This window comes from Ovis aries, chromosome 22 (assembly GCF_016772045.2).
Source record: "Ovis aries strain OAR_USU_Benz2616 breed Rambouillet chromosome 22, ARS-UI_Ramb_v3.0, whole genome shotgun sequence".
NCBI classification, from domain to species: Eukaryota; Metazoa; Chordata; class Mammalia; order Artiodactyla; family Bovidae; genus Ovis; species Ovis aries.
Window position 1 is genome coordinate 20,832,935 of NC_056075.1, and position 467,874 is coordinate 21,300,808.

General features: G+C 43.1%; 10 protein-coding genes, 2 long non-coding RNA genes and 1 other non-coding gene across 32 annotated transcripts; 5 read left to right on the forward strand and 8 right to left on the reverse strand.

The window, feature by feature from the left end:
* Positions 1-2,630: 2,630 nt before the first annotated feature.
* Positions 2,631-40,867, reverse strand: ERLIN1 (ER lipid raft associated 1). The gene is made up of 12 exons (XM_012102776.4): positions 40,742-40,867; positions 40,385-40,508; positions 38,315-38,396; positions 33,429-33,475; positions 31,919-31,980; positions 28,202-28,327; positions 26,096-26,169; positions 18,635-18,693; positions 16,229-16,320; positions 7,330-7,419; positions 6,367-6,446; positions 2,631-4,897 (listed from the first exon to the last, which is right to left on the reverse strand). The coding sequence occupies exons 2-12, from the start codon at positions 40,495-40,497 to the stop codon at positions 4,676-4,678; spliced, it is 1,047 nt and encodes a 348-aa protein (XP_011958166.1). The 5' UTR covers positions 40,498-40,508; positions 40,742-40,867; the 3' UTR covers positions 2,631-4,675.
* Positions 40,868-40,921: 54 nt separating this feature from the next.
* Positions 40,922-52,290, forward strand: LOC114110324 (uncharacterized). Its single transcript, XR_003586620.3, has 3 exons — positions 40,922-40,998; positions 41,904-41,986; positions 45,679-52,290. It is a non-coding gene; the product is annotated as an uncharacterized LOC114110324 (long non-coding RNA).
* On the reverse strand, positions 43,588-84,356 carry CHUK (component of inhibitor of nuclear factor kappa B kinase complex). Of its 3 annotated transcripts, none has more exons than XM_027960581.2 (21): positions 84,199-84,356; positions 79,816-79,910; positions 78,144-78,258; positions 77,231-77,300; positions 76,317-76,405; positions 74,573-74,662; positions 74,304-74,428; positions 74,032-74,139; positions 73,273-73,408; positions 68,566-68,760; positions 67,501-67,603; positions 64,780-64,903; positions 64,238-64,389; positions 62,587-62,648; positions 61,225-61,334; positions 60,350-60,399; positions 48,895-48,991; positions 48,456-48,603; positions 47,816-47,934; positions 45,525-45,624; positions 43,588-44,779 (listed from the first exon to the last, which is right to left on the reverse strand). In XM_027960581.2, exons 1-21 carry the CDS (start codon positions 84,301-84,303, stop codon positions 44,750-44,752), a joined length of 2,223 nt encoding a protein of 740 aa, XP_027816382.1. In that variant the 5' UTR covers positions 84,304-84,356; the 3' UTR covers positions 43,588-44,749. The 3 variants fall into 3 exon arrangements, with proteins under 3 accessions (XP_027816382.1, XP_060261104.1, XP_027816383.1); XM_060405121.1 differs by having other exon boundaries at positions 84,171-84,356; XM_027960582.2 differs by having other exon boundaries at positions 44,756-44,779; positions 47,833-47,934.
* A 2,873-nt stretch (positions 84,357-87,229) lies between these two features.
* CWF19L1 (CWF19 like cell cycle control factor 1) lies at positions 87,230-111,777 on the reverse strand. 5 transcript variants are annotated; one of them, XM_027960177.2, is made up of 14 exons: positions 111,669-111,777; positions 109,058-109,142; positions 107,688-107,750; positions 106,927-107,028; positions 105,264-105,478; positions 103,266-103,384; positions 101,816-101,900; positions 99,562-99,702; positions 97,597-97,711; positions 96,816-96,895; positions 92,827-93,036; positions 91,392-91,511; positions 90,630-90,727; positions 87,230-87,668 (listed from the first exon to the last, which is right to left on the reverse strand). In XM_027960177.2, exons 5-14 carry the CDS (start codon positions 105,351-105,353, stop codon positions 87,521-87,523), a joined length of 1,206 nt encoding a protein of 401 aa, XP_027815978.1. In that variant the 5' UTR covers positions 105,354-105,478; positions 106,927-107,028; positions 107,688-107,750; positions 109,058-109,142; positions 111,669-111,777; the 3' UTR covers positions 87,230-87,520. The 5 variants fall into 5 exon arrangements, with proteins under 5 accessions (XP_027815978.1, XP_027815977.2, XP_042095018.1 ...); XM_027960176.2 differs by having other exon boundaries at positions 107,688-107,766; XM_042239084.1 differs by lacking the exon at positions 111,669-111,777 and adding an exon at positions 111,550-111,578 and having other exon boundaries at positions 107,688-107,766.
* LOC114110368 (small nucleolar RNA SNORA12) lies at positions 91,725-91,872 on the reverse strand. The gene has a single exon (XR_003586644.1). It is a non-coding gene; the product is annotated as a small nucleolar RNA SNORA12 (small nucleolar RNA).
* A 4,350-nt stretch (positions 111,778-116,127) lies between the features above and the next one.
* Positions 116,128-124,811, reverse strand: BLOC1S2 (biogenesis of lysosomal organelles complex 1 subunit 2). The gene is made up of 5 exons (XM_004020110.5): positions 124,741-124,811; positions 124,247-124,363; positions 118,995-119,114; positions 118,192-118,296; positions 116,128-116,611 (listed from the first exon to the last, which is right to left on the reverse strand). The coding sequence occupies exons 1-5, from the start codon at positions 124,793-124,795 to the stop codon at positions 116,580-116,582; spliced, it is 429 nt and encodes a 142-aa protein (XP_004020159.3). The 5' UTR covers positions 124,796-124,811; the 3' UTR covers positions 116,128-116,579.
* Positions 124,812-126,429: 1,618 nt separating this feature from the next.
* On the reverse strand, positions 126,430-186,091 carry PKD2L1 (polycystin 2 like 1, transient receptor potential cation channel). 2 transcript variants are annotated; one of them, XM_060405122.1, is made up of 18 exons: positions 185,990-186,091; positions 175,854-175,985; positions 173,089-173,189; positions 170,469-170,748; positions 169,955-170,068; positions 135,861-135,988; positions 135,143-135,396; positions 133,977-134,201; positions 133,584-133,812; positions 132,745-132,915; positions 132,381-132,562; positions 131,974-132,094; positions 131,013-131,111; positions 130,711-130,832; positions 129,208-129,334; positions 127,956-128,077; positions 127,583-127,706; positions 126,430-127,272 (listed from the first exon to the last, which is right to left on the reverse strand). In XM_060405122.1, exons 4-18 carry the CDS (start codon positions 170,701-170,703, stop codon positions 127,204-127,206), a joined length of 2,322 nt encoding a protein of 773 aa, XP_060261105.1. In that variant the 5' UTR covers positions 170,704-170,748; positions 173,089-173,189; positions 175,854-175,985; positions 185,990-186,091; the 3' UTR covers positions 126,430-127,203. The 2 variants fall into 2 exon arrangements, with proteins under 2 accessions (XP_060261105.1, XP_014958865.3); XM_015103379.4 differs by lacking the exon at positions 173,089-173,189.
* A 7,022-nt stretch (positions 186,092-193,113) lies between these two features.
* Positions 193,114-205,124, forward strand: SCD (stearoyl-CoA desaturase). Its single transcript, NM_001009254.1, is given in 6 exon segments — positions 193,114-193,337; positions 193,846-194,128; positions 197,999-198,129; positions 199,566-199,771; positions 201,328-201,560; positions 204,241-205,124. Coding segments are annotated over 6 exon segments (1,080 nt in total). The 5' UTR covers positions 193,114-193,310; the 3' UTR covers positions 204,441-205,124.
* Positions 205,125-213,016: 7,892 nt separating this feature from the next.
* LOC106991766 (uncharacterized) lies at positions 213,017-257,592 on the forward strand. Its single transcript, XR_001436509.4, has 3 exons — positions 213,017-213,081; positions 233,460-233,586; positions 253,459-257,592. It is a non-coding gene; the product is annotated as an uncharacterized LOC106991766 (long non-coding RNA).
* A 15,999-nt stretch (positions 257,593-273,591) lies between these two features.
* Positions 273,592-306,598, forward strand: WNT8B (Wnt family member 8B). 2 transcript variants are annotated; one of them, XM_042239074.2, is made up of 7 exons: positions 273,741-273,804; positions 295,214-295,271; positions 300,064-300,097; positions 301,048-301,186; positions 302,032-302,157; positions 303,461-303,603; positions 303,815-306,598. In XM_042239074.2, coding segments are annotated over exons 2-7 (990 nt in total). In that variant the 5' UTR covers positions 273,741-273,804; positions 295,214-295,269; the 3' UTR covers positions 304,361-306,598. The 2 variants fall into 2 exon arrangements, with proteins under 2 accessions (XP_042095007.1, XP_042095008.1); XM_042239073.2 differs by lacking the exon at positions 295,214-295,271 and having other exon boundaries at positions 273,592-273,804.
* A 1,877-nt stretch (positions 306,599-308,475) lies between these two features.
* SEC31B (SEC31 homolog B, COPII coat complex component) lies at positions 308,476-339,021 on the reverse strand. 12 transcript variants are annotated; one of them, XM_012102792.4, is made up of 26 exons: positions 338,933-339,021; positions 336,241-336,327; positions 335,766-335,889; positions 330,262-330,457; positions 329,957-330,052; positions 328,832-328,972; positions 328,320-328,462; positions 327,336-327,435; positions 327,056-327,217; positions 326,372-326,506; positions 323,173-323,403; positions 322,114-322,188; positions 321,754-321,852; positions 320,244-320,343; positions 319,566-319,744; positions 319,176-319,302; positions 318,683-318,828; positions 317,835-318,008; positions 316,920-317,081; positions 312,442-312,619; positions 311,486-311,794; positions 311,200-311,258; positions 310,798-310,899; positions 310,344-310,460; positions 309,813-309,884; positions 308,476-309,578 (listed from the first exon to the last, which is right to left on the reverse strand). In XM_012102792.4, the coding sequence occupies exons 2-26, from the start codon at positions 336,317-336,319 to the stop codon at positions 309,399-309,401; spliced, it is 3,486 nt and encodes a 1,161-aa protein (XP_011958182.3). In that variant the 5' UTR covers positions 336,320-336,327; positions 338,933-339,021; the 3' UTR covers positions 308,476-309,398. The 12 variants fall into 12 exon arrangements, with proteins under 12 accessions (XP_011958182.3, XP_011958181.3, XP_060261107.1 ...); XM_012102791.4 differs by having other exon boundaries at positions 328,832-328,975; XM_060405124.1 differs by having other exon boundaries at positions 328,832-328,975; positions 338,562-339,021.
* Positions 339,022-342,390: 3,369 nt separating this feature from the next.
* NDUFB8 (NADH:ubiquinone oxidoreductase subunit B8) lies at positions 342,391-347,602 on the reverse strand. The gene is given in 5 exon segments (NM_001177679.1): positions 342,391-342,483; positions 344,750-344,905; positions 345,508-345,607; positions 347,132-347,258; positions 347,518-347,602. Coding segments are annotated over 5 exon segments (561 nt in total).
* A 5,585-nt stretch (positions 347,603-353,187) lies between these two features.
* HIF1AN (hypoxia inducible factor 1 subunit alpha inhibitor) lies at positions 353,188-367,713 on the forward strand. Its single transcript, XM_004020112.5, has 8 exons — positions 353,188-353,389; positions 353,653-353,903; positions 356,855-357,003; positions 359,509-359,654; positions 360,436-360,542; positions 360,939-361,002; positions 361,229-361,339; positions 362,167-367,713. Exons 1-8 carry the CDS (start codon positions 353,213-353,215, stop codon positions 362,209-362,211), a joined length of 1,050 nt encoding a protein of 349 aa, XP_004020161.1. The 5' UTR covers positions 353,188-353,212; the 3' UTR covers positions 362,212-367,713.
* Positions 367,714-467,874: the final 100,161 nt, after the last annotated feature.

The following is a 467,874-nucleotide window of genomic DNA, read 5'->3' on the forward strand; positions in this document are numbered from 1 at the left end:
TTATTCCCTGACCTTTAACTGGCTAGCTACATTTTCGAATTCTTTATCTCCTCCTCCTTTTTCATACTCCTAGTACTACATTTCTCCCACTTATATAAACTTATCATAGTTGGAATTCTTTGATTAAAATCTACCTTTCCATGAGTCTGTTGATTCTAAGAGAACAAAGATTATATGTCTTATTCACTACTGTTTTGTTCACTGTTGTCTAATACTTAACACATTTAGTTTTTGAGTGCACATACCAGGCACTCAAACATTTGCTCTATTTCATTTGAAGCTTACACTGTTTCTCCTGTTGTGTCAGGAGGGTTGCTGTCTCCATCGAAAAGGTTTCAGGGGTCACCTCCTCTCTGAGCATTTGTGCTCCTCTCTTCCATTGGTTGAGGGTTATCCCTCAGGGTATGAATTCTTGTGCATATCTGAGTTATGTGCAGAATGGCTGCACCTTCCAAAGTGTGGGAGGAACCCTGCAGTGAAAACCATGGTAACTGTATGCACGGCACTGCTGAAGCTTGGGGACCCAGGGAATTGAATTTTAAGATAAAATAGCATCTGGTGCTCCTAATACCTGGAACACATCCTTCTCTTCAGTTGGCTGGCTGCCTCCTGTGTATCCTTAAAATATCTGGCTCAGACCTGACATTTCCTCCTAGAAACCATCAGGCTGTACTGACCCTCACCTTGCCTCCAGTGACTAGCCTGCTATGGTACTCACCACACTATTACAACTTGCCTATTAATTTGCTGAATCACCCTAATAGCCACTATAACAAAATACCAAAAACTGGTGGCTTAGACAAACAACATTCATTTCTCACAGCTCTAGATACAGGGAAGTCCAAATCCAAAGTGGTAGCAGATCTGCTGTCTGGTGAGAGCTCTCTTCCTGCCTTGCAGATGGCCTTCTGGCTGTGTCCTCACATGGCCCAGCAAGACATCTTTCTCATGTCTCTTCTTATAAAAGTACTAATTCATAAACAGAGTATCACCCTTTACAACTTAATTACCTTTCAAAGGTCCCACCTCCAAACACCATCACATGAGGCATTAGAACTTCAACATGACTTTTAGGGGGACATATTCAGCCCATGGCAGATGGAAGACAGAAAAATGGATAGGAGATAATAGGAAAAAAAATGAAAGGCATTAATTCCAAAGAAATATGGTTAGGAAAATAAGTAAAATGTCATTCTGAGTTATAGAGGAATGGGCATTTAGGGGGGTGAGCAATGAATTAACAATAAACTAACTTTAAATGCTTACACAAAGACAACAGACCAGAGGAAAGGTGAGAAGCTGGCCCAGCTTGCTGAGATGTTCCTGGAGGGCTGTGGTTGAGGTTAAAATCCAGCTATCACTTAGGTCACTGATGCTGAAGACATAATTCAATCTTGAGTTTTCTGATACACCTGTATCAGCACTGTGCTCTCTGTCCATCACAGGAACTTACAGTCTACTCAGAGAGAGAAACATATATTGACTCCAAAAGGCTGGGTGAAGTAGTGCACCCCAACAAACAGCACTGCAAATCACTATTCCAAGTGCATACACAGATCTTGCTCAACCTACTGACAAGCTCCATAAGGACATGTCAACAAGCTGGAACATTATGTAATTTCCCATCATTACATGCTATGTCCTGTCATGGACACTCTAGCCTAACTTTTGTGTCCTTGTTTTCTCCCCCACTACTCGTTTACCTGCCTTTCACACTCATCCTTTCGTTTGTGCCACTCATATGTGCCAAGCACTGTGCAAGGTATTAGCAACAGATATTATCCCAGGAAGAGCGTGGCCACAGTCTCTACACCCAGAGAGCTAAACATCTGTGAGAACAGGTAATGCGAGGTTATGTGGTTAAAAACAGGGCAATGCGGGGTCTGACCTGAGCAGGCAGTTCCAGGAGCTCTCTCTGAAGAAGTGAAGATGCTATAGGAGTTAACAAGGTTAGAGCTATAGGGAGAAAAAGTAGACCAGGTGGATGGAATAATACATGCAAAGAGACAGAAGGTACAAGCACCTGGGCTGGAGAGCTCAGTGAGAGCAAATCCCAAAGAACCTTGCATGAAAACATCAGGGACTTAATCCCAAGGCAAGGAGAAGCCACAGCATCTCATTCACAAAATTCCTCCCCCACAGAGAGAGGAAGAAATCACTTATATCTAAATCACTTCATTCTAAGACTTACCAAAAGCCTACAGGATAATCAATTTGGATTCAATTTCCCTGGTTTGTAGCCACAGATGTGGGATAGCACGGGGTGGATCCCATAGTTATGATGCACAGTCTGTCTTTCCTCCACCTTCAGGATAATGCCCCTCCCCTCCTTAGCTCTTGGGCCGTCCCTGAGGGGCATGATGTGCCATCCTCCCCCACCCCTCCTCTGCTGCTGGCTGCATCTCACAAAGAATTGGAACATCCCTTGTTAAATTCCATGAGTCAGCAAAGAATGGAAACCCTGCTTTCAAAATTCTTACATGAGGTTTCTGGGAAGAGTGTAAGAAGAGAGTCTACAGTAAGATAAACTAATAAATAAACTGGCCCCTGAGCTGAAACAGGCAGGACAGCTTGAGGAGCAAGATAAGCAACAGAGAAGAATGGAGACACACGGGAAAAACACAAATCACTGATAGTAAAATAATTTTATTTAGTGTCTTTTTTTAAAAAGGTAGCATTTCACATAAAAATTTAGACTTCAAGATTACCAAAAGGAACATCCCTGAAGGGAGGACAGACTGAGAGCTCCAGTGAGCACAGGGAAGCACACTCCACGACGAGTTTAAACAAAAGTCCTTTCTCGAAAACTTCACAGTGCTACTTCCCTGTTCCTCAACTTTGCCACCAGGGCTTGTGACTTGTAAGAAAACCCACATCCACCACTTTGGGGCAACAGCTTTTAGCTCACAGGAATAGGAAACATCTCTAGGAATGAAAGCACAAAGGTCAATGATCCAGACTTCCCACAGCAATCATTATTTATACGTAGCAACATATGACAGTTTATTATATAGTTCCAAAGACCTTTTAAAGAGGGCTAGAGAACACAAAACTCATTCATAAAGAGAATGTATATAATTAGATGAGCAAAAACCAAAATCCTTTCCATATTACGAATGCCTTTATAGGATAAGGCCTAGGGAAAAGACCCTGAATCTGGATTCCTTTCCCACATTAAGTGTTTGGCACAACCCACAGGCTGTCGTGAGACTGATAGTTAGCTTAAAGGTTTCTGGAAGTGGTCCCATGAATTTTCTGTCTGGCTTGAATGTAGCGTACATAAAAGGTGTCTTAAAACTGCATAAACTCTGGCCTAATTACAGGGCACACTGATTCAGGAAACTTAATCTTAAGGTAAAAAAGGTCCAGATGAAACAGATCTCCCATAGCCACAGGCTAACTCTTACCAGCATCCCATGGAAATTTAAATCCACTGGCTGCCCAGGAAGTCACTGGAATAATCCTGATCTCCTAGGTGAGGTAAAAGCTGGGGAACGACTTCGATTTTAGCATCTCTGGGCCAGGAGGGACGGAGACAAAGATGACCAAGGATGCTTTCTAGGTTACTCCTTGTTCCACCCTATGTGGAGTCCTAAACAACTTCAGAAGGAGAATCTGTGGGCTAGTAACCATGGCAGCCCCAGGATTTGACCTTTAGGCAGAGGTACTGGGGCAAATGAAAGGACCCCAAATCCAGTTTTAAAAATAAAAACTTCCTGCAGTTATGATACAATACTGTGCAGTGAACAGCTAGGAACTGGATACTGCTCCTATTTCTGGTTAAAGTCTTTGTTCCACTCTTGGTCAGAGCTGAGAGGTGACATATAAGGAGTTGTCTGTGGCTAAAAACCAGGCACCTTGTCACATATGGCCTGAGACAGTGACACAGACATCCATCACCTAATGGAGGAGAATGCATATCTCCCAGAGCTTTGGTTCAAAGCAAAGGTTTCATCTCACCCCAAACTTCAAACCAAGCTCTATCTCTGAGCTTACTAAAGCAATAAACTAATGATTAGGAATCTCTCTGAAGAATCTCTGATTGGGTGGCATGGTGCACGACCCAGCAGGCCACCATCTTGACTACAGGAAATCAAACAGGTGAGAATCTTATCAAGTAAATGGTTGCTCAAGCAGAAGATCATTTCCTGAAGAACTTCTGTGGACTAGATGCTAATCACAGGGATGAATGCCAGGACTGGACCCCAAAGAGAGAGCCTGGGTCCCGAAGCAATCAGTCTTCATTACACTTACCACATTATGGCCATCTTCTCTCTGGCCTCCAATCTCTTGAATGGCTGAACACACATTTCCCCAGGGACCAATGTAAACATTATTCAATAGATTTCAGCTTAGTAAAACACAGCTTATTATATATCTAGTGTTTAACATTCCAGTGCAGGCAGTATCTTAGCATCAGACTTTCTCTCATTCATGAGTACCAGTTTAGAAAGGAACACACTCAGGATAGTTGATAAAACCGCAGCTGAAAAGACCATCTGGGTGCAGACAGCTAGTTCTATCCTGCAATCAGCTGATAAATCAGGACGACCGCAGGAGAGGCAGAGCAGACAGAGCATGAGTTCTCTGTAAGTCTGAAGAGTTGTATAACCATTGTTCCCACTTAACCCCTTGGGCCAGATCTTGATACTGGAGAACATTTCCGTCTGTTGCATCAACCTGTATTCTCCTTGTTTTGGATGGGGCTCTCTCCAGAGGGTTCAAGAGCCTCCTTAGAGGGGAGAGAACCTTTTCTTTCAGTCCTAACATCTGAATATTTCCAAGCACAAGAGGAGTCCACGAACATGCTAGGGATGCTGTTGCCAAAGTAGATCTTACTGTTAGAAGCAATGGCCTGGTACCTTTTGAGCTCCAGATATTCCGGGGTCAGTTTGTGCTGTGAGAGGCAAAAAGAGCACAGGCATCAGGACACTCTGGTGCAATATTCCTCTCTCTCTTTCCTAACACAGATTTTCCCGATTGCTCTCCTGAATATCATTCCTCAACTCTGCATCATTACCAATGACCCTTTCTCATTTTGAAGTGTGGCTATCACATCAACAGCATTTTTCACAATGACACAAACTACTGCCCCTTTCAGCCTAAGGCTGACCTCAACGACAAAGTCTTGATACTTGTGTCTGGCCAGCTCTTCCCAAGACAGATTTGGATCACTGGTTTGGAAACTGAAATTTCTCATCTTGCCTTCATCTTGACCAAATTCTATTCTGTTTCTATAGAGCTGCAACCTCCAATCCAATATATTAAGTTTATTTCTAAATTTATATGTATTTCAAAGTACTAACAACTCTGTTCTGACAACCTATCATATCTTAAAATTTCTTCTGAACAGAGACTATGTTGTTCCTTTCTAAAGAGAAAAAGTTGAAGCCCTGTCTACACTTTAAATCTTGATTCTAACCCTTCAAACTGCATCGTACACTTTAACAACCCCCTTCTCAGCTTTTTCTCTGTTCCACTCTACTGTATAATTAATACTTTCTAGACCTTGGTCATATTCTTTCCTTTTGAGACTACTAGCAGTTCTAGCTGACTTTTAATTAAATAAATCCTACTAACAGGTCTGTCCTTTCTAGATATAAACTCACCCCAGTCTCTATACAAAAACTGTTTAACCCATATATCACCAACCTCCCTTCTCAAGATACACATATGAAATTTCTCATGACTATAGCATTTTTTAAATCCAACAAACAAGCATTACTCAATTAGGGGGATTTGGAAATATGTGTATGTGTGTGTGTGTGTGTGTGTGTGTGTGTGCGCACGCGCACTGTGTGTATTGTTAAAATAATTGGTGAGCAAAAGTGATAGTTTAGTAGGAAAGGGCCAGCAAAGCAAAATATACCATAATGTATAAGACAAGTCTTCAACAATGAAAAAGCATCTCACCCCAAAATGCTAAGAATTCGTCTGATGAGAAATGCTGCTTTGAACAAGCTCAGCATTTACCCCCCAGGGCTACCTTATCAGAGGGCAATTTTAAATGAACTTTACTCTTCTCCTGTCACTCTTGTCATTTCAGGAGAAGACCTTTAACTTTCCTGATTACTGAGCTCTTATTCAGCAGTACAAATGAATGAATTTATGGCACTTAACCTGGGTTTATATATCTGCTTGCCTTTTTCCTAGTTCCTCACTTTTATAAGGAACCATACAAAGTTCTCTTCTCATAGAATGTGCATTATATGCCTTTGGAAGTGAATGGCTGATTCTAGAGGCTGTGGTAGTAACCATCCTTTCTTGACACTGGATAAAATCGCCTCTATCATGTTAGAACTCTCCACAAGGGAACGGAAATACCCAAACTCTATTACTAGGACAGTGGCACAGAGAGCCAGTCACCTTGTTTGAGGTGGCGTATTTGTGTGCGGCATAATACTCAGCATCTGCTTTCGCCTTCTCTCGGGCCAGAAATGCAGCATCTAGTAAGCAAAACAGTCAGGGTGTTTAAAACAAAGCAAAGATGCAACCCATTTCCTCAGCTCTGGGCGAGAGTTCAGACTCTATCTGAAGCATAAACCCATTTATCCACTGCCTGACATTACAATCATTTACTTTACTTCTAAGGCATGTAACAGTGTTGGCAGTTTTCAAATCCCAGTCCCCAGACAGCTCCTTCTCAAAGGTGGGATACTCTTGACAATGTCAAGTTAAATAACTCAGTTCATCTGAACCCACTTCATTTTCAACTTGAAGCTGTTCCTTCTTTCCACCACCCCTCATCACTCAAAGCCTCATACCCCACCCAGGCTCTAGGCGTTAACTAAATAAGTTCAGACATGAGCACCTGGCTCTATTTATTGCACTGTCTCCATCCCCTTCAAACTGGATCCAGAATCAGTTAATGCAGAATGATAGGAAGCAGCATCATATAAGCAAAAGAGGCTGAATATTTCACCTTTAAGACTGTGAACTAAGAACATCGATTTCTCACTATGTGTAATCAAGAGTTTAGAAGATAAAAACTGGGGCTTCTTTTTTTCCCAACTAATTGTCTGGTTATTTTTTTGGTTGACAAGCCAAAGAAAAGAAACTGGTGGTATATTCTTTAAAACTGATTACTTTACCTGAGAACAAATAAATCCTAATTTAACAATGGAAAATAAAAGGTTGAGTTTACCATAGTTACAAACCAAAGAACTAAATATGCAATGGCAATTTAAAAAATATTTGTCTAGACTATTAAACTAGCTACTTCCTCCAGACCAGATTATTCTCTCTATGGCCCACCCATCATAACCCAGACCCAGTCCCTGAGACAGCGAAGCAGTTCAGGATGGTCAGTTTCTTTTCTCCCTGTGGTACCTTCAATTTCAGAAATGCGCTTTTCGGTTTCTTTCTCCATCACCTTCTGCTGAAACCGAATTTTTGCCACTTGTGCAATCTTCTCTGCTTCTATAATTATATACAAAACAAGATACCTTCAAAAACATTTCTCTAGTTCCAGAGCTACTTAGAAAACAGCAGCACATAGCTTACATTGAATTATATAACACTTTATAGCCTAATTGTTTCACTGTTTTATCTATCCAAACTATAAACAACTCATCAGAAAAAAGGAAATTTATTTCCTACTTCACTGTTTTATTTGGACAGTGTTTGTTTTGTGGGAAGAAGGAATACAAAACGTAACAGTTTCAGTCCTTCATGGGATTAAATGGCAGTGATCCACAAGTTAATGGGGAAAACAAGATACTTCATGAAAGTACTCAAAACAAAAACAGAGCAACACAAGTGTATGGCAACACAGGACATTTATATATTGTGGCAGGAGAAAGAACGAATGTGGAAGATAAGCCAAGGAAGGTCATCTAGAAGAAATCTTAAAAGAAAATAATACAGAGAACTTAAGAGGACCTGGCAGAAAGTGTAAATGAAAACAAGAAGAAACGAATTAGCAAGTCACAGTGAAGAGGTGATAAAAGAGCCAGTTGACAAGAGAAGATAACACAAAGACTACAGAGAGGGCTAAGAGACCCCTGTTTTGAGTGAAAGGCTAAGGACTTTAGCTTTAATATATACTCAAGATCAACTGTTAAGTAACTATCAGGGAAATGATGTCATGAAGAGTTACCAGAGAAGTATTCTGACTGCTATAGACATAAAGAGAAAAAGCAGGGTAATTCATCTGAGCATGTGAAAATGTGCTGGCAGTGAACAAGGTAGCTGCAGCAGGCAATTACAGGCAGGGAAAACAAAACATCCTTAGGAACTCTCTGGTCTAACTAAAGGATCCAGAACCAGGGAAGAAAGACTCTAATTTTATACTTTCAATATAACCACTACAATTCTTGAAGAACATTCTCATTTCTCCTTTTCAGTCAAAGAAGTTGAGTATTTTAACATATCTTCTCTTTGGCCTCTGGAGGAAGCGCATAATGGCAAGAACACTTCCAAGTGGTTTCTTCTTTCCAAAAGGCAGGATCCTTTATGAACTACTTCAAGGCATACTTTCCTATATCCCCAACAGCATAAACTCAATCTATCATTATACCATCCTAAAAACAGACTATGTTCAGCTGGGCTAAAAATTTAGCAATAAGCAGAAACTCAATAAAATTCAAATAAAAGGTGAGGAGTCTACAGCCTGCAGCCAGAACCCAGAGAATGGGGTCTTAACATGGGGAAATGATGCAGTAATTCCATTTCACACTGTTCTCTGACATGTGGGCATGAACCACCAAACAGCATGACCAGACCCCTAGTTAAGAAAACTGGCGGATCAGGCTAATGAGAAACCCTTCAGCTATCAACATCTTAAAATGCGAGATAAAACAGAACAAAATTGTTTCCTAATGTGTAACTGAGATCTTCAAGAGACACAAGGAAAGGGAGCGCTCACAGCCTGTATGAGCGCAGCCCTGGGAGTGGATATTAGACAAGCAAGAGGGTGGGCCTTGGGTTACTGCCCATGCAGGGCTGGGAGATGACATCTTGAGATGGTAAAACTAAAATCCCCATATAAAACCCAAGACCTTCTAAAGGGCTCCAACTCCAGTGAAACTATAACACTCTACCTTCCGTCCCAGTGACGTATCACAGTGAAATTAGAGACAACCCCAAGATAGAAAATTCTTAAAAGTAAAGCAAGGAGAAGAGGCCAAACAAAACCAAAATATTACTGCCAAAGTTACATAGAAAAGGAAGCTGAGTTGGGCTTAGAACTATAGGTTAAATTACCATTCAAGAATGAAGTAAAACTATTTCAGACCACGGAAGACTGAGTAAGTTTTCCATTTCTCAGCTTTCACTGAAAAAAAGCTAGCAGAAAAAAAGAAATGAATTGCCAGAAGCAATGGAGAGGAAAAAAATTACATAATACATTTAAATAAAAATAAAATATTTTACTGTAAGAATCGATGATAATAATTAATGGGGGAATGAAAACAACACAAACTAAAATATCAGGCAACAATAATATGTAAAATTGGAGGACAGTGATAGAGCTAAAGCATCCTAAGGTATTATTCAAGAAGAGTATGAAAAGAATGATTAAATCTAGAGTCTCTCAAGTCAGGTCTGCTTGTAGCATTTTACAGGCAATGCCTAGTTATACATTCAAGAAATAGAACATAAAACTTCCAATCAAGTCAAAGGAGGAAAAGAATAAAGAAAAGATAATCAATTCAATATCAGTCAAAAAAGGGGGGGGAAAGAAGCATGGTAAATGGCACAAAATTAAATGATAAAACAAGTCCAAATATAGCAGTAACCACAATAAATATAAAAAGACTAAACTCACCAGTTAAAAGACAGATTCTCACATTGGATAAGATAACAAAATCCAGCTATATGCTGTTTACAAGAGACACACCTAAAACATAATGACATAGAAAAGTTGAAAGTAAAAGGATGTGAAAATATACATCAAGAAAATAGCTAACCAAGAAAAATCTGTCATATTATCATCAGACAAAATAGACCTTAAGCCAACAAGCATGGCTGGTTATAAAGGAGGGTTATTACATAACAGCGCCAATTCTCCAGAGATGTAATAATGCAGTTCTGAAACTGAACACTTTTAAAGATATAGCCCTAGGTTACATAAAGAAAAAATTACAAGTCAACAAATGCATGGTCATAGTGGGAGATTTTAACACACCATCTCAGTAACTGATAGCTCAAGAGGACAAAAGCTAGAAGAGCACACAAGATGCGAACAATGCAGTTCATAATCCTGACATGATGCATATACAGAGAAACCTGCACCCAACAAACAGCAAACAGACATTCAGTCTCTTCGAGCACACACAGAACATCTACCAAAAAGGGACCATGTACTTGATAGTCCACAAAACAAACTTCAACAAATACTTAGGAATCCATATAACAGGTCATGTTTTCTGATTACAATGCAGAAATCAACAATAAAAAAAGTAGCCTCCGGAGAATTCACTCAATTAGAAATTGAAAATATACTATTAATAATTCATGAGTCAAAGCAGAAATAATGGAAATTAAAAACAAAGCAAAAACCAAACACAAATAAATTAAATTACATTCAAAACTGGTGAGATGTACCTAAAAGCAGAACTTGGAAGAAAATGTCTAATTTTACACTTTTCCATTAGAAAAGATGAAAACCTAAAGAATTAAGTCACTCAAGAAATTAGAAAAGAACCAATAAGTAAACTCTAGGTAGAAAATTTTAAAAATAAGTGTAAATAATAATTTAAAAGAAAGTAACAAAAGAATCAACCAAATCAACATCTAGTTCTCTGAAAAGAGAAAAAAAGCCAATCTCTGATCCAGCAAAACAGAAGGCACAAATAAACAATACCAGGAAATGACAAGGGGCAAACAGACTTAGTAGAGGGTTTATTTTTAAAAAATCATGAGAACTTTACAGATTTATGCCCTCAAATTTGAAATAGCAGATAAAAACATAACTACCAAAATTGACTTAAAAAAGAAACAAACACCTTATACAATACAGAAATTAAATCTGCAGATTAAATGCTGCAATAAAAATCAAATGAGCATACAAAAAAGCACAAACTCCACTTTACCAAGATGGTTTTTCTAACTGAGTTCCAGCAAATCTACAAAGAGGAGATAATATATATTTTATACAAAATGCTCAGAACATGGAAAAAAGAATGCCCTCTAACTCATTTTGAGGCTAGTGTAACCAGGATACAACAAACATACAAACACAAACAACACCCCCCAAAATCCTAAGAATAAGAAAATAAGAAAAAAAAAAGCAGCTGACCATTTATGAAAATAAAAGTAAAAAAATAAAAGAAATTAAAGCAAGTCATATAAAATGTATTAGAGTAAATTAACCGCCTACTTTATGAGCAAATGAATTTATCCCATGAAGACAAAATAACTTTTAAGAGAAAATATATTAATATAATCATCATATTAACTGCTTTAAAAAGAAAAACTATATGGTCATCTTAACAGATTTAGAAAAAAACTAAAAGTTTTAGCAGTCGTTCATGATAAAAACCCTTGGCAAGCAAGAAACAGAAGGAAACTTCATCAACCAATACAAGTTAAGTATAGCAAACATCACTGGGACTGTGTTTTTAAAGTTAGAACAAGACAAGAATACCTGTTTACCATCTTTCTTTTCAGCACTGTACTGCAAGTCATAGCCTAAAGTAGTTAAGAACTAAAAAGTGCAGAGTACAGCGAAAAAACCAGAACTGTCCTGATCTGAAGACAATATGATTACCTGAGAAATCCAAGAGAATATTACAAACAACAGCATTTTCAGGAAGACTGCTAAATGAAAAAATCAACAGCATACCAACAGAAGTAAAAAGTTAAACAATGTGTCTTAAAAAAAAAAGCCTATCTGTACTAGCAAAGTATTTGAGGAATATATAGAAATAAGTCTCTAACAAAGAGTGTGTAGGAACTATGAAGAGAAGATTATGATACCTTTTTCTGAAAGGTCATTCTTTCATTTTTCATTCTCATAAATGGAGAAATGCAATAGATTTATAAAGTTCAATATCATATATACTATGATTCTCTTCAAACTGATATACCATATACAAGTAATGTGACTACAATAAAAACTCAACAGTATTTTACAGAACTTGAGCTGGTTCTAAAATTTACATGGAGGAATTAGGGCTTAGAATAGTCCAATACAATTTTAGAAATAGGAACAGTTAAGAGGAATAGTGAAGAAACAGACTTGCTCTATCAGATAGCAAGACTTAAAAGCTATAGTAATTAAAGCAAGGTATTACTGGAAAACGAAAGACAAAGAAATTGAAAGAAAACAGAAACCCAAGCAACAAAACAAATTATACATAGGATCATCTTATATGACAGATGTGGCATTAGAAATAAATAAAGGGAATAAGGAACTACTCAGTAGTCTAAGATAGTTTGCCATTTGGAAAAGGTTAAACGGATTAGATTTGATAGTGCCTGAAGAACTAGGGACAGAGGTTTGTGACGTTGTACAGGAGGCAGTGATCAAGACCATCCCTAAGAAAAAGAAATGCAAAAAGGACAAATGGTTGTCTGAGGAGGCCTTACAAATAGCTGAGAAAAGAAGAGAAGTTAAAGACAAAGGAGAAAATGAAAGATAACCCATTTGAATGCAGAGTTCCAAAGAACAGCAGGGAGAGATAAGAAAGTCTTCCTCAGTGATCAATGCAAAGAAATAGAGGAAAACAATAGGATGGGAAACACTAGAGATCTCTTCAAGAAAATTAGAGATACCAAAGGAACACTTCATGCAAAGATGGGTACAATAAAGGACAGAAATGGTATGGACCTAACAGAAGCAGAAGATATTAAGAAGAGACTATACAAAAGATATACAGAAGAACTATACAAAAAAGATCTTCATGACCCAGATAATCACGATGGTGTGATCACTCACCTAGTCCTAAGTCAAGCGGGCCTTGGGGAAGCATCACTACGAACAAAGCTAGCGGAGGTGATGGAATTTCAGTTGAACTATTTCAAATCCTAAAAGATGATGCTGTTAAAGTGTCACACTCAATATGCCAACAAATTTGGAAAACTCAGCAGTGGCCAGAGGACTGGAAAAGGTCAGTTTTCATTCCAATCCCAAAGAAAGGTAATGCCAAAGAATGTTCGAACTACTGCACAATTGCACTCATCTCACATGCTAGCAAAGGAATGCTCAAAATTCTCCAAGTGAGGCTCCAACAGTACGTGAACCGAGAATTTTCAGATGTTAAAGCTCGATTTTGAAAAGGCAGAGGAACCAGAGATCAAATTGCCAACATCCACTGGATCATCAAAAAAGCAAAAGAGTTTTAGAAAAACATCTACTTCTGCTTTATTGACTATGCTAGAGCCTTTGACTGTGTGGATCACAACCAACTGTGGGAAAAAAGAGACAGAACTACCAGACCACCTACCTGCCTCCTGAGAAATCTGTATGCAGGTCAAGAAGCAACAATTAGAACTGGACATGGAACAAAGGACTGGTTCCAAATTGGGAAAGGAGTACGTCAAGGCTGTATATTGTCACCCTGCTTATTTAACTCATATGCAGAGTACATCATGTAAAATGCTGGGCTTGGATGAAGCACAAGCTGGAATCAATATTGCCAGGAGAAATATCAATAACCTCAGATATGCAGATGACACCACCATTATGGCTGAAAGCAAAGAGGAACTGAAGAGCCTCTTGATGAAAGTGAAAGAGGAGAGTGAAAAAGTTGGCTTAAAACTCAACATTCAAAAAACGAAGATCATGGCATCTGGTCCCATCACTTCATGGCAAATAGATGGGAAAACAATGGAAACAGTGACAGACTTTATTTTCTTGGACTCCAAAATCACTGGAGATGATGACTGCAGCCATGAAATCAAAAGACTTGGAAGAAAAGTTATTTTCTTGCTTGCTCCTTGGAAGAAAGTTATTACCTAGGCAGCATATTAAAAAGCAGAGACATTACTTTGCTAACAAAGGTCTGTCTAATCAAAGCTATGGTTCTTCCAGTAGTTGTGTATGGATATGAGAGTTGGACCATAAAGAAAGCTGAGTGCCAAAGAATTGACGCTTTTGAACTGTGGTGTTGGAGAAGACGTTTGAGAGTTCGTTGGAACTCTAAATTCTAAAGGAAATCAGTCCTGAATATTTATTCGAAGGACTGATGCTGAAGTTCCAATACTTTGGTCACCTGATGCGAAGAACTGACTCCTGAGAAAAGACCCTGATGCTGGGAAACAGTGAAGGCAGGAGAAGGGGACAACAGAGGATGAGATGGTTGGATAGCATCACTGACTTGATGGACATGAGTCTGATCAATCGCTGGGAGCTGGTGATGGACAGGGAAGCCTCTCTTGCTGCAGTTCATTGGGTTGCAAAGGGGCAGATTCACTGAGTGACTGAACTGAACTAAAACTGAATTTCTATATCACACTAAACATTAAAATACATTGCAGATGAGCTCAAGATCTATATATGAGAAGAAAAACTTTATAACTTTTAGAACAAAATTATTATTTGGGGTTGGGGAAAGAATTCTTAAACAAGAGAGGAAAAGCACAAACTGGAAAGGAAAAGATCGATGACTCTGATTACATGAAAATGAAATACATACGTATGTCAAAGACATCATAAAGTTCAAAGACAGGCCATAAATTGAGAGAAGATATTTGCAACGTATAAACCTGGGAAGGGACTAGTATCTAGAAGATACAAACAATTTTTACAAATCAGTTTTGAAAAGTAATCAAATAATGGCCAAAGACTTTAATAGGCAATTACACATTAAAAAAAGGGAAAGGTGAATGTCCCATAAAGCAATACTCAACTTCACCAGTAACCGAGGAAACTCATCAAAACTGTGTGGTTTCATGTCTATCATCAAAATGGCATAAATTTTTAAAAATCTGGTAACTCCATGGGTAGAGGAGGATGTGTGGAAATAAGAACTGAATGAGGCAGCAAAGAAACGGAAACTCAAACACTACTGAAGAAAGGGTATAACAGAGGAGTCATTTTGAAGAGCAACTTGGCAGTGTTTTTGTAACCTGAAGATGTGTGTACCCTATGACTCAGCAATTCTACTTTGAGATACGTATTCTAGAGCAGTGCTTCTCAAACCAGCTGTGGGAAAGAATTTTTTGTATTTTAATATTAATAAAATGTAATAGGGCACTGACCCACACCACATGTTAAGTAGCACTCCTCTAAAAAACTCTTGCATGTGTGCACAGAGAGATATGGATAATGGTATTGCTGCAGAACAGTCTGTAATAAGGAAAAACAAAATCTAGCTCTTCATTAGTAATCCATCAAATGAGGATCACTCACAGAATGAAATGTATACACGGCAATTAAAAAAGAATCTAGATCTATATGTATCAATATGAATAAATCTTAGTGTTGGTAAAAAAAAAAAAAAGGAAGTTGTAAATAAAAGGTGGAGTTTGATACCACTTCTGTAGTAAAACAATTCTGCAAATTGTTACATACATAAAGTAATATGGACAGAAAAGATTTATGTCAACTTCAGAACAGAAGGTACTCTGAGAAGACAGGTCAAGAAATAAGACCAGGGAGTGGTACAAAGGGAGGCTTCATATAACATTTTCCTAAAAGAAAATGCAATCTGAAAGAAACATGGCAAAACGTCAAGCCTTCATTATATTGTTCTCTGTATATTCCTATATATCCGAACTATTTTAATTTAAAATAAACTTTCAGCAAACCAAGGAATAAACAAGTGAGAACCTAAGGCAGCAGGTGACTAACAGTCTGCTGGGGTTTTAGGGAAGCCCCTGTGACTTAAAATTAGCTATAAGCAACCCTGGTGTACTTCCAGAGATGGCAATATCGATCCATGCAGATAAAACTAGGTTGCATGTCAACAGTAAAGATGCATACTATAATCCTGAGCTTTGGCAAAAAAAAAAACCCTTATTCTGAATCTGTGTACACAAAACCCCTATTCCACCAGAGGCTATAACTGTTCCCAAACCCTATCCACTGTCCCTGTCCTCGAAAGACAACAGAGGGGGTCAACAACACAGTGGAGAGCCAAAGCACTTCATCAAGTACTGGCCTCATCTACGTTTAAAGGCTTTAGGACATCTGAACATACACAGGAATTTCCAGGATTCTCCATCATGTATGATGCAATCTTATTTGAGTCCCATCAATATCCAACATGAGGCTGACAAAGAACAGGACAAACTCACAGCACATGTACTTAGAGACTTCCATTTCAGAAAGAAATCCAAGTACCTATAACAGCCTTTTTCCTCTCTGTCTCAGCTTCTTTCTCCACAACCTTTTGTTTCTGTGCAGCTATAAGAAGTTTTGTCTTCTCAGCCTCCCTGTGGGGAAAAAAAATTATAAAAAATTAGTAATGATCTATAGTCATAGATAGTAATTCTGACACTACAGTGGTTCAGAGCATCATTTTCAATAAGAATTTTCTGACTCACTAAGGTAGGCAAGAGAGGTGTTATCTTATTTTACTGATTAATAAACCTGAGGTTGAAAGGTTAAATGATTTGTCCAAAGTCACCCGGAAATAGGAATCAAATTTAATATATTTCAGTCTGACATGTTCAGTTGCTCAGTCATGTCCAACACTTTCTGACCTCATGGACTGTAGCCTGCCAGACTCCTCTGTCCATGAAATTATCCTGGCAAGATTACTAGAATGGGTTGCCATTTCCTACTCTAGGGGATCTTCCCAACTCAGGGATTGAATCTATGCTTCCTGTGTCTCCTGCAATGGCAGGCAGACTCTCTACCACTGAACCACCTGGGAAACCTGTAGGCTGACCTTTTCCACTAACTGTATCAAGAAAAGCCCTGTGATCTGGAAGTGTCTGGAGTATATAAATGCTTTCTTTGCTATTAGGCCTCCAGCTAAACTGGACCAACCAGCAAAAGGCACTAGCCTCTGGGAAGATGCAGCCCCTCAGGTGCATGGTTTGGCAAGCAGAAGGGGGCTGGATTTCAGGCCCTCTTCCAGCAGACACTCTCGTGTAGTGGCCCTACTTGTTGTACTGAAAATAGAACTAGATGGCAGTTCTTAATTAGGTGGTGAACTGGGGCTCAATATATGAAAGAACATTCTAAGAATTTGAGCTTCCTAATAATGGAAATAGGTGGTCCATCACTAAGCATGGACAAATGGCTACTAGGGGACTACATGGAAGGAAGGGTATTAAAAAAAAGATACCTATTAGGTGGGAGGTTAGACAGCATTATTCCAAGGTAGCCTTTAATTGTGGAATTCCAGCAGTCTTTAAACTTAGGAAAGATCCAGAATCCAAACATTCCAATAGATTCCCCAAACATCACCCTTGCCAACCTCTCTCCTTTCCTCCTGTTAATACTGATAAAAGATATAAAATAATATTCTAGATACTATGAGTTATTTGAGGGCAGAGAACACATAGTATTCATCTTTCCATCACCAGAAGCTATTATATTTAAAGTCTAAGACATCCTGAGCCTTCAAGAAATTTTTTTCTTCTATAAATGGATCAGACCCATGATCTACTCAGTCTAGCACTCTGTGCTTTATAGTTTTAAAGGAGTTCTTTTTCTACAATAAAAAAGGGAAAACAAAATTATGCATAATGGAAGGTACAGACTTGGGAACAATAAGGACTCAGAAGTATATCACTCTATAAAGTACTATTATTACTTTTTGGATGCCCTGTATTTAACCATCTTTCGTATTCTTGACTTTTGCAAAGTTAGTTTTCTAGCATGTCATATTTTGCCTCTTAACCTATCTTCGAAGTTTCCTAAAGACTTTTAGGAAGACAGAATAATAATACCTTAGTTTCCTAAAGACTTCAGTTTCCTCTTTTCAGTACCTGTCATGATACCCATTGTCAGAATCTGGCTTTCTGGGCTGCGGACGTAAGCCCTTACATGGTTATATTTACTTGGGAAATCCAGATTCCGAAGGCTGACTTTTCTGTATCAAGGACTGTATCTCTCAGAAGTGTCTGATTTTACTAGTGAAACATCCTGTATACCACCCTACACTTGACTACACACACACAAAAACATTTTGACTACAATAGGTAGTCCTTTAAAAGGAATCTTCTAAAGCACTCAGAAACTAATTTCATGTCAAGCAAGTAATTTCTTCATTCCCAGTCAGCCCTGGACACATAAAAGAGAAGACTACCAGGAGTCAAGGCAGGCAAATTATAAAGATCAGATCTAATTTTAGATACACAATCACATACAATGGAAAAGCAAACTTGATACCAATGTGTTTATTCTTACCATTTATAACACAGTAACAAAATATAGGCACTCTCTTCAACCTTAACAGCTAGGACTCTTTCTCTCCTCTATTAATATTTAATTCAAGGTATTATTCACATCCAAATTATAGCTCCTTAGGCTTCCAACAACAGTTCTACAGCAAACTGCATCTTTAGCCACTGAAGTTGCTCCTGAAATGTCCATATATAAAGAGAAAACTAATAAGAGTCTAGTGGGAATTAAGACACCAGAATAGATAGTATTATTAGAATTAAAGTACAGAAGATAGACATATACTCCTCCCCAGTGTAATTATCTCAAACATAACTTTTTTCTCTAGACTGGCAAGATAAATATGTAGACAACCCAAAATAAAAATATTGAGATCCCATGCATATTACTCACATTAACTCAAAATTTCTTCTTATGGCTTCTGGGATTTTAGGTTTTGTAACACGCACAGCCTAAAAAATAAAAGTGAAAAAGCCAAAGTATATCTGAAAAATAAAATTAAAATCTTATACAAAAGAGTGCCTCAAATGAAACTAATATTAAATAGCTGTGACATAGCTGCCTACAAACACATGTAGGGATCCAGTAGAAAACCTATTTTTCCTGTCACCACACCAAAGTCAAAGATAAGCTGCTTCTTGTTTCCTTAAAAAAATGCTTGGCTAATGGATTTCAATCTGCCTCTTGAGAAACCTATATGCAGGTCAGAAAGCAACAAACTGGACATGGAACAACAGACTGGTTCCAAATAGGAAAAGGAGTACATCGAGGCTGTATATTGTCACCCTGCTTATTTAACTTATATGCAGAGTACATCATGAGAAACACTGGGCTGGAAGAAGCACAAGCTGGAATCAAGATTGCCAGGAGAAATATCAATAACCTCAGATATGCAGATGACACCACCCTTATGGCAGAAAGTGAAGAGGAACTAAAAGCCTCTTGATGAAAGTGAAAGAGGAGAGTGAAAAAGTTGGCTTCAAGCTCAACATTCAGAAAACGAAGATTATGGCATCCGGTCCCATCACTTCATGGGAAATAGATGGGGAAACAGAGCAAACAGTGTTAGACTTTGTTTTTTTGGGCTCCAAGATCACTGCAGATGGTGACTGCAGCCATGAAACTGAAAGACGCTTACTCCTTGGAAGAAAAGTTATGACCAACCTAGATAGCATATTCAAAAGCAGAGACATTACTTTGCCAACAAAGGTCCATCTAGTTAAGGCTATGGTTTTTCCTGTGGTCATGTATGGATGTGGGAGTTGGACTGTGAAGAAAGCTGAGCGCCAAAGAATTGATGCTTTCGGACTGTGGTGTTGGAGAAGACTCTTGAGAGTCCCTTGGACTGCAAGGAGATCCAACCAGTCCATCCTAAAGGAGATCAGCCCTGGGTGTTCTTTGGAAGGAATGATGCTAAAGCGAAAACTCTAGTACTTTGGCCACCTCATGCGAAGAGTTGACTCATTGGAAAAGACTCTGATGCTGGGAGGGATTGGGGGCAGGAAGAGAAGGGGACAACAGAGGATGAGATGGCTGGATGGCATCACCGACTCAATGGACGTGAGTTTGAGTGACCTCCGGGAGTTGGTGATGGACAGGGAGGCCTGGCGTGCTGCGATTCATGGGGTCACAAAGAGTCGGACACGACTGAGCAACTGAACTGAACTGAACTGAATGGATTTCCTCTATCCATTGAAGAAATAAATTTTTAGGGAAAAGATTCTTCCTTAAAAGACCTTTCACAAAGCTCTTAAATGGAATACTTTTGTTTCCTTTCAAACCTGAAAGTCAAAGAAACAGAAGAAAGGCAAAATTTCAAGATGTAAATTGTAACGTAAGAAATAGTCAAAACCAAAAACAAACCCCGGTGGGTATATGCAACTTAATATAGTGGAAAGTAAATGAATTTATCACTTCCTTAAACTGCAATCACTCAGTACTGATTACAAATAAATAGCTCAACACTGAGGAAAAACAAACACCAATTAATAATTAACAAACACCAATTAGCAGGTCACATTCCTTCTTCCTAGAATCTTCCTTAGAACAAAGTCTATGTGTCTCTGCAAACATTGTTTATTACAGAGTTTCCCTAATCACAGTGTACCTTGGCATAATTATCTATGAAACAGGATAATTCTGGGGTACAAGAGCCAGGTACAAAAGCCCCTCTGTGTTCCTTGTTTCTTTTTTGTACAAAAAGGCTTTAGTCTCCTGGGCCTTTCCTGAGTTTCAAAGAACAAACTCAAGCAGTCAAGAAACAATAATTTGTAAAACAGGGTCAAGGAATATATATAACAACCTGATGCATATCTCTGACTCATTCTGCAGGAACTAAGGCCCTCACCCAGGTGGAGAATGGTGACTACATGCTAAGCATGAGCACACAGACCCCAGATTGGTTGGCACAAGAAGATTGATGATTAATATTTCTGGAATATTAACCAGAAGAAAGTCATGCCTCCTAGAACCCTCACCTCAAATGTTGCCTTTAAAAACTTCCCTTAAAGCTATTGAGGAGTTTGGGTCCTCTGAGCATCAGCTGCCCACTCTCCTAGCTGGATCCTGCAACTAAACTTTTATTTTGCTGCAAACAACAATTGTCAGAGTTTGGCTTTCTGTGCTGTTGACATATAAGCGCTTACACGGCTACATCTATGTGGGAAATCCAGGTTCCGAAGGCTGATTTTTCTGTATTAAGGACCTGACCTCTCAGAAGTATTTGATTTTACTAGCTAAACGTCCTGTACCACCCTCCACCTGACTGCATGTGCGCACACACACATACACACATACCACCTTGCTGATCTGAAGTAACTTTTCCCTCTGAAAATTGGTTGAACTTTTAAGCAACAAGGCTTTTAGGCATGAAGTCTTCATTTAGGGCTTTTGAAAGAAAGCTTTTAAAACTTCTAAGCAACACAGCCTCCCCTCCATAAAAAAGCTAGATCTGTGCATAACTGAGGATGATCATAACTAAATATAAGAATTAGAGTGAAATGGAATAAGAAGCTGGGGACCATGGTAAAAAAAACCTCAGTTTTCAGGCTGAAGGTTGAAGCATGCGAGGTTATGAAGAAGAACTCAAGGACATATCCAGAAGACACAGAAAAATTCAGAACCAGAATTGGTTAGAGATGCCCGATTTCCCTATGTGAGTACCAGAAAGAGAGGTGACCTCCAGTATGATTCAGAGGGAAGCAATGGCCACGTGTTTTCCTAGTCTTAAAAAGTAGCATGAAATAGAACAGTCTTTTGAAGACTTCTGTCTTACTGTGTGAGGCTGAAGAATACACTACACAGATGTCAATCTTGAGAAATCTCATAATTTTCAAATATGTGAAATATAAGCACCTATTGATATAGAGACCATGAATAATTTGCTTCATAAAGAGATTTAAGAAATAAAATGTACCCTAAAACAATGGTCAAATACACACACACAGTAAGTGAAGGGAAAAAGGCTGATGAAATGAGTGTGTCTATTGAAACTGAACCCTGGGTCATAAGCACATACTTTAAACCAAAAGCCAGCATATAATATAATTATCGCCTTAAATAGCATAGGAAAAAAAAAAATCAAGAATTTTTTCACCACTTCAATTTGCCACAGTAGTTGTTGAAGAAGAAAAACTGCAGGGTTTCCCTAGTGGCTCAGTGGTGAAGAATCTGCCTGACAATGCAGGAGACATGTGAAATCTTCAACTAAGTCCGTGAGCCACAACTACTGAGCCTGTGCTCTAGAGCCTGGAGCCCCAGCTACTGAGCCCTCACGCTGCAACGCTGAAGCCTGCATGCTCTAGATCCCTTAATCCACAACAACAGAGGCCATGGCAATGAGAAGCCTGTGCACTACAACTAGAGAGAAGCCTCTGCTTGCCACAGCTAGACAAAGGTGCTCACAGCAATGAAGACCTAGCAAAGTCAAAAAAATAAAATTTTTAAAAAAGAAAAGAAAAAATGGGGTACAAATATAGAGAAGGGAAAAAATTAAAACACTGAATGTTACAGAGAAGGTTCACTCAACAAGTATTAATTGGGTGCCTAGTCGAACCAAGTACTGTTTGTTTCAACCACTGTGGATACAGCAGTAAACAAGGCAAGACTGTGCTCGCGGACTCTAAAGCTTTAAAAGGTCAAAAAGACAGTAAATAACAACAAAAAGCATATAAATAAACAAAATTTCAGATAGTTATTAGTGTTATGTAGAAAATTAAAATACTTGATTAGGAGGAAAGTCAACATTTTTATTTTGGCATAATTACATAGCTAAAAAAATTCTAGAGAAATTCATAAAGTTTTCATCAAGTAAAATAAATAGCTCCAGAGATCTACTGTACAGCATTGTACCTACAGTCAAAAAATGTACACTAAAAATTCTTTTTGCACACTTAAAATTTTAAGAGGGTAGATCTCAAGTTAAGTATTTTTACCACACATACACACACACACAGAAATCTAAGGAAATTAACCGAAAAAATTACTAAAGATAGTTTATTCAGCAAATCTGTGGATATACAATAAAGTCATCAAGAATTGTTTGCATTCCTCAATGTTTAGACTACATATTTAATAGCATTCAGTTCAGTTCAGCAGCTCAGTTGTGTCCGACTCTTTGAGACCCCATGAATCGAGCACGCCAGGCCTCCCTGTCCATCACCAACTCCCGGAGTTTACCCAAACTCATGTCCATCGAGTCGGTGATGCCATCCAGCCATCTCATCCTCTGTTGTCCCCTTCTCCTCCTGCCCCCAATCCCTCCCAGCATCAGAGTCTTTTCCAATGAGTCAGCTCTTCGCATGAGGTGGCCAAAGTACTGGAGTAAAGATAGGACTTGGTTTAAAGAGGCGGCAGAGATGTTGTAGGTGGATTTGGTAGAATCAGCAGGATCCAGGGACTAGATGTTAAGGGCAAGAGGGTTGTCAAAGATGCCTCCCATACATTTAGACTGGCCTGAGGCTAAGAGAGAACCATTTACTAACTAGAAGAAAAAAACAGGAGAGAAGCAGATTGGATGGGAAAAGATGAAAGACTCAGTAACTAATGAAAGAACAGGAAACAGAAAAAGCAATGGAACAGAACAATGTCCAAAAAACGACTTTACCATATAACAAAATTTAGCATACGATACAAACAAGGAAGACAGAAGGGCATAAATTATTCAATAATTACTGTTGTTAATAACTGGGCGAGGGACTGGAGTCCAACCTCACAACTAAAAATGAATTCCAGATGAATTAAAATTTTAAACCTAAAAGTACAACTATAAAAGTAGAGAAAAAAATTAATTTCTGATTTTATTTAGATTTTTATATTTTAAAATTGGTGAAAAGCTCTTAAAAGCATGCTGCTGCTGCTAAGTTGCTTCAGTCGTGTCTGACTCTGCACGACCCCATAGACGGCAGCCCACCAGGCTCCGCCATCCCTGGGATTCTCCAGGCAAGAACACTGGAGTGGGTTGCCATTTCCTTCTCCAATGCATGAAAGTGAGTATTTAAGAGTTGCCACAATTAACGTATCAAAAATAGTTTAAGTCAATGAGAAAAACAGATAAAAACCAAAAAGTGAGCAAACACACATCTGAGTATATTCAATAACTAACACAAAATACCATACACATTTTCTCCAACAGGATTTAGAGACATGTATCTGTTAATTATTTGGGTACAGTCACACAATCGAATGTATAGAAAACAACAGCTGATGAACACTGCTGATGAAAGAACGCAAGATGCTAAAATTTTTCCGAAATGCAGTTTGGCAATATATACCAAAACGTCCCCATACAGGGCATACACTTTGACTCATCAATCCTACAATTAAAAATTTATCCTGGACTTTCCTGGTGGCACAGTGGGAAAGAATCCGCCTGTCAATGCAGGGAACACTGGTTGGATCCCTGGTCTGGGAAGATTCCCCATGCTGCAGAGCAATTAGGCCTGGGGGCCACAGCTATTGAGCCGGCAAGCCCTAGAGCCTGTGCTCCACAACAAGAGAAGCCACTGCAATGAGAAGCCCACACACCGCAACCAAGAGCAGTCCCGGCTCACTGCAACTTGAGAAAGTCCTTGCAAAGAAATGAAGACCCAGCACAGCTTAGTCATCACAACATGTACATAACAGTAAAAACTGAAAGCCACAGGGATTAAATTAAAAGGTTAAAAGTGATGATGCAGCGAATCTTACTTCTGACTTGAAAAGATGCTTACATATTGTTGGTGAAAAAAATGGTTAGGGTATGGTTCCATTTTAGTCCAACACTGGGGCAAAGAATATGAATAGGCAATGGACAGAGAAGTGCAAATGGACAAAAATTAAATAAAAAGATGTCAACCTCATTAACAACTAATGAAATGCAAATCAAAGAGTGATATTCAATAACTTCACATGTATCCATGCATCAAAAATCAGCATGTCTGACTGCTTCACATGTTGACGAGGTTGTGGAGAAACAAGTACTCACAAATACTGCTGGTAAGAATGCAGATTTATATAGCCACTTTGAAAGATAAATTGTACATACAAGGAGATGTGTCAGGAATATTCACTACACTATTGTTTATTAAAGGCAAATTGGAAACAATAGGGAAATAGTTATGTAATATAAGGCAAGGAACTATAAGGGGTTGTAAAGAAGAATGAGCTAGATCTCCTAGTAACAACTTGAGCAGAATGTAGGAATCTGTGACATTCACATTACCTTTAAAATTGAAAAGCTACTCCAGAACAACCAAAAGGGTTTTACAAAGTTAGCTTGGACATTTCAAGAGACCCTGTAACTTGGGCAGCTTCCCCTCAGGCAGCCAGCAGAGAGAACGACACAGCAAGGGGGAGAACAAGGGAGATAATACCCTCGGACTTGTTTATGAGATTGCGCCTGACCACTCAGAGTGAATGCACACTTCTCAGAAGCAGTATCATCTAGAAACCGAGGAGGCATATTACAGAAGTCCTATTCACCACTTCTCTGATAATCCAGATCCAGAGTCACTGCTTTCCAATGTTACTGAGCATTTCTACAGCAGAAAAGCCATCTTACAATGACACCCACAATAAAACCTACCGCACACACTTACATCAAACAAGTTTCACAGGATGATACTTAAAACTTACTACAAGCCATGTGCCTGGGTTTCTTTTCCTTCAATTCCATTTTAAATAAGGCTAGTCATAACCCACTAAAAGTGATTTTAGAACCTAATAATGGATTTCAACCCACTCTGAAAAAATACTGACCCCCAAAAGCAGTTTTTCTCACTATTCTATCTCCCAATGCCACTTCCACCATCACACCACCACTAAATTCATCTGTTACCTTGCTTTTACTCAGGTCAGTCCATCCACTTGAAATACCTTCCTTATTCCTTTCCCTCATATAAATCCTATTAATTCTTCTAAATCTATCAAAATTCCAAGCCAGTTATTTCCAGGCAGACTTTCTTGAAATGTTCTTTTAACTCTTAGAGCAACAGTCATCCAGTCAATTCATCTGTCAATGAATACTTTGGGATATCTACTTTGTCTGGAATTATTGTTCAAAATTTATACTTGAAATTCTTTTTCATAATCTTACTGACGGCAAGCATCAGTCTTACACTGACTTAATACTATTACTGTATCTTAATAATGCCTCACACATAGCAGTATACAGATTTTATTTCCTGTAAGAACCTCAGCTTATCTGTTCCAAGAGTTCAGAAAAAAATGCTACCCATAACTTAAACTGAGAAAGATAGACTATAAATTACCAAAGCACTTCAGTTAAATAACTATTGAATAAACAGCCCTATTCAAGGACAATTAAATTCAAAGCTCTCAAAATTCCCAAAGAATTTCCCTAGGAGAAGGGCTTACCTGTATGGTGAGGCCTGGGGCCATGACGTTTAAGTCTTTCTGCAGAGCTTGCTTGAGGTTTTCATCTATTTGATCTGTTTTTGAAGCCAAGAACAAGAGCTCTCATGACACTCAAAAAAAACAGTCTTAACACTATGCTAGCAATAAAACAAAACTAATCATTATTAGATCTAAAGTTTCCATGGTATTATTCTTTCATAGAGCTTGAACCATGTCACACACATATGAAAACAAATAAATATATATACAAATGAGAAAAAGTGTGAGGAATTACTGGACAAAGAAATTGAGGAAAGACAACAAGCAGCCATTGATGTTTATCTAATAAATGGAGGATCTAGGTTTCTAATGTCTTAATTCAGTATTGTGACTTAATATGTGTCTTGGTTCTCTGAAAAAAAAAAAAAATTTCTATCTTTAGTCAATCTGTATCCAAATTCTCAAATAACTAAATTTCATTTCTATGGAACTCAGCTGATTATTTTAGATTTAGAGAGAGGGAGGGAGGGGGAAAGCCTCACGAGAAAGTTCTTCAAGCATACAAGAATAAAGATGTCACTTCATTTGACTTTATAATTCACAAATTTTTCTATCCACCTCATCAGTACTTTCCCCATTACTAAACAACCAGTAGTGTGACAAGAAAAGGCAAAATTTTCTCAAACATCATTCCAATAGTTTGTAATCATCAACGAGGAATCAACTGATAGATTTCTACACTGATAAACCATTTCTATATCTGCCTCTAAGAAATTCACTAATAATTCCAGGAGAGAGAAGTAGGCAGCCAATAGCAGCAACCCAACCCCTGGCCAGAACTTTCACTATCACAAATGAAAAGTAACTTGTACATAAGAGAATTAGCATAGCAAGCCTGAAAACTACTATCCTAGCAAGGCCTATTTGCAGTTTGGTCTCTGACTGTCACCTGGGGTTGTGGATGTGGAGAGCATTTCATTTCCACAATCCCCAGAACTGGGAAGAATGACTTCACTGTGCCTAAATTGTTTATTCAAACAATGTATTTTATGCTGAGCATCTACTTTCCTTCTGGAAATATGGGATATTGGTATTGATACATGCTAGGCAGAGGGTACCTACATGAACAACTTCCAGAAAAAATTCTGGGCAGAAAGTCTCTAATGAGCTTCTCCAGTAGACAACATCTCACATGTGTTGCCACATTTCAAGGCTGGAGTAATCAAGTGTATCCTCCATGACTCCACTGGAGAAGACTCTTGCAAGCTTGTGCCTGATTTTCTTCAGACTTCACCATGTGCCTTTTCCTTTTGCGATTTTGCTCTGTATCTTTTTGCTGTAGTACATCTCAGCTGTGAGTATAATTATATGGAGTCCTGCTAGTCCTCATCAAATGTGGAGGTGAGTCTTGGGAAACTGCAAGACCCAGGTTCTAAATTCCCCAAATTATCTATTAAAAGAGCAACAAAGCTGGGCTTCCCTGGTAGCTCAGCTGGTAAACAATCCACCTGCAACGCAGGAGACCCTGTTTTGATTTCTGGGTCAGGAAGATCCTCTGGCGAAGGGACAGGCTACCCACAGTATTCTTAGGCTTCCCTGGTGGTTCAGACGGTAAAGAATCTGCTTGCACTGCAGGAAGCACAAGTTTGATCCCGGGTTGGGAAGATCCCCTGGAGGAGGGCATGGCAACCCACTCCAGTATTCTTGCCTGGAGAATTCCATGGACAGAGAAGCCTGCTGGGCTACAGTCCATGGGGTCCCATAGAGTCAGACGCAACTGAAGAGACTGAGAGCGCACAAGCAAAGCTAATTTTTAGTAAATTATCATGGCATAAATAGAATATTGTAAGAAATAAATCTTTTTCCAATCTGTACCAAGTTATACACTATACATTTCAGAAAATGGTTATCATTTTTAAAGTATCTTAAGTAACAATTTGCTTAATTTAAGCAATTTTAAGCAAAGAAATTTTCAACTTAAGATAAAGAATGTTTTAAACACAACTGCTTTATTATAAATTCAGAAGAAATGCACAAATAACACATTACTAATATTATAGCCTTCACAAACAAGTTGAACAAGATTTCTAATTGGTTATTCATATATTTAAAACAAATAAGACTCACCAAACAGTTCAATGTAAACTTCTTGAAGTGTATGGGCACTGCAAAACTGGTTCAGTTCATGGTGGATTTTATTGAAGATTAAGGTCTTGTCATAATCTGCAGTGTAGTTCTTCACGATATCAAACACTGGAAGAAAGGTACAATTCATGTTTACCTGTGTATCCTCTAATTCAGCCAAGGTAAAAGTTAGTTATAAAATATACACAAGAAGTGCCAATGAAACTGCGAAAACATGGAACACAACTCTAAGCCTTGATGTGTTCCTTAATGTGCTTAATATTCCACATATTATTGCATTTGCAATTCTAGTAAGCAAACTTTGAGTTCCATACTAAGGAGAGTGTATATTATCTTGAAGGTAATAAGGAACTGTCAAAGTTTTTGAATAAGGGCATGACACTATCAGACTGTACTTTGGCAGCAGAGTGAAAAATGAACTGTAAGGCATAGAAATCAGAGGCAGGGCAAGTATAAAGAAGCAATGATTGAAAAGCAAAAGTTTAGATAAATAGAACCTGAACTAATTGAAGAACAGTGGAAATGAAAGAGGGAAGTAGCTCCAAAAGGCCATTTTCAAAAAGGCAGTTTTCAAAGGTTGAGGGAAAAAAAAAGATGCTAGGCTAGAAGGGAAGGATGCTAACATTTCTGGGCCAGGCTTTATGTCCGGCAATTTATATACTTCCTTAACATACAATTCTCACAAAAAATCTCCTAATTTTGCATAATATGAAACTGAGAAACAGAAATTTCAGAAATGTGCCTAAGGGTATCATACTATACCGTGCCAGAACCTATGCCCTACTTATTAAAACATGCTGCTTTCTCCCTTCAAATCCAAGACGTGCTCTACTGGCCTTCCTATGGAGAAAACTAGAACTAGACTGCAGATCACAAACCAGTCATCAAATAACACTCAGTGGCTAATTAACTCTCTTGGTCATTTACAAATGAGTCAGTGATGCAACAGTTTCCTCTTTATCTCTTGCCAACAGTTTCCTCTTTATCTCTCGCCAGAAAACAAGCAATATCTCCCCTTCTTCTGTTTTTTCCAATCATAGTCCATTCCACTGATCTGTGACCAGGACAAGTGAGAAAGTGAAGTCAAGTGAACGTGTTAAGTTGCTTAGTCACGTCTGACTTTTTGCGACCCCATGGACTATAGCCCTCCAGACTCCTCTGTTCATGGAATTTTCCAAGCAAGAATACTGGAGTGGGGTGCCATTCCCTTCTACAGGGGATATTTCCGACCCAGGAATTGAACCTGAGTCTCCTGCACTGCAGGCAGATTCTTTACCATCTGAGCCTCCAGGAACACCCCTGTGACCAGGGAAACTAGATTATAAAAGACAGGAAAATACTTAGTTGCTGAAAAATATAATCCAAATCCACTTGATAGTAACAGAGCTTGCTCTCTGTTCTGAAATTCTTTTGCTATTTGTGCCTGTACCAGTGACATGAAATTCAGCAAGACCTTACATTCCTCTCTCTCTCTCTCTCTCTCTCTCTCTCTATATATATATATATATATATATTTTTTTTTTTTAGGTCAGTATCATGCCTTCTCAAGTGAAGGAAAAAAAAAACAAAACCCTTAAGGCAAAGGTCTAACTTCATGTTTTTTAATTATTTTTGCTGAACACAGTATCCTGACATTGTATGTGTGCAAATTTTAGTAAGGATAATTATTAATAAGTAATACTTAATAAGGAAAAGTATTACTACTTAGTAATAGGTAATAAGGATAATGACAGATTTTTAAAAAAAATTTATTACAGTATAGTTGATTTATAATGTATTAATTTCTACTCTACAGCAAAGTGATTCAGTTATACATAAATACACATTCTTTTTCATCTTTTCTTTATGATTTATCACATGATAGTGAATATAGTTCCCTGCGCTGTACAGTGGGGTCATGCTGCTTATCCATCCTTTATATAACAGTTTGCATCTAATTCCAAACTCCCAACCCACCCTCCCCCAAGGCAACCATAAATCTGTTGTTTCATAATTTGTGTCATATTTTAGATTTCACATGTAATTGGTATCATACCATTATTTGTCTTTCTGACTTTACTTACTATGATATTCTCTAATCCATCCATGCTGCTGCAAACTGGCATTATATCATTCTTTCTTACGCTGCATAGTGTTCTATTATATGTATGCACCACATCTTTTTTAATCCATTCATCTGTTGATGGACATTTAGGTTGTTTCCATGTCTTGGCTATAGTCAATGGTGCTACAATGAACACTGGGGTGCGTATCTTTTCAAATTATAATTTGTCTACGTACATGCCCAGGAGTAGGATTGCTGGATCATATGACAGCTTTATTTCTGGTCTTTTGAGGAATCTCCGTATTGTTTTCCATAGGGGCTGCACAGAGTTACATTCCTACCAACAGCATAGGAGGGTTTCCTTTTCTCTACACCCTCTGCAGCATGTTATTTATAAGACTTTTAAACGATGGCCATTCTGATCAGTGTGAGGTGGTACCTCATTGTAGTTTTGATTTGCAGTTCTCTAATAATTAGTGATGTTGAGCATCTTTTCACGTGCCTATTGCGCATCTGCATGCCTTTTTTTTGGAGAAATAACTTATATGTTTTCTGAAAGCAGCAGATCTTTTGATTCAAAGTAAAGTCTCAAAGACACCCATGTATACCCATGGTCATAGCAGCATTATTCATAATAGCTAAAACATGGAAGTAACCTAACTGTCCATCAACGGATGAATGGATATAGTGGAATATTATTCAGCCTTAAAAGAAAGGAAATTCTGACATGCTGCTACACAGATGAACCCTGAGGACATTATGTTAAGTGTTAAATAAGCCAGTACAAAAAGACAAACACTGCATGATTCCATTTATGAGGTACCTAAGAGCAGTCAAACTCATAGAGACAGAAAGCACACAGAAATGTTAGAAAGACAGAAACAGTGGTTGCCAGGGGCTGGGAGAGGGGGCGGATGAGAATCACTGTTTACTGGGAAGACAGTTTCCGTTTCACAAGATGAAAATGAGTTACAGAGATGGATGTTGGTGATGACTGCGTAACAGTGTGAATGTATTTAATGCCCACTGAAGATTTAAAAGTGATAAAGATGGCAAATTCTGTTATATTTTATCAAAATTTAAAAAAAAATTGGGGAAAAAAAAAATCAAACATTAAAAAGAAGGCCAATCTTACTTCAGAAACTCGCATTCAGTTTTTTTTATTTGAACAGTACTCCATCTCTGGGGGTTTTCATCTATTACCAAGAAAATGTTTTCCCCACACTGAGGACTTTCAGATTGCAAGTTATAGCAAATCTCAGCTAAAAAAGATTTTTTGGTGGTCACAAATCAATGTGGTCAAGGAACTGATCAGTTATAGACTTTAAATGTGTAAGGAAATTATTTTTCATCCTGATTGGGTGAAATGCCACTTTCTAGGAATTCTATTAATAATCAATGACTATCTTGCTAAATACACTCAATTCAGAGTATCCCATACAGTTGCAGAAAGTTAACTCTGTCCAGGATTTGTGATCTATCACTATCACCATTCCCTAAGAATGGAAAATATTCCAATGATTATTTTATATAGAGAGAGATAAAAAATGAATGAAGTCATAAAACTTTCCTTAGGGAATCTTTTATTCTTCAGGGACTCTCTCAGTTACAGAATACTCTGATTATAACTCTAACAGAATAGATGGGTACCATACCTGCACAAGGGGCCAACATATTAACCACTTCTATTCGGTCAATATAGATCATGACCCCACCACTAAAAACAGAGAAATGGAAAAATGTGAGCCAAATACAAACTATTAGAGTCCCAGATTAATCCCACATCATCCAACAAACCCCACATGATAGAAATTTAGAAGTAAAATCTAAAGATATATTACTGATTAAAACGACCTCATTAATCACTACTCAAATGACCCCTATACACACTCACCCGGTTCCTCTCATAACCAAAGGCTCTCCTTTGTAAATGCTGTTATCAGATGAGCTCACAGGAAGACTGGACCTAAAACCTAGAGCTGCTTAGCACTCTGCCCTTATTAACTGAAGCCAACAGCTAAAGCAGTGCATTCCTCAAACTTCTCCAACAAGGAACCAGATAAAATGGTTTCCCAAGAGGTACAGAGGTCAGCCATGAACTAAAATTCTTTTGATTTCCTGCCCTATCTTAATCTACTTTTCATCTGTATTTACTCTAATATGAAAAAAAAAACTTCCCCCCAAAATGTGAAGTAAAATTGACACTCCAGAAAGATAGCTCTTGTTAATTAATGGTTTCCTACACTTCCTGGCCTACCAGCACACATCCTGAAGGACATGTGAACCTCAGTTTAAGAAACCTGAAGTTAAGGGATTTTGAAACTATACAATTAAGCCCTTCTATCAACTTACAATAATATTTTTTTCTGATAAAAAAGCATAATACCTGCTCACAGGCAAAAAATCTGACAAACATAGAAAAGCATGAAGATAAAAATAAAATTTACCCAATATCTCATCAGCTGTCAATTTTGAGTCATCTCTGAAGGGAATCCATAAAAGAGAGTTGCAGCTAGACCTAGAGAGAACTTGGCATCAAATGCCTCAACTTAAAACAGAGAGAATCTGCTCCCTCTTTAAAAGCATTCCTGTCCTTCCATAGATGTCAACGCCTCTTTTATAGGCTTTAAAAGTGATATATTAATCATTTAAAATACAGAATTTAAAACATACTTTGAGTTTTATACTCTTCCTTTGATACAATGCAATGTACTGATTATCCTCTTTGGGCCCTGCCTGTCTTTCCTGCCCCAAAATTCTTTAGGGCAGTGATTTTCTAAACATGGTCTTTGGACCAGCAGTATTAGCATCACCTGGGAACTTCTGCTAGCAATGCAAATTCTTGGGTCTCATTACAGACCTACTAAATCAGAAACTCTAAATTAGATGGCATTTAATACTATACTTGATATGGTGAGCTAATTCCATTTTATTTATTTATTTATTTTTTGCTAATTCCATTTTAAACTGTTACTATCAGTTTAAAATGACTCCTAAGATAGAAAGCTCCTATTTGGAGGCAGGGCTTTTCTCAAATAACGCTCAGAAGAGAAATTTCCCTGGGTTACTATCACGCCTATCTGAAAGATGTTTAAGTGACTACGGCTTATGAACAGAAACTACATCTGAATCAAAGGGACCCTGGTAAGCAAGGGGAACGCTTACCTTGTTCCACAAGGCACATTTTTAACTTCATCAGTTTGTAGTGTTGTCTGGGGAGGAAAAAATATCTCATCAATACTCAGCACACATATCATCAAGAACAACCCACTCCAGTGTTACTGCCTGGAGAATCCCAGGGACGGGGGAGCCTGGTGGGCTGCCGTCTATGGGGTCGCACAGAGTCGGACAGGACTGAAGTGACTTAGCAGGAGCAGCAGTGTTAAAGGAAAATCTCTATAGAACTGCTAAGAGATAAGTACAAGAGAACTCCATTACAATTTTAGTCCCCTAAATTTCTTTTTGTATCCTCATTGTTCAGTCGCTAAGTTGTGTCTGACTCGTTGCAACCCCATGGACCTCAGCATGCAAGGCTTCCCTGTTCTACACTATCTCTCGGAGTTTGCTCAAACTCATGTCCATTGAGTCAGTGATGCCATCCAACCGTTTCCTCCTGTCATCCCCTTCTCCACCTGCCCTCAATCGTTCCCAGCATCAGGGTCTTTTTCAATGAGTCAGCTCTTTGTATCAGGTGGCCAAAGTATTGGAGCTTCAGCATCAGTCCTTCCAATGAATATTCAGGGTTTTCTTACAGGAGTGGTTTGATCTCCTTGCTGTCCAAGGACTCTCAAGAATCTTTTCCAGCACCACAGTTCAAAACCATCAATTCTTCAGCACTCAGCCTTCTTTATGGTCCAACTCTCACATCCATATGTGACTAGAAAAACCGTAACTTTGACTATACGGATCTTTGCTGGCAAAGTGATGTCTCTTGCTTTCTAACATGCTGCCTAGGTTTGTCATAGATTTTTGCATCCAAACAGACACAAAAGACCAGAAACAAAATATTTGATAGTTAATGTTTGAGTCAAGACTCACCAGGGAAAGTTTCAATGTTCAATCTCTCAATCAGAGTCCTTTATTTGCCTTGCCTATACATTATTTGCCTGGGGTTGGCCTGGGATTACAAACTACATGGAATACCCACAAGGATACTATTGCTAGGCCTTGTGTTTTGAACTCTGATTCCACTGCTAATTATTAATGTTTACAATGAAGGTAAAAGATAACTATTATATGCATACAAGTAGGCCTTTGAACTCAACAGCAACCTCTTCCTCTGAAGCTGTAAGCAGTATTCTAGGTCAGGTCCTAGTGACCTCTCAGATGGTCTCTTCAATTTCCTTTTTAATAGAACTGCCACCATCAGCAGTGCTTCCTCCTAGTGAACCAACAATATGGTACTTTATTACCCTACCCCTGTCATAACTTGATTTGGATTTGGAATGACTCCCTATTGCACTGGAAGGCATCCAACAGGTGAGCACATAATGAGTGTATCCTGGACACAATGCACTGTATTAAGCCCACAGCAACAGAGCACTTGACAGAATACAAAGGAGAAAGGAAGCATGGCCCCTGTTTCCAAAGAGCTCACAATCCAACACAGGAGAGAAAATCCTTACATAGCAATCCATAACAGATACAAATTAGGTATTAACTGGCAGAATTAAGTAACCAGTCACACAAACTGTGTGTATAGGTTTCAGGAAGCAGTTGGCTTCTCTGGAGTAGGAAGGGCAATATAGATGAGGTGAGGCTCTGAGAAGAGAACATGATGATGTTAGGGAGAGGGCCGTGAATATTGGCTGGGGGCGGGGGGTGGCTTGTGCTTTCTCTAATCCATCCTATAAACAGCCACAAAATGAACCTTTCAAAGATATGACTTTTTCTTCATTCCTTTGCTTATGTGTGATGTGGTTCTCACTACCTATCACATCCGCAGGCAAGAACACCAGCTGGGAAGCTAAAGTAGTAATTTATTTAGATTAACGTAGAAAAAAAGCCATGGAAACTGAAAGCTGTCAACCCAGGAGACTTAACAGAGGAGTTTGATAACTAGTTGCATATAAAATTCCAGGAGAGGAAAGAATAGACTATGAATTTTGGGGTTAAAAGGGTGATAATAAACATTAGTGACAGGTTCTGAGTAGAGAGTGAAGCTGATAAGACGAGCTCAGTTTATTCCCTTCAAAACATTAACCAAATTAGACTTCCATATCAACTTTACATATACATTTCTATCTAAATCTAAAGGATAGTCTTCAATTTTCAAACCAGGAACCAGCAAAGAGTTCAAAGGTTAAATCTTCAATTTAACATCCTATTTTCATGTACTTTTTTACTTCTTTTATATTATCTCAAAAACCATTTTCCCAGTATAAATATTTCAAAAGTCTTTGGTTTTGTTATATATATTTTAAAGGCTAAAAGTCTTCATATTTTTCTAAACATTTTTTTTTCTTACATCATATATGGGGATATCATATTTCCCCAAGATGGTTCTTAAATATTCCTATCAAATGCCAAATCTGTTAAGCCATTTGTTTATATAACCTATGTCCTCTAATGTGTTCCAAAAATTCCTAAAAATGTTTCTACATCTCATTCCTATGAAAACAACTTCTTAAGAGGGTTTTATTAATATAATTCTTTCCTAGAACACTGCTGTTTCACATATAAAGACCATTTCCATTTAGTCAAACTGACTCCAACATTTAATATTTTGTAGATACAAAGTAATTAGTTCACAAAAATCTTTTTATAAATTTCATTTTCATTTCTTATGATAGTTTATCACTCTATATGTGAATGTCTGTATATATAAATATTTATATGTAAATATATACACACATCCTGTATTTATCTCTTTTATATAAAAGTCATCAGTATGACTCAACATACTAATCTCCAAGAAGGCAGAGACAGACATGCCTGGCACTGAACAAAATCTAAAAAAAAGCCCCTGATCTCTAAGCATCTGATGAAGCCATTGACAACATCACTATAGACCATTTAGGCTGTTGACTCTGGCTGTTGTTCAATCGCTAAGTCATATCTGACTCTTTCGACTCCATGGACTGCAGCATGCCAGGATTCCCTGTCCTTTACTGTCTCCTGGGGTTTGCTCAAATTGAGTCAGTAATGTTCAATTACATCTCCTCCTGTTGCCCTCTTCTTGTGTGGCCTTCGATGTTTCCCAGCATCAGGGTCTTTTCAAACGAGTTGTCTCTTCACATCACGTGGCCCATGTATTAAAGTTTCAGCATCAGTCCTTCCAATGAATATTCAGGATTGATTTCTTTTAGGATTGACTGGTTTGATCTCCTTACAGTCCAAGGAACTCTCAAGAGTCTTCCCCAGCACCACAATTCGAAAGCATCAATTCTTTAGCACTCAGCCTTCCATATGGTCCAATTCTCACATCCACACATGATTAACGGAAAAACCACAGCTTTGACTATATAAACATTTGTTGGCCAAATGAGGTCTTTGCTTTTTAGCATACTGTCTAGGTTTGTCAGCTTTCCTTTCAAACAGCAAGTGTCTTTTAACTTCACGGCTGCAGTCACTATCTACAGTGATTCTGGAGCCCAAGAAAATAAAATCTGTCACACTTCCACTTTTTCCCCTTCTATTTGCCACGAAGTGATGGGACCAGATGCTATGATCTTAGTTTTTCAAATGTTGAGCTTTAAGCTGTTGGTAGGTTCAAAAACCTCTTGATTCAGAGAACTAACTGGAGTCTAGAATGGTTAGGTAATTTCTGCAAAGTCACGTAACCAACTGGTGGAGGAGCCAGGGTCAGAACCTCTTCTCCAGGTTTCTGGCCCCATGTTCACTACACCAGACCGCTTCCTGAGAAATCACTTCAATTTAACAACTTTCACCAAAAGTAGAAAGGCCAGAAATATAAACTGTGTTACAACCCCTGCCTTCAAGAAGTTATGAGACTTTCTGGGAAAAAATTCATACAAAAACTTAAGAGACTAATAACAAGACAACATTACTAAAGGAAACAAGACCAAGGGCCAAAATTTACAATACAGACTTAAAGAGCTATAGAACAAGAGTAGAATTTGTGATGAGCTCTAAAAAGGCTGGCAAGATTTAGACAGGAAATAAGGAATAAAGAGAGATGGTGAGACGGCATCAGCCAAGGCAAGAGTGAATAAAGTATGGGAAAACAGTATGGAATTCAGTCTGACTAGGAGAACCCTATATTTCATTTCAATAGACACGATTCTTACCCCAAGCCATCTAAAAGGAAATTGGAAGGAAATCTGGAGGATTTAAGCATTCATAATGAAAATCTCATTTAGCAGAAAGCCTAGACTTTAAATTACAAGACTAAACACATTAAACTTCCCTAAGTCCTGAAAAATCAGCAGCAGATAGTAGACAAACTTCTGAATCCAAAGATTTATAATCACACAGTGCTTGCAAAAGTAGTTAACTATCTAATCCTGCTTTGTCATCTTGTCATGTCAAAAGATATTTACTAAGTGTCTCCTACAGCCAAGACAGTATTCTCAAGAACCAGATGCTTATTTCAGATATTCTGGGATGTTGTCAAACTAGAACATTCAGTATGGTTCCACATAAAATTGTGCTTAATGTTCCAGGCAAAAATATGAGGCAGAGAAACTGTGTATAAAAATTGAGATCCTCCATGTTAACAGTAGCCCAGGAGATTGCCTCTATGGAAACCAAACACCATTCTAAACCAAGTAATCACTGGTTTATGTCTCTAGTTGTGTTTCAAAATCTTGCTTTTACTCTGATAGCAAAACAGAAAACCTGCTGTATTCCACTATATAGATGGGAGAAGTCAGTCCTTAAAAGCTGCCTAGCTCATACTTCCAGAGAGTGATGTCGTTCAAAGTCATAACTTATGCTGTGACAACTGTACTCTGAACTTTAGCTTCTACATTGGTAGCATACTATCATTTGCTTAAGCAATAAGGAAATCTATCTCTACCCATGAATGTGGTAACTGTTCCTGTCACACTTGTCTTTCTAGTGTCAGGGCTTCCCTAGGAATCACTCACCTGCACAGATCTGAAGGTAGTAATGAAAGGCAACATGATATGATAGCCCGGTCCACTGGGGCTAGTTAGTAAAGCTCCTCCCCTGCAAAAAGATGTTTTAATTTGATAAGATTATAAAAAGAGAAATTCTCTTTCCAAATCTAAAATGCTACAATAAACATTCACTCTTACTCATTCTATTGATTTACTAAAGCCTCACTAGTATAAGTTACTTGTGATGAACAATTGCTGGTCTCTACAGTATCTGTCATACCTACAAAAGTGAAAAGATAAAATTAAACTGTTAACATTACACCTTGTTTCACAAGCTCTAACAACCACATCTCTGGGTCTCCACCATACTTTCAGGTATAAAGATTCTCTTTGGTCTTTAATCTTTTGAGAAGTACTTGTGGAAAAAAAATTCAGCTGGCTCTCAGTTGATGTACTTTAACTGTACATAACACAAGCCAGATCAAAACATAATACATTTAATCACTGGGCTGGAAAAAAAAAAAGAGATAACACAAACTTCCAAGTAAGGAGAAAATTTCTGATGCTCACGATTCTTTTACTCTACATAGAAAGCAATTACAATATTGGGGGCAATTAACATATACACAACACTATATATAAAATAGGTAAACAAGGACCTACTGTATAGTACAAGGAACTATATTCAGTATCTTGTAATAATCTATAACATAAAAGAATCTGAAAAATATATAAACATATATAAATCACTTTGCTAAACACTTAAAACACAACATTGCAAATTAACTATATTTCAAAAATTTTTTAAAAAATACTTGGACTATAAAGCCTCTATAAAATCAACAAAAAATTAGCATATAAAGATGAAGAATAAAGAGATAAAACTATAAATCAATGTTATAAGCATAGATGTGAATAGAAGTTCACCAAATTCTGAAATGTAAGAAACATGACACCATACTCTGGAAGTTATAAAAAGGAGGCAATTTGGAGGCAACAATAAAAATGAAATTCTGTTTTATATAGTGAATAGTAAATTCATAGAACTTAGCTTTCTATCTTGAAAATATAAACAGATTTGCAAAGAATTCATAACAAATAACTAAGAAAAGATTAATTGTTTTAGGTCCATCCCTAACTCTTTGAAACCCACACCTTGAAATGTTCTTTCTTTGCCTTTACTATCACTTTTTTCCATTATTCCAAAAAAATTTTTTTTCCAAAAATTTTTAAAATTTCAAATTCATTGAAAGAAAGTTATATGCTGAACTAGATGGAAATACAGACTAATCTGTCATTTTTAAAATGCCAGACTCCCACCCCTACTTGCTAAGACTATTCCTAAGACTCAAGGTGGATCTAAAAGTGGAAACATCAGTTTTAGGGGAGGATGGGCGGAAGCCAGCAAAAAGTTGAAGCTCTTTCAAATACACCACTTCAAATTTCTCCAAACTATCATCTGTCTACATAAAAAAAAAAAAAAAAAACTGGTGGAAACTACGTTGAAGGAACAGCTATTCATCTCAGCTAGAGAGCAACTAACAAACTTCACACCATTCCTTTCCACGTGAAAAGAAAGAGAAAGGTTGGGAGGATGTGTCTGTCACAATCCTGTGCTTGTCTCCCAAGGTCCAGGAATTTAACTGTAATGGTCTTCATGGCCTTACAAGCCCAAGCCAGATGCCATAATCTTTTAAAGAAAACAAAAAGCTAAGAAACCACCACAAACAGGACTCAAGTTTCTAAATAGCATCTACAGCTGCAAACAGAAAGTCAGTAAAGCTGTATGCAATTTAACAATGATTTATCCACCTCCTCAGCTACAGATGGAGTGACCACTGCCTTCCACCTTTCATTTTTTCCTACAAATAAGTGGGTTTACTATTAGGAACAACTGTAGGGAGTCTTAATCTCTGCACAGCACTGAAACTGTCCAGCTGTCTACAAAAGCCTGCCACCACCCCCAAACCCCCTAGGGATGCGACGAAAATCACCTTCTAGGACTAGAAAAAGTTCCCCGAGAACAATTTCCTAGACTCGAATAAAAGTCTCCCTCTCCCTGCTCTAGAACCTGAGCTGACTGCACGTGCTGCTCACCTGTAGTACACGGCCAGGTGTCCTTCCTCGATCTTGTGGATGGAGGCGTAGAGGAGGACCACCACCAGACCCACCACTCCAGCCACCAGAACTCGGGCTTGAGTCATATTCATCTTAATTCCTCCTGCATGCGGATGGAACGCAGCCCCAGCCCCTTGAGTGACAGGCCCACCACCTCTGGTTTCCACCTTCCCCCTCGCGACCCGGCGCCGTCCCGCAGGCCGAGCTGAGGAGTCCTATGCCCCCTTTTCCTCCTCGCCAACCCGCTCCGCCAGAGCTGGCCCGTGAGTCGACACGGCTCGGCCTGACAGCCCCCTCCCGACGACCACTCCTCCCCGCCCAGCAGAAGGCACTAACTGAGAAGGGAGCCAGCCGCAGACTCCGGACGGAGGCCGACCCCTCGGCCGGGCCTCACTAATCAGTGACGCATCGTCCCCGCCCGCACGTGGAGCCGCCACCAAGGCCGGGCCAACCGCCGCCAACAGCCGGCCCCGCCCACCCGCGGGGCAATGCGGCTGCGCGGACACGCACGCCGACGCCGCGCCCTGCGACTAGAGACGGGGAGCGAATGGGACAAAATTCTCCAAGCCGCCCGCCAAGAGATTCGCGCGAAGGTGCGTAGGGTCTTCTCTGTGTGCTTTTGGTTTCCTGCTCCGGAAGAAAAGGGAAGTGGGGTATTGGAAGTAAGCAAAGGGGCAGAGGAAAGAAGGCATCTGAGACATCCCTTAGTGGTCAGTTTGTCCTTGTGCAAAGACATCTATTAACGTGCTAGAATGCTGATCCAGTGAGGGCTTTATGAAGGCCATCCAAGCAGTAAGAACCGAATGAACTAATAAGCACGCAAACGTGGGTGTGTGTTGGGAGGGTCCTTCAGGAAGACTACGAACAGTGAGCGTTTGAACTTCCTTGAAGCCTCTGTGTTGGAAAGGAGTGGGATATTAGGCTAGGCCCTGATTTTGAAAGGCCCTAAAACAGTGCTTTTCTGCAGGGAGGGGAAATTGGATGGCTAGAGAATAAACCCGGAGAAAGCAATGGCACCCCACTCCAGTACTCTTGCCTGGAAAATCCCATGGATGGAGGAGCCTGGAAGGCTGCAGTCCATGGGGTCGCTGAGGGTCAGACACGGCTGAGCGACTTCACTTTCACTTTTCACTTTCATGCATTGGAGAAGGGAATGGCAACCCACTTCAGTGTTCTTGCCTGGAGAATCCCAGGGACGGGGGAGCCTGGTGGGCTGCCGTCTATGGGGTCGCACAGAGTTGGACACGACTGAAGCGACTTAGCAGCAGAGAATAAAGACATACTTTCTTTTCACTAAATACTTTTCTGCCCTTTTAAGTTATTCATTGTTATTTAGTCACTAAGTAGTGTCTGACTCTGCGACCCCATGGACTGGATGCCAGACTTCCCTGTCTTCACTATCCCCCGGAGCTTGCTCAAACTCTTATTCATTGAGTCTGATACTATCCAGCCATCTAATCCTCCGTCTCCCCCTTCTCCTACCCTCCATCTTTCCCAGCATCAGGGTCTTTTCCAATGAGCCAGTTCTTCACATCAGGTGGCCAAAGTATTGGAGCTTCACCTTCAGCATCAGTCCTTCCAGTAAGTATTCAGGGTTGATTTCCTTTAGGACTAGACTGGTTTGCTCTCCTTGTTGTCCAAGGGACTCTCAAGAGTGTCCTCCAGTACCGTAATTGAGAGCATCAGTTCTTTGATGCTCATCTTCATGGTCCAATTCTCACATTGGTACAAGACTACTGAAAAACCATAGCTTTGACTACATGGACCTTTGTCAGCAAAGTGATGTCTCTGCTTTTAGTGAAAGAGTAAAGATAGGAGTGAGATAGATGAATATAAGGGAAATTAGGGCAGCATATTAGAAGAGGTTGGGCATTAGTCACACAAGCTTTGAAAGACTAGCAGTGGGACCACAAATAGACTAAAGTTGGAGAGCTCTGTAATCTCTTAGGTAGGGAAGTATGAGAAAGCAGTGCTTCTGGGTCAGTAAGTCTACAGAATAGCTCGGAGTGGAGACAGGAGACAGGGAAGCCAAGTGGTTAGTAAACTGCAGGCCCAAAGTTTCAGTAGTTGTAACTGGTGGAAATGGAAAGAGGTAATAGAATCAATTCAAATCTTCATTAAAGCAAGCCCTCCCAAACAACTTTACCTTTTCCCTTCAATAAATGCACTTACCTGGATCATCCCTTTGACTTTTACACCTAAGAATATATGGGACCTTGTCTGTACTAGATAAATGTTTGTTGCAGAGCTTAGCTATTTTGACCTACAAAAAGCAAAACGAATGAAAAATAACTCGTTTACTTCTGTTTTCTGGATGAATTATTTTAGTTTTTCATAGTATTGCTTGAATGAAATAGATATAATCCACAATTGAAATTCAACTCTGAAAACTGTCAACAAATAACAAATAGAGTGGTCAACTCATGTATCAAAAGCATATCTGAGGTGATCTCACTGTAATAGGCTGTTCTGACTCATACCACTTGCCTATATCATACAGATCAGGCTCTCCTGAGGTGGTATCAGCCACAAACCATAAAAATAGTCCCACCCTATACCAGGTCTTTTATCAGTTATTATAATGATATTTAGAAAATGCTCATTTCAAAAAGCCTTTAACAATAATTTCATTCCAAATAAACACTCTTATTGTACTGCCTGTGTTAATTTTTCTGATCTTCCCATTTTGCTCAGTTTCTTCCAAGCAACAGGCACCCAATAAATGTTTACTGATTAAAACCTTCTAGAACTGGAAGAAGCAAGAGAGAGACAGCCAGTTTTAATGGCTGGTAGCCAGAATGTCCATATTCAGAGAAACAGTAGTAGCAGTTGACTAAAAAGTTAGGCGAAGACAATCCCAAGGTCTCAAACTGAGATGACTGGAAAAATGACACTATTAGCAAAAATGGGGATGGTGTAACTAAGACAGCAGTTTTTAGGACATGGTATAAGCATAGTTTTTAGAAACAGATAGTGATGACAGGCCATCTCAGGAGAAAAGACTATATTAAAGAAGCTACCCAATACTGCCTTTACCGTAAGTCTGTTTCATTCCTAAGTACACTAAAAGCCTGTTATGTTACTCTGTGCTCCAACTTTGCTTCATGGAACCTTCACATTTTCTCAAAGCATATTCAATTATTCTGCTACAGTCTGGTTTTAATGAATAGAGATTCAGAAAGTAATTTAAAAATTGTTTAATATACAAAGTGAAAAACTGTCTAGAATACAAAAGCATTTCACATTTTTAAAACAAGTAATACCTTCTAAATTATTTAATAGACAATAGATCCACAATCCTTTATCTGAAACCCTGTCTGCGGCCATACCATCTTGAAGGCAACCCAATCTAGTCTTGAAACCCTTGGGGACAGATGCTTCAGAATTATGAAATTTTCAGATTTTAGAAAGGTAATTCAGTGCATATACCATACTACATAAACCTCAGGCAGGGTCTGTGCCAGCACCCTTCCCCCTAATAATCAAATACAGTAATATTTCTGCAGCAAAAGAAAAGAATATTCACACTAAATGGGATAAGTAGACTCACTGTCAATTCTTGTTGGATGTGCAAGCAGATGAATTTTGTCATCAATTTTATGAAAAATCTTGTTTTCAAAGATTTTTGGATTTTGGAATTATAGATAAAGAATGCAGATCTTTATAAATTTGTATGACAAGACATGAAAGATTCCTGAAAAGACCCATTTTTACAAATGAAAACAGATAAGCTTTCAAATACATTATAAATTAACAGGTATCTTCTCTTTGATATTATTAAATGTACATCTTAAATACATATACATATAGCACACTTAACATTTGGAAGAATCAATTGGTATTAAAGGCACAAATGCACAATCCCTTTCATAGGAAAGGGATACAATCAAATGTACAGTAAAATGGAAAATGGGATTAAACTCTCTTATGAGGCTGGGAAGAGCACTGTTAAGTGCAACACAAGTACAACACAAGCAGTCTCTTCCACAGAAACATAGGCAAACACTTTTTACTTAGAATACATGTTGAGATTTTCTTCTCTGTATACATTATTTTGGCCTTATGCCCAAAAGTTAAATGTTGAAAGAATCAGTTAAATAAGTAATGTTTTACCAAGTTTGAAGACAAATGGATTTAAGTCCACCGACTCATAAAATTCTATCTGTTCAGAAGTTAAAATTACCCAGAATCAAAATATTATGCTGTAAAATCATGTGGAGTTTCTGATCATAGTCATTTCTTCCATTGACTGGTATTTGAAGAATGGCTTCATAGGAGAAAAACAAATGTCTAACATGTGCAGCAACAACTTCATAGGTTTCAGGAGAGTCACTAAGTGGCAAGTCATTCTGTTAACCAACTCCAATCAAGACTCTAAAACCAGGCATGAAAAAGTTACCATTAGATGTTGACTCTAAGCAGTAGGTATATGGGTGTTCATTTTTGCAAGTTTTCTGTTTATTTGGAGATTTTATAATCAAAAGTTGAAAAACCAAAAATACAAATAAGTTACAATTAAAGAGTCTAGTTTACCTTAATTTCTACTAACAAAAAAAAATTTTCAAAGAGTTTTCAGATATTTGAAGCAAATAATGAAAGAGGAATAAACAAAGAATTAATATCAAGACTAAACATAGTAAAAGTTAATTCAGTAAATATTTTATTGTAGTTTCGCCAAGTTTTAACAAATCAGTAATTCATAGCAATCAAATCTTCATAAAAACACTTCTGTTAATAACCATATTAACATTATTCATTTTGCACACAACAGTTACTATATTTGAAGTACAGTACAAATTATGCCCCATCTTACTGGGGAAAACTGACTGCAGAAGCAAAAAAGTACAGACCATTTGATTTCAGTGGTCACACTGCAAAGAAAGCTCACCAATCATTTAACTTGACCAAAAATGCTATTAAAGATTACTGATGGTATAATCCTAGTATATCCATGAGTAAGAGAAGATGGGGAGTTGAGGTTAAGCATTCCTCAAATGCTGTTTGCTCTGAGTTCTATTCCCCAACTGAATCCCAAACACCAGATAAGTCCAGCATGGAAAGTTAAGCCCTTTGCACCCAACACACTTAAAACACACATCCATATTCATATAAAACTTACCATCATACTGTTGCCCTGTTTTTCATTTGCTTCATGAATAATAGTGCTTAAATGGCCAAGACAGTTCAAATTTTCTTCTATCATTTGTGCTAAAGTCTCCCTGTCGAATGAAAGCAAAAGGGCATATGAATTTCCTCTACTTTCTGATTTTCAGGGTCAGGATGATACTGCTCTTGCTACAACACCACAACCCAGCAACCCAACACAGCTGATTCCTGTTGTCTTCAGTTTGCTCATCCCTCCCACCCAGAGGCAGAGTCCTGTTTGTTACTCCAGGCTGCTGCCTCTGCCCAGCTCTAATGATAAGGAGTCCACTATAACGCCAATCTGATTTTCCTCTGAAATATAAGTAGCACTTATATACAACTTTTCCCCCCTGAAAATGCTCACTCGGGGAAAAAGAGATCCTGTGGCACAGCCAGATGAAAGATCTCTTTTTGTTTCTGGAACATTTCCTTTTCCTTACAAGTAGTAAAAACATCAGCATGCTTACTTCTGAGACACAAATGTAGGGGAAGAGACAGAAAAGATAAGCTATCTTTTCTGCAAAGATTAGGGAAGGTGAAAAAAACTGTGGAAAATATAGATAACAGCAATGAAAAAGAAAAGCAAGCTGATTCCTGACGACAGCAGAAGAAAACTATGACGGGGAGCTGCAAAGAACAAAGAAGTATCCTTGGAAATTTGAAGACAATCCTGAATCTGATTTCTATCTTCTATACTTTCCTCTTCCATATGGCCTCCATCCTTACCTTTTACTAACCCTCAGTCCCTACCCCAGTAGAACCAATTCCAGGCCATGGAAGATGGTCACTGTTAGCTTAGAACTAAATTCTCATTCAGCTTATTCAACAGATAGAAAAATTGAGGTCAACAGTCCCCAGTCCTTGGTGGTTAAGTACCACAGGTATATTATTACTGAAACCAGTTTTCCTTTTGGAAAATATATTTTTAAATTCCTGGTGAATATATTTTTGCAAACAATCATAACCTCACACTGAAAATCACTTGTATAGAGGTAACATTTGCAACCATTTGCATTCTCTAATAAACCCAAGTGTCTCTAATGAAAGCAAAAAGATATTAAAGTTTATTTGTATCAATTCTGATTAATGAAATATTTCCTAAAGTCCATATAACTAATTATAGTCTATGCTCTAGCTGTGGATGTATTACATTGGGCCAAATGTATAATGACCCTAAAATATACCCTAGAACTTGCTTTCTTTAAGAAGATAGAATACCTGGTATCAGCTTGCCTTCCTGCCATGTGCTTTTCTCTTATAAAAGCAGAGTACAGAATGTGCAGCTCTGACCTCCTGAGCAGTGATGTTACACGGCTGCACCTCTGGAAAACTAGTTATGGGCAGAGCTTCCAGGAAATAAGCGATAATACACAAGCTAGCAAAGAGCCACTGGCTCTGGATATGGCACATCTCATGCTGAGAAAAATAACAGAAATGGATAGTCATTCAGCTTTTAGCAGAAGAGTAGGAATTAAAGGAAAGTATAGGACTTCAAACTTGAGTTGTTTCCAAAAACGATTTAAGGCACTGAAAAAAGTCTGAAGTTATAAAATGAGTACTGCTGCTAAGTCACTTCAGTCGTGTCTGACTCTGTGCGACCCCATAGACAGCGGCCCACCAGGCTCCCCTGTCCCTGGGATTCTCCAGGCAAGAACACTGGAGTGGGTTGCCATTTCCTTCTCCAATGCATGAAAGTGAAAAGTGAAAGTGAAGTCGCTCAGTCATGTCTGACTAGTAGCGACCCCATGGACTGCAGCCTACCAGGCTCCTCTGTCCATGGGATTTTCCAGGCAAGAGTACTGGAGTGGGGTGCCATTGCTTTCTCCAAAAATGAGTAAATTAAACTCAATTCCATTGGGGGGTGAAAGGCCCTAAAATGACAACTGCAAAAAGACAGCATAAATTCTTAGAGATAAATGATAAATTTAGGAATAAAGTATGGCTAAAATGTTTAATAAGTCAATAATAGAAAAAGAACTTAGAACTTGGATTGAGCTAAGAAGAAGTAACATTTGCTGAAGATTCACTTCCCAAGCATTTTATATATACTGTCTAGCTGAATTTTCATAGCATTTCCCATTTTACAGGTGAGGAAATGTGAACATTGAAACAGACAAGTTAACTGTGTGGGGTTATTACAAAGGGACAATCAGGATTCAATTCTGGTCTATAAGGCAGTGAAGACTACATCTTAACCACTTTACTGTCTTATTCCCACCACTGCTCTTGAGCACACAACTATCTATTGTAACAAAGTGAACCCACCCATCTTGAGGAGTTACCACGCATGACAGAGGATGTTCACGTTCTGCTGAAGTTGGGGGCAGCTGAGGGGTTACACCTTCTAGACTGGATCCTACAAGGGACCGAGCAGAACTCTGTGTCTGAAGGAAAAAAAAAAAATTACAGGCAAGCACCTTCATGCATTCATATTCCTAAGACACATTTCTATCACTACTTTTAGGCACAACCAGAGTATTTCTGTACAAAACTATCTCCACACCCTACTAATTATCCTGTCCTGGACCTCTTTCTTCACTGACTAAAATCAGATGTCCATCCTTCCATTCTACGTTAGTTGGAGAAAAAAACTCCAGTTGAACAAAGGGGTGGTTTTTCAATTAGCCAGGCACATCTATCCCCAAGTTTGGTTGGGTGACCACAGTGGTCTAGGGTTGGGAGGAGTATAAAAACAGGAAACTAGAAAGGAGAGAGAATGAAGGATGATCATGAAGTCCTACATCCGAATCACTAGTGAGACACCAAGCAAAGAATATGAGCATCAACCCAACATAAAATACATATGTCTTCAAGAGGACAGAAATCATGCTGATAAAAAACCCTTTTGTAGAGAATAACAGCAAATTAGTGTCATATTAAATAATTCATATTAAAAATTACTTACACATGCAATTTTAAGGAGATGCCATATTTCTTTCTGCCTCTTTCCCTGCATAAACATGACAGTATTGTCAGCTTCTTTGATGTTACTGAGGGCCATTTCCACCTTGGGCAGTAGATCAATAATCTTCTGCTTACAGCCCAACAACTTGCTGGAGAGGTAAAATCTGTGTCAGACACTTACATATTCCCCAAGACTGTACCCCATACTCCCAAACCCAGCTGGGGGAATGAGTCACAATCAGCACAGATTTAGTGACTGATCTGCAAAGCAGTGCACACAGAGAGGACACTAAATGCATGCAGCTGTGGCTAAGCTCTGCAGCATAGTGCCAGTACTTTCCCTGGGTCTGGTATATTTACCAGAAACGGGTATTACGTTTTAAAAGGAACCTGGCAAAAGTTCCCTGGCTTTTCAGTAGGAAATAAAACAAAATTTCTACCTCAGATGACCAAACAGCTCCTTGAGGACCCGGTCCTGACTCTGCACAGTATGCACAATGATTTTCACCATCTCCGTGCTGTCACTGTAGGAGTGATCTATAAAAGAACTCAGTCAGTAGGTATAACCTCTCTTCTGCATGAAACAAACCAGCCCTAAACAAAAAATTCCTAAAAATCTGAAATTAGTTTTAAATAATTAACATCTCCATTTAATTTCAAAACTAAATTGGTATAAAAAATTTTAAGATTATGTATCTGTAAATAATCATATAACTAAAAACAAAGTCTGTCTTTGTGTGTATGTAATGTATACATGAAAGTGAAAGTGTTAGTTGCTCAGTCCTGTCTGACTCTGCAACCCCATGGACCGTAGGCCGCCAGGATCATCTGTCCATGGATTTTCCAGGCAAGAACACTGGAGTGGGTAGCCATTCCCTTCTCCAGGGATCAAACTCAGATGTCCTGCATTACAGGCAGATTCTTTACCATCTGAGTCATCAGGGAAGCCCCAGGTGGCAAGAATACACAGAATGACTATACAAAAAAGGTCTTCATGACCCAGAAAACCATGATATATGGTCACTCACCTAGAACATCCTGGAGTGTGAAGTCAAATGGCCTTAGGAAGCATTACCAACAAGGCTAGTGGAGGTGATGGAATTCCAGCTGAGCTATTTAAAATCCTGAAAGATGCTGCTGCTAAAGTGCTGCATCAATATGCTAGCAAATTTGGAAAGCTCAGCAGTGGCTGCAGAACTGGAATAGGTCAGTTTTCATTCCAATCCCAAAGAAAGGCAATGCCTCACACTAATGTATAATTTTGCTCATTTCACATGTTAGCAAGGTAATACTCAAAATCCTTCAAGCTAGGCTTCAACAATACATGAACTGAGAACTTCCAGATATAAAAGTTGAATTTAGAAATGGCAGACAGAACCAGAGATCAAATGGCAATATCCACTCATTCACAGAAAAAGCAATTCCCCCCAAAAATCTGCTTCGTTGACTATGCTAAAGCCTTTGACTGTGTGGATCACAACTGTGGAAAATTCTTCAAGAAATGGGAATATCAGACCATTACCTGTCTCCAGGCCAAGAAGCAACAGTTAGAACCGGACATGGAACAATGGACTGGTTCCAAATTGGGAAAGGAGTCACGGCTGTATATTGTCACCCTGCTTATTTAAATTATATGGAGAGCACATCATACGAAATGCCAGGATGGATGACTCACAAGCTGGAATCAAGATTGCCAGGAGAAATATCAACAATCTCAAACATGCAGATGATGCCACTCTAATGACAAAGCAAAGAGGAATTAAAGAATTAGAGAGGATGAGGGCGAAAGAGGGAAGTGAAAAAGCTGACTTAAAACTCAATATTCAAAAAACTAAGATCATGGCATCCAGTACCATCACTTCATGGCAAATAGATGGAGAAACAATAGAAACAGCGACAGATTTTATTTTCATGGGCTCCAAAATCACTGTGGATGGTGACTGGACCCACGAAATTAAAAGATGCTTGCTCCTTGGAAGAAAAGCTATGACAAACCTAGACAAGAGTATTAAAAATCAGAGACATCACTTTTGCCAACAAAGGTCGATTACAGTCAAAGCTATGGTTTTTCCAGGAGTCATGTATGGATGTGAGAGTTAGACCACAAAGGCTGAGAGCTGAAGAATTGATGGTTTCGAATTGTAGTGCTAGAGAAGACTCTTGAGAATCCTTTGGACAGCAGGGAAATGAAACCAGGCAATCCTAAAGGAAATCAACCCTGAATATTCATTGGAAGGACTAATGTTGGAGCTCCAATACTTTGGTCATCTGACGCAAAGAACTGACTCATTGGAAAAGACCCTGATGCTGGGAAAGATTGAAGGCAGCAGAAAAAGGGCGACAGAGGATGAGATGGTTGGATGGCATCACCGACTCAATGGAGATGAGTTTGAGCAAAATCCGGGAGATAGTGAAAGACAGGAAAGCCTGGTGTGAGGCACTCCGTGGGGGTCACAAAGAGTCGGACAGGGCTTACAGACTGAACAACGACAATGTGTACATAGGTTTATCACTGTGTATTCAAAGACATTGCATCTTCTCTGTTTTGAGAAGAATTATCTTGGCTAATTCAAGCCCCAGACATATATGCAGCTTTCTGGACATGAGATCAATTTTTCTTAGATGACTAACATAATTTATTTAGAATAAGAACGACAATTCATCAAACTTTCACTGACTCAAAGGAGTTCCAGCTAGGTTGCTTGAAATTTCATGTTTATACATCTGTTTATACCCATGAAAGCACTGAAAAAAGCTGATCAACTTAAGCCAAATCTGATGCATAAAAGGACCTGCAGACATCCTGAATGTTCAGTTTGAGGGCAGTATGACATCTCAAAGTAAACTGGCAGCTGACAAAGATCCTCAAATGGGATGGTGGTCACAGTGAGTTCTACCATTACAGGAGATGCCAGCCACCTTTTTAAAAAAGCAAACCCAAATACTAGCATTAACTGTTATGTTTCAAAAAGTGGCTATTTAAGTTTTAAAAAATTGGAAGTTTGGTCATGGATCATGCTGGCATTTCCCCAGACAATAATTAATCTTGAATGTAAAAATAATATTATTATTATTATATGCTATTATCTACTTACAGTTTTCTCATTTTAATACTCACAGGAGTCCCAAGAAATGGCTACTGATGCTACCCACATTTTACTATGAAAGGAATATCAAAAGAGATTTTTGAAAAGTTGTGTCCTGTGTTAGCACTGTGAAGACCTCCTCAAGTACTCAGCTTTAGTCCCCACACATCTTTTTCTGTCTCTTCCTCAAAAACAACCAAAGACAGAGTCTCCCAAAAGGCTTCTCTCCAAACAGCACTTATTAGTAAATCCCACAGATCAAGCCCAACAGCTTTGCCACATAACTATAAGGCATATAGCTCTTTTAGATGGCCAACAACCTCAGAACTCTAACCTACTCCAACATGGGGAAAGCTGGCTTTCACCATTTGCAGCTGAACAAGAATCTCAAGTCATCTTTGAACTGGAAAAGGCACCAAAGACCATATACCTCAAGTGTGATTATATTAGCCCCAACAATAGACAAAACTTCTTGTCACAACTTGTTTGTCAGTTGAGCTGACTATCAGTTCTTTGGATAACTCTGGATAGCAAATTTATTTCTAGGCCCTGTGATATGCTGATACCTGTGACTACTGCAAAGATTTTGTAAGAATAACCCAAACAAATTTTATCAATGACTGTGGAAAGTTAATTTGACTGAGTCAATGGATGGAATTTTATATACCTTCATCTACAATATCTGATTCATTGGTCAGGAGATGGAGAGTAATGAATACTGATTAAAGGAAAAAAGTTATCCTTGCTCTATTTGAAATCTTAAATTTCAGTATTTTACTCTAACTTCTATCATTTTTTTGGTCATTATTTTCAACTTTTCTGTCCTCTAATTGTTAGCAACATCCTAACCCTAGATCAGTCTAACCACCTGCTCTATCAGTTTTCTGTATCCAAGCTACTAAACATTACCATCAAAACAATTATACTTTCATTCTTTCTGCTGTCCTAACTAATTCACAGGTTTTCACTTCTGCTCTGGATTCTTAATAAATGTCCTGGACCAGCAACATCTGCCACTGCACACACCAGCTTTCAAAAGCATACTCATTTAGCATACTCCTTAAATCTATGATGTCACATCTCTTCTGTCACAGTTAACCCAACATCTTACTTTGGGATAGGAGGCTGTAAAGCAGTAAGAGTTTCACCTTTCAGTCCCTATACCCACAGAAGTATCTATATCCACACACATCTCCCTCCCTAAGATAAGGAGCAACAAGCCCAACCCCTCCCACTATTCTCTGGAGTCAGCCCCTCAAAGTTGTTCAGAGACTTCCCTCTCCACAGGCTTTTGGCCCCAAGCGCATAGACAAGCTTAAGCCTTTCTTCTAAAAATTTACTTCCCTTCATTCTTCAACCTCTCTGAGCTGCTCATCTCTCTTCCTTCCTTAACAGCCAAGCTTCAGGAAACAATAGCTTAGATAACCAGGTTTCAAACTTACGGGTCTCAGGACACCTACACTCAAAAATCCTTAAGAACCCCAAAGTTTTTTAGGAATTAAACTGATAAATATAAAAATATTCATTTATTCATTAAAAATAACATAAATTCATTATCAAAACATTTTAATCCAAAATAACTATATTTTCCTCAAAAAATTTAGTGAGAGTATTGGCATTATTTTACATTTTTGCAAATCTTTTTAATAACCCCACCAACTTGTCAGAAAAGTATTTAAGTATTGAGAAGCTGACAAATTTTGGATGATGGACAGAAGTTTTCCTACATTCTAATTTTTTGCTTGAAACATGGAATTTTATCATTGACAACTAGTATTGTTTTTTTTTAATCCTTCAAGTGATAGTCATGCTCCATTAATTTTTAGAAAATATCTGCCACATACGCAAATCTGAAGAACCACAGTTTATCTGATGATCATTGTTCCAAGTAAAAATGGTGTTCTGTTAAATAGGCTGGTCCACAAGCAATGTCAACAACTGCTGATGTGGTTTTCCTTAGGACAACCGTCATACCTCAGCAGGGCTTCCCTCATAGCTCAGTTGGTAAAGAATCCACTTGCAATGCAGGAGACCCCGATTCGATTCCTGGGTCAGGGAGATGCCCTGGAGAAGGGATAGGCTACCCACTCCAGTATTCTTGGGCTTTCCTTGTGGCTCAGCTGGTGAAGAATCCGCCTGCAGTGTGCAAGACCTGTGTTTGATCCCTGGGTTAGGAAGATCCCCTGGGGAAGGGAAAGGCTACCCACTCCAGTGTTCTGGCCTGGAGAATTCCATGGACTGTAAAGTCCATGGGGTCACAAGCAGTCAGATACAACTGAGTGACTTTCACTTTCATACCTCAGCATGTAACAGAGCACTTTATGAGTACTTTCCATTTTGTCACAGAGAATATTAAAAAGACATATACCCAAGGGTTGAGATTTCTTTAGAATTTTTATTGCCTTATCAAGGACACTTTTAAATGAAACTGGCTTTTTTTTTTTAAACTATGAACCCACATTGGTGAAAATCAGTGACTACTAGCATACTTTGGTGCTAGTGCCTTCATTCACGCTAAGCAAGGTGCAAGCTGTTTACCCATCAATGTTTTTGCAGCATCACTGAAAATGTCAACACAGTACAAGAGGCAAATAACATTCTAGCATTGTGAAAACAGTTTTGACTTCACTGACTCCTCTTAAAAGGATCCTTTGCAGATCCTCAGGGGTTCATGAGCTACACTTTTGAGAACTGCTGATCTAGACTGACTTCTCCATTTCCTCCTATCCCACTCCGTCTTCAGCCCACTACAATCTAGTTCTGTTCCCAAAAGGCCATTCTTTTACCAAGATCACCAATCATGTCCAAATAACCAAGTCCAATGGACATTTTCATTATCATTTTTATTACCTACATCTCTAGCATTTCACCCTGATCATGTTCTTCTTGAAACTCTCTGTCCTATTCCCATCGTATCATTCCTGCTACACATTCAAGTCATTCCTCTATCTTTTTGTACACTCTTCTGCTTCTAGCCATTTCTTGAATGTTGGTATTCTCTAGGTCCATCCTTGGTTTTCTTATTCAACATATTTATACAAGATGATCGCTTTATTCCTATGGCTAATTACTCTCAAACCAGCTAAATATCTAGTCTGGACTTCTCCACTAAATCCACATGTTCAATACATTCATACATATGTACGTACAATACACATGTATGTATGTATATATATGTGTGTTTATATATACATACACACATATATACTATTGCCCATCTTATTTAAATGTTCCACTGACACCTTAACATCAACATGTACAAAAATGAACCCACATTCTTTTCCCATTAAGCCTGTCATCTTTCCTATACTTCCTATCATGGTGAGTGGTCCTCACCCACTAGAACTGGGTGCTAAGAGCATCTAATTGCTCTAGCCAGAAACTTGGCAGGCATCCATGACCCTCTAGGCCATCTCCTTCCACCCATATACAATCCATTACCCAATATTATCAGTTCTACTTCCTAAATACCTCTCTTGCCTTTATCTTCCTTTTCTTCACTGGCACTCCCCACTGCCACAGTTCAGGCTCTCTGCTTTAGTTCATGTCCTACCTTATCCTGTGCCACAATTACTCAACAACCTCATAACTGATGAATGTCTCTAACCCAGCCACACTTTAATCCATTATCCACAATGTTACCAATGCAGTATTTCTAAAATGCTAATCTGATCATGCCATTCTCCTGATTATATCTTTTTAGGGTTTCTCTTTGCCATCATGATGAAATCCAAAACTGTTACTGTGACGTGCCAGATCCTTTGTGATCCAGTCACATTTCTCCTTCTGATACTCTATAATCCAGTCACAATACATTTCCTCAAACACACTAACTGCTACATGTATGTGTCTTTATCTATTATACTTGCATATATAAGAATATATATACTCTTTCATATATACCTTCTTTCACCAAGCTACTGCTACTTATCCTTTAAGGCTCATCTCAGATGTCATCTCCTGCAGGAAACCTCCTCTAACCAACCATGACTAACCAATCAGGGTTAGATGCCTATTGTATATATATCTCATACATGTTTGTGGAAATTAACTGAACAAATTCCACTACAATAAAAACTAATGTAGAGGAGATTGTGTTATTTGTTACATACTATTTAAGATTTGCATGTGTTTGTAATTTTAAGGTGTAAAAGTTACAGTTTTGTTTATTTGTTTACAATTTCAGTATCTAACATATCAGGGCACAGAAGTCACCTTTTACTTCTTCCCTAATCCTTCAAAACAGATCAGTTTTTAACTGAAGGATAATATCTTGCACATACATAATACTCTATAGTTTTCAAGCACTTTCACAAACATCCTGTCATATATAATGCCATATATAGTCACTGAGTTAGGAAAGTTAGATTCCTACCCCATTTTGCAGAAGAGGGAAATGAGATACCAGGAAAAAAAGTTATTTGCTCAATAAAGTGCCCAATTTAGAATTAAAGCCTTCTAATTCTCAATCCAGGTGCTTCCCTGGTGGCTGAGCTGTAAAGAATTCTCCAGTAATGCAGGAGACTTAGGAGACATGGGTTCAGTCCCTGGGTTGGAAGATCCCCTGGAAGAGGAAATGGAAACCCAGTCCAGTATTCATTCTGGAAAAATCCCATGAACCAAAGGATCATGGTGGGCTATAGTCTGTGGGGTCAAAAAGAGTTGGACACGACTGAACATGCATGCAATCCTCAATCCAGTGCACTTACCATGAGAACATGCTCTGTATTCAGCAGATGTTCAACAGAAATGAACAGTTTTGTCATGAAATAAGCAACCAGTGACCAGGTGCAGAGGAAGGCATTATCTTCAAAGTATACTGTTTTGGCCTAGCATATGGGCATCCCTCTGACGATTCCACATCTGAACCCACAGCCTCAAATTATTTCCAATCTCTTTAACTTTAAGCAGCATTTCTTTCTTTTTTTTTTTTACTTTACATCTTTCCACACATTTTCTTGCTTCCTCTTTTCCTTATTCTGAGTTCCTTTTTTCTCTTTCATTCCTTCCTTTCACTTTCCTTTAAAATTTTCTCTATTTCAAAATAAACAACTGGGACCTAATTAAACTTAAAAGCTTTTGCACAGCAAAAAACATAAACTATAAACATAAACGAGGTGAAACTATAAACAAGGTGAAAAGACAACCCTCAGAATGGGAAAAAGTAATAGCAAATGAAACAACTGACGAAAGACTAATTTCAAAAATATATAGGCAGCTCATACAAATCAATACTAGAACCTAATCAAAAAATGGGCAAAAGACCTAAAGAGGCATTTCTCCAAAGAAGACATATAGATGGCTAATAAACACATGAAAAGATGCTCAACATCTCTCATTATTCAGTTCAGTTGCTCAGTCGTGTCCGACTCTGTGACCATATGAATCGCAGCACACGAGGCCTCCCTGTCCATCACCAACTCCCGGAGTTCACTCAAACTCATGTCCATCGAGTTGGTGATGCCATCCAGCCATCTCATCCTCTGTCGTCCCCTTCTCCTCCTGCCCCCAATCCCTCCCAGCATCAGAGTCTTTTCCAACGAGTCAACTCTTCGCATGAGGTGGCCAAAGTACTGGAGTTTCAGCTTTAGCATCAGTCCTTCCAATGAACACCCAGGACTGATCTCCTTTAGGATGGACTGGTTGAATCTCCTTGCGGTCAAAGGGACTCTCTCAAGAGTCTTCTCCAACACCACAGTTCAAAAGCATCAATACTTTGGCGCTCAGCTTTCTTCACAGTCCAACTCTCACATCCATACATGACCACTGGAAAAATCATAGCCTTGACTAGATGGACCTTTGTTGGCAAAGTAATATCTCTGCTTTTCAATATGCTATCTAGGTTGGTCATAATTCTTCTTCCAAGGAGTAAGCATCTTTTAATTTCATTGCTGCAATCACCATCTGCAGTGATTTTGGAGCCCAGAAAAATAAAGTCTGACACTGTTTCCCCATCTATTTCCCATGAAGTGATGGAACCAGATGCCATGATCTTTGTTTTCTGAATGTTGAGCTTTAAGCCAACTTTTTCACTCTCCTCTTTCACTTTCATCAAGAGGATTTTAAGTTCCTCTTCACTTTCTGCCATAAGGGGACTTTTCATTATAGGGGACTGAAATACAAAAGTAGGAAGTCAAGAAACACCTGGAGTAACAGGCAAGTTTGGCCTTGGAGTATGGAATGAAGCAGGGCAAAGGCTAATAGAGTTTTGCCAAGAGCACGCATTCGTCATAGCAAACACTCTCTTCCAACAACACAAGAGAAGACTCTACACATGGACATCACCAGATGGTCAACACCGAAATCAGATTGACTATATTCTTTGCACCCAAAGCTGGAGAAGTTCTATACAGTCAGCAAAAACAAGACCGGGAGCTGACTGTGGCTCAGATCATGAACTCCTTATTGCCAAATTCAGACTTAAATTGAAATATCGCTCATTATTAGGGAAATGCAAATCAAAACTTCAATGAGATATCACCTTACTCTGGTCAGAATGGCCATCATCAAAAAATTGAGAAACAATAAATGCTGGAGAGGGTATGGAGAAAAGGGAACCCCCTTGCACTGCTGGTGGGAATGCAAATTGATACTGCTACCATGGAGAACAGTATGGAGATTCCTTATAAAACGAGGAGTAAAACCACCATATGACCCAGCAATTCCACTACTAGGCATGTACCCTGAGGAAATCAAAATGAAAAGGACATATGTAACCCATGTTCACTGCAGCTATTTATAATAGCTAGGACATGGAAGCAACCCAACATCCATTGACAGATGAATGGATAAAGAAGCTGTGGTGTATATACACAATGGAATATTACTCAGCCATAAAAAGGAACACATTTGAGTCAGTCCCAATGAGGTAGATGAACCTAGAGCCCATTATACAGAGTGAATTAAGTCAGAAAGAGAAAACAATTAACATACACTAACACATATATCTACTTCTGCTTTACTGACTATGCTAAAGCCTTTGACTGTGTGGATCACACAAACTGTGGAAAATTCTTTAAGATGGGAATACTAGACCACCTGACCTGCCTCTTGAGAAATCTGTATGCAGGTCAAGAAGCAACAGTTAGAACTGGATACAGAACAGACTGGTTCAAAACTGGGAAAGGAGTACATAACGGCTGTATATTGTCACCCTACTTATTTAACTTATGTGCAGAGTACATCATAAGAAATGCTAGAATTAAGACTGCCAGGAGAAATATCAATAACCTCAGATATACAGATGACACCACCCTTATGGCAGAAAGTGAAGAAGAACTAAAGAACCTCTTGATGAAAGTGAAAGAGGAGAGTGAAAAAGTTGGCTTAAAACTCAACATTCAGGAAATTAAGATCATGGCATCTGGTCCCACCACTTCATGGCAAATAGATGGGGAAACAATGGAAACAGTGACAGACTTTATTTTGGGGGGCTCCAAAGTCACTGCAGATGGTGACTGCAGCCATATTAAAAGATGCTTGCTCCCTGGAAGAAAAGTTATGACCAACCTAGACAGCTTATTAAAAAGCAGAGACATTATGTCAACAAAGGTCCATCTAGTCAAAGCTCTGGTTTTTCCAGTAGTCATGTACAGATGTGAGAGTTGGACTATAAAGAAGGCTGAGCACCAAAGAATTGATGCTTTTGAACTGTGGTGCTGGAGAAGATGAGATCCAACCAGTCTATCCTAAAGGAAATCAGTTCTGAATATTCATTGGAAGGACTGATGCTGAAGCTGAAACTCTAATACTTTGGCCACCTGATGTGAAGAGCTGACTCATCTGAAAAGACCCTGATGCTGGGAAAGATCGAAGGCACAAGGAGAAGGGGACGACAGAGGATGAGATGGTGGGATGGCATCACCAACTCAATGGACCTGAGTCTGAGTAAACTCTAGGAGTTGGTGATGGACAGGGAGGCCTGGCGTGCTGCAGTCCATGTTGCACAGAGTCAGACATGACTGAGCAACTGAACTGAAATGAACACATATATATGGAATATAGAAAGATGGTACTACAAAACCTATTTGCAAAGCAGCAATGGAGACACAGACATTATGAACAGACTTATGGACATGGCTAGGGTGGCAGGGGGGATGCGGAGAAGGAGTGGGTGGAGGGTATGGAGAGAGTAACATGGAAATATACATTACCATATGTAAAATAGATAACCAATGGGAATTTGCTGTATGACTCAGGAACTCAAACCAAAGCTCAGTAACAACCTAGAGAGGTTGGATGGGGAGGGAGGTGGGAGGGATGTTCAAGTGGGAGGGGACATGGGTAAGCCTATGGCTGTTTCATTTTAATGTCTGGTAGAAACCAATGCAATACTGTAAAGCAATTATCCTTCAATTAAAAATAAATATATTAAAAACTTTTCTATTTCAAACTTTATTACTTTGCCTTCCTAATTTCTTAAATTCTCACAGACTTAAATGCTGTTGTACTATAAACATCTCAATGTGAAGCTGAAGTGTTAGTCGCTCAATCATGTCTGACTCTTTGCCACCCCATGGACTGTAGCCTGCCAGGTTCCTCTGTCCATGGAATTCTCCAGGCAAGAATACTAGAGTAGTTTGCCATTCCCTTCTCCAGGGGAACTTCGTGACCCAGGGACTGAACCCAGGTCTCCTGCATTGCAAGCAGATTCTTTACCAACTGAGCCACTAGGGAAGCCCCTAAACATCTCAATGGCAATACCAAAACTGGAATTGATTCTGCAGCTTGCTTAAAATCCAGTTTCACAGATTTGTTAAGCTAGTGATGGTTTCCTAAAACACCTTTGTGTACTGTGAAAGTGTCTTACCTGAAGGTCTGTGCTTTAACTGCTTATATAGATCAATTGCACGCTGTTCCCTATGAAAGAGAAAACATGTTCTAAACATGAAGATAGTTTAACGACTTTTTATTTCCAACTTGAAATGAACAATATTATTTGAATAGAGTAACGACCCTATTTTCAAGTAATTATATATTGCCAACGAATATTTTACAGGGTGTTTCGCTGGGTAATAAGCAAGATCTTAAGATGCAAAGTTTAATATACTAAGTATCTGCTCTGATCTACCATCACTTATATAGTATCTCTGCACCAGAAACACTTAAATGGGAAAAAAATTATGTCCTGTGATTAAAGAAAAAAAAATCTGAAGTTTCTAATCCAAACACTTAGGACGTTAACCTTATTTAGGGAATTTAATAAATGATACCTTCCTTAAACCAGAAGTGTGGTAAGTAGGGAAATAGTTTGAACTTAAAATACTTGAAAAATTAGTAACACTCACATGAAAAGATGCTTCGGTTTAAAAAGCAAAGGTCATGGAAAAGAATTTGAAAAAGAATAGGTGTATATATATATATATATATATATATATATATATATGGGTGAGTCCCTTTGCTATATACTTGAAACTAATCACAACACTGTTAATCAACTATAATATAACCCCAATATAAAATAAAAAGTTTTTTTAAAATAAATAGTAAACATCAACCCAAAGAGTTATTGCCAAAATTTCCTGTGATTAGGAAAAAACTTCCTTTTTAAATATGATGCCAATGTATTTGTGGAAAGAAAACTATAGAAAAGAACCACATATAATCTTCCAGAAATACAATGAAAGAATAATCTGCTACCAAAAATTACAGACACCAACACTAACAACATGACTTCACCCTTACAGAGATTCCATCAAGTCTCCCTGACGTCGTCCGTAGGGGCTCTTCTGTAGCTCCATGATTTCAGTGTGCAGGGACATGATTTGATCCTCCAGGTATCCAATGACACCCACCTAAAATATGATGAAACACAAAAGAAATGACAGGCTCACCACCACACAATATGAGGAACTCAGAGAATAACTTCTTACAGTAACAGAACAAAGTGATTTAATGTAAAACACTGATTTTGTTCAAGTCTGTTTGTCTCTCAGATTATGGCATGTAACTTTCATATGAGAACCAACTTATTTCAGGCTTCTCTCCTGACAACAGTAGACTACTAGCATTTTCTTTCTCCTCCTGAGAAGGAAAAAGACAGAAGTGTCACTAATAAGTAAAAGTGACTATCAATACCACTGCATCTTGGTTCTACAATTTTCAGTGTCTCTTGTTCCCAACTTGAATAAGGATGCAGAAAGATAAAGACACTGGATTTCCCAACCCAGGATACCAACTGCCACACTCATTCCTCAGGAAGTGCTGGCATCAAGGAGAGCAACAATTTAACGGGACCACAGACAGATGTACCAGGTAAAGAAGGAATCTGCCACCTATAGTGTGACCATAAAAAATTTATTGTCCAAACCAGCAAAATTTTGAGAGTATTATTGATAATAAAGGCTTCCCTGATAGCTCAGTTGGTAAAGAATCTGCCTGCAATGCAGGAGACCCTGGTTCAATTCCTGGTGGGAAAATCCCCTGGAGAAGGGATAGGTTATCCACTCCAGTATTCTTGGGCTTCCCTTGTGGCTCAGCTGGTAAAGAATCCTCCTGCAGTGTGGGAGACCTGGGTTCAATCCCTGGGTTGGGAAGATCCCCTGGAGAAGGGAAAGGCTACCCACCCCAGTATTCTGGCCTGGAGAATTCCATGGACTGTATAGTCCAGGAGTCACAAAGAGTCGGACACGACTGAGCGTTTTTCACTTAACTAACTTAACTAATTGATAATTAAGGCAAGAGAGGTAAACGAAAACTGTCCCGAGTAAACCAGGATGTGTCCAGCCATCCTATCAAAACCAGTCTTAAAAATAACAGTGATAACTACCATTTATTAGTCACTCCCACTTAAATCTGTATAACCCCACTAAAAAAGGTCCCCATAATATAACATGGAAACTGAGGCTCAGTGAGGCTTCATTTTAGTCTCATTTACCCAAAGCTCTTGTTTTTATCCACTGTGGTACTTCCCTCTACATACACATACTAGGTATCTGTCTGATATTCAGGAATGATATGAGAAATACTCTACAAACCAAAACCAAAGAATTTCTAAGGGAGACCTCAGGAGTTAATAAGCACACAGAATGAGCTCAGTGATTTTACCTCAGCATAGTGGATAGCCTTTTCTTCCATTTCTTTCCAAGCTTTTAACATTTTTTCTGAGGCTAAAAAAAAAAGTCTTAATTGGTTATCTCAGAAATAGCCATAGGTTTAATTACTGACCTACCCATCTCCTTGCCATATTAACATCAAAAACAGAGTTATGAGTTGAATTGTTCCCCCAAAAGATGGTGAAGCCCTAACCTTGTACTTCAGAATTTGACCTTATTTGGAAATAGCATCAGGTGCAATTAGCTAAATTAAGGTTGAGTCTTAACCTAGTATGACTAGTGTCCTTTTAAGAAAAGAAGAAGAAACACAGCAACAGACATATGAACGGGAAAGCGCCATTTCACAACAGAGGCAGAGACTAAAGTGCCACAGCTGCAAGCCAAGGAATGCCAGAAGAATCTAAGGAAGGATTCTTCTCCATAGGTTTCAGAGAGAGCATGGCCCTGACAACACATCGATTTTAGACTTTAAGCCTCTGAAACTGTGAGATAATAAATTTATATTGTTTTAAGTCACCCAGTTCATCGCAATTTGTTATGGCAACCCTGGGAAACTAATACAGATGACTTTCTCTTAATAAAAAATAAAAAAATTTTAAAGTAATACATGAACATGGTATTTTTAAAAAATCAAACACTATATAGAGATATAGAAGTCTCCTCCCCTCCACTCTCCACTTTCTGCGATCCCAGTGTTAATCATTTCTTACAGCGACACATCTCCTTTTCTCCCATAAATAGAATCATCTCTATATACTTTTCCTTCCTTGCTTTTTCCTCCAGCTTAAAGCACTGCTGCCTTAAAGATCAAGTGATCTTTTAATATCAGCACACAGAGGTCTACCTCACTCTTTTTAAACAGTAGTCTAAGATATACAACTTAGTAAGATAAGTCAAAGAAAATCTGATGAAATAACTATGTTTTGCTATTCATCAGAATGCCTATAATACACAAACAGAAATAAAATATCAATCATAGAACCAGCTTTGGTAAGAAAACTTATTTACCCAGCTGGACACTGTTGATCATTTAATTCTGAAATATACACACCTTGCTCAAGATAAGTATACAAACAGAAATGCTGAAGGCAACTCTTTTGGTTTATTATTTGAATTTTAACTCTGCTTTTTACATTTCCTTAGTACATCTGAAGGGAGATAAGCTTAGAATTAAATACCAAAACATTGGAGGCTATGTACAATAAAAAACAATGGGACTCCACAGTAGGTTGTTTAGAAACTTTAAAAAAAAACCCTGAAATTGCATGTATTATTATTTATAGAAGGGTAAGTAATTTAAGACATCCCAGGCTAAGAAGTCACCCTAATACAGACTTTGTATCTATTTTTTAAATGAGGTTTGACAATCAAATTCTTAAATCATTTTGCATTTTTCTAAAGGCGAGCAATTTTAGTCCAATTGTGGGGGTGAGGGGTGGGCAGAGTAAAGCTGCTCAACTAAATGTTAAAAAAAAAAAACAACTAATATTCAAACCAAATACAGTTTACAATAATATGAGATGTCCTATCTTTTGTTCTAATATGAATGCAAGTGAAACAACTGGCTAACAGGTAAGAAGGTAACATAGCAGATGGCTTCAAGAGACAAGACACTTGTTTCAAATACATTATCCAACACTTACATATCCCGTACGTCATCTGCTCACTATATCTTTCCAAGTCAAGCTGAATGCTTTTGTGAAAAAACTCCAATTTTGCTTTCAGTTGCTGAGATGCTGAGATCAAAGTGTTTTTCATTTTTGTCAAGTTAGTATTGTATCTAAGAAGGCTTAACCTAAACCACAGCAAGAAAAAAACAAGATATAAGCATTTTACAAAAGTTTAAAAACTCGAACTGCCATAAGCCCAAAGCCTATGTTCCTATTATCAATCTATGAGAAACAGCTTATCTCTAGAATCTCATCTCTAAAGAATTTCTGCTTGTGATACTCTATGATAAAACAATCTTCTTATACTAGGACCATTCAGGAACTACTGTTAGTCTACTGCAATTGGATGGTTTCAGACTGTTAATAAGAATTCTACATGCCTCATCAGAATATTACATTACAAACCGGCCCAGTAATATATTTTTGCATGGGATATTGACTAGGGAAAAGTAGCAAAATTTAATTGAGCATGAATGCACATGACACTGTGCCTATAAACAAGACAATTCACTTACATGGCTGCTCTCTGTCCCTGAAAGAGCCTGCTGTAGTCTTCTTTCAGCCCAGACACATAGTGTACTGCTTCAGCCCAAACTTTACGCAACTGGATAATTGGAAGCTGTATTTTGCTGTCCTGTACTATGTGTAAGAAGATGGAGGAAAGGAGACGGGAATTACTTTTTAAGATTCTAGTGTTCATTTATTATTCTTTGTGATTTTCTGTCCATACAAATATTCCTATAGATGCTAGAAACCAGATGCTAGAAAGAACCACTTGTTACAGTTCCATTCAGTCAGTGTAACTTTATTGAACACCTGCACATTACTTGAGTCCTGTTCCAGATACAAGGGGAAATAAAAATGAAGACATAATTACTACATAATCACAAAGCTTACAATTATTCCTGTATCTGTCTTTTTCTTCCTTGTTTCTCTCCAATCCGGAATCCTCTTTTTTTTTCCCTCTCCAATAATCCAAATTATTTATTCTTTTGAAGTGCTAAACTAAGTCCCAAGTACTCTACAATCTGCTATAGTCTTTTTTGCTTCTGAATAACAAATTTCATCTCTTGAACTACCAACCCAGCTTCAGAAAAACACACTGGGTAAATATGCCTTTAACAATATGCCTTTAAAAATATGCCTTAAAAGATATGCCTTTCTCAATGCAAGACTTATGAAATTATCTATTTATGATAATCTCTTGTGTTTTCTTAGGTAAAGGGGATGTTTCTTTCTAAAACCATGGCAGGTAGATAATAAGTTCAATGAAATTTCATTTTAACATTATAAAATTCTCCAAGATTGAAGAGAGATTCATCTCGTACTTTAAGGTGGTGATTATATTCTGTTATTCTTTTCCAATGAAAATCTTCAGAGACAGGGCACTACAATAGGTTTCACATTGAGAAAACACATTATCTGAAACAGATGTCAAACAAATAAAGCTGTGTATATGGAAAAATCTTTGCCTCCCCTAATAATGATAAATAGCCTCAACTAACTTCTCTTCTATTTTTACATACCCACACTTAATCCTGAGGCTTCCTCTGACAGACCAAACAAACAAAACAAAATAAAAACTCACACACTTAAAAAAAGATAGTCTAGGGGAAGAGAGTCTAGAAAAAAATTATATATTAAAAAAAAAAGTCTGAAAGTGCCCAGAAATGATACCCCAGTAGCAAGAAGCATACCAAGTATCCAAATTTTGATTTCTAATGCTGTTCTCAATTAAAGGAACCAGGGCTCCTTGGAGAAATGGCCAATTCTAGGACTATGGTAGAAAATTTAAAAGATGCGCCTGGAATACTACATGGTACCAGAAAGTAAGGAAATGCTTAAAAAAACAAAAGCAAAAACAAAAACACCCTCACTGATGGGTCAAGTAGAAGAGGCATAGGAAGTCAAGTGAAAGAGCTTCTAAGGTAAGCTGCAACAATTTAAATAACAAAATAAACTAGTATTGGATTATAATCTATAATATAAAATAAATATCCATGAATTCAAATTTATATCATAAATGATTAAATAAATTAATAAATGGGAGAGAAGAGATAATTCATGTAAGCAGAAGCATTTTCAATAAATTATATAGACATTCTACCCTAAAGGAGGAGGCATGTAACTCCTACTCCTTAAGTGTGGATTCTTGCACAGTGATTTCCTTCCACAGAGTATTGAAAGGAGGAGAGGGTAAGACTAAACTTTACAGTGAAGAAAGCTGACTACTTCAAGGTAGTGAGCAAGGTAACACTAACAGTCGTTAATCATGTTTATAGTATGTACCGTTTATATAATGTTTTCAAAATGGCACTTGAATTCTTTGATCTTTCTCTCAAAAACCCATTATCCTAGCCTAATCATGAGAAAAAAATCAGGCAAATTGCAACAGAGGGGCATCCTACAACATATGTGATCAGCACTTTCAAGGTCATCAAAAATAAGGAAAATCTGAAAAACTATCACATCCAAGAAGAGCCTAAGCAGACAGGACAACTAAACGTAACATGGTATTCTGGATGGGATTCTAGAACAGAAAAAGGACACCAGATAAAAACTAAAAGAAATCTGAATAAAGTATGAACTTTAGTTAATAACAATATATTGGTTCATTAGTTGTAACAAAGTACCATAATAACGTAAGATGTTAACAACAGGGGAAACTATATGTGCAGGGGAATAACATAAGAACTCTGTCCTATCTGCTCAATTTTTCTATAAATCTAGAACTTTTTTTAAAACTAATGAAAAGGAAAGATTACATCATTTCAGCCCTTGTGACCAATTTTGTCCTTGATTTTATAATATGCTTGTTTTTAGTTTTGGGTAGATAGAAATTAACCACTTACTTCTTTAGTAGAAAACATTAATTCTCTGAGGAAAAATGAAATCATTTGAACATTAAGTAGTATTCATAGGATAAAATGAAGTATTTGAACATGCTTAAGTAGTGAAGAAACTAAAAAGTGGGCTTAATTAATAGTGAAGATTCAGTTTTTCACGTGAAAGTCATATTCATAGGAAAGTCGTCTTCTGCCAAATGAGGGGTCTGGTGGTGATTTAAAATCTACCTCTTCACCTTCCAAACCATACATACCCATCTTTTAGCACATATAGAATCCTGAAGTATGACACAGAACAGAAACACCAAAGAACCATTTCTACTAATCATGTCGTGTCAAAATTATATTACTTCAGGTTTAAAGCTCAGTCAGTAAATGAACTATACTTACCAATATAATTTACACAGTCAGATAAACTTCTGGAAGCAAATGGTCCTTCATATACAGTCTTACTTTTATCAAACAAATAAACCATATAGCTATCACAGCCCCTCTGAAAAAAAAAACCAACAATTAAGAAGAAAAGATTCTTGAAAATTCTAGGTTCTCTAAGCACCTAACCACCAAATTTCCTACTTTGAAATGCCAACTGTGAAGTCAAGTTCATTAGCAAACATCTCACAGACTTAAGGTCTAAATTTTTATTTAAGGAAAATAAGTAACAGTAGTATGGACTAAAGTGAAAACAGTCAACAGACCCAAAAGGGCAAAAGCAAAAAGTTACAACAACATACAATGGGAATACTTTTTCAGTAATCAAAAGGAATGAAGTAATGATATATGCTATGGCATGAATCGATCTCAAAAACATAACGGTAAGTGAAAGAAATGAGACACAAGGGATTAAGATTCCACTTGTATGAAATGTTCAGAAAAAGCAAATCTATATAGGCAGTAAGTAAATTAGTGATTTTCTGGGGTGGGCAGAATGGATACTAGTAGTTAAAGAACATAAAGACATGGAAATGTTTTAAAACTGATTTATGATGATGGCTGTGCAATTAGGGTGGTTTGCTAAAAAAAAAAACAAACTGAATTGTACACTTGAAATGGTTAAATTATATGATATATAAAATATGCTCAACAAAGTCAAAAAAGGAAAATGAAATGAGTCATGATCAGAATCATTTATTACCATCCATCCATCCTCTGACAGGACCTATGAGACTGCTGGTCTGATTTCAAGGTTATAAGCTTCAGGAGAAAAAGAGGAAAAAAAAGGATGGAAGTGGCACCAAAGAGAATGTCATATACAGTTTAAAATAACCAATGTTTCATTTCTATCTTTTCACCTTGCAAAGCAATAAGCATAATGAGTAGGATAAAACTAAAAGAAGAATTATAAGATGTGGACCACTCCCCAGATGATTCCAAACAGACATCAAAAATGCAGGGCATGCAATCCCTGTATGCAAAGAGATTTCTTATACTCTAGGTATATTAGAATTGTCTTACAACTCCATCCAGAACACACTGAGAGGCTGGTTTCCGAGGATCCAGAGAAATTCCCATCTCTGAAAGAAGCTCTTGAGAACCAGTATTTATTCCAGTTTCCCGCTCAATACGAGACTGTAGTGAATGAAGACTTTCATCAGGTGGTAACAGAAAAGAAATTATCTTTGCAGAAGTCATATTTAGGATATGTACTATCTGTTTAAATAAGAAAAAAGAGAAATAACTTTGATTATTTGCTACATAAATGATTCAGTGCTAGTTACTTAAGGGCATTATCTCTGCATTAAATAAGATTCAATCATTTTCCAAAATGAAATCGGTAATTATGACATTCTGAAAACTAAAGAGTAGAATTTACTTTTCTACTGCAACAGATGTTAGTTCCCAGGAATTAAGTGTGAAAATTCTAGGGATGTATAAAATCAAGAAAGAAAAACTCCAATTTAAATAAGCAACACTTACTTTTCAGAAAGGTATCACTGACCTAGAAGGAAACGTTTATGAACTGCCTAACAGATGCCAGCCACAAGCTAACTGCTTTCACATAACATCTTGTTAATCAGCTCTTCTACTCTCCTTTTTGGCAAAACAGAAACCAGAGCTCTGAGCACTTCTCACTTAAAAGTCCCACTGAAAGTAGCCAGATACAGGCCAACTAAGTGTAAGACTGAGTCAGGCAGGGCTCTACTGAGGTAACCAAGGATAGTTACAGAGTTAGAGGTCAGTCTTCTGAACAGAATCTAATTTTAAATCTTTGTCCTTCTACTGCCCTTGGATAAGCCATACAAAATTAATACCTATGTTTTCCCAATGCCTTACACTGACTAGTGGATGCAAATGATTAGAAGTATTGATGACACAAATGTTTATCACAGAGGTAAAGAACTAACTTCCCTTTAGTATATAATAACTTCTAAGTAAGGCAATGGCACCCCACTCCAGTACTCTTGCCTGGAAAATCCCATGGATGGAGGAGCCTGGCGGGCTGCAGTCCATGGGGTCACTGAGGGTCGGACACGACTGAGTGACTTCACTTTCACTTTTCACTTTCATGCATTGGAGAAGGAGATGGCAACCCACTCCAGTGTTCTTGCCTGGAGAATCCCAGGGACGGGGGAGCCTGGTGGGCTGCCGTCTATGGGGTCGCCGAGTCAGACACGACTGAAGCGACTTAGCAGCAGCAAGTTTAAAAAAGGTGAGAGGAAGAGAAGGGAATCTTTCAAGTTGACGTGGATTACAATACAAGCATACCAGCTGAGACCTGCCATTCCTTCCCAGCCTCAGCAGATTTTACCCTGTGACAGTGGCCACTAAGATCAATAGCAGAAACGTAGTATGAAAATCCTAAAGTGGACATTTACTTTTACAGAGGGCATATTTCAAACTATTACGGGGTTCTCACAGCATCCCACTACCAAAGCCAAGACAGAAGGGAGCAAAACAAAGGGAGAGGAAATACAACCTAAATGAATTCTTTTGTTCATTTAAATATCTGGTAAGTATCTGCTATGGTACAAACTATTAAGTGTGTTGTGCTAGTAGTGGATATGCAAGCTGAATAACTTAATGATCCTTGCCCTCTATAGGATAACAGTCAAATAAAAGATATTAAGACACAATAAAAGAACTAAAAGACAAGGCAAAATGCAATAGGTACTGTAATGATATAAAATATTATGCAGATTTCAAAGAAGATTCTTTGGTGGGAGGAAAGGGGTGCTTTATAAGGAGGTACTATTTGAGCTGAACTTTGAAAAGAATGACTAGAACAAGAAAAGACCGAAAGAAGAAAAGTTCTAGGCAAAAAACAACAAAGTAGGCAGAGAAGTAGAAAGGGATGAGCATAATCAAATGTACCTAAAATGATGCCCCCTTAGGGGAAAACAGGAGTTAAGACTAAAAGCGTAGGATGAAATGAGACCAAGACCGATTCTGAATGCCAATGTAAGCATTTGGAATTTATTCAGTAAGCAAAAATGAACTGTGGAAAGCTTTCTAAATTGACAACCTAACAAGTTTAAAATTGGTAAAACACTCAAAAAATAAACTGTACAAAATAAATGGATATGCAGATTGAGGGAGATGGAATAGTCAGACAGCCAAAGTGATGGAAGGGTGATGGGGCAAGCAAGCAGCAGAGGAAAAGCTGTAGAAGCAGTTAATAGAGCAAACATGCTCAGTTTTTCATGAATTATGTCTTGCCAGTGGGACCACCAAGTGTAGTTACAAATACCCGGCAGAGAGCTGTACAATCACAACTAAGGAGATAAACTTGGAAGTTATCCATATTCAGTTTATAGTTAAAGTTATATAACTGAAGAAATCGTCAAAAAAAGGAAAAAAAGAAAGCTAAGTAAAGACTCTTGGGATATAGTTATACTTACAGGCATGAAAGAAGTAGCAAAGAATGTTCAGTATACTTTTTTTGACTTTTTTGCATATTTAAAGTTTTTCATAATAAATATTTAGAAAAAATGTAATCAGAATTTACAAACTTTTCTTAAGGAAAGGAAATAATTCAGTAACTGTTTTACTGATTTCTTCTTTCTTTTTCCCCCCAGAAATATGGGATGAGCTTACTTTTTAAATTCATTTTTACCTGGAAGAGAATTGCTTTAGCATGCTGTGTTGGTTTCTGCTGTATAACAATGTGAATCGGCTATAAGGACACATATATCCTGTCCCTCTTCAGTTTCCCTCCCACCCCACCCCTCTAGGTCGTCACAGAGCATCAAGCTGAGCTCCCTGTGTTACACAGCAGTTTCCCACTAGCTATGCTGATTTCTTCTTTAAATGAAAATAAAACAGATGTCATTCCCTCCTTTAACAATATAATAAACACCTTAGAAAAATGTCCTATAATAATAGCAATCTATTCTGCAGTTCATGCTTCTGTGCTCATGACATTCCTCTGCTTGCAAATCTTTCCCCCTGCCCATTCTCCAGATTAACACTTCCTTATCCTTCAAAACTCAGTCCTATTATTATGTCTGGGAAGCAACCCTGAACTACTATGACTAGTACCCTACACACCCCTTATTCTGAAACCTCACACTAATACTGATCCTTTAAAGAAGATATTACTGTACCTAAACTGCTTCTCGGCCTTTTGGCTGAGATTGCAGATGGTAAAGCGTCTGTTTACGATGTGGGAGACTCGGGTTCGATCCCTGGGTTGGGAAGATTCCTTGGAGAAGGAAATGGCAATCCACTCCAGTACTATTGCCTGGAAAATCCCATGAACAGAGGAGCCTGGTAGGCTACAGTCCATAGGGTCGCAAAGAGTCAGACACAACTGAGCGACTTCACGTTCACGTACCTAAACTACAAATAAATATAAATATATATATATATATATATTTTGCCTAGATTCACAGATATACAGTTCAGTGCTACAAACTGAACTAAAGTCTATAGAACACAAAACACATAAGGAGTCGTCCTTACTCGTGCTCTGTAAAACAAGCACATGCTCACAGACTCCTTACAAGTAGAAATGATGTTATGGTTACCATGAAAAGACTGAAAACTAGGAGAAAAAAAACAAAAATTTTTGAAACCAACAAAGAACTAAAAGCTGTCACCAAGTCCTGCTTGTCTAACATGCTGGGGGATGATTTACTCCTTGGCACAGTAGAAGAAAACCAAATCACGACACAAGCTGTCTTTTCAATGTGAGCCAAGAAGGACATCAACACCAAGTTCCTATTTAATGAAGTATATCAAGGTAAGAGTAAAACCTGACATTACTACTACTTTCTCATTTACATTTTAGAAACACTATCTACCACAAGTAATCAACAAATATGAAAAGATCACAGATGAGTTGTTTCTACATATACAGCATAATAGAACCTCTCGTTCATATCAATGGATATTTACTGAGAATCTGGTATGTGTCCAGCTTTGTACAGAATGCCAGCATAGGAACACTGTGATGGTCGGATAGATGACTGTTACTAAAAGTAAGAAAAACAATCTCAGCATTAAAGAAGACAATCTATGTGGAGAGGCATGAATGGAAGATGAGAAACAACTAGAGAATATAATAAAAATGGTTAAATGACACACTGTCAGGTAGACACAGTTTGGAGAAAAGGAGAGTTGAATATGTGCCAGTATAGGTGAGGGGATATAGAGAGATAGATATCAGCCTGGGCAGAAGAACAGCATCTGTCAACACAAAAATGGATAATGGGCTTGATGGCATAAGGTGCAATGACAAGCTGGTCCTAAGCGAAGTAAAGGGTAAGAGAAATGAAACAAGCACTTGGATGAGGTAGACCTAAATGAAGAAAACCCCCACAAACCCAGTAGACTTGATTTGGTAGGCAAGAAAAAACTGTTAGTTTCTTGGACTGGAGAATCAAAAAGCCTTTTCAAAAAATAAAATAGGCAGTTCATGCAATACGGACTGTAGGATGGAAAGGAAGTATAGAGGCAAAAAGCCAGGTAGGAACCTTCCTCACCAAAACAAATCCAATATGATTAGACCTAAATGAATGAGGTGAAATGGTACCAATATGAGAGAGGGGGAAAATCCAAAAGATACTTCAAAGGAGTGATCAATAAGACCACTTAGAAGTAAAACTGAGAAAGCTTACTAAAGAAATAGAAATGCACTATGAAGATATATTTATGTCCATTCTCCAATCAGTTTGTTAACTTCAATGCAAGTCTTATGAAGTAGACCCCATTCAAACTAACCTTCAAATTCAGAATGTGATCCATTAATACAAAACATCTTGGCTGCTTCAAAGTAAGATCAACAGGTCCTCCTCTCTGCTGAGGATCCCAGTTTAGCATCAACTGCAGCCAGTTTTCCATGGGTTCTACTATTAAACTAGAAAACATACAAAAATAGGATGAAAATAATTATATTCCAATTTTCTTTTAGTTTTGTAAAAAAAAAAAAAAAAAGAAAAGTGGTTGTATAGGTTGTCCATATCCTTTGTCATTATTTGTATGATATTTTATCTTATTTCCAAATAACTGATGAAATGACAGGTGACAAACTTTTTTCCACTAAAAAAAAAAAAATCCCAAACCCATATGTGCAAGTTAGTTATGGGCAACTCCAATGGGTGAATTCAGTCCCATTTCCTAAGGAACCCATTCATCACAGTATTCTAAGAGTGTTCTTAGCACCTAAGCCAATCAGTTGAATGGCAGTTCTTATTTCCACTAGACTGGTGCTGTCCATACGGATGCCACTAGTCACAAGTGGCTATTTGCATTTATACTTAAGTTAATTAAAATTAAATAAATTTGAAATTCAGTTCTTCAGTCTTACCACCCACCTTTCAAGTGCTCAGAAAGACTCATGTGGCCAGCATTCATATAAAACATTTCCATCATTACAGAAAGTTCCAGTGGATAATGCTACTTGAAGCAGACAACAACTTTACTGTTCTTCGACATCCCTGAAGAAAATGAGACAAACTTCCTCAACTAAAGTATACATACCTACAAAGGCTATTTGGTTGAGGTAAATGGCTACTAAACCGAACTTCTCCTGTCATTTCTTCACATGCAAATATACACTTTGGATCCTTCTTCTTAATCTTCTCATGCCTATAAAAACAAAAGCTACTTCAGCTGACAACCTGAGACATTTTGCCTTTTAATTTTATTCAGTTGTGTTAAAAAGTAATTATACCATTTAAAGAAAGGTGGCCAGAAGGGTACTGAAAATTTCACTCCCGTTAAGCATACCAAAGTTCCCTCTCATTTCTTACCAGGTAAATGGCTGCAGATGATGCAAAAAAGGCCTATATCCAGCAATACATTCAAACACCATGGTCCCAAAGCTCCAATAATCAACAGTGGCTGTATAAGGCTTATTCTCAAAGAGCTCTGGGGCCTTAAAAAGAAAAAAAAAAAAAATGCTTTAAACATCAACACTGTAAGAGAAAAGCTACTTGAGTTTTGAACTATTACATTTACAACCTTAAGAAATAAGAACAATCCTGTACACTTAAATTCAAAGAAACAATATGTGTCTTACCAGATACTGCAAAGTTCCCACAAAAGATGTACAAAGACTTCCTTGATCAACATCTTTGGCATATCCCAAATCAATTATTTTATGCATAATCTGCAAAACAGTAAGTGTTAAATGGCTGAGAAACTTGAAAAGGAAAGGGAACAAAGTCCTTGTAATGCTCTGGAGAGGGAGGTGGTGAAGAACATGGCTCTGGAATAGGACAAACATGTTTCAAGCCTAAGCTCCACCACGTAGATAAATAGTTATGTGACCTTGATCAAGTTATTCCTCTGTTTCCTATATAATGATATTCCTAACAATCCCCACTTCACAGGATTGCTATTAGGATTCAATGATAATGAAAATAATTTAACAGTGTCTGACATATAGTAAAAAACTAAATCAGTTCAGTTTAGTCGCTCAGTCATGTCCAACACTTTGTGACCCCATGGACTACAGCACACCAGCCTTCCCTGTCCATCACCAACTCCCGGAGCTTGCTCAAACTCATGTCTGATAGACATGAGTTGGGATGCCATCCAATCATCTCATCCTCTGTCATCTCCTTCTCTTCCTGCCTTCAATCTTTCCCAGCATCAGGGTCTTTTCCAATGAGTTAGTCCTTCGCATCAGGTGGCCAAAGGATTGGAGGTACAACATCAGTCCTTCCAATGAATATTCAGGATTGATTTCCTTTAGGATTGACTGGTTTGATCTTGCAATCCAAAGGACTCTCAAGAGACTTCTCCAACACCACCATTCAAAAGGCATCAATTCTTTGATACTCAGTTTTCTTTATAGTCCAACTCTCACATCCATACATTACTACTGGAAAAACCATAGCTTAGACTAGACAGACTTTTATTGTCAAAGTAATGTCTCTGCTTTTTAATATGCTGATATAGACTGGCTATTAATTTCAGAATAAGCTTGATCCATTAAACTGGAAGGCACAGGCAGGGTAACTTCCAAACTTATAAGAAGCATCATACTGTCTTAGAGTGGATCAACGTGAGTAAACACCCATCTAACTTCAAGAACATCCTGAAGTCTCAGGATACACACACAAACAAAAAGTGAGTAGCCGCCGCAAAGCATACACAAAAGGTTCCTAAGAGAAGAAGCACCAAGGTTTCATCACTTTCAACTGATCATTATCTTCACTACCTAAGGCCATACAATCCAATTCAAAGTTCACATTCCTGGCTTTATGTCTTTATTGGAATGGAATTTGGGTACTAAAAGCAAGAAAACTGCTCAAATCACTTTGATAAAAATAAATATTCCAAGAATTAATTCACAGTTTCTAGTTCTTCTCAAGATGACTCTTTCAGGAATCTGAGAAATCAAGGTTTTGAATTTTAATTAATAATAAACTTAGGACTTTTGGGGAGGAGAATGACTTTGTTTTGTTTTTCTCAAATATGAAAACATACTTTGAACATATTTTTTTTTTCTTAAAGAAGACCAAGGATGTTTTTTGGATGTACTTCATAACATCCAAATCAACAAATTCCTTACTGCCTACTAGCTCTGCTAGATACTGTGCTGGAAAAATGAAATGAACAAGACAGATGTAGCTCCTTCTCTAATGGAACTATTATGTTAGCAGAGGAGACAGACAAACAAAAAACCACAGTTCAGTATAGTGAGGGCTGGGATAAAGAAGTACAGAATGCTATGATGGGCACCAAACCTGAAAGACTAACGACATCATGGAGACTCTATTCAATTAGCACAGAACATTTCTTCAAGTTTTACCTACCTTTCCACCAACATCCTGAAGAACTATGTTTTCAGGTTTTAGATCACGATGTATAATTTTGTTTTCATGCAAATATCGGATCCCAGATCCTAAATAAAGTTTAAAATGTATTTTGAGGTAATAAAAAAACACTGAAATAAAAAAAAATTCAACTCACATTTTGTACAGATCTGGTCTAATGCTCAGTTTTATATGGACCATCATAACTACATGATTGATGATTTCATAGACACTCAAATTTTCTCCACAAAAATAGGGTAACATTAATCAGACAGCAGAATTACAATATGTTCCCATTTAACATATGAAAATTAGTATTAAAAAGAAATGGAACAAGCAATTGAAAAAAATCCCTGTATTATCATTGGAGCCTTTCCTTCTGACCTAACTCAACCTCTTCAACTAGACTTTGGCCTCCATAACCTAAGAAAAGAAACAAAATCAAAATATATAGAGAAACATAATCTGGCCTTCTGAGCTCTCTCCAAGGGCCTATGTCCTGGTTATTTTAAAATTTTTTCAGGAGTAATTCTGATTAAAAAGAGATTTCACCTTGAGACTACTTACGCCTATGAGAAGCAATGTCCCTGGTAAATAAATTTACTATGTTAATCAGGGAGGAAGGAATGAATAAGATCATTTCACACCCTTTTTTTTTTTGGCAACTAGAATATCTATTAGTCAAATGGACACAGACAACACAAAAAATAAAAAACAAAAATACTAGTTTTAAATTAGCATCAACAGTAATACTTAAATTTTTCTGATAATTTCTTAAAGATAAAAAATTCCTTATACTTAAAAACCTATGCTTTATATAGTTTATCAACAATTCTAATTTCCAAGCAGTATACAGGCTCTTATAGACTAAATGTGCATTAAATTATGATGGAATTTTCATACTGATTACATACCTATATCACTCAGTAAAGAAAGTATCTGGCTTTCTTTAAGTCCACAGCAATTTTCTGGTTTGTTGAGTAGCTAAAGGAAAAAAAAAATCTAAAAATGTATATTGCCAATATTGCTGGGCAGTAATACTGATACATTAACCATTATACTTTGAGAGAATAAGAAAATTAGTCATGATTAAGAAAATATAAGGGGGAAAAATCACCAAATCCACACAGAGGACATGTAAATTTCATGGCAAAATTTATACAAGTAAAAATAATGGGAGAAGGTATTTGAAATTTTACAAGGTTGAAAAATCTCACAGATAAATATATAAAAATAGTCATATGATATTTAAAATAATAGCCATTTTAAATATATAAAAAGAGCTTCCAAGGTGGCACAGCAGGAGCCATGGGTTTGATTATGATTACTGGATGGGGATGACCTCCTGGAGAAGGAAATGGCAACTTATTCTAGTATTCTTGCCTGGGTAAATCCTATGGACAGCCCATGGGGTCACAAAAGAGTTGGACATGACTTAGCAACTGAACAACAACAACTGGTAGATTTTAAATGAGATGGGAAAGAAAGATTTGCCATAAACACTTTAAACATTGATATTGTGATCTAAAACCATCAATATAGTCCCATCCTGAAACACCACTGCCACCAACAAAAATATTCATGTTCTAAAGCAGGGGTCAGCAAACATTACCTGTAAAGGGCCAGAGAGTGAGTTCTTTAGGCTTTGCAAGTCATGCAATCTCTGGCACCACTACTCAACTCTGCTACTATTTTAAGAAAGCAGCCACAAAAACAGATAACAAGCCATAGTTTACTGACTCTTACTCTAGATTATTGTACTGAGTGGGATTCAAAGACTGCTAGAGTTCATGTTACTATCTCATCATCTCAAAACATCCACACTACCTTCCGGAGATCTCCTCCAGAACAATATTCCATTGCTAGAAGAGGCACATCGTTAATCAAAAAATTCAATTCCTCAGGAACGTCACAGGCCTTTACAACATTGGCGTGGTTCAACCTAACAAGGGGAAAGCATTATAATAAAAGATTTGTTTCCAGTGAAAAGGGACTCAGTTTGAAATAGTAGTTAATTGGGGGCAGTGAGACGAAAGACTGACTTTATTTATAATATTCTAATTTCTCATTTGTATAATTAAAAATTGATACTTGTTTAAAAATTTTTAATTTGTGTACAAATACATGTTTTTCAATAAATATTGAATCACATTATATATTGTTTCCTAACATCTTTTTTTAAACTTAGTAATATATCAAATCACCATCATCATCACACAATGGTCTCTAAACTAGAATAGATTCCCAGGGCCCAAGGACCTAAAGAAACAGAATTTCCATGTGTAGAGCCTGAGGATTTGTATTGTTAAAAAGTTTTTCTAGTGATTCTGCCACACAGCCAAGTTTGAGAACCATTAAAATGCATTGAGAACACTGAAGTCAGAAAGTGCTTATTTCAACTCCAGACTCTATTACCTATCAGTTGTATGACTCTATAAGCTTCAACTTTTTCTTTAGTAATGAGACACAGGGTTGCTGTGACAACTAGAACATGGGTAAGCCCTTATTAGCACTCTACCTGTGGAGGTTTTAAAACATAGCCACTTCTCCCTTCAAAAGCTTAATTCTCTTTCCCTGAAGTAGAGGCTGTATTTAGTGACTGATTTCTAATAAATAGAAATTATTTGGAAAGGATAGAGCATAGCTTCTGAAGGAAGATCATAAAAATATGTCTGCCTGCTCTCTCTCTCTCTCTCAGATCACTGACTTTGGGGAAAGTTAGCTGCTATGTTATGAAGACATTCAAATTTCCCTATGGAGAGAGAGGCACATGTGGTGGGGAACCGATGCCTCTAACCAACAGACACTAAATGAGCTTTGGAGTGGATACTCCAGCCCCACTCAAGCCTTTGGATAACTGCAGCCCCAGTCAACATTTTGAGATGTTTCAGGAGGCATCTCTTAAGTCAAAACCACCTAAGTCACTCCCAAATTCCTAAACCACAGAAAGTGTGAGACACCAAACTTCTGTTGTTTTAACCCACTAAGCTTAAGGATAATTTTTTACAAAGCAATAGATACAATGTTTAACAAAAGTAGGTGAGAGTAAAAATATTTTTTTAATGAAAGTAGTGATTGCTATTTAACTATAAAGTATAACAGATAAGCACTGCCTGATACCCAAAAGAAACAGATTCTGCCCTCAGAAAGCTGAGTCTGATAATACCTAACTGACATTTTGTGTTTTTAGAGCAGAGAAAGGTTTACAGCAGGGCCATGCAAGGAAATGGTGGCTCATGCTCTAAAAAACCCCAAGTTCCCTGAAGGGCTTTTTGTTTTTCTTCAATATTATACTATCATTACCTAGATAACTATTTAAACAAAACCTACTTAAGCATGATGTGATGTTATTATTTGAAATAAAACACACAAATTTAATGAGAAAGAGAAAAATATGTTCCTCAAAAGATCCTAAGAATGGATTCCTAGCCACCTTCCCTATGATGACATCTGGCTGGGATGCAAAACTGGGGAAATTTAAGTCATCAAGTACACTTACTTCTTCATGATCTGGATTTCATGGCACCACCGTTCTCTATTTTTGGTACTTAGCTCTAGGCGACAAGACTTAATTGCTATTTTGAGATCAAGTTCCTGCCAAAATAGAAAATCAACAGAAGATTATAAATTAGGTTCTTGTGCAGATTTACTTGCTATCAAAGAGATGCCAACTTGGGAAAACAAAACTCTTTTAGCTTTACTAATTAAACATATTTATCCACAGTTCTCTTGAGTCAATGCTTCTGCCAAGTAAGCCATGAGACTAAACTAACGTTTTTAAACTGAACTTCAAACACCAAAGCACACAAGCAAAAAGTTACTGAGGCTGATCCTGTAACAAATGTCTTCAGAACACCATCTTATACATGCTGCTAGAATATAAAAAGACTGTCTCCCCAACAACCCCTTTCTGAATTTAGTCAAGGTAGCTAAAAAGGGTCCCAGGTTCCAGCATAACTAGAATGCAGAGAATGATTCAGGGCTCCCTGCCTCAACAGTAAGAAATAGTTTTAATATGACCAAATCTAATACAAAAAACTCCAAAACTATTTCCTAATTTTTGCATTTCAAATGACATTAAAAAACTCCTAACAATGGTTGTATGTTTCCATGTCTAGAAAACAGACCTAACAGAACTTGCCTCTATGACTAGTAATTTAGCCAATTCTAAGTGAAATTAAACCCAACCTGATGCACATTACAGGAAGTAGCCGGACCTCATCACATTCTGGCAACAGTAATAATGCAGCCCACGAACAGGAAGCAAGACACAACTTTTATAGGATGGTCTGAAATGGGGGACAGCAAGAAATAAGATAACTGACATAAAGAGAGAGAGTGAGGAATGAGGCCAGACTACAATCCAACCTAACCAGGGTCCTCCCTCCCTTCAACCTCTCGTTATGAGCAGATACTGAGCTGCTGCTAGGTCCCGTGTACGTTATCACTATGGAGTCAATCTGGTACAACCATGAACAACATTAAGTCCTAAATTCTCATATGAGTAAGGCAGAAAACTATCTATTTCAAAAAGATTTCATCCTAAAGGATCCTTCAACCTCTCGGTTTATATTTCAGCTACTCTCTGAAGGCCTTCCTCACTTTTCACAGAGAATGCTCTGTGGAAAGTTTATACATGTCCAGCAAAACAAAAAAAGAAGAGTTCGGTGCTTAAAAAAAAAAGGTAATAGTAATATGCAGGAGATGAATGGTGGTGATGGCTGCACAAAATGTGAATGTACTTAATGCCACAGAACTGTACACCTACAGGTAGCTAAATGCAAATGTTATGCACATTTTACCACAATAAAAAATGGGAACATACTAAGCTGAATTAGTTTCTATTAGTTCTTTACTATAGGACTTCACAGAGCTTTTAATACGCTATTGTGGGTTATGACTTTGCAAATGATGAAATATTATATGCAGCATTTATAAAATGTACTGACCACAGTATCCTTTTTTCAAAGCATTTTACAAGATTAGTTTTTCCAAACACATTGTGAGAACTGCCACCCTATGTCCTAGGAAGAGTTCTTGGTTATTTCACCATGCTTCGACCTCACTTGACAAATACCTTCACTATACAGGTCACCACATTGTACTTAAGGTGTTTCTGTGTCTACTTCTCTCACTAGACTTGAAATTCTTTGAGCGCAGAAAATACTGTTTTTGTTGATTCTGGTACCATCAGCTGTCAGCTACCCAATAATCAGTTAAATAAACCATCTCACATCCTTTTCTCTTTCTCGTTGTGATTTAAGAGGGGTAGATGAAATATTGAGATGTGGCTTCCACCAAAACACAAGGATTTGAAAGCCAAACTCAAAGCTCTAATTGGAAAAGTAATGATACTGTTTCCAAGTCTTACCACACAGTATTCTCTTCTCACTACAGACTCAGTTATCAAACGTCCCAGTTCTGGGGAAGGGCCACTGTAAACATCTGGAAAGTTCCCAAGAGATTTCTAAGATTCCAGAGGAAGCTAAATCTCTTCCATTTAAACAGTGATGAATTCCAAAGACACATCTCTGGTTTTGGGGAGGAGAAAATTAGGGAGGAATTATTGTTTAAAGACCAATGCCCTGGAGGCTCAGATGGTAAAGAATTTGCCTGTAATGTAGGAGACGCAAGTTCAATCCCTGGGTTGGGAAGATCCCCTGGAGAAGGGAATGGCAATCCACTCCAGTATTCTTGCCTGGAGAATTCCATGGACAGAGGAGCCTGGCAAGCTACAGTCCGTGGGATCACAATGAGTCAGACAGGACTGAGCAACTAACACTTGCTCTTTCTTTCATTGTTTAAAGGGTACAGAGTTTCAATTTGGGAAGATGAAAAAATTCTGGAAATAGATGGTGATGGCTGTTGCACAACAATGTAAACACACAATGTCACTAAACAGTACACTTTAAAATGATTAAAATGTCAAGTTTTATGTTATATATACTCCATCACAATTTTTTTTTTAATTTGATGTATTCATTCATCCCCAGCCAGGGACCAAGCAAAGCAGTCACATAAGCATGTGAGCATGCAAACTTCTTTTTCTTATGACCAGACTGATGGGCAGGCTGATTGATAACAAAGCAACAGGCAACATTCTGCTGGAAGTACTTGGCCCCTTCTCTTTACTCTTTGAATTCCTTGTGTCTGATGGTGAAAATTATTAAATTTACTACTTGTCTGGCTGTCAAAGTACTTAATGCCTGGTCCTTCACCTTCCTTTCTCCCTCTCTCCAAGACTCCCTCCTATGCTCTACTAGAAACATGCTTCACAAAATTTCCTGTTATATCAGTGACGTTTGTCATTGTAACTGCCACACAAACAAACCTAATCCTCCCAGGTAGACTCCCTCTACCTTACCTCCCTCCCTATGCTGTGAGCACTCTACTCACATCTATACTTCTTAGGACAGCAAATCATGATTCCCCGTCTTGAATTCTTAGGTCATAGGCCAATACATTTTAGTAACAGCTTAACTGTTCATCTTGTCTTATATGTTTTTCCACAAAGATTTACCTTTTACAAAAAATCTTTGAGAACACCACTTTTATCTTGACATTTCCTTTTTTTAACATCAGTTAATGATGATGAAGATGATGACAACAGCAACAACATAGCAGCAACAGCAGGAGCTAACTTCTGAGAGCTTACCATGGGTGTGGCACTTATAAACATCTTATTTAACTCTCAGACTCATGATGTATATACACTATTGTAACTATTTTACATGTGATAAAATAAAAGCTATACTGCAGGGAATATTGTTCCAGGGTCTATAAAGCTAATGGGTCTGAGAATGTCCTTCAGGAGAGCATGTGCTGTGCTAAGTCTCTTCAGTTGTGCCCAACTCTTTGCCACCCTATGGACTGTAGCCCACTAGGCTCCTCTGTCCATGGGATTCTCCAGGCAAGAACACTGGAGTGGGTTGCCATTTCCTCCTCCAGGGATTTTTCCGACCCAGTGGTCAAAGCTTGTCTCTTCTGTCTCCTGCATTGGCAGGCACATTCGTTACCACCAGCACCACCTGGGAAGCCCTCAAGAGAGCATGGACCCCCTCAAATGGCAATGCATAAGGCTGTATGTGTGTGCATCTGTCTGGGGAAAAGGTTCATAGCTTTTATTGGTATATGAAAAGATTGGCTCACACATGATCTTTAGATGCTACTACAATGGTTAAATTTTAGTTATTTTCAGTTAAATTGAAGCACAATTTCCGAGGCTAATGTTAACTGTCTTCCACCTGCTTGAGGACCTCACCCTCATTCTATCTCCTCCTCTTGTGAATTCACGATCATTTTCACCAGCTGTTCCCTACTTAGAACTCATCCCCAATTCCAAAGCCTACCCAATGAAACCAAAAGCTTGACTGCTGACCCACTATGACACCGTCCTTGTCTACTCCAGGCCCTACAGACATCACAAGGCCTGCAAGCACACACAAAAAACACACACATTCCAACAAGCAGCCCCTCCTCAGCCCCATCTTCTCACTCACTTGTGCTCACAATACACACTCTGACATGTGTGTACCTCCCACACCCTGACTCTATATTCAGAGGGACACGTACGTAACAGCACGCTCGGTAAACACATCTTGACAGTCATAACAAAAGTTCTCCCTAATAGCTCTCTCTCACACACTGCCCAGGACCTCAGATAAACCTCGGACTCAATCGCCAGGCTCACAAATACAATCCGTCCTCTTTCCTCTCTCTCTCTCTCTCTCTCTCTCACACACACACACACACACACTGAGGCTCACTGGCCCACGACCCTGCCCAAGGTCTCACCGACAATCTCTCACGTACTGACAGGCACTGTGTTCCACAGGCGCCCTGACAAACACCCACCGGCGCTCCCTCGCGCGCCCCGCCTCACCCGATGTTGATACAGGCAGACGTTCCCGAAGCCGCCGGTGCCCAGCCGCTCCCGCATCTCCCAGGGCCCGCCCGCGCCCGGCCGCAGCCCCGGGGGCCGCTCCATGGGGCGGGAGGGCGAGCGGCCTGAAGCTCCGCCACTGTTTCGAGGCCGGTTCCGGGCCGCAGAGGCTCGTGCGTCTTTCTTCTCGCGAGAGGCAAGCGTCATTTCCGGTAAGCGAGGCAGCAAAAAAGCCCGCCCCGAGCCCCGCCGGCGAGACGGGGAGGATCAGTTCAGTTCAGTTCAGTCGCTCAGTCGTGTCCGACTCTTTGCGACCCCGTGAATCGCAGCACGCCAGGGATGGGTACTTTCAATCCCCTCTCTCGAAAAGTTCCCTAGGCCTTTTCGTAGCTGAGAAAACCCACGTGTTTTCCCAATCTTCAAAAATATAAGCTCGCCAAACCATTCCCTTAAAATCACTTTCCAAACTTCGCCGTATTCGTCTTTTCTAAACTTAAGGTTGTCCCCACCCCTGTCTACGCTTCACCTTATTTCAGACCTTTCTTCCAGCCGCACCACCCACTGAGGTGCCACTGGTAAAGGCCACCGAGGATTTAAATATTGCGAAATCCGAAGAACTAGAAAGAATTCTGCGCTAACAGGCCCGTTGATGCATTAGGCTTCATAATTCACTTTTCTTCTCTTAAATGACTTTGTATGCACCTGTTCTAGGATCTCGCCTAGAACCCCAAACAACTCAAGGATGTGACGCTGTTCCGGAGTGAAGAATGCGCCGCCTGACTTCGGGAGCTTTTCCCTAAAATCCTCACGGAGCTTGCTGTCAGGCGTACCTGCAGTTGTGGGTATGCCAGCACGGTAGTTCCTCATTGTGGGGACTGTTTCCGACACTCAAGGCAGAGCTGCAGAGGCAAGCTTCCGATAGCTATTGGTGCAAAAGTAAGTGCGTCCGAGGGGCAGACTGCCTTAGGATAGGGGCGCCAACTCCCCATTTTCCCTTTGAGTGTTGTACGCTTCATGGAAGTTGAGGATCTCATCAGTCACTCCAAGGTACATCAGCATGGAATTAAATTCTCTAAGTGAGAGTTTCCTTAGGCCTGGTCATTTGACCCTCCTTTGAGATTATGTGCACTTGGACCATCATTTGTGCAGCCTGGGTTGTAAACTTAGAATTCAGCTAACGTTTTGTGACATGACTGCCACTAGAGATGTAGCACGTTGAGACTTCTAAGGTGGATACAGTAGGTGCACCACAGTAGTGTTGCTGTTTTGAAAGCACTGAATGGACATTGTTATAGTAAATGTCTGTTGTCCCCCAAATCCCTGAATATTGCAACCAGGATGCTGAACATTGTAAGATACAAACCATGTTGTATGGTAGTTTACCAGTAACCTGTGTGTAGTATCCAAAATTCTGACTTCCCATATATGCTTGCTAGCCATGAGCTGGAGCATCAGACTTGAAGGTGGCACACAGTACCGCCAAAAGCATGTCCCTTCTAGCTGGGCAGACTACACAGATTGTGGCAGACTGTTCAAACGGAATGAAGTCCTCATTTGCTAAGTGGGCAGCATCTAGCTCTGGAGTGTATCTGATAGCAATAGGTAGGGCCAAAGTCCCGTAGTTCTTACTTGGAAGAGCTACAAAGGGATGCTGAAGACCATTAAGTGGCCATCTTTGCAGGAACTGGGTTGTTTCCCATAGTTCACTTTTTGAGGTTTTTCTGAATTAAAAAAAAAAAATCCTGACTGGTTACCTTCAGGCTCTATCATCTTGAAGCTTGACAGCTTGTTTTTTCATGTGTAAAACAGAGGTAATAATACCTACCTCATAGCTATCTTATGAGGATTAAGTAGAGTGTCTGGGCCGTAAGTGCTCAGAGTATGAAGAGGTGAAGTGAAGTAGCTCAGTCATGTCTGACTCTTTGCGACCCCATGGACTGTAGCCTACCAGGCTTCTCCGTCCATGGGATTCTCCAGGCAAGAATACTGGAGTGGGTTACCATTTCCTTCTCCAGGGGATTTTCCCGACCCAGGGATCGAACCCGAGTCTCCCGCATTGGAGGGAGACACTTTAACCTCTGAGCCACCAGGGAAGACGCCCAGTGTATAGAAGCAGTTATTTTTCTTTGGCTTCTAAGATAAGGCATTCTCTTGTGATCACTCTCTCTCTGCTTTTTCCATGTACTTCTTGGATGACTCGAGGCACTCCTTAAATACTGATATTTCTCAGGTAGTCTTCTTCAGCTTACAATTGTATTCATCCTGTCTGCTTTCATCTACTATCTTAGCTTCACCTGTGGCCTATATCCTGATGAGCCCCCAAACTCTATCAGCAATCCAGAGCGCCTTGAATTTGTAACTATCAAACAGCAACTAAAGCTCACTTCTCAGTAAAGGAGAACTCATCTTTTTAAAAATCTTGCTCTTTCTCTTCCCAATTAGACTGCAAACACTGGGACGACAGGAAATCATGTTGGGACGTGGCTATACTGCTATAGTCTAGAAAAATGTCTAGTACAGAGGAGTTAAGTATTTGCTGAAGGACTGAATGAGCTCTTTTCTATCAGTAAGATGAATTCTATAAGGGAAAAATGGCAAAGGCCTTGGGTCCCTTCTCCATCCTGGACTGCTCAGTAAGAAGCCACCTGTGAGATCCTGGGATAACAGCTGGACCTAAAGCCCTGGCCCCTCCTACTATACATACACACACACTGCTGCTGCTGCTGCTAAGTCGCTTCAGTCGTGTCCAGCTCTGTGCGACCCCATAGATGGAAGCCTACCAGGCTCCCCCGTCCCCGGGATTCTCCAGGCAAGAACACTGGAGTGGGTTGCCATTTCCTTCTCCAATGCATGAAAGTGAGAAGTGAAAGGGAAGTCGCTCGGTCGTGTCTGACTCTTTGCGACCCCATGGACTGCAGCCTACCAGGCTCTTCCATCCATGGGATTTTCCAGGCAAGAGTACTGGAGTGGGGTGCCACACACACTACTTCATTTCAACAGTTATAAGTAACATGAACACAAGACACTTCCCAACCATGAAAAAGCATCTGGATTTTATAATAGCTTAAATATTTTTGAAAATGTTGACAAACATAAGCTCTACCTGGAACTGGATGACAGATATGTTTTTAACATAAGATCTTCATCCTAAAATATGACTTTTCCCAAAAAATACTCAATCTTAGGCCTCTTGCTACAGGCAGGTTCCATGGGAATACACAAAAAAGAGGCAGGGAAACAGTCCCCATGGGAGACTGTTGTTTCTTAAAAAACAGGCTGCTATTATATCGTGTGAAGTTCATAAAGTGCTTTTTCCCTGTACTCAGTCGTCATCCACAGTGAAGTCAAAGGGCTCAAAGTCTTTCCGGAAGCGGCGAGCCAGAGTCTCCTCCTCTTCCTTACTAATCTGACACTTCCTCCAGTCAGACTTGTCAGGAATATTAAGGATAGCTTCACTAGCCAGGACCTCCCTGCAAAAAGAGCACAAAGAAGTCAAAATGGACAGTATCAGTCCAAAACCTTTGGTTCCTCTCCAGCCAGAGAGCTCTGCTCAGCATCACAGAAAAAAGGCATGCAAATTCCTCTAATTGCTCACACCATGTTCTCTTCCCTGAGGGCTATCTCTGCCATTGCTATCTATCAAAATCACATCTGTTTTAAACTGACCAGCCCAGGTCTTAGCTCTTCTCTAACCCCTCAAATTCCATTTACTCCTCTGAACAACCTGGAACTACGTTACTGGTACCTAGAGAATCAACATGACACAGCAGAAAGAGGGCATGCCCTGCAATCAGAAAAGCAACTGGATTCCATTCCTAGTTCTGCCGTTTGCTGTCTAAGAACAGATTACTTCATCTCTGTGTCTTGATTTCCTTGCCTACGACATGCAAAATAAGGGTTTTCTGATGTATGAAGATAACACAGTCAAAGCACCAAACTAGTTGTAATTACATCCTGCCTTAAACTCTAGTTTTGTTATCTCAGGCCATTAATGGGCTGAGGGCATGGTGAAGTCAGGCACCTAGTATCTTACCCCAACCTGATTTTCTGCCCTTTTTTAGTGCCCTCGAGTCTATACAGGCACAATACCACATGCTCAATGTCAACAAAATCACCTCTCACACAAGCTATCTTCTAAATGCCACTGCTTTCTATTTTTACTTATTTTGATATATTAGAAATAACCTTATTTGTACATTTGTTTGGTTCATTTTCCACTTTGAAGCTACAGTAAATAGAAAGGCTAAAAATAAATCACAGATTCTTCTAAAAGTCAAAGGACCTAAGCTCAAGTTCTTATTCTCTGGGCAGACTATGAGCCTACCTCTTCATCTGTAGAATGAAGATAGACCCATCCTTCTTGTACAGCAGGAAAAAAAAGATGTCTTCTCAAGTATTTTGTTAATTATAAAATGCTATGTTCCCTGGTGGTTCAGACAGTAACAAATCTGCCTGCTAATGCAAGAGACACAGGAGACGCAGGTTTGATCCCTGGGTTGCGAAGATCCCCTAGAGAAGGAAATGGCAACCCACTCCAATATTCTTGCCTGGAAAAATCCCATAAACAGAGGAACCTGGCAGGCTACAGTCCATAGGGTAGCAAAGAGTCGAACATGACTGAGTGACTAACACTTTCACTATCACCTGTAAGTTACTACTTTGAAAAATACTCAAGTGTTGAAAATACAACCAAATATCAAGAGCATAAAATCATTCAAAGAATCTCTCCTTTGTAAGCTTACATGCATGTGCCATCAGTATCTAAACCTGTATCTACTGCTGAATCAACAACACAAAAGATAATGTCAGTTGTCTGAAGCTCCTAATACATTTTTTCTCATTTATTATCTGCTTTGAAAATATAGACAACTACATTTACTAAAATTATCTACTGGTAGCAGTCTCTTAGAGGCTTTCCAAATTGGCCCAAAAATGGTTCAAAGTTGACTCAAAGCTCAGTTCTAACTAGGGGGAAAAACCACTGCAAAACACAGACACCAGCACCAGATAATCTGTCCTGAACATTTTTCCAACTACCCTCCATAATCTCTTCTTGCCAGCAAACTCCTGCCTTCAGTCTCTGCCTAATTTATACCATTCCCTGTACAGTTTTGCAGTCATGTTCTCCATGATGTGAGGAACAGAAATGAAGCCTCATCCAAATCTTTAGGAAACTGCAGAGTAATGAGTTAAGACCTCAGTTTTGGGGTCCTGCACGCCAGGTCACTGCGACCATGGACAAGCTACCTCACCACTCTACAGCCACACTGCTGGTGCTGCTGCTAAGTCGCTTCAGTCGTGTCCGACTCTGTGCGACCCCATCGACAACAGTCCACCAGGCTCCCCCGTCCCTGGTATTCTCCAGGCAAGAACACTGGAGTGGGTTGCCATTTCCTTCTGCAATGCATGAAAGTGAAAAGTGAAAGGGAAGTCGCTCAGTCGTGTCCGACTCTTAGCGACCTCATGGACTGCAGCCTACCAGGCTCCTCCATCCATGGGATTTTCCAGGCAAGAGTACTGGAGTGGGGTGCCACTGCCTTCTCCACTGTCCACTACTAAAGCCACCATGCAGTGTGCCTACATGCTCGGTCTTGTCCAACTCTGCAACCTCATGGACTGTAGTCCACCAGACTCTTACATCCATGGGATTTCCCAGGCAAGAATACCAGAGTGGCTTGCATAGTCCTCCTCCAGGGTATCAAACCCACATCTGCAACTCCTGCATAGGCAGATTCTTTACCACTGAGCTACCTGGGAACCCCAATGAAGCCAGTAGCCTAATATATTTAAATTTAATCATAGTTAATTACATGAAATTAAAAATTGAGTTTCTCAGTCACAGCCACATTTCAAGTGCTCAGTAATCACCAGTAATGGGGCTGGGGATTACTGTGTAGGATAATGTAGATTTATAGAATATGTCTGTCATCATGGAAAGTTCTATTGGGCACTCCTCCAGAGTCTCATTCTCCAGACTGGTAAACTGGGATGACAGTACCTACCATACAGAGTTTAGATTAAATGAGGCAATGCATGGAAAGTTCTTGGCACAGTGCCTGGCACAGAGCACATGTTCATAGTAGCATTTTCCTCCCTTGGGCTAGAATGCCCATGCACCAGAGTTTACCCTCTAAATCTTTCTCTCAAGCTCAACTTCAGCCCTTTCATGATGCCTTCCATCAAGCAGAAATGGCTCTCCCTTCTCTGGATTTTAAAGTACATTGTTCCTCAAAACTTTTTTATGGTACTTTCCACATTCTACATTACATTACTGTCATATACGTAAGTATCTGATTTGCCCTAAGACTATTTGTTCCTTAGGGCAAGGACTATTTCTTGTTTGGCTTTTTATTTAACTCATCATGCAGCCCACTACTTTATTCAGAGTAGGTCTAGTGAAAACACATTTAAAATAAGAAAAATATACAAACCTTCCAAACTGCAAAGGAAAATTCTTTTTAATTCTGTGGAAAAGTTTCTCTCCTGTGTCAAGTTCAACATAAAAATATGCTGCTCCTGGCTGTGCAATCTACAGTAAACAGAGTCATATGAGGACATGTAATAGCACTTTAAACACCGAAAATCCCAGCCCATCTCTGCTGCTGCTGCTAAGTCGCTTCAGTTGTGTCTGACTCTGTGCGACCCCATAGATGGCAGCCACCAGGCTTCCTCGTCCCTGGGATTCTCCAGGCAAGAACACTGGAGTGGGTTGTCATTTCCTTCTCCAGTGCATGAAAGTAAAAAGTGAAAGTGAAGTCGCTCAGTTGTGTCTGGCTCTTAGCAACCCCATAGACTGCAGCCTACCAGGCCCCTCCGCCCGTGGATTTTCCAGGCAAGAGTACTGGAGTGGGGTGCCGCTGCCTTCTTCCATGTCTTAAGAGCTTTAATTTGGCAAAGAATTTAGAAGTACAAGAACTTTAATACAACGAAAGTTTAAAAAGACACTGGCAGATACTACAAAGAGCCTCCCAGTGGCACCTACCTTCCTAAGTTCCTGCCTTAGGAAATTTCTAATTTCTTGCCCTTCCCAGAAAAGCACTAAGGAACTACTATAATATAATCTTCATCTCTACTCTAATACCATATTGTCACCTGCCTATTTAACATTTGTTGAATGCCTCTGAGTACATCAGGCTCTATAGGCTAGAAACCCAATACTTCTCCTGGAATATCACCTTCCTCTCCTGTTTTACCTGCTTGATGTCTGAGTGCTCTGGGATTTCCAGGAGCTCTATCTGCTGTTCCTGTGCCTGAGTGATGAAGGCGTCTTTAATGTCATCAGTAGCGCAGCTGCTGAGTGGCACAGGAATGACCTAGCGGGGGGGGGGGGGGGGGGGGGGCGGGTGGAGGAGACAGGAGAAATTCTTTGTGCAGGTCCCAGAGAGGTTGTGCCTCCTGTACAGTCTCTGAGATGCAGCAAATCCATCACAGGGGTGGAGGAACACCCCTCAGCAGACATTTTCCTCAAGCCAGACAGGTCTATGTCATCCTGTCTGTAAGGACTTAAACTTATGAGACAGCCTTTCACATGTGGGAGGCCATCTCTGATGCAGAAAAGGCTAGAAAGAGATCTCTTTGTCATCAAGCCTTTACCAGCTCCCATATAATATATGTGGCAGAGTCAGGCCCATTTGAAAACTTAACAAATGTGCCAGAAAGAAAACTACCACAATGACAATCAAATTACCCACAACAGTCTCTGAATTTCTGAGCTGGTAGCCCCAGGCAAGACCTGAGACTGCTTCCTACCTGTGAACTGTCACTCATGCTAAGCTTCACACAAAATACCCACTCTCTTCCCAAACTCTTATCTGTCAAGGCCCAAATCTTTCTTGGAACCTTCCTGAACTCCATTTCTTTTCTCAACAAGGCACCTACTACTTGTACTATTCAGTTGTGCTGACTATGCACTTCCCTGTGAAGTCCCTGGGGTTATCACCAGAAACTATAACCTTTTAAGTGAATATTATTTAAATATTAATATGAAAGTTCATACTAAATTTTGTAAAGTATTAAGTCAACTATTTAAATATTTAATCATATTAGAATCAAATACTTACATATTTATTAAAATTAAGTATTAACATTTGTAGATGGGCACTTGGATTGTTTCTATGTCTTAGCTGTTGTAATAGTGCTGCTATGAAAACTGGGTTGCATGCATCTTTTTGAATTAAGGATTTTTGTCTTTTCTGCATATATAACCAGGAATGAGACTGCTGGATCATAGGATCTATCTTTAGTTTTTTGAGAAACCTCTATACTGTTTTCCATAATGGCTGCACCAATTTACAGTACAACCCAAGTGTCCATCAACAGACGACTGCCTTAAGAAAATGTTGTATATACACACAATGGAATATTATTCAGCCATGAAAAACAATGAACTGTTGCCATTTGCAGCAACATAAATAGGTAAACCTAGTACAAGGAATTATATTCAATATCTTATAATAACCTATAAATGGAAAATAGTATTTTATATACATATACAAGAACTGAATCACTTTGCTGTACATCTGAGACTAATACAATATTGTAAGTCAACTATACTTCAAAAAAATTAACATCATTTAAATATTTATCAATATCCAGGCCCTTCCAAGCTCTTGGACAGAGATCACATACCTGTAGCTGCAGGTGATGGCTCTTGTAATTTCTCTCAAATAGAACACATCGTTTGCCTCGACTCCTAAAGAACCTCCTCAATGTAGCCTTGTACTTCTCTACCTCTTCCACCACCTCTGCTGAAAGCTCCACCACTGACTGGTAGTGTCCAATGGGCAGAATAAGGACATGGTCATCAGATAAGCCTCCTTTGGCCAAGGCAAGGTAGCACTGCAGAGGAAGCACACAGAAGTGAGACTTCAGTACTGCAAGTGTGATTCTTCGGAGAAAAGCCTCTACAAAGTGTGAGCTGCGAGGGTGTGGGGAAAGTGTGCCAGAAGCTACCAGCAGAACTTCTCCTCTTAAAAAAAAAGTCTAATTTTAGAGGTTATGACAACATTGCTGTCAAGTACCTGCTAAAGAATGAGGTTAGATGCAACAAATCTCTATGCAACTATCAAATGAACTGGGGAAAAGTGAGCAGCACCCAAGACTGGCTTTTGGCTACAAACACACCAGAGCTGAAGACTAGAACAGCAAACTTGGTTTTTCCTCCCAGGCTCCAAACTTGAAACAATTTAACAATTTTCCAGTGACTATCACTCTCAGCTACAGGAAGATACCACTTCTGATTTCAAAGGAACCACTTCTGATTTCAAATGAACCACCTCCCCTACAGTGACACCTAATCTCAACCCTAAATACACTTCCTGGGTTCCCGAAAAAGGCTAAGATGATATGATTACCATCATCATCACCAGTGTCCCTACAGCCTTAAGCTGCTGACTCACTTTTACAAAATGAAAGCAAATATAACCTAATGGGGAAGGAAGAAGAAGAAACTTCAAACTCAGGTACATCCAAAGAAAACTATGGTTCCCAGCAATGGCTGTTGACAGCTAAACAGCAACTAAAAATATTTCTGTCAAAACCCAAACACACAAGACTGCTCTGCCACTCAGACATACTTTGAAGGGAAGAGAGCAGAGAAAGGGCAGGCAAATGAAGGTACCAGAGCTTTAGAAAAACAACCCAAAGTATATTTTTAGTGTGGTCCCTTCAAAGTTAAGACTGAAGGGAAGAGTCATTTATTTTTCATCTACACTGAGAAAGCCCAACAGAAAGACAAGATAGGTAACAGCAACAAACTAAATCATTATCATCCTTGATATCCTTGGCACAGAGGATTGAACACATCTACAGAGTTAATATTCCAGATGACTAAAGTTCATCAAAATCTCATAAGCACTAAAACAGTAAAAAAAAAAAAAAAGTATAGTAACCACTGTGATTGTGTTTGTTTTAAAAGGTTACTCTAGAGGGTTGCTGCCATAAATGGCAGTTTTTATATTGTGATGTGCCTTGAAGCTACTGAAGGCTTCTAGTCTAGACCAAACAGCACCCCTAAGGCAGTACCTTCTAGTTTTTGTGATGTTTCAAACTTGCCCAGTCTCCTCCCTACTTTTCAAATCCTCAACTTTTAATCTGTGCTGTATTTGAATTCATCTCCAATTTTATCTATATAAGTAGGACCTGAATGAGTATTTCTCCCATAAATGCATGGATTTTGCAGTACTTATTCTGGACTCTTAACAGCCTGCAACTGCTTTTACCAACTTAAACCCATGGGTCATTATGTATGTGAAGTCGCTCAGTCGTGTCTGACTCTTTGCGACCCCATGGACCGTAGCCTACCAGGCTCCTTAGTCCGTGGAATTTTCCAGACAAGAGTACTGGTCATTAGCATGGGTCATTAGCATACTTCTATGTATACCCCTTGAAGAAGGCATGGCTGCTGCTGCTGCTGCTAAGTCGTTTCAGTCATGTCCGACTCTGTGCAACCTCATAGACGGCAGCCCACCAGGCTCCTCTGTCCCTGGGATTCTCCAGGCAAGAATACTGTAGTGGGTTGCCATTTCCTTCTCCAAGGCACACAAGCATGTGAAATCACTTCAGTCATGTCTGACTCTGTGCGACCCTATGGACAGCAGCCCACCAGGCTCCTCTAGCCACAGGATTCTCTAGGCAAGAATACTGGAGTGGGTTTCCATTTCCTTCTCCAGGAAGGCATGGCAATGACAGAGAAAACCAGGGGAAAAAAGTAATGAAAGGGGATCAAAAGGAGTAGCTGCAGACAGGGGACTCCAAGTCCTCAGCCAGATACCCACAGGTCACCAGACATTCGCAAGAGATTTCTACCAAAAAGGGACGGTTCAGGTAAGGGTAAACTTGATTGGTAGCTAAGCTCTAAGCTAAGATCATCATGTGACCTCCTATCTGGTCCACAATCAAAATCTGATATGTTTTTTGCCCCTCTAACTTCAGGTCAAGATAAGAAGCAAAGAGTTTTCCTTGAAATTCCCCTAGGCTCATACCCCAGTAAAAGGCCCTCATTATCAGGATAAGCTGAGGAAATAAAGGTCATCCCCAGAAAACAAAATCAGAATAAATCAATGAAAACTGGATGAAAGTATTTGCCTACAAAAGCATCACACACTACGAAATGATCTGCATGTATTATCCTCGGGAGCCTTGGAAAATAGCCATTTCTAGTCATGGGTGACTAGGGTACAACTGTAACTCTGAAAATTAAGCTTCTTTTCATTCTAAGTGAATGAAAAAGAAGGATAATGGTTTATATGGATCCCAGAAGAATGAGGGTCAAAAACGAGTATTATTTAATATCTAAGCAAGTTGTGCCCAAGGAAAAGCATTTGGGGAAGTCTGAAATAGGATGACTTTACAGTGAGACACACGTAGTCCATCAGAACTTTTCATAGCCTGAATAAAATCCTCTCAAGACCATCCAGTTGTCACCGTCTGATTCAGTGCTTACCCAGCAATCTTATAATTATCATCTTGGGTTCCCAGATACCCAGACCAGAAATGTGGATGTGAGTCTTCCTGTCATTAGGGAGCTATATCCTCTACTACTAGGCAAAACTGAGAACTTATCACTTTAGTCTTTTGTAATTAGTGTAAATCAGTTCCCAACATTATATAGTTACTATAGATAAAAATTAATAAACTCAAGTTTTAAAATCTGAAGATACGAAAAAAAAGAATATCAACATTTTTAGCCAAATATGAGTGTACAGGCAACAGAGGACTCCTTTTCAGGGACAAAGAAAATCTTTGTAATTCAAAAAAGCAACTCATCATCCCCAAATAGTATGAAATAAAAACATATAAAGTTCAAGAATTTCATAAAAGCATCACCCTAGGAAAGCCATACCTATTTGTCAGAGAGGAGGGAAAGGAGGAATCTTGTGAAACTGATTCTACTAAACCACAAGAGAACTGCTATAGTTGCCACGGTCAAAAAAATAGAAAATATCAAATGTTGGGGAGGATGCAGAAAAACAAGCACCCTCATACATTGCTGGTGGGAAAACAAGATGGTGCAGCTATTTTGAAAAATAGTTTGGCAGTTTCTTAAAAACATAAATATAAAATTACAAACAACTCCACTGCTTAGGTTAGGGCTATCCGAGAGAAAAAAACATATGTTCACACAAGACATGTATGCAAATGTTCACTAATAGCCATAAAGGGGAAACAATTCAAATGTCCATTTAGTGAATAAACAGAAAAAATGTAGTCTATCCAATCAATGGAATACCATTTGACAAGGAGGAATAGAAAACTGATATAGGCTACAACATGAATAAGAATAGTATGCTAAGTAAAAGAAGCCAGATGCAAAGATGTACAATTCCATTTATACGAACTATCCAGACAGAAATGAAAACAAAGTAGACGAGTGGTTTCCTGGAACTGAGGGTGGGTGTGGGGATTAACTGGAAATGGGCATGAGGAATCTTACTGAAGTGATGAACATGTTCTAAAACTGTATTATGTGACGGTTGTACAATCAGTAAGCTTACTGAAAGTCACTGAATTGCACACTTAAAGTAGGTAAATTTTATATGTAAACCGTGACTCCATAAAGTCAACAGAAGAGAAACAGGTGTCTTCCTCTCTGCAAGAGGTTCATGGAAGTAACTCACATGTGTGCCAATGTTGACCACCAAATGCTTTTCCACTTCAGGGCTGGCAAGGCAAAACCAGCAGGGTCCTGGAGGCTGAGCTTCACGTGGAAGAAAGACAAGTGTTACCATGGTCCAAGCATTACAGCACATAACCACCGGCAGAACTCAGCCTTGTCTGATCTTTGTGTCCTGCAAACACTGTATGTACACACTACTGCCACAGTGGGTCTGCTGTGCTCCCACTATGAGCCCCGCCCCCATCACCATTATCAATGAAACTAAATGTCTATAGACATTCTGAATTTGTAACCAGTCCACAGGGAGGTGATCTACAAGTGGTAACCATAGCATGTAACTGGCAACTGACTGCAATAAGAGAACATTCAACTGAGTGTCTGGAGCCCCATATCTAGTTCCAGTCATGCCACCAGCTAGTCACATGACCCCAGGAGTTACAAAGTCAACTTCTTCATCTTTGAAACAAGCGGGTGGAAAAGAAGATCTCAATGTATTAACAGCTGTCTTTGCTAACATTTTGATTATTATTTTATAAACCTGCACTGGTTTTGTAGGCTCTTAACCTTCTGTTTTACAGACATGAAGGAAAAGAACTTTTTCCATAGTTCTTACAGAAATAGCCTCAGACAGCGTGAAAGTCAGGCCATCTTTGCATCCTTTTGTTTTTATTATTGATCTTCTGCCAGAAGAAGCCCTTTGAGCAATGCTGCTTCCCAAACAAGACCCAAAATAACCATTACTGCCCACAGAAGAGACCTCTGGAGGGAGCCAAGGTACTTACGAGGTTTGCGAGGCTGCTTTGGGTAAGGAGAAGACTTGCTGTCTCTGCCTGTAGATGAACGCTTCCTTCCCTGCTTTTCATTTAAATCAAAGAAAAACTGGCAGGCTGATTCTTCCTAGAACAGTCAATAGAAGAGTAAATGTTATTAATCTAATCTTTAAGCAAGTAGCCAACCATCACACACAAGGGAACATTGCTACCTTCCTCCCAGCCCTTTCTGCCTAATCTAGAGAAGCAAAATAGTTTCCCAGTCCTGATGCCTGGACTCTGTCACACCTCTCAACACTTATCTAAGCTACCAAATTCATCCCTTTGGGAAAGCAAATTAAAATGTAAGTTATACAGCAATTCTTGCCTAAAACACAATAGCATGATCCCACCCAAATCCCTTTCCCTCTCTCAGTAGGGCTGTAGTAGTCTTAGAATTTCACAGATCAAACGACTTTAACTGAGTTTTAATTTAAAAAAATAAAAGGCTGCTCATTAAGAAAGTCTAAGAAAGCAGACCATTCATACTAGTAAGGGAACTTGACATTCCTTGCTTGAGTGAAGGGAAAATGAATTTCAGAAAAGTCTGCTATTAAGAAATCTCTTCAGAGTAAATCCTATTGACCTACTACCACTCATTCAGTTCAATTCAGTTCCAGTTGCTCAGTCATGTCTGACTCTTTGCGACCCCATGGACTGAAGCACGCCAAGCCTCCCTGTTCATCACCAAGTCCCAGTGTTTACTCAAACTCATGTTCATTGAGTTGGTGATGCCATCTAACCATCTCATCCTCTGTTGTCCCCTTCTTCTGCCTTCAATCTTTCCCAGCATCAGGGTCTTTTCAAATGAGTCAGTTCTTCGCATCAGGTGGCCAAAGTATTGGGAGTTTCCGCTTCAGCATCAGTCCTTCCAATGAATATTCAGGACTGATTTCCTTTAGGATGGACTGGTGATTTCCTTGCTGTCCAAGGGACTCTCAAGAGTCTTCTCCAACACCACAGTTCAAAAGCATCAATTCTTCTGCACTCAGCCTTCTCTACAGTCCAACTCTCACATCCACACATGACTACTGGAAAAACCAGTTTTGACTAGATGGACCTCTGTTGGCAAAGAAATGTCTCTGCTTTTTAATATGCTGTCTAGCTTGGTCATAACTTTTCTTCCAAGGAGCATGCATCTTTTAATTTCATGGCTACAGGTACCATCTGCAGTGACTCTGAAGCCCCCAAAAATAAAGTCTGTCACTGTTTCCACATCTACTTGCCACAAAGTGATGGGACCAGATGCCAAGATCTTAGTTTCCTGAATGTTTAGTTTTAAGCCAACTTTTTCACTCTTCTCTTTCACTTTCATCAGGAGGCTCTTCAGTTCCTCGCTTTCTGCCATAAGAGTGGTATCATCTGCCTATCTGAGGTTATTGATATTTCTCCTGGCAATCTTGATTCTGGCTTATGCTTCATCCAGCCCAGCGTTTCTCATGAGGTACTCTGCATGTAAGTTAAATAAGCAGGGTGACAACACACAGCCTTGATGTACTCCTTTACTGATTTGGAACCAGTCTGTTGTTCCATGACCAGTTCTAACTGTTGCTTCCTGACCCAGCACTCATTATAAAATAACAAATTACATTGCTACCAAGCAGTTGGATCCTTACCTGAAAAGTTAGAAACAGGGAATTAACTTTAGACAGGAAAGACTTTTTATGTGTAACCCCAATATTTGAACCAACTTTAGACAATGAAAGACTTAAAATATAAAATGGTTAACCCCAAACTACAATTAAATGTACACACACATTGATCCTACTGGAAATCTACTAAGGCTTTCTAATCACCACCACAATTTCCCAAAGGAGAAAAAAAGAGATTAAAATTCTAAGGATTAAACTTGCCTTATAAACTAAACTATAACCAAGGAAAAGACACCTATAATGGGTAATCATGCCCAGAAAATGTCACCTCTCAATCAGAACCCACCTCAGAGGCAGGAGTTTGCTTGCCTGTGGACGCTTCCTTCCCAGATTTTCTGTAAGGGTTTTCAGTGACATCTGGCGGCTGTTTTACCAGTTCGGCTGCATCCATTAGTTTCATAGGAACAATACTGAATGCATAAAGATACTTTGGAAAAAGAATAACAATATTATTATTTGCATACTATTTATGCAAATATAACCAACCTCCTGGATTGTAAAATTCCACAAGAATCTTTAGAAACTGAGTAAAACTAAAGAGCAGCAACCAGACTATCTGTAGTTCGGAGAATCCACACAATACCATTTCGGTGATCTCTGCAGGGGCTATCAAGGGCTGATGAAGTAACAAGCAACTCATCAAAGCCCAGCCCTTACACAAAACAACTAGCACTGCAAGGCCTAGAGGGATGTGCTCCATAACCCTTGAAGACAAATTCCTTTTGTCTCTCAGTCCTTTATCTTTGTGTGTTGTGGTCCTTTAAAGGACGGGAACCTGATGGTCCAGAGTCAATGATAAAAAAGTGAAAGAGAGAGGTGGAGGGAGAGGCAGAGAGAGAGACAGAGACAGAAAGAAAGAAAGAAAGACACGGGAACCCAAGCTCTGAGGGAGCAAAGGTGCTTTAATGATCTGTGAAGACTGTTGTACAAGAAATTTCTTTCGACAATGATAAAGATCAGAAAACCAAATGTTCAGCAACCGTTACCAAGGGAACAAGGGATTAATAATGGTCACAAGGTCAGGAGGCAATCCATATCTCAAGAAAGAGGATGGAGACTAAGGAGAATGCTTACTGAAGGAGATTCAAGCCTGTCTCATCCTATGACCTCAGTCCTGGGAGCGGCGTGCCCTTCCACTGGTTTCTGGCAACAGAAACTGATAAGGAACAGGGGATTTATGAGAAACAGCACGTAGGAATCCTCCTGTTAAACATTCCCTGACATTTGTGTATTTTGTCAATAGTCACTGTACTGCCCTTGTTTTTCCCAATGGAAAACAACTTAGTGTTTTCCTTTGATTTTATATAATTTCTGCTATTTATGCAGATACATTTTCTTAGGGATTAGTAGCAAGGAACTAAATATAAAAATATCTAGAATCTTGGACGGACGCACAAATATTGAAAACTTTATGTGAGATATGAATAGACGGTTAACCTCACTACTGATCAGGGAAATACAACCAATTAACACTGACATACAACCTTCTTCTATCAGGATGGCAAAAATGTCAGTAAAAACTTGACACTACCCATTGAGAATGTAGACAGAAAACAGTCTCATACACTGCCGGTGGGGGTGTAAACTGGAACAAAATTTTGAGATGAATTTAATAATACTTGTCAACTTCAAAATGTGCATATTCTGAGTGAAGTATGCATTGCTTAGGGCTAAGGCTAACAGGTCCCTAAAAGTAAAGCAAAGGACTAAAAATACTGTAAGTGATACTCAGTCTTAAAAGGGAAGTTTAAAAAAAGGAAGAAAGGAAGAAGGGAGGAAAGGCAGATAAGTTATTAATAAAAAAGAAATTACAAATCAAAACTTGCTAAGAATGCCCTGGGCCCCAAAGTTTGAGCTATTATGGAAAAAACAAAATAGGTATTTGCTTATCTTTTGCATGTACACTGTTCATGGCCTATTAAAGTGAGAAAATCTTCAGATAATTTATCTGTTTTCCCACTTGACTGACTGTTCTAATCTTTAGCTGTCCCAATCCACAATATCCTGGCTTTTGGCCTTAATGAATCAGAAATGCTCTCAAGGAAGTGAGAAAACCAATATATATACTTTTCTGGTACATTCTCTTTCATTCACTTGCAGTTTTCTAGTAGAAAGCCAGATTCCAGGTATCACTAAGACCACCCAAAGCCAAGAAGAGCTTAGGTAAATCCTTGGGAAGATTTTATTATTTCAGCTAACTGAAGTTGCTAAAAGAAGCAAAGCAATAGTACCACCTGATGTCAAACCCTTGAAAAATAACTGTGGAAACCACCACATGGATGTGGGAAGAAAGAAACATAACTCATTTGAAAATCTGCCCTTGTTCCACTGGGCCTATTTTCCCAAACCCTTCCCTAAAATCTCCTACAAAGGACCCAAGGAAACTGACCTTTCATTACCATATTATTACAAAGAGTAAAGTCGCTGAAGTACTGGGACATTATACAGTTGGGAAGAGATCTGAATCCTAAACTGGGCAAGAGGAACATTTATCAGGCAGACAATGAATACTAACCAATCACCAAACACTCAACATTTACCTTTTTCTTTTCTGGATTTCCAACATTTGCCAGAGCTATAAACCTGGTGGCATGCTGTGCATTTTCCTGTAGAACAATGTGATTTCTGTAATATATTTGAAAAGATAATAGGTTATCAACAAACTTTACCCTTTTTTGGCCGTGGCTCAAGGCTTGCTCATTCTTACTTCCCTGACTAGGCAGCGAACCCAGCAATGAAAGCACTGAGGCCTAACCACTAGACTGCCAATGAATTCCCAACAACAAACTTTACTTTTGATCTGCAATTATGAAATATGTAGACTCCACGGGTCCATGAAAAGAGCACAGGCCTAAGTCTATCACTACATCACCACCAGTAATATCTCAGATGTTACGCATCCATTCAGTAAAATAATCATGCCTACTTCCCAGGGCTGCTGTTAGGAAAAAATGAGATCATGAATCTGAAAAGCACAAAAAAACTCTTGATTTTTTTTTTTTTTAAAAACTCTTGATTTTAAAAGAGTTGGGCAACTGGCAAAATGTTGATAATTGCTGATGTAGGTTATGGGTTCAGGAGGGTTCATTATACTATTTTCTCTTCTTTTGTGTAATAATAGAATACCCTAATGGCTAATGATGTGAGAGCATCTTTTCACGCACCTATTGGCCACCGGTTTATGTTCTTCAAAGAAATATATATTTGCATCCTTAAAGGCTGAACTGCCTTTGAGTGGCTTGTTCCAATAATCTTTCTGTTTTTAGTGTATGGTTTCAGAGAAGAGGTTTTCCCAGAAGGCATATATGGAGATATAAAACAAAAATCTGTGATATCTATGTTTATACCTTAGGCTGTGGGATTTATAGGGAAAGAGCAGGTTATATTCTTCTTTTGCTCACCTATATTTTTTGAACTTTCAACAACACATATATTGCTTTTGAATAAAAAAAAAAAAAGTACAAATTGTTTAGGGATTATCCATGCCCTTTATAGTGACAATCATTCACAATAAATTTTACTTAACTCTATAACTTATAAAACACTGGTTTTATTTTTTCTGCAATATATCCTTTAAAAACTCTACCTCCAAACTATACTGAAAAAAAAAAAGAAGAAAAAAAAATTGATACAAGTTTTTGATTCCTAAATTGAAATGTTTCTTATGTAATTACCCTAAGTTTAAGACTATACAAGGAGCACTGCTTAACCTGATCAAAACAGGACTTACTATACATCAAGCTATGATGATTAAAGAGCACTGTAATGTCAGACCCTTAAGCCTACAAGGGGCCCTGTATTGGCCAATCCTTTGTATTTCAAATCAGGAAACCAAACTCAGAGAAGTGGAATGGTTTGAGAGTCACTTATTTCATGCCTGAGAAACTAAAAGAAACCTAGATGTAATATGGCTAAAATGAAAGGGAGAAGTTTACAGAGAAAATCCAAGCAAATTCTTCAAAAAACCAAAAAGAATGAAATGCTACTCACCGATATGGAAGCCTCTCATAATATGTCTTCTCCAAAGCAGCAAAATGATATCTTGGTTTCAAGCCTGTGGCAAGACTGGAGATCAAAGCAGAGCCACATTTTTTGGTATCCACTTCTCCCTAGTAAACAGAAATTGAGTCATCATTAACAGATCTAGGAGTTATCATGAAATGCAGAGACATAACAAGACACTTTGAAATGCCTTTGGAATTTTTATGTGGCTACAATGTGGCAGAATTTGCATCATGAATTCCACTCTATGGCAATCAGAGAAACTCAAACACATAAGGGGAAATGGGCTAACTACAAATGCAGAAATAAGAACAATAGTTAGAAGCCAGAAGTTAAGGAAGAAGGTTACTCCTCCATACAAACACCCAGAACAGGATTTATTAAAATCTCATTTGGGAAGGTAAGTATTTTCTCTCTGGAGCCCACGGACTGTGTGTCTATAATTTGCTTTGCTGTGCTCCGGTAGTTCTGATAATGCAGACAGTGACAGTCACTACAGAAGATTAAAATCAAAAGCTAGCTTTCAGGGCCCCTAGGATCCACAGAATATTTGCCATAGAACATTCAGGAACTTCATCACATAAACATACAAGCCTCTATTTTGCTTCAGTCAAGGAAAGCATGGCTTCAGAAGAGCACAACCATGCCCCTGGTTCAGTCTGTCAAAAGTTAGGCTTATTCCCAGAGCTTCCATTAACAACAAATTATGTGACCTCTCTCTCACCCATAACCAGTTCATACTTTCTCCTAGAACTTCATTCTAAGAGAAAGTATAGTTGGAAAGAGAGAAATTATCAGAGTTAATTTTCCACTAAGTAAAGCAACACTTTCCTTCTGTCTTATACTTCCCTCCTTCAGGTGTCTGCTGAAGGGCAGGGAATTGGCCCTGAGGCTAGTATCTTAGGGACTGGTGTTTTTTCCCCTATAAATATCTTATGTGATTACTTATTTATTTTCGCCAAAGTCAACTTTAATCAAAAATTATAAACTTTTTGTTAGCACCCCTTTTCATTTCTCCTTATAGAGCATCACTTGTCTTCCTCCCACCTTCACTTTAGTAGTCTTTCTCTGAATCTACTGCCGCTTATGTTCTAGTGGCAGAGTAACCATGGATGTTTGGAAGGGGAAGAGCGTGGCCCTTCTACCTTCAATATCCTGACAATGCCTGGTATTTTGCTGGCCTTTTTGGTCACAGACATATTGTGCTGAAGCTGACAGAGAGTAGTCTATAAGGCCCTTTTCTGAATCATCACTGATAACTCTGCATCTAGGAACTGATATTTTTTCCCTAAATATACTCTTTATATTTTCCTTCACTGAAGCTCAGTGGATGCTTTCTGCCCTCAGACAATCTTTCAAGGTCTTCCTTAGGCTTATTTTCCACCAGCGTAGCTCCCCATGATAGCTGTCACTCACCAACCTGGTGTACTTCCTCTTCTTATAAAAAATATTTAGATCAAATCCAATGACACAGTCCAATACATTCCAACATTAAAGCTTTCCCATTAAAGAAGTACTAAGTTTTCAACATACTGTGTCCCAACTTTAGATCGCTATCTTCACTCCCATAATGATTCCATCTTTTAAAATATTCTAATAGCCAAAAAGATATAATCTGGAATGGAAAGGGAAAAATAAAACTGCAGAGCTGCCACTAGCTATGAATATTTCACTGAATATCAGGGACTCCTCAAAACATCTTAAGAAGGCTAAGAAAGGATACTTGAGGCAAGACTACAATTCTTAAAAAACTTTCATTTATAATTAAGACTTCAGCAATTTCATTGGTGAACCGTGTTTTCACAAGATCAACTTGCTTTCATCAGCCAATAGGCTTTAAGTATCCCGAAAAAATTCACACAAGATTTCTACTGAAAGGAACTAAGAACTGAAACACTCAAAGAGCAAAAAAAAAAAAAAAAAAAAGCTCAAATTAAGCCACTACAATTTGCTTTTAGAAATTCCAACTGAACAAACACTACTCACAGAAGAATTCCCAAAGTTCCCCACATACTTGGGCCACGGGGATGTGAGCAAGATATCAACACCCTTAAACTGGGGTGTTGAACACAGCATCGTCCTCAGGGAAGACACATCCTTGGGACTGAAACTGTAACCTGGGACAGGCTCATTTAAGGACTCTGTCCCACTGAGGTACACAATCTGTAGTCCTGAACTTCCCGTGAAGACACCTTTACGACCTGGGTTCAAAGAAAAATAGAAAAGTTTTAGTCAAACTGCAGAAGGAAATGTCACGCTGGTGATGAATCTCTTTCATGCCCCAACTCTCTTAAAGCCCACTTCTGGCTCCCAGGTCTCAATGCAGGATGGCTACAGCAGTATTCCTGTTCAGTACATAAGAGCTGTCCTTACGTGGAAGCTGCTGGAGCCCACAGTCTGACTGCTCTAGGTGCCTCACAACTGAAAAAAACTTTGGAAGCACTGATTAAGAAAAAGGCTTTCTGCCTTCTAGAGACTCCATAGGGACTAAAAGAAATCTAGACACCTGGAGTGGCACTGAGAAGAAAAAAAAACAATTGCAGGTTTGAGTAAGCTATAGTCTAGAATAGATGTACACTTTATGAAGGCAGACACTTCCAAATGAAGGAACACATTAGGAAAGAGCAATTATTTAGGAAAAGTTAAGAGACTCTGCCATCTTCTCAACTTATTCCTGGCTTGTGCCCTTGATTCTCTTCCTCTGTGTTGCCTCCGGAACCCTGTTCCATCAGCTTTCACCTCCCTTTCATTTACTGAGTCTCACATGGCTCTTTCCACATAGTGACTCATTATGGAACACATATACTGACTAACAAGAATAACGAAGTGGTAAAGAACATACATACTAAAAAAACAAACAAACAAAAAAAAAAAACTATTAAGGAGCATTTATAGCAAAGGAAATGTGGAAGCTTTCTAAAGAAAAGAGAGACCAAGAGAGAGGAAATGTGAAGAGTAGCTGAGCCATTTTAGAAACAACTGAGCTGAATGATGCAAGAAACAGTAGAAGGAGGGGAGCAGGGGAAGAAGAAAAGCAAAATTTGACAGTGCTTTTTTTTAAAAAAAAACAAACAAAAAAAATAACAGCCAAACACTGAAAGGACCCACTATAAGAGTTTCAGGGGGTTGCAGAGGAACAACTTTAACCTGGAATTGAAGAATGGACCTTGAAGTGGAAAAAGGACAAAAAAGTAGTGAAAAACCCAAGGACCAACATTAAAAACTTGAGTTTTTAAAAACCTCAGTGAAACCTAGAGCTATAGAAATTAGGAGTCTAATTAACAAATAAGCTGTATGTATCTAGCAATGTTTACACAGTGAGACCACATACATGGAATTAAAAACAAAAAATAAAAAACACAATTTATACCTTAAGCACTCCAAGCATTGCAGTCAAACAGTTTACTCCTCTAGTTGGCTGAAACAGTATATATTGGGTTGTGGGAGTACAGGAGATTGGGGAGAGGTGTGAGACACCAGAGCAAAAACGACATAGTCTTAAGCATATGGACATTGACTTTAGAAAAGAACCCCCCCGATCTCCATTCTCTCAAGCAGTAATGGCAGATGAATCCAGCCACAAATTTCCTGGGAGACTAATTCCTGGAACACATTATGTTCATTACAAACACACGAAATATCCACTTACCCAGATAAGTAATGTTCTCAGCTAATTCACACCCATCAACATCTTGGAAATATTTCACCGTTTCTTGGTTATTGGCACCCAGCACATATGTCTGAATAGGAGCTAGGGAGAGAAACAGACACGACACTAGCTAGTTAGCAGAGCTGCTTGGGGACCTGAGAACTGCTTCCCCATAGGAAAAACATTCGTAGTGAAGGCAGAGCCTGTAATCCTCCATGTGGAACATGCTCCCCACAGAGGACATCCTACAGCCAACCTTGTGGCTTGATTATTAAATGGTGTCACCAGGCTTATCACATCTTAGAAGGATATAATGTACAGTTAGGAAAGCAGACCCAAAAGACATAAAAAAACATCAAAACTGAAAAAAAGGAAAGAACACATACAGCTGCATTACTCAATTCTCTCCTACTGAGAAGAGAATTCTTTTCCTGGAACTAAATCCAACCAAATTAAAAATCTGAACATTCAGATGCACAGACATTCTTCCCAGATCAATGCAAAACTCAAAGGCAAACTTTTAAATCACTAATATGTAAAAAACAACTTGGCAAGAACCAGGGAGCCTTAAAACTTTGTTAGAAATCATGTTAAAAATAAGTTCTGGGGACTTCCCTGGTGGTCCAGTGGCCAAGACTCCACACTCCCAGTGCGGAGGGCCTGGTTCAATGCCTGGTTGGGGAACTAGATCCCACATGCTGCAACTAAAACCTGGCCCAGCCAAATAAATAAAGTATTAAAAAGAAAAATAAGTTCTATACCTTTCTTGATGCCAGTTTTATATTCTTCCCATTCTGCATCTGGAGTGGAGCCAAAGAAATTTCCTACACACAACAGCAGCTAAAATGAGTTTTTTAAACAGATATGAGATTTTCTTAAAAAACTATCAAATAGTACATAATTAATTGACAGTAACATTATTTGGCTAACTATTCTATTTAATTATCTCTAACCAATTTTTTCCTTAATTTATAGAATTTCTAAACATAATTCTTTAACAACTGTAGTAGTTACTCTGATTCTACCAATTACTAAATTTTGGCTCTCTAGCTGTCAAATACAAGCTGGTGAAGGGGATGAGAGGGTCAGGGGAAAAAATGGAGAAATCAGCCTTGAAGAATCTCTGTGAAATACAAAACTTAGGTATCTCTCAGGTATTAGGTACCCTGAGAGATATAGGAAATAAAGGACACATTTCCTGCTTGTTATCTTACTCAACCTTTAGCCCAATAAACAAATAATTCCCATACCTAGAATACTCTTCTGTACTCTAAGAATTTACAGAGTCCAGTAGTCAACAATATATAACAATCAGGGTTCTTTAGTTTGTGAAGCATTTGCACACATATTGTCTGACTTCATCCACACCATATACCCATGAAATAGATCTGTGCTTTCCAAACCCAGTAATCAGAATCACTAAGGGAGGTTTTTCCAGTAGTTATGTATGGATGTTAGAGTTGGACTATAAAGAAAGCTGAGCGCCAAAGAATTGATGCTTTTGAACTGTGGTGTTGGGGAAGACTCTTGAGAATCCCTTGGACTGCAAGGAGATCCCACCAGTCCATCCTAAAGGAGATCAGTCCTGGGTATTCATTGGAAGGACTGACGTTGAAGGTGAAACTATAATCCTTTGGCCACCTGATGTGAAGAGCTGACTCATTTGAAAAGACCCTGATGCTGGCAAAGATTGAAGGCAGGAGGAGAAAGGGATGACAGAGGATGAGATGGTTGGACAGCATCACTGACTCAATGGACCTGAGTTTGGGTAGGCTCCAGGGGTTGGTGATGGACAGGGAGGCCTGGCGTGCTGCAGTTCATGAGGTTGCGAAGAGTCGGACACTACTGAGCGACTGAACTGAACTGAAGGGAGGTTTTGCTAGTCTGTTTTCAGTTTTGTGTAAAGTAATAAAGTAACAAAACTCAAATTCAAGAGTATAAAAAAGTCTACAGTAAACACATCCCCTTTCCCATACCATTCTTCAGCTACTAAATTTCCATGTTCACAAAAGAAACTCAGTCTAACAAGAGAGTAGCTGTTCCAGAAATGTATAAAGAGGCCCAAACTTTACTTTAATATGTCTGATTACAACAATCAAATTTTTAAATGCAGTAGAAAGAAACATCTTACATCAAAGTTTCCACTTTTCTTCTGAATTGCTCGAACTCTATTGAATAAAGCATCAAACTTTCCTTCGACATCTCCACATGCCAAGCTGCAAATAACATATAAATGTTAAAGCAGTTCAGGACACACAAATGGGCCTGCTAGGTTTGGTATATATACTAGTCTTCCTGGATCAGGGAGATTGTGTTCCAGTCTCTCTGAGGTTACCTGAGGGGTTCAAGGCATGTGAACTATTAGTGACTGCTGGGCAGCTCCACCTGAAGGTCTCACCAGTTATCTTCACCATATCTAAAATTTAGCTTATCATTTCCTCCAAAATTGAACCAGTTTCTTCTCACTTGCCAGGTTTTGCGCATAAGTCTACTGCCAATTTGACTACCAAGAGGCAATAATCCCCATCCAGTCATCAAGTCTCTTCAATTTCTTTTACAAGTATCTTTTGTGATCCTCTTGTACTTTTCATTTCCACTGCCACTATCTTAGCACAGGATTTCAGCCATCCATTCAACAAACACACACTGAGCACCTACAATATGCTTTGCTAAGTGCAGTATGTCAAGTACTATGCTGAGGACATGTTAAGGAATATAAAGAAGAGGAATTTTCTTTATATTCTCTGCCTCAGGACAATTATGAGGCAGAGCAACTGAGAGTCCTGTAGTTACTGAAGAGGCAGAATCAGAGAGAAATATAATGAATCTGGTATTGGCTACAACATAGGGAATATACTTACATTTCCTCTAATACCTTCTCTTCTTCCTGTCCATCTTACATAAAGTCAACAGCTTAATGTTCTTTCCTCAAAAACATTAAGACAACTCAACAGCCAGAGAGATAACAGCTTTTCACAAGTCCTAATCTCCTTCCCCAATGCTTTCTCCAAGTTCCAAAACAGAAACCTTCTCTACTGCCAATCTGATCATTCTCTGTCTCTGCCATTCCCTCGGGGTGGTGACATCTCCTAACAGTCCCACTCTACCCATCTTGAATCTAAAAGATTTCCCATCTTTCAAGGCCGAGCACATCTCTAAAGCCTTCCTGACCAGCTCAGAAAGTCCTCTTCTCAAAACTTTAGAAACCCAAATAGCTTTTCAGAGCAAACTCTGTAATAAATTATTTGGCATGTTCATTTATCTTCGGAGCACCACCTCTTCTAGGAAGCCCTCCAGTCCCTATCAGTCACCAATTCCTAGTGCTCCCACAGGACCCTGCACTTCCTCTTTCATAGCAGTTGTCACATGGAATTACCATTGTTTGGGGGACAGCAACCGTCCAGTCTGCACAACATAAAACACCTCAAAAAAAAAAAAAAACACCTCAAAACTCATCATCTCCTCATCTGGGCCCTTTGCCATGGTTTCCAACCCTACTGAAGAAAAAACGGAAATCTAGGATCCAGACAATGCTGACTTCTTCGCACTCATAACCAGAAGTCTCCAAGCCGTGTTGCTGTCCTCTCTTTAACAGACCTTGAATTACTTCACTTTTCTTTTTCATTTACCTAGTCCTAGCTGTCTTCTCGGAGAAGGCAATGGTAACCCACTCCAGTACTCTTGCCTGGAGAATCCCATAGGCGGAGGAGCCTGGTAGGCTGCAGGCCATGGGGTCACCAAGAGTCGGACACAACTGAGCGACTTCACTTTCACTTTCATGCATTGGAGAAGGAAATGGCAACCCACTCCAGTGTTCTTGCCTGGAGAATCCCAGGGAAGGGGGAACCTGGTAGACTGCCGTCTCTGGGGTCACACAGAGTCGGACACGACTGAAGCGACTTAGCAGCAGCAGCTGTCTTCTACTTTAGCTCTAATTTTTTTTTTCACACTGCAGCCAGAATCGCTTTCCAAAATGAAAATTTGATCATGTTAAGGTGTTTGTAAACATTCCAGTGACTTTTTTGGAATACAGACAAAAAAAAAAAAAAAAAAAGACTATTAATCAAAGCTCAACCCTCACTTCCTTGATTCCTCATATTAACCCAGAGATCCTATATAAATCCTCCCAGAACCGTGAACCTTTTCCTCCTGACATTTACCAGGACCATAATTTAACATTTATCTGGTTTCTCTGATTAATATTTATTCCCATGAACTATAAGATCCATTAAAAAGGGCTAGAATTCCATCTGTGCCACGCCTAGCACCAGTGCCTGGCGCACTGCAACTGTTCAATCAATGCTGTTGAATGAATGGATGAATGGAAGGCTTCTCCTCATCACTGCCCTGAAAAAAAAGCGCCAGGGCAAAGGCCCTCTCTCTCTCTTCAGTTGAACCCTGCCCAAGGCCCATGCCTACAATTTTTGGCTAATAAATATACTGCAAGGAGAAACGAAGGGGAAATGATGTCAGAGGCCAAGAAGGCCTAACATGAAGGCCTGACTCTGGCAGCTTCCTCTTCTCTCTGCGACTGTAGACAACAGTCTCCCTCTTCAGAAGCGAAAACAATCGGGAGAAGAGGCTTGCCTGCCGTGGCCAGGCAAAGACGCGATAGGAGCTCACCAGCAGCCGCCGAACTTCCACCCCCGGCTTTTCCTCCTTTTTTCACGTTTTTAGAAAAACCCTCTCCAGCAGACACAAACACACAGAGACACACAGGCTTCGGACTCAGGGTCACTTACAGGCGCAGCGGTTTCTGAGCCATCTGCGTTAACAACCTGGGTTGGGCAGACCACGCAAATCTGGAACTGCGAACCCACGCGCCTCCGGAAAACTCGGCCGCACTGCGATAAAACGACAGCGCGCCCAACCAATGAAAACTCAGTTACCTACGGAGAGCGCAGAAGGACAAAGGTCTCTCTCAGATGGTTTCGCCTCGCGGAGGAATCGCAGAAGGAGCGTAGAAGAGGTAACAAAGAAAAACATTCCGACTGTACTTTTTTCATTTGGCGGCAGTTGAAATTAGTGAGCTGCTATAAAGATGTCTGCACAATGTTGGCCCCAACCTAACCATGTCACTCTGGTGGGCAAGACAGACTTCCTGCACACATGCTTTTTGTAAGTTTTAAACCTATCAAAAAGTTGAAAGAACAATGGCCATCCCCTAGATTCAGGTGTCAACTAGTTGCCAAATTTACTCCTCCCTCCCTCTTCTTTCCTTCAAGATGCGTAGTTCAGTTCAGTGGCTCAGTCGTGTCCGACTCTTTGCGACCCCATGAATCGCAGCACGCCAGGCCTCCCTGCACCACCAACTCCGGGAGTTCACTCAGACTCACGTCCATCGAGTCAGTGATGCCATCCAGCCATCTCATCCTCTGTCGTCTCCTTCTCCTCCAGCCCCCAATCCCTCCCGGCATCAGAGTCTTTTCCAATGAGTCAACTCTTCGCATGAGGTGGCCAAAGTACTGGAGAGATGCATAGTATTAATACTTTTATTCCCAGAGTCATTTGATAGTAAATTGAAGACAGCAGAGTACCTCAGCATGTATTTCTTAAGAGAGACAGTTCAATTCAGTCGCTTAGTCGTGTCCAGCTCTTTGCGACACCATGGACTGCAGTACGCCAGGCCTCCCTGTCCATCACCAACTCCCAGAGTTTACTCAGACTCACGTCCATTGAGTCGGTGATGCCATCCAGCCATCTCAACCTCTGTTTTCCCCTTCTCCCGCCTTCAATCTTTCCCAGCGTGAGTCTTTTCCAACGAGTCAGTTCTTCGCACCAGGTGGCCAAAGTATTGGAGTTTCAGCTTCAGCATCAGTCCTTCCAATGAGTATTCAGGACTGATTTCCTTTAGAATGGGCTAGTTGGATCTCCTTGCTGTCCAAGGGACCCTCGAGAGTCTTCTCCAACACCACAGTTCAAACATCTAGTTCAAACACCACAGTTCAAAAATCCAGCTTGAACGTCTGGAAAAAGAAGGACACCCTCCTACAAAACCACACCACCATTAACACACCTAAGAAAATTTACCTTAATTCCAAATTATCCACCTAACACACATTTATATTTAAAGTTCTTGTGTCCTCCCAAGTTTATTTTATACCTGTTTTCATTCATGATCCAATCACATTTCACACCTAGATTCAGCTCTCTCTCATCTCCTTTAATCCACGATAGCCTACCTACCTTTTTAGTTTTGTTTTTCATGATAGTGACTTTTTTTTTTTTTTGAGAATTCAGTCTTACTGGTTGGAGACAACAGTAAAAATGTAAAACAGTGAAACAGTAGTGAAATGGAAACAAGGGTTCCTGATAACTGAGGTGCATGGTAGACTCATCAAAGCCAACCTAAGCAATTCAAAATTAACTAAAACTTAAAATAAGTTTAAGAAAGATAATCAGAAAAACTCTGATTTTCCTCACAACTTCTACAATGTTTTTTTTTGAAAAATCAAATTACCTGCCTCATAAACATCGATGTCTCTGTATTGCTGGTACACTGACATGTTTTTTCTACTTTTAGCACAATACAGCATAGCCCAGGAGTGAAGATCAAGACTGAATCTTAAATAAGAGAAGTTTGTCAAGCATGGGCAGGTAATCATTTCAGGAAGAGGAAACCTGGTTGAGATGTGAAAACTCAACCATGAAATTCTGTTATCCTTTTTTGTTTTTAATTTAGGTATATGGAATTCTGTGTTACCTATACAACTTTCCAGCAAATCTAATCTGTTGTAAAGTAGAAAGTTTATGAAAGAAAAAAAAAAAAAGACACCACATCCATGGGAATTTAAGGTAGCTCATGACAGCCAAATACAATGTTAAGTCTCAGAGTAATAGGAAGTAAAATTTTAAAAAGGAATGAAATAGGGACCTTGTATGCATGCTAAGAAATATGGATTTAGAAAACACATTCTTGCCAACTGCACATGAACATTCTCCAAGATAGATCATGTATTTGGCTGCAAGTCTCAACAAATTCAAAACGATAGAAACTATATCAAGTATCTTTTCTAAATACAATGTCACAAAACTAGAATCCAGTAACAGGAGAAAAATTGGAAATTCACAAATGCATGAAAACCATACTCTTGAACAACAAAAGAAAACAGAAATCAAAAGGAAAATCAAATGAAACATGAAACTGGAAACACAACATACCAAAATTTATGGATGTTGCAAAATAAGAGGGAAGTTTACGGCTATAAATGCGTTTATCAAGAAAACAGAGCGATCTCAAAAAGCCTAACATTACACCTCAAGGAACTAGAAAAAGAAAAACAAACTAAGCCCAAAGTTAGCAGAAAGCAGGAAAAAATAGAGTAGAAATAAATTAAATAGAGAGCAGGAGAACACTAGAAAAGATCAATGAAATTAAGTTGGTTTTGGAAAAGATAAAATTGACAAACCTTTAGCTGGGCTAACCAAGACAAAAAGAGATAGGTCTCAAATAAATAAAGTTAATGAAAGAGGAAGTCTACTGAAATACAAAGACTGTATAAGCAATTATCTGCCAACAAATTGGACAATCTGAAGAATTGGATAAATTCCTAGAAACATGACTTACCAAGATTGAGTCAGGAAGAAATGGAAAAATCTGAACAAATCAATAAAGGGTAAAGATTTTGAATCAGTAATCAAAATCTCCCAACAAAGAAAAGCCCAGGATCAGATGGTTTCACTGGTGAATTCTACTAAAGAAAGAAGTAATACCAATTTTTCTCAAACTCTTCCCAAAAATCTGAAGAGGGAACACTCCTAAACTCATGAGGTGAGTATTACCCTGATACCAAAGCCAGATTAGGATACTACAAAAAAAAAAAACTGCAGGCCAATGTCCTTGATGAATATAGATGTAAAGCTTCTTAACAAAATACTTGCAAACCAAATTCAATAGCACATTAAGACTCATACACATGATCAAGTGGGATTTATCCTGGGATACAAAGATGGTTGTTGTGTTGTTGTTGTGAAAGTCGCTCAGTTGTCTGACTCTTTGCAACCCAGTCTATGGAATTCTCCAGGCCAGAATACTGGAGTGGGTAGCCTTTCCCTTCTCCAGGGGATCTTCCCAACCTAGGGATCAAACCCAGGTCTCCTGCATTGCACGCAGATTCTTTACCAGCTGAGCCACAAGGGAAGCCCACAAAGATGGTTCAACACACACAAATCAATAAATGTAATACATTAATAGAATGAAAGATTAAAATTATGGTATTTTCAACATTACCTTAGGAGAACCCTAAATAGAATTGGGGATATTGTTGCCTCTATATATTGATATCAATTTCAAAATGCTAGTTTGTGTCGGGGTGTGTATCTGGCCAAATGCTTCAAATCTTATATGAAAAACAGTTACAGAAAGTTTAATTAAGAACCAAAGGGAATTACATTTGACTACTTCCTCAGAAACACAAAAGTAATATGAAATACTTATTAAGATGTTGGTTTCTAAGTTAAAAAAAAAAAAATCTGGCTTTTTCAAAGACAGCATGAGAAGTCATGAAACAATCCCAAGCAGGAGTAATGTGGCCAGTTTACATTTTAGAAAGACTGATCTGCCAGTAGCATAGACTACAGGTTAGAGGCATAGTTAAGATGAGAAGAGACCACAGCAATAGTTCAGAGAAGCAGAGGATTATGGTGGACTTCTAGAACTTAAATGGTGGGAAATTACAGAGTTAAGAACTCTTTTGGAAATGGAATTGGGGACCTCAGACACCTTCATAACAGCTGATACCCAACTCTGGATATAATTGACTGTCTTCCAAACTAGACTGGTTAGTTAGTATCCTCTGATGTCTTTAGTCTGAAAGGAATACAGTCAGGTTCCTGGAAGCTCCCCTGACACTGCAGACACAAGTAGGAAGATATTTTATAAAATGCTTTACTTATTGAGTAGTGGCCTGGGTGGCAGCCCCACCTGCCCACCTAACATACACACACATACACATCCTGTTGTATTTCCAAAAGAGAGCACACATGCCAAGATGTCATCCATCTCTAGCCATCTGACTCATAAAGAGGAGACAGAGGGGCCCATCACATACACCAAGCTATCGCAACGACACTCCTTTCACTGTTTCTGTTCGGTCTAGAAGACCTGGCCTGAGACGGTTTTAAGATTTTCTGTTATTTGCAATGTATGGAAAAGTAAATTAGTGACATTCATAAGGTAATAAACTGACAAGAACAAGACCGTTTTGTTTTCCTTTTTTAATTTAGAATCTTGTTAGCAATACATTACATCCTTGATAGAAAAAACCACCTTTTACACAGTAACTCAAAAACCAACCATTTAAGAAAATAATATAGTAATCAACTGCTACCAGGGGAAAGAGGTCCTCTCATTTGATTCTACTGGCAGGCCCAGGTTTATCTGAACTTTGAGAAACTCTTTGTCCTGAATGGATGATGAAGCATTCAAGTAAAAGGTAAGGAGTTATAAGTGTTGAGTTTCTGAGGATTCTGCCTCAAAAGAAGTTCCTCCAGGGATAGCCACAGTTCTCCAGTTTACTCCAATGTTGCGATGTTTCTGGGACGACCAGCATAGGTGCCTTTTGAGGAGTTTTGACAATTCATCAACCTCAAGATTCAGGTCTTATAAAACATTCTTCCCACATTAAAAAAGACTTTGTCCCCACAGTAGTTTTTCATCGCTTCTCCAGCTTCTTGTACTTGGCTTCTGCAGTGGGGAGAGGGAGAGGAAGAGTTATATCTTTTAAAATTGGCTCTTAGAAAAAAAAGGGAGAGAGGGAGAAAGAAAAAAATAAATAAAAAAGACTCCCCCCGTGGTCCAGTGATTAAGATTTCACTTCCCAATGCAGAGGGCACAGGTTTGATCCCTGGTCGGGGAACTAAGATCCCACATGCCCGTGCAATGTGGCCAAAAATTAAAACATAAAAAAACAAAATCAGCTCTTACAAAGATACTCTTTAGTTAGCATTTCCAGGCAAATTAAAAAATGTCTATTACATTAAAAAAATATCTATTAACTTCAGCCCTTGTAGCTGTCCAAACTGTATCCAAATTACGGGAACACCATAAATGCTAACTATCATATTAGCTACAGACAGATATTTGGATACCTGTCCAAATATAACTAGTGTGCACAACTTAAGGAGTCAAATATCCACAAAATATCCACACACATAACCAAGAATCTAACATGAGTTCCCTACATTCTAGCCCTGTCAACAGCACCTGCTCAGACACTCTACCAGGGTTAAGCAAACCTATTAGCACTTGAGCCACCAGGAGCCTTAGAAAAGCACAGGAAGCACTTGCCCCTCCAGGCTCTGTCCCAGGCACCCTCTGAGAGTCAGACTAAAATCTCAAGTACGTTTCTCCTTTTATTTTCTTATTCCTATCCCTCATACACACTAGGAAAACAATTTTGAAAGATACTGGGATTTAAAAGACCATCAAGTAAACCTCTTAATGTTACAGATTCCCTCTTTCTTTAAAACCCTGAAAGCATCCGGCACAATGCTTTCTAAAGTTCACAGTCACCATTTAATACATTTAATTGTGGACGTTAACTACCACCCATGTCAAATCTCAGTCTGCTACAAACCAATTGCTTGAAGTAGTCAACAACTGTCAATGATTAAAAATAACATGTAAATTATATCTAGGGTAAAAACAACTGTGTTTTTTGTTTTTTTTTTTTAACAACTGTGTTATTTTTACTCATGGCTATAAGAGCCAGTCAGGTAGCAAGGCATCAACACTAGTACCAGTTTCTTCATTAAAGGAAAAGTAATCCCTTAAGAAAGCCTTGATTGGACTGTCTACTCTGTTTCTGAGATGTGTATCTACATTATTAAAGATGCTTCAGCCTGCTGAACCACACTTAAAAGCTTGAGCTTTGAAATCAATCATACTTTGGAATGCAGCTCTTCTATATACTAACTTTGTGTCCTTAAGCACTTTCACTGTGCAACTCTGCTGTCCTTAAGCCAGTTATAACTCCTTCAACCACAGCTTCCTCTTCAACAGAATGGGGCTAAAAATCATGTACTTACCTCAGAGATTAAAGGATAAAAAAAAAATAGGCACAAAATATTAAGAACAGTGCCTGATATATTATTAAGCACTCAGGAAATGTTATTTTATTACTACTAGTCATAAAAAGTTACTCTCCAGACGTATTATGAGATTAAAATAGATCACTGTAGGCATACTGTAAATGTTAACTATCATATAAGGTCATACTGGCAGGAGGGTGCTCTTATCAAATCAAAACAAAAAAAAATGGTTACCCAGTTTTTTTGAATATGCATCCAACTTGTAGGCTGCCTGCTCAAGAGCTGCTACTTGCTCCTCAATTACATTGATCTGATCCAGATAAGGCTGCAGTCCAGCATCTTTAAAAACAAAGACAGACCAGGGTTTATACAGCATCAGCAAGGAATGCAGAAAAAGGTGGAAAGTAACCATGCTAGTGTCTCTTCAGCTCTGCCTAAGACAGAGTAGGTGGAGTGACAGGATTCTGATCACTGGCAGGCACATGCCTTAGAAGACAGCAGCGAGCTACTCAGGTATGACTGGTGACCTAAACAAAGTTAGGTGCCTCTCATCTACTAGTTTTCCTCTCTTAAATTCCTTGCTCCTCAAGCAATCTTTCCGTTACTGACTCAGTTTCTTAGGTACTCCCAGACCAAGAAGGAGGGCCCTATAGACAGGGAACACAAATATAAGTCAACAGGAAAATATATTCTGCCAACTAAAGCAGCATTTTATGATTATATATGTTATGGTTTTCTGTTTATAAAGTAGTCCTTTACGGATTTCATTGTTTATTCACTAGAATCTGGCCACTTTTCCTCTGCCCCATTTTTCCGGAAATAAATGGATCAAATCAAGATTCAGAAGCAGAAATAACCATACCACCAAAGCACACTAATCCTCAGAGTGGAAAAAATTCACTTTAACTTTGTAATTCACTTTTAGAAAATGAGCTACCTGAGGACAGAGACCATGCTCCCTTCCCTTCTCCACTGCCCCAAGCACAAAAGAACATTAAGTACAAACAAACACGTTTAATTGTAAAATTATTACTTACACTTCTGGTTTAAATCCTTTAAGTTTCTACTAATGTTTATAGCAATATCTTTCATTTCAAGGTACTTCAGGCTGGTTAGTTTATTCATATTTTCCAGGAGCTTATAGTCTTCACTGGTGGCTTTAAAACAAACACAGAAGATGTGATACCTTTAGGATTTGTGTAGATGACTAGAATGTGGAATTAACGACCAAATGGCAGTTCAAGGCAGGATCTAGGGAATGTCAAAGAAGCAGGCCACTTCTGATCTATGACGTTTATACTCAGCCTATGTACTCCAGGGCTTCCCTGGTGGCTCAGCAGTAAAGAATCTGCCTGTAGTGCAGGAGCTGCAGGAGCCGTGGGTTTGATCCCTGGGTTGGGAAGATCACCCACTCCAGTATTCTTGCCTGGAGAATCCCATGGACAGAGAAGCCTGGAGGGCTACAGTCCATAGCGTCGCAAAGAGTAGGATATGAGTGAAGCAACTTATGCACACACATATGTATTCTAAATGTCTAAGTAGGAATTCAGGCAACAACTGGCCAACTATTTAAACCAAATAAAATCCAGAAGCTTTAGGATTGTAGTTAGAAAGGGAAAAGATAAACTCATGTACCAGAAAAAGGGAGGTGAAGCAGTCTTGGTCTCCCTAATATGACATCATATAACTGGGCAGATTGCACCATAAATACAGATACATATAGATGGCTAATAAACATGTGAAAAAAAGCTCAACATCGCTCATTACTAGAGAAATGCAAATCAAAACTACAGTGAGGTTATCACCTCAACACTGGTCAAATGGCCATCATCCAAAAAAAAAAAAATCTACAAATGGGGCTCCCTTGGTGGTTCAGTGGTAAAGAGTCCACCTGTCAATACAAGAGAAAGGGGTTCAACGCCTGAACCAGGAAGATCCTACATGCTGCAGAGCAACTAAGCCCGTGAGCCCCAACTCTGAGCCTGTACGCTGCAACTACTGAAGCCGGACTGCCCTAGAGCCCATGCTCCACAACAAAGAGAAGCCACTACAATGAGAAGCCCGTGCCCTGCAACGAGAGAGCAGCGCCACTCACCACAGCTAGAGAAAAGCCCATGCAGCAGGGAAGACAGCACGGCCAAAGCTAAATAAGACAATAATTTCTAAAAGCTCTACAAACAATAAATGCTGCAGAGGATGTGGAGAAAAGGGAACCCCCTTGCACTGTTGGTGTGAATGTAACTTGATACTGCCACTACGGAGAACAGTATTGAGATTCCTTAAAAAACAAAAAATAAAACTACCATATGACCCAGCAATCCCAATACTGGGGATATACCCTGAGAAAAGCATAATTCAAAAAGACACTTTGGCCACCTGATGCGAAGAGCTGACTCGTTTGAAAAGACCCTGATGCTGGGAGGGATTGGCGGCAGGAGGAAAAGGGGATGACCGAGGATGAGATGGCTGGATGGCATCACCGACTCGATGGACATGAGTTTGGGTGAACTCCGGGAGTTGGTGATGGACAGGGAGGCCTGGCGTGCTGCAATTCATGGGGTCGCAAAGGGTCAGACACGACTGAGCGACTGAACTGAACTGAACTGACCCTAATGTACATTACAACACTATTTGCAATAGCCAAGAAATGGAAGCAACTTAGATGTCCACCGACAGATGAAGGGATAAAGAAGTTGTGGTACATATACATATATAATGGAATATTACTCAGCCATAAAAAGGAACGAGCTTGAGTCAGTCCTATTGAGACAGATGAACCTAGAGCCTGTTATACAGAGTGAAGTTAAGTCAGAAAGAGAAGAACAAATAGTGTTTATTGACACATACATACGGAATCTAGAAAAATCGTACTGATGAACCTATTTGTAGGCCAGGAATAGAGACATAGAAAACAGACTTGTGGACACATGGGGGAAGGAGAGGTGGGACAAATTGAGAGAGCAGCACTGAGATATAAACATTACCATACGTAAAACAGATAGCTAGTGGGACGTTGCTGTAACACAGGGAACTTCAACCCAGTGCTCTGTGACAACCTGGGGGTGAGGGGAGAGGGGAAGGTTCAAGAGGGATGGAACATATGAATACTTAGAGCTGATTCACACTGTTGTATGGCAGAAGCTAACGCAACATAGTAAAGCAATCACCATCAACTGAAAATAAAATAAGGAAAAAAAACAGCTTTGCAAATAAATGTAGAAGAGATGGGGAAAAGATACATATATATATCAAAATATATATAAAGTCAACTAGGACCTCAACGCTTCTTAGTAACTCATTTACTACTTGTGATTCTGTATTCCATTTTAGGCACTGACTTTTCCAAACTATTTGCCTGCTTCTCACATTGTTGGTTCCCTTCCCCATCCCTACTCAAAGCAAATGGCCTTTACTCCAACTTTCCCAAAAGTCAAGCCCGCTTACATAAACTGCCTCAATCTTTCTGCCTCACTTCTACACTTCTCTGTAACTTAATATATTCTCAAGAGGCAGAAGTGTTCCTATTCTTGCCAAGACAGCTCCTCCTCCTCCTGTGTGCCTGATCCCAATCCTTCTACCTCTTCAGAGCTTCTCTTCAACCAGCTCCTTTCCCTTGCCTTACCAAATTCTCTCTCCATCCTGGCATCTTCCTCTCTATCTATATTCCAGTTTCCTCCAGCCCCAAAGCACTCCCTCTATTCTACACCTACATCATTTGCTCAGTAAAGCAAAGGAGCTTCACTGTTAACCCTTTTGAAGGAGTAACTTACACTCACTGCTTCCTCCTCACCACCACTCTCTGGTATAAACCGTTCCTGTCTGGTCTCTGTCCCCAGAGACAGAAAAATCACACCCAGAGAAATCACATGCTCCAAGGTTGTCAGTGCTCTCCTAATTACCAAATCCTTGGCCTTTTCTAAGTTATTATCCTCCTGGGCCTCTCCATAGTATCTGGCATTACTGCTCTCCCTCTCTCCATGAACTGCTCCTTTCCTTGGCTGCTATAGCATTTTCTAATCTAACTGCTCTTTTTGAGTGTCTATGCCAGATCTCTTCTCATCCAACTCCCTTAACTATCAGGTCTCAGCTCCTCCTCAGCTGTGACTCATGGCTGATGTTTACATAGGTGGCACATTCCTATGGCACTCCCAGAGTTTTTGAGTTTCAAACTCAAAAAAGTATCTGTATAGATAAGAATGACAATCATAGGGAAATTATAATCCACTTTAAATTAATTTTATAATAATCATTTGTAAATCTAGGTACTTTAAGTCCTGTTAATAAAAACTAATTGCCCAATACAGGCATTCCCTGAGATTTCAGTCCAGGTCTTCTTATCTGCCTCTAAGGTCTTCCTTGGCAACCTCTTCCTACACATCCTAAACTCACACTACTAGGCAGGTGACTCCCAAATCTGTTTTTCCTGCTCTGATCACTCTGAGCTCTGGACTCACATATTCAGGTCACCTGAATGTCTTGGTAACAGTCACCCGAGTATCCCAGTAACACCTAAAATCAGCAAAGCCCAAGCTGAAAATGTTATTTTCACACTAAACATGGTTCTTCTTTCCAACTTGCCTATTTTGGCTGATGGCGCCACTGGCTTAAAACCTCAGACATATCTTTAGCTGCTCCCATCCCTCAATATCCACTTCAACAAGTCTTATAAATTCCACTTCCATAATGATCTTGGGTCCATGCTCCTCTCTCCACTCCTTTTACCATCACTCTGTCATAGACCATATCTTTTCATCTGAAATGTTATTCCCTCTCTCCTCCATATCCACACTCTCACTGCTATCAGACTTGTCTCTTTCAAATAACAGTGACACACTCAAATACCCAGAAGCCAGCAATATTATGTAAATGAGTGAAGCAAGCCAGGTGTTTGCATATTAAACACAAGATTATTCACTTCTACAAAGAAATACACTCTCATTTCTTGGAACAGTATGATCTTCTTAGTCTTAGTCTATAATTTACTTTATCAATTTTGATAGACATTGGTACAGAAAACCATTTCTGTACCACTACTAAAAAACAATATAAGAAGAGTAATAAATGGCAACTGACTTCGGGTCTCAGTAAAAGGGAGAAAACAGGGAATAGTGGGGACAAACCGCACCACGCTGGTCCATTTAAAGGAGACAATGCCCAACTCTAGTCAATTAGAGCCTTGCAAGAATGGGAGCACTGCCAAGTCTTTGGAATTTTTAAAGAAAAGCCAAAAGTAAAATAAAATCAAATCTAGATTTTGTTGCTTGGTTTCTCTTGCTTAAAAATAAAAAAACAAATAAATAGGCTGTTGGAGACTCACAACCCCTCCTATTCTGCATCAAGCATTTTCTCATACATTCTGGTTCACAAATTTAGCTCACAGCAACTTCCTGGGGAAGTGAAACAATATAACAGACCCTTATGAAAAACTACACTTGACCTGGACTTCATTTTTTGGATCTTCCTCCACACATGGGTCATGCTTCACTGGGAAATACACACTGGACCAAAAAATTAATCATGTCTCAAAGAGTGGGTCATCAAATCCTCAGACCAACCTAATAGACCCCAAATTTTGCTGATCACTCCCCATTTCCCTTTAACCTAATAAGTACATCTCTTTAGCCAAACAAACAGCTTGCTTATACCATCTCACTCACTAGTCATTTCCCACTTATCTGCCGATGAATTCTTATATTCTTTACAACCCCTTTCAAAATACACTTCCCCCAAGGAAGCACTTCGTGATGAATTCTTTTTCGTTTTCTCAGGCTCAGTCTACCCTATGGAGACCTGCAGGTTTGTATTAAGTATTCTTACGTGTTTCTGCACCAAACTTTTTTTTTTTTGAAGTACAGTTGATTTACAATGCTGTAATTACTGCTGTACAGCAAAGTGACTCAGCCATATATATATATATATGTATATATATGTGTGTGTATATATACACACACACACACACACACATTCTTTTTTCCTTACATTCTTTTCCATTATGGTTTATCATAGGACATTAAATATAGTTCTCTGTGCTACATAGTAGGACCTTGCTGTTTATCCTGTGTTTCTGAAAGTAGTTCCTGAATTTCTCCAGGGAAGGGAGGGACTTCTTTCCTACACTTTCTTAACCTCCCCAAACTTTCAACAGGCCTGTTTTTAGGTTTATGGGGTTAGGGAGGGAGCCGCACGCTGACGCTGCTAAAGCACCTCACGGGTTTGCGGATGCCAAACGCCAAACCACTCCAGCGGGTGGTGCCCGGCACTACCCGCATCCATCCGGACCGCGCCTCACCCGTCAGCTCCCCAGTCAGGTAAGTTGCCATTTTGGAGAACATGTCCCGGCAGAGCTCATTTATGTCAGCCTCAGCAGGCTCCTTTGCTTCCTCAGCAGTCTCCACAGCGACATCATCTGAATTAAAGGAGAATGAGTAAGTGCCCCGCCCTGCCCCGGTCCTAATCCGGACACAGCAGCTTCTCCGCACACCCCTCCACCTGACCTCATTCCATCAAATCCGCTGCGTTCTCACATCCGTAATTCCCAGTCCCTCGCTTCGTTCCTGCCTTACCCGCCTCTGCCTCATGCCTCTGCTCCCTTGCACCGGCCTCAGCCCACACTTGACCTCGGGGCCACTCTTTCTCAGTTGCTCTGACAGGACAAACACGCGCACACACAGGCGCGCCCCTCCTATCTGCCCGCTCCCGCCAGGTGAGCCCCGGCATCTCGGGCCCGTACCCGGAGACTCAGGCCTCCCCACCGGACACTTCATCCCCGTCCACTCCGCATACCTCGAACTGGCTCCTCGCGGTGGATCGCGGGGACACCCTCGGCCGCCGCCGCCATGCCCTGCCCCCGCGCTGCTTCCGGTTGTGAGGTGCTGCGCATGCGCGCTGGGCGTGCCCCGCCCTCCCCGCCCTGGGTTCACTGCCCTGTGGTTCTGCGCTTGTGGGCTAAGTTATGTCTCAAGTAATGAATAATAACCAAGCGTAAGCACTAAGCCAAATTTAAAGCTAAAATAGTCTTCGTGAGTCAATGCGCTACAAAGGGTCCTACATCTGGAACGAGGGATGCACTCAATCCCGCGGCCACTCCCTGGAAGTATCGCTAGCCTAGTAAGACCCACGACCTCTGGGATGGCCCAGTGTAGCCTGCTGACTATAAGTGGTAAAGAGACAAGTTAGCCCCTCCCCAGAGAATCCTCTCTCTGGCCGGTATTAGTCGCTGAAAGACTGTTCAGGAAATCCATGCTTTTGAAGATAGTCTCATCCAGGCTCTGGGAAGCCTTCAGGCCGTTATACCTGAGCCAAAATACTCTCTCTTCTGCTTCCCTGATAGCTCAGTTGGTAAAGAATCCGCCTGCAATGCAGGAGACCCCGGTTCCTGGATCAGGAAGTTCCCCTGGAGAAGGGATAGGCTACCCACTCCAGTATTCTTGGGCTTCCCTTGTGGCTCGGCTGGTTAAGAATCCACCCTCAATGCGGGAGACCTGATTTTGATCCCTGGGTTGGGAAGATCCCCTGGAGAAGGGAAAGGCTACCCACTCCAGTGTTCAGGCCTGGAGAATTCCATGGACTGTATAGTCCATGGGGTCGCAGAGAGTCGGACAGGACTGAGCGACTTTCACTTCCCTTCACTTCTGATGTCCTAGATTAAGGTCAACTCACTGGGCCTTTTTTTTCAGACTGCAGACTGGCACCTGTTTCTCTTCTGTTGCTATAACCTTTCTTGAAGAAAGCTTAGATCATAATATTTTTTTTTCTGGTCACACCACCTGGCATGTGGGATCTTAGTTCCCCCAACCGTGTAGAGGATGGAAGACGTGTGTCCACATTGGGAGTACAGAGTCTTAACCACTGGGGAAGTCCAGTTATAATTTTTCAGAACTGAGGATACAGTCTGGTGTTCTTAATTGCATTGAGCTGTTTCAAATACAAATAGAATGTATTTGATGGGATGGAAGAACAGGGATGGGTGAAGGGAATGGATGAAAAAAGAAAGTGGGGAGCAGTGGAATGTGCCAAATGAAGGAGGAATAAAGATCACAAGGGAAGAGAGAGAGGATATATAGCAGGTGTCAAGATGCAGGCCTATACACCCGAAATCTTGGTGTAGGAGCTTTTTTGTCTTATCTCTGGTTATTCTCCATCTGCACTCTCACTGCCCACACAGAAACACACACAAACAGACACAAACCCCTTAGTCTCTTCACTCTAAGGACCAGAACACCCTAGATTACCACCTCCACTTCCTCCAATAGGACAATCATAGTGTCCACCATTTCAAACCATTCCTATGAGTCAGAAGTTTTTCCTTCAGGACTCCTGGGGAAGCCCAGCTTCTTCACATTGTCACTGCCCCAGCTCTGCACTTCCCAGGAGGGTGAGTTTTCTCCAGCCCTAGTATTAATACAAGGATGGGTCACAGTTCCAGCCCCTCTTCTTTCTCCTGCCATCCCCAAAGCAAGTGCAAAGTCTTGGTTTTCCTAAGGATTTTTTTTTTATTGATAATCACCAGGCAAACCCACAGTGCCCTGTGGAAGGAGAGAGTCAGAGTCCCCCACATTTTATCCAAAGATCCTAGAATCCTGAGGTCGTTTCTTGGCCAGCTTCTCCTCAGGCTTCAGCTCTGTTCTGGTTTACACCCCCATCCCTGTATAGTGGCATGTCTGGAGGCAGGCTTGCCACTGAGCCTTCCTGGACTTTGCTGGGGAAAGTTGAGGGAGGTCACCAATCCAACTCCTCTACAACAGTTGTACTCGCCCCACGCAAGAAAGTGTCCCCTCCTCTCTGGCTTCCCCTTCTCTTTCACAGGGAATCCCAATGGGGAAGAAGTGAACCCCATGGTTGCCGGCAGTTGTCCTCAAGACACACAGAGGAAAAGGTTCACTGGCATGTAAGAAGACATCTAAATATTGCTCTTCTCAGCTTCTACTTTTTTCACAAATCATGGCTAGCCAGATGCTCAGGAAAGTTATTACCCTTCTTTCCTTTATTGTTTTTACTTAAAAAAAAATTATCACAGCAGAATTCAGAGCACACGGGGGTGAGAGGCCCGGCAGGAAATATTTCATAGACCTGCACAGCTACACACAGAAACCTTGGCTCCAAAGGCCAGGCACAGGGTGGGGCTTGACAGCAGCAGTGGTAACACCCAGTGCCCTAGAGGTGGAGGGCGTGTGCTGGGGGAGGCGGTGCCAGAAGAACCTGCTGTCTGAAGCTTTAGGACCCCTCCCCACTACTCTCCTGCCTGCCCTAGAGTCCCCAGGGGGCTGGAGTCACAGCTGGGGCTGCCTGCAGGTGCTCCCAAATGCCTTGTTCCCCCTGTTGGAAGAAAAGAAGGACAGGTCACTTGGAGGAGGAGTTTGTGTCCCACTTTCCTTTTACCTGGATCTGTTTCTCCAACCCCAGACCCTCTCCTGGAGGCTAAGGCCACCCTCAGGCCAGAGAAACCAACTTCAGTTCTTCTTTCCACCCTCTGACCTCCACTGACAGACTGACTACTGGCAACATGTTGCCCCAGGAGAATGAAATGTTGGTCTTTCAAAAATGTTTTGCCTCCATCCACTGAGTGGGATAGATGGTAGAGATCAGCTGTGGGGAGCCAAGAAGAGCCAGGTAAAGGACCACTCACTGTGTCCGGAAGAGGAGCCAGCCACCCCTTTCTCTCCACCATCGTCAGCTTTGAACCCATGGCATCAACCTGGGTCATGACTCCTTCCAGGACAGTCTCCAGCTGCAAAACTCTCCTTGTGAGCCTGTGCAGGATTTGAGAGAGACCAAAGGAGCAGAAATGTGTGTCTGGAGAGCTGGGTGATTCCAGGGGAAGGGGGTACAGAACAGGGGGTGCCTGGATGGGAAGAACATAAGGCCCAGTGGTGCTGGGAGAATTAAAGGGAGACAGGGGTTTTCCCTGGAGTAGGATAGGGAGTTGGAAGGTTGTGAAAAGAAGCTCAAGGTAGAATGACATAAACAGAGTCAGCTCTGGGCCCCCTGGCTGCACGTACGTGTAGAATTCTTCTCCCGAAACCCAGCCACCTGCTTTGGCAGCCTGCTTTGGACTCGACTCGCCTGGTGGGCTCCTCACAATGGACCAGCCCAAGTTCTCAATCTCAGCATGGACGGCCACCTGATCAGAAAGTCAGAGGTCAGGGAGAAGTTGACTCTGGGAAGTCATCAGCTCCTGCTCCATCACTTGCTCTAATGGGCTCTCAGGACCAGGCCTTTGGCTATAGTTATTGCTATAAACTCTAGAGACAACAGAATCAGAGTGGTGGTGCTGGACACAAAGCTGGCCTAACCTCTGGGAGAGAATCACCTCCCCAGGAAACAAAACACAAGCTCCTTGAAGCACTGATGAATGAGGCACTCACTAGAAGCCAGCTCTGTTAAGGGAGAGGAGGGACAGTGTCCTGGCACTGCTCCTTTAGCCCTTGGCTTTTTGGTCTATGCAGGCTAGGGATGAAGAGGCATAGGAGGGGCAGCTAAGGGTCAGAGTTTGAGAACTCCAAGGAGAAGACAAGTGCTCTGAAGGAATTGTCAGAGATTCCTCGGCAATTGGTCCTTTTCTCCTGAGGCTGTGTTTTAGAGCAATGATGATCAACCTTGGCTATGTACCGGAGTCACCTGGGGGGCTTTAAAAATGATTGATGAGGCTTCCCTGGTGGTTCAATGGTAAAGAATTCACCTGGCAATGCAGGAGACGTGGATCCAGTCCCTGACAGGGGAAGATCCCACTATGCCAGGGACCAGCTAAGCCCACGCACCACAACCACTGAGCCTGTGCTCTAGAGCCCGGGAGCTGCAACTACTGAGCCCACGTATGACAGCTACTTAAGCTCACGTGTCCTAGAGCCCATGCTCTACAAGAAGAGAAGCCACTGCAGTGAGAAGCCTACACACCACAACTAGAGAAAGCCCACAACAGAGATCCAGTACAGCCATGAATAAATACATTAATTTAAAAAAATCAGCCAGTGTCCAATTCTGGCAGAACCACATTGAAACAAATGATGGCTGACCCCCACTGACTCCCCCAGAGATTCTGGTCTGGAGTGTGTGGCCTGAGCATTAGGATGTTTTAAAACTCCTAGAACCAGGGGGTTCTACCACACAGCAGTTTGAGAACCACTATTCTAGAGAGCTCTTTCCCACCCATCCATTGGAGGATTTCCAAGTTGGTTTGTGTTCTGGGTGTACTGCAGGAAGAGGAGAATGAGCAGTTTCCTTGCAGCCTCTCCACCAGCCGTCTGGGCTCACCCTCTCCCCCTCCAGCTTCTGCCGTTTCTCATTCTGCTCCTTCTCATCTAGGACGCCATTCCCATCTTGGTCAAACCTGGTGAAGGCAGCCGTGAGCTTGGTCATCTCATGCTCTGTGTGCTCCAGCCTGAAGAGAACAGGGGGATGAAATGACCTCTGACCTGCCATGGCTGTGAGCTCTCCATTATGGACTCCTCACTTTTTTTTGCTAGACTCTGGCAAGAGTCTTGCTCTCTAGGGACAAAGGGGGCCACATGAGAAAGCCAGGATGTCAAGGTCTAGTGATTTGAAACCCTCCACCGAATCCCTTGAATCTATTTCTTCCTTCCCTGACTCCTGCTGACTAAGTTCAGGCCCTCAGGATCTCCTAAAAGAATTATTGCAAAATCTCTTTGCCTCCAAATAACCCACCCTCTACCTGCTCCCTACCCACTGCCCTGTGGCCTTCCCTTCATCCCCTACCCCTGAAATCTATCCTTCATAATGCAACTATGTAATTAAGCTTTCTAAAGTACAAGCCTATGGAATTCCCTGGCGGTCCAGTGGTTAGGACTCTGAACTTTCACTGCCAAGGGCCCAGTTTTGATCCCTGGTCAGGGAACTAAAATCCCAAAAGCTGCATTGCATGTCTCTCCCCTACCCCCCCCCCCCCCCCCCAAAAAAAAGAGTACAAGACTAACTATACTCCTTCCCTGCTTAAAACCTCTCCTGGGCACCCTATTCTTTGGATAGAGAAGTGGTATTCAGGGCTTTTCCCAGTGTGGCCTTAGCCCATTTCTCCGCCTCACCTGCTTTGCCCAACCTTTCAGTTAATGCCTTACAATGCTCAGTTACTTATTACTCCTGTGTATGTGGCTCAGTTTCAGACCTCTTTGCCTTTGTATGTGCTTTTATACCTCCATGTTCCCTCACTTTTAGTTATTTCTGTTGTGGAACAGAATCACTGTTCTGTGATTTCTGTTTATTTGCTTACATGTCTGTGAATTCCTGAAAGACAAAGATTTATCTCATTTAATTATATGCCTGCCCACAGCTGGTACTCACAATATATCTGATCAATGTTTGTTAATATGTTTAACTGAGAAGCAGGGAGAGGATGGCTAAGGAAATAATCCTGTGAGGGATTAATAATCCTGTGAGGGATTAATAATCCTGTGAGGGATTAATAATCCTGTGAGGGATTAATCCTTTGTGAGGGAGCATAGAATTAAGCTCAGAGTTTTGTGGGAGTGAGGGATGTATACAATGATTAGGGAATCATGGTATTACACTAGTGCTAAGGGTTGTTCAACAAGGTCCAGAATAGAACATGATCAGAGTCCTTTAAACCAGGGGCAGTTCTGAAGGTCAAGATAAGAGACCTATAAGCCAAGGTTAAAGGCCTATAAAACAAGGTCAGAGGCCCATGGGCCAAGATTGGAGGGTTATAGGCAAAGGGCGTATGCTTGAGGGTCAAGGACTTATAGATCAATGTCAGAGAAGGTTGGATCTCTGCTTGCTCACTCCCTCAAGGTGTTGGTGAAGTCCTTGAACTGGATCTCTTGCTCCCCAGCCTGCAGGACCTTCTGCACATCTGAAACCTGCTCCTTCCTCAGGCGCAGCCTCTGTAGGGTCTTGTTGTAGCCCTAGACAGGGAAAAGAAACAGGCCTGGTTCCCGCCTGCAACCTCCTCCTCATCTCTTGTCCCCACCTGCACTCACAGGGTGACAGGATCCCAGGGATAAGCTGAAGGCACAGGCCCCTAACCCATGAGGCGCACCTGGGCCCTGATGCACATGTGCGGCTCAAAGAGACTCAGTAGTCACCTGTCTCAGGAGGTCTGAAAGCTGTAGCTCATCCTTTTGTCCAGCCAGCTCCTCCTTGACCTCTGAGTATGTGTCATTGATGATGGCCAGGAACATGTTCTGAAGGAGAAAGCAGGGACCAGAGTCCGCACTTCCAGATCCACTGACAGTGTCAAGCCCATGGACCCTATGAAGGTCCCAACATATGTTCCAAGAAGGCCGATGCCTCCAGCCCCATCTCTGCAGCCCACTAATCCCCACATCTCAGGGTCCCCAGAGCCCAGCCTTTCAGCACAAGTCTGTTATGGGAGTCATGCCCCCTCATCAACCTGATGTCCTCCCTTACTGCTGCAGTAATCTGGCCACGAAGATGCCCCAACATATGCCACAGGCTCCCTTCATGGAAGGGTCTGCTTGTCACTGAAGCCAGAAACTTTCCAAGGTGAGAGTAAAATTGTGCTCTCTTCACCATCTACCCCCAAATCCATATCTGTATCCCTGTCCACCAATCAAATAAAGAAACCTGCTGGCTTTTCTAACAAAAATCAAACACAGATCTTTCATGGTTGGCAGGGAGAGAGAGCAAATACAAAACAATGGTAGTGGAAAGAGCCAAAGAGCCCCAGGGGAAAGGGGGTCTTAGAAAATAGGCAGAAAAGCTTCCAAGGGCAGGCTCTTCTCCCCATGAGGTAGCCTTTCTTCTCTTTCCATCCTTGGAGGACAGAGGTTTGATTTTAGGGAGGGAGCCTGCAGCTTCCTTTATACTCTGCAAACTGCCTAACCGTGCTGACCACACACTGGCCAACCTTCAGAAAATGCAGAGGTTCTCCTTGCCCCCCATCTCTCCATCCTTGGTTTGAGAAATCCACCCTAATTATTAGTGTAGAACCTGGGTTGGGGGGGTGCAAAATCCCACCCTGCAGGACATTCACATCTCCACTCCTCATGTTCCCAAATCCCCATCCCTCAGTGGGACCCTCACCAGGAGCACAAAGAAGACGAAGAAGACGTAGGTGACAAAGTAAACAGGTCCCAGGATGCGGTTGGCGTTGTCAATAGCATTGTAGTCAAAGTCCCCAAGGATGATCCGGAACTGAGTGAAGCTGAGACGTCATGACGGGGGCTTCACCCTAAGCTCAACCATAACCTTGACGCCATCCCACTTCCCTCCCTACTGCTCTTCAGTGAACTCAGACCCCTGACCCTATCTGATGCAGACAGAACAGGGTCAGAGATGCTGAGTACACACACTAGGGCTTCTGGGGACTCATCTAGATGCTTTAAGCACAGAGACACCCAGATCCACATCCACCCAAATTCCCCAAGGATACACACACCCCTAGAGCCAGAGGGTGAGGGGCCAGGGAGTGGAGGAGGAAGGACACACACATGCACTTGGCGAAAGTGCTAAAGTTTTCCACTTGGGTCCCGAAAAGCAGGTAGCCCAGCTGGGCATAGGCGAAAAACACGATGAAGAACATGACGGCGAAGCCCAGGATGTCCTTGGCACAGCGGGCCAGCGTGGAGGAGAGCTGGGTCATGGTCTTGTTGAAGCTGATGTACTTGAATATCTGAAAGGGCCATGTTGAACCAAGTAATTAGGGAAGAAACAGAAAAGCCTGAAACAGTCCACTCCGGGGGCCTCGGGAGGCCACAGGAGTTGCCAAAACCAGACCAGGAAAATGAGACTAGTCCTAGGGAAGGGAGAATGCATGCCCTGAGGTGCTGCTGAGGATGCGGAGCCCCAGGGTACCTTGATCCAGGCAAAGAAGAGGTTGACGGCGTTCATGTTGTTGTACTGTGTCTGCCAGAAGGCGAGGAACTCAAAGTCAGCATACATGTTTGGCTGCTGTAGAAGCTTCCCCATCAGCCGATTCACCTCGAGAGTTCGGAATATGTGGAAGCCCACAGCCATAATGGAGAGCTGTCACAACGGGGGTTGGGGAGCGTCAGAGAGTCAAGAGAATCTCAAGGGACGTTCAACCATGAAGTCCCAGGGGCGACCTGGGGTGGGTAAGACAGGTAGGGGGAAAAAACACCTCTTTCCCTGCTGAGTGGTTGACTATCTTAGGTTCAAATGGAACTGGATAGGATGATTGGGGGAACAGCTTAAAGTCCAAGAGAAGGCTGTGAGGCCAGTGGTAAATATGTAGATTGTAAAGGACCATGGAGAGATGGAACCAAGCAATTTTATTTCCCCCACCTCTTTCCAGCCTTGGTCAGAAATGCATGTGTCCTGTTAACAGGAAGGAGACGAAGATGAAGAGGCAGAAAATTTTAATAGAAGAGAAAAGGCAGGAGTTTCAAGGGGACAGGTCATGAGGGGGAGAAAGAGAAGAGGAACATAATGTCAGGTACAAAAAAGAAGCAGGGCCTGGATCACAGGCCAGAGGGAGAGGAAACATGGAGATAGGATTCTTTCAGGGCTGAGCCTGGGGCACATCAGCCTCTGGCTTAGGGAGCTGTTACACAGTGATTTGACCAGAAGTCCCAAGGACTTGGGATACCAGAAGGAAGAACTGGGAGCCCCTCTCAGGGTAGGCCTCCCTGCACCATCCAGGGTGTCCCAAGTCTAAGACATCTGTCCCTCACCAAGATGACCACCAGGTCCAGAATGTTCCAGATGCTGCTGAGGTAACGAAGCCCGTGGATGCGGAGTTCTAGGATCTCCTCTACTATGTAGTAGAAGATGAAGATGCAGAAGGCAATCTCACAGCCAAAGATAAAGAAGTCCCAGTTGCTGACATAGCGGATCAGCTTAACTGTGCGGATTTGCCAGGATGGGATGGCACCTCCTGTAGCTGGAAACTCCACCACCAGTCTGTGGGAGGAGGGGGGTGTCTGGTGGGGCCTGTGCTGGGACAGTTCCTCCCATCCTCTCCCCTCCCCCAGCATAGGGAACACATTTAAGGAAGGGTCTCCGGCAGAGGAGAAGTGAACCGGGAACCATGGATGACAGAGGGAAGGCAGGGAAAGGGGACCCACCTCAGAACACAGAAAAGATTGATGTTGGCATTGTAGACTGAGAAGTCAATGAAGACCACCCGAGTGCCCCTGTCCAGCCACAGGCCCTCCTGAAGGCCCCTGAGTGCCTCTGCACAGGCCCGTCGAGATCCTGGAAGGTCCAGGTAGTAGCCACCTCCACTGTAGCTTGTAAGCTGGCCCCAGTGAGAGGAGCCCCCCAGCTCATCCTGTGAGTGGTAGGTCCATCTGTCACAGAAGAAGCCATCTGAGTGCAGAAGTCTGAGCCAGGCCCAGAAGCTGGTCTCCCAAGGCAATGAATGGCAGCATTTTATAACTGTCTGGGCTTTACAGTTTCATATATATTACCTATACACATCACATCTACATTTTACATATATTATCTTGTTTAACGTAACTATTTGAGAAGGAAGGAAAAATATTATTCACATTTTACAGAGGATGAAACTAATACTCAGATGTCTGAGATAATCCAGCTAGTTAGTGGCTGAAGTGAAGTTCAAATGTAAATCTCCTGATATTTTACAATGTCACCCAAGGCTACAGATAATAAACCCAAGTCCACTTTTGACTGCAGCCTGAGTAGTCCCCATGAGGAAAGCATGTAGCCCAGAAAAGACCCTTTCTTCTCTTGTGGTTGTGCACCTGGCTACTTAGCCCCATGATTCTCTGTTCGGTCCACAGACTTTCCTCCCTGAACCCTTCTTTCTTTCCCCTTCTTTCCTGTCCTATTCACCCTTTCCCCTTTCTTCCCTAATTCCTCATCCATCCTTGGCCCCTTGCTGCCTTCCCCTATTAGCTCCAAGGGTCAGATTCTTGCAGCCATGACTTATGTGGATCCCTTCTCCATACCCAGGAGGGACTTCTGGGTGAGAAAGGATGCTTCCTCTGGCAAGACTGCCTCCAGAATAGGGCAGCTGTGACAGGGACCTGTGTGTGAAGACAACTCTGAAGGCTGTGGCTCTATCTGCTAACATACTTTTCTGTTCCTCAGTGACCCAGACCAGGGTCTCCAAACAGTCACAGATGGGTCTCAGAGAGATGCCTCTCACCTCCCCACCAAGTACCCCCAAGGCTCTTTAAGTCTGAATGGGAATGGTTCCCAAACCCGGGATGGCATCAGGCTCAGAGGGGCAAGCCCTGCAACACTGGTTGGGGGACTCACTCACGCTGTGCCATTGAGGCGCCCAAAGGGGAGTTGCTCTTCCTTGTCTGGGGAGTAGACATCGTAGCAGCTCAGAATGTCCTCGCGGAAGTCCTCATGCACCACGCAGGAGTCATTGCGGACCCGCAGCTGCCGCAGCCTCGGAACCCCCAGCAGCAGGTTCTCATAGTAGATGAAGGAGTGGGAGCCGTGGCCCAGGCTCTGGTTGTTGTACCATTTGGTCCAATACAAGCTGTCCAGTAACGGGCCCTGGGCAAACTAGATCACGAACTGGGTTGAACCTGACCCAGACTCTGCTGACTTTTGCCCTTAGAATTCCCTTTTCCCATACTCACTGACCCCCTCCAGCTTGTCTCCAGTCTGCTTCTGTTGGGCTCTTCAGCCTACCCATGAACTCTGGCCAAATCTCAGCCTGATGTGGCCTTACTCTTTACTTAAAACACATTTCGAAGTTCTGCTTTACCTCTGACTCTCAATACTAGTTTAAGCACTGACTTGACTCTCTGATTATCATCCCGATCTCTAACCTATCACTACCCGAACTCTATCTAGTCTGACCCATTAATTCTTGCCTGACCGCATGACTCAGCCTGATCCTGGAATGCCCTGGTCTCTGGATATGGCCTTATCTACAGTTTGACAGCCCTGAAACCTGGCCCGTGGCCTCAGGCTTTAGGCCACTGTGAAGAAGAGGGGAGAGGTAGAGGAGATCTCATACTCACATCCCAGAAGTCCTCCATGCTGCTGATGGCCTGGAAGGAGATTCCAGTGTCCGATGGGGTGTGTAAGAAGAGCTCAGACATCACTTTGGTGTAGTAATAGGCACTGGAGCTTGTCATTCCATAGGTCACTAGAAACCAACCCAAGAGGCTGTGTCCTGAGTTCCTTCTCCAATATCCAGAGGAGACTACGTGAGGTCAAAGATGCTACCTGGATGGGATCTACCCCCCTAGAGTTGGCTAAGGGGCTGACAGTGGCATTGGGGAAACCAGGGAATTAAGGGGAAGTTGTAGTTATAGCTCTCCTCCTCTCTTCCCAACTCACCTCAGAAAGACTAAACTCCACTCTAACTGTCTCTTGACATTGCCATTCTAAATAGTCACTTTTCTCTCCTGAGCCAGCTTAACTTCCTAGTTCTTACTCCCCAGAGCCAAGTTCTTACTCTACATTCTGCATCAGGTACTGCTTCCTTTTATTTGTCCTATATTAATGCCCTTGGAAAAATGCCTCCAAACTCAAGTATGCCAAAGCCATGGCCAAATGCCTCGCCATGGAGATGGGTGTCCTGGACCTTGGAGTCAGTGACTCTGCGGCCTTGGGGGTAGGAGGTAGGCATGGCACCTTGGCCTTTGTCCTGAAGAACCAGATCCCCCTTGACCACCTTGACACACACATCTAGATCAAAGTAGGGCTGTCAAGGGAAGTTACAAATTTTCTGATTAACTGGCAGAATTTGAAGAGTATAAGCTCTTTACTTTATAGATTGCCCCTCAAATGAGACTTGTCTGGTGTTTCCTTGTGTTTAAATTCAGGTTATGCGTTTTTGGTCAGGAATACCAGAGTGAGACTGTCCTTTCCAATACAGTCAGGAGGCATAAATTGTCTAACTGCATATTACTGGTGACACTAGCTTTGATCCCTTGTTAAGATGGTATCTTCCAGCTTTCTTCAATATACAAGTATTATTTTTCTCTTTGTAATGAACACATATTTTATGGGAAAATACTTTGAAACTATGCAAATATCCTTTATTAACCAACTTTTAACCTGCAAGTTTTAACACCCATTGATGACTTTTGCCTAATTATTATTATTCCGGTTGTCAAGTTGTGATTTGCTCATTCTATCATCCCTTCTGTGTTTATTAGTTGGCATTCTCTTCAGGAAGAGCTTTTTCTACTTCCTCACTGATTTATTATATGTTATTCAGTATGAAACCCTTTAATATTTCTATAATTCTGTAAAAATTTTGTCAATTTTTTTAGACAGGTCATGAAAAACAAAGAAATTGTTCTAAAATACTTTTAAAGTATTCAAATCTTTTAAAGATTAAGACAGACTAAAGAATCATGAAAATAAAATGCAACATGAACCTCTGCTGCTGCTGCTGAGTCGCTCCAGTCGTGTCCGACTCTGCGTGACCCCATAGACGGCAGCCCATCAGGCTCCCCCATCCCTGGGATTCTCTAGGCAAGAACACTGGAGTGGGTTGCCATTTCCTTCTCCAGTGCATGAAAGTGAAAAGTGAAAGTGAAGTCGCTCAGTCGTGTCCAACCCTTAGCATGGACTGCAGCCTACCAGGCTCCTCCATCCATGGGATTTTCCAGGCAAGAGCACTGGAGTGGGGTCCCACTGCCTTCTCCATATGAACATCTAGTTAAGATTATATTCTGGGCCATACTTTTTCCTTTTTCTATAAAGGCTATTAGTAGAATAACTGGTGAGACTGTAATAAGGTGTGTTCATTAGATAATAGCACTGGATCATTGATAATTTCCTGACTTTGATCATTTCCTTATTTTTAGGAATAATATGGCATTATGTCTGCAATTTACTCTCAAATAGTTTTGTGTGTAGAGAAGGAAATGGCAACCCACTCCAGTATTCTTGCCTGGAGAATCCCAGGGATGGCAGAGCCTGGTGGGCTTCTGTCTATGGGGTCGCACAGAGTCGGACATGACTGAAGTGACTTAGCAGCAGCAATTGTGTGTGTGTGTGTGTGTGTGTGTGTGTGTGTGTGTGTGTGTAGAAGGGGGATGAAGAGAAAGTGATAAAGGAAAAGCAACCACAGTAAAATATTCACATTTGAGACATTTGGGTGAAATACATATAAGAACTCTATTATTCTTGTAACTTTTCTGTACATCTGTAATTAAAGTTTTTAAAAATTAAAGTAGGATTTGTCAGCCTCTTGTGAGCAACTCCCTTCAAGAATTTTCATTTTCAAATCTTGGAACCTATTTTCTTCCAGTACCCCATCTAGAAAGGAAATGCCCTGGGATGGACTGAAGTTCACTCACAATTTGGGAGGAAAGAGGCCAATGAGTAGTCTCAGGTTAGGCACAAGCAACATCATTCATTTCCAGGGAGAAATCAGCAAAAAGAAAGCATTATTATTTCACATTTCCCCATTCCACTCTACTAATTCCAAGAGATGACTTGACTTCTCCCTAAATAAAATCTGTGATTACCCTTAGTATCTGGAGGACTCTGGCTCAACTCATCTGGATCTGGAAAATGGGTTGGAAATCAAACTCTTCTGTCTGCTGAGAGCCTACCACAGTTAGAACTGATGGTCAGTGAGCTGAACTTTTCCTAAATACTGCTGCTGTGCTGTGCTCAGTCATATCTGACTCTGCGACCCCCCTGGACTGTAGCCCACCGGGCTCCTTTGTCCATGGAATTTTCCTGGCAAGAATACTGGAGTGGGTTGCCATTTCCTTCGCCAAGGGATCTTCTGATCCAGGGATCGAACTCTCGTCTCTGGCGTCTCCTGCATTGGCAGGCGAATTCCTTTACTGCTGTGCCACCTGACATTGCTGATTAAATTGTTATACCTTTAGAAGGCCACTAGGTGGTATTCACAGCTCTATCTTTTTCTCTTCTCCAACTCTAAATTACCCCTCAGAATTAGTATTGCTCTGAACTGGTTCTCAACCCTTTATGGAGGAGGCATAACATCTCTGATTATTAACCAAGACAGTAAAGACTATATATTCTGAGAAAAATGGTTTCACCTAGTCAAATGCCCAGTGATACTCAGAACACCTATTATATGCTCTATGTTAAATGTTTGACATGACTATTTCATTTAATCCTACAACAACCCAATGTATTAGGTGCTATCATTTCCCCTTTTTTCCACTCTCAGAGGGCTGGAGTCACTTGCCCAGTGTAAATAACCTAAGGGAGCCAGGAATCAAGGATGGCACTATATCCAAGAGGTAGAAGTTATAGAAGGGAAAACTTAAATTCCATAAATGGCAGAACTTCCAAACTATGAGTGCTTCCTATTAAGAAATAGGCCACTTCACAAACATGCATTTCACCCCTGACAGTGTCAGCAAAGGACCATGTGCTGAGGATCACATTGAGGGGGTTTCTGCCATGGGCAGTGGCTGGCCTTTCCAGTTCCTTCCTTTAAGATCCAGTGAAGGAGTGGAACGGCTTCATATGTTTCAAAAGATAACACTAGGGCAGAGAAAGACAAGCAACAGGGAGGAATTTGAATTTGTCAGTATGTCAAATGTCAGTGCTAAACCACCTTTCTGATGTAGTGAGGGCCTCATTCCAGGAAATTTTCAGATACTGGACAATGACTGCATGAGAATGCTATGAAAGGGATTCAGAGACCAGGTGGCCATCCAGTACAGAGAACCTGATTTTTTTTTTTTTTTTTCTCTTGCTGCTGCTGCTGCTAAGTCGCTTCAGTCATGTCCAACTCTGTGCGACCCCATAGACGGCAGCCCACCAGGCTCCCCCGTCCCTGGGATTCTCCAGGCAAGAACACTGGAGTGGGTTGCCATTTCCTCCTCCAATGCATGAAAGTGAAGTCGCTCAGTCGTGTCCAACTCCTAGAGACCCCATGGACTGCAGCCTACCAGGCTCCTCAGTCCATGGGATTTTCCAGGCAAGAGTACTGGAGTGGGGTGCCATTGCCTTCTCTGTTTTTTTTTTTTCTCTTAGATAGATACTAAGTTCTCCTACACACTATATCATATCTCTTAACTTTAGCTTCAGATCAAATTCCCAGTTGCTGAATAATAATAATAATCGCCATTACTGACTCATTATTCACCAGGCTTTGCATACACTGTCTTCCATAATCCTGAAACAAAAAACCTCATAAAGTAGGAACTATCTGTATTTTATGCAGACAACAGAAATCCAAAATGTTATTAAATAACTTGTCCAAAGATCAGACAGCAAGCATGTAAAATTTGGATTCAAACTCAAGTCTGACTTACTCCAAGGACCATAAATTTAGCCATTGCTCTACATTATACATAATATATCGCTCTACTACTCAACATCTTTATGATAATGGACCCTGGCTCTCCTTCCAAAACAGGTTTATAAGGTGTCCTTATAAGAAAACTATTTGAAGAGTTTGACATTTGACTCAGGAGGCAAATTATGAACGCAGTTGGTAAACTCAAAATAGCAACACCTTAAAAGAAACTTCAAATTTCTTCATTCTGGTATAAATGGAAAATGTACACAAATCTGTATCAAGAGTCACATTCTGACATAGATGAGGAAGGGGAAAAATCACATGCATAAAATTGTTACCTGGGTTATTCACAATATCAAAAAATTACGAACAACCTAAATGTCCTACAGAGAGGCAATAGTTAAGTAAATTATATCACTGAGACACTTAATGGAGTATGATACAGCCATTGAAATGCTAGTAAAAGCAGAATGTAAAATTGTTTCCCTGCTATCACTACATTTAAGTATTTTTAAAATGTTAAGCATGTAAAAATTTAAAGGAAAACTGAACTTTTAATGAAAAGTATAATATATTTAATTAATGCTATAATAATAATAATAGAATAGAAACTCATTTTAAAAAATCTTCCTACATTTTTGTTTTCAAGTCATGAGTTGAAATTTCCAGGCGCTGGATGCTCTACTGGGCTTTGCGACTGCTTCCCTAAGATCCTCTCTTGGTTCATACCAGGATTTTATTTGAGGTATCACATCTCTCCTGATCATCTCACCTATGTTGCCAGATGCTGAGTCCATCCCTGGCTCTAGGACTTGGAGAGGGGGCTCAGGACTAAGCTGATCCACAAATACCTCTCCCTTGGTACCATTATTGGTTCAGAGATGAGCATCTAATACATTTCAGATCAAAGACTCATGAAGAGAGATTTTTGGAACCTTTGGGGATTTCCTCTCTCTTGCTAGATATGAATAAGACAGCCCCAGATGATTCAGACTTAGCATGAAACTGATCATGCAGCTGACAAACTGAATAACAGAAATAAGCGATGATGTCATTAAGTCATGAAGCAACTGGATTGATCAGCCCTGAACCTTGCCCCCCTTTGGATCTTCATCTGGACTAAAAGTCCCATTCAGGTGTAAGCCTGTTTTCACTGGATTTTATTTTATTGTAACAGTCCTTACTTATATGGAAATCAAGACATTTTCAAAAAGATTGCATTATTTCTGAGGAAAATGGAGCTAAAAAAGCTTCTGCTACTGTCTGAACTAGAAAGCAGTGGATGACTAGCATATCTGTGCCAAAGTTTAAATAAATTACATTACAGCACTATATGAAAGAGGGCTTGGTGACCAAGCCAACTGATGATGAGGATATTCTAGGAACACACTCATCATTCATTTTGCAAAACTTTCTGAACTTTATTAAAGTCAGGTTTCTAGAATATCATGAAATTTACTTATATCCCTACTCCTAAAAACTGCCTTTATAGAATAAGGATATTATACAGATTTTAAGAAAGGCAGACATAAAAGACAATCAAAAGTAGCACACGTTTTTAATATTGCCTTTATCCATTATGATATTCCATGTCCCTTATATACAAAAGCCAACAAAGCCAGTTCTTCCAGTTAGCGTCTTATTAACTGGTGTTCTCTTTCTTACAATGAGAACTACTCAATCCATTTGTGCTTTCTTTGCTTTAGTTGCCAGGAACCTCAGGCTTTGTTCTCATTTGTAGTGCCTTTGTTCATTTTATCTTCCTCCCCTTCCTTCTCTTCTTTTGCCAGGTCTCTTTATTACAGTTTTAAAGGGTTATATTTTATTGTATCTGTGCTTCTTAATGTAAATTGGCTCAGATTCCTTTTGGACATAGGTAGGGCACAAATATATATTATTAAGTAAGTGTGGCTGTAATAATTATTCATCATCATCATCATCATGAGCTTGGGTTATAACTTGATTTTTTCCATTTCAGTGTTCATAGTAGAGAATGAATGTTCTTGTCTTTTTTGAATTGCTGGAAGACCTTTTCCTCACAGAGCAATTAGTCAGAAGTTGCTTTGTTCTCTTCCTTTCCCAGGTGATCGTCATATAGGTCATCATCACCCACCTCTGAGCTCCTTCCCTGTCCCTAATTACTATTTAAGGGAACATAGCCATCCTTTTCTAACAGCATTCTCCTTGGGCAGGAATGAGATCCTTTCTCTCAACTAACTGACAAAGTACCTTGAAGAGCTGAGGTGCTTCCACCAGCAAGTGTATAATTCCTTTATGTGTCTACGCTACTCCTCTGCTGGAAAATCTGTGTCTTCAATTTTTTGACACTACAAAGCCAGCTGCTCTTTCCTAAACTGGCTGGCTCTGAGGAAAAGCGCTGCAGATGCTTCTCTAGAAAACTGCAGGTCTCTTTCACTCCAGTTCCAGCCCTGGCAGTCATCATGTGGATAGAACTTCCACTGTTCTATCCATTCTCCAATTGCAGAAGAGCTGGAAGTTCCTTGGGCTTTACCAGTTCTATATATATTTAATCTATAGTTCCTCTGATGTCCTCTTCCTGAACCTCTCTTATCACCTGGCTTGCTGAGAAGCTGTCTGAAATATTTCTACCTATTTATTAGAACACTGGATCCCTTTTGGCTTTGGTCACATAAATAATTTGGAGGGAAATAAAGTTTATGGTTGGCTTCCCAGGTGGCTCAGTGGTAAAGAATTTGCCTGCCAATGCAGGAGATGTGGGTTTGATTTCTGGGTTGGGGAGATTTCCTGGAGTAGGAAATGGCAACCCACTCCTGTATTCTTGCCTGGAAAATTCTATGGACAGAGGAGCCTGGAGGGCTGAAGTACATGGGGTGGCAAAGAGTCGGACAAGACTGAGCAACTGAGCACATGAACAAGGTCCAGGGTTGTCCCTAAAGGACAATTCTACTTTCTTGTGAAATAAAATACAGTGCCCTAAAACTCACCCTTCTTTAATGTCTCCCCAACAATCTCTAAAAATAGTTTCACAAGAGCTTAAATAAACATTTGAATACTCCTACTGGAAAAAAATCAGATCTCATCAGCCTCCACTATGATTTATGTCGGGGATTTCTCTAGGTTCTATTAACTGTTGCTCTTCTCCTGCCAAACTATAAAGAAGATTTATTCTCCCCTTACCTGGCATAGACTATTAGCTATTCCCCAATACATCTCCTCTCCTTTCTGTATAGTAACATAATTTTATCTAGGTGCACATGACTGCCGAACTAAATACCACATTGCCCAGCTTCCCTTGCAGCTAGGTATAATGGCCATTTGAGTAAATTTTGGCCAATGGAATAAAAGTGAAGTGATAGGTTTCCATGTACAGCTCTGACTTATGTCCTTAAAAAGAAGGAAAATGTTTTCCCTTTCTACTTTCCTACTTCCTTCTGCCTAGACATAAGAGCAGGAGCTAGAGCATGAGACAGATGCCGTATGTTGAGGATGACAAAGCAATATGGTAGAATGAGCCTGGGCCCCACATGATTATGGAGCCCAACATTAGACCAGGGCTTCTTGTACCTCAGATTATTACATGAGAGAGAAACAAGCTTCTGTCTTATTAAAGCCACTGTTATTGCAGCTAAACTAATATCCCAACAGAAGCAATTCATATGAATATATCCATATCAGAAGGGTACTTTCCAAAAGGAATTTTTCTAAGAAAATTAGGACAGGCATAGAGGGAAAAAGATAGAGTTGAAATCAGCAAGCTGTTAGCCACAAAATTTCTGTCCTAAGGAAAGTCAAATCTAATCACAGACCTCTTGTTAAAATCAGTTACTGGATACACAGACCATTTTTCCTTCTCTTAGTAAGACATTCCCTATTAAGAAATTTTGTTCTTCTTCTTGGGCAATTCCTCCCTTCATTCTTTTCTTTACCTGCCATCCTACTCACACATTCTGATTCATGCTACTGGATTATCCAAAGTTGGATTCCAAATACTTTATGTTTCTTAAGATGGACTGTAGGCAGAAGAAAGTTGGGAAATGAAGGAAGTGTTAAGTCCTCAGAGTGTTGGCTGAAGGATCTCACATCGGTGTATCTAAGAGGACACAGCTGAGAGAACTAGATCACTCACAGCTGCTTTGGTAAGTCCATGAGCATTATGAAGCCTTTCAGGGGTTAAAAAGATTAAAGTTCTAGAGCAACCTATGACTACATATAGTCAGTTTCTTCTTAGGAAATCAGATTCAAGGCCAAAGGGTTATGAGCTGCTTTTGAAGGAATTCAATAAGGCTAAAGGTGATCATTCTGAGAAAATGAATCCAAGAACTAACCAGTGATCTCCCTAAAGTTTCTGGTAGCTCTGAGATCTTAGGACAGGGGTAAGAAAGACTTATAAATATCTTTCCATCCTGAATCAATGCAACAGATTGTCTCAGGAGATGAAATACTGAAATAAGATACCTAGATGATTATCATGCTAAGTGAGTAAATCAGACAAAGTCAAATATCATATGATTATCACTATATGTGAAATCTTAAAAAATTATACAAGTGAGCTTATTCACAAAACAGAAACAGACTCACAGATTTAGAGAATGAATTTATGGTTACCAGGGTAGAAGGGTTATAGGAGGGATAGATTAAGCATTTGGGACTGACATGTACACACTATGTTATATATAAAATAGATAACCAATAAGGACCTATTGTATAGAGCAGAAAACTCTGCTCAATATTCAGTAATAACGTAAATGGGAAAAGAATTTAAAATAGAATGAAGTGAAGTGAAGTGAAAGTCACTCAGTTTTGTCTGACTCTTTGTGACACCATGGACTATACAATCCATGGAATTCTCTAGGCCAGAATACTGGAGTGTGTAGCCTTTCCCTTCTCAAGGGGATCTTCCCAACCCAGCGATTGAACCCAGGTCTCCCGCATTTCAGGCAGATTCTTTACCAGCTGAGCCACGAGGGAAGCCCTTAATAGAATAGATACATGTTTATGTAGAACCGAGTCACTGCTGTACATGTGAAACTAACAACACTGTTAATCAACTATGCCCCAATATAAAATAATAAAAGTTTTTTAAAAATAAAAATTTTGAGCATTCCTTTACTAGCGTGTGAGATGAGTGCAATTGTGTGGTAGTTTGAGCATTCTTTGGCATTGCCTTTCTTTGGGATTGGAATGAAAACTGACCTTTTCCAGTCCTGTGGCCACTGCTGAGTGTTCCAAATTTGCTGGCATATTGAGTGCAGCACTTTCAAAGCATCATCTTTCAGGATTTGAAACAGCTCACCTGGAATTCGATCACCTCCACTAGCTTTGTTCATAGTAATGCTTTCTAAGGCCCACTTGACTTCACATTCCAGGATGTATGGCTCTAGGTGAGTGATCACACCATCATGATTATCTTGGTCATGAAGATCTTTTTTGTACAGTTCTTCTGTGTATTCTTGCCACCTCTTCTTAATACCTTCTGCTTCTGTTAGGTCCATACCATTTCTGTCCTTTATCAAGCCTATCTTTGCATGAAATGTTCCCTTGGTATCTCTAATTTTCTTGAAGAGATCTCTAGTCTTTCCCATTCTGTTGTTTTCCTCTATTTCTTTGCATTGATCTCTGAGGAAGGCTTCCTTATCTCTTCTTGCTATTCTTTGGAACTCTGCATTCAGATGCTTATATCTTTCCTTTTCTCCTTTGCTTTTTGCTTCTCTTCTTTTCACAGCAATTTGTAAGGCCTCTTCAGACAGCCATTTTGCTTTTTTGCATTTCTTTTCCATGGGGATGGTCTTGATCCCTATCTCCTATACAGTGCCATGAACCTCCATCCATAGTTCATCAGGCACTAGTAAAGTAATGCTCAAAATTCTCCAAGCCAGGCTTCAGCAATACGTGAACCATGAACTTCCAGATGTTCAAGCTGGTTTTAGAAAAGGCAGAGGAACCAGAGATCATATTGCCAATATCTGCCGGATCATCAAAAAGCAAGAGTTCCAGAAAAACACCTATTTCTGCTTTATTGACTATGCCAAAGCCTTTGACTGTGTGGATCACAATGAACTGTGGAAAATTCTGAAAGAGATGGGAATACCAGACCACCTGACCTGCTTCTTGAGAAACCTATATGCAGGTCAGGAAGCAACAGTTAGAACTGGACATGGAACAACAAACTGGTTCCAAATAGGAAAAGGAGTACATCAAGGCTGTATATTGTCACCCTGCTTATTTAACTTCTATGCAGAGCACATTATGAGAAATGCTGGGCTGGAAAAAGCACAAGCTGGAATCAAGATTTCTGGGTCAAATATCAATAACCTCAGATATGCAGGTGACACCACCTTTATGGCAGAAAGTGAAGAGGAACTAAAAAGTCTCTTGATGAAAGTGAAAGAGGAGAGTGAAAAAGTTGGCTTAAAGCTCAACATTCAGAAAACTAAGATCATGGCATCTGGTCCCATCACTTCATGGGAAATAGATGGGGAAACAGTCAGTGGAAACAGTGTCAGACTTTATTTTTGGGGGCTCCAAAATCACTGCAGATAGTGACTGCAGCCATAAAATTAAAAGACGCTTACTCCTTGGAAGGAAAGTTATGACCAACCTAGATAGCATATTCAAAAGCAGAGACATTACTTTGCCAACAAAGGTCCGTCTAGTCAAGGCTATGGTTTTCCAGTGGTCATGTATGGATGTGAGAGTTGGACTGTGAAGAAAGCTGAGCACCGAAGAATTGATGCTTTTGAACTGTGGTGTTGGAGAAGACTGCAACTTCTTGGACTGCAAGGAGATCAAACCAGTCCATTCTAAAGGAGATCAGTCCTGGGTATTCTTTGGAAGGAGTGATGCTGAGGCTGAAACTCCAATATTTGGGCTACCTCATGCGAAGAGTTGACTCATTGGAAAAGACCCTGATGCTGTGAGGGATTGAGGGCACGGAGAGAAGGGGACGACCAAGGATGAGATGGCTGGATGGCATCACTGACTTGATGAATGTGAATTTGAGTGAACTCCGGGAGTTGGTGATGGACAGGGAGGCCTGGCGTGCTGCAATTCATGGGGTTGCAAAGAGTCGGATGCGACTGAACGACTGAACTGAACTGACCTGAGATGAAAAATAAAAATTATATCAATTGTAAAAAATGATACCTAGATGATTGGAGATGGAACTAGGGAACAGGCCACACGGATACACTTATGATTAGCTGCTGGAACTTCTCTGTTCTATTCAATTTCTCAGTACAGATGCAAGGGAGAGCAAAAACAATTGATTCTTACAGATTAATATAAACTTAGCTGACGGGTTGTAAACTGTTCCATCATTTCAGAACCCAAACAGCATAGTTCTTGTGTTATCCAGAACCCTCAAGACATAAAATGAATTTCAGAAAAATGTCATGAGAGATATATAAGACATATAGAGCTTTGGTCTCTAAGAAGAAGGGCATACTGTTTCAAGAGATGATGCCTACTGGGGTATAACATAAGAGACCTGCCTTAGTATGGGGTTTTTTCCTAGCTGATATGTCTGAAGTGGTTCTTACACATATTTTCCTAGAAGGTTACAGAAGAAGACTGTGCTTGCTCTTATCTGTGTTTCCTTCAGTGATTTTGCCTGAGATCTCCCAAAGACTAATCATGGAAAAAAAAAAAAGGCCATAGAGAGGAGTATACACCTGAGGTAAAGACTTTACAGCCTATAGCTATACCAAAGAGCTAGTTCATGTTAAATCTGAGGAAGCATTAAGAGAAGAGCCCTTTAAGTTAAAGGGCATCACGGTTAGAATTCTTGAAAATTTGGACCCAAGCAAGTTTAAAATGAGGCAAAACAGATAAATGACATATATAGGGGCTACCCCAATTATGACGCCACCATTTCATGCACTATCCTTACAAAATATCACAAAATGTGACTAAGGTAGTCACATTGGTAAGGAGTGATTTCATGACATAGAAGTCATGGACTTCACCTGTAATTTTGCTGTTCAGCCTGCATGCATCAATGATTCTGTGAAGATTATAGGATAGTCAATACCATGACTAAACTACGTGATCATCCAATGCCAAAAACTGGTTCTGTCTGGAGTTATAGGGTCTGTTAAGGGTAGCCTCATCATTGATTGGCTCATGAAATATTGCAAAATTAAAGCAGTTCAGAAACAATGTAGGAAGATAGCTTCAGACACATCACAAAAATACATCACCTCCTTTACTATAGGGCATGCTCACTCAGTACCCAACAAGAGGCTCTCAAATGGTTCTACAGAAAGGGAAGACATATTTAGGTAATTAACATATGAACTGACTTTAAAATAATTTAAAGAGAGACATGTCATTATCACTTTGAAGGGCCTGAATGCCTTGAAACACATTATCAAACTTTCCCTATGTAAGCTGGTACAGCCACTATGGAAAATAGTATGGAGGTTCCTCAAACAAACTAAAAATAGAATTATCATATGATCCAGCAACCCTACTCCTGTGAATATATCCAGACAAAACTAATCAAAAAGGATACATGCACCATTATGTTCACAGCAGCACTAATCACAATAGCCAAGACATGGAAGCAGCCCAAACATTCACCAACAGATGAATGGATAAAGAAGATATGGTATGTATGCTACTAAGTGAAGCAACTCAGAAAGAAAAGGACAAATACCATTTGATATCACTTATATGCGGAGTATACAAATGACACGAATGAACCTATCTATGAAACAGACACAGATTAATGGACATAGACAGCAGACTGGTGGTTGCCAAGGGGGAAGGGCTTGGGGAAGGATGGAGTTGGAGACTGGAGTTAGCAGATATCAGCTATTATTTATGGAGTGGGTAAACAACAAGGTCCTACTGTATAGCACAGAGAACTATATTCAGTATCCTATGATAAATCAAAAGGAAAAGAATTTTTTAATGTACATATATGTTTAACTGAATTACTTTGCTGTACAACAGAAATTAGCACAACACTATAAATCAACTATATTTCAAATAACAATGTTTAAAAATTTAAAAAGCAAACTTTCCTTGGGGCTTGTCAACTTTAAAAAATATTCACAATCTAAAAGTTGAGAGTTAATGGTTTATTTGGTGGAGATTTTTAGGATTTCAAGTCTGGCAGGCAACATCTCAAGTAACTCTAAGAGAACTGCTCTGAGGAGGTGAGGGGGGAGCCAGATTATACAGAAGTTTTGCAACAAAGGGCAAGTGGTCAGAACATCAAAAGATTATTATAAATGACAGAGAACCAAATATCCCAAGTTAAGGAATTTAGTGCTTTTATGTGTATGGGAAGATGAAAGAGCCTGGGCTCACTGAAATCATTCCTTTGGCATGCACTTCAGCTATGTGGGGCCAGTATTCTGTATTTTGACATCATGAGTTTCCTCAGGGTCACCATAGGGAGTGGCTGCAGTCTGATGGCTGCTAGATAGCAGGTATTCTTTCATTCCTGAGTTTTCTCAGGACTCACCAGCTCCTGTTGGAGGGCTGCAACTGCTGATAGCTACAACATCCTTTGTTTACTGATGTGGCAGGCAATATTCCATTTCTTAGGTTCAAGAACCAAAAGTGAACAATATTTTCCTGGAGTTCCCATCAGAGATAGCCTTTCAAAGAAATCTCAAGAAGCTGTATCAGGGACAGAGGACAGGGAAAAGGCTATGGAGAGTGGAACAGAGAAAGAAGTCAAAAGAAAGAAGGTTACAGCTCAAGATGGCAGAGTATAAGGACATGTGCTTATCTCCTCCTGTGAGAACACCAAAATTGCAACTAGTTGTTGAACAACCATCAATAGGAGGACATTGGAATCCACCAAAAAAAGATACTCCATGTCCAAAGACAAAGAAGTCACAATGAGACACTATGCTAAGGCTCTTCAGTCATGTCCGACTCTGTGCAACCCCAGAGACAGCAGCCCACCAGGCTCCCCCGTCCCTGGGATTCTCCAGGCAAGAACACTGGAGTGGGTTGCCATTTCCTTCTCCAATGCATGAAAGTGAAAAGTGAAAGTGAAGTCGTTCGGTCATGTCCAACCCTCAGCAACCCCATGGACTGCAGCCTTCCAGGCTCCTCCATCCATGGGATTTTCTAGGGAGGAGTACTAGAGTGGGGTGCCATTGCCTTCTCTGAATGAGACGCTAGGAGGGGAGCAATTATGATAAAAATCAAATCCTATACCTGACACCACCCTTATGGCAGAAAGTGAAGAGGAAATAAAAAGCCTCTTGATGAAAGTGAAAGAGGAGAGTGAAAAAACTGGCTTAAAACTTAACATTCAAAAAATGAAGATCATGGCATCTGGTCCCATCACTTCATGGCAAAGAGATGGGGAAACAATGAAAACAGTGACAGTGACAGATTTTATTTTCTTGGGCTCCAAAATCACTGCAGACAGCGACTGTAGCCATGAAGTTAAAAGACACTTGTTCCTTGGAAGAAAAGCTATGACCAACCTAGACAGCATATTAAAAATCAGAGATATTACTTTGTCAACAAACGTCCATATAGTCGAAGGTATGGTTCTTTCAGGAGTTATGTATGGATGTTAGAGTTGGACCATAAAGAAAGCTGAGCCCCAAAGATTTGATGCTTTTGAACTGTGGTGTTAGAGAAGACTTTTGAGGGTCCGTTGGACAGCAAGGAGATTAAACCAGTCAATCGAAAAGGAAATCTACCCTGAATATTCATTGGAAGGACTGATGCTGAAGCTGAAGCTTCAGTACTTTGGTCACCTGATGAGAAGAACTGACTCCTTAGTAAAGATCCTGATGCTGGGAAAGATTGAAGGCAGGAGGAGAAGGGGATGACAGAGGATGAGATGGTTGGATGCCATCACCAACTCGAGGCATATGAGTTTGAGCAAGCTCTGGGAGTTGGTGATGGGCAGGGAAACCTAGCATGCTGCAGTCCATGGGGTTGCAAAGAATCGGGCATGACCAAGCAACTTAACTGATATCTGCTGGATGGGCAACCCACAAACTGGAGAATGATAATACCCAAGAAATTCTCCCACTGTTCTGAATATTCTGAGCCCCATGTCAGGCTTCCCATTCTGGGGATCCAGCAAAAGGACTGGGAATCCCCAGAAAATCTGACTTTGAAGGCCAGCGGGATTTGATTACAGGATTTCCACAGGAGTAGGGGAAACAGAGACTCCAGTCTTGGAAGGCACAAACAAAATCTTGTGCACATCAAGACCCAGGGGAAAGCAGCAGAGGATACTGAACCAGGCCTACCTGCTAGTGTTGGAGGGTCTCGTGTGGTGGCATGGGTCGGCAGTGGCTCACTGCAGGGACAAGGGCACTGGCAGCAGCAGTCCTGGAAGCTGCCCCTTGGCTTAAGTCCTCTTGGAGGTTGCCATTAACCCTACCATGCTGTTCTGGGCTGTGCTTAGTCGGTCAGTTGTGTCTGACTCTTTGTGACCCCATGGACTGTAGCCCGCCGGGCTCCTCTGTCCATGGGGATTCTCCAGGCAAGAATACTGCAGTGGGTTGCCATGCCCTCCTCCAGGGGATCTTCCCATCCCAGGAATCGAACCCAGGTCTCCTGCATTGCAGGTGACTTCTTTACCGTCTGAGCCACCAGGGAAGCCCAAGAATACTGGTGTGGGTAGTTTAATCCTTCTCTAGGAGATCTTCCCAACTAAGAACTGAACCTGATTTTCCTGAATTGCAGACAGATTATTTACTAGCTGAGCTACCCAGGAAGCCCTAACCCTACCACAGAGCCCTGCAGATCCCAGGGCTGGGTCACCTCAGGCCAAACAACTAACAGGGAGGGAACAAATCCCACACATTAGCAGAAAATTGGATTAAAGCTTTACTAAGCATGGAGAAGGCAATGGCACCCCACTCCAGTACTCTTGCGTGGAAAATCCCATGGATGGAGGAGCCTGGTAGGCTGCAGTCCATGGGGTCGCAAAGAGTCAGACACAACTGAGTGACTTCCCTTTCATTTTTCATTTTCATGCATTGGAGAAGGAAACGGCAACCTACTCCAGTATTCTTGCCTGGAGAGTCCCAGGGACGGGGGAGCCTGGTGGGGTGCCGTCTATGGGGTTGCACAGAGTCGGACATGACTGACGAGACTTAGCAGCAAGCATGGCCCTGCCTACCAGATCAAGACCCAGTTTTTATCACTGCTAGTCCCTCTAATCAGGAAGTTTATACAAGCCTCTTAGCCTCATCCACCAGTCAGAATAAGCAAGAACCACAATCCCACAGCAGCTAGAACAAAACCATATTATAGAAAGCTAATCAGGATGAAAAATCAGAGGATTATGTCCCAGATGAAGAGACAAGATAAAATTCTAGAAAAACAATTAAATGAAGTGAAGATAGGCAACCTTCCAGAAAAAGAATTCAGAATAATGATAGTGAAAGTGATCTAGGATCTCAGAAACAGAATGGAGACTATGCAAGAAATGTTTACCAAAGACCTAGAAGAACTAAAGAACAGAGATGAATAATACCCTGGAAGGAATCAATAGCAGAATAACTGAGGCAGAAGCACAGATAAGTGACCTGGAGGAGAGAATGGTGGAAATCACTGCTGCAGAACAGAATATAGAAAAAAGAAAGAAAGAAAAAAAAAAAAAGACAGCCTAAGAGACTCTTGGGACAACATTTAATGCACCAACATTCACATCATAGGGGTCCCAGAAGGAGAAGAGTGAGAGAGAAGGCACCTGGGAAAATATTTGAAAAGATAATAGCTGACAACTTCCCTAATATGGGAAAAGAAATAGTCAACCAAGTCCAGGAAGTGCAGAGAGTCCCAGGCAGGATAAACCCAAAGGGGAAATACACTGAGACACATAGTAATCAAACTGACAAAAATTAAAGACAAAGATAAAATATTAAAAGTGACAAAGGAAAAATAACAACATACAGGGGAACTCCCATAAAGTTATCAGTTGATTTCTCAACAAAAACTCTACAAGCCAGAAGGGAATGGCACAATATACTTAAACTGATGAAAAGAAAATATCTACAACCAAGAACACTCTACCCAGCAAGACTCTGATTCAGATTTGACAGGGAAAGCAAAAGCTTTCCAGACAAAAGTTAAGAGAATTCAGCACCACCGAATCAGGTTTATAACAAATTCTAAAGGAACATCTCTAGGCAGGAAACATGAGAGAGGGAAAAGATCTACATAAAATAAACCCAAAACAATTAAGAAAATGACAATAGGATCATACATATCAGTAATTCCTTTAAATGTAAATGGATTAAATGCACCAACCAAAAGACAGACTGGCTGGGTGGATAAAAACATGTGCAAGTGAGACAGGGTGCTCAGGGCTGGTGCACAGGGATGACCCTGGGGGATGGGGTGTGGAGGGAGGTGGAAGGAGGGTTCTGGATGGGGAACACATGTGCACCCATGGCTGATTCATGTCGATGTTTGCCAAAAACCACTACAATATTGTAAAGTAATTAGCCTCCAATTAAAATAATTATTTTTAAAAAATAAAACATGTGCAAGTATGCACTTTTACTTATCACACTCTAATTAACCTCCCAGATTGTATGTAATTATTTTATATTGTTAGGTTAATCACATTTCCATTACGGTTTACAATTGTAATGATCTTTTTGTCTGGCTATTGATAATGAAAACTGATAAACCTCTTCCATTATTGTGATTTCTGCTTAATACAACAATTATATCATGACTGGTCAGCAGAAAATAATAGAATTCTGTATCACTGAAACTACCATTTAATAGAAAAACCTGTAATCACTTAACAATCCAGAGGCATATCAGAATTATCTTGGAATTTTTTGAAAAATACAAATACTCAGGTATTGCTTTTTTCCTCCAAAACTCCAGATATGTTTCTAATCAGCAACCACCTTTAAAAACAACTAAACTATATGATGATCTTTTACTTTTATCTAGTTTGTTTCTCTTTTTCTGTTTCATATTCACTTCTCCCATTTCATTTAGTTTATGGTTTCCAATTTCTCTGTCTTTTTTATGTTCTTTCTCAAGCCTTTATCAAAAGTCACAGAAAAGTTTTGTATACATGTATATAAATAGTATGTATAATATAATAAATATATTTTAGAAAACTTATGGATTTTTGCCTAGATAAAAATTTTATAACATTTTGATTCTACTTGTTTGACTTGGTATGAATAGAATGAGAGATTTTGAATTTATATTCACTCAAAACTTTGATATAGTTCCACATATTTTGGCATCTAATATTACTGCTAAAAGTCTAGAAAGTTTATTATCTTACTGAGTTTTTAAAAAATAAAAAATTTGAATGAGGCTTGAAACTTCTCATCCAATTCTGAGAATATAAAGAAATATCATGTTTAAAAAAATAGGAAATTAACATGTGATAGAGTATTATTAACTAAAGTACAGATTTTGTTCAAATTTCACAAAATTTTATGCTAGTGTCCACTATTTGATTTCATATCTTACTCAAGATTCCACATTGTATTTAATTGCACTGAGCAGCTTCAGCTATATGCAACAAATTCTGTTGAATTCTCATTTTTATTCTATTACAAAATATTTTCTAATTTTCCTTGCTATGGCTTCTTAGATATATCCATCATTTAAAAGTGGACATTTAATTTCCAAATACATGGGATTTTTAAAGTATCTTTGGTATTAATTTCTGTTTGATATTAATTTCTCATTTAAATGCTTTCTTCTCTGCAATCACCCTCTGTGCTTTTTCAATCTTCTAATTTTATTGAGGCTTTCGATGGGTATGTCAAAGATCTCTCTTAGAAATGTTATATTGCACTTAAAACTACGTGGTAAAGGTAAAGTGAAGGTACGTGGATTATTTTCAAATATCTTTTGATAGTAATCCCTAGTATAATTCCACAATGATAAGAGAACAGACTCTGTATGATTTCAATACCTTTAGACCATGATATATTTGCACCTGGTCTTAAGTCCCTGGATATGTTCTAGTGTTTTCTAGTTTATAGTCTATGGGAACTTCAATAGAATTTGTATCCTATTGTTTTGTGAAAATTGTATAAATCTTAATTATGTTGAATGCTTTTCAGGTATATCCTTCTACTTCTCTGTATATTCATTCTATTAAGTTTTGAGAGTTTGATATTGAAACTCCAATTAAAAATCTTAATTTATCTACTTAAAAAATAATTGTATAGCAGAATTATATGTAACTTTGTTCTGTTTTTTCCAAGTTTCCTTAAATGTGTTATCATATTTTCATAATTTAAAAAAATTTAAAGGAAACAGAAAAAAATAAACATGGGAAAAAAAGTTAAAAAAACCCAGGCCATCAGAAGAGCTGGTTTACCAACTACAGGAAGCCTCACTATAATGTATTCATTGACCTAGGTATCAACGTAAAATTTACTTCTGCTAATAAATGTTCATTTTTATCCTTATGTACGGTGCAAATTGTGTAACAAATTTCTTCTCTTGTTTACTTATACTAATGAAATTCAGAATTGAAGCCCAACTTTAATCTGTCTGAAGGAAGGTATTTTTGCATAATCTTATTTTAATTCTGTCCTGGTCTTAATCTTCCAACTCTGTTTCCTCTGAAAACACATTTTATCTGTATAGGATTTTCTAGTTTAGTGTGTGGGTTACTACATTTACCTTACATTGCTCTGTAAAATAAGGCAGGGAATAAATATGCTATTTAAAGTTTTTTTTTAAAAAAGGAAAGAAGATTCAAATACTTTGGGCAGAGGTAAATGAGAAGAAAGCAAAGTGGACTGGCATCTGGGGAGAGAGATGAGAGAGAAGAAAGGAGACACTGGGAGAGGTGGGCCAGGATATAGAAGTACCCAGGGACATTCTTGGTGGTTAGGTGGCAAAGACTCTGTGCTCCCAATGCAGGGGGCCCAGGTTCCATCCCTGGTCAGGGAACTAGATCCCACATGCTGCAACTGAGACCTGTCATACCCAAATAAATAAGTAAAAACATAAATAAATATTTTTAAAAACGAAGAAGTACCCAGCAAGAAGCACTGTATCTGATTCCTGCCTTCACTGCAAGCTGTCAGTTTCTCGCAGATATTCTGAAGTGTGAGTTAGTTTCTACAAAGTGCATCAAGAGATCCTACACTGACTTTATTGCCATCAGCCATCAACATCTTGGGAAGGCCTCCTATGCTTATCATCTTCAGGGTACATTTCATCTGTTTGCCCAGAACAACCAAAGTCTCTTTTCTAAAATTTCTACCTATATGTGCCTGGGCTTTCCTTATGGCTCAGTGGTGAGAGAGTTAATTCCTAGGTGGGTTGATAAGAAGTCTGGGGTCCCCAGGGGGAGATAGGGGTCTGGAATTTTCAAGGAGGAGGAAAGGAAAAACTTTTTTTCCCTCTACATTCCTTAGTCACATAAAACGTTTTTTCCTTAAGCCTGATGATTACAACAACAAACAACACTAGTCACATGCTCTTAGTCACATAAAACGCTTTTTTCTTTAAGCCTGAGGATTACACAACAAGCAACTCAGTCTAAACTCTGTACTAAGGATTATAGAACGAATGAAGGGATGGAGCCAAAGCAAAAACAATAGCCAGCTATGGATGTGACTGGTAATAGAAGCAAGGTCTGATGCTGTAAAGAGCAATATTGCATAGGAACCTGGAATGTTAGGTCCATGAATCAAGGCAAATTGGAAGTGGTCAAACAGGAGATGGCAAGAGTGAACGTCGACATTGTAGGAATCAGCCAACTAAAATGGACTGGAATGAGTGAATTTAACTCAGATGACCATTATATCTACTACTGCAGGCAGGAATCCCTTAGAAGAAATGGAGTAGCCATCATGGTCAACAAGAGAGTCTGAAATGCAGTACTTGGATGCAGTCTCAAAAACGACAGAATGATCTCTGTTCGTTTCCAAGGCAAACCATTCAATATCACAGTAATCCAAGTCTATGCCCCAACCAGTAATGCTGAAGAAGCTGAAGTTGAACGGTTCTATGAAAACCTACAAGACCTTTTAGAACTAACACCTTTAAAAGATGTCCTTCTCATTATAGGGGACTGGAATGCAAAAGTAGGAAGTCAAGAAACACCTGGAGCAACAGGCAAATTTGGCCTTGGAGTACAGAATGAAGCAGGGCAAAGACTAATAGCATTTTGCCAAGAGAACACACTTGTCATAGCAAACACCCTCTTCCAACAACACAAGAGAAGACTCTACACATGGACATCACCAGATGGTCAACACTGAAATCAGACTGATTATATTCTTTGCAGCCAAAGATGGAGAAGCTCAATACAGTCAGCAAAAACAAGACAGGGAGCTGACTATGGCTCAGATCACGAACTCCTTATTGCCAAATTCAGACTTAAATTGAAGAAAGTAGGGAAAACCACTCGACCATTCAGGTATGACCTAAATCAAATCCCTTATGATTATACAGTGGAAGTGAGAAATAGATTTAAGGGACTAGATATGATAGACAGAGTACCTGATGAACTATGGATGGAGGTTTGTGACATCGTACAGGAGACAGGGATCAAGACCATCCCCATGGAAAAGAAATGCAAAAAAGCAAAATGGCTGTCTGAAGAGGCCTTACAAATTGCTGTGAAAAGAAGAGAAGCGAAAAGCAAAGGAGAAAAGGAGATATTCCCATTTGAATGCAGAATTCCAAAGAAGAGCAAGGAGAGATAAGAAAGCCTTCCTCAGTGATCAATGCAAAGAAATAGAGGAAAACAGAATGGGAAAGACTAGAGATCTCTTCAAGAAAATTAGAGATACCAAGGGAACATTTCATGCAAAGATGGGCTCAGTAAAGGACAGAAATGGTATGGACTTAACAGAAGCAGAAGATATTAAGAAGAGGTGGCAAGAATACACAGAAGAACTCTACAAAAAAGATCTTCACAACCCAGATAATCACAATGGTGTGATCACTCACCTAGAGCCATACATCCTGGAATGTGAAGTCAAGTGGGCCTTAGAAAGCATCATTATGAACAAAGCTAGTGGAGGTGATGGAATTACAGTTGAGTTAAATCCTGAAAGATGATGCCTTGAAAGTGCTGCACTCAATATGCCAGCAAGTTTGGAACACTCAGCAGTGGCCACAGGACTGGAAAAGGTCAGTTTTCATTCCAATCCCAAAGAAAGGCAATGCCAAAGAATGCTCAAACTACTGCACAGTTGCACTCATCTCACATGCTAGTAAAGTAATGCTCAAAATTCTCCAAGCCAGGCTTCAGCAATACGTGAACCATGAACTTCCAGATGTTCAGGCTGGTTTCAGAAAAGGCAAAGGAACCAGAGATCAAATTGCCAATATCCGCTGGATCATGGAAAAAGCAAGAGAGTTCCAGAAAAACATCTATTTCTGCTTTCTTGACTATGCCAAAACCTTTGACTGTGTGGATCACAGTAAACTGTAGAAAATTCTGAAAGAGATGGGCATACCAGACCACCTGACCTGCCTCTTGAGAAACCTATATGTAGGTCAGGAGGCAACTTTTAGAACCGGACATGGAACAACAGACTGGTTCCAAATAGGAAAAGGAGTACATCAAGGCTGTATATTATCACTCTGCTTATTTAACTTCTATGCAGAGTACATCATGAGAAACGCTGGGCTGGAAGAAGCACAAGCTGTAGTCAAGATTGCCGGGAGATGTATCAATAACAGATATGCAGACGACACCACCCTTATGGCAGAAAGTGAAGAGGAACTAAAAGCCTCTTGATGAAAGTGAAGGAGGAGAGTGAAAAAGTTGGCTTAAAGCTCAACATTCAGAAAACTAAGATCATGGCATCTGATCCCATCACTTCATGGGAAATAGATGAGGAAACAGTGTCAGACTTTATTTTTTGGGGCTCCAAAATCACTGCAGATGGTGACTGCAGCCATGAAATTAAAAGATGCTTACTCCTTGGAAGGAAAGTTATGACGAATCTAGATAGCATATTGAAAATTAGAGACATTACTTTGCCAACAAAGGTCCGTCTAGTCAAGGCTATGGTTTTTCCAGTGGTCATGTATGGATGTGGGAGTTGGACTGTGAAGAAAGCTGAGTGCCGAAGAATTGATACTTTCAAACTGTGGTGCTGGAGAAGACTCTTGCAAGTCCCTTGGACTGCAAGGAGATCCAACCAGTCTATCCTAAAGGAGATTAGCCCTGGGTGTTCTTTGGAAGGACTGATGGTAAGGCTTAAACTCCAATACTTTGGCCATCTCATGCGAAGAGTTGACTCACTGGAAAAGACCCTGATGCTGGGAGGGATTGGGGGCAGGAGGAGAAGGGGACGACAGAGGATGAGATGGCTGCATGGTATCACTGACTCGATGGACATGAGTTTGGGTGAACTCCAGGAGTTGGTGATGGACATGGAGGCCTGACGTGCTGAGATCATGGGGTCGCAAAGAGTCAGACACGACTGAGCAACTGAACTGAACTGAACTGAAGGATTATAGAACAACAATGTATCCTGGTTGAGAGGTTTCTACTTCTTAAAAACCTTCTGACTAATCCTGTTATCTTAAAATGCAAACTGTTGGAGTGGGTCTGTGTGTGTGTATTTGAATTGAAGTGAAGGCGCTCAGTCATGTCTGACTCTTTGCGACCCATGGACTGTGGCCCACCAAGCTCCTCTGTCCATGGGATTCTCCAGGCAAGAGTACTGGAGTGAGTTGTGTCATACTCTTTTTGACCCCATGGAACCTTGAGACATTCTTTTAATTTATTGTGATAACCAATTTAAAAAGTATAACTCCTTTGCTAACACTCGCTGGGGGCCACTCCTAATCCCCCTTCTGATGTCTGTATCAGAAGCTTTCTCTGTCTCTTTTCGTACTTTAATAAAACTGCTACACAAAAGCTCTTGAGTGATCAAGCCTGGTCCCTGGTCCTGAAGCTAAATCTTCTTTGGAGATCAGGAATCCAACATTGTTCACCATAAGCTCTCAGCTGTAAAGAATCTGCCTGCAATGCAGCAGATATGGGTTCAATCTCTGGGTCTGGAAGATCCCCCTGGAGAAGGAAATGGCAACCCACTCCAGTATTCTTGCCTAGGAAACCCCATAGACAGAGGAGCCTGGCAGGCTACAATCCATGGGGCTACAAGAGTTGGACATGACTTAGAGACTAAACCACCACCACCACCATTTGTTATGTGCCTAGAAAATGGCTCAAATGATACACACCAAACTGTTAATAGTGGTTAATAACAGTGGCCTTATTGGACTTTTTAAAACAACATTTCAATAAAGATGTTCCCAGAAATTTGGGGGAGGGGGTTGGAATTTTTTGTAAGGAATGAGGAAAAATACTGTTTTACATTTTCCTGTTATACTTGTCCTTTCAGACTCGGAGTACAGCAAAGTTCTTGTGTTTCTGTAGTCTGAGGCCTTAGCTGGCTCTGGCTACGTCCTCCAACCCCTGCCTCCTCCAGGCTGAAAGCCAACGATGTTAAAACAAACAAGCAAGCAAATAGCAATGACTTTAGGCCTCTCTGGCATTGACTCTGGGTCTCCTCAGATGCAAACACTTGCCTGCCTCTGGGAGCTGCAAGCCTTCCAGATTGCTCTGACTATTTCATCCCCCACATCTTGCCATAGTCCAGCTCACCCCTTCACCATTGTATTCATCACACCATGACACTGTTGCTTTACATTTCTACCATCTTTCCTCCTTGAAGGCAGAGGGTGAATCTCTGTATTTCAAACCCTTTTACAGTTGGCCTAGGGCCTGACATAGTGAAAAGTGAAAGTCAGTCATTCAGTTGTGTCTGACTCTTTGAGATCCCATGGACTATAGCCTGCCCAGCTCCTCTGTCCATGGAATTCTCCAGGCAAGAACACTGAAGGAGGTTGCTATTTCCTTCTCCAGGGGATCTTCCCCAGCCAGGGATTGAACCCAGGTCTCAATTCTTTACCAGCTGAGCCACTAGGGAAGCCAGGACTTCATATATGTTTGAATGAATCAATGTGTGAATACCCAGGCTCTTGTCCTTCATCTGAACTTTTTCCTAATAAGCTCTCTTTGTCTCATTTGGCCTTTTCCTCAATGCTGTGAAATAATTAGGGTTGACTAGCTCAGATTCATTCTCTAAGTCAGTGGTTCACAAACATTTTGTTCTCAGGAAGCCCTGAAAGGGTCTCAGGATATATCCAGGTGTCCTTAGAGCACACCTTTTAGGACCACTGCCCTTTGCCTATTTTTGTGACTAGCGCCTCCACCCAGACTTGAGAATCTGCCTGAACTTAAAACCCTAGGCTTTCCCCTGCCGCCATCCCATAGTGTAAAGAGATCATTATCAATATTATTATAATCCCTTATCTGTGTGCCACAGTACATACTTTACAAAGACCTTTCCCCTGCACATTTCCAAATAGCCGGTCAGACATGGTGTGATTATTCCACCTTACCCATGAGCAGTTCCCTATGAATCATGAGGTTCAGAGTTATTTTGACTAGCTCAGGTCATTTAGCTGGCAAGAGGCAGAGTCAGCACTCAGACTCATGCCTTCTAAATGTGAACTGTGCGTTCTTTCCCTGGCCGCTTACGCTGGCAGCGGCCCAGATTTCATCAGCTGGTGGTGCCTGCACTTCTGCACTTGCCTGAAGCATGTCATGTTGCTATTGGTTTTTAGTTCTTAAGTCATGTATGACTCTTTTGTGACCCCATGGACTATAGCCTGCCAGGATCCTTTATCCATGGGATTTCCCAAGCACTAATATTAGAATAGGTTGCCATTTTCTTCTCCAGGGATCTTCCCAATCCAAGGATCAAACCCACATCTCCTGTATTGGCAGGTGGATTCTTTACCACTGACCTACCTGGGAAGCCTCAAGCATAGTCATAGTTCTGAAAAACCCTTTCCCTGATCCTAAGATCTAGCATTTAAATGTATGGTTTGTTTCTAGAGACCAGTGACAGCCCCCCAAATGGGAGAAAACTAAATGACAAATTATCATTCAGCACTGGACAGGTATGTCCAGACCCGCTGATCTTCTAAGAGTGATCCAGCCCTGGAAATCCCAGGGCACCAGGGAATTCTGCTACAGCAAACACAGATCCAAGCCTGCTGTGCTGTGCTGTGCTTAGTCACTCAGCCATGTCCGACTCTTTGCAACTCCATGGACTGCAGCCTGCCAGGCTCCTCGGTCCATGGGGACTCTCTAGGCAAGAATACTGGAGTGGATTGCCATGCCCTCCTCCAGGGGATTTTTCTAATCCAGGGATCGAACCGAGTCTTCTGCATTATAGGTGGATTCTTTACTCCCTGAGCCACTAGGGAAGCCCCAAAGCCTGCTGGTAGGGCCTAAATCTCTATCATTTAGGTTTAATTGACTCAGATCATCTCACCCTAGTACTAGAAGGACATCTTAATTCTCTGGGTCTGGATGGGCCATGGTTAACTAAGTATGCTAGTAGAGGCATGAAATTATTATCCCACGGTCATCCTATTTTTTTTTTTTTCACTATGCCAGGTCTTAGTTGCAACCAGTAAACTCTTAATTGTGGCATGTGAGATCTAGTTCCCTAACCAGGGATCAAAACCCATGCCCCTGCATTGGGAGCATGGAGTCTTAGCCACTGGACCACCAGGGAAGCCCCCTTATGGCCATTCTTAATCTTTGGCAACCTCATCTGGAGGGCTGGTCTTTCTGATCCTTGCTAAGCATTATACTGGTATTTTCAAACAGATCTCAGGTTCTGGTGGGTTAAACTTTTCATTTCCATGTTTTCCAAATTTATGGAAATGATGTGGAATGACAACTGGTATTTATTGAAAGCCTACTATACGCCAAGCACCATATTAAGTACTTTTTTCCCCCCACTAGTCTCACAAAGCAGACATTATCCTCATTTGAAATACAAGGAAATCAAGGCCTCCAGGGATTTAAATATCCTGACTTACATCTTATCAAAGGCACATGTCTAATAAGTGGTCTCACCATCATTTGAAGGAAGTCATCTTATTCCAGGTCCCATACTATCTCCATCACCACTGTGCCTTCACTAATGTTATGATTCTATATGACCCATTATCTTCTGCCATCATTACAGCCACATGGGGGTTGGGGCTCACCCAAAGATATTTCCTTACCCTCTAATATCTTTCTGTTCCTTTCTTTGTTAATTCTAGGGACACTCAGTTAAGAAAGCCATCTTCTGTGAAGGTTTCTCAAAAAATTAAAAATAAAATTATCATATGATCCAGTAAATTTATTTCTAGGTATTTATTCAAAGGAAACGAAGTCTGTACACCCCTATGTTTACTGCAATATTATTTGCAATAACCAAGACATGGAAACACTGATGGATGAATGGATAGAGAAGGTGATGCATGTATGTGTGTATGTAAAGAGAGAAATACTGTGTGACTTTACTTACTGGTAGAATCTTAAAAAACAAAGAACCAAAAAAAAAAAAAAAACCCAAAAAAGAAAACCATCTCAACCTCCTGAACTCATAGATACAGAGAACAGATTGGTGGTTAACAGATGCAGGAGGTGGGCAAAATGGGTGAAAGTGGCCAAAATGTAAAAATTTCCAGTTATAAGAAGTGAGTCTTGGGCCACAGGGCTGGTGACTATATTTGAAAACCTGCTAAGATAGTAGATCTTAAAAGTTCTCATTATAAGAAAAAAAAAAACTGTAATTATATGTGCTGATAAACTAAACTTAACTAAACTTACTGTGGTAATCCTTTAACAATATGTAAGTATATCAGATCATGTTGTACCTCTAAAACTAATACAATAGTACATTATCAATTGTATCTCAATCTAAAAAAGAGACATATTCTTCCTAATCTCCAAGCTTACTCCAGCCTCTCCTGTTAGTGTAAGATTCCATCAGTCTACAGACAGAACCTTAAAATCCACTAAAAGAAAGCTGAGTGAACAGAGGCAGGCATTTCCTGACAACCAGTAGTGGATAAAGAACATCCAGTTGACATTAATTGGTGTGTAGATATAAGGCCAACGGTCTTTGTCCTCCTCTACAGCTCCATGGTGACCAGATCCAGCCTTGTCTTGGCTCAGAGCTGCTTCTATTCGAGGGGAGTGAGGGACAGTCCCAGGTGCGCCTTTGAGATAACAATACTGTCTCCTAAAACAAACAGCCATTGTTTCTACACAAAGACCTTCAATGTCTCCTCCATCAACAAAAGGCTACAGCCATCCTGCCAAGAAGACAAAAGGCTGGAAGCCCTTTCAGAAATAGCATGATGGTGGGAGGGAAGGGGAGGGGGCAGGAAGATCATTCTTAAGCACTTTCTCTGCCCAGGAATAGGAGTGACTCTACCCATCAGGAACCAGACTGAATTATTGATCATACCTGGACTATTCATAATGACAATCATAACAGCTTTCTAAGCTGTGGAACGGAAATAATAGTATCTACTCCTTACAGGATTGCTGTCAGAATCAAATGAGATAACAGGTGTGAAAGCTCTTTGTAAGATTTAAAGGACTGCACAACTGATATGGTTATTATGAAAAGATTGATAGTTCACCCATAATGCCTCTATCAAAAAGACAGATTTATTTTAACCAGATGAGACTCCAAATGCCCTGGTGTCTAGATCCACCCAGTTCCTGAACCAAAGCATAATGGAGAAGAAATGTAGTTAGTATGGCTAACTACCATAGTTTACTAGTGCACATCCCAGGCCAAATTGCTGTGTAGGTGATGCCTGACCTAGCTGACTATTCTTTCCAGCCCCAGGAACCCACATCTTGGAAGTGAGCCCCTTGGTGGTTGGTCCCTCACTTAGGGTCTAATGTGCCAAACTTCACCCCCAATCTTCTTCCTTGCTCTTCTTAAAATGTATTTCTTCTGCAATTTATACAAAAATAAACACACAATATATTAAAACATGAGAAAACTGTCCATCCTCACTTATTTGACCACAGACAAGTAAATTAAGGCAAACTGTACTGTTATGCCTATTTAATACTAAAAATTATAAATAAGAATATTCAATGTTATCAAAGTTGTGACAAAATTGGTGTGATCTTACAATGCTAGCAATATAATAAATTTATATGATTGCTTACAGAGGCAAAATAACAGCACATAGCAAGTACTAAGAAGACATTCCTGTCTTTGGCATAGTAACCTCTCTCCCTGGAAATTCCAAGGAGGTAATTCAACAAAAGTGGTGAAAAAAAGCAGCAAGTATTGATATATTTACCTATTCTAGGCAAATACTGAAATAACAGGAGAAATGTTTTAGTCATCTGTGGTGTGACTGTAGTCATTAAAATGAAAATATAAAAAACACTTAGAAACATGAGCAACTATGATATAATTCCAAGAGAAAGTACACAATATGGTGACGAGGCGACATGACTTCATCAGTCATATACTATGGCATATGGCTTCCCCTGTGGCTCAGCTGGTAAAGAATCTGCCTGCAATGCATGCGACCTGGGTTCGACCCCTGGGTTGGGAAGATCCCCTGGAGAAGGGAAAGGCTACCCACTCCAGTATTCTAGCCTGGAGAATTCCATTCTAAACCCCCAGAATATACAGCATCAAGAGTGACCATAATGTGAAGTATGGACTTTGGATGATGATGATGTGGCAACGTAACCTCATCAATCATAACAGGCACCACCCTGGCTCTGTGTGTGTGGAGGTGAGGGGTCCTTCCACTATCTCCATAGTTTTGCCTTTTCCAGAATGTCACATAGTCAGAATCCTACAGTATACAGTCTTTTCAGACTTGCTTCTTTCTTGAAAGGTACTTTTTTTTACCAGCAGACTAAAAGTTCAAGAATTTGGAAATCCCCTACACACAAAGATAAATACTATCAATGATTGTGTGAGGTTCTTTATACATTATCTCCATAAGTATTATTATCCTTGTTCTACCAACAAGGAAGTACTTAAAATCACAAAACTAGTAAGGAGAAGAGCTGGCATCTGAATCTAGTTTTTCTGACTCCAATATCCTGATCTTTCCATTATGCCATAGCTTAACGCCAAATATGTGTCCTGTAGCAGCTGAACCTAGTCTCAGGAACTGATGGGGAAAAAAGCGAATTGATACAGTACATATCCAACCAGATGTCATGGCAGTTCTTAGAAGACAGCATCCTGATAGAACAATAGCCATTCTGCTTTAGGCCAGATTCAATGGCTGGGACTTGCACCCCTATCCTTAGGCAGGAGAGTTTAGTCAGCACAGTAACTAGCAAAATTAAAGTAGGTATAGTCTAGTGTTTCTTAACATTTTTTGCATTGTACCCTAACCCAGGAGCCTCTTGAGACATTTTTTGCTAACTATCCTATACCCTAATTAAAGTTTAATATCACATACATTTTCTACATTAGCTCATGCACTAGGGTCCTTCGGAGATCCAAAAGCTATAGAAATAGCTATGCGGGGTTGTTTTGCCCTGAAGGCAACTATTTTCACTCCTTTGAGGGCTACATCATCCCCACTGAGAATATTTAGTCTAGTTGCAGATGGCCAGAGCTCAGGGAGGCTGAGTGAAGAAGCGAAGATGCTAGAAAGGTGAGGTCAGGACCCTGGAGAGCACCAAAGAAGCCCCGTTGAGACCTTGTCAAAGGCTCAGTGTTATCTGAAAATTAGCCTGAAGCAAGGAAGGGGCTGTGAGAAGAGGGGGCCTAGGAAACTAGTATTAGTGGTATTCTGTTGCATGTTGTAGGAATCATCAGAATATGAAGGCCTCCAAATTCTCTTTCAAAAGAAAGTTCTTGAGGGGGGCTGGCAGTCTGTACTTATAAGACTTTACAGGGTCCTCAGGATAATATCCCAACTACTTATTATACCTTATAAAGCCCTTCACTACACCCTCTGCTTAAATGGCTGGCCTTGTCTGCCTTTACCACTTTGTTCTTCAAATCCCTGCTCCAGCCACACTGATGCACTCTCACTAAACTGTGCCTTCTGTCATTTCTGGGGCTTGGCACACATTATTCCCTTTACCCAGAAACTTCCTCATCTTCACCTTTCTGAGGGAGCGGAATTCTCCTCCTCATTCAGGTTTTAGTTCAGACATTACTTCCTCTGCCTGTCCTCATACATCCCTCAGTTCTGGAGTAACAGCATCACAGAACTCTGAACTGGTTGGATTGACTATGGAGTATTTTGTCCATTAGGGGTATCACATAGATCAGGCCTGGAGACAGGCAATCAGGATGGTGAGCATTATGGAATATATATGCTAGGCATGGAAGTAATGAGTCCATGGATCTTACTTCTTGTATCTCATGTAAGAATCTTATTAGACTGGGTAGGTATAGAAGAGAAAACAAAAACTCAAAGAAGTTAAGCTACTTACTCAAGGTCCCTCACCTGGTAAATGGTAGAACATGGTGTTTGAACCCAATCTGTGTTTGAGCCCATGCCTTCAATCTCTGCATAATACCACTTCTGGAAACCATTTTATAATGATTGGTTTAGTGGGAAATTAGCAGGCATCTAATTCAGAGAACAGATCACCACATTCATTCACACAGCTGAAGAATTGTCACTTTGGAGAGTAACAGAGAAGTAGATGGCTCAATAGAGGGGAGTTCTCAAAAGGAGAAGGTTGAGCCCCTGAAAGGCCCAAGGATCAGTCATCTCTGCTTATCTCGGTCCAGGGTCTGGTACAGAAGGGGGAGCTCCATGGATGGAAGGAAATAGGGCTGCCCCGTGAAACAGTGGAACTCTCACGGATGCACCACAGGTTGTAGTCACCTGACAGAGCACCACAGGGAGGGTCAAGGAGAAAGGATTTCTATCTCTTTGAGCTGCTGCTGCTGCTGCTGCTGCTGCTGAGTCGCTTCAGTCGTGTCCGACTCTGTGCAACCCCATAGACGGCAGCCCACCAGGCTCCCCCGTCCCTGGGATTCTCCAGGCAAGAACACTGGAGTGGGTTGCCGTTTCCTTCTCTTTCAACTAGATGACCTGTAAAGCTCCTGGCCACTCAAAGATTCTGTGATCATTGGATTGAGTCTATGACTCAGACTTTGGCAAGTTACAGACCACCTAGTGTTCGGCAGTGCGTTGGGATCTCAAAAAGTGGAGAATGTGAGCAGATGGACTACTGGGCTCTGAGAACTGTAGCTTCCCACCCTGAAGCCAGAATGGTTCACTCTAACTGTAGGGATCCAGAAACCTCCCAATCTTGCTCTGGAAATAGAGACTTTCCAGTCATTTATAAAGAAAGGCTCTGCCTGCATGTTACAGCTGCTGTCATAGGATCTGAAAACAGAGAGAAACACTCCTTCCTAGCAGATGGTTGAGACAAAAAGACAGTATGTCAACAAATGAATTTGTGACAGTCATTTGCAGAGAGGAATAAAATGGGTCCCACAAAACATGCCCTGGGTCGACTGTTGCTCCCCAGGTACTCTGTCTCAGCCCGTGCTGATGGCCTATGGTAAACATAGAACCACCCTCCTCTCCCCACAGAATGAGTCCCAACCGAGTACAACCAAAACAGCCCTCAGCTTTCCTAGAGGGCTCATATAGATGTGGATGGCTCACAAACATGATGAAATTTTTAACCAAAATTATATTATCAGATCTTCAGATTCTACTTGCAGAACATTTATGCAACCTAGAAAGAACAGAGACTTCTGTGAGGTATGTGCTGTGCTTAGCTGCTCAGTCATGTCTGATTCTTTGCCTCCCTGTGGACTGTAGCCCACCAGGCTTCTCTACCCATGGGGATTCTCCAGGCAAGAATACTAGACTGAGTTGCCATACCCTCCTCCAGGGGATCTTCCCAACCCAGGCATCAAATCCAGGTCTCCTGCATTGCAGGGAGATTTTTTTTAACCATCTGAGCCACCAGGGAAGCCCAAGAATACTGAAGTGGGTAACCTAAGCCTTCTCCAGGGGATCTTCCTGACCCAGAAATCGACTGGGGTCTCTTGCATTGCAAGTGGATTCTTTAAGCTGAGCTACCAGGGAAGCCCTCTGTGAGGTATAAAGTCACCTAGTAATGGAGGCACCTTAGCTGTATGATCTAAGCTGCAGCTTCAAGTCAACACACACGTACCCACACAACTCTATCAAACTAACCAAAATTCACTTATGCGAGAACTTAAAGCAGCAATTAACCAAGTTCAAAGCACGCTTACCTATAGGCCTTATAGCATCTGTTCAATCCATCTTTATCACGAACCCCAGTTATTTGTTCTTCCATGACTCACTGATCTAGCTTTTCACTTGCTTCTCTCAAGGGACAGACCAAACCTTCCCAGCTTATATCCATAGATAGAGCTTCAGATAAGCTTCCCTCCATACCTGTGGCATGGTGCTCTCTCACATGGGAGAATCTTAGCTGCACTGATTACCACACCATTTGCATCTTTAACCCTTTTATTAGGGATGTGAGTTCTAAGGCCTGCCTGAATCTTTTTCTTCCCGCCTCCAAAGAAGTGTGGATCAAACCTAGTCCAAGATAACTATGTGAAGCCCACCAAACTATTTTTTTCTGAACAGAAAAGAGTGTCATCCACTCTTTACAGAAGGTTAAAAACTTCCACCTACTAACAGAGAACAGTGGTTGCTAAGTCAGTATCAAGAACTTGAACTTAAAAAGTGGATTCCCCTAAAAATGAAACAAACAACAACAAAAAAGTGGATTCCCCCTTGTAACTCTTGACAAAGCCACTTGTATGAAGTTTTCCCACAGTCTGCCTTTTTCTCCTGAACTCAGTGACGTGTTCTTTTTAATTAAAAGGCCTGAAGCTGGAAAGGTATAAAATAGAATGTTATTATTGATATAAAGATCCTAGGACACGGTGAATCCAAGGATCCTAGGACCCTCTGCTCACACAAGTAGAGGAAGCTGTCCCCACAGACGCTGCCCACAGAGGTGTGTACACAGTTGCTGTACACACAGGTGCTGATCACACACAGATGTACACAGAGACAGACGTTACTCACAGAGACAGATGTCCACCAGGAACACGACGTATACCAAAAGCTCCCGCAGGGTGGTCTTGACATACAGCTCCCGGTTCTCAGCTGTGTTCTCAGTCAAGGTTGTTCCCCAAAGTCCTAAAGGGAGGAACATTGGAAAGATGTCCAGAATTCCCACAGCAGGGTTCCTTCCAATTATCCCACCAACCAGTCCCTGGAATTTATGTTCGTTTCCACCCCAGCCCCTTTTCCCATCACCTTACCCCAGGTGGGGCAGGCTAGGGTATCATCACATCCATGTCTTCCCTCAAACTAGCTCCCACATACGCTTCTGGGTCCCCAAGAGATGACTGTGCCAGGCTTTCCCTCTGAGAGACCACCACACTAGCCTCTGTACTCTGGGGCATTCAGATCTGACACAGACCGTTCACAAACCCCAAAGATACATCTTCTTCATACTGTATCCCCTTCCCAAAGCCTCAGCTGGTCCCTTCTCCCAACCCCAGTATCTCAGGAGGTGCCTCCCCCCACCAGGCACCTCTGATGCCATGACAGATGCGAAGGCAGCAGCTGGACACCAGGGTCCTGTGTGCCTTTTCCTGGGGTCCATCTTCAGGCTGCTTGGGCTGGGGTTGAGGCAGCACTGCATTGGAGATGGTGCAGATCTGGAGGGTCCCTTGAGGGGAGGGGGGACCGCTGTAGGTGGGGTTGTCCCAGGCTCCGCTCCCCAGCTCTTGAAGCTCCTGTTCCTCGGGGCTTCCCACAGCATTCATGGGGGATGAGGCAGGGGACCTGGCACCTCAGGTACCCACTCTCACCTGGAGAAAGAGAGAACAAAGGCACAGGTTAGCCTAGCCAGCAGAGGGCAAAGGGAAGGGAATGTGAGGACAGCTGGTCTCCTGCAGCCTTCTGTAGGGGAGTCTGTGCCCGCTGCAGGGAGGGAGCAGAGGAGGTGGAGGGTGGGGAATGACGTCAGTGCTGTGTCAGGGGCTCTCTCCCCTCAGCAAGTGCAGGGGACAAGAAGAAAGAGGGTGGGAGGGAGCTGGGAGGCAGGGGTTTGATGGGGGAATAGGAAGTTGTGGAGACTGGGTTTGGAAGGAAGGTGGGGCAAGAGAGCTGAACACTGGGGAGAGCAGGGCTATTTGCAGATGGGGCCTGTGAACGATGCTCCCCAACCTGGTAGAAGAGGTAATGAAAGAGCAATGGGTGGGGCTGGGAGCAGAGGGAGGCCTTGGAACTTCACTGCAGGTCTGAACTCATTTCCACTAAAATGAGTGGAAAGGGCCACCATGGATCACGGTGGGGACCCAGGCCAGGCACAGGGACGGAAAAGTGCTGCCTGCCTCCAGGCCCAGTCAATGGTGTCTGAGGCTCTGTTATGGTCTCCCCTTGAGCTGAGCCCTGGTGGGGTGAAGGGGGGCTCTTCCCCCTCATTCCACCCTCACAGCTGGGGGAAAGGATCATGAGAGGAGGTCCCCCTGTTTTAGGCACTTATGTAACAGGGTCTCTGACCGCAAATGAGGAGGGGGAACGCCTGCAGAGGTCCAGATCACCTGCATCCTTTTTTCTGAGGCCTGACCTCTTAGATGGTCCACACTCTTCCCTGGTGGATCAGAGGTTAAAGTGCCTGCCTGCAATACAGGAGACCCGGATTCAATCCCTGCGTCGGGAAGAACGGCTGGAGAAGGAAATGGCAACCCACTCTAGGATTCTTGCCTGGAGAATCCCATGGACAGAGAAGCCTGGTGGGCTACAGTCCATGGGGTCGCAAAGAGTCGGACACGACTGAGCGACTTCGCTTACTTACTTACTTACTAGCTCACAGCTGAGCTATACTGCCAGAAAGGTCTTTCTGCAGGGTGGAGAGCTGTTTAGGGAAGAGGCTAAGCACTGATTGGGAAGATGACCAGAGAGCAAAGGGCAGGGCTGTGTGACCTGGGACTCCTTAAGGGGAGTGTACATCTGAAGCCAGCTCAGCTGACAAGCTTATCTTAGCCTCTGCTTAATGCTGGACCTAGAACAGTGAGCAGGAGCACAAAATGCAGCAGGAGAAATAGCAAGGCTGATTGGCTTTTCCCCTCCAATCTTAGGTTTCTGAATTAAAACCCTAGCAAAGACTCCCAGCAATACTTGCCTGTGCCTAGCTCCAGCCCCTGAGCAAGTGCCCTGGCTTGCCTACAGGCATGTGCTGTGGCTCAGAACAGGGCTGGCCCTACAGGTGCAGATGCTTACCTCCTCCTTGATGGCTGGAGTAAGGCTGCCCTCTCTCCTGCTCCTGACTCCCTCTCTGGGCTATTCTACTGCTGTTCTGGCCTGAAACCCACCCACCTTTGTGCTCAGTAAAACATCAGCCTGGTGGAAGTGAGCAGTCTTAGGTATCCCCACAAAGAGATCCTGATCCCAGACAACTCAGGGCTGGGCTCAGCTCCTCATGAGTGAGCTCCTCTCATCTACAGCATCTGAGACAGCAGCTGTCCTACCCCCCAGGCCTGCTGCATGGCTCTCCCACCCCAGTCCAGGACACTATGGAGGGAATGAACTCTCCATCTGGACTGTAGCTGACTGGGCTGTAGCAACTCTGTGAGCTCTCCCAGACAGAAGAGTTCCCCTCTTTGCATTTTACTGGTTAATGAGACACATTCCAAGGTGATGGTTTTCTTTGGGAAGACAAAAGATCAGGACTCGGGCCTGTACTGCCCATCTGCTCTAAAACCATCTGACAGTGAAGGAACAAGAGTTTCTACCTCTCACCCACAGGCTTTTCAAACAATTGCAAAAGGACCCTTGGCCTGCAAAACTGAGCTCTGGGACAGAGGCGATGAAAAGGAAGCTAGAGTCCAAAGAAGTGGGGAGAGGAAATGGAGATGGTTTCTGATTCCTTTGGGGTGATTTTATATCCTAAAGGAGGCTTATGATCAGCAGGGGTTTGGATGGACTCAAGGAGGTTCATCACGTGACAGGTCCTAGGCCCCAGGGAGCTTAAGGCCAGGGATATGAGACCTGTCTCGGTCACCTACCTGGCCAACGTGTTTCCCTGCTCAGTCCTGAGCACTCCCCATGGAGGATACTATAACGCCCACAGTGGGCACAGGTTATGCAACAGAGCTTGAGAAATTTTCTCAAAAGGCATTCTGTATTCTTAGGATGCTAAATCTTACTCAAGAAGTTGCAAATGTGGTAATGAAGTGGGATCTCCCGATGATTCAATGACCAGCAGTTCTCCATGCCCTCCAGCTCCATACTGGCACTTGACTTAGCTCTGTTAAAAAAAAGCAACTGATTTCAGGGGAGTCCTGTGGCTCAGACTGCTTCTTATCGGCTCAGCAAAACCCAAGCGGCTTGAACTTGAAACCAAAACTCCCGGGTTTAACTCTTGGCTGAAAAACACACTAATCAGATGGTCCTGGGCAACAATAAGAGTCCCTCTGAGGCTCTGTTTACCTATCTGCAAAGTGTTGATAATAAGGCCTGTCCTGCTAAACGTAAGGATTATTTCAGAACTGAAATAGAAGTCTTTATAATCTGTGCACTACAAAGCACACAACAAATTGAATAATCCTGGCATTACACCCACCCGAGTGCATTCCACTCAGACACAGCAGTTCAGGGTTAAGATAGACACCTTCAGCCAGGACTCTGTTATCATTGCCCCCTGAAGGGCAAGTGGGGTCCAAGAACTCTCTGTGTCCACACCCATTCCACTTCAGCTGACACCAACAGAATGGAATGATAGCATTTCACCTGGAAAGTATTATACAAGTAGTCTTTAAATGAAAGCACCTCTCAGAAGAGTTTTACAACCACATGACAAGCCTTGTGACTCATTCAAACCAAAAGTACCTCTTCATCATGAACCACTCAATGACTTGGTCCCGTTGCTTCAGTGAGATAAAATTTTTGGTCACATGTTCTCCTCATGCAGTCACCAGAAAGAGGGTTACCCCATGCCTTCCACCAGTGCACTGCTTTTCACAGCCTCCCCATCCCAGCCAGCTTCTCCAGGGTTTCCATGATCTGATAGGCCTTGACAAAGAGTTCAGAGACATCAAAGTCTTCAAGATGGAATCTTGTGGTCCATCTCCTTGTAAGTTTTCCTCGGAAGTTCCTCTGAGATAGGACACTTTCCTTACTTTAGAGAAAGGAATTCTAGGGTGATTCACAGTCCAGGTTCTGCACTGTACAGAGGGACTCAACGTTTTTCACCCCGATAGACATAAACAGTAAGAAGCCTTTTATAAGTAACAGTGGCTCACTATGGCAGTGATTCTCAATGGAAGACACTGGAAATCACTCATCTATAAGAAAGAAGCCTGATATAAGAGCTTAACCTTCACTGATACACCACCACAGTCATCTGCCTGGTAAAAATACTGAAATTTGAGTAGCCCAAGTTTTTGACAACAAACAAATATGGTGGATCAAGCAAACCAAGCTGAGTAAGCTAAGCCAAAGGGACTCCTCCCCTGCCTTTTTCCGTGTAACGAACACCACAGCACTACACCAGGGGGCCTCCACAAGCCCCAGCTTCTCCATAATATATTAACGTGAACAAGTCAGTTCTGTTGGAAGGTCCAGGTATATGAAGTCCTGTAGCAGCTGTCCCAGCCCAGACAGCAAGAAAATAACCTCTGTCTTATTTCATCATTCAGAGAGGCTGGACGTGACCCACCTCTTCATTAAAAGGACCCACGTTAGCATTTTCATCCTTTCCTTTTACGTCCCTGATTTCAGAGTCCTTCTGGAATACATTTTGCACCTTCCATCTCTCTAAAAGTAATCCTTGTGAATGAGACCCTCAGCTTCCCTCCCATTTCTAGAGGATCCCCCTGGACATTGATGTCCATCTGTCCATACCTTCTACAGAGGTTTAGACAGATGGAGGAAAGCAATCAAACCAAGGTGGTAAGAGACAGATGACACTATCTCCAAAAACAAGAAAGTTAGGATTTGCCTGTTGGACCAGTGGTTAAGACCCTGCATGCCACGCAGTTCAGCCAAAAAATAAACAAACAAAAAATAAAGAGGTTGTCACTTGACTAAGCCCTGGAAAATGGATCTGAGCGCACATGTCCTGACATAATCCATCAGCAGTTTCCTTTCTAGGCAGAGCTCCTGCTGTGGGAGGCAGTGTTCTTTAGCAGGTGTGTTCGTGGAGTGTTAATCAGGCCACCTGCTGGAGGGGGTGGATTAGGGAAGGAAAGAGCTCCACATGAGTAGGAGACATCAGGCTAGAAAGAAAGAGGAGAGGAGAAAGAAGGGCATGAGAGGGAAAGGAGATGGAGGATAGAGAGGCTCAAGGAAGAGGATGTGAGAGAATGAGGTTCTCCTCAGAGCCACTCACCACATTTCACATAAGGCACTTTGATTGACTGTCCCAAGCCTGTGAAGAGGGGAGACTGGAGCCCCAGGGCAGGTCCCTCAGGGTTCACTCTTCCAGCATCACCTCAGGCTCTCAGGGCAAACATTCACCATACCTCCTTGTCCCTCCCTCTGAAAGCCCCATTAGAGAAGCCACATCTTTTTCCATCCTGAGTTCTCATTCTAATCATAATTCACTCCACAGATGTTTACTGAAATAGCAAAGGAGATCATTAGGGCCACCTGCCTCATGAAATTTACATCCTGTTGAGGAAGATAAACATTAAACAAATATACAAATCATTGATGGTTTATCATTATAAAAAGTACTGCAGGGGAGAAGCAACAGGCGCTTTGTGGCTCTGCAGCAGGAGATCCAGCGTTCTGAGGTCAATGAGGAACGGAATGATGATTTCTCTCTCTCCTCCTGCTCCTTGTCCCTGCAGTACACCACATTTTCTGAGAGGCAGACATGCTTTATTGATAGTACGCACAAGGAAACAGACCAAATTAAAAGATGAAACGAGAAGAAAGTCACAACACTGCGAGAAATAGTGAAACTTACAGCCATCTTTGTCCCTCATGGTCACTGGGATGGGAGCTGAGCTAAGCTTGAATTACTCATGCCTTAGCTTCTTTCCAAAAACAGGGAATCCAACCACTTTTTCACTCCTGAAATTGGTTATCTCTTCAAAAGCTGAAAAAGAGACAGATGAATAAAAGATCTAGAGCAGCTGGTGAAACTACAAATTGATTAAAATTTCCTGAGGTGATGGTTTTAAAGCTATGTACTTATCGCCAAACTCACTACGTGGTACACATTAATACAGCTTTTTGTACGGCAATCACACCTCAATAAAGGTCAATTGTTTTTCAAATATTTTTTTAAAAAACTTTCTGAACAGGAATTCAGAACCAAGAGCTTTCTTTTCTTTTGTTCCACTGGCCCTGTTATCTCAAATCGAGAAATCTACCTTGGTATCTCTATGAGCGTGATTGATAACAGTTATTAAGTTTTTAAAAAGCTGGAAAAGAGGAGGCCCAAATATCCAACAACAGAAAAAAAGATCCAGTAAATTAAGACACATTCACATAATGGATTGTTGTGCAGAAATTAGCAACATTTTTGAGTAACATTTAATGTCGTAAGAAAAAGCTCAGTGTATGTTATGTTAAAACTTCTGGCATATACATGTACAGAATTCAAATTTTCTCTGTATATGCTTAGATAGATGCATCAAAAAAAGGACGAATATTGAAGAATAAAAATATTTAGTAATGGTAGCTCTGGATGGTGTAATTATAGATGCTTATTGTTTTGCTAATTTTTTCTACAATGATTATGAGTACTTTCATATTTGGAAAAAATAATTATTTTTAAAAAGCCAGTTGTCAGTAGTTATGTTCATAAAAATCTGAGGCTTATTTTTATTTCAGACTCAGAGAACCTCTTGGCTGGTTGCCTTCACAACACCTGCTGTCCATATCAGTGAGACATCAGTGTGTTTGTTTCTTGACATGGGAGTCATCATGCAGTAGATTTGCCTCCCACCTGTCTGCTCTAAGCCTAATTGCTACTTCTTTGGAGATTACAGCTGGGGAAGAATATGGGTGAAAGGTATGGCAGGTATGAAAATAGCTACAATGATGAGTAATATAGTAGGAAGTACAGCATCTCACAGAGGAAGGAAGGTGATCAGGTTTGGAATTGGGAAGGTCAAGAAGGGAATTTTGAATGGAATGGCACTGAAATGGATTTTGAAGGATGGATAATATTTTAAGAGGCAGAAATAAGGTATAGTTGGGGCTTCCCTGGTGGCTTAGTGATAAAGAATCTGCCTGCAATGTAGGAGACATGGGTTCCATCTCTGGGTCTGGAAGATGCCCTGGAGAAGGAAATGGCAACCCACTCCAGTATTCTTGCCCGGAGAATCTCATGGACAGAGGAGCCTGGCAGGCTACAGTCCATAGCGTCGCAAAGAGTCGGACACGACTGAAGAGACTGAGCGCAGCACAATAAGGTCTCAGTTCAGTTCAGTTCAGTCGTTCAGTCGTGTCCGACTCTCTGCGACCCCATGAACTGCAGGATGCCAGGCCTCCCTGTCCATCACCAACTCCCGGAGTTCACCCAAACTCATGTCCATCGAGTCGGTGATGCCATCAGCCATCTCATCCTCTGTCGTCCCCTTCTCCTCCTGCCCCCAATCCCTCCCAGCATCAGAGTCTTTTCCAATGAGTCAACTCTTCGCACAAGGTGGCCAAAGTGCTGGAGATTCAGCTTAGGCAACAGAAAGACAAACGGAGCATCTGAACAGAGTAACTATATTAAAGCTATATTTTATGGAAAACAGTCTGACAACAGGATATGTTGGTTTGGGGAGAAACTGGAAGCAAGCAAATCAGTTGGAAAATTACTGTGTTAGTTCAGGGACAGATAATGAAAGTATGAATTTCATTCGGTGAAATAAGATTAGAAAGGAAAGGAAAGATATATGAGAAATCTCTTAGGTGGCATCTGCTGGGATTACAATGCACCTGAAGGGTGTGAGGTACAAGGGAGAGAAATCAGGGGCAGATCTAAGGTCTCAAACCTGGACAATTGGAAGAATGGTGATGCTATTACAAGGTGGGTTGGGAGATGGAGCAAAACAGGAGTGAATTTCAGTAGGAAGGTGATGAATTTGACTTTAAGCATATTTGAGCCTAAAGTGTTAAGATGATGAAATCTGAGAGGCTGTTGAACAATTTGGGCTCAAGTTTAAGAGGGCAATAAAGACTATGGACAGTAATATGGGGATTGTGTGGCTAGAAGTTTATTGGAGCCACAGGAACAGTTAAGATTGCCAAAGGATTAGACTGAATAAAGAAAGAAAAGAACTTGAGTTGGAGGATGGAAGAGGAGCCAAAAGGGAGAAAAAGTCATTAGAGACAGGAGGCGGACCAGAGATTTGCAAGACACAAAAGTCAGAGGAGGAGTGTTTGAAGAAGTAGGCGCTGATGGACGGTATCAAATGGTGCTAGAAGGTCAAGAATTCCGATAAAAGCTTCTGGATGTTTAGACTAGAATCTCTCAGGAGACCTTGAAGAGTGAGGAGGCTAGAGATGCCTGATTTGGAGGAGCAGGGGTATAGAGGTTAAAGTGTGGGTGGCAAGGCAACGAAAGAAGTGGCTCCATTTAACTGCACATGTAAATGTACTAAGTATCTGAGTCCCTGCTGGGTGAGCTGCTTGCACATCTGCTTAGGGATGTCCCGAGAAACTGAAACCAACCATCCTCATCTTCATGTTCTAAAAGCTTCAGTTCATAATATCTGAAACAAACCCAACATTGTAAATCAACTGTCCTCCAAATTAAAATTAAAATTCTTCTATTTTTTCCTTTTAAAAATAAAAATTATTTTAAATAAAATAGAAGTTTCAGTTCATTCCAGCTCCTCTTCCGGTGCTGAATTTTAAAAACAGCTTTATTGAGATATAATTCACAGATCATACAGTTTACCCATTTAAGTATACAAGCTAGTGATTTTTAGTATCTACACAGATGTCCAACCATGGTGCTGACTTTAAAGGATAAACATTTGAATCTGGAATTCAATTCTTATAATTTATGCTGTAAATGAGGGAGCTGCTGCTGCTGCTAAGCCGCTTCAGTCGTGTCCGACTCTGTGCGACCCCACAGACGGCAGTCCACCAGGCTCCCCCGTCCCTGGGATTCTCCAGGCAAGAACACTGGAGTGGGTTGCCATTTCCTTCTCCAACGTATGAAAGTGAAAAGTGAAAGTGAAGTTGCTCAGCCGTGCCCGACTCTCAGCAACCCAGTGGACTACAGCCCACCAGGCTCCTCCATTCTTGGGATTTTCCAGGCAAGAGTACTGGAATGGGTTGCCATTGCCTTCTCCGAAATGAGGGAGAGGGGATCCCAAGGCCCAGAATAGATTCTTCACTCCCTCGCCTTCTTGAGCAGGATCACAGAGCGCAGTGGGAAGGCACAACGGTACTTTGCCGAAAATGTCCACCAGGTGGTAGCAGTACCCTTGTCCAGTTTGAAAGGCTGTGTACTCAGAGGGTCTCCAACCTAGGGACTCTTTCTCTCCTCTGCTCATTCCTGTTACTTATTCTTTTCAGCTTGGTAACTCTGCTAACAGGTCCTAACCCAAAGGGATTTATCATTCTGGAGGCATGGTAGCTTTTTGTGTTAATCTGTGTCCTCTGAGAAGCAGAAGCCAAGAATAAAGCTTGTGAGGGTTTTTAGTGTGGGAAACACTTGCAAGTGAAAATAGGGAGTGAGCCTAGGAATGCTAGGAGAGCTGTCTGACCAGAATGAGTCTGACCTCAAATGAAGAAGAGAGAGGAGGAAAGTTGGTGTGGAGCCGCCTACAGTATAGTTAGTCTCAGAAATGTTGGCCAAGACCTTCAGGGAGCCCAAACAAACCACCAGGAGAATTCTCCCAGGAAGGAGCCTGCCTTAGTATCCCTGCTGCTGCTGCTGCTGCTGCTAAGTCACTTCGTCGTGTCCGACTCTGTGCGATCCCATAGACAGCAGCCCACCAGGCTCCCCCGTCCCTGGGATTCTCCAGGCAAGAACACTGGAGTGGGTTGCCATTTCCTTCTCCAATGCATGAAAGTGAAAAGTGAAAGCGAAGTTGCTCAGTCGTGTCCAACTTCGCGACCCCATGGACTGCAACCCACCAGGCTCCTCCACCCATGGGATTTTCCAGGCAAGAGTACTGGAGTGGGGTGCCATTGCCTTCTCCGAGTATCCCTGCTAAGCTCGATTATTGGCTGGGCTGCTCACCTATAAGTGCCCCAGGTGGAGGCTCTTGGTCAACTATCCCACCAGTAGATGGAAATCTGTAAGGCCTGTTTTCATGGTCTCCACACCTTCCTTTGGAAAAGGAACAGCCTCGGCCCTCAGGTACAAAACGAAGCCAGGCAAAGGCTAACAGAGTTCTGCCAAGAGAACACACTGGTTCTAGCAAACACTCTCTTCCAACAACACAAGAGATGACTCTACACATGGACATTGTCAGATGGTCAATACTGAAATCCGTCTGAATATATTCTTTGCAGCCAAAGATGGAGAAACTATACAGTCAGTAAAAACAAGACCTGGAGCTGACTGTGGCTTAGGTAATGAACTCCTTAATGCAAAATTCAGGCTTAAATTGAAGAAAGTAGGGGAAAAAACTAGATCATTGACCTAAATCAAATTCTTTATGATTATACAGTGGAGGTGATGAATAGATCCAAGGGGATTAGGGGTAGACACACTGCCTGAAGAACTATGGGCAGAGATTCATAACATTGTACAGGAGGGAGTGACCAATACTACCCCCAAGGGAAAAAAATGCAAGAAGGCAAAATGGTTGTCTGAGGAGGCCTTACAAATAGCTAAGAAAAGAAGAGAAGCAAAAGGCAAAGGAGAAAGGGGAAGATATACCCAACTGAATGCAGAGTTCCAGAGAATATCAGGGAGAAATAAGAAAGCCTTAAGTGAACGATGCAAAGAATTATAGTAAAACAATAGAATGGGAAAAACTGGAGATCTCTTCAAGAAAATTAGAGATGCCAAGGGAACATTTCATGCAAAGAGGGACACAATAAAGGACAGAAACGGCAAGAAGAGAACAGAAGCAGACGAGATTAAGAAGAGGTGGTAAGAATACACAGAAGAACTATACAAAAAAAAATATTAATGACCCAGATAACCATGATGGTGTCATCATTCACCTAGAGCCAGACATCCTGGAGTGTGAAGTCAAGTGGGCCTTAGGAAGCATTACTACAAACAAAGCTAGTGGAGGTGATGAAATTCCAGCTGAGCTATGTCAAATCCTAAAAGATGATGCTGTTAAAGTGCTGCACTCAATATGCCAACAAACTTGGAAAACTCAGCAGTGACCACAGAACTGGAAAAGGTCAGTTTTCATTCCAATTCCAAAGAAAGGCAAAGCCAAAGAATGCTCAAACTACAGGGTACTTGCACTCATTTCACATGCTACCAAGGTAATGTTCAAAATACTTCAAGTGAGGTTTCAACAGTATGTGAACTGAGAACTTCGAGATGTACAAGCTGGATTTATAAAAGGCAGAGGAACCAGAGATCAAATTGCCAACATTCATTAAAAAAGCAAGAGAATTCCAGAAAAACATCTTCTTCATTGACTACATGAAAGTCGTTGACGGTGTGGATCACAACAAACTGTAGAAAATTCTTAAAGAAATGGGAATACCAGACCACCTTACCTGTCTCCTAAGAAACCTGTATGCAGGTCAAGAAGCAACAATTAGAACCTGATATTGAACAACAGACTGGTTCCACATTGGCAAAGGAGAACACAAAGTTTGTATGTTGTCACCCTGCTTATTTAAATTCTATGCAGAGTTCAACATGCAAAATGCTGGGCTGGATGAATCCCAAACTGGAATTAAGATTGCCAGGAGAAATATTAACAATCTCAGATATGTAGATGATACCACTCTAATGGCAGAAAGCCAAGGGGAAGTAAAGAGCCTCTTGATGAAGGTATAAAGAGGTGAGTGAAAAAAACTGACTTAAAACTCAACTCTCAAAAAACTAAGATCATGGCATCCAGTCCCATCACTTCGTGGCAAATAGAAGGGGGAAAAGTTGAAATAGTGGCAGATTTTATTTTCTTGGGCTCCAAAATCACTGTAGATGGTGACTGCAATCACAAAATTAAAAGATGCTTGCTTCTTGGAAGAAAAACTATGACCAACCTAGACGGCATATTAAAAAGCAGAGACATCACTTTGCCACCAAAGTCAGTCTAGTCAAAGCTATGGTTCTTCCATTAGTCATGTATGGATGTGAAAGTTGAACCATAAAGAAGGCTGAGTACTGAAGAACTGATGCTTTCCAATTGTGGTGCTTGAGAAGACTCTTGAGAGTCTCTTGGACAGCTAGGAGCTCCAATCAGTCAATCCTAAAGGAAATCAACCCTGAATATTAATTAGAAAGACTGATGTTGAAGGTGAAGCTCCAATATTTTGGCCACCTGATGCAAAGAGCTGACTTATTGGAAAAGACCCCGAATGCTGGGAAAGATTGAAGGCAGGAGGAGAAGGGGACGACAGAGGATGAGATGGTTGGATGGCATCACCGACTCAATGGACATGAGTTTAAGCAAACTCCAGGAGATAGTGAAAGACAGGGAGGCCTGGCGTGCTGCAGTCCATGGGGTCGCAAATTGTCACAACTTAGAGACTGAACAACAGCCGCCAGTAGTCTCCACGAAGGGCCATCTGTGTTCCCCACCTCTGAGGGGGGCAGTTCAATCCCCACTTCACACCTCTTGTGCTGACTTCATGCCCCACTCCCTAGCCCCTCCCCCAGTGAACAGACCCCTCCCATCTGCTGCATGCTGCATCCAGTTCTCCACTTTCCTGGATGAATCCAAGCACTATACCCTCCCAAGAAAGCCCTACCTTTTTGAGGCCCCTGCCTTTGGCACCTTCTTGCTTAAAAGCTCTCGAAAACTGAAGGAGGTGATGGGATTAACTGGGTATTGGCTTCATCTCTGACCCACAGGCCCAGGGGTCAGTCTGGCTTGGCAGGAGATAGGTTGTCAAGCACCAGGGCCCATCCCTTTCCCGGGGTCCTGCTGTCTCAGATGACCCTCCCCTGGCACCAGAGTTGTCAGTATGTTCTGGCCTCTGCCAAGGCCAAGTACATAACAGGGCAGCTATAGCTTTGCCAAGTGGCCCAGAGGGCCAGGTAGCTCTTGGGGGCCAGGAAGAAGTTGGCATTTGCCCACAGAAAGCAGAAGTTTGGGGAGAAGGGTGTTAGGGAAGAAGACTTGTGGGTGCCCAGCATGACAAGGACTTAACCATGTCAGTCGCCTCCGAGGCCTGCCCGGAGTGCCGAGGGCTCACTGTGCTCGGACCTCTGGGCTTTGCTCCTCTCTCCCCTGGCTGGTCCTCAGCTGAAAGACAGGCTTGGCAGGGATGGGCTGAATATAGCTGGTTCTCTGGGCTGCTGCTTGAAAGGAGCACATGGGGAAAGCAAGGATTCTGCAAGAGTGTGTCTGGGCCAGGTGGCATTGCAAATGCAGAGTCCCTTAGGGAAATGGGAGGAAATAACTTGGGAGTTTAAAAGGGAATCCAGGCAACCCCTAGTGTGGGAGCAGCAGAGAATGGCCTGGCAATCTACCCCAATTGCATCATTTACACCTAGGTGACAAAGGGGAAGCTGAGGGCAAGTGTGGGATTTCCCTTTTTCTCTCTTGGGCAGAGAGAGATGGAGAAGAAAGGTGGAGATGGGGAGTGAAATAAAAAGAAGACACCTCCAGGTGATGTGGAAGGTCATGGTGGTGGGGTGGGCTTCCAGACTGTAACCTGCCCAGGGGCCTGGACCTTAGTTCAGGTTGATGGGGGCAATGGGACTAGCAAGACTCCTTTCCACTCCCCACTCAGCGCATTTGTTCCATGCTTGGAATGAACTCCTTGCTAGACGAATCTATGAAGTATCTACCCACCCCTAGCAAAGGGAGCTAATGTTTCCCCACCACATCACCCCCACCCTAATAGCCCCAGACTGGTACTCCTTTCTGAGCCTTGTGAAATAGGCTAAATATATCAACAAATATTAGTAGCTTGTCAAAGCACCCAGGCCAGTGCACAGGAATAGATGCTCAAAAACTTGCTAAATGAGTTTGTCTCCGGCCCATTCTCTCCTCTAACCAATCCTAGGGGCGCTTCGGTCAGGAGCCTCTCCTGAGCCCATCCCCCGCTTCATATGCAACGCTTATGCCCCGCTGCCATTAGATGCCACCCTGCCCAGCTGGCCGTTGTACTTTGTCCTGTTCCCTTTGGAAAGCTGCGAGCTCCCCGGGGGCAGCTTTGGAGCCTGGCTGCGTTCTCCACCAGCTCCCCACCCACCACCACTACCCCTGCACAACAGAACTAACAGTCAGCTGGGCACTGTGAAGGCTCGGTCAACACTCAGTCCTCAGGTGGATACACTGGCTCAGAGGGAGAGGCTGCGGGGGAAGCACTGAGGGAAGCCTGACTTGGGACACAGACAGCTGCCCTCTGGCCCGTGCAGCCCTGCTGTACCCAGCTCAACTGCTGTGTCAGTGCAAAGCGGGGTGACATCAGCTGTGGAAGGGGTTACAATCGGGCAAAGGGAAGGGCAGGGGAGAGCAGGCCAACCGCCTGTGGAGGCTAGAGGCTGGATCAGCTGGGGAGAGGGTGCCTCATGGGGGCTGGGTTCAGGTAGGGGCCTGCAGGGAACAACAAGGAGGGAGGGAGAGATACAAAAGAGAGGGGCTGAGGGCATGGAATGGTTAAGTCCTCTAACCTTCCACCTGTAGGAGAGAGGGAAAATTGATTTGGAATTCTGGAAGACAGTGAGACTCCCCCTTAGCCACTATACGAAGCAAGCGGGGTATACCTCTCTCTGACCACAAAAGCAAGGCTGGGGCAGGCGCTCTCTTCTCCATTCAGCGCAGAACAGAGTCAGGGCAAGAAAGGCTTTCCTTCCAGCTCATGTATTTGTTATTGGAGGCCCTGGGCCTGTCCTTCTTGCTGCCCACCACAGATGAAATGCTCACGTAGGGGATACCTTCCCTGGCTGGGGTAAGAGCCCTGGTGAAAAGTCAGGCCACCACAGAAACTGCCAGCCTGGCCCCAGTCCCATGATCTGTCCCTGGGTGTCACCTCCCCAGGGTGTCAGTGAGATCACCAGCCTGGACCTCATCCTAAGAAGACCTTTGTCCCCAAGTCTCGCATGCCCAGACTGTTAGCCCCTGGTCCCACACTCTTCCCATTAACTGCACCCAGTAGCATTCACTCTGATCTGCAGACATAGGCCCAGTTCCCAGAGATAGGCAGGAATTAGTTGGTAGAGGCGCCAAATCTCCCCCACAACCCCCCACTGGGGACACGAGCTGCATATGGCTGTATGTGCGTACACACAGGCATGCACACTTACACACTGCTGTTCTCGGCCTGACGGGAAAATCTGGGGAAGGAGGGCTGCGGCGAGGTAGATCACAGCTCTGGGGATGGTGTAGACACACAGACACACAGTCAAACAGGGAGCTGGCTGGAAAAGCGCCCCAACCTCTCCTCAACTAGGGTCACACAGCACAAGACCTTGCACCATCTCTCTGGCCTGGGTCCTTGAAGGAGCGTATTTCAGGTCCTAATCAGCAGAGTGTCAGTTTTGAATCTCTCTTCCTCTTCTGGGCCTCTAAACTTGTCAACTGCCCTTCTCCACATCCATCCCTTGGTACCTTGAGACTCAACACTGCCACCTCCTCCAGGAAGTCTCCCCTGATTCTCCCAAGCTGGTCTGGTATGTGCCTCTCCCTGGAGTCCATAGCACCCTGTGCTAAACACCGTCATCCAGAGTTATAAGGATCTCTACTACTACGGTGAGTTGCCCAAGGTCAGGATCTCCTTATGACTTAAGCACTTGCCACTGTGCCTGGAACCATGTGGCACTCCATATTCATTGAATGAAAGAGCTGATATATTTATGGAAGTGCAGGGTCTCCACCCCTTGTTTTACTCAATCTCCCCCAGAAGCCAGTGGGTGCCCAGAATGCAGACCAGCCTGGTCCCCACTCCTCTGGGCAGGAGGAAGGGAGCTCACTGATGCTAGCTCTCCTGGCTGTCTGTGACTCAGCTTGGACCATGAGACAGGAAGGAGCCCGTAGCCCAGGAGGGTCCTACCTCTTGTCTCTGCACAGAGAACAGGCCAGGGACAGCCCCAGGCCAGATGCGGGTGCTGACTTCCAGCCGTTCTCCACATTGCCAGGTCCCACGGAAAATCTTGAGGTCAGGGGGGTGATGACAGTCTGCACAGCTCTGGCCTCTTGCCCTGATGTCACAAGGTCATGGGCAGTATGGAAGGACAGTGACGTGGGGCGGGCTGGATCACACCTTGTCTCAACGTGCTTGTTTGAGCAAGCAGACACTTTAATCTCAGGATCTGAGGGGCTGAAGAGAAGCCTTGGGTACCTGTCAGGCACTGGGGAGGAAATGAGCCTAATTACTATCATCATCGGGTAGGCCGTTAGGTCAAGGAAATGTATTGTCTCTGCCTATGTGTGCGTGCGCTGTCACGTGCGACTCTTTGTGGCCCCATGGACTGCAGCCCACCAGGCTCCTCTGTGCATGGGATTCTCCAGGCAAGAATCCCGGAATGGGTTGCCACTGCATGCCATCTCCTCCTCAGGGGATCTTCCTGACGCAAGGAACCGGTTCTGGAATCTTGTTATTTTCCATATTCTCAAGTGTTGGCTTATTTCCCAAGCGGGGTTATCCACTGTGTCACCCCACTGCCTACTACACAAAGGGAAAGAAAGCTGAAACCTACTATGCTGTGATGTGGCCAGCTACAAAGCAACAGGGAGCCAGTATCCTAACACCCAGGGCTCCCGGGTCTTCAGAACAAGGACGCTGGAGGCTTCGCCCTGGATCCAGAAAGCAGAGAGACACTCATAAACCGACAAAATCACCAGCATGCAACGTACAGCCCCTACATTTCAAAACCTTTCCCCTGGCCATGTGGAGTCCACAGAGGGACTGTCCTGACAATGTGGCAGCTGGTTCTGTAGCCAAGAATGACTCACAGTCATAGGAGGTGAAAAAGGGAGAAGGAAACTTGCCTCACAAGTCTGCTTCTTCCTGAAAGCTTTGGGCTTGGGCCACTCTCCCCACCCCAACACCTGAAGGACTCCCCCTCCAGGAGGATCATGGCCTCCCATGGAAGCCTACTGCCCTCCCACTGGGCTGCTTAGTGTGGGACACCCAAAGCCAAGCTCGGAGAGGCCAGGTCACTGAAGAGAGGCCTTCACACAAGGGGAAGAGCTGATGCCAAGCTGAGAAGCACCTCTATGTCCCAGAAGTATCTCTCTCTCTCCTGATAGCGACCTGCTTGCCTGGGTGGGGTCATGCTCTTTCTTGTCATGTGGGTGGGGAAAATCTTTGCCTTCTCAGCAGTGGGAAGAGGTGGGAAAGTCCTCTGAACTGTCCTCCCTTTTCTTTTTTTTTTTTTTCCTCCCTTTTCTTAAGAATCCCTGTAAGTCAGAGGTCAGGTAAATGCAAGAGCACAATTATGGGGGAGAGTTCAGCTGCCAGCTCCTGAAGGCTAAAATGAAAGAGCAAGGGCACAGAACCTCCTCACCGCTGGTAGAGGTCAAGAAAGGATAGAGGCCAGGTGAAGAGACTCAGCAGTTCTGGTGAGTTCTGCCTGTAGGCTGTCCCTTGCAACTACCTGCAACCTAGAAATGAACCTCACCCAGTAGTGATTGTCTACTTTGTGTCCAGCCCAGGAACCAGGACAGCAAGTCCTGAGTACACATTTGTATCCCAAAGGGGAACCAGAAAAGTCATAGCTAAATGGGAACCCAGTCCAGAAAGAGGCCACAAATATTGAAGCAGTAGGCTATTAGGGCCAGCAAACTGTAATTTAAAAAAAAAAAAAAAGACATGAGTTTGGGCTCCTCTTGAGCACAGATTATGCCCAGAATCTCCAAAGTTTCTGCATTTCATAGAACAATTTGCTCTAAATTCCCTTATTCTTTTTTTCCCCCTCCCCTGCACTTGCTATTAAATATGTCTGTTAATTGTCTCTCCCATCAGAATGTAAACTCCATGAAGGCAAGAATGGGGACACTTTATCATCAGTGTTCCCAACTCCTAGAACAATCCCTCCTGTAGAGTAGGGGTTCAATGAATATTTTATTGCCTTCTCACAGTACACATTAGTTTTTCCTCTTGCTAGATTTCATAAAAAGGAAATCAGTCACTATGTTACTTTTGGTGCCTAGCTTTTGGTGAGCACATTTTTTTTAAAGAATCATCCATATTGTTGCACATGTTTATAGTTCATTCTTTCCATACATTGTTCATCCATTCTCCTCTTGGAGCAACTTTGGGGATGTTTCCCATTTGAGGCTATAATGTATGAAGTTATAATGAATTTTCTTGTACAAGTCTTTTTGTGGACATATGTTTTCATTTCACTTGAGGACAGTTCCAGCAGTGGAATTGCCGGATCTTTGGATGGGAGTATTCAGCACTTTAAGAAACTGCCAAACTGTTTTCAAAGTAGTTGTACTGTTTCATGCTTCCACCAACAACGTTTGAGGGCTTCAGAGATTTCACATGGCCACCAACATTTAGTGTGTTCTCAGCCCTTATAGGGATTCCCTGGTTGCTCAGTGGTAAAGAATCCGCCTGCCAAAGCGGGGGACAAGGGTTTGATCCCTGGGTCTGGAAGATCCTGTGGAGAAGGAAATGACAACTCACTCCAGTATTCTTGCTTGGAAAATCCCATGGACAGAGGAGCCTGGTGGGCTGCACTCCATGGATCGCAAGGAGTCAGACTCAGCTTAGTTACCAAATGACAACAACAACAAATTTACTTTATTGTTTATTTACAATAAATTTCTTTATTATGTTTATTTACAACAACATAAATTACTTTATGTTTCTACAGATCTCGCTATTCTGGACAGTTCATATAAGTGGTATCATACATATGTGGTTCTTTGTTGAGTGGTTTGAGTGTTTGAGCATATTTTCAAGGTTCATTTATATCATGGTATGTACAAGTACTTCATTCTTTTTTTAAAAAATGCTGAATAATATTCCTCTGCAAAACATTCTGCCTCTTATTTATCCATTAGTCAGTCAATGGGTGTTTAGGCTGTCTCCATTTTTTTTTTTTTTGGCTGTTATGAATATCTGTATAGACGTTTATCTGTGCACATATATTTTTATTTCTCTTGGGGATATACTTGGGAGTGAAATTCTGGACCATATGGTAACTCCATGCTTAATCTTTTGAGGAGCTACTAAACTGTTTTTCAAAAGTGGGTGCACCATTTTCCATTACCAATAGCAAGGCTTCAATGTATCCATATCCTCACCACTTTTAAATATAGGCATCCTAATGGGCATCAAGTATCTCATCGCGGTTTTGACATGCATTTTGCTAGTGGCTAACAATGCTGAGCATCTTTTCCTATGCCTATAGGTCATTTGCAAGTCTTCTTTGGAGCAGTACCTATTTTTAATTGGGTTTTTATTACCGAGTTGTAAGAGTTACTAGTACATTCTAGATATGAATTCCTTTTCTGATAGACAATGTGCAAACATTTTCTCCCATTCTGGGGTTGTCATTTCACTTTCTGGATAATAACCCCTGAAGCATAAAAGGTTTAATTTTGATGAAGTTCCATTTATCTATTTTTTTCCTTTGTTGCCTATGCTTTAGGTGTCATATCTAAGACTAGTGCTGTTCAGCAATTTTTTATGTGCTTATTGTGTGCTTTTGTGAAATGTATGTTTAAATCTTATGTCATTTTTCTGAGTTATCTTTTATGTGCTGTGATATATGTTCTCATTCACTGTCTTATCTATTTGTTTTCTTAATAATTCCTTTTGGTATCAGAAAATGTCAACTTTCTTGAGTCTAATTTATCCATTTCCCCACCCCATGGTTCTTGCTTTTTAGTATCCTGTCCAAACAACCTTTGCCTACCTCCAGTTTACAAAGATCTTTTCCTCTGTTCTATATAGAAACTTTATAGTTGTAGGTTTACATTTAGCTGTCAAATTAATTTTTGTGTGTGTGGAATGAGCTAGAGGTTGAGGTTCATTTAACCTACATGCTTATCCAGTTGTCCCAGCAATACTTGTTAAAAGAGACTTTCCTTCTCACATTGTACTCACCTGGGACCACTGTAAAAAGTCAGTTAACATGCGTTGGTGAATTTCTAAAAATTCTAATTTGTTTCATTGACCTATTTGTCTCTATTTTCCTAATACCACACTCTCTTGAATACTCTAGGCTTATGGTAAGTCCTAATTAAAATATTTTTACTCCTTTGACTTTGTTCTTTTTCTCCAAGATAATTTTTGGCTACTCTAGATCCTCTGCATTTCCACTTAAATTTTAGAGTCAGCTTGTCTATTTCCTCAAAGAAATCTGTTGTATTTTTATAGGGATTAAATTAATCCACAGATCAACATCAGTCCAGAAACTGCCACGGTACCCCCTTTTCACAAAGCAAGATTTATAGGCCCAATCTTCATCTCCCAAGCATATTTTGTGCTTTCCTATTATGCACTAAAACATCTATCATCTTAATCAATGTATACATGCAATTGAATACAAATATTGATCATATACTTACTTATAACTTCTAATTTGCCACTGACCTAATACTTCTTGATATCAAAGTTCATGCTGGGATTTCCCTGCCAGTACAGTGGTTAAGACTGCACTTCCAATGTATGGGGCACACGTCTGATCCCTGGTCAGGGCGCTAAGGTCCCTCATGACTGGAAAAAAAAAAATTAAAGCTCATGCTTTCCTCATAATATTACTCCTACCACATAGCCACATTTCATGGGTTGTGGCAAGCTACTGAGAGTTTTAAAGTAGTGGGTGACACATTCATAGCCGTGTGATATGCCCCAGATGAACTTCAGGGAGGAAGCCCAAGCTAGGGAACCATTCACCTTTCTACTATAGTTATCAACAGTGAGACGGGCTCTGGCCATTCCTCTCCTCCCCAAAACTCTCTCCTTATCCAGACCTTCCATAAACTCCCAGAGATTCCCCCGCAGGGTAGCATCTTGTCTTTAGAGAGGAATAAAACATCCCTGATTCTCCATTTATTTGGCAGGCCCCCTTTCCTTTCTCTTGCAGAAAATGAATGACCTAGCACCTAGCTTACATAGTAATGGCAGTATTAAGTGATACCAGCAGTCATACCTACCCGAGTCTAAGTGAGGAGGAGGGTAGTTTCCAGAGAACTCTGATGTTTCAGGCTGGTTCCCTGAAGAAGTCCAGGGTCTGGAGGAAATAGGCTCAGACATACCTAGTCAGTTAAAGGGAAAGAAATTTGGTCTCAATGGTAGAGCTACTTTTGGCCACAATTGAGGGTACACCCTCAAAGCAACCCTGACTCTTGAAGAATAGCCCTATAGATGGCAGAGGAATTAAGCCAATTAGACATTGCAGGAGAGCCTGGGGAGGAGCAACACCTGCCCAGACTTCTCTCCCACATACATGCTGAGGGCTTCTGAGCTGTGATGAGACAGCTGTCTGTATCTAAAAACATCTAGTCTCATTCAAAACTTTTGCACTGGACAGTGAGTCAGGACTGGAATGGAGGTAGATGTTGACCGGCGGCTGGCCAGACCCCAAGACCTGTGGCCTACTAGGGAGCTCCTTAATCATCCTCCCAGGCAATCCCAGGTGCCTCTCTTCCTGAAGCTAGTTGCTGGCACAAAACTACTCACTTTCTTCTCTTCCCAAAGGGATGACAGGGGAAGACAGGGGTGTGGAGCCCGGTAGAGTGCCCAGCCTGCCTGATTCCCAGCTTATCCCCATGGTAAGGCTCCCACAGCCACCAGAAAAGGCAAGACTGTGAGCCACAACAGTGAAGTCAGAACATCTCAGGGACCAGGGATTCTGAACAGGGATTAAGACCTGGGCTCCATCATTACATTTCTGGACTCAGCTACTAGCTCCATCATTGATTGGCTGCTGTGACCATAAAGCAAGTTATTTAATTTCTCCATAGCTCACTTCTCTCATCTTTTAAAAGGGAATGACTAACTACCCACCTCGCAGGGCCACAAGTATCACATGAAATGATTCTTGCGGATTGGCTTGCAATACCTTTTGGCTCCTCTTGCTGCACTTACAAGTACTTTCTCCTGTTTCTGAGTGAAAGCACATCCGTACTTTCTCCACGAAATGGCCTATCCCAAAGAAGGCAATTCCAAAACAACGACGCGACATTCTAATCTCCAAAACATCCCGCACACTTTCTGTTGGCGTGGGCACAGGGATAGCACAGCTCACTGGTGCCTGGCGGTGAACATTTCCTATCGGCGTGCCCATTGGCTGAACCTCTTGCGCGCGTGCAGATCTACACATCAGTGCATCTACTGTGTGTGCGCGGCCGCCCGCCCGCCTGCCCGCCGGCCTGCCCGCCCGCGGGGAGACCCGCAAGCCTGTTCAGCAGTCCCGGGTTAGCGCTGCGCCGCTGGTGGGCGGGGCGGGGCCATTGTTCCGCCGCAGGCCGAACCGCCCGCCGCCCCCTACCCCGCATCCCCGGCGCGCTCCGCACAGAGGGAGGCGGGGCTTCGCCGCGCTCGCGGCCCCGGACCCGGGTTTGAGGACACGTCTCCCCGCCTACGCGTCTAGACGAGCGGGAAGGCTGGGGTGGAGTTGTGCGCAGTGGTCGCCCGCGTGGTTTCCCCACTCTTTCCCGGGAAACTTCCCCAGTGCCCATCCATTTGCGAATTGCCCGGGGCCAGTCCTGGGCTGGCACGCATCCCCGCGCCATTCCCAGACTGGGTCCTCTCCCTCTTCCCGAGCGCCTCCGAGGCGGCAGGGTGCCCGGCGGAGGCCCAGCGGCCGGTGTAAGAGAAGCCGAGGAGAAAGGGAGGGGAGGGGGAGTGAGGAGCTCGCGGCAGAGGGAACAGCAGATTGCGCCGAGCCAATGGCAACGGCAGGACGAGGTGGCACCAAATTCCCTTCGGCCAATGACGCGCCAGAGTCTACAGAAGCCCATTAGCATTTCCCCAGGGGCAGGGGCAGAGGCAGGGGCTGCGGCGGCCAAACCGCGGTGTGTCTGCAGCATCCAGTTCTCGCTTCTCCTGCCCCCAGCACGCCTCGGAGCTCTGTCTCCTCCCCTCTCCCGCCCATGCGGATCTCCCACGGTGAGCCAACTCTGCGCACTTTGCCCCTTGTTGGCAGCGAATAAAAGGGGTCTGAGGAAATACGAGACACAGTCACCGGCTGCCAGCGCTAGCCTTTAAATCCCCAGCACAGCAGGTCGGGTCCGGACACCGATCCAGCGCGCAGCGTGCAGCGGAAGGTCCCGAGCACAGCGCCGCGGATCGCCACGCATCGCCACGCAAAAGCAGGCTCAGGAACTAGACTACACTCAGTTCGGACTGCCCCGAACTCCGCTCCGCAGTCTCAGCCCCGAGAAAGTGATCCCAGTGTCCGAGAGCCCAGATGCCGGCCCACTTGCTGCAAGAGGAGGTGAGAGCTTCCGAGTAATGGCCCCCAGACCCCGGGTTCGCCGGTGCTGGTGGGGCTTCTAGGTGACTCATGGTGAAGAGTTGAGATCACCGCGGGAGAACATAGCCATCTTTTGCGAGTTGTACTGCCTCCAGTTTGTTGGGAATGGGGATTGTAATTTGCAAACTTAGGTCTGCAACTTTCGTTTCTTCAGCTTTAAAGAGAAACCTGGTCCTGCCGGTAGCCTTCTGTATGTAGGTATGCGGGCTTTCCTTTGTGTGCTCGTTGGGGTGTGTGTTTCACTCCTCTTTCTTATTTCCCCTTCACCTTGAGGTTTCGCCTCCTCTCCCCAATCTCTGCATAGTTCCTGGGGATGTCCCTGTCTTCCGCCTTCCCTCAGGTAACCTGGATATTGGGACCAGGTCTATGCCTATCCCCCGCCCTTCCCCCAGCTTGACTAGGGAGTGAAGTGGTCCCTACTACCTCCACGTGTCCTCTCTCTTGACCCTCCACTTCCTCTCCCTTCCAGATCTCTAGCTCCTACACAACCACCACCACCATCACAGCACCTCCTTCCAGGGTCCTGCAGAATGGAGGGGGCAAATTGGAGAAGACTCCCCTATACTTGGAAGAAGACATCCGCCCTGAAATGAGAGATGACATCTATGACCCAACTTACCAGGATAAGGAGGGCCCAAAGCCCAAGCTTGAGTATGTTTGGAGAAACATCATCCTCATGGGTCTGTTACACTTGGGAGCGCTGTATGGGATCACATTGATCCCCACCTGCAAGATATACACCTTTCTCTGGGGTAAGAAGTTCCCATGTCCTCCCGACCCAGTACCCCAGGTTCTCTCCACTCTTTTAGTTAAGTAAGATCTTACATAGAGTACAAACACCAGACCCTCTGGGCTGAGGTTTTCCCAGCCATTTCTCTTTGGTGTCCTGAGAGGCTGGGTGGCCTGGGAACAGAGCCTGGGTGGGGGGTTGGGATGCAGGAGCGTCCACTCTGGGGGATCTTTTAATTTCGGTGTTGGGGCTGGAGCCCTGAGACCATGGGCCTCAGGTTTTGAAATGAGCAGAGCTATGCCAGAGAGTCATCTTTTTCTGAAAGAGGTTTTCTGTTTTAAGTCTTTTGCTTGACTGCTTGTCCCAGCCCTGCCAGCCAGGAAAGAATCTAGGTCCCTACCTGGGAGGCATGGGGACATGGGACTTGATGAGTGACTTTAGGGGGCTTAAGCTGAGTCTGGTCATGGGGTATTAAGAACAACGGCTCAGGGAGAGAGTTAGTAGTAGGGGAACAGAGTGGTGGTCATCCACAAACTTATTTTGCCCTGACCCTTGGCCCTTTCAGGCTCCTTGGTTACATAAACAGATGAAGAAGGCTCCCGTGTAACCTAGTTTACACAGATGATTGATCTGTGACTCTGTGTAGGTCTCGACTGTACATGCCACTCAACAAAATGTTCTTACAATGAAGTAAGGTTCAAGAAGTGTTCCGTGTCCCATTCCACACCCATCCTGCTCCAGCCACTCTCTCCCAGGCCCCGGGCAGCCCTGGCCTTCAGGCTGCTGCAGTGAGGGGAACGGTTCCCAGTGTATCCCTGACCTGCCTGCCCTTAGCTCAGCTCTTTCAGGAATCCAGGGGCTTGGGCTGACAGCAGGGCCCTGCCGCCTGCACACATGCATGTGCTCGGTGGGCATTCCCACCTCTGTCGCTATGAGTCTGGCCTGGGAAGGGGAAAAGAGAGAGCCCTAAAGACCAGGGATGGGAGCGTGGGGCACATCAGCACTTTCTGAGAGGGGCAGACCAGAACTCCCCCTCCAGAAAGCAACTGTAGGTCTTCCAGAGCAGTCTTGGGTATGGGGTGCTTGCAGACAGCTGCACTCTTGGAGGGGAGTTACATAGAAGGGCTGGCGGGCCAAGTTTCAGCCAAGTCCTCCAGAACCTCTTTGGTCTAAAGATGGTGGATCTGGTCTATGGAGCTTTTGGGAGGAATCCTCTTGGTAATCCATGGACAGAAATGCAGCTGGGTAGATCCCCTCTCTCAGTTTTTCAAGGAACACACTGGGGACAATAGTACTTTTTTTTAAGATTAGAAAGATAGTGCTTTTTTACATGTGTTTAATTGCTGGGGCCAGCCAGGCACCGATGAAATAGTTTCATCTGCAAACCAGGAAGGGCTCTTATTTTCGAGGGGAGGGGGACATCTGTTCTCTAGTCCTTCTGAGAACCCAGCAGAACTTGAGTTCTGGAATTTCAGTTCAAATTGAGGAATCAAAAGCAGGACGGGGATTCCCCAGGGAGGCTTCGGACTCCTCTCTCCACCCCTCCTCTCCAGTAGAGAAGTCTTCACCAGGTGTTTGGTGAAGGTGTTTGGTCACCTGCGAGCCCCTTCCAGCCCCAAGAGTCCCTGAAAGGCTCGTAAAGTCCTGAGCTTGACCAGATGCTGCTGCTCACTGCTTTCCCTCGGCTGCTGGTGCAGGGGCAGAATGCTATCCACAAACCAGGGCTGTGCCCGCTACCTTTTTGGTGCCCTGCCCATGGGTGTGTGCTGTGCCTTTGGACAGGAAAATGTGCCACATGGAGACTGGATGGTGACTTTTATACTCCTGTCCCTGGGCCCTGTGGTGGATGGCTTAGCTGATGGAGTGACTGGTTTGGTGTGGGGATATCAGAACTCTTGTCTTAAGGAACAAAAGGGGGGTGGGGGGAGGGTCACAGGTCCTCAGAGTTCAGGAGCTTTGCTTTACTTTTTCTTGTTTTATCCCTAAGAATGGTGTTAAATTAGCAAATGGTTGTGATTCCAGCGTTTCTCATGACTGAGCAGTTTTGGTGTCTCAGAACCGCCTTGAGGGAAGGGCTGAAGAGCCATCTCTGGGTACACTGAGGGACCATGGGCCAAACTTTTCCAGTCTCTTTCTTAGGTCTAAAACTGAGGTTTTGCTTAACCACCAATTTGGACTTTAATAGAGAATGAATTTCCAACTGACCCAAAGCCTTCTAGTAGATAGGCTTAGAGGTGCTGATAGAAAAAGGTACCAGAGGGTTTGAGTGCCTTTTCCAGTTCCTCTGTTAATGCAGGGATCTTAGGTACTTTTCTGAGTCAACTTGCCAGGGTCTTCTGTGGCATGAAACAACCCTAGGAGCTTCTTTGCTTCTGAGCTGAGTGCTTCTTTTGTGCCCAAAGACCTTTTCCTTTACCCTTGGTGACTGGTGGGCTGTGGCTCAACTGTCATCTGTCCAGGTGTAGATGCAGACAGATACGGCATCTGAAAGGCTATTACCACATGCCCGGGGTCCAGCAAACCACCTAGGGCCCCAGCCCAGTTCAGAGGGCTATGAGTAGAGGAACTCTCACCAGGACGAACTCTGGCTCCATGGCTCTCCTCCTGTACTGTAGGAGAAATTGGATAGGGTAGAGGAAGATGGGTGGGGTGGGGGCTTGTTTAGGAAACTGGTATCTGTGGCAGGAGAAGAACACAGAACGATTTGTTACAATCTGCAGTGTCTCCAACTGCAACTAAGTTCAGTGGCCACTGAGAATCTATTGTTTCTAGCCACTTCCCCAGGAATGAAACATTGTTAATAGTCACTGCTCTACCAAGGCCTCAGCCCCTGCCTCCCTAGAGCTATTGAGCAGAGGAAGGTGGGTGGCTGTTGGGTTGCCTCCCAGTTAGAGACTCTATTTGGCACCTGGAACCTGCAGGCCTCCAGGAAGGTGAGGCAGGACAGTTTTGGGCAACTTTGAGCCCGTCCTGCCGTTATCTAGAATTAGCCTTGTCAGCTGGAGTATGGGCTGGCAGAGGGATGTGGCGAAGGCGAGACATATCTGGCGAGACATATGCCACAGAACTGTGGGCATATATCTTGGGGAGGTGGATGGTATACATCCTCGTGCCAGACTTCTGGAACACGAACCACTTTGTTGAGACAAAAATCTAGTTTCGAGCCATGGCTCCATTTCCTAGCCATGTGACTATAGATAAACGCTTAACTTCGCTAAGCATCTGTTTTTTCAGCCACAAAGGGAGGGATATTAAACTCCTTTCAAGGCATCTAGTGAATCAGAAAACATAAAATCCTTGGCGAAGCTTAAGACACTGCAGCTATGACTGATGTGCAGGGTGAATTTTCCCCTCCTGTGGCCAAATTGCCTGCTAAAAGGTTTTTGGACCACTTGGTAAATAGTCCTAGTTCTGAGCCCCATTAATGTCCCCTTGAACCCAGGAACCCTCAAATGGGTCAGTGCCCAGACTATACTGTCTATTAAATATTTTAATACCACCCTTGCCTATGGGTCTTAAGCACTGCTGTAGTGGTCTGTGGTCCTTAAAACGTTGAAGAAAGTTAGCAGAAGGTCAGAGGGGAGGGGACTTGGGAGAATATCCCTCATGACTGAGAATGCCAAGTGGCCAGGGGGTAAGAGCCCTCTTTTCTCTTGCCTTTCTGAAGTTCCCCGGGACGCCTAAGCTTATTCCAGCCCCTAGGTTAGATGATAAGAGGGGGATTATATTTTTCAAGTGATTAAAATCAAAGGAGCCTAAGAGATCAAGGTATCCCTGGAGTTCAGGGAAAAGCAGATTCTCACCGGGAGCCTACACACACTCTGACCTGAGGAAACCATCATGGAAACACTTTCCCAGGTGAGTGACTGCCTGCCCTGTCTTATCCTGGCAGTGTTATTCTACTATGTGATCAGTGCCCTGGGCATCACAGCAGGGGTCCATCGCCTGTGGAGTCACCGAACCTACAAAGCTCGGCTGCCCCTACGGGTCTTCCTGATCATCGCCAACACCATGGCGTTCCAGGTGAGAAGCCAGCTGTGCTCAGCTCTTTCTCTCCTTACTCTTTATCGATGAGCCGGTGGCGGAATGGAGGTGATCAGTGCCTGGAAAGGGACAGCACCTGGACAGCCACTTCACTTTCCTCTCTCCTTGTGGTTAAGTTCAGGTTCAGTCCCAAAGTCCATAAAACATAAGGATACTTCTGAGTGACTGGCAGAGGCAAGAAGGAGGTAAAGAGGAAATACTGTCAGTGTGTAGGGTCATTTTTGCACCTCTGTTATCACCCAGTCTGGCTGTTGTGGTCTTTCATAAGTGTATAAGGCAAGAGCTGAGCCTGGCTTCATGGGCAGACATTGGACAAAACATTCACAACTCTGGGTGGATGTCTTAGGACTCTGTCACAATGGGGTTGAAGTAAATGTTTCACAGATTCTTCTTTTAAACTCTGTTGTTTTCAGGTAAGATGATCAAATACTTTTATAGTGCTAAATATATGTCTGGCGCTATTCTAAGCACTTGACATAGATTGCCTCATTAAACCCTCACAACAATCTTAGGAGGTAGGTACTGTTGTTATCCCCATTTCACAGATGGGGAAATTGTGTCACTGAGGGTTTAGGTAGACCAACATTATGGTCCTTTTAATGGGTTACCAGGCTGCCTAAGTCAAGTGTTGAGGTTTGTTGAAGCAGAAAGTTTTTGGCAGAGATAGAATGAAGGGGACTGGAGAAAGAGAACTCACAGTTATTAAGCAGTAGCAAAGGGCAAAAGATAGCATGTAGTGAGGGGCCTAGCTTGGAACAAGAGGAAAACACAAGGAAGCCCAGTTAGTCTCCCTCTCCATGGCAGTATCTCACAGTTGCATAATCATCTCTGCCATATGCCTTAATGCTTCAAAGGCTCCTGATATTGTCCCCACGGGGCAAAAAAAGGAAGTGAGATTGGCACACTCTATGGGATAGAAAGAGTCCCAGAGGCCATTTGGGAATGTGGTCATATCCTGATTTATCTGTTTTTTCGAGTTGCATCAGAATGGAGCTGCCCACAGCTTCATCCATTGACCAGGATGCTAAGACACAAGGTTACCTGCCTCCTGTTATCCACGCTCAGGGATTAGGCACCCCACACCCCATTTCTTGCTTGAAGAATTGCAGTGTTCCCTCCTGATGAAACTCTGAGCCCTGTACCGTCTTCCTGCATTCCACCCACCACATAACCCTTGAGAAGCAGCTAGCCCTGTTCATGTGGTCCTGAGACTTGAAGTTGCTTTTCCACTTATGCTTCAGAAGCAAGTTTAAGGAGAGGAGGCAGCCCCATGACTTCTCCTTTGGAGCACCAACTCCTAGGTATTTTGTGAGGTTGGGCTGAGAGCTGTGGGCTCTGGAAGACGCCTGGCAATTGGTATTCCCCTGAGAGGGTGTCTCTCCGTGGGCCTTCATTCCTCTTCTCTGTTCCTCTAGAATGACGTTTTTGAATGGTCCCGAGATCACCGTGCCCACCACAAGTTTTCAGAAACGGATGCTGATCCCCACAATTCCCGACGTGGCTTTTTCTTCTCTCACGTGGGTTGGCTGCTTGTGCGCAAACACCCAGCTGTCAGAGAAAAGGGTGCTACACTAGATTTATCCGACCTAAGAGCTGAGAAGCTGGTGATGTTCCAGAGGAGGTGAGTGACATGATGATGGAGCTGGGGACCTGGCATTTGTGGACCCCCTTTTTTCTCCTAGGACTTGTCAACATGAGCTGAGAAATTTACTTGGTTTCCATATCTCAGATTATAATTTAAAACCCTAGTTTTTAATAGCCCATGGACCCAGAGCCATAGACTGTTGTTTCTTTTTCTATGAGCTACCTAAGCCAATTAAATTCAACAAATGTTTGTTGATGTAGGACGGTCATGGATACAAAGCCAAATGTGTCATAGTCCTTACCTTCAAGGAGTTCATAGCTTATTGGGGAGTGGAAGGATAAGCCAAGTGTCCAAATACCTATGATACATGGCAAAATATTTTCCATAGCGAGGAGAGGCACAAAGGGGAGGGACACCGCAGAGTGGGGGACATCAGGAAGGGCTTATGAAGAAAGTAGCTTTGGAATCCACTGATGGATGGCACAGGGCAGGTGGGTGGGGGGACAGTGCAAACAGAAAGAGCTGAAGTGTGTTCCTGCAGCAGAGTCCTGCTTGAAATACAGGGTGTGGTAGGAAAAAAGACTAGGAACAGAGACTGATGCCATTGTTATGGAGTCTTACAAGCAGACAAGGTTTAATTCAACCCAAGCGATAGGAAACCATGGAAGGGTTTTTGAGCCAGAAGGTGGCATGGTTGGAGGTGTGCTTTAGAAAGGTAGCTCTGGGGTGGATGAGAGAAGGCATTGAACTAAAGAGGTGGGGAAGTCTTGGGTTTCCATGCAGGGAAGTGGTGGTAGGAATGGAGAGGAGCTGAAGGCGGCAGGGGTTACTAATGATACAAGAGTAGCAGGCTTAACTGCTGAAGGCATCTAGGAAATCAGTTCCCTGGTAATGTCGAATGCTTGCTGTACCTTTGGGAGGAGGAAGAAGGAATAGGGACTCCAAAGGGACAGATCTGCTGGCATCTAGGACATTTGGGGTGCCTCTCTGAGGGAGAAGAAGAGGAAGGATGAGAAAGATTCCTGGCTAGCAGGAGATGAAGGCAACATACTAAACAAAAATTCTGATGGCCCGGTAGTTAAGATTCCACACGTGCACAGGGCACGGGTTCTATCTGTGATCCAGGAACTAAGATCTCCTCGTGCCACCTGGTGTAGCCAAAAAAAATAAATAAATAAAAGATTGACTTAAACATGGATTCTGCAAAGAGCACTGCTGAAAGGGAAAAAAAGCCCAACGGCAGAACTAAAAAAACCCGGGAAGGAGAACTCAGTCTGTAGCTTGGACCCTGTCTATTTCCCTGAAGTAGTAAAAGAGAACAATGGATTTAGAGTCAGGAGATGAAGCATTCCAGTCCTTGCTCCACCACTTCCTGGTAGTGTGACCCTAGAAAAGTCATTTAACCCCTCATGAGAAGTATGATAATAACACTAAATTCTCGGAAAATTTCTTTGCCCATTCCCTCTTGTTCGGTTGCCTGCCACACCGTGCTCTCAGTGTAGAAAGGGACAGCCCAGCCCTGTGAGAGTGGAAAATCAGGTAGGTCTCAGCGTCCTCTCTCCACTCACTGAGCGTATGATCTCTCAATGCAGGTACTACAAACCTGGTGTCCTGCTGTTGTGCTTCATCCTGCCCACACTCGTGCCGTGGTATCTATGGGGTGAAACGTTTCAAAACAGCCTATTTTTTGCCACCTTTCTCCGTTACGCTGTTGTGCTCAACGCCACCTGGCTGGTGAACAGCGCTGCCCATATGTATGGATATCGCCCTTACGACAAGACCATCAACCCCCGAGAGAATATCCTGGTTTCCCTGGGAGCTGTGGGTAAGTCAGCAGTCCACAGCAAGACCACGTCTAGTGGTCTGCTGCTTAGGGTATTAGGTTACGAACCAGAAAAACTAGATTTACCTGTTTTATGACCCCTCTCCATATGTCATTCCACTATAAAACTAAGGGACAGTATTAGAAAACCCTTGAAAGTGAAGCAACAAGTCCTATGTAAAGAGAAAAGGGTGAAAAATAACAATGCCTTTAATTCCAGGTTTAAGAGCAAGCCACAGAATGCTATGATGAGCCCCTTTGGGCTGTTCTCTTCCCAGTCATCTCTGATCTGGGTGGTAGTCTTGCTTGGGGCAGGGACTGCATAAATAGAAGAATAGGGTCCTCTGGGTGGCCAGGAAGCCTAGTGTGTTGTATTTAGACGTGATATACAGAGCAAATACTTGTCATTTAACTCAATAAGCTTCTCTTTTATCACCTTCCTGTATTCAGAGGGGCAATATTTGAAGTGTATCACATGCCTTACTGCCTGGTTGATGCCAGTATGAAAGACATCAAAGCAGCTGTTGGTGGCCCTTTATCACCACCTACCACTCTCTTCTCTTATCCTTTATTTTTCTCTCTTCTGTTTCTCTGCTGGGAACACTCCCTCCCCACAGTGTGACTTAGGAAACTCCCAGTAAAGCAATTACTCACTGACCTAATGCTGACTATTCAGGAATTTATTTCTCCCATTCCTGTTCAATAGCCAGACAACAGGGTTCTGCCATCTGTCTCCATTTTCTTTTTCTTTTTTTTTTTGGTCTGTCACTCTTTTCAGCTAAATATAGACCTTGACTAAGGCCTTGAATTAGGTTTCCTTAGGCAGACCCCACGGCCTCTTCCAGTGATCAGGGCTTCTGGTCATCCAGCATAGATAGATAACCTCCCTGCTCCACACATGGGCATAAGCCATGGCCTAGCTGTCCCTCGGTTCTCTTTAAAACCTTCCTTTATACTCTCAACCCTGACCATCTTTTCCGTTTTTATTACTCTCTGTACTAAAGACATTTTTTCATTCCTTTTTAATTTTCATGCATCTTTCCCTCCTTCCAGACACCATGTACTGTTTACATGTTCTTACTCTGAACCATGTTTGAAATCAATCACATTATAGGCTATTTTCGTAGAAAACCAGGGAACGTCATGGAAGGTTTCTGGAATGAGATCAGTCCTGTACTACAAACAGATCCGTTGTGAGCTTCCCCAAGCCTCTTCAGAGTGGCTGTCAGTATCTCACTTATTGTTCGTCCCTTCATCCCTGTTGCTCCCCACTTATCACCTCACCCTTTGTTCTCTGGTTGCCTGTTTCCCCTGCTTCCCTGCCATTCTAATCTCGTTCTTCTTGAGTTACCTCCCCACCCCCAGTCACATGCTCATCTTCTCTCTGCCAGAGCTAACCTCCCCGCTTGAGCCTCTCTTGGCTATATCTTGCTGTTCCAGTTACAGAGTCTCATCCTTCTTTTGCCCACTAACCTTCCTCCACTTTCTTTCCTCTCTTGGCACCGTGTGTGTGTCTGATTGTTTTAAATCTGCTAAGTGTGGGCCTAGCTAGTGCTTAGACAGAGCCTAGTTGCAAAGTCATTTATGGAAATTAGCGATCTTCCATCAGTACCTTTAGCCTTGGGGTTATCCTACCCTCCTACTCAGTTCACATTGAATAAATTGATGATCCACACTATGAATGAACCTTGAGATGGTGCCATGGATGGTGTTATTCCCATCACAGGACTTCCTTCCTTGTTGGTTATCAATGTCATTATTACTGTACTGGGTCTCTTTCATCTTCAAAGGGCTCAGCACACTCTTTTATTAGCTATTCTTTACCCCAGCCTCATAAGGGTATTGTTACTGATGTGGTTCACAAAGAAGATCCTGCCTAGGACTGGAGAACTCTGTCGATGGAGTTTCCACAGCTTGACTCATTACAGAAATTATTCTGAATCTAGAATTTCTTTGATTTTCCTCTGTCCAGCAAAGTGAACTGCTTGTTTCAGAATTTTAGAGGTTAGAAGGAATACCTAAACTTTTTGATTCTTATTCCCTCAGAGAGCTTCTGTTTTATCAGCATCACCCCCAGGGTGAAAGCTCAAAGAAATAGGAGCCAAAACAGTCCACTCTGAAACAGTAGAGGCTGAGGAAACTTAGGCCCCTGGGCCAGGCCTACTTTCTTCTGACTTTTGACTGTGTCGCCCAGTTCTCTCGGTACCTTCAAGAATGCCCATGCGGTGGGGGAAAGTGTACTTCTTTGCTCATCTTTGTAAGAAACCCAGTAAAAGTTCTTCATTCTGGACTCTCTCTCCACTCTAACACATGCACATGTACACAGAGCCTTTAGGGTCTTATACCAATATGTAGTGAAGCTCTGGAGTTTTCTAGTCTAACACCCATTCCTACTGATAGCAGTTTCTCTCAAATCATCTTATCTTTTCAGAGAAACTGCCAGCCCTTCTCCCATAAAGGTTCCCAGAGAGCCATGGTGACCAGGTTCTCCCCAGTCATTTCTGAAGATGCCTCTGAGGGGATCTATCTGGTTCAGAGTTTAAAAGACTAGCTGCATTCATTCATTCAACAGCAACAGGTTTCTACTAAGTGTGAGGCATTCTGCTAGGGAACCGGAGTGCCAAGATCAAGCAGCCGGCAATCCACAGTATAGCTGCTTAACTTTTCTCTGCTTTTGTTCCAGGTGAGGGCTTCCACAACTACCACCACACCTTTCCTTATGACTACTCTGCCAGCGAGTACCGCTGGCACATCAACTTTACCACATTCTTCATTGATTGCATGGCTGCCATCGGTCTGGCTTATGACCGGAAGAAAGTATCCAAGGCTGCCGTCTTGGCCAGGATGAAAAGAACTGGAGAGGAAAGCTACAAGAGTGGCTGAGTTTCTGGTCCCTTGGATTCCTTTTCCAAAAGCCAGCTGGGCAGAGGTTTAATGTTCTGTTTATAAACTACTGAATAATGCTACCAGGATGCTAAAGATGACGTTAACCCATTACAGTACAGTATTCTTTAAAATTTTCTTTTTAAATTGAAACCAACAACTCTGCCTTTATGATGCTAAGCTCATGTTCTTATTTCTTCTCTTATCTTCTTTCTCTTCTGTTCCCATTATCTTTCCCTTTGTTTTGTCCCTATCACCTTCCTTTCTCTTTCTCCTCATTGCCCCCAAGGCAAGCAGTTGGTCAGTCATTGGTGGGTTTCCAGCTTCCAAAGCCTAGACGACCCTTCTGTAGTCTAAAACAAGTGGTCTTTGCCCTGGCTGACCCTTTCCTTGAGCTGTCTGAGCTTTAAGGTGGATGGCTCGAGCTAGATATATGACAGAATCTTCTGGGAAGGGCCCTGATGATCTTCGGCCCAGGCTTTTGCTAGATGAAATGGAAAAATAACTTTATTTTGGCACCAAACTGCAAAAACAGGTAACTTGTCAGGGGAGAGAGTCAGCATGCATGGTGTGATTGATAAATAGGGTGAGTTGAAGTGGGAAACAAGGCAGGAAGCTGCTGCTGTGATCAGACACCCCTGTCTGCCCATCACCCAGCATGCTCCCTTTCTCTCCTGACTCTGGGAAATAGCTGTGGAGCAGGGCAGTCCTAGAACTCAAAAGCAAATCTCAATGTCCTGATATACTTTAGGCTGAGGATAAAGAAGAAGCATTTAGTTTGTGGTAAAAGTGGTCTCTGCTGCAGATGAATTGTTTTCTTTCTTTCATAACAGGAAGATTTCTTATTCTAGATAACAAGAAATCTTGAGGTTGGTTATTTCCAGAATTGCTGACTCCAGCAGCTCAGGAAATTGTCAAAATTCTTTCATCTTTCTACTCTGCCGTCTTGGGGATATTGGTCAGCTCCCCTCATAGTAAGAAGGTGGCTACAGCATTTTGAGACTTCAAAAAAAGAGATGCGTTGGTGGTATGGTGGTGAGCATAGCTGCCTCCCAAAAAAGAAAGAATTTTAGGAGGTGGAGTTGGGTCAAACATAAAGCTATATATACATGGGTGCTTTGGTTGGAATATTAAAGTAATTCTCTCAGAGTATTTCCCTCTGAAAGAAAGGGGGCTTGAAAAAGAGGAAGAATTAGCCAGGTTGCCTCCTTTCCTCTCGCTGCTGGACAGGAGATGGAGAGGTTGAGGGGCAGGGTCTGTAGGCAGTTCCTGAGATAAGGTTACAAAAGAAAGGTTCTGAGATTACATTGCTGGGGGATTCAGAAGGTTACTGAGTAAGTTGTTGGGTGTCCTGATATGGAAGCTGGTTATACAAACAAGTTAGATGTTGGGTTCATTTCATTAATTCCACTTTCTCCTTGGATTGAGAAAGTATTCAAAGGCTTCTCCCCACAGTGTTGAACCCTTTCACTCATTCCTTCTATTAATTTCTAGCTAAAAGTAGAGGACTGGCTGGGGGCTGGGGTAGGAATCTCTTAACTACCCTATCAATTCTTGGCTCTGCCCTCTCTGTCCACTTTCTCCTGCTGGTTCTATCTCCTTGATGTTTCCTTCTTTCTCTGGACAGGCAAGCCTCTTCTGTGCGAATTCAGAGGCAGTGACGGCTACTGCTGTCCAAGTCGTTGCCTCTCTCACCAACAGAATGGTCAGGGTCACTGAACCACTGTTTCTCTTTACAAAGTTGAGCAAGCTGCCACTTTCACTTGGCCTCCAGAGTCTCCATCTATATCTTTGTGCTCCCTACCACACTGATGACTCCAGACGAGGCTGGCAAACCCTGCTAGAAACATCCTGGGCACAGGCATTCGCATTCATGAGGCACGGCCGAGCCGAATGCTCATGTTGTGCCAGAGCCAGCCATGGAGCCAAAGAGGATTTGTTTTTAGTCTCCTCTGTCTGGGTCAGAACCAGAGAGCATGCTGGATGCCCCCTGCTTACTGGGTAAGCTGCCTAGCCTGAGTCAGTGCTCCCGGCGGACAGTGCAATGCTTGCAGAAGCATGGGGAGCCTAGCCTTCACTGGGAGCACAAGAAGCAAAGGCAGGCTCCAGAGTGCCTCACGCAGAAGGGGGCCCCAGCCCCCTGGAGGGAGCCAGGGTGCACCGCAAGACCCTGACTGAGGCTTAGGACGTGAGATGCCATGAACTTTGCTGAACAGTGTCTCTGTTCAGCAAACTAACCAGCATTCCCCACAACACAGTCTAGGGCCGACAATAGTATAGAGGAGTGTTGGAAGAACCTTGGGTCCCTTTGTCCCTGTAACCTCAGTTGTCAAGGCAGAAGCCTGACTTTATTCCTATTTAAAGGTTGAAAATATACAATACCAAATGCTCTGCCACTGTTGAGCTCCAAGGATGGAAAGGAGGAGAGCATTTCTTCCTGTATTAATTGGATAGATGGAGGCTACAGGGCTTGGGCTAAACTAAAGGCATCCTTGTCTTTTGAGCTGTTCCTCTCAGTAGGGGAAAAAAAAAAATCTAATGGAAGATCACTGTAGATTAGATCCTCTGACTGAAGCACCTACCCCTTGGAAATGCCTGTGGGGTAGTTTTAATTCCACAGGTCATCAGATGCATGCTTTACAACTGATGATCAGAAACAACTTATCTTTCTATTCTAATTGTATTCCATGGATCTGATCTATACCATGACCCTACACAAGGCTGGATGGTGTCCTTGGGCCCAGGGTACTTGTACTTGTGTAGGTGGGGGTTGTCTACTGAGTAAGGAATACTGTTTTTAAGGTTCTAAAGCTAAATTCAAATGATGCGTTAATGACCCAGAAACTCAGATCTGATGGTGTCTGAATTTCTAACAGTCCTTGCTTTGTGGGTATGCTGACAACTTATCTGGATGCCTTACATCTTTTCTAAACAGTGTTGCCTCTGAGCCTGTTCTGCTCCCTCCCTGCTCCCTCTGTGGAGTCCCTTTGCACCCCAGAGCCTGCAGAAGTGGCTGGTATAAAAGGGGGCCTGGCTAGAGAATGAGCAGTATAGCTGTTTGCAGGATTCCTTTCTGGGCTTCATTTTGGAAACTTTGCTTAGGGCTGTTTTTCTTAATTGCCCGCATTTGATGGAGGGTAGAAGGAATTTTGAATGTATTTGATTTATTATTATTATTATTATTTTAGATTAAAAGATGGTTGTAGCATTTAAAATGGAAAATTTTCCTCCTGGTTAGCTAGTATCCTGAGTGTATTCTCTATAAATGTAGCTCAAATGGGTCATCATGAAAAGTTCAAGAAAGCTTGATGTCAAAGTTATATGGGTGGTTAAGGCCAGGGCCTGTCCTACCACTGTGCCACTGACTTGCTGTGTGACCCTGGGCAAGTCATTTAACTATAATGTGCCTCAGTTTTCCTTCTGTTAAAATGGGATAATAATACTGACCTACCTCAAAGGGCAGTTTTGAGGCGTGACTAATGCTTTTTATAAAGCATCTTGGAATTCTCTTAAGTCCTGAGTATTTTTATAGTAGCAGTATCCACTGTAAAGTGTGTCCACCATGAACCACGTGTCCTGGATGCAATCAGGAATCTATATGGTTCTCTCTGAGAGACTGAATAAATGCATCAGCTAAGGGGTGGATAACTAGCCAGACAAAATCTGAGAATGCATAAACTCATTGCCATGGAAACATACACAGGATACCTTTTCCTTGATTGGGTGGGATTTTTCCCTTTTTATGTGGGATAGTAGTTATTTGTGACCTAAGAATAATTTTGGAATAATTTCTATTAATATCAACTCTGAAGCTAGTTGTACTGATCTGAGATTGTGTTTGTTCATAATAAAAGTGAATCTGATTGCCCTGTGTCTGAGCTTTTTGGCTGTGATTCAGTCTCTTCACCACCTTTATGTCCTGTTCCTGTACCTTTAAGAGTGAAAAAGAAGTAGAAACCGCAATGGTTGACTCATACCCCAGTAACCTGCCCTGCCCTCCTGCCCTTCTAGGGGTAACTTTAGGTTAAACTCAGCCTTGGCAGCAGGAATCCAGGAGTCTGCTGCCATTAGATAAAACACGTTAACACCCAGCAAGCACTTTGGGTCTGGGGAAATACCACGTCTCCTGTGTGTCCCATGGTCACATGAGCCCAAAATAGAGAAACAGAGGAAGGGAGCAGCAAGAGACACTCTTTGGAAAGCAGTTCTGTACCTGGCAAGCCAGGCTGGGCCATCCAGGTCGTTCATCTGAAATGGAAACAAAAACGTCTCTCGGGGGAATAAAGCTTCCTGAAAATGCTGATTAACAGCAGCAGGAAGACAGGAAAAAAATTAAAGGAAAAGCTTGTAAATTCCTGGAATAGAAGGCTTCATGATCATTAAGGGGAAAAGGTTTTTAGCTTTTACTACCTTATCTGAGACTGAGAAGGAAATGGCAACCAGCTCCAGTATTCTTGCCTGGAAAATCCCATGGACAGAGGAGCCTGGCAGGCCACAGTCCATGGGGTCGCAAGAGTTGGACATGACTTAGCGACTAAACCACCACCACCTTATCTGAGAATCTGAGTGGATAAGAGAAGGACATTTTATGGTTTGAGAGAGCTTCATTTTCCAACAGGAGCTACCCGGTCAATGCCTGGGCTTCTAAACATTCACCAGAACCAACCTCCCTCACTTCTTAATGTAAAGTTAACTCACCCTGGACAAGAAGCAAGATTCTCTCTGATTCTGAGCATCCAACATCAAGTCTATATTCACTGAGGTCTTGCCAGACCTTAATAAGTTGATGGTGTACTTTCTTAATCAATATCTGGCTTTCCACCCCTTTCCCTCTATTTTGTTTGAAAGGTTCGGGTTGGGAATTTTTTCCGGTTGCTCTGTAATTGCCCTGTTCCTTCCAAGTCTTACCTTTGTCTTGGAGACAGAGACACCAGCCACATGTAAAAATGGCAGTTGCTATAAACTAAAGCCTACTTAGAATGATATATTTGTGATACCAAACTCCTTAGAAAAGTTCACAGATGTACCATGTTCTATATTAGATAGAGGGATTGAGGCCAAGCCTCAACAGAAAAATCCCGCAACCTTTTGGTGCTGGAAATCTGAGTTCTAAGTCCACCAGACCCGCAGACGCCATGATAACATTTACAATAGCCAGGCACTGTAGTGAGTACTTGACAGTGAGTGCATTTTCTCATGGTATGTGAAGTAAGTGCTCTGATTACCCCAGTTTTACTGATGAGGGAACCGAATTCACTGGGAGAAAAAACACTGTGTGGCAGTGAGCGACAATTCTGTGATCCAGTTCCAGGAGTTCACTCATTAACTGCTCTCCATATGAGTGTGAAGTAGATAACCATCTAAGTAAACCTGGAGTGCACAAATCTCATATGCAAGTAGCTGGCTGGTGAGATGCACTTTACACAGAGGCAAAGCCTGGCTGCAGTGGCAAAGAGCTAAATTTATGCAAAGTCAAATTGCAGAAGCATTCTCTGGTCCAGAAGAACCCAACTCATGCCACCTCATGACCTGTTATAACATTGAACCACACCTGAGTTTTAACCTCTCTGACAATAGAAACATATCTGACATTTCCTCTAAACTTTTGCAAACCATACTCCACCCTGCTGCCACATTTTGAGATCCTTACAACCGAAGCAACTTAGCAGCAGCAGCAGCAGCAGCCCTATCTCTTGGAAAAGAAAATGGCAACCCACTCCAGTATCCTTGCCTGGAAAATTTCATGGATGAAGGAGCCTGGCAAGCTACAGTCCGTGGGGTCGCAAAGAGTTGGACACGACTGAGTGACTTCATTTCACTTTAAGGGTATCTCATCTTTTAGAAATGTCTCCTGCACCTGAACAATCTGTGTTTGATAGAGTTATTGAAAGATCTCACATCTCATTTGAAATTCTGTCTCTGCGACAAACTGTGTGAAATGTCCCAGGGAGTGGGAGTTGTGTTCTGTGACCGGTAGTTAACTTACTAAGCGGCAGGCAAAGTGCTGCTTCTTGTATGCTGACTTTGGAGCAAATGCCACAGGCCTTAATTGCAGGTTCCAAGCAGTTGAGATTCTATACTAGGATTGCTGGAGGCAGGGCTTTCCCCTTTTCCAGACCCAGGTTACCCCCTCCCCCACCCTGGCCTTACCAAGCCTGCTGCACCCAAGCCACAGAGAGCTCACAAAGCCCAAGTGTCTGCTGTGCTGACTCACGCAGCCCTTCTACAGCCAGGCCAGGACCATCCAGAAGGGCCTAAGGGGGGCCCTCTTCTTTTGGCCATCTCCGATAGGAGCAGGGAACAGCTAGGGCAGGGCCAGGCTTTAAAACTTTGTGACCAACCAGAGGAAAACGAAAATGAAAGGGCTGACTGCACAGTCAGAGAATTCTGAACAGCAGTGAGGATTCACCCTTCAGTCTTTTTCTTTGCTTGTTTCATATCCATATGTTTTAAGTAAAACTCACATACCATAAAGTTAGCCATTTTAAGGTGAACAATAGGGTGACATCTTAGTCCATACAGAACACTGTGCAACCCCTACTTCTATACAGTTCTGAAACCTTTCCTTCACCCCAAAAGAAGACTTGTTCCACACTCTCCAAGTCTCCCTCATGCCAGCCCCTGGCAACCTCCAATCTGCTTTCTGTCTCTATGGATCTACCTATGCAGGATATTTCACACAAACAGAATCCTACAAGATGTGACCTGCTGTCCACACAGACCTTCTGTGTCTGGCTTCCTCCTCTCAGCACAGTGATTTCGACGGCCACCCATGCTGTGGTATGTCGCAGTACTTCACTTCTTTTTAATGCCAAATAATATACCATTGTATAAATATACCACAATTGCTTTCTCTATTCCTCTGTTGTTTCCACCTTTTGACTATTGTGAATTGTGTTGCTATGAACACTTGTGTGTAAGAAATTGAGTGTGTGCGTGCTCACTCACATCTGACTCTGCTGCGACCCCAAGGACTATAGTCCGCCAGGCTCCTCTGCCCATAGGATTTTCCAGGCAAGAATACTGGAGCGGGTTGCCATTTCCTCCCCCAGGGGCTCTCCCCAACCCAGGGATCAAACCCACGTCTCCTGCTTGGCAGGAGGATTCTTTACCACTGAACCACCTGAGAAGTCCCAAATAATTGAGTCTGGTCTTCAATTTATTTGGGTTTATACCTAGGAGAGGAATGGGTAGATTGTATGGCAATCCTACATTTAACTCTTTGCAGAACCACCAAACTGTTTTCCACAGCAGATGCACCATTTATGTTTCCACAAGCAATGCTCATATCACCCATATTCTTTTACTTTTTCACCCTTTAAACTTAACATGTACTCATTTGTTCCTTTCCTGCTCCCTACTTGCAAGAAAGCCCAGTTCCCACTGACTTCCCTTTCTTTCCCAGGGCGGGGGTAGAGGATGGGAGAAGCTGCACCTCTAGTAGAAAGATGATCCCCCCATAAACCGGGGCAGCAGGAGCCCCTCTGGCTTTATGCTTTGCCTCTGCCCTTACCTCTTCAACAAACAGAATTCTGTGACCAGAAACAGAGGAGGGCAGGCTTCCATCTCCCTGTGGCACACCCACCACAGCCATTTATGTTATCCCATAAAACGACCTTCCCAGCGCCCTCCAACACTTCCCTCCTTACACAGAATATTCTATTAAACTGTCTTAAACAGCCAAAACTGAGAACAGAAAGGAAGCAGCTCCGTGTGGAAACTGCCAACCTTGGCTCAGCTCTGCAGGCGAGTGTTTTAACTCTCAGCTCAAGCTTAAGATCTCCGAAGACACAACCCCGAGCCTTGTGCTGCCCATCCCCCCTGCTAAAGGGCCTGCCTGTCTGAGCTTGTCTGGGCCTGGCTGGGCGCAGACATGAATGGAAAGGAAGAGCTTCCCTCTCCACCCCCTCTCACCGGGGTTACTGCTGGTCACAGAGCTATTTACATTTACAACAGCCCAACAGCGCCTGATCAGGCGGGAGCCAATCAGCAGCCCCCAAGCTTGTCTGACTCCGTCTGCGCCAATCAGGAGGTGCTATCCTTATAACCTCTCTCTCTTTGAATCACACAGGGCGGTTGTCGCCTGTTTTGGGGAGGGGAGCCTGACTCAAGAGTTCAGGCTTTCTCTAGACCTCAGTTTGCCATTCACTGGAATGGGGAAAATACTGAAACAACACTCAGCTGGGGAGACAGCTGCACATAGAATTCTAGGAGAGTGTTATAAACGAATGGAGAACACGGTGTCTTCCTTCCCAGCACAGATCCTGTGCCTCTGTGCTTCGAAAAATTGTATTGAGAGAGTTTCTCTTCCCTCACTGCCACCCCCTCTCTGACTCAGGATTATCAATATGGGCTCTTCATCCATGATTGTCTTGCAGGCGGTGCGACGTTGCTGACCACAACAGGCCAGTAGGCAGAGCTAACTTTTATTCTCACCAACAATAGTGCAAACACCTGTCAGTAAAAGGCAAAGAGCAAAGGATCAGCAAAACAGGCTGAAGACTGGATAGTCACAGGGTAGAGCAGAAGCAAGAACGTGTTTGGGAGTGTTCAGGGCTGATGTAACCGGAACATGCAGGACTTGGAGTGCAACGTGGCGAGAGGCCTTGAAAGCCAGCCTGGAGCGTTTAAACATGCTTCGGTGAGTGACACAGAGCCCCGGGAGCCACCAGCTATTTTCAAGCAGGAGAAGGAAATAATCTCCGTTCTTCCAGAAGTTATCTCTGATGATTCAGAAAGTTAACATAAAGAGCAGATCAAGGATCACATTGGGGCTGGAAGATCAGATAGATAGGAGGTCATGAGACCTAAACACTAGGATAGTAATGGCCAAATGGAAAGGACGGGCACTGGGTTGAGAGGTCTTTTGGAGTCAAATCGATAGCACTTAATTGATTGGATGCTTCCCGGGTAGCACTAGTGGTAAATAATGATCCTGCCAAGGCAGGAGACGGAAGAGACACAGGTTTGATCCTTGGGTTGGGAAGATCCCCTGGAGGAGGGCATGGCAACTCACTCCAGTGTTCTTGCCTTTAGAATCCCATGGACAGAGGAACCTGGTGGGCTATAGCCCATGGGGTCACAAAGAATCGGACACGACTGAAGCAGCTTAGCACGCATGAGAGATGACCTGGGAGAGTAGTCAGAAATGACTTTGAGGTTTCACTCCTGTTTCACTGGAAAGGAAGCACCTGCACTAACTGAAATAGGTGGTTTAAAAAAGAGAGAGAAGCAGATTTTGGAAAGAGAATAGGAGTTCAACTTTTAATATGTGGAGTTGAAATTACAAGAATATCTATGTGGAAAAAGTACCTAGTAGACTGTAGGGAATAGGGATCTTAGTGCTAGGAAGAAAAATAAAAATGAGCTCCAAGGGATTTATACTGAAACTAGGAAGAAAACTGATCACCTGGGAAGGGACTGCACAGTAAGCAGATTCAGCAACAGAATCTTGGGAAATACTGACACTTAACAGGAAGAAAGAGGACACAGAGTTAGCAAAACCTAGACTAACAAGTATGAGATATGAGGGAAAACAAGCAAGCAAACTAGAACAGCATATGAGAAGTAAAATATTAATTCCAGGAAGAGGGAGCAGGACATTGCAAAAACCAGATATCTGACAAAAGGACATTGGTTAAATAAATTATGAAACGTTTATTTAATAGACTATTATGCAGAAATTAAGATTATCTTGTAAAATTGTTGCCATCAGAAGATGTTTAATAAATCTTGTTAAGAGAAGCATTCCTTTTTAAAAATAGTATGTACAAAATTATTTTTTAAAATTACATATATGACTGCAAATGGGCATGAGGGAAATTTTAGGGGGAGGGAACTGTTCTATATGCTGATTGAGGCAGTATTAACACAACTGTATACAACTGCCAAACATCCTCAAACCATAATGCCTTAGAAAAGGAGAAGTGGCTGGCGATGGTGTCTATTTCATAGAGTTATTCTGGGAATTAAGTGGCATGGTGCCTGGAACATAAGAAGGGCTTGGTCAGTGGCGAAGGAAAGGGTAATGGTAAAGAAGGAAAAACTTCTTCCTCTTTCCTTTCTAGGTTTGTCTGTTGTTCTAAGAATTAAGTTGACATGGGACAGATTAACAAGAGATAATAAAATTCAACTGCATACCTATAGGGGCCCTATAAGAAAAATGAGATCCAAAGACAGCTGTTACAGGTCTTGGGAGAAGTAAGCCACTCCTCACCGGATTTGTCCAACCTCTAGTATGGGGTGTGATAATGGATGAGCTTACCTCTTTGATTCCACCTAATTCTTAAAAAATATTTAACTTTAAAAAAAAGTCTTTATTGAATTTATTACAATATTGTTTCTGTTTTTATGTTTTGGTTTTTTGGCTGGGAGGCATGTGGGATCTTAGCTCCCCGACCAGAGATTGAACCCTCATTCCCTGCATTGAAAGGTGAAGTCTTAACTACTAGACAGGCAGGGAAGTCCCAGGTTCCACCTAATTTTAAGACTCTATGATTTTAAGTATATGAAAGCCCTTTCTCAAGGTGATAGAAGTTAAATTTTGTTGTTTTCAGTCTGTGGAATGGATGTCCACCTTGCCTCTTTTGATTGTCTGAGCAATATCCCATCTCTTTATGGTTTTAAGCACATCTATTTAAATTATCTTTATGACCTGGAATAGAGGAGCTTAAAATGGTAATGTCTGGCTGATAACAACTAACTGGATTTCAAAGTAGGCCTCTGGTAGAAATTTTATTATTATTGTATTTTACTGAAGTATAGTTGATTTACAATATTACATTAGTTTCAGGGAGACTGACTAAACTGAACTGAACTGATACAGCATAGTGATTCAGTTTTTTTTTTTAACAGATTATACTCCATTAAAAGTTATCATAAGATAATGGCTATAATTCCCTGTGCTATATAATATATCCGTTTCTCTATTTTATATACAGTAGTTGATGTCTCTTAGCTCCATACCCCTAATTTTCCACTCTCCCTTTCCCTATCCCCTTTGGAAACTACTAGTTTGTTTTCCGCGAGTCTGTTTTGCCTATACATTCATTTCTGTTATTTTTTATTTATTTGTGTTATTTAGATCATACATAAGTGATATCATACAGTATTTGTCTTTCTCTGTCTGCCTTATTTTACTAAGCATAATATTCTCTAGGTCCATCTATGGTGTCACAAATGGCAAAATTTCATTTTCTCTTAATGTCTGAGTGAAGTTCCATTGTGGGATTTCCCAGATGGCTCAGTGGTAAAGAATCTGCCTGCCAATGCAGGAGACACAGGAGGCATGGGTTCAGTCCCTGGGTCGGGAAGATCCCCTGGAGAAAGGAATGGCAACCCACTCCAGTATTCTTTTTTTTTTTAATTTTTACTTTACAATACTGTATTGGTTTTGCCATACATTGACATGAATCCACCACGGGTGTACATGCATTCCTAAACATGAACCCCCCTCCCACCTCCCTCCCCAAAACATTTCTCTGGGTCATCCCTGTGCACCAGCCCCAAGCATGCTGTATCCTGCATCAGACATAGACTGGCGATTCGTTTCTTACATGATAGTATGCATGTTTCAATGTCATTCTCCCAAATCATCCCACCCTCTCCCTCTTCCTCTGAGTCCAAAAGTCCGCTCTACACATCTGTGTCTCTTTTGCTGTCTCACATACAGGGTCATCATTGCCATCTTTCTAAATTCCATATATATGTGTTAGTATACTGTATTGGTGTTTTTCTTTCTGGCTTACTTCACTCTGTGTAATCGGCTCCAGTTTCATCCATCTCAGAACTGATTCAAATGTATTCTTTTTCCACTCCAGTATTCTTGACTGGAAAATCCCATGGACAGAGGAGCCTCACAGGGTCACAAAGAGCTGGACATGACGGAGCACACACGCATACAAAATTCCCGTGTGTGTGTGTGTGCGTGCGCATGTGCACGCGCGTGTGCAGGCCACATCTTCTTCGTCCACCTGTCTGTTGAGGGGCATTTGGGTTACTTCCATATCTTGGCTGTTGTAAATAGTGCTGCTATGAACATTCAGGTGCATGTATTTGATTATTTGGCTTTAATATGGGTGCACATTATATTTTATTATCTGTATCACTCATTTTGGCATGCTGCAATATAATGGAGAAATTATTAGATGAGGAGTTAATAGGTCCTAGTTTCAGGTGAAACTAAATGCATGACTTTGAGAAAGGCATTAAATGCAGGAGCTTTCAACATGTGATCCATATACACCTGGAGATCCCCCAAGAAGCTCTCAGGGATCTTTGAGACCGCAATGAACTTCATGATAATATTAAACCTTTGTTTGTCTTTTTTCACCATCATGTTGACATTTGTACCAAGTAATGGAAACTTTTTGCACCTTGACAGGAATCAAGGCAGCAGCACCAAAATATACTAGAGTCATTGTATTTCTGTCACCCACTTGGAGGGAGTTCAGTTTCACTTAAAACTGTTCTTGATTAGGAAGTAAAATTTATTAATTATACTAAATCTTGACAGCTGAGAACATATCTTTTAAAAGTTTTGTGTTAAAAACAGGACGTATGCATAGAGCACTTCTGCTAACTATCACAAAATGATGATATAATCTTAAGAAAAAGCATTACTATAAACATTTGAGTTGTGAGTTAAATTAAGCACTTTTTTCTAATCATTTTTTTCATATAAGATCATTTTTACTTAAAGGAATGACAGGCAAACTATAGACATTCAGACAGATGTTATTTAGAACATTAGTGATTGTTTTCATCAATGAAAACATCAGCTTGTTTTCATTAGTGAAATCTAGGAAAAAACTGCCAGTATATGTTCTCATGATAAAATTTGAGCTTTCAAGGAAAAGTTAGAAGTTAGAAAAACTTGCATGTGGCATTGAGTTGGACAACTCCCCTCAAATTACAGACTCCTCTGATGAAATCAGTGGTATTATTAATGATGGTGATTTTTTAATATTGTAGAATGAAACGTGTGAACATTTTGGAAGATTTGCGTAACGTTGTGAGCCAGTGTTTTCAAAATGAACAAAGAGCATTACAAAATCATGCATGGATAAAAGGTGCATTTGAAATGCAAGAGAGATCAATGGATTCTAATAAAAACAAAAAGTTCATTGATGTGGTTTCATATTCCGCACTGCAACTAACCTTTAAGTTGCTTGTTATTTTCCATAAAAATTTGTTATGTTATCTGTTTATGTGAACATGTAATAGATTACTTTTGACTAGACGGACCTTTGTTGGCAAAGTAATGTCTCTGCTTTTGAATATACTATCTAGGTTGGTCATAACTTTTCTTCCAAGGAGCAAGCGTCTTTCAATTTCATGGCTGCAATCACCATCTGCAGTGATTTTGGAGCCCCCAAAATGAAGTCTGTCACTGTTTTCATTGTTTCCCCATCTATTTGCCATGAAGTGATGGGACCAGATGCCATGATCTTAGTTTTCTGAATGTTGAGTTTTACGCCGACTTTTTCACTCTCCTGTCACAAAGAGTTGGACACAACTGAGCAACTGAACTGAACTGAATAGGTTACTATCTTACAGGTTATTGATAGGTTGTTGTTTAGTCACTCAGTTGTGTCTGGCTCTTTGCAACCCAATGGACTGTAGCCCATTAGGCTCCTCTAGTAGAGAACCCATGGGATTCTCCAGGCAAAAATACTGGAGTGGGTTACTGTGCCCTTCTCCAGAGGATCTTCTCAACTCAGGGATCTAACCTGCGTCTCCTGAATTGGCAGGCCACCAGGGAAGCCCTAATGATAGGTTATGCGGGTTTATTATATGAAGCCCATATAAACAAACCCTCTTCAGAGTCCTCTGCTTTTTAGTAACAGCTCTATTGAGATATAATTCACATGCCATAAAATTCAGCTATTTAAAGTGTATAGTTCCCTGGTGTTTAGTATATTCACAGGATTGTGTAACCATCATCACAATCAATTTTAGCAGAGCCTCACTAAACAATTATTAGCAAACTGATTAATATAGCATAAACAATCTTGCCTATGTTCTCAGGCAGAAAGAAAAGTTACTTTTTTGGAAGTCACTGCCCCATTCCCAGCCACTTTTTGCTGTCAACTTGCTAAACTTGCAATTAGTTAGACTCATAGCCTTTTTTTCCCCACCTGAACTGTTAAGCAAAAGCTTCTACATGCTGTTTGTAAAATTAATATTTTGAATATAAGCATGGTAAATTTCATCTTTTGTTAATCTTAACTTTGCAACCCTTTGAGTTCTTTGAATCCCCAATTCATTCCTCTAAGATATTAAATATCTCTTCCAGCTTTGCTTAAATGAAAATAGGATAAGTATGCCTTCTCTGTCACAGATAAGAGGGTTGTCTAGGTCAGAGCCAAGGACAGTGCAAAATGTTTTGAACTAATCTAAAAGGAGAGAGTCTTCTCCCCTGAGTACCATGCAATGAACAGATAAGCTCACCTGACCTACCAGGGTCACTTAACTGTGTCCTCCAAAGAGTTCTCTCGTTTATATCATGGGCCAGCCTTAGAACCAGAGCCAGTAGATAGCCAGTGAAAGGGAAAGAAAAAATATTCTATAATTTGGTAGCTTAAGGATAATGTTCTCTGTAAAAATAACCAAAGCTAATAGGGCTTCTGCCTTTTATCCCTGGTGAGGGCAACACAGTAAGATGAAAGGGTAACAGAAATAGTCTGTTACCCAAGTGTTAACAACTTGGCAAGTGTTGGTATCTGCTAAAAGCAGATGTACCCTGAGGCCATCCCTGTCTCTAAAGAAGGAGAATCTAAAGGAAGAAGGAGTAGAAGGTGCATTTAGAATCAAGGGTTTGGGAATCAAGATATTCAGTGAAATGTAAAGAAGAGGAAATACATTAGGAGAGATTATCTGAATCTCTTTGAGATTGGTAACATCAGTGGAAAGGCTTTAAACTGTCCCCGGAGAAGTTATCTACTGATAATGGACTAAAGGTGACCCAGGGTTCCTAACAAGATCCCAGAAGGGCAGATCCCAGACTCAACCAGTGTTTCCCTTTCTTCTGTCAGAACTTTGGTTTGTTGAGGTGGTGGAGGTACTGGGGAGAGGCTGGCGATTCATGAGATAAGACAGGGATTTGATAATAGATTGAAGGGGTGGGGAATGTTGCAATGGGCTCTGTTCACTTGAAAAGTCTTTTGTAGTTTCTTTGAATTTTGTTTTTATTTTAGACCTAAGTTGTACATAAAAGAGTCAAATAGTTTTATAAGTCTTGTTTTGAAAACAGCAGTATGCCATCCACCTCTCCTCACCGTTTTCTGTTCCACAGAAGTAACTATTTTCAACTCTTCTTTATTGAATTTATCAATATTGCTTCTTTTTTTTTTATGTTTTGGTTTTTTGGCTGTAAAGCAGGTGGGATCTTAGCTCCCCAACCAGGGACTGAACCCTCATCCCCAGTGGACTGCCAGGAAAGTCCCCATTTTCAACTCTTTTTAGCTGACTCTTTTGGCATTTACTTCTGTATCTCTAAATGACAGGCTTATGTGGCTATCTGTTGGTATACAGATTTCACATGCATTATTTATTGACTTCCCTCCACGAAAGATGAGACTACCACCTTCGTTATCATTATTACCACCACCACCACATTCTCATGGGCTGAGCAGGCTTCACCTTCCCTGTCCTCTCCAAATGGCTGTGTTCTGATATTTGGTTAAAACAACATTCAGTGTTTGTATTGCTATGACTATGTAAATATTGCTCACATATAAGCCATGCAATATGCCCATGATATCTTTCTTGCACAACCTTTTGTTTTCTCTGGCCCTCCTGATGACATTTTTTTCATTTAGTTTTCTATGTACTTAATCATCAGTTCAACCCAAACTCCCCATTAATTGTCTACATCTCTTCTCAATAAATTTGGTCATGTTAGGTATTCTCTCAGTTTCATCTTCTTGAATAAATCTCCCCTGGAGCCCTCTCATCTGCTCCAACCTAGACTGGTTACTCTTTAAGCTGGTGCAGAGCTCTTGTTCTGGGAATTCTCTTTGGCATCATCATAGAGAATCCCTTTTCTTCTTTTCTAGGTTGGATTCCCTGCTCCTGTAATCTGTGTGACCCTTTTTCTTGGTTTCTTCTTTTTCTGAAGAAACCCATTCTCTGTATTAATCTCATGAAGGAGTGTTCTTAAGATAGTCTCTTTGTCCTTATTTTCCAAAATTTCATGATGCTGTGCCTTGGTCTGGATCCATTTTCATTCAACATCAAGGACTTTGGTAGATTCTTCAATCTAGAAATCCTTGTCATTCAATTCTGATAAATTTTTTGATTGATTATTTCCTCCTCATCCACTCTTTATTCTCTCACTCTAGAGTCTCCAGAATTGATCCTTTATTAGAAAAAAAAATCATTCTCTTTTATTTTCCATGTCTTTTTCTTTTCCTTTTCTAGGCGGTTTCTGCAACTTCACCCTACAAACTTCTATTGCATTTTTTTAAGATCTTATGATACTTTAATTTCTAAAAGTTCTTTTGGAGTTTTCCTTTTTATTGCCTCTTATCTTGTTCTATGGATGCAATATTTTCATTTATTCCTTTAAAAATATTAACAATAATGTGAGGGAATATTTTCCTTCTCTTTGCATAGTCTCTTGTCCTCCAAGTATTTTCTTTTTCCTGGTTTTTTTTGGGGCAGATATGTTTCCACAGATAACTGATGATCCTTAGTTCTCTTTCTACATACAAGCGTAGGGCACCAAAGAGCCAATCAGAGGCTCTGAGCATGTGTTGGACACATTTGATTTCCAGTGGACATAAGCAGATCTCTGTGTTTCTGACTGGATTCTTTCTTTGAGTCATCCTCACTACCGTAGGGTTTTCCTTTTAGGCTATCAGCCTCCGCAAAGAAGCCCCCTTCAATTTCCTGCCTGAATAGTTCAGCTTGGCTGCCAGCATTTAGAAGCTGAAAGAGGAAAGAGGCTGACCTTCAATATGTAAATATTCTACTGAGCATGGGAATATTTTGTATAATATTGTGTGGTTTCTGTCTCCTGAATGGACCCAGATTGATATAATAACTCTTCCTTTAACTGAATCTGGTCAAGAGACTCTTCATTTTACCCTGTCCAATGAATAAACCTCCAGTGTTATGTGTTGAGTTGAGGTACCACCAAATCGAGAACCTTAGTGGCTTCTTGAGTGTAAATCACAATGCTTCTTGGTTCTCCCCAATGGCTGGCTTAAGCTTTAGCTTTCCAGGTTCTAAGACAGTGATCACTTTTACATCTGTTTTCCAGCTTCTGAACTCTTATTGTGGTCTTGTCTCTCTTCTTTATGTCCTTGTGAGATTCAGTTCAGTTCAGGTGCTCAGTTGTGTCCAACCCTTTGCGACCCCATGAACCGCAGCATGCCAGGCCTCCCTGTCCATCACCAACTCCCGGAGTCCACCGAAACCCATGTCCATTGAGTAGGTGATGCCATCCAACCATCTCATCCTCTGTCATCCCCTTTTCCTCCTGCCCTCAATCTTTCCCAGCATCAGGGTCTTTTCAAATGAGTCAGCTCTTCACAACAGATGGCCAAAGTATTGGAGTTTCAGCTTCAACATCAGTCCCTCCAATGAACACCCAGGACTGATCTCCTTTAGGATGGACTGGTTGGATCTCCTTGCAGTCCAAGGGACTCTCAAGAATCTTCTCCAACACCACAGTTCAAAAGCATCAATTCTTTGGTGCTCAGGTTTCTTTATAGTCCAACTCTCATATCAGTACATGACCACTGGAAAAACCATAGCCTTGACTAGATGGACCTTTGTTGGCAAAGTAATGTCTCTGCTTTTGAATATGCTATCTAGTTTGGTCATAACTTTCCTTCCAAGGAGTAAGCATCTTTTAATTTCATGGCTGCAATCACCATCTGCAGTGATTTTGGAGCCCCAAAAAATAAAGTCAGCCACTGTTTCCCCATCTATTTCCCATGAAGTGATGGGATGCTATGATCTTAGTTTTTCGAATGTTGACTTTAAGCCAACTTTTTCACTCTCCTCTTTCACTTTCATCAAGAGGCTTTTTAGTTCCTCTTCACTCTCTGCCATAAGGGTGGTATCATCTGCATATCTGAGGTTATTGATATTTCTCCTGGCAATCTTGATTCCAGCTTGTGCTTCTTCCAGCCCAGCATTTCTCATGATGTCCTCTGCATATAAGTTAAATAAGCAGGGTGACAATATACAGCCTTGACGTACTCCTTTTCCTATTTGGAACCAGTCTGTTGTTCCATGTCCAGTTCTAACTGTTGCTTCCTGACCTGCATATAGGTTTCTCAAGAGGCAGGTCAGGTGGTCTGTATTCCCATCTCTTGAAGAATTTTCCACAGTTTATTGTGACCCACACAGTCAAAGGCTTTGGCATAGTCAATAAAGCAGAAATAGATGTTTTTCTGGAACTCTGTTGCTTTTTTGATGATCCAGCGGATGTTGGCAATTTGATCTCTGGTTCCTCTGCCTTTTCTAAAACCAGCTTGATATGCCTCCTTTACTCTTATTTTACTAGGGTTTAGGGAGGGAGCAAATGCATGTATTCAAAATGTCTTCCTTATCTGGAAACTTTCCTGTAGTCTCTCAGAACCTATTTATCCCACATAGATTCATGGAGTGCCTCATACTACTTAAGCACTCGGGACGCGTCAGTGAACAAAACAGAATATCCTTGTACTTATAGAATTTACACTTGTGTGCTTGTAGGTATATCTGTGTGTGTGTAAGGAGAGATAATAAAAATAAACCTAAATCCATAGAGTATATATTAGGTATTATATAGGTAAGGTAGAATATGCATCAGGAGGAGAGAGTATGGAGAAAATGGAGCCCTCCTACACTGTTGGTAGGAATGTAAACGGGTATAGTCACTATGGAGAACAGTATGGGGGGTCCTTTAAAAAACTAAAACTAGAATTACTATATGATCCGGAAATTCTACTTGTGGGCATATATCTGGAAAAGACAAAAACTAATTCAAACAAATACCTGCACCCCAATGTTCATAGCAACACTATTTACAACAGCTTAAACATGGAAGCAATGTAAGCGTTCATTGATGGATGAATAGGACCAAGAAAATGTGGTATGTGTACACAGTGGAATATTACTCAGCCTTAAAAAGAATTAAAACCTGCCATTTGCAGCAATATGAGTTACACTCAGAGATTATCATACTAAAAATGAAGTCATTCAAATATATGATATAACTTATATGTGGAATCTAAACAAATGATACAAATGAACTTATTTTTAAAACAAATTAGACTCAGACATAGAAAACAAACTTATGGTAACCAAAGGAGAAAGGAGGAGAGGGATAAATTAGGAGAATGGGATTAACAGATACATCGGAGAAGGCAATGGCACCCCACTCCAGTACTCTTGCCTGGAAAATCCCATGGAAGGAGGAACCTGGAAGGCTGCAGTCCATGGGGTCGCTGAGGGTCGGACACGACTGAGCGACTTCACTTTTACTTTTCACTTTCATGCATTGGAGAAGGAAATGGCAACCCACTCCAGTGTTCTTGCCTGGAGAATCCCAGGGATGGGGGAGCCTGGTGGGCTGCCGTCTATGGGGTCACACAGTCGGACACAACTGAAGTGACTTAGCAGCACCACTATACAGAAAATAGATAGGACCTACTATATAATGCAGGGGACTATATTCAATATCTTTTAATAATCTATAATGGAAAAGAATTTGGAGAACATATATAAATATGAACCACTTTGCTGTATACCTCAAACTAACACAATACTGTAGATCAACTATACTTCGATTTAAAGAAAGTGCAGCAGGAATCAGTAGTAATTGGCAGGGGGGAAGGTTGCAGTATTTATTGATAATAAAATGATCAGTGTAGGTCTTATCAAGAAAGTAAAATTTGAGCAAAGACTTGAAGGAATTGGAATCATAAATATGTATATTTCTTGTTGGATGGATTTCCACATGTTTTCCACAAGTTTAGCCTCTGTTTATCCTTAGCTTAAAGGGAGACCAAAGTCTTCTCTTTATTTTGCACCCTCACTGTACTTGGCTTATAACAACTCTTCAGAGAACCCATCCTCACTAGCTGCCTATATGCCTGGAGAGATATTTGAACTTAGGGGCTAACCAGCCATATTCTTTTGGGTAAAACACAATTCCTGAGTCTCAGTTTTTCCATTTGTATGTGGGAATGATGGTGAATCACTCGGCCTCATTCTCTACCTGCAAGCTAGTACCTATTTCTTCTAAGGTTAGAAAAATAAAAGCACAATAAAAATTATGTGATGAGCATGACATCTTTGATGACAAGAGAGACACAACTCACATTTTTTTTGGCAGGGAGAAAATACTGAACTTATCTTGGACTTTAGATTTACTAGGGGCTTCCATGATAGCTCAGTTGGTAAAGAATCCACCTGCAATGCAGGAGACCCCAGTTCAATTCCTGGGTCAGGAAGATCCACTGGAGGATGGATAGCCTACCCACTCCAGTATTCTTGGGCTCCCCTTGTGGCTCAGCTGGTAAAGAATCTGTCTGCAATGCAGGAGACTTGGGTTCAATTCCTAGGATGGGAAGATCCCCTGGAGACGGGAAAGGCTATTCACTCCAGTATTCCGGCCTGGAGAATTCCATGAACTGCATAGTCCATGGGGTCATAAAGAGTTGGACACAACAGAGGGGCTCTCACTTCACTTAGATTTACTCTGGGGTATACTGACGTAAGCTGGTTTGACCCTGCCAATCCCACTCAGCCACCCCTCAAGCTCCCACCCACAGTTTTGCGGCTGACTTCATGATCAATTGGCCAAGCAATATTCTTCCATCCAGGGTCACAATCAAAGGAACTAACTTTGAGTGCTTACATGCCCAGTACCATGCTGGTGCTTTGCCTGTTGATATTCACAACAGTCTGATGAGACATAAGTTTCTAGCCCTAATTTCAAGTAAGGAAACTGAATGGTAGAGTTTTTGAAATGTGAGCAAATTAACAAGAAAATAAAAACCCCATTTTATTTAGTAGGTATATTACTATGGGTTCTTCCGAGAAAGAACCAAAGAGACTTTTACCTACCCATCTCGCCATCTATTGACTGATGAACAAATGGATAGGTTTACTATAAGGAATTGTTTTACATGATGATGGAGGCTGAGAAGCAAACACCTGCAGAAGTTATTATCTATGCAAGCTAGACACCTGGAAGAGTGGGTGGTACAGTGCCAGTGTTCCATAGAACATTCTGAACTGCAACTCCAGGAGGCTGTCTTCTCAGGCTGTTGTGAGTGTCAACAGGTGAAGCACCAGTATGCTATTCACTCATGTTGATATATCTGTAGTCATTATGTATTATATATGAGTAATATTTCCTGACGGCTCAGTGGTAAAGAATCCACCTGCCAATTCATGAGACACGGGTTCTCTCCATGGTTCGGGAAGACCCTCTGGAGAAGGAAATGGCAACCCACTCCAGTATTCTTGCCTAGGAAATCCTATGGACAGAGGAACCTGGTGGGCTATGGGGTTGCAAAGAGTCAGACACAACTGAATGACTAAACAACAACAAGTGACTGATATTAATATAATACATGCAACATAGATATAATATTATAGCTATTCATTATTGATAAATCTATAGTTATTCATCCATTCTGATACTGATGGACATTTGTTATCAACTTTTTGCTATTAATATTTACATCTGTCTCCTTGTAAACATGAGCAAGATTTACTCTAGAATTGGAAGTTTTGGGTCACAAGATTGGGTCACCAGCATCTTTGACTTTATTCAGTTCAGTTCAGTTGCTCAGTTGTGTCCAACTCTTTGTGACCCCGGACTACGCACACCAGGCTTCCTTGTCCATCACCAACTTCCAGAGCTTGTTCAAACTCATGTCCATCAAGTCAGTGATGCCATCCAACCATCTCATCCTCTGTCGTCCCCTTCTCCTTCTGCCTTCAATCTTTCCCAGCATCAGGGTCTTTTCCAAGGAGTCAGTTCTTCGCATCAGGTAGCCAAAGTATTGGAGCTTCAGCTTCCAATGAATATTTAGGACTGATTTCCCTTAGGATTGACTAGTTTGATCTCCTTGCAATCCAAGGGACTCTCAAGTGTCTTCTCCAAAGCATCAATTCTTCGGCACTCAGCTTTCTTTATAGTCCAACTCTCACATCCATACATGACCACTGGAAAAACCATAGTTTTGACTAGACGGACCTTTGTTGGCAAAGTAATATCTCTGCTTTTGAATATGCTGTCTAGGTTGGTCATAGCTTTTCTTCCAAGGAGTAAGCGTCTTTTAATTTCATGACTACAGTCACCATCTGCAGTGATTTTGGAGCCCCCAAGATAAAGTCTGACACTGTTTCCATTGTTTCCCCATCTATTTGCCATGAAGTGATGGGACCAGATGCCATGATCTTAATTTCCTGAATGTTGAGTTTTAAGCCAACTTTTTCACTCTCCTCTTTCACTTTCATCAGGAGGCTCTTTGGTTCCTCTTTGCTTTCTGCCATAAGGGTGGTGTCATCTGCATATCTGAGGTTATTGATATTTCTCCTGGCAATCTTGACTCCAGCTTGTGCTTCATCCAGCCCAGCGTTTCTCATGATGTACTCTGCATAGAAGTTAAATAAGCAGGGTGACAATATACAGCCTTGACGTACTATTTTCCCAATTTGGAACCAGTCTGTTGACTTTACTAGATACTAATAAATTTCCCCCCCCAAATGGTTGTACCAATTTACAGTCTCACTAGCAGCGCAGAAGAGTTTCCACTATTCCATTTACTCACCAACACTTGATAGTTTCAGACCTACTTTCCAACGTACTCTTGTAGCTTTAATTCCCCCTGCTTGCCTTCATTAATCTTTGATTTCAGCTAAATTATAGTACACACTGATACCTGAATATATCCTGTAATGTACTTCCTTTCTCCCTCAATATTTATTGAGTAAGTATACTATGCCAGAGGCCCAGCTAAATATTAGGAAACAAATATGAAAAGACATAGCTCCTGTCCTAAAAGACTTTCTACTTCCCTGGAGGGACAAGACTTGCAAGTAGAATTTAGAATATAATTGTTATGATGAAAGTCTGTATAAATTACAGTAGACAGTAAGGCAGAAGCAGCACACAAATGTTCCACCATTTGGGGCAGGGAAAGGAAGGGGAGTGGGAGAGACGGTCAGCAGAGCCTTCCCAGAGGAAATAGTTAGCCCATGTTTTCACTCTGGAAGATCTTGTTCTTTTCATGACCAGCTCCAAGGCCAACTCCACACAAAATGTTCCAATCACCCAAGGGAAGTACTTTGCATTTTCCTTACAGCCAGCATTATACCATCTTATATTGTTGTAGATATCTGTATACATATGCCTTACCTCTTCTACTAAATTATAAATTTATTTGTGGGAGGTGTTTCTGTCTTAGACCTCCTTCTGTCTCCCACCCAACCTGGAAGATTACTGACATACACTGTAAATTCAGTCAATGTTGCTGAATGAAAGATTAAAACAAAAGAGTAGTAGCTAAATCATTTGGCTTCCTTTCTTTCAAATGCTTGACTTTTGAAACATTTTAACTAATTACTAAATCAGACTGATTTGGGGCTATTATCCAAGTAACAGGAAGACTTTTTTTAAAACCCTTTATAAACATTTATTTTTAAATTTAATTAATTAATTAAAAAATATTTTTCAAAGTCAGTTGCTCAATTCCTTTGGTGCAAAAAAACATATTATGTAACCTTATAAAATCTGGCCAATCAAAAAGACTTTCTCTAGTCTTGTTTCCTGCTTCCTTAATAAACTCTATATGCCCGTTTCAAAAGGTCTTGCCAACATTGGTTTATTATCACTGTACCCATCAGCAGAATGAAAAATGTTGGCATATTTTTTTGGTATAGCAATGGAGAAATGAGGTTGGAGCAATTCAGGACTTGGAAGCTAGTGGCTTTTATACTCTCTGTAGAATGTCTTCCTCTTTCTCTTCCAACCTGAGTTCCCGCCTCATACTGAAACTGACAGTTTGATTTTGTTCCAGGATTTTGTGAGAAACAAATACTAGCTATTAACTAACAAACCTATGTGAAGAAATTTTCATAACTTTTTATATATACCCACTCAAGTGAAAGTGTAGTTGTTCAGTAGTGTCCAAGTTTTTGCGACCCCATGGACTGTAGCCCATGAGGCTCCTCTGTCCATGGAATTCTCTTGGCAAGAGTCCTGGAGTGGCTTGCCATTCCCTTCTCCAGTAGATCTTCCCAACTCAGGGATTGAACCTTGGTCTCCCACATTGCAGGCAGATTGTTTACCATGTGAGCCACATGGGAAGGCACCCACTTAAGGACATTATCTATACAGATGAAAACAGAAAGTTTCATAAACTTCAGTTCAGTTCAGTCGCTCAGTCATGTCCAACTCTTCGCGGCCCCATGAACCACAGCACACCAGGCCTCCCTGTCCATCACCAACTCCTGGAGTTTACCCAAACTCATGTCCATTGAGTCGGTGATGCCATCCAACCATCTCATCCTCTGTCGTCCCCTTCTCCTCCTGCCTTCAATCTTTCCCAGCATCAGGGTCTTTTCCAAGGAGTCAGTTCTTCGCATCAGGTAGCCAAAGTATTGGAGCTTCAGCTTCAGCATCAGTCCTTCCAATGAATTCTTAGGACTGATTTCCTTTAGGATTGACTAGTTTGATCTCCTTGCAGTCCAAGAGACTCTCAAGAGTCTTCTCCAAAGCATCAATTCTTCAGTGCTTAGCTTTCTTTATAATCCAACTCTCACATCCATACATGACTACTGGAAAAACCAGAGCTTTGTCTAGACAGACCTTTGTTGGCAAAGTAATGTCTCTGCTTTTTAATATGCTGTCTAGGTTGGTCATAGCTTTTCTTCCAAGGAGCAAGCGTCTTTTAATTTCATGACTATAGTCACCATGTGCAGTGATTTTAGAGCCCCCCAAAATAAAGTCTGTCACTGTTTCCATTATTTTCCCATCTATTTGCCATGAAGTGATGGGACCAAGCTGAAGCTGAATGGCTCTCTGAAGACCTATAAGACCTTTTAGAACTAACACCCAAAACAGATGTCCTTGTCATTATAGGGGACTGGAATGCAAAAGTAGGAAGTCATTAATACCTGGAGTAACTGGCAAATTTGGCCTTTGAGTACAGAAAGAAGCAGGGCAAAGGCTAATAGAGTTTTGCCAAGAGAACGCACTGGTCACAGCAAACACCCTCTTCCAGCAACATAAGAGAAGACTCTACACATGGACATCACCAGATGGTCAACACCGAAATCAGATTGATTATATTCTTTGCAGCCAAAGATGGAGAAGCTCTATACAGTCAGCAAAAACAAGACCAGGAGCTGACTGTGGCTCAGATTATGAACTTCTTATTGTCAAATTCAGACTTAAGTTGAAGAAAGTGAGGGAAAACCACTAGACCATTCATGTATGACTTAATCAAATCCCTTTTGATTATACAGTGGAAGTGAGAAATAGATTTAAGGGACTAGATCTGATAGACATAGTGCCTGATAAACTATAGATGGAGGTTCATGACATTTACAGGAGACAGGGATCAAGACCGTTCCCAAGAAAAATAAATGCAAAAATGCAAAATGGCTGTCAGAGGAGCCCTTACAAATACCAGTGAAAAGAAGAGAGGCAAAAAGCAAAGGAGAAAAGGAAAGATATACCCATTTGAATTCAGAGTTCCAAAGAATAGCAAGGAGAGATAAGAAAGCCTTCCTCAGTGATCAGTGCAAAAAAATAGAGGAAAACAACAGAATGGGAAAGACTAGAGATCTCTTCAAGAAAATTAGAGATACCAAGGGAACATTTCATGCAAAGATAGGCTTGATAAAGGACAGAAATGGTACGGACCTACAGGAGCAGAAGATATTAAGAAGAGGTGGCAAGAATACACAGAACTGTATAAAACAGATCTTCATGACCCAGATAATCAGGATGGTGTGATCGCTCACCTAGAGCCAGATATCCTGACATGTGAAGTCAAGTGGGCCTTAGGAAAATCACTATGAACAAAGCTAGTGGAGGTGATGGAATTTCAGTTGAGCTATTTCAAATCCTGAAAGATGATGCTTTGAAAGTGCTGCACTCAAGATGCCAGCAGATTTGGAAAACTCAGCAGTGGCCACAGGACTGGAAAATGTCAATTTTCATTCCAATCCCAAAGAAAGGCAATGCCAAAGAATGCTCAAACTACTGCACAATTACACTCATCTCACACGCTAGTAAAGTAATGCTCAAAATTCTCCAAGCCAGGCTTCAGCAATAGGTAAACTGTGAACTTCCAGATGTTCAAGCTGATTTTAGAAAAGGCACAGGAACCAGAAATCAAATTGCTAACACCGCTGGATCATTGAAAAAGCAAGAGTTCCAGAAAAACATCTATTTCTGCTTTATTGACTATGCCAAAGCCTTTGACTGTGTGGATCACAATAAACTGTGGAAAATTCTGAGAGAGATGGGAAACCCAACCACTTGACCTGACTCTTGAGAAATCTGTATGCAGGTCAGGAAGCAACAGTTAGAACTGGACATGGAACAACAGACTGGTTCCAAATAGGAAAAGGAGTACATCAAGGCTGTATATTGTCACCCTGCTTATTTAACTTCTATGCAGAGTACATCATGAGAAACGCTGGGCTGGAAGAAGCACAAGCTGGAATCAAGATTGCCAGGAGAAATATCAATAACCTCAGATATGCAGATGACACCACCCTTATGGTAGAAAGTGAAGAACTAAAGAGCCTCTTGATGAAAATGAAAGAGGAGAGTGAAAAAGTTGGCTTTAAATTCAACATTCATAAAACTAAGATCATGGCATCCAGTCCCATCACTTCATGGGAAGTAGATGGGGAAACAGTGGAAACAGTGGCAACAGAGGCTGACTATTTTGGGGGGCTCCAAAATCCCTACAGATGGTGATTGCAGCCATGAAATTAAAAAACGCTTACTCCTTAGAAGGAAAGTTAAGACCAACCTAGACAGCATATTAAAAAGCAGAGACATTACTTTGTCAACGAAGCCGAGGCTATGGTTTTTCCAGTAGTAATGTATGGATGTGAGGATTGGACTATAAAGAAAGCTAAGCACCAAAGAATTGATGCTTTTGAACTGTGGTGTTGGAGAAGACTCTTGAGAGTCCCTTTGACTGCAAGGAGATCCAACCAGTCCATCCTAAAGGAGATCAGTCCTAGGTGTTCATTGGAAGGACTGATGTTGAAGCTGAAACTCCAATACTTTGCCCACCTGATGCGAAGAGCTGACTCATTTGAAAAGACCCTGATGCTGGGAAAGATTGAGGGCAGGAGAAGAAGGGGACTACAGAGGATGAGATGGCGGGATGGTATCACCAACTCAATGGACATGAGTTTGGGTAAACTCCAGGAGTTGGTGATGGACAGGGAGGCCTGGCATGCTGCAGTTCATGGGGTCACAAAGAGCTGGACACGACTGAGCGACTGAACTGAACTGATGGGACCAGATGCCATGATCTTAGTTTTTTGAATGTTGAGTTTTAAGCCAACATTTTCACTCTCCTCTTTCACTTTCATCAAGAAGCTATTTAGTTCTTCTTTGCTTTCTGCCATTAGGGTGGTGTCATCTGCGTATCTGAAGTTATTGATACTTCCCCCAGCAATCTTGATTCCAGTTTGCCTCATCCAGCCTGGCACTTCACATGATGTACTCTGCATATAAGTTAAATAAGCAGAGTGACAATATACAGCCTTGATATACTCCTTTCCCAATTTGCAACCAGCCCGTTGTTCCATGTCCAGTTCTAATTGTTGCTTCTTGACCTGCATACAGATTTCTCAGGAGGAAAGTCAGTTGGTCTGGTATACCTGTCACTTTAAGAATTTTCCAGTTTGTTGTGATCCAAAACATTCAAAGGCTTTGACGTAGTCAATAAAGTAGAAGTAGATGTTTTTCTCGAACTCTTTTGCTTTTTCGATGATCCAGTGGATGTTGGCAATTTGATCTCTGGTTCCTCTGCCTTTTCTAAATCCAGGTTGAACATCTGGAAGTTCACGATTTATGTACTGTTGAAGCCTGGCTTGGAGAATTTTGAGCGTTATTTTACTAGCGTGTGAGATGCATGTAATTGTTCAGTAGTTAGAGCATTCTTTGGCATTGCCTTTCTTTGGGATTGGAATGCAAACTGACATTTTCCAGTCCTTGGCCACTGCTGAGTTTTGCAAATTTGCTGGCATATTGCGTGCAGCACTTTCACAGCTTCATCTTTCAGGATTTGAAATAGCTCAACTGGAATTCCATCACCTCCACTAGCTTTGTTTGTAGTGGTGCTTCCTAAGGCCCACTTGACTTCACATGTCAGGATATCTGGCTCTAGGTGAGTGATCACATATCATAGGTATTTGGGTCATGAAGATCTTTTTTGTATAGTTCTTCTGTGTATTCTTCCCACCTCTTCTTTATATCTTCTGTTTCTGTTAAGTCCTTTATTGAGTCCTTATTTCTGTCCTTTATTGAGCCCATCTTTGCATGAAATATTCCCTTGGTATATCTAATTTTCTTAAAGAGGTCTCTAGTCTTAAACATAGGTGAGAATATTCCATATTGGCTTGTAAATCCTCTGTGTTAAAAAGACTAATATGCAACTAATATGCAGATTTTAGGTTGGGAAAGAGATACAGCAGATACCAAAGATATCCATACCCATAGACTCTTTGTTGCTAACTCAGCTACACTGGTGACTTAGACATATCAATGGAAGCTTAGTTTGAAGCCAAAATCTATTAACAGGTTTACCTTACAAAGAATTGGAATGGGAATTGATAATCTTTCATGAAGGAAGATAAGAGATAAGTACTTGCCTATCGTAGTGAGAATCTTTAGCTTTTCCTTCATGAGGGAAATTCCCTTTGCATCTAGCCTTCTGCAGATTCTAAGAAAAAAAAAAGATTCTTTTCGTGAAGACGTTTGCAAAATCAAGTGTAATGTTTTTATCTTCTTTGAACATTTCACAGAAAAAGCTATTGTTGCAGTGAGTTAGTTGCCACAAAAATCAGGAGGAAACACACAGGAATTCACTCATCTTACTTGGTGATGGAGGACCAGCACACAAGACCTACAGTAATGTCTCCAAACTTCAAGGTGAGTGTATGTAATACTTCCTGCAGTTACTAGACTTGTATGAAGAAAGCGGACCTCTTCACAACATTATATTCAATCAGGGACTTTATAAGAATGGTGCATGGGATAAAGAGAACGGTGAGTCTCTCCAGTCAGGCATAGGGTCTAACGTTCAGTGGTGCCAGGATGCAGAAGCCAGAGGGCAGAATGATGGCTTCAGGCAGGAATCAACAGGAGGTGTCTCTGCTTCTTCTGTCATCAGTTCTTCTTTCCATTTTCTGAGACATGCACTTCTCTGTCACTGTCCCATATATTCATTCCACTCTACCCTCTGTTTGGGAAGAAAAAGACACCAGGCCCTTGCACAGCCCTGTTCCTGGTCTACTACTGAAGGGCTTACCTTCAATTATTCTTAGCTTGGACATCCATACTCCTTTCCCCTCAGTCTGGCAACTTAGCGAGTGATTCAATAAAAGGAAAAGGTGTTGGTCAACCTTTTTCAGATGCCAGTAAAGGATACCTTCCTACCTTTTGGATTCATCCAACAAAGCTAATAAATTTTTCTAATCCTATATTTCTTAGTCTGTGAGTTCAACTGACTTAATCTCAGATTAAGATAAAGTATCAAACTCAACCTCAGACAGACCAGGCAATGCCAAAATTTTGACACTAACATTGAAAAGAGAAGTAGTTCTCCTGTTCAGCTGAGCATGCCTACTCTCAAACAATTTAAAATTCTAGAATTTTAGAACTGGTAGAGAGACCTTTGTCCTTGTGACTACCCTTTAGTCTTGCTACTCATGAGTCTTGCCTCCAAAAATGTCCACTTTATGTGAAGTGGAACTCTGGTGCAGCCAGAATTTTTTCTGATACCTCTTTGTAATCAGAGAAAACGCAAGTGGCTGAGATCGTTGTCAGTATGTGGGTGTGGCTGGGGAAAAAATACCCTCTGTGACCAATAGTTCTTTCATCACTGTACTCTGCTTTCATACTGTTGCTCATGAATAAAACATATTCACAGGACATTTTGTACTTTTCTTTCCTTATTCAGTTTATGCAGATAGCCACTTCCTTTGGGCAGTAGGACAGAAACCTCAGTTCTGTGTAGCTAGAGATGAAGAAAAAGAGGCATGAAGAAATTACAGCATTTGTTGAAGACCACATGATGGGACCCTCTTAGAAATAGGATGAAAAGTCACAGTCCTGCACTCTGGGCCCATAAGTTGGTCTATTTTCTTCCCAATGAAAAGCTTGTTTACTAAAGAAATTCGCAATGACTTTCTTTTGGGGGGGACTTTCTTTTGGGGACTTTGTCTTGTCTTTAAGAAGAAAGAAAGGAAAGGAGAGAAAGAGAATCAGAGTAGTTTCGGTTTTTTACAAAACTACAAACTTGGGCCAGTTTGAAAATATGAACACTCCATAAAGTGAATATGAATTCTTTGCTTTGGTAACAAGAACAAGGTAAATCATATGGAAAGTCACATGCAACCGTGCAGTTAGGTTCAATCTGAATGGAGTTAAGACGGCCACATGTTCATCCTGAGATGCTGGGGGGAGCTGTGGCTGGCCTGACCAGATCATGTCACCTTCAGTCACTGACCATTGGGATCTCTGAAGTGGCTGCTTGGCCCAGCCTGGGTTTTCCCATAGCTGAGTTACACCCATGCCAAATTGGCTTGTGAAATGTTTACAAGCAGTTTTAAATATATGATAAAAGGAACAAATATATCCAGAAGGCTTTAAAACCACCCTTTCCTATCAGGAGGATTTTCAACAGGTTTGGCCCTAATATTTGCAGAGCTACAGCAAGAGAACAAAGGCTCACATTTGTGTTCAAATATTTACAGTTTACAAATAAGCTTGATAAACTGTTAAAAGAGGACAGAGATTTCATCTTTCCTTCTGTTGCAACACATAAATGCCTCCATATTTTAAAGCCTAGATCTGGATTTAGAATTCCCAAATGCCACAGAGTTCACCACAGAAATTGTGGTGAGAGCTGGCTCCCAAGTTCCAGCCTCTAGACCCTTCCCCAGGCCTCCCCATTCTCAGAGGAGTTAGCTCCTCCAGGCTAACTCTCTAATCCCCACATTTCAGTTCCAGTTTTGTGCCCTTCAAACAGCCACACCAGGGATGCGGCGACATGTGCACAGGTGGTGCAGTCCACCCTTAGAGGGTAGACCTGGGAAGGGGCCCACACAGGCTCCAGAAGTGGGTTTGAGGCCATTTGGGCAAGAAGTGCTAGAGTTCCAAGTCCCCAAAACCTAGTGGAAAAGGAGGTGAATACAGATTCAGGGTGGACACAGATGCTTGGTCCCACGGATGCTTCCACCTTATTGAAAGAAGGATCAAAGGGGCCCTAAAACCTGGGACTTGGGACACAGATTCCTCTCTCCTTGGTCCAAGTATGAAAGTGAAAGTCGTTCAGTTGTGTCCGACTGTTTGCAACCCCATGGACTATACAGTCTGTGGAATTCTCTAGGCCAGAATACTGCCATTGGTAGCCTTTCCTTTCTCCAGGGTATCTTCCAAACCCAGGGATTGGAACCCAGGTCTCCCATATTGCAGGTGGATTCTTTACCAACTGAGCCACAAGGGAAGCCCAAGTATACTACTTGGTCCAAGTATACTAATTTTCAATACTTTTTTTTACAGAGCAGTATTGCCTTATTTTTTTCCTTCCAGTTATACTGAGATATAGTTGACATACAGCACTGTGTACACGTAAGGTATACAGCATACTGATTTGATTTATACACATTTCGTGATGTAAGTCAAATCAGTATGCTGTATCCTGAATATTCACTGGATGAACTGATCCTGCAGCTGAAGCTCCAATACTTTGGCCACCTGTTAGGAAGAGCTGACTCATTGGAAAAGACCCTGACATTGGGAAAGGTTGAAGGCAGGAGGAGAAAGGGACGACAGAGGATGAGATGGTTGGGTGGCATCACCGACTCAATGGACATGAGTCTGAGCAAGCTCCAGGAGTTGGTAATGGACAGGGAAGCCTGGCATGCTGCAGTCCATGAGGGTCACAAAAAGTCAGACAAAACTGAGCGACTGAACAACAACATCACGAAATGATAATCACCGTAAGTTTAGTGAACATCTACCATCTCATGTGGACAGAAAATTAAAGAAAAAAATGTTTGCCTTGTGATGAGAACTCTTAGGAGTTACTCCCTTAACAGCTTTCACATGTAACAAGCAGCAGTGTTAATTATGTTTCTCACGCTGCACATCCCTAGTACTTGTTTATCTTATAAATGGAAGTTTGTCCCTCTTGACCATACTCATCAGTTTCCCCCTCTCCTGCCCATCACCTCTGGTAACCACAAATCCGATCTCTTTTTCTATGAGTTTGTGTGTTTTTGGAAGGATAACTGACCTGTAACACGGTATTAGTTCCTGGTGCACAACACAGTGACTGGATGTTTCTATACATTACAAAATGGTCACCACTTACTCATTTTTACTAAAGTGATACATATATATAAAGCAGATCAAATGGTAAGGATGAGTTTATAATGGGAAGTCAAATCATTTTCCCTCGCTGAACCACTCCTAGAATTTTCCTCAATAACCCCAGATCATGCTTTCACCTCTGTTTATTAATTTATCAACTTTATTATCTTTTTTATATAAACAGTCTTATTCTACTGAAGGGTGTTAAATAGGAAAGTGACAAGCAGATGTGCATTGTAAGAGATCATTGTGGATATAGTGTGGCGAATAGATTACAGGCACAGGAGCAGACACAGGAAACTATTAGGAAACTATTTCAGATCAAAGGAAAGCTACTGGTGGCAACAGAAAAGACGGAAGAGGACAAACTGAAGAGATACTTAGGAGTTACAACCGAGAGGATAGAGTTGATAGGTGTGGAAAGGAGAAAGAATCAAAGATGATTCCTTCCTTATCTTTTCCTTGGTAGTACTTACAACAGTTATGATGAATTGGGTATTTGTGTGCTTGTTTAATGTTTGCCTTCCCTTCTGGCTTATAAGCAACCCGAGGACAGGGGCCAGTCTTATCCAACACCTTATTTCTGTGTTCATGTGCTAGCATAGCATGTGACACACAACAGTGTTTAGAAACGGTTTATTGGTTAAATTGTATTTTGGGTTATAAGCATATGGGTTTATGGTGGCATCATTCACCGAGTTCAGGGCATGGAGGAAGAAGAGGAAACGTGGAGAATGAGTTTTGACCATGCTGAGTTGCAGGTTCCTGTGAAACATCCCAGGGGAAGGGTCCTAGAAACAATTGGAAATACATGTCTAAACCTTGGGAGAGACAGATGAGCTGGAGAGATGTGGGAGTCCGGAGTGTAGAGAAGATGGTCGAAGTCATGGAGGATTTGAGACAGCCAAACCAGCAGCGAGCCCAGCTGGTAAAGAATCCACATGCAATGCAGGAGATCCCAATATGATTCCTGTGTTGGGAAGATCCCCTGAAAAATGAATAGGTTACCCACTCCAGTATTCTTGGGCTTCCTTGATGGCTCAGATGGTAAAGAATCCGCCTGCAATGTGGGAGACCTGGGTTCAATCCCTGGGTTGGGAAGATACCCTGGAGGAGGGCATGGCAACTCATTCCAGTATTCTAGCCTGGGGTGAATCCCGTTGGATAGAGGAGCCTGGTGGGCTGCGGTCCATGGGGTTGCAAAGAGTTGGACATGACTGAGCAACTAATCACACAAACCAGAAGCTTAGAATAAGGAAAGAGATCCTAGGAGAGCACTCTGAGGAAGTAATATTTAAGGATTGCGCAGAAGAGTAGCAATTGACAAAGGACATAGAGAAATGGCCAGAGTGTTCTAGATAGGAGGAAAACCAGGAGAAATTGGAGTCTGAAGTTTAAGAGAAGAATTTTAAGAAAGAAGGAGGGGTCAACATGTCCAATGTTCCATCTAGGAACTCAAGCAAGGAAGGTAACCAATAATCAGGGTCAATTCAGTGGTGGGTAAAAATGCCAGAGTGAATTAAGGTGAAAGTGGAAAGAAAATTAATTTAGCAAATGTAAGTGGCTCATTCAAACTCACTTATCAGACTCGTTCACTGTCATCTTTAAAATCAGTTTAGATTTCAGAGAGGATAAAATGAATAACTTGAATTAAAAAAAAAAAGAGACAGAGAGGGACAATAGAGTCTGACTGTAATCAAGCCTCACCTCTCATAGGTAGGTGAGGGGAATACCAGGGAGGTGAGGCTAGGACTGAGGAGGTGGCTCTGGGGTGCATGCCTATAAGGGGGAGGAGAGTAGCCTAGAAAACTCTGGTTAGTTCCTCATTTCACCCTGTGTGTGCTAAATTGCTTCAGTCGTGTCTGATTCTTTTGCAACTCCATGGACTGTAGCCCTCCAGGCTCCTCTGTCCAGGGGACTCTCCAGGCAAGAATACTGGAGTGGGTTGCTGTGCCCTCCCCCAGGGATTCTTCCCTCTGATTAGTTCATCATTTTGCCTTAGGTTAGCCCTGCTGCTGCTAAGCTGCTAAGTCACTTCAGTCATGTCCGACTATGCGCGACCCCATAGACGGCAGCCCACCAGGCTCCCCCATCCCTAGGATTCTCCAGGCAATAACACTGGAGTGGGTTGCCATTTCCTTCTCCAATGCATGAAAGTGAAAAGTAAAAGTGAAGTCGCTCAGTCGTGTCCAACCCTCAGCAACCCCATGGACTGCAACCTTCCAGGCTCCTCCATCCATGGGATTTTCCAGGCAAGAGTACTGGAGTGGGGTGCCATTGCCTTCTCTGAGGTCAGCCCTAATCCTCACCTAAGTACCTGGGGAAAAAGGTCAAAGGACTTATTACCAGGGTTTAGCTGATAGAATACCACCTCTCACAAATAGATTTTGTTAAGGTCCTCACTCAAGCAGCAAGAAGATAAAGCTCTGCTGAGAAATTTTAGGACGTTTCACTCAGCTTCTCAGTTTCTCCTCTGCAAAGAAGCTAACCAGTGATGAGAGCAAAGAATGTTGAACAACAACTGAACTTCCTTTCGTTGAGAAATTGAGATTAGGAATACCAGACCACCTGACCGGCCTCTTGAGAAATCTGTATGCAGGTCAGGAAGCAACAGTTAGGACTGGACATGGAACAACAGACTGGTTCCAAATAGTAAAAGGAGTACATCAAGGCTGTATATTGTCACCCTGCTTATTTAACTTCTATGCAGAGTACATCATGAGAAACGCTGGGCTGGAGGAAACACAAGCCGGAATCAAGATTGCCAGGAGAAATATCAATAACCTCAGATATGCAGATGACACCACCCTTATGGCAGAAACTGAAGAGGAACTAAAAAGCCTCTTGGTGAAAGTGAAAGAGGAGAGTGAAAAAGTTGGCTTAAAGCTCAACATTCAGAAAACTAAGATCATGGCATCCAGTCCCATCACTTCATGGGAAATAGATGGGGAAACAGTGGAAACAGTGTGTCAGACTTTATTTTTTGGGGCTCCAAAATCACTGCAGATGGTGACTGCAGCCATGAAATTAAAAGACGCTTACTCTTTGGAAGAAAAAAGTTATGACCAACCTAGATAGCATATTCAAAAGCAGAGACATTACTTTGTCGACTAAGGTTCATCTAGTCAAGGCTATGGTTTTTTCCAGTAGTCATGTATGGATGTGAGAGTTGGACTGTGAAGAAGGCTGAGCGCCGAAGAATTGATGCTTTTGAACTGTGATGTTGGAGAAGACTCTTGAGAGTCCCTTGGACTGCAAGGAGATCCAACCAGTCCATTCTGAAGGAGATCAGCCCTGGGATTTCTTTGGAAGGAATGATGCTAAAGCTGAAACTCCAGTACTTTGGCCACCTCATGTGAAGAGCTGACTCATTGGAAAAGACTCTGAGGCTGGGAGGGATTGGGGGCAGGAGGAGAAGGGAACAACAGAGGATGAGATGGCTGGATGGCATCACTGACTTGATGGATGTGAATCTGAGTGAACTCCGGGAGTTGGTGATGGAGAGGGAGGCCTGGCGTGCTGCGATTCATGGGGTCGCAAAGAGTCAGACACGAATGAGCGACTGAACTGAACTGAACATTTTTTTGTGGTTCAAGAATTTGATTTGTTGTGTATAATCATTTGTGCCCCTTACCTTGTTAAATTGATGTTGGGAAGAACTAATAAAAACATTTGTGTGAACGGCTTCAACCTTAAGAAACCTTAAAATCAATGATAAGAATACAAGCGGATACTTCCTTCCTTAAGGGTTAATAAATTAAACATTAACCTAAAGTGCCGCTTACTCCTGGAGGCTTACACATTCAGCCCAGTTGCTAACTAGAAAAATGGGAAGATAAGGTATAGATTCTGGCCCTGACCTTGAAATTTCCTGATCCAAAATTTCCAGCTTTTTGGAAAATCTGGCATGAACAATGACATTCCAAGCCTTAAGTACAGAAAACCAGATCCTCACAACAGCCCTGACACCTAAGGTCTCAGACCAACCTCCTCGTAACACTGGATCCTAATAGCCCTTCAGTAAGGAGGAACCACATTCCACCAACTTTGCCTAGGTAGCCTGTTCTCAGTTCTTTTGCTTCCTAAAGGCTGTACATTCCTTGTTTAAGGTTCAGAAAGAGCCTCTTCTTTGTTGCATTCTCTATGCCCATTTCCACCACCTTGTAATCAATCTCTCCTACCATATAACTTCTTGTTCTGGACAGGTTAAAGTTGATTTGAAAAGAAAACTAAGAGAAGAGAATACAGAAAGTCAAATTTCTACTCAGAAAGCAATATCTCCGTGGCACGTATGAGATTCTTTACTAATAGGCACAGTAGTTCAGAAATCAGGCAAAATTAGAAATAAGTTATAAGAAAGCTGTCCTGTCAATGTACTTCAGTAACAGTGAAGATGTTTTTGCATATATATTTTTCACAAAGCTCTCGCAGTGGACATATGTGATAATGAGGCTTAAGGGGCTTATAGGCAGGCTCACAAATACCGGAGATTGGAGTCCAAAAAGATAAGTCTGTGTTTCCTTTAATCTTTACCCATCTCTTTACTCCAATTAAGTGTTCCTGGACCCCATAAACATTTTTCTATTAATGTTTCCACATATCTTTATAATTTCCAAGAAGGTCCTTAAGTCTGTCCCTAAAATTCATTCATTCAACTTATTTTTATTTTCCTTTTATTTTCCACCACTGAGCCAAGCACTGCCAATACAAACGGAAATTAGACATGATCCTCAACGTCGAGGAGCTTATGGTTTAGTGGTGATTCAAGAAAAAAGAAATTCAAACACCTCTGGAAATCTAAAAGCATTTTTAGAAATATAACATAACATCTGTATCTTGTTTTATAGATAAGTTAACATCTTCTGATTTTGTATTATTGAAATCATGACTCCAAGTATCCACCTGTGTACGCACGTAACCTTAGATGTTTACACGGTTAAATTTTAAACTGGTCCTTAAATAGAGGGGTTTTGCAATTCATTAATTTTTGAGTTTGTTTCTGAGGTATTTCTTAATACTGAAGCACTTACTGGATGATTTAAACATACTCACAAATTTTGAGAGTCAAAAGCCAATTCTGAAAATAAGTACAGTGTACAGTGTTCAAGAATTTCCTGTTCTCCTCAGCTTTGATGGCTTTGTTTGCCTTGTTCAAAGAGATATTTAACTATTATGTAGAACTCATATTTAACAGACAGCTTTACAAAGCTGAGTTGTGATATCTTCTCTTTTGCTGGTCCATTTTACCACCTAAAGAGTGTTTTTACAGTTTAGCATCTGGGCTTCTTGCTTCAAACACGTGGGGCTTGAAATTGAAATACACAGTTAAAGTGAAACAAAAGTTCATGATGCTTCACCATAATTATTTAATATTTATTGTATACCTTTCATTTTTCTAATTATTAACTCAAAGTTTTGGCTCAAATGATTCTAACCTGTAATCTATATACAATCAGTCTTAAAGAATGCTGAGTAGATTAACCCAGAGATAGAGGTAGCCTTGGAGAAGGCAATGGCACCCCACTCCAGTACTCTTGCCTGGAAAATCCCATGGACAGAGGAGCCTGGAAGGCTGCAGTCCATGGGGTTGCTAGGAGTCGGACATGACTGAGCAACTTCACTTTCACTTTTTACTTTCATGCATTGGAGAAGGAAATGGCACCCCACTCCAGTGTTCTTGCCTAGAGAATCCCAGGGACGGGGGAGCCTGGTGGGCTGCCATCTATGGGGTCGCGCAGAGTTGGACGTGACTGAAGCGACTTAGCAGCAGCAGAGGTAACCTATGAACTTGAAATCAAGTTATCTTGTAGAAAATAAATACTCCAATTTCGTTTCATTCTTTCATTCACACACATTAATTCAGGGCCTTCCAAAGGATAGGAACTGTTCTAGGTGTTGAAAAGACATCAGTGAACAAAACAGGCTCCCCAGGGGAGCTCATTTTACTGGAGCTTACATTCATTTGACCAAAACCCCCGAACAGCCAATTTTGAGAAGGGACTCCACTTTTCATGGAGGAAGGGAGAAAAATGACAGTAATCCCAAATCATTTGAAAGCTGCAGCATGGCAGAGTCAAAGGGCCTCTGGATTTGCAATCAGGTGACATTGATCATAGACGTCCTATACTCATTTTCCTTGTTTTCTGGGTCTTAGTTTTCTCATCTATTAAATAATGGCATTAAATTTCATAATCTCAAGAATCTCTTCTGGAGTGAATAGTCTATTATTTTATAATATGTAACAGGCATTTACTTGATTAAGGTAAATTCACATACAGTGAAATGCACAGATTATAGAGATATCTTTTTCAAAAGTACAGAAATGTCTGGGAGCCATCTTAAACTTCTCTACCTTCTGTTGCTACAGTATGGTGTAGAAGTGTATTTTATGTTCAGAGTAATGATCCTGAGGCATTGCATGATGCTGAGTCAGTAAGACAAGGTTTAATTATGTTCATTAGACTACCTACTAAAGCAAGAAAATGACTAAGGCAATATAGAGAGATTTCAAACAAAACTGTCTTCTCATAACCCATAGTTAATTAGAAACCCAATTGACTAGTATGCTCCTGTCCAAGAGTTGACAGTTTTCAGACTTCTTTATTCTTCTTTACAACCGTGACCAAGTCACTGATCCAGATCCCGGCCATTTCACACTGATTCCACTAAAATCAGTGGATTATGTCTCCTTCAAACTACATGAGACGAACCAAGAACTTCCAGATGTACAAGCTGGATTTAGAAAAGGCAGAGGAATCAGAGATAAAATTGCCAACATCCGTTGGATCATAGAAAAAGCAAGAGAATTCCAGAAAAACTTCTGCTTCATTGACTATGCTAAAGCCTTTGACTGTGTATATCACAACAAACTGGAAAGTTCTTAAAGTGATGGGAATACCAGATCACCTTGCCTGCCCCTGAGAAATCTGCATGCAGGTCAAGAAGCAACAGTTAGAACTGGACATGGAACAATGGACTGGTTCCAAATTGGGAAAGGAGTACGTCAAGACTATGATTTGTCAACCTGCTTATTTAACTTATATGCAGAGTATGTCATACATATCATACATGTCATGTCATGTCACTGTCATGGAATATCAGTTGAAGGATAAGCTGGAATCAAAATTACTGATAATCAATAACCTCAGATATACAGATGATACTATCCTAAAGGTAGAAAGCAAAGAGGAACTAAAGAGCCTCTTGTAGGTGAAAGAGGAGAGTGAAAACCTGACCTAAACTCAACATTCAAAAAATAAAGATCATGGCACCCAGTCCCATCACTTAATGGCAAATAGATGGGAAAACAATGGAAACAATGACAGACTTTATTTTCTTGGGCTTCAGAATCACTGTGGACGGTGACTGCAGCCATGAAATTAAGACAGTTGCTCCTTGGAAGGAAAGTTATGACAAACCTAGAAGGCATATTAAAAAGCAGAGATATTACTTTGCTGATGACAGTCCATATAGTCAAAGCTATGGTTTTTCCAGTAGTCATGTACGGATGTGAAAGCTGAACAATAAAAAAGGCTGAGCACTGAAGAATTGATGCCTTCTCAACTGTGGTGCTGGAGAAGACTGTTGAGAGTCCGTTGGACAGCAAGGAGATCAAACCAGTCAATCCTAAAAGAAATCAACCCTGAATATTCATTGGATGAACTGATCCTGAAGCTCCAATACTTTGGCCACCTGTTGGCTCAGTTCCAAGAGCTGACTCATTGGAAAAGACCCTGATGCTGGGAAAGATTGAAGGCAGGAGAAGGGGACGAGAGAGGATGAGATGGTTGGATGGCATCACTGACTCAATGGACATGAGTCTGAGCAAGCTCCGGGAGTTGATGATGGACAGGGAAGCTTGGCGTGCTACAGTCCATGGGGCTGCAAACAGTCAGACACTACTGAGCAACTGAACAACAACCACCACCAAAACAATCATTTCAGAGACAGAAAAAAAATGATTTAAATAAGAAACAGACTTATATAAGACTTATATAAGTCTTATTATGTTAAATAAGAAACAGATTGCGTGAAGTGATTCTGAGTTGTGTGTGTGTGTGTGTGTGTGTGTGTGTGTGTGTGTGTGTTTTAAATGAAGGGGCCAAGGCCCGGGATAGGTTAGACACTTAAAGGACAGGCATCTGAGATAGAACAGACACTAAGAGACAGCTCAGTAGACAGAAGGCATATAAAGTGGTAGGTGCTCAGGAAAGCTGGGCATTTTTTCAGGAGACTAGAAGCAAGCCTGGCAGACATTTAAAGAGGCAAGGGCTGGAGTATGAAAACATATTTATCAAAGAGGCAGGAAAAGGGAGTATCTTGTCAGGGGCCTGGGTAGGAAGAAAGAACGTGCATTCCTCTTCTCCATGTGAAAGAAAGAAAAAAAGAGAGAAAGAAAGAAAAAATATGAGCAAAGTGATAAAGTTCTGAGTTTTGTTTTACAACATTCCAGGTGTATTCTATCAAGTATATGTGCAACTAAAAAGAAAGTGAAAACAAGAAATAAAACATCTATTTTCCAAGTATACTTTTACTTCAATAAATCTTAATCCTTTCTAAATTCTAAGCATTAAAATATGCTAAATAAGGGTCTCTGGCAAACACGCCTCGCTGATGAGGCTGAGTGTTGGAAGATCTACAGTGGCGCTAGCGGTAAAGAACACACCTGCCAGGGCAGGAGACATAAGAGACGCGGTTCAATTCCAGGGTCAGGAAGATCTCCTGGAGGAGGGCATGGCAACCAATTCCAGTACTCTTGCCTGGAGAATCCCATGGCCAGAGGAGCCTGACGGAGAATCCCTAGTCCATAGGGTCACAAGGAGTCGGACATGACACAGCGACTTAGGACAGACAGATGGAAAACCTGCCTCACTGATGAAGCTGAGTGTTAGAAAGGCAAGACTGTCCTCCTCCTCAGTTCATGGTATCTAAGGAGCTAAAGTGGAGAAGGCCATGGCACCCCACTCCAGTACTCTTGCCTGGAAAATCCCATGGACGGAGGAGCCTGGAAGGCTACAGTCCATGGGGTGGCTAAGAGTCGGGCACGACTGAGCGACTTCACTTTCACTTTTCACTTTCATGCATTGGAGAAGGAAATGGCAACCCACTCCAGTGTTCTTGCCTGGAGAATCCCAGGGATGGGGGAGCCTGGTGGGCTGCCATCTATGGGACACGACTGAAGTGACTTAGCAGCAAGGAGCTAAAGCACAACCAGAATTCTTTGAAATCTTAAAGGACACGTATACTGGCTTGATTCTTATAGAAGAATAAAGTTAGATTTCAAAATGGCTTTGGTCTTCAATATCTGATTATAACATTCAGGGAGAATTTGAAGTCTGGCCTATTATTTTAAAGCTGTATTCATTCACCAACTGGGTGCATTTACAAGTCACACATTCCAAAAGTATAACTTTCTTTCATAGGATACCTTTTGAAACATTCATCTTGGTCGTCATTCAGTGAAGAAATCTTACTTTCCTCGTGTATGAATCATAATATCTCCTCAGAAGTTATTGTCCACAATAGCATTTCCACTTTTTGAAAAAACTAGACTAATTTCCTCCCTTCATGTTGCCTCTGATTAGACCTTCTCTTCTGTTTTCCTTTTCTGAAACTACTTCCTTCCACTGGTCAGTTAAATTAGTCTTTTAGAAACATTTTTTATCCCTTTCTCTTTCCTGGCTCTCCACCTCTCATTCTCTTAAAACACCTCTCATTATTCAGTCAGGCCAAACATTCATGTTGACCAGGCAGTGCACATCCAACAATGTAGGTGTCTGAAGGCTAGAAGAGATATAGGCTTGGAACCTTCAGTCAAGGGGCTTTCAGTCTGGTTAGGGAGACAGCAAGCATATCGGAGAAAACAAAACCACAAGGAAACCAGGACACTAGACCCTGTGATCTGGCTACCAGATCTGAGCTCTAGAGTTCAGAAAACCAAGCAGCCTGAAGTTGCAAAGCAGAGAAACAAATCCACACCATCATCTGCCAAGAAATCATACACAAATCTGCAGAGACACAGACCCTGCCCAGTGTGACTTCCCAGCTTTTGAACCAATATGGAACTGTTACAAAACAAGAAGAGAAGGCAACCAGATAGACTATGATTTTATGTACACTTTTAGCATCTTCTTTCTAGCTGTATTAATTTGTTAGCTGGATCACTAAAGATGATCAGGCCATTGAAAAAGGTGTCCATAAATATCAGAAACATGAGTGTGTGAGTGTGAGAAATAGACAGAGATGGAGGGAGACTTAGCCAGGTAGGAATCAATCAAAAGGTGAATAATCAGAATACAATGTGCCCCAACCTGCTCCATCAATATAGCCAATGTGTCACTGTGGAGAAATAGCACCATTTAAGAGGTCTGATATATTAATTAATGCTTGAATTATCATATAAAAAATAAATCTTTCCAAGATCTACCTTACAGCAGGTACTACCTGAGATAGATACTGGGAAATGGGAACCATTCTAGTCTTTTCCTGAGCAAGACTGTCACAGAGATTGGCATTTAACGTCAGCAGACGGCTTGGCCATGCCTGCGTACCTAGTCATCCCAGTTTATTCTAGTTTCACAGCGAGGAGACTTTTGGTTTCTATCCGGCGCAATGTTCCTTCCACCTCGTGCCTTTCTATAAGGATGTTTAGTAAGGTCACCCCACACAGGTAAGGAAAGAAAACTGCCTCACCTAAAAATGTAAGGAAATGGTGCTCTCTGCAGGACAAAATGGTAATCGCAGCCCCAGTGACCCTTGAGGATGTCGTCGTGCTTTTTGTAGTACAATACTATTTCTCTCCACAATGTGGCGCTGCTGTTCTAAACGTCGTTTTTCAGCCAGTTTTGGGTGGGAAAGAGGGTGATGGGGACAGTGAAGATATAGGGTGGGAAGTACAAGCGAATTAGGAGGAGAGGTTGGCTAAGGAAGAAAGCAGACTCTTTCTGCCAGAGAGGGTTTGCCTGGCAACTCAAATCAGACCCATTCCAATTAGAGTTACCCCTGAACCCAAATAATTCATTTTGGATCATTTAATCCAATGGTTCCCAAACCTTCCTGACTAACAGAATCACCAGAGAACTTTTTAAAAAAGATGTAGATCCCCAGATTCTACCCTCAAGAAACTCTGATTCATAAATCTGGGGAGGAGCCCAGCCACTTGAGTTTTTATAAAGCTCTCCCAGAGATCATTTATACAAGTTTTAGAGAGGAAAACAGAATTTTTAAGAGGAATAAATTCTTGCAGCTTACCATTTCCATTTCTCAATTCAATAACAACCAATGCCATGAGAATCTATTCTGTGGTTATGAGAATCTATTCCTGAGTTCTCTAGGAAATCAGAGCACAGTTGATTGACGATGCCCATCTGTCTCCTTGAAGTGCTTACTAAACAGACCTCTATTCTGTGTTTCTTCTCACCATGGGCAAAGACTGTGACCCAACAGAACCATAATTCCCTAGTACCAGACCACACTATCTCCTTTCCAGGCACTGATCACCCCAGTTAGAGACCAGAGGTGGTCTGGCTAACTTTGGCATCATTCAGAACTGAGTTTGAATCCTAACCCAACAACTGATTGGCTATGGGGCATTTACAATTTTACCTAACCTTTCTGAACCTTTATTTATAATAGGAGGTAGTCATACTTGCTTCTGAAGGCTGTAGAAGACTCAAATGAGGTGATTTAACGTCCATACATCCTGCCTGGCACAGGATGGCTAATGAACGGTATTTATTACTGGCAGTAGTAGTCATGCTACCTGGGATCTCTGGAACTTCTCTCCAGCACCCATACAATCTAAGAATTCTCTACATACATGATATTTTTTGCATCCTAATGACCTGTTTTGAGAGAGACTGCTCAGCCTTGTTTCTAATAACCTGTTTAAAAAGTAAGGGAAGTGTCCTTCCCTTCTCTGAATCATAGCAGATAGACAAAATGAATATCTTTAGCAATCCTTAATCCCCCAACCATTCATGTTAGAATGATACCATTGGAACCTACCTTAGCAGGAGTTTTCAGGTTTTGGTGAGTGATCAAATCCTCCAGAGCATATATTAAAAGTGCGGTTTCCTAGGCTATGGCTCATGATTCTTGATTAAGTTAGCCTGGCACAGAGGCCAGGCATCATCACTTCAGCAGTCCTCACACTTGCACCGTGAAAAACATGGCCTTAAAAATAACTTAGTCCCAGGTGATGGGTGTTAACAAAACAGGGTGGTGATCCTCTTGCAATATATGTCTGTCAAATCAGGTTGTACACCTTAAACTTCTACAATGTTATATATCAATCATATTTCAATAAAATGGGAAAAATTACCCAGTTCCAGGGTATCACACTCAAAACCTTCCAGAAGCCAAGCAGATTGTGCATGTACAGGAAGGGACAGGGTGTCAGGTAAAAATGGCGTGACGCTTACCAAATGGAACTGGAAAGCCCATGCCCTATCTTCTTTACTTTTTAAAAATTAAGTTACAATGCATTTGGAAACAATTTGCTAGACGAAAGGAATTTGTCTCTGAGCATAGGAAGGTAAAATGACTTGCTCTTTATCATTGAGGAGTGGTGGAGCAAGACTCACTTTGTGAATGTCCTGGTTACTGTGCCATGGTGACAGCCTGTTGAGTGGAACTCAACAGTGTCCTTCTTTTTTGGCCTGAGACTAAATTTTATATCCAGTTGGAGAAAAGGAAAAACAGCATTGAGAGAGCACAGCTCAGAGGGTGACTCCAGCCTAGGATGTTCCCCTAAATAAACCTTTTTTTTTTTAAGCAAAGAAGCCTAGAGTTCACAGAGGAGGTCTTTATCCAGTGTTCCTGAGTGCCAAGACCTCTCAAACTGCAAAGAGATATGTGCCATCAATTATTTTTAATGGACTTTAACACTACTTAAATGTTTATTTTCAAAGCAACCAGAAGCAGCTTGTCTCCTTCCTGAGAGAACTCTCCACCTGGTGTATGCTATGCTTAGTTGCTCAGTTGTGTCCACCTGGTAATGGTGGTCATAGAGCCGAGGAAAGACAGAGTCTGATTAAATAGGGGAAGGGAGCAATGTCAGGAAACTGTGGGAAAGCAAGACATGGCATTTTTACACATGACTCGCCTGTCTCATATAATTTCAGGAAAACCAACATCCCATAAAAATAAGCAACAGAAAAGCATCAAGATTAAATCCAATAAAGGTTATCATGAGGAAAAGGAGAATGAGAAGCAGATAACATTTTTACAAACAGTGAAAATGAAAGCTATCATATTCTGCTCCAAAATGAACTGAAAAACACTTTTAAATGATACAAGACATAAAATAATAGTAGAAATCAGAAGTAGAGGTACTTGAAATAAAGTAACAGAACTCATAAAAGAACTAGAAATAAAAGAAAAAATTCAGAGACTGGAACACCAGAGTGAACAAACAAACAGAAAACACCATAACAGACATAGAAGGTGAAAAAGAAGGAAACTTTAACATAAAAAAGAAATTTAAAATAGTAAAGAGAAAGTAACAAATATTAAAGGCAAACTAAAGTGAAAGTTGCTCAGTCATGTCTGACTCTTTGCAACCCCATGGTCTATACAGTCCATGGAATTCTCCAGGTTGGAATAGTGGAGTGGGTAGCCTTACCTTTCACCAGGGGACCTTTCCAACTCAGGGATTGAACCCAGGTCTCCTACACTGCGAGCGGATTCTTTACCAACTAAACCACAAGGGAAGCCCCCAAAAGACAAACTAAGGACATCCAATATTGCAATGATAGTTTTATACTATCATAGTTGGGAGAGATCCCAATTAAATTGGGAACATAAATGTTTAAAATTTTTATATTAAAAAAATTTTTTTTTAGTTTTTTAGTTTATCGTAAACTAAAAAGGATTAAAATTCATTCAATGATTTTGAAGTTTTTCATTGATTAGAACCCAAATCCCCCTTTCCTGGGACTTATCATGTGAACCAGTCATTCCATTTCTAAGTATTTACCTCCAAATAAATGAAAGTATATGTTCATACAAAGACTTGTATTAAATGTTAATAGCAGCTTTCTTTGTAAAAACTAAGAACTGGAAGGGCTTCCCTGGTGGATCAGTGGTAAAAAATCCACCTGCAATGCAGGAAACCAGGTTCAGTCCCTGGGTTGGGAAGATCCCCTGGAGAAGGAAATGGCAATCCACTCCAGTATTTTTGCCTGGGAAATCCCATAGACAGAGGAGCCTGGTGGGCTACAGTCCATGGCTTTGCAAAAGAGTCGGACATAACTTTGCAATTAAACAGCTGGAAACAACCCTTATGACCATCTACAGGTGAATAGGTAAGCAAAATGTGGTACATTCATGCAAAGGAATACTACTTAGCAAAAGGAAAAGAAAAGAAATGAACTTGGTAAATGAACAATTTGGAAAAACCTCAAAAACATTATATTGAATGAAATAGCACAGACAAAAAAAGTACATACTGTATATGATTCTATCCATATAAAAAATTCTAGGGCTTCCTTGGTGGTCCAGTGGTTAAGAATCTGCCTGCCAACGCAGGAGACATGGGTTTGATCCCTAGTCTGGGAAGATTCCACATGCTGTGGAGCAGCTAAGCCTGTGTGCTACAACTATTGAGCCTGTTCTCTAGAACCCAGGAGCCGAAACAAATGAGCCCACGTGCCGCAACTATTGAAGTCCTCACGCCCCACAGCCTGTGCTCCACAAGAAGAGAAGCTACTGCAATGAGAAACCCACGCACTGCAACTAGAGAGTAGCCCTTGCTCATTGTAGCTAGAGAAAAGTCCTTGAAACAACAAAGACCCAGCACAGCCAAAAATAAATAAATTTCTTTTTAATTATAAAAAATGCAGACTAATCTAGAGTGATAGAAAGATGAGTGGTTGCTTGGAAAATGTAATAAGAAACTGAGATGGGGAGTAGAAGTTGGTGACATGGTATCGTATAACTGAAATTTTCTAGGAGAGTAGAATGTAAGTGTCCACACACAAGAGAAAAAATGAATATGCAAGGTGATGGATATGTTCGTTAATGGATGGGAGGGAGCCTTTCATATGTACATGTATATTAAATCATCAAGATGTACATTTTAAATATCTTACAATTTTATTTGTCAGTTATACCTCAATATGGCTGAATTACAGAGAGAGAGAGAGAAAGACTAGGGAAATGACTGATAAAGAAGGGATAACCATGACTAGTGGGAAACGCATCAATAAATCACCCTCACAGGGAGCCAGCAAGGCTGGTGCTCAGAAAACCTGAGCAGTTAAGCAGTTCAGGCAATGGCCAGGCCAAAGGCATCTAAAGCCGTAGGTGAGGTGTCACTTCATCACGGCTCCTCTAGCACATTAGCAAAGGTATGGGCATTTGGGTGAGAATAGTTTCGTGTATTGCTTGGTGCCTTTTTTTTTTTTTAAATAAATATGAAATGTATTTCTTCAGAAGTCCAGAGTAAAATAAAACACCAGAGGGTTTCTTGGAGGGCTGGCTTTTGGACAGGCAGAGACCATTAGATACCGTGTTTCAGTCTTGCAGAACTTAAGCTGAATAGTTACCATGGGTCTCCTTGACTTGTCCTGTAATTGACTGTACTAAGGCATTCTTCTCTCTCTCCAGCCTGTCCTTTGGCAGATTGCAGCTGCTGACACAAAACAGCTTGCCTTTATTACCCTTTCCTTTATTTCCTCTTTTTTTTAAAAAATTGTGATTAAAAATATATAAAATTTACCATCTTAACCATTTTAAATGGTATATTTCAGAAATGTTAAGTATAATTCTCATCATTGTGAAACAGATCCATTCTATTTCCTCTTGCCCCAAACCATCTCTTTTCTATTCTCCACTTTCCCTTAATAAGCATCCTACTTTTCAATTCAAAATCTCAGAAACAACCTTTGTCTACTTCTATTCCACTTACTAATTCCAGTCAGTTCCATCTGTAAGTTGTGTTAGAGGCTGTAAGTCAGCCTCCTAACTTTCTCATCTCATCAATTCCTTCCTTTCTCATCTCTGTCTCTATCCTAGTCTAAAGCCTTATTACTTCTTGCCTAGATAACTAAGAGTTTTATAAGTGATTCTCTTATCTCCAGGATCTCTCCCCATAAAGCATCTGCTTGCAATGCGGGAGACCAGGGTTCGATTCCTGGGTCGGGAAGATCCCCTGGAGAAGGAAATGGCAATCCACTCCAGCCCTCTTGCCTGGAAAATCCCATGGATGGAGGAGCCTGATAGGCTACAGTCCATGGGGTCACAAAGAGTCGGACATGACTGAGCGACTTCACTTTCACCAAATTAACATTTTTAATAAAAGTGTTTAAGCCTAGTATTCATCTGCTCAGAAAAATCTTCCATGACTCCTCTATAAAATAAAATATGGTGTCCTTAGCCTATCATACAAGGGTCTGCATGATGTGCCATAAATTATCTTTCTAGCCTCTTCACTAATAAGCATGGTGCAACTTCAGAGGACTGAGAAGAAAAGAACCATTGTCAGTGTACAAAGCAGAGAACACATCTCCATCGAGACCATTCCATAACAGCATATGGCACCAATTTCACCAGTGCTCTTGTTTCAAAGAATGCCTTTCCCTTTCTCGGTGTAATGTAAGTATACAAGCCACTGTGAAGTCATAGGCATTAAAAGTAATATGTTCATGTTTCTTGCATGCCTACATTATTTTTCTTTTGGAAATAAAAATAATTTCCTTGGACAATCATAGAACCAATGTACTGGAAAAAGTCTTCATATCTGTCTACTTTTCTTTTCATCTACTGCTACCACTTTTGGCCAAACCACCATCATCTATTTGCACCTCCACAGAAGTCTCCTAAATGTTTCTCTCTGTTTCTATTCAATCATTTGTCTAAAGTGTTCTTCACACAGCAACCAGAATACATTTTTCAATAATGTTAACCATATTATGATACTACTCCCCTGCTTAAAATCCTCCTATGACGGCTTAAAATCCTCCTATGACTTCCCATTGTCTTAGAAGCAAATCCAAATATCTTGCAGGCTCTTCCTGATCTAGTTTATTCCATCTATTTGACCTTACCTCCAACTATTCTCCCCTTTCTGCTTACTAGGCTTCAGCCACACAGATTTTCTTTTGGTTCCATAAATCTGCCTGACTTGTTCCTACCTCTGGACCTTTGCATCTACTGTTCCATTCACTGAAATGCTCCTCTGTGAATCCATGCCTGGTGGCTCCTTCCTGTCTTTCATGTCTCATTTCATATATTCCTCTCTTCAGAAATTCCTTCCATCACCACCTGATCTAACGTAGGTCTCTGGTCATTTATTTTTTAAAACTGAAGTATAGTTGATTTACAGTGTTATGCCAATCTCTGTCGTACAGCAAAGTGACTCACTTATACACATATATACATTCTTTTTTTATATTCATTTCCATCATGCTTTATCCCACGATACTGAATATAGTTCCCTGTCCTATTAGTCATCAGTCATTTTATTAATTATCTTGTTTGATAGCATGTATCATCTGAAGTTGCTGTGTCATTTATTATTTGTCTCCTCCACCATCACTACCTCTGTAATGTGAAGTTCCACGACATAAGTTCATTTCTACGTTTTCACAGCTGTCTCTCTTGTGCATAGAACAGAGGCACTCGTTAAATATGTGTTGAATGAATGAATGAACTACTTCCAAGCAGACTAAAGGGAAACATCCTTAAACATCTCCAGAGATGATACCACCATTTTTCTGAAAATGAATTCCAGCATCCAATAACTTTTAGTTGTCAGAAAGTTCTTTCTAATATCCAACCTAAATCCTTTCTAAAGCAATTTCTGTCTCTTCCTATTTGGTTCTCAATGGAGTCATTAAACTGTCTTCTTACAGTCAGTCATGAATTTGTTATTAGGCCCTCTTAACACTGTTTTTACTCTTCACATTTTCTAACATTGTTGTCTTCATCTGTCGTTGTCAAATTCTCCGTCTTAAACTTTGTGAGCCCAGTACTGGACCCAAATATTACTGCTTAAAATAATGCCTGTGTAAGAAAACCTCGGCTTATAAGTACCTGCCTTAAAAAAAGAGTAGTTCTCATTGTCATCCCACCTCTTTATTAATCTCTTTTTCTACAGGTTCCATATGTGTTTTTATAAGAGGCTTTTATGAAAATGCTTGGATCTTACAAGAATCTGTAAGTTCAAATGAGAATTGAAATAGCTGAAGGACACAGATCCTAGAAAAGACCCTCAATTTGACTGATTCATCTGTATTTTAGCCTAAACTCCACACAGAGCAGATTACAGGCACAAGGTCTGAGGTTCCAACAACCCAGAGGAAGGTTGAATGGATAACCGTGAAAGCACACTTCAGTGAGAAGTTATTAAGACTAAAAGTGAGTTTTAGGGGTGAATCTATTCAAAGTTGAGATGGGAGAAAAGATAAACAGAACTTTTAAACTATCTGTTTAAAAGGAATCTTTAAGCTAGCTGGTATTCAAGAATGTGGCATAATTTTATTTACAATAGCCAAGACATGGAAGCGACCTAAATGTCAATCAACAGATACATGGTTAAAGAAAGATGTGGTACATTTATATAATGGAATACTAATCAGCTGTAAAAAAGAATGAAATATTGCCATTTGCAGCCACATAGATGGACCTAGAGATTGTCATACTAAGCGAAGTGAGTCAGAAAGAGAAAGACAAACACCATACAATATCACTTGTGCGTGGAATCTAAAATATGACACAAATGAACTTATCTATGAAACAGAACCAGACTCACGGACATAGAGGGCAGACTTGTGGTTCCCAAGGGAGAGGGAGGATGGGAATGATGGATTGGAAGTTTGGGATTCTCAGATGCAAGCTATTATATAGAGAATGGATAAACAACAAGGTCCTACTGTGTAGCACAGGGGACTGTATTCAGTATCCTTTGATAAACCATAATGGAAAAGAATACAAAGAAGAATGTGTGTGTGTGTGTGTGTGTGTGTGTGTGTGAAACTGAATTACTTTGATATACAGCAGAAATGAACACAACATTGTAAATCAACTATACATCAATAAAATAAATTTTTTAAAAAAGAAACCCATCTTTAGAAACAGTGTAGTGTAGCTGCAGGACGTCCAAGACAAAAAAAATTTTAAAACTATCTTAAAATCAGACAGAAAGTCACTACTTTCAAAGGAAAGATTATTAGATTTACATCTGACATTTCAGTAGGAACAGTGGAAGCTAGAAAACAGTAATGTATTCAATATGCTCAAATAAAATAAGCATAAACTAGAAATGTATATTTAGTAAAACTGTCTTTCAAAAGGGGCTTCCCTGATAGCTCATTTGGTAAAGAATCTGCCTGCAATGCAGGAGACCTGGGTTTGATCCCTGGGTTGGGAAGATCCCCTGGAGAAGGGAAATGCTACCTACTCCAGTATTCTCGCCTGGAGAATTCCATGGACTGTAGAGTCCATGGGGTCTCAAAGGGTCAGACATGACTGAATGACTTAATATCTTTCAAAAACAAGAATGAAATAAAAATATTTCAAACAAATATTGAGAGTTGGCCACAACACTGCAGGAATTCTAAGAGTTATAATTCAAGTAAAAGGAAAATGACCTGTTTCTTCCAAAATAATTAGCAAAGAAAGTGGCAAATATGTTGGTGACTCCAAAAAAGCAATAACTAGATGAAATAATGACAATGTCTTATGGGGTTTAAATAAAACAAGATAGAATTAAAATGCATGAAAACAATAGCATATAAATTGGAAATGAGACCTTTGGAGGCAAAGTTTTTTACAGTCTTTTTTATTGTCAGGTGTGGTAAAAACATTGATTACCTTTGGACTTTGAAAAGTTGAATATGGATAATAAAACTCCAAGGGTAAACACTAAAAAAATAGAGAAAGTGTATAATTTCTAAGTTACTACTGGGAAATAAAGAATGAAAAAATATTCAATCGCTTTCAAGACGCAAGAAAAGATAGAAAAAGAAACATGCGGGAAGGTGGGACAAAGAGAAATCACATAGAAATACAAATATGTCTGTAATCACAATAAATGTAAATGGGTTAAATGGTTTCATTTAATCAGACTGATTAAAAGTAAGTTTATCCATATGAGGTTTTACAAGAGAGACATAAATCATAACAACTTTTCAAGTAAAAAGATGGGAAAAATTCACCAGGAAAACACTAGCAACAACAATTTGGTTAGTTATATCAATATTGGACAAATCAATGTTAAAGCAAAAAGCATTACTTGAGATAATGCAGATCAATTCCAAAAAGCTTAGCAATTCTGAACAACATAATTCAGAATTTAATCTAATAGACCTAGAAGATACCCGACATTACAAGGTATATACTCTTTAGAATTCAAAAATACTTTAAGTGACATATACCATATATGTGACATGGCTGAAGCAATACTTAAAAGGAAGTTTATAACATTAAATGCTTTTGAAAAGAGGATGATCATACTAGGGCTGGTAAGTGTTCCCCCAACACAGCAGTTAGCTTCTCCCAGAGCAGGTCATCCAAGAATGAGAACAAAATGGCATATAGCTTAAGAAGTTAAGAAAAGGGAAATAATAGATCCAAAAAAAGTAACTAAAATGAAGGAAATAATTAAGATAACCTCAGAAAGTAAGACTTTACATAGTACTTTCCACATGCAGGGTATTGTTCTAAATTCTTAGCACTTATTAACAAAACCATGCAAAATAGAAAAGAACATAGGCAAAACATTCTTGGGCATGTCAAGAGGAACATGAAAAAGTGCTCAGCATCAGTAATTAATGGAGAAATGCAAATTAAAACCACAATGAGGTATCAACTCACATTGGGTCACAATGGCCATCATCAAAAAGCCTACAAATTACAAATGCTGAAGAGGGTATGCAGAAAAGGAAACCCTCCTGTACTGTTGGTGGGAATGTAACTTGTGTAGCCACTATGAAAAACAGTATCAAGATTCCTTAAAAAGTAAAAATAGAGTTACTACTTAATCCAGTAAGCCCACTCCTGGATAATATCTAGAAAAGATAAAAATTTTAATTCAAAAGGTTACATGCACCCCTATAATCATAGCAGCACTATTTATATTAGCCAAGAAAGACATGGAAGCAACCTAAATGTCCATCAGCAGATGAATGAGTAAAGAAGATGTGGTATATATACACAATGGAATATCATTCAGCAATAAAAAGAACAAAATAATTCCATTTGCAGCAACGTGGATGGACCTAGAGAATATCTTACTAAATGAAGTAAGTCAAATAGAGAAAGACAAATATTGGTATAACTTACACGTGGAATCTTAAAAAAAAAAAGATACAAATGAACTTGTTTACAAAACAGAAACAAACACACAGACATAGAAAACAAACTTAAGGTTACCAGAATGGAAAGGGATGAGAAGAAGAGATAAATTAGGAGTATGGGATTAACAGATACAAACTACGAGCGACTTCACTACTGACTACTCACTACTACTATACATAGAGTAGATAAGGAACAAGGGTTTACTGTATAGCACAGTGGACTATATTCAATGTCTTGTAATAACCGATAATGGAAAATAATCTGAAATATATGTATCTGAATCACTTTCCTGTACACCTGAAACTAACACAAAATTGTAAATCAACTACATTCCAATTTAAAAAGAAAGAAAATCATATAACAGAAAGAATGAACAAAATCGAAGCTTCATTTTTAGAAGAAAAAATTAAAATTTTTAAATCTCTGGCAAGACTGATCAAGTAAGGGCAGGGGGGCTCCAAATAGCAATAAGTATAAAAATGACAGAGATTAAGTAGGTAATAAGAGTATATTATGATAAAAAGCAACATAAATTAAAACTTGCATGAAATGAACCAACTTCCAGAAAAAAAATATAGCTTTCTCAAACAGACTTAGGAATAAACAAAAACCTTGACTAATTCTATAATCATTAAGTCATTGAAACAATAGTTGAAAATCTTCCCAGATAGAAATCAGGTCCAGATTGTTTTACCAGTGAGTTAAAATATACATCGAAGGGCCAATTTCACTTTACATAAGCCAATCCAGAGTATGGGAAAAAATAAATTACTCCCCAACTAATGAAAAGCAAAATCCCAGCACCAAAACTTGACAAGGACATTATGAGAAAGGGGGCTTTCTTGGTGGCTCAGTCGGTAAAGAATATGCCTGCAATCCAGGAGACCCAAGTTTGATCCCTGGGTCAGGAAGGTCCCCTAGAGAAGGGAATGGCTACCCACTCCAGTATTCTTGCCTGGAGGCTCTCATGGACAGAGGAGCCTGGCGGGCAGAGGAAGATTGTAGGTCAGACTCACTCAATAACATAGATGCAAAAATCCTAATAAAGTATTAAAAAATTAAATCCAATAATGTAAATACGTTATGACCAACTTGGGTTTATCCTAGAAATACAAGTTTGTTTTAACATTAGAAAACCAACCAATATAACTAATCACAGTAGTAGTGTTGTATCACTCAGTTGTGTCTGAATCTTTGCAACTCTGTGGACTATAGCCCACCAGGCTCCTCTGTCCATGGGAGTCTCCAGGCAAGAATACTGGAGTGGGTTGCCATTTCCTCCTTCAGAGGATCTTCCCAATCCAAGGATCAAACCTAGGTCTTCCTCATTGCAAGCAGATTCTTTATTGTCTGAGCCACCAGGGAAGCATAACTAATCGTGCTGGCATATTAAAGAATGATAATACGTTCACTCACTAGACAGATAAAATTCATATAGTATTCAACATCAATTTGTAATTGTAAAAAACTCTTATGAAAGCAGAAATCAATGGGAACTTCCTTAATCTGATAAAGCTTCTACAAAATCTCCCTGTATTTGTTATTCATTTTATACAATAAATTACCCCCAATGTTAATAGCTTTGCTCAATAATAAACATTCATGCTTTCACATGATTTCTGTGGGTTAGAAATTCAGAAGCTAGGGTTTCGCACGAGGTTTCAGTCAAGAATGTTGGCCAGTACTGCAGTTTCCTGAAGACTTGACGAGGCCCGGAGGGCCCACTTCCAAGGAGACTTACTCACAGAACTACCAAATTGATGCTGGCTGCTGGCAAGAGGCCTCTGCCACACTGACCCTGCCATCGGGCTGCTTGAGTAGGCGCCCAACACAGCATCTGGTTTCCAAAGTAGAGCAAAGTGGAAGCAGCAGTATCTCATAATCTAGCCTCAGAAGTCGCACATGGAAATGACACATGGTCATTTCCACAATATCTTGTTACACAGGTCAACCTTATTTAGCATTGGGTTGAGTATATCATTAGGCAAAAATCATATGAAGCCATCCTGAGGACTGGTTATCACAAAGCTATGACAAATGTTTTGTGGTGAAGCATTCAAAGTGTTGCAATTTCACAAACAAGACAAAGGTTGCCACTATCATCATTTCTATTCAGTATGGAACTAGAGGTGTTGGCTGATACAGAAAAACAAGAAAAAGAAACAGAAGGAAGAAAGAGTCACTATTTTTAGATCACATAATGTATCAACAAAGAAACAACAAACAAATATACCATGTTTCTAGATACAAAATCAATTTATGAAATTCATTTTTAAAATTTTAAATTAAAAAAAAATTGTTTTATTTATTTGACTGTCAGTGCCTAGTTGAAGCACTCAGGATCTTTGATCCTCGCTTCAGCATGCAGGATTGCAGGACTGCGGGATTTTTTTTTTTAGCTGCCACATGCAGGATCCAGTCCCTGACTAGGGATCGAACTTGGGCCCCCTGCATTGGAAGTGCGGTGCCCCAGCCACTGGACCACCCGGGAAGTACCAATCAGCTGAATTTTTACACATTAGCAACAATGTTAGAAAATTCAATTTAAAAGATGATTTAACTCAGGGGCCAGCTTGCCTGCCAATGGACCAGACCCAGCAGCCGCAACTGGGATCCTTTTGTCCCTGGTCTCCTCCTGACATGGACAACTGGCCAGAGTGTCCCGACCAGTAAGGAACAAGAGACTTTATTGACCTCTCTCCCCTTCCCTCTCTCTTTCCTCTCCTTAACCCTTCCTATCCTTCCCTGTTTTTCTCCTCTCCCGGTCCTGGACACAGGAATCTGGTCAAAGGGCCCTCAGCCTGAGCTGAGGATTGGAGACTGATCACCTCCTCTTGGCAGAGAACTCAAATTCTGGTTCTGGTCTGGTCTGATTTCTGGTAGGGCCGAGTTCCAGTTCTCCCTTCTCTGGGGGCCCAGGGAAATGTCCCATAACGCCTGGGTATCTGTAGGTGGCAGGAGACATCTGTAAGGCCACCCCTTTCGCACCCCCCTCTCCCGCCCCCCCCCCCTTCTTCCTCCCTCCTGGCTTCCTTTCCTCCCTTGAAATCTTTGATGTTAGTACTTGGATTCTTGTATTTAAGGCCTTCCCTGGTGGTGCAGAGGTTAAAGCGTCTGCCTGCAATGTGGGAGACCAGGGTTCGATCCCTGGGTAGGGAAGATTTCCTGGAGAAGGAAATGGCACCCCACTCCAGTATTCTTGCCTGGAGAATCCCATGGACGGAGGAGCTTGGTGGGCTACAGTCCACGGGTCACAAAGAGTCGGACACAACTGAGCGACTTCACTTTCAGAAGCGACCAGAACTTTCAACTTACAATAGCATAAAAATTATGAAGTACCTAGGAATAAACCTGACAAAATATACCTGAGACCTTGGAGGAGAATATCATAAGACTTCACTGAGGAACATGAGTGATCACCTAATAATGAAGGCATGTATCACCATCATGGACTGGAAGACTCAGTGATGCAAGGGTGCCAATTCCCCCCAAATTAATCTGCAGATCTGATAAATTCCAATCAAAAGCCTAAGAGAGTTTTGGGAGGAGGAGAGAATTCACAAAGTGAGTCTAAAGGATTAGATAGGAGGACTTGCCATAAAAAATATAAAGAATGATTATAAATCCCAGATAATTAAACTATATCTTACTAATATAGAGATAAAAATGTAGCCACTGAACTAAAATAGCCCAGAAACAGACTCATGAGTAAATGAAAACTGGACTTACGATAGAGCTGGTAAAAAATTGCAGAGGAAAAAGGATAGCTTTTTTTGATAGGTAATTGGTTATCCATATGAAAAGTAATAAATTGGACCTCTACCTTACACCATAAACAAAAATCAATTCTTAGTGAATTCAGAATCTAAATATGAAGGGCAAACTATAATATTTTATAACGCAATATCAGAGATTATCTTTATAACCTATAGATAGGAAATAATTTCTTAAACAAGCAAAAAAGCTACAAGTTGTTAATAATAACGTTAATAATAACAACAGAAACACTAAATTTCATAGAATGTCGGATGCCAACGATTATACACCACTACTTTTAAAACAGGAAAAATATGTCAATTAAACTATAGGACAGTTTTCTTATTAATCAGGATTTTTGACCTTATATTTTATAAACTTACTTAAACATAGATTTTATATATGTACATGCATAAGAAAGACAATTTGAGAGAAACAGACTGATTAAAATATTCAATATCCAGTATATACAAAGAATTTATATACTTCATTAAAAGAGGAAAGGCAAATAACGGCAATAGAAAAAATAGGTGACAGATATGAAATTACACATCATAAAGTGCCCAGCAGAGTATAAAATACTAGTTGGAATGTAAATTAGTATAATTGCTTTGGGAAATAATTTAACATCATCTTCTAAAGTGGAAGATGAACTAGCCCTACGATCATGGAATTTCACTTTAGGTATATATTCTAAAGAAACTGCTGTGAATGTGTACAAAAGAATCTATAAGAACATTCACAGCACCTTTGTTATGGATTAGCAAAAGATATGACAAATACTATCAACAGTAACATGGATAAATTGTAAACTAATTAAATAGTCTATCGCAGTGAAAATGAATGCACTACAGCTGTACATTAACAGCATGGATAATCTCAGGAATGTAAAGTTAAGTTAAAAAAGCAAATTGCAGAAAAATACATACAGTATGATTTCATTAATATAAGTTCAAAAACACAAAACCAGGGGACTTCCCTGGTGGTACAGTTAAGAATCCACCTTGTAATGCAGGGGATGCAGGTTTGATCCCTGGTTGGGGAGCTAAATCCCTACATGCCACTGAGCAACAAAGCCTCTGTGCCACAAGTACAGAGCCTGCATGCTGCAACTAAGAACTGATGCCGTGAAATAAACAAACACTAGAGAAAAACAAAACAAAAACACAAGTCAAACATTGTTTAGGAATTAAACATGTGAACAGCAAAAGCACGTTAAAGGAAAAAAGTTCAAGATATTATCTATCTCTGAAGAGGGAATAAAGGAGATAAGCTTGGGATGAGATATAAAGTGCATTTCAAACAGAATTAGTCTATTACTTGTATTAAGCTACGTAAGTGTTCATTGTATCTTGTCTTTAAATTTTTAATGTATACTTGTAAACTTTATTTTCATATTAATTAATATCTAAAGACAATTTTTAAAAGCTAGATATAATAGTACATATAAGATTTACACCTACTTTTCAAACAGAAATGAAACAGTCACGTAACTTGAAAGAAAATCTCAAGGAACTTCAAAAAAGTCATGATTATACAAGCTACACTTTCTGATCACAATATAATAAAGTTAAAGGTTAACAATAATTTTTTAAAATGCATCCATTTAGAAAATATAAAATGCCTAATTAAATCATATTAGAGCTGAAATCAAGACAGAAATTTAAAAATATGGGATGTGGCTAAGCAGTTCTCACAGAAAAAATTTAAATGCATATACTAGAAAGTAATGATTGAAAATGAATAAAGCATATAATGCAAGAAGCTCTAAAAAATAAAATAAATTCAATTGAAACAGATGAAATTAGTAAAGTTAAAAGTCAAAATGAAATAGAAGACAAATGATAGGAAGAATCAACTCATGGAATAACAATCCGAATAACTGTCATTGGTAATCAATAAAATGCAAATTAAAATGAGATATGATTTTTACAAAAGAGATACCACTTCACACTCAATAGATTGAAAAAATGTAAAATGTGAAAGTAACCACTATAGAATCGAAAGACTCTTTCATTCAGTAAAAATGAAAAAGAAAAAATTGTGAAAATACCAAATGTGGATGAAGATGTGAAGAAACAAGAATTTTCATATTGCTTATGGGAATATAAATTGGTAAGAATACCATGGAAAAATATTTGGCAGAATCTGGCAAAGCCAAGAAAGCATATTTTTTTGGACCAACAATTATATTTATAGCTATATATTTTATAGAAACTTTGATATAGGAGTTCCAAGACACATGAATATCTGTGTAAAAAATTCTTAAATATTCACCAATAAAGAATGGATAAATAAATTTAGTAGATTCATGAAAGGTATGTTATGTGGTAGTTTAAATGAAGAAACTAGGTTACATGAATCTACATAAATAAATAACTAAAGAAGAAAAAATAAACAAGGAAGACATAAAACTATGTGGCATATGACTGCATGTGTAGAAATATTGAAAACATCCAAAATAATACTACACGTTATTTAAGAATACGTATGTATTAAAGTATAAAACTTGCTTGGGAATTATAAGCACCAAATGCAGAATAATGATATGCCTGGGGAAAAAGTGAAGGGAAGAGAATTGGGATGTAGTATGTCAGAGACTTCGAGTATATCTGCTATCCTTTATTTCTTTTTTTAAAATTAAGCAAATAAATTACGACTTCCCTCATAGCTCAGTTGGTAAAGTATCAGCCTGCGATGCAATCCCTGGGTCAGGAAGAGTCCCTGGAGAAGGGATTGGCAACCCACTCCAGTATTCTTGCCTGGGAAATCCCATGGACAGAGGAATCTGACAGTCCATAGGATTGCAAGAGTCGGACACGACATAGCAACTAAACCACCATGAAGCGAGTAAAACAAAATGTTTGGATTTGAGGGAAGCAAGATAAATACAGATGTTTGTTGTTTCAGTTCCAAATGATATATTTTATAATATTTTAAATACTTTTAAATGACTCAAGAATATGTAGAAAACCTGAAAAGACTGATATTTACAAAAGATATGAATATGTTCTACTCAAGACAACAGCATCTGATTCACATAATTTTATATGAGTTCTAACAAGTCTTAAAGAAATGATAATATTTATGTTATTTGTATCAGGACTTAGAAAAGGATGAAAGTCCTTCAGTTTGTTCCAAAAATCTAGCATAATCCTGCTACCAATACCAAACTAGGATGACATTTAACATTTTAAAAAGGGAGGCAGGTAGGGCTAAATTTACTGACGTTCATAGATGAAGTATCTGAAATGAGATGTTAACAAATTAATTCAGCAATGCAGTAAAGTAATAATACATCATGAACCAGAAACGTTCATCCCAGAATTATGAACTATGTTGATATAATTCACTCCATTAACATAGTAAAGGAGGAAAACCTATCATCTCAATAGACACCACCAAGATAATTTAATAAGATCAAAGCCCATAACAGATTTGTTAAAACTCAACAGAAATATTAAGAAAATTTCTCAGTCTCATGAAGGATACTAATCTACAACAAAAATCATATTTAATGATGAAATATTTAGCAGCATTTCCACCTAAATAGAATAAGATTAAAATGACTACTATCAACATTATAGTCAAGTTTAGTCAAAGCAATAAAATAAGAAAAATAATTAAGAAATACAAATATTGAAAAGGAAAAGCAATTTGGTAGTATCTACCAGAAAACTAAGTATGTATATACACAAGTTTTAGATGGCTGTGAACACATAGTTTTCCCCATTCCCTATTGGCACCACACTCCATTAAAATGGTGACAGAGAACTTACGGTTGCCAGTGAGAAGAGATAGTTAGGGACTTTGGGAAGGTCATGTACACAGTGCTACATTTGAAATAGATAACCAACAAGACCTATTGTATAGCATGTGGAACTCTGCTCAATGTTATGTGGCAGCCTGAATGGGAGTGGGGTTTGGAGAATGGGGACATGAATAGGTATGGCTGAGTGCCTTTGCTGCTCACCTGAAACTACAACATTGTTAATCAGCTACACACTGATACAAAATAAAAAGCTTAAAGTTTGGGTTAAAAAATATTATGACAGAGACATACACATAAATTAAATGGTACAAATACTGAGGGAGTCTATAAGCAAAGGAAAGATTTCAACCAATATTTGGAAGTTAGAGACTGGATAAAGAAAGGGTAATTAATGAAGTCAGTTACTGCCCAGAGTACAGAGAGAGGGGTAGAGCCAAGGGCACTAACCAGTCTGTCAGAATCCCGGAGAAGCTCTTAGCTGGGAAGCACCAGGTTCAACAGACGGAATAAGTGAAATGTGGCGCTTATTAATTAAAAGTCTATTTACACAAGAGTTAAGCCATCAGTTTTACTCTCCCTCCATCAGTCAAGTATATGTCCCTCTGGCAAATAAATGAAGAGTGTTCAAAATAAACCAAAAGGTGCAAGGAGAAAAATGGCTCAAAGGCTCAATATGAAAAATGCAGGCTCTAGAGTCACAGAACTTTCCCTCATCTGATACATGGGATTTGATCACCCAAGTGAAAGGGTCCAAAGAGTTAAATATGAGATTATACATTTGAATAAGAGTTGGAGGCTTGTTGGAGTCATGTGTGATAGGCTCAATTGTGATCCCTGAAAGATACTGGAATCAAGATTGCCAGTTATTGAAATATCAATAACCTCAGATATGCAGATGACACCATCCTTATGGCAGAAAGTGAAGAAGAACTAGAGAGCCTCTTGATGAAAGTGAAAGAGGAGAGTGAAAAAGTCGGCTTAAAGCTTAACATTCAGAAAACGAAGATCATGCCATCTGGTCCCATCCCTTCCTGGGAAATAGATGGGGAAACAGAGGAAACAGGGTCAGACTTTATTTTTTGGGGCTCCAAAATCACTGCAGATGGTGACTGCAGCCATGACATTAAAAGATGCTTACTCCTTGGAAGAAAAGTTATGACCAACCTAGATAGTATATTGAAAAGCAGAGACATTACTTTGCCAACAAAGGTCCGTCTAGTCAAGGCTATGGTTTTTTCCAATGGTCACGTATGGATGTGAGAGTTGGACTGTGAAGAAAGCTGAGTACCGAAGAATTGATGCTTTTGGACTGTGGTGTTGGAGAAGACTCTAGAGAGTCCCTTGGACTGCAAGGAGATCCAACCAGTCCATTCTGAAGGAGATCAGCCCTGGGATTTCTTTGGAAGGAATGATGCTAAGCTGAAACTCTAGTACTTTGGCCACCTCATGTGAAGAGCTGACTCATTGGAAAAGACTCTGAGGCTGGGAGGGATTGGGGGCAGGAGGAGAAGTGGATGACAGAGGATGAGATGGCTGGATGGCATCACGGACTCGATGGACGTGAGTTTGAGTGAACTCCGGGAGTTGGTGATGGAGAGGGAGGCCTGGCGTGCTGCAATTCATGGGGTCGCAAAGAGTCGGATATGACTTAGCGACTGAACTGAACTGAACTGAACTGAAAGATATTTTGAAGTCATAACCCTGAGTACCTCAGAATGTGACCTCATTTGGAAAGAAGATCATTGCCAATGTAGTTAGTTAAGATGAGGTCATCTGGGGTAGGGTGGGCTCTTAATCTAACAGCTTAAAAGAAGAGGAGAGGAGACACAGAGAGGCAGACACACAGGGAGAGCACCATAGAAGGACACAAGCAGAGACTGGAGTGATGTGCCTACAAGCTATTGGTGTTATTTAGTTGCTAGGTTGTGTCTGACTCTTTGCAACCCCATGGACTGTAGCCCACTAGGCTCCCGGATCTTCCCGACTCAGGGATCGAACTTGTGTCTCCTGAGTCTGTTGCACTGCAGGTGGATTCTTTATTGCTGAGCCACCAGTGAAGCCACTTACAAGCTATTACAGCGTTTCTAGATTCCCTAAGTCATCTGCTTTAGAAAGTATTTTGTTATCCCATGCTTTTCATTTCTGTTCTCAGCATTCTTCTCCTTTTTGGGGGAAAAAAATGGACTATTCAGGAGACACTGAGAAGTTCAACTTGACAGAGGTACTATTTCCTCTCTGTCTTCCAAATTTCCAGGGAAGAAAATGTGACTGGCTCTGCTTGCCTGGAGAATCCCAGGGACAGAGGAGCCTAGTGGGCTGCCGTCTATGGGGTCGCACAGAGTCGGACATGACTGAGGCGACTTAGCAGCAGCTGGGGTGAGTATCAACTTAGTTATCACCACTGAGGGTGTTGGGGAAAGATTGCTACATGGTACAAAATCACTGCTGGAGGTCAGCCATTGGAAGTAAGACAGTCCATAAAAGCAGTCACCATGAGCTATGAAGATATTGCAAAAGTTTTCTACTAAAAGAGGAGAGTGAAAAAGTTGGCTTAAAGCTCAACATTCAGAAAACGAAGATCATGGCATCCGGTCGCATCACTTCATGGGAAATATATGGGGAAACAGTGGAAACAGTGTCAGACTTTATTTTTTGGGGCTCCAAAATCACTGCAGATGGTGACTGCAGCCATGAAATTAAAAGACGCTTACTCCTTGGAAGAAAAGTTATGACCAACCTAGATAGCACATTCAAAAGCAGAGACATTACTTTGCCAACAAAGGTCCGTCTAGTCAAGGCTATGGTTTTTCCAGTAGTCATGTATGGGTGTGAGAGTTGGACTGTGAAGAAAGCTGAGCGCTGAAGAATTGATGCTTTTGAACTGTGGTGTTGGAGAAGGCTCTTGAGAGTCCCTTGGACTGCAAGGAGATCCAACCAGTCCATTCTGAAGGAGATCAGCCCTGGGATTTCTTTGGAAGGAATGATGCTAAAGTTGAAGCTCCAGTACTTTGGCCACCTCATATGAAGAGATGACTCATTGGAAAAGACTCTGATGCTGGAAGGGATTGGGGGCAGGAGGAGAAGGGGACAACAGAGGATGAGATGGCTGGATGGCATCACTGACTCAATGGACGTGAGTCTGAGTGAACTCTGGGAGTTGGTGATGGACAGGGAGGTCTGGCGTGCTGCGATTCATGGGGTCGCAAAGAGTCAGACACAACTGAGTGGCTAAACTGAACTGAACTGATAGACATTATCTGATTACTTCCTTATGATAAATTCCTAAAGGTAGAATTATTGGGTCAAATGTATTGTTATGATTAAAGTTTTAAATTCATGTTATCAAAATTGTTTTTCATTGGGTTAATTCACACTCCTATCAGCAGTATTACAAAATAACTACTTGATAATACGAAATTCTTTTGTCAGTACTGGGTCTCATTTTTCTTAACCTTTGACAATGTGATAAATGAAGCTGATGTCTCATTGTTTTTATCCATCTTTTCTCTTATAATCAAGAAGGCTGAATATTTTATTTGCTTTGGGGATATTTTTACTTCCATGTTTTTGAAGCATCTAATTATATAAATCAGCCATTTTTAAATAGAGCTAATTTTTTCATCCTAATGGCTCATAATAGCTCTTTATATATTAATATATAAGAAATTTATTTTTTAAGATCTATGATGAAAATATTTCTATTTTTATTTTTGTTTATAGAGAGGGGTTTTTTTGGATGGCAGGTTGTATCTAAGAAGATGATTTTACTTACATATGAATTGTCCTCAGATCAACTTGAATAATTGATTTTTAAAAATACTGTGGAGAACAATAGAGTAAATATTAACAAGTGAATCTTGAATACTTAATGAGTATAAGGTGCCAAGCAAATATGCACTCATGGAAGTCTCTGTTATATTAATGGCGATCTAATTCCGTCCTCTTTTAATCATTGTGATAGTTCAGTCTTTGTCTCTTGTCACCTGGATTTCTTCACCTGGCCCTAAATTGTCTCTGCCACTAGTTTCAGCCAAGCCATCTTTCATCACTGCCCCCAGATAATCTTTCTGATATATGCATTTCATGTCACACATCTGCTTAACCCCCTTTGATGGGCTCTAGTTGCCTCATTATAAAACCCAAACTTTAGCACAAGGCCCTTCCTCACCTGCATCCTACCAAATGTCTCTGGCTTTCCTTCTGTCTTCATATCACAAACACTGCAGCCAAACAGACTAATTATAGTTCTCCAAACATACCTTGTTCCTTCACAGATCTGCAATACCTCCTGTTATTTCTTCTATATGGAACCCCCTTACTCTCAGTCACTGCTGATGAACTCGCTCATTTTTTTAAGACCTACACAAGTCTTTGTATACTCTCGGAAGTCTTCCTACCTCCCTCTCCTGTTCCTGTACGGAGATGGCCTCTAGGCTGCCACAGCACTCTTCTGAGTCTAAGTCTAGAAGTCTGTTTCTCCCAGAAGACCATCAATGTGGTGAAAGCTTCCTCTCTCCTCAGAATGCATGGTCTTACACAAAGCAAGTGTGCCAATGTCAAAGTTTTAAATAGGGATTAAGCAATACAGCAGAGCTTCAGGACATTAATAGCAATCATTTGTACAGTTCATATCATTTAGAATACTCATTATATTGCTTTTTTTGCATATGCCTTAATTTCCACATTTTTAGGCTTAAAAGAATATTATCAAGCAAATATCTTCAGACAATAAGCTAGAATTGAAGGAAATTAAGAAACTTAGTTGTAAGATGCTTTAATATGTCAGGTGCTGCTATAAAATTCCAGGAGACCTAAGAACATCTTATTTCCAAATATCTATCATACTGAAAAGTTATGGAATAATGCAATATATTTCATTTTTAATGCAAATGTAGTTCATTTTTAACTCAGACCCCTGATTTGAGGACATCAAGTGGAAACTCCAAACCTAAAATTTGGAGAAGATGAGAGGAGATTAAGAAGGTAATATAAACCTCAAAATTGCTAAAAGACTAAGATTTTGTTCTCACAATAAAAAAATAAATGATAATTATGTGACATGATAAAGCACTAATACCTTAATGGTAATCATCTTGCAATGTTTCAAATCAGCATGTATCAGAACAACTTACACAATGCTGCATGGCAATTACATATCACTTAAGAAAAGAAGATTAAAAAGTTGAGCACAAACACAAAAGTACTATGAAACTCATAACTTTATGTATCATCTATTGTACCTCAGACATTCAGATAACTCCTTTTTCCAGTATCAAAGTGATTAAAACAGCATTGTGTGGGGGTGTGCTAAGTTGCTTCAGTCATGTCCGACTCTTTGTGACTATGGACTGTAGCCTGCTGGGCTCCTCAACTCCAAATTGAAATAAATCAAAACGTTTCCAGTTTCTTTGCTAGACTGAAAACAACCCAAAGATTCAGCAAAGTAAGAGTGATGACAATTTATATTATCATGGTCTTAAAATAAGCGAGAGGTCTTTAGGCCCTGGCATAGGGAGCTGTATAATATTAAATGAGGAAAGCAACCTGCAAAATATAATCTATATAATCTCCTTTTTGTGAAAAATGTTAACATACATGTTTATATTCATATATATATATATTTAAAAACCCAAAACACTATCCAAAATTTAGTGATTATCCTGGAGTAGGAAGAAGGCAGTTCAGCAAGGGGCCGTGTGCTCTCGACTTCATATGTTTCTGTTAGGCTTAAGTTTTCACAATGAGAAGGCATTAGCCTTGTTCAAAACAATATGGGTATGAAATCTTTACTTTGTGGGAAAAAATTCTGAGGGAGTGGGAGAACACATCAAAAAACTTGTTGTAAACCAGGTGTCCCTCTTCACAGAAAAGTCACCTAAGTCTGTTCTACTTCCTACAAGTTTTTCCCTTCCCTGGGAATTTCCTAGTCAAGTAGAGTACTCTGTCCCTGTTGTCAGGGAAGAAGTTAGGATTGAAATTCATGAGGCATCGTGCCTTGTTTTCCCACGACTTAACTCTGGGTCTTAAACAGACTCTGTGGCTCCCTTTCTGAAAGATGAAAGACAGAAAGATCTACAAAGGGTACAAACTTTCAGTTACAAGATGAACAAGTTCTAGAGACCTAATGTAGAGCATAGTAACTATAGTTAATAATACTGTATTGTACACTTGAAATTTGCTACAGGAGTAGACATTCAGTGTTCTCATCACACACATACACACACTGTTACCATGTGAGGTGATGGATGTATGAATTAACTTGATTGTGGTAATCATTTCACAATACAGACATATATCAAACTATCATATTGGACACCTTAAGTACTTACAATTTTCATTTGTTAATTATACTTCAACAAAGCCTAGGAGAAAAGAAGGGAGTGTGAAGGACCTAAAGCTGTTTGTGTGGGTGTCAAAACTGACTGACCTTATCTCACTGAGATCCCTTATCTTAAGGGATCTCAAATAAAGATCTGGAAGATTCAAAATGGACAACGAAGTTCATGGTCAAAATATTCAATTCAAGAGTCCTATGTCTTCTGGCCTGAATAATCCGATAATGAATGGATCTAATAATTCTTTATTTTCAGTTCCCTTTGCCAGTGTAGATATGGCCAGAGAGGGTTCTGAAGCAAGAGAAATAAAGATGAAGGGAAGGAAACAAAGACAGACCATTGTTTCTGGGGAGCCCTGAGGAAAGGTGATGCAGACACTGAAGCAGATGTGACCACATGGAAGTGTGTTGGGGGCCCTTTGGGTTCCTATGCTGTGACTCAGGTGACCTTTCCTTCCTAAGTGGAACAGAAGGGAAAGCAGCTCTGAGATGTGAGAAGAAGAAGCTTGGGTGTCCTCTTGGCTTCACCTTAGGGACTTGGTTGCCTTTTGAAATCTCATCCTTTCTTTGAAGTTCTGATTCTACCTTCTTCAGAAAACCTTCCCCAAATAAGCCTACATGATTTATACTCAGTTTGTAGCAATTTAATGCCTTATTAAATGACATTCTTATATTATCACCCTACTAGGTTGTAGGTATCTTTAGGGCAGAAATCTTATTTTGGTTTTAAAAAATGTCCACAATGTCTAGTGTTGGGTTGAGAAAGTAATGTGTTCAAGTAAGTGTTTAATGGAAAAGTTGAAAGGAAGAAACCAACAGGCTCCTAAAGGTGCCCAAGCTTCATTCTAACTTGAAGAATACAGAGTTGAGTCATATCCCTGCATTCTCAAATCAGAGCGCTGAGGTTCACCCGGTACATGGTATATTTTTCTCTGAAGAAAGCTACACTGAATGCAAATGAAGTCTCAAAGCCCTACAAAGTACAGTCAGGAAAACACAGTTCCTTCTAAATCCCTTTGGGGACCAGGCTCCCCTCTCCGTGTGTCTGTGTCTGCGGTGAGTATGCCTGGGTGGGGGAGGCTGGGGCGGGGTGGGAGGAGGCAGAGAGAGGGGAAAGACTCCATGCAGCGATTATGTGGAGGGGATTTGCTATGTCCCTTTTCTACCCCCCCTTCCTTTGTCCTCTTTCTCTGTGTTCCTCTCTTTGTCCCCTTTTCCTCGTCCCCTTCTTCTGCATTTGTCTGGGAGAGGATCCTGGAGTGTTCTTTTGATCGAATCAATCTTTCTCTGGCACTTGAGTTCTGATTGGCTGAAGGACTTAGGGAGGAAAAAAAAACTTTAATTAAGGAGATAATCTCTTCTTTGGAAGTTTGGCAGCTCCATTTCACCTCCCCTTAACTCTGTTTGGGATCACTTACACACCAAGGAAGTTGGGGTTTGAGGGGAATTCCACCCCACTACCACTGAGGAGAATACTTTTGCATCTTACCTCTCTGTCTCCCAAAGTTTAGAATTTTCTATCCTTATTACTCCAAAGGATTAGGATGCTTGTGAAGCCTTCTGCGTGCATCTTTCTTTTCACCTGTGTCTTCCAACTCAGCCATACCTGGTAAGTAACCCGGACTCTTACCTGGAACTGGGAATAGGTAATTGTGTGTAATCTATTGGAGAGAGCTTATTTTCATTTCTAGAACTGTAGGAAGCCTTGGGATCTCTCCTAGGGAAAAAAAATTGTTCCACAGAGTAGGACTCTTTCTAAATTTACAGTTGGTTTTAGTAAATCTTTAAGATTCTTGGCAATATAGAAATGGATTATAAGATGGGGGGGGGCTTCTTACTTTTGTAAATTGCTGGACCGCATATATTCAAGTCATTTTGGGGGAAACGGACAGTAGCCCTTTTTACCAAATTCTGATGTCAGCATTGTGGTGAAGAAGAGGTGTTTCAGAGCAAGATCTACTGTAAGCTGAATCTGATCTTTGAGGTGGAGGTGGGAGACAAAATTCAATGGAATCTTATTTTGCACTTTCTGACTTAAATATTTTTTTTCAGAATATTCTAAGTAACTGCTCATATCGACACTTCCTAGACACTGAAAAATTTACTCAAGGTACTGAGTTGGTACTAGGTTAACAAACATGTTTGAAATAAACTGTTTTAGAAACATAAATTTCTCTAAAAATGTATTTAATTTATTTCACTTACACATATTTCTAAATTGCTCAGAAAATGAGAAAATGAGTCTGAATATGCTTTGTAATCTATAAACCATTACACAAATCATAGGTGATATTATCATCCTTTTCATTTAGCTCTTGGAAACCATATAATATCTATATAAGGAAATGTTAACAAGCAAGTATGCAATAACGCACAGAAGAAAGACCTGGGAGATACATGTCGCTAGGTGTTTGGAATTTCTCCCCAATTAAATATAAACTCAGTTTCTCTCTTTATCAATTTTAGCTTTGCCCATCTATGTAATCAAGATATAAATCCAATTGCTGCATAAACTATTGAGAAAACAAAAATAGGAGTTTCATTGCTAAAATCAGCTTCCTACGCTGGTTGAGAGTGTATTGTAATTTTAAGTCGATCAGAAGTGTGTCAAATGAGTACAAAAACTTGCAAGCTAACACAATAATTCGCAACATCGATGATTATGAACTGAACCAACAAATAACTGGTCAGTTTTTAATTGGCATTTTAATTAAATATGTCATGTTAAAAAAAAAATCTGTCTTCTCTCTCCTTCATGAGAACAAAAAGACAAAAGGGAGAGGAGACTATTTCAGAGCATTTCTACTGACGTTCATGGTATTCTTCAGCTGATTCAGTATCAGCAAAAGAGAAACACGAGATTCCTTTCCCCAGTCACCAGGGCAGTGTGAAGAATTGTTCTATAAAAATACCTTTACTGTGTGTTCCTTCCCTGCTGGAGGGGGTCATGTTCATTTCATTCCGAAACTGACACAGCCACACTGAAAGGTGGCTGGGTTGCTTGTCTGTCCAAATTCAAGTGTCTGGATTCAAAAAGAGACAAGAAAAAAAGAGATGTGAAAGAAAGTTCTAATTTAAAAACAGGGTTTAAGAACCCCTTCTTGCCTCGCCTGACTTTGAGGAGAAAATGTACAAATCTCCTGTATAATGCAATTAGATTTTAATTGCCTTTCCCCTATAAGCCCCAATTTGAATGCAACATTTATAGTTTGCCAAGAGTCTGATTTGGGTAGCATTTGAAAGTGATTTTTAAGCTTCACATTAAATCTTGATTATTCTTATAATGGAACTATCAGGGTTTTACATAAGGTCATCCTTCCCTTTGTGCCATGCAGAGAAATTTGACCAACCGCAGCCTTTCAGAGTTTCTCTTAATACTTCATTATCAACCTTTTATGTAAGGATCCCAGAAGCATTTAACAAATAGAGAACCACAATTTCTGCTTGGCTGTTCAATTGTAGGCTTTCCTGAAATTGCTGTCTAAAGGAGTCTATCAACAGAAATTCCTGAGCTTGAAAAGGAGAGAATAAAGATGACATTCACCTACAATCTGCAGTTTTACTAGATATCTCAGTGCAAGATAATTAGGAGGAAAAAAGCATTCTCCACAGTTCCTTCTTGTTGGGACTTCTCTGAGAATAATTTTCTTTAGTAACTTGAGAAAAATCTTCTTTGAATTTGTTTGTCTTAATCCTAATGCCTTAAGAAAGAGAGAGAAGGGGAATGTACGAGGGCATGACACAGCCAAGCAGATGGTGATGGTTATGATGGTGGCCAGAGATCAGCCAATTTGACTTTTCACTTCCAATACTTGTATTTTTCTGGAGTGAACAGGCCTAGAACATGTTTTTTGTTAACTTTTACCTTCATTTTACTCCAAATGATGTCTCATAACGATACTAGGTCTTGCTCAGTACTATCCACTTCTCTTTCTTTCTGCTCCACTCAATCACCAAATCAGAAAGATGCACTGGGACGTAGATGTTAGCCCTGGCTCTGCTCTCATGCTTTAAGGGAGATTTTTAACTGCCTATCCTTCTTTACAAAGGAGTTAAACAGGGTTAGTCTCTTTTCTGCAGTAGACAAAGAATTTATCTGAAAACTTAGGGTTTTAAGGCAGCTTTGAAATATATAATTCCTTGGTTCTCTGCATGTGTATTTTTTTGGGTAACCTTTCTATGGCTCTTGAAATTTCATCTGATAATGACATGCAAAACCCCTGATTTGAGATTATGTGTGTGTGTTGTGGTAGGGGGGCTTGAGTCCATATTCTCATTGAACATCATCTATAGTTTATTATTTTTTGCATGTATGTGAAACTATTTTTCATATAAATAATGAATCATAAAACACACACTCATTTAAAAATGATTGAATTCATGGTGATTTGTTGCCTATTAAGTTTTTGTAGAGTTCTTCCCACTGATAGATATGAAAAGAATAGGTGCGATCGGGTGAGAACCCATTCCATTTCGTCAAACTAAGAGGATTCTCATCCCCACAGAGGTTGGGGATTTTCAAAGTTGGGGACATAAAAAGTAAGGTGTGTGAAATTGCTTTGGAATCTGGAAAATAATATGCCAATATGAAAGATTCACATACCTAATAGCTTTCCTGCTCAATAAAAAAAGGTTTATAGCCCATTAAAAAAAATGGCATGAGATTTGTGGAGTAACTTGGAGGTGGATTAGGTTGGCAGCTGCACAGTAGGAAGTCCTTCTAAGGGCTTGCAACACGATTACTGAAATTTAATTTCCATTTTGTCATTGATTTCTCAACAGTGGAGCCACGCATTGTTTCTTTCAGAGTCTCTGTGTCTCTTGCCCCATATAATAATATTAATATAATAACTATTACTATCTACAAAGGCTGTGAGGTCTGGAGGAGATACTTCATTACAGCTTTTCTTGCAAAACCAGTTTGTAGAAGCGATGACGACACTACTCCATGATACATCTTCATTTTTGTGTATGTGGATGATAATGTGATACAAAGAAAGATCTTCTTTTTATGACATTATAGAAAGAAAATTGGGCTTTCCTGGTGGCTCAGTGGTAAAGAATTTGCCTGCCAGTCCAGGAGACGAGGGTTCTGGGTTGGGAAGATTCTCTGGAGAAGGAAATGGCAGCCCACTCTGGTATTCTTGCCTCAGAGATCCCATGGACAGAGGTGCCTGCTAGACTACAGTCCATGGGGTCACAAAGAGTCAGACACGACTTAGTGACTAAACAACAATAATAATAAGCAAATCAGGATATTTTTAAGAAGGGTCAGAAGAAAAGAGATTTCAAACCAAACCCTTTCTCTTCCATGGAAAGAGTTTACTGTTTCCCCTTTTTCCCAGGTGGAACACTTGGTTTAACACTACTCTATATTGGGTAATGCTATTATCTCCGGGACTATTAATAAAATCCCTTTTTCCTGGACTCCATTTGCTTTTTTTAAAAATCAAACTCATATAATCAATTTCTCTTAATCAGGGCATTTCTAAAGGATTTCATTTGCTCACATTTGGATGAAATGGGTTTTTGGCTAAAAGATTCCAAAGATTCCACCAGAGCCTTGCCATCTACCCATACTCAAAGATTTAGCTCAGCTAATCCCTCCTCCAGGAAGTCTTCCTAGATTGAATTAGCTACCTCTGCCTCCATTTTTCATATTTTGTAGTTTAAAAATAGAAAGTTGCCTGGCTTACTGAGGTTCTTACTGCTGTATAGCTATAGGCTCCTGAGAAAGGGGAACTTATGATTAGCTTTGGCTTTGTCCCAGATTTGTCTTGGGACACAATCTATACTCAGGAATAATAATGATGTGAACCAATAGTTAGTGAGCATTCACTCTGTAACTTCGCCAAAAACACATAGCTTGTTAGTAATGAGACAGGAATTTGACTCAACATCACTTGCTACACTGAGCCACCAAACCATCCTGTGTCAGACAGGACTGCTTTGTCTCCTCTGCCCATGATTTGTAGCTCAGCAGCCAGAATACTGGACCGTGCTCCTTCATGCTATGGCCAGACTTTTTTCTCTGTCTGGCACTCCAATTCTTCTGGGAATTTTTAATGATATTAAATTTAGTCTGACAAACATGCAGAGGTCTGGCACTGAGAAACAAAAGCTTATACCTGGCTAATATTTTGATGCTTGGGGCTGGTGCACGGGGATGATCCAGAGAGATGATATGGTGTGGGAGGTGGGAGGGGGTTCATGTTTGGGAACTCATGTACACCCGTGGCGGATTCATGTCAATGTATGGCAAAACCAATACAATATTGTAAAGTAAAATAAAGTAAAAATAAAAACTTAAAAAAAATAAAAAAAGTATTTCTTCTGTTAGCTTACTTAAATTGTCTCTTATATTAATTATCCATAGAATGCACTTTTATTTCATTCCTTCAATCTCATTGAAAACTATCGTCTACCTCTTGATTTGGGTTAGATATATGAAGTACTGGCTTTTGTCCCAAAACTCAAATTACCTGTTCTTTTCAAGATAGCAGGTTTGTGTTTGTATGGAGATCAGTGCAAAAACTTCTGTGCTATCTTTACTGCCTCTGACGTTAAAAGTTTACTTGCAACATAAGGAAGCTAGTTCTGACTATATTCTCCTAAGAATAAAGACATATATTTGTAGCATCTGTTAGAATTTCCAGGAGTCCAAGAATGATTATGGGTATCCTCCATTTCATCATTTTTCATTTAACAGCTTTTAAATAAACACTTGGGAATCTTTAGAGCTCTTTTGCCTTTTGGTTATCAAAGTAACTAGCCAATAGTGAAAACAGATTACCCAATATTCCTAATTTAATTGCATGGCAAGGAGACATATAGAATAAATACATAGTGTTGTTAAACCAGACATACCCAAAAAACTCTTCCCTATTTCCATCAGAAAGGCAGAGGAGATTTTATAGAGTTTAGAGAGATGGAGCAATACAATTTTTCTTAGGATAAACTCTCATTTTTCAGAAAGCAGATTTTTCTTCCTAGGTAAAAGATCAGGCTGGGTTAATAGTTGGGGGAACTCTGAGCCTGGTTCACATAAACAACATTCCCCACTGCCTCCCATTTGAAATATACCTACACTCTGAGGGCCTCTCGAAAGAAACTACCGTCCATTTTGGACAGACTCTCTAGTCTCATTATGAGCCAAACTTTTACGGTTTGTTTTTCTCAATCTTTATTGTTGGCTCTTGTTATTGATCATATCATTTCACTGTATGCTTCTAAGATCAGAGCTTTCTCCAGACCAAGAGAAATCAAACCATAAGGGGATCATTTAAATCCACTATTGTCTGACCAGTTCAAATTCACCTTTCTTAATAGGATATTTTCCCAACTTCAGCATCCTCCGGTACCAGCACAGTGTGAGGCTATGTGCCAGCAGCCTCAGAAAGACCCTGTAAGTGAGACAATAGTTCAATCTTTCTATGCAATTCCCTAAATGAAATTCTTACGTTTACTAGGTCAAGCTTGACCCACCCTTCAGAAGGAGAAATTCCCCTTCATTCAAAACTGTAATTCTTTTTTGCTATCCATAAATCATAGTCCTTTTGCTTTACTCGGGCCCTCCGTATCAGACTTTGAAGCTTTCACTTCATACTAATATCCAAGCTAATAAATAGTGATAGTTGAACTGTTTTATCCTGTCTGGCATTTCTTCACGTTAATCTAAGGCATCTGGGAGAGACTAGACTGCACAGATGGTTGGTTCTGTTCAGACTATTTATTCTGTTGTTTAATTCTATATTATAAACTTTTTCTTAGAAACATAGAGTAGCATATAGAATGACCTGCCATAGTTCAGCTTCAACAGTTATCAACTGCTGGTTCATCCTGCTTCATCTACACTTTTTGTATTATTGTCAACTGCACATATTTCTCTTTGTCTAAACCTTCCATGGTAAATACTACCATGGTTCAAAATAGGCAAAAGAAGGACAGGAAAAGGATTCTTTTGCCTGAGAGATCTTGATAGCCAATTAGAGTAAATCTTGGGGAACATCATATAGATATGACTGCCCTTGGGGGAAAATCAAGAACACAAATTAGTGAAAAGAGAAAATTTATTCAAACAGATATTTGAGTTTATTTCTATTTGAGATGTGGCTGGTTAGCAAAGGCAACAGAAAATGATAGTTGGGTCAGATTGAGGAAAGAAAACTTTTACCATCCATTTGGATCTAGTTCCATTAAGTAATGAAAATGGTACCAAAGTGCCAAAGCTTGTCAATTTTCCCACCTTGAATTGGTCACCTAATTGTGTTGTAAGATAATTCTTACAGTTACCATACATACTTTCCTCCTTGATCCTGACATAAACCAATTGTCTGATCCATCAGTGCTACTGAGAACATGAATATTTTCTAAAGTCTATACTACAGGGACCAATGTTAAAGATCATAAAACAAAACAAAGTTTTCTGCCTTCGTAACAATCCTGGAAAGGGTTCCTGCAATCCCAGGCTTTCTGGGAAGAGTGGTTTGAGCTGTACCTTAGCAGCTTTCACTTAGAGACCACAGAACAGAGAATGAGTTCAGTTTATTCCCAGTTAGAGTCCTCATTTACATGCTAAGTGTTGAAGTGCTTTTTTGTAGCTCAGTGTTTCTCAGCAGAGTTTGCTACAATACATAAAGAAGGAGGGATATGAGGACAGAAAGACTGCTCTATAAAATATCCTGGAATACAAATGCCTTTTCAGTTTCAAAGGAAAAGATTATCCCTTGAAAATTTCCGATTTCTTTGGGAAAGGAATCTGCCTGAGACTGTTTTGCAGAGAGGCATGATATATTCTCGCCTGTGGGCTATTACTGTGGGCTATTATATATTATCTTTGCCTTTGCCAGTAGTTACTTGGCAAGGGCTAGATCTGAGATATCACGGGATTTTAATACAAGCGTTAAGGACAACTGTTAAAACTGAAGCATCTGTTTAACATTTCTTTCTTTACAGCCAAATGATGTATAACACTTTTTCTTAGTACTTTAGGGCACTGCATTTTAATATAGAAAATTCACATTTATATAAAACAGCTTGAGAATTATTTATAGAGCTGAATTCCTTTTGAAGAATGAGAGGGAGTTTAAAACCATGAAAGAGATAATGGGGATATGGCCAAAACTACACATTTGTTACTTTTTCCTTTCCTACTGATCTTGAAAACAAAACAAAACAAAACAAAACAAAACCCTTGGCTCTAGTCTTCACCGCAATCATTTCTTTCTTTCCTTTCACATCCACACTCCTTCAATGAATCTATGCTAGTTGCTTTCATTTCACAACTGTTTACTTGCTGTAATCTGGCCTCTGAAATAGATCTATTTCTCCACTGAAATAGATCTCTCCATTGATATCACCTCTGTTCCCTCCTGACAAACTTTTAAGTTGGAGGAAGGTTATCTTTGAAATCCTGAATCCTCTTCCCTTCAAGACGTTAAATATCTTGGGCCTTCTACTTTCTAATCCCATCCAATGACTAAATCGGAAAGAGCTTGATTTCAATTATTTCTACTTTACAATGTATAAGAATTAGTCATGCTGGTCACTCTTGGAAAAGTCTGCATTTTAAACTTAACTCTGTTTAATTGTACAGTGAATTATTTCTAGCTCAAAACTCCTTAGGTACTATCAGCAAATGAAGTGAAAATGTTTAGATCAATGAGATATTATTTCAGTCACCAGTAAGGCTTGCTTTCTATGTATATAATTGTGTATATGTACATATCTGTGCATGCTCTGCAGGTCCGATGTTGCAGAGGCTAGAGTCACAACAAAATCTGCTCAGGAAGAGCTATCCTTGGGTTTTCCCCGGCCCAGTGGATTTTGTGAATTCCATGGGGTGAAACACCTGGCCATTAGACATACGTTCTAAGAGAAAGTTGTTTCACTGAGGCATCTGCCAGCAGCTCTGCTAGTCTGGACCGTCCCCTCAACCTTTCTCCTCCTTTCTCCTATACTCTCTCTGTGCCAAACCACCAGCTCCAGCTGAAGATCTGTATCTACATTCATTTACCGCCACTTCTCCTCTTCCCTGGGCTTCACCCAAAGTTATTATTATCAGACTGTCTTCCTGAAGTGGGCCAACTAGGGCTTCATGACCCAGAGACTCTCTGTGGACTTCAAATGGCAAAGAGAAGCCAAATCTGTTACTCAAGGACTCGTGTGGAGAGTGAACCAAGGAGGGGATCAGAGGGCATAGAGATGAAAGTCCTGGGCATTGAGAAGAAAACACCAAATCCTGGAAAATTCTGTTTAGAACCTTTGTTAAAAAAAAAAAAAAAAAAAAAAGGTGTGTGGAAGGGGAAAAGGGAATCCTAACTTAGAGTGAAGCTATATCAACCACTGGAGTTCCAATATATCTGGTTACACTTGCCAATCAGTAAGGCTGGCCTGTTAGCCTTGCTGCATGAGACTGAGTTCTTTCCTGGGAGGGACTCTCATACTGAGGGGACAGTGAGTCGAGCCCACAAACTTGGCACAGTAACAAGGTCCTGGTCACGCAAAGGGATGAGTAAGTCTGCAGGTAGCATGCTGGGTGCTCCTTCCTGGGCCTGCGCTGGTCTGTGCTGTGGGGCTGTACAGAATCAGGCATGTGTCCTCACGAGGGCTGCCACACCACTCAGAGCACGAGGTGATGGGCTACAGACCTCCTCATGGGCTACGCTAGTTTGGAGAAAGCCTACAAACAGGGAAAAATGAGTAAAACTAATTGGATAGTGTTTGCCCACAATTGATACCATATTAAAAAGCAGAGACATTACTTTGCCAACAAAGGTCCGTCTAGTCAAGTCTATGGTTTTTCCAGTAGTCATGTACGGATGTGAGAGTTGGACTGTGAAGAAAGCTGAGTACTGAAGAATTGATACTTTTGAATTGTGGTGGTGGAGAAGACTCTTGAGAGTCCCTTGGACTGCAAGGAGATCCAACCAGTCCATTCTAAAGATTTGCCCTGGGTGTTCTTTAGAAGGAATGATGCTAAAGCTGAAACTCCAGTACTTTGGCCACCTCATGCGAACAGTTGACTCATTGGAAAAGACTCTGATCCTGTGAGGGATTGGGGGCAGGAGGAGAAGGGGATGACAGAGGATGAGATGGCTGGATGGCATCACCAACTCGATGGACGTGAGTTTGAGTGAACTCCGGGAGTTGGTGATGGACAGGGAGGCCTGGCGTGCTGCGATTCATGGGGTCACAAACAGTCGGACACGCCTGAGTTCTGGCAGGCTCTAGAACTTCTGAGCAACTGAGCACACATACACGTAGGAAGTTCTACAAAACTGCAGGTTCCCATTCTCTATTAGTTATGTCTGCATGCATGAATGCTAAGTTGCTTCAGTCCTGTCCAACTGTTTGCGACCCCATGGACTGTAGCCTGCCAGGCTTCTCTGTCCATGGGATTCTCCAGGCAAGAATACTGGAGTGGGATGCTATGCCCTCCTACAGGGGATTTTCCTGACCCTGGGATTGAATCCAAATCTCCTAAGTCTCCTGCATTGGCATGAGGGTTTTTTACAGCTAGTGCCACCTGGGAAGACCCTAGAACTTCCTAAGCAGATAAAATAAAGTGCATTTCTTCAAATAGTATCAGGTGAAGAAGGGCTTTGAAAATCTGAGTGTATGGCTCTATGGATAATAAATATTAGGTAAGAAAAGACAAACAAACAAACTTGGAGGCTTTCCAAGAGCTAAAAGAGAAGCTGTGGCATTTGTATTTGGGTTGATCCAAAGTCCCTCCTATCCTGTACCAGTTCCCTGGGAAAATTTTGCTGGTGATCAGGCTGATTCTGGAATAGCCAATTCAGGAGGCCAGATAGCCTATGAAAAAAGCTGTGTAGTGTTGGAAGCTGTGGGTGTTTATGCTCTAGATCAAAGAATTTTGAATTGTGGTTAGATTGTGGGCAGATTACAGCTACTGAGGTACTGCAAGTTTAGAAATTCCCCAGAGCAGAGAAGCAATGGGGAAATGATTTAAAAAAAAAAAAAAAGCCCACAGGGCTCTGCTTCAGCAGTTATTCACAGCCTCAGAACTGCTAATGTATCTGTATCTATGGATGGTTGCTTAACAAGGGTTGAAAAGATATTTAGTGATGGAGAAAACAGCAAGGACCTAAACTCACATTAAAAGGAAGGGGAAGGAACTTGTTAATGTCGATATTACAGGGATTGTGGCAAAAGGTAGTGAAGACAAGACAAAAGGACATAATGTGGCCAGTTAGCCCAGATGGAAGCAAGTAAAAGCAGAGGTACTTCCAGTGAAACATTGAGAGATCTCAGAATGAATGATGGAGAGAGAGTGAGAGGGGGAAAGATCTGATTGCTCTTTCAAATGTGTCCCGTTGGTAAATTAACTTGGAATAAGAATGAAATAGCTTTAGAAGGAATAGCTTTTTGTAGGAAAAAGCATAAAGCAAAACATAAGTCACAGACTCCCTTCAGGGTTAATGACAAGAATGTGGAGGTGGCCTGAGAATATAGAATACTAGTTATGGCATTAAAGACTTCTCTGAGTGAAAGTAGTTAGCATGTTTCTTAGAGGACAGGGGGCCCCTAGATAAAGATCCAGAATCCTTGTGGGCGTATCCCACCCTCCTCAAATAAATATTTTACTCTCGGTATGGGGAAGGTGGGCATAAACAGGGCAGCTGAAATCGCCAGGAAAACACTGATACCAAGAAAAAACTGCAGGGAAGGAAGGAGATCCATAGTTTTCATTCTCAGTGCAGTCAGAGACTCAGCCCCTCAAGACAGGGACCAGCGAGAGCTTTGGGAACTGCCCAGTCCAGAAGGTGCTCTATCCAGTCACCAGAAAAGAGAATGTCCACCTGTTTGTTACTGTTGCAGTTGGAGCAGCCATTTTCCAGATGGAGGCAATATTTGAGTCTCCCAGGCCCTCAAATTATACCTAGGCATGCGATGCTTGTCAGCACCTCCCTGTTCTCCCCCTGACCAGTGCTTCAAAGTGGACTCTCAGGATCACCAGCAATACAGATCCTACCCACTCTCCCATCAACACTCTACTGCCCAACAAGAGTCTCTGGAGCTGCGGGCCTTCATGTTTAATAAACTCCCCAGAAGATTCTCATGCACTCTACAGATAATATATCTGGACTGATTTTCAAAGCCTGTAATGAAGTCCATTCTCCAAATCTCTGGCACTCCAGATTATGTATGTATACATGTTGTGATTTTTGCATAATTATTATAAAAGATTTGCAGAAGGTTGCAAAGAAATGTACAGGGAAGTTCTATGCCCGCTTTCCCTAGCCTCCCCCAGCATTAACATCTTTCAACTGTAGTATGATATCCATAAAGCTTATTCAGACTTCACCAGTTTTACATACCCCACAGTCACTTCACTGTCCTAGACTAATGGAATACCTCTAAAAGATCACCAAAGCAAGACAGACAGGAGGAGAAAAGAGGTTGGGAAAGAATCAAGTCCTGTCTAGGTCAGGCACTATGGCCACGTGACAGTTAAAGGGGATTGGTGCAGCGTGGCTGCGGCTTACACCATTTTCCACTGGGACTAACAGTGAAGCCGGGGCAGGTCTGAGGAGATGCTCTCATCAAGTTCACTGTCTTCAGGCATCTGAAGACAAGGGAAGGGCTGGAGCTTCAGTTGGAGTCTTATTGAGGATCATCCTGCTTCTCTGGCTAAAATCCAAGTCTCCATGTCTTTGCTTTTGAGCCACTGGAAACTGTTAGCTTCCAAGGTAATAGTCTTCCCTAAAATCAGAAATTCTTTAGGGTTGTTATAGGAGTGGAAGTGGTCCAGGGTGGGTAAATCAATAATGGCCAGATGTCAAGACTAAGCACATTTCTCTTGGGTGGGCAAAGCACTATTTGCACGAGATCCCTAAACATTGATCCCAAGGAAAGTACTGAAAGAACACTACAGAGTCTAATTCTTAAAAAAAATTCCCATTTCCTTGCAAAGGGCCACCATATGAAGGGGCTCCAGGCTGGGATCACTGCTTGGGTTCAGCATATTGCAGGCAGGTCAGGAAAACTGGGAGGGCTCAACCCCAGAAGTTTATCTAAAGGAGTAACTATGGAGTCTTCCTAAGAGAGCATTCTCTCTAAAGGAAGGGAATTGAGAAGATCAGCTCTTAAATCTTGTCACTGGAATTTGTTAGCAAGCCCCTCAGTTTCAGTCCAGCGAAGGAGGTGGGAGGGTGACCAGGAGGGGGTTATAAGGAAAAACAAAAGAACAGTTTCATGACACCCTGTAAGACTTGTACACAAACAGCAGTTTTGATACGAAGTGGAAAAGTAAAACTCTAAAAGGGGTTAAAAGATATTTGCTCTGACATTTAAAAAATAGACTTTTAAAAGGATAAGTTTTAGGTTTACAGAAAATTAGAGCAGAGAGTACAGAATTCACATCTATCTGCTCCCCTGCTCCCCTGTACAGTTCTCCCAATTATTAATATCTTGCATTAGTGTGGTACATTTGTTTGTCCCTGCTTTTTCATCTGTTGAGCCCAATGTGAGCTGCAACACAGCTCCAAAATGTATCCAGGGGATGTGGTGGTAAATAAAGCAGAACCTGGCAGATATGGGTGCCTGGTGGGCATGAAGCCAAAGAAATAGAGCAATGGAATAATAGAAAAGCAACAGAGACAGGGTGGTAGTTAACTGAACCCTTTATGACTGTGGGCAAAAACCCCTAAAACCTCCAAGAAATACCAAGAAATTTTCGGGGATCGGGAGTCCTCAATTAGCATGTGGGAATAAGAGCAAGAGGAATATGGGTTGCAGAAAAGCACAGCAGTAAGGGAGTACATGCTCCAGACATCATACAGACTAGGTTCCAACTCCATCTTTACCATTTAACTAGCTGTGGGACACTGACTAACAATCTGTTTCTCTTTCTGTGACTGTAAAATGGAAGACACACTAGCTTCTACCTCATATAATTGTTGTAATAATTATGTGAGCTTAAAACATGTAAAGCGCTAAAAAGAATATTTTGTGTGCACAGAATAAACACCCAATAAGTCGTACAGTAACTATTCCATGGGGTTGTTATAAAAAAATTGAAAACAATGACACAGGTAGAGCACCCAAAAGAGTTCCTTATATATCTAATAAATTCTCGTTACTTGTGTGATAAAAATTAAACTTTATATGGGATTAGTATATATACTCGGAGAAGGCAATGGCACCCCACTCCAGTACTCTTGCCTGGAAAATCCAATGGACGGAGGAGCCTGGTGGGCTGCAGTCCATGGGGTCGCGAAGAGTCGGATACGACTGAGCGACTTTACTTTCACTTTTCTGCATTGGAGAAGGAAATGGCAACCCACTCCAGTGTTCTTGCCTGGAGAATCCCAGGGATGGGGTCACACAGAGTCGGACACAACTGAAGCGACTTGGCAGGCAGGCAGGCAGTATATATACTGGAGGACTAACCAAAGGAGAGGAAACAACTGTAAAATTTTTATTTGGCAGCGTAAAAGCAAAACTAACTATAGTTATTTATGTGAATTGCTTGCTACTTATGCCTAATTGCTATGAAGCACAATAACAATTATACATACCATTAAGTGTGTCAGATTAACGTTGCTGAAAGTTTTGATTATAACATCAACCTCTGTGTACATATGCTCAGTGTTCATTGATGCTCTTGTGGAATGATCTGCTAATGCACCACACTCATCTGCTCACCATGCTGGAAAATTAGTGGGAGCACAGGCTTGCCACAAACTTCTTTCTCATATCCCCCCAAATCTTTTTCAGTCCTTTTTATCCTAGAATTTTCTGTTGATTCTGATGATCCTCTCATTATTTTTGCAAAATCTTAATTTATTTTTATCGGGTACTTGCTATGTTCAAGGTACTATATTAGGAGCTGGAGGAGATACAATGATAACTAAGACAGCCTCTACTTCAAGTTGAGTATAAGGGAATGAAAAAAAAAAAAAACCCTTTATATGAGGCAGAAAAAAGTTGCTGTGAGTCTTCAAGAAATTGGTTGTGGGTTTTGAGTTAGATACTAATTTAAGAATAAGTAACATTTTAAAAATATTCAGTTAAGTTCAGTTCAGTTGTTCAGTCCTGTCTGACTCTTTGCCATCCCATGGACTGCAGCACACCAGGCCTCCCTGTCCATCACCAACCCCTGGAGTTTACTCAAACTCATGTCCATCGAGTCAGTGATGCCATCCAATCATCTCATCCTCTGTCGGCCCCTTTTCCTCCCGCCTTCAATCTTTCCCAGCATTGGGGTCTTTTCAAATGAGACAATTCTTTGCATCAGGTGGCCAAAGTATTGGAGTTTCAGCTTCAGCATCAGTCCTTCCAATGAATATTCAGGACTGATTTCCTTTAGGATGGATTGGTTGGATCTCCTTGGTGTCCAAGGGACTCTCAAGAGCCTTCTCCAACACCACAATTCAAAAGCATCAATTCTTCGGTGCTCAGCTTTCTTTAAAGTCCAACTCTCACATCCATACATGACTACTGGAAAAACCATAGCTTTAACTAGATGGACCTTTGTTGGTAAAGTAATGTCTCTGGTTTTTAATAACCTGTCTAGGCTAGTCATAAGTTTTCTTCCAAGGAGCAAGTATCTTTTAATTTCATGGCTGCAGTCACCATCTGCTGTGACTCTGGAGCCCCTCCCCACCAAAAAAACATAAAGTCTGTCACTGTTTCCACTGTTTCCCCATCTATTTCCCATGAAGGGATGGGACCAGATGGCATGATCTTCGTTTTCTGAATGTTGAGTTTTAAGCCAACTTTTCACTCTCCTCTTCCACTTTCATTAAGAGGCTCTTTAGTTCTTTGCTTTCGGCCATAAGGTGATGTACTCTGCATATCTGAGGTTACTGGTATTTCTCCTGGCAATCTTGATTCCAGCTTGTGCCTCATCCAGCCCAGCGTTCCTCGTGATGTACTCTGCATATAAATTAAATAAGCAAGGTGAAAATATACAGCCTTGATGTACTCCTTTCCCAGTTTTGAACCAGTCTGTTGTTCCATGCCCAGTTCTTACTGTTGCTTTCTGACCTGCATACAGATTTCTCAAGAGGCAGGTCAGGTGGTCTAGTATTCCCATCTCTTGAAGAATTTTCCACAGTTTGTTGTGATCCACACAGTCAAAGGCTTTGGCATAGTCAATAAAGCAGAAGTAGATGTTTTTCTGGAATTCTCTTGTTTTTTTGATGATCCAACGGATTTTCGCAATTTGATCTCTGGTTCCTCTGCCTTTTCTAAATCCAGTTGGAACATCTGGAAGTTCATGGTTCGCATACTGTTGAAGCCTGGCTTTGAGAATTTTGAGCATTACTTTACTAGTGTGTCAGATGAGTACAATTGTGCAATAGTTTGAGCATTCTTTGACATTGCCTTTCTTTGAGATTGGAATGAAAACCGACCTTTTCCAGTTCTGTGGCCACTGTTGAGTTTTCCAAATTTGCTGGCATATTGAGTGCAGCACTTTCACAACATCATCTTTTAGGATTCAAAATAGCTCAACTAGAATTCCATCACCTCCGCTATCTTTGTTTGTAGTGATGCTTCCTAAAGCCCACTTGACTTTGTGTTCCAGGATATCTGGCTCTAGGTGAGTGATCACACCATCGTGATTATCTGAGTCATGAAGATCTCTTTTGTATAGTTCTTTTGTGTATTCTTGCCACCTCTTTTCACTATCTTCTGCTTCTGTTAGGTCCATACAATTTCTGTCCTTTATTGTGACCATCTTTGCATGAAAAGTTTTTTGCTATCTCTAATTTTCTTGAAGAGATCTCTAGTCTTTCCCATTCTATTATTTTCCTCTATTTCTTTGCATTGATCACTGAGGAAGGCTTTCTTATCTCTCCTTGCTATCCTTTTTGTACATATTAATTGAGATATAATTCATGCACTGTAAAATTTACCCTCTTAAAGAGTACACATCAATGGGTTTCAGGATATTAAAAAATCTGTACAACCCTCATCAGAATCTATTTTAGAGCATTTTAATCACCTTAAAAAGAAATCCTTTATCCATTAGCAGCCATGTCCCATCCTTCCACCCCTTAGTCCTTCAGTTCAGTTCAGTTCAGTTCAGCTCAGTTCAGTCGCTCAGTTGTGTCTGACTCTTTGCAACCCCATGAATCGCAGCACGCCAGGCCTCCCTGTCCATCACCATCTCCCGGAGTTCACTCAAACTCACGTCCATCGAGTCCGTGATGCCATCCAGCCATCTTATCCTCGGTCGTCCCCTTCTCCTCCTGCCCCAATCCTCCCAGCATCAGAGTCTTTTCCAATGAGTCAACTCTTCACATGAGGTGGCCAAAGTACTGGAGTTTCAGCTTTAGCATCATTCCTTCCAAAGAAATCCCTGGGTTGATCTCCTCCAGAATGGACTGGTTGGATCTCCTTGCAGTCCAAGGGACTCTCAAGAGCCTTCTCCAACACCACAGTTCAAAAGCATCAATTCTTTGGCACTCAGCCTTCTTCACAGTCCAACTCTGACATCCATACATGACCACAGGAAAAACCATAGCCTTGACTAGACGGACCTTGGTCGGCAAAGTAATATCTCTGCTTTTGAATATGCTATCTAGGTTGGTCATAACTTTTCTTCCAAGGAGTAAGCGTCTTTTAATTTCATGGCTGCAGTCACCATCTGCAGTGATTTTGGAGCCCCAAAAAATAAAGTCTGACACTGGTTCCACTGTTTCCCCATCTATTTCCCATGACGGGATGGGACCAGATGCCATGATCTTCATATTCTGAATGTTGAGCTTTAAGCCAACTTTTTCGCTCTCCTCTTTCACTTTCATCAAGAGGCTTTTAGCTCCTCTTCACTTTCTGCCACAAGGGTGGTATCATCTGCGTATCTGAGGTTATTGATATTTCTCCCAGCAAAATTGATTCCAGCTAGTGTTTCTTCCAGTCCAGTGTTTCTCATGATGTACTCTGCATATAAGTTAAATAAGCAGGGTGACAATATACAGCCTTGACATACTCCTTTTCCTATTTGGAACCAGTCTGTTGTTCCATGTCCAGTTCTAACTGGTGCTTCCTGACCTGCATACAGATTTCTCAAGAGGCAGGTTAGGTGGTCTGGTATTCCCATCTCTTTCAGAATTTTCCACAGTTTATCGTGATCCACACAATCAAAGGCTTTGGCATAGTCAAGAAAGCAGAAATAGATGTTTTTCTGGAAATCTCTTGTTTTTTTGATGATCCAGCGGATGTTGGCAATTTGATCTCTGGTTCCTGTGCCTTTTCTAAAACCAGCTTGAACATCAGGGAGTTCACGGTTCACATATTACTGAAGCCTGGCTTGGAGAATTTTGAGCATTACTTTACTAGCGTATGAGATGAGTGCAATTGTGCGGTAGTTTGAGCATTCTTTGGCATTGCCTTTCTTTGGGATTGGAATGAAAATTGACCTTTTCCAGTCCTGTGGCCACTGCTGAGTTTTCCAAACTTGCTGGCATATTGAGTGCAGCACTTTCACAGCATCATCTTTCAGGATTTGAAACAGCTCAACTGGAATTCCATCACCTCCACTAGCTTTGTTTGTAGTGATGCTTTCTAAGGCCCACCTGACTTCACATTCCTTAGCCCTTGGCAACTACTAATCTACTTTCAGTTTCTATGGAATTGCTTGTTCTGGACATATGCATAAAAAGAGTCATATAATGTATGGCCTTTTGTGTCTGGCTTTCATTTAGAATGATATTTTCAAGGTTCATTCATGTAGCATTAGTACTCCATTCCTTTTTATGGCAAAATAATATTCCATTGTATGAACAGACCACAGTTTATTCATCCATTCACCACTTGATAGACATTTGGGTTGTTTTCACTTTTGGGCCATCATGAATAATGCTGCTATGAACACTCATGTATTACAAGTTTTTGCTGGACACATGCTTTTAATTCTCTTGAGTAAATGCCTAGGAGTGGAATTGCAGGGTCATATAGTTACTCTATGTTTAACCTTTTGACGAATTGCAAGACTGTTCTCCAGAGTAGTTACACTATTTTGTAATCCCACCAGCAATGTATGAAATTAAATTTCATACATTAAATGTATGTTTTAATTCGTCCACATCCTTGACAATACTTGTTATAGTTTTTTTAGTTTAGTGCGTGTGAATTCTTGTTGTGTTTTTTATTTGTAGTTTTATAACTAACAACATGGCTTCCCTGGTGGCTCAGTAGCAAAGAATCTGCCTGCAGTGCAAGAGCCACAGAAGATGTGGGTTCGATCCCTGGGTTGGGAAGATCCCCTGGAGGAGGGCATGGCATCCTCTTCAGTATTCTTGCCTGGAGAATCCCATGAACAGACTATAGTTCATAAGGTCGCAAAGAGTCAGACACGACTGAAGTGCCTTAGGAAGTGTGCAATGATGTCTGGCATCTTATCATGTAGTTAGTGGCCATTTGTTCACCTTCCTTGGAGAAATTTTTATTCAGATCCTCTGTCCATTTTATTTTTCTTTCAATTAATTTTTATCAGAGTATACTTGCTTTACAATGTTGTGTTAGTTTCCAGTGTAGAGCAAAGTGAATCAGCTATGTGTATACATATAACTCCTTTTTTTTTGGATTTCCTTCCCATTTAGGTCACCACAGAGCATTGAGTAGAGTCCCTTGTGCCATACAGTAGGTCCTTTGCTCATTTTCAAATTGAGCTATTTGCCTTTACACTCTTTAGTTGAAGTGCTCTTTATATGTTCTGGGTAGAGTCTAACTAGATATATGACTTGAAGACATTTTCTTCCATTCTATGGGGTGTCTTTTTACTTTCTTGATGGTGTCTTTTGAAGCATAAAAAATTTTAATTTTGATTAAGTCTAATTTATTTATGTTTTCTTTGATGACGTGTGCTTTTGGTATATCTAAGAAACCATTGCCTGATTCCAGGTCATGAACAATTAAAACTGTGTTTTCATCTATGAGTTTCATTTTTGTAGTTTTAGCTCTCACACTTAGGTCTGTAATTCATTTTTAGTTAATTTTTATGTGCTATGAGGTAGAGATCCAACCTCATTCTTTTGTATGTGGCTATCCAGTTGTCCCAGCACTACTGGCTGACAATGCTAAGAATAGGTAAGATTAATGGAACAGCATAATCAAAGGCATAGAGGCATGAATGCATGGATTTCCAAGAATAGCAACTGGTTAGGCCTGACTAGGGGATTCCTGGTGGCTCAGACAGTAAAGAATCTGCCTGCAATGCAGGAGACTTGGGTTTGATCCCTGGGTTGTGAAGATCCTCTGGAGGAGGGCATGGCAACCCACTCTGTGTATTCTTGCCTGGAGAATCCCATGGACAGAGGAGCATGGTGGGCTGCAGTCCATGGGTCACAAAGAGTCAGACAGAACTGAGCAACTAAGCACAGCAGAGGCCTGACTAGAGGACTAGACAAGTAGGGGTGTTTAATGGGAAATGAGGCTGGAAAGGGATGTAGGGTCAGATAATGGAGGGCCTTAAGTGGCCAGAGTTGGAGAACTACAAAAGATTCTTGAGTAGGATGACATTGGAATCAGGCTTTTGGAAGGCTGATCTAGCTCAGACTGTACCTGACAGGAATTGTATGAAAACTGTGAAATAGAGAGGTTAATCACTAGAGCTCTGTAGTGGTTTAGGTCGGGGGCTACAACTCAGGCTGCAACAGTGAGTCACTGAGACAATGAGAAAGAAAAGAGGGAGCTTGTATGTGAAACATATTGCAAAGGCAAGATACACTTGGGTTTTAATAACTGGTTGGATTCCGAGAATGGATTGAGAGAGACTGGGCGGGGGCGGGGAACAGTGAAGTCAGAAGTGGCTAGTTGGCAGGGAAGATGAGTTAACTTTTAAACATTCTGTCCTCCACTGTTTACTGGCTATTTCTATTTCTTTTGGGATTTATGTCGTTCATGTCCTTTTTTTTTTTAAATGTTGTTTGTTCTTTTAAATATGTAAGAGCTCTTCATGTGTCATATATTGTAAGCATTTCCCCCAATTTGTCATATGTCCTATATAAGTATTATCTCATCTGACCCTCTCAATAGCCTCTGAAGTTGCCATATCATAACCCCATTAGTTATAGTTGAGGTTAACTGAGCACAGACTAGTCTCTTTCCCAGGGTCACATAGTTAATAAGTAGCAGAGCTGAGACACTGACCCTCTGGCTCTAGAACTTCCTCTCTCAGGTTTTCTGCCTCATAATAAGGCAAATTTAGTAATAGTTTCCTAGATAATCATCTGTACTTTAAAAAAATTTTAAAGAAAATAGGATATATTTAAATCTTTTATAGTATTTTCTTTGCACACACCAACTTAATTGTATGTATTTGTGTTCCTCTTTTTTTGATGGCTCTAGCTAGAGATTTGCTATCTTATTATCTTTCAAAGACAGCCCTATAAAACTACCGTTTTTCTGGCTTCTAATTCTTTAACTTTTGCTCTTATCTTTTTTATTATAGCTCCCTATTTTTCTTATGTTCACTTTGCTGATTTCAAGAACACATAGCAAATTTTTTTTAACTCTTAAAAAGAAGTACTTAGAGTTTTTCTCTTAATATAATAGTGACTTTTAACCAGCATGAGAATGGGGAGGCAGGCTAATTATAATCTCCAGGAGGACTTTTTCACAGATAATCTATTATTCTCTTGTCCCTTGCACCAACTGCCTATCCCACCCCAACCTACGAAGAATATACTGTTTTGAGAGTGCTTGCTAATAGCTGTGTGTTTCCCCCTGTAAGAAAAAAACTCAAGTTTTAATCCATCCCATGAGTCTTCATATGATATTCTCAATGTTAATATTTAAATTGAAGTTATTTGGAAGGTGTGCTTTTCATATTAAATGGTAAAAATTAAAAAAATAAACATAAACATTGCCATCACAATTTGAAGCATTCCCAGTAGAGAAGTCTAGCATTTGTTTGAAAACGTAGCTCTGGATCTCAAGATGGAAGTCAGGGTTGGAGGTAAAGATTTGGGAAATATTGCATATTCATGGTGGTAAGACCTTGCGCATGAATCAAGGATTCTCTCCTTTCCCCATCTCTCTAGATTGCTGTTCCTTCTGAGTTTCCTCAGATGATACTTCTTCCTGCTCTCACCCCTAAATGTGAGTTCCTTTGTTCTTTCATTCAACAAATATTTATTAAATGGTTACTATCCTCAGGCACTGTTCAAGGCATTGATAATATTTGGTGAACAAAACAGACCAAAAGAAAAAAACAAGGGGGAAGAAAAGAAACCCTTGCCTAATGAAGCTTACAATCTAGTGGAAGGAGAATATACAAATAAAGATTTAAAACTTGGCATTTAGATGATGAAAAGTGTCCTGGAGAAAAATGGAGCAGAGAGAGGGGGTGGAAGAAGTTGCAATTTTTAAACAGATTATCCAGGAAAGCTTCAGGGAAAATGACTCATTTGATTAAAAGGCCAGTGCAAGTGAAGGAACAAGCTATATGTTTATATGGGAAAACCATTCCAGACAGAAAAGATAGCCCATGCAATATTCCAGAGGCTGGAGAGTACCTGGTGTGCTGGAAGAACAAAAGGACCAGTCTGGCTGGAGCAGATTAAGTGAGGGGAGAGTAGCAGGAGATTAGACCAGAGGCATAACTGGGTACCAGATTGCATAGTATCTCATAAACCACAATAAGAATTTGGCTATCGTTCTATGTGAGATTTAAGAATCAAAATAAAACACTAGAGGATTTTGAGCAGAGTGGCAAAAATTTGATTTATATTTTAAATGGATCACTTTTGAAAGGGATCAATCATCTTGAGCATAGATTATGGGAAGAATAAGGGTAGAACCAAGGGGTTCAGTTAGCAGGCTATAACAACAGTCCAGGCAAGAGATCATGACAGCTTGGACCAGGGTGACAGCAGTGAAGGTGCTGGGAGCTGGTTAGAGTCTGGATATATTTTGAACTGGAGCTGGCAGGAGTTGATGACAGACTGAATACAGGGTGTGAGAGAAAGGAAGGAGTTAAAGATGACACCCAGCAGCTGGAAGAGAGAACTGTCCTTTCTTTAGATGAGGAAGACAGTGGGAGGAACAGGTTTGAAATGGTGACAGCAAAGATCAAAACTGTTTGGTCATGTTAAGTTTGAGCTGCCTATTAAAGCCTGAAGTGATGTCAAGAATATAGTTGGGGGAATTCCTGTGGTCCAGCGGTTAGCTCTCTGAGTTTCCACTGCAGGGGTCCCAGGTCCAGTCCTTGGTCAGGGAAGTGAGGTCCTATAAGCCATATAGCATGGCCAAAACATAAATAAATAAATAAATAAATTATGCCTCAAACCCTAGTTCCTTTATATATATATTGCTTCCCTGGTGGCTCAGTTGGTAAAGAATCTGCCTGCCACGTGGGAGACCCAGGTTCGATCCCTGGATCAGCTAAAGAAGAGAATGGCAACCCATTCCAGGTTTCTTGCCTGAAGAATTCCATGGACAGAGAAGCCTGTTAGGTTGTAGTCCATGAGGTCACAAAGAGTCAGACACAACTGAGTTTTATATATTATATGTATTTATGCAAGTCTGGAGTTAAACAAAAGGTCTGAGAAGAGCTGAGAGGGTCCAGAAAGACAGAAACCCTTTGGCACCAGCCTGGGTCATGTCATCAGCAACTGTATGTAAAGGGAATGGGAAGCGTACAGCTCCATGTAGTAGTAGCATGCTGCTTGAACCGCATTCTGTAGAGCCGTCTCCATCTTCCACTGTCTGTTAGCATCTTTCCTTTAATCATATTACTGTCCCTAGGTGGAACACATATACACTTAAATTCCTTCCTCTTTGGCTCTCCTCACATTACACACTCACTATGCCTTCTATAATCCATATTCTATGTCACTCCCTAAAAGGACATATAAGACTACAGACTTAATCAATAAATGGGTGGGTTCTGACTGATCCACCCACCAGTCCTTTTCATCTCTCCCCTTCCTCGGGCGTCCCTATTCCCTGACACAACAATACTGGCATTAGGCCAGTTGAAAATACCACAATGATCTCTAAGTGTTCCAATAAAAACAAGAATCACTCACTTTAAATCAAAAGCTATAAATTATTAAGTTTAGTGAGGAAGTTAGGCTTCTTTCCCAAACATTGTGAATGCAAAGGAAAGGTTCTTAAGGAAGTTTAAAGTGCTGCTCCAGAGAACACAAGAATGATAAGTGAGGGGCTTCCTTGGTGGCTCAGTGGTGAAGAATCTGCCTGCCAATCAATGCAGGAGACACAGGTTCGATCACTGACCCAGGAAGACTCCACATGCCATGTAGCAACTAAGCCTGTGTGCCACAACTACTGAGCCTGTGCTCTAGAACCTGGAAGCCACAACTGCTGAGCTCATGTGTTGCAACTACTGAAGTCCACACGCACCTTAGAGACTGTGTTCCACAGCAGGAGAAGCCACAGCAATGAGAAGCCTGCGACCAGCAACAAGAGAATGGCCCCCGCTCTCTGCAACTAGAGAAAAGCCTGCACAGCAGTGAGGACCCAACACAGCCAAAAAAAAAAAAAAAAAGAGTGATAAATTAAACAGTCTATATGGAGACAGTATCAGTATTAGTGGTCTGGATAGAAGACCAAACCAGCCACAACATTCCTTTAAGCCAAAGCCTAACCTGAAGCAAGGACCTAACTCTTTTTCTGTAAAGCCTGAGAGAGGTGCTGCTACTGCTAAGTCGCTTCAGTTGTGTCCAACTCTGTGAGGCCCCATAGATGGCAGCCCACCAGGCTCCCCCGTCCCTGGAATTCTCCAGGCAAGAACACTGGAGTGGGTTGCCATTTCCTTCTCCATTGCGTGAAAGTGAAAATTGAAAGCGAAGTCGCCTAGTCCTGTCCGACTCTTAGCGACCCCATGGACTACAGCCCACCAGGCTCCTCCGCCCATGGGATTTTCCAGGCAAGAGTACTGGAGTGGGGTGCCATCGCCTTCTCTGAGAGAGGTGAGGAAGATGCAAAAGAGAAGTTTAAAGCTATCAGAGATTGGTTCATGAGGCTTATGGAAAAGAAGCCATCTCCATAATATAAAAATGTAAGGGCAGACAGCAAATGCTGATGTAAATCTGCAGCAAATTATCCAGATTCCAGATCTAGTCAAAATAATTAATGAAGGAGGCTAAATTAAACAACAGATTTTCAGTGGAGAAGAAACAGCATTCTACTGAAAGAAGATGCCATCTAGGACTTTCATAGCTAGAGAGGAAAAGTCAATGTCCAGTTTCAGAACTTCAAAAGACAGGTTGACTCTTGTTAGGGACTAAGGCAGCTCGTGATATAGACTGAAATCAATGTTCATTTACCCTTTTGAAAATTCCAGGGCCCTTGAGAATTATGCTAATTCTGCTCTATAAATGGAACAACAAAGCCTGGATTACAGCACATCTGTTTACAACATGGTTTACTGAATATTTTAAGCCCAATGTTGAGAACTACTGCTCAGAAAAAAAAGATTTGGTTCAAAATATGACTGCTCACTGACAATATACCTGAGAACTCTGATGGAGATGTACAGTGAGATTAATGCTATTTTTCATGCCTGCTAACACAACATTCATTCTGCAGCCCATGAATCAAGGAATAATTTTGACTTTCAAGTCTTATTATTTAAGAAATACATTTTATAAGGCTATAACTGCCATGACAAAGTTAATTGAGAACCTTCTGAAAAGGCTGCACCATTCTAGATAACTAAGAACATTCAGGATTCATGGGAAGACGTCAAAACATCAAGTTTAACAGGGGTTTGGAATAAGTAGATTTCAGTCCTCATGGATGACTTTGTGAAGTTCAAGATTTCAGTGGAGGAAATAACTGCAGGTGGAAAGAGAACTGGAATTAGAAGCAGAGTCCGAAGATGTGACTGAATTGTTGCAATTTCATGATAAAACTTGAATGAGTGAGAAGTTGCTTCTTATGGATGAGCAAAGAAAACAGTTTCTTGAGATGAACTCTACCCATGGTGAAGAGGCTGTAAAGATTGTCGAAATGACAACAAAGGACTTAGAACATTACATAAACTTAGTTGATAAAGCAGTGGCACTATTTGAGAGGATTGACTCCAATTTTGAAAGAAGTTCTACCCTAAAATACTATCAAACAGCACTGCATACTACAGAGGAATCATTCATGAAAGGAAGACTGAATCGATATGGTGAAATTTACTGTCTTATTTTAAGAAATTGCCATATCTAATCCAGCCTTCAGCAACCACCACCCCGGTCAGTCAGCAGACATCAACATCAATGCAAGACCCTCTACCAGCAAAAAGATTTTGACTCAGGAAGCCTCAGGTGATGGGTAGCACTTTCTAACAATAAGCTTTTTTTTTTTTTTTAGAACTTTCCTGGTGGGCCAGTGGTTAAGAATCCACCTGCAGGGGACTTGTGTTCAGTCTCTGCTCTGGAAGATTCCACATGCCATGGGGCAACTAAGCCTGTTTACCATAACTACTAAGTCAGCGCTTTAGAGCCTGTGCTCTGCAATGAGAGAAGCAGTGGCAACGAGAAGCCCACACTCCACCCACAACTAAGGAAAGTCCACATGCAGCAATGAAGACCCAGCACAGCCGAAAATAAACAAGTAAATGCCAAGGCTGTAAAATCCATGAAAAAATAAAGTATTTTAAAATTAGGGTACATATATTGTATTTTTTTAAGACAATGCTATTGTATACTTAATAGACAACAGTATAGTGTGGACATAGCTTTTATATGTATTGGGAAACCAAAAAAATTCATGTGATTAGCTTTATTGCAATATTTGCTTTATTGCAGTGGTCTGAAACCAAACCAGGAACGTCCCTGAGGTATGCCTATATATTTGCTGAAGTAATTCTTAAAACACTTGGCATTAGAAATGAATCGGTGTATCTCTATTATGCTGTGGTTTCTCTCTCTTCTAGGTCAGTGAACAATTTCCTGATGACTGGTCCAAAGGTAAGAAAAAAATTCCTTTGATTTATTTGGACTTCACTTAGCTTCTTGACTGAAGACTATACATGTCAATTTCTTGTCATTATATCCACATCTTTTATTATACTGTGTATCTTTTAGGCAGAAAAACTGTGGCATGGAAAGGGATACACCCCAAATCACACAGCGAACTAATGTCAGAGCCAGGACAAGAACTCAGGAATATTGACTCTGAATTTATGACCAGAATAAAAGTTTTCTTTCATAGTGTCACGCTATAGTTAGCCATATAGTTAGCACAGGGCGGGCAAGCTGTTCTCCATCTTTAAAATGCTGGCATTCTACTACATGATCTCTAAGAATATTTCCAGCTACAAAATGTTCTCTTCATAGGATGAAAACAGTTGAGAATTCATGAATCGTGTAATTGAGTCTCACTTTGAAGTGACAGAGTACAGTGAACAGAGTGAGATCTAGAGTCTAATGAAATACCAGTTTCATTCCTACTTCCACCATTTGCTAGTGGTGGGACCTTGAGCAAAGTGTTTTACATCACCTCTCTGAGCCTTAAGTTTCTATTCTATAAAGTGAAAGTGAAGTCGCTCAGTCGTGTCCGACTCTTTGCGACCCCGTGGACTGTAGCCCACCAGGCTCCTCCGTCCATGGGATTCTCCAGGCAAGAATACTGGAGTGGGTTGCCATTTCCTTCTCCAGGGGATCTTCCCGACCCAGGGATCGAACCCAGGTCTCCTGCATTGCAGGCAGACGCTTTAACCTCTGAGCCACCAAGGGGTACCAATTTCACAAGGTTATTTGTGATGTTACATGAGACAGCATATTGAAAGTGCTTACTCTGTCATTAATTTGGAGGAGTGGGAAAGTGGGCAGGAAAAGACGTGCTTGGCCACTTTAAGGCAAATGCCTACCAAGTTCAGCTGCTATGAGTCTGAAGTTTGACCCCTGTGTCCCTGCAGGCTTACCTGATCTACTCCAGCAGCGTGGCAGCTGGTGCCCAGAGTGGAATTGAAGAATGCAAATACCAGTTTGCTTGGGACCGCTGGAACTGCCCTGAGAGAGCCCTGCAGCTGTCCAGCCATGGTGGCCTTCGCGGTGGTAAGGAAAGCTTCAGCCACAGGTCCCTGGACCCCTTGGCCACAGGTCAGAGCCCCACTCTCCAGGGACAGAACCAAGCCTCCTCTTTCCCTTTGTTGGTCTCTGGTCTCAGGTCATCTCCCTCTCTAGTATCTTCTCTGTTTTTTGCTCCAGCTCCTCTTTTTCTTAACTGACACCCTCTCTACTCAACAAATGGCCCTTGCCTCATCCCCAATCCTATACCATCTGCAGCCTCCTAGCTTCCTCAAAATATAAATAGGTAGGTAAGTAGAGGTCATATATTTTCATGCCTCTTAGCCTCTTCCTTTAGCAGGCTCAGTAGAGAGGTACAGGGCAAGTGGGAATTGACTTGGAGACCAGATTCCCATACAGAAGTGGCCATGCCAGGAAATGATTGAGGTCTAGCTAGCGCCTCTCAGAAGCCTCTCAGACTTCCATGTTCCAAGAGAAAGTGGGGATGGGCTCTTTACACCCTGACCTTCAGATTCTTCCCCATTTCTTTCTTGGTTTCCTTCCCACCTAAATGCCACCCATATCAACAATACTCTAACCACTCAGTCATAAAATGTATAACCTGAAAAGAAGGGAAGAGAGAAGAGCTGAGCTGAGACCAGGACTGGAACAGATCCTGGAAGAGAGTAAGGTACATTATAAAGGTGGCAAGATATTTGGTTGGCCAAACAGTTTGTTGGGGTTTTCCATATAAGACCCTGTGGAAAAGCCTGAACTAACTTTTTGGCCAACCCAACAGAACAGAGCGGAGTGAGGAGGGTACAGTGATGGTATTAAAGGTATGTCTTTGGGCTGTAATTCCTCCCTCTGACTCAGTTTTTGGTTCCTGTCAGCTAATCGGGAGACAGCATTTGTGCACGCCATCAGTTCTGCCGGGGTCATGTACACTCTGACTAGAAACTGCAGCCTTGGGGATTTTGACAACTGTGGCTGTGATGACTCCCGCAATGGGCAACTGGGTAAGTAGTGGCCTTGGGGGTGGGTAGGGCAGCCCAGTGAAGTTCACTCAGGCAATGAAAAGCTTGGCAGATACTTGGTGGAGTGAAGAAGGGTGGTAGTCTTCTACATCTGAGGAAAATCAAGGTGGACCACTTTGAGCCCAAGCGCTACAGTGACAAGCAAGGCTATAGGTAGCTGGGAGCCCTTCTCTCACTGGGTGGTTCCCTTAATTTAAATACAATAATAAAAGAAGAACAGTCCCTTCAGATTCTAACCTATTACTGTCTCAACCATGGGAGGGGGGCCCTTCCACACTGCCTAATGAAGGAAAGCTACAAGGCTCAAAATAGCCTGGAGTTAAAACTCCCCTCCAGGACCTCCCCACTGTTCTATACAGAATAAAGCACTTTCTTCCCAGAAGAAAGGAATGGACATTAAGACTGATTACGTTCAGCTCCCAGCTGATCCCTGGGATCCCTCTCTGGCTGGTCTCAGGAATTCCTTGCCCCAGTTGTTGAAAGCTAACTAGTCAAAAATAATGATGAGAAAAAACAGACCCCCTCAAAACAATGTATCTCCGCATATATATGTTTTCTATATATACCTACTTTCTTCTTGACTTAGCACTACTGCTAAGTCACTTCAGTCATGTCCGACTCTTAGCGACCCCATGGACTGCAGCCCAACAGGCTCCTCCGTCCATGGGATTTTCCAGGCAAGAGTACTGGCGTGGGGTGCCACTTAGCACAGCAGCCCACTAATCTGACTGCTGCCCCTTCTCGCCTCATTAAAGGTGATCTGTTCCTGTGAAGTGCCCGTCTTGTGTTTTTCTCTCGAACCTCACCTTCTCTAACTCCCTTACCTTACACCCATCCCTATCTCATTTCCTGTTTACCTCCACTGTCCTCTGCAAGCCTCTGCCCTCCACCTCAACTACCAACTGCTGTTCCATATTATCTCAATTGGCCTCTCTCCCCGTCAGTGTGTGCACTTTCCTCACCTTTTCCACACCATTTTGTGCCTTCCGGAAGTCAGTCTCTGGCAGAGCACGTGTACACTCTGCCGGAAGGCCAGGAACATAGCCCAGGGAGCAGGCACCTGCCTCCCCTGGTAGCTACTTCTGTCATGGAGTCCTGAGCAGGGGATGGGCTGAAGCCAGGAGTACAAAGGTGTCAAAAATAAATCTGGAGTGAAACTATTCTGGAGCGGGTGCACTCGCCCCTCCTGAATCCTTCCTCAATCCCCCTAACCCACTTAGAACCAGCAGCCCAGGAAGCTCCCTGCAGCCTGCTCAACGGCCTTTCTTCCCACCACGTTTTCCAGGGGGCCAAGGCTGGCTGTGGGGAGGCTGCAGCGACAACGTGGGCTTCGGAGAGGCAATATCCAAGCAGTTCGTCGATGCCCTGGAGACAGGACAGGATGCTCGGGCAGCTATGAACCTGCACAACAACGAGGCTGGCCGCAAGGTGAGTCCTGCAGCCCCTGGAATCAGGCACCTGGCTCCATCCACTACCAGGCCTAGGTGTGGACAGCCCGTCAAGTCTTTTATCTGACTGGGCAAACGTGGTACCAAGCCGGCTGGCCAGGCAGACTTGCAGGAAGCCTCGCAACTCGCCAGACGGCGAGACTCCCCAGGGGCGCAATCCCTGGCCCGCTCACTCCTAGCTCTCTCCCCAGGCGGTGAAGGGCACCATGAAACGCACGTGTAAGTGCCACGGGGTGTCTGGCAGCTGCACCACGCAGACCTGCTGGCTGCAGCTGCCGGAGTTCCGAGAGGTGGGCGCGCACCTGAAAGAGAAGTACCACGCAGCTCTCAAGGTGGACCTGCTGCAGGGTGCAGGCAACAGCGCGGCGGGCCGCGGCGCCATCGCTGACACCTTTCGCTCCATCTCCACGCGGGAGCTGGTGCACCTGGAGGACTCCCCGGACTACTGCCTGGAGAACAAGACGCTAGGGCTGCTGGGCACCGAAGGCAGAGAGTGCCTGCGGCGCGGCCGGGCCCTGGGCCGCTGGGAGCGCCGCAGCTGCCGCCGACTCTGCGGGGACTGCGGGCTGGCGGTAGAGGAGCGCCGCGCCGAGACCGTGTCCAGCTGCAACTGCAAGTTTCACTGGTGCTGCGCGGTCCGCTGCGAGCAGTGCCGCCGGCGAGTCACCAAGTACTTCTGCAGCCGCGCGGACCGGCCACGGGGGGGCGCGGCGCACGAACCCGGGAGAAAACCCTAAGCGACTCCTCTCCCCTCTCTTGTTTCCCCTTTGGTCCTTGGCTTTTTTTAGAGACCCCCAGTAGTGAGGAATCTAGGGAATAGGGACCCCACATTACCAAGGCCAGGGATCCCGAGGGAGAGAGCTGCTGCATTCTCTCCGGAGCTCGCCACTTTCCAGCCTGTTTCCACAGTTTCTCTGCTGTCGGCATCGTCGGCCCACCACGCTGAGGCCTGACAGCGCTCTGAGACTCTGAGCTACTGATCTTCCCAGGACTTCGAAGAGAATGGGCGTTCCTTCTCCCGGTCCTGCCTGCTATAATGCCTGACCTAGCCTGTGGAACTTAGGAACTGGAAGAACCCTCCTGAGTTATGCAGGGCCCAGAGAAAGCATGGCTTTTTTTTTTTTACCCCATCTTCCCCCCTCTATCCCTACTCCCCTATTTCCTGCTGTCAGCTCTCTGCCACAGCCACACCTTCCTTGGGCAGAAGCCCTCCTGTGCTTCTGATCCCCTAACTGCTGGCATAGACTCCCCAAGAATCTCTACTTTCCCTCCCCTTATCCCTCCTTCTTTCTCTGAAAGAGATACTGGGGAAACTGACCCGAGAAAAAGCATGTCTTTAGGGGTTGGTTCTTAGAGGCGGAAGTTGAAGATGGAGGAAGTGAGAACCTTGAGGGCTGATTTGATGAAAACCAAGGGTGCCACTCACCCCTGTCTTGTCTCTAATGGACTTTGCCAGTGGGGCAACGACCTTCTTAGACAACCATCCAAGGTGCCCCAGACACATACCCACAACACCCAGGAAAGAGGTAAGGGGAGAGTGCCAGTTATTTCCTACCCTTTCAAATAAGCTTCTCTGTGCTCCTAACCTACATTTTCCTAGCAACCAACTTTACCTCTACTCTTCCCCAAAGGATCTTATCTGAGCCAAGACTGAGATAAATAAAGCTAATTTCCCTTCAGACCCTGGTTTGCACCTCTGAAGACAGGTCATGAGGAATGAGAAGCTGGGATCCCTCCTTTTCACTAACCTGATTCTCAAATAGGCAGGATTCAGAACTGGATACTTTCCTTCAATATGTAAACTTCCTGCAATGAAACTGTTAATAGGAAGTTCAGTACCTTGAACCTTAATTTATTGTAGTCACTGTGACATCTGTCTTTTTTTCCAGGTATTGAACTTATTCTTGGGGCTATGGGGAAGGGTGCATGGAAGATGTAACCTCTAGGCCCTCTCCTCCCTCCCACCTTGCCTGGATACTATCCTTCTGTGGGCCTCACTTCCCTGATGGCCTAAGTAGTTATCCTGGCCTGACTGCGGTTCATCTGCCAAGTATTAGGAAATCATGCCCATAAATCTTCCACGGATACATTCACTCAGTGGCTAAGACCTTGCTACTTGTGGTGCTTCTCATTGTCTTCTCAGAAGGAAGCAGTACAGCAGGGACTTGCTGATGGAATGGGGCTCGGGAAGGGAAGAACTAACTCCTGAAAGACCCTCTACAGCCCAAGGAGCCTCCCAGTCATCTCCTTCCCCTAGGCTGGTCCTGGATCTGGGTGCCAGGCAACCCTCTGGAGCAGAATGGGTCAAATGCTAGAAGACTTCATCTCATCTCTTGTAGAGGAGAGCACAGAGGAAGAATAGCTCCAAGTGGGTAAAATGGGAGGAGGCTCTAAGGGTCAATCAGTGAGAGCAGAATGGCTCCCATGCTCCAAACTGAGACAACAGCAAGGGCAGACCTCAAATCCCTGGCCTCATCCCTACATGTCTTCTGGTCCCACTAACACCTGCTGAGGAGAGAGGCTCACCTTCCCTCCGTTCAGGATACATGCTGCCCTTCAGGGTGCTGGAGTGCTTCACTTCCAGTTCTATCAGCAAAGGCCTTTTGCTCCTTTCCTCAGCTTAGATCTGGGCCTCATGGATCTCCCAACTAGCCCTTTGTCCCTAATCAAGCAGTAGCATGCACTAACTTGGTTGTCCCACTTGGCAGAATTGCCTGACAGTGTTCAGTAAGAAAATCTGGCAAGGCAGCTAGAAAATATAAAAGTAAAATCTTATAAAGGAAAGTGACATTCCCCAGGAGGTCTCTCAGCATACTAGTAGGAGAACTATCGTGCTTCATGTGTGACAACTCCAGGTCGGTATTCGAAACATGTCATGCTGCCAGAAAGTTCTTTCACAGGTTATTGTTTTACATTCCCAAATGGCTATGATTGACACCACATTCATTTGTGTCTATAAAGAAAACAATACTGAGCTACCTTAGATCTGGATTGCTTTCCCCCTGCCCCTTACATTATCCATTGATTCATTTATTCATTCAACAAACACCACAGTAGAAATACAGTGGTGAACAACATACTGACCTCCTGCGTTCATGGAGTTTAAGTTCTCTCTTATAATCAATCACCAGTGCTATGTTCCCCTTTATAAATGTGGACAACCAGACTGGCTGCTTGGGAAGACAACTTCAAGGGCAGCGAGTGAAAAATCTTTTGTTTTACAGATTTAAACTGATGCTGAGAAAGATGTCTGGCTTGTTCCACCAACTAGTAAGGTACCATGGGGTGAGTTCTGGAACCCAGGCCCCTCCCCTCCTCTTGTGTGCTCCTTAGGAGTCCATCTGTCTCAGCCAGGGGACAGAAGTGGAGGGAGGTCCTGAGAAGTGACAAGGATGCTGGGTGGAGGGGACAGAACACTGTCTCCTTCCCGTCCCTGGCCTGTGAGCCTACACACAGGCAGGGCTTGCTTTCCTTGAAAAGAATCTTAGCCTCAACTGGCCTTAGCAGCAGGTTAGGGCCAAGACAGAGACAGGGTTGCGCTCAGTGCTGGCGGTGCTGGGGGTGGTGGGAGGGAAGGGCAGGCCAGGGCACTCGCCTATTGTGGGTCTGGATTGGATGCTTCCACTCATTCATTTCCTTTTAATTAACCCGCATTCCTGGAGGAGAAATATTTATGTTGGCTCCCATAGAGGCAATCTGCAGACTGGAAAGAAGGGGGAAGAAAGCCGGCCTTAGCAAAACAATATCTCTAAAGAGCTCAAGAAGAGAAAATAAGAGAACAAAATGCCATTAAAATAGCCTTCTACCCCCACCGGAGTCAATGAAAACTTCATTTCACATGCTAATCCCCCACTCCGCCCCCTTCCCTTCTCACAACACCTTTCCGAAAGTGTTTGGGAAAAGTCTTCGCAGTCAGTACACAGCTCCCCGCAGCTCAGACTTCTCCTTGTGTTAGTTCAGGGCCCCAAGTGGGGCTCTCGCTCCAGCAGCGGCTTTTTTCTCCCCCCCTTTAATTTAAACAAAGACTTCGGAGTTCATCAACCTCCCACTGAAATTCACAGCTGCTGAACAAACTAATCCCTTCTCCCGGCCTTTCTTCCCTTCAATGGGCTCTTGGCTTCAAAGACACTTTGGGAAAGGACTTTGCTGGGGCTCACACTGCTTCATCAATAGAAGTTAGTGCAAGTATTATCTGAAGAGCAAGTGGCTTTACAAACAAATACTGCCTAACAATCCCTTCCTCCCAAACACACACATCTAGCCTGCAGACATGATGGGATCTACAACAGGATTAGAGATCGTACCCCTGGCTTCACACCCGGTCCCTTTGTGTAGCTGAGCTCAGCCCTGAAGTGGTGTGGGGAAAGCCCTGGAGCTGAATGTCAGGCACGGATGGAGACACACACACACACACACAGGGTGATGTGGGGAAAACCCTGGAACTGAATGTCAGGCACCGATGGAGACACACACACACACACACACACACACACACACACACACACACACACACACAGAGTGACGTGAGGAAAACCCTGGAACTGAATGTCAGGCACCGATGGAGACACGCACACACACGAAATGATGTGGGGAAAACCCTGGAGCTGAATGTCAGGCACAGATGGAGACACGTGCACGCACACACCACACACACACACTCCTCCGAGTGGCTATAAATGCTGCAAGGAGAGAGCTTAATTCAGTGCCACCTCCTTTCTTCAACTCTCCTGACTTCCTATCTGTCCCCAAGCCTTCCCCTTGCCTTACTGAGGTACAGGGAGCAAGAACAAAGGACTGGGAAGACAGGTAAGAGCAAACTAGGACCCAGAGAAGATAATAATTGGGAGATGACTGAGGAAACCAAACTAAAGCAGCTTTATTGCACATAAAGTACATCAGGGCTTCAGTGCAGAGTCCAACCATGAAAGTGCAGCCGGAGAGGGTAGGGAAGAAGGGCCTCCAAGTCTTGAAGAAGAGTGCCAGAAGAGTCTTTCATTAATATGGCTCCTGTTCCAGAAACAGGCTTCTAATCACAGAATGAATGGGTCTATATCTTGCCTGGGCCAGGACTCAGGCAGGCTGAGTCAGGGGCTGCTCCCCATGGGCAGTGGTCCCTCTGCTCCTATCCCATAGCTTAAGACAACTCTCAGCAAAAGGCAGTGCACCCCTTCCACCCTCCACCTCACCTAGTTTACCCTTAACAATGCTGGCAGAGGAGAAGCCCCTTCTTCAAAGGGCCCGAGTTCCTTCTCTTGGTTCTGCTCAGCACCCATCACTCATGTCTAGGATTTGTTGAAAGGCTGAGCAGCAGTCAACTCTACTCCAGTCTCTGGGGCTCAGAGAAGTACGGAAACATGAAGTCAGAGGCAAGGAGAAGGTAAAGTCATAACCCACAGAAGGGGAAAGACAAAAGACCCACACGATGGGCACGGCAGAGGTAGACTTGTAAAGATGATCCTGCTCACCCTCTCGGAAACCACTTGGACAGAATGCCCCTGGGGGAGAAGGTGCACTGTGCCAGTCCCTGTTGGAGTATAGTTTTAGGGGAAGTGAAGGAGAACAGGCTGACTGAGCCCTGGGCAGATCCCAGAGGGCCAGGCATAAAGGGGTAGAGAGCAGGCACTCTGCTGGTTTGGAGCCAAGTCTACAGCATCATATACCTGGCAGCAAGGGAGGAAGGCTGGGAAAAACAAACAGAATCTGTTCCAAAATTCCCTTCCTGCAGGAAAGAATTAAGTAACAGTAAAAGTGGTCTGGCAGGAGGGGCTGCCTGGTTTAGATGTGCAGCTTATGAGCAATGGTGAGGACAGACTTCAGGACAGGCATGAAGCTGGAGACCTCACTGAAGCTGCTGCAGCCCACCACCTGGGCATGCACCACAAGGCCCTGCTCAGAGCTTCCTGCGTCCACACATCGGGCAATCTCATGGAGCCCAGCCAGCACAGGAGGCGAGAGCTGTGGAGGGATTGGCCCAGAGTTAGTAAGCCCAACTCCACCCCTACCCTGAAGGCATGGAAGGGAGAAGCGAGGACTTCCTTCTGGAGTTCTGGAGCCCAGTCCAGGCAACATGTCTATATTCTGTAGGGGACCCAGGGTCAGTGAGGCTTATGGGAAGGGACAGTGTGTGCCCTTTGGCCATGGGTGAGGGTGGAAAGCAGGAGGCAGACGAGCACCACTGAGTGTACTTACTGTCCCCTCGCAGAGCTTGTCATACAGACATTCTAGACGTTGCGCAGCTTCATCTAGCTTCCGTTTTGTCTTCTGCAGGGAGGGAAATGGATTCTAATTCCAGGCCCTAAGCCTAATCCTACATAGGACCGTAAAGAATCACGGTACCTTAGAGCTAGAATGGCTCAGTGCTCTTTCTTTCATTTGACAGAGGACAAATGGAGACCTGAAGAGGGTAAGTGACTTGCTCTAGTTGACTCAGCCAGGATTGAATGGCAGGTCTCACTACTGATCTCACCCTCCTTCCAGTACTCCCTGCTGCCTTTCCAAGAGCTAAGTCTCAGTGCTGTTGGGTCCTGCTACCAAGGAGCTAAACTCCAGACCAGACAAGTCCTCCCCAACTCCACACCAACAATATCAAATAAGTATAAGCTACAGACAGCATGTCCAGGGACAGTAAGAAGATTCACACAAGGAACTGGTCTTATAGTTAAGGGATCCTGGGACCAGCTGGGGTCGGAAGGGAGCATCATGGGGAAGGTTCAGACTCACTAAATCAGTGGCAGATTGGGAGCAGCGCTGCAGAAGTGCCTCAAAGCTGATCTTCAAGGACTGGTGTTCAGGGGGCAGCTCCTTCCTGTTGATCTTCTCCAGTGGCTGCTGACATTGCTGAGGAGGGAGCAGGGAGACAGGAGAGACAGGCAAGCTGTCCTGCTTATGGCTCCCCTCAGGACTAGTCCTCTGTGACTTGGGGTCATGCTGCTCCCTTTGGAGCAGAGCTGGGGAGGGGCATCCCCCTTCTCTGCAGTAGGGACACTTGGTATCTGCCCCCCACCCCATCTCTTTCAGCCCAGAGTCTGCCTCCAACTTGAGGAATGAAGCCATCCTTCATGCTCCCTGCTTTTCTACACCCAAGAAAAGAAGGTTTCCAAGAGGAAGGGAAACACATCATTCCTGTCATCTGCCAGCTGAGTTCTTATGGGGCTCTGGGGGGAGCATGACTCACACTGGGGACAGCGGGTTGTGAGGAAAGGACCCCTCGAGGCTCAGGGGCGAGGCACATAACTGGAGCAGTAATTGGTGCTGGGGGTATAAATGTCTCTGGCAACTAAAGAGAGAGAAAAGAAAGGCACATGAGTCTAAGCTGAAAGACCCCTTCCACCCTGCTTTGAGGGAGTGGAGAAACTATGAATGAACAAGGGCACAGAACAGTGAGTGGTGAACCTAGAAGTCAGAAGATGGTGAATAAGAAGGAAAGAGGAGGTGGCTGAGGGAGGAAGAGTGAGTGGGGAGAGAGAGGGGACAGAGTGCCCGCTTGAGCATGGGAAGGACCAGGCTGCTTCTGTAAGGACCTGGAGCGTGGCTCATTGGCGAATGTATGGGGTTGAGTGGGGAGAGATGTATTCACCTTTTTCCTCTGGTGATTTCCCTTGGGCACTGGAGCATTTTTCAAGGAATCCTGAGGTCCTGCATAGTGTGAACATAGGGGTAATTAGAGGCGTGACCAGAAACACTGAAATTTTTGGTCTGAAGATCAGTAAAATTGATTTAGTTGGAGTCTTCCACACATACCCTCTGCAGACCAGCCACACTCTCAGTTGACATTCCTAACCCTAGTTCACTGGCTTGAGGAAAGAGACTCCCAAGGTGGTAGTGGGGAGGGGAGGAGAGGGAGGCCATAGGAGAAGACTGACCTGGGTGAGGAATCAAGATGCCAGTGGTTGGGAAGACACCAGCGCATGGAGCACCTGGCCCTCCTGGAAGGTGGGCCGCAGGGAAGCTGACAGGAGGGGCTGGTGGCTGGGAGCTCATAGGGATGAAGCCTGGTGCTCTCACAGGAAACAGAGGGGGCACTGGAGGAGCCCTAGACAGGGGGACAGAGCCAGGCTGCATAATGTCTGAGGGTGCCATGGGTGGAGCCAGGAGAGGCCATGTTCCAGGGAATCCCACGGGGTTAGGAGCTTGCGCCCTTTGCCCTCCTAACAGCTGAGGCTGAGATAAAGCTGAAATGGGACAGAGAGGAGATTCAGACCACATCAGAGTGGAATCACAGAGGAATCAGAATCACAGAGGAATTTTTTAAAAAGAAACTATAATAGTAATTAATAATATAAGGAGATCTACCATTTACAAACTATTTTAAACTATATTCCTTATTTGACCCTCAAAACAATCCTGTGGGGTTGAAATGAACACTATAACAATCACTCTCAATTTTCAAAAGAAACAAAGTGGCTAGGTATAATGCCCAGTACAAAGCCAAGTACTGACAGTATTAAGAATTCAGACTCCAAGCTCCTCCCACTATATGGACATGCTGCTGTTGCTGCTGCTAAGTCGCTTCGGTCGTGTCTGACTCTGTGCGACCCCATAGACAGCAGCCCACCAGGCTCCCCCGTCCCTGGGATTCTCCAGGGACACTGGAGTGGGTTGTCATTTCCTTCTCCAATGCATGAAAGTGAAAAGTGAAAGTGAAGTCGCTCAATCGTGTCTGACTCTTAGCGACCCCATGGACTAGAGCCCACCAGGCTCCTCCATCCATGGGATTTTCCACTATATGGACATATTACTTCCCAAATCCATGCCAGCCATGCCAGCTATTTTCCTCTGTACTCTGTCTAGCCAGATCTCCACTTAGTTGGTCACTCACCAGGCCTTACCCCAGGGCCCAGAGGCAAAGGCTGTGCTTCCTGGACCCCAGATGGCCTGTAGTCACTTGTATTCTGCATTCTGAAGCCCTGATAAGGGCTAGGATGGGAAGGTGTCAAGGGCATCACTAGTGATGACTGAGGTGTAAAAATCCTTGGCCTTGGAGGTAGAATTGGAACCTGTAGGAAGTGAAAAAAGGATCAGCATCTTGGAAAGGAAAAGAAATTACTAAGTAACTGAAAATGGAAAAACAACAGGGAAAATGAAACCAAAGGCTAATTTTAAAAAAAATCAACAAAATGGATAAATCTTTATAAAGACTGACAAAGATAAAGAGAGGAGACACAATTCATCAAGACAGAGGATGAAGCAGAGAATACTCCAACAGACCCTGCATCCATGAAAGGGGTGATAAGGAATGTTACAAATAACTTTACAAATAATTTGACAACTTAGAAAACTGGACCAATTCCTCAAGAACCACAAACTACCAAAACTCTGCCAAAATTAAACCAAAGACCTGAATGTTCTGTAACTATTAAAGGAATTAAACTTGTAATTAAAAACCTCCTCCCACCCCCTTCCCCCAAAAGTTTCTAGGTAGACCTAGATAGTTTCACTGGAGAAATTTTACCAAACACTCAAAGAATTGACACAAAGGTTCCATAATCTCTTCCAGAATATAGAAGGACCATTTCCTAATTTACTTTATGAGGTCAGTACTACCCTGATACCAACACCACAAAATAAAACTACAGGTCAATATTTCTCATAAACTTAGGCACAAAAATCCTCAGCAAAATTTTAGTAAATCAAATTCAGCAATGTATATAAAAATAATATACCACAACCAAATAGGATTTATTCCTGGTCATGGAATGTGTATCATGATATATTTAAAAATCAATCAACACAATCCACCATATCAGAAGAAAAATCATTTGATCATACAAAATGATGCAGAAAAAACATCTGACAAAATTCAGCACTGATTCATGACTCAGCACACCAGGAAAAGCAGGAATTTCCTTAGCTTCACAAACAGCATCTACAAAAACCTAGAGCTACCATTATTCTTGGTGCTGAAAGACTGAATGTTCTCCCTCTAAGACTGGAAACAAGGTTAAGGTGTTAACACTCACCATTCTCATTTTAATACTACAAAAAGGCAAGAGAAATTCAAGGCATGTAATCTGGGAAAAAAGGAAGAGGGATAGCCTTTTTGATAAATGATTCTGGATATCCATTGGCAAAAAAATAAACCTTGACTCAACTTTTACACTTACACAAAAATTAATCCAAAGTGGAACATGGACTTAAAAGTACTTCTAGGAAAAAATAGTAGGAAATTTAGGGGACCTTGTACTAGGCTAACAGTTCTTTGACTTGACGTGAAAAGCATGAACCACAGAAGGAAAACTATAAATTGGACCTTATAAAATTAATTTTTTTGTTGTTCTGTGAAGGACTATTAAAAAGATGAAAAGAAAAATTCTTACACAGTTATACACACATACACACGTATGAGGACATGTAAAACCAGTGAAATCTGTGGGTGGAAATTAAAAGATGGGACAGGATAAATTATCAGAATTTTCCTGCCTAATACCTTTATCTACAATCTTTCTGGATTTTGCTCCCTTCTGGTAGGCTCCTGGTCTCATAAATTAACAGCATCCTATCCATCTGGGCACTGTCCTCTACACCATCATCAGTTTCTGTCAATTCTACCTACTAAACATCTCAAATCCAACCTCACTTTCTAGTTTTTTCATTCCTTCATCATCTCCTGCTATGCTCCTAACCGTGTCTAGCTTTGCTCTTCCTAGACAAATAGCTAATCCTTCCCCTGCATAAGACCACTCAATAGCTCTAGAATGCCTTCAGGGTCAAGTCTAAACTCTTGAACACAGAAATACCAGGTCTCTCTTGATCTAACTATACATACTGTTACCCAGCCTCAACTAACTCATTCCACTGCCACAAACACCTGCTTTGTAAAGTAGTTAAAATGTTAGTCATTCCTCAAACAGGCTTTGCTTACTTTCCCTTTACTGCCTTGGCAGATGCCATTCCCTCCACCTGAAATAACCTTTCTTCCCTCTTCCTTTGTTTAAATAACTTTCAATCTTCAAGACTCAGATCAAATATCAGTAAATTGCTTTCCGTATGATCTCAGGGCTCTTTTATCATATCCCAATCAGGGCATTTATGAATTTTACTGTAGTTAATTTTTACATATCTATCTTTTTAGTAGACTATGAGCAAATTAAGGGCAAGGATCATGGTTTGTATACTTTTCTGTTCTAAGTGCCTAGCCGTTGTTCAATAAACAGCTATTTAAAAATAACTGAATCTATGCTTTATGACTGAGGTTCGTGACATTGTACAGGAGACAGGGATCAAGACCATCCCCATGGAAAAGAAATGCAAAAAGGCAAAATGGCTGTCTGGGGAGGCCTTACAAATAGCTGTGGAAAGAAGAGAAGCAAAAAGCAAAGGAGAAAAGGGAAGATATTCCCATTTGAATGCAGGGTTCCAAAGAACAGCAAGAAGAGATAAGAAAGCCTTCCTCAGCAATCAATGCAAAGAAATAGAGGAAAACAACAGAATGGGAAAGACTAGAGATCTCTTCAAGAAGATTAGAGCTACCAAGGGAACATTTTATGCAAAGATGGGCTCGATAAAGGACAGAAATGGTATGGACCTAACAGAAGCAGAAGATCTTAAGAAGAGGTGGCAAGAATACACAGAACTGTACAAAAAAGATCTTCACGACCCAGATAATCATGATGGTGTTATCACTCACCTAGAGCCAGATATCCTGACATGTAAAGTCAAGTGGGCCTTAAGAAGCGTCACTACAAACAAAGGTAGTAGAAGTGATGGAATTCCAGTTGAGCTGTTTCAAATCCTGAAAGATGATGCTGTGAAAGTGCTGCACTCAATATGCCAGCAAATTTGGAAAACTCAGCAGTGGCCACAGGACTGGAAAAGGTCAGTTTTCATTCCAATCCCAAAGAAAGGCAATGCCAAAGAATGCTCAAACTACTGCACAATTGCACTCATCTCACATGCTAGTAGAGTAATGCCCAAAATTCTCCAAGCCAGGCTTCAGCAATACGTGAACTGTGAACTCCCTGATGTTCAAGCTGGTTTTAGAAAAGGCAGAGGAACCAGAGATCAAATTGCCAACATCCGCTGGATCATCAAAAAAAGCAAACAGTTCCAGAAAAACATTTATTTCTGCTTTATTGACTATGCCAAAGCCTTTGACTGTGTGGATCACAATAAACTGTGGAAAATTCTTCAAGAGATGGGACTACCAGACCACCTATCCTGCCTTTTGAGAAACCTATATGCAGGTCAGGAAGCAACAGTTAGAACTGGACATGGAACAACAGACTGGTTCCAAATAGGAAAAGGAGTACGTCAAGGCTGTATATTGTCACCCTGCTTATTTAACTTCTATGCAGAGTACATCATGAGAAATGCTGGGCTGGAAAAAGCACAAGCTGGAATCAAGATTGTGGGGAGAAATATCAATCACCTCAGATATGCAGATGACACCACCCTTATGGCAGAAAGTGAAGAGGAACTAAAAAGCCTCTTGATGAAAGTGAAAGAAGAGCGTGAAAAAGTTGGCTTAAAACTCAACATTCACAAAACGAAGATCATGGCATCTGGTCCCATTCCTTCATGGGAAATAGATGGGGAAACAGTGGAAACAGTGTCAGACTTTATCTTTTTTGGCTCCAAAATCACTGCAGATGGTGACTGCGGCCATGAAATTAAAAGGCGCTTACTCCTTGGAAGGAAAGTTATGACCAACCTAGATGGCATATTCAAAAGCAGAGACAAAAAAAAAAAAAAAAGCAGAGACATTACTTTGCCAACAAAGGTCCATCTAGTCAAGGTTATGGTTTTTCCAGTGGTCATGTCTGGATGTGAGAGTTGGACTATGAAGAAAGCTGAGTGCTGAAGAATTGATGCTTTTGAACTGTGGTGTTGGAGAAGGCTCTTGAGAGTCCCTTGCACTGCAAGAAGATCCAACCAGTCCATTCTAAAGGAGATCAGTCCTGGGTGTTCTTTGGGAGGAATGATGCTAAAGCTGAAACTCCAGTACTTTGGCCACCTCATGCGAAGAGTTGACTCATTGGAAAAGACTCTGATGCTGGGGGGAGGGATTGGGGGCAGGAGGAGAAGGGGACGACACAGGATGAGATGGCTGGATGGCATCACCGACTCAATGGACATGAGTTTGAGTGAACTCCAGGAGTTGGTGATGGATTGGGAGGCCTAGCGTGCTGCAACTCATGCGTTCGCAAAGAGTCGGACACGACTGAGCGACTGAACTGAACTGATGCTTTATAAAGATAGGAATTTTCATCATTTTAAAATTAATATATTCCAATCACGCCTGGTACTTGGTAGACACTTTATAGGCATTTTGGAATGACTGAATAAGCAGGGTCTTACCTGGTGAGAAGACTGGAATTTCAGTCTGGAAGAGGATGTCTCTTGAGAGTAGGGGGTAGCTCCCACGACAACCCGGGGAAAAGGGAAAGAGGGAGACTGTTGGCCCGAGACACCAGAACCCTGGGCGTGAAAAAGTCGATCTCTCAGCTGCTGAACTGGTAGCTATAAAAGTTACAATAATGAAAGACTGTGTTAAGTAAAATTAAAACAAGCAAATATCCTCTCTTACAAGCCTAGCCCCACATAGCTTTCAAACCTCAGCTGACCCTCCACATTTTAGCCATCTCAGAGAACTCAAAAGATCTCTGCTGCAGCTGCTGCTGCTAAGTCACTTCAGTCATGTCCGACTCTGTGCAACCCCATAAACAGCAGCCCACCAGGCTCCCCCATCCCTGGGATTCTCCAGGCAAGAACACTAGAGTGGGTTGCCATTTCCTTCTCCAATGCATGAAAGTGAAAAGTGAAAGTGAAGTCGCTCAGTCATGTCCAACTCTTAGCGACCCCATGGACTGCAGCTTACTAGGCTCCTCCGCCCATGGGATTTTCCAGGCAAGAGTACTGGAGTGGGGTGCCATTGCCTTCCCCTGCCAAACTGACATTTGCTTTACTAGTTATTTCTCTCTGAAGGTCCAACTCAACTGTTTTAAACCACTGAGAAGCCTTCTTCAGCTTCTCCAAACAAAGCCAGCCCCTTGCCTATGAAGTCCCAAAATGCTTAGTATAAGCTTCTGTTATGGCAGGATAAATTATTGACATCTGGTTTTCCTCCAAGAGACTGTGAACTTCCTGAAGGACTAGGTCTTATTTATCCCAGGAGCTTTAGCATTTAGCATAGTGCCTGTAACACAGAAGTGCTCAGCCAGTGTTAAGATGACTGAAAGAAATGGTTTGCTCTCTCCACATGCTCCCACTCACCTGAGCACAGTCACTGGGTAGGTAGCTCATGGCAGTGGCCAGGTTGCCCTGGGCTGCCAGGAGGTTGGCATACTGAGTGATTCTGTAGGTTGTGGCAGGGCCTGGGCTCACCCCATCAGGACCCCACAGTAGCTCCAAGCTCCTGTTAAGGACCATCACTTTCTCCATCAGGTCCTGGAGGGACAAAGGAAAGGGCAGTCAGTCCTCGTCAACGCACACCCTGCTCTCTTAGCTCAGGCAGCTCAACCAAGGACTTCCCTGCTATGGATAGCAGGTGATGACATATGACATGTAAGAGACATGACAGCCAGAGAAGGGCCACTTGGCTTCACTTCCCAAGCTGTTTGGGTCTTACACTCTTGCACATCTCTGCCTCTTCATTTTGGATTCTTTACCTTTTACGCTAATACATCTCAATTTCAGATTCTGTTATCCTTTTATTTCATGTGTGACTTTGTCTCCCCGTGACTGTGCCCATCTCTGTGGGCACCCACAGAGTATCTGGTACAACTTAGATTCATAGGACTTTTCATAGACGCTAATAGAAGGCCCAAACTCGGTATTATTCAAATACAGAGTAAACTTATATACTCAAACCTGAAGTGGGAAAAAATTGTGAAGTTAATATCTAAGCAGCTGCTACTCAATCTCCCTTGACTGAGAAGGAGGTAAGATGACAGCTTATCCATGGCAAAGGTCCCAGACTTTGAGGGCCCTTCCCTCTTTCCTAAAACTGATTCTAGCCTGGATACCTAGAAGACCCGCCTCTGATGTCCCTGCAGTCTCCACTGCTAGCCTCTCCTGGAGGCCTGGTATGGAGGGACCAGGGCCCTGAAGTGAAGGGGTACCTGTAAAGCCATAGGGGATGAAGCTGGCTGGCATTTTGCCCAGCACTCCACCAGCCGCTCCACACTCCCTGAGCATACGTAACAGAGTCTGGCTTCAGAGGTGAGTGCCCAGCCACTCTCCTGCTCCATACGAGTTCCCAGCCTGTCTGCAAAGAGATAGAAGCTTCTTAAAATGGCACAGCTTCCCTGTGCTTCTCCTCCTTCTGTTTGAAAACAGGTAGAGGACCATGAGCTATGGGACAAGTAGCCACAGTGGCTTTAAGACAACACCGAGGCTAATCCTGCTGGGCAAAGCTTTTGCACTGAGATTTGACAAGAAAAAGTAAAATAGGAAAATAAATGCCCTCCACAGAAAGTAGAGATGTACTGTAGTCCCTGATGACATGGCTTGGCTTCCCAGAGTTCAGGCTGTGCCTCTGTCTCCTCCCGCAGTGTGTCCAATGACTCCATGCTAGAGTCACACCACTCCATCTTGGAGCCAAGGGCCACCTACCGCAGAGCTCGGGGAATTTCTCTGGCTCTGAGTATGTCAGCAGCAAGGCCAGAGCCTCTCTCCAGTTCTTCAGGCTACAGGTATGCACCATGTCTTTCCAATTCTTCTGTATAATGCAGGCTAGCAGCTGTAATGGGCAGTGAGGGAAGGAGGCCATCAGCTGTTCATGCAGCATAGGCAGCAGCAGTCACACAGGGATGCACTGAGACAAGCCCCTCCTATGCAGCCTTCCTATTTGACCACTGACTAGGGGCTCGGGGTAAGGTAAGGGTGGTTGAAGTAGGAGGAAAGAGAGGCAAATCCTCTAAACGCCAGTCCCGTAGTACGGACAGCCACTTGACAAGGCCCAAGTAATCCCCTCCTCCTCTTCTCTGCATGGTGGTCAGTTACCGGGGCGATTCTGGTTTTCTTCTCGGCCAAGTAGCGCTCCTGTGCTTGCTTCAGCAGATCTGAGCCTCCAGCCTGGGCCAGGATGATGGCATCAGCAAAGCGCTCTTCTTTCAGACACAGCTCCACGGCAGGGCCCAGTTCTCCAAGCAGGAGAGCCCGGCTCAGGAGTCCCTCCGTGTCTGCAGGCAGAGCATCCCCTCTGCATCAGCCTGCCCTCAGACCAGTGCTTTCTGTCCCCACCTCCTATACCCTGCCTCCCTGAGTCTCCCTCACCCCAAACTCCCCAAGATTCATTCCTTCATAACAAAATACAGAGGGGTTCCCAGGGGTCCCCAGGTCCAGTGGTAAATCTCTAAGGACAGAACCCAAGACAAGGGAGGGACTCGTGGCAGCATCACAGGTGTGCCGTGTGTTTGCTCAACAAGAAGAGGGTCACAGTTCTTTAAGCAGGAAGACAGAAGGATGAAGAGTACCTTGGTAGAAGGCCTTTCATATGAAGGATCCATCCATGAAAATCTTCAGCCAGAGAGAGCTCTGACTGGTACAGGACCACCCAGCATTTGCGATCATGAAGGGAAGGAGGAAGCCGGGGACAAGAAGGCAGTGTCTTCAAGTCTCGAGAACTCTGAGCCCACCTACCCCTACACAGAGGGTTCCTCTCCCTCAGGGTCAGGGTACCTTCTGTGATGGGGATCTCCCACGGAGTCATGTTTTGAGGGATCAGCTCATCAAAGAAGGCTGAGGAGGCCGAGGCTTCCCAGGTGGTATGTTTGGAGGTCTGTACAAAGAAGGAAAAAAGTGGCTACTTGGGAAATGAGTCTAGAAGACAGAGAGCTGGCCTAGTCACTCTCTCTGGGAGTACTATTCAGAGTTGTCCCTTCAACAGAAATAAAAGCCAAAATAAACAAATGGGATGTAATCAAACTTGCCAGCTTTTGCACAGCAAAGAAAAACAAAAGACAATAAACAGAATAGGAGAAAATATTTACAAACGATGTGACTGACAAGGGCTTAATATACAAAACAGCTCATACAATTCAACAACAACAAAAAACAACCTAACTGAAAAATGGACAGACAACTTAAACAGATATTTTTCCAAAGAAGACATACAAATGGTCAACAGGAGCATGAAAAGGTGCTCAATTATTGAGAGATGCAAATCAAAACTACAGTGAGATATTACTTTACACTAATCAGAACAGCCATCATTAAAATATCTACAAATAAATGCTGGAGAGGGTGTGGAGAAAAGGGAACCCTCCTACTCTGTTGGTGGAAATGTAAGGTGGTGTAGCCAAAACAGTATGGAGGTTCCTTAAAAAACTAGAGTTTCCATATGATCCAGGAATCCCTCTCCTGAGCATATATATGGACAAAACTATAATTCAAAAAGATACATGCATCCCTATGTTCACAGCAGCACTATTCACAATAGCCAAGACAGGAAACAACCTAAATGTTCACTGACAGGTGAATGGATAAAGAGGATGTGATACATACACAAGGGAATACTACTTAGCCATAAAAAATGAAACAGTGCCATTCGCAGCAAGATGAAGAAAGACAAATACCATATGATATCATTTATATGTGAAATCTAAATTATGACACAAATGAACTTCTCTATGAAATAGAAACAGACTCATGGACATAGAGAACAGATTTGTGGTTGCCAAGGTGGAGGGAGGTGAGGAAGGGATGGAGTGGGAGTGTAGGATTAGCAGATTCGAACTAATGTACATAGAATGGATAAACAAGGTTCTACTGTACAGCATGGGGAATTATATTCAGTATCTTGTGATAAACCATAATGGAAAAGAATATAAAAAAGAATACATAACTAAATCATTTTGTAGTACAGCAGAAATTAACATAACACTGTAAATCAACTATATTTCAATTTAAAAAAAAAAAAAAAGAGTTGGCCCTTAATGGGTAAAGCTAAAAGAATAACCAGGTGAAGCTCGGGAAGTGCTATACTTCATGGTTAAAAGAGCTCCACTCCTAGCTCCAAAGCTTATGGGGTCTATGTCTCTCTCTGGTTCTAAATGAGTGAGGAGTTTGAAAACTTCCACAGAAGTTGAGCAGTTATTGAGAACAAAGTGAAGGGCTAGGAAGGGGAAAATTCCTTAAGGGCAGGTTTTCTATGCTACCCTAGATGGGGCTGGCTGGGCTCCTTCCATACCTGTATGGAGAACGCCTGTTGTCTGTTACTGTTGAGGTCATCTCCCTTGGACTGAGGGCTCTCACCCAGGCTCAAATCACTCCTCAACCATGTGGCCACCTGCAGGGAGAAACATAGGAATACCACTCTTCCTAACACGAGATCAAATAAATATTAAGCTTTTCTTCCTACCTTCATACTCCACCAACTGATAGCACAAGATCCTTGCGCTATTTTCCTGGGAAACAGAATAACTCCAGGAGGTAAAATGCTCATATATGCATTACTGAAGCCCAGGAAGAGGTATTCTGAGATGGTTTCCACCAGCAGGATTCTCTTTTTCTACAACAAACATGTATTTCTGATGTGAAAGCAGCTTACCTTCTTCTGAAGTTCATCTTTACTATATCCTAATAGCTTCAGGAATTTCATCCGGGAGTCCTTCTCTAAAGTCACCTAGAAGCCACAGAACACAGACGTGTCCATTAAATTAATGTGAATAACTCTCTCCTGCACCAGCTGGACATCTGTGATAGTGGACCCTCAAATGTGGCTCTAGAAGTGCCCCCAAGACCAACACCATCTCTCCACTCTTTTCTGCAGACTTGATTCCTGTGGGATTGTGGGTAGATGTGTTAACAAATCCTTTCTCCCTTCTGCATGAGAACTGGACCTTCAAGTTGACTTCCTAGATCTATTATGCTGGTAACCTGATAAGAGTAAAATGTCAGCTATGTTTCTAGGCAAGACTGCTTGTGACTGGTAAATTGCATCTGGACTGGAACTATGTAAACTATTAATAATTGATGTGGACAACATGCTATGGGCTTCCCTGAGAGCAAGGACTCTTGTACTAAACAAATCCCTTGCAGGAACTCTAGAAGCTATGCTTCTGGAGTTCATAAAACAGCTATTGGCCCTTGTGGGCCTGAGGCTTCTAAGCTAGGGCAGTTAACACACCAGCTTGATGTATATCTCATCTTCTTGCACCTGAGCTATCATCTGAGGAGCTGAAGGGGAGAACTCTAAGCTGCTGCATGGACTGCAACAAGGACTCCTGCAGAAGAGAACCACTTGATGCAGTCTTGTGAATCTAAATGGCTAGGTGAGAAGACTCCTGTCAGCTGATCCTCTTCCCTTCCTACTGCCCCATGGCACGACACTGGAGAAGCCTTCACCATGGCTCTGGTAAAGTACCCAGGACATCAGCAATAGTAGAAAAAAGGCCAACGTCACTTGTATTCCTCAGTTTCCCTGCTACAGAGAGTCTCTGAACCTCTGGTTAAAAGAAGATTTTGTTCCCAGAATGGGTGCTGTATAGGAAAAAACCCAGCAGGGTTAAGGCCTCTGTAATCTGGGCCATAGGGTGGTAGTTGACAGAGGTTGAGTTATCTGGCTTTGGGGAGACACTTCTGAGCAGCCAGCCTTCAGGTTTCCTACCTTCAGGAACTGCCAGAGCATCTTTTCGCTTTGCAGTGATGATTGGCGGATCTTGTTCTGACAGTAATTCAGGAGATTTCCTGATCCCAGGGCTTCCTGCAGCTCAGCTGACTGTGTCAGGAGTTCAGGTTCTGTGGTGACCTGACTGATAAAGACTAGGCGGAGGCAAGGCTGTGGCACCTGATGGACAGGGGTGCTGGGGAGGCCAAAGGTCACCAGCTTGCCCCCAAACTGATAAAGAAAAACAAGAAGGGGAGGGCAAAAATTAACACCAAGTCAGGATTACATGGGAGGCTATCTATTGGTCAACCCTAAAAGACAGGAAAGCAATTAAAAAAAAAACCAAAAAACAAAAAAAACTCCTGGGGGTGGAAAGAATCAGGAATTGAGTAGTGAATGTGCCCAAATCCTAAAACCACCCCTGCACTTTCAGCACCATTAACTTAAAAGGTACAGTCCATGGTACTCATTCTTTCCTCACCTGTTCTGGTACCATCATTCTCCTAGAATTATACGATAGTTATCACTATCCCAGGTAGGGGGCTTCCCTGGTGGCTCAGACGGTAAAGCATCTGCCTGCAATGTGGGAGACCCAGTTTTGATCCCTGGGTTGGGAAGGTCCCCTGGAAAAGGAAATGGCAACCCACTCCAGTATTCTTGCCTGGAAAATCCCATGGATGGAGGAGCCTGGTAGACTACAGTCCATGGGGTTGCAAAGAATTGGACACAACTGATAGTTTTCACTATCCCAGGTAACTCTGGACTAAACTGCTCGTCATTATCACAGTCTTTTTACCCACTGTAGCTGAACAACAATAAAATCTTCCCCCTTCTTGTTCAGTGTCTCCCATGCCCTGTGCTAGCATTTTCTTCCTCCATTCCAAGCCCTAGACTACCACCCTTTTCCTACGGCCATCCAGGAGCTTGTACTGGTTTCACAAGGCCACAGGAGAGCGTTTAAGCTCCTCTGCCTATAATGCACAAAATCTTTCGAAATCAGGACCAGACCTGCCTCTCTAGCACCATTCTCTCTGTTCATTCATGTGATCACTCTGTGTCTCCAAAGTACCCAGTACATTCCTGCTTCTACGCCTTCATCCACCATAACACTCCCACCTGAGCATCCTTCTCAGCAAATTAGGTACTTTATTGTATAAAGCACCTGGCACAAAAGCAGAGCCCAGTCAAGTTCCTTTACTCCAGCAGTTCTTCACCTTGGCTGCACATTAAAACCACCTGGGTATTTATCCAAAGTCACCAGGCTATACCCCAGACCAAAAAAAAAAAAGAAGAACCACCTCTGGAGGTGGTACCCAGGCACTGGTAATTTTTTTTAAGTTCTTCAGTTTATTCCGATTGCAGTCATGCTAGACAACCACTGCTCTACTCCCCAACCATTCACTACTCTCTCTCTTTAATGAGTGCTTCGAGCCAGAATTCTTCTCGTGATTCTTACAGCACAAAATCTATACTACAGGTCAGTGCTAAACACAGCCATCTTAACTTTTGATTTGTATAATACTCAATAGTTTTACACAGTGCTTATATGTATTCTTTTTTGTATGTTGGACAGCATGGACTGTTTGCTAACCTCTGTTCTCCTAGGGCAGGAGATGTGGGGGGGTCACAAGTTCTCTATCCTCTTCCTCCTGTTCTTCCTAAGGAGAGATTTCCATTTCTCCTTGGCCCTAGTCCCTAGCTGAGTCTCAGTGGATCACAGACAGAGGGACTAAGGGTTAAGAGGGGATGTTGGTGGGAGACATGCAGGAAAATCCTTCCCTCTGCTGTCCCCCACTGGGAGAGGCGTTGGGTTTGGAATGTGAGAACAGTACAATAAACAATGTCTAGGGTAGTGTCCCTCAACCCCTATATATTGTCACCCTGCTTATTTAACTTCTATGCAGAGTACATCATTCGAAATGCTGGGCTGGATGAATCACAAATTGGAATCAAGATTCCTGGGAGAAATATCAACAGCTTCAGAAATGCAGATACCACTCTAATGACAGAAAGGGAAGAGGAACTAAAGAGCCTCTTGATGAGAGTAAAGGAAGAGAGCGTCAAAGCTGATTTAAAATGCAACACTCAAAAAACTAAGCTCATGGCATCTGGTTCCATCCCATCATGGCAAAGAGAAGGGGGAAAAAGGGGAAGCAGTGACAGATTTTATTTCTTGGGCACTAAAATCACTGTGGATGGTGATTGCAGCCACAAAATTAAAAAATGCTTGCTTGTTGGAAGGAAACCTATGACAAACCTAGACAGAGTGTTAAAAAGCACAAACATCACTTTGCCAATAAAAGTCCATATAGTCAAAGCTATGGTTTTCCAGTAGTCATGTACAGATGTGAGAAATGGACCATGAAGAAGGCTGAGCACTGAAGAATTGATGCTTTCGAATTATGGTGCCAGAGAAGACTCTTGAGAGTCCCTTGGACTTCAAGAAGATCAAACCAGTCAATCTTAAAGAAAATCAACCCTGAATATTCACTGGAAGGACTGAGGCCAAAGCTCCAATGCTTTGGCCACCTGATGCAAAGAGCCAACTTATTGGAAAAGACCCTGATGCTGGGAAAGACTGAGGGCAGAAGGAGAAGGTGGTGACAGAGGATGAGATGGTTGGATGGCATCACTGCCTCAATGGACATGAGTCTGAGCAAACTCTGGGAGACAGTGGAGGACAGAGGAGCGCCTGGTGTGCTACAGTCCCTGGGGTTGCAAAAGTCTGACATGACTTAGAAACTGAACAATAAGAACAACCCCCACCCCCTAACCATCCCTGGAGGTAAATGGGGCTCTGTGTATATTTGGCCTTGAGTCTATAAGGCAATGGCAGTGGGGAGGGCCAAAGGTTTTGAGCAGAGGAGAGGAGGAGATTTACATTCTTTCTCCTCTGCTTTCTATTCATTCCGTTCTTGCTTTGTATTCTAACCATGCCTGTACTCTATCAGTCCAGGTATGCGGGAAAATCAGATGGAATGGGAGGCAATTCCCCATAAGTGAGAGTTCAAAAGCAACCAATTCTTTTAGACAGGACTGGCACTGCAAGCAGGGTAAAGGGGTTGAGAAGAAAGCTTAGCAAATCACTGCTTGAGCAATAAAATGGGACCTGATCTGAGACTCGGGCAGTGAGAATTAACTTACAGAACAGAGCTCCATGCTGGGGACACAGTAGGCTACACACACACACTACACTTACAGCAAATGAAACACCTGCTGGCCTCCGCATCCATTTGGGGGGTTTTTTCAGGGGAGGTATCAGTGATGCTTGGGCCACTTGCTTTGGCACTTGCAATGGTGGGAGAGGCTGGCCTTTGCTGAAGGAAGACGAGATCTGGGGACAAAAGGACACCTGCATCACCAGTGTGGAGTGGTGGCTTAGCCAGGAACTCCACCTACAAAGTCCATTTTGGGAGGGATCCTTGAGATACCCAATCTGGCCCACAAAAGTCAGGACTCTCATGTTTCAGGGGGCTGGTAATAAGGATGGGATGCCCATGCAGCAGGCTCCTGGAAAGCCAACTGCATCCAATGTCTACAGTGAAGGGTGACACAAAATGTATCTATAGGAGACAGGGGGGTAAGTTCATTCTTCAAAATAGTAGAGTCCCAGCATGGGAGTCCAATTCCCCTGAAATACCACAAGGAACATCCAAGAACAAGAGTCAAGGTAAAGGCCTCCTTTGTATTGGGCAGGAACTGACATCCTTCCAGGGGGATGGACACTGGTGCAAAGGTTCACAAACCTGGGGTTCCCGAACCCAGGGCCCTAGTCTCCCAAGTCTTCAGGAATCCCCACTTCTCCCCAGGCTTATGTCCTTTGTTCTCCCACTGAACAGAGATAGTCCCTTCCCTCCAGCATTTTCCACCAAGCCCTTCAAACCTTGTCAGCCTGTCTCATCTGCTGGACTTCCCAGCTCCTACCCATCACAGAGTATAAATTGATCCAGCCATCAAAGGAGGCAGCGGAGAACACCAAAGGGTCCCGAGGGCACCACTGCACATCAAAGCACCAGCTGCTCAGCGTGGGTAGTTTATACACCACCTGTTGTGAGGGAACATAACCAAGAAGGAAACCCTGACTTAGGTAAGGCAACTAGAGCACAGAGGTGCAGCTGAGATTGCCCCACCATCCCAGCGTACCCACAGAAGGGCCAGCCTACCTCACTGCTCCCCAGGTTCCAGCACAAGATCTGGTTGTCCTTGGCACTACTGAGCAGCAGCTCAGCATCAGCCTGACTCCATGACACTGACAGGATCCCCCTAAAAAGGAAAGGAAAGAGGAACTAACATTTGTTGAATGCCTACTACAAGTAGCATGCCTTATGTATCTTGGGTAAATGTCATCTCCTCAAAATAAGCAGTGTGGCTTCATTTTACAAATGAGGAAAATGAGGCTCAGGAAGAAACTGAGGAACTTGCAGCAGTCATGCAGCCAGAAGCCAAGTCAGACTTCAGAGTGTGGGCATGATGTGCTATAACCACTCTGCCACCCACAGGTCCCTGCAGGATGGCCTGCCTCTCCTCCCTGATTGTAGGGTGGGTAGAAATTCTGAGTCAGCATGAATCAGGGAAGCATCCATTCCTATGGGTGCTTTTAGCCCAGGAGGGTAGTGAAGACCTAACTCTCAGAAGTCCCCAAGGAGGTACAAAGGCATGACCCTTGAGTTAGAAAGAACAGACTATGGGGCTGCTGCTTCTGCTGTAGGCCCAAGAGCTAGAGCTTCAGAGGCAAACCTGTTCACAGGAAAAACAGGAGCCAAGGTTCTTTTACTGAGAAGTCTTGGAGGAGGCAACTTAATTACCTAAGAAATGAGCATGTCCTCAGATCAGAGCCTGGGGGCTCTCCCAGAGGAACTAAATATTGGCTCCAATATTTCTTATGACCCTACCCCCACTCGTATGTCTGGAGGTTACATGGAATCTCAGGCTCTTTTCTATAACCTCAGGGTCTACAGGAACCCCTCTTGATTGGAGGTGGGGCTAGAACTGCGTAACTGTGTGGAGGTGGGGCTAGAACTGCATAACTGTGTGTTCACCAGGACGGCTCTGAAGCTGGGGAGAACGTCTGATAGCCAAAGTGAGGCACATATTGCCCTCTACCCAGGTCAACTATGCCCTGCCCTCCACCAAGGATGACATGCTACCTGCTGTGACTCTCCAGCACCTTTAGGGGTGAGGAGGCAAAGCGCAAGTCCCACAGCTGAATTACTGGAAGATGATCATCTTCTGAACAGAGCACCAACTGGGTGGCGACATCTGGGTGCCAGGCCAGGCCTGAGCAGTGCATCTATGAACAAAGCAGATCCCAACGGGCAACAGAACCTTACTCTTCTTTTTATGAACCCTTTTTGTCTAGCTGAAATGGGACCTCCCTGAGGGTTTTGTGTCTTTGTGTTTTGTGTCTTTCTTATGTAACTGGGAACACCACGGCCACTGGGGAACAAGTGATGACCGTAAGCAAGGAGCACTAGAAGCCTCCAGATCAGCTCAGTTTGGCTTCTCTGAGCTTTCACTCTCAATAGGAAATCTACTACAGGGCTGAATCTACACTTGTAACAGCTGAAAGCAGAACCTTGGCCTGGGGAAGAGCAGCTCCAATGCTAGGCCTGAGAGAGACAGCAGAGCCTGAGCTATATTCTGCCTGTATTCAACTCACCCGATTGCTGTGATCAGTGACTTTGATGATAGGTTCATTCTTCCTGAGATCCCACACAACTGCCTTGCCGCTGGGGTGAGCAGAAGACAGAATGTGTTGAACTTGACGGTTCCAAGAGACAGCCTTGATATCTTCCAGCGGCTGCTAAGGCAGAATGGGGCAGGGAGCGGGATGAGGACAACCAGTCAGCCCTGGACCAAGAGACAGCTGGTCTGCCACTGATCCCAACCACCCACAGAAAAGCCAAGAGTAGATGCGGGGCTACCCAAACCATGCCAGTCTCAGGAAGCTGGAAGGGAAGTTTTCCAGAGAGGATCCTTTAGAAAATGATGTAGAAGCTGAAATAAGGACAAGTGCACTTGGGCTTTACTCCTATCCCAAGATGCTCCTGAGAGGACAGAGTCAAGATTTTAAAAAGAGCCTTCTCAACTATGACAAGAGAGAAAGGGAGAGGAGAAAGGTGAGGGTAGGAAGGAGGGAAATATAGACACCCAAGACCCCCAGCGAGAATGAGGCAGAGAGAAAAGCCATTGATACTTTAGGGCACAAGATGCTATCAAATTCATACTGAACTTACCTCACGATACTGTATGCACGAGACAGAAAAGCCAGGAAGAAAAAGATGGGGGCCCAGTTACAGACTGACAAGACATGAACACTCAGACACAGAGATACAGGAGACCCTCAGCTACATGGCAGAACAAGACACAGGGACAAAGCTGACCCTTCCACAAAAGGACAAGGGTGTATCTGGGTGTCTGCTCTTGCCCCTGGTTGGCTAAACCCAGGACTCAGCCTTTCTTAAATTTTACTATGATAAACAGTACAGCCACCCCTTCTCTCAGTGTCTTTTATCTCCTTCACTCTTTTTGCCTTCCAGAAACTTCTAGAACAGTCAATGACCACAAGCCACTTCCACCCCTACCCCTATTCCCTGACCTCCCTCCAGTCCCCACCCACCTCCATCCCTCTATTATCTGGCTGGTAGGCAACATGTTAGTCTGTGGAGCTTTACTGCCCTCCAGTGGTGAAGACTGAAATCTGTGCCTTGGCTGCCTGCAGAATTTAATTCTCCCTGGGAAAATCAGCTGCACTCTTAAGCAGCAGCACCAGGAGCCTCCTCACCTGTGACTTGGATCCTGGGGTCATTGGCACACTCAGGTTATTCAAATCCCAAATGAAGATTTCAGAATCATTGGCCCCTGAGGCCAGGAGGTTTCCCTGTATGAAGGAATACGCCTTTGGAGACACACCATCCCAGGAAGAGATGAGAGCAGAAAAAGGGGGAAGAGACCCACGTTTGGATTGAAAGCCACCCCCGTAACAACCTGGGAAGGCTCAGAGTTACAGACCAGAGGTCACAAGTAAACGCTTCCCTTCAGATCTGATGCTCCGTGCCTCTCAGGTCTGATCAACTGAGATGCTAGTACCTGGAAAGGATTAAAGTCAAGGGCTCTGACAGCCCCAGAGTGCTTCTGTCTCCGGGCAATCACAGGCTCCTTTCCCGAAGACAAGATGTGGGTCGCATTGTACAGAGTAAGCATGCCATTGTCCCCGCCGCCTGCAATGACCCCGGAGGCTTCCAGAAGCCCACTGCCAAAGCTCCCCCAGATCAGCTTGTGAAACCTACGAAGAGGAGGAACTGGCATCAGCAACAACTCAGGTCCACATCAGTCAGTAGAGAATGCGCATCTTTGTCAGCTTCTGCCATTATGCAGGCATCCCCAACCTTAGGATCTTCCTGTCTCCCTCATTTCCCAGATGCAGAACAGAAGTCTCCTCTGCCTGGCCCTGCCCTTGGGCTGAAAAAAATACTTCAAATAGATTACTTCACTTAATCATCCCAACTCAAATAACAATACTTATTGATAACTTCCTATGTACTACGCACTGCTTTAAGTGCTTTACATGTATTAGCCGATCAACAATCCCATGAGGTATTTACCTTATTTTCAATTGAGGAAAGTGAGGCACAGAGAAGTTACAAAACTTCTGTTATACAGCTAGTAATTTTACTCCTATTTGATGGGGAAACAGTGGATACAGTGTCAGACTATTTTGGGGGGCTCCAAAACCACTGCAGATTGTGACTGCAGCCATGAAATTAAAAGACACTTACTCCTTGGAAGGAAAGTTATGACCAACCTAGACAGCATATTCAAAAGCAGAGACATTACTTTGCCAACAAAGGTCCGTCTAGTCAAGGCTATGGTTTTTCCATTAGTCATATATGGATGTGAGAGCTGGACTGTGAAGAAAGCTGAGGGCCAAAGAATTGATGCTTTTGAACTGTGGTGTTGGAGAAGACTCTTGAGAGTCCCCTTGGACTGCAAGGAGATTCAACCAGTCCATCCTAAAGGAGATCAGTCCTGGGTGTTCTTTGGAAGGAATGATGCTAAAGCTGAAACTCCAATACTTTGGCCACCTCATGCGAAGAGTTGACTCATTGGAAAAGACTCTGATGCTGGGAGGGATTGGGGGCAGGAGGAGAAGGGGACGACAGAGGATGAGATGGCTGGATGGCATCACCAACTCGATGGACGTGAGTTTGAGTGAACTCCAGGAGTTGGTGATGGACAGGGAGGCCTGGCGTGCTGCAGTGCATGGGGTCACAAAGAGTTGGACATGACTGAGTGACTGAACTGAACTGAACTAAACAGCTAGGAAGGAGAAGGCAATGGCAACCCACTCCAGTACTCTTGCCTGGCAAATCCCATGGACAGAGGAGCCTGGTAGGGTGCAGTCCATGGGATCGCTAGGAGTCGGACACAACTGAGCGACTTCACTTTCATGCATTGGTGAAGGAAATGGCAACCAACTCCAGTGTTCTTGCCTGGAGAATCCCAGGGACGAAGGAGCCGCTGGGCTGCCATCTCTGGGGTCGCACAGAGTCGGACACAACTGAAGCGACTTGGCAGCAGCAGCAACAGCTAGGAAATGACAGACTCAAGGTTCAAAGTCAGACCCATCTTATGCTAAAGCCTGAGCTCTTAACCATCATAAAATATGGTCTTCTATTGAGAGGAAGATCCGAACTCTTCTATACCTGAATAGAAGCAGGTTCCCTAGGCCAACAGTTGCTGTCCCCGCTTAAACAGGAAGTGAGAAAAGATCTATTGACCTTCCTTTCCCATGCCATGCTCATGTGACTAGTCTACTGGAGCTGCCATATGTATTCTGTGGGCCAGGCTTAGAGAAACACAGAGGCATGAAGAATAAATGCACTGTTTGGGAAACACTTTTCTGGCTTTCTGAGCATCTTGCATTCTGGCACACAAGAAAGAGATGGACCCTGGGCTCCCTGGTCAAGAATAGGTCCCCTGAAAAACCCCTAGGGAAGGCATGTGAAACCCCCAATGCCTCACAGGTGGTCATCCCTCCAATTCACAGCTGTTAGCCGAGGATATTTCCACAGCCCTTCTGAGAAGGCAGATTTCACACTGAATGATGTCATGTAAGATCTCTAACTGAAATTAAATTAAATTCCACACTCTGGGAACAGTCAGCAAAGAAACTGAATGGGGAAACCAGGCAGGAACCTGTCTAGCCAGTCCTTAGATCAGAGCCAACCTCTCAGAAGTGAAGAGCTGAGCACTAATTCAGACAAGGCCAGCATGTGAACAGAAACAGCACAGCAGAACAAACAGTGGGTCTAAAGCTACTGTCAGAAAGGCTGTTTTCTAGAGTTATGCTGATATCATCATGGCAGAAGAACGGTTCCATGCTGGCTCCAGAGAAGGCCATGTCATCAGGGGCTAGAGCTCAGCATGGGCAGAGAGCAAGACAGCAGATTACCCAGAGAAGCCTGAAATAGTTCACACAAGAAGCAGAGGAAGGTACACCCAGCGAAACTCACATGGGAATGCAGCGCCCTCAGTATGGTCATAGCAGATGACATATGAATCAGAGGAAAAGGTACCCGAGACCTCAAAGGAGTCACCACAGGGTTAGAGAAGAGGGCCCAGTTACTTTAGAGTGGCTGAACTGCAGACTACAGGGTGCGACAAAATCATTCCTCTTTGTGGAGGCATGTAGAAAGTACATTCCTATTAACACTTCACTGAGAGTGGAACTGGAGCCTGAATAGCTGTGATAGACAACACCTGGGAGAGTCTGGCAAAGAAGACTTAGTCGTGTGTGTGTGTGTTATGTATAAACAGAGCACACAGCATGTGAGCAAATGTGACATCTGTAAGTGTTAAAACATTAACAACTGATGAGTCTAAGTGAAGGTATGTGTGCTTGGTCGCTCAGTCATGTCTGACTTTTTGCAACCCATGGATTGTAGCCCGCTAGGCTCCTCTGTCCATGGGATTTCCCAGGCAAGAAGACTGGAGTGGGTTGCCATTTCCTTCTCCAAGGGATACTCCTGACCCAGGGATTGAACCTGTGTTTCCTGAGTCTCTTGCATTGCAGGTGGATTCTTTACCATTGAGCCACCAGGGAAGCCTTTATCATTGTAATATTCTGCAACTTTTCTATGTTTGAAAACAAAAAGTTATAAAACAAACCAAAAAAAAAAAAAAAAGAGAGAGATGGCCTGAAAATAGGAACTATACGATTTAAGGAGAAGGCATAGGGAGAAGAGTTTGTATAGAAAGGTGGAACTTTGAAAACATGAAAATACAGCTGGAATTCTTTGCTAAAGTTTCCCAGGATAATGATGGCAGTGATGGAGACCACACAGCATCACAGAATGAGAGGAGGCACCTGAAGAAAATACAGGTTCCTTGATTCCCTCCCAGGCTTTCTGAAGCAGAATGTCCAGAGTCAGGCCCTTAAAACCCATTGGCCCATTAAACCATGCAGAAGATGACACAGAAAAGAGGAAAGCATAAAGCAAAGGGTGGGTCGACCTTTATCTACCCTGATCATTTTGGTCAATTGTTTGTGATGCTGACTTTTGAGTAAGTGACCTAACCTAGGCTAGAATGAAAAGTAGTGAGTGCCTTGGACCCTGGAGCATCTAAGATGATTTCTTCAGAAAGGCCGCAACAGAACTGCATCAAAGGTAATCCCCTAGGTCTTCGAGAATGAGAATCAATCTTTAGACACAATTACAGAGGTGAAAAAAGGAAGCTGCTTCAACCTAGCTGACTGCAAAACAGGTTGTTACCCTTGAAAAGCTCTTCAGGCACTAAGACCAACAGAAGACTGACCATAATTAACTGAAGTGGTGGATATGAATGCTCAGGTTGGTAATCCAGAAGTTTCTAATATCACTCATTTATTCCACAGATATTTTTTCAACTACCTAATGACAGGCACTATTCTAGATACTAGAGATACAGCAATAAATAAAACAGATAAAAATCTCTGCCTACGTGGTTCTCAGGATTCAGTTTCAAGGTTTCTTAAGCAATTAGCTCTTTCTTAAGAATTCTTGGCCTTAAGGAGCCACTACCATGCTGGAGCTGCTACTTGGCTGGTTTAAGAAAAGAGCCCTAAAAAAAAAAAAAGAAAAAGAAAAGAGCCCTTGCCCTCTGCCCCTTTTCTTATCTTCAGGAGTATAAACATGATTAAATTAGCTCTCCTCTTTCAGAAGCCCTTTCTGAAATGCCTACTTACAGGCTAAGAATATCTCAGCATTACTGGTAAAATTGCCAAGGCCTCTCTTCAAAAGGTACAGGTACTGGAAATAGAAACATAAAAAACTGCAAAATAAGGGATACTGTAATAAAGTGATACAGGAGTGATAAAGTGATATACGAGCTCAAGAAAGTAAGAAGAATAACTAATTTTCATTATTAAGTTAAGCCATGAAAAGAAAGAGGAGGGTACTTCTATGTATCTTCATCTAATCACTCAGACAAACCAAAAAAGTTGGAAGATAAAAAGTTACATAATAGACCAGCAATCTTTTAAGGGGGATGGCAAGAAAATCCTCTGGGATGTAAGAAAAGGATTTATATTTTTATATTAAAAAAATAATACAGTAATACATGTATATTATTTATACTGAAAATATACTTGAGTGCAGTGAATATTCACATTTCTCCTGATGGTGCAAAAATCTGGGGATCACTGATTCAGACTATAAGCCTCATCTTTACAAAACTAATAAAAGAACAGTTGAATAATAGAAAGCAGGTCTTGAAGTCAGCTAGGAGCAGACTTAAATTCTAGCTTCCCGGGGTTTTAATTTCCTCCTGTGTAAAATGGGAATAATGGTATTTATTGGCTAGGCTCATTTTGAGAAATGAATACAATATACAGAGCCCCAGCATAGTGCCTGGCATGTGTACACATGCTCAGTGAACGCTCATACCCAGCCCTGTAAGTCTGCCAGAGCCGTGAAATCCATGAGTGCCCAATCAGTGCCTGACAGCAACAAGGAGAGGGTCATTCATTCGTCTCTCGTTGGCAGAAAAGGGAGATACTGTGTAAGGCTGTTATTTTCACAAGAGCCAAGGGAGGAAGGAGCCAACATCTCTGGGTTCAGAGAGAGATCAGGTACTTGTGGGTCCAGGCTTATGTGAGGCGTCTCTATCACATCGTTTTGCCTGACCCTGCTGCTCCCCACAAAGGTGCGACTGGTAGTTTTCAAAATCTTGCAAAATAAGCTTCCCTGGTGGCTCAGAGGTTAAAGCGTCTGCCTCCAATGCGGGAGACCTGGGTTCGATCCCTGGGTCGGGAAGATCCCCTGGAGAAGGAAATGGCAACCCACTCCAGTATTCTTGCCTGGAGAATCCCATGGACGGAGGAGCCTGGTAGGCTACAGTCCACGGGGTCGCAAAGAGTCGGACACGCCTGAGCGACTTCACCTTCACCTTGCAAAATAAACCCAGAATTAACTTCTCTCCAACTTAAAGATCATTCTCCCCTCACTTGTCCCCTCATGAGCCCTGAGAAGCACACAACGCTCCTGAGATTCCCCATCAAGGTCTATATCAGGATCTGCCCTGCATACCCATCAACAGTTCAGACATAGTACCTGCTGGAGGCAGAAAGGACTCCCTTGCGTTTCAAGTCCAGAGAGGGGTCCCTGAAATCAACCTCAAAGATTTCCAATGTGCCATCTGTACTAAAGGAGGCATCTAGCTGCTGGGCAGATGTTCCTAGGCACAAGAAAAGTCAGGAAGAGGCAGCATGTGAGCAACAATATATGCATGGATTTGGGGTATAAATGGTTAGGCAGTAGAGAAAAGGAGGAATAGGAGAAAACTGGATATACCCTTCTTCAAGTGGTACCTCCAAAAAAAAGCAAGAAAGCATGAGGTGCTTAGCCTTGAGCCATAATCGAAGATTGTCCCCAGGGACCAAAACTCCTAATATCCCCTTGCTTACGCTCCTAGCCAACCCCACCTTTCCATGACTCTGAAACCTTCTCTGAAGCACAATCAAGAGCACTGAATACTAAGTTTCCCTTCAACCTATCCAACGGATCCTCATCTACAGTACTACCATACCTGTGGCCAGATACACAGGGTACTGGCTGGCTGGGCTCCACACTTGGACAGCTTGTCGCTCAAGCTCCTTCAGCTTCATGGTCTGTCCTGTAGGTGGCAGAAAAGTGACATGATCCTCAGCCTACTGAAAACAACAGTAGAAACCACAAGCTTTTGGGCCAGATCAAGGGAACACCTGTGGATATGAGCACCTGTTTTCCTCGCTCCACCATAGGATGGAGTATTTGGGGGCAATACAGGGTGACAAATACATGATCAACTGCAGATCTGTAATGACAATTCATTCACCCAGTTGGACAGGGAAACCTGGTGTGCTGCAGTCCATGGGGTGGCAGACAGTCGGACACAACTGAGCTACTAAACTGAACTTACCCAGTTACTGAAATCTAATGCTTTAAATCCTAAAAGATACTGAATCACACCGGTTGCCACAGGCCCAATGGTGATGATAACCATCAAACCAGAAAATCTCAGCCACTCTATCCATTCCCTTAGTTTTAAACATTATCCATATGCTGATGACTGTCAAATTTCTATCAGCAACACAAATCACTCCTCTGAGTTACAAGTTCTTATATACAACGGCCATTTATACAAGTTCTTATATACAACTGCTAATCAAATATTTCCACTTGGGTATAGTAAAGATACCTAAGTTAGTCTGTCTAAAATGGAATTCTCTATTCTACCATCTCACCCCTTCATCTGTTGTTCCTTCAGGTTTCTTCATTTCAGCAAACAGCCAATTGCTCAACCCCAAAACCTGCAAATCACCCTAGATCCCTCCTTCTTTCCCTTCTAATCTATCATTAAGTCTTTCAGATTTTACCTCCAAAATATATCTTAATCTATTTTTCTCCATCTTCACCACCACTACGCTATTTGAAGACACTATCATCTATCCCCTAGATTACTGGTTATCTCCCTGCTGCTCATCTCCAACACCCAATTCTTTCTTTGCATAGAGCAAGAGTAAACTTTTAAAATAAAAAATAGGATTTTGGTATTCCATGCTTAATGTTTTTCAGTGGCTTCTATCACTCAATAAACACAAACCCCCTTGAGTCCTGCTCACAACTACCACCTCAACTTCCTCTCTTGCTGCTGCTGCTGCTGCTGCTGCGTCGCTTCAGTCGTGTCCGACTCTGTGCGACTCCATAGACGGCAGCCCACCAGGCTGCTACTCTCCCCCTTACTTATTGGGTTCCATCTGCATTAGTCTTTTCTTTTAATTTCTTGGCTTTTCCCCACTTTAGAGCTTTGTAAATTAGGTTTGCTATACCTTGAAAGCTTTTCATTTAATTCTCTGGATAAGTGGTTCCTTATCACATCTTTCAGGGCTCAGCTTCTCACCTCCTCAAGGAGGTGAGTCATCCAATCCAAAATAGTATTTTTTGCTTCTTAGCAATTTGTAACTGTATATTCATTTACATCTACATTGTTGGTGTTGTACACTAATAAGCAAACTCCATGAAAGCTGCTGCTGTCTGCTTTGTTCACCATGTTATACCTAGTATCAGAACAATGTCTAGCACAGTCAGTGTTTGATAATATTTTATGAATGAGTGCAGACATCTATTTTAACTCGGGTTTCCAAACCAATTCTAACATATACTCAAGATGCCATTCCAACAGGCTAGCAAAGCAGCTGCTGCTGCTAAGTCACTTCAGTCGTGTCCGACTCTGTGCGTCACAAAATCAAAAGTTTTATTACTTAATCTCAAATGTACTGTCCAGCTTGAAGAAAGCTTAGGGCTGCCAACTCAACCAAGACTTCCCGGACACCTCTAAACACTTGAGGCTACAACAGGACTCCTCTGACGAGATTGCACATCATACCATACGGTCACCAGTGCCACCTGCTGGTCAAGATCATTTTCACGTTTCTGGAGAAAAGTCTCTTAAGTGGGAGCTACAATTAGCTCAGTGCACTTAACGTGTACCTCCCATTTAATTCTAACAGTGGTTCCGTGTGGTCAGTAGTTACTATCTCCATTTTACAGGAAAGAAAACTGGCTAGGCCAAGCTGTGAACCCCAACCAGCCTTCAGAGCCCGTTGCTTTTAACCAATATACCAGTCTAAAGTAAACTCCATAGTGTTTAAATCCCAGACAGCCTACAAATTGAGAAGATAGGCTTGTCATGATGGCAAAAATGGTCCCCGATACGGTCAGAATGGCGGGGCCTGGAAGCGTCAAAGGTGGGAAGAGCTATGATCAGGCAACCAAGAGCTGGGCACACTGGTGCAGTGAAGGGGGAAAGCCAGCTTTCCTTAGCTGTCCACTCCCTCTGGAGGACGGTCGGCCTTCCCCGCGGCTCACCGGCGTCAGCACCGACGGGCGTTGTCGCCCGGGCGGGACGCACAGACCCGCGGCCGGCTCTGGGCCCCGGACAGGTCAGGGCCCAGGGCTGCTGAGGGAGGCGCGAGGGCAGCGCTGGAGAGAGATCGTCGTCGGGCTGCGGGGCCCGGGCGCCGCAGGGAGAGTGAGCAGGCGGCAGTCCGAGAGCAGGGCGGACATCGTGGGGTTCCCCTGAGAGGCACACCGGCCGGAGCCCCCGGGCGGGAGCCTGACCAGCAGGGGTCTCCGCCGAGGGCGAGCGCCCCCCGGCACTCCTGCGAGAGGGACCGCGCTCTGGTTCCTCGGCGCGCCTTCTGCTCTCAGGAGCCCCGGGATAGGCGGGGAAAACCAACCTGCGCGGAAAGCCCAACTCAAGGGTCCGGCGCCGCAGAGCTGGAGTCGGGAGCCGGTTCCCTCAGGGCTTTGGAGCTCCGCGGGCGCTGTCGACGGCGGCTGCAAAGGGCCAAAAGTAGTCCAGGCCGCGGGCGCCGCCGCCCACAGGCGCCGCTCGACGCCAGGCCCAGGACCTGGACAACCCGCGGAGAATGTTCCCTCGTGGAAATATAGCTTTTAGTGGGGCTTCCCTCACCTGTCCTGTGATTCGCAGTGGGTCAGATCCCGCGACTGTTAAAGTTTTGGTGTCTTTTCCCTCTGAAAAGGGAAAATACTAATTAAGCGGAAAAGACCTGGTCCTAGCTCCAGGAGCGCTCTGTGGAATCCACTTAGCTGAAAAGGTGAAAAGCAATCTAGGCCAGGTGGAGCTGGCGATAACCCGCCTACCAATGCAGAAGACGTAAGAGACGCGGCTTCCTTCTCTGGGTTGGGAAGAGTCCCTGGAGAAGAGCATAGCAACCCACTCCAGTATCCTGTGGACAGAAGCACCCAGCGGGCTACAGTCCATAGGGTCACAAGGAATCGGACACGACTGAAACAACTTAGCCCGCATAGGCCTTAATAGCAGAGTGACTTTGTGAGGCGGACCAAAAACTGGTGCTCCCAAACGTTGGTTGAACTAATTCAGGGCTGTAGATGGGCGGAGAGCGAGGTACCGTAGACCAGGGGCTGCTGCTGCTGCTAAGTCGCTTCAGTCGTGTCCGACTCTGTGCGACAACATAGACGGCAGCCCATCAGGCACCCCCGTCCCTGGGATTCTCCAGACAAGAACACTGGCTGCTGCTGCTAAGTCGCTCAGTCGTGTCCGACTCTTAGCGACACCATGGACTGCAGCCCACCAGGCCCCTCCGTCCATGGGATTTTCCAGGCAAGAGTACTGGAGTGGGGTGCCATTGCCTTCTCCAATGCATGAAAGTGAAAAGGGAAAGTGAAGTCGCTCAGTCCTGTCCAACTCCTCACGACCCCATGAACTTCAGCCTACCAGGTTCCTCCGTCCATGGGATTTTCCAGGCAAGAGTACCAGGGTAGGTTGCCATTGCCTTCTCTGAGACCAGGGGCTACCCAGAAGGTATCAGAGACCAGACAGGTGTTAACACGTTGAAGTTTCAAGAAGATAGGTGATGTCCCAACAAGGAGAAAGGGGCCCAACAGACTGATACTGTGAATGAAAGTGGCTACAATTGGGGAACTGGGAATTCCCAGATTCCCACAATTACAGATTGTGGAATACTAATTCCACTCTGCAGGTAATTGGGAGTTACTGAAAATTATAAGTAGATGTGGTAGCTCAGGGGTAAAAAAGCTGCCTGTTAATGCAGGAGACTCTGGTTTGATCCTGAGTTGGGAAGATCCCCTGGAGAAGCAAAAGGCAACCCACTCCACTATTTTCTTGCCTGGAAAATACGATGGATAGAGGAGGCTGGCAGACTGTAGCCCAAGGGGTTGCGAGAGTCGGAAACAACTTAGTGACTGAACAACATGCAGTAAGATTATATCACTAGTGATCTGGATCCCCTTGCAGAGAGAACAGAGCTGGAGGCAGGGAATCAAATTAGGAGGCTAACAGAACAATTCAGGTACAGGTGATGAACTCTTGGATTAACGGATTGTAATAGCTGAACAGGCTCTTGTGACTGATACAGGTAAACAGTTGGCAGGGGTATCTGTGATCATATATATCTATTGATTGAAGGAATTATGGCATTTCCAAATAAAATGTTCTACAGGCAGCTGAAGATTTTGGATCTAAGTTATTTTGATTCAAAACTTTAATGCATGAATTCTACTGTAGTCCAATCTACCTCCCAAGATGGTGAGCTGGTTATGACTGGGCCCTGTCTTTGTGACACAGCTCTAGATTTCCTTTTCACATAGATATGGGAGTTTTGAACTCAGAGCAGAAAAGAATGTAGGGTACTGGTGAATTTCTCAGCACAACAGTGGATAAGAAACAGGATTGAAAACTGAACCTCAGACAACACCTCAAAGGAGGGAATGAGGCCAAGGTGTGTGTTCTGAAAGAAATCTGAACCAAAGGTATAAGGTTAGTTTCAAGTAGGACATGATTTTAAAAAAACCAAAAAACACACTCTTCCTGCAACTGGGACATCTTAGAAACTCTTTTCACCTTCTTATAAATGCTAAGTCTTCTTTTCTAGGTAACTCATTGAAGGCAATTATTTTCTTGTTCAACTTTATATCTCCAAGGCCTATCAGTGTCATATATATTAGGCAGACAGACATTTGTTAAATTATCAAATGTTCTAAAGGACAGAGAATGAAGACAAAAAAAGCAGTGGAGACCTTGAGAGAGACATTAAAAAAAAAAAAAAAAGGCATTTCAGCAGACCCACTCCCTAATCTCATAAACGTCTTTCACTGTCTTCACACCTCTAAAGGACTGCTTGTCTAACGTGAATGGACTTGCTTCCACAGACCATGCTGAATGTATACTTTATGGGACAGGTTTTCAGACAGTATCATTGTAATTTAAGAAAACGGCCCTAAAGGGAAGAAAAGAACATAAATTGGTTCTCTTTAACAGATGCATTGAGATAGACCCTTAAAAACATGGTTTTTCTCTTTCTAAGGCTATTATAGGAGCTTGGATGAATCATTAAGGTAATGAAAGCCATGCATAGGTTCAGTAATAACTGTGACTATCCTCTAATTCATAAATATAGGTAATGTCAACTTGTAACAGTCTAGGATTCAGAAGCTGCTTTGGAATACATATTCTTTTTTTTTAAAATGAAGGCTAGTTGATTTACAATGCTGTTTTTTTAATAAATACATATTCTTATAAGAGAGACATACAAAATTAGAGGCCAATCACAGCCCTAGGCCTGTCCTAGAACACTTATTTATCCTATAGTATTTTGTAACATGTAAGAGTACACTTTTTTTTTTAGCTAACTACTATTATTAAAAGTTTTTTTAATGGGAAATAAATCTGTTCCAATTTGAGAAGTCAGAAAACCCTGTAAATGGGGAGTTACCCTTAACTACCTGCTACACAACTGGAACCCTCAACTACCTTTCCCAGCAAAATTAACAAATCAACATCCTCTTTGCTTCAGTTCAGGCACTCAGTCGTGTCTGACTCTTTGCAACCCCACGGACTGCAGCACGCCAGGCCTCCCTATCCATCACCAACTCCCGGAGTCTACCCAAACTCATGTCAATTGAGTCGGTGATGCCATCTAACCATCTCATCCTCTGCCATCCCCTTCTCCTCCTGCCCTCCATCTTTCCCAGCATCAGGGTCTTTCCAAATGAGTCATGCTTAAGCAGTAGCTATTCCCAGAGGAAATGAGGCACAGATACCACAGCACTAAGTTTTATTAGGGATTTCATTAAAGTTAAATTTCTAGGATTGAAGGAGTCAGTTAGGGAACACAAAGCTCATGAAGCCTCCTCAGATCTCATAGTGAATCACTGGCTCAGGTTCTTTGTTGGGATCGCCGCCTCGTTCCAGGTACAGATTATTGTAAGGATACTGCTTTGGCCCCTAAGGAAAAAACACATGTCAGCAAGAACAACATATATCCAGCCAACACCTGGCTACAGCCTACCCTGAGGGAAGAATCACACACAGTAAACAGGTACACAGTAGCTTCTGGTGAGACCCAGCTGGGCCAGAACAGCAGGGACAGTACTCTTCTTCCTAGCTCAGCCCAAGGCTGTGAGAAAGCCTAGATTGTAAGAGAAGGGGTGCTACAGAGAGAGAGAGAGAGTGTGTGTAAGAGAAGGTGTGCCTACAGTATATGTGTGTGTGTGAGAGAAAAAGAGGAGGGAGAGAGAGAAAGGGAGAGCATGAGGGAAGCTTTCTAAATGAGATGATGCATCCATCCATCCCACTCTCTCGGGGTTGAGACAGACTCAATCTCCTTTAAGTCACTCAGCCTCTAATGGTTCCACCACTAAAGTGGCCTAGCAAATGAGGCGTGCAGGAGCAGCAGTGGGGGAAGCACAGAGGAAACATGGCTTGGACGTGCTTTAGGGGCTGCTGGCTTTACCAACAAACAGCTGTCAGAGAACACAGCTCAAGGGGAGGAGAAAAGGGTGATGTGCTTACAGAACTGAAAAATGGAGGAGCCACACTGCGTTGCTTGCTCTCCTGAAGCGAAGTTAGTGCTCACACCAGCCCTATGTGCACTCTCCAGCCTGGGGCCCCTGGGGCTCGGTAGGAAGGCTTGTGTCCGTGCACAGACATGCACGCTACCATTAGGACATTGCCTGTCTCAGCAGAGGCAGCACTGTGCAGCCAACTGGAGACACGGCAGCCTCCTGCTTTCAGTACCTTTCTCACAGTCTGCCCTGTAGACTATTCCCAGGTTAATCTTTTAAAAACCTAGGCATCATGACAGCATTCTTCTGTTCAAAATCCCAACATGGCTCCCTGCTTCCTAGAGGCAGGCCAAGTCATCAATGTATTCCCAACCCTTGGCACCTTCTGTGCCCGGTACATGACAGGAGCTTCATAAACATTTATTGAATTAGTGCATTACTATACCATCAAGTCCAGATCCCTCAGCCACACAATAAAAGGTACCCAACCAAACTGATCAAATGCACTTCACAATATTTTTAACACAGCAGTTTCCACACCTGATTTCCCAGCACATCAAAATTACCTGGGAACTTGTTAAATATTGATTGTAGAACCCCACTGTGGAGTTACTGAATTAGGCTCTCCAAGAGCTAAGGAATCTGACTTTTTAGCAGTTCCCCAGGTGCAGCTGGTTGTCTGAGAGCTATTTATAAACCTATTCCACTCCAGCTAACTCACTGTCCTCTTTCTCCATTCTGTTTTCTTCCCCCAAATGTTCTCTTCAACTTCTCTCCATCATCTAAATATATGTTTTAGCATCTAGCATAATCCTCCCTAATAGCACAAGCACATATATTCACTACGCACATATATACACAAAAACTGTGCCGAATTCCTATATATATGCCAATGTTGCTCACGTCACATATCTGAATTTTCTTATCCAAATTAAACGTCCTCAAAGCAAGAGAGTATATTTTCATTCTTTTTTTTTAGTTTATTTAAGTATAGTTGATTTACAATGTTTGTTAATTTCTGCTGTACAGCAAAGTAATTCAGTTGTGTGTGTTTGTGTGTGTATATATATACACACACACACACTTTTTCATATTCTTTTCCATTATGGTTTATCACAGGATATTGAATACAGTTCGCTGTGCTTTATAATAGGACCTTGTTGTTCATCCATTCTATTTATACTAGTTTGCATCTGCTAATCCCAAACTCTCAATCCATCCCTTCCCCAGCCCCTCCCTGGCAACAAGTCTGTTCTATACAGACAGTATATTTGCTGTATCCTTCATGTTCTCTAAAATTAACTGTCCATGCTTATAGTAAACATTTAATTGCTTCCTATAGAAAAATGCCCTTCACACTAATAAAGGATAAGCTTTCAACTTGAGATTCCTGGACTCTACCTTAAAAGATCACTTGCTGAAATATGGTGGTAAGTACAGTTCCCCAAATGGCAACTCTAAAGACTAGCTGGCTTCTTCATTCTCATTCCTCATCTAGTCCTACAGTTTCTTCTCACTCAGACTGACCCAACATACAGGCAAAAGCTGTGCTCTGGTACTTGTTCCAGGCCAGTAGCTAAGGAACTAAGGCCCTCTATAGGCTAGGCCTCACCAGGAAGCCAAGCTTGATATCGGGTAGATCTCTACTCCAGAGACTGCATTCCCTCAGGAAAGTGTGCCTGAGGGAGCACTCCTCAGATACTCACCACAGGCTGGTAGGTGGGGTAAGTCTCCCCTACCCAAAACATGAACAGCATGAAGGCGACGAAGCCGAAAAGGTGCTTACACATGAGGTTCCAATTAACAGGAGTCGGGGACGTGTCCACACGGTTCCTGATATACATGTCCAGGTCCCAGTGCATCTGAGACAGAAAGGCAGATCACCATCACACACTGCTCTTCCTGCAAAAGGCAGGCAGTCCAGAGTGATCAGAGCCTCATACAAGACTTGAAAGGCATTCTCCTGCCCTGGGCAATATGCTGAGAGCCGCATCTGAGATACTCTGGCCCACAGGACTGGATGCTGGCTTATGTCTGGGTTTGGTTGATCAGAGACAGTCCCAATCATTAACATTCACAACTCAGAGCTTCAATTATTCTCAGAAGTCCTTTACACACACACATATAGACACACACACGGAACCTCAGATCTCAGAGCACTTGACCCTGCTTCCTTGGGCAGAAAAACCTTAGTGTTGATGTTTAGTCACTAAGTCATGTCTAATTCTTGGCAACCCCATGGGCTGTCCATTGGTTCTCCCAGCAAGAATGCTGGAGTGGGATGCCATTTCCTTCTTCAGGGGATTTTCCCGGATCAGGGATCAAACCCATGTCTCCTGCAGTGGCAAGCAGATTCTTCACCACTGAGCCACCAGGAAAGCCCACTTGGGCAGAAAAGTGCCATCTGATCTACAGAAGACATAGGGAAAAGGAAGAAAGGGCAAATGGGACATGGTTCTCTCACCGGTTCACCCCAGTTCAAACGCAGGTCTGGGTGGTCCCAGTCATACCATGGATCCCTCTCCTGCTGTGAGCGGTCAGGCAGTTTCGGATAGTCACCATACCTGAGAGACAGCAAGAACTTCTGGACACGGCTTTGAGAGCCTCCGACAATGCGCAGCCTTCTCATCTCTGAGATGAGAAACCAAGTGACAAGATAATGGCCTCCCACTAAGGACAGAGGAACTAACCTTCCAATCAAGATCTCAGTGTTTTCCTGTGGTGCACATATTGAGAATGTTGGTTTAAAGGGCTGCTGGTAAATATCCCAAATATCCCCCCAGAAAGACTGTGCAATTTACATTCCTACAAATGGTATAAAAGAGATTAATTTTCCTGAATGCTTTCCAGTATCAAAATTATCATTAATAAAACATTTGCTATTTTATTGTTTTATTAAATCTCAATTTTTTACTCACTAAGCACAGCACTAACTGCAGAAGTCCAAATTGTTATTAAAAATTCATGTCAAACTCCGAAACATTATTTAACATATGTAAGCTTTTCTTATCTTCTTTCAACAAAAAGAAAAAAAGTCATGCCATGTTATAACATTAGCAATGGAAGGGAATTTTACAATCAATCACTCTGTTTTCCTCAGTAGACAGAAAAAGAAACTGAAGTTTAGAGTCTGAACCTAAGGTTGCCCAGTTAACTGGAATAAAAACAAAAAGGTATAGATGAGAGGAGTACTCTTCATAGCAACTGTTTCTCAGCCACAAAACTGACAAACATCTCCGAGCCTCAAACACCTGATTGTTGAGTCCGTTTTCTCCCTCTGCTGACTTAGACGCATCCCGGAATAGCGGGCACTCCGGTGTGATAGGCTGGATCTTTCAACAACAAGTCCAGGTTCATCTTATACAGACTGCTACCGAGGCTGCTCTTGTCCACAACACAATAAAAGTCATAGGAAATGATGACAACTAGACATGTGTCACAGAAAGTGATTGGAAAACAACAAGACGAATAGGAGCTGCTAAAATCACTGCTGAAAGAGTGATGCTAGGGAGAAAATGAGGGTGACAGTAATCAATTCAGGTAATTAACCACAGAGATGTTATGGGGTATGGGGGAAAATCATCAACTGGAGTAAGAGTTAGCTATTTAACCTTTTAAAGTTGCTAAGATTTCCACAACGCTAACAGCAACAATTTAAAAAGACAGAAATATACACATATTAATATAGAGTACTCTGTCTACAAATAAGGTTCTCATGACAGCAGTCCAGCTCCAGCCTGGTCACGTGCCTGGATGACAGCACCTGAGCCCAGCAGATGCTCAATCTAAATGAAACCTTGCACTCTGGATGGACCAAGAAGGTTCCCGCTATTCAGGGGTCCTCAAGGGAGCTATTAAAACCTCAGCTTCCTCATCTGAGGAAACAGCCTGAGCCAAGGAGAAAATTAAAGTCCTCGCGACTGCAGCTGCTCATCCATCCCCTCCCACCTCTCTCCACCGAGAAAAGCATCCACACCACTGACTCTGACGGGTCACGAAAAGGTTCGGGAAAAAGGGTCAGAGTAGAGCCACCCACCCAGTCCGAACTTCTCCCACTACTACTAGGGTGCGAGCAGACCCTATCTCACCCCATGCCATCATCTGGGTACGGCTCGTAGTCTTCCACCCGCATATTATACTTCTTGGCGGCGGCAGCCCGTTCTTCTGGGGTCTTGGGATAGGGTCCCGGGAGCATGTCCTTGGTAATGTGGGAGGCTAGGGCAAACGAGGGCAGGTCAGAAGCGACCCCACTTTCTCTGCCACTCTAAAAGCTTCAGGCTTCAAGTTCAGAGCCCGAGGCTTCGAGGGACCAGCAGACCTTCCTTCCGTTTTTGTGGATATGCCAATTCTACCTCCGCCCTTTCCCTCACTCGGCGGCCGTGGTACCCCACCAAATCCACCCTGCGCCCGACACAATAAACCTCAGGCACTTCCCCCTCCCACCCACACTGAGGCCTCGCCCGTTCTAGCGGACCTGTCCGTGCCCCCAGCGGCACCACGTTTCGGGCTGCCTTTTGCAGCCATCGGATTCCCAGGACCCCCGCTCTGGCCGCCGCCATCTTCACCTTCTTTCCGTTTCACCCTGCACATGCGCAGAGACCTTGTCACGGCGGCTGAGCCGGGCCAAACGCGATTAGGGAGAAAAGTGTTAAGGTTCAGTGAGGGCGGGGTTTAAGCGGTGCTGGTAAACCAGAGGGACCAGGTGAGCGGATCCGTAGAGGCTGAGAGGCAAGGCGGAAAGGACAGAAAATCAAGCGGATCACTGCTTTGACATTTCTCATTGTTGAGTCCCTTTTCTCCCTCTGCTGACTTAGACGCATCCCGGAATAGCGGGCACTCGGAACCTCGGTGGACAGCTGACCCACCTCCCCCAGGACCTGTATAAGTAAAGTGAGCCTGTTTAATCTCTTTTCTAGGGCTTCCCTCATAGCTCAGTCGGTAAAGAATCTGCCTGCAATAAAGGAGACTCGGGTTCGATTCCGGGGTCGGGAAGATCCCCTGGAGAAGGAAATGGCAACCCACTCCAGTGTTATTTCCCAGAGAATCCCATGGACAGACTAAAGAGAGAGAATCTCTTTGACTGCTTGCCTTGTTCCTCTCCTTCAGTGGCAGTTCCTCTTTCCATATTCAAACGTGATCATTCTTCAAATTTAGTGCTTGGTTTTGTTTGTTCACGTTTTGTTTTCCACATTAATTATTTCCTTTAGTTAGAGGCACGATGCAACACACAAATTGGCCCCAAACTGGTTGTTTTGTTTCAGCCGCGCGGCCCCAAACTGGAATCCCAATTTCTCGACCGGGGATTGAATCCGCATCCTTGGCCTTGAAAGCGAGGGGTCCCAACCTCTGGACCTCCAGGGAATTACCCCCCGCCCCGCCAAATTGTTCTTCAGTTTCAGTCCCATGTTTACATCCCAATGTCTCAGTCACCTCAACCCAACAAATATAAAACCAGTCCTATTATTTTGAACTCGCCTCAGATTTGCTAGACTTGGATAAACACACTTCGAGCGGAACCACAATTAGCGAACACTAGCCCAACAAAAGAATGGGAGGGGCACTATTGTTCGCATATGAATGTTTTTATTTACACAAGTATGATTTGCATAATTTACAGTATATCAGTTCAGTTCAGTTGCTTAGTCGTGTCGGACTCTTTGCAACCCCATGAATTGCAGCACACCAGGCCTCTCTGTCCATCACCAATTCCCCCCAAACTCTTGTCCATCAAGTGGGTCATGCCATCCAGCCATCTCATCCTCTGTCGTCCCCTTCTCCTCCTGCCTGTCCCTCCCAGCATCAGAGGTGGCCAAAGTATTGGAGTTTCAGCTTTAGCATCAGTCCTTCAAAAAAACAGTATATACATGCACATATTTCCAGGAACTTTTAGGGTGATTACTGTTTTGGAGTAGAATCCATTATTATAGACATTCCCAAATATATATCAGAGCAATAAAAATTGATATATACTCTTCAGTGTATGAAATTTGGGGGAGAATTACTTTATAGCAACTTGCCCTCATGCATTGGAGAAGGAAATGACAACCCACTCCAGTGTTCTTGCCTGGAGAATCCCAGGGACGGGGGAGCCTGGTGGGCTGCTGTCTCTGGGGTCGCACAGAGTTGGACACGACTGAAGCGACTTAGCAGCAGCAGCAGCAGCCCTCTTGCAAATGAGCAACTAATTGATGTTCAGAATGATGGGATGACATCTGCACTTGATCAATAGCAAACCCTGATCTAATTCAGTCGAGAAACAAGAGTTGGACTCAGGCAAAAATGCCTTTTAAGTAGGTGAGATAGCAGAGAAATCAAATGGTGCCAAGCAAAGAAAAAAAAAAAAAAGCCTTTGATTTTGGAAGAATTCAAGTTGCCATATATTTTTTTGCAGAGGACTTCAGATCAAACTTTGCTCAACATCTATATATTGGACAATTGCTTTTCCTTCTGACTTCCTTAGGTGGGTCAAGTTTGTGTCTCTCCCCATCCATCAGGGTAAAATTTAATGCTTCACTAAACTTGCCTTCTTCTTTGCCTGTTGTGTAGGCCTGGACGCACTGAGCAATAATATTTTGTGAACTGGTTAGCTCAAATGATGACTCCTACTCAGTGAAACAATTGTCTAGTCCTAGGAGGGGCGGCGGTGAGGAGATACCCCTCGTCCAAGGTAAGGAGCAGTGGCTGCGCTTTGCTGGAGCAGCTGTGAAGAGATACCCCCACATCCAAGGTAAGAGAAACCCAAGTAAGACAGTAGGTGTTGCAAGAGGACATCAGAGGGCAGACACACTGAAACCATAATCACAGAAAACTAGTCAATCTAATCACACTAAGACCACAGTCTTGTCTAACTCAATGAAACTAAGCCATGCCCTGTGGGGCCACCCAAGACAGGCGGGTCATGGTGGAGAGGTCTGACAGAATGTGGTCCACTGGAGAAGGGAATGGCAAACCACTTTAGTATTCTTGCCTTGAGAACCCCATGAACAGTATGAAAAGGCAAAATGATAGGATACTGAAAGAGGAACTCCTCAGGTCGGTAGGTACCCAATATGCTACTGGAGATCAGTGGAGAAATAACTCCAGAAAGAATGAAGGGATGGAGCCAAAGCAAAAACAATACCCAGCTGTGGATGTGACTGGTGATAGAAGCAAAGTCCAATGCTATAAAGAGCAATATTGCATAGGAACCTGGACTGTCAGGTCCATGAATCAAGGCAAATTGGAAGTGGTCAAACAAGAGATGGCAAGAGTGAATGTTGACATTCTAGGAATCAGCAAACTAAAATGGATTGGAATGGGTGAATTTAAATCAGATGACCATTATATCTACGACTGTGGGCAGGAATCCCTTAGAAGAAATGGAGTAGCCCATCATGGTCAACAAAAGAGTCAGAAATGCAGTACTTGGATGCAATCTCAAAATGACAGAATGATCTCTGTTCGTTTCCAAGGCAAACCAATATCACAGTAATCCAAATCTATGCCCCAACCAGTAACCCTGAAGAAGCTGAAGTTGAATGGTTCTATGAAGACCTATAAGACCTTTTAGAACTAACACCCAAAAAAGATGTCCTTTTCGTTATAGGGGACTGGAATGCAAAAGTAGGAAGTCAAGAAACACCTGGAGTAACAGGCAAATTTGGCCTTGGAGTACAGAATGAAGCAGGGCAAAGGCTAATAGGGTTTTGCCAAGAGAACGCACTGGTCATAGCAAACACCCTCTTCCAACAACACAAGAGAAGACTCTACACATGGACATCACCAGATGGTCAACACCGAAATCAGACTGATTATATTCTTTGCAGCCAAAGATGGAGAAGCTCTATATAGTCAGCAAAAACAAGACTGGGAGCTGACTGTGGCTCAGATCATGAGCTACTTATTGCCAAATTCAGACTTAAATTGAAGAAAGTAGGGAAAACCACTAGACAATTCAGGTATGACCTAAATCAAATCACTTATGATTATACAGTGGAAGTGAGAAATAGATTTAAGGGATTAGATCTGATACATAGAGTGCCTGATGAACTATGGACTGAGGTTCATGACATTGTACAGGAGACAGGGATCAAGACCATCCCCGTGGAAAAGAAATGCAAAAAAGTAAAATGGCTATTTGGGAAGGCCTTACAAATTGCTGTGGAAAGAAGTGAAAAGCAAAGGAGAAAAGGAAAGATATAAGCATCTGAATGCAGAGTTCCAAAGAATAGCAACAAGAGATAAGAAAGCCTTCCTCAGTAATCAATGCAAAGAAATAGAGGAAAACAATGGAATGGGAAAGACTAGAGATATCTTCAAGAAAATTAGAGCTACCAAGGGAACATTTCATGCAAAGATGGGCTTGCTAAATGACAGAAATGGTATGGACCTAACAGAAGCAGAAGATATTAAGAAGAGGTGGCAAAAATATGCAGAAGAACTATACAAAAAAGATCTTCACGACCCAGTTAATCACGATGGTATGATCACTCACCTAGAGCCATACATCCTGGAATGTGAAGTCAAGTGGGCCTTAGAAAGCATCACTACAAACAAAGCTAGTGGACGTGATGGAATTCCAGTGGAGCTATTTCAAATCCTGAAAGATGATGCTGTGAAAGTGCTGCACTCAATATGCCAGCAAATTTGGAAAACTCAGCAGTAGCCACAGGACTGGAAAAGGTCAGTTTTCATTCCAATCCCAAAGAAAGGCAATGCAAAAGAATGCTCAAACTACCACACAATTGCACTCATCTGACATGCTAGTAAAATAATGCTCAAAACTCTCCAAGCCAGCCTTCAGCAATACGTGAACCGTGAACTTCCTGATGTTCAAGCTGGTTTTAGAAAAGGCAGAGGAACCAGAGATCAAATTGCCAGCATCTGCTGGATCATGGAAAAAGCAAGAGAGTTCCATAAAAACATCTATTTCTGCTTTATTGACTATGCCAAAGCCTTTGACTCTGTGGATCACAAGAAACTGTGGAAAATTCTTCAAGAGATGGGACTACCAGACTACCTGACCTACCTCTTGAGAAACCTATATGCAGGTCAGGAGGCAACAGTTAGAACTGGACATGGAACAACAGGCTGGTTCCAAATAGGAAAAGGAGTATGTCAAGGCTGTATACTGTCACCTTGCTTATTTAACTTGTATGCAGAGTAAATCATGAGAAACGCTGGGCTGGAAGAAGCACAAGCTGGAATCAAGATTGTGGGGAGAAATATCAATCACCTCAGATATGCAGATGACACCACCCTTATGGCAGAAAGTGAAGAGGAGCTAAAAGCCTCTTGATGAAAGTGAAAGAGGAGAGTGAAAAAGTTGGCTTAAGGCTCAACATTCAGAAAACGAAGATCATGGCATCTGGTCCCATCCCTTCATGGGAAATAGATGGGGAAACAGTGGAAACAGTGTCAGACTTTATCTTTTTGGGCTCCAAAATCACTGCAGATGGTGACTGCAGCCATGACATTAAAAGACACTTACTCTTTGGAAGAAAAATTATGACCAACTTAGCATATTGAAAAGCAGAGACATTACTTTGCCAACAAAGGTCCATGTAGTCAAGGCTATGGTTTTTCCAGTGGTCATGTATGGATGTGAGAGTTGGACTGTGAAGAAAGCTGAGCACCGAAGAATTGATGCTTTTGAACTGTGCTGTTGAGAGTCCCTTGGACTGCAAGGAGATCCAACCAGTCCATTCTAAAGGAGATCAGCCTTGGGTGTTCTTTGGAAGGAATGATGCTAAAGTTGAAACTCCAATACTTTGGCCACCTCATGCGAAGCGTTGACTCATTGGAAAAGACTCTGATGCTGGGAGGGATTGGGGGCAGGAGAAAAAGGGACGACAGAGGATGAGATGGCTCGATGGCATCACCGACTCGATGGACGTGAGTTTCAGTGAACTCAGGGAGTTGATGATGGACAGGGAGGCGTGGCGTGCTGCGATTCATGGGGTCGCAAAGAGTTGGACACGACTGAGAGACTGGACTGAACTGAACTGAACTGAAGGTCTACAGTGTAGAGCTATCGGTTACCATTAGGAGGCACTCCCCAAGGGCTCGGGCCGGCGTTCTTAATGTCTCTGGGCCGCTCTCTCTGGCTGCCTATCTCTATGGTTTCCGTTGTGTTTTTCTCCGGAATAGGCGCACTTCCGCTTCCGCTGGGGCCGTCCCTAGCGGTAGAGATGGCGGCGACTGCAACGGAGGCCGCGTCTTCGGCCTCTGGAGAACCCCGGGAAGAGGCTGAAGGCCCTGGCCCTGCCTGGGATGAGTCCCAACTGCGGAGTTATACCTTCCCGACCCGGGCCATCCCGCGTCTGAGTCAAAGCGACCCCCGGGCGGAGGAGCTCATCGAGAATGAGGTAGGGGGCGGAGCCGCTTTCGAAGGGGGAGGGGGAAGGGACCTGGTTGGGAGGAGAGGTCAAAGGCGAGTGGTGGTAGAAGGGAGGGACCCGCTGGGCTGTGGACTGGGGCCTAAGCGGGGATGGAGAGGGAAGCGAGGAGAAATGGAACTTGCGGCTTGCATGCTAGTTAACAAGTTATTTTGAAGTTGGGGAATAGTTGGAATCTTGGGACAAGAACCCACCAGCTCCTTGGGACAACTTGATTTGTTTTTTCCATTTAGGAGCCTGTGGTGCTGACGGACACAAATCTTGTGTATCCTGCGCTAAAATGGGACCTTGAATACCTGCAAGAAAATATTGGCAACGGTGACTTCTCCGTGTACAGTGCCAGCACCCACAAGTTCTTGTACTATGATGAGAAGAAGATGGCTAATTTCCAGAACTTTAAGCCAAGGTCCAACAGGGAAGAAATGAAATTTCATGAGTTTGTTGAGAAACTGCAGGATATACAGCAGCGAGGAGGTGAAGAGAGGTGAGTTCCATGATCATGGCTTTTTCTATTGACTCTAGGGCATCTGTTTTTCTTTCCTGTATTTATTTTAGGCTGAATTTTCTAGCTTGAGGGATGATGGAATGACTAGACTTGAAGTGTGACTCTGAAATTTGTTGTCTTCATAAAGTGAGAGTCACATTTGCCTAGCAGAGTCTGGTAGGTAAATGATAGGAGTGAAGGTTTGAGTGAAAGCTATGATGAAGCTGAAGGCATATGCCCTCTTCAGAGTGAGAAGTCGTTACTTAACTCTGGTTTCCATTTTGGAGCGCAGCCCCAGGGTTGCCAGATAGTCTGATTTCCCCGCCCCACCCCCACCCCCGCAGAGAAGCTAGAAATCAGGATTTCTATTTAAAAAATTTTTTAAGCTTCAAGTGTGGGCAGCTAATTCAAATTTTTTAAAATGCTGCCAGAGGCCAGTTTAAAACGTCAGTGAATTTCCTGAGACTGCAGGTTTGCAGCCTTTGTCCTAAACTATTTGAATGGGAGCAGCGCAGGCTGAAAAGTTGAATAGGTGAGGGTAGGGAGAATATTTATGTTCTGCATTGTATTGACAATAGCAAACATAAGACACCCACACACATAGGGGAATGACTTACCTCTCCCTTTTAACTCTCTTTATGAGGACCTTCCGGAGAAGGCAATGGCACCCCACTCCAGTACTCTTGCCTGGAAAATCCCATGGGCGGAGGAGCCTGGTGGGCTGCAGTCCATGGGCTCGCTACAAGTCAGACAAAACTGAGCAACTTCACTTTCATTTTTCACTTTCATGCATTGGAGGAGGAAATGGCAACCCACTCCAGTGTTCTTGCCTGAAGAATCCCAGGGATGGGGGAGCCTGGTGGGCTGCCGTCTATGGAGTCGCGCAGAGTCGGACACGACTGAGGCGACTTAGCAGCAGCAGCAGCAGCAGCAGCAGCAGCAGCAGCAGCAGCAGCATGAGTACTTTCTCTTATGTAGTTCTCTGACAGCATCCAGTCCTGCTTTAACTTTGCTCCTGGGAAATTGCTGTCACTGAGTACTTGATGGTGACTGACTCTCTCCATCTCACATTTTGTGCCCGACCCTGGGCTTTTCTTCAGTTTCCAGCCCCATTTCTCTTTCAGACTCTGTTAGCAGTATGTGGCAGAATGAAAGGATTTGAAATATCTGCTTCCCTTCCCACCCACCCCTCCTTTTTTTTCATCTTCCTAACTCTTAGCTATTGTCATAATGTTGGAACTTTGACCAAAAGAGTTTCCGGAATCTGAATTACAATAGATTTGTTCTTTATGTCTTATAGAGACTGTTGCAGTTGAATCCATTCATACATTAATGTCCTCAAATTTACCACAGTGTGCACTGATGCACATACAGACAAACACACACACACACAACCAACACTGAGAAGAAAGATTGATTTAAATGATGCTGGTGGAGTGTAAATCTGTTGGGTGAACATATGCTCTAGAATGAGTATGAGATAAGATATGAGTCTTTTGGTTTCCCACAGTGAGAACATTTTGCCTAAATGTGAGCTAGGAGTGTAGTCTGTACTTTATGGATGACTTAAGGAAAATTTCTTGACTGTTTGCAGATTTTTCCCTACCGGCTGACTTTAGCACCAACTAACTCCATTGTGTAATGATACAGGTTGTTACGATTCTGATGTAAAGGGTATTAGGATCCTTTTTGAGCTGTTTTGAGTGTTTACTGTTAAGGTTTCAGAGGAATTGTTTAGATTCCTGTTTGGGAAGTGTTTCTGACTCTTTCAGAGTTACTTGAGAAATATTTGTACGAATGTACGTATTTTATAATCTCTGGGGAGCATTCCAAGGTTGTATTCAAGTCTTGAGGGTTCCATGTCCCCACATAGGTAGCTCTTTTCAAGTTAGCAAGATTTTTAATTAAGGTTGCTTTAAATGTCACGGTTATCATCAGGCACTGAGATACCTTTGAGCCTTTTTAAATAATGTTCTCAACACCATTACTTTTTTTCCTTCATGTTTGCCCCCTAAATAATATTTCTTTGGGGACTTAAGCAAGTGTGTTTGGGTTTTCATATGTATCAAGTAACTTCTTACCTTCCTCAGGCGTGTTAGGGGCCCTGAGTCTGCAGAAAGCTTAGTGAGGTTTCTTCCTTCAGTTCCAGATGGCTGCTATAGATAGGTGGTTGGATCAGTTAAGATAAACTAGGCTTCATTCCAGGACTCAGCAATGTGAACCAACAAAGGTTTATTTTTCACACATGCTACATGTTCATCTCGGGTCACCTGGAGGCTCTGCTCTTAGGTCATCTTTTCCACTTTGGGACCCAGATTGCTCCAGCAGTTGCTATCTGAAACTTTGCAGTTGCTGTGGCAGAGGGAAAGTAATGTGGTGGTAGTGTGTACCGGTTCTTAAAATTAAAGTTTGGAAGCAGCACCAGTCATTTCTGTGGACAGCTTGGTGGCCAAAGAAGTTAAATAAGCAAGCCTTACTTCAAGGAGGTGCAGCAGAATAACTCTCACAAGGAGGGAATACAGTCTGCCACAATGACTGTCAGAGGCCAAAGGAGACTTCTCAGGCCCTGAGCGTTTCTGGAACAGGCTGAGTCATCATTCTAGAGTCTGTGGGTAGGCTTTGAGGAATCTATGAAATTAAATGAAAGTTTGATGTATGTGCATTTTTATGGGGAACCTCCCTTGGGTACTTTTTTCCCCTCTTGGATTCATAAAAGATTCATAGTGTGACCCAGAAAAGCTAAGAATCACTTCTTTAAAATACAAAATTTGATGTTGAACAGAGCTCAGAGAAGGATAGGAGAGGATTCAGCTCTGTGAGAGTCCCATGACTGCAGCTGTTTTTGTTAGAAATGTTGGTGTGGGCTTGGGTTTGAATTTCCAGGTGTAGGGAAGCCATGCCACAGACAGTGTGTACATGCACTAATGGGATTTTCTTTTTGGGGAACATAGGTTGTATCTACAGCAAACACTCAATGATACTGTGGGCAGGAAGATTGTCATGGACTTCTTGGGTTTTAACTGGAACTGGATTAATAAGCAACAGGGAAAGCGTGGCTGGGGGCAGCTGACCTCTAACCTGCTGCTTATCGGCATGGAAGGTAAGAAATCGTTCAGAAAGCAGCACGACTTGGAGTCACATGAACTGATTTCTAATCCTTTTCCTACCACTTACTCGATCCATGACTTTGAACAAGTCATGTAACTTTCTTAAGCCTCAGTCTCCTAATTTGTAAAACAGATGCAGTAATACCTTAAAATTGACTATGAAGATTCAGTGAGATTAATATATGTTACATCTTAAAATAGCTTCAGGCACTCTAAAAAGAAAGTTCCCTTTTCCCTTCCTCAATTGCTTTTTGAATACATATCCTCAGATACTGGCGATCTCTCAAATTCTGCTGTTTTCTGTTGGATATGTCTATAGATTTTTATCCTAGTAGAAGAGAAATATTTTTCCAGTATAAATTGAACTTATCTTTTGAACAGATAATATATTTTGGGGGTTAAATTCAAAAGGTATAAATAGGTATGTAGTGATAAATCTCTGTTACACTCCAGTTTCCCAGCCTCTCAGTTTCCATCCCTCTTTGGAGGCACCAAATGTTGTTAGCTGCTCTGTATCCTGCTAGAGGATTTTACATGTACATAAGCAAATACTTGAATAAGTCTTTTTTTTTTTTTTTTTTTTTTTAAGAGACACCTTTAAACTCCAATGAGGAGAAAGAAAGCTACTTACCAACCAGGGTCATTGTCTCAATTCTGTCACTAGCTCAGTGCCAGGCTCATAATAGTAGAGGTACTTAGTAAATGGTGAGTAAATTGAGTTGAACAAGGAAGCGGAGTAATTACTCATTATCAGTCACCACTAGACTCTGAAGTCTCTTCTTCCCCTTTGATTGTCTTTTCTCCAGATTTGTGTCTTTTACTGGTAGTATTAATGAAAGCTTCTAGTATGGCAGCTTATGAATTGTCCCTTAGCCTGCCCCTTTGAAGCCAACTCTTGGTTGACCTACCAGGAGCCAGTTCTTGTTTACTTGACTCTGAATTTGTATGTTGCCTTTCTATCCTGTGGTAGAGGGCAAGGAAGCAGATGCAGCAGGTAGAGACAAGAGAGCAAGTCTTCAGGGATGCACATGGACTCTGCACCTAGTAAAGTGGCTGTCTTGGCCACTCAGGCAGACTGGGGAATGTTTTCTAAACTCCATGCCTTGCAGAGGGCCCTTGAGCTCTTAAGGACTGTGTAGAGAAACAGTGGGGCTCTTTATAACTGTCAGATGCAGCCCCAGTTATAAAGAGGAGCATACATACACAAGGGCAGGTAATTCAAGATGGCATTTTAGATAATTTGCGTTATTCAGAGTACACAACACTCTTCAGGAATTTGTTGTTCTCCTCCTGCCCCCATGAGAATCAACAGCTCCAGTGTTGATCTAAAGAAGTGTTGCAGTTCAACAGGTGTGTTGAAGTGGGACCAAAGGTTGAGAATCTTTGAGCTCCAGAAAGTGTTAGTCACTCAGTTGTGTCCAACTCTTTGCAACCCTATGGGCAGTAGCCCACCAGGCTCCTCTATCCATGGAATTCTTCAAGCAAAATTACTGGAGTGGGTAGCCATTCCCTTCTCCAGGGGATTTTCCTGACCTAGGGATCGAACCCGCGTCTTCTGCATTGCAGGCAGATTCTTTACTGTCTAAGCTGCCAGGAAAGTCCCTGGTGAGCTCCAGAAGAGCTACCAAAGTAAGTACATATATACAACTTAAAATGACTGGTTAACTCCATCAAAGAAGAGCATGCATGCATTGCTGATACCATCATTTCAACCATTTCTAACTCTTGCTTGTGTTTCCCTTGAGTTTGTGCCATTGTCAAGAAGAGTTCAAGGTTCCCACTAGCTGTCTAAAAGCAGACCATCCCTGTGAAACCTTCTATAAGCCAAGATGATGTAAAACAAAGAAGCAGTTATCCTAGGGCACATCTTGTTAATGGATGCCCAAAGTAAATAGAGATAAAGCACAGATGCTCACACACACAGTCAGAGCTGTGGTGGCTTGAGGCTGAGTGTAGTTTATAGAGGAGGAGGTTGGCAGTGCCGCTCTTACTGCTCATGCTCACTGCCTCTGTAGTGGCTCACTCCAGAGCAAACGCTGAATGATACTTCTGCCTTTTTCTCTGTAAAAATGAAAATTCTCTTTTGAATTTCTTTCAGTTAGCAAAATAGGTGCAAATATAAATCTCCTTTAAAAACAAAGTGGTATAAAGCAAACTTGTGAAAAGCAGGGCATAGCTGTACGGAGTGTATTATTTTGTCATGCTTGTATCATTTTGATGTGCAGTTGTATACAGTAAGGGCAGCAGCCGTCATTTAAGGACGTCTACTCTGCTAATTGATGGTGAACCCTTAGCCAGCGATGTTGCTACTAGACCTATCACCTATTAAAAGTGTAACACCTAATTGAATGAGAGTTGTGATTACAGTCTCCCTGATTTTGATTTGGAACCTTTTGCTGAGAGGGCAGACTAGGTTTCTTTGTAACACTGAAGCCTGTGTTCCATCCTGTGCAATAGCGATACTGTCTTGAATAAGAAAATGTCTTTTTTTCCTACAGGAAATGTGACACCTGCTCACTATGATGAACAACAGAACTTCTTTGCACAGATAAAAGGCTACAAGCGATGCATTTTGTTCCCTCCGGATCAGTTTGAGTGCCTCTACCCATATCCTGTTCATCATCCCTGTGACAGACAGAGCCAGGTGAGCTTGCGTGATCTGAGGAGGGTATAGAACTCCTTTGAGGTCCAAGATGGGCATGGGTCCCCCTTCTCTGTGGCAGTATGCCAGGTTTGGATAAACTCAGGACAGTTTCACAATGTAGCTTACATATTCCTGGCCCCTGTGTGGTCCCCAGATGTTCAGGGCAAAGCCCTCACTGATGCTGGTGGGCTCTAGTTATTTTGTTTGATTGGATTATAAATTCATGAAACAAAATGTGTATGTCTCCATTAGATTTTATGATTGTTTACTTTTGTCACAGATGCTACTTCTTTTTGATAAAGAGAAGGATGAATAGAATTGAGATATGTCACTGAAGGTCTTTTCTGGATCTCAGTGAGGTATGTAGTTGACTTTGTGGCCAACCAGAGAGCTCCTCTTCTTCCTTGAGGAGAAAGCTGCTTAGCTTCCTTGTGTAGGAGTCTTTGCTGGTTAGAATATGTGTTTGGGAGAAAGTTTCTGAAAGTTTGGCTGAAAGATGAGTCCTAATTCCTCAAATCTGCAGGCCATGAGTAGGTTCTGACCTGTAAACCTTGATGATTGGCTTTTGACCTCAGGATCACGAGGCCTAGTATTCATTTAACATTGCCCATCTTCTTATGTCATTCTCTGAGAGAGTTTGCATATGTTTAATGTGTGTTGTGTCTTTGTTGGATTTAAAAAAAAATTCTCAAGACTTTTTAAGGGATCTTTTTTGATTACCAAAGTAACAGATAAAAATTTGGTGATTGACTGAATTTTTTTTTCCTCTTGAACCTCTCAGGTGGACTTTGACAATCCTGACTACGAGAGGTTTCCCAATTTCCAGAACGTGGTTGGTTACGAAACAGTGGTTGGCCCCGGTGATGTTCTTTACATCCCAATGTACTGGTGAGGACGGGGCTAGGACCGGGGGCTTCTGGGGAGCTTTCTTTCCCATTTCCTGGAAAGCCTTATCCATGTCCCTTCTTTTGAGTTGTGGCAGGATTGGACTTAATGTACAGGAAGGTTGGCATATCTGGATGATGGGTGTACTTAACCTGGGGGAAATGACAACACTGTCTCTAGATGAGATAACAGTTTTTCTGGTCCAAAGAGGCTCCAGGGTTGGCTCTTTGGTATTTGAAGACCTAACACCACTCCCTCTAGCTCCAGGGTGTGTTTGATAGGATGACTGTGAAGATACTGTCTTCCTTATATCCCCAAGCTGGACTTTAGCTAGTTTCAGAGGATCTGTCCCTCTGAAAAGTACTGGTGGCAAACAGCAACCTGTTTATTTTCTTGCAGGTGGCATCACATAGAGTCATTACTAAATGGGGGGATAACCATCACTGTGAACTTCTGGTATAAGGTGACTATGGTTTTTTGTTCTAGATGGGAGTGGGGTGAGGTAGGTGTGATGAATTATTTGGGGGTAGGGCAAGGAGGTTGGCTGTCTCTGGAAGTGATTGCCGGGTCTTTGAGGGAGATGAAGAGGGTTGGAGTTGAACTGGGTTTCTTAAGAGGATGGTGCTTGGTACAGTGCGTGACACTGAAGCCTGCTAAACCCATTTCCTGAGCTGCTGCTTCCTTTGCAGGGGGCCCCGACTCCTAAGAGAATTGAATATCCTCTCAAAGCCCATCAGAAAGTGGCCATAATGAGAAACATTGAGAAGATGCTTGGCGAGGCCTTGGGGAACCCACAAGAGGTATGTGGCTGCCCCAAAGTGGCACTCCTGTGACCAGGGAAAGTCAGGGTTGGTGTCATGTTCCCTATAGCTCGTCTGTTTCAGTATCTTGTCCTCTCTCTTCATAGAGGTTATGGGTATGTTCAGAAAATTCTAATTTTTTGGTGAGAGCTGGGCTTGACTGGCAGATCAATTATAATCTGTTCCATGCTAGTAGTAATGTTCCTCATGGGGCTTGTGTGCCAGCTGGGGACCCCTGAGGGGATTCTTCTGGAATGGAAGGCGAGCTTTAAAGCATCTTCTCGCGTGCTCCCAGCTGTGCCAAGGCTGCTCTAGGTAATGTTGAGACCCGCATCCCACACAGGTGTGCCAGTGGCTCATTGCATAAATGGGGGAGATTTGTATTTGTGATGCTCTTTACCTCTGTCTTGTGGTTAGCCTCTGCATCCATAGCACCTATGGGGAGAGAGCACCAGCCCCAACGGCAAGTGATCCTTTCAGGATAAAGAAGTATTTAAGATTCTTAAGGCACATTTACGAAACACGCAGATAGACACTCTGAGGTGTCTGGGGAGTGTTAGCTCCTCTGACTGTCTGTCAGTTTGGTGCTTCTTATGTGTATAGGGTGTTGTGAGAGGGAAAGTAATCCAACATGGACCCTGAGGAGGGGACCATGCCCCAGAATACTGGGTTGACCTCCAGGAAGAGAGTTGATTAGAGGGTTTACAAGATTGAATGAAAGCCTTGTCCTTGCCCTTGGCTGGACGTCAATGTCTCCAAACACACCCCGTCCTGCTCTGGGGCTAGAGGACAGACAGTTCTGACTGGCTCCTCATGTCTTTCCACAGGTGGGGCCCTTGTTGAACACAATGATCAAGGGCCGATACAACTAGCCTGCCAGGAGTCAAAGCCTCCTGCCAGGTGACTGCTAGCCCGTCCACACCGCTTCATTGATGAGGACAGGAGACTCCAAGCGCTAGTATTGCACGCTGCACTTAATGGACTGGACTCTTGCCATGGCCCTGGAGGCAGGTGTTTGGGGCAAGGCAGGGTGGTTGGCACTCCACTCCCATTCGGAGGGACTTCTTACCCTTGCCTCTGTGCCCCAGCACCTTCCCTCTCTGCCCCCTAAAGTCCTGCATTCAGTGTGTGGAGTCCCCAGCTTCTGGTTGTCATCATGTCTGTGTGTTAGTCTGTCAACCTCGGGGTGTGTGTGCGTGTGTGTGCCTGCACACGCGTGTATGTGTTTCTTCCTCGCTCCCTCCTTGTGGGTCAGGATGCCACTTCTGGCTCTCGGCTCTGTCTCCTGCAACCTCAGTGCCTCAGCCTGAGAGAGAGGAGATGCGCTCGGATGCCCCCACATCTGGGCTACAGGGCCACAGCTATCCTGTCCGTGAGATCAGTCTGCCCCCTCCCAGTTTTCACAGAGCGAGGCTCTAGGCTGGTAGGAATGCCACAGGACTCTAATGGGAGAAAGCGGGAGGGGGAGGCTTTCCTCTGAGAGCCTCAGTAGCTTCCTAGGAGAGTGAATTAGGCAGGGTTCCAACTTGGACCTTCAAGCTCAAGCCATACACAGAAAAGCACCTTGGGACAAAGAACCAAGGATTGTGCAAAACGTCCAAATTACAGGAGTTTTTACATTCAGCTTCCTTCTTTCAGCACCAGCTCTTGCTCTCTGTCCTGGGTGCCAGAGGAGTCCTCTAGCAGTGGCTTCTGTAGGTTCTAAGGGTGCAAGCCTCTTGTGGATGTGTGTGTGTGCATGTGTGTCTACACTGGCCTGCCTCTCTGCTGACCAAGTTTCTACTGCTTAACCTTGTCCAGTGGAACATACAGCGGGAACTCCAAGGCAATACTGCCTGACCTGGTCTAAAGCTTTTAAACTCATTTTTAGCCATTGGATGTTGGTCAGGCCTCACTGCAACAACCTGCCTGAGACCTACTGGCTAGAGCCTCCAGATCCTACGACCTTCCCTGCCCAGGCCAAGTCCTCTGCTACGTCTGTGGAGCTTCCTGTCTCAAGTAGACTAAGTGGGGTCAAGCTGAGGCAGCTAACTCACCACCTGTCATCCACCTCATGGCAAGGGCAGAAATGTAGCCTTGCCTCTTGAAGCCAGCACCTCTGTCAGACCCCACTGTAATGTTCCACAAACACTCTCAAAAGTCAGGGCAACTGGTGGAGCATGGAGTGGAATTCCTTTTCTGTTCATAGTTACTTGTGGGAACCCCTCTCAGGGCTGCAGCTTACAGCTGGGTCACTGGGCACTGCACAACTCAAAGGGCTTGAGTGGTGGAAGTGGGGCCCTTGGAATTGGGCAGTGTGGTAGCCCTGCGTCCTGTCACCTCCACTCCCATCTCCACGTCCCTTCTCTCTGGAAGGAAAAAGGAGTTGGAAGTCTGTGTTCATTTTTTTCCCTTTTTTTTTTTTTTTTGCCAAAGGTTTACTTCCAGTGTCTGAGCTGTGGCTCTCACCCCCAGAGCTCAGTTTATAGTTACAGTGCACTGATGGACTGAGAGGATGCGCGTGTGTGTGTGCATGAGCGCACCTGTGTGTATTTTGGGGTGGGGTGTTTATTTTTAGTACCCCATGCTGGGGTTCTCTGATGCAGTGTGGGTGTTCAAACACGGTACCTTCTAAAGTGTAGTTCTTTCAAATATAGCCAATGCTGGAAAATGTGACCGCAGTGGTCTCCATCCCTCCATCTCTTTTGGGAAAAAGGAACGCAGCAAAGAAAACAGGACAGAGGAAGGATAAATTGACCACCTTCACATTTTGAAATATAGCACATTCTTTGCATTCTCCTCAGCATGTCTGCAGCCTTCCTGGCTCATTCCTCAAAGATGTGGGTGATGGCTTGGTCCTCTCAGCTGATCTTCTCTGGGTGCCCACCCATGTCTGACCAAGGTGGAGGGGCCTTCACAGGTTGGGTCTTGATTCTTGGGTAATACAACAAGGACCCCTGACTATTAAGACACCTAATGTCAAGTGCTTTTGTCTTTGTTCCTCGCTATCCTGCAAGGTAGGTATTCTTATTTTACAGCTCAAGAGTAAGTGATCGGTGGCAATCAGGATTCAAACCTAGTACTATTTGGCTACAAACACCCTGCTGTGCTTCCCTAGCAAGCTATGTTGACTCACTTACCGTACCTCCTCTGAACTACAAGCCTTGCTCAGATCTCACCCACTGGGCAGTATCTAGTACAGACAGGCTTAGCCCAAAAGAATACAGCTCAGGGTAAAAGCTCTTCTGGGCTCCAGCAAACACTTCTTGGGGAAAATGCCAGGAAGCCATACTGTGGAGTTAAAAAGAGTTCTGAAATGAGTTACAGAGAAACAGTTCTGGATCCCATTGACTTGTGTGTCCTTGAATAGGTCTGGTCACTTCTCCCAGCATGCTTGTGGATCTGGAGCATTGAAGATCTAGGTCTGGAAGTTCACTGAGAACTGTGATTCATGTTCTGCTGCCTGCATTTTCCCTGATGAAAAGATTGAGGCCCTTCCCTTCACATAGCTAAGCTAGGGCTGTTCAGGCACAAATTCTGCTTGTTGCAGAGGAAGCATCTCTGCCCTGTTGCTTAACACCTATCCTAACTAACAGCATGAGGGCAGACACGAGGGAAAGGTGGGGGTTTGGGCCTGTATAGAGGTCAGCCATGTTGCATGCTCCTATTTTTAAACCAGCAGGTACAGAGGAAACCACTCTCTTGTGAAGTCTAATATTTGTTGGGGGGTTGGAGTTGGGGGATGGAGGAGGGGCTGTTCTGGGCATCAGTTGAGCAGATGCCCAGGATGCCTGGGGGAGACCAGCTTCTCCTACAAATCAGAGCTCTAAATTACAAGGTTTTTACCAACGCGAACAGTTGGGGGAAGTCGTCTGCTCTCATTTGCGTAATGGTTTCTGTCACTGGTGATTAGACACAGGATGAAGGAAAAGAAATTTGACAATTAGGAATGAGCGATCATTAATCTGAATCTGTTAGGAGACAGAGAAGGGAAGGATCCTTATCAATGGCCAACCCAATGTGACGAGACCCTCCCTCTGTCCCCCAGAAATTCTTGGGCCACATACCCTTTCATTGTTTCCTCCACAGGCTGAGCTGTTTCTTAACAAAGGCTGGGTGGGCCCCTTCCCCAGGCTGAGGTAGATACAGGGACAGACATCTAGAGGTGTGAGCTGAGAAGGTGTGTCAAATGCAAGCGATAGGGCAAAGAATAGCAATAGAATGGTTTTGACGTGTTTCTTGTTTGTGGAAAATGTTTTTGTAATCAACACTACAGATACCCCACCTCTGACAAGAATCTGTTAAGAGTCCAACACCGAAGGATGTGGAGAGAACCTGCTCTTCTATCCTCCAGGAGCCTCTTTAGTTGGAGAGGAAAGCACACAAAATACCCAGAGGTTATGAAGCCAAGTGTCATGCACCCTGTGAGGACAAGATTAGAGGCTGTTGAGAGAGGAAGAAGATGAGTGGAGAGCAAAGCTCAACCTCCAGGCTCCTCCCGGTCCTTGGGCTCATCAGAGAGCATGCTTCACCCTGGGCCTCCCCCCTCACATATCATTGTGGCTGTAGTTATGTGGAAGGCCCTGATGTGTGAGCAGGTGATGAGATGAACTAACAGGCTGAGTGTTAAAGTGTGAAGAGTCCCTACTTGGATCATATGTCTCCATGTCACCTTGTCTCTCATCCTTCTGATTCTTCGAAGCTCATGGACAGTATTTGCATCAGTTATTTCTCAGTTTTGTGACTTACATGTTGGTGGTTCCTTAGGTGAGAGGCTTTCTCAGGGATTGGAGGCAGGAATGGCGGTGGTGGTGTTTCATTGTCTCCTCAAAGTGGGAACTTAGTATGGATAGGACTGTCTCTCCCCTTGCTAACTTCCCTACCTCTGGGTCTTCTACTGTTCAAAATCCAATGCAGAGGTCAGTAGGACTGCAGAGAGGGGTCCTCAGTGGTCAGTTTTACCCAAACAAGTTGGATATAGGGATACACTTAAGAAATGCTTGTGGACTTCCAGACGCCCTGGCCTTTCTGCCTGTGTCATCTTCCCTTTTTCTGGTACCTCTAGTGCTTCCCTCCAGCCCCAGCCCGCTTCTCTGGTATCCTCTCAAATTGCCTGCTCTAAAGAGATGTTCCAGCTTCCTTGTCCAGAGTACCCGTTCCCCCGGTTTCTCCTCTTCTCCTCTTCCTGCCTAGTCTCTTCTCCAGCAGCCCCGTCACCAAGGTCCTTTTTGTGAACAGTCACTTTCTCAGAAGATGCCTGGCTGAGGTGTTTGGGTTGACTTTCTCTAGAGTCCCTTCGTCTTCCTTTTTTGATCTGCAGTTGTTCTGTGGACCTGTTTGTTGTGTGTCTGCTCTGTTCTCTTGCCATCCAGTCCTTTGTCATGTCTGCACATCCTGGTTTGGCTTTGCTTACTCTGGGAGCCCTTTCTGCTAGTCTTCAGCCAGTTCCATTCAATCCTCATAGGGTTTAGGGTCCTCAGCAGAGTCCTGCTGAGCACTTTTGGTATGATTCTGGGGGACAAAGCCTCAATCGTGGGCAGCCTTGAGTCCCAAGGGCCTGTGTTTAGTGAGACCTCCAGTGAGGAATGAGAGGAGGGAATCCAGAGTCACGGACAGGGGAGGACCGTTGAGTAGAGACTGAGCAGGAGACTCCCTAGGAGTAGAGCTGAGCCTGGCAAGCCTAGAGGGAAGAACTGAAGTTTGTGCTTCTGTCTACATGCATTGGTGTGCCTTAGGGTCCAGCAGTTGAGGTTTGGTGGGTGTTTTGCAAATGTCCCCCAGTTGCTCTCAGGTTTCTTTGGTGATGCTCCGAGTCACCAAATTGGCTCACTTCTGTGTTTCAGTATTTGCTGAAAGGGAGAAGCACACTGAGTAGTCATGTGTCAGGAATGGAGGGTCTTAGACGAGAAAGACACGGGAAGCCAGGGTAGCAGGACTCAGGGACCCAGTGGTCAGCTTATATAACCAGACTGTCACTTCACTCCTCCAGGTCTTTAGTACAATAGCTGGTTAGAGGAGTTTTAAAAAAATTGGGCCTTGCTTTCCCCATCTAAATCTGGTCTTCAGGTGATGTTTTAGGAAGGGGCATGTATCCTTTAACTTCCAGTGAGAAACAGCGTAACAATTTAGTGTATGAAAGCATGGATTTGGGAATCAGATGTATTTGGTTCAGATCTGTAGTTCTGCTACCTACCGGCTGGGCTGGATCTTGTTGATTGAGTTGACCTTTGTGAGCCTCAAGTTTCCTCAACTATAATGATACCTGTGTAGGGAGAGGGAGTGGGTGTTGAAAATATCTACCTCAGGGCTGATGAATTGATGGAAACAATGTTTGTAAAGCTTTAGCACAGTGCCTGGCAAGCACATAATAAATGGCTGTGGTAGTTGTGGTTGTATTTTTTTATGTGACTTATTCAGAAACTCAATTTTAGTGATACCTTCACTCAAGAAAAGCGTAAGGAAGAATTAATTATGCTGGAGAAGTTCATATTGAGATGGGGACAGACAGAAGAGCCTTGGTATCTTAAACCCACCTTGGAGGGAAACAGGGTAGAATCTGATGCCTTCTGCTTGGTCAGCCAGATTTTTCCTCTACACCAGCCCAGGGCCGGCATGAGAAGCTGTTAGGTGCAGGCTCTCCTTAGACTCTGAGGGCTGAAGGCAGCTGGATGAGTGTCCATTATACCTGAAGAAGCTATTGCCAGCCTTATACCATTGCAGCAGCTAAGTCAGGCCCCCTCGGTGCGATGTTATTTCATGTATTTAAGTTATGCATGTGGTTATTCTAGGACAGAAGGGCATTCAGAAGAGAATTCAGAAAAATACAAGACTGGGATCTTTACCAGCTACCATTCGTGGAGCCTCTGGAGCATTTCTGTTCCAGACCCAGGGCCCGTCTCTACCCACTTGTGCTCAGTTCATTGCGGCCATCAAGCAGGCAGTTGGTGTCCCAGGTCTGCAGAGGAGAAGCACCTGACAGGCTCAGGTGTTCACAGGCTTCCTGCAAGAAGTCACACAGTCTAAGCTGATTCATGGAAGACAACCAGGGTTTGGGAGAAGTGAAAGGTTCAAGTTTCTCCTCTGGCTTATCTCTCTCCCAGTTCCCCAAGCAAACACTCTCTTCCTCTGTGTTTAAGCGTTTTAGGAATCACTTCTAGGAAGGAGCTAGACAGTGGACCCCCAAAAGAAGAAAACCCTTTGGTTGTCCAGAGAAACCTTTGAAAATCGTTTTGGTTGTCAGCCCAGGTTTGTCCTGGAATGCAAATGGATTTGACTTGCTCAGTTGTAACCCCATCACTGCCTTCTCAGAAGACTGCATTCTGGCCTTTGGAGTTACACTCTGCCTCCCTGCGCGGAAGAGATGCTAGATCCAGTATTTGGGCGTCAGCCCGAGATGTACTCTGATTGCCTGGAATGCTCAGCCTTCTCCACGCTGATACCCACTGATCTCCTAGGTTCTGCCTTCACCCCCTGCCACTGCCCTCCCCACTGTGAGCCACTCATATCCCTTTGCATCTGACCCTGGCTTCCAGCCCTGTGGGTGAAGAAGACCTCTCTAGCAGGTGCCAAGCCATCTTTGGACTTCAGGCCATTCTGTAGTCACTTTGCAGTCACATCTAGATGTCTTTCGCCCTGGACCTTGGCAGCCTTTCCTTTGGCCAAAGAACATGTTGCTGTGTTTTTTCAGTTTACTTAAAACTTACTTGGTCATTGAGGTCAGTCCTGCTCTTCAGGAAAGCTCTACCACTGATCTCCAAATCCAAGCTACTTCTGAGCTAGGTTCTGTTACCTCTTGAATGTGTAGTGTGTGGTGCAATATAGGGTCATGGTTGAGAATGAGGACTTGGCATATTTGGCTTTGAATCCTAGGTCTGTCATCTTATGTGACCTTGAGCAAATGACACTGCCTGAAACTTCATATATATGGGTATAAATTACCTACCTTGTTAAGGTTACATGAAATCAAGTATGTAAAGAAAGGCTTAGCAGGGTGAATGTTCCATAGCTCAGACTCATTTGTCATTGGACCTAGCCTTGTCTCTCAAAGCCTTTACTTCTCTTCCCATCTCGCTTTCTGACAAATGTCCTGCTTCTACTCCCAGAGCAAGTCTAGTTGTCAGGTCATGAGCAGAACAGAGATAGGAGCACAAATTTCCTGCTCGTGTTACCATTTCCTACCCCTTGTTGAGTTTTCCTGGTGGCTCAGACAGTAAAGAATCCGCCTGCAATGCTGGAGACCTGGGTTCAATCCCTGGGTTGGGAAGATCCCCTGGAGGAGGGCATGTCAGCTCACTCCTGTGTTCTTGCCTGGAGAATCTCCTCATGGACAGAAGAGCCTGGCAGGCTACAGCCCATGGTGTTGAAAAGAGTCGGACACGACTGAGCAACTAAGCACCCCTTCTTGGTGATCTCCAACTTATTTTTTACAAGGACTCTACTATACTGCCATTGCTGGGGAATGATCTTCTGATAGTTGTTTTCAATTATATTAAAAATACCTGAAACACACTGTCAGTGAAAATTAAAAACCTCAGACCTGCTGCCACAAAGGGGATCAGAGGCACTGAAAGTGTGTGGGCTGTCGGCACAACAGGTGTAAGGTGGGTGTGGCAGGGGCATGGGGGCAAGGAGGTTGGCACAGAAGCTGCCATGCTCATCTAGAGGCAGCACATGGGCTTGTTAAATTCCCCTCCAAGTTTTTGAATAGTGAGCTTTTGATTTGTTGGAGCAAAACCCCACCCACTTTACAGTCAGTACAGTCATTGTTTTCATGGGCCTTTTGTGATGTTTTGACAAGAATGGAGGCATTGGATGCGACTCCTGGGCTTAAATCCCTATTGTCCATTTCTTAACTATACTCTCTTAAGTCTCTGTCTCTGCCATTTCACCTGTGAGGGGTTGAAAATAGCACATGGCTTGCAACATTGTTAGGAGCGTTTGTGATGATTTTTTTTTAATTGGAGGATAATTGCCCCACAATACTGTGCCAACCCTTGCCACACATCAACATGAATCAGCCACACAGGCACATGGATGTCCCTCCCAAACCCTCCCCCACTCCTCCACTCCCATCCCAGCCCTCTAGGCCATTACAGAATACCTGGCCAAACTCTCTGCATCACACAGCAAATTCGCACTTGCTGTCAGTTTTACATATGGTAATGTATATGTTTCCATGCTATTCTCTCATGATTTAAAAAATATGTATATATTTAACTGCACTGGGTCTTAGCTGTAGCATGTGGGATCTAATTCCTCAACCAGGGATTGAACCTGGGCCCCCTGCATTGGGAACGTGGAATCTTAGCCTCTGCACCACCAGGGAAGTTCCGTGTGATGATGTTTTTAAAACACTCAATTCAGTATGGGCACTCAGAAAATGGTTTATTATGAAGACTCAGTATTTAGTTAGTACTTGGAGGGCTGGGCTTTTTTAATCCTCCCCTGACCCTCAAGTTAATATGTGAAGTGGAATCACAGATATATTGGGGTGGGGGAAGCAAAATGGAAAAGATCAGGTTGTGAAAGACAAAGTCTGTGAAAGGCAGAGATGGGGACAAAGATGGTTTGGCTAGGATGGGGTCTTAAGGAACAGAAGCAGAGACCTAGGCTCTATATTACCATCTGGTTTATTGTACCATTCCTGTAGAATGAAGGAAATGGGGCAGGAGGGTGTCTGGATGACACGCTGTGGCTAAGTGGAAGGAACACAAGGCTCAGGGGCCATGAACCTATGTGTGACTCTCAGATGCTTTTCATAGGCTGGGTGACTTTGGACACACTTGTCTCCATGCTTCAGTCTCTTCCTTAACAGTGGCTAGTATGACTACTGCCTCCTTCACGGGGTTGATGGGACAATATATGTGAGCATGCTGTCTAAACTGAGCACTGTCTGTGGTGGTTGGGGTCAGGGTTTAGAGAGCTTTCCCAGAGTGGTGGGTCACAGAATTGCAGGAGTTCACAGATAAGAGCCTCTCACATTTTCAACAGGAAACAGTAAAGCAATGTTTCCCACCTAAACACTGTCCTTTCACTCTGCTAACATTTGTTTGCTAAGGATCCTGTTTTGGTTTAAGAAGGAAAAGCAGTGTGCTGACAAAGGCTGTGAGTTTTGGAGTTCTGTGGATTAGGTTTGAATCAGTTTCACCACTCCCAGTGCTGAGATGGTCAGATTACTTATACTGTCTCTGAACTTCGCTTTCTTAGCAGGCCCCTTTGAGTGGCAATTGGGAATGAATGAGATACCTCAAGTAAACAACTCGATGATTAGCACCTCCGTAGTAATTAGTGAACGGAGAAGGCAATGGCAACCCACTCCAGTACTCTTGCCTGGAAAACCCCATGGACGGAGGAGCCTGGTAGGCTGCAGTCCATGGGGTCACTAAGGGTTGGGCACGACTGAGCGACTTCACTTTCACTTTTTACTTTCATGCATTGGAGAAGGAAATGGCAACCCACTCCAGTATTCTTGCCTGGAGAATCCCAGGGACGGAGGAGCCTAGTGGGCTGCCGTCTATGGGGTCGCACAGAGTTGGACACGACTGAAGCGACTTAGCAGCAGTAGCAGCAGCAGTAGTTAGTGAAAGTTGCTCAGTCGTGTCCAACTCTTTGCGACCCAATGGACTATACAGTCCATGGAATTCTCCAGGCCAGGATACTGGTGTGGGTAGCCTTTCCTTTCTCCAGGGGATCTTCTCAACCCAGGGATTGAATCCAGGTCTCTCGCATTGCAGGCAGATTCTTTACCAGCTGAGCCACAGGGAAGCCCAAGAATACTGGAGTGGGTAGCCTTCCCGACCCAGGAATCAAACCAGGGTCTCCTGCATTGCAGGAGGATTCTTTACCAACTGAGCTATCAGGGAAGCCTCCCTAGTAAGTGCCCAGTAAATATAAATTCCCTTTTCTTTCTCTTCAGTTCAGTTCAGTCGCTCAGTCATGTCCAGCTCTTTGCAACTCCATGGACTGCAGCAGCCCAGGCTTCCTTGTCCATCACTAACTCCCAGAGTTGGCTAAAACTCATGTTCATCAAGTTGGTGATGCCATCCAATCATCTCATCCTCTGTTATCCCCTTCTCATCCTGTCTTCAATCTTTCCCAGCATCAGAGTCTTTCCCAATGAGTCAGTTCTTAGCATCAGGTGGCCAAAGTATTGGAGCTTCAGCTTCAGCATCAGTCCTTCCAGTGAATATTCAGGTCTGATTTCCTTTAGGACTGACTGGTTTGACCTCACAGTTCAAGGGACTCTAAAGAGTCTTCTCTAGTACCACAGTTCAAAAGCATCAATTCTTCGGTGCTCAGCTTGCTTTATGGTCCAACTCACATCCATATGTGACTACTGGAAAAACCATAGCTTTGGCTAGATGGACCTTTGTCGGCAAAGTAATGCCTCTGCTTTTTAATATGCTGTCTAGGTTGGTCATAGCTTTTCTTCCAAGGATCAAACATCTTTTAACTTCATGGCTACAGTCACCATCTGCAGTCATTTTGGAGCCAAGAAAAAGTCTGTCACTGTTTCCATTGTTGCCCCATCTATTTGCCATGAAGTGATAGATCTGGATGCTATGATCTTAGTTTTTTGAATGTTGAGATTTAAGCCAGCTTTTTCACTCTCCTTTCACTTTCATCAAGAGGCTCTTTAGTTCCTCTTCACTTTCTGCCATAAGGGTGGTGTCATCTGCATATCTGAGGTTATTGATATTTCTCCCGGAAATCTTGATTCCAGCTTGTGCTTCATCCAGCCCAGCATTTCACATAATGTACTTGATATATCAATTAAATAAACAGAGTGACAATATACAGCCTTGACATACTCTTTCCCAATTTGGAACAGTCTTGTTCCATGTCCAGTTCTAACTGTTGCTTCTTGACCTGCATACAGATTTCTCAGGAGGCAGGTAAAGTGGTCTGGTATTCCCACCTGTTTAAGAATTTTCCACAGCTTGTTGTGATCCAAACAGTGAAAGGCTTTGGAGTAGTCAAAAAGCAGAAGTAGATGTTTTTTTTGAACTCTCTTGCTTTTTCTATGATCCAATGGATGTTGACAATTTGATCTCTGGTTCCTCTGCCTTTTCTAAATCCATCTGGAAGTTCTCAGTTCCCTACTGTTCCTTTAGGAAGCATCTAGTTTACCCAGTAAAAGGAACTCAGTTGTCCATGCCTTAGTGTGAACAAGTAATATCAGAATTCCCTTGTCTAGGATGAGATCAGTTACCCTAAGGAGTATGAGAAAGAATTTAGGGAGAAGAGTGCAGGGCTCTGCTATATTGGAGCTGGAGTAGGGGTTCTCTGTCGTCTCATTGGCATGGGGGTGGGTGAAGAAACCATGGTGTTGAGAAATGAGTTTGAAGAAAGAAGGTGGGTGCTGAATGCTAGAGGGAAAAGTCAGTTGATGAGGAGGCTGTGTGGAGTGAAAGACAGGGACAAGTCGGTGAACTATGGATGAGATCAGAGTTCTGCCAGGAAAACCTTAGAAATTGTGACTACAAATCAAAGTTGTGAGGAAAGTCTTACATTCAGCCTTCTGTTATCTTAATACCTCTAAAACTTGTGGTCTTTCCAGAAAGGAAGAATATAAAAAGAAACAGAAATCTTCAAGATGGAAAGCCTTTTAAGTGTTTTCAGAGCCGAGGAAATGCACGACCTAAACAAGGTATCTGACAGCCTAGGTGGGGTTCTAAATGTCTGAGAAAATGTAGTAGGTACTGAAGCACACGAAACTCAGGGATAGGAGCTGGGGACCAACTCATTAGGTAATGGAAGCCCTGTGATAAGGCTTTCAGAGACAATAAGGAATTTCTGGGTCCCTTTTTAGAATATAGTCAGCAGCCCAATCAGTGTTTCTGGTTGTTTTACCATCTTAACCATCTGAGAAGGCAACCTCTAAAATATATTGGGCAGTATCCGTTGTTTCCTTGACAGGAAAGCATCTTTTAACTCTGGAGAACTTAGAATGAAGGATAGGCATGTTTAAGAACATGGAACCTGCAGCATTACTGTGTTTACTTGAATCTTTTTAAATCCTTTAACATAAGAGGGAGAATTTGCCTTTTAGTTTGATAGGTTTACCTTATAATATCAACTAAAGAGTGTTGAATAATTTATTTAGGCTTTAATTTTAAGTTGAAATCTTGCCAAGTCTCTGTTGTTTTGGAAGATTTGAAATGATTTGAGATTTGCTGTATTAGTGTGATTTATTGGTGATATGATAAGTACTTGGGAAGGTTTGTTTTAGTCAGATAAATGAAGTACTTAAGGAAATAAAATATATTAACCTTACATAACTCCTTTGTTTTATAAACAATAAGGTTTGCAAGCTGAACTTAACAGCTTAAGCAAGAACTAGGATTTTGAATATGAACTTTGAAAATTGATTATGACTCTTAATTTCTGGATAATTATTTTCTACACACAAAAGTATCCCTAAACACAAAAGTATCAGACACCTCCCAGGGAAACTGCATGTAGCATTAGTATTATAACAGACCCACCCACTCAGCCTATCCATGTACCACTCATTCTTCAAGCACTGGCAGCAGTTTAAGATGGCCACCGTGGGTCAAATCATAGCTACAGATATGGGTTCTCAAAGTTTTTGGAGTTGGTTGGCAACATTTAGGATAAACTTGAAAAACAAAAACTTGGTTTCTCTGGAAAATTAGAAGATCTGGCAACAGTTAAATCACATTTCTCATTTGACAACAGTTGGCTCACGCTGAGTATCTACCACCACTTTGGGCACATTCCTTCCAGTTTGCCAGTCACCACTCTTCACTTTGGTACCTAATAACTGGTTTATCTCACCTCTGTGACCTGTGTGACTGACTTTTTGCATGCCACCTCCGAACTAGAGATTTTTCAAGGTTCCTAACAGCTGATTGATAGCTGAGGGAAAGGCTCAGGAAAAGTGCAGTCCCTGCCCGCCTCTCTATTCTCATTGTCCCTACCCTGGCTGGGCCATCTTTTCCCATCTATGTGGCCCTAGGTCTGGCTTCAGCCCGTGGAGGAAATACACTAGAAGTTCCCTGGCTCAAACTTCTCCACATTTGCTGCTCTTGGCTATAACCAGACTGCTTCCAGATATTCTCTTGCCCTATCTGCCTGGGCTCTGATCTCACATCTCAGTTGATGTGAACTTCCTGCTTACCTTGGTTATTTAACCACAGCCTCGCTTTAGGGTTTAGGGCTCCCAGGCTCTGCTTTATGAAGCTCCCATAGTTGACTAGACCTGGTCTGTCAGGCTTGGTTGTGAATCTTCCAGTTCAGACTCCCAAATCCCAACCATCTCTACCATCACTGCTCACTCACTGGGCAGTGTGGTTACTCAGCTGAGGAATGGAGGACTGTTGAAGGTTCAGGAGACATGGGAGGTGAGGTTGGAAGTATTTGCACTTTCAAGAGAAGGATGGAGGCTGAAGCCAATCACAGTGTAAGGAGGCAGACAGGAGAAGGCTTTTTAAGTGAGGGAGGCCAGCAAGCGTAGTTGTAGACAGAGAAGGCAGCAGAAGAGAGAGAATTCAGGTGTGAGAAGAAAGTCACAGAGGAGGCGCAGGGTGATAGGATAGGAAATAGCAATAGTTGGTGACACCCAGGGAGATTCTGAAGCTTAGATGCATCTTAACACCTCGAGAGTTGCAGGAGTGGGCACCGGTGGAGTTCTGCAGTCCCCTAGAGTTAGGGTTAAGTAAACGAGGTTAGGAGAGTAGAAAGGGCATGGCCATGATGGGGCCAGCCCTGGCACAAGAGAGACTTCCAGCGGCGCAGCCGGCAGCGTCTCGCAGTATCTGTAGACACAGTAGAAACATCTGAACCAAATGGTCATGAAGCTTGGTGAAAACGAGACCCAGTGAAGGTTGACATTGGATCCACATCAGCCTAGACTAGAAAGATGTCTGCAGCAGTATGCCTTAGGGCTCAGTCTGGGCCTGTGTCCTCTGACATTTTTATTGACAACTGACCAAGGCGGCAGGCTCATCAAGTTTGCAGGTGATAGAGCTAGGAGGGGCAGCTAATACTTTGCATGAAAGAGTCAGGATTCAAAACGATTTCAACAGGCTGGAACACTGGGCTGGAACCAACAAGATTAAATTTAACAGGGATAAATGTAGAGTCCTGCACTTAGGTTAAAACAAAATCAATGACATAAGTACTGGGTGGGGGGAGCGGACCAAGCTTGACAGCGGTTCATGAAGAAAAGACCTGGGGGGTTTGGTTGACTGTAAACTCAATATGAGTCAGCTGTGTGATGTGACTGCTAAAACCTCAAATACCATCATGAACTGCATTAACCAAAAAGGAGCAGCCAAATAAAGGGAAATGCTTACCCCACTGTTTTCTGAGACTGTCAGGCCACCTCTGGAATACTGGGTCCAATTCTGAGGTCCATTTTCCTAAGGAGGTCAGTGACAAGAGAGAATATTTTGAACAAGCAGCCAGTGTGGTGTTAGGCTTGAATACTGCCAGAAAGTTTCCAGAAATTCTGTGGTGCTGAGGTTCTGGGATGAAGGGCAGAAGTGACCCCTGGCAAAGATGGTTGTATCTGGAGCACTTTCCTGCTACTTGGGAGGCTTCCCTAGTAGCTCAGACAGTAAAGAATCTTCCTGCAATGCAGGAGACCCGGGATCAATCCCTGGATTGGGAAGATCCCCTGGAGAAGGAAATGGCAACCCACTCCAGTATTCTTGCCTAGAGAATTCTATGGACAAAGGAGCCTGGCGAGGTACAGTTTCTGGGGTCGCAACAGTCGGACGTGACTTGACGACTGACACACACGGGGACCTACTTTTCCTCACTTCCTATGGGTACCCAGAGGCATTGGCCTGCGAATTTCATCCTGGATTTCCCGAAGTCGGGCAACTGGGGGTCACTTAGAAGGGGTCTAGGATAGGGATCAGTGTGAGAGCAGGTAGAGAAACGGGGCAGTGTGGCAGTAAGGAATCTGCACGCTTGGACCTCAGCAACACCTTCCCAGCGTCCTTCCCAGGACATGTAGTCCTCACTTCTGTCACAGCGTGGCGCCCTCACTCCATGCCGAGATCCCTAGTCCACAGCGGGAGCCAAATGGGCAGCAAGGCCGCAGCTGCCCTTCCCGCACTCCCCACTGCAGGGAGCCCGCGGGGCCGTTCTGCTGATGTGTGACTGGCCTGGGGCTCCCGTGTGGCAAGAAGACAAACAGACGTGGAATTCAGGTGTGGCTCCTGTTACAGCTGAGCATTCTGGCCTGAGCTACTATGCACGCAGCCTCTTGTCTGCCCTGGCACAGAGCCCAGCGTGCAGAGAGGTGATCCTCTGGCAGGAGGGCTCCTTGGCACCAAGAGCTTCATTTCTGTGGAGTCATGGACCAACCCAAATCTCCTGCCATGGGCTGGCCAACTGACTGTTCGAAATTTACCTAAACCAAGTTTTGTTTGTCTTGAGTTCCTTAACTACTTGAAGTAGAATAACACTGCCAAGTTCATAGAGTTGTTAGGACTGAATGAGTCAGGCGTCTAGGGCAATGATTCTAAACAGTTACAGGAATCACCCAGAGGAGCTTGTTGAAAGTATAGATTTGTGGCTCTACCAGCAGTCATTTGGTAGTTCTGGATGAAGCTCAGGAATCTTTTTAGTCAGCTCCTCAGGTGATTCTGATGTCCCTGGCATTCTGAGAAACTGACCCAGGACATACAAGACGACCTCGTATGCATTAGTTCTGTTTCTCAGAGCACACAAGGACAGTGTGGTGATCAAGAGTACACAGTCTTTCTCTCTAGATTATTTAGCCAAGATGTTGGGAGGAGGAGGATGGGTCTGGGGACAGGGACACAATGTTTAAGCCCAGAATGGGTGTTTGAGACCTGAGGAGGCTGATGTAAGGAGGGCCATAGAGGAGCTGGGGTGCTGGCATTGTTGGAGAGTGATAGGGGTGTGTCAGTGTATTGTAATGCTGAATGTAATGTGTTGTTGAAGGGAATGAGATCAAAGTGTACTGGGGGGAAGGAGCAGAGAGGGTGTGTTGGGGTACATTGGCGTTTTCTTGAGGAGCTGGAGCTGGAGGTTTGTTACATCTTGATGGGGCCACGAAGATGAAGTGGTGGAGACTGTGATGCTCAGTGAAGCCCCACGGGGGCAGTCATGCTTCGTGATTTATGGTGAGACATCAAGCCCAGGCTTCTGACTATTCTCTTTTTGGTTCTAAGAGGGGAGGTGAATACTCCTTAAGGTTCTGGGGGAACTTTTCTGCTCCCAGAATGTACCAGCGAAATGTGTGTGTGTGTGTGTGTGTGTGTGTGTGAGAGAGAGAGAGAGAGAGAGAGAGAGAGAGAGAGAGAGAATGGGGAGGGGAAGGTGAGCTTATGTGATGAGATTTTGAAAAGTCTCCCTGAATTTCCTGAGTTACTTGAGGAGAGGGAGTCAGTTTCTGCTCAGTCAGTCAGTTTCCTCTCCCCTGCCTTCACATACAGAATAATGTTAGACCTGCCTGGTTTCTCTTGGGGTTCAACTCACCAAAAGGGGGCACTCTTGTCAGCTGCTCATGAACATGAGGATGTCTCCTGACTGAAAACACCTTCCAGAAGCTCTGAAGATCTTCCCAGAGGAACATTCTAGAAAGAATCCTCAAATTTCAAATCCTTGAACACTGGAATTAGAAGAGATCTTAGATGCCACCTGATGCAGTCTCCCTCAGTTTGGTCCTGGAAGGACCTTGTGAGGACACCCTACTTTCTAAGCCTTTGGATATCCCAAAGCATGGTGGGGGAGACAACTCATACGTTACCTAGGGAAAGGGGGGCTCCTTAGAGTCAGGTAGGGGTTTGTGGGTTCTGCTGGTAAACACCTAGGAGGTCAGAGGTAGGTGAGAGCCTATAGAGGGCTCCTTAGAGCCAGGCAGCTGGAACTACACCTTAAAATGGGTGGAATTTATTTTTAGTTACATTTGTTCAATGATTCTATGAAAATTAAGGAAACAAAAAATACTGGGATGAGAGGGTGAGACATCTGTCTATAGCGGAGCCTGAATCCATCTGAGGTTTGGAAGACTGTAGAGAGACCACCTTGCTTAGAGAGCTGGGACCACTGTCAGAGCAGAGTAAGTGAAGAAGACGGAGTGGTCTGGCTGTGGTGGGAGGGGCGAGACTGGAAGCCGGAGGAAGGCTACTGGGGGTTGGGCTCTCAGCAGGGATGGTGAGGGTTGAGGCTTGAGGAGCAGTTGAGAGCACCCAGTACTCTTGCCTGGAAAAATCCCATGGACGGAGGAGCCTGGTAGGCTGCAGACCACGGGGTCGCGAAGAGTCGGACATGATGGAGGGACTTCTCTTTCACTTTTCACTTTCACACATTGGAGAAGGAAATGGCAACACACGCTAGTGTTCTTGCCTGGAGAATCCCAGGGACGGGGGAGCCTGGTGGGCTGCTGTCTATGGGGTCGCACAGAGTCGGACACGACTGAAGCGACTTAGCAGCAGGAGACAGAAGAGAGAAGAGGTTTCCAGGGCCAGGTGTGAACATACTTCCCATCTAGAGAAGCACTGCTCAAGGAAGCAGGAATGGAACCCAGAGAATGGAGGCCATTGAGCTGGAGAGAACATAGGAGCGGCAGTCAGAGCTCAAACTCCAGTAGCCTCATTTGGTATAAGAAGCAGGTAAGTGAAGGTCCTTAGAGTTGGTGATTAAGAGGTCAGCAGAATAGTAGGGGTTAAAGAGTGAGTTTGTGGATAAGAAATGGGGCAATAAGTGTAGACCATTCTGGGTTATCCTTTGAGAAATATACAGAGGGCTGGAGATGGGCTGAAGTCTGAAAAACAAGCTGCAGCAAAGCTTTATGAGCCTGGGGGAGGACAGGGGAGAAGGAGCTTGGAGAGGAAGAGATTGAGAGGTTGGAGAGCTTGGACAGTTGGAGAGGAAGAGATTGAGCAGACACTGGGAAGAGCCATGTTGTAGACAGGGATCGAACCTGCATCTCCTGCTTTGGCAGGTGGATTCTTTACCACTGAGCTGCCAGGGAAACCCATCCATGAATTAGGTAGATGCTATTATTATTATTACTACTTTATAAATGAGGAAATTGAGGTTCAGAGAGGGAAAGTAACTTAGTTGATTGAGGCCACCCAGCCAGTCAATGTCAGAGTTAAGTGTTTGGTTTTTCTGATTCCCAAGCATGTGCTTTCTGCTGTGCCTTTTAATCACTACTTACTAGGTAAGTGACCTTGAACAAATTAATTTCTTCCTCACTTTCTTCATCTGAAAAGAAGGGATAATAATGCTAGCTCACAGATTTTTGTGAGGCTTAAGTAGATTAATATATGAAAAGGACTTAAAACAGGGTCTAGTACATAAAAAGTGCTACGTAAGAGGATGCTGCCATTATTATTTGTCATTATCCTCATAGCCTCCAGCCAGAAGCTAAGAACTTATAGAGAAGTGAAAGGAGATCTTGGAACATACAGGTAATTTACAAAGGATCAAGTAGTGGGAGAAAAGTGAGAGAACCGTATGGTACCAGTGGTTCTCAACCAGGGATGTTTTTCTTGATGTGGCCAGGAGGAGCTCCTGGGTTTTGGTGGAATCAGGAGTGTTAACACTGTGCAGTCATTTCCCAGTTGAGAATGTGCAGGAGAAGCTTAGCTAGAAAGGATGCTTGGTATTAATTCCAATTCCAATTCCAGAGACTGGGAGCAGCTCGAACAAGTGTCGGGAGGAGCTTGAAGATCTGCCTGGCTGGGGAGAATTAGACTCTTGGAAGCAAGTGTTCCTGGAGGGAAGGGAAGGGTTAGGGCTGCAGAGGAGGCTGAGAGCACATCCTAGAAGGTAAGACTGAGGGCTCTGGACACTGAGCAGAGAAATGGAAAGCCGTGGGGTTCTGGGTGAGAGCATGGCATACTTAGGGAGACCACTCATGCAGTCAGGGAAGACAGTGGGTAAGAGGGGGAGAATCTGGACCAAACCCTGGAAGAAAGACTCATGAATTGGACTAGATTTGGGGCTGATTTATGCAAATAAGCAGCAACCTAAGGGACACTTGAAGGAAAACTCCCAGTGTGAAGATGCATGAATGGAGAGTGGGCTGAACCTGACCTAGCAGACACATGACCTAGGAGAGAATTCTGGGAGAGGTGAGCTGGTTTGGGACTCGGGTGGTCACAGTGAATTTAGTGTGTAGTGATAGGGAATCTGGAAGGAGATGTCTAGTGAGGAACTGGGGATGCTGGTTGAAAGTCAGGACTGAAGTACCGATTTGGGAGTCATTAATCCACATTATTGAGTACGCTCAATACACATATAAAAGAGGGCCCCTTTGAGGGTCATTCCTATGGGGTTGCTAGTTGAATTTAAAGTCCTGCTTGTAGATAAGTTGGTCATGGGAGAGAGTGTAGAGAGGAAAGCACTGAAAACCTTCAGACTGAGCCTTGGCCCCTTCTACAGGTAAGAAGAGTTGCTGGGAGAGAATCAGAGAGGTTGGAGAACTAGGAGAGGTCAGAAAGCGTCCAGGAGGGCATCACCAGCGCCAGATACCCCAGAGAAGAGGCCTGGGGCTGACTGCTTCCAGAGCAAGTGACTTCAGGACAGCAGTAGGTGGAGGCCAGAGATAGGCAGAGGGGCCACTAAAGGAGGGGGCAGTGGGTAAGGATGGCTGGTGGGCTGGAGAAGTTTGGGAACTCAAGGAAAACGAGAATCGAGGTTCCCGAGGCAGGTTGTTGTAAAGCGGGTATGTGAGACAGAGGAGACACTGAGACTGATGGAGCAGGAGCGGAAGCACCCCTCTGAGCTGAGGGGCTCCCAAAGAGCCACCCCCACCGCAGGTACGAAGTAGGAGAGTTCTCCTGGCTCCACTCCTGGCCTTTCTCTGCTCCTCTTTTAACCCCTAGTTTAGGCTATTATTTCCTCTTTCCCTGCCTCAAGAAACAGAGAAAAACAGCCCATGTCATGTAGCTATCTTGATTTATCTGGCCTTTCCACCCTGCCCTCCAGAGTCAGCGATTCTCACCTCCTGTACCCTCAGCCTTCCCTTCTCCAGGATAAAGTTCAGTTCCTGTAAGGAGACTGGACTACAGAGTTTTTTCCTTTTTGCCATCCTCAGTGCACGTGGGCTTTTCAGAAAGCTTGTGGGCCACCCTGTGCCCTTCTCCCCCTCCCCCATTGTCTTCTGCTAGCCCTATTCAGGCAGGACTTGCCTTTTTTTGTATGTTGCTTTGATCACAGTCCCTTCTGAGAAATGGTTCCCTATCCCTCCCCCACCAACTCCCTGGTCTCTGAGTCTGTCACCAGACTTAGGAATCAGCAGAGGATGTTGAAAACTCCTCTCCTCGAGGAATCCTCCACCAATTGGCCTCATTCAATTCTTATTGCTACTTCCTCTGTCGATTTTGCAGATGGGGGTCCACTTAGATAACTTTGCAGATAAAAAGCAGCACGTGCTCTGGCATCTTCCTGTTTTGGAACTATTCTGCTTCTGTTGTAATATTCCAGAAGGCAGCTAGAGATCGCCTAGTTCAGGGATTTCAAATTTAAATTTTAGAACCTTCAATTCTAAATACACACACACACGCATACACACAGATAAAAGCAGAAATGCTGTGGCTGAAGTTTTTTGCTCACCTTTGCTCCCATCCTTGCCCACAGCAGCGTGGGTACTCCCGAGCGCCTGGAGCTCCACAGATGTCTTCATTTACAGGTGAGGAAATGAGGCCCAGAGAAATGAAGAGACTTGCCCAGAGTCACACAGCAAGAGCAAACACTCAGGAATTCCCCATGATCTTCCCAGTTCTGGCATTCTAGGACTTATTAACTAGCCAAGCTGTCCCTCTAGTGTTCTGTTATGTACTTTGTGTTTGTCATTCAGTCATTTAGATGTTTATTGAGCACCTGCTATGCGCTGGGTACAGGGTAGGCCCTCAGGACTATTAGGTAGCAGTCCTGGGAGTCAGTGAAAGCAAAAGCAGACACTGCTCTCATAGGGCCTTCAGTCCAGTGGTGGAAACTGAAAAACTGTATCTGTGAAGAGCACCATAATGGAGGGATCAGCCGTTTAATAAGGAGGGCTTATAAGTGCCATGTCAGTCCTTTGGGGCTTTTAGAACAAAACACATAGACTGAGGCACTTATAAACAACAGAAATTTATTTCTTACTGTTTCAGAGGCTGGGGAGTCCAAGATCAAGACACCAACAGGATTAGTTTCTGTTGAGGGCCCCCTCCTTGTTCATAGATGACTGTCTTCTCACTGGGTCCGCACACTACAGAAGGGCAAGGGAGCTCTCTGGAATCCCTCTCATAAGGGCACCAATCGCCGCCCAAAGGCCCCACCTCCAGATACCATCATAGTGGGGATTAGATTTCAACGTATGACTTTGGAGGGGTGCACAGACATTCAGTCTATAGCATGAGGGATTTAACCTAGTGAGCAAGTGACCTGAAGCCAAAAGCTGAATGTAAACTAGGAGAACAGAGGAGAGAAGAGTTCCAGGTGGAGGCAGCAGTGTAAGCAAAGCCCAGTGGAAGGAGGGAGCTGAGTGGGATGAGGAATGAAAGGAGCCCAGCGTGACCTGAACGTAGGAAGTAGGGCTGTGGCTGGGCAGGCATACAGGGGCTGTGTATAAGGTGGCAGTGCAGGCTGTTGAGAAGTACTGGAATTAGATTTGTGTTTCGGAAACTTGTTTCCAGTTGCAAAAGCAACTGAATGACTTGTGCCCAACCCTGTCCCAGCTGGGTTCCTTTCATTTCATCTCCTCCTTCTGTCTGCTTTTCTGACCTCAGTTACATGCTGCTTGGGGTGGTACTAGCAGAGTTTGTTTCTGTTTTTTATGGTATATGCATTTCAGCTCTAAGGTATATGTGTGCAGTGTGGTGTGTGAATGTGCTATGATTGTATCATTTATTCATTCAATAAATATTAAGTTATTGAGTGCCAAAGAATCTGCCTGCCAAAGCAGGAGATGCTAAGAGATGCAGATATGATCCCTGGGTTAGGAAGAGCCCCTAGAGTAGGAAATGGCAACCCCCTACAGTATTCTTGCCTGGAAAATTCCATGGACAGAGGAGCCACGTAGGCTACAGTCCACAGGGTCACAAAGAGTCGGACATGACTGAAAAGCTGAACACGCATACTTGAGCCAGGTACCATCTGATTATCATTATGGGCAGCCAATGAGCTGAGTGGTAGCGTGTCCTAGTGTGTGATGTTGGTGTCTTGTGTCATCATGTGTGGGTGCCTGTGTGTGAATGTGTTGACTGTGTGCTCTTGATGATGGTCACTGCAGGTGGCTGTGTTACCACATGGCTATTGGTGTATGTCTCCCCTAGGTGTCCTTGTATGTGGCTGTCATTATGGGTGTTGTGTGTTGCTCCGTATAACAACAGTGGGTGTGGTTGAGGGTGTGGGTGTGTTGCTGTGCAGTGTGAATGTAGGACTGTCAGTGTATGGCATGCATGGCCTGGCCAGGTGAGGCTTGGTGTGTGATGTGTGTGCGTGTCAGTGGGGGACATGGGAGACCCCCATCTCCCGCCATAAATCTGGAGGAGAATGAGCTTCCTGGACTGTTGGAGGCACTCTTGGTGGCCCCCGGATGATTGATGCAGGAATGGAGCCTCCGCCTGGCGGGGCCCTGGGACGTTGGGGAGCTGGAGCCTCCCCCACTGGTGCTGGAGGGAGAGGGGTGATAGGGGCGACTAGGCGGCTCTGGACTAGCCAGACGAAGCCAGATTAATAAAGAGGGACCTGGGGGAGGGAAGGCCAGGGCGGCGGCTGCACAGGAGGCAGCTGAGATGAAAGCAGCCCGACTGGTGAGCAGGCAGGTGGCCTCTCCCCTGCCCTGTCAGCACTTTTTAATGTCCCCCTGGTTAGAGTGTGCAGGAGGACTGGGGCGAGGGGAGCCAGAGCTCACCTTTCCCAGGCCCTGGGGGAGGGGCTGGGGTTGCTTTTGGTGGGGTGGGAGGAAAGTGGTCAGAGGTGTAACTGAGAGGAAGAGCCTGGCTCATGCCCTAAACGCTGTCCCCTAAACACTTACCTTGGCTTAGGCTATCCAGGGATGGTAAGGTTAGGAAGCAGCTGGAGAAACAAAACCAGAAAGGGGGGTAGAAGGGGGTGACCGTGTGTACAAATGTGGGCACAGCACATGCAGGTTAGTCAGGTGGGAGTGTGTGTACGTCTGTGTGTGTGTGTGAAATGTAACCAGCTACGTAAATGAGCGTGAGGCTGAGTTCAAGAGAATGTGTGAGCAAGACCAAGACCCTATGTGTTTGTGTTTGTTCAGCTCTCTGCTGTTGGCAACTTAAATTTTTAAACAGGACTCTCATCCTGGCTTGGCTTGTTGCTTGTATGTGGTTGGGGAAGGTCATTTAACCTCTCTGAGCTCACATTCAACTGTAAGTCTCTCTATAAATCTTTGGGGTCATTGTTAATAATTGCACATGGGTTGTGTTGGGTGACTGTGTGTGAAGGTGTGGGTGTGTCTGGAGGCCTGAGTGTCATGGTGGATATCAGCCATAGAGGGTGTGTGGGTGAGAGAACAAGTGTGTTAGTAAGTGTGAGCTATTTGCAATGAACTGTTGTGGGAGGGAGTATACAGGTGTTCAAAATGTATTTGCTAATTGTAGTAAAATATACGAAAATATCTGTGTGGGTCTAAGAGTGGGGAGTGTGTCTGTGTGTGACCGTGAATGTGCGTGTTTGGGTATCCGCATCATCCCATGTGTCCGTTGGAAATAGGTGATTTTGTGTCTCAGGGTGTATCTGAGTTAGTTATCCTGGCACCTGCGATGAACTGGTGCCTCTTGGAGCATACACTGGCCGTGTGGGGGTGTGCAGGGATGGGTTTGCATGTCCGTGTGTCTCTGGATGTGTGTCCCAATGCAAGTGTGGTTGAATGTGTCTTTGTCTCAGTCGCCTGAGTGTGATGGCGGTATGTGGTGCCTTGGTGTGGCTGTGTGTGACAGTGTATGTGCGTGTGTGCGTGCGCGTGTGTTTGGTGAGCGGCTCTGCTGCCTTAAGCACCTTTCGAATACATTGGCCACAGCTCATTGAATCCTTTAACAATCTGACTCTGCTCTTCCTTCCCCGTTTTTTCTAATTCAGTTCCTCTTATTACAAAAATAAAAAATAAAGCGCTGCCCCTTTCCAGTGGCTGGCCCCGCGGAGCCCCTGCCTCGGGACCAGCCTCGTTTCACTCCATTTCGGAGAAAACGGGAAGTCGGTAATTTTAAAAAATATTTTCTACTTTATTTGGGATTTAATGTTCTTACAGAATCCTGCTGCCTCCCTCTGTCCCCCCTCCCCACCCAGCCCCACATGCAAGAGGTGTAATGGCCCGTTCAGCATATTAGGGGAGCCAAGTGTGCGCCCTTGTGTGTGTGTGTGTGTGTGTGTATATACATACCCACACTCTTGGAGAAAAACACGCAGAGACCCACAGCAGACACATGTAGGAATACACAGCAGCTCAAATGTATACTTAGACATAAATTCGATCACTCTATCCTAATACTCAGACACCACACAAAGACAGAGACAGTCACACTCTGAAGGGAAACGCAAAAGCAGGAGCACTGTCGGGGGAGACTCAGCAGAGACATGAAGGGGACCAGACAGGTAGAGAGGGGAGGAAGGAAAGAGATGTGCTCCCAGTGACAGATGAGAGGCAACTTTTACACCATAAATGAACATGAGCGGTTCAGGAGAACAAGAGGGTGTAGATCATCCCTGGGCCAGGTCTTGTCCCTTTTGTACTGGGGATACTGACGGTCAAAAAGTGATTACTCAAGATCAAGACTAGATGGGGCAGAAGTAATTCTGTGCCACTTCCCTGTGTCCTCCTATCAGGGTCCCAGGGCAGTAAAATGCATAACTGTATACGTGTGTGTGTGTGTGTGTGTGTATGTGTGTGTGTGTGTGTGTAAGGTGCGCTTTTTGAACGGGACTAACTTAGGTGCCACATACATATTAGGCTCAACAAATGTTTGCAGAGGCTAGCAAAGCCTAGGTATGGCTGTGTTTGTCTTTAAATGTATATTTGAGAACCTGTATCTACACACAATGGGAGCATCCGTTATGGTGTATAAGCCCGTGTAAGTGTGGCTGTGTATGACCGTGTCTGGCCATAGACTGTAAGCCCCACAGGGGCAAGACCAAGTATCCTCTCTGTAGCTCCATCACCTAAGAAAGGGCCTGGCACATAGTAGGTGCTCAATAAATATTCATTCAAGAACAAATGAATGAACAAAGTCATTCTGGAAGATCAGATAGCTTAGGAAGGACCTGATCGTCATGGGTAGAGACCATGAGCAGCCCAGTCTCTGCGCAGGACCTGGGAAGAGGGGAGATGGTTGGTATATACCATGAAATGTGGAGGGTGGGAACTCAGGCAGTCTCTCCCTGCCTCTGTCTCTTTTGCTAGGAGATGTGGGCCCTGTGGTCAGTGCTTTGTCCAGAGTGATGAGTTTCAAGAGTTATTTCAGACTGTTCTGTGGTGAAAAAGAGAAATGAGCTATCCATTTTAAAAATATGGGACAGGTGAGGGAGAGAAGGGCAGAAGTGGACAGAAATTCAAGATGGATGGATGGACAGAGACAGATAGACACACTGAGTAAACACATGAAGTCATTAATAGATTTATTTATAGACAGACCAAAAGACAAATAGAGACACGGATAAACAGGGGTACAGATAGACACACACACTGACATGGATAGTCAGGGAGTCTCCAGGAGTGACTGACAGGTCAACAGACAGGCAGACCAATCGATACCCAGCTAGATGGACAGGTGATTGCCCAGAGAAGATGGATATGTAGCCTGCATAGAGAATGGGCCTCCCCAATGGCCATGCCCCATATTCCATCCTCCCTCCTGGCTAGTGGAACCCACTCTTTTGTTTGGTGCTCGGAGACCAAGTGCTTTGGGGAAGGTTGAATCTCTCCCTTGCCCCAGAGGTGCCTCTTAATTGGCTCAGGAAAGTCAGGATAATTCCATTCCCCTTGCTGGAGACTGATTAAGAAATGGACATATGAAACAAGTCTGACCATTGAAATGTGGGAGGAAGTCTGTTAAGGAAACTTTGGGGAAATTTTACCTCAAACTTATACAAAGACCCACAGAAGAGATGTACCCTCTTCTCTCCTGGATTTTGGACTTTGCTATGTGAAGATGTAATGTGTTGAGTTGCTGCAGCCTTTTTGAAACCCTGAGGCTTCTCCTGAGTCAAAAGCCGATGTGCCAGAGATGGCGGAGGATAGCTGTGAAAATCTGGGTGCCAGACGATGCCCCCAGAGTCACATTAACCAATTTAGGAATCTCCCTGCCCCCAAACTTCTTGTTATCTGAGATAATTTTTTTTTAATCATCTAAGCCACTTTTGGTAGGGCCATGTGTCACTTGCAGCCCAAAGCATCCTAATTGCTACAAAAAAATCACCTGACAAATTGGCAGACAAATGGTTAGATCAAAAACAGGTAGAAAAACAAATGGGCAGATGGACAAAGACAAGTAATCAAACCTCAGGCATGTAGCTATATGGCTAGTTAGACAAAAGCAAAAAGAAATGGGTACATTAATGGATGGATAGAGATGGACAGAGAGATAGACAAACTGGGCAGCAGACAGTTGGCAATACAATCAGACTCTGACCCTTGAGTTTATGTTTATCACTTGTTAGATATTTCATTGTTCCTATAACTATGTAATTTTCTTTTTTGGGAGAAGCTCTCTCTGTCCCTCTCCCCTCTCCCACCCCCTCTCTCCCTCTCCCCTACCTTCTCTCCTATCTCTTCCCTCTGTCTCTCTTTTTCTCCCTCTCTCTCTTTCTTTTCTTCTCCTTTCCTTTTCCCCATGTCCTTCTCCTCTGCTTTCTCCTCATGCTTCATGTGCCTCCCCTTGTATACGTGCACACTGACCTCCAACGATGTTGATAACATCATCAAGAAATTCCTCCACCATGTCTTGTGTTTCTTCTATGCTCTCGTCAAAGTTCAGGCTCCTGCAGCCTCTTGGTTCATCCCCTTGACCTTTCATATTCTCGGTTCCACTCTTAACAAAGAGGCCCTAATATGTTTTTTGGGTTAATGGCCCTTGATGTGTTCCCTCAACCTTGCTCCTTATCTGCCCAGATAGTGACACTTCCTTCCTCCCCTCCTCCACTGCCCTTCCTCCTCCTCTTCCTCCTCAACATCAACAAGCTTCTTTGAGAGCCTACTGTGTGTAGAGTGTGTTCCTTCCACCCTTAGGGCAGAAATCTGGAGCCTGACTGCCTGGGTTGTAATTCTGGCTCCACCTCTTCCTAGCTGGGTGACCTCAGGCAAATTTCTTAGCTTCTCATCTACAAGATGAGATTAATAATGGTATTAACACCTGCTTCACAGGACTGTTGAGAGGATTGATTTGGTATGAGAAGGGTGCTTAGAACAGTCCCTGACACATAGTCAGTACTATAAAAGTGAGAGTTCTGCTTCTCACTTTATTGTGCTTCTGACTCTAGGAATTCAGAATTCTCAAGTATAGAGGAAGATAATTATCAGCAACTAAGCAGCCCCTTATGCTGCTGGGTCTTGTATGTGGTATCTCAATTAAAACAAACAAAAAAGAACCTTATGAGATGGAACTGTCACCACACATGTTTCCTGAACAAGGCAACGAGGCTTTAGGTGGGTGAAGTGACTCACAAGAGACCTCACCAACCGTACGGGGAAGGTTCAGGAGTTGAACTCAGTTGATTCCAAACCTGTGCCTTTTCCAAGACACGGTGCTGTTTCTTTAATTTGTGGATCAAGAGTTTAGGATTTGGTGTTAGCAATTCAAGGATATGAGGTCTGCGGGTGCTGGTGCTTTGGGTGTCCCCGTTACCTTGACTGAGAGCAGTTGGAATATGAATAGCTTGTTTTCAGAGTGGTTAGAGTGTGTGACATGGGATTGCAGCCTCCCTGCCATACATCCCACCCTCTGCCTTCTGAAATCAATGCTGGCCTCACCGTATGATTTGGGGGTTTCCGGGAGTTGAGGGTCAGGTGAGTACTGGAGGACAGCAAGAATCACCAAATTAATGCCTTGCCTGAGGTCAGGAAGTCCAGGGCCACCTGGAGATGAATTATCTGGTTAAGAAGCCATGACCAGGTAGATCAGTGGAGACAGAGGGTTTTGCCACTTATTGCCCTGCATTTAAAGACCTGTACTGTTGGGGCTCATGAGGACTGTTGCCTTTCTCCAGTAGTGCCCCCACCCTGGACCACTGAATCTTCAGGAAGCCTAACTGGGAGACATAAGAACTGAGGGCTTCCCTAGGAAGCAGATTCTGAGAGATTAATACACAGGGTGTTATCAGGAAGCTCTTGGGGTCAAAACATTTGGAGGGAGAGGAAGGAATCAGGACTGGGCAGAGGCCAACCCTTTGGGCCACTCTGGGAATAGAAAGGCCCTTGAACTTTTCCCCAAGTAGGGGCCAGATTTTCTGCCCTTTTCTACCTTTTCTGCCCTTGGGTCATGGAATACATGTAGTCCCGGAAGTGGGTGTGACCTTAGGCTGGGCAGCTCTCCTCAACTGAGGCCAATCCCCCATGGTAACAGAAAGCTGAGGACTGTCGCAAGCACTCCCAGCAACTGGGGTAAGCCCTTCACTGAAGGGGATCGGGCAGCACATTATAGTGTCTGCCAAGTCACCTCCCTGAGCTGGGGAGGACAGAGCACTCACACAATGAAGGAAGGCTTCTATGTATGAGACAGTGCCTGGGGTTTGAGAAGTGTAAGTAGGCAAAAAAAAAAAAAAAGTCAGGAAGGGGAACATGTAGGCAAATGGGAGTTTCTAGTTGAAAGAACAGCATGCACTAAAACTCAAAGACAAAGTTGACACAGGAGAGGTAGGCAGGACTCAGATCTGAAGCTCTGCACTGCTGTGCTAAAGAATTTGAGTTTTTGAGGACTTCTCTGGTTGTCCAATAGTTAAGACTCCCCGCTTCCAATGCAGAGGCAGAAGTTCGATCTTTGGTCAGGGAACTAAGATCCCACATGCCGTGCAGTACAAGTGGTGATGGAGGGCAGGGGGAAGAATTTGAGTTTGTGTATTAAGGAGGTGGGGGCCTTTAAGGATTTTAGGACAGTGTGTGGCATAATTAAAATTCGCACTTTAGAATAATCTTGACATGCCGCTTACTAGCTATGTTCCTAAAAAGTGACCTAACCTCTCTGCCTCAATTCCCTCCTCTGTAGAATGGGGCAATGGTAGTGCCTGCCTCTTGGAGTTATTGTGCGAATGCAGTGAGATAGTATGGATAGAACTGGGATGCGGCAACCCTTGGTGAAGATGAGCTGTTATTAGCTATTATAGGCTAGATTGGGATGGGCAGAGACCCGTAGAAAGAGCAATGAGATGGCCGTGGATGGAACTGTGATGGAGCTTGGGAGTGAGACAGAAGACATCTCAGAGAAGCAGAAGAAAGAAAGAGATGCTGATGTCAGGAAAGCCAAGGGAGGAAAGAGACCCCCAAGGAACAGGCAACGCAGCTCATTGTCACAGAGAAAGCGTCAGCAATAAAAGTGGCAGAGTCTGTGGCGAGGGGTTCCTGGTGATGTACCCTGAGGAAAGCATATCATCAGAGTGGTGGGTGGAAGGCAAGTTGTGGTAGTTTGAAGAGTAAAGATGAAGCTGAGGGTTGTGTATCTCTGAATGAACAGACATATGGATGGAGAGGTTCACCAAGGTCCATGCTGAGGCCATCCAAATACAGTCTTTCCAGATGACCTCTGCTTGTGCCCTCCTCTCACGCTTCCCATCATAGACCATATCTATCATAGTTACCTCTATTCCTTCCTATGTGTCTACTGGACCAGAAGCTCCTTCAAGCTGGGATTCTCTGGGAGCTAGAGAATCTACCCAGATCTGTCCAACTCTAAATCCTGGGCTCTTCCCTGTGAACTGAGCTGCCTACCAGGGATAGTACTACTGATGTCTGTCTGCTCATCCCTGGCATGGTTAATCAGCCATGTCTGGGTCCTTCTCTGTACCAGATGAATGGTACTGACTACAGGGTCAGGGAATCAGCAGCTCCTTCTGGAGAGAATGAACCATCTGAGGTTAGACCAGGAAGCAGTTTTCCTGGTTTGTAGACTGGTCAGTCAGCAGAGAAGTAGTGAAACTATGTCCTGAAGGAAGATGCGTGAGGGCAAGAGGGTTAGCTAAGTATATAGGGGGGCATGAATCAAGGGATTTAGGGAAAAATAAATACAACTGACCTTTGAGCAGAAATTCTTAGCCTTTTTAGATCCTAGGTCCCTTGCAGATGCAATGTAAGTAATGAACACTTGCCCCAAGAAGAACTGTCACACATTCATATTCAGTCTACACGTGATTTCAGGAGTTTCATACCCACTGAGGCTCATCTGTGAACCTGTTCAGTAGTCCCATGGGTTTCAAGCCAAGAAGGTACTTGAAGTCCTATGACCTGGGGTACATCACTCACCCACTCTTGGCTTTGGTTTCTTTATCTGTAAGATGAGGAATCATGAGATGGAGACCACAGAAATGAACAACTTTGCAAGTCATCTGAAGCAGGTATTTTATTATACAGACCACAAGTATTCTACCTGGTTAGTAGGTAGAATTATCTCCATTTTGAAAACGGAAATGGAGACTTGGTTCAAGAAACTTGACCAGATTGACAAATGAGGAAGTGAAGGAGCTAGAGAATCTACCCAGATCTGTCCAGCTCTAAATCCTGGGCTCTTCCCTGTGAACTGAGCCGCCTACCAGGGATAGTACTACTGATGTCTGTCTGCTCATCCCTGGCATGGTTAATGCACTGAAACTATGTGAAAACGATTTAGAAACTGGATAGCACTTTTGCAAATATAAGATACCACATTGGTATCCTCATTACTGATCACCCTGTATCTTAAAATCCCTTCCTTGGCCTCTGTTAGTCCTTCCTCCAACCTCAGGAGCTCCTTCCTTGCTCCTGTCACCTGTTCTTTCTTTCCCTCCCACTTCCTGAGGGTAGGTTTCTTTAGTCCCTCTTGCTTTCTTCTCTTTACTTTCTAAATCCTGTCGTCGTACAGCTTCAGCTATGACCTCCAAGTAGTGAAGTGAAGTGAAATTCACTCAGTCATGTCTGACTCGTTGTGACCCCCATGGACTATAAAGTTCATGGAATTCTCCAGGCCAGAGTACTGGAGTGGGTAGCCTTTCCCTTCTCCAGGGGATCTTCCCAACCCAAGGATCGAACCCGTCTCCCGCATTGCAGGCAGATTCTTTACCAGCTGAGCCACAAGGGAAGCCCAAGAATACTGGAGTGGGTAGCCTATCCCTTCTCCAGCCGATCTTCCTGACCCAGGAATCGAACGTGGGTCTCCTGCATTGCAGGCAGATTCTTTACTAACTGAGCTATGAGGGAAAGTGACTCTCAAGTCTACACTTCAGTCCAGAACATTATTTCAAGCACTTGCTGGTAGTTTATTGCCTAAATTGGGCTTTGTTGTGCATTAGAATTGCCTAGAGTGTTAAAACAGATTGCTGGACCTATTCCCACAGTTTCTGATTCAGTAGGCCTACAGAGGGCCTGAGAATATTTTTTACAGCATTATGCAAGGTATGCTTGACATGCAACAAACCACACATATCTAAAGTGAATCAATTGGATAAGTTTTATATATGAGTACTCTCATGAAACCAGCGCCACAATCAAGATAATGAGCATATTTGTATCCCCCAAACTCCTTGTTTCCCTTTACAGTCCCTCTTTTTCTCTCCTCAACCTCCATTTCCATCCCCAGGCAGCCATTAACCTATTTATGTCAGTATAGATGAGTTTGCATTGTCTAAGAGTTTTTTGTAAATGGATCCATTAAATATGTACTCTTTCTTGTTTCTGGCTTATTTCATTCAACATAGTTATTTGTTACATGTATTAACAGCTCATTCCTTTTTGTTACTGTTAGTCAATTGTATGAATAGATAGCAGTTTGTTTCTCTGTCACTAGTTTATAGACATTTGGTTTTCCAGTTTGGGGCTATTACAGATAAAGCTGCTGAGAACATTTCTGTAAAAATCTTTGTGTTTTTATTTCTCTTGGAAGTGAAGTGAGTCATGTGGTAAGAGTATGTTTAGCTCTTTAAGGAAATGCCAGACTGTTTTTCAAGTTGGTTGCACCATATTACACAGCCATCAACAGTGTATGAGAATTCCAATCATTCCACATCTTTACAAATGTCTGGTATGATCAGTCTTTTTAATCTTAATCATTTGAGTGGGTATGTAGTGGTATCTCATTGTGGTTTTAATTTGCATTTCCTTAATAACTAATGATGATGAGCAGCTTTTCAGGTTCTTATTTTTCCATCCATTTATCTTCTTGGGTTAAATGTCTGTTCATATCTTTTGCTTATTTCAAAAATTGCATTGTTGTCTTCTTACTATTGAGACATGAAAGTTCTTTATATATTCTAGAACACATGTGCTTTGTTTATATGTGTTTTACAAATAATTTCTCTCAGTATATGTCTTACATTTTCATTATTTAAACAATATCTTTTGAAGAGCAAACATTCTTAATTTGATGAAGTTTAATTTATTGATTTTTTATTATTTGCACTTTTCTGGACATATTTAAGAAGTCCTTGCCAAATCCAGAGTCATTAGGATTTTCTCCTACATTTTCTTATAGAAATTTAATGATTTTAGCTCTTACTAGGTATATGATTCTTTTCAGGTTAACTTTTGTATGTGGTGTGAGGTAAGGGTCAAGGTTAATTTTGTGTGTGTGTGGCGGGGGCGGGGGCTATCCAATTATTCCAGCATCGTTTTTTGAAAAGATTCTCCTTTTCCAATTGAATTGCCTTGGTACTTTTGTCAAAAATCAATTGAGCATTTATTTCTGAACTTTATTCTGCTCCATTGATCTGTTTGACTGTCTTTATACTAGTACCACTCTGTATTGCTATATCTTACTAAGTCTTGAAATCCAGTAATGTAAGCCTTCCAACTTTGTTCCTTTTCAAAGTTGTTTTGGCCAATTAAAAAAAAATACTATTTTATTTTTTCTAAAGACTTCTATTTCCTTGCTTATCTCATGCTCTTTCTCTTTGTCTACCTATTTGAAGTCTAGCTCTGATATGCCATCCTCCATGAATCCCCCTCCCTTATTCTTCCATCCAAATGTGATTTCTCTCTCTTCTGAACTCTCAGAGTATTCTAATTGTATCCTTCTTGGCAATTTAGAGTTTGCCTCAAATTATCATTACTCAGATGCCTATCCTGCTAGGTTATAAGCTCCCCTTATAGTGCCAAGCACAGGGTTATTGTTCAACAAAGATTTGCTCAAAGAATTTATGAATAAAGGAATGAGTAAGTGAAAACAAATAGTAAACAGTATTTTCTTTCCTCATCATGTGCAGCCTCCATCAAAATCCCTTCACAAGGTTGAAAAGATCCCCACAGTTGATCAAGGAGGAGAGAGAGGCAATGAGCACAAAGTAAGCCAAAGGACCTCTTCTGTCTGGAGAGGACCAGACTGAGGGAGTATAATTACACTTGGCCCAGCCTGCATTGTAACAATGACAACACTGACTAATATTTACTAAGTACTTGCTATATGCTGACACCATGCAAAGTGATGTACATGTACTATTTCATTTAATTTAATCCACCAACAACCTATGAGATTGGTACTAATCTATCCCATATTTTATAAGTGAGGAGACTGAGGTTCAGAGAGGTTTACTCACCTACCCAGGGGCACAGAGCTTGGAAGTGGCAGAGCTGGAATTGGGACCCAGTCCTATTGGATTACAAACCATGTTCCTAACTATGTGCCAGACTAAATAAAACATGGCTATCTATTCCCCTAAGTGGTGAGGTCCTGACACATAAGAGCCATAATTTATATACTTCTGCCACACTGCAGTGACTAGATAGTCCTGAAGTTTCTGCCAATGGGTGAATATCAAAATTATCAAAGAGAAGTTTCTATCTTAGAATGGCAGAGTAGACATACTTTTCCCAGTTTCTTCCATTCTTCCAACTAAAACTCCTGGACATAATACATAGAGCAAACATCGGAAAACTCTGAAAAGTAGAGATAAGAAGGCAGATGAGCTAGGGAACTTGAAACCTGAGGAACAACATAATGGTGAGTTCCCTGAGTTTTCTTTTTGTCTCACCTCATGTATCTCAGACCTAGAGCTAAAGAGGGCAGCAACCCAGAAATACTAATAAGTACAGATTTTTTTTTTTACAAGTTCCAATGAAAGCTTGCTCTCTAATCAAAGAACTAGGAAAAGGACAAACTAGGAAGGCAACTTATAGACAAAAACAGCTCAACTCCAGCCAAATGCCACAGAAAAACCTGGGATCCACCTCTCACCTATTTCAGCAAGGGCAATTGCTGAGTCTATACCCCTACCTTCACTAGTCCAAAAGTTGGCATCCCAACCCTCTGCAGGATGGTGTCAGAGGAGGCTAAGAAGGGAGCCTGGATGTTCATACTGGCCAGTGGTAGCAAGCTCCCCATCTCCACTGCACAGTATTAGTGGAGACCACATGAGGAGCCTGGACTTTCATCCATACCCAGCAGCAATAAAGCAACCCTTCCTCTCCACACTGGGGTGGTATCAGAGGAGGCTTACTGGAGAGCTGAAACTTTCATACCTCCATGATGTCAGTGGAAGCCATGTGGGTAGCAGTAACAAAGTACCCCCTTGCATCCAGGGAAGTATCAGAGAAGGCTTCGTGGAGAGCTGGAACTTTCACCTCCATCCAGCAGTAATAAGATAAGAAGCAAAGTGGGGAACCTGAACTTCTACTCCACCTTGCAATTACAAAACAGTGTTCTCCCCCTTCTTCATCTGGAGGAGTGTCAGAGGAAGACAGCAAAAACAGAAGATTTAAATAAAATCAAGAGTCTTGTAATACCCAGAGTGTTCAACTTTGGATGAAAATAAATCACTTATAATACCACGAACAAGGAAGATACCAAACTGAATGAAAGAAAAGACATTAAATAGATGCCACCACTGAGATGACAAGAATGTTAGAATTATTTAACAAAAATTTTAAAGCAACCATCACAAAAATATCTCAATGAACAATTATGAACATACTTGAAACAAGGGAAAAGATAGAAAATTTCAGCAAAAGTATAGAAAGTCTTAGCAAATCAATAGAAAATATAAAGAACCAAACAGAAATTTTAGACCTCAATGGATGGGCTCAAAAGCAGAATGGAGAGCAAAGGAAAGAATCAGTGAACTGGAAGGTAGAAGAGTAGAAATTACCCAATCTGAACAACATAGAGGAAAAAACACAGAAAACAGACTGCATGACGATAACAAAAGGTCTAACATATTTGTCACTGGAGCCTCAGAAGGAGGAAAGAGAGCAGGGCTGGAAAAGTACCCAAAGATGGCCAAAATGCCCAGAAATTCAGCAAAAGATATAAACCCACAGATTTAAGAAGTTGGTACATTCCAAACAGGATAGACCTAAAGAAACCCACTGCAAGACATATCATAGTCAAACTTCTAAACACTGAAGACAAAACTCTTGGAAAAAAGTGAGAGAAATGACATTTTACCTGCAGAGGAAAACCAGTTCAAATGCAGTGGATTTTTCATCAGAAACCATACAGATGAGAAAGAAGTAGCACATTTTCTCAAGTGCTGAAAGAAAAGAACCGTCAGTCAGCCTAGAATATCCAGTGAAAATATCCTTTAGAAATGAAGAGGGAATCAAGATATTCTCAGATGGGAAATGAAAAGAATGTGTCACTAGCAGACTTATCCTAAAAGAATGGCTAAAGAAAATTCTCAAAATAGAAATTGATAAAAGAAGGAATCTTGGAACATCAAGAAGGAAGAAAGAATATACTAAGTAAAAATATGGGTAAATATAATAGACTTTCCTTCTACTCTTGAGTTTTCTAAAATGTGTTTGTTGAAGCAAAAATCATAACACTATTTGATCTATGTAATGGATATATTTAAGCCAATGATATGATAAATGAGAGAGGATAAAAGTGTAAAATGAAGTAAAGTTATATAGTTCATTCAAGCTGGTTAAAATGATGACACCAGTAGACTGTGATGTTATGCAAATATAATGTAATACCTACAGAGACAAGTTTTTTTTAAAAGCTATGCAAAGAGATACCCTCAAAAACATTACAGGAAAATAAAAGCAGAATTCGAAAAAAAAAGCTCAAGTAAACCATAGAAAGGCAGGGATATGAAAACAGAAAGAAAAAGACAGAATAAACAAAAAATCCTCAGAAAATAATAAGGCAGAACCTAATATATCAATAATTACATTAGATATAAATGGTATAAATATACAAATTAAAAGATTGACAGAATGATTAAAAATCTTAACTATATGCTGTCTACAAGAAGCTCACTTCAAACACATCTCCTATATATAAAGGCAAATTGAAAGCAAAAGGATGGAAAAGATCATAAAACATTAAAACATTAATCAAAAAAGCCACAGTTCATATGTATATCAGTCCATATGCCATGTTAATATCAAATAAAGTAGACTTTAGAGCAAATAAAATTACCAGAAATGGGGGTGTAATATAGCAGTAAAAGGGTTACTCCATCAAGAAAATGTACAATCCTAAGTGTGTATGTGCCAAGCAACAGAGCTGCAAGATACTTTAAGGCAAAAAATGATAGAACTGAAAGGAAAAAGACAAATGTAAAATTACAGTTGAAAATGTAAACATCCCCTCTCAATAACTGATCGAACAACTAGGAAAAAAATCAGACCTCAACACCAGCATCAACCAAAAGAATCCGATTGACATTTACATACACTGTCCAGGAACAGCAGAATACACCTTATTTTCAAGTGTATGTGGGACATACACCAAGATAGACCATATCCTGGGCCATAAAACCTCAGCAAACTTAAAAGAATTGAAATCATTTATGGTGTGTCCATTGACCACAGATAAAATTTTTTATAAACAGAACTGATGATAACATAAATATAACAAGAAACTCTCCACTTAGAAATAAAACAACACATTTGTATATAATCCATTGGTCAAAGAAGTCTCAAAGGAAACTTTAAAGATCCCTGAACTGAATGAACATGAAAATACAATAAATCAAAATGTATGGGCCACAGCTAAAGTAGTACTGGCAGAAAAATTTATACACTAAAGTCATGCATTAGAAAAGAAGAAAAGTCTCAAATCAGTTTTACAAGCTCTCACTTTGAGAATCTAGAGAAAAACAAGATAGACATAAGACAAACAGGAGAGGGAAATAATAAGGGCAGAAGTGAAGTGAAGTGGAGTGAAGTCGCTCAGTTGTGTCCGACTCTTTGCGACCCCATGGACTGTAGCCCGCCAGGCTCCTCTGTCCATGGGATTCTCCAGGCAAGAATACTGGAGTGGGTTGCCGTTTCCTTCTCCAAATAAGAGCAGAGGTTAATGAAATTGTAAACAGTAAAACTGAGAAAATCAGTGAAACAACGATCTGGTTCTTTGAAAAGATCAACAAAACTGACAAACCTTTAGCAAAATCAACAAAGAAAAAGAGACAAATCACCAGTATAAGGACTGAACAGGAGATACCACTACAGACCCTGTAGACATCCAATGTGTAAGGGAGTAGCAGGAACAATTCTTACATGCACTGAAGAACACAAACTGCCACAATTCATCCAATAGGAAACAGATCATTTTAATAGCATTCTAACTATTGAGGAAGTTGAATTAATAATTTTAAAACTCCTCTAAAGGAAATCTCCTGGTCCAGACAGTTTTACTGTGGAATTCTACCAAATGTTTAAAGAAGAATGTAGTGCTACATAATCTCTTCTAGAAAACAGAAGAGGGAAGAACACTTCCCAATTAATTTTATGAAGCTAATGTTACCTGGATATCACCAACAAAGACTGTATCCAAAAAAGAGAAAACTACAAATCAATATCCCTCATGAATACATGCAAAAATTGTCAACAAAATACTAGCAAAGTAAATCGAGCAATATATAAAAAGAATTATATGACGTGAGTAATTGGAATTTATTCCAGTCATGAAAGGCTGGTTCAATATTTTAAAATCAGTCAATCTATTCTATGTACAGGCTAAAGAAGAACAATCACATAGATATATTAGTTGATGAAGAAAAGTCATTTGATAAAATTCAATACCCATTTATGATTAAAAAAAACTCTCTGAAAAATAGGAATAGTGGGGAACTTCCTCAATTTGATAAAGAGTATCCATTAAAGTCCTAGTGCTAACATTATACTTAATGATGAAAGACTGAATGTTTTCCCCCAAAGACCAGAAGCAAAATGAGGATGTCCATTCCCCCCACTCCAATTTAACATGTTCCTTAAACTTCTAGCCAGGATGATAAGGCAAGAGAAGAAAAGAAAAGAAAAGAAAAGAAAAGCTGTATCGATGAGAAAAGAAGACATTTTGTCTACTTAAGGAATCCCAAGAATATTTTTTTTAAATTTAAAATACCCTAGAATTAATGAGTCAATTTAACAAAGTTGCAGGATACAAGATAAATATATAAAACTCAATTATTTTTTATATATGAGCAATGAACATATGGACACAAATTTAAAATGTTTATATAACTGCTCAAAAATAAAGTGAAATGCTGTTAAGTCGCTAAGTTGTGTCCAACTCTTTGAAACCCCGTGGACTACAGTACACCAGGCTTCCCAGTCCTTCACTATCTCCCAGAGTTTGCTCAGATTAGTTGAGTCAGTGATGCTATCTAACCATCTCATCCTGTGCTACCCTCTTCTCCTTTTGCCTTCACTCTTTCCCAGCATCAGGGTCTTTTCCAATGAGTTGGCTCTATGCATCAGGTGGCCAAAGTATTGGAGCTTCAGCTTCAGTATTAGTCCTTCTAATGAATATTCAGGGTTGATTTCCCTTAGGATTAACTGGTTTGATCTTCCTGCAGTCCAAGGGGCTCTCAAGAGTCTTGTCCAGCACCACAGTTTGGAAGCATTTAGTTAAAATAACATGGGCAGGATTTGTATGCTTGTATTTCTTTCTTTGAGAGGGTCTTTTTAAAAAATGGAAAGATGTATCATATTCACAAATTGGAAGATTTAATATACTACAAATGTCCATTCTTCTCAAACTGATATACAGGTTTAACACAATTCTTATGAAAATCCCAGTAAGATTTTTTAATAAATATAAGCAAATTATTCCAAAATTTGTTTGTAAAAAAGCTGAGGAAGTAGAATAATTAAAACATTATTAAAAAGAATAAAGTGGAAGGAATTTATCTGTACAGTTTTCAGTTCTATTATATAGCTACAGTAACAAAGATTGTAAGGTATTCTTAGAGGTATAGGCACAGATCATGGAACTGAGTAAACAATCCAGAAATAAACCACACAGTTGTGTCCAACTGATTTTTGACAAAGGTACAAAAGCAATCCAATGGAGGAAAGATTATTCTCTTAACAAATGTGCTAGAGCAAGTGGAAATGCATAGGCTTGAAAAAGGAACTGCCTTAACCTAAGTCTCACACCTTATAGAAAGGTGAACTCAAAATGAAGCACATATTCAAATGTAAAATTAAAATATTTAGGAAAAAAACAGAAAATTGTCAGGATCTCAGTAGGCAAAGAGCTTTTAGACCAAAAGCATGATCCATATAAGGAAAAATTGATAAACTGAACTTCATAAAAATTTAGAACTTTAGTTCTATTAAAGACTGTTAAGAGAATGCAAATACAAACTACAGACTGGGATAAAATATTTGCAAATCATATATTCAACAAATGATAGGTATATGAAATATATAAGAAAGTCAAATTCTTGACATTAAAAAAAAAAGCGCAATCCAATAGAAATGGACTTAAGACCTGAAGAGAGATATTTCACCAAAGAGGATATACATATGGCAAATAATTATATGGGAAGATATTCAAGGTAATATAAAAAAAAGCAAAACCAAACCACAATGAAAGATTATATACCTTTCAAAATGGCTTAAGATTAAAAAAAAAAATCATGACACTGCCAAATGAGGGCAAGGATGCAGAAAAATGATCACTCATAGATGCTTACTCCTTGGAAGAAAAGTTATGACCAACCTAGATAGCATATTCAAAAGCAGAGACATGACTTTGCCGACTAAGGTCCATCTAGTCAAGGCTATGGTTTTTCCAGTAGTCATATATGGATGTGAGAGTTGGACTGTGAAGAAGGCTGAGCGCTGAAGAATTGATGCTTTTGAACTGTGGTGTTGGAGAAGACTCTTGAGAGTCCCTTGGACTGCAAGGAGATCCAACCAGTCCATTCTGAAGGAGATCAACCCTGGGATTTCTTTGGAAGGAATGATGCTAAAGCTGAAACTCCAATACTTCGGCCACCTCATGCGAAGAGTTGACTTATTGGAAAAGACTCTGATGCTGGGAGGGATTGGGGGCAGGAGAAGAAGGGGACGACAGAGGATGAGATGGCTGGATGGCATCACTGACTCGATGAACGTGAGTCTGAATGAACTCCGGGAGTTGGTGATAGACAGGGAGGCCTGGAGTGCTGCGGTTCATGGGGTCATAAAGAGTCGGACACGACTAAGCGACTGAAATGAACTGAACTGAACTGAACCGGTACATTGCTAGTGGGAATGTATTGTATAGTCACTCTGGAGACCAGTTTGGCAGTTTCTTAAAATTATCTATCTATCATATGACCCAGCAACTGTAATCCTAGACATTTATCCTAAAGAAATGATAATAATTTATGTCTACACAAAGCCTATACGCAATTGTCCATAACAGCTTTATCCATAATAACCAAAAACAACCCAATTGTCTTTCAATAAGTGAATGTTCTTCTGTGGGGAAATGTGGTACATTCACCCATAGAATACTACTCATCAGTATAAAAAGGAATGAACTACTGATACATAGCGCAATCTGGATGACTCACCAGAAAATTTTGCCAAGTTAAAGAAAAACCAATCTCCAAAGGTGATTTCACTTGTGTGAATATTATATAGGTGAAATTATGTGATTTCACCTATATAATATTCTTGAAATAACAAAATAGGAGAACAGAGTAGTTGTTGCAAGGGGTTACGGGGGTAATGAGAGCTAGAGGGAAGCAAGCGTGTCTTAAAGGGCAAGATGAGAGATCTTTGTGATGAAAGTTTTCTGTACCTTTCCTTTATCAGTATCGATATCCTGATTGTGGGATATTATGCTACAGCTTTGTAAGGTATTACCATTCAGTGAAACTGGGTAAACAGTATTGTGTTATTTCTTACAACTGCATGTGAATTACCTCAAAATAAAAAATTTAATGGAAAAAAATTATCAATGTGGGACTTCCCTGGTGGTCCAGTGGCTAAAGACTCTGGGTTCAATCCCTGGTCAGGGAACTAGATCTCACATGCCACAACTTAAGATCCCATATGCCCCAACAAAGACTGAAGATACCGTGTGGCGCAACTAACACTGGGCACAGCCAAATAAATAAACAAATAAAAATAAATTTTTTAAAATGATCAAAGAAAGTCAGCAACTACTTTACACAAGCCCTTTATAAACCTTACCCTGGGAGATGAGGCACAGCTGAAAACATATACAGAATCAAAGTATTATGCCTGTATGGTAGGTCTGTGAGTCATTCTCTGATCCTTGGGGCTCTTCCTTAATACCAGAGAGGACAGCTATGTCCCCTGTAACACTCTGTGGGACTTTGTCAATATGGGACCTGAAATTCAAGGAAGCACAGGGCAAAGCTGCAGGGCAAGTGTCTGGTTTTTATGTTGGAGGAAGATATGAAAGGAGTTGAGGGACAGATGTGAGGGAGGACAGAGCCAGCTCAGGAGCCACCCCCTTCAGGAATGCTCTGCACAGTTGCCCAAGTTAGGTATCCCCTTCCATCTGCTCCATTAACCTGCATCACAGTTTACTATGATTAATAACTTACTTCTCTGTCTCCCCCTCTAGACCATACATTTCTTGAAGGCTGAGATCATTTCTTAGTTTGCCTCTGCATACCTTAAATGTTTTATTTTTGAGTTAAAACAAAAAGACTATTTACTCTCTAGTTTTTTTAGATGTATGGCTAAGACCTTTCTTTGTATACAGGTGTGCCAGCTTAGCATTCCATCATCATCTTCCCTGCATGAGCTATAGCCAGAATGCATTGACTGCCATTTTCAGTTTTGATTTCTTTCACATGGTTTGGAAACTTTAAAAAAAAAAATTGAGAAACAATCTGAATGTAGAGCCTTAGACTTTAAATAATTTTTCTTCTTCTTTTGCAGTTACATCACCAATACAAAATTTGATAACAAAATTCATTAGCAACTTGCTGTTATGGAAACTTTCCAAACAGCAACACTAGTTTGTTTGTTTGTTTTTTTAATTAATTTGGCTACATTGGCCCTTAGTTGCAGTACGTGGGATCTTCCTTGCGTCATGTGGAATCCTCCGCTGCAGCGCAGACTCTCTGATTGTGGTGCACAGACTTGGCAGCTGTGGCCTCCAGGCTCCAGAGCACACAGACTTCAGTAGCTGTGGTGCGTGGGGTTAGTTGCCCCATGGCATGTGGCATCTTAGCTCCCCAACCAGGGATTGAACACACGTCCCGTGCATTATAAGGGGGTCTTAACCACTGGACTGCCAGGGAAGCCCTAGCAACATTAGTTTTGCACTCATGTTTTAATGGCTTATCTAATATTCATTTAAATTAGATAATAAGAATAATAGGCACAGCTGGCATAAATAGGCAGAGTTAGAAACAAATGATTCTTGGTAAACATGCAGTTCAACCCAATGGGGGAGCACAAGTGTACAGCATCCTAGCCATGAAGGTTTGATGAGCCATGAATGTTAGTATGTTTTACAAAAGAATTGATGGTGTCACTTAAGCCAGTGAGCCAGGTAAGTGCAGGTTGAAGTCCCATTTTAATAATATCAGTAATTTAATCATCTCAGTAATAACTAACACTTATCAAGTGCTTACTGTGCCAGGCATCATGCTAAATGCTTCTATACATATCTCAATTAATCCTACCTAAAGAAAGTACTATCCCCATTTTATAGGTAAAGAAGTTGAAGCTCAACGAGGTCCAACAACTCTATAAGTTCTCACAGCTTTTAGGTGGTAGAGCTGAGTTTCTGTCCAGTTCCAAATCTGTGCTTTTTTATGCACTACACTGTATTACTTCTGTGTGCATGCATGCTTAGTTGCTCAGTGGTGTCTGACTCTTTGTTACTCCATAGACTGCAGTTCACCAGCTCCTCTGTCCATGGGATTCTCCAGGCAAGAACACTGGAGTGGGTTGCCATTTCCTTCTCCAGTGCATGAAAGTGATAAGTGAAAGAGAAGTCGCTCAGTCATGTCCGACTCTTCGAGACCCCATGGACTGCAGCCCACCAGGCTCCTCCATCCATGGGATTTTCCAGGCAAGAGTACTGGAGTGGGGTGCCATTGCCTTCTCCACATGTTATTTCTAGAATATATCTAATGGATGAAGGAATGAATGCAGGAGAGCATACAGAGGACAGGGTAAGGCTGGAAGTTGGGAAATATTTTTCTACAGTCAGGAAAGTATACCTTAAAGACCAACTGGCTCACCTTTGGCAGCTTCTTAAGGCAAGAGGGGTTCTGAAGAAGAGGGTTAGCTGTTGGGAGAGGGGGAGACCCACCAATGGTGCTAGAGGAGGCCTGCACCTGGTGCTGGGTAATGGGGGGCACCTCTCTTTTACTTAGTCCAGACTTCCAACCACCATCACCAGTGGCCTCCTTTTAGTTCAGTTCTGCCTTTTATTTCAACTGAATCTCCCTACAATTTTAAAATCTTAATTATGAAATGAAGGGAAAATAGCAAAGCTACACCCTGAATGCCTGGACTAAAAGCTGAATTTGTCTGCTATAGCTTATGGGCCAAATATTTCTTGTTTCTCACCTCAGCTCTGGGTGGATCAAGCATGATGGCTTCAGGCTTGCACTATGATCTGACCGAGGCTGGGTGTGTGTGTAGGGGGATGCTCAGTTCTTCCCCAGGCCTCCTTCTTAGCTGCTTTCCCTAAGCATCCGTCCCCTGGCCAGCTGCATACTTCTGCACCTCAAAGTCACTGGGCTCCTAGGGTCCCAGTCTCCTAGTGAGGAAGAACAGTCAAAGTTTGGCTCGTCCTTGTATTTCGGTCCCCTCTGTCTTCCTGCTCCCCAACCATTGCTATTTCTTCTGCTTCTTGGGTGACTTATCCTTAGAAGAGGCTGTGCTCTACCTCCTCAGGGCCATTTCTCCCTGCCATCTTGAATCCCATTACCTAAAGCATACCTACTGACTGAAGTTTAAGCTAGTTTCCTTCCTCACTCAGGTTGCTGGCTGGTACTTGGGTTGGTGTCTCCTTTGCCTTGTACTTTAAAGAAGGCAGTGTGCTTGTTGGTGCCTCACTGTCTCCTGCTGGATCCCTCCCATGGTCTGGAGCAGATTATTCACCTCCTGAAAGTAATTCCTTCTACCTGGAATGCCTTTCTTACCTAGATACCTTTTAACTATGCTGTGGATCACAACTCAGATGTCACCGCTTCCAAGAAACTTCTCCAGTACATCTGTGCTGGCCGCCTTCCTTTCCTCTGTGTTGGGTGCCTTTTTAGCTTCCAAACCATCATACTGAAATTGACTTGTTATTTATATGTCTCTTGCTCTAGGTTCTAATCCCTGAGAACCTATGTCTTGTTCATTGCTGTAGTCCAAGAACCTAACAGTGTTTGTTATGAATTAGGTGCTCAGTGAATATTGTTTATTTATAGTTTGAAAGTCTAGCCTACTACCCATCAACTTTCATCTACTGTATAAGAATGGTTCTGTCTCCCTGAACATGGGTGGGACAGAATGACTCTCACCTCCTGACCCTAGTGAATGAGCAAGTACAACTCACCTAGCTACTCACTTTCTCAATGGACTCATTCTTCCTGGGTTCTCAGAAACCTCCTGGCTTTCTATGTCTGAGGATCTTCATATATATATATATATATAAAACTGTATGTGGAAGTTGTATAAGTCAGGACAGATGGGTATGTGGCTATAGCAACCCCCCTCCCCCACCGGTTCAGTAGTTTAAGGCGAGGAAAGTTTATTTCTCACACATACTATGTGTGCATCATGGTTGGGCTGGGAACTCAGCTTTGCACTGTTGTCTCTGAAGGACCCAAGCATTATGGTTTAAAGAAGTTAAAATCCTGTTTATATTTGTTTAACCTTCTGTTTTCCAAATTATTTGGCCCGATTCCTTTTTGTTATGCAACAATTATTTATACCCTATGGACCTCATGCTCAGAGATGCCAGTCTAAAGAGGTTATAGCAGATCAAACCTTTGTGGCACATCTAATAGGTGATAGAATATGAGTAAAGCAGTCTCTGTTCACATTTGTTGATTTTCAGAATATGTTCAATAAATATCCATGAAGCCCTTAATTTGTGCCAAGTGCTTTGCCAGGTGCTGGGGATATAGGACTTGCTGAAATATATATGGTCCTTGCTTTCATCAAGCCTCCCTTTCAATGGGGAAGACACTATTAAACTGCAAACAGCCATCCTCACAATGCCATATAAAGTAAATATATTCCAAAGTGATCTTGCATAGTCAAGTTAAGACTGTTGCAAGGAAATTAATCTGATATTTTACAAGATGAGCAGTTAGGCAAAGTAGGAGTAGAGAGCAGTGGCTAGAGGTGGGAAATGTACTAGGCAGAGAAAACAGCATGTGCAAAGGCCCTGAGGTGGAAAACAGAGGGGCCAGTAAAGTTGGAATACATTGAGAAAGGAACCATGAACGAAGGGCCATGTCATGCAGGCTTCACATGCCAAGTTGGCATTTTTAATTTCATTTGAAAAGCAATTGGAACCAAGAAAGGGGCTCCCAATCCAACAGGAAAAATGCAGACACATTCAGCTAATTAATTATATGGCTTTTTATAAGATATTTCATTGGTGTAGCACTTTATGCTTTACAAAATACTTTCATGTCATTATCTTATGTCTTCCTTGGAGCAGCCCTCTGAAGGAGATAGTCCAACTATTAGTATAGATGGGAAATGTGAGGCTCAGAGAAGTAAGTAGCTTACCTAAGGACACAGTGACTTAGCCAGGAACAGGCATCTACTTCTGATCATTTCATTTCTTAGGCCAGTTATGCAGAGAAAGCACTGGTCTGTATGAGCCAGTCCTGGACTGACTTTACTGGCAGGGGTGGAGGGGCTTGATATGAGGACTGTATGGAATAGTGGTTAAGTGCTCAGGCCAAGAGTCTGCCAAACTGAAGTTCAAATCCCAGCTCACCAAGCGCTTACTAGCTAGGTGACCTCTTGCAAGTTACTTAACCTCTCTAACTCTTACACTCATTTATAAAATGGGGATAATCATACTAACCTCATAGGGTTGATGTAAAGAGTAAATGAGATGATGCATGTAAAAGTGTTTGACACATAATAGGAGCTCAAAAAATGCCAGTCTGATTTTTAGAAATAACTGGCTCTTTCTTTTAATTGGGAACCTTGGAATGTGCTGAATGTGCAGTTAAGTGAGGCTCAAATCCCTTCATGCCAGGGATCATTGTATATGAGATGGGTTGAATTCTTGTGTGATTTGCAGATATTCAAGATGGTACAGAGAAGGAACAAGTGCTGGGGCCTTTCTCAATAATGCTGATGCTCCAAACAAAGTCTTTACATCTGATACTTCTACCTTCTAGACTGCAGGGGAGTTCTCCAGATGATAATCTCCCTGGGAGTTGAGTGCAGGGGAGTAATTGCCCAGTTGTCCTTCCAGGTGGATATTATATGGTGGCCTTGAGAACTACATTCAAGGAGCTGTCTAGGGTCATGACCCCAGAATAACTGCATGTAAGGGTCTCAAAGGCCAGCTAAACATCAGCTGAAAGGCCTGTCCAGGCTTTTGATAGGAGTAGTGAAGTAAAGTACAGGGACCTGGAACCCAGAGAATATCTGTGATTCATTCACTGGTCACACTGGGTATTCTTGACCACTTGTGGGGCTTCCAGTCCAGGGCAGTGTGGGCCTTTGTGAAACCTGCCCTCTTCGCTGGGGCAAAAGAACTTCATTTGGAAAAGATAGGTCTTGAATTGCCTGGCTTTGCAATTAATTTTTGCTCTTGAAGATAGGCCTGCTAGAAATGGGTGGTAGGTTGAGTGGAGGCTCAGAAAAGTCTAGTCAATGACCCTCAAACATTTTCATCCTGACTTACAGATTAAAATACATTGTGCATGGTGACCCAGTGTGTGTCTATGCATGTGTGCATGTGTGCACACACACATACAAAAGTGAAATAAAGTTTCTATAATCAGTACCTACACTTACATGTGAGGCACCTTGGTAATTTTTTTTCCTATTTTATTGTATTTCATTAAATTGGTTTCTTGACCTACTAATGGATTGCAACCTGCACTTTGAGAAACACTGGTCTAATAGATGATGAATTGTCCTTGAAGGTGATTGAGAAAGATGTTGTTCATGAATAATGAAATTCAAATGAGCAATGCCAAAGGCTGAACAGACTAACTGTATGGTTTGAATGCTCATAGCATATCCAGAACCTGATTTTCCATCACTCCTGAACAGTGAGGTTGGAGATAGTAAAAATAATAAGAAAAATTACAACATTTTCTGAGGACCTAGTCAGTTAAGAGAATTGGGCTATGTACTTGAATAGTATAAAAATATAAATAGTAAATACTCTGACCTTAAAAGAGCCTATAACCTAGTAGAAAAGATGGACTGGATCATAAGCACAAGAATGTAAGGGGATTTCATGTTAATGTCACAGACTGAACTGATATATGAAAATATCTCCTACTAGAAACATAAACTTTATAATTGTATAAATGGTAAACTTTAAAAATATAAAGTAAAATAATTGAAAAGTATATAATCACATTCTAAATCGACAAATGGAAGAGCCTAAATGCCAGGAATGAAAAAGAAAACTCAGAGCCAAAGTGTCCAGGGGGATTTCACAGAGTTCTTAGAGCCAGTAATATGTCATAAGAGCTAGAGTTTAATAGTGATGAGGATAGAATAGCAAGCCCCAAACCTCTGCATTTGGGGGGCTGAAACTGAACTCCCTTCATAAAGTTAAGAACCATGAAGAGCTACTTATCTATGCAGTAGGAACCAGAAAACACCACTCATTGATAAGGATTCAGTAGAGAAGCTTGTCATCTTTGGGGGGCTCAGGGTAGAATAAGAGTCATCTGTGAAAAATTAGAACTCCAAGTCTGTGCCAAACATGGTTCTACACTGCAAACTTTGTACTGCTCACAAGATGTGGGAAACTCAATTCAAAACAATAACAAACTGGTCCATAAATGATAAAACCCATAGAATTCCAATAGAGGCAAAACTTTGACATGACATGATTCCTCCTCCATGGCCAAGGGCAGGTAAGCCTTCTCCAGAAACCAAGTTTTGCTAGAGATGGGTTCATAATCAAAAACTACAAACCGCAAGAATAAATGAACCACTATGAGAATCAGCAAACACAGTACACTGAAGAATTTTAATAACTGTATAGGCAATAAAAACAATATGGAATCTCCACTCTGTTCTCCATAGTGGCTGTTTGCATTACCACCAACAGTGTAAGAGGGTTCCCTTTTCTCCACACCATCTCCAGCATTTATTGCTTGTAAACTTTTGGATAGCAGCCATTCTGACTGGCGTGAAATGGTACCTCATTGTGGTTTTGATTTGCATTTCTCTGATAATGAGTGATGTTGAGCATCTTTTCATGTGTTTGTTAGCCATCTGTATGTCTTCTTTGGAAAAATGTCTGTTTAGTTCTTTGGCCCATTTTTTGATTGGGTCGTTTATTTTTCTGGAATTGAGCTGCAGGAGTTGCTTGTATATTTTTGAGATTAGTTGTTTGTCAGTTGCTTCATTTGCTATTATTTTCTCCCATTCTGAAGGCTGTTTTTCACCATGCTTATAGTTTCCTTTGTTGTGCAGAAGCTTTTAATTTTAATTAGGTCCCATTTGTTTATTTTTGCTTTTATTTCCAATATTCTGGGAGGTGGGTCATAGAGGATCCTGCTGTGATTTATGTCGGAGAGTGTTTTGCCTATGTCCTCCTCTGGGAGTTTTATAGATTCTGGTCTTACATTTAGATCTTTAATACATTTTGAGTTTCTTTTTGTGTATGGTGTTAGAAAGTGTTCTAGTTTCATTCTTTTACAAGTGGTTGACCAGTTTTCCCAGCACCACTTGTTAAAGAGATTGTCTTTTCTCCATTGTATATTCTTGCCTCCTTTGTCAAAGAGAAGGTGTCCATAGGTGCATGAATTTATCTCTGGGCTTTCTATTTTGTTCCATTGATCTATATTTCTGTCTTTGTGCCAGTACCATACTGTCTTGATGACTGTAGCTTTGTAGTAGAGCCTGAAGTCAGGCAGGTTGATTCCTCCAGTTCCATTCTTCTTTCTCAAGATTGCTTTGGCTATTCAAGGTTTTTTGTATTTCCATACAAATTGTGAAATCACACTGTTGGTGGGAATGCAAACTAGTACAGCCACTATGGAGAACAGTGTGGAGATTCCTTAAAAAACTGGAAATAGAACTGCCATACGACCCAGCAATCCCACTGCTGGGCTTACACATGGAGGAAACCAGAATTGAAAGAGACACGTGTACCCCAATGTTCATCGCAGCACTGTTTATAATAGCCAGGACATGGAAACAACCTAGATGTCCATCAGCAGATGAATGGATAAGAAAGCTGTGGTACATATACACAATGGAGTACTACTCAGCCATTAAAAAGAATACATTTGAATCAGTTCTAATGAGGTAGATGAAACTGGAGCCTATTATACAGAGTGAAGCCTGAAAGAAAAACACCAATACAGTATAATAATGCATATATGTGGAATTTAGAAAGATGGTAACGATAACCCTGTATGCGAGACAGCAAAAGAGACACAGATGTATAGAACAGTCTTTTGGACTCTGTGGGAGAGGGCGAGGGTGGGATGATTTGGGAGAATGGCACTGAAACATGTATATTATCATATGTGAAACGAATCACCAGTCCAGGTTCAATGCATGATACAGGGTGCTCAGGGCTGGTGCACTGGGATGACCCAGAGGGATGGGATGGGGAGGGAAGTGGGGGGTTCAGGATGGGGAACACATGTACACCTGTGGCGGATTCATGTCAATGTATGGCAAAACCAACACAATATTGTAAAGTAATTAGCCTCCAATTAAAAGAAATAGATTTATATTTTTAAAAAAAGAAGAAAAAAACCAATATGGAAAATACTTTAAAATATTCCCTCAAAAAAGGAAAGAACAGAATCCAAAAGGCAAGAATAAGACATGCTGGAAAAGAAGAGTCAGAAAAGAACCAAACAGAATTTCTAGAAATAAAATAATATTTACATAAAACCAATTCAATGGAAGGTTTAAACAGTTGATAACGGTGCTCAAAAGAGAGTTAGTGAATTGGAAGACAAATTCAAAAGTACCCAAAATGTGGCTCTTAGAGCTGCATTTGAAGTCAGGGAAAACATGAAGAAGTTGAGACATGAGGAATAGAAGGTACAATAGAAATTTTAGAAATCCCAAAAGAAGAGAGAAGAGAGAGAGAAGCAGTATATGAAGAAGATACAATGGTGGTGAATTGACCAGTATCGAATGCAAAAATTCCTAGTAAATAGGAATACAACTGAGTTTCTGAGGAGAATAAATAAAAACAAGTTTACACCTAAGCACATTGTTGTGATATTGTAGAATCTTAAAAGCTCAAAAGTCTTAAAAGCTAACAAAATAATGACAAACAGGCTTCTCATTAGGAGCAACAGAAATCAGAAGATAAGTAATTACAGCTGAAGGAAAGTCACCGTCAACATAGAGTACTATAACTCAAATAATTATCATTCAACACAGAAAGGGTGGAAAAAAGACAATTTTAGATACAACTGAAAAAAAGTTTAGCAATTTACAGACCTTACTGATGAAATTTTTTTAAAGACTTCATTGAGAAGGAAATTGAACCTAAAAGGAAGAACTGGGCTATTAGAAGCAGTAGTGAGCAAAGAAATTGGCAAATATGTAGGTAAATCTAAATAACAGTAACTATTTTGAAATATATTTTTAAAATATAATAAAACTAAAATACTACTTAATCAATATATAACATGAAAGTATAGAAGAGATTGGTTTGCAGTCTAAGATCCTTCTATCGTTTAAAAGAACAAAAAAATAGATTAGCTTTTGTTAAGTAAAAATGTTAAAATGTAAAAAGGTTTAAAAATTAAGAGTAACTCTGTTTATTTAGAAATAGAATGTTTTTAACTTCCAAACCAGTAGAAAAGAAAAGAAAAAACAGAATGAAGAAAACTTTATCAATGCAATTGGAGGCATGAAAGAGGGAAAAGAGGAAAAGCAAATAAAAAGCAGGGAGAATAGAAACACAAAATGAGACAATAGAAGTAAGTCCAAATGCATTAATCACAATAAAAGTAGACATATCAAATTTGCCCATTAAAAGAGACTTTCCATGTGGATTTTTTAAACATTCAGGAATAGGCTGTTCACAAAAAAACTTGCCTAAAAAAAAGTTACAGAAAGATTGAAAATGGAGATATACAAAGATACGCTAGGCAAATACTATCCAAAAGGAAGCTGGGCTAGCAATATTGATAACAGATCAGAATTTAAAAGCAAAAACATTAATGGAGATAAAACGGGACATTACTTATTGAGAGAAGGAACAACAAGGAGATTTACTTATCAGCAGCTTGGGCAGCTTGAGTCCAGCCTAGGCCGGCTTCTCCGTTGTGGGTGGAGGGCTTCCAGCTCCGACTGCATTGCCTTAGCTTGCACTGGCCTGGGTGGGGAAGGTACACCAAGACAGGGCGCTGCTGGGAAAAAACATGCTGTTTCCTGGGTACAGCGTATACTTGTTGCATGGTCTAGATATATGTTTATCGTAACTTTTAATATTTGGATTTTGCAAAGTCTAGGGGTAAGAGGAAAAGCACTAACCAGAATTCCCCAAAAGTGGGCAGGGGTAACAACCCAGGCTGGGAAAGAACTGAATCCTCCCTGGACAAGGAAATGGCCACCCACTCATATTCCTGCCTGGGAAATCCCACGGACAGAGCAACCTGGTGGACTACGGTCTACAAGTCACAGAGAGTCAGACACAGCTTAGTGACTAAACAACAATGTGACATCTATTCATCGGTAAACCATTACCTTGAGTTTTCCAGTGCATTTTATTTTCCCTGGAATGAAATTATTTTCTGGTGTTTTTATATTGGCTTAATTTTCTGTGTTCTTAACAGTAATTCAAATCCAAACACGTCCTTAATTATGTAAATCTCTTTTCAACATCTGTAAGTACATTGGGTGCTTTGTTTAAAAAAAAAAAAGAAGCATGCTTGGGGCTGGTGCATGGGGATGACCCAGAAAGATGTTATGGGGAGGGAGGTGGGAGGGGGGTTCATGTTTGAGAATGCATGTAAGAATTAAAGATTTTAAAATTTAAAAAAGAAAAAAAAAAGAAAAAAAAACAATAAAATTAAAAAAAAAAGAAAAAAAAAAAAAAAAGAACTGAATCTTCCGTGGGGCTCAAAAATATCAAATACCGCGGATGTGCCCTTGATGTTTCTCTTAAACTCACTTCTGTGAGTGGAAAGGACCTAAGGGGCTCTAGGATTTGAGCCCAAAGTGGAAGGTTTGATATTTGTCCTTTTGTGGAGCTGGCAACAGCAAAGCAAGGTGTCAGCAAAGTGAGTAAGACTGACCATCTGGAAGACCCAGAATCCTGAAGCCGGATCGGTATCTGGTATTTCAGCTTCACCCTGACCAGACGTTTAGACTCACAGAACTACACCTGCTGGACATACTTCCCTTGTGTACCATGTCCCTCCAGACCTATTACAGTGTGATTGGTCCATGGGACTTGGCAATGTGCTTTTTGGCCCCATCTTTCAATTCTGATCAATATACCCTAGGGCCAAGGCCTTGACCTTTATGATGGAGTTATTCTTCTCCAGAGTTTTTAATCTTTGGAGAGATTTTTTTTTTTTAATGACATGCGGCTCTTGGAGTGTCTGCCTAGCATCTTTGGGAACCACTTTTCCCACCCACGGGGTGGATTCCTAGGAGCCACATTTGGTCACAGTTGACTGAGGCAGAGTCAGATACCTTACTCACAGTGAACCAATCAGATTTCCACTCTTGGGAGTTAGTCATTTGGATCGATGGGGCCAGAGACGGGGATGCTTACAAACAAAGTCATGTTGATGGCAGCATGAAGGAGAAGGCTGATGAGCCTAAGGACTCCAAGATGGTGGCAGATCAGCCTGCTCCAGAACAAGAACTGAGTCTGCCTGTCATCCCTTGAGTAGAACTGCCTTGTCTCATCCCAGGAGCAGTAGCTGGAAGTCTCTGACCTAGGTAAATGCTGAAATCTTTAGGGGTGAAGTGCCATTTATGTCAGCAAGGAACAAACAAGTATTTCAGAAAGAGATAGGGAGAGATAAACCAAATCTGGACAATAGGTACAAATTTTTCATTTATGTCAGGGTATATATGAGTGTTCATTGCAATGGTTAACTTCTCTGTAGGTTTTAATTTTGTTCAAAATAAAAAGCTGAAGCAAAGAAACAATTTTAAAACAAATATAGCCCCTAATGAAATCATGGATCTAGTCAATGATAGTAAGTGACTGTTAAAATCATTAAGTGAAAAACTGATAGAGGGGGAAAAAAGCTGAAGGGGAACTTTATAATGGACAGATCCAGCTGACAGCTCTGGAACCCACTGATTAATCTTAATGTCATAAAAAGAAAAATGATGAGAAAGTTTGTGGTCCTGATATGATGTGAGAGGAAGTTCACACCACATGTAAAATAGTCTTGCCAAAAAATCAGACCTGAAATCAGGCAGCTCTAGAATCTACCAATTTAAGGGACAGAGAAACAGGTTAAATGATACCACAGGGGTGTTATCAGCAAAATTCAGAGTGGAGGAAATTTCATAGGATAAATGGCCCACAATTTCTTCAATTAATAAATTTCTGGGGGGAAAAAAGGAAAGAAAGTACAACTTTTGGAAGAGCCATATCAACCACACACATCGCATGGACCGTGATTAAAACTTGATTCAGGTGAATTTGAACACTGCATGTGTATTTGATGAGAGTAAGGATTATAGTTAATTTTTATTGAGGTGAGATAATGGTTTGTGGCTATATTAAAATAGTCCTTAAATGCATTCCATTTATGCATTTTAGAAATGCATATTGAAATATTTATGGGTGAACTGATTTGATGTCTGGTTTGCTTTCAAATAATCCTGGAGAAAAGGGAAATGTGTATAGAAGAAATAAGACCAGCTACGTGCTGGTAGTTGTTGAAACTAGGCACTAAGTTCGTGGATTTTTAAAATATATATATATATACTTGACATCCTCCAGAATAAAATTTTAACAAATAAGAAGACCCAAGCCACTTCAATATTTTCCTAATATATTCTCCCGAAGGAGGGTCTTCGGTGTGAGAAAGAATGAGCGTCCCCTCATAGTCAGGGCACAAGTGAGGTCAGAGAGAGCTTAGAGGGGAGGGTGAAACCCAGGGTCATCAGGAGAACCTGAGTCCTCTTTCAAGTGGAGTGCTGCTTACTGCAAAAGCCTCTGTCTTGTGTCTTTAAGCCAGACTGTTCCCTGTTGGGTGGGAGAAGAAAATAATATATTTCGGCAGCTTCCTTAGTCAACCCAGGTTAAGGAATAGGGTTTGAAAAGGCTAGTGGGTTGGACCCAGTGCAGAAGGAGGTGGAATTAGATATCTCTTTTTGTGAGGCTTTGTTGAGGTTCAGGTTCGAGATCAAAGAACAGGGATGGGGCTAGAAGGATGGGTGCTTCACTAAGCTGGGTGCGCTCTGCTGAGACCTAACAGGCTTTGAGGTTAAAGTCTTCTGGCCTTCAGAGCTTCATCCTCAGTGCTCCAGTTCTCCAGGATGGAGCCAGAGGTCTCAGCCCTTCTCTCCCCACTGTCTTTCTCATGTTGATCCACCCCAAGGCCCATCCCTTCCCCCCATCTGATTCTCTGGCACATCCCCATTCCCTCCCTACTTGAGCCTCCTCCTCATCTCCATTCTCCATTCCCTGTCCTCCACCTACCAGACACCCCAGTTCAGGGTCCAAGAGAAGGACAGCTTTTATGTGGCTTGTAAAATTCTATTATATCTGTATTCAAAACCTAGCAGCTGAGAAACACTGGTAATAAGCGTGTTATTAAGCGTGTAAATACACTTCCACTCCAGGGCCTCCAAGGGGCGGGGGCCAGATTCTCAGCCTGGGTGTCTCCCCTGCATGTGAGTCCTTCCCCACCTGGCCTCCACCCCAGAATTGGACCTTGAGCCAAGGCCCAGGCCTCCTCCTGTCTCCAACCACCATCGTCCTGCAGATCTCAGACTCTTGGAGAAAGGGGGCGGGGGAGAGGGCCGAAGAAAAAAAACATTAGGAAAAAAACTCCCACCCAGAGAGCATTCTTTCTGCAGCACTCAGGAAAAAGGATGTCTCACAGGGGACGGGAAGGCGAAATTTTTTCACATCCAAATGGATTGCAATTTCCCTCCATTTAGCACCTGAAGGTAATTAGCTCGAAGAGACTGCCGAGTGCGAAACACGTTCACGGAACATTAACTCTCACACATTCTCCAGTTGCAGGGAATTAATAGGAAAGATTAAAGTTTAAAGAGAGCAAAATGCCATTACCTCGCCAGCCACCTCTCTCCGCGGCAGTATCCAGCCCCCGAAAACCTTCGGCCAGTGCTCAGGCCGGGGCTCAGGTCTCTGCCCGCAGCCTGGCTGGCTAGGGCATCTGGGTGTGCCCTGTGAAGAGCACTCACATGTGCTGACGTGCACACGTGAGTGCAAACAGGTCAGCTCTGACCCTTCCCGAGGCCGGGTCAACCCCTCCTCCCTTCACAGTGAAGCTTGGGGTGGACCGGGACAGGTGTGTTTTCTTACAGGCTGACATCTGGCGTTGGGGTGCATCGAGTTCCTGGGTTGGGTCGGGGGTCCTTGGAAGGGTCACTGGCATGGGTGTGCCCTATGATTTTGGCTAAGAGGTGCGATGTGCCAGCTTGGCCATGAGTAGAGAGATGGAAGGTGTCCCTCCTGCCTTGGGTGTGTTCAGAAGCACTTGGGTGAGGTGAGGGAGGGAGTTGCCTCCATTCTTGTGAGGCAGCCAAGACCCACACACACACGTGTGCACACACGCAGCCCCCCACTGTCACACACAGGTGTCCTCCGTCACTGATTTTTTCAAAGTTTACATAGGCTTCAAATTCTAAAGCTTTCTATGTGGCTTCAGTGTTTTAGGAAAAGATGAGAGAGAGAGGGAGACAGAGAGAGTGGGAGAGAGTGAGGGAGAGAGTGAGGGAGAGAGAGGGGCAGAGGCAGGCAGGAGAGAGAGAGCGCGCGAGATGAAATTGAGACATGGAAGAATTTATTGCCCAGAAAATTCCATTCTGCTATCTGATTCAAAAAGTCCAGTCCCCCCAGCTTCGGAAAATCTATTTTCCACATTTTAATACCCTGCAGAACAGTCCTCATAACTCATCCGAGTGTGTTAAGCACAGTTTTATTAGATCTGAAACAAATTTTGGTGGGGAGATACTATAGGTCATTAACCATGGAGTAATTTTATCCTTGTTTCCCTAATGATGCCATAATGGCGAGCGAATTTCTTAACTAAAGACCAAAGAACATTTTGAAGGTCAGTTTCATCTGTGAGCTCCTTCAAGCGCTTCTCAGAGAAGATTGGAAAACTCGCCGATTTTTTGAAGAGTCATTAATAATGTGAAAGCTGAAAGCACCCTCCATTTGCGTTCCTGCTTTTTACCTTTTAATTTTATATCGTCCCCGCTCAGAGCCCTGCTCCCACTCCTTCACCCTCCTCTGGACCTCCCGCCCGCCTACCCACCCCGTGCAGGGAGCAAGGCTTCCTGGTCCCAGGTACCCAGCTGGCTGTGAGGGGCAGATGGGGGCATTGCAGCGGGGAGGGAGAAGAGCTGGAGAAGCCTGAGAGCCCCCTCTGGCCAGGGCATCCCGCTGAGATGAGGGTCTTTCCTGTATTCCCAGGGTGTGGTGCACTGTGCAAGGGTATTGCCATAGGCATGGTGTGTGTGCACACGTGTGTGTGCATGTGTGCAAATGTGCGGTGTAGGGGACTGAGGTCTCTGGATTGCACGCAGGCTGGGCACGCACATGTTGGGGACCATGGGGTCTGAGTAATCCCTGTACGGGAGTGTCCCCTGTTGGAAGTAGGCTGGGAAGGGGAACTGAAAGACAACACTGGGTTCCGTGGCCCAAGTGGTAGGTCAGCCGGGGACGCTGTGGTCTGTTGACATGGGACGCCATCTCCCAACAGTGATGGACACACGAGAAGTGTTTGCACATGGGCCTGGAAGTCCTGAGGTCATCAAGGCAAGAGCCTCAAGGCCCCTCCCACTAATAAATCTCTAGATACTAAAGACAGTGACCATTGTGTGAGCCAACCATCCTCAGTCCTCGTCCACTCACCTCCTTGTTCCCTCATTCACTCACTTTACTTGTCTCCTGACTCCCAGTCCCTGGCCCTTTGGACCCCGCTAGTTCCACCATCCCCCCGGAACCATCCCCTCACCTCCTCACCCAGTGGATGGCTGTTATTGCAGGGTGCCCAGCCAGGAGCTGAGGTGGGACAGCACTTCTGTGTGTGAGAAGGTTTGGGGAGGAGGGGGCGGTGTGGTGACACTCCGTGCTCCCAGATGTGGTGGCAGCGATAATTCCAATTTTATGCCTTTGTTATGGCTTTAATCACTTTCTTTATGCGTTTTGTTCCAGCGATCAGGGAGAGACACCTGATAGGCAAAGAGGATACCAGGGGAACCATTTTTATTTGGAATGTGGTGAGAAGTCTAATTAGAATCTGAATTCTGCTGAGCCTTGAAATGGCCAGCACTTTATCCTGATCGCCTTAGATATTGTTTCGAGTCAATCATCTGTCATGGTGCGGCGGGAGGGCCTCTCCCTGCACACCACGCGCCCTCCTACTGCAGGCCCGGCTGGGGCACGCTGTGGGGAGGGAGGCTGGGGCCCCCACTCTCACAGGGGCAAGTGTCTCCTCCTGGGGGTGCATGGGAGGCTGTTTCCTATGGTTCAGTGTCCCCTGGTGAGGTCTGTCTTTGCTGGGATGCTGAGTGCAAGCTGTAGGGAGAAGAGCGGCTGCAGGACAAGGGTGCCGAGCAGCCTGTATCAGAATTCGTAACTACTAGAGTTTCTCTGGTGGCTCAGTGGTAAAGAATCTGCCTGCAATGCAGAAGGCCTGGGTCCAACCCCCGGGTCAGGAAGATCCCCTGGAGAAGGGAATGGCTACCCCCACTCTAGTACTCTGGCCTGGAGAATTCCATGGACAGAAGAGCCTGGTGGGCTACAGTCCATGGAGTCGAAAAGAGTAGGACACAGCTGAGCGACTAACACTTGCAGCAGGTGAGGCCAAGTTGTCTGGGGATACCTCCTAAGTGGTCCCACGTCGCCGCCAATGGCCCATGGGAACATCTCCTCACTGTCCCCGGGACATCCAGCATCTCTCCCACCTAGCATTTGCCAGACTCTCAGCTCCATTTCTCTGATTTTCTTCATTCTGGTCCTGCAGCTAGAACACTGCTCCTGTTTTTTCTTCTTGCTTAGAACATGTGCCACCTGTCACATCCCCAAACTGTTTTCGCCTCCTCCAGAAAGCCTTCCCTGGCCCACAGTGAGTGAGCTTCCTGAGAGGTGGACAGTAACAGCTTGAGCCCCTATCTTGTGATGGCCACGCAAACTGTGGACACTCAGTCTGACCAGATCTCTAGTCCACTTATCTTTCTCCTGCCTTTAAATGGCTCCCTATCTCTTTTTCTGTAACTGTTTTTCTGTTTGTGTATGTGTGTCCTAAATCTACTCAAGCCCTCTTTGAACATGGCAAAATGTAAAGAAGAAATAAATATTATTCTTAATGGCACTTTTATCTCTTGAACCACACTATGAGCTCCCCAGACTCTGACCATTTCTTCCTTGTCTCCTGCCTTTTCTACTAACTATGAGCACACAGGACTAGGCACATAGTGGGGAGCTGTATATCAATCACCTCCCAAAGTCCCAGATTCACTGAGGCTTTTTGCCTCCTGCTTCCCCTCGCCCTTCTCCCCCTAGTACCTACCTGCCTACATCCCTACAGTGTGGTAGATGCAGGCATTGCTGTGGTGTGATTAATATCTAAAGTAAGTGCTGTTTCTGGCTAGAAGGAGGAGAAGCTGCCCTATGAGTAATGTTTCCGTGGGATACAATCTGGATGGCTGGTGATTCCTTGGAGGGTCAGGAATCCACATATGGTCCCTGTGAGTCCTTTTTAGATGTTTGGGGTACTCAGTGCCCCTCTGGCCAGTTGGTGTGTCCCATGTGGCAGAGGGTCCTCACTGCTGGGCAGCATCACCATGAGCCTCCTGGATGGTCACTGCCCTCTAGAGACTGTCCTTGCAGTGACGGTGCCTTAGGGGTGGTCCAAGGGGCAGTGTGGCCAGATCCCCTGTGGAGAGATACAGACTCAGGGTCCCTGAATACCCTTCTCAACCTGCTTACCCCTGGACCCAACTTTGCACGCAAGCCTGACTCGTTTTGATCCTGATGGTCTCTGCCTGCTTGTACCTCAGTTCTCCCTGATCCCACCTCTGTCCTCCCTGGTCCCTGAGCTCTTTGTGGGGAGTAGAGATGGCACCAGCCATGGTCTAGCAAATCATGGACTCTGGAGTGCGTCACGTGCGTGCTCAGCCACTTCAGTCGTGTCCGATTCTTTGTGACTCTATGGACTGTAACTCTGGACCCGCCAGACTTCTGAATCCATGGCATTCCGCAGGCAAGAGTACTGGAGTGGGGTTGCCATTTCTTTACCAACTGAGCCACCAGGGAAGCCCTTGGAGTGCGTTGTCGGGACTCTAATCCGAGCAGCACTCATTTAGAAGGCATGGCTGTTGGTACCAACTGATGAATGACAGTGGGTAATGCAAGGAAATGCAAGGAGACTGCGGGGAGCCAGTGGGGAGATCCAGAATTGGGAGGTTCTCATTTACAGGAGAAGGCAGGACAGTGGCTGGAGGGACTTAGGAGCAAGTTTCCTAGCGGGAAACTGCACACTACTATTGACATCTAGGTATATATTAATAGATCAGATGGCGTGTGTGTGCGTGTTTGCACGCACGAGCGTGCGTGTATGATGGACAATTGGTAGGTGAGGGACTGCCGGGGGACCCCGTAGGGAAGAAGCAGGACCCTGGTGCACTCAGTCTGCCCGTGCAGAAGGGTGAGGGTGTGAGGGTGACTCATTCTCCAGCTGCCGTTTCCCCATCCACACGTGGGAGGGAGACGGAGCTCCCTGCCCAGGAGCACATGTACTGGGTGGGGGTGGAGGGTGGAAGGACAGAGGTACCCAAGCTGGCAAAGGCCTGGCCTCTTCCTATCTCAGACCCCCTCGAGGCACTGTCTTCTCTCTATCCAGAGCTGGGCTGCAGCGGGGGTAGATGAAAAGCAGGAGAAACTGTTGGATAAAAAGAAATTCGAAAAAAAAAAAAGTAAGTGAAATATTCAAACTGGAAAGTGATATTATAGAAACTGCAGCCCACGGCTCAGTGCATTCAAATTTATTCAAACTCGGCGCCTGACAGTGATGGATGCGGCAGCTTTTCCCACAATATGGAGAAGGCGCGGGGGCATTTAGGACTGCGGGTCCCCTCCGGGAGGGTGGGAGCCCACACCACCTCCCATGCCTGGCTCTTCCTAAATGGAAAGCAAGGTTTGGGGTCCTGCCCTCTCTACTCTCCTGAACCTCAGCCACCTCCAGTACCCCACAGCCTTGGGGGATCTAGGCATCACCAGCTCAAGTGCTTGGGGTATGGCCCAGGACAGAGGTAGCTCACTGTGGAGCAGGGAAATCTCCAGTGCCAAGCCTGTCGACGGGGTGACTGGACAAGGGGGTCACAGTAGTGTGGATTCACAACTAAATAGATAGCATTAACTCAGCAATCTCTGAGTGTGCTGAGACCGCAGGGTCTCGGGGCTCCTAAGTCAGGGAGCACTTTCCTCTCCAGGCCAATTTGGCAGCTGCTCTGTCCAGGACAAAAGACAGCCTCTGGGGAAACCTCAAGTCTAGAGGCTTGGTCTGCACAGTGGGTAGATGGTAGTGTCCTGGAATGCCATGCCCTGGAATATCCCCTGCTCCCAGGAGCATCCTCCAGCCTCCACTCCACCAACGCTTCTCCCCACAAGGTTGCTCATGGCCTCCTTCCTGTCCAAGGTCCCAACCAACAGACCCCATTGCTGATCCCCAGGCCCCACCCCCAGGGAACCCTTGAAATAATGCTCACTCCTGAAAACTCAGTCATCTCTCCACACCTTTGCCCATCTCATTCTCCTGCTTCACCCACGTCTCTAACACACCTTCCCTGTCTCTTTTGCTTTCTACAACCTTCCCCCAATAAGGCTACCATGCAAAACAAACCCTAGCCCTCCACTCTCTCCTACAGTGCCTCAGCAGATCTCAGCCACTCTCTGCAGGTGATGGAAACATTGACCTCTAATTCCAAGCTTCTCTTGAGATCCAAGCCCACAGTCCAACCAATGCAAGGCTAATATGTTGAAAAGCAAATGCCTCTTCTAAAACTCTTATGTCTCTCCCAAAGTCAGTGACAACTTGTAACCCCCTTATTTGCTACTAGCCTGTCACACACCCCCACTGACACTCCAGGTACCCTAGAACCTCTAGTTCTTCCCAGACTCATCTCTACCTTCAGTCAGCTTACAAATTCAGAGATACTTCCTGATGTCTTTTGCACCCACATTGCCTCAACACCACAACTGGCCCCAGGAAGGCCCTTATCACAGCTCTTCTGGGTCTCCTCAATTCAACCAATAAACTGCTCTGGAGCACCTTCCCTGCACAGGTGATGCATTTTCTTCTGAACAGGACTGTCTGCCTCTAAGTTCTGCATCTTCAGCGGTTCTACCCACCACTGCCAGATTAACTTTCCTAAAGCACGGCTCTGATCATGTCACTCCCCTGCTCAAAAACCCTCAATGGCTCCCCACTGCCTACTAAATAAAGTACAAACTCCTTGCTCTGATGTTCACGGCCCTTGTGATCTGGCCCCTACCTACTCCCTCTCCAAACCTTCCCATTACTCTCCTTCACGCTCATATTAGCCAGCCAGATTGGACTCTGAGCAATTCCCCCCATGCACCCCACCTAGCGAATTCCACCCTTGCGCACTGGTTCATGCTGTTTGCCTGTAATGCTCTCCTTCTAGAACCACATCACCATCCAACACCCCAACTCATCTCTGCCCATCAATATTCTGATCCTCTGTAAAACTGGATTCAAATAAAGCTATTTTGAATATTCCCTGTAAAATACTTAGCAAGGTGCCTACTAGCTGTTATTATTATTATTCCTCATGATGACCAGAGGTGGTTTATCTTTCCTATGAACCTTCTAGTTCTCTCTACAGCTTTCCTAGCTCCTATCATAGCTTTCCTGATACTGTTATTGCTAGTATGTCTGCCCAACAGCTCTCCTAGACTATAAATTTCTTGAGAGCCAGGACTAAGTAACATTCATTTGTGTCCTCCTCACCTGTAGCCCAGGGGACTCAGTCGACACTTGTTGGAGAAATGAATGAATGAGTGAACAAATGAACCACGTACAGCAAGATGTGGCTGTGTGACACAGACTTGGCTCTTCCTAGCCTTCTGTTCTGGACAGTGACCACCTAAGAGTTCCCTGTCATTACTCCCAGCCTTCCTGACATGTGTCCAGGTGAGCTGGGACACGCGTGTGCAGGCTGTATGACAGGTGTGTCATTGCTCCTGAGCGAGAGGGGAGTGTGGCAGAGTTCAACCTTCCCAACTCATCAATCAAAGGGCACTTACTGACAGCTCCTGAGAGCCAGCTCTGGGCTCTGCTGGGTTACAGGGAACAAGTCGGGGATGAGGGCTACCCTCTGGGGGTTCACAGTCCACTTGCCTCTTAGCTCGTCCTGTGACTCTCAGGCTACAGGAGCTTAAAGGACTCTATCGGTAGCTGCAGGCAGGGGTGGGAACACTGTTGAGTGGGCGAGACTTTTTCTTCAAGTGGCCCAGAAATGCTATGAAATGACCTTTTTCTCGTTTGGTTTAGGTCTTACTACCCTATCTAGATTGGAACTCCCCTGGGAAGTCTGTTGCTTTCTGCAGAATTCTCCAGGACAGAGCCCAGAACCCCACAGATTAAAACTACAGAATAGAGGGGTGGACGGATGTTGTGAATAGACAAAATAAATGAGAAAATGAGCAACTCACTAGACATGTGGATGAACAAAGCACTGGGCAGATGGGCACACTCTTGGCATTCACTGAGCACCTACTAAGTACCAGCATGGTGTGCAGTGTGCTCAGTCGTGCCCGACTCTCTGTGACCCCATGGACTACAGCCCACCAGACTCCTCTGTCCATGGGATTCTCCAGACAAAAAATATTGGAATGGGTTGCCATTTCCTCCTCCAGGGGAACCCCAGAGGAAACCCCAGGTTCAAGGCTTGAAATAACTTGTGTGAGATCACCCACCCAGTTCATCAGTGACAGAGTGACAGAACCGTGGTTCCCTGCCGGAAACTCTACACCTTCCTTGAGTGACCTTCCAGCCAGGGTCATTGACTCCCCCTCTTCATCCCTCCAGCCCCTTGGGGTGTGGGGGTCAGGGGTCGATTAAGCAGACTCGGGGGCAGGAGGCTCACAGATGAGTGGAGGGTATTGTAAAGTTCCTGTCCTGTCTCTTGCACTGGTGGGAGACCTCTGGGCTTTGGGTTTTCCCTTCTTTTCTTGGGTCCCCGCCCCACCCCACCCCCACCCAGACAAGGCGAAATGAAGACGAGGCACAGCTGAGAAGCCTCTGTTTCCCAAAAGGGGGTCTTTCCAGCCCTCCCTCCACACCGCCTCCGTTTGAGAAGGGAGTGACACCCTCTCCAGAAGGGTCCCTGCGCTGGGGGTGCCTTCCCCGCCCGTCCCCGCCCCTCCCGATCAGATACAAACAAGCGCGCTAAACTCCGGGAGATTTACAGCGGGGCGGCTGGGCGGCGCGGGCCCCCGGCCGCCGGTGAGATATCTCCAAACAGCGCACTAACCACTTTCCATTTTATACCTCACCAGCTTTATAGCATCTTAAGGATTTCTGTGCACGGCTGGCTTCCTGCCCAGGGAAAAAACCCAGCCTTGTAAATAAATACTAAATATATATGAACAGAGACGACAGCGAGAGAAGCGGAGGAGGGGGAAGGGGTGGGGGGCCTACGGGGCGCGGGTGGGGGTAGCCGCCCAGGGCCAGCCATCGAGGAGGAGGAGGGGGCAGGGATATACTGGGGTGTCCGAGACAAAGGCGACTGGGGAAAAAGCAGTTGACAGGAAGAGTGAGGGAAACTGAGACAGCACACCAGGGATGGAGGCAGAGAGAACGGGAGATGGGGGCTGGATGGAACCTGCCTCCTGGGTATGTGGGGGGGTGGGGGGCACGCAGGGAGAACTCCCTTCAAGCTTGGGGAGAAAGTGAAGCCTCTTCCAACCCTGTGTCCCCTTCTCCCCATAATTTCTGAAGGGACTGAGACCCGGAGGGGCTGCCCCTGCTGTGTGTGCGTCAATGCCTATGTTGTGTATGTGTGACAGGAATCTGTCACGACGTGCTTCAAGGAAAGAATTTATGTTTGTGTGTGTGCGCGCATATGTGTGTGCAGGTGTGTTTTGGGGGTATGTGGAGTGGGTGGGACTGTGCCTCGGTGGGCGTGTGGGCAGAGCATCTGGTGTGGTCAGGGTCAGGGGTTAGGATACATTTGGGGGAATGAGGAGGCTGGTGAGTTTTGAGAATGGAAGCCATCATGAAGGGCTGATGGAGGCATAGGTAATGGTAATCGGATGGGTTTGGGTGTCTTGGGGAGGGTGGAGGTCTCTGGGAGAAAAGTCATGGGCTCAGGTAAGGCGGGATGGCCCTTGAGTCAGTGTTGGAACGGAAAGCCAGTGTCCAGGCACGGGTGAATTTGGAGGTGCTACCAGGGGATCACACCACCACCTCCTCCCTAGCCCCATGCCCTGAGTCTTTCTAGAGGCCCTGGGACCTTCTCCACAATCGCCACTTGGGAGAAGGCCCCCTATGCTGATTGAAGCCCCCATGTTACCCCAGCCCCCTGCTCTCAGAACTCGGGACAGGAGCCAAAGTGGAACTCGGGGCCCGGAAGAACCCTCCTCTCCCCTCTCAGGGGACCCAGCCATCCCTTCTCCTTCCCCCCTTGTCTTCGATATTAAGTATTCAAACCTCATTTACATCCTTATTTTTCAATTTGCTGCCACAGTAGTTTAATTTATTCGATATAATTTCTTTTTCTGAGGGGACATTAATCATTGCCCTGTGCTTTTGGGCGCCTGTGGGATCTCTGCGTGTGTATGTGTGTGCGTGTACGCATCTGTATGTGAGTGGGGGGGCGGGCACCGCATGTATCTATGAGTGTGCATCTGTGTCTGTGTGTGTTTGTGCCCATGCATACTTGTGACTGTGTGTAAGTGAGGTGCGAGTTTGATATGTGAGTTCAAGTGTGTGTGTGTGTGAGAGAGAGAGAGAGAGAGACTGTGTGGGTCTTTGTAAGAGGGCTTTGTGAGAGAGTTGGGGTGGGTGAATACGTGTGGGAGGGATTGGGTCCTCTTCTTCAGATCCCTGCTGGCACTTTCCAGGATTCAACAAGGAGGGTAAGCGGGCAGAGTAATTGGGAGACAGGATGTGCGGCTCGCACCAGCTTCTTGGAGCTGAACAACTTCAGAGACACTCCCCATCCTGGGGCACCATCAAGGTGGGGTCATTCCAGTCTCCTCTGCCAGTTTGCCTTTCTTGAGAGTGTGTGCCAGACAGTGGTAGCTGTAATGTTCTAGAATCCATGGTCTCTCAAGAAAGAGAGAGGCCGGGGGCGAGGAGAGGAGGCGAGACCGACACAGAGCAGAGCGAGGCAGGCCATGGCCAGGGAGGAAAGAAAGAGGGAAGAGACATGGAGGGTGATGGAGAGAGGAGCAGGAGAGGGAGCAGTGAGCAAGCCGGCAGCGTCTCAGCCCATAAAGTCCCCGGAATGGGAGGAAGGGGCGAGAGAGACCGCATCAGCTCAGGCCCAGTCATGGCTCAGTGCAGAGTTGAGGGGGGTGCACAGGATGAGGGCTGGTTTTCTTCCAGGAGCTGAGATGAGTGAAGTCACTTGGGGGAGGCTTGTTTGGAGAGAAGAGACAAGGGGAAGGAGAAGGGGGAGGGAGGGAGAGAAAACCCCCTTCCTGGGGATATAATTCAGGGAATGACTGAGGAAAATTTCTGAGGATGTTCAGGGGACTCGAGGGAAGAGGCTCTCCAGTGCTAGCCTCCCTCCCACCTCACAGTGCATCTGGGCAAATCCAAGGCTTCCTGAGACGCTTTTTTGGTCTGCAGCCCCCAAAGCCCTCAGTTTTCCTTCTCTGGCACGTTCTTGGAGTCTCCTTTCTCCCCACTGGTGGGGCCTGGGGGAAAACGAGCCAGGAATTGAGGGGTGGCCCCCCCGTACCCCAGGCACTATGATAGGAATGCACCTGTGACGTCACTTCAGAGAGGAGGGAGGGAGAGGTCGGGGCTTGTCCAGAGTCAAACGAACATGCAGAGGATTTAGGTCAATCTGCCTGAGTCTAGGTACTGAGATTGCCTCCCTCCTCTCTGTTGCCTTCTCAGGTTGTGTCTACCTTACCCCTCCTGCCTTTGTACACACTCAAGCAGACACAATGCACATTCACGCAGGCATGATACACGCTCACGCAGGCATGGTACACGCTCATGCACGTATAATACACGCACAAAACAAGATCTGGGACCCAGGGCTCAAGTCAGGAGGCTTTGGAGCAGGAGTCAAGGGGTTGGGGAGACCACTGCAGCTGTTCTCCCAGCTACCCCCCACTGTGAGGGTGCCAAGGCCGAGGACCTGAGCACCCCCAGGGCTCTTTTGGACCCTGTCTTCCTTCTCACCCACGGCTCAGAGGCTGCTTAAAAACCCCTTCAAGAAGGTAGGGCCCAAACCCATTCAGGCTCAAGGACTGTCTGGCTCTGCCCTAGGGCTTGGTTTCTGCTCCCAGGACCCAGATGAGTCTCAAGCCCAGTATCAAACAGTTATAACTTGCCCATGTTGACCTCATTCATCCCAATAGTGGCATGAGGTCTATGGTTTGGGAGGCAGAACTTCTCTCTCTAAAATTTTGAAAATGAAATTCTGAGAAATGGTCTAAAATTGGAACTCATGGAACCTCAATATCTCAGCCTGCAAATACCTGACTCTCTTGAGGTGAACAGGTTTAAATATTCCAATACCAAATACCTGTGTATGTGAAGGTCCCCCAACATCCAAGCATTTGAATGCACAGGTCCCTGAGCTCCTGGGGGTGATGATGGAGCAGGTAGGGTCGAAGATCTGAAATGGAGGGGAAGGCCTCACCGTGCCAGCATCAGCTCTTCAGGGTCACCTCTGCCTGTCTTGCTCCCTCCTGAGTGTCTTCAGTTCTTGTGACCTAGAGAGGCCACTCTTCCTTCTCACCCTCCAGAACTTTGGTTCAGTCCTCACACCCAGACTCCCGGCATGGACATGTGACACAGAAACCATCGCCCACTCAGGCCAGGAATAACAGGGGGATGGCAACGGGGGTCTTTGGGCATGCGGAGATGGGGCGAGGGGACAGGCCTGGGGCCGAGGAGAAGGTAGTGTGTTCATTTGAATAATGGACAAAATCAAATTAATTCTACATTAAATAGTTGTGAATAAAGGGTTGAAGTCAGCAGTTTCAAACTTGTTTTCCTTAATTACTTTCCGTGTTTAATGTCATTAAGAAGATTAAAAATTCATTAACAAGAGTACTAAAGTGGCAAATCAGGAAAGCGATCACTCCAGGTTGGAAACTCCGCTGAGGCCGCACAGTCTTGTGGGGGGGGGGGCGGGGGGGTCATGGCTGGGGGGTTGGGGCCTGTGAGGGCTGGGGGGCAGATGCACACTCAGACACTGGTACACAGCAACCACATCAACACCCATCCACAATAACAGTCGGCACACACACACACATGCGCTCAGACACTTTCCACTCATCCACACCCAGGACTTCTGTGATCATGGAGAGGCCATGTTTTAGGGTCTGTAGCTAATCAGACCCCTAACTTCATAAGAGGAAAGATTAAAGCTCAAACTTCTGTGACAGGCAGAATATGGCCACAGGAATCATTGTCAGGCCAACAGCCTCTGAGTTCACTTTCTGGTCTCTCTGGGTCCTCCCTGTCTCCTTTCTTCTCCCCTCCCACACTAAAGGGCTCTCTCAGGGCCAACCCGATCAGTTTCCTGGGAGGAGTTGCTGTCTTTGAGGCTTAATTATCCTGGAAAAGGATCCCTTTTGTCTCCTTAGTTTGTGTGTGTGTGGTGGGGGGGCGGGGGGTGGCTGGAGGGTGGGGAGGGGTCAGGTTTCCTCTAAGATGAGGGAGCAAGGGAGCCGGGAGACAAAGGGTAACCCAGTCCATGGGGTAAGACAGAAACAGCTGGGGAAATGGGAACCAAGTGTCCTGATGTTCAGACCAGATCCTAACCCCAAGCGCCCCTCCCTACCACTTCAGCCTCTCCTTCTGCCTTTTTTCTCCATCTTGTCGGCTGGCCTCCTTCCTCCCAAATTTCAGACTTTCTCTCCCTTCACCATGAAAGACCCTCCCTGTGGCTCTCACAGTCTCTCTGATTGCATTTCTATCTTATCCTCTAGGTCCCAAACTCAGGGACAGGTCCCTACGGGGCTGGGTCACCTTGTATGCACCTACCTGTGCCTTTGTGACTGTGTGTCTGGGTGGCCGTGTTGGTGACTCTGTGTGTGTGTGTGTGTATCTGAGTGGCTGTGTGAGAAAACCGTGATCTCGGCTGGGAAATGGCATGTTAGTCATAAACAAATGCAACTAGATTAGCCTTCGTGATTTCATTAGAACGAAACCTCTCATTTTATAGATGGGAAAACCAAACTCTAAGATGATGAAGTTCCACTCCTAGAAATAAACTCAACAGAGGTGAGAACATCGGTCCACAGCAAACCAAGAATGTTCATAGTAGTATTATTCATAACAGCCAAAAAGTAGAAAGAATGCAAATTTCCAACTGATGAATGCATAAATAAATGGCGTACTACAGCCATTCACTGGAATATTTGTCCTTAAAAAGAAATGAAGTTCGGATTCATGGGACAACATGAGTGAATAACGAAAACATGTTACGTGAAAGAAGCGAGTCACAAAAAGCTGGGCACCGTATGATTCTTTTTATAGAAAATGTCCAGAATAAGCAAATATACTGAGAAAGGAAAAAGACGAGGGGTTGTTTAGAGCTGGGGGGAGGGGTATTGGGGGAGACGTGGGTGTGGGAGGAAAGAGGAGTGACTGACTGCTAGTGGGTTTAGGATCTGGGGGGATTATTCAAATGTTCTAAAACATCTTACGGTGATAGTTGCACAACCTTGTGAATATACTAAAAATAGCGACTTGCATACTTTAAATAGATGAATTATATCTTGATAATGCTCTTATTTTTTTCTTTTCACAAAGATATTGTATCTTGTTCAAGGTCTCCCAGCAAGTGAGTGGTGGTGCTGGTACAAGAGCTCGACCCCTTGACTCTAAGCTCAGTGCTCTTCCCACGAGCCTTCCAAAGCCTCAGAAGTCTATGGAGACCTGAAGGCCAAGTCCCACTTGCACGGCCGAGGTGGGAAGGGGGTGGTGCACACAGCATCCTGGCTTCTCTGTAGGGTCGTGCAGTTTCTGTCTGTAATGGTGTGTCCTGTTCTACAACAAGACAGAAACTGTCTCCCAGCTCTGTGTGGGCAAGCGTGGCTCTGCACAGCTGTGTCGAGGCTCAGAAACCTCTCTGTGGTGCTTGCTATCTGTGCCCATGCACCCCTTCTCGCAGGCTGGGTTTCCACGTTCATCAGCATGTGTGGGCGTATCTGGGTGTGCCCATGTCTCCACATGTCAGCTTACTTGTCCGGGTCCAGGAGGCCTTGGGACTTCACGGGAGTCAGAGTTCACATGTTTCTGCCTGTTCAGTGTGCCTCAGTGGATTCCCATGGTTTTCTTAACGTGTCAGCTTGTAGGTCTAGGTTCATGCACCTTCACCTCTGAGTCTCCGCCTGGGATTTGTGTTGGAGGGTCTCTGCACGTGCCAGTCTGTGTGTTGGTATTCTGGTGTCCACACTGGTCCATCTTGGGAGCCGGCACCCATGTAGCAGGGCCCGTGGGCCTGTCCATCTGAGTCTGTATGTGTGAACTGCCTCCTCCAGGCACCGGCCACAGAAGGCGCCTGCCTCCCCACCCCCGCCTCTGACAGCCGTGGAGAGAGCGTCACAATAAATTCATGGCCGCCCGGCTGGGAAACAGGCGGCTGCAATGGAAAGGAAGCGTGGATTTGCATATTGAATTAAAATTAAGAGCTAATTATGCAAATAAATTATGACATTTGGCAGGAGAATTTGCTTCAAGATCATTTATTACGTTCTTTTTATAACAGTGTGAGCATTTAACGGTCAAAGACAATATTTTAAGGGGAAATTAACGCAAGATTATTAACCTAAAAACAATTCCACGTTAATGAGATGGTGAGCTGGTCCCCCCCACACACCTGGGCAGGTCTATGCCTAGGCTGGAAAGGCCTTATTCTCCTCCTCTCCTTCCTTCATCCGGTCTGCAATGGGGCAGACCAGGAGGGCACCTGGGATGGGAGAGGGAACCTTGTGGTTGGCCTTCCTTAGGGTCTGCTGAGCTGATGATGCTCTCATCTGAGATCAGGGCCCTGGGCTGAATTTAGGAGGCCGCTGAGGATGAGCTAAACTCCACTCCCAGAGACCCATACTCTGATGATGAAACACATAGTTCTAGCCTTGGGCAGCCCCATTTTAAGGAGGAAGACAGATCCTCCCCCACATACACACAACCTTAGAAATGACTCTGTAAATACCAGTGGGGATGGGTCCTGGAAAATAGAGTTTAAATAGCCTAGTCTGACAACTTCTGTCTTCTCCTTCTTCCATGCTGTAGAACCTCAGATTCCTTGGTATCCCCCACATCCTGGATCCTCCAGAACTTGACAGAGCTCTTTTTTATTTTGTTTTGTTTTTAAAGATACTGTCTCTTGTTCAAAGTCTCCCAGCAAGTGAGAGGTAGAGCTGATACAAGAACTTGATCCCTTGACTCCAAGCCCTGTGCTCTGCCCACAAGCCCTGGGAGGCCTTAAAAGTCTAAGCTCTACATCCTTCTGGATGCCACTCTCTCTAGTTTCTCTAGGACCTTAACCTGTCAGCCTAGCTTTTCTTCTGGGAGGATGGCAAAGAAAGGGGGTCTCTACTGTGGGTTTCACTGGGATACTCCAACCCATCCTATATCAAGTGGGGAGTGAACCCCAGAGGAGTGGTGAATGGTGTCCTCTATGAGCCCCACTTTTCTCTGTGTATGTGGGATTGGGGGCGGGCAGGAGGCCATCTGTTCAATTTGATCCCTGTGCCAGCTCTGTATTGTGCAGACTTGTAGGGCTAAACTTTGTTGGCAAGTGGGCCTCTGAAAGGAGCCCAGGGACTCCACACAATTTACTTGGCTGGGTGAATGCCATGGGTTCCCAGAAAGTCCCTGCTCTGATACATACCTGCTCCCTGGGAAGCGAGACACTGTCACCTGTCACTGCTCCATGCCAGCGTTTGGTCCCTCCTGGAGTGACTATAGGGAGGGACAGCCTTTCCCCATGCTAAGCTACACCTCCAGACCCAAGACTGCATTCGAGTTGTGCAGAACTCCGGGAGCCAGGGTCAGATGGCGTGGGGACAGACCAGGATGACAGAAAAGACTATGGGTCTGGACTTAGGAGACCCTGTAGGCTCAGGAGTCCTGAGGGCGCATTCCCTCTCTGCCATTTGCTGTCCTGCACGTCTGCCCTCCAGATCCTTTGCCACCCTCCTCCTCCCCGCTGTGTGCCTGGGAGCCTGGCCTGCACAGTCTGCGTGCACGGGCCACCTTGGGTTCCACTAGAAGGAGAGGAGAGGGGAGTCGGGGTATTTCCTTCCTTGGCTCCCTCGCACCCGGGTTGGCTGCACCTCCCTACCAGAGGCCACAGTTCTCCCCACCTCTCCACTCAGCTCTCTCTCTCTCTTGATTCTGGTCACATTTCTCCATCTTTGTCCCTTTTAGACCTGGGTTGGTCATGGCTTTCCAGCATTACCAGCCCCAGGGTACTGCACCATCGCTGGCACCTTTCCCAATCCCTGTCTATACCTTTGTAAGTAGTTGTTTTATTAAGCTCTCTTCAGATGACCCAATAGAATACGCCATACATTTCCTGTCAAAACTCTGGCTGGCACATTTCCAGAGCATCTCATTTCCCTCACTGTAAACAAGGATAATAATACATGGCTGCCAAGTTATTAGTACACATCCAGTGAGATCATACATATCAAGGTGCTTTGTAATTTATAGATCACAAGTCCAAATGCTTGTTTCCAGGTATAAATTAGACCAGAAATTAGGTAGATATCAAAACCATCTCTGCTATGAAGATTCTGTATGACCTTAGATAAGTCACTTCCCTTCTCTGAGCCTGGTTTCTCACTGACAATGTGCAAGGGCTAAACTGCAAACTTTAAGGTCCAGTTGTAGAAACTGGTGAGGCTATGTTCATTTTGCTATTGAGGAAAGAGAGGTCAAGAGACTTGCCCAAGGTCACACCAGCAGGTTCATGGCCACCTGCCTGGGGCCCTGCTGTTGGACCTCAGATACCTGGTGAGCAGACAAGCCTGGGACCAGGGGTACCTGGGGCTGGGCATCTGCTCCCAAATCCAAGTGGCTCACTGTGCCTCCTGGGACAGGGTGAACCACCCCCTGGAGAGAAAGGGTGAGATTATTAATAACAATGCTAATAAGAGAGAGAAAACAAGGCCAGCAGGGCCTGAGCATTTTTTAAATAAAGAAATTCCCCTCATCTCTTGGTTAATTTAAAAGGTTTATTTCTTGAAATGAATCCTCTTCATCAAACCCCCGATCCTTGAAGATCGGAGGCGACTGCGAGTGCCGGTAATGAATTGATTTGTAACATGAGCGACACGGCGCCCTCCCGCCCGTGCCCACCATGGGCCCTTCATCTGCGGTGTTTAAGGGGAAATGAGCTTCTCCATCTCTCAGCCCAAAGCCCAGCACCAGGCACTGGAGTCAGAAGCGAGGCCCAGGCCCAGCAGATGTACCCAGCCGGGAGGGTCTGTCCGGCAGGTCACCCCCTCGGGGCTCCCAGCACCCCTCTCCCTTCCTTTAAGGGAAGAATCAAAGAGTCACTCAATCCAACACAACCCAGCGGCCAACCTGAGCCCACAGCAGCCACTCAGATGGACAAGCATCTGAGCAGACACCCCCACACCCCCGCACACACAGTCACACTGACCCTTTACCAGAGCACGGCCGCACTTAGCCACCTCACCACACAAAGTCACATGAAACAGTCTCCCTTCAGGCATAAGATGCAGAAATATAGTTACACACATCTTCTATGCTACTAGTATAAGGTACCCAGTCACAGAGATGCATCCAGGTCCGGTTGTCCAAACACACAGGAGCACACATCCTGGACATGAGACCCATGCTTCTATAGGCATGGCAATTAATCTGCCAGTATTTGGCAATGTAGGCATGGTGTGGTAGAAATAGCACGGGCTTTAGCTACAGAGCCGGGTTTGAATCTAAACCCCATTATCTCCAATCTGCTTGACCTTCCTCAGTCTCGATTTCCTTCTCTGTAGAGATGGAGCTGCATTTGTCACCTGGGTTTCATCGGTATATAATGTATTCATTTATTTATGGCCGGACTTCGTTAGTCATATGTCTTTGTTGCTGACGCAGGCTTTCTCTAGTTGTGGAGCAGGGGCTACTCTTCAAGGTGGTGCCTGGGCTTCTCATTGCAATGGCTTCCCTTGTGGATCATGGCCTCCAGGCTCATGAGCTTCAGCAGTTGCTGCGTAAGGGCTGAGTAGTTACAGAACACGGCCTTAGCTGCTCCAGGGCATGTGGAATCTTCTGGGACCAGGGATTGAACCCATGTCCCCTGCACTGGCAGGCAGATTCTTATCATCTGCGCCATCAGGGAAGTCCTGCCTCACAAAATAAAATAAAATAAAAAACTTTTAAACTGTTAGCTCCGTGAAGGCAAGGACCTTTGTGAATGAGGTCATGTATGTTGAGTAGAGTTTGGCATAAGCAGATGATTAATAAATGCTGCATAATATCACAATAGGCACCCACTGCTTTATCCTCAATGCTTTGTATAGGGCTTGATGTGCATTTTAAAGTACCTGTATGTTAAATTATGCCTAGTACATAGTCAATAGTGAAAGTTGCTCAGTCATGTCTGACTCTTTTCAACCCCATGGACTATACTGTCCATGGAATTCTTCAGGCCAGAATACTGGAGAATACTGGGTAGCCATTCCCTTCTCCAGTTAGAAAGAGGGAAGAAGAGAAATGATGATAACTTAGTGCTTGCAATGTGCCGAGCACTGTGCTAAACAGATACAGGTTATTTCATAGACTCTTCTCAGCAAGCTTCTGAGAATGGGCTAATCATGTCCATTTGTAAATGAAGTAGTCACAGAGAGAAGTGGCTTGTCCAAGGTCACACAGCCAGTAAGTGGACAGGAGGCACTGAACCCAGGTGGTCTGACTCCAGAGCCTGTTCAGTTTGTGGGTGATGCTGAAAAAAGTGCGGGAACGGCCTTACTCTTCAGGAGAAGCCATGTGTCTTTGGGGCTGAGCCACTTGTGCCTTGAGGCTGCCTCCTTGAAGTCAGCTCCTTAAAGGTCCCACTAATTCTACCCAAGTCATAGGCTAGAGTCTTGATGGCATGTCTGGTGGCAGGTCTGTGCCAGGTAAGTGGGCAGTGCTGGCTCGGGGACTCTCAGAACTGTCACCCACTGTGGGCAAAACCTCCAGACTTGGCTGAGACCACTCTGTGCTTCCAGCTTCACCATCTCATCAGCCTCAAACTGATCTTTGGTGCCAACTAGACTCCTAGTTTTAAGGGGGATGAACCCAAACCCAAATACCCCAGGCACATGCACACGGCAAGACACTACCTCCTACCTTCCACCTTCCTGCTTTGGCTGCTGTGGTTTTTACTGCCACCCCGTGAAGGCCAGGACACCACAGCCCTTCTCCCCATGGTCCCCTCCTTGCTGGGAAGCATGTCAGCTGAGATAGTGGCTTGGCCATAGGCTGGATCCAGGTGGAAGAGCCGCATGAACCCCAATCCTCTGCACAACCTCGAGGCCAGTCTTAGTCTGGGCCTGACTCTCCTGGGTTTCTCATGGGCTTATCCCCTCTTCCTCATGTCCATGGTCCCCTCCCCATCCCAGTCCTAGGGTCAGTGAGAGCTCATGAACCTTCCTGAATGGCCCTCCAGGCCTCAGTTCAGCCAGTGTCCCAAGGCAACCTTTGAGAAGTGAGACGCTCCATCTCCAAACCAGGAAGAAAGGGGCACCCACAGGCCTCTTCCCACTCCTCAGGGTGCTCTGAACACCCCATCTTCCCTCGCTTAGAAATACAGTGCTGAGTGGGCACAGGGCGGGGGCGAGGGGTACACGTTTCCCTCCTGCAACTTCCAAGAAGAAAATCATTTTTTATAACTGTTGGAATCCTGATTGAGCTGTCAAAAGTACATGAAACCAGCTCCATGAATGGTAAACTATCCATCAGTCACAGGCCTATTTGTCCTGAGACAGTATAAACATCACACATTTTTCTTCAAGATAGAAAATAATACTTACCCCATTACATCCAGGTGATTTGGCCCCCAACCCCCAAAGTAACATATTAGTCATACTGGTCAGTTCCCTTCTGGTCTCCCAAATCTTTTTATTCTTTTGCCCACCAGACTCACTTTCCTTCGGTTCTGCCTATCAGCATTTCTTCGGTTCTGCCTATCAGCTTTCTATCTGTTTAAAGCCAGATTTAGCACCCGTGCCAGAAGTTAATAAGGGCTAAGAAGAAACATGAAGGAAATCACTCTTGAAGATATGAACTAATTTGGATTCCAGTGGTAGCTCGGTGGTAAAGACTCTGCCTGCCAGTGCAGAAGACACAGGAGACATGGGTTTGATCCCTGGGTTGAGAAGATCCCCTAGAGGAGGAAATGGCAACGTGCTACAGTATTCTAGCCTGGAAAATTTCACGGACAGAGGAGCCTGGTGGGCTACAGTCCATAGGGTCGTAAATAGTTAAACGTGACTTAGTGACCCAGCACGCATGCTCTAGTTGTATGACCTCGGATAAGTTAGCACTCAGCATTTTTCAAAGGAAAATGAGAGTAATAATAGGATATACCTTGTGGGACTGTGAGGATTCAGTGATAGCCACAATGCAGTTCCTGGCACACAGTAATTACTATTACTAATACCATCATATTATATACACTTTATGTAAGCACTTAAGCAAATCAGAACTTCTAAGGTTGAATAATGTACACACTGGTACAGACATGCACAGACTGACGGAAGTCTAAGCTGACATGTGGAGGTGGCGTGGAGCAGTGGCTAGGAGTACACTCAGGAGCCAGACAGTTCAAATCCAAGCTCTACCTTTTAAAGGCTGTGTGATTTGGAGCAAGTTACTTCATTTCCGCTTTCTCACCTATAAGATGGGAATAGTAATAATAGTTCCTCTTTTATAGGATTATTGTGAAGATTAAATTAGTTACTATTTATGAAACACTGTGTGTTTGATAAACAGAAATAAATCTGACAATCTTCTAAAAGTTAATAACTGTCTAGCTCCGAGAATTTGCAGAGCGCTGTCACATGTATACTCTTGTAGATCTTCTCAATACACTTTAAGGCAGGATTATTATCACCCCGTTTCCAGATGAGGAAACTTAGGCTAAAAGAGATTAATGGTTTGTACTAGCCCAGCAGCAAGTGAGCAAGTGAGTGGGAGATAAGTGAAGTCTCTTTGCTTTAAGTTCCATATTCTTTTCACTAAGCAACATACACCTGGACAGAGTGTGTGTGTAGGTAAGCTAAGGAGGCTTCCTCTACCTTTGGATTGGACTCTCCAACCCTCCTTCATCTCTCTCATCTCCCCTTAAAGTGTCCCTGTCCCTAGGGATCGGTCAAAGCAGTTCTCAAAGTGTGGTGCCCACCTGCAGCATCAGCATCATCTGGGAACTGGTTAAAAATGCCTTTTCTTAGCCCCCCTTCAGCTGATGAATTGAAAACTGTGGGTATGGACTCAGCACTAAGTGCTATGGCAGTTCAGGGGAACAGGGTGGGTTGAGGGAAGCGTCTTGAAGAGGAGAGGCTGGACCTGGGTCTTGAACGAGAGGCAGAATAGAGAGCTATGACGAGATCGAGATGAATACCATCTGGTGAGAGTAGCTGAGGAGTCTGGCCCGTTGCAGTGAAAGTGCTGAGACTAAAGCCATTTGGTATGTGGCTTTTGGCCTCTCCCGGACACCGTATCCTATTATATGATAGGTCCTTGACTATCTAGAGAGAGGCTTTGTGGGAGTTTGTCTTCTTGGTCAGCCTCTGTCAGCCCCAGTCAGCCCCAGGTCAGAACATCACCAGAATGGGGGATGCCCTCCTACCACTACGCTCCCTAGATTTGTCCTGAAAGTGGCAGCCCTCAGCCTTGAATGACTGTAGGGGTTGGTGGGGGGGGGGGGGGGGGGGGATGGGGGGGATGGGAGGATGGGGGGGAGGGCCCAGCCTCATTCCGATCAGGCTCATATTAACAAAGTGAGGGGATATTTTGCATCAAGGATGGGGGGCAACTGTGGCCTTCTCCTCCCCACTTCCCTGGGGCCTGAGCCAGGGCCAGCAGAGTCACCCAAGCCAGGGCCAGCAGCGTGCAGCCAGCGGCCCTGCCCAGCACGGCACTTCCTCCATGTCCACCCCACGTGTGCACCCTGAGGCTGAGACACTGGGCTGGGAAGAGTCCAGGGTGAGCGGGCCAAGGTCTCCAGGGCTGGGGAAGAGCAAGCCCAGTCCCAGCTCCCTTCCTCACCACCCAGCCCCTCTCCCCCCACCCATCCCCCCTCCCCATGTCCTGCCCGGGGCTGCCACTAGGAGGCTAATGGAAAGGGAAGAGCAGGCCAGGCTCGGGCCAGCAGGAGGCAGCAGGGGCCAATGTGCGGCAGGAGGGGGTGACCCTCAGGCGGGGACAGACAACGTCCCCATATGGGAAGCAGACGGAGCTGCCCCTCCTCACTCGGTCCTGGGGCCTCTGCGGCGGCAGCACCGTCAGCTAAATGTTGGAGCCGGAGCCGGAGCCCTCCGAGCTGCTGCGGCAGGAAAGGAGCAGAAGGAGGAGAGCTCTCAATTCAGCAAGTATCCCGCTGAGGACTCCATGGGGGGCGTGAACCAGCAGCACACCCACAGCCCTCACATGTTCACATGCATCATCAAGTCACTATCTGGGTTTTCCAAATATTTTTCAGTTTCACCATAGTACATGCCAAAAGTAAAGGAGTAAACCACACAGAAGTATGCAGAGCAAAATATGAAAATTCCCCTGTAGCCCACAGCACCCCCCAACTTCCTTTTTCAGAAGCATTTATTTTTAACACTGGCCTGGAGCAAAGGCCAGTTTCTATTGTAAATCCAAGGTGGACCAGCTGTCGGTCTTGGTCTTGTCAAGCTGGTCTCAAGCCCGGCTTTCCCTGGAGCCCAGCGAGACTCACACACAGTTCTCCTCCGCCCATGGGCCCAGGCTGTGAATCCTCTGGAAAGGTCCCCTTTCTACCCACCTTTACCATTTCTCAAGTATCAAGAAAAAAACCTTCTGTCTTTATTAAAACTAAGCCCCATTTTTAGTTTTATAAGTTTTTGTCTTTAAACTTTAGTTCAGCTTGTTTTTTCTCACTCACATTATTTTTGCTAGGAATTGAAAGGTATGAACAAACTTTTAGGAATTTCATAGTGACATGAGGCCTGGAACGTTTTCAGCATCCAGTCCATTAGAAGTAAACACCTGGAAATCAAGTGGAGCTTCTACTTGCCTCTGGGACATCCCCAAGAGACACCTCTCTGGGACTTAGGATTATACTAGTCTCTTCTCTAGGGGAGGGAATTAGCAATTATTAGGCCCCTACTATGGGTCAGAGCCCTTGTATGTTGTGTCGGTCAGGGCTCACTTAGTCACAAGTGATAAGAACCGATCTGAACCAGTTTAGCAAAGAGGAAAATCTACTGGGATGGACACAGTCATCTATGTAGTCAAAGCACGGTTCAACTAATCAGAGAGCTAGGAGAGAGTTGGTGCAGAGCTTCAGGAACATTCAGAACCTGACCCGGATGGACACAGGATGCTCTGACTCTAGTGTCATCTGCAGTTCCTACTAAAAAGGAAGGACCAACTCTCCTCTCAGTTCCAGTGTGAAGGAACCCAGAGAAGGACCCAGATTGGTCCCCACAGGTCTAGGACCAGGTGACTGACTCTGGTCAGAGGTGGGATAGGGTCAGGAGACTCTCTCTGAGACCTTATGTTAGTTTCCTAAAGAAGAGACTGCCACTCCCAGAGGGGCTTAACCAACAATACAATACCGGCTGTCTACTATAATACATCTTTAAATTTTCACAAGTCTGTGAGGTAAGAATTGTAATTATCCCCGTTTTACAAGTGGGTAAACTGAGACTCGGGGCGTAGACTAATCAGCCTAGAGCTGAGATTCAAAGCCAAGTCTGTTTAACTCCAAAGCCAATGCTCTTGATATGTGTAACACTGATTTTCTTGCGAGATGGAAAAAACTGGTGGCTTAAAACAACAGAAATTTATTATCTTACAGATCTGGGGGCTCAAAGACGAAAATCAAGGTGAGAGCAGGGCTAGTCTTGCTCCAAAGCCTTTAGAGGAAGAGCCTTCCTTGCCTTTTCCAGCTCCTGGAAGCCCCAGTTATTTCTTGACTTGTAGCAGCATCACTCACATCTTTGCTTCAATATTCACATGGCCGTCTTCCCTCTGTGTCGGTATCTTCACCCGGCAGATCAATCTATGCTTATAAGGCCATCAATCCTTCTGAATTAGGGGCCTGGTCTACTCTAGTGTGACCTGATCTTTTTTGTTTTTTCTTTTTTTAGCTGTGCCATGCAGCTTGCAACTTCCCTCATAGCTCAGTTGGTAAAGAATCTGCCTGCAATGCAGGAGACCCCAGTTCGATTCCTGGGTCAGGAAGATCTGCTGGAGAAGGGAAAGGCTACCCACTCCAGTATTCTGGCCTGGAGAATTCCATGGACTATACAGTCCACAGGGTTGCAAAGAGTTGTACACAACTGAGCGACTATCACTTTCATGCAGCTTGCAGTATTGAACCTGGGCCTCAGCAATGAAAGCAGCAAGTCCTAACCACTGGACTACCAGGAAATTTCACAGCATGACCTGATCTTAATTTACATCTTAATTACATCCACAAAGATCCTACTTCCAAATAAGTTCACATTCACAGGTTTCAGGGGTTAGGACTTACTTGGACAACCATCAGTCGAGAAGATCTCCTGGAAAAGGGAATGGCAACCCACTCCAGCCAGTATTCAGGTTCAGTTCAGTTCAGTTGCTCAGTTGTGTCGGCTCTTTGTGACCCCATGGACTGCAGCACGCCAGGCCTCCCTGTCCATCACCAACTCCCAGAGTTTACTCAAGCTCATGTCCACTGAGTCAGTGATGTCATCCAACCATCTCATCTCCTGTCATCCCCTTCTCCTCCCACCTTCAGTCTTTCCCAGCATCAGGATCTTTTCAAATGAATCAGCTCTTCACAGCAGGTGGCCAAAGTATTGGAGCTTCAGCTTCAACATCAGTCCTTCCAATGAATATTCAGGACTGATTTCCTTTAGGATTGACTGGTTGGATCTCCTTGTAGTCCAAGGGATTCTCAAGAGTCTTCTCCAACATCACAGTTCAAAAGCAACAATTCTTTGGCGCTCAGCTTTTTTTATAGTCCAACTCTCAATTCCAAACATGACTATCGTATGCTTGCCTGAAAATTCCAAAAATGGACAGAGGAGCCTGGCGGGCTACAGTCCATGGGGTTGCAAAGAGTCGGACATGACAGGGTGGCTGAACACATACACACACACACACACACACACACACAACTCAACCCAAAACAGACATGGTCAGAGTTGTGCTTTGATAGATTAATTTAGTAGGGGTGAGTGGGACAAAATACATCCTTGAGGGACAAGTGGCAAGGAGACTGCTCAGGAAGTAAGAAATGAAAGGATCTACTTTGGACCTGTGGCAATGGGGATAAAGATTTTATAGAAATCTTTATAGTTGACAGTTAGGAAGAGGAAGTGGGGAGAAGGGAGTGTCCAGAGGTTTTATAAAGGAAAGAATGAAGGGATGAGGAGAGGGAGCAGAAGGAGGAGAGCACAGTAGACTCTAAGCTCTTGGAGGGCAAGGACTCTGTCCTTCACGGGGTGTCCTCCCTTGGTGCCTGGCACAGCAGCTGCATATCATAAGCCCTTGAGAAATGTTTGCCAAAGAAACAAATGCTTTCAGTTTTGCACATGGAGAATTTGACATACCAGTGGAAACAAGCAAGTACAAATTCAAACGTGGCTTTTGGTAGAAAGTGTTTGGGATTAGAAATCTCAGTTGGGTGCTCATTTCTAGAGGGATTACAGGTCAAGCTAGAATTGATAGGGCTTATGAAAATGAAGAGAGGGGAGTGAAGAGATTTGAGGGCAGAATCCCAGGGCACCCTTACATTACATTTAAGGGATGGGAGATGGCAGAGTGGCTGGTAGGAGACCAGGCAAGGACCTTCAGAGATGGAGGAGGGGAAGGAGGGAGGTGCAATGTCAAGGAAATCAAGAAAGGAGACCGTTTCAAGGAGGAGGGGCGGAGCTGCTGCCAAATGCTGCAGAGGTCGAAGAGAAGAGATACTGAGAGGCCTGTGGATTTGCTAATTAGGAGACCAGTGGCGGAGTCCCCTCCTGGTCAGGGCAGGAGGAGGCGAGGGGAGCCTACTCTGGGCAAAGAATTTAAGAGGCTGTGCATACCTACACACATGCGCCTGTGCACACACTTGCCCACTTCACCTCTGCGTGGGTCAGTATATGAGAAATAGAGCAAAACAAAACAAAAGCATGCTGGGGCAGGGGTTGGTGCATGGGTCGGGACTCAGGGTCTGCAAGTGCGCTAGACACGGGGCTGGAAAAAAGCTGGCTCAGGAAAAGGGAGAGTAATTTTTAGTCTCAGATGAACCGTCTCTGGTGGATGGTTGTGAGCAGTGATGCCCCAAGCAGATGAGACGCTCTGGGATCCCAGAGGCCCCTTGTCTGTGGAGGTTTCTGTCATGCCTGCCCCTCAGTGGGGGAAGGAGATCTGGCCCTGGTCCTCAATCCTTTAGTCCATGTGGAGCCCCCACTACTGTCAGTCTTGTTTATCACTGTATCCCCAAGGCCTGAATCAGTGTCTGGTACATAGGAGGTGCTCAGTCAATACTTACAATGGAAATAACAATGAGTACATCACCACCAAAAGCTAAGATCAGCTAAGCACTTACTATATGCTGGGCATTTCATGTTTATTGGGCTTCCCAGGTGGCTCAGATGGTGAAGAATCCGCCTGCAAAGAAGGAGACCCGGGTTCAATCCCTAGGTTGAGATGGTCCCCTGGAGAAGGGCATTACAACCCACTCCAGTATTCTTGCCTGGAGAATTCCATGGACAGAGGAGCCTGGAGGGCTACAGTCTACCAAGTCTCTAAGAGTCAGACACACTGAATGACTATCACTTTCATTTTTCATGTTTATTATCTTATGTAATACAATAGCTCCATAGGTAGATAGTATTATTATCCCCACTTAACAGATGAGAAAGTAAGAGTTCCAAGTCATTTAGTGAGTTTCCAAAGGTGGTTCAATCAGGAAATGGTAGAAGCAAGATTTGAAATGAGATCTGTGAGCCTCTAGGATTCTTATCCTTGACCATTAGGATCATTAAACTCCAAGAAGGTAGGAGTTGAGGGTGGAGGGAACCTGTGTCTGTGTACTGTACTATTCTGCATGTATTTGCGAGTGTCCACAGCTGCATGCATTTGTAGTTGTGTGTGTGTGCATGCACACATGTATGAAGAGTGCCCCTGTGTTCAATTGTGCAGTCTTGTGGGTTTCAGCCTAAGATGGTGTTCGACGCGCGGTCCCCAGGTTTGAGCGCCCAGTTTCTCTCTGCTGGCGCTCAGGTGTGTTCAGAGCTCAGTCCTGAGCCCCCTCCCCTTCAGAAGGCCCACGAGGGGTCCCTGCCCCCCACAGTTCTGCCCATAATTCTCCTTCCTTGTTTAAAGGGGCCAGTGGGTTTAATGATTAGTTACCGCCTTGTCGATATTCTCACCCGGGGAGAGGATGAATGGCCAGGCGCTGCCCCCGCCCCTGACACACACACACATTCTGTGGCAGATTAAGGATGAGGGAAGGGACCCTTCAGCAAGAGAGTTTAGGGGCGGGTGGCTCTGGAGAGGCTCAGCATGGATCTTGGAAGGTCCTTCTCCTGTGATTCTCCAGCTACCCTCACATAGGTGGCGGCAGAACAAGTCCCTCCTCCCCCTCGCCCTAGTCCTCTCTCCTCCAACTCCCCCAGGTTCTAGGAGGCAGTGGGAAGACGTCCTGGTGAGGGGAGGCCTTCCCTTAGGTAGGAAAGCAGGCCTGTCTCAGTTCTCATTGTCGTGTGTTTCAGTGTGCATAGATCCATAAAGTTTTGTGTCTTTGTGAGTTTCCATTTTCATGCACTTTGGTGGCCAACCATCCATGTATCTGCATGTGTAACCCAGTCCATAAATATTATTTGGGCCTTCTGTCCCTCCACGTTCAAATGTAGCTGCATGTCCATGACCATGTGTGTACCCACACATGTATCCCTGGGGGAACATCAGTGTCTGTATGTATGGGCGTGCATACATAGATATGTGTATGTGTGTGGGGTGTCTGTGTATGTGTGTGTACTTCTGTGTCCTTGCCCTTTACAATTGTCAAGGGCAGCTCTCTTCCCACCCTGTTCTGGGTCCTGAACACACTTCTTGATATTGAGGAGGTGCTGAATGAAGCTTCCTCCCCTCCCCTTCCCTCTGAGCCTTGAAGACTGGTCATGGTATTCAGGCACCAAGCTCTGGATCCTTGACCCCATCTCCAGACTTGGCTCACTCAGGCCCTCCCAACTAGGCTTCTGGATCCTCATGGTCTTGAACCTGGGTCTCCTCATTGCCCAGGGATGCCCTCAAGCCCGGAGCTTTGGAAATGAGGTCCATTCGTGTTCTGCCCACTCAGACCAGAAGCCACCCACGTCCATGTAGTGACTCACTCTGTGACATGGATGTCTTTGGGGGCAAATTCCAAAGTGCCCTCACACTTCGTAGCTTTTGACCCCTAACTACTTACCCATTAACCCCACAACTTTTGACACTCTCTCCTTTGACTTATAGCATCTGCCCCTCACTTCACTGAATTCAGCCCTGGAAGAAAGGGAAAGAAAAGGGGAACTACGTGGCCAGTTGTTCCCCTTATGCTGGGACTCAGAACCTGGCGAAGGGAGATTAGGGGCACTGAGGGCAGCTGAGGGGAGGGAAAGGAAGGAGCAGGCAGAGAGAGGCTGAGCTTGGCAGAAAAGAAACACTAGGGCTCAGGTCCATCCTCCCGCAATCCCCCTGCCCCTGCCGCACACACACTCACACACACACTCACCCACACTCACCCTGTTGGAAGGTGACATTTGCTATTAACCTTATATTGGGCCATTTTGTAAATCAATGTCACTTACATTTAATAACAAGTGTAATCAAAGGAATTATGCAAATTTAATTTGATGCTTCTTGAATTATGCAAATCCACGGTGCACATAATGTTCTCTGACATGTGCCCGTTGGAGAGAGAGCAAGGGAGAAAGTGGGGAGGGGCAGGGAGAGGGGGGCTAGGACTGGGACTCAGGGGAGGGGAGAACGGGAGTGGGCTGGGACTTGGGACAGGGCGAGGGGAAGGCAGGGTGGTGGAGGGCAGCGGAGCAGCTGTGGCCCAGGTGCTCACCGCCATGGGTGGGAAGGGTGGTCCGGTCTGCACCTCCGCCTTCTCCCTGTGCCTCTCTCTGGCTCAGATTTCACTCCCTCTCCACTGCCCACACAGCATGACCTTGCTGGCCACATGTCCTCAATGTCTCCTTAGGTGAAACAGGAGTGACCCAAAGGTGCTAACCACTTTGGGGACCAAGACTCCTGGTACAGCACAGTCCTCTGAGAGGACCACAACCCCCATGGCAAGGTGACCTGTTGTGGCACCTGTTTTATCCTTAATGGTCTCTAGGACCTGGCAGAAGAAATTTCACCACCCACCAGGTGACAATAAAAACCTGCTGACCCGATCCCAGGCACAATGCTACCATGATAAGGATGGATATTGACACGTGCGTTTATATCAGAGATGACGCAGTCACACACACACTGTTAGAACAGTCTAAACTGTGACGTCTAAACAGCCTACCTAGTGACGATTAAACATGGACCCAGTTACTCTCAGGGGCCCATAAAGGCTACATAAATACAAACACTCAGGTGTGCACATGAACATGAGAACATTTAAAGTGTAATCTGGACACACCTGGCCTCAAGGGACATTGATTCCTAGTGGTATACACCTCCCAACCCATGCTATGCTTAAAGTCGAACACACCCTAACACTGACATGTGAACACACAAGTTAAATTTCCTGATGCACACCCTCACTGACTCTTGAAGCAAACTTGGTGATCCAAGAAGCTCCTAGCTGAAATGGTGCCCCTGTTTACTGGCCACATCCTGGCTGATGTTAATTTGGCCTTGCCCTCAACATTGTCTGGAGCAGGACAAAGATCCTGGTACTTGAAGTAAAAGTGATTCTACAGCGTGAAAAGATGGGCCAGTGTGAGGGGGAAAGACCACCTTTGCCATGAAACTGTTCCCCAAACTCTCAGGAGGTATATAGACCAGCTCCCCCCAAACCCTCCTCTCTTCCACAGCCCCCACCTACCACTAAGGCCACCGCAGAGTGGCCCCAGGGCTCTGTCTGTGTGAATGGAACAGAGCAATAGGGTGGGCCCCTCTTCCACAGTAGTCAGGGCAAAGAAGAGGTCTGTGCTTCTCTTGAGATGTCAACGTGAATCCTCAAGGGTGCTTGTGAAGAGCACAGGAGAAGCATCCTTATCATTTTCCTTCTGTGTAAGTCTTGTCTGGACTTTACACTCTGTTTCAGCATCCCCCTCATACTTGGAGTCCAGAGGTCTATTCCTCTGTATTGTTGATTAGATAGTGACCAGGAGTTTAGTAGGGCTTGGGCGGGGGCGGGGGTGTCAGGAGTCATAGTCAGTGAGGGTGTGGCAGTGTACTTGTGCATAAATGCTACTATGCATTTATTATGAGTGTCATTATGGCTCAAAGTGTTTCTCTTTGTCATTCACGTGTTGTTGGCTCATTTGTCTGTCCATGGATTAGGGTATGTTTGTGTCTGCTGTTTCAGTTTATCATTTCTGTATCAATACGCCATATATTTTTTCTTTTTTTTTCAGCTATTTTATTTCAATGTTGCCTTCATGTGAGTGGTATTCTGGGAATGTGACATTCTGTATGACATGCTCTGTGTCCCTATGCTCTATTTCATACATGTGAATAAGTGAACACCTGATATCATCATGTTGGAATTTTTAAATATATTCTGTGTGTTACTATGTCTGAGTCGTCAAAATGTGTGTGCTATCACACTGGAGCCATCATGATGTCTGAGTTGACATAATCTGTGCCTAAATCTATCTCATCGTTTGAATAGCCCAATGTGTGTCTCTATGCTTGAGTTGTCATTGTGTGTTCTCATGAGCAAGCCTGTTTCAGCAGGCCAAGTGTCAGTCATTATGCTTAAATTGTCACCATGACTATACCACTGTATTTATAAAGTATGTGTTGCTAGTTTGGATTATCAGGGATATTACTGTATCTCCTGTATTGTCGTATGCAATCAGTTTTGAGTTGATACAGTGTGTGTAATTCTGTCACTTTTCTTTCAGTTGTCCCCACGTTGTGAGGGTCTCACCAAGTTTGAATGTTCACAGTGTATCTCTGAGTATGACTCTAAGTTTGAGGTGTCATGGGTTATTTGTATGTGACAATGTATGTGCATTTTAACAACACAGTACGTATCTCTCTGAGTTGGCACAATCTATATGCCATCATGTTTGAGCATGTGTTACCAAGTGTTAATGTTGTTACAATGTGTGTCTGTGTGAATTATTGTTTCAGTTGTCACAGTGTATGGTTGTATGTCGCCAGGTATGAATTATGCATCTGTATTTATGTGGCAGTGTTACAATAGGTGTCTGTGAATATCATGTTTACATTGTCACGATGTGTATTGCCATGCTTAAGGTGTTACAAAGCCCGTTTGTCACAAAGCCTGTTTGTCACAATTGAGTGTATTAACACATTTGAGTTGTCAAAATGTTTGTGTGTTGCCATGCCTGAGGCACCAGCGTGTTTCACCCTGTGGGTGTGCACATTTGTGCGCATGTGTATCTGAGCATGTTCAAGGTATTTCAATACCTGTGTGTCACCACGTTTGAGGTGTCCCTTAAAATGTGTGTGACAACCGACTTCTCAGCATGGGCTCAAAAGGAAAACTCTAGGAATGAGAGGGAAAGAGGGGGAGCTGGAGGAGCGAGGAGGCTGAGCCATAATCTAGATGGGTGGGATGGGGGCTGGTGGGGGTTAGGGTCAGAGTGAGCTCTAATTGGCCCGCAGTGAATTATTCACATGTATAATCCGCACAGAATTTCAGCGCGGGCAGTGCCAGTAAATGCTGTGCATGTTTAAAAGTCATTTCCATAAGTAAGTGCAATTTCTCTACTGTTTGCCCCTGTTTAATGAAGTGAAATCTTGTTTGCATTCCTCCCAATTTCCCAACGAAAGGCGCCCAACCGTTCGCACCAAAATTACACCGCCCAAATTAAAACTCGGGCTCCAAGGGAGGTGAGGGGACGGCAGCATTGGGCCCTTCTGCGAGGGCCTCTGGAGAGGTGGGGGGCAAGAGGAGCCAGGCCTGGGTTTTTCAGCTCATTGCTCCCCTGTAGTTCTTGCAGTTTCAAGTCCTGCCCCCGCCATGTTCCCCACCCCCACTTGCCCCATCATGTTCTTGCTCCCCTTTGCCTCCCCCTTCTTTAGCTGAATCCCTGGGGCATGGGAATTGGGCATGATGCATTTGTTCATGCGTATGTATACGCGCCCCTATATGACTTATAGGCACAGTCATGTGTGTACTGTGAAACTGCGGGCATACAGTCATACACTGTGACAGCTGAAACCGAGAGATTCGCACAAACACATAGTGTAACAACATACACACAAATGGGAATGTGTGCGTGATTAGGTTTGCACCCCTGCCTTTGTATGTATGTGGATTTGTGTATTACATATCTAGCTTTATGTGTTGGGTGTATTGTATGTGTCTAAGATGGATAGTTACATAGACTATAGATAAAGAGAGACCGTAGCGGGGAGATTATGGGTATTTGTGTAGTTTCTCCATCGTCCAGAGTGGTGCACTTGGCTCTGTTGCTAGGATCTACTCCTTTCTGAGAGGTGCGTGGCTGACCCTTTACCCCCTCAAAAGCTGATGGAACTGGGGCCTCAGGATTAAAGGAATCACCTCCTACTGCTCCATACCCAACAGTACCCTCTGGCCCTGTGAGGACCGGTCACAGGACTGACCTTTCAGCTCCAGCTCCATGTCTGGCCCTTGAACAAAGGCACTCCTGATGACAGGGGACTGTCAAGCCTCCAATCCCTCAAAGCTCCACCCCCTTCTACTGCCAAATGGCACCTGCCTGAGGGTCACTTTGCTGTGGAGCCTAAAACTGAATTGCACATTACCCTCACTGGGCTCGAGTTTCCCAGGTGGCGTTAGTGGTAAAGAATTCGCCTGCCAATGTAGGAGACATAGAAGACACAGATTGGATCCCTGGGTCAGGAAGATCCCCTGGAGGAGGGCATGGCAACCAATTCCAGTATTCTTGCCTGGAGAATTCCATGGACAGAGGAGCCTGGTGGGCCACAGTCCACTGGGTTGCAAAGAGTCCAACACAACTGAAGCAACTTAGCACCCACACATGTGCTCACTTGGATTAGCTGGGAAAGTTGGGAATGGGGTGAAGTAGGGTTGAGGAGCGGAGAAGGCAATGGCAACCCACTCCAGTACTCTTGCCTGGAAAATCCCATGGATGGAGGAGCCTGGTAGGCTGCAGTCCATAGGGCCGCGAAGTCGGGCACGACTGAGCGACTTCACTTTCACTTTTCACTTTCATGCATTGAGAAGGAAATGGCAACCCACTCCAGTGTTCTTGCCTGGAGAATCCCAGGGATGGGGGAGCCTGGTGGGCTACAGTCTATGGGGTCGCACAGAGTTGGACACGACTGAAGCAACTTAGCAGCAGCAGCAGCAGGGTTGAGGAGAGGGCAGGAATGATGGCCCCACCCACCAAGGCCTCCCAGTGACTCCTTGGGTCTGGGATTTCCACTAAGCGTTCTTGAAGCTTTAGAATTCTGAAAACCTGGGCTCTGGAGGCAAAAGACTGAGTGGCATCATGTCCTGGTAGGACGTTGTGTGGTAGGAGGTCTTTGTGGATATAACACCTTCACAATCTAATCATCTGCTGCTCACCTTGTTCTAGTTCACCTCCAGCCTGGATGGGACAAAACCAACCTATCATGTAACTACCATGATACCATCCTCTTATCCACAGACTTAAGACCACCACCCTTTCCTCAACACATTGCTCGCTGCAGGACATTGGTGGAAGAGCTGGAAGAGATTCAGAATGTTTGCTGAAGGTCTGGTAGAGAACATTATTCATTATTATTCTGGTAGGTGAACTCCAGAAAGAAAGGAATTTAGGAGGGGTGAGAGATGAATCAATCAATTAAGAGTGAAGGCTCTCCCCGGGAGGGCTGATTTTCTCACACCTCTGATATCTTGGGGGAAGTGAGACATACAGGCACGGGGCAAAGTACCATCCTGGTCACAACTTCCCCATCTTGTCTCTTTCCCATATCTGTCCTCCTATCCATGGAATCAGCCCCAAAGCACAGCTCTGACTTCTGCTTCTACAGCTCAGAAAGGATCTATGGCTCCCTCCTGCCCAAAGAAAAAGGCCATATTCCTTTTGTTATCAGACAAAGAAGCCCTTTGCAACAGGACACTCCTTTCCCCTTCAATTTGCTTTTCTAGCCTTGCCTCCTAGGGATGCTCCCTGATCCCATCGATATACCTCCTAAGCCCCATCCAAGCAAATAGGGAAACTAGATATTTCCGCAACCTCCTCCAGTTTCCCCTCTTCCCCACCTCTGTTCTTTCTACTTCAAATGCCACCGTTAGCCTCACCCCCATTCCAATTTCTGCCTGGTGGGGCCCTAAGGATCCTCCAGTGGATGCCACTTTCTCTGAGATTTTTATGCTGGTCCTCGTTGTGCCTACCATCCACAGCACCACTGACTCCTGCAGAATGGTTTATCTGTCTCTCTGATATGAAGTTCTTGTCCCTTCTCTTTCCCTGCTGGGGACCAGACCTACAGGGCTCCAGTCTCTTTGGGCACCAGGCTTTGAACACCCCTGAGTGAGGGTAGGGAGCATATCACAAAGGTTTTGTGGATAAGATACCAATTGACTGCAGAAGAGATGTGGAGAGTTAGGGTGGGTTTAGGCACATGTTTCAAGGGGGCGGGCGGGGTGGGAAGCTCATGTCTGGAGCGCTTCTCCCTGTTCCAATCCAGCAGATTTAAGCCTCAGCCCCAGTTCTCCAGGGCATCCATCTTTATCCTGTTTCTTTCTCAGTGGCACCAGGAAATGTCTACTCCAAGCCCTTGGCAGGAGGGGCTAGAGGCTTTCTACCAGCTGAGAGGTCCCTATCCTCCGGGGAAGACTCTGGATAGAACTGATTCTCCTCCATGCTGCCCTGGTTGGGGTGGCAGTGATGGGGGGGTGGGTCTCATCTTGCCTCCTGGGAACTCTGTCAGTGTTATCCAGGCTGCTACTTTCACTAGTGAGGTCCTTCCCTCTCAATAGGGGGAGACTCTGTAGTTAATGTGTGACAGTCCCACTTCTCGTCCCGGGCCTGCCTTGCATAGTAGCTACACCACTCATCCCACCAGAATCTAAGAGCCCATTTGCAGACCCTCCACTATATTCCCTTGGCCTTAAGATCCTCCCAATGATTTCCCCCATAAACCACCCCTGATCTTTCTGTAACTGCCCCCCATATCCATCCCATCCTTCCCCTCGCTGACTCTCATGGAAGAGGAACCATCAATCTCCACTAACCCTTCTTGCCTGTTGTTTTCCTCTAATTCTCTCACGGAACCCCCTACCCTCCCGCCTTTTCTCCCATCACCACAGCCATCCACTGGCCAGTCTGAGGCACCTTGTGGTCAAGATCCTCAGGAAGAGGACTCCAGCTACATTTCTAGGTACACCCGCAGGTCCCACATCTTCCCAACCAGAGCCGACATCCCTGCCAGATGCCCGGGGCGGGGGCTGTGGGGTCTGGTGGGTTCCAGACAGGAAGGAGGCGTGGACCTCAATCTGGAAGGTCTCTGTGGGCCCTTCCCCCTCCCCTTGGCAAGTCTGGGAACTCGGCCCGAGCTTGGTCCTCGCTCCCCCGCCCTCGCCTCTCAGCGCTTTCATCAGAATTCAATTTCCGCCCGTAAGTGACTCCGCGGGCCCCTGATCCTTCTCTTGATGAATGAGCCGCCCGGCCCGGCCCCGTCCGTCACCGTCACCCTCGCCTCGGCCCGGGCCGCTGCCGCCCACTCTCCCCCCCTCCCACCAGCCTCGGCCCCTCCATCAGGCGCCGGCCCCTACCCCCCACAGCTCCCACCCGGGGACCCCCGCGGCCTTCATCCCATCGGGTACCTCCCCCATATCCTGCAGCCCGCCCCACCCCCATACCCGCGTGTCTTTCTCAGCCCAGGTCTCTGCCTCTCTCGGTGTGACTCTATCTCTCCGTCTCTGCACGCTCTCTCTCGCTCTCCCTCCCTCCCCTCCCTCCCTCCCTCCTTCCTCCTTCTCTCCCTCTCTCCCTCTAACACCTCTATTCATCTCTGGGAGCAACATCATTTATTTTGCACTTCCCAGATAATTTACTTTTTTTCCCTTCTACAGGAATTCTCCATTTCCCTATAAAATGAAAATTCATCTAGAATTACATCTTATGTCATCATTATGTTTATTAAGCGTGGATGATGTATATGAACAGGACGGGCTTGCTGCTGAGTGCTTAATGGTGCATAAGATTAAGCCGAGGCTCTCAGCTGCGCAGCGACTCCCCTCCGGTTCCCATGTTGTCGAGGCATGCTGGGAGTACAAGTTCCGAGCGCACGGCCAGGTGAACGCGCCGCCGCCGCGCGCCCCCGCCCCCTCTCCCCCTCCCCCGGGACCCGCCAGGCCCATCCCCGCCCGACTGGGGGCGCCCGCGCCTCCGGATTCCCAAACACATCCGCGGGATGGGGGCAGCCCAGCCCCGGGGTCACTATCATCCCCCACCCCCGCCCCTCCCAAGGCTGGGCGCCTGGACCGCACGCCCCCAGGGACCGCGTCCTCCCCGCTGAGTCGCTCCTCTCAGTCCCGGGAGCAGGCAGCACCCCTCCCTCCCTCTCTCCTTCTTTTCTCCGGGTTTCTGCCCCTGCTCTTCCTCTCCATCCTGCCTCGCCTTCCCTCTGCCGTATTTCCTGGGGCTCTCGTCTTTCTTTCTGTCACTCTGCGTCTCCTTCTCTCTCGACTCCGTCCCTGACTCGCCCTGCTTCCCCGTGTCTCTGTGTGTCCCTCCGTAATTCCCTCGCTTTCCCAGGTTTGTCCGTCTGTCTGTCTGCCTCTCGCGGTCTCCCCGGCTCCCCCTCTCCCCCTCTCCCGGCGCTGGCGGCCACCGCACTGCAGCGCGGCACCAGCAGTCTATGACAAAAACATTATCCTTCTGCTGCTAAACAATCCAATAAACCTCTCCACAGGGAGAAAGTTAACCTCTTGTCTCTTCGGCTGATGCCTTCCCGCCCACGTGACTGCTGCCACAGTAAATTCAAATCATTAGTCTCCTCACCCCATCAAAAAACTTCTATTAGTAATGGAGACCTCGCCGGAGACCTTCCGCGGAGAGCGCTGCCTTCCCAATTCCCAGTGGAAAAATTCTGCGCGAAAAACTAATTCTACTTTTAATAATCTGTCATCAGGACCAGAGGCAGTCATAAATTATATGGGAGCGCGTGCGAGAGCGCGCCACAAGAGGGAAATCAGGGCGAAAAATCAAAGCCCAAGTTTGACAAACTTTCCTGAAGATAAATAATAACTTACAAACAGGATTAGTTGTAAAGTCACGCTCCGGCGCGCAGCCACGGCGGCAATCACGTCTGCCGAGGGCCGCCACCGCCGAGGCACCTGTCACCGGCCGCCGCCGCAGCCAGCAGCCTTCCTCCCCATCGTCCTCCTCCTCGCATTCCTCCCTTCACCCTCCTCCCCCCGCTCCTCTTCCTCACCCTCCAACCTTCCTCTTCCCTCCTTTTCATCATCCCCCTGTTCTTCTTCCTCCTCCTCTCCCTCCTTCTCAGCCTTCTCTCCCCTCCTCCCCGGGCCTGGGGTAGGGCCCAGGATCTGATCCCCATCCTCCCCCATCCCACCGTCGAGGGTCCCCAGCTGCCAGGACCGAGGTCAGAAGAGGGTGAGAGAGGATTCGCGGAAGCACTGTCCGTCCGTGCGATGACCTCGAGTAGGAGCTCAGCGTGTAAAGGGGAGTTTGTGTGCGGCCTGAGGCCCTCGGTCCCCGTTTCGACGGCCTCCCCTTCCTCCTTCCCCCAACCCAAATCTTCCTGCTCCCCGCCCCTGCTAACCCAGGGGAGCCGGGCGCGGGCAGTGTGTGGTTGGGGGCGCAGTCAGACCCCTAAGTTGGTTTGTCTGTGTTAGTGTAGGGGGGCCGCGGGTCTGCTGCGCCAGCCTAAGGGCCGCCCCTGCACCCGACCCAGCGCGACCCTCCCCCACCCACCCCGCCCTCGCCCCGCACAATCTCGGCTCTGACAGCCGAGCGGGTGATAAATGCCGGCGACGCGGGGAAGGAATTGCGCAAAATAAAGAAGCATGTTCCAACAAGTCCTGTCAGGATTGTATTGATTTAATCATCTGCAGAAATACACATTCTGGATTACTGTAGCGTGCCGGGGCCGGGGAAGGGGCGGGCCGGACAGCGAGGGCCGGGAAGGGGAGGGGCGGAGCCGTGGAGGGAGGGGCGGGCAGAGCCGGGATTGGCTCCGCCCCTCGCCCAGGCCCCGCCCCTTAGGCCCCTAGGCTGGGTCTGAAACTTGCCGGGGACCCGGGGGTCGTTTTGCACCACTGGGCACTTCTTCCTCACCAGCCTGGGGAGGTGGGCTCGCCGACCTCCGATCCTTGGAACCCTTGCATCCAGCAGTCGAGGACCCTCTGAAGCTGGACGCGCTCCCCGGACAGGGAGTTGGGGGAAAGGGGGTTGGAAGACCGGAAAAAGAGAGTCAAGGTCCCGGATTGGGGCTCTCTGGCCTTGAGAATGTTTTAGAATGGTTCCCTGCCTAGGCAAGTTCTTGGCTACCAGGTTTAGGGGTACGTGGAGGGACGCAGGGCACTCCAAAACTACCACTTCATGGAGCTAACCTATACTCAGCAGCTATCTCCGCGACAGGGATAAACAAGAGCCGCCTCAGTCAGCCCTCAGGAAGTGGAGCTGGGATCTTCATAGTAGGTCCTCAATAAAGGTTAAATAAACCAACAAACATTACAGCTTCTGACTTCTATCCGGTCATCCGGGTTCAGAGGCCACGTGAGTACTTGGAACAGGACTGGATTTTCTTTCCATTGAAAACCTGGCCCTTTGGAAGAAACATTCCTCCTAATAGGGGTTGAAGCAGCAAAGGAATGGGGAGATGAAGGAGCTCTCAGAGTGGGTGGTGGTGGCCCAAAGGTAAAGAGGAGGAAAGAAAGTCAATTATTTACTTATTGGTTGATTTTAACATGTTTATTTCAGAAGATCCATCCAATAACCTAAGGAGGTTATTAGTATTAATATCCCCCACTTTACAGATGGGAAAATTGAGGTTCCAGGGGTTAAGTGATAAACTCAAGGTCACTGTATTGTTAGGCTGGGAAGCCCAACTTTGAGGCTGTGTCTGTCATACTTCAAACCTCTCTCATTGGTCTTGGCGAGACACTGCAGTGGTTTCAGAAACTGCACAGTGGTGGTGGGGAGACATTGTGAGGAATGCAAGGGAATCAGACCCGGTAAGCAGCAAACCTTGTCTGTTCCAAAGGGTGGGCCTGGTGCTTAAGCCTTCCCCAGGGGTCCAGTGTGTGTGTTGGGTGCAGGCACCAGAGAATAAACTTATCACAGTGATTTTGATAGGTGCCATCAGGACATTTGTCCTGGCTTGGAGGAGAGGAAGGGACTTTAGGAAAAGGACAAATGGCGGTGAAACATGTAGACCAGAGTAGTTTTATCTCAAATCAGAGACTAGGCATTAAGTTACCAAAGGTGTGGGAGTGAGGTCATTTGTGGTGGGAGAGAAAGACTTCAATAGAGTAGCTTCATCAGTGACAAGCACAGCTCCTCCCTAAGTGACCCCTCACCCAATTGAAAGCTCAAAGGAATGAGCACATCTGAAGGCATGAGTATGAAAGGAGATCCTACAAGAAAGACCCTGAAGACCCAATGGATGACAAGCAGAAAATGATATGTGAACAGAACTAGGCTTGAGAAATGAAGATGTACTTTATTTGTGTGCATGAAGGGAGAAGGAAGACCAGGGAAATGGGGTGATAGAGGAGATGAAGAGATGAGAGAAGGGAGCAGAGGACTGCCCTTTGAGAGGGATGAGGTATCCATCCCAACTCCACTGTAAGAGGAGTCCTAGCTCACTCATTTCTCCCCATCTGCACCCATGCTGCCTCAACAGGAGCTTCCCTCTGTGCTTCCCTCTTCCATCTCTCATCAGCCCAGGAAGGAGAGAAACACACATTTATCAATACTTAATCAACAAATGATTTTATAGAGTTTACTCCTTGAAAGGCGCTGTTCCAAACACTTTATGCATATTAACTCAGTCCTCCATCACAAAGCTATGGGGTAGATAATAGCATATCTCCATTGTACAGAACAGGAAACTGAGGCACATAGAGCTTTATTAATTTGCTCAAGGCTATCCAGTTAGCAGTGGTGAAATGGGCTGAACCCAGGCATACTCTCACTCACTATGCTCAGAACCCTCAGCGCCAACACCGGACTGGGAATCAAGGCACCGGGTCCCAGCTGTATGACCTTGGCCAAGCCCCTTCCCGTCCTGGGCCTCAGTTTCCGCATCTGTAAAGTGAAAGGATTGGGCCGAGGCTCCCCTAAATCCCTTCCAGACCCCAAGCGCTACCACTATGATTCCTTCCCCACGGACCCCCGCTCCCTGACCCCTCTCATATCCTCTTCTGTGGTCAACCCTCAGCCCCAGCCACCCCCCACCCCCCGGCCCCCTGTCTCCTGCCCCGCCCGTTCCCCGCGGGCTCTCGCGTGACTTTAGCGCGCGAGGCTCGGCCCAGAAGGTCACCTCCTTCATCACGGATTCTATTTGCATCCGGAATCGCATGTACATGAAAAATGTGTCCGCGTGCGGCCCCGACTGCAGACGCAGATGAAATTCTGTGCCGAGCCTGATGCGCGGTAACCTTTGCAGATGGCGCCGCTATTGCTGAGAAATGGATTGCTTAATAAAGCGTATCATCCGGCATATTTGCTGCTTGGCTAGCCAAATAGAAGTTGTTTTTTGCACAAATTTCCTTGTCAAATTTGTCAATGTTCATGTCATTTTTGCTTTAGGTCACAGAGCAAGGTGCAAATTCCTGGCATCTTTACTAGTTGCAGCCAATTTCGGCGATTTCGGCGGTGACGGGGATTCTCTGAGGAGTCGCGTGCCTGCGCGCGCGCGTCCGCCGGTTGCCCCAGCCGAGCGCGGCTCTGACACCTCTTCCCGGAAGCCAGCGGGCAGAAGGATTGAGAAGAGAGGCTCAGGGGGGCCGGGGGTGGGGTCGGGTGCGGAGGGTATCTTCCTCTGCTAAGCACCCACAGCTAACCGCAGCGCCCGCCCCCCACCAAGGAAGCTGGCGGGGAGGGGTGGGAAGGGGTTGGGGGGTGGCGCTCCAGATCCACCTCTCCCGGTACCAAAGCAGTGGCTCTTTTCCCTTCTTCTTTTGCCTCCTCTGGCCTTACAGAGAAACTGAGGAATGAATGGGAAGGAAAATCCTCTTCTCCTTTCATAGGGAACTTTGCCTCCCAGGGTCCCACAAAAGTCCACCCCCACCCTCAGACTGACCTCTCCTGCCCTACCAGAGATTGACTGAAAGGGGAGAGTGAGAAGAGTAGTGCCCTGTGCCCTCCTCCCACAAGCCCCATTATCCACTTTGGGGATGCTAGGCCTCTCCATTCCCCCCGGGGAACTACGGATAAACAGGTTCGTGTGGAACAGGTAAGGATGCAAAGGAGCACCCCTTCCTGGGGAGGTGTGAAAAGCTGGTCGATGCCTAGGTTGTCACCACTTGTGCTTCAGCCATTGGATTAGGTCAGGCCCACTCCGGGCTAATCTGGTAAAAGCAGATTATCCTAAAAGGTCACTTGGGAGCTGGGGCAGTCCAAGCTCATTGTGGGGCAGTTTATCAGATTATCTCCTCCCTGCAAGAGTCACTAACCACCACTGGAGAGTGCTCCCAGGTGCCCTCTGCCTGGGTTATCTCATGAAATAGTCACTTCAACAATCCCATGAGGGACTGACTAATACTATCCCCATTTTACTGATGCAGAAACGGTTCTAGGAGATGGGACCCCTTGGAAAGTTCTGGTTGAGGTTTGTGGGCCTGGGAGGAAGGGAGGAATGGCGGGAGGGTGCGGAAGAGATAAGTGGCAAGGAGAGGGTACCAGTGAAGCAGTCACGCCAGAGTTACTGGTGTGAGAGGAGAGGAGCAGATGTGTGGGAGAGGGTGTGTGTGGACAGAGTTCTTGAGTATGAAGATAATCGGGAGATTTGGGGACATATATGGGGGAATAGATGCTGGGGACTGGACTATAGTAAAGGCTGTATTGTAGATATGTGTCTGAATAAGACATAAAAGGGATAGGTATGGGAAAAGGGCACGAGGACAGGTGTAAGGGGCAGGCAAGTGGGGAAGGTGTGTGAGGGCTAGAGTCAAGCATGGGTGTGGGGGTGTGGGCTCTGGTATGAGGGTCAGGCTCATGTAAAGGGTGTGAGAAGACAAGTGAACGATGACTCTAAGCTCCAAGAGGTTGATTTTGGTCTGCAGTAGCTGCTGTGTTCCCAGTGCCTGGCACATGATAGGAGTTCAGGATATATTGATCTAATGACTGAATTGGGGAAAGGGATTGATGGGAGACAGGTGCCAACCAAGGTATGCAGGAGAGGTGGACAGGATGATGACGAGATAGTTTAGGGGAAAGTGGGTTCTCCCTTCAGCCTCTCTAGCGCCGGAGCAGGCTGGGGATGGTCAGATCTGCTTCCCCCTGAACAGGAGGCCAGCCTGGGACGGGAGCCCAGTGTGCCCAGTGGGGGCTGCAGGGCATTGGATGATGGCGGGTGGGGGTGGGGTGAGGGTGGGGGAGGACTGCCGTCAGATTATTAATAGCCATGCGTTGACTCAATTAAATCCAGCCTGCTTTTGTTGGCAGGCCTCCGCAATTATGCATCTCATTACGGGCGGCCGCCCAAATGCATCCTGGGAAGAGACCAGAACTCCAAATTAACTTTTCTTGGCGCTGCGGGGGCTGGTTGGCCAGCACTGCTTTCATGGCAGCCAATCAGTGTTGGCTCCAAGGGGGCGGGGTCAAAAGAAGGGCGAAGGTAGGGGGAGGGTAGGCGGTCTGGTCTGGGGTGGGTCCGGACGATAGGCTGAGGACCTGTGCGTCCATCTAGAATTTAACTCCCAAGCGCACCTCACCCTCATCTTTAACATGGTGCCTGCCTGGGTGTTTGAATTCAGTCTTGGAGGGAGTCTCAGCCTTGTCTGTACTCCCTATGTGGTGAGGTCACCTCAACTCTGAGCAGAAAGAACCAGGGATTCCAGATCGTGATAGTTCCCTCACCTCTCTATCCATGCATGACCTGGACTAAATCAATGTAACTGCAGGACTGCACCAAACCCACAAGAAAGTCAGGGGTGAAGGTGCAGAGAGGGTATCCTTCTGGATTCCGGAAGATCACTCTGGAGATTGTCCAGTCTGGCTTCTGCCCTGCTGGGTGTTGCTCACGTATCAGGGTGTGTATGTGTGTGTGTGTGTGTGTGTGTGTGTGTGTGTGTGTGTGTGTGCCCGCTCACAGCCTGCCTCTGCAGTTATACCACCAGTATAAAGCGCTTCATTAACCTGTCAATCAAAGCCCTCTCTCCAGCTCTTGTGTTCTGCCCTCCAATAACCCGTATGTACGTGTGCTCCTGCACATTTTGCCATCCTCGGACCACTTGGCATTGCCCAGTCTCTCCCTACACAAACATGGCTCCTGTTGCCTCCCTCAGAACCCCTAAACACATACCCCTTACCCGGAAGAGTCCCAGTGTTACCTATGTGTGATATGTGTGTGTGTAGAACATTATCTTATTGTTTGAGTGGCCTTGCTCCAAGCCATGCATTCATGAGCGATGGATGCTTTAAAATCTAGAGCACCCTGGACTAGTATGAGATCTAGCTCTGAGCTGTGTGACTTTGGAATTGTCACCTTCCTTCTCTGGGCCTCAAGGGGCATCATCTGTGTTAGGTCAGCTGGTTTGGGTCAGATGATCTCTGATGTCCTTCCTCCTTCTGGCCTTCTGAGTTCAGATGGGTGTGGTTGACTCTCGACCTTCAGAGTTGTACACATGTGTACGTGGTGCCTGTCCTTTCTCATCTGTTTTCCCTCCCTGGGAGCCAAAAGGTGGGGGTGGGGCAGGAGGCTGGCTTCAGGAGGACCACCAAAGCCCACAGGCTGCTCTTGACCTCATGTCCCTTTCTGAGATTTCACCTTCCACCATCCACTAAAGTCCACTCGTAGGAAAGACACTTACTTTGATTAAATGCCTGCAGGGCTGCAGACATGCCTTTCTAAGGCAGGCACTCATGTGTACCCAAGCAGGTGTGGGCCCAGACAGTGCCCACCCTTGTAGACAGGTGCCCTCAACAATGAGGGTCACCTGATGGTCCCAAGTTTTTCAGTTATGGGATCCTGGTCTTGGTCCCACCTGCCAGCCCCATCCATGGGGGAAGGGAAAGAGGGGTTGTCTTCCATGAAGGGGGGGGGGCTCTGTTCACCCCACTTGTGGTTTCTTTATTGTGTGTTAATGAAACCCTGTTTCTTCTGGGTGTTTAATTCTTTCCATCTATTATGTTTAGACAACTCATTAACAATCATTCGTTATAATTAGACTTCAATTTTAGGCTCCTTTCTCAGGGGAGACAATGCAAAGCTTTTACACATATTTGCATCATAAACAGCCTCCAAATCTCTGGGTGCCACCCCTGCCCTGTCCCACTCCAGCACCTGACCCTCCTTTTCTTTCCTTCCTTCCCTCCCTTCTGCCCGCCCCCTGCTCCAAATATCTGCTTGAGGGTGGAGAAAGGAGAATGAAGTTTGCTGGGAAGGCCCTCAGATCCTGCCTGGCCTTTGTTGAATGACACTAATGTGCCAATATGAGGGATGGGTTTCCCTGGACCCAGATCCCTCCCTCAGACTGGCAAAGCATGGCACTGGGCTTTCGTGCCCTCCAGTTATCCCCAAGACCCCTGTGGCTGCTGGTTCTTTGTGTGTTTCCAGGTGGTTTCATATACACAGATATGCCTGCCCACACCAGACACATACAGCCACTTAGGGGATGGCGGAGGGAATCTCTGTCGAGGATTTTTCTTTTTCTGTTTCTAAACTGAGGCATTGGTTCCCACCAACCCCAAATTCCTCTAAGTTTGGTCCCTTTAAGACTCTGATCCCTTTCAATCTTTATTTGCTAAATCAGAGGTTCTCTATTTGATGAATGAATGTTTGTTGAGAGAATGAATGAAAGAGTTTTAGTGGAAATTGTATGAGTATGAAGATAAGACACACTTGATTCAAATCCTTGCTCTGTAACTGACTGGCCATGTGGCCCTGGCTCCTCCTGCTTTGACCTCTCTGAGCCTCAGTTTATTCATCTGCAAAATGAGGATAACAATGTCTACTTTACAGGTAGATGTTTGTAAGGATGAATGGAGATGGATAAAATGTAAAGTACCTGCATTTTATAGGCACTTGACCTATGGTGGCTATAATAATTAGTACTGGTGAATAATTGTATTAATAATTTATAAGTAATTATAATAATAATCCCAGGAAGAGGTCTCATGGGTCCTTCTGTGCAACTTCCCTTCCCATGGATCGTATTCTCTACAGCATCCTCAGTGAGCGCTATTGAATACTTCAGCGATGGGGAGCTCAGCACAGTCCTCTTCCATTATTGGGCAGATCTCATTACCAGAAAGGTTTTCCTCAGGTCCAGTTACAATGAGCATCCTTGCAACCTTTCCCTAGATCTGACCTTTGGAGCCTTTGGAACTCTGTCCCCTATTCGGTGGGTACCTTGGGAGGACCCCATCAGGGAGGAGAGAGAAGAAGGCAGGAGAGAGGGCAAATGCTGTGATAGGGTGGGACCTTCAGGAGGAAGCAGAGGCTAAAGGGAGAATCAGGGTTGGGGTGGGGCTGGACCTCTTGGAGGCTGTAGGGACCAGAGGGAGCCACAGGAGGGGAGACAGAGACAGAGAGGGGACACTGGGGGAGAAGGATTTTCTATCAACAAAACAGCAGGACAGCTTCTGGCTGGTCTCTGGAAACATCTTCATCCGGTGCCTGAGGCCAGCTCTGAGCTCCTTTCAGCTCATTACTAGCAATTAGTCCTTTGGGCCCAGCCTGAGGGAGGGGGACACTATTAGCTCTCACTCCCCTGGACACACACACACACCATGAATCAAGCTGACAACTCTGCCTGAGCCTGGCCTCCTGGCCCTGCTATGTGTGTGAAGTGGGATGCACACATCTACAAGGATGCGGTGTGTGAATGCATGTGTGTCCATGTGAAGCTGTCACATGGCAGAAAGTGTGAGAACATGTGCACAGCAGTGTGAATGTGAGTGTGCAGATGAGCAAGGAATGTGTGTGTACTTGTGAGAGAGATGGACATATGCATGCCCTGTGGGAGAACGAGTTAATGCCCCAATGAGCGCGTGAACACAATGTATGCATGTGCGGAACATACGTGTGTACACGTCGAGGACGGGCATTGAGAAGGGATGAAATGGACGTGGGAACTGGTGACTACATGGGTTTCTGTTTCCTTGGGAATCCTGAACCAAATGGCTGATTTAGGGGGTTAGGTTTCAGAAAGGAAAAGGAAAAGATTCCTGCCTTGATCCATCTCAGAAGTTCTGTTCCTTAGGAGGCCCTGTCCTCTAGGGAAAAAGGGGCCCTTTTGAAGTGAATACCAGGGAGGGTTCCCCAGAATTGCTCCCCTCCCAAACCCCTTTCCTTCCCAGGAACTTTAGCTTAGCACCGTCCAACAGAAATATCAATAAAATGTGTGTGGGCCACATACACAATTTAAATTTTTCTAGTGGCTATATTTTAAAAAACATTAAAGGAAACAGATGAAATTAATTCATTTCTTTTTATCATTTTAAATTAATATTTAGTTACAATTTAAATATTTAAAATATAGCTCAAATAAGACCATCTTAGCATGCAGCCAATATTTTTAAAGTGAAAATGAGACATTTTACCTTTTTTTAAATCAATATTAACTCTTTAAAAATCAGTGTGCAGTTTTTGCTTGCTGCACATCTCCATCGGGATTAGCCACGTTTCAAGCACTCAGTGGCCACATGTGGCGCATGGCTGCCATACTGGGCAGGACTGGCTTGGCTGGTTCCCCCTGTCAGTGAAGGGTGCTGTGTGTGCCAGTGAGGAGATAAAGGAGAAGTCAGGGCTGCACTCTTCATTCTAACTCTATCTCAGAGCCTGCCCTTGCAGGGTCTTCCGGCTCCTTTCTCCACTGACTGATTCCCAGGTCACAGAGGAGACACATGGATTCAGTCTCAGAGTCTTACTCTAGGAGGTTCTTCCATTAATCTCACTTCTGTGCTTCCTACTGCAGGGGACTAAGACTCATGACTTTCAGTTTTGAATGTCTTGTACAACTCATTCTCAAGAGGCCCCCTACACCCACCTCCCATTCTACTCCATCTAAGAGATTTGGTGTGGGAGGAAAGAACCAGTAGAAACTGCAGTGGGCAGGGAAGGGCAGATGGGAGAAGGGAAAGCCTAGAAAAGCCCTAAGTCTAAGAGAGGTGGATGGACTAGAAAGTGACCACAGAATAAAAGCAAAATTTCTAGAAGGTGACTCTTCAGCATCTTAGTCCCCTTACCCTTTCAGATTTTCAATCTCAGCCTCTTAGATTTCTCGGGCCTATTTAGGCCACCCCCATCCCTTTATTTCCCTCACTTCTCAGCCTCTTATCAGCTGCACCTCTTGGCCTCTGTAGCTCTCCATCAGCTTCTCAGTCCTTCACCCTTCAGCTCACTACCTGCTCCCACTCAGTATTTTCCATTCGACCCCCAGCCTAGAGTGCTGGGACTGGGGAAAATTTGAGGAGTAGAGACCTGGAATGGGGTGTGAGGGCCTAAGCCAGCAGCATCTCCAAGAGAGAGATGCTCCCAGTCCCTCCCAGTCCCCTCCCATCCTCTTACCCCTCCTCCCAACCCCTCCCCCACGGGGCTGCAGTGATTCCACAGTCTCAGGGCTTGAGGGTCTCGGGGCCCCTCGCTAATGTAAGGTTATTGTAATTGATATGAAGGTAATTGATAATGTGTTACGGTGAATAATGTCTTCAATTTTCTGCTAAATCCCATTTTTGTAGCCATCTGGGCTCCTCCAACTGCCCCCCTGGGACGCTGGGTAATAGAGAGTAATTATTCTCAAGTCATTTACTTTTTCAAAGTGTTTAGTGCTTATCTGTTTTACAATTAAAATGGAAACGACCCTGATTCACTTCCTTTCTTTTTTATTTAAATAGCACTCACCCCCCCACATACCCCCCACCACACACTTTCAGTCACACACAACCACAGGGGCACACAACACTCCAAGAGACACATAAACATAGTCACAATATCCTTGTACGCAGCAAACATGTCCACGTTCAAAGCAAAGAAATATATGTAAATTTTCTTTGCCATTCACACACAGGCACACATACACAACCTTACATTCAGACAAAGAACACAGGCTCTGTGACCCGGACATACTACCCTTTTGCCATTTTCCTTTGGAGTAAGAAGACTGGAGATGGGCGTTGTCAGGGTAAAGGGCAGGGGGATGGAGCCACCTTGAATGTATGTCTGAGTGTGCAAGGTTACGTTTGAACATGAAAGGTGATCATCTGTGTACCCACATGAATGTGCTCTGCGTGTGTATCTCAAAGTTGGGTTCATATGAGGCTAAAAATGTCCACGTTTAAAGCAGTAGTGGGAGAGCAAATTCATAGCCCCACTTCTGTGTGTATGGAGCTAGTGTTCACACCCAGTTACACACTAACCAAGAGCCCTGGCGTGCAGTCTCAGCTTGGACACATGTCCCCAGGAGAGCAGGGAAACCAGAATCCAGAGGCGTCTGGCCATGCTGAGTCGGCCCAGGATGAGAGCCCTCACCTGGCACTGAAATGAAACTTGACCCATTTGCTGTAACTGAAAATGTCGTAAGAACACAGTCCATGGGGCGCCAGGAGATGTAAGAGTAGGGGGGAGCTGGGAGGTGAAAAGACACCCCCTCAGACACCCCCACCTCCCTCGCCCCCCTCAACCCCACTAACACTTCCAACTGTTGGAGAACCTCCCACTGGCCTTCCTGCTGCCTGGCCCTTCACCCTCTTACTAGCCTCTCACTGAGCCCTGATTCTGGGTGGAGGTGTGGGGAAACAAGTGGTCCTCAATAACTGGAGCTTCTTGGCCCTCCCTTGGGCTCCTCCCCACAGTGGGTGCTCTGTGAACACATCACCCGTGGTGAGGCACTGACCTTGGGGAACCAAAAAACAAGATCATACATACCCCAGATCCTTCCACGGTACCAGGTATGACATCTTTCAGATGTCACAGGCCCAGGGGAGGGCAACGGAGACACTGTACTCAGGACAATCCGGCCCTCAGGTGACTGTGGAGTGGAGGTCCAGAGGTCTGCTTCTCATTATACAGAGTGGGACATTGAGTCACAGGGGCAGCCAGGATGGCCATTGGCCCCAGGCCATGGACCCTGACGCTTGCCTATCTGCTTCATCCCACACCTGCTGTCCCCTGAGTCTCCAGCTGCAGGCACTCCAGACCTCTCACACACACACCCCCACCCGCCC

Excerpts from the sequence above, each read along its gene's own strand:
- ERLIN1 (XM_012102776.4), bottom strand. The coding sequence starts at position 40,497 with ATGAATATGACTCAAGCCCGAGTTCTGGTGGCTGGAGTGGTGGGTCTG. Across the intron at positions 38,397-40,384 it reads CACCTGGCCGTGTACTACAG|GGGAGGAGCTTTACTAACTA; the intron begins GTGAGCAGCACG and ends ATCTTTTTGCAG. Across the intron at positions 7,420-16,228 it reads GAGGAAAAAGGCTGTTATAG|AAGCAGAGAAGATTGCACAA; the intron begins GTACTTGGATTT and ends ATATAATTATAG.
- CHUK (XM_027960581.2), bottom strand. The coding sequence starts at position 84,303 with ATGGAGCGGCCCCCGGGGCTGCGGCCGGGCGCGGGCGGGCCCTGGGAG. Across the intron at positions 78,259-79,815 it reads GAAATCCAGATCATGAAGAA|GTTGAACCACGCCAATGTTG; the intron begins GTAAGTGTACTT and ends TCCCCTTGTTAG. Across the intron at positions 48,992-60,349 it reads GTTAAAGCACAGACCTTCAG|ATCACTCCTACAGTGACAGC; the intron begins GTAAGACACTTT and ends GTTCTTTTATAG.
- CWF19L1 (XM_027960176.2), bottom strand. The coding sequence starts at position 111,691 with ATGGCTCAGAAACCGCTGCGCCT. Across the intron at positions 107,767-109,057 it reads AGAAAAGTGGAAACTTTGAT|CTGCTGTTGTGTGTAGGAAA; the intron begins GTAAGATGTTTC and ends AACTCATTTTAG. Across the intron at positions 90,728-91,391 it reads AGCACTCAGACATCAAGCAG|ATTGCACAGCCAGGAGCAGC; the intron begins GTAAAACAGGAG and ends TGTTTACTGTAG.
- BLOC1S2 (XM_004020110.5), bottom strand. The coding sequence starts at position 124,795 with ATGGCGGCGGCGGCCGAGGGTGTCCCCGCGATCCACCGCGAGGAGCCA. Across the intron at positions 119,115-124,246 it reads CCTGACTGGGGAGCTGACGG|CCACCAGTGAAGACTATAAG; the intron begins GTGAGGCGCGGT and ends TTTGTTTTAAAG. Across the intron at positions 116,612-118,191 it reads TGCATATTCAAAAAAACTGG|AAGCCAAGTACAAGAAGCTG; the intron begins GTAACCATTTTT and ends TCCCCACTGCAG.
- PKD2L1 (XM_015103379.4), bottom strand. The coding sequence starts at position 170,703 with ATGAATGCTGTGGGAAGCCCCGAGGAACAGGAGCTTCAAGAGCTGGGG. Across the intron at positions 131,112-131,973 it reads TCGTCTTCTTTGTGCTCCTG|AACATGTTCCTGGCCATCAT; the intron begins GTGAGGGTCCCA and ends TTTCTCCTTCAG. Across the intron at positions 128,078-129,207 it reads AGAAGCTGGAGGGGGAGAGG|GTGGCCGTCCATGCTGAGAT; the intron begins GTGAGCCCAGAC and ends CTTTCTGATCAG.
- WNT8B (XM_042239073.2), top strand. The coding sequence starts at position 273,740 with ATGCTTGTGAAGCCTTCTGCGTGCATCTTTCTTTTCACCTGTGTCTTC. Across the intron at positions 273,805-300,063 it reads TTCCAACTCAGCCATACCTG|GTCAGTGAACAATTTCCTGA; the intron begins GTAAGTAACCCG and ends TCTCTCTTCTAG. Across the intron at positions 303,604-303,814 it reads ACAACGAGGCTGGCCGCAAG|GCGGTGAAGGGCACCATGAA; the intron begins GTGAGTCCTGCA and ends CTCTCTCCCCAG.
- SEC31B (XM_012102791.4), bottom strand. The coding sequence starts at position 336,319 with ATGAAGCTGAAGGAGCTTGAGCGACAAGCTGTCCAAGTGTGGAGCCCA. Across the intron at positions 318,009-318,682 it reads CATCCCCTATGGCTTTACAG|GACCTGATGGAGAAAGTGAT; the intron begins GTACCCCTTCAC and ends TTGTCCCTCCAG. Across the intron at positions 311,795-312,441 it reads GGGCCCTGGGGTAAGGCCTG|CTTTATCTCAGCCTCAGCTG; the intron begins GTGAGTGACCAA and ends GTCCCATTTCAG.
- HIF1AN (XM_004020112.5), top strand. The coding sequence starts at position 353,213 with ATGGCGGCGACTGCAACGGAGGCCGCGTCTTCGGCCTCTGGAGAACCC. Across the intron at positions 353,390-353,652 it reads AGGAGCTCATCGAGAATGAG|GAGCCTGTGGTGCTGACGGA; the intron begins GTAGGGGGCGGA and ends TTTTCCATTTAG. Across the intron at positions 359,655-360,435 it reads CCTGTGACAGACAGAGCCAG|GTGGACTTTGACAATCCTGA; the intron begins GTGAGCTTGCGT and ends TGAACCTCTCAG.